At 42.8% G+C, this 576,716-nt stretch overlaps 7 protein-coding genes and 2 non-coding genes across 24 annotated transcripts; 5 read left to right on the top strand and 4 right to left on the bottom strand.

The window, feature by feature from the left end:
• Nucleotides 1–27,487: 27,487 nt before the first annotated feature.
• PTPN11 (protein tyrosine phosphatase non-receptor type 11) lies at nucleotides 27,488–107,337 on the bottom strand. 2 transcript variants are annotated; one of them, XM_047827785.1, is made up of 16 exons: nucleotides 107,118–107,337; nucleotides 86,465–86,587; nucleotides 81,753–81,947; nucleotides 79,297–79,489; nucleotides 75,120–75,236; nucleotides 74,322–74,435; nucleotides 58,256–58,352; nucleotides 55,111–55,190; nucleotides 54,829–54,987; nucleotides 50,192–50,323; nucleotides 45,999–46,165; nucleotides 44,473–44,540; nucleotides 43,830–43,981; nucleotides 34,342–34,454; nucleotides 32,417–32,518; nucleotides 27,488–31,520 (listed from the first exon to the last, which is right to left on the bottom strand). In XM_047827785.1, the coding sequence occupies exons 1-15, from the start codon at nucleotides 107,129–107,131 to the stop codon at nucleotides 32,449–32,451; spliced, it is 1,794 nt and encodes a 597-aa protein (XP_047683741.1). In that variant the 5' UTR covers nucleotides 107,132–107,337; the 3' UTR covers nucleotides 27,488–31,520; nucleotides 32,417–32,448. The 2 variants fall into 2 exon arrangements, with proteins under 2 accessions (XP_047683741.1, XP_047683742.1); XM_047827786.1 differs by having other exon boundaries at nucleotides 45,999–46,153.
• An 11,326-nt stretch (nucleotides 107,338–118,663) lies between these two features.
• On the top strand, nucleotides 118,664–122,479 carry RPL6 (ribosomal protein L6). Its single transcript, XM_047828731.1, has 6 exons — nucleotides 118,664–118,925; nucleotides 119,022–119,120; nucleotides 120,287–120,430; nucleotides 120,960–121,008; nucleotides 121,628–121,812; nucleotides 122,289–122,479. Exons 1-6 carry the CDS (start codon nucleotides 118,689–118,691, stop codon nucleotides 122,439–122,441), a joined length of 867 nt encoding a protein of 288 aa, XP_047684687.1. The 5' UTR covers nucleotides 118,664–118,688; the 3' UTR covers nucleotides 122,442–122,479.
• Nucleotides 122,480–136,765: 14,286 nt separating this feature from the next.
• HECTD4 (HECT domain E3 ubiquitin protein ligase 4) lies at nucleotides 136,766–328,827 on the top strand. Of its 12 annotated transcripts, XR_007145911.1 has the most exons (78): nucleotides 136,766–137,108; nucleotides 195,001–195,518; nucleotides 199,845–199,934; nucleotides 201,209–201,339; nucleotides 203,816–203,924; nucleotides 204,821–204,959; nucleotides 207,991–208,161; nucleotides 222,719–222,911; nucleotides 226,983–227,141; nucleotides 231,174–231,287; nucleotides 232,002–232,142; nucleotides 237,638–237,870; nucleotides 238,248–238,393; nucleotides 239,921–239,991; nucleotides 240,875–240,980; nucleotides 241,561–241,681; nucleotides 242,394–242,522; nucleotides 244,449–244,573; nucleotides 246,043–246,196; nucleotides 246,713–246,813; nucleotides 248,453–248,651; nucleotides 250,732–250,878; nucleotides 252,013–252,117; nucleotides 253,222–253,385; nucleotides 253,954–254,187; nucleotides 255,174–255,366; nucleotides 255,896–256,000; nucleotides 256,500–256,588; nucleotides 256,968–257,143; nucleotides 259,265–259,400; nucleotides 259,512–259,653; nucleotides 259,754–259,920; nucleotides 262,867–263,013; nucleotides 263,626–263,810; nucleotides 266,036–266,189; nucleotides 267,138–267,418; nucleotides 267,638–267,827; nucleotides 267,953–268,027; nucleotides 268,857–268,938; nucleotides 270,606–270,808; nucleotides 271,462–271,597; nucleotides 272,420–272,602; nucleotides 273,088–273,252; nucleotides 273,647–273,816; nucleotides 274,731–274,846; nucleotides 282,238–282,341; nucleotides 284,135–284,296; nucleotides 284,410–284,558; nucleotides 284,845–284,924; nucleotides 286,748–286,911; nucleotides 287,481–287,718; nucleotides 288,721–288,857; nucleotides 289,284–289,410; nucleotides 292,784–292,921; nucleotides 294,387–294,523; nucleotides 297,069–297,229; nucleotides 300,345–300,526; nucleotides 301,701–301,906; nucleotides 302,211–302,341; nucleotides 302,881–303,086; nucleotides 304,886–305,065; nucleotides 307,919–309,225; nucleotides 310,199–310,406; nucleotides 312,624–312,847; nucleotides 312,935–313,086; nucleotides 314,427–314,533; nucleotides 315,007–315,130; nucleotides 317,370–317,560; nucleotides 318,607–318,753; nucleotides 319,321–319,440; nucleotides 320,149–320,304; nucleotides 321,682–321,785; nucleotides 321,893–322,114; nucleotides 324,411–324,574; nucleotides 324,846–325,041; nucleotides 325,626–325,848; nucleotides 326,623–327,180; nucleotides 328,176–328,827. XR_007145911.1 is itself a non-coding variant. In XM_047828356.1 (77 exons), exons 1-77 carry the CDS (start codon nucleotides 136,932–136,934, stop codon nucleotides 326,757–326,759), a joined length of 13,350 nt encoding a protein of 4,449 aa, XP_047684312.1. In that variant the 5' UTR covers nucleotides 136,766–136,931; the 3' UTR covers nucleotides 326,760–328,827. The 12 variants fall into 12 exon arrangements, 9 of the variants coding, with proteins under 9 accessions (XP_047684312.1, XP_047684313.1, XP_047684311.1 ...); XR_007145912.1 differs by lacking the exon at nucleotides 328,176–328,827 and having other exon boundaries at nucleotides 321,893–322,118; nucleotides 326,623–326,758; XR_007145913.1 differs by lacking the exons at nucleotides 326,623–327,180; nucleotides 328,176–328,827 and adding an exon at nucleotides 326,347–326,572 and having other exon boundaries at nucleotides 321,893–322,118.
• Nucleotides 328,828–340,470: 11,643 nt separating this feature from the next.
• On the bottom strand, nucleotides 340,471–365,368 carry TRAFD1 (TRAF-type zinc finger domain containing 1). Its single transcript, XM_047828367.1, has 12 exons — nucleotides 365,232–365,368; nucleotides 362,752–362,817; nucleotides 356,187–356,322; nucleotides 356,024–356,077; nucleotides 354,985–355,390; nucleotides 353,832–354,038; nucleotides 346,278–346,354; nucleotides 344,572–344,802; nucleotides 343,165–343,285; nucleotides 341,950–342,289; nucleotides 341,621–341,693; nucleotides 340,471–341,397 (listed from the first exon to the last, which is right to left on the bottom strand). Exons 2-12 carry the CDS (start codon nucleotides 362,796–362,798, stop codon nucleotides 341,338–341,340), a joined length of 1,752 nt encoding a protein of 583 aa, XP_047684323.1. The 5' UTR covers nucleotides 362,799–362,817; nucleotides 365,232–365,368; the 3' UTR covers nucleotides 340,471–341,337.
• Nucleotides 365,369–389,102: 23,734 nt separating this feature from the next.
• On the top strand, nucleotides 389,103–468,731 carry NAA25 (N-alpha-acetyltransferase 25, NatB auxiliary subunit). Its single transcript, XM_047827837.1, has 24 exons — nucleotides 389,103–389,179; nucleotides 401,699–401,784; nucleotides 402,749–402,887; nucleotides 406,407–406,525; nucleotides 410,919–410,993; nucleotides 412,497–412,604; nucleotides 412,897–412,975; nucleotides 416,745–416,856; nucleotides 417,445–417,534; nucleotides 418,758–418,927; nucleotides 422,509–422,621; nucleotides 429,848–430,055; nucleotides 430,849–430,938; nucleotides 436,311–436,491; nucleotides 438,080–438,179; nucleotides 443,373–443,524; nucleotides 444,083–444,208; nucleotides 447,508–447,751; nucleotides 448,134–448,257; nucleotides 448,932–448,997; nucleotides 457,138–457,235; nucleotides 458,310–458,420; nucleotides 462,821–462,967; nucleotides 466,132–468,731. The coding sequence occupies exons 1-24, from the start codon at nucleotides 389,122–389,124 to the stop codon at nucleotides 466,252–466,254; spliced, it is 2,919 nt and encodes a 972-aa protein (XP_047683793.1). The 5' UTR covers nucleotides 389,103–389,121; the 3' UTR covers nucleotides 466,255–468,731.
• On the bottom strand, nucleotides 445,047–445,153 carry LOC125149781 (U6 spliceosomal RNA). Its single transcript, XR_007146065.1, has one exon. It is a non-coding gene; the product is annotated as a U6 spliceosomal RNA (small nuclear RNA).
• A 5,101-nt stretch (nucleotides 468,732–473,832) lies between the features above and the next one.
• Nucleotides 473,833–481,934, bottom strand: ERP29 (endoplasmic reticulum protein 29). Its single transcript, XM_047828378.1, has 3 exons — nucleotides 481,644–481,934; nucleotides 476,986–477,124; nucleotides 473,833–474,657 (listed from the first exon to the last, which is right to left on the bottom strand). The coding sequence occupies exons 1-3, from the start codon at nucleotides 481,785–481,787 to the stop codon at nucleotides 474,155–474,157; spliced, it is 786 nt and encodes a 261-aa protein (XP_047684334.1). The 5' UTR covers nucleotides 481,788–481,934; the 3' UTR covers nucleotides 473,833–474,154.
• TMEM116 (transmembrane protein 116) lies at nucleotides 481,289–574,877 on the top strand. Of its 4 annotated transcripts, none has more exons than XM_047828373.1 (11): nucleotides 482,043–482,283; nucleotides 501,184–501,230; nucleotides 501,917–501,980; nucleotides 509,498–509,629; nucleotides 560,816–560,920; nucleotides 565,375–565,424; nucleotides 566,388–566,471; nucleotides 566,830–566,965; nucleotides 568,703–568,847; nucleotides 569,441–569,514; nucleotides 570,277–574,877. In XM_047828373.1, the coding sequence occupies exons 2-11, from the start codon at nucleotides 501,217–501,219 to the stop codon at nucleotides 570,526–570,528; spliced, it is 1,056 nt and encodes a 351-aa protein (XP_047684329.1). In that variant the 5' UTR covers nucleotides 482,043–482,283; nucleotides 501,184–501,216; the 3' UTR covers nucleotides 570,529–574,877. The 4 variants fall into 4 exon arrangements, with proteins under 4 accessions (XP_047684332.1, XP_047684329.1, XP_047684331.1 ...); XM_047828375.1 differs by having other exon boundaries at nucleotides 569,939–570,396; XM_047828376.1 differs by lacking the exons at nucleotides 482,043–482,283; nucleotides 501,917–501,980 and adding an exon at nucleotides 481,289–481,376.
• LOC125149788 (U6 spliceosomal RNA) lies at nucleotides 501,693–501,800 on the top strand. The gene has a single exon (XR_007146072.1). It is a non-coding gene; the product is annotated as a U6 spliceosomal RNA (small nuclear RNA).
• Nucleotides 574,878–576,716: the final 1,839 nt, after the last annotated feature.

Below are 576,716 nucleotides of genomic sequence, written 5' to 3'. Positions count from 1 at the left end.
TGGAGAGGGAGACCACCGTTCTTCAGACGTGACCACACCTGGGTGCCCATGCATATCAAGACACATTTGAAAATCACCATGAGGTACTCTCTTAGTGGATATTGCATATTGGAGAAATGGAAATGTCTAACTTTAGCAAGTGTTGGCAAGGATGTGGACTTCTTATAGGCAAGAAGCCAATCCAGCAAGATCGTATCTGTGGTGGACAGAACAATAGCTTTGAAGTCATCCACTCGGCAAATATTTATCGAGCACATACTACGTGCCAGGTACTGTTCTTGATGCTCAAGCCATAGAGCATGGTGGACAAAACACCCTGCTTTCGCGGAGCTGACGTTCTAGTGGAGAAGGGTGGCAAACAAACAAAGGAAGGAAGTAATACGGGATGTTATATAATGAGAAGTGCTCGGGAGAAAATTCTCAAAAAAGAGGAGGCGATTGGAGGTAGCAGGAAAGAATTGCAATTTAAAAAAAAACTGTCAGAGATGGATGAATGAGGGGACATCTGAGCAAAGACTTGAAACAGGTCTATGTGGATATTGAGGAAGAGTACCCCAGGCAGAGGGAACAGCCAGCGCAAAGGCCCTGAGGTAGAAGCATGCCTGGTACGATTAAGGAGTAGCAAGGAGGCCCGTGTGACTGAAGTGAAGAGGGCAAAGGGACAAATGACAGGAGACGAGGGAACCTAAGGGGCTTGTGTGCCAGGCTGAGGATTTGGGCTTTTACAGGGGGTATGATGGGAGCCACGGAAGAGCTTTGAGCAGAGGAAGCACTTAGCATCCCTGGGACTGCCGGGCTGAGAACGGACCGTAGGGTGGAGGGTGGTGGCGAGGACATAATCAGGGAGGCCAGGGAAGAGGCTACTGCAATGGTCCAGGTGAGATGTAACTGGGGCTGGACACAGTGACAGCAGTGGGACTGGGGGAAAAGTGCGAAGGTTTAAATGTATTTTGAAAGCAGAAACTCGTTAGATTAGATCCGGGTGGGGCTGAGTTCAATCCCAGCTCATCCACTTTCTTGAGCATATCACTTACCCTCTCTGAGCCTCGGATTCCTCATCTGTAAAATGGGGATAATCATTCTACTTAGGGCTGTGCATAGCAAATCAAGGCTATTATTATCATCACCTGCACCAGCCAGTGTCCCTCTTCTTGCGGCTCTGCTGACCACCCGGAGAGCCTCACGGGAGCTCCTGGGGTCACAGAGCCATGTCTCCGATACGGAAAAAGGAAATGGGGCTGACCAGAGTGGAGCCTAGATGCTGAGGTCACCGGCAGCACAGAAGCATGATGGGTCACAGGCACAAGAGGGGTCTGACCGGCACATGAGCTGTCCTCAGCCAGAGGCCAGAAGAACTCTCTCCTTCCCTCTCTGTCTGCCTCTGCCCATCCCCTCTCCTCCCTCCATTAACTGCAGCCTCTTGTTCTCGACGGAGAAGGTTCGGGCTGCCTCTGATGGCCTTTCTGCACACAGAAGATGTGGGAAAAACAAAATAATTACGCCCTGCCTTTCCTGGTATCTTTCAGCTGGGGACCCAAAGTGCTTTTCCAACATTAATGAGACCGCTGAGGCTTCCAGCAGCTGAACATTGCAGGAGGTCACAGACGGAGCGGGGGACAGGGCTGGCAGGGTCTCTGTTCCTGCACCCTCGGAGGCCCCCAGGAGGAATATGAGCTAATTCAGAAGAATGTCCATCCTGTTCTAAAAGGATGGATGAATCTGCCTGTGGGGTCACTTCTTTTAAAAATGGTAAAATTCAACGCAAAGGAAGTCAGAAAACCTTCAAATGTTTGTGGATGAAATCTTATGTAATTCATACTGATTACCGACAATCAGCTTATCCATGCCTGCCACAATCAAGCTGGGAATCAGTGTAACATCATTAAGTCAATCAACAAACATTCCCTGTCATTTCACATGTCACTCAGACCTGCTTTTCCTGACCTCTCTATCCTAGAATAGCATCCCGCTAACCCGCTACCCTCCACCTCCATCACCGTTTGGTCCTTTGTCTATTGCTATAGAAAATTATGATTATTAATCTATTTTCATATTTGCTATTTCCTCCCCAACCTGGAAAGAAACCTCATGTCTTCCCTATTTGTTGTTTTGTCCCAGCGCCTCGTTCAGCGTCTGGCACACAGTAGGCCCTCAATAAATATTGAATGAGTGAATGAATGGATGGATGGATGAGGGAAGAGCCCTTTGAGGTAGGCAGCACTGGTGTATCTTTGCCATTTGACAGATGAGTGAACGGAGGCTCGCCCGCAGCGAAGCAAATAACTCAAAGAAGGGAAAGAAAGGGACTCATGGGGGTGCCAACGGCATGGCACGGACTGGGCCAGATGTATCGCCTACTAAGCTCTCACCTGAACCCTTTAGCAACCGTGAAGAAGGCACAATTATCCCCATTCTACAGACGGGCAGCAAAGCTCAGAAACCGCATCGAGGCAGGCAGAAAAATGCCACCACCACCCTCCCCCCCCATACAATGTCCTCGTCCCAATCCCCAAGCAGGGGATTAGCCCTAAGGGGGCTAAGCAGCCGACCTTAAAATGAAGCGATTGTCCCGGGTCACCGGGCTGGGCCCGGTGTAATCACAGGCCCCTTTACACGTGGAAGAAGAAGGCAGGTCAGTGTCACAGACGCAACATGAGGAAGGGCTCAGCCGGTCGTTGCTGGTTGGGAAAACGGAGGAAGGACCCACGAGCCGAGGAGTGCGGTTGTCCTCCAGGAAGCTGGAAAACGCCAAGGAAACGGGTTCTCCCCCCCCGCCCACCCCCGAGAGCTCCAGAAAGGAATGCGTCCCTACTGGAAACTTCGTTTGGGTCCATTTTGGACTGCGGACCCCCAGCACCGTGAGATAATGAATTTGTGTTTTAAGCCACTAAGTACGTGGTCGTTTGTTACAGCCGCGGTGGGAAACTAAGAGGTGCCTCACGACCAGCCCCCAGGAAGTGCTTGCGATAGGGTCACTGCTGCCCCCCAAGGAGACAAGCACAGCTCGCAGACAGGCCATCCTGTCCCTAGCTCGGTGGGCAGCAGGGGTGTGGCCTCAGTCCCAGCCTGACCGATTGGACCAGGGAGGGACAACCGAACCCAAATAGGTCAAACAGGGGCTCCCCGCCTGGAGTGTGGAGCGGACACAAAAGCCTCAAACTGGTTTCTTGGGTTTTGTTTTTCATGAATTTTTTTAATGTTTATTTCTGAGAGAGAGAGAGAAAGAATGCGGGGGACGGGCAGAGAGAGGGTGACAGAGGATGGGAAGCAGGCTCTGTGGTGACGGCACAGAGCCTGATGGGGGGAGCTTGATCTCATGAACCATGACATCATGACCTGAGCCGGAGTCAGACGCTTAGCCAACTCAGCCACCCAGGCGCCCCTAGTTTAAGAGCAGCCTCGGCACCAAATCTACTTTGTGAATGGGGCTTATTAGACCTGCATTGTGCTCAAGAATCGTCTTGTTTTTTTAATTAGCTGCCCATGTGTTTAAATCTTGAAGTTTCGTATTTGCAAAATCTGGGTGACCCACTGCCCTTCAAAACCCAGAGCACCTGGCAACAGCAGCCTGCACAGCAGGAACTGGCCAGGGCAAGGTTCAGCTTCCGTCTTTAGAAGGAATCTCATGCCCCTCTTTGTCCTACGTTATACTTCTCCCCATTCGCCGCCCAACACTACGAACAGGCACCCATCAGCATCTCCCGTCATGCCTGGGTTGTTGTTTGCCTCACAAGTAGGGAGATGTTTCCCCAGACCCCATGAGTCTGTTTGTCCCTATTCCCCATCCGGGCCAAACCAGAATGACCCTGTGGACAGCACCAACGGGTTCCAAGGCCCTCTGGATCTCAGTTCGGTTAGGCCCGTGGGAGATCAGAGGGAAGAGTGTGCTGTTGGATTATTTACATCACTGGCTCCCTCCCTAGGAGGTCGCTAAGAGCTGACCACAGCCCTCCACTAAACGCCACAACTCCTGCCTGTAACTCTGAGGCACCCGAGATTCTAAACTCCAACCTGGGTTTCCTGGTCCTTCTTCAGGTATTTGTGCCAAAGCAGGAGGGCAGATCATGTTTGATTGAAGTTTATTTGCATGACTCAAAATTTTCAAATATATAAACAAATGGTATATGGGCCTCCCTTTGCAGTCTTGCCTTGGGGGCCGCAAATGTTAGGAGTGGGTCTGCAAGGTAGCCCCACTCCCCCCGCAAGCTAAAAAGTAGGCATGACCCAAGCTGGGCTGATTGGATGCCCCTTCCCCGCAGGCTGAGACTTCTGGGGATGCCTTTGACTTAAGGGAGCCTGAGCTGGTTTCTGTTGCTTACAACCAAAGAATCCTGACAGATACACAGGTCTGCTCAGCCCCAAGTCCACTGTTTCTCCCGTTAGACAAGGAGGAAAATACACACCAGACCTGCAACCACAAAAGAGAGAGGGCTTGGAGAGGGAGGAAGGGGAGGGCAGGAGGGCCTCCTCAGGTACATCTCACAGGAGGAATCCAGACTGAGTTGGACCCACTGCTTCTTGATGTCCTCCTTTGTCCCTCCCCTTGGACCTCACTCTTAGCCCCCAGCCCCCATCCCCCAACCCCCATCCCCTCTTCCTCCCACCCCAACTCACTCAGGGAGATTGTGCATTAAAATCCACTGAGTTGCGGGGCGCCTGGGTGGCGCAGTCGGTTGAGCGTCCGACTTCAGCCAGGTCACGATCTCGCGGTCCGTGAGTTCGAGCCCCGCGTGGGGCTCTGGGCTGATGGCTCAGAGCCTGGAGCCTGTTTCCGATTCTGTGTCTCCCTCTCTCTCTGCCCCTCCCCCGTTCATGCTCTGTCTCTCTCTGTCCCAAAAATAAATAAACGTTGAAAAAAAAAAAATTAAAAAAAAAAAATCCACTGAGTTGCATAAAAAGGTTGTGCCTTCAGCTCCAGCCTCTACCCTCAAACGTATCAAACGAAACCACAACAAAAAAAATTTGTTTTATTTTCACTAGAAAACCTTCAAAGCCTCCACACTTGACTCTCCATCTTTTGTAAATATTTCTATCTCATCCCCTAAAAGTGATCTCGCTGAATGGATGAATACTAATCTGGAGAGAGGACGGAGGAAATTTACATCATTTAAATGAGAGCCTCTATTATGCCAAATTATTATTCAAATTATGCAAACTTCATCCTCTCAACTGGCTGAACTTGCTCCAGGCTCCAGCTTGGGGCAGAGCACTCTTTGTGGGAAGGCAGGAGGTGGGCAGAGAGAGAAGCTAGACACTAAGCTGAGTGGCCAGAGGGTCACTCGAACCTGGGGACGGTCCACTGTGGGAAGGGTCCTCATACACTGCTCGTCTGTGCATCCCTCTTCAGTTAGGGTGTGCAAATGGCTGCGTCATGCCCCTTGAAAATCACAGGAAATGAACCCCCCGGATGTTGTGGCTGTATATCAAAATGACTTGAACGGCAGCCGCAAATATTCCCAAAGCCTGGGAAGGCTGGAATCCCTCTCCCAGCAGGGTGTCACGTAAAGATGAGACAACCTGAAAAACAAGTTAGCTTTCAAGGGAAACAGAGAAAGAATAGAACGTTCGCTACAACAGAGACCAACATCCATTATTATTACTGTGGATGCTGATACCACTGAGAACTCCAGTCCTTTGCCAGTTTTGTGTCTGTTTTTGTTTTTTAAGAAAGTCGGATCGCAATAGGGGCGCCTGGGTGGCGCAGTCGGTTAAGCGTCCGACTTCAGCCAGGTCACGATCTCGCGGTCCGTGAGTTCGAGCCCCGCGTCGGGCTCTGGGCTGATGGCTCGGAGCCTGGAGCCTGTTTCCGATTCTGTGTCTCCCTCTCTCTCTGCCCCTCCTCCGTTCATGCTCTGTCTCTCTCTGTCCCCAAATGAATAAAAAACGTTGAAAAAAAATTTTCTTAAAAAAGAAAGTCGGATCGCAATGTTTACCTGCTTAAAGACTTTGAGTGGCTTTCGCACACACATCATTCTGAGGCCTATATCCCAGTCATGACTGAACTCCTTTCTCTCCCCCAGGGTCTTCCTAGGCTCCTGGTCTCCTCCCTCCCCTCCGGCAGCCACACTGTATAATACTTTGTATTAACTCCTCCAATACACACAACCCCTTCCTACCCCAGGACCTTTGTCTGTGCTGCTTCCTCTGCCAGCGATGCTCTTCACCCGGCTCTCTGACTGGCTGCTTCTTTCTCTTGCTCCAGGCTTTGTCCTAAAGGTACCCCCTTAGAGAGACCCCCTTCCTGACCTCCACCCAAGGCCCCTTAAATATTCTCTAAACGTTCACTGGTGGACACACCCACCTCCTCTTCCCAGCCTCCACCATTTTGTCTTTCACAAAATACACTTTTATACTTATGTGTCTTTGCTTATTTTTCTGTCTGCCCAACCACCAAGTTAAAAACTCCTACCAGGCAGGGACAGGGGCTTTCTTGCTCACAGCCAAATTTCCAGCACTTTGCACAATACCCGGTGCATAGTAAACAGGTAATAAACAATGCATTAGCTTGTTTATTAATAATCAATTCGTTGGCAGGGTTTTCTGTGGTTTCCAAATAACTTTTGCCATTCTCCTGACCCCTGAAACAAAGCTATGAGACCAGCCAGGCAGATATTAATTCTTCCCATTTTGCAGATAGACATCTGAGGCCCAGACTCGCCCACACGAACGTGAGCAGAGGGGAAAACACGGGTCTTCTGATCGATTCAGAGGCCAGGGTCCCTTCTGCAGGCCACACCCCCGGGTCCCTGACTCCCACTTCATCAGTTCAAGTTCCACTGAGAAAGGTAAACCTTTCCTTCAGCCAGAGGGCGGATTCGTATTTGTAAATAAGATTGGAAATGTTTTAGAGAACGAAGTGTTTTCAGAGGCCCTCAGTACTTAAGAAGCATTCATTCATTCATGCATTCTTTAGTCAAGATCTGATAGATTCTCTGTTCTGTGCTGGCATTGTTCCCTAGGTGGTCCTGAAGTGTGGCCAACTGTGGGAACCACTGATCCAATCCCACCCCTTCGTTTGACAGATTGGGAAACTGAGGCCCAAATAGTTCCAAATAGGAACAGTCACTCGCCCAAGGAGGAGAAGGAGGTTCTGTGTCCCAGGCCCTTCACGCACGTGATCGCACGTGACCCTCATAGCCACGGTGCGAAGTAGGCATTATTGTCCCCAGTTCACACACAGGACAAAGAGAAGAGGCCAAGGTCCCAGGGCCAGTTAGGTGGGAGGAGGTGTGACGACCATGCACCGTCCTAAGTTGGAATCCCCGGAAAACCTACTCGGAGACAGAGTTTAGCATGCCGGCTACTTATTGAAGAGAACCCTTGGGATCAAGCCCTGTGGAAGATCGGGAAAAGCAGCAGCAGTGGGCAGAGGGGAAGCGGAGTATGAGACAGCCCCGGCCACACCCTCAAACCTACCCCACAGGGAGTCGTGATACTAATTCGGTGATGCTCCCGGTGGGCCCAGATGGCCGGGCCTTCGTGCTCCTCCTTGAGGAGTCTTGAGCGGCGGGCTGGCCCGGAAGGGGAAAAGAGCCAAGTGACTCTGCAGCTGCGGGATCACTGAAGGGGTGAACAGTGAGCCTGTCACACCCCCGGCAGCTGGGGCGCCCTCTGGTGAAGGGAGATCAGGCTGACACACGGACCTGAGGCTTGAGGCCGGGAAGCTTGTCACACGTCTCATAGATGGAAAGGAGCAGAGTCCGGATCTGAACCCAGGTCTGTCTGGTGCCAGCATACCCCACCCCCTGCACTTTTGCTTTTAACCACTAGTCTACCCTGCTTGGTAAAAAGCCAAATGCGAGGGAGTCCATAACTACTGGACAGAGGGCATAAAAGAGAGGCGATTCAGAGACGCATCAACCCAAGGTTTGACAGCCTGGGAGCCTGAGTATGTGACGTCATCCCTGACAAATGAGAGGGTTGGGACGCGGAGCCACAGGAGGGAGGAGGGATGGCAGGTTCAGATCTGACCAAGCTGCCTGTGGCAGGGGTGGCTGGAAAGAAAATTTGCATGCAGGGGAAGATGACGAAGCCATCATGTTGTGAGTTCTCGGAGACGGCAGAGGGCCAGGAAGATAACCCAGCATTTGTTTGGAGCATTGCATGACGGGAAGTGCCCTTAACACTTGGAAAAGATGAGATGCAGCCGGGGAGATTAAAGAACAACACTGCACTTTCTCCCAGGGACTGTGAGGACTCGGCTTGTCCCCAGAGAGAGGGAGCGATTGAAGACAGTTTCACAGATGATGACAAAAGGGAACAAGTGCACACAGTGAGGAAGCAGGAGGCCTGGGTTCCAGCCCCAGCTCTGCATTGGCAAACATGCTGTGTGTCCTTGAGCAAACCAGCTGCCCTCTCTGGGCCTCGGTGAGAGTAAGGAGAGTTATAAGTACAGTGAGTTCTGCCTTACTGAAGCCAAACCTGATATACAGCAAAGTCAGTTTACTGATTTACAGGAAAATGGGTTTGCGTCTGAGCGATGTGTTAGATCGTACTCTTTTGTCCCAGCCACACTAAACCTCTAGAAAGACCATTATTTCCACAAAGAAAAATGTTTATTCTTTATCTGCCTCGGAGACAAAGCCCTCTCGGGTTTGGTTCTTCCTCTTCCGAAGGGGCATTAGGGAAAATACACATTTCACTTTCCTCTTTGCTGTGACGGCAGGTACGTGCTGATGCAGGGCAGCTGGGGCCATTTGATCCCCATGCTTCAGAGGCAATAAGGAGCCATCTAGGAAGAGCCGGGAAGGCAGGAGAGGAAGAGGCCCCTCCCTGCTCTGACAACCACCGCATACCTCCTGACCTTATCGGGAGCTCCCAACGGTGGCCCCTCTGCCCCGGGGCCACGCCCCCCCCTCCCCCCCACCACTCCCCACCTCCATTAGCCCCCGTGGTCCAAACTGGCCCCAGTGGTCCCCAACTCCCCTCCCTCCCTTCACCCCAGTGGTGGGAACGGCTCCTTGCCGTGCTACCCCCTCCCTGCCTCGACATACCCCTCAGGTCTCTTCACTGCACCCACATCATTAAAAGCAGCCTTCGTGCTAAACTCTCCCAACTGCCCGGTTAAAGTGTGCCTTCTCTTTCCTGCTGGAACCCTCGCGGACATGATAGATGCTCAATAAATACAGGTGAAAACAGGCAGTGAATGAGTGGATGGAAAGGGTAACGTGAGGTGACAGGTATGTTAATCGCTGGCTGTGGCCACCATTTCACAGTATGTACATATGTCGAAGGACCACAATGCACACCTTCAATATGGGCCATTTTTATGTGTCAGGCGTGTGTCAATAAAGCGGGGGAGGGGGGATGAGCGGATGGGCGGGTGGACTGAGGGGAGAAATAGGGGACTCAGCTGAGGATGAGCGTCAGCGTTAGGTGAGGAGTTGCGGGTAAGGCGAGCTTGGGGCGGGGGGTCAGGGTTAAGGTAGGAGTCCGGGGACGGTCCGAGGCAGGGTTCGTTTGCCAAGCAGAGGGAGGTGGGATGACGTGGGAGGGGAGGGGAGCTGCCCACAGCTGTCTCCGCTGCCGCGTGAAGACTCCCCCGTGTCGTCTGCGCCGCCCAAGGGGACGGGAGGTGACCGTACTGTGCAAAAGGCCCGTTAATTACTTTGGCCGAAGGTCGGCCGCCCGCCCCACGCTCCCTCCACAGACGGGGGGTCAGAACCACCTTCAGGATGCAGCCGGCACCCGGACGAGAGGACAGCCGACCTCAGCCTCGATCAAGGTCGGATCGAAGGAGTCCGGCGTGCCAGGCAGCCTGAAGGGGAGTCACCGGCTCTGTGGCCGTGAGAGGAAGACGTTTCTCGTCACACACGAGCAGCTCTGTAAGCCACCAGCGCTGCCGCTCAGAATATACTCAGGAGCTCCCATCTGGCTTCCTCCTGTGCCTAAGGCAGGCATGTCCCTCACTACAGAATTCCAGATTTCTTTAATTAATTTTTCTTTAACGTTATTTATTTTTGAGACAGACAGAGACAGAGCATGAACAGGGGAGGAGCAGAGAGAGAGGGAGACACAGAATCGGAAGCAGGCTCCAGGCTCCGAGCTGTCAGCACAGAGCCCGACGCGGGGCTCAAACTCATGGACCGTGAGATCATGACCTGAGCTGAAGTCGGACGCTCAACCGACCGAGCCACCCAGGCGCCCCCAGAATTCCAGATTTCTACAGAGTCAGTGTTTCCCATGGGGCGGTTGCTCAAAACCATGGTCACGATTTCGCCATATCCCCGTCATACGTGCTTTATCGTTTATTTAATGTTTTCCTTCAACTCGACGCTCACCCGGCACCCCCCTTTTTCTTGAATCCTTTTTTTTTTTTAAGTTTATTTTTGAGAGAGAGCGAGGGCAAGTGGGGGAGAGGCGCAGAGAGAGAGAATCCCAAGCGGGCTCTGCACTGTCCACACAAAGCTGGACGCAGGGCTAGAACCCACGAACCTTGAGATCATGACCTGAGCCAAAACCGAGAGTCAAATGTTTAACCCACTGAGCCACCCGGGAGTGTCTTGAATACGTTTTTAATGTTTACTTTTGAGAGAGACAGACCGAGCACGAGCGGGGGAGGGGCAGAGAGAGAGAGAGACACAGAATCTGAAGCAGGTTCCTGGCTCTGAGCTGTCAGCACAGAGCCTGACGTGGGGCTCGAACCCATGAACGATGAGATCATGACCCGAGACGAAGTCAGCTGCTCAACCAACTGAGCCCCCCAGGCGCCCCCGAATACATTTTAAAAGGAAACATTATTTCATGCCTCAGTAAAGTAAAATGGTTAAGCCACAGACTCTGGAAGCAGATTTTCTGGGTTCAAATCCTGCCTCTGGTACTTGGTAGCTGTGTGACCTTGGGCACGTGCTTTTGCCTCTCTATGATTTGTGGGTTTTTTTTTTTTTTCGTCTAAAAAGTGGAAATAATCTCTTAAGACATTGATGCAGGGGCACCTGGGTGGCTCCAGTCGATTGAACGTCCGACTTGATTTCGGCTCAGGGCATGATCCCAGTGTTGTGGGATCAAGCAGCCTGCTTGGGATTCTCTTTATTCCTCTGCCCTCTCCCCTGCTCTCTCTCTCTCTCTCTCTCTCTCTCTGGTTCTCCAAACCTCTCCTCCCTTTGCCCACCCCCTCACCTCACTTTGTGGCCCCTGGCATGCCTTGTGTGCTCAGGGCTTGTAAGCAATAAACTCTTTTTTCCTTTAAAATTTCCTAATGCTTACTGCTGAAGGGCATCTTACGATCGTAGTAAGACTCATCAGGATGGGTCCAGTCACAACCTTGGTTTGGAAAGGGGAAACGTCTGTGGGAAGCTCCCCGGGGCGCAGATGAGTGCCCCCGGACGTTCCTAGCAATGACACCTCTGTGGATAGGCTGAGACCAGCCCAAAACAAATCCAGATGTCATTCTCAGCACCGCTGGAGATGCTAGGACGGAGGGTTTCCTGGAATCTTCAGCGTGAATCACCGAGAACCTCAGTCCAGCTCTGTTAAATGGGTTCCTATGTTTAGGCGGCTCTCATAAAAAGCCCTGCCGTGTGAAGGAAGGCTTACATAAAAATTCCATGAAAACTTGAGAAGCAGTCAGTGCCCATTACACAAAATTATTTGCAGAAGCCTCGAATATTTTCATCCTCCCCAAACTGCCTTTTTGAAAAAGAGCCATTAAAGGGAAGACGTCAGCAACGTCCCAGGGGCCACGAACACTGGTCCATCGCAATCAGTGTCGCTCTTAGCTTCAGGAAACTCCATTTTCTTTGCCTCTACAAACGCCTGCGATATTCTCCTTTGGTTTTCCAAATTAATTCAAATGCGCCTTCCTCCAGACAAAGAAAAAGTAACAAATAACATAAAATAAATTGAAACGCCAGGCTGGGGCCCGAGAAGCCAGGGGATAGGGGTTGTCACTGCGAGAGGGTGGGCGGATTACTCTCCCTCTTTCAGGGTCCGGGTTCCTCACGGGAAACAACGGGGACCTGGAGCTGATGGTCTCAGCGCACCTGCCCCCTGCGTCTCCTACACACACGTGCGCACACGTGCACACACACACATACATGCATTCACGTGTGTGCACGCACACACGCCGCGCACATACAGGCACTCACACGCGTGTGCGCGCACGTGCGCACACGCACAGTGCATTTACGCACGTGTGCACGCGCACGCCCACGCACATGCACACACGTGCGCGCGCGCGCACGCACACACGAGGTCTAGCGAGACAAACTACCCGCTCCTCCCTCCCACTCGGAGCCCAGGGTAGGCCATCCCCGCAACCCAGACTCCAGACTTGAGACCCCCAGGCTTCTCATCTCCTTCGTCACACACACCCAAGTATCACGCCAAATCTTGCTGACTCGCATTCTGTTATTTCCTCTTGCTTTTTTTTTTTTTAATTTTTTTTAATGTTTATTTATTTTTGAGACAGAGAGAGACAGAGCATGAGCAGGGGAGGGGCAGAGAGAGAGGGAGACACAGAAACCGAAGCAAGCTCCAGGCTCCGAGCCGTCAGCACAGAGCCCCACGCGGGGCTTGAACTCACGAACTGTGAGATCATGACCTGAGCCGAAGTCGGACGCTTAACCGACTGAGCCATCCAGGCGCCCCTCCTCTTGCTTTTATTTATACAACGTTTATTATTGTCCAGGGGGGAAAATGGGTTAAGAGTCTTGCAAGCATTATCTCCGTAAATCCTTACAACCTCAGTAATTGGATTTTTTTTTTGTTTTGTTTTGTTTGCTGCCCAGCACCCACTCCTCTTCTTATGATAACAGCACCCTGTTTCCTTTGGGGAACCACCCCCCACAACTCTCAGTCTCCGAGACTTGGGAAAAGCCAAGGCACACCCCCTCCCAAGGAGCAGTCACATGACCCAGGCCTGCCCAATGAGCCTATTCCGGTCTCCTGGCCAATGAGGATGGGCTCCGCAATGGGCTTGTGACCGGCGGTGATCTAATGGAAGCCAATCCCGTAATTTTTATAAGTACTCTCTTTTCATGGAAGTTGCTGGGCGCGGGTAGGAGTTCGGCCTGGAGATACTGGCAGCCATCTTGCTACCATGAATAAAGAAAGAGCCTAAATAAAGACCCCACTGACTCCAGAGAAAAATCCCTTTTTTTGGAGCTTCTGGATGTAGCCGTACCTGAAATTAGCACCGTCTTTAGTGAGCATATTACACAAGTAGTTACCTTAGTAGGAGAATGAAGGAAGAACGTTTCAGGTACAAAAATAGTGGAGAGGCACCTGGGTGGCTCTGTCGCTCCCACGCCCAGCTTCAACTCAGATCATGATCTCACGGTTAGTGAGTTCGAGCCCCACACCGGGCTCTCTGTTGTCAGCACAGGATCCTGCTTTGGATCCTCTGTCCCCCCCCCCCCCCCCCCTCTCTGCCCCTACCCGCCTTGTGCTCTCTCTCAAAAATAAACATTAAAAAAAAAAGCAAGTGGAGAATATGCAAAGGCCCTGAGGCAGAAGCATTTTTGTCCAACAAAAAGAGCGCCATTGTGGCTGGGATTCAGAGACTTATGACCGGCAAGAGTGGAAGAAAATGAGGTCTAAGAGAAGGATAAGGGCCAGACCATCCGGGGTACATATAATTCTAAGGATTTTTTTATCCTAAAAACAATAGGTAAAGTTTCAAGAAGGAGAGGGTTAGTAATCTGATTTGAATTTCTAAAGTGCACTGGGGCTGCTTGAAGGAGAATGGACTGGGGTAAGAAAGCGAGCAGGACAGATGTCGCAGGGACCATTAAGGGACTATTGTAATCGTCCGGTGACAGAAATGGCGTCCGCATTGCTGCCCTTTGAAAGACCACGTGGAGGAGGGGAGGCTGGCCACATCCTGGCTTTGTAGCTACACGATTTGAAAACTAATGCAACCCCCAAGGAAGCTTTGCCGCACCCAGCCGCCCGCCTGAACCACCGAATCGTGGAGAGTTAACACAATCAATAAATCTACAGTTGCTGAGTGAGAGCACTGCTCTGCATACATATTGCCACAAAGCAAGGAGCCATGAGCTATTTCACCGCTTGAATTCAGTCACCCTGAAGCTCGTAAGAACCTGGAAGCAGGCCAACTGCATCTGTCAGACAGGCCCCGGGTACCTGTTTGTCTTTTCCTGCTTACACCCTCCGATGGTTTCTTCTCCTGAATGGCATTTCCTCTGAGTTAAAAAATGGCAGATGTTAATGGTGAAGGGAAAAAGATTCCTTTACAGGGGAGAGATCAGATATAGTACCTTAACCACATGAACCATGTTAACATCATCACGAATGGGACAAATGAGGGGCGCCTGGGTGGCTCAGTCAGTTAAGCATCCAACTCTTGATCTCAGCTCAGGTCAACATCTCATGATTCGTGAGATCGAGCCCCATGTTGGGGCTCCTGCTCACAGTGCAGAGCCCTCTTGGGATTCTCTCCCTCCCTCTCTCTGCCCTTCCCCTGCCCCCTCTCTCACTCTCTCTCTCTCTCAAAAAAAGTAATTAAAAAAAAAAATGGGACAAATGGCACATTGCACTGCCTGTTGGGACCCACAGGGGACACAGCATCACCCACATGGCATTTTTGCCAAAAATGTTTAACCTGAAACTAATCATAAGAAGCAATCAAACAAATCTGAATTGACGGGCTTTGTGCAAATCAAATGGCCTGTGGTTTTCAAATACCAACGCCATGAAAGATAAAAAGAGGCAAAGGAAATGTTCTGAATTCCAAGAGATTGGATAAAAAGGACGACTAAATACCAAGCATGATCTTTGATTGGATCCTGGTTCAAAAAAACACTGTAAACTGGGGACAATTGGGGAAATTAAAATATTGACTGTTTGTTAAACAGTAGTGCCGCATCGATGTTCTATTTCCTGAACGTGAACATTGTATGGTGGACGTGAAAAGGGAACGCTCATGCCCTTAGGATTTGCGCACGGCAGTATCGAAAGTAAAGTGTCGTGCTGTCTGCTCCTGGTTCTTAGAAAAACGATGATAGGTGATAGGTAGATGATGATGATTGATAGATAATAGATGAGAAGAGAGATACACAGTATAATCCTGGCTCCATCAGGGTGAGAAATATATGGTTATTGTACTAATCTATTATTCTTGCAAGGCTTTTGCAGGTTTCGAATTATTTCAAATTCAAAATTGTGGGGAGGGGCGCCTGGGTGGCTCAATCAGTTAGGCGTCCGACTCTTGATTTCGGCTCAGGTCATGATCTCGTGGTTCGTGAGTTCAAGCCCCACATCGGGCTCCACGCTGACAGTGCAGAGCCTGCTTGGGATTCTCTCTCCCCCTCTCTCTCTGCCCCTCCCAACTCACACACGCACGCTCTCTCTCTCCTCAAAATAAGTAAATAAACTTTAAAAACACTTGTAGGGAAAAGTCAGTAACTGTTTAATATCCACGCACGCATGTGTGCAAATACAGACAGAGGCCAATAATCTGCTGTCACCGTGAAGAAGATTCGTGTCTCCAGTGGGGAACGTTGGGATAACCAGGCATCCTGGGCTGCCTGGACAGACATTGTTAATAGTGTCCCCTGAAAAAGTGCTCACCCGACTTCGGTCAAGGGCGGTTGCCAAAGGTGGAGAGAGAAACGTCATCATCCTCTGACTTGTGCTGTTACCGGCTACTCTTCGTTCATTCATCAGGCGTGCACTGAGTCGCTAATGGTGTGCTAGCAGCTGAGTGTACAAGGCCGAGTTAAGTCAAGAAGGTTCCTGCCCTCGTGGAACTGACCACCTAAAGTCATGCTTTGCCAACTATAATCCACAGGCCAGATCCAGCCTGTTTTTTCATAACCTGTGAACTAAAAAAAAAAAAAAATATATATATATATATATATATATATATATATATTGTTATCATTATTATTATATTTTTAAATGGTTGGGAACAATCAAAAGGAAAACGTAGTCTTGTGACATGGGAAAAGTAAATGAAATTCAAGCCTCAGTGTCCACCAATAAAGTTTTATTGACACACCGTGCTATTCGTTCATGCCTCGTCTCTGGCTGCTGTCTTGTTCCAACAGCACAATTGAACAGTTATGAGAGACGTCACGGCACAAGATATTTACTATTGGGCCCTCTCCAGAAAAAGTTTGCCAACCCTTGCTGGAAAGCTGTGTTTTTGGTGTAGCGCCCGGGGTTCCTGGAGGGTGAAATAAGATAACGCAAGTGTGGTGCCCGGCACTTAGCAAGTGCTCGGTTGACGTGCGTTGGCCGTCCGCCTCAATTCACTCTCCTGTAAAATGAAAATAATAACGGCACCCCCTGGTTGTGTGGATGTAACAAGAAAATGCGTGTCGGGGCGCCTGGGTGGGTCAGTCGGTTGAGCGTCCAACTCTTGATTTCGGCTCAGGTCGTGATCCCGGGGTCATGGGATCGAGCCCCGTGTCGGGCTCCACGCCGAGTATGGAGGCTGCTTAAGACTCGTTTGCCCCTCTCCCCTGCTCACGCGCTCACTCTCTCTCTCTAAAATAAAATTTAGGCGCACCCGGGTGGCTCAGTTAGTTAAGAGTCCAACTTCGGCTCAGGTCATGATCTCACGGCTCGTGGGTCCGAGCCCCACGTCGGGCTCTGGGCTGACGGCTCGGAGCCCGGAGCCTGCTTCAGATTCTGTGTCTCCCACTCTCTCTGCCCCTCTCCCGCTCATGCTCTGTCTCGCTCTCAAAAATAAAAACATAAAAAATTTACACATTAAAATGAAATTTAAAAAATTAAAAAAAAAAAAGAAAATGTATGTTGAGCACTTAGCACAGTACCTTGCATGTAGTAATCACTCAATAAACGGTAAGGACTGGCTGTTATGCAGCTGACTTCAACAGCTCACTTTCTGTGGACAGGGTGATTGTCACATTTATGGTCTCAGTTAATCTGTTTAATGTTTCATATTGACGTATTTCAAACATTCAACAGAACACATGGAACATATAATCTTGTAAACATGTTATCTTCTGTGATAAGTTATAAAAGTTAATAGCACAGAAACATTTAGCGGAAATGGGCATTCCTGATGCCACTGGCACCCCACTTGGCCCCTCTCTGATCCCATTATCTTCCTCCCTTGCTCGGGCCAAAGCAACAACTACCCAGAAAATGGGGCTGTCATTCCCACACTTCCTTTACAGTTTTACTACAAATGATTTTTCCCTCCACACCTTGCATTACTGCTTTGCGTGTGGCTGAATATGCAAAATAAAGGGTCGCATTCTGTTCATTTTCTTCCAGGATGCGCTTGCTTCTTGCTTCGTATGGTTCACCCACCCTGAACCCATTCGTCCTCAGAGGGGGGATTTGGGGCATCTTTCACGGCCTTACTCCTACAAACAAATGGCTGCTCGCTCACTGATTCCGCACAGTTGCACAGGCAGTGCACTGTGACGGTCAGCCCCTTTCTCAGTGAGGCTCTGAAAACTGAAGTCTCTTGCCGAAGTCGCACAGGCAAGACTCGTGACTGGGTCTGTAATCTCAGCCTTCCCCCAGTCTCTCTTCTTTCAAGTCACCCCCTTCTCAGACTGAAGCAATTTCCACTTTTCCAAAGCAGAGGAAATGATCAACCCGTTTCTGTTCCCAAGAGTAGAAGCCATTAGGGAAAAACAAGAGCATGTTGGCACCTCCAAGGTGTGTCTGAATCCAGTTTTGCATTCCATGCCAGGGAAGAAGGCTCGTTGAGGATTTGCAAAACTAACTGACTGTGATAAGAGTTCAAGATTTTTGCTCAGCAATTACCTCTTTGACGGGCTGTGGAAACCCTAATGCAAAGCATGAATTTTGTTCACATCTTCCCTGCTATGTGCAGGGAACCAACTGGTAAATTTGTATAACACAGGAGCAGGTTATGTCGAGGGCCTGCCCTACGGGAAGAACATATAGATACTTATTGGGCACGCGCTACGCCCTCGAGCGTTTACCCCCGTTAAACTTCTCAACAGTCTACAAAAGGTACCATTATCTCTATTTTCCTAAAGAGGAATCAGGATCAAAGCCTCAACTGACTTGTCCAACATTTGCGGCTAGTAAATGGCAAAACCAGGAAACAAACACAAGCCTGTGGGGTCCCAAAGCCCTGTTTTCCAAGGAGATCAACACACCTAGGACAGAATGTTCCATCTCTGCCTGGACCCTAAAATTCAAATGTATTTAATATCTTAAACCGAAACATTCATTCTGACTTCCCCTGAGGGTTTATCCTAAAAAATAAAGATAAGAATTATATGGTCCCTGGCAAAGATTCTTGTCTATTTTCAAAGGCGGAAAAGCTATTAAACACGACAAATCAATTCACAATAGGGCACGGTTAGAGGATCATTTGTGTGGCTGAAGTTCAGGGGTTGCTTCTGTGTCCATAAGCCAAACCTTTGTTAGACATTTTCTAAAGACTTCATACAAAGTGACACTTGGGGGAAGCAACCCTTTAGAAAGAAGGAAATTGATTTTAACGTGACGGGGGAAAATGGTAATATGAAAAGCAACAATCAAACATGTATGAATGAAGACGGGGGAAAAGATTGCTTTTACAAGTCTAGAAATCTATCAGGACCCAGGCATCTGTCACCTCCTGAACAGACTTTCATTTTAGAGTTCGCTTCCTTTAGAATGTTTTCCCCTTCTCTCCCCATAGCTAGATGGGTTTCACATATGCTTGGGATTTCACAAACTCGGTCCTGGTAGGTGTGATGTCTAAGAATATCTGAAGCCGTTTCCAAGTCACTGCAGGATGACGCTTGTCTTGTTCTTTGAAATCCAGTCTCTGGATTTTTCTTAGTCTTCGTGGCTACTCTTGTGACGTCAGGGGATTCTCAGATCCATGTCTGTGGACGCGAACTGACCCACGCCGGGGTATCATTTCCGGTGCGGGCTTTATCTCCTTATAGAAATCTCACAGTGCATCACGTTTCAAATCACACATGTGCCCCGACATGCCCTGGTGATCTTGTAAAAAAATGCGGATTCTGACTCAGTAGGGCTGAAGTGGGGCCTGAGGGTCTCCATTGGCCAGCCCCCGGTGATGCTGATGGTTGGTGCTGCCGGCAGACTGCACCTTGGGTGGCAAAGCTCCAGGGGGCTTGTTATTCTCCACTTACCCCCTAACCGCACCCTAGATCCATCCCCTGCCCCGTGGACGACACCGGACACCTTGGCCCTCCGGCTTGCAGATCGGGGTTGGGCCAATGGGAGGCTGGGTCCACGGTTGGGCCAATGGGGAGCATCAGCCGGAGATGAGAGTGCCGGAGGAGAGAATGGTCAGGGGATTTCTTCCTCCCCGACTGAGCTCTTCTTCGCCTGCAGCAACCTGCCGGGGACTTCTCCACGGCTCCGGTCCCCACCAGCGCCCAGGAACACTGTCCTGCCTCCCTGTGTCCTTGAGACCTAAGGGTGTGGTGGACGGCAGAATAAGCGGCCCCCCAAAATGTCTCCCTCCTAATCCCTGCAACCTGTGAATATAGTCCCTCACATGGCAAAGAGGACTTTGTGGGCATGATTAAATCAAGGATCCTGAGATGGGGAGATTATCCTGGATTATCTTGGTGGGCCTGATATAATCAGGGTCCTTATAAGTGAAATTAGAATGCTGTCAGAGGAATGTCACGTCAGACATGACCAGCCGTTCCTGGCTTTGAAGATGGAGGAAGGGGCCAGGAGGCAAACACAGGGGGAAGCCTCTAGAAGGTAAAAAGGCAAGGGACTGAATTCTCCCCTAAGTTCTCCAGAAGGAATGCGTTCCTCCTAACACCTCGACTTTACTCTAGTGAAATCCATTTTGGATTTCTGACCTCCAGAACCATAAGATGTGGGGTTTTTTTTAAGATTTTTTTTATTTTTATTTTTTAATGTTTATTTATTTTTGACAGAGACAGAACATGAGCGGGGGAGGGGCAGAGAGAGAGGGAGACACAGAATCTGAAGCAGGCTCCAGGTTCTGAGCCGTCAGCACAGAGCCCGACGTGGGGCTCAAACTCACAGACTGTAAGATCCTGACCTGAGGTGAAGTCAGACACTCAACCGACTGAGCCCCCAGGCGCCCCTAAGATTTTATTTTTAAATAATCTCTACACCCAACATGGGGCTTGAACTCACAACCCCAAGATCAAGAGTTGCACACTCTACTGACTGAGCCAGCCAGACCCTCCCCCCAACTTTGTGTCGTTTTAAGCCACTATGTTTTTATTGTAAACGCAACAACAGGGGATTCAGTGAATAACATGACAAAGTCCCTGTTCCCTCGGAGAGGAAAATTCCAGTGGAGAAGACAATCAACCAACAAACAGAGCAGGTATTTTGAAGTATGGCATGTGCTGTGACGAACACAGGATAGGGTGACAGAATAGAGAGTGCCTTGGGAGGTCTCCACTTTGCTTAGGGTGGTTCAGAAGGGTATCTTTGGGAAGATGACACTTGAATTGAAATATAAATGACAAGAAGAAGTCAGCCATGTGAGGATCTGGAGGGAGAGCATGTCAGCAAAGAAGATCGGCATGTGCAAATGTCCTGTTGCTGAATCCACTTGGCATATTTGAGGACTAGAAAGGGGTGGGGGAAGGGTGGTGAGGGAGGAAAGCAGTGCCTGGGAAAACGTTTGGCATATGTTGTGAATGAATGACTGTAGGGGAGGTCCCGGCATGGACAGAGGCCAGAGAATCATGCAGAGCTTCTCAGCCAGGGGAGGTACTAACCCCTTCTAGGGGAATTTGGTAAGGACTGGGGTGCTTGTGGTTGTCATAGTGACTATGGGCACCATTGACATTTACCAGGTAGGGATCAGAGACGCAAAGTACTCTAAAACATGGAGGAGAGGGGCAGCCAGGAGCATCCGACTCTCGATTTCAGCTCAGGTCACCATCTCACGGTTAGTGAGATCGAGCCTGGCATCGGGCTCTGTGCTGACAACACAGAGCCTGCTTGAGATTCTCTCTCTCTCTCTCTCTCTCTCTGTCTCTCTGTCTCTCTCCACCCCTCCCCTCCCCTGCTAGTGCTCATTTTCTCTCTCTCTCTCTCTCTCTCAGAATAAATAAGCATTAAAAAAAATACATTTAAAAAAATAAAATAAAATAAGGCGGAGAGTCCCACGCGGCGAGGTTCTGTCCACTAAAGAAGCCCAGTAAGGAATATGGGCTTGACCTTCACAAATAACTGTGGCCAGACTAGGGCGGCGGTAGGAGAGACAGGGAGGAGCGACGGGCTATTGTATCTTGGAAGGACAGAACTGGCCAACGGGTGGGACAGGCCGAGGGTGGGAGAGAGGCACGGAGAGGAGTGGAGAACGAGCCCCGAGTTCCCGGCCTCAGCAGCAGCTGGGTGGGGGTGGTGCCATTTCCTGCAACGGTGAGTGGGGGCCGAGTGCCCGCCCGATGTTGAGGACCCCCGGCACTGGGAGGGACGGCTCACGGCTCACAGCCGCCCAGGGGGTCAGGTTGAAGCTGCCTCCGTCCGAGACCATGACCGTCCACCTGTCTGTCCGTCCCACGGCACTTAGCTTTCTCCCTGCCCCTTCCTGCTTCTTCCGAGGCCCTTCCTTCTGAGAACCACTTGCACGGGGGTCCCCATCGCAGGCTCCACTTCCAGGGAACCTGTCCGCCCTGTCATCTTCTGGGCAAAGTCTCTTTATAATCGCAGTATTTAATGAGACATTTTTACCTAAAAAAATTACAGGTATGTCTATATATATATGTGGTTTCTTTGTGGGCCGATGAGAATGTTCTAAAGTTGACAGTTGAGGATAGTTGTATATGCCTGGGAATATACTGAAAACCACTGCACGATAAATTGGTGAATTGTATGGGACATGAATTACATCTCAATAAAGTTGTTTTTTTTTAATTTTTTTTTCAACGTTTATTTAGTTTTGGGACAGAGAGAGAGACAGAGCATGAATGGGGGAGGGGCAGAGAGAGAGGGAGACACAGAATCGGAAACAGGCTCCAGGCTCTGAGCCATCAGCCCAGAGCCCGACGCGGGGCTGGAACTCACAGACCACGAGATCGCGACCTGGCTGAAGTCCGACGCTTAACCGACTGCGCCACCCAGGCGCCCCGTAAAGTTGTTTTTTTAAAAAAAGAGTCGTCCAGATCCGTCCCAAACGAAAAAAGAAAAAGGCCATCCTCCTTGGTCATGGCCCCGCCTCCCTTTTCCAGCCCCGTTTCCTTCCTGCCTTCTGGTTCCCTTTGCACCGGGCACAGCGAACTCCCCCCAGCCCGATCCCCCCAAACCGTCCGCCTTTGTGCCCTCCGGGGACACTCTCCTGGGTCTCCCGCTGGTCCTCACACCCCTGTCCCCAGCCCAGTGTGAGGTCCGCACTGGGGGCTCCTGTCTCTCTCCCAGGGTTCCGCAGGGTTCGGTGCGGTGGAGAGAGGGATGCGGCCCTTGGAGGGAGAGCCACCTGCGCTCACGTCCCAGCTCCTCCATTTGGCAGGTGAGTGGGACCTTCGATAAGTCACTTGGTGTCCCCGAACCTCAGTGTAGTCACCTGTCACATGGAGATCGGCTGCTCATCCTACAAGCCCCGAGCATCAGCCGCGCAGGCAACGTGCACTGGACGCACGGCGGTGAGCGAAAGGCACGGGGGGGGGGGGGGGTAGCTTCCTTACAGGTAAAAGTCTGCACAAACCTTCCAGTAGGTCTGATCTGACGCATCACCGTCACTTGGTGCATGAGGGGCATTGCCGTCATTCCTTTCTACCCCAAGCCTTAGTCTTCCTCCAGGCCTCACCCCCAGCGGTTTCATTTCCCATCTTTTTATTCAGCCTGTGTGTCCCCTTTCCCTACACGGGCCATAGAGTCCTTTAAGGCATGGATTAAGACAGACACCTGTCTTGGGGCGCGTGGGTGGCTCAGTCGGTTAAGCGTCCGACTTCAGCCGGGTCACGATCTCGCGAGATCTCGCGTGATCTCGCGTGATCTCGCGTGATCTCGCGTGAGTTCGAGCCCCGCGTCGGGCTCTGGGCTGATGGCTCGGAGCCTGGAGCCTGCTTCCGATGCTGTGTCTCCCTCTCTCTCTGCCCCTCCCCCGTTCATGCTCTGTCTCTCTCTGTCTCAAAAATAAATAAACGTTAAAAAAAAAAATTAAAAAAAAAAAAAGACAGACACGTGTCTTGTGTTCCCCACAGCGCGTAGCCCGATGCCTGACTCAGCGTATTCATTAATAAGCGACTGGATGGACGCGTGCGTGCACGCGTGCTGTTTGGCACTTTTGAATCCGAAAGAAAATCTGAAGTCGCCGTCAACCCAGTTGCCGGGAGAATGAAGACCGGTCTCATGTGGCGGCTGGTGTAGAGCTGCTGGCCCCGAGGATGCATTTCCCAGGCTGCTCTTGCTCCCACCGAGAATTATCACAGCAAGGCCAGAACCACAACACGGCCCTACATAGTTGTCCATCTTCCGTCCCAACCCTACAGGCACCCACAGACGAATATTTCACACTGATCCTGGGAACTGCGTCATTCCGGTCCCATCAGCCAGTCGCAGGGGATCACATATCTTTATTCCTAAACTCAAGACAAGACAGATCCAGAGCTCAGTAGAGAAAACAAAACGCGAAACAGTCAAGCGACTTGACGAGTTCACAGAAAGGCATACAAAAGCACTTGAAAACTGCCCAGCCCCACTTTTTAGAGAAAGGCAAACTTAGTCACATCGCATTATCATTTTTCACCTAACGACGGACAAGGGGGCGGGTTTGACTACATGCTGATGTGACGAAAGTGCGGGGAGACAGGCTGCTGGGGACACCGCGGGGTCAGCGGGGTCAGCCTCACCGGGGGACAGGTCAGCACGACTCATCCTAGGAAGAACTGGAAAACCCTCGGAGCCGGCCCTTGTATGGCGTGACACAAGTTCAAAGTTGCTCGTGGTCCTCGGGGTATGATGGGAAACTGTCCGTGGAAGGAAAGGTGTGGACAGAGTTTTCCCTGGGTGCTCTTCTGAACCTTTTGCATTTTGTTCTGAGTATTTTCAGAAAAAGACACAAAATTCCAAAACTCAGAAGAACTTTAAGCCTAAGGGGGAAGAAGCCTTTCAAAGCAAAGCCACGTTGGTGAATGGGCACCAAGTGTCGGTGGTGATGAAGACGTGGTTCTGGAGATGGACGGTGGTGACGGCCACACAACAACGTCAGCGCACTCGATGCTGCTGCGCCGTCTGCTGGGGGGCTCAGTCGGTGAAGCGTCGACTTCGGCTCAGGTCACGATCTCGCGGCTTGTGAGTTCAAGCCCCGCGTCGGGCTCTGTGCTGACAGCTGGGAGTCTGGAGCCCGCTTCGGATTCTGCGTCTCCTCTCTTTGCCCCTCCCCTGCTCATGCTCTCTCTCTGTCTCAAAAATAAGTGAAAATAAAAAAATAAAAAATAAATTAAAAAAAAAATGTGTGGGCACCTGGGTGGCTCAGTAGGTTGAGCATCCAACTTCAGCTCAGGTCACGATCTCGCGGTTCATGAGTTCGAGCCCCGCGTCGGGCTCTGGGCGGACAGCTCGGAGCCTGGAGCCCGCTTCGGATTCTGTGTCTCCCTCTCTCTCTGCCCCTCCCCTGTGTGTGCTGTCTCTCTCTCTCAAAAATAAATAAACGTTAAAATAATTTTTTTAAAGTGGTAATAATGGTCAATGCTATGTTTTGTGTGTTTAACTACAATAGAAATAGTTTGAAAACGAAACAAGCACACGAGACTGAATCGCGAGGCCACATTCAAATGCCATCGTTCAGAAGACTGCCACACTGCGCGAACTCAGGGGCTGAGACTACCTGAATTCTCTCTGGATAGTCCTGATTGTGTATAATGTTATCGTTCTTAATAAATAAACTTTATTCATTGTAAAAGCAAATTGCAATTTAACTTTATGTTGTGAATTTCTATGAAAACACGATGCAGGGAAAAAAAATCCTTTGCCCTGCTATGTGAAATTGATTTTTGCCTTAAAAAAAAAAATGTGATCTTGGCGGGGTGCCTCCGTGGCTCAGACCGTAAAGCGTCCAACTCAATTTCGGCTCAGGTCATAAAATCACAGTTTGCAGGACGGAGCCCCGTGTCAGGCTCTGTGCTAACAGCACGGAGCCTGCTTGGGATCCTCTGTCTCCCTCCCTCTCTGTCCCTCCCCTACTCTCTCTTTCTCTCTCTCAATCTCTCTCAAAAACCAACGAACCAACCAACAAACAAATATTTTTAAAAATGTGATCTTGGGGCACCTGGGTGGCTCCGTTGGTTAAGCGTCTGACGCTTGGTTTCAGTTCAGGTCCTGATCTTGCGGCTCAGGAGTTCGAGCCCTACACTGGACTCTGTGCTGACAGTTCAAAGCCTGCTTGGGATTCTCTCTCCCTTTCTCCGCCCCTCCCCCACTCGCTCTGTCTCTCTCAAAACAAATAAACTTTAAAAAATTAAACGTGACCTTGGTGAAGATTGCATTCAGAATGAAATGGCTCATCCCAAGGCATAATGTACACTCTAAATTATACTAGGAAGTCCTAAGAAAAACTGGCCTAGATTACCCAAAACAGTGAATTTAGTCAATATATTTCAGCAAGAACTCAACAGTCAAAAATGCAATAGATGAATACGCAAAGTGGAAATACTAAAATACACATTCTATTTTGTTGCAAAGGGCATCCAAAAAGTGCTATTAAGGCCATCCAGTATAGATCATGATAAAGAGAATGATTCTCCTATGTTCAGTGATGGAGATGAATTAGTTGAACAGAGAAACAGGTATTTGCCTTACACGTTCATTTTTAGAAAGAGATCCAGATACACACACACACGTTCCCAAGCGGTCAAGAAATAATGAGCTCAAGCGACCCCCACCGCTGAATTCTAACTCCCCTCTGTGTAACTATCGCTTTAGACTGAAGACTGTCTACTCCAGTCAGATTGTAACTATCTGCCTCCACGACTGCACCACGCTCCTCAAAAGCAAGAACAGTTTTTTGGTTCACCCATTCCTCAGTGCCTAGCCCCTGAAGGAGGATTTCATCTTTGCTGAATGGAAGTGAATTTGAACCCCAAATTCTTTCCAGTCCAGTATAACTACGGTCTCATCAGCTACCTCACTTCAAATCCGAGTAGAACCCGCAAGCCCTCTGTCCCTGAGGGGCCAACAGGTTCTGCAGGGCAGTGTCACTTTGTTGCAACCCTTATTTTAGTAGCAATATGTTACATCATGATGTCACTTGGGGATTTAGATCGTCTGACCTCAAATGACATGAATATCAGCTCGTTGGTAACGGCTGCTATTGATAAAACGGCAAATCTCTACTTCTGGCTCATTATCATTTGGCCAATTCAGTATTTGGAAGCCTAACTAGTTCCTAACGGGGAGAAAACAACACCTCCATAAACCCATTCCCTTGAGCTCACGGCCATCCCTTTTGCTTCTCGCAGAGCTAAAGCAAGTGGCTGGATGCAAAGCATACGTGTAATGTGATCCAGTAAGTAGGTCCTTTCCACTGACAAGACGACAGAGTCAAATAAACCCTTAGTTCTCAGTCCACAATTGATTTGTTGTGGGAACACACCTGCTTCATCTTCAATCCACACATTTTCTTGGGGATTCTTCTTGTGAGTAGGAACTGTAGAACTAGAAGGTTCTTCCATGACATGTGAAGGACAAGATCCTGCCACCGCCTCTAATTAAGGTACAAACCAGGATCTCGGGAAGGATGATGGGGAATGAGGCGTCTGCAGGCCGACAGAGCACTCGGCACCCCCTCCGAGACCCCAGAGGGTAAACACCACCGTAGCACGGAGGTCCTCGGTCCGTGGAAAGCTACCTTCCCGAGGGACAGACACCGGAGCCGCTCTTCAAAATCCTCATCACCTGGAACCGGCTGTCCAGCCCAGTTGGGCTTTCCTGCCTCGTCTCGGCAGCCTGCTCGCACCCCAGGTAGAATTACTGCCTCCGGCCCCCTACAAGGCCTGGTTCCCATGAGAACGTCACCACCGGGAGGGTGGCTTCTATGTCCTCGTCTGGCACTGCAGAGGGGCTCCCTATGTTTTGAATGGCTGGCGGACTGGTCTCACTGAGGAAACCGGCTCAGTCGGAAGAGCGTGCGACTCCTGATCTCCCCAGGTCGTGAGTTCGAGCCCCGTGTTGGGTGTAGAGATAAATAAATACACTTAATGTAAAAAAATAAAAAATAAGTCAAGGGAAGAGCTGGTTCCTGTGGCACATAATTTACTCCCATGAGCCTCCTTTGCCATCTGTACTCCGCACGTCCACCCAGGATCATTTACGTTCAGTTTGTACGTTTCCTAACCATTACCCAGTGTATTTTACAGACATACTTTCTATTTGTTACTTGGAAGTTCTTGCAAACAGAATTCCCTGTCTCCCAAAGCCATTCAGAGTGGGCACTCAATAAATGCTTGAGGAACAGACTCATGCATTCTGTTTCCCAAGTTACCCTCTAGGTAAGAGCTGGTAAATGTCGGTAAATAGCCGACTGGTAAATAGCCAGTGTAAGAGATTGGCCTATAATCTCAGTTTTTCCTGGACATTTCTGATGCAGTAAATGACAAATATACCATAATATAAGAAAATGGTTTTATTCCTAATTTTTAGTTTCCATACAGTTTACAAATACACGTTTACTCTGATAATACAGCTTTGCAACTAGCAACGCAGTTGAACTAACACCCATAAATACAGGTGGGGAGACCATTAACATCCACTAATGTTTCTCTACATAAACTATTCTTTTCATGTCATTTTTTTTTAAACAATTGCAAATAGACTACATAATACGTGGGCAAAAAGGCAATTAAGTGAATCTCTTGAAACACTAAATGTATAATAAACAGTGCATATTATCAACATTTACATGATTCACATCAAAATGATGACATCCTAAAACGTATTCCTTTTAAAGGATAGATTTATCAATAAAATATTACATATCTTTTAATACTCTGGTACAATACTTCATATACTGCAGGAAAATTAAATGTAGGTCTAGTCATCAGCTTAAAAAAGGATCCTTTTCTATTAGCTTTTATTAATAAAAGAATCACAATTATGTCATAAATAAACAGGCAAATTATTAATTACATGATTTGAGGTTTAGGATGAAAACTTGTAGAAATTAGTTTGATATACAGTAAAGTTATACAACACACTAAAACCAACTGTTTAATATTTCTGCCTTGTGTGAACTGCCCATAGTGAAAAAAGAACAAACTTTCTAATGATGGAAGATAGAACAAACTAGGTTTTGGAACTTATTTTTCAAGAGCAGGAGGGAGAAAGATTTCAACAGAATTACGGGCTAATACAGATCCTGATAAAGGCATCTTGAAATCAGGGAGGCCATGTGCTTGCTATATAAACCGTGAATCCCCCAACAACATACAGAAAACAGAAACTGTACCGGGAGCGCACTTAACATCTACAGTCTAAGTTTCCCTTACGGATTAATAAGCTACAACAAAACACAATTGCATACCTTTCCACCTTCCCCTGAACTAGAAATAACCCAGGATGTTATATTAGTTCTTCAGATCCCCAGTAAAATAACCCCTAAAAAATAATCTCAATAATCTTCTTGGCTGTTGCAAAGCCACTAGGCTCCGTGAAGAACCTACAAACACCAAGAAAGTCATACATTTCTTTTCTCATCCCCATTTAGCCGCATCTGAAGAGGGTGAGAGGGAGAGAGGATCATAATTTTCAGGAGGGCCACACACTGGATATGAGGTGTCTTTTTACTTGCTTAAAAAAAAGCTATTAAGACTCTGAAATTTGGCTTTTAAAAAAAAAACCCTAATGCCAAGTGTCAGATAATTTCTTCACCCCAAATATAAAACCCTATCCTATGCTGATAATTTTAAAATCCTCAACCAGCTATGGGATATTGTGCAAATTTAACGTCTACCGGCAACCCAGAAGCAGACTAAACACCTGTATCTATCACACTTACTTTCCGGGTAACCCGGTTCAACCAAGCATGGACTGCTCTGGCCCCGGGCCCTTCAACTTCCCCACACACCACCTCTTTGGAACTTTCACGTCCACTACTTTTTAACAGCTGTACCTCAAGCGCCCCACGTCTTCACAGCTCTCTCTTCCCGATTCCATCTCGTGGAGAGTGATCTCACCTGAGAACCTACCGTCACCTCTCACCAAACACGTGACAGACCTCAGCAACCTAGGGACTATCGCAATCTTGTCTTGGCGTAAGTTTACATAACATGATGCTTTGCGGACTTCGTGGAGGGAAATCTAAGTGAAGTCAGTGTCCTGTAACAAACGAAGCCCGCCGAGACCAAGGGTTTCTGTTCCAAGTACAAAACCACTTAATCTTAAGCTACAGGCAGAGACGTTAATGCAGCAGGTATACGTGTACCACCGAACCCTTGTATGCTGGTGGAAGACTCTGCCCCCAAAGTCCAGAGTCTGAGCTATGCCACAAAACCAAGGCAAAGGAGAAGAAGTCAATGTGGCGGTGCAATGGGAAGAACAGCATTCAAGATCCTTGTTGCAAACACTGAACTGGAATCTCTTTCTTTACAGGCTTGACAGGAAGACAGTCGTCACTGACATTCCTCTGAGGAGGTAATGACCTCTGAGCCACACCTGTGTTCTAAAGCAATGCTAGGGTCGAGGGACAGGGGACCCGAGGGGGGTGGGGTCGATGCGCGTTCTGTCTGTGAAAGTGGCAGCGGAGGCTCTTCCCAGACTTCCTCAGGGTTTCACGGGAGGTAAAGACCTCAGGAAGGAAGTACTACTGGGGCCGGACCTCGTCCTTCCTTTCGGGAGCCAGGGCAAGAAGAATCTGAGTTAAGGAGACGGTCACCTGATGGCAAAGCTGCCGTGTCACTTCGTCATCTTTACGAGGTCAACCAATGCTACTTTAATTGAAATACACTCACTGGATGGGGATTCAACACGAGGCAAAGAGGACGTCTTTGGAGAAGGCACTTCAGGTAGAACGGGAGCAAATCTCACTGCTTGCTTAAAACAAAAATGAGCGACTGCCGATGCGATCTGATCAGCGGCCTCGTTAGGAGGCCCCCGCTTTGCCGCAGCCCGGCCGAAACCACCGGCGTGGAGAGGGCACCACAGTCGTCTCCCACTGTGGGCGCCACGGTGACAGGGTGGTTCTGACCCCTAAACACACCCATCCTTACGAGACCGGTCTCCCCAAGTGATGGTTCAGAAAATATGCTCAGAGCCAGCGGAAATGGTTCAGGAAGCTTCTAGAAGGCCCTCTGTCCTTCTCTTTGACTTCCAGCTTACACGGGCTATTATACGCAGCTTCGATTTCCCAACGTCACCAGCAGCTTCTACTTTTCGCTAACTGCTGCCGTCTTCCCGTGGCACTGACTCTGACGTCCGGTTACTCTGGGGGCCCCCCCGTGAATCACACCTCAGCTTCATGCTCTCGTGCCATCCCCTCTTCCTGACTCTGGGCTGGGCCCGTGACTTGCTCTAATCAACAGGGGGCAGTAGAAGTTCTGGGTTGAAGTCTTAAGAAGGTCTGGCAACTACTGCCTTATAGCCTGGGGAGCTCTGAGCTGCCACGTAAGTGGTCCAGCTACCCTGCTGGCCAGGCCACTTGGGGCGGCCACATGGAGGAGAGGCCAGAGGACCTGCAGAGAGAGGCCCAGCCACCCCAATGTCTCGGCCAACCTGCTGACCGCACGGGCAACACCAGCGAGAGCACAGGAACAGCTCGACTGAGCCCGGCCCAGGCTAAAGACCAGTGAGGAAGGGGAAAAAAAAAGAGAATTGTTTCAAGCTATTTCGTTTCGGGAGGGTTTGTCACCGACAATCCATAAGCACAACACTGCCTGGTTGTCCACAGATGCGGTTTGTTTTTTGTTTTTTTTTCCTGAACACAAGACAATCACTCAAAAGAAAAGAAAACATGACAAACATTTCCCACCACATCATTCTCAGTCAACAGGCTGAATGGTAATTGGTCATCTGCTACGAAGAAAACACACCTTCTATCCTAAGTCTCCATGATTCTTTTTTCCCGTGATTTTTTTAATGGCAATGCAAAAGTAGACAGATTGTCGACTTCCGACAGTCTGGGGGCACTGGCTTTAATTATCATTTAGCCAAAAAAAGAGGCCATCAAATGAATTACCCACTGCTGGATAAGCAATGATACCTGAACCTGTTCTCACTCCCACGGGATGCTGTTACCTTTCCCAAAACGTTTTTCCTCTTACAAGCGCTCCGTCATCCCCCACAAAGAGAAAAACGATTGAGTTTTTAAGATTATAAAAAGGGGAAAAAAATGCCAAGAAGTAGAATTTGAATCACCATCATCTGCCAAATACAGAGCACAATTTAACTGCTTCCTCAATTTAAAATAAAATTCTATAAACCAGAACAGTGTCTACATTGTAGAGATGATTTCTTCGGATGTGAGGAAATGGGTAACTGGTAATCAGGTATTGTTGAGTTAGAATACAGTGGTCTTTAAATGGTTTTGAATTTTGTCTGTCCAAAGGTAGTCGGCCACGACACAAGCCTTCCAAGTTCAAATTCATTCTTTGCAGAAACTTTCTTGCATCTGTTCTTGATATTTTTAGGGAGAGGGTGAAAGTCCACATCTGGGGAAGAAATAAGTGAGAATTTTTAAGGAGCATGCATCTAAAAGTCTCTCAAGGCATTAAACCATTTTAAAGTAGATTTAAAGCTTTTAAGTGTACTACCCATTAAAATGGAAGTTTCAACATGCAATATGGAAACTGAGCTGCCAACACACATCACACACCTGGGTCGCCATCTACAAAGGTGACCGGCAGGGAAGAGACAGACAAGGGAGAGCAGTTCCCAGTGGCAGAGCTGGAAGGGATGTGGAGGTGAGCGGGGCGAGGGCCCGGGGAGGCCAGCGCCCTGTGTCGCACAGCCAATTGGGGGCCAAGGGGGGATGAGAACCCGGGCGTCCTGACTCCAACCATCCGGAGCTGTGTCCCCCCCGCCCCTTCCCGGGCCCCCACAGATCATCTCCGGGCACAGCTCGGGTAAACCAACTCTAATACAAGTGCAAACAATGGGACACCTGATCACCAACAGCAACCATCCCTGAGTACTGAGTGCCAGCTCTGCTCCTCACAGAATTAACTCTGCATTTGGCTTCAATCCTTAATGAACTCTAAAATAAATCCAGCTGAGAGAAAAGAAGTTTAGGAAGAGAAAAAAGAGGCTGGTTTGTAAAACTCAACGATGGTACATTTTGCTAGAACACTCACAAATTAGCCGCCTGCTTAAAAATGCCACGAGGATAGAAACAACTGGGGAGCACTTCCATTTAAATACCTATTTCTGGGGTGCCTGGGTGGCTCAGTCAGTTAGGTATCCGACTTCAGGTTAAGTCATGATCTTGCAGTTGGTGGGTTCGAGCCCCGCGTCGGATTCTGTGTCTCCCTCTCCCTCTGCCCCTCCCCCACTCATGTCTGTCTCTCTCTCCCTCTCTCAAAAATAAACATTAAAAAAATTTAAATACCGATTTCTGTACTGAAGTCTTGGTGGGTCTTCTCATCTGAAACTTTTCTGCTGCTGCATCAGACCTACGTTCTCATAGACTCTGGCATTATCTTCTCTCATTCTGTAAAGAAAAAAAAAAAGCATCAATAAAAACGCAGACCATGCCCTCCAAGCTTACGTGGCATTTACAAAGCACATACCACATTCTTTGGGGACCAGGTATGGTGCAGACACAGCCCCCAGGAGCTAACATTCTAAGACGGGCTGTAAGCCATAAACACACAGCACCAACAAGCTAGAAGTGAAATAAGAGCCTTGAGTCCCTGTGCTCTCTGGGGCTGGAGGAAAACAAGCCGTCTTCCCTGAGGGCAGAGCAAAGGAGGCTTGTATGATGATGAGGCCTTTAAGTAAGACCTTGAAGCACGGAGACATGTGCACATAGAAAGGACAGGTATTAAATTCAAGCAGAGGGATCTCTTGGGCAAGAGACCCAAGAAAGGCAGGAGCAGTGTGGTAGGGACTATCCTCCCATTCAGCCCGGATCCAGCTACGAGATGGGGAACAGTAAGGGTGAGGCTCAGTGGTGGTTTAGGGCCCTGGGATGAAGGGCCAGCACATCAGAGGCCAGGCTCCATTCTGCTGAGCAGGGAATGGAAATCAGAGCAGTCCAAGGGGATGGGGGACCCAGTCGCTGTGGGTGTCAGCCTGGGCAGGACAAGACGAAATGAGAAGAAGGGGCCCAGGGCCCGGGGTATCCTGGGTCTGCGCCCTACAAGGAATACGATGGGAACAGAGAGGCAGAGGACCTGTTGCACAGGAAGGCCAGTGGTAAAGGGATCGTCAGAGTTAACGTGTTCTGCCATTACTCAGGGAAAGCTTTCGGGCAAGGACTCAGAGCCCTGATGTGCCAGTGCTGCTGCAAATGACTGCAGGTAGCAATTTAAAATATCAGCCTTCCCCATCAGTCCACTGGGGAAGGAAAAAGCAGGCAGAAGGAAGGGGCGACTTGGTGGAGAGAATGCTTTCGCTGTATAATTTCATTTCGATGTTAACTACAAGCCAAATGTAAATACAAGCCTCATATTTGCTATCTAAAACGTTTATACAGAGTATTAAAGTCAGCAGGGGTTTAAAAATCCACATCAGAAGCAAACAGAGAGAGGACTCTTGGGGGAAAATAAAAAGTAAATGTTATACCAGAGACCGACTTCAGAATATACAGAAGAACAATAACTTACAACTGCTGTTCACATAATCGATTTAACAAACGTTTTCCTAACACGTTTCTAGCTTAAACAAGGGGTGGGCACAGTTTTTCTGTAAAGGATCTGAGGGTAAACAATTTCATTTCTGCAGGCCATACTCAGTCTTGGGCATATGATAGTCTTTGCAATGCTTTGTTGTTGTTGTTTTTTTAAAATAACCTTTTAAAAACCATTCATGAGCTGTGCAAACACAGGCCATGGGCAGAATTTGGCCTGGGGGCTGTAGTTTGCGAACTCCTGGTTTAAGAGCCCAAAGTAGATTTCTGTTGTCTGCTGACTGTGGAAAGTTAGCAGAACATGGCAGCACTGAAACATTAATAGTCAAGTTTATTCACTTTTACTTAGCAAAGAGTCTCAACGCATCAAAAGGGGCGTTACTTACCTTTGCTGTCGATCATTAACAACAGGTGTTACCTCCACCCCGTCAAAAGAAAGATTCAATGTTCTTAGAGAACACCACCTGCTACACTTACAGCTTCAAATAGTCATAGGCGGTGTACCAATCAGCTTGCAGTTTAGGTAAATTAAAATTTTGTTTAGAAAGCGGATACACAAGTGAATCGGTTGGGCAACAACAATGTGCACCCATGACAAGCGTGTGCTGCAGAGACCTGTTGTTTTTTAAGCTTTTCTGCAGGACTGTGCTCAGGCAGAAAGGATTTCCTTCATTCCTACTTACTCTGCGCAGGATGGTGTTGGAGTACAAGGCGGGAGGGGACTCTGATCTCCACTTGTCTGGTCCGTGAGAGAATACTTAATATTTGTATATTCGTGCCCTTTCCTCTTGCTTTTCTGAAAGGTGAAGATTGCATAAATGAGGAACTGGAATGTTTTAAAGGAATAAAGAAGCAAAGGTGGCATTTCACCAGACAGATGGGCAGACAGGCGGAACCCTGCATACTGGTAGGCTGACCAAATGTTAGGGAATTCACCTCCCCGGTGTAAATGCACCATACAAGTGAAAAATACTTTTGAACCTTACAATTCAAAAGCACAGAGTCATGCATTAACAACTCACACTACCAAAACCAACTGTATCTATTTCTGAGCTAAGAGAGAATTCACACTTTCTTTGCCACCTTAACATCTAATCATTTCCTAGTTCGCTTGCAACATTTTTAATGATTCTCAGAGAAACCGTCGGCAAAAGAGCTCTAGAAATAAATTCACTACAGGTAAAAATGGCACACAGGTACAAAAGGCAGTAGCTCTCTTAATAGAAACAATCACACGCCTTATCGTTCCTTTCCTGCCTCCCACCCCCACCCAGGGAAAGACCCTGGCGCTTTAAAACTTTATTTTGGGTTCCAATGATACTCGGAAAAAAAAAAAAAAAAATTGGCAAAGAAAACCAGTAAAATATAATCTCATCTCAGATGCAGAGCGAACTATATTTGGTAGGAGTCCCAGTTAGATGATTTATCACTCTTCGTTCCTAAATTCACCTAGAAACGACCGATTCTGAAAAGCTAACTCACCAAGTTGTCATCATTATATAATGTTGCCTTCGTTCGAGGATTATTCAAGAAAAACAGCAAATATCAGAGAGGGTACCCACATCAAATACTGACGTACGGCAGTGACTTTCATTTGCTGCCGGTGAGAGGGTAAACTGGGGCACAGTCAGAACTGGAAGTACTAATCAGGATCTAGTAATAATAAGAATACATCCCTACAGGGCCGCCTGGGTGGCTCAGTCAGTTAAGCGTCCAACTCTTGGTTTCAGGCCAAGTCATGATCTCACAGTTTCATGAGTTCGAGCCCCACGTCAGGCTCTGCGCACTCACAGAGCCTGCTTGGGATTCTCCATCTCCCCCTCTCTCTCTCTGCCCCTCCCCTGCTCACACCCTCTCTGCCAATAAACAAACAAACAAACAAACAAACAAACAAACAAACTATATCCTACAATCTTGAACATCTGCTTCTTGGGAAACCCATACACCTAAGCCTAAAAGAGCCATACAAGGATGTCCAGTGACATGTTATTCTTAATAATGTCTACAACAAGAGAACGAATCAACGTGATATACTCATACCATGAAATAATACGCAACAGTGAAGAGGCACAACAGAAAGAAAGACTGTGTGTGTGTGCGCGTGTGTCAAAACAGGCTTCATAATCAATGGTAAGTGGAAAAACACAAATTATAGAACAATGAAACAGTACGATCCTATGTGATTAAACATTCTAAATATATGAAACAGTGTTATCTATTGTGTATAGACTATTGGTATTTGTATCGTAAAATAGAAAAAAAGACTACACGCCCAGCAATTGCCCTGGGGTTCCGAGGCGTGCACTTGGGGCTGACAGCTGTACCTGCCACATTTGATTGCTGTTATAAAAGAAAAAAAACAAAACAAAACTTGGAAGAAATAGGATAAAGCAAAACGGATGATTATAGATATACTACTATTATTTAAATCTTTTGAAGAAAACACAAAACAAGTTTAAATCCACTGGTGAAGTGTCTTCTTGCTCTCCTGACTCAGAACTTACCCCCAAACAACAGCTGATAAAAAGTAGAAAATCTTATTTGACATACGAGAATTGTTACAACTCCAACCTACAGAGTATAAAGCATCTCATCCCGTGTGAACTTGGGACCAACGTACAAACGAAGCTGGACAGCCTGAAAGATTCACTGACTCTTCACAGAAAAGGCTTGACGTCGGCAGGAAGCTGGCTGCTTGTTGGCCACCACTTCCTCGTGCTGTCTGCAACCGTGTGCAAAAGGAAACGTCCTAAAGGGCGATAGGGTGACAGGATGCAAAGTGCCTGGGCCCTCGGATGACCTCAGATGACCTTGGACGAGCAGAGTTGCCCACTTCCTCCGCAGCTGCCTGCCACCTCGGATTTTTACGTTAGAAGAGAAATCAGCTTCTACCTTATTTAAGCCACTATTACTCAGCCTGTTGAAGCAGCCCAATCAATTTATTAACTGATCAAGCAGCCACTACACATCTTAGAATCTAGGGAAGACGTTGCAAAAAAGACATCCAAACAGAAAATTTCTCTACATAGTATTTTAATGTTTTGAACAAATGTTTTTAAAAATCTAAAGGCTGGGGCGCCTGGGTGCCTCAGCCGGTTGAGAGTCCAACTTTGGCTCAGGTCATGATCTCATGGCTGGTGAGTTCAAGTCCCACATCGGGCTCGCAGAGGTCAGCACAGAGCCCTGCATCAGCTCCTCTGTCCTCCTCTCTCTCTGCCCCTCCCCACCTAGCACTCTCTCTCTCTCAAAAATAAACCTTTAAAAAAAAAAATCTAAAGGCCTTGAAAAGCAGTCACAGATTTTCAGCACTGCAATAATGACTTACACAAGAAACAATCTTTTAAAAGATATAATTTAAAATAAAATATTAAGTGGAAGACTTGACAGAGAACGGCTCTTATTTTAAAACTTATTCTGGGGGCACCTGGGTGGCTCAGTCGGTTGAGTGTCTGACTCCTGGTTTCGGTTTAGGTCATGACCTCATTCGGCTCAGGTCATGAGTTCAAGTCCCACATTGGGCTCCACACTGACAGTGAGGGGCCTGCTTGGGATTCTCTCTCTCCCTCTCTCTCTGCTCCTCCCCGACTTGTGCTCTGTCTTTCAAAATAAACAAATAAAAAATTTAAATATGCAATCAATAACCTGAAGCATAAGCTTGCTTTCTACTCAACACATTTTTTTTTAATTGTGGTAAACGAAAAACAACATATGATAAGATACATGCTCTTGGGCAAAATTTTGAGTGCACACAGTATTGTCCAGTATATGTTCTTTTTTTTTTTAATGTTTTTATTTATCTTTTTGAGACAGAGTCAGAGCATGAGCGGGGGAGGGGCAGAGAGCGAGGGAGACACAGAATCGGAAGCAGGCTCCAGGCTCCGAGCGGTCAGCACAGAGCCCAACACCGGGCTTGAACTCATGAACCAATAAGATCATGACCTGAGCCGAAGTCGGACACTCAACTGACCGAGCCCCCCAGGCACCCTGAGAATACGCTCTTGATGTGCAGCAGGTCTCTAGAACTTTTTCATCTTATATGACTGAAACTATCTACCCACTGAACAGCAACCCCCATTTCTGCCTCCCTTCTGCTATCTTTTCTTCATGGTTTATTTCTTTATTTTGAGAGAGAGAGAGAGAGAGAGAGAGAATGAGAATGAGAATGAGAATCCCAAGCAGGCTCTGTGCTGTCAGTGCAGAGCCCGACTCAGGGCTCAATCTCATGAACCGTGGGATCATGACCTGAACTGAAATCAAGAGGAGGGCGCTTAACCAACTGAGCCACCCAGGCGCCCCTCCCTACTACTTTCTTGAAAAAAAAAAAAAAAAAAAAAAAAAAAAAAAAAAAATCAGTATTTCTACATAAAGTGATTACAAAAGAATTTTCTAACAGGGAATAATTAATAGAAATGGGACAGGAATTATTTCAATGAATTAAGTGGCTCAAGGAAAAGCATAAAAATGTTGGAGCTTCTCAGGCTTATTTAGAAAGAACAAGAAATAAAACTGATCCATAAATCAGTTGAGTTTATTTCTTAGTACTGTGATGGCCCAGGCTGTCCTTATAGAACAAGAAAAATTCTCAAGGGATTGGGGTAGTTTTGGTTTTGGGGGGTTGGAGAGAGACTTGTTTCAGAGCCTTAAAAGACGATCTGCAATTGATCTATCCTTCACCTAAATTCAATGACACAGCATAGTTATACCAAACCTTCTGTAATATTTATAATAAATCTTATAGCCTTGCCAGCTGACACACAGTCAAGGTTGAGAGGAGGGTTCAACCACAAGTCTCTAAAATCATCTGGCATTAAATATCTTGCCATATGAAGTAAATCCAGTGAATTAACTTTAAGTTACAAAAAAGCCCCGGGCTCCTGGCTAGCTCTTGGTATCAGGGTTGTGAGTTTGAGCCCCACAGTGGGCATAAAAAAAAAAAAAAAAACAAAGAAAAGAAAATTAAAGGGGCACCTGGGTGGCTCAGTCGGTTAAGCATCCGACGTCAGCTCAGGTCATAATCTCACGGTTAGTGAGTTTGGGCCCCACATCAGGCTCTCTGCTATCAGCTCGGAGCCCACTTTGGATCCTCCGTCTCCCTCTCTCTCTCTCTGCCCCTCCCCCACTTGCTCTCTCTCAAAAATAAACATTAAAAAATATTTTTTTAATTAAGAAAAAAAATTAAGACTATGAAATAAAGCATATATCAATTTACCCAAAAAAAGCCCAAAAGCCAGGAGTAGGAAGAAAGGGTCAAATGAAAATGCTCTTGTCTAAGTTACAGAGCAACAAGATACTTGTGCAGAATGTTCTGAGCTCAAATGTCAGGATTACAAACACCCTGACTCCTGCCCACATCTCATCACAAAATCTTACCGGTTCTGCTTCTCTTTGTGCTGACCATTAGCCCCCACTGTCCCGTCCAAACCGTCATCAGCTCTCCCCTACACTGGTCCCCCCTGCAACTGCTTGAGCCCAGAGCCCACAGCCCACACCCACTCCTCACTCTCAAGCCAGGGCCCTATTTTCAAAACGAGGACCTTTTTATGTCACTCCCCTGCTTCAAAATCCTCGGTGACGTCCCATTCCCCTCGGGATAAAGTCTAAAATCTTTAATACGCCCTGCAAGCCCCGAGCTCTCAAAATCAGATCTCTGCTTACGTTCCCAATCCCACCCATGACACCCCCGGCCCCCACCCAACTCCCTCTACTCCAACCACACAGCTTTCTTTCCATTTCAGGAACATGACCACTCACAGCCCCAATGTCCAGCACAGAGCCTGGCACGCGGCACAGCCTATTTTAATGGATGCAGGAATGAATGAACGAAGGTGAGAAGGCCTCTTGATTGCACCAAGGAGCTTGAGGAAGATGTGTGAAAAGCACAAGTCCAGGGAAATGAATAAAAAAGACAGGACAAATGTAGACAAGGGCGTCATGGTAACTCAAACTTTCCATCTGGTGACACTGGAGTTTTATTGAGGCAACAGCCACGTCTATCTTGTTCTGTTCTATCCTCAGCATCTAATCAGTGTCTGGAACACAAAAGGCACCCAAATATTTCTTAAAGGAGTAATACCCAACGAAACATTTAATGAAAGAGAAGGCGCCGGATGCTAACTGCCAGCACCGGCCAGCTTCAGTTTTGCTGGCGACAACCGAAATCTAGCACTGCTGCATTTCTATCCTGGCCCATTGGTGATGGCAGAATTCTTTTTTTTTTTAATGCTTATTTATTTATTTTTTGAGAGAGAGAGAGCGCAGGAGCAGGTGAGGGACAGAGACAGAAGGAGAGAGAGTCCCAAGCAGGATCCACGCTCCGCGCAGAGCCAGATGTGGGGCTCAATCTCACGACCGTGAGCTGAAATCAAGAGTCAGACGCTTAACCGACTAAACCGCCCAGGCGCCCCTGATTACAGAACTCTTAAAGGTATCTTCTGTCCTGTAGTACGATGCACTCAGAGAACGCCACCCAGAGTCTCTACGCTGCAGGTAAAGGATGCTCGATGCGGGATGTGGGATTATTTCCCTCAAACAAGAGTTGCCCTCATGGTAAATATGATTCTCATGGGGGTACAGGCAAGCAGCTCTGAAACTATTTCGCATGTATACTAGGGGTGAGCAAATGAGCAAATAAACTGTAGATCATGGGAACCAGGTTTCCCCCAGTTAGAGAAGTTACAAATTAGCAAGGGGAAGGCTAGTCTGAGCCTTGGGGTACTGAATGAGAGCCGGAGACATCAACATGCACTGAGGTTTAGCTTATATATATATATATATATATATATACACATAGATACAGTGACAATTATTGGTATTTATGCATATGTGCATTAGGATACAGACGTTATTTCCTAGCACTGTCCACTGAGAGGGCCCAGAAGCAGTAATACCCAGTAGCAACAAGCATACCCAACACCCAAACCTTCATTTTATTTTTGTTTTTATTAAAAATTTTATTTTTAAATAAATTCTTTTTTTAACGTTTATTCATTTTTGAGAGACAGAGCGTGAGCAGGGGAGGGGCAGAGAGAGAGGGAGACACAGAATCCGAAGCAGGCTCCAGGCTCTGAGCTGTCAGCACAGAGCCCGATGTGGGGCTCGAACCCACGAACTGTGAGATCATGACCTGGGCTGAAGTCGGACGCCCAACCGACTGAGCCCAACTGACTGAGTCAAAATTTTATTTTCATATAAGCTCTAACTCACAACCCTTGAGATCGAGAGTCGCATGCTCTACCGACTGAGCCAGCCAGGTGCCCCCCCAAACCTTCAATTTTAAATACCTGTCTTTAATAAACAGAACTGGGACTCCACAGAAAAATGGCCAATTCAAAGGCTAGGAGAGGGGAAACAGAAGATGAGCCCGGAGCATCTTGCATGCCAGAAAGTGAGCAAGTGCTCAAACACAAAAGGATAGGGACACGTGAAAGGGACACAGGAGCCAATCTGAAAACGTGCCTCACTCGCACCTTCCCCTGGACGACCACCTGTTTTTTGCTTCTCCTCCTCCTAATGCTGTCGCTACTTCCTGCTTCCTTCCCCAGCCCGCCGGTCCCTGACCTACTGTCTTTCTTCATTTACCCTTGTCAGCAAATTCCTTCATTCCCAAAGGTCCTTAACTCTTCAGAATTTTGAAAATGATGGCATTTAGAAGAATAATCAATGATCCCGAATGAGTTTCATCGTTCTGCTCAATTTAAAACTCAGAAGGCTTTACTGTTTAAGTCTACCACTTAAGCTTTCTACTAGATGAAGGTACTTCTTACTTTACGACGAAATCAGGTAGTAAGTTCGAGCACAGAACCAAACAGTACAATGCAGAAAACCACATGTTATAGGATCTTATTTTTAGGGGCGCCTAGGTGGCTCAGTCGGCTAGGTGGCCGACTTCAGCTCGGGTCGAGATCTCGCAGTTCATGAGTTTGAACCTGCTTAGGATTCTGTGTCTCCTCACTCTCTGCCCCTTCCCCGCTCATGCTCTGTATCTGTCTCAAAAATGAACATTAAAAAAAAATGTGTTTAATGAATCATCTGGGGGCACCCACGTGGCTCAGTTGGTTAAGAGTTCAACTTTGGCTCAGGTCACGATCTCACAGTTTGTAAGTTCAAGCCCCATATCGAGCTCACTGCTCTCAGTGCAGAGCCTTCTTTGGATCCTCTGGCCCCCTCTCTATCTGTCCCTCCCCCACTCTCACTCTCTAAAAAATAAATTCTAAAAAATTTATCAGCCTGACAGCTCGGAGCCTGGAACCTGCTTCAGAGTCTGTCTCCCTCTTTCTCTGCCCCTCCCACCTTGCGCGCTCGCTCTCTCTCTCTCTCTCTCTCTCTCTCTCTCTCAAAAAACAATAAATATTTTTTTTTAAATTTTTAAAAAGTCTCTAAAAATGAATACTCTAAGACACCTAAGTGGCTCAGTCAGTTAAGCGGCCAACTCTTGATTTCGGCTCAGGTCATGATCTCATTCGTGAGACTGAGCCCAGAGGCAGGCTCTGTTCTGACAGTGCGGAGCCTGGAGGCTGCTTAGGATTCTCTCTCTCCACTCTCCCTGCCCCTCCCCCGCTTGCATGTACACTGTCTCTCAAAATAAATACACATAAAAAATTAAAAGTAAAAAAGTAAGTAATAGTGAATGATCTAAGTCAACACATTTTTTAGACTCTGAGGCCTCTTAGACCAAATAGCAGTTAACGTGCTGAGGACAGTGCTGGCACCTGTCAGTCCCAAAAAATACAGGCTGAATGAATGCATGCATGCAAGCACTCTTGGGGTGGGATCATCAGGGACATTCGGTTTCTAGATTCTTCAATTATTACGGGACATTTTTGTCTACTGCCTCCTGACCCCCAAAAAAAGGGCAGCAATAAAAGTATTTTTAAAGAGGCTCCTAAATCCAAATTGCAACTCGAGATTCAGGGTCAGAGAGACTGGATGCGGTAAGGAGAAGATCTGAAGTGCTATAGAGGCTGGGAGAGAAAGTGCCTGAAGTCTCCAGAACAAGGATAAATACCAAACCTTCTGAATGAAACAGAGAGAGCTCCTTCCCCAGCTTTTCCACACAAGATTACATTATATGCTTCAAGACATTCCTGACTATTCTCCAGTTTGTACCAACTGTGCTACATTCTCTTTGTATTTAGTACGAGGTTCTTCTCTGTGAGCAACTTTATGCTTTAACTATTCCTGGCCCAGATTAAGGATAACTGGAAGACAAAGAGAAAATAGCCTATAGTAACCATCTAAATTGTTCATAACACCAAGTCGGATTTAACACACTAAAGGTCGAAACCAGTTACCTGTTGATTATTTGACCTTACATTTCGATACCTACACTGTTTCTGAAGATGTTTTTTTGTACAATGAAACAATCCAGTGTCTCCACGTGAACTGAGCACGTCCTAGGCTAACTAAGAGGTATCTTACTTGGCTAACCAGGCTCTGATAACGCGGCTACAAGTCTTTCGATTCGCTGGCAGGTGCCATTTTGCGAAGCCGAGTTCTCTGGAAGGCAACGAACAGGGTAAAGCAGGCCTGTCTGCAGCGGAGCAGCGGGGCTGGTGAGGGGAGGGGAGAAGCACAGATCCCCAAAAGAGCAGTCTCGTTTCCCTCCTCTCAGCGGATTTCTAATTAACTCAGCTTTGTGTCTGTTATGAATAGCTTCACATGGAAAGGCTCCAGTTCCACATTCTTCTTCATTATGCATGGCTTATTAAAATTGAAATCTCACTGTTTCCAACTCAACCAAATCGATGGTTCAAACTGCTGTGTGCAAATGAAGAGTGAAGCATTTCGTTTAAAAGATGGGATCAGGGTAAAGACGGCCCGGATCAAAACTGGAACAGGCTGGAGACGTCGAGGCCTTCGGTTCCAAACCCGCCATGTGAAAGTCCTGGGATTTGCCTGGGAAAGTCCTAACCTTTCCACGTGGCCGCTGCCCAGTCAGCCAGGCCAGGACGATGGCAGGGCGCCCATCCCCACGGTACCCTGTCCTGAGAAGTCAGAGCTGTGAAGCAGGGAATGGTTTGAGAGAGGCCCTTCCTGGCTGGGAACAAGGTTCCCATTCCCAAACAGTGACAGTTGGCTCTCAGGGGCCCATCCCGCTCAAAAGGAGAGCGTAGGAGACCTGCCCAGAGGAAGAAGACGGAAATCTGCCCGCCAGGCCCTCTGGGTCGCATACCTGCTCTTCTTCAATCCTGCGCTGTAGTGTTTCAATGTAATGCTGAACGGCCATGTAGATGAAGCGGTACTGAGCTTCCGTCTGGACCATCCCTGACCTCTGAGACCGCACCATCTGAATGGTCTTGGGAACATCGATGTCGCAGTCGACACCTGCAAAGCAAACACCGTGAAGCACCGGGACAAACTGCAGGGCCCGGATGAAGACGCACAACTTTTGGCAGACGCAGAGATAAAGCAAATGTTCCAACTGGACGTGTTCCGAGGGCTACACTGGCCTTCTGGGCGATACAAATGATCCCAGATTAGCTGAGAAGGTGTTGGAGGTCAGGAACCCCCCACTTTCCAAACGGCACCACCCCCACAACATCCGCCAGGACGAGGGGCGTGGGCAAAGACCACCGCTGCATATTCAGCTAAAGACCACAGCACTGGGACCCACAGCTCCAAGGCTCCGTTTTATGTCGAGAGTCAAACAGAATCACGTTTGTTCCCTCGCAAACACACTGGAAGTCAAAGTCCTCAGCCTAGATTTTGTGAAAATGTTTTAACATTCGGATTCCCCCCTAGGCTATTTTCACCAGCATTTTCCTTCCATAAACTAAAAACAGGAACTATAGCTTCTTGCCCTCCAGATGACCTACCTTTCTCTCTGATGATGTCAATAAGGATATCAATCACAATGAACGTCCCTGTCCGGCCAATTCCAGCACTGTGGGTAGAAGGACAAAGCAATGACAATGGAGTCATTCATGGGGGTTTCAGACTCAAAACCAAGCTAGTAATATTAACAGAAACGATGTCTGCTCTTGGGAGTATTTATAAGATTGTCTATTTGTATTTGAGAATAGATTAGCTAAGAGGGCTTGGGAATTAGTCCAACCCATACTTGGAGCCCAGCTTCTCCTGTACAACGTGCCTGAGGCAAGTCCCATACACTCTGGACCCTCAGTTTCCTCATCTGTGAAATGGGGATGATAGTATATGCCTTACAGGCTTGTTATGTGCATCAAACATTAGTAATGTATGCAAAACACAAAGCACAGAGGCCAGCACACAGCAAGTGCTCAATAAACAGTAGCTTTTTGTGTTTTAATTTTTTACTATTTCTTTGTTTTTGAGAGAGAGAGAGAGAGAGAGAGAGAGAGACAGAGCGTGAGCAGGGAAGGGGGCAAAAAGAGAGACAGAGACACAGAATCTGAAGCAGGCTCCAGGCTCTGAGCTGTCAACAGACAGCCCGACGCTTGGCTCGAACTCACAAACCATGAGATCATGACCTGAGCCGAAGTTGGACGCTTAACCGACTGAGCCGCCCAGGCGCCCCACCAGCTTTTTAAAAAGGGAATTAAGTTTTACATGCAGCTACTTGTCCAACACATGGATGAGATCTGGGAAACTAAACTTGCCCCAGCAAAACCATGAAGCCCAGATGTGGGCACTAGAGGCTGTCAACTGTGGCGAGAGGCCATGGGCGTGGCCTTCGGAGGCCTGTGTGGGGAGTGGTCCAAAACCTTGAAAGTAAACAAGTATATTATCGGGAAAACATGCACCTTATTTCTGTGGCAGAAGAGAATACAGCCATAATTAAAGTGATGAATCCTAAGTCACTATATTAAAAAAGGAAACTGGGGGCACCTGGCTGGCTCAGTCGGTTGGGCATCTGATTCTTGATTTCGGCTCAGGTCATGATCTCATGGTTTGTGGGTTCGAGCCCCATGCCATGGCTGTCAGCACAGAGCCTGCTTGGGATTCTCTCTCTCTCTCTCTCTCTCTCTCTCTCTCTCTCTCTCTCTGTCTCTCCCTCTCCCTCTCCCCTGTGCATACTCTCTGTCTCTCTCTCTCAAAATAAACATTAAAAAATATTTTTAATAAATAGAAATAAATAAAATGGAAAAACAAGCAAACATTACGAGACTACATAAGGGCTCCCTGAGAATAAGGATGATGCTCCCCCCTCTGCCCTGCTACCACCAATTCCTGGCAGTCCCACAGGACCTAGGAGAAATTCACTCTCGGGGCAAAGTGTCCCTCAGTGCAGTTTATGCATGCCTCGAACAGAGATTAAATTTTTCTCACAGGTAAAGAGCTGGGGGTCGGTAGGTAAAAACAAGCCCTGGGCATTAAGAGACAGGCCAGGCTGCAGCCTGGAGAGGTGGCAGGGGCCAGTCACCTGCAGTGAACTACCACAGGCCCCGCGTCCATAATGCTCTCTTGCTTATGGTGGACCTCCTCCAGGAAGTCCAGCACGCCCCCGGGGTCACTGGGCACTCCGTGGTCCGGCCAGGTCCGAAAGTGGTATTGCCACACGGTTCTCTCTGTATTCCCCTGGAGTAGAGCCAAGAAAAACCAGAAAAGAATTAAATAAATCAAGGGGTTGAGGAATCGCCCCGTCCTGATCTTTCCCAGAGCCAATGTGAGCCAACTGCTCCATTTAAAGGTCATCTTTGCAAGTTTCCCAGATCATTCCTCCTTTTGGATCTGGCTGAGCAGCCCTGGAGGCAAGTCTCTGCTTCTGACACAAACCAAAATGTCCAGTATAGCAACGCGTTCCTCAGGAAGCTACAACCTGCATCACCTCTCTGAATCCTCAGCGGCAGGCAATGCCTCCTTCCCTCCTCCTCCACGCGTAGCTCAACTCCAGAGGCAACTGAGGCCCCTGGGTCCTGGGGCTCTCTTCCCAGCAGATGAGAGAACAGCTATCCCCTCAAGACACATTTGCCTCTTTCTCTTTTTATACCCAGCCCTCCTTCCCTCCCCCCAAACGTCCACTTTTATTATAGTATCACGGTATTTTAAGTTTCTGTGTAGTGCAAAGTAGGTAAAAAGACAGGCTTTGCAATCAGAAGGCTGGGTTTTAGGCCCAAATCCCAGCATTCATTATCACTGTGGTCTCCAGACACGTCTAAGCATCAATTTCTTCACTTGCAAATGGGAATAATAAGCTCTCTCACAATAACTACCGTGAGGATTAAACAAGACCGATAAACACACAGCCACTACTTGGCAGCAGCAAAGGACTCAGCCACTGATGCTCGTCTAAGGAGAGGGGCCGTTAATAAAGGTCAAGACTACAGACGACCGGCTGCCTGGGGGGCTCAGTTGGTTAAGCGTCCGACTCTTGATTTCAGCTCAGGTCACGATCTTACGATTCGGGAACCCAAGCCCCGCATCGGGCTCTGCACCAGAGCCTGCTTGAGATTCTCGCTCTTCCTCTCCCCCTCTCTCAAAACAAATAAACATTAAAAAAAAAAGAGTACAGAAGACCAAAAGTACCGCGTTCCGGATCTACCCAGATGAGGCCATTGTAGCAGCTCTGTTCACTGCCACATGTTCACGCTACGGATCTGAAGGCAACCCAAGCTACTGACATTTTAAAGGAGATTTTAAAGGAGAGAATAACTAAGCCAGGGTCCACCACCAGTGACTTTCAAGACATCCAAGGAATAGGAACCAGAACTAAGAGCTTTTCTTGAAGTACGTGCATTTCATTTACCGATGCCACGATAAAAATTTTTCTTAATGTTACCAGTTGCTAAAGCTCAGGGGCCACATGGGTCACAGAACAGTCAGGGAATGAGACCCAGCTGCCCTGCACATCCATGTTCCTCCTTGGTAACCTCTGTCCCAAGAGATCTCCGCCAGGCAGTTAGGAGTTTAAATGAGATCGTGTCATAGCACTTTAAAGAAAAAATATAACGTGTTATATAAAAAGCAGGTAACACGTGACCAGCAATTCTGGAGAAATAGTCTGTCCCGTGTCAGCACCTGAATCCACGAGTATAAAACACAAACCCAAATGCCAAACTTTCCTGTACCTGTTGTTCAAAAATCTCTGTTAACAAGAATATGGATGGTTTATTACTAAAACTGAAGAAAAATCCACCTGCTACTCAGAAACGCCTGATAACAGAAAGATGGGCGGTTAGCTCTAAAACTGAACACACCTACGTGGAATCTCTGGCTAGCGTCCCCTAAATCTCTTTCATTTCTGTTGCTTCTGCTGTGCTTTTCCAGCTTCTCTCTCCATCTCTGCAGCGGAGTAAACCTCCCCCCACCCCACCATCAGCAGAACCACACCCCCACTGACATCAGAAGTTCTAGCAACTGGCCGGGCTTCCAGTTCGCTTTGGTCCCCTGACCACCTCGTGGAACTCAGCAGACTGCCGGGCCCTCGTCTGCTCTCCACCCGCCTCCCCCTGCCCCCTCGTTGGGCTTGGGCGCCACATACTATGCTGACAATCCCCTCCACTGCATCCCTCCCCTCCCTCCACCCTCACTCCATCCACTCCATCCCCGGGAAAAGCCCCAAGCCTGGGCAAAACCAACCACCCACCTTCTCTGTTTTGTACCTAAGGAACAGGGATTGGTGTCACTAAGTGTTCACGTTCGCCACCTCAACAGGGCGCTCAGCACTGCCCGAAATCGTGCTGGATTCCCCTCATCTCTGCTATTACTACATTACCAGTCAATACTTTTTCCACCTTCCCACACAGCTCGTCTCTGATTCCCAGCTGATGGCCTGGCCTCACAGAGAACAGAGAGAAAATCCATTTCAGCCCCTCTACCCGCATCTGTGGCCACCTTCTCCTCTTCCCGTTCTGCTGTCACAGAAGGACGAACCCTCCACCCACCACGATGCTCTGGGTCCCACCTCTCTCCTCGCCCAAACTCCGTTCCTGCCTCCCTGCCATCTTCGCTTTGACGTCTCAAAGGCATCTCACAATTTGCGTGTCCAGAAGGCTGCCGACCCTCTCATCCCCCCTCAAATCCACGGCCACCAACCCCACGCTCTCGCTAGAAAACTGGCGGTCATCCTTAGCGCCGGCCTCGACCCTTGTCCACGCTGTCGCCAAACCCCTTCTACTCAGTTACCTCCAGGAGGTCCCCTTCTGTCCACCGTGCCACCTTTCACCTGGACGATTCAAGCCCTGCCATCCTGCACACCTTCTGCCAGCGTTTCTGGCCTCGTCACAGCACCACCGCCCGCTGCGTTTGGTTCCTCCTCCTCCTCCTCCTCCTCCTCCTCCAACTGCCCAACTGTGCCCCACGTCCTGCAGGCGCCACCTCAAGGCACCCGTCATGTCCGTCACTCCTCTTCCACGTTTGTCCTGGCATATTACATGCTATTCATTTCCAAAGGCGGGAATAAGAAGCAAAACAAGAAAGACCAACTGCCAGAGTCCCTGGGATCTGACCTAGAGGGGAGGCCGTCAGACCCGGACCACCGCAGCGGCCTCCTAACAGGCGTGCTGGCCACTCGGGCCACCCGGCCTGGCCTCCCCACCCGAGGCTGTCAGACACCTTCCCGGCACGCGGCTCTGTGTGTGCGTTCGCTTGGTGCGATCACCGTCATGGGCTCCGGGGCTAACCACCGCATGGGGTTCGCATTTCTTAACATGAGGGTTAAGACTTCCCAACTTGGTCCCGGCCTCTCTCCAGTCTATCCCCTCCATCCCTCACTTGCCTTCACTCCCCGTAAATCCCGTGCCCCTTCCATCTGCACTGCAGTGCCAGGGCTCACGGGGATACCTCCCTCTGGGAGCCCTCTTTCCACCGTCTTCTCCGGTGGAAACCTCACTCAGGAGGCCCCGCCTCTTCTGAGACAGTCTCCCTGACGCCCCGGCTAGAAGGACGCTCAGCCTCTGCAATTCCATGCACTTCGGATTTGTTACAGCCCGCGTCCGCTCTGCAGCGCGGCTATCTGTTCCTGTGGCTTCTCACGGCTACGCGATTTTAATTCCTTGAGGACAAAGGCTTCGAATGAAGCCTCTGTGTCCCCAAAAGGCCTTAGGAAGTAAGTCCCCTCTCATCATGAAATTAAAATGAATCCAAATCCAACACCGTTTTGTAAAGTTAGTCACTTCAGCAACAAACTTAAACCACGTGCGGTTAAGATCTGATGCCGTGGAATCTGATCACTGAACAGGCCTCAGGGGCTTTACACCTGCTGCTCCCACACCTGGAACACTCCTCTCCAGACGCTCTAGGTGCCTGGCTCCCCCACCTTCAGCTCAAGTGACACAGCCTCAGAGAGGTTACTCTGATACAGCAATCTCCCTGATTACTCCATTTCTGGTACCCAGTCACTTCTACCGAAACGTCCTGGAGCCCTTGTAGACTGAGCACAATCGGAAAGCTTAGTTGGTTGTTTATTTTTTAACCTTCCGTCTCCTTAGGCTCTGAGGGCAGGAACTGCACCCGTCTTGTTGCCACTGTACCAGTATGCATCTGGTACACAGAAAGCACCCGACCAGTGAGCGAACGAGAGCATGGATACATGCAAACGTGGGTAACCCCATGACCCCGGATTGGTGCACACCATAACCAGCTACCAAAGTCTCTAAAATACGACAATATACTTACTTGTCCAACCTTCGAAAGTTTAAGTTCTCTTAACGTATAGTCATGAGCGGCGCTTTCTTTGACGTTCCTAACACGCATGACCCCATATTCTTTTAGAGCACACTCGTCAGGCCAGTATTTGACACATTTACTCTGGAAGGGATCAGAAAAAAGAGTCAATCTCTGTGAACTCTGAAATGAAAAGCCCAAACCAGCGGAAAATAAATGTTCGAGTCCTGCTTAATAACCAAGCTAAAGAAAATGCCCTGTCTGGCATCTGTTAGAGTTTCAAAGAAAGGGAAAAACAAGTTCAAGTAAGAAAAAGCAGGTGCTTGGAAAGCCGGGGAGCAAGGGGGAAGAGAAGTCAGCCTTTGCAGAGTCGTCTGATCTAAGATGCATGTGAAAAGAGGGTCGAGGATCGTTTATTTACCTCTAAGGAACCAAAGATGCAGAGTGAGGGCCTAGCCAGTTTGAGGGTTCTGCCTAGCCACCGCTAAATTCTGGATTCCAGGGATCTGCCTGTCACTCCACAGGGGAGCCAAGCAATCACTCTAGAAATGGATGGGCTGCCCAAAGAGCCACACTGTCTGATTCGCTTCCGTACCCGCGTAGGAGGACTCCGTGCCTTATCTAACCCAAGTGTGAACAGCTCCAGCACCGAAAGGCAGCGATGCGGTTTTGAACCAGCTGCTTTTTCTATATCCAGATCCATCTGATACCTACTACACACGTCACCTTCGCTTAACTGGGTGCCTGGGAACGCCAAGCCCGTAATAGCTGCTGGCTTCAGAGCAGACAAACCGAAAAATATGGCACCAAGTAAATCATTCTTGTTGCCAAAGAGGAAGATATGTAGCTCAATGAGAGATGAGTCTGTATGTATTTGGTGATGTGTCCTGGGCAGAGGATGTTTTTGCGTTTTGGTTTTTTCTGGGAGTGGACTTTCCACAACCACCAAGATACCTATTGAAAAACCAAGAGACATCAGCCGGAGAAATTTAGCTATCATGCTAGGAAGACAAAGAAATTCGGTTATAAAACTATGAATAAGAGAGCAGCTGCAGGCATCCCCAAAGTCAGTGATTAATTGAAAGCGGGGGGGGGGGGGGGGCATGGCAGAAGGAAGTTGACCAGAAGTATTAACAGACGGTGCAACTTTTTTTGTCTGGCAATGGCTTACATGGTCTTTTATTATTATTCCGAATTCAGCTTTCTCTTCAGTATTCTGTAGATCCAATACCTCTTTGACAGACTTGATACAATTTTTATTATCCCCAAATAAGCACTTTTAATATTAATGGTACTCAGTGCTGTTGCTGGCCAATCAATTCTGTGACTGTTGGCTGCTCAAGAGACTCAACAGAGAACAAAAAATTAAATCATAACTCTGGAAACATTTCAGCTGACTTTGAATTATCAGCAGACTACCGCGGCCCTCCTCCTAGATTTCCAAACTCTGACACAGACTTTGGCAGCCAAATCCTACAATGTGAGAGCTAATGCTTCAGTTTTTAAACTAAAGCCCAGGAATCAAAAGGAATTCAGAGTCTGGGTTTTCTCCTGTGCAATGGTGGGAGGGTGGGAGGGACCTGAGAGAGCAGGTTGTCAGAACCACCTGTGGAGAGAATATGTCCATTATCCTCTCCATCTGGGACTAAAAAGCATATTCGGGAAGCAGGTGCAGACGTGGGGGCGGAGGTGAGGAGAGGGGCAGAGTGATTTAGCCCAGTGTCTGTCTATTCTAGGAGTTTCCGGCAGCTCTTCTTGAAAGGGACGAAAACTAATTCCTCTGAAGTGACACAAGAACCCTTTCTTCATGCCTCCTGGTCCCCTGAGAAGAGGTAGCCTCCTATGAAGCGGACTAAAGGCAGGACAGAGGGCTCAGTTTTCCATTCTATATGTAGGGCAGGTAACAGTCACCTGAAGCAGAAACTAGGAAGACGTTTTACCCTGTCCATTAATTCAAGAACATCTCATGTTACTGCACATAGCTGCTGGAGGAAGCCTTTGTTTCACAGGGACCAGATCTAGCCTCAAAGGTTTTCAGAAGTGCTGAAACTAGTTAGCACAATGATGAAAATCTTACAAAATCACACTGCCCTTCAAAACTGATAGGAAAATTACATTAGAGCACTAAGATCCAAATCACCCATCTGTCTTAGGTTTAACTTGCAGATGACTGCTATATTCCATGAAAATTTTATGCAAACCATTTAAAGTGTAACTACAAAAGAACTTTGACTAGAACACAAAAACACAGAACTTTTCCAACTTAAAAACCCACATGGATGGGCTCACTTCGGGATAACGCACAGAGCTGTTACTCAGTGAGATCTGTCTGCTTCTCTGTAGGTGTGGGATGTTATAATTTTTAAAAACCGGAAAGGTCACAAAGAGTGTAGGGAGAGGAGTACTTGGCATAGACAGCTGGGGAGGGGGGTGTACATGGGGACAACCACTCTGGGGGCAGTTTGGCAGAAGTTATTAGAATTTACAACATGCATACCCTCTGACCTAACATTTCCTTTTCTTGACATCTACCCTAGAGAAACATCTGCCACACGCGCACATACACAAGCAAGAATAAGATTATTCACTTCAGCACTGCTTGTTAAGAGCAAAAACTGAGACACTTAAATGCTCAACACATAATGGTGAAATAAATTACGGTATATCCTTACCATGGAAAATCATGCAATTACTAAAAAGAAAGAGGCCAATATGTACTAACAGTAGATATTCAACCATTCGCTTCGGTGGGGCCCAAAATGCACAACAAAATTCATGTATGACAATACTTTTACATACGGTATTTTTCAGAAATTAGTACTATAGACTTCATTAGGCACCTACAGGTACATAAATACACGCATATACGTAAATGTTGGTATGTTATGTCTATAGTAATGCCTCCCATACACGTATGTATGTAAATGCCAAGAAGACAGCATGGAAGAATACACATTGCACCGGTCACAGGGATTTCAAATGGGTGGCCAAGGGATGGTGACAAAGGCAACTTTAACCATAACGATAATGTGTTTGGATATTTACATAAATATATGCTTGAATAATTCTAAATAATTCACAGAATTTTTTAATGTTTATTTATTTTGAGAGAGAGACAGACAGACAGACAGAGTACGAGTGGAGGAGGGACAGAGAGAGGAAGACACAGAATCCGAAGCAGGCTCTAGGCTCTGAGCTGTCAGCACAGAGACCGACGCAGGGCTCGAACTCACAAACCACGAGACCATGACCTGAGCTACAAAGTTGGACACTTAACCAAATGAGTCACCCAGGCACCCCTTCAAATAATTTTTAGATGTCTACAAGTCATGATAAGTATGATTTATATGACCAGTGAAATCACTACTTGTTAGTACTCCAATCCTTTGAAGGTACTAGATGGGGCTTTTCACATTCCCTTCTGGACTTCTGCTCCTGGATACAATAAAGTAACAGGGATTGGATTTCCCCTTCCACCTCAGACAACTAAAAAACAGGAAAAATGAAAAGACATATATAATAGAATTAGTAAGAAGGACATTAAAACAGTTATTACAAATATACTCCATATGTCCAAAAGGTGTAAGTTAAAAAGAGAGACATAGACGGCATTAAAAACGAAAACAGGGGCACCTAGGTGGCTCAGTCAGCTAAGCGTCCGACTTTGGCTTAGGTCATGATCTCACAGCTCATCAGTTCAAGCCCCACGTCGGGCTCTGTGGGCCCGTCCACAGAGCTGGACGGGCCACGTCCAGCTCAGAGCCTGGAACCTGCTTCAGATCCTGTGTCTCCCTCTCTCTCTCTGCCCCTTCCTTGCTCGCACTGTCTCTCTCTCTCTTTCTCAAAATAAATAAACATTAAATCAAAAACAATCTTGAAACGAAAACAAAAACAAATGGGTGGTGGGCACTAAGGAGAGTACTTGTTAGGACGAGAGCACTGGGTGTTATACGTAAGTGATGAATCACTAAATCCTACTCCTGAAATCATTATTAAACTATATGTTAACTAACTTGGATTCAAATGAAATTTAAAAATTAAAATAATAATAATAATAAGAGATTTTTACATATAAAAAGAACCCAAAACAATAAAACTTACAGAGATGAAAAAGATAATACCTGATGAAAGATGAAAGATGAAAAGATAACACACTGAATAGTCCTAACAGCAGATGATACACCACAGAAGGAAAAAAATCAACCTGAGGACATACAGCAAAACAAACTGTCCAAAATGAAACTGGGGGGGGGGGGGGGGGGGAGGGGGGGCAGGCAGGTTTCTTGAAACACCATCTGCCAGAAGTCATTCACCGTGTTTTGCAGGGGGTAGACAGCCGAGCAAAGTCTCCATGGGCCGCAGGATAACGTCAAGCAACCTAATATACGTGTAACTGGTGTCCCATGTTTGAAGAAATAAGAAACATTCCCAAATTTGAAGAAAACTATAAAGCCCATAGATCCAAGAAGCTCCATGAACCCCAAGAAGGAACATAAAGAAAACTACACCAAAGCCTGTTATAATCACATTTCTTCTACTCTCTTTCCTCCAGAGGGTCAGAGTAAGCCTAATTTGTTTATTCAATTGTTAACATGGTCAACCTGACATGTCTGATACTTCACAGTTCATCAGAAGAGCGTGAAGTGTACCTTTCCTCTCTCCACTTCTTTCGTCGTCATGACAATCACTCGTGAGTTTTCTTGAAACACCATCCGCCAGAAGTCATTCACCGTGTTTTGCAGGCAGCCTTGTGTGGCAATGTAACTCTTTTTGGGCTTTGAATTGTTGCATTTGGTTTCAAACTCAGGCTAGAAATTTAGGAAGAAATTCCTTTAATCACTGGAAAGTTGCTTTCAGGTCACAAGAAATACAAAACACAAAAGATGGCTAGCCATGCCTGGTCAGAAAACATGGCAGAAAGCAAAGATTACCATGATAATATTTGCATTGATGTAATCTGAAACAGGCTCATTGGGATCACCATCATGGAGGACAACTCTGGTATGATCGACTGGAAGAAAAAGAGACCACAGTCAAAAAGTGCTCATTCCTCTTCAGGACATGCCATTTCAAAATAGTTAATCCTCAACCTCGTCCAAGTTTTATTCACTTAATGATAAAACCACATAAAAAATTAAATCCTAAATGAGCACAACAATGAGCCAAACACCACACGATGCCTCATGATGCGGTCTTTAAGAAGAACAAAGCAGCAACAGCGATTCCTTGGTCTTGATTACGTGCTGTGGATATACAGGATATTACCACTGGGAGAAGCTAAAGGGTACGTGGGAGCCCTCCGTATATTTTTATAACTTCTTGTGTCTAAAAATATTTCAAAACAAAAAGTTTTTTTTAAAACCAAAGGAAGAGTAAGTATAGATAAATGACATGATGTCTGAGATTTGCTTAACATAATATGGGGGGAGAGGAGGAGCGGAGCAGAGTATAAATAAAACAGGACTAGGTATGAGTTGACAACGCTGGGAGCTGGGCAGCGGGTATGTGTGGTTCTTTATACTGTTCTGTCTACTTCTGAATATGTTTGAAACTTTCCATAATAAAATTGGTGGCTTTTTTTTTTTTTTTTAATGAAGCACACTGAACTACAACATCTAGCAGATAAGATTTTGATAGTGTCAGCTGACCAAATTCTGTACAAAAGTACATTATTGGGGGGCACCTGGGTGGCTCGGTCGGTTAATCGTCTGACTTCGGCTCAGGTCATGACCTCACGGTTCGTGGGTTCGAGCCCCGCTTCGGGCTCTGTGCTGACAGCTCAGAGTCCGGAGCCTGCTTCGGATTCTGTGTCTCCCTCTCTCCCTGCCCCTCCCCTGCTTGCACTCTGTCTCTCTCTCAAAAATAAAATGAAAAAATAAAAATAAAAATAAAAAAGTACCTTAGTGGTATAGAAATCTGAGCGCTCTACCTAAGCAGCTTATCTTATAATGGGAATTAGTGATATAGTTGTATGTCTTACACTCCCCATCTCTAAAGAAATAAGACGTTAATCAAGAGGAAGCATCTGACTGGGACCTTTAAGAGAGGAAAAGGCAACGACACTCTCTTCACATAACTGCAGATGATTGTTCCTGTTGCCTTTTCCTACATCCCTGCATCTCACTAATGAGTTCCATTAGGCCTCCTGAGCAGAAAGGAAAACTTAGACATAAACAGGATGAGGCTGCCCCAAGGTCATCAGGACCATGCTGTGGCTCAGACTGATTCTCTGCAAATTCCTATTGCCTTTTCTCACTATTATGAATGGCTGCATTTTCTCCCATCCTCATCTACACACATTTCAAATAACCGTTTGGATGTGATGGACATATGTATCATGTATGCGTCCATATGTACACAGAGAGAGCAAGACTGTCTCTCTCTCTCTCTCTCTCGCTCTCTCTCTCTCTCTCTCACACACACACACACACACACACACACACACACACACACACACACACGACAGATTTACGATACCTGACATAATGGCTTGGACCCAATGAGACATGAGAGCAATGCTCACCAAATTGGCTCATGCATCCCAATAAACTTTGTGAAGTTTCTGAACACCGAAATATATACACATGTATATACAAACATGCCCTATTTTTAAGTTTGGTAAATACATTATGCATGCACTGCCATCAATCTGTATGTCAGATTTAAATTTTTCTTTCTTTCTTTTTTTAGACACAGGATATAAATCAAGAGAAGTTCTAAATGTTCCTTCCCTTCACCCCAGTGGGCCGCCTTGCACAGCCCACTCTGGCGATCCCTCCAAGAGCGTGGCGCTCAGAGCAGAGACTGTGAGGGCTCCTGTGCCAGTTCTCCCGTTGGGATCTTGCTAAAATGGTCTAGAAAACCGGGAGAATAAGAACACCCGCTTTGTGCACATGTGGTGTAATTAAGTGACACAGGTGCAGAGTCCGGTACAGAGCAGCCCTCAGGACACGCGGGCTACAACAGCCGTTTAGTGCCATCTCTAGGGTCCTCGCCACAGGCCTCCATCCTTCCTCTCGTTCCCTGTGGCTCAACTTTGGCTCTACCAGGCAGTATCTGGGTAATTAAGTGCTTTACGAATCCCTTAGGGTCCTCTTCGGAGCAAAGTAGAATGCACCTGTATCTCCTGTAACTCGAGCTCCGAGGATCAGGGAGCAGAGCAGTTCGGGTCCTTGGGAGGAGGCTGCCTGTTCCCCAGAAGAGGGAACGGAGGCCCAGACAGAGGCGTGTCTTCCCAAGACGCACGGGCTGAGCAGCACAGTGCAAGGACACAAGTCTGGGACCTCTGAGGGTCATGGTGTGGCCTGCCCCTGGGAGATGGCAAGCCCTGAGATACTCACTTTTTTTTTTTTAATTAAACATTAAAAAAACATTTTTTTTAACGTTTATTCATTTTTGAGAGATGGAGAGAGACAGACCGTGAGTGGTGGAGGGGCAGAGAGAGAGGGAGACACAGGATCCAAAGCAGGCTCCAGGCTCTGAGCTGTCAGCACAGAGCCCGACGTGGGGCTCGAACCCATGAACCCTGAGATCATGACCTGAGCTGAAGTCAGATGCTTAACTGAGCCACCCAAGCGCTCCAATTTAATTTTTTTAAATGTTTATTTTTGAGAGAGAGACAGACCACAAGTGGCGGAGGGGCAGACAGAGAGGGAGACACAGAATCCCAAGCAGGCTCCGGGGTCTGAATTATCAGCACAGAGCCCAATGCAGGGCTTGAACTCACAATCCATGAGATCATGACCTGAGCCGAAGTTGGACAACTTAACCGACTGAGCCACCCAGGCTCCCCTGAGATTCTCATTCTTAGGCAGACAAAATTAATTAACAAAAGGAAATGACACATTCAAGACCGCCTGGTGGCCATTTTACCAAGCACGAGCATCACAGGAACTCAGTGAATGACATCATCCTTTCCCACCGCATTTGATGATTTTGGAAACTGCTCACAATCGAAAAAGCCTAAGGCCTCGGCTCTGCTAAGAAGACACGGAGCTCCTGGGAAAAGTTACAGGGACGCCGAGGAATCCAACTCTCCAAGAGTGACTATTACTAGACAGAATATTAAATACTTACAGGGTAGGATGTTTTTATATCTATTTTTGTTCTTATTTTCTTGTCTCTGACCCTCTTTTCTGCTGTAGAGAAGTTTGCATTCCTGTTGCTGTAGTGTCTGGAGAGGAAAAAAAGTAAATATTATTGCATGTCGAAAGCTTTAAAAAAAAAAAAAATCCTGGCTCAGCATTTCTGCTTTAGGAACGTTATCCTTGGAAATGTTCAGAGTTGCATACAACAGCTACAGAAATGCTCATCTTAACGCCGTGTCAACAATGTCAAGAACAATTTCCAAGAAGAAAGGACGGCCTGGACAGCACTACCATTAATTCACACAAACGGGTGCTCTGCGACCATTAAAAAAAAATGTTCTTGGGGCGCCTGGGTGGCTCAGACGGTTAAGGGTCCGACTTCAGCTCAGGTCATGATCTCACGGTTCATGGGTTCGAGCCCCATGTCGGCCTCTGTGGTTCGAGCCCCGTGTTGGCCTCTGTGCTGACAGCTCAGAGCCTGGAGCCTGCTTCAGATTCTGTGTCTCCCTCTCTCTCTGCCCCTCCCCTGCTCATGCTCGGTCTCTTTCAGTCTCTCAAAAATAAATAAATGTTAAAAAAAATTTTTTTTTTAAATGTTCTTGGAGAATTTTTAATGCCTTGAAAAGATGATCAGAGTAAACATTAAGTGAAAAGAAGGTCAAACTTCCAAAACAGTGTATTACGTAAGCCATATGTCTGCATTAGCCTATGTGTATGAGAAATGGCAAAAGAATATATACCAAAAAAGGAATGGGAGTGGTTTTTTTTCAGGGTACTAGAATTATGAAGCCTTTTCTTCATTTTTTTAAACTTTTTTTTTCTTTTTTTTTTTTTTTTGCCTAAAGTTTTTAGTGGATAAATATTAGGACAGAAACCTTTTAAATTTTTAACTTTTTAAAAAATGTTTATTTATTTTTGAGAGAGAGAGAGAGAGAGACTGAGCACAAGTGGTGGAGGAGCAGAGCGAGAGGGAGACACAGAATCCAAAGCAAGCTCTAGGCTCTGAGCTGTTAGCATAGAGCCCAATGCGGGGTTCGAACTCACAAGCTGTGAGATCATAACTTAAGCCAAAGTCAGATGCTCAACTGACTGAGCCACTCAGGCATGCCAGGAAAGAAACCTTTTATTATTTTTTTAATGTTTATTTATTTTTGAGAGACAGAGAGAGAGGACATGAGTTGGAGAGAGGCAGAGAGAGAGGGAGACAAAATGTGAAGCAGGCTCCAGGCTCTGAGCTCTCAGTACAGAGCCCGACACAGGGCTTGAACTCATGAGCTGTGAGATCATGACCCAAGCCTAGGTCAGACACTTAACCGACTGAGTCACGCGGGCACCCCTAAGAAACCTTTTAAAATAACAATTATTAGGAACGAAAGTTGGGGCGCCTGGCTGGCTCAATCACAAGAAGGTGTGACTCTTGATCTTGGGTTGTGGGTTCGAGCTTCACATTCGATGTAGAGATTACTGAAAAACATAAATAAACTTAAACAAAAAAGACTGAGAGCCAGTGAGCATTGGTGTAGAGCATATAAATAATGGCTGTGATCATGCTCTTGACTTTATGATCTGCTGCCTACTTTTACCATCGTTTAATTCAGAGCAAGCCACATACTACCTCTCAAATTCGGATACAGTAGAAGTGGTACCGGGTACCACTGGATCACGGGCATGCAAGCTTTGCTCCTCCTATCCCAGAAACCCTACGCCCTAGGCAGGCAGTGTGAGTCTGCTTGCGTCGACACAAACACCCACTCCCTACGTTTTCCCCAGCCAGGGAGTAAGGAAGGGAATGTCAGGCTCTTAGAGCAAGTGGTCAGGAGGGACTCCCCTTCAGGGAAAGGAGGTGGGGAACGCCATCTGAGAGAGCCACAGAGGGGCTAGCCCCAGCAGAAGAGGGGTTGTGGGGAAGCGAGAAGGACCAGCTGCAGAAACAGACGTGAAGGTGCACAAGCCAGGCAGAAGCATGTTCAAGGGGTTAAGGTTTTATTTTCAAAATTACAGAAAGTACCTCTTTGAAGGACCATTAGTTTCTAAAAAGTCTAATGTGTAAGCGGAATTCACAAATGGGCAAATCAAGGGGCACCTGGTGGGCTGAGCATCTGACTTCGGCTCAGGTCACGATCTTGCGGTTCATGAGTTCGAGCCCCACGTCGGGCTCTGTGCTGACAGCTCAGAGCCCGGAGCCTGCTTCAGATTCCGTGTCTCCCTCTGTCTCTTTGCCCCTCTCTCCCTCGTGCTCTCTCTCTCTCTCTCTCAAAAATAAATAAACATTTAAAAAAATGGCAAATCAAGAAAGTGGAAGGGACACTGAAAAAAGAGAAGAAAATATATGTGTGCTATACAGGTATATATAAATTCCAAAATGGTTAGCCCATCGAGGTTTCTATAAGGAGCAACAGTCAATATTGCATAGCACAGTGGCCCGCTAGATTTCCATTTCATTTATCTGAATTTCACAGACAGGTATCAAAGTCGAGATTTTAAATTGCTATTTGGCTCTCAGTTTGAAAATGCAATAATTGGCTCTGACACACAGCTCATAACAGAAGTCGGTCCCCGGCTGAAACCCAGGCAGGACTAAACTACAATGTACACAGACCTCGGATGATGAGACAGTCATTCCAATTCTTAAAAGGAGCTCGGATTAAGTAATTAAGGCCATTTGCCTTCTTCGAGCTGGCATTTCCTCTGAACTGTGAGCCAGTCTTACTGAGCAACACTGCTGTGTTAGGAGAAGAAGGTTCAGTCTTGATTTTCAGACATTAAGGTGAGGTTCAAAAAGAAGCCCAAACTCTACAAGCTGACTCAAGCACTTAAAAGCCAAACAAGTGAAGAGAAACAACATCAACAAAAGCTACAAGGTGGGGGTGGCTAGGAAATAATAAGCTGCTTGATTCAAAACAAACCTGACAGTGACGCGTTCAAGTGCTCACTTACGAAACATACCTCGCATGATGCTTTGCGGGCGGAGGCACAGGCCTGAGCTGTCTCTATAAAAGGCAAATTTCACCCAGACCCTCCCTTGCTCAGGCTCCAGTGTCTACCCCGGCCTGCAACCAAGTTCCAGCTTTTCAGAACTCACGCTCCTCCTCTTCTCTGCCCCTAACCTCAGCCAGTCTGTCTATGCCTCAGCTTCCTCGAGTGTAAGGTGGGGAAAACCCTAACTACCTACCCCACAGGGTCAGTGCAAGAGTTAAGGGAGATTACTACAAAAGGTGCAAAAACACGGCACATTGGTTGGACCATCTATGCAGGTCAGCCAGGGGCTCCCCCAACCCTGTATCAAGTTACCAATCGCCTCTTTCATGCGGATTTGGGGTCTGAACAGCACGCAGGCTGAGACAGGCCTCTGGGCCCCAGGGTCTTCCAGAACGGACAAGCTCCAGGGCGCCTGCGTCCCAGGCACAGTCGGTGCTAACTGGCAGCGGCTGGCAGTTGTCACAAATTAGTAATGACCAACTGTGTGTCTCTCCCCCCAGCTCCTTCCTTAGTGCCCATTAGCCCATTCTCATCTGCGCCTGGGGCCCAAGTTGTCTGAACACATTTCGTTTTCCACAGTGGAAGGCTGCCCTCCACCCAGAGTGAGGCTGAAAATAAAAAGAAGGGCGACTTTCCCTGCTCTGCCTGCAGAGGCTCCCCAACTGCACCCGAGACAATCAGCTGCCACCTGCTATGGGGTGCTTCCTCCCCAGCGCCAGGCTGATGGCCGGAAGAAGCAGAAGACTATCCAGCGAGCCGGCCCCTGCACGTCACAACCCTTCCATGGTTTATCTTCCACAACCTCCTCCCCAGCAGTCCCGGTGGCACACAAAAAAAGCTGCGAACGACCTGTCAGGCTAAATGTCACAGTGTCTCCAGCCCCATTCTCCACTGGGCAGTGGCAGGGATGCTAATGATAATGACAGGCAGAAGAAGGGACAATGTAAAGCAGGGATGCAAGATCCCATTTTCCCAAGTAACACCACAAAGAGTTTGGATCAAATGCCGAACCCTCAAAATGGGCCAGAGGTTAGTTACCATCGCCTGATTGCATGAGTCAAAACAGATCTAGAGCCAAAGGGATTGTATCAGATTTTAAGTCTTAAAAAGCACCAAGAAAAGCCAATTCCCTGATCCACAGTGCATATTTACAAGTGCCCAGGGCTGGTGCACCTGGCTGGCTCAGACAGTGGAACATGCAACTCTTGATCTCAGGGTTGTGAGTTCGAGCTCCACATGGAGTGTAGAGATGACTTAAAAATAAAATCTTAAAACAAAAAAACAAAACGAAGAAGAAGTGCCCAGGAGCATGACCAACTGTGGATGGGACAAGTGCTCACGTGCAGAACCATCCCCTGACATTTATGACCAGGGAACACTCCTGCTTCCCACCCCCGGGGCCCCTCCCAGCCTAAATGCCAGGGGCAGCGTCCCCAGTCACTATAATGACCGAATGGGACCCCCACAAGGCTTCAAAAGCCCTGATTGAAAGCCACTGGACCTGGTTCTTGGCCAGAATGTCAGGAATCCAAACAGAGGAGCAGGATCAAGGAGAGACAGACAGGCAGGAAACACACTGGCAGAACCACGCATCCCCAGGTACCACGACAATGACAAGGGCCCAGTGACCATTCTGCCTGCACTGTTCCGGGCAACGGGGACAAATCACAAAAGTAACACCAGCAACCATCAAGGCCAGACCAAACCACAATTACCTTGCCTTTAAAAACAGAACTACAAGGGCGTATATACTGCATGGGGTAAGGGAGGGGTGGGGATGGAGAAAAAAGACTGGCAAAACGTTTGCCAAGTGTCAAGGGTGCGGGTAGGGGAAGAGAAGGTCCATCGTACTATCTTCTCTACTTTGGGGTATTCAAAAGCTTCGATAACAGAAGAAGGTTTTTCATGAACAAAATAAAAGCTAGAAGTGTAAAAGCTCCTACTGGCTCTGCCCCCACCCCACTCTTGGCTGCAGCCTCCCGAAGGACAGAGAGGGAGCGGAGCAAGACTGCCAGGCAGGTGGGCTCCTGGCCCTGACGCCGTGAATGATTATTAGGGCAGCGGTAACCACCCGGGCAGGATCCGAAACCAGGCCTGCTACCCGGTCTGAATGACCCTCTGTGTTCCTCTGGCATCCGTCCTGTGTGCAGAGGATGCTGCAATTTCTCATCCCGTCCCCCCCCCCCGCTGCAAGCTCTGCAGTGTCACCAGGCGCCACGGGCGGGTGAAAGCCCCCCGCATCCTGATACCACGCCGCACAGCCTGTCGCCGTTTCTCTGCTGTGGGATTTGGGCAGCCTGTCCTGAACGAGTCCTCAGCACCACCCAGGCACGAAGGGGCAGCTGCAGACTCTCAGCGCCAGAGAAGGTCCCAACTGACGGATAAGCACTTACGAAGGTGACGGACAAAATCAACCCAAGACCTGGTTCCCCTCCCGGTGCCTGCTGTAAGCCCAGACGCCCCCGTCCTCCCAGAAGGTGGAGAGCAAGTAGGAAAATGAATTAAAAGGCATGGTGCCTCGGGGGAGAACAGGTTCTGACACACGAAACTGCAGCAAGCAGTACAAGACAAATCTATAATTAAGTGTGGAATTAATTATGTGGTGTGCAGTCTAGGGAGTGAGATCCATGAAAACTAACCGAAGCAGGTTTCTGGGAGGAGCTAAGGCCTGAAGCAGGTGAAGGATTTAGACAGGTCCAAGGAGGAAAGGAAGCCATCCCAGCAAGTTAGGGAAGGCAAGCAACGTGGCTAAGAGGCGAGAGTTCTTCAGGGTGAAGGAGACTGGTCGATGAGTCTAGAAGCCGTGTGCCAAGAAGTGGAGGCAAATGGGGTTAGATGCGGAGAGTCAGAAAAATGATGGCGGGCCTTGAAAACCAGGCAGAAGAATCTTCAACAGCTGAGTGACAAGGTTCTGACACACGAAGTTCACACCACAGCCAACCATCTGGCCCCTGGGGACAAGTTTCTCACTTCTTTTTGGGCTTTAGTTTCTTGGTCAAAATGAAAATGCTGTGTCTCACGCAGGAAACAGGGAGCCACTGATGGTTTCTGAGCAGAAGAGAGACAGGAGAAATGCTGAGTGCAGGTTCACCTGAAGGGTAAACGGAGGGTGAGAGGCAGAGGGGAAAAGAACAGTTCGTGTCTCTTGGGGTGACGAGAGCCTGTACCTCTGGTGTCAGACGAAACTCCTGTCTCCACGAATGCCTCCCTGGGCAGCCCTGAGCAGGTGGCCCGACTTCTCAGCATGCCCGCGGGTTACTCCACCTACCCCACAGGCCTGGGGATGCAATGGGATGACTTCCCTAGCCCCAAATGCGGCACCAAGTAGACAACAGACGCGTTTCCCTCCGCCCTCTAAGAGCAGAAAGACATTAGGAAAGAAGAATCAACAGCACTTGGTGAATGGCAGGGTATGGCAGAAACGGGACAAAGAGGAATTGAGAGAGGCTCTGAGGATTCCAGCCCACGGCGCCCAAGGATAAACAGCATGAGTGCCAGACACGGGGCAGTAAAGGGGGCGGGAGGGGGTATTTGGTTTAAAGGGGAAAATAATAGGCTCCTGTCTCGAATGCTCAAATTTGAAGAGACAGAACTGTGAAGAAATACGGAAGGCGTCATTTCAAAGGCAAAACCAGAGCTCAGAAGCAAGATAAACGTAGGGGGAACCAGGATAGGATAAGAATGGACGTGCTCCCCAACGAAGAGCGAACCTCAAGCAAGACGAGCGGAGGGCCCCGGCCACGTTGTGGAGAACCGCTGGAGTTAGCCAGTCGGAAGAGGAAAAGGCAGCGGCCAGCAAGAGGCACAGGAAGAGGAAGAAGGAATAAACCAGGCGTGTGCCGCTGCAGGCCAGAGAAACCAAGGAAAGAACACCGTGGGAATGAGGAGCTGGACGGTGGTCTCAAAGGCAGCACACGGAAGAAAGAGGCTAGAGCAAAGACTACTCGCGTCACAGTAAGAAAGCCACTGCGGCCTTCCGCCTGTTGGCTCAGTGATGGCGGAAGCAGTCACGGTCGGAGGTTAAAGGAGGCAGGAGCTCAGAAGAAATGGCCACAGCGCAGGCCCACCTGGTGAAGAAGACAGGAGACGACGGCAGACGCAGGGAGAAGCAAGGGTGGTTGGGGGCCAAAGGGAAAGGTGACACAGAGACGCAAAAGTGCCCGAGAGCACCTTCGGCTCTTACTCTCTGTAAAGACGTCAAGCGGCTCTGGCAAACTGAAATGACTCTAAAAAGGAAAACCTGACACTGGAGGGGCAAAGAACAGAACAGAGAGAGACGCTGGAAGAGAAGCGGTCCAAAGGAAACAAAGGAACTTCTCCAGGGCGGAACGTTTCGCTTGCCGAATGAAACCTCCAACCGCTGCAAAGCTCTGCCCACGGGAAGGCAGCAGCTCTTCTATTCAAGCAACTGGGAGCTTTGGGACCTACGTGGAAAATCCCGGCGGCGGCGGGGGCCTGCGGCCTGGAGCACTTGCAGCCCAAGGCTGGAGCCCTACTCGGGGGCTGTGGTGAAGCGTGGTGGGGCTTGGCCACCAAGGGAAAGAGTTCTGCTAGAGATCGCCAGCAAGAATTATTATTCTAGACACTGCTTTGGGGTGCTGTTAAAGTCTTGTTTCCATAAAAGCCTAACCGTCTCGAAGCAGAATTTACAGCTCCCCTGAGCAGGATGTAATCACTTGAAAGAAATCGAACCGGCCTGTGGGTTTGAAGGCAGGCATTAGCTCCTCCTGGAGACACGTCAGATGGCACAGTGGCCGGGGGTCCAGGACATCTGTGTAGCTGTCAAGGAAGTGACTGCGCTGCCCGTGCGAATGGAAAACAGCTTCAGACCACGACAGAGAGACGCTTGCGTAATAGGAGGAGGATGGGCTTTAAAAACAAAAATCAAATTGCTAAGGCAAACAGGCTTTAAAGTGCTGGGAAAAAATAACCCCAGTGAATATGATGTTGCGTGGGGTTTGTATGGGTGTGTGTTGTGGGGGGGGTGTGTGTGTGTGTGTAAGTCAGAAACAGGAGATTCAAAGCTAAAATTTTTCTGAAATTCATCACTGCCACCCTGAATTAGACCCTATTGTGCAAGTGTGTATAGATGGGTCTCGAAGACCGAAATGTGCATTCACAACCCTCAAACAGGGCCTCCACCTGAAAACTGCAGGGTAGTAAAGAGGAACATCTCCAAGCAAAGCCAGGAACATTCCTCCATACTTTTTAAGCATCAGAAAGCCATTCCCTATTGAATATATGCAAAGCATCTAAACCTAATACCACTTTCTCTCCCTCTCCTTCTCCCCCTCTCTTTCTCACTCTCCCCCCCCCGCCCTCGTCTCTCTTCCTTTCTCCCTCCCCCCTCCCCCCTTCCCTCTCTCTGTCTCCCTCTCTCCCTCTCTCTCCTGCAAACAACTTGTATTCAACACTCAGCCCAAATACATCCTTTCTGTCTATGGTGTGCCAGGCTCCCCTAGAGTCTCTACCAGGACTACAGGAAACCAGGCAGGACTACCTGTCTTTGTGGGGCCCACGGACTGCTTTGGGTTCTTCTCTTAGATAATAGGCACACAGCACACCTAAAATGGCAGGATCAAAGTGTATCTCGTTATTTGATCACCTTTAGTTGCATCTGAGCAAAACCTCTCTTTATTCTGACAGACCTAGTAACGCCATCTGCCTCTGCGAATTCACGGAACAAGAAAACGTGAAAACAACGGCCACACGGAGTGCCCATGAACTCCAAGGAGAGCAGGTAGTATGAAGGAAAGGGCTGCTGCTAGTGCACCTGTCACAAGAACCCATCCAGGCACGGGCACGGGGATCCAGGAAGGTTTCCCTGAGAAAATGATCCTGAGGCTGGGAACTGAGGAGTGTTAGTAAGGTGAAATGAAAAAGGAACGTTCTAGTACAATCCCACCCATAACACCATGTGAATAATCGCACCGCCATCAGATGTCTACCAGTTCAAATTTTAACAAGTCCAGAATGAAAGTTGATCACCTGCCCTCAAACCCATTCCTCCCAGCCTCCCCGTCTAGGTAAACCATGACTCTATCCTGCCAACTGCTCGAGCCAAAAACCTTCACCACATCCTTGCCTCAGCTCTGCCTTAACCACACGATGCGTTGACTCTACTTTCAAAATATCTCGAGAACCCAACCACCTCCACGGCTGCTACCCTGAACCGAGCCACTGCCATTTACCTGCTCTGGCTCCTGTGCTGTGCCTCTCTGCGGGTCTCCCTGCCTCTATGTCCCCCTTGCAGAAAGCCGCCCGTGCGGCAGCCAGCAAGATCACATCCCTCCTGTGTTCAGAACCCTCCTCAGACTCTGTCACCAAGTACAAGCCAATGCTGCTACACGGACCCATGGGCCCACGGACCCCGTGTCATCTCGCTCCTCTGTGTCACTCCACCCGCATTCCCCTTCTGCCTGCTCCTCTCCGACAGTACTGTTTGCTGATGGTGCAACGCGCACGCACACTCCACGTTCCCACTTCAGGGCCTCTGCCTGGAATGCTCCTCCTGAGGCTATCTGTGTGGCCCGCTCCCTTATGTCCTTCAACTCTCTGCTCGAGTACCACTGCATCAGAGAGACCTGAGTAAAATGGTAATGACCCCATCAGCGCGCCCTTCCTTTCTGGCCCTACTTTATTTTCTCTATAGCACGTATCACCCTCTCCCGCAACAAACATTCACTCGTTTCTTTGTTTTACTGTGTCTCCCCGTTGGCCATAAAGCTCCATAAGGATAATGACTTTTATTTGTTTCCTGCTGCATCCCCAGACCCTAGAACAGAACCCGGCCTAGAGTCTGTGCTTAATAACTACTTGGCGAATGAAGAAAATGAATACATCATGCCACCACCAGCGTCTCCTGTTTGGGGGAAATATTTTCAGGACGTCTGCCCAGCTCCCGACAACACTCATCTCTAACAACTGCTTTCCCCTCCAGACACAGTTGTTCCAAGTGATCGTGTCCTTGGTACTCTCCTCAGACCAAGATGGATGGCATCTGAGCCCATGAGAATCCTAGACTTTGTACGAAGTTGATGGTTTCAATGTCTGCAAGGGGCCAGAAGGAAGGTTTATAAGTCAGGAAGCAGAGGAATCTGCTCAAGGAAAAGAAGGATGAAGCGGGTGTGTGGAGAGCAGGCAGACTGGACACAGAGAGGCAGCAAGACGGAGGAGGGAGAAAGGAGAGAGTGGAGGCCAAAGGACTGCCAACAGCAAGATTTCCATCCACCACTTGGGTCCCGCAGTCAGATGCAGCGTCAAGGTGCAGCCCAGTGTCCCCTGGGCAACCCGGGCCTAGAGGACTCCAAAGAGAAGAACAGGCTGAGAGAGCATGCAAATACTCTATCAATGCGGCCGTGCGATACGTACCTCGCCGAGATGTTCAAGGCTGAGCTCAGGTTTCGGGTAACGCACAGCGCAGGCACAAAATCATAAGATCATAACCTGCCTTTTCATTTACGTAGCGAGTGTCTCACTTCAGAACCTTACTTCATCCCAGCAAAGCTAGAACTATCCTCCTCCTCACATTCATAAGCAGAGACACGCAAGAGACGTAAGATGTTTACACAGGTCAAGAATGGGAAGCCTCTAGGAAAAAGTCAGACTTGGGGTCACAGTGTCTTCATCCTACAACACATCCTAGAAGAAGACCAACAACCCGAATTCATTTCAGAGGCCAAGGAGAGAAGAATCGAGCAGCTTCCCAAGAGACTTTGTATTTAAGATGCGTCAAACGCAGAAGGAACTCCTAAGTGTCTTCTGGGGGAACGTACCCGAAAGGACACACGGAACTTTACAGGCCACAACAAGACACAACTGTCATTCGGAGCTCTGGTTCACTGTAGAGACCATCAGAGTCCTTGGTAAGAAGGAACTGATCCCAAACTATCACCTCCCGGGAAACAACTGAAGTACAAGTGCGGAGAGAATAATGCCTTGCTGTCAGGATCCAACTTCAGTTTCAGAGGGTTTAGATTGTAATGAGTCTCTGCTTCCGCATATCTAGTTGGTTTCTATAATGGTTTGGTTCTGTTCTGAGCTGTATTCCCCAGGCCCCAACCTTAAAGGGCAATTTGGGGGGGGGGGGGGCCCTGGGTAGCTCAGTTGGTTAAACATCTGACTCTTGGTTGCAGCGCAGGTCATGATCTCACGGGTGGTGAGATCAAGCCCTGTGTCGGGCTCTGTGCTGAGAGTTCGAAGCCTGCTTGGGACTCTCTCGCTCCCTCTCTCTGCTTCTCCCCTGCTCATGCTCTCTCTCAAAATAAATGAACTTAAAAAAAAACAAAGGGTGTTTTTTAAAATTAACTGGATTTGAGAAGCAGATACCTAAGAGACCCAGAAAGCAGGTCACCAGCTGTTTAGGTCTGGTTTCAGCTGTCATCAGATGAAACGTTAGTCCTGTGCTCTGATTTAACGAATGACAATTTATGAGATCAGCCTGACCTCTATGGAGAACAGACATGGTATTGTTTTTTTCCATTTTTCCCAAAAGCCGGTTCACCGGCTTTGTTGTTAATAATGTATAAAAGATTACCTGAATCTGAGATGTCACAGCGAAACTATCAGGTCAGCATTTAGAAGCAACCTTCTTTTTCCAAGGCCAGGAAAGTCACGCTAGGAGCTATTCTAAGGTCACATCTTGACCCCACCGACAGGATCATGAGCAACACCCCTGATGCCACAAGCTTTCCGGGAAGGTCTGACTTTGTTTCCCTAAGCACTGCCTAAGTGACGTTAGTGTTCAAGAACCCACCGGGCAACAGACACCCACCTCACTGCTGTCACTTTTTTTAAAGTTCATTGCCACTGTGAAGGAAAAGTGATGTGGACGAATGATCGCCTCAGTTACCATTTTAAGAGAATGTGTAACGGGGTGCCTGGGTGGCTCGGTCGGTTGAACGTCTGACTCTTGATTTCGGCTCAGGTCATGATCCCAGGGTCGCGAGACGAGCCCCATGTCGGGCTCTGCGCTGAGTGTGGAGCCTGCATGAGATTCTCTCTCTCCCCCTTTACCCCTCTCCCCAGCTTACTCTCTGAATGAATGAACGAATGAATGAATGAATAAATAAAATGTAAAATGAACAAGGATATAGATTAAAAAAAACAGCTCACGACCGGGGTGCCTGGCGGCTCAGTCAGTTAAGCGTCCGACTTTTGGTTTCAGCTCAAGTCATGATCTCATGGTTTGTGGGTTAGAGCCCCACACTGGCCTCGGCGCTGAGCACAGAGCCTGCTTAAGATTCTCTCTCTCTCTCTCTCTCTCTCTCTCTCTCTCTCTCTCCCTCCCCCTGCTCCCTCCTCTGCTTGCACACACGCTCATTCTCTTTCAAATTAAAAAATTAAAAAAAAAAAAACAAAACCTTAAACCCTTCTTAAAGGATCTAAGATTTAAAAAAAAAAAAAAAAAAGAATTCCATAGAACTACTCTACAATCCGGCAATTGCACCATGAGGTATTTACCCAAAGGACACAAAAATACAGATTCAAAGGGGTACATGCACCCTAATGTTTATAGCAGCATTATCAACAATAGCTAAACTATGGAGACAGCCCCAAATGTCCATCGACTGATGAATGGATAAAGAAGATGTGGTGTGTGTGTGTGTGTGTGTGTGTGTGTGTGTGTGTGTAGATATACGTGTACACACACACACACACACACACACACACACACACACACACTGGAATATTACTCAGCCATCGAAAAGAATGAAATCTTGCCATCTGCAACAACGTGGATGGAACTAGAGTGTATTATGCTAAGTGAAATAAGTCAGTCAGAGAAAGATAGATATCATATGGTTTCACTCATATGCGGAACTTAGGAAACAAAACAGATGAACGTATGGGGGAGGGGAGAGGGAAAAAAACCACAAGAGACTTAACGATAGAGAACAAACTGAGGGTTGATGGAGGGAGGTGGGTAGGAGATGGGCTAGATGGGTGATGGGTACCAAGGAGGGCACTTGTGATGAGTAGTGGGTGTGTTGTATTTAAGTGAAGAATCACTGAATTCTACTGCTGAAACCAATATTGTGCTGTATATTAACTAAAATATAAATTTTAAAAAAATTCCATAGATACCAAAGTATTTACAAATAAAATAACACGGTATCAAGGGGCGCCTGGGTGGCTCAGTTGGTTAAGCATCCGACTTCAGCTCAGGTCATGATCTCGTGGTTTGTGAGTTCAAGCCCCGCATCGGGCTCTGTGCTGACAGCTCAGAGCCTGGAGCCTGTTTCGGATTCTGTGTCTCCCTCTCTCTCTCTGACCCTCCCCTGTTCATGCTCTGTCTCTCTCTGTCTCAAAAATAAATAAACGTTTAAAAAATAAAAAAATAAAAAAATAACACGGTATCAGGGATAACTGGCAACGTTGATAATGATGCATGGGGGTTCTTTATACACATCTATTTTATATAGTACAGTCAAAAAAATATTTTTAAGTTTTATTTATTTAAGTAATCTCTACACCCAATGTGGGTTTCGAACTCACAACCCCGAGATGAAGCGTCACATGCTCTTCGGACTGAGCCAGCCGGGCGCCCCTCAACATTTTTTCTTAATCAAGTAGGAAAAAGCACTTCTCAGTTCAAACAAACTGCATGTGTGTGCACATGTGTACGCATGATGATCAGGAAAACGTGAGCAGTGACTGACATCCACAATGTTAAGGCATTACTGTTAATAATTTTAAGCGTGAGCATGGTACTCTAGTTATGATCTTTTGAAATGAAATAGTTACAGATGAAAAAACACCTGGGATTTGCTTCAAGATAAGCCAAGGCAGGGGGAGGCAGTGGGGAGGAGTTAAAAAAAGACTGGCCACAGGGCACCCGGGCAGCTCAGTTGGTTAAGTGTCTGACTCCTGATCTCAGCTCAAGTCTTGGTCTCGGGGTCGTGAATTCAAGCCCCATTGTTGGGCTCCACACCGGGCATGGAGTCTACTTTAAAAAAAAAAAAAAAGACTGGCCACATATCAACAACTGTCAATGCTGGGTGACAGACATATTGCTGTGATTATACTCTGCCCTCTGCTCTTGGATAGATATGAAATTTTGCATATTGGAAAAATAGGTTTGCCATTCCAATTTCTGTACTCATCCCGCCTATCTCATGAGGCTTTATAAAGACTACATGAAATGAATGAAAACAAGTGAATGGAATTAAATGACCAGAAATGCTGCTCTTTATTTTTGCCGCTGGTGGGACACAGGGAAGAAAGCAGTGGGCTTGAGATTTAAAAATTCTGACTGATTGGGGCACCTGGGTGGCTCAGTCAGTTAAGTGTCCAACTTGAGCTCAAGTCACAATCTCACAGTTCGTGAGTTCAAGCCCCATGTCGGGCTCTGTGCCGATAGCTTGGAGCCTGAAGCCCGCTTCAGATTCTCTGTCTCCCCCTCTCTCTCTCTCTCTCTCTGCCCTGTCCACACTTGTGCTCCCTCTCTCAAAAATAAATAACGAACATTAAAAAAAATTCTGGGGGCATCTGGGTGGCTCAGTTGGTTAAGCGTCTGACTTTGTCTCAGATCACGACCTCATAGTTCATGATTACAAGCCAAGCGTCAGGCTCTGCGCTGACAGCCCAGAGCCTGGAGCCTGTTTCAAATTGTGTCTCCCTCTCTCTTCCCCTCTCCTGCTTGCTCTCTTTCTCTCAAAAATAAACAAACATTAAAAAACACTGTTTTTTAATCTGACTCATTATGCTGATCATCAGTTTCTCAGTGACGCCCTTCATCACTGTCTTCCCTCTCTTAACTAGAAGCTCCCTTTTTCTTTTTTAACGTTTTTATGTATCTCAGAGAGAACGCTGGTTGGGGAGGGGCAGAGAGAGAGGGAGACAGAGGATCTGAAGCAGGCTCTGTGCCAAGAGCAGCCAGCCCGAGGTGAGGCTCGAACTCACGAACCACGAGATCATGACCTGAACCGAAGTCGGATGCTCAACTGACTGAGCCACCCAGGTGCCCCTCAACTAGAAGCTCCTTAAAGACAGAAACCCTGTCCATCTTGTTCGACATAGTGTCCTGGGCAATAAGTCCAATGCCTGGTATGAAAAAATAAAGCTGAGTTCAAGTTCCTGTTCAGCAATGTGGAGCGGGGACTGTGACTGTTCTATTCTGCACCCAACCTCAGCGCTGCGGTGCAATCGGTATTTGTGGTATGGTGCTGGATGGTTTACTTAACCTCCCCAAGCCTCAGGCTCCTCCTCTGTAAAATGGAAATAAAGTCTATCTCAATAAGCTGATCTGACCTGTAGCCACTTCATGCGGCCATTCATTTGTTCCACATTTATTGATTCTAAAAGTCCTGCAGAAAGTAAGTAATAGTCCATCATTCCCATAAACAGAATAGTAATAATAAAGTGACATAAACATTAGATAAATGTAAATACCCATTCAACAATTATTTATGGAGTTTCTACTGTGTTCTAGGCACTGTGACACATGCTAGGGGTAACTATGAAAGTAAGTACGGTATGATCCTTGTTTTTGAGGAAGTTTTCAATCAAATGGGTGAGAGGAGAGAGAACACGATCACAATGTGAATTGGTAAGTGACATACCAGAGGAAAACAGGAACATAGCACATTCCCTCTGGGGACATTCTCCTACCCAAGTTGGTTTCAGGAAAGAAATCGGTTCACTTCCCAAAGTTATAAATGTCAACTCCCAAATTAAAACCACCATGAGGTATTTCACTTTCACTTATTCACTGCAATAAGGCTATAGATTCTCTCTAAAGAAGCCAGCCAATGCTGGAAACCTTCCAAAGGAATTAGATCCTTTTGTTTTTCTGGGTTTTTGCCAGCAGTCCAAACCAAAAGAGCCAAATGGAGCTATTGGCTCATCCATTGAATATTAACTGCCAACTCCCTTCTCCCAGAACACAATGCCCTTCTATTTCAGAGAAGCCCCCTCAGCAACTTGTTCCATGTCAATCAATGGCTGAATTAAGAAAGAGCACAGATTCAAGTCTTTCAGATCCAATTCCAAATACAGGGCCAACTTCTCTCTCATTAAAAATAGGATTTAATAACTCATGCAAAAAAAAAAAATTTTTTTTTTTAATAACTTACCTCAAATTCTTCCCAAAAGCCTTGTTTGACTTTATCTGTGGTCTCAGCTAATTTGCTTAGTTCTCGAACCCGGCTTTCTATTTCAGCAGCATTGATGCGTGTTGTGTTGAGGGGCTAATCAAATTCAGCAGTTGGTGTGAAATGAATAAAGTATTATTAAAAAAAAAAAAGTGTTAATACCAAAAAAAAAAAAAAAAAAGAGTTCCATCTTGATATTTGTAAGGCAAGGACAGGAAATTCAAAGGATATAGTAATTCACAACAAAAGTTTTCAAATACAGTTTCACTTTTCTGTTTTGTCAGAAAATGTATCTTTCTTCAATCCCCACACACACTTTACTCTGCTGATAGAAATTCAAACCTATTTTTCTTCATAAATCGATCCCAACATTATTTGGGGAGATGATATAATTTGCCACTAGGTGCTAAGAGGGAACTCTGAAGTAGCAGTAACTCCAAAGGGAGTAAGTGTAATCACCCAAAGGTAACCAAAGGGAGGCCTAGAACGAACACTTGGTAAAAGCTTGCCTTAGAAACTCCATAAAGCCTTTTAGAGATACACCTGGAGATATCATGGAAATGACATAATGCCTGGGATTCGTTTCCAAATACCCCCGGGGAAGAGCAGTGGAGTGCGGTAACAATGAAACAAGATTTTTAAGTTGATCACAATTGAAGCTGGGTGATGGGTGTATGGAGGTCCATGATACTATTCTACTTCTGTATATTTAGAATATTCTGTATCAGGATTTTCTAAACTCCGTAAGGAGATGAAGCTTTAGGTTTCTAATACTCTCACCTGCTTGAGTTGTAGCACTGTGCCCAATGTTTCCACCATGGGGTTCTTCTTGTAATGCTCCACGAGATCTGTCAAAGAGTCAAACCGTTCTCCTCCACCAACATCATATTTCAGTTCCTTTCAAGACCAAAAAAAAGAAAAAAATCCTATTACCTTTATGTTAAATTATTATTTTTCCCAGCTGAAGTACAGAGACTGACTCTCCCCCAAAGAAAAAATGGCTGTCGTAGTACAAAGGAGAGAAAGCAAGGATGATGGAACAGGAAAGGCCGACTCAATGGGAAAGAGCTCACCGTGGGGTGTGAGATCTAAGTATCCCTCAGCACCAGGGGCACAAAAGTCTCCCCTTCATACGTTAACTAAGTAGGTTAAAGAAACGAAAAACAGCATTATTTACTATTTACTTACACTCTAGGCTAAGCAACCATACGGCAGGCTGCTGAAGAGAAGGTAAGTAACAATTTCTCTCTGAAATGCAACAAACTCCAAGGCTGGCGAGGCAGCACTGAAGCCCCAACACCCATGTCTCTATTTTCCTCTTCTAATGAAACTCTAAAAGGGAAATTATAAACAGAGACCAGGAAATTTTCTCTGACAAAAAGATCAGAATAGGCGACTTCAGGGAAACAACAGGAAAACAGTTAAACTCAGAAAATGCAAAACCCTAAAAATTAAATATGAAGATGTTTGGGTATGATCTTTTATTTAAAAATAAAACTGCGGTGGGGAGGGGGAGAAGCACTTTCAGAATGACAAAGGACAGACCTCTGAAAATCCATTCTTCCATAAAAGCAACAAAAATACTGGTAAAAACTGTCACCGACTTCTTCAGAACTCTGAAAATTAACCAAGGACTTGCACCAGTCCAAGGAACATTTATTTGAGAAAAATGATTGAATCTTGGTAAGGAGCAAACCCTGGCATTCTAACTTGCCCTCTCTTCCCATGCACCTCTCTCTTTCAGTCGCCTTGAAAACCAACAGCCTCGTAACCACAGTAGCTGTGAGAGCCAGCAACACAGCATAGCCAGAGGGGACAGAATGGATTTGGAACCCTCTCCAGGGACCTATCCCCGGAGAATATTCCCTACAGGCAAACCTTGCTTTATTGCACTTCACTTCATTGTGCTTTGTGCTTTGTGGATACGTTATTTTTTACAAATTAAAGGTTTGTGGCAACCCTGCATCCAGAAAGTCTATTGGCACCATTTTTCCAACAGTATCTGCTCACTTTGTGTCTCTGTGTCGCGTTTTGGTAATTCTTCCGATGTTTCCACTTTTTCATTATTACTATATGTGTCACGGAGATCTGTGATCGGTGATTATGACTTCCTGAAAGCTCAGATGATGCTTAGTGTTTTTAGCAACAAAGCATTTTTTAATTAAGGTTTGTTGTCCGTTGTTTTCTAGACATACTGCAACTGTACACTGAATAAGATACAGTATAGAATAAACAGAACTTTTATATGCACTGGGAAACCCAAAAAGCTCATTTGACTTGCTTTGTTGCAATATTCACTTTACTGCAGTGGTCTGGAACTGAACCCATAATATCTCTGAGATATACCTGTATTGGGCCTGCTTAGCAGCTCCCTGGAAAAGCCCTGTTTTCAGAGCTTATGTTTACTTGACCTGACTTAGAGTTCACTCAGCCCTGTCTTCAGGGGATCTGCCAAAAACAATCAGCAGCAACTGTTTAATATCAGAGCAGCCTGAGGCAGCAATACCAACCAGTTAAAGCAAATAAGAGACTGACCAAAACGGAAAAAGGAAAATCTAGGTGATGTCCACATAGGGCTTGGAAAACCTCTAACATAGAGAGGCAAACCAAGAAACAAACTCTTAACTGTAGAGAACAAACTGATGGTTACCTGAAGGGAGGTGGGTGGGGAGAAAGGTTAAATAGGTGATGGGGATCAAGGAGTGCACTTGTTGTGATGAGCACCAGGTGTTACACGGAGGTGTCGAATCACTATATTGTACACCTGAAACTAATTATTACGCTGTATGTTAATTCACTCGAATTTAAATCAAAAGTTAAAAACAACAACAACAACAACACATCTAACATATTCTTGAGAATCCAGAGGGCTATGTGGCTGTGCAGGGCTGTGTGAAGTGTAGGGAAGATCCAAGAAATCCCTTATCTTTACCTCTAGTTGACCTTGAGGTTATGCACAAACAGAAGGTGAAGGCTAAGGCAGAGTTGGAATCGGCCAGAGCGCTCAAAGTATGCCCCAACACACACCCACACACACAGAGCCCTCCCCGCTCTCCCCCCTGCCCCCGGTAAAGGCTAGGAGACTAACCACGCAAAGACTTCAGTGGCTACACATAGCAAAGAATACGGGAAAATCATGGAACACAGAAAGAGTAACAACTACAGCAATAATAAAAAAATAGCGACAGCAAACAGCAAACCCTGGAAAAGCCAGCGTCTGATTTCCAGAGTCTTCACACTGTATCACTTAAAATGTCTAGTTGCAGGGGCGCCTGGGTGGCGCAGTCGGTTAAGCGTCCGACTTCGGCCAGGTCACGATCTCGCGGTCCGTGAGTTCGAGCCCCGCGTCGGGCTCTGGGCTGATGGCTCAGAGCCTGGAGCCTGTTTCCGATTCTGTGTCTCCCTCTCTCTGCCCCTCCCCCGTTCATGCTCTGTCTCTCTCTGTCCCAAAAATAAATAAACGTTGAAAAAAAAAAAAAAGTTAAAAAAAAAATGTCTAGTTGCAAACAAAAAAAAATATGAAACATGCAAAGAAACAGGAAAGTACGGACCAAACATGGGGGAGGGGAGAACACTTAATAATAGAAACTGTCCTTGAAAAAGCCCACATAAAGACTTGAAATCAGCGAGTATAAATATGTCCAAAGAACTAAAGAAAACTTACTTTATAAATTAAAAGAAAATAGGAGGATGTTGTCTCATCAAATAGAGAATATCACAAAAACCTGTACACAAATGTTTACGGCAGCATTATTCACAATAGCTAAAATGCCCATCCATTTTTAACGGATAAACAAAATCTACTCTAGCCACACAATGGAATATTTGACAATAGAGTTTATTGACACACAGGACAATATGGATAAACCTTGAAGACATTATGCAAAGTATAAGAAGCCAGACACAAAAGCCATGTTATATAATTCTACCTACACGAAACATCTAAAATAGGCAAATCCATGAAAATGAAAAGTAGATTAGTGGTTGCCAAGAGCTGGAGAGAGGGGAAATGATGGGGAGTGACTGGGAATGGACACAAGGTTTCTTTTTGGGGTGATGAAAATGTTCTGGAATTAGTGTCGGTGATTGCATCATATGTGAACATACCAAAAACCACTAACTGCTTTAAAAGGGCGAAATTACATGGTATGTGAGTTGTACCTCAATTAAGCTGTTTTTTAAAATATTTATGTAATTAAAAAAATTTTTTTTGAATGTTTATTTTTTGAGACAGAGAGAGACAGAGTATGAGCGGGGTAGGGGCAGATATAGAGGGAGGCATAGAATCCAAATCAGGCTCCAGGCTCTGAGCTATCAGAACAGAGCCCGACATGGGGCTCGAACCCACGAACTGTGAGATCACAACCCGAGCTGAAGTTGGACGCTCAACCAAATGAGCCACCCAGTCGCCCCTGTATTTATGGAATTTTAAAACTGAAGCAGTAAGTGAACAGTTTCTATTTAAGAAACTATGTCAAAACAAAGTTTGACATGGTTGACCAAGAATCAACCTCCTTAGTCCCATCACCACATTAAAAACAAGAAACAGTGAATTCAATTCTCCGAGCCTGAATGCAGGAACTCTGTAACATGAAGGCAAATGCAGTCACAGGCCAGACTGTGATAGTCCTAAGGAGGAACCGAGGTCACCACTTTAGAAACATGGAAGAGTGAGGCTGACCGACTCCAGCCGCAATCAAGCAGAAACAAATTCGATAGTACAGGGCAGAGGTGATTCACTGAAGCAGGATTTAATCTGCCAGAGATAGACTGGAAGTAAATAACAAAGTCCTGAAATGATGAAACAGTTATAATAAATAATGTACTAAAAGCATATCAGCCTGTAACTAAACGAGCAAAGAAAATCTGACGTCGCAAGTGATGGCTGTCTTCTTCTGGCAGAAAAATCACCCAAAGACGACATTTTGCCAGACCCGTAGTTCAAGTGCGGCTTTACCTGACAGCGGATCATAACGTGGGTCACTTTAGACTTGCCATCGTTGCTTTCCCCTTTGTCATCACCAGTTCGGACAGAGAGAACAAAATCTCCAGGATGGCTCTGGCTCTCTCGTACCAGAAAGCTGCCGTGTTTTCCTTTCTCCGTTAATAATTTCTCTGCTTCTTTCCCAGAGAGGTGTCCATGAAACCACCTAAATTTTTTTAAATGAAAATCAATTGAGTTCTGCCATGAGTTCACAGCATTCTTTCACAAAACTGCCATACACAGCGAGCTCCTAAACAATTAAAAAACAGACACAGTCCTCTAAGAGACTGGTCAATCCCGCACAAGGCAGAATTTGCAGCCCAAGCAGGAAGGAAAAATGGCAAAGATGTTAAGAATAACCGTTCAACTTTTTAAATGAGCCCACAGTCATTAGGAAACAAATGTCCTCAATCTTTCCTATTTTCGTTTCCATCTCCAGCTTTTAATTTTTTAATTTTTTTTTTCAACGTTTATTTATTTTTGGGACAGAGAGAGACAGAGCATGAACGGGGGAGGGGCAGAGAGAGAGGGAGACACAGAATCAGAAACAGGCTCCAGGCTCCGAGCCATCAGCCCCAGAGCCCGACGCGGGGCTCGAACTCCCGGACCGCGAGATCGTGACCTGGCTGAAGTCGGACGCTTAACCGACTGCGCCACCCAGGCGCCCCATCTCCAGCTTTTAAAAATGCATTTTGTCATTTCTCCATGCCCTACCCTAAAAGGATCAACTATTTAAACACAACCATTTAAAGAAATTAAAAGAGAAAATCATGGTAGAAACAGAAAATCATTTGAATGTTTGCCCTTGCTTTGGTATGTGCAAATTACGTAAGAAAGGATTTTCATTATAAATGAAGCATTCCAAATGTTTTAATATGCCCAACCAATACTTTCAACAGCCTCCAAGTTTTCTGTCAATACCTTTGGAGCATACACTGGGCTATCATTTCAAACCCTAATGCACATAACTTCTAGAGCAGGGGTGAGGGATTTTGTTAAAAATGTGAATTCCCATGCCTCACAACCAGAGGTAGTGATACATGAAGTCCGAAGGTGGCCCAGCAACCTGCATTTTCACCCAGCACTCCAGAGTCCTGATGTAGGCCATCAGAGGACAGACTCTGAGACAATAGTACTCTCAGATACTATAAAAAACATCTTGGGGCACCTGGGTGGCTCAGTCGGCTGAGCATCCAATTTCAGCTCAGGTCATGATGGTTTCTGAGTTCGAGCTCCGTGTCGGGCTCTGTCCTGACAGCTCAGAGCCTGAAGCTTGCTTCCGATTCTGTGTCTCCCTCCCTCTCTCTCTCTGCCCCTCCTCCACTTGAGTTCTCTCTCAAAAATAAACAAACATTAAAAAAAAAAAAATTTTTTTTTTTTTAAACATCTTAATGGGGTGCCTGGATGGCTCAGTTAGAAGAGCATGTGACTCTTGATCTCAGGGTTGTGAGTTCAAGCCCCATGTTAGGGGTAGAAATTACTCAAATAAAAAAACAAACTTTAAAAAAATCTGAACCTAGTCATATTAATCATGTGGCTTTTTCCCTCAGAATCTTGGTAAGAAGGCAAGCATTATCATGGCAGAGAGTACTAATGGCTCATCACTAGGGGAATATACTTTGAGTTATTTTTCATCCACCCTCAACTGAACAGAGTAAAATTTAGAGATAAACTGAGGTGGCTGACAGCCTTTTGCTTGAAGCTACAGTGGTAGCTGGAGAAACAAACTATCGGCATACAAAGAGGTGCAAACTGAAGAAACCTACCTGAAGATACAAAATATACAAACCTACTTAAGAGACCCTGAATTTGTACTGAGTCAGAGAGGAGACTGGGGCTGTAGAAAACCAATAAAAGCAATAAAAATAGGTCAAGCCCTGGCTTTCATCAGCTTAGTTCCAACACAAGGCAGCAGGGGTGGGGGAAGATCTCTGAAATGACGGAATTTCCTCTAAGCAAGGTCATTCTCCACATTTGTGGATACTACATAAAAGAACTGATGAAAAATCTGACCCTCTGAACTCTCTGCTTTTCGGCTTCTGAGCTTAAACTGACATCTGTTGGCGGCATTGCTGAATAGCTGGTCAGGAGCTACTACTGAGAACTGGTGCTGTTTTGGCATCTCCATTATCATTTTTCTCTCCTAACTCTCAAAGATTATCAGCTCAAGTCCAATAATCCTAAAATTACCGCACGTACCAAGAACATACAGGAATAATCTGAGATCCCTGTAAGGAACACTGATGGACACTTTTACAAGAAGAGGGGGATCTGAAAGTAATCTGACCCCATTTCTTCCTTCAGTAAAACTTTACTTGAAAAGGTTACAGCTTGAGCAACAGATCGAGCCAAACCCCCACAAAGCATTCAGAGAACACCTACAGCATGGGAGAGACGCACAGACTCTGGAGTCGCTAAAAGCCACTGACCTTTCAGAGGTAGGGTCTGCACAGTTCAAAGGATATTTGAGCTCAATAACATCTCCATTCTTCTCTTTTAATTGCCCGTGGTGTTCCATGTAATACTGGACCAGCTCAGCCAGAGTGGCAAACTTCTCCCCTCCGTACAGGTCATAGTAATCACCGGTGTTCTGAATCTTGATGTGGGTGACAGCTCCATTTCTTCTAAAATAGTCCATTAGGGGAGAAACGAAAACTAGTAAAGAGCCACGCTAGTAAAAATGGATCTCATAATTCAATAGCAGATTTCACCTAAACGTGGAAACACACCCAAGAAACCGGTTTACATTTCTCCTGTAACAAACGCAGTGAGTCAAAGGACCACGTGGTCAACCGTTTCAACACAAAGGGCTCTGTTTATTGGTTCCTTTCCCTTGTACAACTTCCATGTTCAAAGTCTGACCTATCGGGGGCACCTGGCTGGCTCGGTCAGTCAGTGGAGTGTGTGGCTCTTGATCTCTCAGGGTTGGGAGTTTGGGCCCCCCATAGGATGTAGAGATTACTTAAAAATAAAATCTTTGAAAGTCTGGCCTGTCAAACTGCATATATTAAGTGACAATAATTTTCCTCATCATTAATTAATCGAGACGCATATATTAAAGTTAAACATCCATCTATCTTGTAATCTACTAAATCTACTCATTAAGTATTTTGCTCCCCACAAAATGAAACTGTATGGCTATCAAAGACTTGTATAAGAATATTCATTGTAGCCTTATTTGGAATACAAAAATATTGGAAACTCAAATATTTAGCATCAAAATGGATAGTTGTATACTCATACAATAGAACACAACACAGCAATTAAAAACAAAACAAAACAACACTGATACATACAACACGAACAAATCTCAAAAACATTACATTAAGAGAAAGAAGCCAGGGGATACCTGGCTGGCTCAGCTGGGAGAGCATACACTTGGTCTCAGGGTTGTGAGTTCGAGTCCCATGCTGGGTGTAGAGATTACTTAAAATCTTTGGGGCACCTGGCTGGCTCAGTCAGTCAAGTGTCCGACTCTTGGTATAGGCTCAGGTCATGATCTCAGTTCATGGGTTCATGGATTTGAGCCCCGTTGTCAGTTCTGAGTCTGCCTGTGACTCTCTCTCTCTCTCTCTCCTCTGCCCCCTCCCCTGCTTGCACTCTCTTCTTCTCCCTCTCAAGATAAACATTTTTTTTTTAATCTTTAAAGAAAGAAAAAAAGACAGAAAGAAAGACAAAAAGAAAGACAGAAAGAAAGAAACAACTATCTCACAGACCACCTATTAATCACAAAAAGAAAGGGGCGCCTGGGTGGCTCAGTCAGTTGAGCGTCCAACTTCAGCTCAGGTCAGGATCTCACAGGTCCTGAGTTCGAGCCCCACATCAGGCTCTATGCTGACAGCTCGGAGCCTGGAGCCTGCTTCAGATTCTGTGTCTCCCTCTCACTCTGCCCCTAACCCACTCACATTCTGTCTCTGTCTCTCTCAAAAAAATAAACAAACATTAAAAAAAAAAATGTACTCATAATCACAAAAAGAAAAAGGTGCCTTTACAATGGGAAAATCTGGCAAACACCTCAATCAAGTGATTAAATTGAACACCCCCAAGGGGCTCCTGAGCAGCTCAGTTAGTGACACATCGTACTCTTGATTTCAGCGCTGGTCATGATATCTCATGGTTGGTGAGTCCAAGCCCTACATCTTGCTTGGGATTCTCTCTCTCTCCCTCTCTCTCTGCTCCTCCCCTGCTCTCTCGTACGTGCTCTCTCTCTCTCTCTCTGTGTTTCTCTCTCAAAAATAAATACGATACAATACAATACAATACAATACAATACAATACAATACAACAACACAACACAACACAACACTGAACAGCCTTGAAAAATGGGACAAGCAGGCCCCATGTGCTTCCCACTGTGAGATAATGGGGCGGGCCGAACACTGCCCCTGTGGTGCACTTGCCAAAGATGTGTCATCTGAATTTAAAAAGGAGGAAACGATCAGCAAATTGAGATTGAAGGACAACCTACGAAATGACTGGCCTGACTGGCCAAAAAGCCAGAAGAGAGAGAAAAAAAAGAAAAGGTCAGGAGAGACTAGAAACATAAAAATTGAATGCAATGAATGATCCTTGACTAGATCCTCCTGAATCTAGTGTGGGGTGGCGGCTGGGGCACAGGATGGGACACGGGGTGGGACTCAGACACTTGCAATCACTTCAAAAGCCATTACTGAAATAACAAGAGAAATCTGAATATGAATATTAGATGGTATTATAGAAGCAAGGTTAAAATGTATTACCTATAATAATGATTTTTTTCAAGATATGGAGTTTCTTTCCTTAATGTTTATCTTTGAGAGCGAGCGAGAGAGAGAGAGAGAGAGAGAGAGAGACAGAGCAGGTGAGCAGAGGAGCAGCAGAGAGAGAGGGCAGAGGATCTGAAGGGCTGAGAGCAAGCACAGAGCCCGATGTGCTACTCCAACTCACAAACCGTGAGATCATGACGTGAGCCGAAGTCAGACACTTAACTGAGCCACCCACGCGCCCCTCATAACTGAGTCTGTAGTTACACAGGAGAATGTTCTTGTTTATCAGACATAGACACTAAAGTTTTTTTTGTTTTGTTTTTCCCAAGGAGGACTCTTGCCCAGCGTGGAGCCCAAGACGGGCTCGAACCCATGACCCTGAGATCAAGACCTGAGGATCCAACTCCTGATTTTGGCTCAGATCGTGATCTCATGATTCATGGGTTCAAGCCCTACATCAGGCTCTGCACTAACAGTGCAGTAATAGTGCAGAGCCTGCTGGGATTCTCTCTCTCTCTCTCTCTCTGCCCCTCCCCCAATTACACCGACTCAAAATAAGTAAATTTAAAATAATAATAAAATAAAATAAAGATAAAAATAGGGGCACCTGGCTGACTCAGTCAGTGGAGCGAGCAACTCTTGATCTCAAGGTTGTGAGTTCGAGCCCCATGTTGGGTATAGGGATTATTTAACATCGCAATATTTTTAAAAGTTTTAAAACAAGGTAAAAAATATATTGATTATCTGCACTTTGCTTTCAAAAGGTTCAGGGGGAAAAAAGTAGACACACAAACACACCCTCAGAAGGGACAAACATGACAACATGCTGGCAGGTGAAGAGAAGGTGGGTGGTCACATATTCATCTTTCAACGTTTCTATAAGCCAGAAATTTTTCAAAATAAAAAGTTGAGGGGCAAGGAAAAAAAAAAAAATCCCACCAATTCTCTAGTCCCGGTCCTGCCGCTGAGTAGCTGCGAGACTAGGTTACTAACTTAACCTCTGGGTCTCAGCTTAGTCACCTGTAAAATGAAGATAATTGTGGTACTTATTCATAGGTTGCTGGGAAAATTAAATAGAATGATATGTGTAGAGTGCTTGGCACAAGGGCCTGGTGCATATGTCAAGTCCTCAATCATGTCTGCTGTCACCATCATGATCATCATATACTCTCTAAACAAACTCTTACAGCTCAAATATCACACAACGTTTAAGTTAGAGGTCCGTGCTGATTCAAGCCCTGAGGACTCACGAAGACCCATTCCTTGTATTAAAACACAAGAAAAAGTTAACGACGGGGGCTCCTCAAAAACTAATCCAAGCCAAAAAGAGGTTTCCCAAGTCCCAGAGGGATCCTAAATAAACCCACCACAGTTTACCCAACCCTCTATTGTGGGAGTGTTCTCAGTTTGTTTTACATTTTTTGAACAGTATGGCCAACATCCTGTTACAGGTCTCTTTGAGCAGGTGGGACGGTTTTTCTAGAAACTGACCTTCTCTTATATACTTATTTCCCTTACTCTTGATTATTCCAGGAGCTGTAACGCTACTGCCTTATGATTTTGCTTTTATTATTACTATTTTCAAATAAGGAAGTAAGATGTGTTGACCATCCTGTTGAAAACATTTGAAACAAAAACAACTCAGTGTCCCACAACAGAGGACTGGATAAACTGTGGTAGGTTCACAACATTTGAGTATAGCCATCAACATTAAAATTAATAATTAGATCTCTATGTACCAGCACAGACCTCAAAAAGTTTAAACAGGAAGTTGCAGAATAATAGATACATTCTAAGGCCTGTGTATGTGAATTCTAAAAACACACAAACCAACTTTATATTGTTCACAATAGCAGCAAGACAGTGCAAGTATAAAAACACATTCAGGAAGGATACATGCCAACCTCTCGATGGCGGTTTCCTCTGGGGAAAGAGGGAGGGGATGGGACTGGGCAGGGGAACAAACGGGACCACAACTTCCTCAGTGATGTTTTATTTCTGGAAAAAGAAAAGTGATCTGAAGAACCTCTTCAAAAGCATTTTTCCCATTAAGAAATCAACAGAAGGAAAAGGGAAAATGCAGGCAACCAGGTTCAGGATGTGTGGAACCCGGACCAAGCGGTGGTGACGACGGTCTGTTCACCTCACCCGCGGGGGTCTCTCAGGGGAGAAGAAGTGCCCATCATGATGCCCCTTCTGCTGTATTCCCACGCGCCCACTCTCGGGAGGCCTCGCCTGAGGCCCGGGAGCAGGCTCGAGTCGCATCTGACACGTGGGCCAGGCCTCGCCATGGGCCAGCAGGCAGGCCTTCAGACTCTCAGGGAGGGTAGCAAGCGGTCCTGGTGTGGTCTTAACGTTTCTCACCCTTTCTGGGTTCTCTTTTTCTTCCAACTTACCTGACAGAAAGGGTGAAGTCTCCAGGGTTACTTTTACTGGGCCTCGCCAAAAAACTGCCATCAACTCCTCTTGTCAACAGCAGGTTTTCTGCCTCCACGCCAGTGATGTTTGGGTGAAACCATCTTGAGCAAGAGAAAAATGGAGAGAGCCATGAAAACCAAGGGACTCTGTCACTTCCCACACCATCACACCGAAAATGCCTGGGGGTAGAGCAGCTAATAGAAATAAAAAACAAGGGGCGCCTGGGTGGCTCAGTCAGTTGAGCGTCCGACTCTTGATTTCAGCTCAGGTCATGATCTCATAGTTTGTGAGACTGAGCCCCACACTGGGCTCTGCGCAGACAGGGAGAGCCTGCTTGGGATTCTCCCCTCCCTCTTTCTCTGCCCTTCCCCACCCCCAAATAAATAAACTTAAAAAAAAATCTTTACAAAAATACAAAACAAGACCTTCCCTTCCTCTTCCCCCTCTTCTCCTTGGTCACTCCCACCCCCCTTGACTTCCTCTTGGTAGGAGCCTAGCTAGCATCCTGCCAGCACGATGGGTGGGGCTGGGGCATGGTCAGTGGGACCGGGGCTGGGGGTTTGGATATTAAGCCAAGCCCAAAGCCCAAAAAGACAGTCCAGGAGATTGAACACATGGAGTGGAATTACACAAGTAAATAAACAAAGAAACTAATGAATAAACATACTGAGGATAATGAGAGCCAGATTTCTCACTGTTGGAGAGGCAATATACATATAGACAGGGAGAACGCCCAAATAAACTCTGGTGTTAGATTAGAATCGGAGGTAATGTAAACTCTAGCTTTTGACATACACATAGAGATAACTATAGAAATACAGATGTAGGTTTCCATGTAGGTATGTGCATATGTATGATGCACACATATTTTCCTAGCTCTTTCTTCTAAAAGGGCCTGGAAGCAATGACACCCCAGTAGCCATCAGCATAACCAGCCCCCTTATCATGGTTTCTAAACAGTTTTCTCCAACAAAAGGAACCGGGTTTCTTGGAGAAAAAGCTGATTCCAGTTCTGGGCACTAAAAGTAAGATGAATTTGGAACACCTTCCTGTATCCAGCTCCAATGAGGACATGTCAAAAGAATACAAGAGCCAGCTTAAAGGGACTCATACCTGCCAAATTAGACAATTTGTACCTCAAAATTAAAAAACGATATTGGGGCATCTGGGTGGCTCAGTTAGTTAAGCATCCAACTTCAGCTCAGGTCACAATCTCACAGTTCGTGAGTTCGAGGGCTACATCGGGCTCTGTGCTGACAGCTCAGAGCCTGGAGCCTATTTCAGATTCTGTGTCTCCCTCTCTCTCTGCCCCTCCCCTGCTCATGCTCTGTCTCTCTCTGTCTCAAAAATAAACATTAACCATTTTTTTGAAATAAAAAATGATATTAATAGAAAACAGACCATTGAATAAAATAAGAAACCTAACAGTCCATATGGATCTCAATTTTTTTTAACTAATTACAGTTCTTCCAAAAATTAAGTAGGGACTAACCATATATACCAAAATTCCACTTCTGGGTATATACCCAAAAGAACTAAAAGCAGGAACTCAGATATTTGTATACACATGTTCATAGCAGCACTACTCATAACAGCCAAATGGTGGATGCAACCCAAGTGCCTACCAACGAACGAATGGACCAACAAAATGTGATTGTATACATCAACGGAATATAATTCAGCCTTGATAAGTTAGAAATTCTGCCACACGCTACAACATGCATGAACCTCAAAGACATTGTGTTGAATGAAACACACCAGTCACAAAAGGGCATATACTGTAAGACCCTACCTCTCCATGATGCACCTAGGGTAGTCAAAGCCAAAGAGACAGAAAATAGGATGGTGGTTGTCAGGAACTGGAGGAGGACATGGGAGTGTTAGTGCTTAACAAGCACAGAGTTTCAGTTGAGAAGATGAAAATGTTCTGGAGATGGATGGTGCGGGTGGCTGTCCACCAATGTCAATGTGCTTAATGCCACTTAAAAATCATTAAGTGGCATTAATGATGCGGCGTCTGGGTAGTTCAGTCGGTTAAGCGTCTGACTCTTGATTCAGCTCAGGTTATGATCCCACAGTTCATGAGATCGAACCCCGTGTTGTGCTCTGCACTGACGTGTTGTGCAGAGTGTTGTGCAGAGCCTGCTCGGGATTCTCTGTCTCCCTCTCTCTGTCCCTCTCCCACTAGCACACACACACACACACACACACACACACTCTCTCTCTCTCTCTCTCTCTCTCTCTCTCTCTCTATCAATCAATCAATATTTTTGAAAGTTTTAGGGGCACCTGGGTGGCTCAGTTGGTTGAGTATCTGACTTCGGCTCAGGTCATGATCTCATAGTCCGTGGGTTTGAGCCCCGCGTCGGGCTCTGTGCAGACAGCTCAGAGCCTGGAGCCTGCTTCGGATTCTGAGTCTCCCTCTCTCTCTGCCCCTCCCCTTCTCACGCTCTGTCTCTCTCTCTCTCTCTCTCTCTCTTTCTCTCTCTCTCCCTCTCTCAAAAATAAACATTAAAAAAAGTTAAAATAAGTTTTAAAAAATGGTTAAAGTGACAAATTTTCTGTTATGTACATTTAACTGCAATCAAATACAGGGGGACAAAGGGAAAGCTCTTTGCAGTAGAAGCACAAAGAATGATATATAATAAATACAGGAGTAACAGAATTAGGAAATCACCTTTTGGTAACTGTCACATTAACAGGTCAGGCAAGAACTGTCACAAGGCACTAAAACTAGTGGGTGAACATTTCAGGAAGTACAGGGTGTTTATAGCAACTCAAAGTACCTCCCCATGAAATGTTTATTAATTACCAAATAAAAAATACTCAGGGGCGCCTGAATGGCTCAGTTAGTTAAGTGTCCAACTTCGGCTCGGGTCATGATTTCACGGGTTCTTGAGTTCAAGCCCCACATCAGGCTCTGCAGAGAGCTCAGAGCCTGGAGCCTGCTTCAGATTCTGTGTCTCCCTCTCTCTCTGCCCTTCCCCCACTGACACTCTGTGTCAGTGTGTGTGTGTGTGTGTGTGTGTGTGTGTCTGTCCGTCTCTCTCAAAAATAAACATTAAAAAAATTTTATAAATAAACAAACATTAAAAAAAAATTTTTAGATACAAACTTCACAGTGGAGAATTTGACAGATAACTATCTTAACCAACAGATAAAAGTTAACATCACCAGTTATGGATTAAAGTGGCATCACGTGCCTCCTGACATCATGCATGGAGAAGAGCAAGTGCCATTTCTGTGATATTCCCATCAAAAATGCATTATCTAACCTAATTATGAGGAACATCAGACAAACCCCAAATGAGTGACATTCTACAAGGTCAGATGGAGGTAGAAATTCGATGGTATCATTATAATATAAATTTCCTGATTTTGACAAGTGTACTGTATGTCTATGTTTTTAGGAAATGCACACTGAAGTATTTTATTTTATTTTAATGTTTATTTATTTTGAGAGAGAGAAGGAGAGAGAGACAGAGCACGCATGAGTGGGATAGGGGCCGAGAAGGAGACAGAATCGGAAGCAGGCTCCTGTGCTGTCAGCGCCCTACGCGGGCGGGGCTCAAACTCACAAACCTCGAGATCATGAGCTGAGCCAAAGCTAGACACTTAACCAAGTGAGCCACCCAGGCGCCCCAACACACTGACGTATTTTAGAGTAACAAGACAACATGCTTGTAATTTACTCTCCAATGGTTCAGAATGAAATTAGACATACAGTGTGTATATACATGGGGGGAGGCAAATGTGATACCATGCTAGCTGGCAAATCTGGGTAAAAACTAAACAGAAGTTGTACCATTCTTACAAGATTTGTATAAATTTGAAGTTATTTCAAAATAAAAAGTTTTTAAAGACACACAAATAACGAAGTCCACCATGAATGCCGTCCACTTCAGAGGATTCCTCTTTGAGTTTCCAGTAAGATTTCCTTCATGGATTCTAAAAGTCACCAACATTTGTGGTAAAAAGAGTAATTTCGGAAGTCAAATTACCCAGGACCTTTACAGACTAATTCAATACTCCCAGGAATAGAAGTCAATTATTACATGTAGAGTCCCAGCACTGATACGCAACCGAACTTTGAAGAGACTTCTCGACAAATATTGGCCCAATGTGAGTTCTTTTACAACAGTGAAAGAGAGAAAGCAAGGGTGAAAAGCTGTCATAAATCGTGCACTAAGGACATGGACACTTCTGCAGCATCATGGTGAGGGCTCTGATCACACAGCCCTAGGTGCACAACTGAGCCCTACCACTGACTAGCTCAGTGACCTGGGCAAGTTCTTTCTACTTCTGATTTATCATCCACGATATAGCAATAATAATTCTTAGGTTTGTTTTAAGAACAAACTGAGGGGGCGCCCGAGTGGCTTAGTCAGTTAAGCGTCCAACTTCGGCTCAGGTCATGATCTCACGGCCCGTGAGTTCGAGCCCCGTGTCGGGCTCTGTGCTGACAGCTCGGAGCCTGGAGCCTGCTTCGGATTCTGTGTCTCCCTCTGTCTGCCCCTCTGCTGCTTGCACTCTATCTCTTGCTCTGTCTCAAAAATAAATAAACATTAAAAAAAAAAAAAAAAAAAGAACTGAGAATCCATACAACATAATATCATTCGGTCATTTAAAAGGAATGAAGCACTGATAAATGCTACAATTTGAATGAACCTTGAAAATATTCTGCTAAATGAAAGAAACCAGACACAAGAGGCCACATGTTGTATGATTCCACTGATGTGAAATGTCCAGAATAAGCAAATTCACAGAGACAGAAAGTAGATTTAGTGCTTGCTTTAAGAAGGGGGATAGCTAGGGGCACCTGGGTGGCTCAGTCGGTTAAGTGTCCAAGTCTTAGTTTCAGCTCAGGTCATGATTTCACAATTTATGGGTTCAAGCTCCACACTGGGCTCTGAGCTGACAGTGCAGAGCCTGCCTGGGATTATCTCTCTCTCAAAATAAATAAACAAACTTTTAGAAAGCAGGGGGTGGGAGGGAGGACACCTGGGTGGCTCAGTCACATAAGCGTCTGACTCTTGATTTTGGCTCAGGTCATCATGATCTCAGTTCGTGAGTTTGAGCCCCACATGGAGCTCAGTGCTGACAGCATGGAGCCTGCTTGGGATTCTCTCTCTCCTTCTCTCCCTGCCCCTCCCCGTCTTGTTCTCGTTCTCTCTCTAAATAAATAAATAAACATAAAAAAAAAAAAAAAAGAAGGGAGACAGGTAATAGGTACAGGGTTTCTTTTTGAGTAATGAAAATGTCCTAAAATTGTAATGCAGCATGTGAATATACTAAAAACCAGTGAACAGTATACTTTAAATAGGTGAACTGTTGTGGTATGTGAATTATCTCTTTAAAGTTGTTAAAAGAAAGAAAGAAAGAAAGAAAGAAAGAAAGAAAGAAAGAAAGAAACCGGGATAATAAAAGAGAGGGCTTTAAATTCACTCATTCCACAAACACCGAATACACGGGCACTGAGGACACACCCGTTAACAGAGTAACATCCCTCTCCTCAACAGGGTTTCGTTATAATGGAGGAAATAAAAACCAAAAACTAACAAAATAAAAGTAAATACATAAGATGTCAGACGGTAAAACTGCTACAAGAGGCAGCGAGAGGGGAATAGAGGATGAGGGAGATACTTTTTTTTAATGTTTATTTTTGAGAGAGAGAGAGAGAGAGAGAGAGAGCACGCATGCGCCCAACGCAGGCCTCAAACCCATGAACCGCAAGACCATGATCTGGCTTAAAATCGAGAGTCAGATACCCAACCAACTGAGCCACCCAGGTGCCCCAAGGGGGATGCTACTTATACAGGATACATGGGGAGCCTCAGCGACAAGGTAACATTTAACAAGACCTAGAAGAAGCAAGGCAGCACATGCCCGTATGTGGGAGAGGAGCACGCTAGGCAAGGGGAGGAGCAAGATCAAGGGCACAGGGGAGGACCGTATTTGACATGTGTGCAAGAGGCCAGTGTGGCTGCAGCAGAACAGGCAAGGGACAGACAAGTACATGAGGCCAGTGAGGTCACGAAAAGCCAGAAGATGCAGGGACTCGGAGACCCTGTAAAAACATCAGCCTTTATTTTCTGTAAGATGGGAAAGGACTGGAGGGTTTTAGGCAGAGGAGCAACATGATCTGACTTATATTTCTAAAGCACCTTTCAAACTACTGTGCAGGGATAGCACCCAAGTCAGTTAAGAAAGCTACTGTGATAAATAATCCGGACAAGAAATGATAGGACCAAGGACCAAGGTGGCAGCAGTGGGAGGAGTGATAGTCCAACTAGGAATATCTTAAGGGTAGCCAACAGGATTCCCTCAGGGATTACACACGGGACGGGAAAGAAAGGAAAGAAGGAAAGAAAAGAAAAGAAAAGAAAAGAAAAGAAAAGAAAAGAAAAGAAAGAAAGAAAGAAAGAGAAAGGAAGGAAGGAAGGAAGGAAGGAAGGAAGGAAGGAGAATGACTCCTAGGTTTGGAGTCTAGTCAACTCGAGGGTTGGAGATACGGAAAGGGTGGGGAAAGGAAATTAAGTGTTAGAGACAGTACGTGTGGAATTTAAGATGTTTAGTTACCTGAGTGTGGGGGCACACTAAGTACATAATGTTAGATATTACTGACAATCATAATAATAAATATAAGATTGTTCTGACAAGAAATAATCAGAAGAGGCAAGAACGCACACATAGTCTATCAACATTCCTGCTGTTTACATGAATGGAAATTTGTTTTATTTTTAATTTTTCCTGTACCATCTCACTAGTGTTTTAGGGGAATCTAAACATCATTCTCATTGGCCTAGGAAAAAAAAAAAAATCACAGGGCTCAGAACAAAAGGAAAAAATATTAGTTTGCTTTTCACTCTCTCTGAGAGCCTGTCAGAAGATCAAGATAGAATTTCAAACAGGAAGAACTCAACCTTAATTTGTATACCTATCAGCTGGCATCCCATATTTTGCATTCAGTATGATTACCTAAACTACCCAATTTTTTAAAATTTTTTTAATGTTGATTTATCTTTGAGAGACAGAGAGAGACGGAGCATGAGTGGGAGAGGAGCAGAGAGAGAGGGAGACACAGAATCCAAAGCAGGCTCCAGGCTCTGAGCTATCAGCACAGAGCCTAATGCGGGGCCTGAACCCACAAACCGTGAGATCCTGACCTGAGCCGAAGCTGGACACCTAACCGCCCCGAATTTTTTTTTTAATCTTGCCCAGCTTCTTTGATCCTTGGTTCCCACCTGAGTCCCCACAGTCCTATCAAAAAGTACTATCTATCAGAGGGCTTCCAGATATTTGTAATTTTTCAAAACATACAATGGAAATCTTACATCACCCCTCAATTTGTCTACCTACATAAAGTAATTAAAATGTCAAATGCCTTTTGTTTGTGGCTGCAAAACAATTATGGTACTTGGTGTGGTAGTCTGAAGCAGAGTGGCATAATGCTGCCTTCTACCAGAAGGAAAGGAAAGAAAAGAAAAGAAAAGAAAAGAAAAGAAAAGAAAAGAAAAGAGAAAGGAAAAGAAAGGGAAAGAAAGAAAGAAAGAAAGAAAGAAAGAAAGAAAGAAAGAAAGAAAGAAAAAATTACTATATAATAAATACAGATTTGGAAACAATTTTTTTCAGAAGGCATAATGCTGCCTTCTTAAAAAAAAAGGAAGAAAAAAGGGAAAACCAATTATTATACAATAAATGCAGGTTTGGAAACAATTTTTTTCAGAATATTAGGTTTATGCTTAAAAAAAAAAAAAAAAGAGGAACCCCCCCCCCCCGGGTTGAAAAGGCTGGGAATCACTGGCATGGGGTGGCAAAGCCTTATAGGTAGGAACACGGGCTGCAGCTAGATTGCCCTGGTTCACATCCCAGCTGCATGTGGCCGCGGGCTAGTTATTTCACCTCACCGTTAACTCATCTATAAAATGGGCATAGTAACGTGCGCATGTGTGCAAACACACACACGCAAGGCATCCTCCTGATCTAGACCCCAATTTTTTTCACCTACTACAACTTGAAGATCCTTCTATAGCAGTGCGTTCTTTTTAACAGCTACATGATATTCCATCGTGTGAATATACCGCCCAGAATTTAATCGCCAGTATAGGATATTTACATCATGCCTAGGTTTCGTTATTACAAATAATGCAGCAGAACATATCCGTTACAATCACCATCATACACTTTTTCAAGTACGTCTCCAAATCACATTTTTAGAAAACTGCTTTGGCAAGAGTTTGCCTTTCACTTTGACAAATCTCCCCAACTGCACTCAAAAGAAGGTACCAGTTTCGACTCCCATAAACTGAGTGTGAAAGGCCCTGTTTTCTCTCACTTTTGCCAATACTGCATATGTTACCAGATTTTTGCATCTTTGTTGCTCTGATTCATGGGGAAAAAATACCATTCTAGTTTGCATTTCTGGGTGAGACTAAGCACTTTTTCGTATTTTCAAAGTCTCTTTTTCTTCCTTTTGTATGAATTGTCAGTTGGTCACAGCTCGTTTTCTCTCGCATTTTTTCCCTCCGTTATAGGAAGGAGCTCGTGACACAACCAGAAAATGATCCTTTATTATATGTGTGGCAAATATTCATCTTAGCTTTTGCACTTTTCACCCTGTGGTATTCTTTTTCCACAGAAATTCATCGTGGCATGGTGACATGTATCAGATTTTTCCTTTATGATTTCTGGGTTGCTCGCTATACTTAGAACAACTTAATTCACAGCACTGTTGTGAGATAAAAATAAGACATAAAATGCTTGGCACAGAAGCAGCCCTTAGAGTTTCACCTTTGGAACTAGGAATTTACTTTTTAGTCAGAATAAAATTCTCACCATAAAGGAACAGAATTTCACAGGACCCTGCAAGGTGTGGCCCCAACCTCTCTTGCTCTGGTGACTTCGTTTTCCCCATGTGGTCAAGCCTGCTTTTCTCCACGGTCAGATGCTCCCATCCTACCTCCTCACAGCACCTAAGTGATATCAACATGAAATCTATGCACGCGTTCCTCCAACCACCAGGTTAAAGGCTGGACTGGCAGCTCACAAGGGGGAGAGAGCCTGTCTGTTTCAGCACCAATGTGTAATGTGTACCTCTGGCTCCAAGCAAAGGGGCTCACACAGGATTCCTCAAATATCTGTGGCTAGAAGGGAAGGATGAGAGCAGCCATGCGATGGGGGGAGACTGTCACTGCTCTCCCACATCCACAGTTGCCCCACAGACACAGGTCATAGGTGGTGTCACAAGAGGTTGTCAGAAGAGACGCAAATGTCAGATGGCAAAGGCTCTTCTCAGACCTGCCCCAACTCTTTTATTTGAAGAAAAAGATGATTATTTCTAGCAATCAATTCTTAGCCAATTTGTAGTGCTAAGGAGTTTATCTTCCCCAATCTGTACACTATGGCAATTTTAATAAGAATTTCCAAAGCAAACGTCCACAGCCCCAGCGCGTAAGACAAAAACTTACCCTAAAGCCCCCTCATGCATTGGAAAACACTACGTTTTGATATTTTAACTAAGTTAACATCAGTGGGGAAAGAACACTCAGTCTACTTCTCTTCGTCTCTGTTACTACTCTGGCACCTATACAGCACTTCACCCAGCTTTGTTCTCTGGGCCCCTCACCTGTAAACGTGCAGGTGTTCATAACCATGGTAATAGATACACATTAAAAAAAAAAAACAAAAGAACACAGCTGCTCAGGGTTCTTTCTACGGGACTGCAAGCTAGAGCAGACCACATTGGGTAGCCCTATAAACAGATCCCATTTAAAGCAATGAAATTTTACATTTAACCGGGACATTAGAGGGAAAGAACCAAAGTCATAAACATCTCTACAAAGTTTGGCAACCATACTGCCAAGGCTGTGGTGGACAGAATATCAACTGTTTAGTTTTAAGCTTTGTTTAATTTAGTAGGAGTCAAAAGAAAATATAATTTTTTTATATTAAATGTATTTTTTTTTAAATCACACCTATGTTCTGGATTTGTTTTTCCCTTCAATAAATCCACAAAAAATAAATAAAGAAATATCAAAAAAAAAAAAAACCCTTGAAAGAAATGTATTTTTACTCACTAATATGAGTTGCATTTTTCTTTCCTTCCCCCTCCCCCCCCCCTACTTTCGGAGAGAGAGACAGAGACAGAATACAAGCAGGGGAGGGGCAGACAGAAAGGGAGACAGAGAATTGGAAGCAGGCTCCAGGCTCTGAGCTGTCAGCACAGAGCCAGATGCAGGGCTCAAACTCAAGAGCCACAAGATCATGACCAGAGTCGAAGTCGGACGTTTAACCGACTGGGCCACCTAGGCGCCCATGAGTTGCATTTTTCTAAACATGAAATAAGCCCAGCCATCATAGCATGAAAAAAATGTAAAATACTAAATTTTCTTTCCCTTCCTAATTATTTGGATTGAAAAAGGTCAGGAGAAGGCACAAGTTTATGTTTCCCCATCTTGCACTTTAATTTGGAAAGAAATATTTCAAAATGTGTAAAAAAACATTTATTTTTAAAAAGCTACTGCTTGTAAAAAGTTAAAGCATAACTTTAAATGTTTCTGGTATGCAATTAGCAAGCATCACAGTAAAGATTGTATATGCGAGCAATCATCAATGGATGCTAAATACAGGGAGAAACCCGAGGGGGGCAGGATACAGGCAGGCATGGTTTCACACTGTCTCCTCATCAATTGCTAATTAGTTACAGGAGAGAAAATATTTTATACAAGGAGAAAATGCACAAACTCTTAACCAGGTGATCACTGATGATGACCAACGTCATCAGTGGACATTGTATACTTCCAGATATGATATCCCAAGGACACAGTTATCACCTACATAGTACTCAGGCTAATATCTAATAATGATGAAATATCAGACAAATCCCAAATGAGAAATCTTCTATTTTAAAAGGGGAAGGGAGAGATGTATTTTTCCCAAAAATCACTAGCATAAAAGACAAAGGCTGTATGGGGCACCCAGGTGGCTCAGTTAGTTAAGCATCAATCAGACTCTTGATTTCGGGTCAGGTCATGATCTCACAGGTTGTGAGTTCAAGCCCTGAATCAGCCTCTGTGCTGGCAGTGCAGAACCTGCATGGGATTCTCTCTCTCTCTCATACCCTCATACCCTCTGTCTCTCTCTCTTAAAAATTAACAAATAAACTTAAAAAAAAAGACAAAAGGCTATAGAAGTATTCCAGATTTAAGAGATCTAACAGCTAAATACAACTGGATCCTATGCTAGAAGAGGAAAAAAAATCTATAAAGGACATTACTGGGTCAACTGGCACAGCTACAATATAACAGGTTAGACAAAAGGATTATTATCAATGGTAAAATTACTACAGTTAAAAATTAAAAAGGGGTGCCTGGATGGCTCAGTTGGGTAAGTGCGTAACTCTCGATTTTGGCTCAGGTCATGATCTCATCGTTCACGATGGAGCTTCATGTCGGGCTGTGCACTGACAGTGTGGAGCCTGCTTGGGATTCTCTCTCTCCCTCTCTCTCTCTGCCCCTCCCCCGCAAATGTGTGCTCACGCTCTCTCTTTCTCTCTCTCAAAATAAATAAATACACTTAAAAAATTTTTAAATGATAACTTTATTCTTAATGTTTATTTTGAGGGAGAGAGAGAGTATGAACAGGGGAGGGGGGGAGAGAGAGAGGGAGACACAGAATCCGAACCTGAGTTTCGTGACCTGAGCCGATGTCGGACACTTAACCGACTGAATCACCAAGGCGCCCCAAGGATAACTTTATTCTTAGAAAATATGCACTGAAGGGGCGCCTGGGTGGCTCAGTCAGTTAAACATCCCACTTCGCCTCAGGTCATGATCTCACAGTTGGTGGGTTCGAGCCCTGTGTCAGGCTCTGTGCTGGAGCTTGCTTCAGATTCTGTGTCTCCTCCTCTCTCTATCCCTCCCCTGGCTCATGCTCTGTCTCTCTCTGTCTCTCAATAATATATAAACGTTAAAAAAAAAATTTTTTTTTAAGAAAATATGCACTGAAGTATTTAAGGGTAAAGGACTATGATATATGTAATTTACCCTCAAATGTTTGGGGCAAGATTATAAAATATTATATACGTGTATTTACACACACAGAATATAAAGCAAATGGGATGAAAAGTTAACAGTGCTGAGTCTGGGTAAATGGTATGCCATCTATATGTGTATTCTTTGTACTATTCTTATTCTTGTAACTTTTCTCTAAGTTTGAAATGAATCCCAAGTAAATAAAAATTCTTTAAAATTTTTCTGAAATATCCATTTGCTACAGTCACCAGCATGACTTACATCACCAGTAAGTTATCCATCCCTACACCCCCGAAGCTGGCTGTACTAGGTCCCAAAAAAGGGGTGACAGAGAGAAGAAAATAAGTTAAGACAGAGAGGAGAATTCACATGGAGGTAGAGTCTGGGGACAGAAAGAAGACAGATTTATCGTTTTACTACCAAAAATATTATCTATTTAAATAAGAACTTACAAATTGCAAAATAAAGATCTCTCCACGTTTATCACACATACCTTTCTTCAGCAATTGTGAACTAGCCCTGATAGCAAGGACAAAGCAACACAGTATTTGCTTTCATCCGTCATGGCTGATTAAAATTACTGCTACATTTACTGAATGCCATGTACCAATTCTGAAACTCCAGAAATCAAACTTTTAACCATTACCTTCGGCTACTTATTTCTAAAAATTTCTAACAGCAGGATCTAAACCCACACATTGTCCTATTGTAACCGCATGTTCTCACCTTTGCATATTTTACAGGAATAATGCTTACAGAGTAACCTGCTGATGCTGAGGACGCAAAAGACATTACAAAAGTGACTTCTGCTGCTGAAGGTGAAGCCTGGTAAACACCACCCGACCCATCAGGTAGACTGGCAACAGGAGATACGGCCGGCCGTTGGATGGTGGTCTCTTTACCCCTTTATTAAATAAACCATTATTTCATTTACAACTTACAAGTATGCCTATCATGTTATTAAGAGTCAAGAGAGGAGGGTGATGTTTACAGAGGAAACTCGGTAACCAGCATTTAGCACAAAGGCTGGACACAGCAAGAGCTTAATGCACATTGGCTATCACCTTTGTTATCATTATTATTACTGGTGGAACATAGCAGGAAAGATTCATCTCATGCATAATTATGTCAGTATCACAACAGGCCCTGTTGACGTATATATCATTTATGTTGCACTGCCTTTTAATAAACTTAACTTCAAGGTTCAAGGGCTGTCCCTACATTATTTCAAATAGCATATAATTAGAAATTAAAAGTGCTAGTCCATACCCTATCTACTTGAGCTTTGATATATTTTAAACTCTTTTTCCTGAGCTGTTTTTTCCGAAAAGCACTGGTAATCACTGAAAACTTTTCCCCACTTATATTTAATATTTGTGTTCAACCACTGACAATTCTGGGATGTGCAGCATGCTTATCACAAATAAGGAGAAGTTAGAGTTCACTCAATCCCTTAGTTCTTAATGAGGGTAAAGACAAACAGTAGAATTAATAAAATTAGTATTACAGGGCTGTCCTCAAGGATTATAAACACTTGAACTATTAGGTACTAAGGCCACACATCTCTATGCCTGGCCCCATCTTCCACCTGGTGTGGATGTAAATGGCAGAGTTTAGTCTACCAAAAAAAAAAAAAAAAAAGGTAATGCAAATGCATCTGTACTACAGGAGGCAAATTACTATAACTCCATTTGAGTTAATCAACAAGGTGATTAATATCGTGGGTCCAGACAAGATGAGATGAAACAGATAAATGTCCAATCCTCCCTTGTATATAGTAGGCATTTGATGAATGGCTGTTGACCGAATTGGGGGGGGGAGGATAAAATACATGGGGAAAAGGGGGATAGAGAAAAAGTCACATGGGAAGGAGAGAGGGAAGGAAGAGTGTCCCCCTTTTGCTCATTCTAACACCTGCACACCTGCCACCCCCTGATGATCCCTTCTAACTGGCCATCTTCTGGCGTTACTATTTACTAAGGATCTCAGGTCATACGTGTTCTAGACAGGGACCACCCATCCCTTAGAAAGAGCTGAGAGCGTGTATGTGTGTGCACATATACACACACCACCACCACCACTTGTGAAAAAAGAGCCACAAACCAGTGTCTAAAAACAAAATGCCTAAAACACATGAGACTGAGTGAGCCTCAAGAAACAAAAGACAGAATCCCTGCCTGCAGGAGAGTTTACAAACCCACACGATTTTCTGGGAAATCACACCAGAAATCTAACCCCCACCCCCACCCCCTGTTAGTGAACACATATTCTACAAAGCCTTCGCTCTCTGAGGCTAGGAACTTATTTATGTCAAGTGAGTTTAAAAAAAAAAAAAAAGAAAGAAATGCTGACGAACCAAAAAGAAAATACAATGATGCTGAATTTTTTGTTTTATCTATGCACCCTCTTCCCCCAGGGGTGTGGGGCAACAGTCAAGCAGGCCGATAATTTCAGGAACTTATTCTCAAGACTGCCATGCTAAGAAGAGTAAACTAGGGATCCAAAGTCTAATTTCAGTTTCTTGACTAAATATAAAGTGACACTGGGTATATCTTTTGTACCAGCTGCTCCAAAAAAAAAAAAAAAAAAAAATCATTATCTTTGTCCTTGGGGAGAAAGTTTATAGTTTGGTACTTCCTGCAGATTACAAGAATATTCCTCTTTTCTAATTAAATTTTAATATCCTGTAGGAAAAGGATAAGTCATGAAGAAAGGGCAGTCAATAGGGACCAGCATTCTAAGCTAGAAAAAAAGTTGTTAAGGCAGCTTTTTAATGGTAGTGGATCGTGGATAGCTCTGTCTTTATAATATCTTCTCATGGAATTTCACTGGTCAGCATCATGGCTCTGATGACAAGGCAATAAAAGCAAACTGCCTCCAAGTCTTTCTACAAATGGTTGCTACCCTAGTTCAAAGCCTCTCTCTCACTCGTCTGCTCTCCCTGAGTCCACTCGTGTCTCCTACAACCCTTCCTTCACGCTAGCCAGGATATTTTTAAACCGACCAGCTCATGCCACTCCCCTGATCACATCCTTCTATGGCTTTGCACTGCTCTTAAAATACAATCCAAACTCCTCTCCATGGTCCACATGACATTTGAAGACTTTACAAGTTCCTATGTGGTCCAGTCCCCACCTACCTCCCCAGGCTCCCTTTTGCTCTTAAAGTGCTCCAAGAACTTCCCCACCTCAACACTTGCATACTTGCTGTTTCCCAATGCCCAAACACCCACCCAGGGCCTAGCACAGCGCCTGGCACATAGTCATCTCACAATAGTTCTTGAGTGAGTGGATCAACATTTCAATAGAATGGTTCAATGGGATGATAAAGACTGGAATCTAGAATGCATTATCTTTACAATAAACATATTATATGTGTGTGTGTGTGTGTGTGTGTGTGTATTTGCACATATATATGTATGTATTTAGTATAGGCAGACCTACAGCATATATATATGTATATATCAACATACAAGAACATATCTATTCTAAACAAAATATTCTATACGAATAAATTTCTATTTCAGTTTAATACTAGCTTTAGCAAACCCATTTGACATCGGCACACAAGTCTGTCTACCTCTCTGAATTCAGTGCTCCTTGCAAACATGAATAGTACCATCCACGTTTCAGCGTTGTCAAGGACCGCAGCACACGCGAGTTTACGAAACGCACACAACGCTCCAAAACTCAGTCGTGAACCGAGCTGCAATTTAGGGCGTTTGAATCCAGTTCGGGGTCTTAAAGCCTTGGCTGCAGTACACAACTCCTACAGAGCATCAGTATTTGCCTTTCCTTAAAGGTAAGGCAGTATTTGCCTTGCCTCAGAAACGTCAGCACTGGATGGCAAGTGCTGTCCGAGTCCCAAAGGGAAAGAGGAATAACCACAGTATCCTATTGTTCGGCGGCTGCCTAACAAAGTCCACTAAGGCCCCGCTAGTAACAATCACAAGCATGAGCTGGCTCTGCTTTTTCAGGATCTTGTGCGACTCTCCAACAGGCTCCACACTGACCATGTACAAGAAGGGTAAGTAATCTTAGCGGTGGCCCCTGCATTTGAGCAGCTCTGGTCAAAACCCTGAGCTTACACAGGGACACAACACTAATAAAGACATCCCAGTCGCAATTGGAAAGGCACAGAACTGTCATTTTTCAGCAAGGCAAGTTTATTTACTCCCACGGGAGATAAACAAACATGGCCACCAGGGAGAGCCTGGGACAAAATGTACTTGACCTGCAACAGATAAACCAAAAGCCCGGAGTATGAGAAGGAGCTACATTTTCTGCTCCTATGTAGCTCCTCTCGGCTCAAGTCATTGTACGCTATCTTTCAGAAAAACGAAAAAGCAAATGTAAAGGATGCGCCATATGCTGAAAGAGGGCTTGGAGAATACAGACAGTTTTGTCAGCTGAACAAGGCAGAAATCAGGCACACAAGCAACCTCGAAAGCTAAATTCGGTACTACGACCACTAAATTATGGGGGCAGAAGGGAGTCATTTCATTATTCACTGCCTTCATTTCCCTACCTGTGATGTTGAGAAATATCAGTATACTGAATATACTTACATTTTAATTACCGAATGTATACAAAGTCTAAGTCCTAAACACACCGCAAAGAATTATTTTGATTTAAATTAAGCAAGCAAAACAAAATTGAGAATAGTATTGGTCATTCAGAAATCAACTCATACGATCATCGCCTCAGAAAGATCATTCCTAAACTCATCAAACTAACTACATTATCCCCCTTTGTTGTTTTTGATTCCTCCCGGCAGTTTTTACTCCCCGAAATTGTGATATTCATTCATATGTTTCTTTTCCCTCTCTCGACCAAAAGAATAGCATCTTTGCCAGTCTTCCGGCTTTATCTGGCCTGGTTCAATAACTACTTGTTGACTGAATTAATACTGAGGTTAAAAGTAATTTGAAAAAGAACAACAAAGCTGGAAGACTAACGCTGATTTCAAACCTTATAATAAAACCACAATAGTCAAGACTATGTGGTTATTGGCATAAGGACAGACGACGAGATCAATAACATAGAATGGAGTCCAGAAACAGATCCACACATAAATGGACAACAGATTTTCAACAAAGGTGTGAATTCGAGAAAGACAGTCTTTTGAACAAATAGCACTAGAACCGCTGGACATCCATACGCAAAATGTATACAAACACACACACACACACACACACACACACACACACGTGTCTCCACACCTCACAATATACAAAAATTAACTCAAAGTGGATCATAGACCTAAAGCCTTTTATTTTTTTTTTTTTTTAATTTTTTTTTCAACGTTTATTTATTTTTGGGACAGAGAGAGACAGAGCATGAACGGGGGAGGGGCAGAGAGAGAGGGAGACACAGAATCAGAAACAGGCTCCAGGCTCTGAGCCATCAGCCCAGAGCCTGACGCGGGGCTCGAACTCCTGGACCGCGAGATCGTGACCTGGCTGAAGTCGGACGCTCAACCGACTGCGCCACCCAGGCGCCCCGACCTAAAGCCTTTTAAAAAACATTTGAGGCCTTGGGTTAAGCAAAGCTTCCTCAGCATGATCCATTAAAAAAACTGATAAACTGGACTTCATCAAAATTAAAAACCTCTGCTCTTCAAAAGAGACTGGTAAAAAATGAAAAGACAAGCCACAAACTAAAAGAAAATGTTTGCAATTCTGATAAAGAACTTGTATCCAGAATAAATAATTCTTTTTTTAATTTTTTTAATGTTTATTTATTTTTGAGAGAGAGAGAGAGAGAGAGAGAGAGAGAGAGCGAGCAGGGGAGGGGCAGAGAGAGAGGGAGCCACAGAATCCGAAGCAGGCTCCAGGCTCTGAGCTGTCAGCACAGAGCCCGACGCGGGGCTCGAACTCATGGACTGTGAGATCATGACCTCAGCTGAAGTTGGACGCTCAACCGACTGAGCCACCCAGGCGCCCCAGAATAAAGAATTCTTGAATCTCAATTCAAAAAAAACAACTAAATAAATATGGAGGAAAATAGTTGGGCCGATTAGACACGTCACCAAGGAAGATATACAGATGGCAAAAACAGCACATGTAAAGATGATCAACATTATTAGTCACCAAGAAAAATACTAATTAGAACTACAATGAGATACCAGGATACACCCACTAAAATGGTTAAAATTTAAAAACTGACCATACCAAGTGTTGACAGAGATGTGGGGTAACTGTAACTCTCATATGCTGCTGGTGGGAATGTAAACAATTTAGCAATTTCTGAAAAAAGTGAATTATACATCTACTGTATGATCCAGCCATTCCCCCCACCCCAACAGGTATTTTGTTAAATACCTCTTGTATATTCACAGCAGCTGTGTTTGTGAGAGCCAAACTCCAGGACGACCCAAATGGTCCATCAACAGGTGGATGGATAAGCAAACAGTAAGACACCCACACAATGGAGTGTTACCGAGCAATAAAGAGAAATGAACTTTTGATGCATGCTACAACATGAATCTCCACATAATTATGCTGAGCATAAGAAACCAGACATAAAGTTCCATTTATATAAAATTCTAGGAAGTACAAATTAATGTGTCCTGACAGAAAGAAGAACAGCGGTCACTTGACAAGGAAGGGATTAAAAAGGACACAAGGAAACATCACAAGGGATGATGGATACGTTCATTACCCTCACTGTGGTGATGGTTTCAGGAGCGTATGCACATGTCAAAACATCAAATTGTACACTTAAATGTATGCAACTTATTGCGTGTCACTTATACCTTAATAAAGCTGGTTAAAAATAATAAAAGAGACCTACAGACTGAAAAAATAATAAATAATTCCCAATCTGACTTTTTAGGTGGCACACGTTTCTTCTCAATAATAGATGGGGGCCAGAGAAAAGGAATGATCTCTCCACTTGCTGCTTTGGCTATAGCACTTCCCTGCTTCTACGCTAACAAGCTGGACAATGTAGGGTCTATTACCACCCGGCCCCTTCCCCACTCCCAACCCCCAGTCTTTTTGTCTCCTAAAGAAGCAGATCCTTACTTGTCTGGAAGAGCAGACACAAGGAACAAAAGGTTCAATGGCTATTTGACAGATTAAAGAATAGACAACTGTTTTATTTAAAAGCTCCCTAAAGAATTAGAACATTTGAGGCTATACACTGTTCTGTTGAAATGCAGTTACATATTACCCAGATCTGTAAGCACTTGCCAAGAGACCTGTCCAAGTCACTCACTTCCTAAGAGTTTATGGTTTTCTTTTCTCTCCCTCTTTTCCTTCCACGAATGAAAAATGTGCAGGTGTATTTCGAGAAGACATTCCTAATATTTTGAAAGTTCTCTCATTCAAATAACCCCAACAGCTTGACACAGTTTTCAAATGTCTAAGACAGTGATCATTACAAGACAATAAAGGAAAAGACCGAACAATGGGTCTTATGTGTGAATCGTAATAAAGAGTGGCAATACAAAATAAAAGGACCATTATCTGAAAACAGTAAGTCACGCTACAGTTTACCAACAAAATAAGGCTCACAAATGATTAACAATAGTTACAAAATAATAATAGCAACATGGTGATTAATAGAAGAGATTCTGGCTCCACCACTTACTTATTGGTTGAGTGACCTCAGGCAAGTTGCCTAACTTCTGAAAATCAGTTTACTCATCTTTAAAACCAGGATAATAGTAATGATAATAATAAGAGAAATAATTCCTCTTCTCTTGGGTTATAGTGAGGATTAAATGTATTTGGTTTACAGTAACAACTAAATAAATGTTAGCTATTAGTCGTATTATTACTCTGAACTTTCAAAGGATCTCATTAATTCACTAATCCTCCTGACTCTTAGGTGCAAATCCTGTCATTTACTAGCATGTAACTTCTAAGCCTCAGTTTCCACACCCGTAAAACGGGAGGGATTAACGTTACCTGACTTTTAAGGTTGTGGTTAAGGATTAACTACAGATACAGCTCCCTTCCCTCCCATCTCCCAAAGCGAAGACCGCGGAGGAAGGAAATACTTCTAATAGCAGCAGATACAGTCAGTTTTTCCATTTCTGGCACGTGAGGCGTGGGGGAGAAAGGAGGTGCAAAGAGCCACAAAAAGGGGTCAAGTTCCTGAGTGAAGCCCCCAAACGCGCGCGAGAGGCAGTGACCCAGAGCGGCTCGACAGTCGGGGGCCTGGCCCCGCGCAACTCCCTCCTCTCCCCTCCCGCGTCCCGGGCCGAGGAGCCTCCCCAAGTGAGCGGGGTTATTTCGGAATCACCATGAGGCAATTCTCATGAGGCAATGGGTCAGGAATGCGGCGCTGAGCCGGGCCGCTGGCGTCCGCGGTTCCCCGGGCGGCTCTACCTGCCCCCGTCCTGACGGGCATCCCCAGGGCTGCGGGAGCCGGAACTCGGGGAGGCAGGAAATGAATGGGGACCCGAGAGGTGGGGGCACGGTGGCGCCGGGCCCCCCGGCCCAGGGAGGACTAGAAGTTGGGAGAGAGCCTACCCCCACGACCCCCGGCAGGAGGCCGAACCCCGGCCGGGGCGCCCCCTCCCGGGCGGGGCTGATCGAAAGCGACGGGGGCCGGGCCGAGGCCCGGGCCGGGCCCTCGGGGCTCCTCACCTCCGCGATGTCATGTTCCTCCCGCCCTCCGGCTCCGCGACGGACCCGCTCCTTACTCAGGATCCGCTGGGCCCGGTCACATCGGGCTGGCCCGAGGGAGGCCCGCTCGGGACCGGACGGGGGGCAGAGCCAGCCGGCCGCGCGCAGACCCCCCTCCAGGCCTGGGGATCCCGGAGACTGTGCAGCCGCCCCCCAAACCCGGTTCGCTCCTCCTCCTCCTCCCCCGCCTATCGCCGCCGGCGCCGCCGTGACGTCACCCCGCGCGACGCCCGCCGCCACTTCCTGCTCCCAGGGCGCCCGGGACTGAGCAGCGGCTGGTAATAGCGGTTCATAGGCTCGATGGAGCCGCCGCGACTCACCTCCCGAAGCCCTTTCACCCTCCTTTGGACCTGGGCTGCAAGGTGCGCGTGGCGTCCTCACTGCGGGGCTCACTCCCACGAACCGGTTGCATCCGCTCCCACCGTGTCACTTCCCTGCACTGACTGCCAAACCGAGTTTCATTCATTTCGTTCCACAAATCGCCGCTCCACTTTTTAGCTGTGTAACCTTAGGAAAGTTGCTGAGCCTCAGTTGTTGAGTCTCTGAGCTTCACTTTTCTCCATTTCTTCATTTCTGTAAATTGAAGGTAGTACTATAATTGTATTCTCTTCGTAGGATTATCATGAAGATTAAATATGCAAAATGCTTAGGACTCACCCTGGCCTATTTAATAAGTGCTTTGTAATTGTTAGCTGGATTATCGTTATAGTTAAACATTTGTTGAATATTTTCTGTCTGGGCGTCCATAGTTTTAAACTATGGGGATACAGTGGTGAACTGGAAAGACGATCTCTGCTAAAATACTCAAGACAATACTGTACTTCCATCTTCCTTTCCTCCATACCCCTTTATATTATCATTTTAAATAGGATAGTTAGGTAAGTCTTCACTGAAGATGACAACTTGAGCAAAGATCTGATCCTGGAGCAGTCAGTGGGAATAATTCAGGCGAATAGTATTTCAAGCATAGGGAGAGGCAAGTGCAAAATCCCTGAGGCAACAGGCTGCCTCCTATATTCCAAAAACTATGAAGAGGTCTCTGGCTGGGGCACAGAAGGAGGTGCGAGGGTTGAAGAGGGAGCAGTAGGAGATGAGGTGAGAACAAGATAGAAATGATCTCGGGTCCTACAGGCTATTAAATGAACAGTAAAATGGAGAGTCGTTGAAAGATTTTTCAATAGAGAAGGACTATAATCCCTGAAAGTAAATAGGGGTGCCTGGGTGGCTCAGCTGGTTAAGCGTCTGACTTTGGCTCAGGTCATGATCTCGTGGTTTGTGGGTTTAAGCCCCATGGCGGGCTCTGTGCTGACAGCTCCGAGCCTGGAGCCTGCTTCAGATTCTGTGTCTCCCTCTCTCTTTGCCACTCCCCCACTCATGCTCTGTCTCTATCTGTCTCTCAAAAATGAATAAACTTAAAAAAAAAAAGTAAAAGTAATAAAGTAAGGGTACTCTGTTAGAATCAGATCAAGAGGGCAAGTCTGGAAACAGACTAGTTCAGAATACTAACATACTGTAATATTCCAGGCTAGAGATGATGGTGGCTCAGACCAGAATGAGAGGGTAGAGCTTTTACCTGATGATGGCCCTTATGACTCATAAAAGGTCACAGATGTAGTAAGTGCAGAGTCAGAATTCAAACCCACATCTATGTAGCTTCAAAATCTTATTTCCTCCCAATGTTCCCCTCCCCATTTCTATACAGAGAACTCTTTTATAGTGTTCTGACTGTTTCAGCCTTGGTGATATGGAAAAAAAAATCCTTATAAAATTTGTCTTTAATATAAGTCAGTTTAACTTAGGTCATAGGCCTTCAACAAGCAGTTGTCCAACCTGTTTCTTTCCAGACCCCCTAAGTCCTGGCCTCCTAGATGACTCGAACAACACTCTAGCTGATCTTAGGCCTGCAGATTTGCTCTTTCCAACCCATCCTTTGGATAATAGCCAGAGTAATCTAAAATGCAAAACTAGTCACTCCCTACATTGAGTAACTCAATGGCTATTCACTGCTTCTAGGATGAAGTCACAAAAATTTTTAACCTACCTAGTCTGGTCCCTGCTTTTTTCACCAACCCTTCTTCCCACCACTCTATGACCCAGGCTTGCTGAGTGACTTTCGGCTCTCCTCAATATACCATGTTCTTTCCCAGCTCACGGGGCCTTTAAACAATCTGCTCTCTCTTCCTAGAGGGTTCTTTCTGGCCTCGTTCCTCATTAACTCTAGTCTACTCCTCAGATCTCAGACTAGAAGTCATCTCCTCTGGGATGGGAAGACTTACCTGATTCTCCCAGTCCAGGTCAGATGGTCCCCAAGACACCTATCCTAGCTTAGAACTGAACACAGTCCACTATAAAGCTAAGATACAGTGTCATATGGGGGTTAAATTCTTGATTCCAAAGCTCAACCTTCCTGCCTGGGTGTCCATAAGTAAGTCACTTGACTTCTCCGTGTCTCGGTTTCCTTCTCTGTAAAATGGAGGGAACAGCATAGGTAGGTGGTGAAGCATTAAAGATTTGTTTTTTATAAAGCACTTAGTGCCAGTCAAATAAGTACTTGACAAATACGGTTATCATTTGTCTCTTTTCCAAAGTAAACTGTAAGCTCTTGGAATGCAGAAACCATTGCTTCCCCAGTCTTCCCTATATTCTGGACACCCTGCAGCTGGAATGACCTTTCAGGAATACAAATCTAATCATGTCATTCTGTGTTATGAGGGAGTTCGAAGACTTTAGCACTAGGAATGAAAACCTTCCATTAGCACATCAGGCCCTTCTAAATATGAACCATGCCTACCTGTTCAGCTCCATTTATTCCCACTCCCTCACATAATCTGGCAGTTTCCAAAGGCCTCTTGCTGTTTCTTGCATCCTGTCTTCCTAAATTTAGTTCCTTCTGTCTGAAACACCCTTTAAACCCATCTCCATCTGGAAAACTAAGCATCAGACCAAATTCAACTCTCATTCAATCAGCTTCTCCAAGAAACATTCTTTGCACACTCCCCAAAACCACTTCCTGAGTATAAAATAGAGGACCCCCCCCCTCCCCTATGGGGGCTGCCTATTCATCCCTGTATAGGCCCTTAACACAGTTTAACATCATTGTTGGTTGATTCTTCTGTCTCTTCCCCTGGACTATGAGTTCCTTTTAGAACAAAGTCTTTGTCTTCTTCATCTTTATTTTATTTTATTTTTTTAAGTAGGCTCCATGCCCAATATGGGGCTTGAACTCCTAACCCTGAGATCAAGAGTTGCATGTTTCACAAAAACTGAGTGATCCAGGAGTCCCCTTCTTCCTTTTGATATGCCCAGAGCCTATTACAGTGCCTGGCTTAGAACAGGCTTAAGAAATGTTCATTTAGGGGTGCCTGGGTGGCTCGGTCAGTTGAGCATCCGACTCTTGGTTTCGGCTCAGGTAATGATCTCATGGTTTCCCGGGTTCGGGCCCGCTTTGGGATTCTCTCTCTCCCTCCCTCTGCCCCTCCCCTACTTGTGCTCTGTCTCTCTCAAAATAAATAAATAAATTTTAAACTGAAAATTTAAATAGAAAAGAAATATTCACTTAGGAAAAATTAAAAAGAAATATCTGGGGCACCTGGCTGGCTCAGTCGGTTAAGTGTCTGACTTTTGCTCATGGTTTGTGAGTTTGAGCCCCGGCTCCACCCTGACAGTGTGGAGCCTGCTTGGCATACTCTCTCTCTCCATCTCTCCCTCTCTTTCTGCCCCTCACCCCCTCGTGCTTTAACTCTCAAAAACAAATAAATAAACTTTAAAAAAAGAAAAGTACTCATTTAGAGATACTTTATTTTTATTTCTTTCTCTTTTTTTAAAAAAAATATTTTTTTTTAATGTTTTTATGTATTTTTGAGACAGAGAGAGACCGAGCATGAGCAGGGGAGGGGCAGAGAGAGAGGGAGACACAGAATCCGAAGCAGGCTCCAGGCTCCGAGCTGTCAGCACAGAGCCCAACGTGGGGCTCAAACTCACAGACTGCAAGATCATGACCTGAGCCGAAGTCGGACGACCAACCGACTTGGCGCCCCTATTTCTTTTTCAACTACAAAAGCAACACAAATTCCTTGCAACAAGCCAAATAAAAATAGTTTTCCCTGCTCCTCAATGTATATATATTCCCTACTCCACCCCCACCAGTGTTAATAATTTGGTATTACACTTCCACTGTTCTCTATCCCTATACAAACACACACACATATATTCCACACCTACACTCACATACATAACATATAGGGATTTTTTTCTATTTTATTTATTTTTTTTAAGTTTTACTCATTTTGAGAGAGAGAGCATGGAAGCAGGGGAGGGGCAGAGAGAGACAGGGAGAGAGAATTCCAAGCAGGCTCTGTACCGTCAGCTTGGAACCTGGTGCAGGGCTTGAACTCACGAGCCTCAAGCTCATGAACTGAGCCAAAGTCAGATACTTAACTGACTGAGTCACCCAGGTGCCCCTATTTTTTAAAAATGTCTTTTAATGTTTATTTTTGAGAGCTAGAAAGACAGACAGAGTGAGAGCAGAGAAGGAGCAGAGAGAGAGGGAGACACAGAATCTGAAGCAGGCTCCAGGCTTTGAGCTGGCAGCACAGAGCCCGACCCGGGACTGGAACTCACAAACCATGAGATCATGATATGAGCCAAAGTCGGATGCTTAACCAACTGAGCCACCAATTTTTTTTTTTTAATTTTTTTTTCAACGCTTATTTATTTTTGGGACAGAGACAGAGCATGAACGGGGGAGGGGCAGAGAGAGGGGCAGACACAGAATCGGAAACAGGCTCCAGGCTCTGAGCCATCAGCCCAGAGCCCGACGCGGGGCTCGAACTCACGGACCGCGAGATTGTGACCTGGCTGAAGTCGGACGCTTAACCGACTGCGCCACCCAGGCGCCCCGAGCCACCAATTTTTTAAATGAGTTCATAATATGTGTCTGTATTCATGGATTCATAATGTGTCTATCATATTAAGTATGTGAATATATATGCATATATAATCCCAAAGACATATCAGAACTTTTTCTCTTAATATATCATGAATATCCCTAGACCAGCATAGTCTTCAATACAACATAATCTGAGCCATATACGTAATATTAAAGACTATGGTATTCACATTTAAAAAAGTAAAAGGAGGGGTGCCTGACAGGCTCAGTTGGTAGAGCACGTGATTCTTGATCGCAGGGTCATGAGTTCAGGCACCACCTTGGGTGTCGAGCCTACCTAAAAATATATAAGTAAATAAATAAAAAAACTTTCAAAAAGTAAACACAGATGAAATCCATGCAAATGTTTAACTCAATGTCTCAAGATATTATCATCCAACATATAATCAATAAATACAAAACATTAATGAGTTAGCTTACGTTCTTTTTTTCTTGTTAAGCCTTCAAAGCCCAGTATGTATTTTACCCTTATAGCACACCTCAGTCTCAACTGGCTACATTTCCAATGCTCCATAACCACACTTGGCTAGTGGTACTATATTGGACCGCACATTTAGATGTAAGTCATGCTTTCTCATAGCTGCATAATGTTCTGTAGAATGGATATACATTTACAGTCAATTTCTGTGTTAATGGACATGCAAATTATTTCTAAGGTTTCAGGGGTGGGGAGTTGCACCGAAAGTAGTGTTCCATGAACTTGCTTATTTTTTTAAGTTTATTTATTCATTTTGATTTAAAATTTTTTAACTAAAAAAAAATAATAAAAATGCTTTTAAAAAGAGGGGCACCTGGGTGGCTCAGTCGGTTGAGCGTCAGACTTTGGCTCTGGTCATGATCTTGTGGTCCGTGGGTTCAAGCCCCACATCGGGCTGTGAGCTGACAGCTCAGAGCTTGGAGCCTGCTTTGGATTCTTCGTCTCCCTCTCTCTCTGCCCCTCCCCCACTCGCACTCTGTCTCTCTCTCTCACAAAAATAAATAAACATGAAAAAAATTTAGGGGCACTTGGGTGGCTCTGTCGGTTAAGCGTCCAACTCTTGGTTTCAGCTTAGATCATGATCTCACAGTCTGTGGGTTCAAGCCCCACATTGGGCTCTGTGCTGATAGTGTGGAACCTGCTTGGGATTCTCTGTCTCCTTCACTCCCTTTGCCCTTCCCCCACTCGCTCTCTGTCTCTCTCAAAAAACTAAACTTAAAAAAAAAAATTAAAGCTTATTTATTTATTTTGAGAGAGAGGGAGGGGGTGGGGCAGAGAGAGAGAGAGAATCCCTGTCCGCAGTGCAGAGCCCCACCTGAACTCACGAACCACAAGACGAACTGAGCTGAAACCAAGAGTCAGAGGGTTAACCGACTGAGCTACCCAGGTGCCCCGTGTGTTTTGTTTTGTTTTTAAAAATTTTTTAATGTTTGTTTTTGAAGGAGGCTCCAGGCTCTGAGCTGTCAGCACAGAACCCAACGCGGGGCTCAAATCCCCAAAGTGAGAGATCATGACCTGAGCTGAAGTTGGACGCTCAACCGACTGAGCCACCCAGGCTCCCATCCCCATCTTTTTTTTTAAAAAAAAGGTTTTATTTTTAAGTAATTTCTATACCCTGCGTGGGGCTCAAACTTACAACCCTGAGATCAAGGGTGGCATGGTCCGCTGACTGAGCCAGCCGGGGGCCCCTCCGTGAACTTTCTTATGAGAAAACTATTGAGTGAATGAGTGAATCACTATGTTGACATCAACATTAACACTTACTAGGGAGGTATTATCAATGTTGTCAATATCATTCCCATTTTATAAATAAGAAAACTCATGTGAGGAAGCCTATCATAAGATCACATAGAAAGTGAGCTCCAGGTTTCAAGGTCAGCACCTTCTCTGCAGCATAACTGCCTGCTGCTTTTTTGTCTTTCCGTGACACAAAGAAGTAGGGTTCAATGTGTCTGTGTGACGTTGGATAAATCATTTATTTTATTTATTTGTTTCAAGTTTATTTATTTTGAGAGGGAGAGCAAGCACATGTGTGCGGGAGGGGCGGACAGACGAGGAGGGGCAGGGAGAGAGGAAGGGAAAGACAGAGATTGGGAATCCCAAGCAGGTTCTGCACTGTCAGCCCGATGGAGCTACTCAAGGCTTGGACTCCCCAGCCGTGAGTTCATGACCTGAGCTGAAGTCAGAAGCTTAACCGACCGCGCCACCCAGGTGCCCCCGATAAATCATTTACTGTAAATGAGCTTCAGTTCTTTTATCTTTTTTTTTTTTAAGATTTTCTTTTTTAAATAATCTCTACACCCAACGTGGGACTCGAACTGAGGATCCTGAGATCGAGAGTCACAAGCTCCACCGAATGAGCCAGCCAGGCGCCCCTCTTTCATCTTAAATTCCTACTTCCCAGGGAGGTTTCCCTGAGGCTTAAAATGGTTTAGTGTCTGCAAAAATGTCTCCTCTGATAAAAATTTTGCCCAAGTAATGAACAATAAATTTTGCAGTACCATAATGAAACACAAGAGGGGGTTCATTTATGTTTTTATTTCAACGGCAGGCAACTTAACAAATACTTTGGTACATTTACTAGGTAAAAGTTTCTGAGATTGTCAATGAAACAAACCTTTTTTTTAACATTTATTTTTTGAGAGAGAGAGTACAAGCTGGGGAGGGGCAGAGAGAGGGAGACACAGAATCTGAAGCAGGCTCCAAGCTGTCAGCACAGAGCCCAATGCAGGGCTTGAACTCACAAACAAGAGATCACAGCCTGAGCTGAAGTCAGACACTTAACCGCCTGAGCCACCCAGGCGCCCCGGAGATTGCCAATTTCCAAGCAACTCTGGTGAGCACCTCTGCACTCATTTATTCTGATACATTTTCTGAAGTAGGTGTTTCTGGGAGGTGTTTTGCTCAGGAAACTGAACAAATAAAACTGCTGACATTTCCATTCTTAAAAAAAGAGCAGTGCCCAAGATTTCCTTGAGAATATTACAGGACTGGACAGTGAATAATCCTAAACTGGCATAAAACACAGCCTATTAGGATCACACTAATCCTTAATTTGTGCAGAAGGCAGACACGTTTAGAATCACATGTTTCAGCAAGCATAGCCAACCTGCATTCACTGTAGTCTGAAAGTTTCCACTGAAATCTCTGAAGCCTTCAGAGACATGTGATTACCATACTTGTATCTTCAGTCAATCAGAATGAGAAAAAACTACATGATTCCCAAGGACACAGCCACAAAGCAGGTGATTTGGATCTGAAGAAAACCAAAGAGACAGGGAGGGATCCTGGGTGGTGCAGCGTTGGACTTCAGCTCAGGTCACGGTCTCGCGGTTTGTGACTTTGAGCCCTGCGTCCAGCTCTGGGCTGACAGCTCAGGGCCTGGAGCTTGCTTCAAGTTCTGTGTCTCCCTCTCTCTCTCTCTCTCTCTGTTGTTCTCATGCTCTCTCGGTCAAAAATAAAGAAACGTTAAAAGAATTTTTTTTTTTAATTCGAAGAAAATCAGGGTGAAAAGCTCTAGCCACCAGTAACAAACAAATGAAAGAGAACTGGAAAAATTCAAGCCAAAAGGTGTCACGAAAATGTACATGTTGCCTTAAGGGCTTTGATACAGTAAAAAAGAATAAGATACAATATTTTGTTTATTTTGCAAAGGTACTGAGTATTCTTATTCTTAATTCTGATATGAGCAAAGAACTCTCTTATTCATCTTCATTAGTTATCTCTTTAATCTTTACAGAGGATGGTTAAAAGTGAAATTTCTGAAATCAGATCCATGTTATGAACAACTTACTTAACCTCTTTGAGCCCCAGATGCCTCATAAGAGTATCCTTCGTAAGTTGTTGAGAGGATTACATGAAATAAAGCAAGGCACATAACGCAGCTCTAACCATGTAGTATACAATATTGTATTGTTCTTTTTTTTTTTTTAAGGGGGAGTGGGGAACTGAACCCACCTTAGGGGATGAGTCATGTCCAGTTTTGTTTTTTTAATGTTTATTTGAGAGAGAGAGACAGACAGAATACGAGCAGGAGAGGGGAGAGAGAGAGGGAGACATAGAATCTGAAGCTGGCTCCAGGCTCTGAGCTGTCAGCACAGAGTCTGACTTGGGGCTTGAACTCACGAGCCATGAGATCGTGACCTGAGCTGAAATCAGTCGTTTAACCGACTGAGACACCCAGGTACCCCCACAATATTGCTCTTATTATCCCTGGTGCATAATCTTTAGCAGAATACTTGGCACATAGTAGGATCTCATTAACAACTATGTTGATGATGATGATGATAATGACAGTGGTGCGTGCAGTGGAGGTGATGGGGGGGGTGATGGTAACAAGAACTAACATTTATCTAGCACTTATCATGCATCAAATACTGTTCTTAGTGATTTTGTGCATAGTAATTTATTTAATCTTCCCAACACCCCTGTGAGGCTGGTAATATTGTTACCCTCATTTTAGAAACGAAGAAACCTGAAACTGTAACATTGTGTGTCAACTACACTTTAATAAATGAAATAAAGTAAAATAAAACTTCAAAAAGAAAAGAAATGAAGTGCAAAGTAGCCAGAAATTTTTGTGGGAGGGATGAACAACTATGTTCTTATATGCCTCTGTACCTCTCGCATTTATTCTTCCAATTACCACTTTGATCTGCTAAATTTGTATTTATTCTGCCAAATCCAACACAAGACCCAACTTTTTCCAAAACCTTCTTAAACCTCCAGGAAGAAATAGCTTATAATTATTTATTTTTTCTACTTGTTATTCCTTTGAATGAGCGTTCTTTGAGAGCAGGAATATATTTTCTTCATTTTATTTTTTAAGGTTTTTTTTAGGGGTTTTATTACTATTTTTAAATGTTTATTTATATTTGAGAGAGAGACCGCGCAAGCAGGGGAGGAGCACGGAGAGGGGGACCAAGGATCTGAAGCGGGCTCTGTGGTGACAGCAGAGAGCCAGATGTGGGGCAAATCGCGAGAGATCGAGCCTGCAAACCGCGAGACCATGACCTGAGCCGTCCTGGGAGGCTTAACTGACTGAGCCACCCAGGCGCCCCTTTTAAGATTTTATTTTTAAGTAATCTCTATATTCAGGGTGGGACTGGTACTCACCACCCCGAGATCAAGAGTCACAAGCTCCATCGACTAGTCAGCCAGGCACTGCTATTTTATTCATTTTGAATTCTAGCTTCCCTGACTCTCACCATTGAGCATAGTCTATAGTCTAATTAGGGGATATGGACTTTAAGTCAACTTCGGAGAAAACGTCTGTGTAAGGTTTCCAGTTAGCTTTTCATGGGAAAGATTTCACTTTACTTGGAGATTTGGTCTTTCGTCTCTCTCTCTCTCTCTCTCTTATATTGAAAATGGAAGTCTTTTCTAATGTCCTTAGTAAGCAAAATAACACGTTGTAACGTCGGCTTCCAGAAGTATTTTGAGAATTTTATTGGTCTATAAAGTGAAACATTTTCAAAACGTTCCTTGCTTTTTGCCTGTTATCAGGACACCTAGCTCTCCACAGTAGCACTGTCAAAGGAGGGGAAACTACACTTCCCATAATGCCCCAGCGCCGGAAGGAAGTGAGACTCAACAACTCCCGTGATTCCTTATAGACCGGAAGCCGGGATCTTAGTTCTCTTTCCCATCTTGCAAGGTAAGTATGGCGGGGCTTCTCTGCGAGACTAGATTTCAGGGTCCCTAATCCTTCACCATCCGAACCGAGAGGGAATCAAGTAGGCACCTGCAGGGGTCGAACATGCTCGGGGCCAACTGAGAGGCCTCCCAGACGCTTCATTTTTCTCGCCTGGGTTTGCATAGGGGCACGAAGAGGTTGAGGTAGGATGCCGTAGAGGCTCCGGAACTCCGGCTGATCGCCACCCTCCTGGGCTGGGGATACTGGACCCCTCTGGGGATCCGTAGCGGAATAGTGGGGCCTCGGGGAGCGTGGTGACAGCGCGCGCTCTGGAATCCCGGGTTCGGGTTCGAAAAGACGCCGCTGAGTTTGTCTGAGCCACGTTGGGATTTGGAGCCGAGGCCAAATGCTGCTTTTCCTTCTTCCCACGTCCGCGCCCGGAAGTCGCCTGTTGGCTTTGCGCTTCTTTTCAGTCTGGCCTGAGTTTGGGCTGAATGTGTCTGTGTCCTCATCTCCTAAGCCGAATTTCTCGAATGAGACATTAGTCTGGAAAGAGCAAAAGCTCTGGACGCGAACGGTTTCAGGGTCCAGCGTCGCTGCTTCATAGCTGTGGGGATTTATTTGTCAGATTTCTAGTTCCCAGAACAGTAATGGTGAAATAATGGAATGGAGACTTTTGACCACTAAATATTTAGCAAACAGATGTAAGATTTCTTCAAATTTAAAAAAAAAAAAAAAAAAAGCGTATTCGGGAGACAACCCCAAAATTAACCATTATGACGGTTGTTCCAGATGTGTGTGGTTTTGGAGGAAGACCTATCTTACAAGGGAGGCATGAAGGAACGTTAGAGGTACTTGGACAGAGAAAGTGAGGGTTCCTCCACTCGGAAGCCTATCCGTGTCCAGTTTAGATACTGTTTTGTTATAAGGTAGTTGGTGAAATGCGTTTCTTTTTAATCTGTGTATTGCTAGATGGCGGGCGAAAAAGCTGAGAAGCCGGATGCTAAGGAGAAGAAACCTGAAGCCAAGAAGGCTGATGCTGGTGGCAAGGTTAAGAAGGCTAACCTCAAGGCTAAAACGCCAAAGAAGGGGAAGCCCCACTGCAGCCGAAACCCGGTCCTAGTCAGAGGAATTGGCAGATACTCCCGATCGGCTATGTATTCGAGAAAGGCCATGTACAAGAGGAAGTATTCAGCAGCTAAATCCAGGGTAAGGGATGAAGGGGAGTCACCGAGCATCACTTACCGTTCTTAACCTGAGGAATGTTGGTCTGCCTCTGACTTTGACGCATTTGTGTCCTGATAGATTGAGAAGAAAAAGAAGGAGAAGGTTCTTGCTACTGTCACAAAACCAGTTGGTGGTGACAAGAATGGTGGTACCCGAGTGGTTAAACTTCGCAAAATGGTAAGATTTGGAAGATTCGAATGGTGGGAGGGGTTTTTGTGTGTGTGTGTGTTTACCTACCGGAGGATTACTAATGGAGGATTCTGGCCTTGCAAACATTTGTAAACTTTTGGACCTTAACCGTTGGTTGGTTGACATTAATTAAGTAGATACTAATAATTGATACTACTTAAGCAGATATTAATTAATTAATTAATTGACTCTTCTGTGCTTCGGTTTCTTCGCCTGCAAAATGGGAATGAAGGTTTGCCTCACGGGGTTGTTGTGAGAATTGAGGCACGAAGCCTAGGATGCTGCTAGGCCTAGAGAGCGTTTGCGGACCAGAGCACGGTTTCGTGGCTCCTCTTTAACCACCCACAAGACCCAACTCTTTCTCAGTGTTTGCTCTGCGATTTTCATTGTGGAAACATGCCCAGATGTATTACAGTCCTCACAGTTGGAAATTACTGCCCCAGAGAGAAAGTGGCGCTTTGATTCCTGGTCACATTTTTTGTGAGCTGGTTTTTCTGTTAGGTACTAACGTTTGGAGTAAAAGCAAGAGGTTATTGTGAGTTACTTGTCACACCCTTAGTAGCAGTCTTTGTGTGGGGTCTTGTTTTCACAGTAAGTGAACTGGTGCTCTTGATGTAAACTGTGTGTTTGGTTTTTTTTTTTTTTTTCCGTTGTGGATAAAATGGGAGTAACGCATGTTGACGGGGAGAATGTGAACACAATTGGAATCGAAAAACAAGCCATGCCTCCTCCGTAACCTCCAAAATGTGCATCAGACGTGTTGTTTCTGGAGAAGGACGATTTAGGTTAAGGTCAGGGACCCCAGAAAAGCTTGAGAATCACTGCCACAGGACCGTGTGTAATGCTAGGACCGTGTATGATAGCTTGCCATGGAAGTCTCAGGTTTGGTTTAATCCCAGATTGATGGTTTTCATCTTTGCCTGAACACACAGCTCTGTTAAATGGATTCCACCCTATGTTTTACATGGAAAGAGTAAGCAGCATTGATCTTTGCCAAATTTAGTATCTAAGGACAAGTGAAAATGAACTGTTAATAGTGTAACTAAAGCATTTGAAGTCGGTGAAAAGGGTGTAGCAAGTGTTTCACTGAGACCACCAGCTCTACTAATCTGATGAGCTTGTTTAAATAAGATGAACCTATGGATTCTCTACAGCCTAGGTATTATCCTACTGAAGATGTGCCTCGGAAGCTGTTGAGCCACGGCAAAAAACCTTTTAGTCAGCATGTGAGGAAACTGCGAGCTAGCATCACTCCTGGGACCATTTTGATCATCCTCACTGGGCGCCACAGAGGCAAGGTGAGCAGAGCACCTCGGCTCGTGGAGCTTCAGCTCAGGTGTCTGAGCCGCAGGTGCTTGATTGTAATGGGTCACACTCCAGGTGGGATTCTTTATTTGCCTGCAGTAACTAGTTCACGGTGGGTGGGTAGCCCATAACAAGACCAGCAGCCCAGTCACTAGCATAACGAATTTAGTCCGTAATGTATGATAAATTATTACCATTTCCTGCTGTTGGGCTTATTATAGATGATTCCCATGTCCCTGTATCTGAAAGTACTTGTATAGATTTCTAGGGATGGAATTCGTGAGTTAAAGGATATTAAGTAAGCATTAGAAGTAATGGCTGTTCCTTAAAAAGAAGCACCCAAAAGTATTGCTCATATCCAAGGGTCATCCCTGTTGGTAGTTTGGTGTAGTTGCTTCCAAGATTGCTGAGCAGATACGTATTGAGAAATTTCCTTTACCAAATTTATAAGCCTATGATTTGATTAACTCAGAAGTGCATTTGTAATTGCAGAAATGTCTGAGATTTCTGTTTAATTCACAGAGAGTGGTTTTCCTGAAGCAACTGAGCAGTGGCTTGCTACTTGTGACTGGTAAGAAAATCCTTGAATTTTATACTCTCTGAAACTTGGCATTTTTTTTTTACATTTATTTATTTATTTGGGGGGGGGGGGCGCAGGGAGAGACCCCCAAGCAGGCTCCACACTGTGAGTGCAGAGCCTGACCCAGAGTTCGGTCTCAGGAACCATGAGGTCATGACCTGAACTGAAATCCAAGAGTTGGACACTTAACTGAGCCATCCAGGTGCCCTGAAGCTTGGCATTTTTAAGTGTACTTTTGTACCCACCTAAATGGAATTTTCAGTGCTATGTGGTTCCGTGTCTTATTTCATTGTCACATGTATACCTGAGTTCTGAGGAAGCAAGTGTTTACATTCTGTGTGGCAACATATCACCAAGCATCTGCCACCTAAAGTGCAGAATGGTTGGCTGTTACCCACAAGGAATGATCTCACAGACTTGTAATTGGTCTTCCACTTGGAACCAAAGTGGAATTGCTAAACAGGTAAAAAGTGAACTGTTCACTCTGGAAAGCAGCGCTCAGTTTAAATTTGTCAGGAACCTGTGGTTTTGACCAGTGTGTTTGAGTGACTGCTGTCTCCTAAGTCTTTGCTTTCTCTTTGCCTCAGCGTATTGATTTTTCCCCCCTCAGGACCTCTGTCCCTTAATCGAGTTCCTCTGCGTAGAACACACCAGAAATTTGTCATTGCCACCTCCACCAAAATTGATATCAGCAATGTGAAAATCCCCAAACACCTCACTGATGCTTACTTTAAGAAGAAGAAGCTGCGTAAGCCCAGACACCAGGAAGGTGAGATCTTCGACACGGAGAAAGAGGTAAGCTGCTTTTTCTGTCTTCGTTTTTGATAGCTCCAGCTCCTCTGGGTGGGAGTGAAAATACAGTTACGAATCGATGAAGAAGAGTCGTAAATCATGAGAAATATCTGGGGAATAATAGTGTTCCAGACGCTGCTGCATTCAGTAATTTTTAATGGCAGTTGAGAGCTCATCTCAGAATCTTTTTGAGAGTTTTCGTGGAGCTCTGAATTCACTGCTACTGTTCTAATGGGAGTTCAGCCTCGTTTATCCTTGATGTCTATTAAAAAAGACAAAAGGAAAAGAGCTGCTATTTTTGTTATACTCGAAACAGGTTGTATTTCACAGCCCTCCAAGGAAAGGATTATTAAAATTACATTCTAAATATCCCTGGGATTGAGTATTTGTGAGCTAGGATTCCTGAGAGGACTGGAGTGTGGTACTTGTGCCCTACTTTTAAATGATTTTCTTCTTTTTTTTCCCTCCCTTCCCCCTAGAAATACGAGATTACAGAGCAGCGCAAGGTCGATCAGAAAGCTGTGGACTCGCAAATTCTGCCAAAAATCAAAGCCGTTCCTCAGCTTCAGGGCTACCTCCGCTCTGTGTTTGCCCTCACGAATGGCGTTTACCCTCACAAATTGGTGTTCTAAATTTCTTACAAAGAACCTAATTAAATAACAGATCCGTCTCTCTTGTGTGTTTTTTTTCTTTTTTGTTTTTAATCTTTCTCTGCCCAGAGATGTGGTTTGACTCTGCATGCTTGTGGCATCTTGGCCTCTGCTAAGAGCAGTCGGGGTTGGGAGGCTGGCACCAGCTGCAGTGGAAGCTCCACTGTGTCATCGGTTTGGATCAGCGTTCTTGCCTTCCTCACCGTCTGGCTTGCCACCCGGCACCCACCAGTAGGAAATAGCGACATTTCCCCAGTCATTACTGAGCAGGTCAGTACTGGGCTATGTGGACAAAAAATAGCTCTTCAGGCCACAAACTTTCCTTCCTTTGAATGGGTAATACCCATTTCTCCCCCATAATCATTGCAATCTTGTATATCTGGTTTTTTAAAAGCATACGTAGCAACATAGCAAATGAGTATAATTATTTGCCATCTTTTTTTTTTTTTTTTTTTTTTTTAACCAAAAAGCCCTTATGCTGTACATATTATTACATAGATGACAAACCGTGTGTTTTGGTCATTCCATAGAAAGTCCCATCTTCAGGGGCACCTGGGTGGGTCAGTCGGTTGGGTGACCAACTTCGACTCGGGTCATGATCTCGCAGTTTGTGGGTTCGAGCTCCGCATCGGGCTCTGTGCTGAATGCTCGCTCGGAGCCTAGAGCCTGCTTTGGATTCTGTGTCTCCTTCTCTCTGTACCCCTCCCCCACTTGTGCTCTGTCTCACTCTGTCTCAAAAAAATGTAAAAAAAAAAATTTTTTTTTTAAAGTCCCATCTTTACTGATACAGACTATAGTATTCCCTTATATGGATATTTGGGTTTACATCTTTTGTAAATATATACACAGTAGTAGATGAGCTCTCAAGTGTGCACACAGGTGAGTGAGTATCTGGTAAGAATTATTTTTGGCTGAGTAAGGATTTATGCATTTTGATTTTAATAGATTGTGCCAAACTGCCCTCTGGGGGGTTTGAACCAGTTTAGCGTCTGTATAAAAGTGTCCAGGGGTGCCTGGGTGCTCAGTTGACCATCTTGATTTTGGCTCAGGTCGTGAGATTGAGCCCTGCCTCAGGTTCCACACTGGACATGGAACCTGCTTAGGATTCTCTACCTCTGTCTCCAAAAAAGGGTTCATTTCTCTACAGGCTCCCTAAACAGGGGGTCATCAGATTAGAGGTTTTGGCAGTAGATAAGGGAAAGATGGCCCTGGTGGGGTGTTTTTTAAAGTTGATCTAATTGACGATTAACATTTGGTGAAATTCGCGATCCAGTGACGTCTATGTAGTTCAGTAAGCATCACCACCACCAAAGTTCCTTCATGCTTGTAAAGTCCGCTCCCGCTGCAGGCAGTCATCCAATTTCTGTAAGGTGTAGTTTTGCCTTTTACAGAAGGTCTTATAATACGCCACTTAGCATAACGTTTTTGCGATTTGTTCATATTCATGGTTCGGTTTTTCAGTCATTTGTTGCTCCATTATATCATTGTATTAACTTCCCTAAAATTCACCCACCAAACAACTTTGGGTGGTTCACAGTTCCTGGAGATGGTGAATAAAGCCACCATCAACATTCACATACAGGTTTTTGTGTGGATGTGTTGTCATTTCTGTTGGATGAAAATGCGGGATTGCTGGGTTGTATGGTAAATACACGTTTACCTTTGTAAGAAACTGCTAAGACTTCCATTTTGTATCCCACCAACAATGTGTGAGTTACTCCACTCCCTTGCCAGCGCTTGGTATTTTCAGTTTTGTTAATTGAGAGAATTGACAGATTCGGGTGTACAATGTAATGATCAGTACTGTAAGTCTGGTTACCATCCATCACCGTATGTAGTTCGAGAATTTTTTGTGAGAATTTACACAATCTAGCAACTTTCAAATATATGGTAGTGTTAACTATAGTCACCATGCTGTATGTCACATCCCCATGATCTTTTTTTTTCACTTTTTTTTCTTTTTTAATGTTTATTTTTTTGAGAGGGAGAGATAGAGATCGCAAGCTGGGGAGGGGCAGAGAGAGGGAGACCAAGGATCCGAAGCAGTCTCCATACTGTGCAGAGCCTGATGCAGGGCTTGAACCCACAAACTCAGATCATGAGCTGAGCCAGCCAGGTGCCCTCTCTTTTTAATTCTAGCCTCTTGAGTAGATTAATAGCTATGTTCTTGGATACATTTTTGAAACAAATCTAAACATGTCACTTCTGGGTACGGCCTTTTAGTGGCTGTTTATCACTCAGGCTCAGTTCCAAAATCATCTTGGCCACAACACAAGACCCTCTGATTGGCCCGTTTTCTTCAGCCTACTCTTCTCTCTGGCCCATCAGATACCAATTACAAGCAGTAGACCCCTCCCACCCCCCAGGTCATCCCTCTTTGACCTGGCTACTTGACAACCCTCCTCAGATTCAATAATTTGCTATCATGACTCAGAACTTGGAAGCGCCTTACTTGAATTTATTGTAAAGGATACAACTCAGCCAAATGGAGGAAGTCTATAGCACAAGGTAAGGGTGGGGAGTAGCATGGAGTTTGCATGTCCTCTCCAACACTGACGCGACCCAGAAGTTCATCAAACCTTATAATCCCCAGCTTCTTTGAACCCCAGGCCCAGGCCCAGTACCCCCATTCCCTCCCTGCCTTAAGTCTGGGTAGGGCTGAAGGTTCCCACCTTATAATCAGTTGGGCTTTCTGGTGATTGGTCCCTTCTTGAGGCTAGGGTCTCGTCCTGTAAGTCACCTCATCAGCATACACTCAGGTATGATCTAAAGGAGCTTCTTAGCAATAAAAAAAGATGCCCCTACCACTTGGGAAATTCAGTGGGCTTTAAGAGCTCTGTGTTAGGAACGGGGACAAAGACCAGATCTATCTATGTGCTCTACCACATTCCCCATGTCAAAATGTGCAGCAAAATCCCTTTTGCCAAATGAAGTACACGGGGGCGGGCATTAGGCCATAGACACACTTTGGGACTGTTATTCAGCCTACATCACCTCCCAAGCTGTAGTGACCAAGGCCTAGGGCCTGATTCCCAGTGTTGGCGGCTCTAGTAAGTGTTGTACTGAGTTCGGTGCTGCTCTTCCATGTGTAATTCAAAAAAAATAGTGTCAAGGTACAAATGACATGTAAGGACAGACAATAATGCTCTGGCTTTCCCCATTGTACAAGTATACATTATACAAGTATAAAATGGGAATTTCTGGGGCGCCTAGGTGGCAAAGTGTCTAACCATGTGGTTCTGAGCCCACATCGGGCTCTGTGCTGACAGCTCAGAGCCTGGGACCTGCTTTGGATTCTGTGTCTCTCTCTCTGCCCCTACCCCACTTGTGTGTTCTCTCTCTTTCTCTCTTTCTCAACAAGAACACGTTTAAATAAAATGGGAATTTCTTTGGGAAAAAGGTGTGGAATAATACATTCAAAAAATGACCCTTGAGTGCAGGTCAATTGGAAACTAGAGGTTAAAGTCAGAGCTTTGGGGATCAAAGGACTTAGTTTTGAATCCTTGTTTTGCTGCTTATTCACTTACCTTTCAGATGATCACTATAGCAAATACTGTGGTCCTGAGTATATGCCAAGCAGTTAAAGTATGTACTTCTGTAGAATTACTTTATTGTGGTAAAATATATGTAACAACATGTACTATTTTAAACTTTTCTAAATGTACAGTTTGTATTGTGCAACCATTACCACCGTCCATCTCCGGACGTTTTTGTCATTCTAAACTGAAGTCCTGTGCGACTCCCCTTTCCCTCTCCCCCAGCCTCGGTAACGTCTATTCTACCTGTTCTCTCTATATTAGACGGAGATACAGATATAGATTGGGTATAGAATACTATGCATATCGTTAATACAGAGAATACTACGTAGCTCATATAAGTGGAATCACACAGTATTTGTGTCTGGATTATCTCACTTTGCATAATTTCTTCAAGGTTCATCCATGTTCTAGCTGGTGTCAGAACTTCATCCCTTTTTATGACTGAATCATATTTCTTTGTGTGGGTATATTGCCTTTTTGTTGACTCATTCACCTATGGATGCACATTTGGGTTGTTTCTCCCTTTTGGCAACTGTGAATAAAGCTATTGTGGCCATGACATACAGATATCTACTCAAGTCCCTGCTTTCAATCATGTTTGAAATTGCTTGGGGGCCCCTGGCTGACTCAGTAAAGCATGCAACTCTTTTTTTTTTTTTTTTTAATTTTTTTTTCAATGTTTTTATTTATTTTTGGGACAGAGAGAGACAGAGCATGAACGGGGGAGGGGCAGAGAGAGAGGGAGACACAGAATCGGAAACAGGCTCCAGGCTCCGAGCCATCAGCCCAGAGCCTGACGCGGGGCTCAAACTCACGGACCGCGAGATCGTGACCTGGCTGAAGTCGGACGCCTAACCGACTGCGCCACCCAGGCGCCCCTAAAGCATGCAACTCTTGATCTCAGGGTCATGAGTTTGAGTCCCACGTTGGGCGTCAAGGTTATAAAAATTCTGAAGATTATGGGCTGCTTGGGTGGCTCAGTCGTTTAAGTGTCCAACTTTGGCTCAGGTCATGATCTCACGGTTCATGGGTTTAAGCCCCGCATCGGTCTCTGGGCTGACAGCTCAGAGCCAGGAGCCTGCTTCAGATTCTGTGACTCCCTCTCTCTTTGCCCCTCCCTGACTTGTGCTCTGTCTTTCAAAAATAAACATTTAAAAAAATTTTTTTTAAGTTTATTTATTTTGAGAGAGAGAGAGCACATAGGCTGGGGAGGGGCAGAGAGGAGAGACAGAATTCCAAGCAGGCTCCACGCCATCAGTGCAGAGCCCGATGTGGGGCTCCAACCCACACACTGAGATTATGGCCTGAGCCGAGATCAAGAGTCGGACGCTTAACTGACTGCGCTACCCTGGCGCCCCCAAAAAAAGTTATTTTAAACAGTACCTTTAAAAAAGAAGCGTGGGCACTTGGCTGTTTCAGTCCATGGAGCATGTTACTCTTGATCTCTGGGTTATGAGTTTAAGCCCTATGTTGGGTGTAGAGATTAGTTAAAATCTTAAGCGGGGGCCTGGGTGGCTTTAGTCCTTTAAATATCCAACTCTTGGTTTTAGTTCATATCATGATCTCATGGTTTGTGAGATCGAGCCCCATGTTGGGCTTTGCGTTGACAATCTTAAAAAGTGGAATTGCTTGATTGTATGGTAATGATGTTTAATTTTTTGAGGGACCACCATACTGCTTTCCACATTAAGAGCTATACTTTTATTTATTTATTTTTTTAATTTTTTTTTCAACGTTTTTTATTTATTTTTGGGACAGAGAGAGACAGAGCATGAACGGGGGAGGGGCAGAGAGAGAGGGAGACACAGAATCGGAAACAGGCTCCAGGCTCCGAGCCATCAGCCCAGAGCCTGACGCGGGGCTCGAACTCACGGGCCGCGAGATCGTGACCTGGCTGAAGTCGGCCACTTAACCGACTGCGCCACCCAGGCGCCCCAAGAGCTATACTTTTAAATCCTGGGCACCTGGGTGGCTGACTTCGGCTTGGGTCATGAACTCATGGTTCGTGAGTTTAAGCCCTGCATTGGGCTCTGTGCTGCCAGCACAGAGCCTTCTTTGTTTCCTCTGTCTCCTTCTCTCTGTGCCCCTTCACCCCCTCTCTCTCAAAAAAATAAACATTAAAAATACCATTTAAAATTTTTCTTAAAAAGATACATACTTAAAAAAAATTTTTTTTAAATATTTATTTATTTTTGAGACAGAGAGAGACAGAGTATGAACGGAGGAGGGTCCAAGAGAGAGGGAGACACAGAATCTGAAACAGACTCCAGGCTCTGAGCTGTCAGCACAGAGCCCGACGCGGGGCTCGAACTCATGGACAGCAAGATCATGACCTGAGCCAAAGTCGGCTGCTTAACCGACTGAGCCACCCAGGCGCCCCAAAGATACATAATTTAACTCCCTTACTACCACTATAGGAAGCATGTTCTTGTATTTTTCACTATCACTCCTATTTTACAGATGGGAAGATTAAGGTGCAAAGAGGTTAAGTAATTCCTCCAAATGGGATTTGAACCTGGATTGTCTGGCCCTTGGACCCATGCTCTTAACCATGTCCTCTGCTGCCCCTCAGATGATTAAAACAGAACCTTGTTTCAATTTCCCTACATGTGGACTTCCCTACAAAAAGATGACTCGGAATTAATTCATTTAGTGATTTTTTTTTTACTTTGATTTTCCTTAATTTTTTAATGTTCATTCATTTTTGAGAGAGAGAGAAAGTGGGCCTGACGTGGGGCTGGAACTCACAAAGCATGAGATCATGACCTGAGCCGAAGCCCGATGCCTGATCGACTAAGCCACCCAGGTGCCTCTAGTGATTCTTCGACTGTATTAAGCCCGGACTATGTGCCAAGCACTGTGGTAGCCATAATGTGTCTTACAGTCTAGCCAGGGAGACCAGCATCTACGTTTGTATTGGTCATTATTTAATTGCAGTTAACTAGTCCTAAGAGGTATAGTGTGGAAAGACGTTGAGAAAGAGGTGGACTTGTGATGTTTGGGGAGGCCAGGGGAGTTCTCTGTGAGGTAGTGAGACCTGAACGATGAGGAGTTTGACAAGCTTCCCAGGTGAGGAAGTGCATCTAGGCTAGGGGACAGCAAGTGCCAAGGCCAAGCAGTAGGAACAACGACACAATTGGTAAAGAAATTGAAAGAAGCCAGGGTGACCTTCTTAGATCACAACGGACACTGAGAAGAGGTGAAGAAGCAGCCGAGAGGCAGGAGCAATAGGGAGCGGGTAGCACATGCAAACTGTAAAACCACCTTACAAATGAATGTGTGAAGTCTTGCACAGCATCTTCAGATTCAGCACTAAGAACCTTTATGGAGCAACTACTTTATTCTAAGCACCACGCCAGGCACTCAGGATTTAGGGATTAACCAAAAAACAAATGTCAGTATTGTTAGTGGTTGACAATAAAAAGCATGTGTTTCACCCCTCCAGGGTCTGTGGGTAGGCTGTGGGTTGGCTGAACTTCGGGGCTGGGATCTGGAGGGCTCAGCTCCAGGCTAGGGGCTGGTGGCTCAGTTCTGCCACATGTCTCATTTGGGGACCAGCAACTCCCAAAGCGTGTGCTCCTCTTGACGGGTGCCAATGGACACAAAGACATTTTAACCTCTGGTCATCTGCTAAAACTCCATTGTCTGGAGCATGTCCCATGGCCAAGACCTCAGTGGGGAGGGGAGATCTATTTGACCTGCTCTGATGGGAAGTTTGGGGAAATTGCCCTATTAGTCTCCTGGGGCGGCAGTGACAAAGCAGCATAGACTGGGCGGTTTAAAACAACAGAAATCCAGTCCCACAGTTCAGGAGGCTGGCAGTGCAAAGTTAGAGTGTCAGCAGGGTTATTTTCTTCCGGTGATCCTTGGCGTTCCTTGGCTCCTAGATGCATCACTCCGATCTCTGTCTCTGTGTCTCTGTCCAAATTTCCCTCTTCTTATGAGGACACCAGTCTTTGGATTGGTGTCGAAATCTAGCATAACATCATTCTGACTTGATTATATCTGTAATGTAACCTGTTTTCAGAGAAGGAAACATTCACACATTCTGGATGGACATGAATTTGGAGGGAACACTCTTCCAACTAGTGCAGTCTCATAACAAAGGGCATGGCTGTATAATTTTAATAAAGGGAGAAGGTGAAGAATTGAGAAGACACTTTCCAATCCACCACGGGACTACAGCAAAAGCCCAGAGAAGGGAATGATGATGGTATCTAGTCTGTGAACTAGGAGTATTTTAGTTCAGTGGGTAGAGAGGGGGTGAGGACCATGAGAACTGATGCTGTAGCCCCAACAAGAGCTTGATCCTGAGGATTTTGTGGGGCAACAGAGGAAGTCAAGAGAGATCAGGATTTTAGAGCCAGAGGATAATCATATTTGCATTTTCAAAAGCTTCTGTATGGACATGGGTCTAGAGGACACAAGGGAAAACTAAAATATGTTAGTAAATGGACAGTTGCAGGAATCTGACCAACTAAGTGATTTTTAATGTTTTTGATGTTTATTATTTGAGAAAGAGACAGCAAGCAGGGGAGGGGCAGAGAGAGAGGGAGACACAGAATCGGAAGCAGGCTCCAGGCTCAGAGCTGCCAGCACAGAACCCGTTGCGGGACTTCAACCCACAGACCATGAGATCATGACCTGAGCTGAAGTCGGCCGCCTAACCAACTGAGCCCCCCAGGAGCCCCCCAACTTAGTGATTTTTAACTCATTAGAACCTTCGATGTGAATTTTTACGGGAAAGAAACTTGCTGACACAAAAGTAACTTCCAGGGCACAAGCTTGAATTATACTAAAATTGTGGGGAATAAAAACCCCCACCGGTGTGACTCTGGAATCCTAATGCTGCTTCAGACCGAATTCCTTCGTAACAAGGATATTGAAGAGAAAATACCCTTATGCTCATCAGACACAACCATTTTCAAGTTACTAGGTGCATATCTAGTTCCTATGGATGTATGTAAATTTCTACATACATCTGATTTTCTTCGTAGAATACTATTTCATGAATATTTTATATTGCTGTCAAAACTTCAAATTTATTCTTTTCAATGGCTGCATACTATTTTATTTTAAATTTACATTATTATCTCACTTCTTAGATTTTACACATGCTATTCTGAAGGCTTGGAAAACTCTACTGCTACGTTTCCCCTGACTACAGTCCTCACTTTTGGTCAGTTTTTGAGCCTCCACATTAATGACATTTGGGGGTTGCATGCAAATGTCAACATGAAGGGGAGAACTGTTCTGTGCATTCTAGAATGTTTAGCCGCATCTCTGGCCTCTATTTACTAGATGTCAGTAGCATTCAACCCCTTCATGATGAAAAAACTCATCCAGGCATTGCCAAATGTCCCCAGTAGGCAAAAATCACGTAGGTTCTCCACGGTTGAGAACCACTGCTTTAGATCTCCTGCTGGCCCCCAAGTCTCACCCCAAATATGACTCAGGTGTCTCTGCTCTATGTGCTCCACTCCCCCCCTCACAGATAGGACTTCTTGCACTCAGGGAATACTGAATTAATGAAAACATAGAGTGCTTGCTTTTCCTTTCGTGAAAACTCTACGATTGTGTCTTTTGCTCACTTTTCCTTTGTGTGTGTGTGTGTGTGGGGGGGTACCATTTCTTCCTCTAAATTTTTTCAGCAGGGGAGATTTTTGCAAATTGGCAAGTCAGATTTTTTTTTTTTTAATGCTTATTTCTGAGACAGAGAGACGGAGCATGAGTGGGGGAGGGGCAGAGAGAGAGGGAGACACCGAATCCGAAGCAGGCTCCAGGCCCCGTGTCAGCACAGAGCCTGATGCGGGGCTCGAACTCACACACCGTGAGATCATGACCTGAGCCAAAATTGGACGCTCAGCCGACTGAGCCACCCAGGCGCCCCGGCAAGTCAGATTTTTAAATTCCGGCGCAGCAAGGCCTCTGGTGCCCACAGGGGGGCGCGAGAGGACACAGCAACTTTCAGAGCTCCAAGGTGCTTGATTTTACCAATGAGAGCTGCACCCAATGCTGCCTCATCTTTGGGATTTTCATCAACGTGGAGGCTGGTCCCTTAGCGATGGTAATTCAAAGGAGCGCCAAGGAGAATTTCTCCCTCTCCGTTTTCAAATACATCTTTCATCCGATTTCCTTTCCCTGCCGCTTCATAGACCCACCCCTGATCCGAAATAATCTTCCTTGAATTAAAAAAAAAAAAAAAAAAAAAAAAAAAAAAGGAAAAAGAAAAAAAGAACAAGATCTACCAGATCATTTGGAAAAAAAAAGATTTTAAGTAGGTGTATGTTTCCTCTTTGAGACTGTGATTAGTGAGATGGAAATAATCAATCTCCCCCACAGTTTCTGTCAGTGTGTGTGTCTATTTAGCAGATGTGTGCATGTGTTTTTTCCCTTGGTGCTTTGAAAAACCTTAAAAATTAACATGGATGCTTTGTTTAAAGCTATTTCAAGCTTTATTAAGGCTTTTCAAGGACCACTTATCTTCACTCCACACTCGCATTTTGTGAGCCCAGTAAGGATTACAGGCTCATTTTAGACAGTCAGCTGGTACAGAAAAGCCAGCAGAAGGGAGAGATATTGCAAAATCCCAGAGGGGCCCCAGCTTGAGCTGAGGCCAGTGAACATCACGTCAGCAGCTGGGGCAGCAGGGAGATGGTCTTCATCAACAAGCTTGCTCTCTCTTGGGGAGATGCTTCCCAAGAGAAATTGAGGTCCAACCTACCAACACTATTTTTCCTGCTTTCTCATGCTGCTTGTTTGCTTCCAACTTAGGGTTGCCCAGTCAACACCTTCTCTTTTCTTCCCATCTTGATACCTCAACCTCATTTTTGAATGGAAGAGTGGAAAGGACAATTCCAAAGAAAAGAAATCATAAACCATAAACCTTTTTTTCTATGAACCTATGAATGGATGTTTCCTGTGTGCATAGGGGTGTGTGTGTGTGTGTGTGTGTGTGTGTGTGTGTGTGTGTTGTCTTGACTAAATTTGGATTCTCTGCACCCGGGCTTCCAGCATAGAGTTCTTTTGACCGGGGACTTTCTTTGTCTTTCTGACCATTCTAGAAATTCCCAGTAAATGGTCTTTTTCCAGAGGGGGTTCTATAAATATTAATTCATCAGCTGCCTCATCATGGTACGGTGGCAGGCATGCAGTCCTATGACTAATTAATTACTGTTGCTAAAATATTAAATAACTATTCATTATGCAGTCTAAAGACTTTCAGCCCTGGGTATGTGCTGTTTTCATTAATTAGGGTGAAGGACAATAGTTTCTGGGCATCTTGACTCCTGATCTTGAAATATAAAAATAAGAGCAGGAGAATGTTTCTCTGAGCTACACCGATAGTTATTTAGATTCTAAAACCCGAGCATTTAAAAAATTGTGATGGTTGGCATTAGGTTGGGAAGTTGTAAGCAAAAGAAAAGAAGTGCTTTCTTTACAGCCAAAATAAGGAAGCTGGGATCGTAGAATGAGACAGACCTGGGTTCACATCTGAACTTTGATAGTCATTGGTTGTCAGACATTGAGCAAAGTATCCAGTGGAGATTTGGTGTCCCAACTGGAAGAGAGGACAATAATACTCCCTCTCTCCTGGGGTTGTTGTGAAATGTTATTTTATTCCATTGGCCTGTTTCATTGTTTTCATGGCACTGATCTGCTCTGAACTGCTGGACTTCGTATTTCTTTGCTCCTTGTCTGTCTCCCTCACTAGATTGTCGTCTTCCTTGAGAGAAGACTTTTCTGCCTTAGCACAATGTCTGTTATACAGCAGGAGTCAAGAAATATTTGTTGAAAAAATAAGAGAAGCATAGCCATCTTTCTGTGGAATATCTTTGACATACGTTATTAGAACTGTCCAGCTCTCTGAGAGCAGGGAGTCCATTTTTCCTGTATTATTTCAGGGATTCAGATATAGCTCCATTCTATATGCTTCCCAGGATTTGACATCTACTAGAGGCTCAACAAATGCTTGTGGAATAAGCAACATAAAATTGAAATTTAACATTATAAGAGGCATGAGATTGTTAACAGTGCCATGAATAAGAATTATTTGTTTAGGAGGGAGGCAGTGCAGGATGGAGCCTGCTATAGGTTCAAATTTTGATTCTGCCAATTCCTAGGCAGGTGCAAGTCACTTAATTCTGAGCTTCAGTTCTTGTACAATGGGCTGTTCATGAATCATCTGAAGGGTGTTATGGTGGATAAATGAATAGAAGTATTCTGATTCCTAGGTGTTCAATAGCTTTTCTTTAATTTTTTTTTTTTTTTTTTTTTTTTTTTTGCTTTTCTCAAATGTAATACACGCTCTAGGAAGAAAACTGGGAAAACATTCCAAAGCACAAACCATAGGTCCCCCAGTCAGTGCATTGCTGAAATTTACCCATATGTCATCAGGTATGATATCCTCCAGTCTTTTATTCTGTATCTACAGTCACACATGCTGTGTCATTTTTAAAATGCAATTGTAGGGGCACCTAGGTGGCTCAGTTAAGTGGCCGACTTTGGCTCAGGTCATGATCTCCTGGTTCATGAGTTTGAGCCCTGCATCAAGCTCTGTGCTGACAGCTCAGAGCCTGGAGCCTGCTTTAGATTCTGTCTCCCTTTTTCTCTGCCCCTCCCCCACTTGCACTCTGTCCCTCTCTCTCAAAAATAAATTAAAAAAAATTTTTTAAAAATGCAATGGTACATAGACATAGTTAAATTCCAAATTTTCCTTACTATTTTAGCCTGATTTTTTCCATTTAGCAATACATTGTAAACATTCACTTGCATTAATATTTTTCACAAACATTATTCTGAATGGCTTCATAATATTTCATCTTATGGATATACCATTATTATGGTTAACCATTTCCATATTGGTGGATGTTTAGACTGGTTATAATTTTTTCTCTTATAAACAATACAGACCTGTCCATCCCTGTGTGTGCATCCTTGACAATGGGTCTGATTATTTCCTTGGAACAACTTCCTCATAGCTGAATTGCTGGATCAAAGGGAATGCACCTTAATGTCCTTGTGATTCATTTGCTTATTTATTCTTTATGAAAACTACTTTTCAGAGCAGTTTTAGGTTCACAGCAAAATTGAGAGGAAGGGACAGAGATTTTCCACATACTCCCTGCCTCCACACATGCATAGCTTCCTTTATCTTCAATATCCCCTACCAGATGGTACATTTGTTGCAAGTGAGGAACCCACACTGACACATTATCATTCCCAAAGTCCATAGTTTCCATTATGGCTTGCTCTTGGTGGTGTACATTCCATGCATTTGGACAAATGAATAATGACATGTATCCATCATTTCGGTATCAAAGTATTTTCACTGCCTTAAAAATCCTCCACACTCTGCCTATTCATCCGCACCCCAAAACCTCGGCAACCACTGATCTTTTTACTGTCTCCACAGTTCTGCCTTTTCCAGAATGTCCTATGGTTGGAATCACATACTATGTCACCTTTTCGGATTGGCTTCTTTCACTTAGTAATATGCCTTGAAGTCTCCTCCATGTCTTTTCACGGCTTGATGGTCATTTCTTTTTAGCTCTGAATGATATCCCATTGCCTGGATGCCACTGAAGAGCATCCTGGTTACTTCCAAGTTTGGGAAATTATGAATAAAGCTGCTAGAAACATCTGTGGATGTTTTTTTTGTGGACATACATTTTCAAGTTCTGTGATACCAATGAGTGCTTTTTTTTTTAATTGGAAAAAAAATACAAAGATGACATTCACCTCAACCATTACTCTCTGCATGGCAACTCATGTTAACAATTTGGTATGTGTTCTTCCATACATTTTTCTCTACACACATAGTTCTTTCCTAAAATGGGCCTGCGTGCTTATTTTTAAGGTGCATGTCAATCAGTGTTAAATACTGATGGAATATAACAATAGTTTCAACTCCCACTAGGGAACACTTATGCAGTGCCAGACTTGGGGCACCAAGCATTGTGACCAGTGCTTTATTTACATTAGTTTTTTTTTTTTTGAATGTTTATTTATTTTGAGAGAGAGAAAGAGAGGGAGAGAGAGAGCGCAGGCCGGGGAGGGGCAGAGAGATAGAAGGAGACACAGAATCTGAAACAGGCTCCAAGCAGTCAGCACAGAGTTCAAGGCTGGGATCGAACCCACCAACCAGGAGATCATGATCAGAGCCAAAGTTGGCGGCTTAACCGACTGAGCCAGTTAGGCACCTCTATTTTCATCAGGTTTTGAGTGCTTATTGTTTCCTAGACATTTTAGTAACTATGAAGTACCTACTGTGAGGCTCTCCCAAGTGCTTGTGAACAAGCGTGCACCGTGCCGGATTTGTGCACGTATCTCATTGAAATGTGAAAGCAGCAGGGAGTGAACCGCTATGTTCTGCCCAGGCTGGGGGCTCTGGCCACTGCAAGGGGTGCACACCTGAGTAGGCAGAGGAGGGGAGGCGGCGGCTTCTCCCGGTGGACAGCAGACCCAGGGCGCCCCCAAACGGCTAGGGGTAGAGGAGGCGGGGAAGGTCAGTCGGAGGGCAACACCGAGCCAGAGGCGAAGCACCGGTCCTGCAGACCTGCGAGCCCCTGGCGGCCCGGAGTGGGCGGGGCCAGGCGGGTGGGCGGAGCCTGTATTGTCCGCTCCGCAGGGCATGCCGGGAGCCCCGCCCCCAACATGGCGTCTCACTGACAGTTGGCTGCCGAGCGGCAGAGGCGGGTCCTGCTCCTCAGGGCGGCGGCGGTGGCGGCGGGGCTGGGGTCTCCGGGGCCGGGGGTGGGGGGGGATGGCGGATCGGACCGCCTAGGGCGGAGCTGCACAGGCGAGGCGGCGAGCGGGGCGCTGCAGGCGGGCGCGGCGGCTGCTGCTATGGACTGGTGATCTCGGCGGCTCCTGCTCGCATCTCTCCCGGGCCGGGCGGCTGCTCCTCACCGCCAAGCCCTCACCCGGGGCCATGGGCTCATCGGCGGCGGCGGCGGCTGCGGCGGCGGCGGCCGCGGACTCGGCGCAGTGGCTCTCGGTGAAGGAGGAGACCATCTTCCTGCACGACGGGCTGATCCGGGTCACCGACCTGGCCGAGCTGCCCAGCGAGATCCTCGGGGCCCCGGAGGCCGCCGACACCGACCTGGAGGTGAGCGAGGCTGCTCCCCGGCCTCGGCCAGCACATTAGCCCACCCGCCCCGCATCCCCGGCATCGGGGCCGTCGTCACGCCTCTGCCTCACCCCGACCCCGAGGTCCCCCGAAGGCTGCCCCCGGCAGGTGTGTGGGCGCGGGGCGGACAGGTGGGGGGCCGCGGCCGCAGGTCCGCAGCCCGCCCGCCTCCCTGCCGCCTCGGGGCCTCAAGCCCGCCGGGGACTGCGTTTGTGGTTTCATTGGGAACCTTCCGACACCCGGCATTTTATTAGACTGTCACCCGGCACGGCCTTCACGCTCTGGAGGAGCCACCGGCGCCTCCCCGGCTCGCTCGCTCCCCTCCCCCACGGACCCCCCGGACTCACTTCCAGGGCACACCCAGGTTGCTTAGCTCTGGGGACATTTTAATTTTAACGCTGTACACCTCGCCCTTTTTCATTCCCAGTTCTGTGTGGATTTTTTTTTCTCCCGGGGGAGGTTGGTGGCAGCTGTCGGTCCGTGATGGGCAATCCAGCAACTTGTCTGTGCCGTGCCTCGGATTGACACGGGCCTTTGTCAGGGAAGCGGGCGGTGTGGACAGCGAGGGTGATGCTTCAGGGGCCCTACGTTGCGCTCTCCGCAAAGGGTCACGGGCGCTTTAGGCCTCAAGGCCTTTTTTTTTTTTTTTTTTGGTGAGCTCGAGGGTCGCCGAGAAGCCGAGGCTTACGGGCCGTGGCAGGTGCAAAAGCAAATCTCCGCAATTGTGATGTCGGGCTTGGGGGCAGAAGGAAACCAAATATGCTCGGTTGATGAGAACTTTCCACCGACTTCACTTGGTTTCGTGTTTGCCCAGAGGTGAAAATACTGGCTGTATCGTTTCATCGAGGCCAGCCGATGCTGACGCTGCACCCCCTCCACTTTGTGGGATGATATTTTGATGTGTAGGTAGCACCGGGGGGTTCATGAAATTCTTAGTGTCGCAAGGAGGACTTTCTGGGGTAGGGCGCGTAGGGCGCGGGGAGGATGGCCTTGTCTTCTGGCTAAAAACGGAATGTGAGGAATCTTTTGTGTTTTGCGGTTTTGCATGCACTTTGGCTTGCAGCACAAGGAACGTTTATAGAAATGGATTAAAACCCATTACTGTGTGTTTCTGGAAACGGTAGCGATCAGATCGCGTTGGCCAAGACGCTTGGGCGTGCTTGAGATGCGAGTGCGTTCCCCTGTGTTTTGTGTCTGGATTTGAGCTGGAGCCTGCAGCATTCCCATTGTGAACTCTTAATTGACTTCTTGGCCACCGAAAAGGGAAGATAACAAGTTGGTAGGGAATTCCTAACATGGAATCGTAGTTTTATTATGTCTCATTTGGGCCTATTCTAGAAAAAGGAAGCGTCTGAGTGTCTTATGGGCTTGAAAACTCAAAGGGCATTATGCTATGATGGTGGAATCTTTTTATTTAATTGACTTTGTTGTATCTGAAATGTGGGAAGTGGATGCTCTTTGTTCCTTAGAGACTAAGTTCACAGATCCCACAATTTTATACGTAATGTAGTTTATTTATTTTCAGTATTAAGAAGGTAGGAGTAGTTAAAAATACCTGAGCTATTAAGTTGGCTTTCCTAAGATGTTTACTGCATAAATGTATTGAGTATTTGTCAGCTGTTTCCACAGAAGAATGATCTTCAAGAAAGAACCTCTCTGGCTTGGTGAATTTTACAACACTCTTAAAGAAAATGTAGGTTCTGACCTCTCAGAAACCAGTATGTGTATGGGTGATAAATATTTATGACTGTCAGTGGTGAAGAACTTTTTTCATTTCTTTCCACGTTATACGGGCTATATAGTATCAGTAGAAATGGATAGCTAAGAATGTTTTTGTGGCTATTAGATTTGTGTTTGTGTGGGCGTACTTGCATTTAGTTATTTAATGACAATCCTAAGCGTATCCTGTGTGTCAAACATCATCTTATTAAGTTCCCCAAAGGATCCTGGTAGTTAAATACTGTTACCCGTTGTAACAACTATAAATGTTACACCCACCGTACAGATGAGGCAAGTAAACGCAGAGTGTGTATGTGACTTGCTCAACATCCCCCACGCGGAGCCAGGACATTAACCCAGGTCTGTTGGTCTCCAACACATCTGCTTCTTATCATAATGTTCTGCTGTTTATCCATGCAGTAGGATACTCATATTTGTAATTATTTAAAATTTCGTCACTGGCTAAAGATAGAGTAGTGAACAGGTATCTTTAGTCCCTTTCTAGTAATGTGTTCTTTTTCATATTTGAGGAAGGTTAGAAGTTCATCACCTTTTTAAAACTGACTTTTGAAATGCTGCCACCCCTGCGAAGTCTTCCAAGCCTCTCCTTGCAGTGGACACCTGGCTAACCAGTGGCCATATTTCCACAGGGTTTTCTAGTGACATAGAGTCCTTCAGGTGACGGTTTCGGATCATGACAAATTTGGATTAAGCTGACAAATTTATGGGGAGCCCGGGTGGCTCAGTCAGTTGAGCGTCTGACTTTGGATTTTGGTGCAGGTCGTGATCTCCCAGGTTGTGAGATCAAGCCCCTTGTTGGGCTCTGTGTGGACATCACTGAGCCTGCTTGGGATTCTCTGGTTCCCCCCGCGCCCCACCACCTTTCTTCTCAGAAATAATTAAAAAAACAAACATTTAAGCCAACAAATTTATGATTGGCAAACTTAACGCATACGTGTGCAGTAACTGCAGTAGAGTCTCAGAACCTTGCAACAAGAAGGGACCTTGGAGATAAGTGCTTCCCTCATTTTAGAGAGAAGTTATCTGAGATCAGGAGAGGCTATGACTTGGTAGTGAAGCTAGTTATGGCAGGACAGACGTGTAGATCTTGGCTTTCCTGCCTTTGAATTCCACTGTTCTTTTCACTGTGTAAGTGCTGCTCAAAGTTAAATGTCAATTTCAAAAAAGAACCCATGCTACGAAGTAGATCAACATTGACTTAGCATTTTAATTTAAGCAAGAGCACAACATTTGAATTAAAATTTCTTCCTAGTTAATTCTAAACAGAAGTTTAGAATTTTTTTTTTTAAGGTTTTTTTTTTTTTTTTTTTTTGGTAATCTCTACACCCAAGGGCAGGTTTGAACTCATGACCCTGAGATCAATGCTCTTCCAACTGAGCCTGCCAGGCCCCCCAGCATTTATTTTTGAAATCAATAAATAGGGTGTAATCAACACATTTCTTCTTGGAAGTATTTGTAGAATTCAGCAGTGGGTGGGGCCCACTGTCCTGGGTGTTGAGGACACAGCAGAGGATAAAATAAAATCTTTGTCTTTAAAAAACTTTTATTTTAGTGGGAGGATATAGACAATAACCAGTAATCAAACACATATTATGTATATGTAATATGTCAAATGATGAGTGGTGTGGAGACAAGTATAGGTGGGTAGGAGGAATGGGGAGGAATAGGGAGGAATGGGGGGAAGGGCTCCGTTTCATGTAGGATGGGCAGGACAGGAAAGCACAAGATGGCATTTGAGCAGAGACCTGAAGGAGGAGAGAGTGAGTGTACCATATGGCTCCTGGGGAAAGTACATCCTAGACAGAGGACAGCAGGAGCCAAGTCCCTCAGAGGGAAGCACCCTCAGCATCCGTAGTTTGGTGCTCTGAGCCCAGGAAGCCAAGGGGAAGAGGAGAGTGATAGGAGATGGAGAGCTTGGGATGCAGATCGAGTAGGGCTGGTAGTTGAGGACCTTGAATCCACTGCCGTGTATTAGAAATGCAGAGTGAGGTTTCTTTGGGGTGTTTAAAATAGCTACCTGTGTTTATTTTAATTTTATGTTGTTGGCAGAAAGTGAAAGCATGTAGGAAATAATTTTTTTAAGTGTGAAATAAATATAAATTGAAGAAATTCTTAAGAACTTAAAAATGACAACTCAAATATTGCATTTTGCATTACGTTTCATAGAACGCTAGTCTTTTTGTTTTTTTAAGGGCATTTGCAAGAAAAAAAGCAACAGCTTATTTGTGGAAGTTCCAAAAGATTTCTGCTTCCTATCTCATTTTCCTTATAAACTCCAGCGGGGGCAGGCATTGCGTATATGGATGTTGACAGGGAAGCTAATTGACTGTCCCAAATTGGCCAAGATATTTTATACTCTACAGTGGAGCTTAATTTTGAACTCAGGCATTTTGGTTAGTGTTCTGGTTTTTCATTCTGTTTATAAGGACCCACCCCATACCTCCATACTCACACCAATTCAGAAGACTTGAACATGAATGTTCAGGGCAACTTTATTTGTGCTTGCCCAAAACTGGAAAAAACAATCTAAACATCCACCAAAAGGTGAATGGATAAACAAGTGCGATTTATACTGAGTGGAAGAAGCTAGACGAACAGGAATTCATCTTGTAAGATTCCACTTATATGAAATTCTAGAAAATGCAGACTCATTTATAGTGACAGGAAGCAGGTCAGTGGTTGCCTGGGGATGAAGGTGGGTTGAAAGGGATGGGAAAAGGGGTTATAAAAGAGCACGAGGAAACTTTGGGGTGATGGATGTGCTCCCTGTTTTGATTATGGTGATGGATTTATGGTTGTATATATACATAGGTCAAAACTCATCAAAGTGTACATTTTAATTGTATGCAGTTTACTGTATGCCTGTTTGATCTCACTAAAACAAACAAACAAACAAACAAACAAACAAACTCCACACAAGCCCAGTATGCTTTACTGATACTATCTAGGAAATGAACCAAGGCTCAGGAGGATTTTTTGTTTGTTGTTTTACTAAGTAAGGGAGGAGTTGATCATCTGGAATAAGTTAAGGCTTTCTTTTTTTTTTTTTTTTTAATGTTTGTTTATTTTTGAGAGAGACAGAGAGTGAGCAGGGGAGTAGCAGAGAGAGAGGGAGACACAGAATCAGAAGCAGGTTCTAGTCTCAGCTGTCAGCACAGATCCTGACATGGGGCTCGAACCCACAAACCATGAGATCATGACCTGAGCCAAAGTCAAGACACTCAACTGACTGAGCCACCCAGATGCCCTGGAATAAGTTAAGGCTCTGAATGCTTAGGATACACTCACATGAAACCTTTGAGATGATAATTTAGATTTATAAATGTTGATGTCTTCTCCTAGGAAGATACCACCAGCCTTTTTATCTTTTGGTCAGAATGCTTTGGAAGGGGCTTATTGTACTTTTATAGAATTCCAAATTCTCAATTGGGAAGAAGTAATGAATAAGTGAATAAAACTACCTTTGCTCACCAGTAGAATTAATTACCATGTAATTAATGAGCACTGAAAGAAGAGGGGCGCCCAGTCGGTTAAGTGTCCAACTTCAGCTCAGGTCATGATCTCATGGCTTGTGAGTTGAAGCCCTGCACAGAGCCTGCTTCAGATCCTCTGTCTGCTTCTCTCTATGCCCCTCCCTGCCCCCAAATAAATAAACTTAAAAAAAAGAAAGAAAGAAAGAAAGAAAGAAAGAAAGAAAGAGAAAGAAAGAAATGAGCACTGGAAGAAGAGTTGGTGAGCTTGGACAAATGGCTCAAGCAGCTCTCAGGTTTGGCTGGTTAGCTATAAAGTTAGAATGAGGTACCTGAGGACTGTGGGAGGCAGAATTACCTAGAGGTCAAAGTCAGGTTTGAAGAGTCAGACTGGGACTGAAGTTCTAGCTCTGCCCCTTACCGGCTGTGTGACTTTGGGCAAATGCCACGCCTTTAGTAATCCCTGGTTTCTTCTTCCACTGCAACTTCTCTGTCATCATTGTCCCCACCTCTACTTACCACCCTGACCACAGTGTCAGCATGTTGTGTGCCAGGCTCTGTGCCAAGCACTTGACACCCATGATCTCATTCAGCACTCACAAAAACCTTCTAAGGTTGTTACTATTGTTACCCTTACTTTACAAATGAGGAGACAGTGGCACAGAAATGAAGTAGCTTGACAAAGGTCATACAGTGAGTAGCAAAGCTGGTCTGACTCTAGCCCAGGGTCCAGGCTTTAAAATCATGTTTAACTGTCTCATCATCTGTAAGAGGAGAGCAATAACAGGGTTAACGTAAGGACCAGATAAGGAGGGATGTGCTTATTTATATACTTACAGTGTATGAACTGCCTTTATAAGGTGCTACATTGTTGGGAAGTTATTGCATATTCAGTCAGCTGAGCATTGTATATGAAAGCAAAACTGTGCCTTCAACAGGATTTTATTTTCTTGTAGTGGATAGTGGAGATGGTAGGGTTTTTGTGTGTGTATGATCCCTCTGGAATTTTCTTCCTTCCCAATTGTTTGCAGTATGGCTAGACAGATGAGATAACATTTCAGTTTTCCTCCAATTGTGTGTCCAAGCTCTTGCTAAATAAATCAGTTTTGATTATTATCTGTCTTCTTGGCTTCCATATTGACTGTCACAAAATGCCACCTGTTGGCCAGGGCTACTGGGTGGATTGTCATGCACCTGTTCTTTCCCAAGTAATAAGTTACCTGTGGTGATAATTATGAAAGGCATGTCAAGTCCCGAAAGGGCCCCGTGCTTTCTCCTCCCTCCCCTGTTTCCATCTTGTTTTACAACGGTACTTGTGGGATGAACACAAGGAGTGAGGTCTGCTTCCTAAGATGTTTAGTCAATAGTTCTAGACAAATGTAAATAACAGCAGGTGATCAACTATGGGACAAATGCATAGTTACTTCAAAAGGAAAGAAGACTGTGGATATTATATAACTACTACTTTGATCTTGAATTTTTTAACACAATTTATGTATCCATCAAACAATCTTTTTAATTTAAATTTAAATTAAGAATTTTTTTCAATTAAAAAAATTTAAAACGGAGGTGCCTGGGTGGCTCAGTCGGTTAAGCATCTGACTCTTTTTTTGTTTTTTTTAAAAAAATTTTTTTTTCTCAGAAAGTGGTAGTTTCTTTTTTTTTTTTTTTTTAATGTTTTTTTTATTTTTGGGACAGAGAGAGACAGAGTGCGAGTGGGGGAGGGGCAGAGAGAGAGGGAGACACAGAATCTGAAACAGGCTCCAGGCTCTCTGAGCTGTCAGCACAGAGCCCGACGAAGGGCTCGAACCCACGAACTGTGAGATCATGACCTGAACCGAAGTCGGACACTTAACCGACTGAGCCACCCAGGCACCCCCCCACCCCCGCCAAAATTTTTTTTTTAACATTTTATTTATTTTGGAGAAAGAGAGAGAGACAGAGCACAAGTGGGGGAGGGGCAGAGAGAGTGAGAGGGAGACACAGAGTCTGAAGCAGGCTCCAGGCTTCGAGTTGTCAGCCCAGAGCCCCACCCGGGGCTCGAACTCACAAACCATGAGATCATGACCTTAGCCGAAGTCAGATGCTTAACGGACTGAGGCGCCCAGGTGCCCTATCTTTTTTTTTTTTTAATGTTTATTTATTTTTGAGAGAGAGAGACACAGCATCAGTGGGGGAGGGGGAGAGAGAGAGGGAGACACAGAATCTGAAGCAGGCTCCAGGCTCTGAGCTGTCAGCACAGAACCCGACGCGGGGCTCAAACCCATGAACTGCAAGATCATGACCTGAGCTGAAGTCAGAAGCTTAACCGACTGCACCACCCAGGCACTCCAAGCATCTGACTCTTGATTTCAGCTCAGGTCATGATCTCATGGTCATGAGATTGAGCCCTGAGTTGGGCTCTGCACTGAGTGTGGACCCTGCTTGGGATTCTCTCTCTCCTCTCTCTCTCTGCCCTCTCTCAAAATAAATAAACATTAAAAATTTATTATTATTATTTGTTTATTAAAAAAAATTTTTAATGTTTATTTATTTTGAGAGACAGAGACAGAGCATGAGCAGGGGAGGAGCAGAGAAGAGAGGGAGACACAGAATCGGAAACAGGCTCCAGGCTCTGAGCCATCAGCACAGAGCCCGACGCGGGGCTCGAGCCCACAAACCGCGAGATCGTGACCTGAGCCGAAGTCGGACGCTTAACCGACTGAGCCACTCAGACGCCCCCTCCCCAAAATTTTTTAAATGAATACATGAATACATCCTCATAAAAAGTAGAAAAACAGGGGTGCCTGGTGGCTCAGTCAGTTAAGCATTCAACTTTTTAAAACCTTTTGGTAACATTTATTTATTATTACCATTTTTTAAATGTTTATTTATAATTAAGAGACAGAGAGAGAGACAGAGCATGGGAGGGGCAGAGAGAGGGGGAGACACAGAATCCAAAGCAGGCCCCAGGCTCTGAGCTGTCAGCGCAGAGCCTCACATGGGGATCTAACCCACGAACCGTGAGATCATGACCTGAGGTGAAGTCAGTCACTTACCTGACTAAGCCACCCATGTGCTGCTCGTTTTGTAACTTTTTAAACTAAATGGTATGTTTTAACCTTCCTATATCTCTCTCTATAGATCTACCACGTTTTTTTTTTTTTTTTACCTCGTTTTTCTTTTTTTTAAGTGCTGCTTGGGACTCCCGAAATACTGGTTTATTTAGCCATTCCCCGATTGATGGGTGTATTAGCTTCCTGTTGCTATACTAACAAATCATCGCAAACTTAGTGGCTTAAAACAACACAAATTTATTCTTACATTTACTCTTACGTTTCTGGAAACCGAAGTCCAGAATGAGTCTCACCGGCCCAAGTCCGCTGTGGGTACGTCTGGCTCCTTCCGTGGGTTCTAGGGGAGAATCTGTTCCCTGGCCTTGACCACAACCTCTAGTGGCTCCTTCCTCCGTCTTCAGAGTGTGTCAGTCTGGTCTCTGGCCTGTCATCACAGGTCTTGTTTAATGGGCTCCTCCAGCATCCCTTTTGTAAGGACCTTTGGAGTCCCCTTCCCCCCCAGATAATCCAGGGTAATCTCTCCATCTCAAGATCCTTAATTTAATCACATTTGCAGAATCTCTTTTGCCGTCCAACATCACGTTTACGGGTTCTGGGGATTAGGACTTAAATATCTCGGTAGGGAGCATTATTCAGGTTACCACAATGGGTATTTTGGTTGTTTTCAGTTTTTCACTATGAAAATTGGTCCTTCAGTACCTAGCTTGCATGTCTGTTGTGCACATGTTGGAATATTTCTCTCGAGTGGCTCCTGAGAAGTAGAATTGCTGGGTCATAGGTGACCATTTTAAGTTTTATTTATTTATCTTTTTAATTTTTTTTTTAACGTTTATTTATTTTTGAGGCAGGGAGAGACAGCATGAACGGGGGAGGGTCTGAGAGAGAGGGAGACACAGAATCCGAAACAGGCTCCAGGCTCTGAGCTGTCAGCACAGAGCCCGACGCGGGGCTCGAACTCACGGACCGCGAGATCGTGACCTGAGCCGAAGTCGGATGCTTAACCCACTGAGCCACCCAGGCGCCCCTTTTTTAAGTTTTAATCGATATTGCCAAATTGCTTTCCAAAGTGACTGTTTTAGTTTATACTCCTGAGTGACAGTGTTTGTTAGGACCCCTTTTCCTTACACCCTCATAGAGATTATTCTAGAACTCATGGATTTGCTTGATTTTTATTATTTGCTTAAGCCAATGGCTTTTGCTCTGTAAGAGGAAGCCAGTAGATGTAATTGGGTACCTGGGAATGCATGCTGAACCATGGTCAGCTGAAAGAAGCCAGAGTATTCTGTTAGTGCTGCCTCGCTGTTATCCCTTCGCTTCAGAGGACCTCTCTTGTGGCTTGGTCTTCCTTGTCTTCTGACATCCACTCATTTTGGTCAGTAATCCAGTTAGTCAGACCATGTGCATATTTAGGCAGGACAGAGCAACTTCTTATTTTGATGATCTGGGGATGCTGAGGCCAGCATTGCCAGGGAGCTCCCTGCTCTGGGAAGAGACACCTTGGCCCCTGAAGTGTGTTCTTAGTGCATGGTAGTTGTTAGGTAGACTGTTTCGACTCAGATTGTCTTAAACTTTTCTTTTATGTGCAGCTACTTCTCTCTCCTTTTCTTTTTTTTAAACTGTATGAAAAGGGGCTCCTGGGTGGCTCAGTCGGTTGTGTCCGACTTCGGCTCAGGTCATGATCTCATGGCTCATGGGTTCGAGCCCCACATGGGCTCTGTGCTGACAGCTCAGAGCCTGGAGCCTGCTTCGGATTCTGTGTCTCCCTCTCTCTGTGCCCCGTCCCCGCTCATACTCTGTCTCTCTCTCCCTCAAGAATAAATAAAACATTAAAAAAAAAAATTTAAAAACATAATTTTTTTTAGGGGCACCTGGGTGGCTCAGTTGGTTAAGTGTCCAACTTCAGCTCAGGTCATGATGTCATGGTTTATGAGTTCAAGCCTTGCATCGCGGAACCTGACTGGGACTCTCATTCTCTCCCTCTCTCTCTCAAAATAAATAAATAAACTTAAAAATAAAAACTTTATTTATTTATTTATTATTGTTATTTTTTAAAGTAATCTCTACACCCAACGTGGGGCTTGAACACATGATCCTGACATCAAGAGTTGAATGTTCTACCAACTGAGCTAGCCAGGTGCTGCCTAAAGACATAATTTTTAATGGCTACATAGTAATTTATAAACATAATTTTTAGTGGCTACATAGTAATTTATTGATGTACTATAGTTGTCTTGTACCTTACTGCTTTCTCCTCACATCTGCTATTTTTTTTTTTAAGTTTATTTATTTATTCATTTATTTAATCTCTACACCTATTGTGGGGCTTGAACTCACGACCCTGATCAAGAGTGATCAAGAGTCACATGTTCTTCCAGCTGAGCCAGCCAGGCTCCCCACATCTGTTATTAAAAAAAATTTTTTTTTTAATGTTTATTTTTATTTTATTTATTTATTTTTAAATTTTTAAAATGTTTTATTTATTTCTGAGAGACAGAGAGAGAGAGAGAGAGAGAGAGACAGAATATGAGCGGGGGAGAGGCAGAGAGAAAGGGAGACATCCCATGAAGCAGGCTCCAGGTTCTGAACTGTTACCACAGAGCCCAACGTGGGGCTTGAACCTGTGAACCACGAGATCATGACCTGAGCCAAAGTCGGACGCTTAACTGACTGAGCCACCCAGTTGCCCCTAATGTTTATTTATTTTTGAGAGAGAGAGAGACAGACAGACAGAGCACGAGTGGGGAAGGGACAGAGAGAGGGAGACACAGAATTGGAAGTAGGCCCTAGGCTCTAAGCTGTCAGCACAGAGCCCAGTGCGGGACTTGCACCCACGAACTGCGAGATCATGACCAGAGCCGAAGTCGGAGGCTTAATCAACTGAGCCACCCAGGAGCCCCAGCCACATCTGTTATTTTAAAGATAATTCCAGGGGCACTAGACTGGCTCAGTTGGCTAAGTGTCTGACTCTTCATTTCAGCTCAGTTCATGGTTTCATGGTTTGTGAGATGGAGCCTCACCTTGGATAATTCCAGCTTATAGGAGGCCAAATTTTTTTTAGTGTTTATTGTTATCTGTTTGGTAAAGTTTGGTAAATTATACATTTGTAGTAATTATTAGTGTGTTTCTGCGGTCCATGACTACAGGCAGTTTATAATTTAAGGGGATTTTTATAGTGCTGTATGATTCCTCTCCCGATAATGTTGAATGTTTCTGTGGAGCTTTGAGTTTATAAAGTGCTATTAAGAATAATTGTAGAATAATTAATGTTCCATGATGGGACACTTGGGGTGGACACGCTTGAATCCCTCGTGTTTCTACTGAAACCTGCGGTTGGCTGAATTACTAGGTCATAGCACAGTTTGTAGCAATTTTAGATTAACAACAAGGAGATGCGTAATTTGCAAACCATTTTATGCAAATTGTAGGTTTAGTAATGCTGATAACTACAGATGCATCATTCAAGTAGTGGTTTTACACCAACAAAATATTAACGTTTAGCGTGTATTTGTAATGGATCTTCCCTGTGTTTTCTATGTTGGCTTTGTGCTTTGTAGTTTGCATTACTGATTTCAAAAGAGCAAAGACTAGGGCCGCCTGGGCGGCGCAGTCGGTTAAGCGTCCGACTTCAGCCAGGTCACGATCTCGCGGTCCGTGAGTTCGAGCCCCGCGTCAGGCTCTGGGCTGATGGCTCAGAGCCTGGAGCCTGTTTCCGATTCTGTGTCTCCCTCTCTCTCAGACCCTCCCCCGTTCATGCTCTGTCTCTCTCTGTCCCAAAAATAAATAAACGTTGAAAAAAAAAATTAAAAAATAAATAAAAAAAAAAAGAGCAAAGACTAATATAATAGATGTAACCATTTACAGGACAGAATAGAAAATCTGGACGTCCTATCTCTGACATGGTTGCTTTTCTTACTGTTGAAATAAAATAATTAAGAATGTTAAAGGAAAAGCTGTGTCAACATATTTTCATCGAAACAGTGGTAGATAATAGAAGAAATGAAGTATTCTTGATTCTGATTCCTTTGTGATTATCTAGTTGCGGTGTAGCTCAACAACAACTACTGGTTTATTTAATGGAGAAAGGAGCAAATGATGAAAAGTAAAAACACATATGGGGGACTTTGGAGGAAGCATTTTTGGATGAGCTTATAATAAAAAAAAAAGTTTTCCTTTCCCTCAGGGGTTCTGAACCTGAAAATAGAATCCGGGCACCATCTATAAGAGTGCAGAGGTCTGTTAAGTAGGATGGAGAAAACTGTATCTTTATTTACTCATACCTAAGGTGAAATTCAGCATTCTCTTCAAATATGAATGTAGTCAACGAACCCCAGTGGTACTGATAGAACCTGTAACTTTGTACAACGAACACAAATCATAGCTATTTTCATATCATATTATAGATGTTGAACGTATCTTGAAATATTGTTTATGCTCACCATCACTTAGAAATTATGGTAAATTGGGGTTCCTGGGTGGCTCATTCGGTTAAAACATCGGACTGTTGATTTCAGCTCAGGTCAGGATCTCACTGTTCGTGAGTTTGAGCCCCACGTCGGGCTCTGCACTGGGCCTGGAGTCTGCTTAAAATTCTCTCTCTCTCTCTCTCTCTCTCTCTCTCTCTCTCTCTCCCTCTCTCCCTCTCTCCCTCTCTCCCTCTCTCCCCCTCCCTCCTTCCCTCCCTCTGCCTCTCTCCTGCTCACCTGTGCATGGTCTCTCTCTCTCTCTCTCTCTCTCTCTGTGTCTCTCAGAATAAATAAATAAATAAATAAATAGAAATTTAAAAAAATATGCTAATATTAGATTTTGGTGTTCAGTGTACTAAGAATGAAGTTCCTGTACTGATAGCACAAATAAAGCATTTTGGTAACTGTATTTCAGTATGCTGTAACTGGCACTTCTAACACCATGTATTTTATTTTACATATTTGCAAATGTTATCTGAGACGGGACCACAGGCTTCACTGAAAGCAAGTGGTGAAGGGCCCTGAGATAGCCTCTCTTGCTCCCAGCATCTCTCCTGTTGTAGTTCAAGTTTGCTGAAGACAAGCATAGTTTTGCAATTTTCTGAAATAAAAGGACCACATTTTTGACAGTCTTTAGTATTTTTTTGGTAGAAAATGTTATCCTACAAATTTTTCTATTACTTACTGTCTGCAAGCTATTAACTAGTAGTAGTTCTCTTGGATAATCTGATTTTTGTCCATTTGCCCAACACGTGTCATTAAGGAAGCTGTTTTTTAAGAAAGTAACATATCTGCTAAAAAAACGACAAGAAATTCTTTTGAAATAGAACAGGTTTTTTTCTCACCAGATATTTTGGGTTTTTTCCCCTCGTCTGGGGAGAACGTTTGTCGGCTGAAGTTATGTGAATAAAAATTCATTAAATAAAACTCATTAATATGTCTTATATCAGGATCTTACACTGCTAGTAAAGAACTATTTTTTTAAAAGTGTATTTATCTATTTGGGGTGCGGAGGGGTAGGGAGAGGGAGGGGGCAGAGAGAGAGAGAGAGAGAGAGAGAGAGAGAGAGAGAATCCCAAGCAGGCTCTGTGCTCCCACTCACAAATCGGATCCTGAGATCGTGACCTGAGCTGAGATCAAGAGTTGGATGCTTAACCGACTGAGCCACCCAGGTGCCCCCTCTTTTTATGTTTTTAAATATAACTACTGGAAAATATTAAATTCCACTTATGTCTAACCTATTTCTATCGGACAGTACTTCTTTATACAGAGGTCAGCAAACTATGGCCATACCTTAGGGTCACATCCAGCGGTCTCTTTTTTTGTTTCATTTTTAAAAAATATTTATTTATTTTGAGAGAGAGCATGAGCAGGGGAGGGGCAGAGAGAGAAGGAGAGAGAGAATTCTAAGCAGGCTCTTCACTGTCAGTGCAGAGCCCAATGAAGGGCTCAGTCCTGCCAATCGTGAGATGGTGACCTGAGCCCAAATCAAGAGTCAGACACTCAACCGACGGAACCACCCAAGTACTCCAGTAGTCTGTTTTTATAAATAAAGCTTTATTGAGACAAAACCAGTTCATTAGTTTACATATGGTCTGTCTTCATGCCACCGTGCAGAGTTGAATGGTTGTGACAGAGACCTTATGACCAGCAAGCCTTCTGGGGATTTTCATTTATACGCTTTTCATTTCATCCTTTCAGTGGTTCTGTGAAGCAGTAGAGGAGATATTATTTTAGGAAAAAAAGGCTTTGAGAAGCCAAGTCATTTGTCCAAGGTCATGCAATTAGGTAGTGCTGGGGTTAGGAATCTAGTTCTGAGTGATTTTCTACTCTACCTCTGCTATTTAGGTAGCACTTGAGTTTGATAACGTGTTATCTCTGAGACAGTAGTTAATGGCTATTATTTTAAATAAGAGCTACACAGCCAGGTCTACAGGCTGCCAGAGTAATCCTCCTAAAGCACAGTTACATTGACTTTTTGCCCAGACCGTCTATGGCTTCCAATTTCCTGCAACTAAAGTAGTAATTCAAGGTAGCTATGATTTGGTTCCATTCTACCTTTCCAACCTTTTATCTCATTACTCTCTATCTCCCCAGGAACCATATATTTCACAAGCTCACTTTCTATATTCTCTCCTACACAGTCTTGGCTTATGAGGTCCCGTCGCTCTGGGAAACCCCAACTCCAACTTTTAGAACCCTACTGTATTCTTCAAGATGCAGATCAAATGCCACTCCTCCACGAAACTTTCATGGTGCCTACAGTTAGAAGCTGTCACCCTCTCTCTGTATTTCTGTAACACTGCCTTATAAAGTCATGTCTTTGTTTGCTTGATCTCCCTTACTGCATTATAATCTCTTGGAGGGCAGCTACTTCATAGAATACATCATGGTGTACCTACTAATATAGTTCAAACATTAGATGTGGATTGAACTGAATGCTAGAAAGGGTATTTAGAACAAATTTGAAAGGGTGAGATTTAATAATACCGTGTGTTGAGGATACAGGTTAATGGAGAATAAGAATAAGTAATTGTTTTTGATGAACTAAAATAGTGTAGGTAAGACTTTAGGAATTTTAATTGCAGTTATGCTTTGCAATTTATTTTTTGTTCATTTGTTTTTTTATGCTTTGCACTTGAGATACGAAGAATGTCGTTAATGCTGGAATAGGGATAAGCAACATGGAGTTAAAACCTTTGAATTTGTATACAGCCTAACAAATTTTGCATACAGAATAATGAATTCCTGAGGGATTTTTGAAAACAGCTACATTAGATAGAGTTAATTGAAAATACCTTGTTTTGATCATCATTCTAAAAATCTTATGAATTTGAATGAGTATTTGTTTAACTTAGTTGTTTTATGGTTAGGTAGTGAACTTGAGCACTATTTGTTTTTAAGATCTTATTTTTAAGTAACCTCTGCAACCCAACATGGGGCTTGAACTCACAACCCCGAGATCAAGAGTTGTATACTCTACCCACCAAGCCAGCCGGGCGCCCTGAACTTGAGCATTATTATATTTATTTTGAACATGTCCATGTAGAGATTTTTTCTCCAGGGATTCCAGTGAACTATGTCCATTTGCCAGCTTTTATTGAATGACAGTGCTTGAAGACTGGAACTGTTACAAAGTTATTTTATGTAATTTAGTAAAATCTAGTTACTGATTAGCATAATAAGGCTGTTAGGCATAATTTATTTAAAACATTATAAAGCAATCTATAGGGGTGCCTGGATGGTCAGTTGGTTGAGCGTTGACTTTGACACAGGTCATGATCTCACAGTTCTTGAGTTCGAGCCCTGCATCAGGCTCTACCCTAGCAGCACAGAGCCCATTCAGATCCTCTGTCCCCCTTTCTCTCTGCCCCTTCCCTGCTGGTTCTCTCTCTCTTTCTCTCAAAATAAATAAATAAACTTTAAAAAAATTATAAAGTACTTTAAAAAATTTTAATTAAAATGTTAGAATTTTAGAAAATTTCAGGACATCTGCCTGACTCATTTGGTAGAGCCTGCCACTTGATCTCAGGGTTGTGAGTTCAAGCCCTACATTGGATGTAGAGATTACTTAAAAATGAAATCTTTTAACAAAGAATTTTAGAAAATTTGCGAGACATAAGAACACGAAGAAGAAAATAAAATCACTTGTATTACTACCACCTACAGATAAGTATAGTTCATATTTTCCTCCAGACATTTTTGTATGCATGTACCCTTACAGACATCTTCTAGGCATTTAGTTTCATTGTGTATACATTTCGTGCCTTGTCCTTTTTACTTAACCTTGATGTTATTTGGGGGACATTTCTCCATTCTCAATATGGTTGAGAATATAGTTTTTAATACCTGCATAGAATTAAAGTCTGCATGGCATTTCATTATATGAATGTGCCACGATTTATTTGTCCAGTCCTCTCTTTGGGTAGTTAGTCAATTCTGTTGAAAAGTTTTAAAAGTTAGAGAAATAGCCTTTATAAATAGTGAGACTCTTCTCTTTCAAGTAGGCCACACATATATAACCATCTAGGGTTATTTGCCATAAGTCAGAATGTGAGCCTTCAGAACTGTGCTCTAACTGTATACAATGACAGCAGTGTTTGTTCATTTTTATATGCATAAAGTTCATATTTCCTGTCATGTAATAGAATGCATAAATTATATGTGTGGTCTGTGGTTTCAAGGGGTGCTTTTTAATTAAAACTTTTAGGAGAGCAACACATGGTTCAAGATTTCAAAGGTTGAAAAGGAGATTCAGGGAGTGCCTGGGTGGCTCAGTCAGCTAAGCGCTGGGTAAGGGACCAACTCTTGATTTTGGCTCAGGTCATGATCTCATGGTTTATGGGATTAAGCCCTGTGTCAGGTGTGCTGAGCACAGAGCCTACTTAGCATGTGTGTTCTCTCTCTTTCTCTCTCTCTCTCTGCCTCTCTCTCTCTCTCACATACACACACACTTAAATTTTTAAAAATTAAGAAAAAAAAAGAAAGAAAATAAATTCAGGGAAAGGTCTTCCTAGCTTTGTCTCCTCAGCAGCAGCCAGGGTAGTGAGCTGGTCTGTGTCCCTCAGAGGTGTCCAAGCAGATGCACAGCAGATCCGCCTCTGACCTCGACTTCTGCTGTGTCCCCTTCTTCCCTTCATTCTGCTGCAGCCACCGTGGCCTTCTGGTGTTTGTCATGAATCAGGCTGGCAGGGCCCAAAGGATCCCTGCCTCAGGGCCTTTGTTTGTCTCCCTGGACAGAATAAGCCTCCATAAGGCAACAGTCCACACAGGGGATGGTATTTTTGAAACTTTTAAAGTATGAAATAATCGGAAACTTGACGTATTAGAAAACAAAAACAGCCATATTGCCAATGGCAGCTTTAGTTCTGTTAGCAGACCAGTGGGAAAGCTTTGAAATGACTCAAATAATGAATCCTTTTAGATGCATAGTTATATGCTTAGCACAGTTCTACAGAGTACAGATTGATACTTCGAGTACCATGTTTAAGGAAACAGAGGACTTTTAGTCCAAAGGTTCTCTGGTTGCAAGACTGTGTGGTAATTCTACATAATTGGGTGGGTGGGGGCATCCAGTGATAACTAGAACAGTTCTCCCAAATTCTGATCCTACAGATTTAGCTTTCTCTAAGTAGTTCCATTTGGTGCTGAAATGTCACCCTTCCTGCTTCTGGAGTTCAACAGATACTTACACGATAAACAAATACATGTTTTGCACAGGACTGGTTTTTATTATTATTTTTTTAGGTTTATTTATTTTGAGAGAGAGAGTGAACACGCACGCGCGCGCGCACACACACACACACACACACACACACACACACACACACACACACAGCAGAGCGGGGGAGGGGCAGAGAGAGGGAGAGAGGGAATCAATCCCAAGCACTGTCACCTGGGAGACTGGTGCGGGGCTTGATCCTTGAATGGTGAGTTCATGACCTGAGCTGAAACCAAGAGTTGGATGCTTAACCAACTGAGCCACCCAGGTGCCTGGCACAGGACTGTTTTTGTTTTGTTTTGTTTTGTTTTTGAATGTTTATTTATCTTGAGAGAGAGAGAGAGGGCACAAGCAGGGGAGGGTCAGAGAGAGAGGAGCAAGAGAATCCCAAAGCAGGCTTTGTGCTGTTAGCACGGAGCCCGATGTGGAGCTCCATCTCCTGAACCATGAGATTGTGACCTGAGCCAAAACCGAGTAGGATGCTTAACCGACTGAACCACCCAGGTGCCCCAGGACTGGTTTTTAAAAGCATATAAAATGCTATAATTATATGGCACTTTCTTTGCCTGTTGTTTTTAGAATATCTGCATGTTAACCTGTGGGGCCATACAGAATATGGTACCCTTTGGGATTTAAAGAAGGAAAGTATACTGAGTGCGGTGTTAGATAAATAAACTGGGACCTCAAAATGCAGGAGCCTTCAGGGGATGTGTGGACACAGAGCGAGCCTAGTGGTTAATCTTTCTGGCTTTGGCATTGACACATCGAGCCAACTTTTAGCCCAGCTCTGCCACCTGTCAGAACTTCCACTTCTTGGTTATAAGATATTTTAAGCTCTTTTGCATGACTTAGACTTAATAATCACTATGTGTGATTTTCAGAAACTGATTGGTAAGACAACTGCACCTCCACCCTGAATGCTCCCAAGTGAATGTTCTTGCAGTTGGCATTTTCTCCCTCCTGCTCGCCCACAACCCCTCACCCTTGGGGTCCGCCCCCCGGTTGAATTCTCATTCCTTTCCTCTGAGCTTACTCTCCTGTCTTTTTCATAGCCTTTTGTCTTTCAGTCACTCCATGGGTGTGACAAAAATGGCTGTCCTTAGGCAACCAGTCACGTCACATCTTCAGCATTCAGAATCTTACAGTTTGTGGGGCTGAAAGGATCTTAGTATCATTTAATCCAGCTTTTTCTCAGAGGTCCTTTAACCTATTGTGGTCAGTACTAAACGATGGAGGCTTTAAAAGTACTTTGGAAAATAAATAGGTTGCATATAGAGCAGTGCTACTCACAGTTTGGTCTGCATACCATGAGCCCATAATGACAAGAGAAGTACAGAAATTGAGAGCGAAGCATTTAGAACGTAACAGTTTGGCGGGCTGATTTTGTATCTGTTGAACACAGTAAACTTGGGACTTGTAGTTTGTGTCTTTTTTTTTTTTTCACATTATTTTTGTAGTAACTTTTTAATTGTATTTTACAAAAGATTTGTTCTGCAGTGGATTAGAAAACAACAACAACAACAACAACAACAACAACCTGGTTCCTTACCTCAGACAGTTTGAGAAGCACTGATATAGGATATTTAACACAGTGTTGGGCACATAGTAGGCTCTCAAAAACCAATAGCTTGCTCATGTCTTCAAAGTGTGCATTTACTTTGGGTAAGGATGCTAGAAATCTGAGTAGCAGGTAAAGGAAATATTATTTTATAGGAATGAGGTGATTAAAATTGGTAATGCTGTTTTTCAAATACAAGTAATGCAGTTTTTTCCTTTTTAAACGTAGCCTGTACATTGAAGAGTGATTTATACATAGTAGAAAGCTAATTTATATTTGCACTGATTCTTGGAGATACTTTATAACGTTTAACGTGCTACCCATACCCTCAGCTCTGCAAGGTTGGGGGAACTTAAACTCTGGTAGCTAGCCATATCCATAAATATTTGACTATATTATAGCAGTGCTTATATGTTATCTTCTTGGATAAGAAGAGGGAAAGATCTGTTGCAAAGCACTCACCTTTTGTCAGCTTCCTCGTGTCACTCAGCATCTGGAAAGTACATGGTTGTAATATTACTTGGCATTCCCATTTTAACGCAGTTTAGTGCCACATGCAGCGGCCCTTCATTTTCAGGAATCCGTGGCTATTCTTTGGAACTACATTAGCATGTCCTGTTTTTTTAACTGAATCCAATGTAGTTGAGCTTATATGTGACACAATAAATACAGACTGTCAGAAGCAGTTAGCTTACCGTGGTGTTTACGGGTTTAAGGGACATGTTTTTCATACTACTCAAGATCATGAAATTGCCACTCCTTGTTTAAGGATAAAGGTCATTGACTGGGGTGCCTGGGTGGCTCAGTTCATTAAGTGTCCGAGTCTTGGTTTTGGCTCAGGTTGTGATCTTCAGGTTCATGAGATTGAGCCCCATGTCCTGCTCTGCACTGACAGTGTGGAACCTTCTTGGGATTCTCTATCTCTCTCTGCTCCTCCCCCACTAGTGAGCGCGCTTTCTCTCTCTCTTAAAAGAAATAAATGAACATTAAAAAAAAAAAAAAAAAGAAAGGTAATTGACTGAGCCAGGTGACTTTCCTGAAATGCCACCCCTTTGAAAATTCTGTCTATAAAGTTTACTTATTTATTTATTTTGAGAATCAGTGCAGAGCCCAACTCAGGGCTTGATCCCATGAACTGTGAGATCATGACCTGAGCCAAAATCAAGAGTCGGGTGCTTAACCGATCGAACCACCCAGGTGTCCCTAAAACTTCTGTTTATCATCAAAGAATCCTTAGAAACAAGGTCCTTTTGAGTTAGTAGATTTCATTTTGGCAGGTTTAAAACATTATTTGAATGTTAAGGAACCTGAATGAATTGCTTTTTGCTTGGGGATATCGTCTACCTTTTTGTGATACCATTACACGTAATGGGATAAATCTTTGTCCTTATAATTAAAAGAAACGACACATTTTATTTTTTAAAAATCCACATGGAATATCCCTAATCTGCTTATTTAGATATAGGATAAATATTTTCTCTGTAGGGCAGGATTCCTTTGTTTTGAGCTTCATTTTTATTTGTACAGGGCTCAAATTCTTTATAATTTTTTTCTTTAATTTTTTTTAACGTTTATTTATTTTTGAGACAGAGAGAGACAGAGCATGAACGGGGGAGGGTCAGAGAGAGAGGGAGACACAGAATCTGAAACAGGCCCCAGGCTCTGAGCTGTCAGCACAGAGACTGACGCGGGGCTCGAACCCACAGACTTGTGAGATCATGACCCGAGCTGAAGTCGGACGCTCAACCGACTGAGCCACCCAGGCGCCCCTCTTTATAATTTTTTATTTTTAAAAAAAAATTTTTTTTTCAACGTTTATTTATTTTTGAGACAGAGCATGAACGGGGGAGGGGCAGAGAGAGAGGGAGACACAGAATCGGAAACAGGCTCCAGGCCTTTATAATTTTTTAAAGTAAGCTCTGTGCTCATCATGGGGCTGGAGCTCACGACCTGGGTTGCACGCTCTAGCAACTGAGTCAGCCAGGCGCCCCAAGGCTTAAATTCTTAACATCTGAGAAGTTTGAAATGAACCAAGATTTGACATAACCAGCATATATCATGGTTGAAGAGTAAGGAGCTTTGCAGTGATGACTGAGAATAATAAGCTATTCAAAGTGTTGCTCCTTGGTTTTAATAGGGCCACTTAATTTATACAGTCAGGTTTCCCCCTCTTTCTGTCTCCTTTAGGAGCCAGGCTGAAGAACTTCAGAAAAAAGAACCGCTATTATTAATCCTTTGGAGTGCATATTACATTTTGGCAAATGCTGGCTGATGAGATTAAAATTACCCTTTTGCACTTTAAAAGTTACATTTCTGTAATCATGTTAGCAAGCAGGTGGGTCCTAGGGGGACAGGAAATGAAGATTCTTTTAGCCAACTTTTCAAAGTTTAGAATTTATTTCGGGATTTTGCTTTGACGCATGAAAGGATCTAGTCGTAGTTTCTTAAAATAACTCAGTTTATCTATGTTCGGCAGTCACTGTTGAAACCCAAGGAAGAGCCACATTTTGGAAAATAAGAAAGACAAGTAAGAAACTGGCACTCTTTTGATGTTTTTTTTTTTTTTTTTCTGAGAGAGATGATAAAAACTAAGTAGTATGTAGGTGGGTTAATAATCTCAGAGCCTTTTCTCTCAGGTAGCATGTTTAGAATTTGGGGAAACAGTACAGGTTTGATGAAATATCCATTAACTTAGGTACCTAGTAAGAATCCCTCACTTGTTCTTAAGTTGCCCCTTGACTGTAAGGAAGCCATGTGTGCCTCCTTGGAACTGTAGAACCGTCAAGATAGCATTCCTAGAGAGGTCAGCAGAGTTTTAACCTGATAATGGTGGCTGCTGGTCAGGGAGCTCTCCAGTTGGGTTCTCAGTTCTTAGGAAATCCTTCTGCTTATTTCCATAGGGTTGTCCTTCTGGGCTAAGGACAGACTTAGTCTGGTCTGGGCTAAGGCAAGGACTTTGTCCTTGTTTTGGATGTTTGTTAAGATGAAAACAGTGATGCTTCCAGCCTTTGGGCGACTTGAGTTCCGGTAGGATTTCTCAAGTTTTCTTCCTCGCACATAAGGTCTTAATCATGACCCTTGCATGTTTCTGCTGTTGAGTTTTTGAGGATCAATTAGAATTATGCTCTGTGTGTTTAAAACTCAGATTGAGAGTTGAAACAGAAAGGTTCTCCTCTGCTTCCTGTATTTTCAAGTGCCTGAATAGAGCAGAGAAAATTTTTGTTACATGGCTGTGTTATGGCCAAATCCCTGGGGGGCTCTGTGTATTTTAGTAGAGATGACCTGTATGAAGTTCAGCTCTGTACTGGGTTGGGTCATACCCGCCCCCACTGCCTGTTTTCCCTCTGCATCCCTACTTGTTTCTTTATAGCTTAGAAATGTGTTTCTTTTGTTTAATTACAAAATTTTCTTATTTTGTTTTATTTTATATTTGAGAGAGAGAGACAGAGTGTAAGAGGGGGAGGGGCAGAGAGAGAGGGAGACACAGAATCCGAAGCAGGCTTCAGGCTCCCAGCTGTCAGCACAGAGCCGGACGAGAGGCTCGGACTCTGAACTGTGAGATCATGACCTGAGCCGAAGTCAGATGCTCTGCCGACTGAGCCACCCAGGCACCCCTTAATTAAAAAAAAAAAAAATGTTTATTTATTTTTGAGAGAGAGAGAGAGAGAGAGAGAGACATAACATGAGCAGAGGAGGGGTAGAAAGAGAGGGAGACAGAATCTGAAGCAGGCTGCAGGCTCCGAGCTGTCAGCACAGAGCCTGATGTGGGGCTCCAAGTCACAAACCACGAGATCATGACCTGAGCCAAAGTCGGACACTTAACCAACTGAGCCACCCAGACACCCCCCCCCCCTTAATTTTTTTTTAATGTTTATCCACTTTCTGAGAGAGAGACAGAGTGCAAGTGGGTGAGGGGCATAGAGAGAGGGAGACACAGAATCCGAAGCAGACTCCAGGCTCTGAGCTGTCAGTACAGAGTCCAATGTGGGGCTTGAACCCACGAACCTCAAGATCATGACCTGAGCTGAAGTCGGTCTCTTAACCAGCGGAGTCACCCAGGTGCCCCCTTAGAAATGTTTTTTTTTTTTTAATTTTTTTTAAATGTTTATTTATTTTTGAGACAGAGAGAGACAGAGCATGAACGGGGGAGGGTGAGAGAGAGAGGGAGACACAGAATCCGAAACAGGCTCCAGGCTCTGAGCTGTCAGCATAGAGCCCGACGTGGGGCTCGAACTCACAAACCACGAGATCATGACCTGAGCCGAAGTCGACCGCTTAACCGACTGAGCCACCCAGGCACCCCACCTTAGAAATGTTTTTAATAGCCATGAGGGAGGCTAGGTGATGCTAACGTTTTAGTGACTTTTAAAGCCAGCTTGTGCAACTTGCCTTTGTATCTGAGTGATTATAGCTAGTTTTTTTGCCTGTCTAGGATTTGAAATGTTAGTAAAATAGACATGAAACCTTTTCTGAGAAATCTCTAGCTTCCCGGTCCTTATAGGATTATAATGATAGTCACTTCCTTCTTAGTTTCTAAAATAAATTCACACACAATCCAGTTTATCTAAAAATATACCTTCAAGCTAACATTAATATTAGATGTGTTTTTAGATCTATAAAAGATGTGGTTCTAGCCAGAAAATGTTTCATGTGCTTTTTCATAGTATAGCCCAGGTTCTTTACTCTGAAAGGGAAATGAAGTTTCAGTCTTCTGAGAAGGTGAAGAAAAATCCAGTTTTATGGTAGAAGCAATTTGGTGTTGTAAACTAGACAAATAGAGCTTTCTTCCTTCAAAAACCCTCTGCTTATAAAGGGTTTGCTATAAAAATTGAGCAAAGCTTTTGGGATGCCTGGCTGGTTCAGTTGGTAGAGGCTGTGACTCTTGATCTTCGGGTTGTGAGTTCAACCCCGTGTTAGACATAGAATTTACTTAAAAAAATAAATTGAGCAAAGCTTTTATTTTTTAAAAATTTTTATTTATTTTTTAAATTTATTTATTTATTTTTTAAATTTTTGAGCAAGAGAGAGAAAGCACGTGTGCATGTGTGCAGGAGGGGAGGGGCAGAGAGAGAGAGAGAGGGGGACAGAGGATCCAAAGCAGGCTCTGTACTGACAGCACAGAGCCCGATGTAGGGCTCAAACTCATCAACTGTGAGATCATGACCTGAAGTAGGACGCTAACCGACTGAGCCACCCAGACACTCTGAGCAAAGCTTTTAGACCACAGTAAGGAAAAGCAGAGCTCTTATGTAAAGATGCCTCATTTCATGAAGAAAAAAAAGCATAGAAAAAGACTGTCTAGATTAAAGAAAAGACAGGAGGCCTCAAAGCATGGTGGAAGGGACATCACAGCTACCTAGCTTCTCATACTATTGATTAGATTCTTATTTATCAAATTGTGTTCTTGGATATTTATGAGAGACTTTCGCAGGTAGGTTAAGTTTCTGCAGCAAGGAACCATCAAAGATTTTTGGTTCTTAGTATTTGATTACAAAATGTTAAATGTTCCCAAAGTGTGTGTTTTTCTCCCATTCTTTTTTTTTTTTTTTTAAATGTTTGTTTATTTTTGAGAGACAGATAGAGAGAGTTGAGCAGGGGAGGGGCAGAGAGGGAAACACAGAATCTGAAGCGGGCTCCAGGCTCTGAGCCGTCAGCACAGAGCCTGATGTGGGGTCTGAACCCATGAACCATGAGCTCATGCATGACCTTAGCCCAAGTTGGACACTTATCTGACTGAGCCACCCAGGTGCCCCATTTTCTACCCTATCTTTGCTCATTACCCATCCTATTTGAATCTGACAACATAGTCCAAAAAGTGGAACTTTGAATATATTTTTATGTTTTCATTTTTTTCAAGATTTTGTTTTAAGTAATCTCTACACCCAACTTGGGGCTCAAACTTGCAACCCCGAGGTCAAGAGTCCTACACTCCACTGACCGAGACAGCCAGGTGCCCCTGAATGTATTTTTTATAATTAAAGTGCATCTAAACGAATTTTGTTTTGGTGAATTTTATAAAACCTACCTCAAAGTAATGGGGAAGAGATAGGTATTCTTGCCCTGAATCATAGCTGGGCAGCTCAGAGATTTCTGATGGCCGTTTACTCTCGTCCTTTCCTCAGAGTCTCTTGCTCTGTCTTACACATTTGCATGGATGCAGAAAGAAATGGAGAAGTAAAAGAGCAGCTTTGAATATAGCCTTACCATAAGATGTAGTTTCTGTGCAGACAGAAACTGTATCTCTGCATCTCTGTATCATGTACACACAAAAATAACACCGCCAGCAGCTTCACAATAAAGTCTACCCCAAAAGCACATTTTTGTGTGTCATCTAATATTTAGTAATTCACTTGTCGGACATCTTTTTTTTCTTTGATGTTTCTGTTCCGAGCCTCCTGTTCTCAGCTTTTCCATTACTTAGGAGGGCTATGAAGAAGAATATGTTTAAATGGTTGATTTCAACTCCTAGGTTAGCAAGGGTTGTACATACCTAGTGATCTTATTTTGCATTATTCTTTTTACTTTTTTCCGTGTTTTTACTTTCAAGGGGCGTAATGGGACACAAACTAAACCGATGTCTTATGTTTACTGATGTTATGTCTTATGTTATTTCCCGTCTCCAAGTCATATTGAAACTATGACATAGACCCCGACATATTTTAAGTGAGGCATTCTGTAAAATCAAAACCAAAAAGCTTCTTAATGGGGAGAGTTCTCAATTTCTTCATAATTGCACATTTGTGAATGAGGGCTCCTTGGTCTTCTTACTACCTACAGTGTGATACGTGTGCTGAATATTTGTCAAGTCGAACTAAAGCAATAATGTATGAGAGAATGGGCATGCGGGGCATGTACCTTATTCGTTCACATTTCTGCGAGGTAACTAGGTATGGGTCATTCTGTGTTTTTAAGACTAGGAAAAGTGAGGAACAGAAAGATTAGTGGCTGACATGCCTTGGATTAGAATTTCTGCCTCTTAAACACACTGAACGGTATTTTATCTGCTAAGCTACATTACTAAGTAGGTGCATATGTCCCTGGTAATGGTATCTTTCTCGCCCATTGGCACAATTTAAGCCAGGCAGGGTAGTATAAAAGCTATGTACAAATACTGTTACGAGCTTTCATGATTTATCTGTAGCTTTAACAGGGAAAAAAAACCCAACTAAATACACTACATTAAACCTTTTCCTTTTACCCCCTTGCCTAGAAGTGTCCGTTTATTAAAGAACGAGATTCATTTGTATCTATCCAGCCACTACAGATAGTTTACAGACAGATCTGGAAATCTCCATAGTTGTCTTTGTTGGGGTATTTGTCTAAATGCTTCTCTTTCCCAAAGGACTCACCTGGGTTTTCACTATTAAAAGATTATTTAAATTGGTTACCTAGGGAAGATCTCCATGGTGTTGTGAGCAATATTCTGAGAGAGCAGAAGGAGGGCCAGCTGTGTGCCCTTATCTGTGTCTCGGCAGACACTAAACAAACTCCACCCTGGCGTGTTTGGTGCGAGCGATAGCGTCAGAGCTGATGCTGAGGCCTGTCCTTCGTGGACAGAGGACCTCCCTTCAGCAAACTTGGATTACTTTGGATGCAAGAGATTTGAATTCTTTGGAAACACTAATAAAGGAGGCAGGAGGGGCGTGCACAGCGGGCTCCTTGATGCATCTGTACAGAAAGCTAGGTACAGATCTCTCAGGTCTGCAGGGTAGAGAATACAAACCCTTACCCATGCTGAGTGGTGGCTGGAATAGGAAATGAGGTGGCCGATGAATGAAGGTGATGATTTATGTTGCCACTCACACTCAGTTGGATTTCCGACACAGAATCGAGCTCCTGCTTAGGGAGACTAACAGGCCCTTAATGTAGGTAAACCACAACTTAGCGTTTGGTTCTAATCGACTGAGCTAGCCATGGGAGCCGAAAGAACTGACCCAGCCCTCTCACTGAAAGGTCTCATAACCAGGAGAACAAAGGGTGGTGTAATGTGTGGCCAAAAGGACTGGCATCAGGAATCGGAGCAGACTGTCTGTGGAGAATACAAATGGAGAGTGTGTCTTGCTGGCAGCTTTAAGCTTTTAAAATTGAATTATTAAAAAAGAAAAAGAAGGGGCGCCTGGGGGGCTCAGTGGGTCGAGCGTCCGACTTCGGCTCAGGTCATGATCTCGCGGTTTGTGAGTTCGAGCCCCGTGTCGGGCTCTGTGCTCACAGCTCGGAGCCTGGAGCCTGCTTCCGATTCTGTGTCTCCCTCTCCCTCTGCCCCTCCCCTGCTCATGCTCTGTCTCTCTCTGTCTCAAAAATAAATAAAAAAAATAAAACATTAAAAAAAAATTTTTTAATTGAATTATTTTTGATTATGATGAAAATAAAGCCTTAGTCACTTGAGGGACACTATAAAGAAGTTTGATTCCTTTGAAACCTAGAAAAAGGAATTCATCCAAGAACACTAAAGCATAAAGTTTATTAGGTAAAAATATACCGAGAGATTGGGGAGTACTTCTTTTACCTCACTGGCTTCATATCCTTAATAGAGAAAAACAAAATAGGTACTTTAACCGTCCAAGAAGCAAATTCTGGAATTTGGAGGCTTATGGGAATATGACAGTACTGCTCCCCAAATCAGCAAAACCAAAAAAAGGAAAATGACACAAAAGGGCATTTCTTCTAATAACGTATGTTGTTTCCTCAGAAATGATTATGACCTTCCTCCTTTTAATAGTGAGAACAATGTGTTTATCTTGGGTTTTGAGTCTAATAAGACATCTGATGCTGAAAGAAAAAGTGCCGTGTTTTTGTTTCCAATGGTCTTTCCAAAAAAATATAAATATTTTCAGAAATAGGAAATTATTTGAGGTATTCCCATCATTCTATTGCATTCTAGAATTAGGTAGGCTCCTTTAATCAAGTTTGTTTTTTCTCTTTTGCTCTCAGCCCTTACCAAATATAAAATCCTCCTACACTTGCTCGCCCATTTTTTACTCCATAACACTCCAGGCGCTGTTTCCAGGAAAAGGTTAAAATTAAGAATAATGTATTTCCTGCTGACCACCATGTTTGTACTGCCACAGCTGAATTCTGGGCCAATTTCTTTTGCCATCTGTTCCCAGCGTGGAGAAGTTGAGATTCATATAACAACGAGAGAGAAGCGAAGCTAGATGTTTCATCTGACTTCTACGCCCAGAAGCATGGCTTATCTTTGCCAATTAGACTCTTCACTGGTGAATAACTTGACATGGAAATATCACGTGGCAAATCTTTAAAATGTTGATCTTAGAGTTTCCTGCTAGGCCTCTCTATGCGTAATTTTTTAAAAAGTACTGAAAATATTTTATTTTGTTTTGTAGCCTCCTTTATTTACCTGTTATATTTTAAGTATTTTTTCCCCATGATATTCTATACCCCCTATCCCATTCAAAGGCAATTTGTGTTTAGTTGACCCTACCTGGAAAAAAAAAAAAAAAGTTAAAAATCAACCATAACCCTCCACTGTTAAGATTTTGGAATCTGTTCCACTCTTCTCCCCCTTCTATAAATACACAGTATATGTACACACATGTATTTATATGTAAAACATACATGTGCACACTTAAAAACCAGGATTATGCTCTTCCTAACATTTTAATGCATACAAGTTTTAAGTTTTTGATCCATAGTTCTGTTTGATACAGCATTCAAGGAGCATCACAAAACCTATTTCAGGGGCGCCTGGGTGGCTCAGTCGGTTAGGCGTCTGACTTCAGCTCAGGTCATGATCTCCGTGAGTTGGAGCCCCGCGTCTGTGCTGACAGGTCAGAGCCTGGAGCCTGATTCGGATTCTGTGTTTCATTCTCTCTCTGCCCCTCCCCCACCTGTGCTCTGTCTCTCAAAAATAAACAAAGGTTAAAAAAAAATTACCTATTTCAAGGACATAGAGAATCTGCTTGGTAGCTTATTTTTCTCAATCATAAATTTGATCAGTTCCTTAACTGTTGCTTTTGAGGTTGCTTACAAAAACAGGTAACAGGGCCACTGAGATAAAATATATGGTCCTCCTAATGCATCTCCTTATAGAACATTGTGTTAATCTAGTTTATTTTATTTTTTTAATTTTTAATTTTATTTACTTAAGTAATCTCTACACCCAGTGTGGGGCTTGAACTCACAACCCTGAGATCAAGAGATGTATGCTCCTCCAACTGAGCCAGCCAGGCACCCCAATCTGGTTTATGTCTTAATGTCAAAGCAATCAACTTTTCTCTGGGCAACAGTGCTTTGAATAAATTAAAAAAAAATGCTTTTCCATCTGCAGTTAGAATGCTTGGTGTTTAAAACTTTCAACCTTTATGTTCACTGTGCTCCAACATTTTATCTTTGTCCAAACTAAGAAGGAACTGTTTCTGCTCTCAAGCCCGGGCAAGGACTTGGCAGAGCCAATAAGGTGATAGCCTGTAACAGCTCCAGCAGGGAATTCTCTGTATTGCCCTGTTGTACGTCATCCATATAAACGGAATATGTTCATAGTTCGTATGGCAAGCAGTTGGCATGCGAGCTCGTAAGTCTCGGGCCAACACACGGTCCATATGTTCGAAATCCACGATTCTTAACACCTGCTCCTTCTGCCCTGAGCATCGTTGCCTCAGGAAACCACTGTGACTGGGGAGAGTGTGATTTATCTCTCAGCTGTGTTGGAATCGAAGGAAACTTGGGGATCGTAGCCCAAGTCCTATCCACTAGGAGTCCGATAGTATTCCTAATATCAGTATGCATATTGATGGCTGGTGGTAGGTGACTGAAGTGTAAGTAAATTCCTCAAATTTACCTGGCTTTGTACTTCAGTCACTGGGGCGTTCCCAGTCCTAGAGTTTCCGTTGTCAAGGCGCCTTGGCAGATGCCAGCTCATTTATCTTCAGAGATTCTTTGCAGCTTTATTGAAGTACAATTGACAAAAAGAGATTTTAAAATTTAACGTCTGTCCCCCCGCTGTGAGAAAAGAAATACATATTTTATCTAATAAATGTATATATTTATGGAAAAAGAAACTGAGGTATGAGGAATTTGGATTATAAACTGTAATGCAAGGATTATAAACTATAGTCAGGAGGCCAAGTTCAATCCACAGATAGTTTTTGTTTGGCATGTAGAGTTTTCAGAAATACTTTAATTTGAACGTCTTTAGGAGGGATCTGCACTGTCCAGTTTGCCGCGGACCTTACCATTCGTTGTGTGTGAAATACTAATCTGAATAATTGATGACCTCTTTCTACTAGGAAAGTGCTTATTTAGGAATATGAATCCCTGGTCTCCTCTTCTCCAGTTTTCAAAAGAGAATGACCAAGTGGGGCTGTTACTGGCTACCCACACCCCCTGGCCACCGAGTTTGTGGTGGCAAATAAGCCACCAGTGACTCTCAGAGTCATTGTGGGGGCTCTAGAAATTCAGAACTCTGGCAGCCTCAGCACAAAAGCTTTATCTCCTGTTTCATGTTATAAACTGGTCATTTTTCTCTCTTGGAAACCCAAGAATACCTTCAACCATTTTCTTTTTCTTTTTCTTTTTTTTTTTTTTTTTGGAGAGTACAGTATCTGGCATTTCATCCTAGTAATTTTATGCACATTTTAGGCTTCATCCTAAACAAAAAGTTTGGGTGACAGTAGAGGGTGGACAGGGTTTTTCAAGTCATACTTGATAAAAATGAACTGGGATGCCTATTACATATACAGATTCCCAGGACCTCTGATGGAAGGTGTAGGGGCAGTATGGGTTTCTAACTGGCGCTCAGGGTGACTCAGCATGTCTGGGAAACACGTGGTGTGGTTCGGAAAGTGGGCTCTGAGCTTAGAGGCTACCTTTTAATGCCAGTTCACCATTTTCTGATGCCAAGACCTTGGCCGCTGGCTTAATCTGCTACACCAGCAATTTCCTCATCTGTAAAATGGGGACAGTATTACTATTTACCTATCGAATGCTACGCTTAGGGACTGTATAGTAAGTGGGAGCTTTTTAGCCCAGTTTCTAGCACATAAACCTTTGGTAAATATAGTTCCCTCACCACCAGACTTCCTGTGAGCTCTTGACCGACAGCTTTCTAGAGCCTTCAGGAAAGACTATGTGCTTTCTGTTTGTTCTAAAATAACTTCTTACAAAATAATATACGTTCTACGGAGAAAATTTGAAAAAGCAAAAGGAAGAAAAATACAAATTACTTGTACTCCATTATTTTATGAATTTACTTCGAGTGTCCGTAGACAGGTGTTAGAATGTGATTAATATATAGTTAGTAATTTTCTTTTGTGAAATAATTGTACTTGAATTGCTTATTTTGCTATTTACATTTGTGTCTCTTATATTAAGGTATTTTTTTTTTTGACTTGGTTAGTTTTTGTTCGTTTTTATAGATATGGTTTAGAGTCTTTTTTTAAAAGATTTTATTTATTTATTTTAAGTTTATTTATTTTGAGAGAGTGAGGGAGCAGGGGAGGGGCAGAGAGAGAGGCCGAGAGAGAGAATCCCAAGCAGGCTCCGCATCGTCAGTGCAGAGCCTGATGTGGGGCTCACACTCATGAACCATGAGATCATGACCTGAGCTGAAATCGAGAGTCAGATGCTTACCTGACTGAGCCATGCAGGCGCCCCCTTTTAAGGTTTTATTTTTAAGTAATCTCTACACCTAAGATGGGGCTCAAACTTACAATCCTGAGATCGAGAGTCACATGCTCTAACAAAGGTTTAGTCTTGTTTATTGTTTTTGTGTTGTTTCCTTTTTTTCTGATTTTTTCTAAATCCAGATATTTTGTATTCGATAGGAAAAACTTGAGATAGTCCATGGAACCACTGTCATTTTTGTTTGCAGTCTCTTTTCCATTAGTACCTATGGGCCTCTGCTGTGTTGAGCTTTTTATGAACTAGTTAAGTTGGTTTTAGAATTTATATCTGAACCACAGATACTGCTGGCTTGTTTAGTTTCTTACGGTGTGGCTGTTTACTTGGCTGAATTTTGTGCTTAACATCATCCAAGCTGTTTCAGAAATCACAGGACCAGTTATAATATAGCCTGGCAGTTTTTGGCCTACAGCTTCAGACGACATTGTAGGATATGTCCACGGTGGTTGTTGATTTGCCTCCTTAAATCCATTGAAAGTTGGGAATGCTTTAGAGTTAAAAAATGTATGTTTTCCCAAGAGTGACAATTTTAAGTAAATGGGAGTCAGAATTCATTACAAACATTGGTTAAGTCATTCTACAGACTTGCCTCAGAAGTCCTTGTGAAGAGAGATCTAGAATTCACATTCAGGCCTGTTCAAATCCGGTTCCGCTGTCTTCCTGCCACAGTTGGCCCCCTGCAGGCATGTTCTGAATCCTTTAGTAACAAAGCCTGAAGATGCCACTACAGAATACATGTAGTAATCATCTTTCAACATCAATGCTGTATGCATGTTTCCGCAACTTGTTTTTTCCTACTCGTATCTTAGAGCTTGATTCATGTGTGTATATACATGAATTGTATGTATATAAGTATGAATTATACGTACCTATATTATATCTATATGAATTGCTTAGTCTCATTCTTGTATTTAGCCCTTCTATTGATGGACATTTTAGGTTGATTTCAATTTTTCTTTAATAAAACAGTATTCGGTATCTTTGTACACCAACCGTTTCTAAATCTTCACAAGCACTTATCAACACTTCATACATCAGACACCACATCATAAGTGAAGCTTGTTGAACTGAATTTGGAGAATACTGTTTTATTTTATTTATTTGTAAATAGAATTCAGTAGTACTTGTCAAGTTTTAGTGTCAAAAATTTTGAGAGAATGTCAGTATAACTAGCTACCCATGTGGTGGTCTGGGACATCAAAAATATGAGTTGAACCCTTTTAAAACAAATCCATATAACAAAAATATTTTTAAGTTTCAGTTGGTGGGTGGGTGCCTGGGTGGCTCAGTCGATTAAGTGTCTGACTCTTGATTTTGGTTCAGGTTATGATCTTACGGTTCGTGAGATTGAGCCCCGTATCAGGCTCTGCACTGACAGCGTGGAGCCTGTTTGGGATTCTGTCTCTGTCTCTGTCTCTCTGCTCCTCTCCTGCTCACTTGCACACGCTCTCTCTCTCTCAAATAAATAAAGTCTTAGTTGGTGGAATTTATTTTGTTTTATATACAAATACAGCACATTTCCAGTGCAATTAAAAAATTGATATATTTTTGGAGGTTATTTTGCCTGTAGTTTTAAGAGTTTTAATGAAATTATAAAATTACAGTTACAGATTTTGGAAAAAAAGAAGGAATCTCATCTTTCATTTTAGCAGTGACCGCTGGGTAATATACAGTGTTGTAAGTTAAATGTGCATCAGTGTGGTGAATTACAGTGGTTTTGAAATAACTTTCTAAGATGTAAAGTGTTTTGATTGTGCTTCATGCTTCATTTTGTTTGTTGTCTGTTACATGGCTTACTAAAGAATGAATTCCTTGGGTAAAAAAATCATATTGGAAAGAGGAATTGAACTTTACATATCTTGTGACATTTCAGAACATAGGTATAACATGGTATAATTTGGTATATATGGCTTTGGCAGCAAAAATAGTAAAAAAAATCTCACAAGTAACTTCAGACTGTTGAAATCCATAGTGTGCTATGTCTTTTTCATTGTTGTAGAATATTTTCATGGGTTCATCCTGTATCATTTCTAGGCAGGGACTTTATGACTCAGAAGTGTTAGTAAAATCAGCACAAAGAGGGGGAATTGTATGTATTTTGCTTTAGTAATTGATAAAACTCTTAGAAATTTATTCTATTAAAAATTTTTTTAAGTTTATTTCTGAGAGAGAGACAGAGACAGAGACAGAGCATGAGAGGGAGAGGGACAGAGGGAGAGAGGGAGACACAGAATCTGAAGCAGGCTTCAGGCTCTGAGCTGTCAGCGCACAGCTAGATGTGGGGCTCGAACTCGTGAACCGCGAGATCATGACCTGAGCCAAAGTCAGACGCTTACCCAACTGAGCCACCCAGGCTCCCCAAAACTCTTAGGAATTTAAAATCATGGTTCCAGAACAAGGTCATAACAAGTAGATGGTTTTTTTTTCCTTGTTTTTCTGATCATGGGACAGGACGAGTAGCTTGGCGATGAATCTTGTGTATTTCAGATATCAAAAAGTAAAACCATAGGTTAAATATCCATTCAGGCTTTCTAAAGTCCAAATGAGAGGAAAATGTATGAACAAACCTTTGGGATTGATAGTCATAGGTAATTATTTTGGATGAGCGATGTGTTGATATGTGTTAATTTCGTCAGAAAGTTTTGTTTTTAGATGTAAATACATTTTAACCAGGAGTTTCTGGATTTACCCCTGATTTGCTAAGATAGGAGATGAATATCTAAGTATTTATATGGTTAAGCTCTGTGTTACCTTCTTTCTAATGGTTTATACATATATTCCTTGTTCCCTGCCCCCAACAACATATTAGGTCTTAGCTAGAAAAGGTGCATTTAATTTTAGCTATTTGGTTAGTTTTTCTGAACATTTGTTCTTTGCAGACTGAGAGAGACAGATGGATTTGAATCCTAAAGCGGAGTCTTTTGATTTAGTACAAGAAATAACCAGTAAAGTGATAGACAAGGTTTCCAGGCAGTTTTAATTAGTCAGGCACAGCTGTGAGCAGGAATTGAGGAGAAGGGCAAGACGCTGTGGCACAAAAAACACAGCCTTTCTCACGTTTCTTAGACGTACACTTAGTGGTCAGCCATGGTCATTGGTAATTTTTATTGAGTAGTCACTTGGCGCATATTCACATTTTAGCCCAACGTAGGGGACAATTACAGGCCATGGTTTCGAATTAATCTCTGATCTTATCATCAGAGTTTGAATAACACTGATTTCAGCTTTCTTGTTGATGTTGACCACAGGAAGATGAGGTCAGGAGTCTCAGATAGCAGTGCTGACCTGGCAGTGTGTTTGGAAGTGGTGCCTCATTGTATCTGCTGCTTTTGGTTGTTTTGTTTGTTGGAGGGTGGGGGGAGATGTAGGTGTACTATTAGGTAGCATTGTTGGTCATTTGCTCATTCAATAAATATTTATTGAGCACTTATTATGTGCCAGAATACGTGCATGGGATACACATTAGGGGAACAGAATAGACAAAGTTGTATGGATGGAGTTTGAATAAATTTGAAAAAGTTCTTTTTTTTTTTTTTAATTTCAGATAATACTAATGCTATCGAGTGCTTACTGCATGCCAGGTGCTGTACTCTGTGCCTGATTTCTGGAGAAACAATTAAAAATGTACTGAGATTTTAGGGTAGAAGATATGAATGAATCTAAGTGTACAATCTATCAGAATTCTTCTGGTACGTATAATCATCTGTAAAACTGGTATTTTAAGTGAGCATATGATTAGAATTCCTTCTGTGCACAGTTCTGAGGATCAGCAGATTTTGCCAACTGGGACTTTCTATATCCCTTATGGGAGAGTTCATTGTCACACTTAATGTCAGGTGGCAGTAGTTAGCTTATTGCAGGCGCTCAAATCAAGTGGTTACTGTAGAACAGGGTTTCTCCATCGAGGTCAGGTGATTCTCGGGTGTGGGGCCTTCCCTACGTATTGTGGGCTATTTAGCAGCCCCCACCGGATACCAGTAGTGCCTCTATACTTAGAACAGCCAAAAATGTGTGTAGGCATTGCCAGATGTCCCCTGGGAGGCGGTCTCTCCCCAGCTCCCTCCTCTCCCCTCCCTTAAGTCTCTGCATTAGGAGCTAGTTTCCCTAAACAATCAGCAGCTCCTTCCAGAGGCAGAGAGAACTCCAGCATCACCCAAAGCTTAGTCTGTGTATCAGCTCACACTGTTCCTAAAAATGTGAAGCACTTGGGCCACTCACACCTTATACTGCGGTACTCTCGTTATGCAATGGTGCCATCTCTAGGGAAACCGATAAGTGTTTATGAGCAGTGGGGATAATGATCTTGGTCTGCTTTTCAGGGCTGCAATAATAAGGAAGTACAACATTTTTTATTAAATATATATTAAAATATATTCATTTTGGGTAGAGCTTTTGAATATATAAATAAAAAATTTTAAATGTATGTTATTCTGTAATCTTACCACTCAAGAAATGGGTCCATACTGGTATCTTTAAAGCCCCCTGCATGCTCTACAATTCAGCCCTTCCTCTCTCCTACATAGGAGGCTACTATCCTGAATTCTGTGTTTCTTTTTCTTCCTTCCTTCCTTTCTTTTTCTCTCTTTCTTTTTCCTTTCCTTTCCTTTCCTTTCTTTCTTTTCCTTTTCCTTTTCCTTTTCCTTTTCCTTTTCCTTTCGTCAGGGTAACCTCCGGATTTTATTGTCTTCATAATATAACAAAACAGGAAGCTTAGACCTGGATGAGTCAGCCCTTCATCTTCTTATCTCCCAGACGGCTTGCCTGTCTTAACAGCCATCATTCTCTTAGACCTGCAGGTGGGCTCAGCACATCCAAGCCTCGGACAGGCTTCTTTGCCAGTTTAGCCTTTTTCTGGAAAATCGGCTTACTGTGCCCACCACAGCCACTCTGCTCCCTGTTGTAATGCTGCTTTCCCTGGGCACGAAGAGAACCTTTGCCTTTCTTGTACTCTGTCACTTTGTGGCGCTGGTGCCTACCACACTCTTACAGAAAGTCCAGTGGGTTTTAGGAACCATTCACCATGTTTCTGAGAGTGCTAGAGCATCGTCTTCTGCTTTTCTTTCTTTTTTTTTTTAATTTTTAATGTTATTTATTTTTTGAGAGAGAGAGACAGAAATGAGTGGGGGAGGGGTAGAGAGAGAGAGAGAGAGAGAGAGAGAGAGAGAGAGAGAGACAGAATCTGAAGCAGGGTCCAGGCTCCAAGCTGTCAGCACAGAGCCTGATGCGGGGCTCGAACTCACGAACTGCGAGATCATGACGAGCTGAAGTTGGACACTCAGCCAACTGAGCCCCACCGCCGGTACCCCTGTCTTTTGCTTTTCTTTATTGTTTTATCATATGTACGCAACCCTAAACATGATAGAGCTTAGTTATCTTGTGTTTTGAGACCTTATAAATGCAGTTGCCATATGTATTTTTTTGGTGGCTTTTTTCTTGGCTCCACATGTATGATGATTCTTCTGTGTTGATGTGTGTAGCTATACTTTTAATTTTCACTGCTGCCTAATTAAATGACATTTAACTCTCGTTGATGGATATTTGAGTCTTTTCCAGTTTTGTTGTTATGTTGCTGTGAATATTCTCATTCTTGTCACCTGGTATTCATGTGTAAGAATTTCGGAGGTGGATTGCTGGATTGTGGGCTATATGCATATAGTAGGCTGGATGATAGGTAGCCTCTAAAGGAGGCTAATCTCTGGCACCTGTAAATGTTACTTCTTACAGGGAGAGGTGCTCTGCGATGTCATTATGTTAAGGATTTGGAGCTGGGTAGATTTTCCTAGCTTTTCAGGTGGGCTCTAAGTGCAGTCACAAGCATCCTCGTGAGAGGAGAGGCCAAGGGAGATTGCCCAGGGAATAAAAGGAGACCATGTGCGTGTAGAGGGAGCGATGCGGCCACAGCCGAGGAGTGTCAGCAGCCGTCCGAGGTGGAAGAGCCAAGAGACAGATGCCCTGCTAGAGCCTCTCGTGGGAGTGTGGCCCTGCCAGCACCTTGAATTTGGCCTCGTGGTAGTGAGTGTGGACCTCTGGCCTTCAGAACTGTGAGCCGATAAATATCTGTTGTTTTAGGCCACTGGTTTGCAGTGATTTGTTAGCACCGCCTTGGGAAACGAAGACGATGCGTTTTCAGTTTAACTGGATGATGCCAGTTTTTCTCGAAGGTGCTTGTGCTAATTTATATTCCCACTGGAAGCGTCTAAGAATTCCTGTTGTTTCACATTCTGGTCAGCATTCGGTACTATTGCACTGTACCGGTGGGAGGTTTCACTGAGCAATTCTGTAAAACCTAGGACAATTTCCCCCTCCCGCCGCTCCCCCAAACCTAGTAGAAATCTTGAAACATTTAGTTCAGTAGTTAAAAACACTGAGTGCATTAATAAGGTAAAAATGTTGATGTTAAATGATAATGAAGTTGAGGGGTTTGGTTGAACTTCTAAATCTGCTGTAGATAATGTGGTCCCCTGTTCTTTCTCTTGTCTCCTCTCCTAACCAGTAAGGATCTTCTGTACACACTCTTCCTTTTCTAGAAAAGAATCCAGTGATTCTTCGGCACTCCTTGCGTGAACTGGCATGCTCTTGAGTTTCTGTTTGGTTTATTTCTATTTTTACTGTTGCATTTTACAAAATCCTTTTGGCTAAACATAGATTGGTAAAATAGTATTTTGGGGGACGGGCAGTAACCATAACCTACCTACTCGATAAGCTAGTATATTTGTGCATATGTTTTGTTTAAAACGCTTTTTTAAAAAAATGCTTATTTTTGAGAGAAAGAGCACGAGCAGGGGAGGGGCAGAGACAGGCGGACACAGAATATGGACGAAGCTCCAGGCTCTGAGGGACTCGAACTCACAAGTGCAAGATCATGCCTTGAGCTGAAGTTGGACCCTGAGCCGGCTGAGCCCTCCCAGGTGCCCCGGTGCATATATTTTGAAGGAACAGATGTTAGTCATCAATTCCAGAATACATATTACAACTTTGTTTCATGAAGTATGTTATTTGGTGATAAACCTATTGCTCATAGAAACAATAATTGTACCTTAGAGGTGAATTGCATTTGGCACTGTAAATAGAATTTTAAAATGTATTTTCTGGGGCCCCTGGGTGGCTCAGTCGGTTAAGCATCTGACTTCGGCTCAGGTCATGATCTCATGGTCCGTGAGTTCGAGCCCTGCGTCAGGCTCTGTGCTGACAGCTCAGAGCCTGGAGCCTGCTTCGGATTCTGTGTCCCCCTCTCTCTCTCTGCTCCTCCCCTGTTCATGCTCTGTCTCTCTCTGTCTCAAAAATAAACATTTAAAAAAAAGTATTTTCTCATTTGGTTGATTTGTTTTCTGTTTTTCTTAAGGGTAAGTATATAAGCCGATATGTTAGGAAAGTGAATTAATAGCTGTTTGTAAACAGTTTTGAGGGTCTGAAGAAAAACTTTCTACTAGCAAAATTAAGTGGTGAATTGAGGTGATTTAGCTAGATCTGTTTTAAAAGACTGCTTGTTTGAGTAGAGTCCTAGCGTTGGAAGAAGAAATTTTTGTCATTTACAAGGACAATAACAAAGGGCCATCTGGTTTCTTCCTGATTATGGCTAACGATGGGCCTCTTACAACCTCTGTACACCCTGTTTTAGTTTTGACAGCCTTTATTATTATTTTTTTGTTTCATTTATTTCAGTAATCTCTATGCCCCACATGGGGCTCAAACTCATGACCCCGAGATCAAGAGTCCCATTCTCTTCTGACTGAGCCAGCCAGGCACATCTTGATAGCTTTAAAGAACACACACAAAAAAAACCAAAACAGAGGCATCTGGGTGGCTCATTTGGTTAAGGGTCCCACTCCTGATTTCCAATCAGGTCATGATCTAATGATGGTGAGATTGAGTCCTGCATCAGGCTCTGCACTGACATTGCAGAGTTCCCTCTCTACCTCCCTGTTCCCTGCCCCCCCACCCCCCACTCTGTCAAAATAAGTAAACATTAAAAAACCTTATAAAACATTTGGAAAATTGCAACAAAACCAATAGAATTGCATAATGGATCCCTATATATCCATCACCAACTTGAACGATTTTCAACTCCTGCCCAATCTTGTTTCAGCTATAACTGCTACCTGCTTATCTCTTTCCCGTATTATTTTGAAATGCATGACCTATCACTTTTGAACATCGTGTTGTATTAGTTTCATGTGTACAATATAGCGATTCAACCATTCCATACATTACCTGGTGTTCATCACAAGTGCAATCTGTAATCCCCATCACCTAGTTCAGCCATTCCCCCACCCACCTCCCCTCTGGTAACCATCAGTTCTCTGGTTTCTTGATTTCCCTTTACTCATTTTCTCTTTCCTTTTTTTATTAATTTTTTTTCTTTAACTTTAATTTTTTAAAAAATTTACATCCAAATTAGCCTATAGTGCAACAATAATTTCAGGAGTAGATTCCTTAGTGCCCCTTACCCATTTAGCCCATCCCCCCCCTCCATTACCCTCTGTCTGTTCTCCATATTTATGAGTCTTGTCTGTTTTGTCCCCTTCCCTGTTTTTATATTATTGTTTCCCTTCCCTTATGTTCATCTGTTTTGTCTCTTAAAAAGTCCTCATTTGAGTGAAGTCATATGACTTTTGTCTTTCTCTGGCTAATTTCACTTAGCATGATCCCCTCCAGTTGCATCCACATTGTTGCAAATGGCAGGATTTCATTCTTTTTGATTGCGGAGTAATACTCCATTGTGTGTCTGTATATGTGTATACACACACACACACCACATCTTCTTTATCCATTCATCCAACGATGATCATTTGGGCTCTTTCCATACTTTGACTATTGTTGATAGGGCTGCTATAAACATTGGGGTGCACACGTCCCTTCGAAACAGCACACCTGTATCCCTTGGATAAATACCTAGTAGTGCAATTGCTGGGTCGTAGATAGTTCCAGTTTTATTTTTTTGAGGAACCTCCATACTGTTTTCCAGAGTGGCTGCACCAGCTTGCATTGCCACCAACAATGCAAAAGAGATCCTCTTTCTCCGCATCCTTGCCAACATCTGTTGTTGCCTGAGTCGTTAATGTTAGCCATTCTGACAGGTGTGAGGTGGTATCTCATTGTGGTTTTGATTTGTATTTCCCTGGTGATGAGTGATGTGGAGCATTTTTTCATGTATTGGTTGGCCATCTGGATGTCTTCTTGGGAAAAGTCTCTTCATATCTTTTGCCTGTTTCTTCACTGGATTATTTGCTTTTTGGGTGTGGAGTTTGATAAGTTCTTTATAGATTTTTGGATACTAACCCTTTATCTGATATGTCATTTGCAAATCTCCCATTCTGTTGGTTGCCTTTTAGTTTTGTCTTTTTTTAAGACGTTTGTTCACTTTTAAAAAAAATTTTTTAACATTTATTTGTTACTGAGAGACAGAGTGTGAGCAGGGGAGGGGCAGAGAGAGAGGGAGGCACAGAATCGGAAGCAGGCTCCGGGCTCCGAGCTGTCAGCACAGAGCCCGACGCAGGGCTTGAACCCACAGACCGCGAGATCATGACCTGGGTCGAAGTCTGCCACTCAATGGACTGAGCCACCCAGGTGCCTGCCCTCGTTTGCTTTGTTTCTTAAATTCCACAGGAGTGAAATCATATGGTATTTGTTTTTCTCTGACTTGTTTGACTTAGCATTCTACTCTCTGGCTCCATTCCTGTCCTTCCAAATGGCAGGATTTCATTCTTTTTTTATGGCTGAGTAATACTCCAGTGTGTGTGTGTGTGTGTGTGTGTGTGTGTGTGTGTGTGTATACGCACACCATATCTTCTTTTCTCGTTAATCAGTTAGTGGACCCTTCAGCTGCTTCCATAATTTGGCTCTTGCTAAATAATGCTGCTATAAACATAGGGGTGTCCTTTTCAATTATCTTTGTATTCTTTGGATAAATACCCTGTACTGTGGTTGCTAGCTCATAGGGTAGTTCTATTTTTAACTTTTTGAGGGACCTCCATAGTGTCTTCCACGGTGGCTGTACCAGTTTGAATTCCTACTAGCAGTGCACAAGGGTTCCTTTTTCTCCACATCTTTGCTGACACCTGTTGTTGCTTGTGTTGATTTTTGGGCATTCTGACAGGTGTAAGGTGATGTCTCATTGTAGTTCTGTTTTGCATTTCCCTGATGGTTAAGTGATAAGTATCTTTTCATGTGTGTGTTGGCCATCTGTATGTCTTCTTTGGAGAAATGTTCACGTCTACTGTCTGCTTTTGATTTTTTTTTAATTTTTAAGTTTTTAAATTTTTTAAATGTTTATTTTTGGGGGGGGGGTAGAGGCAGAGAGAAAGAGAGGGAGACAGAATCCAGAGCAGGCTCTGCACTTTCAGTGCAAAGCCTGACGTGGGGCTCGAACCCACAAACCGTGAGATTGTGATCTGAGCCAAAGCTGAACCAGCTAAGACACCCAGGTGCCCCTCTACTGTCCATTTTTTGTTTTTTGTTTTGGGGGGGGGTGTTTCATAAGCTCTTTGTATATATTTGTGTATTTGAGGTACTAATCCTTTATTGGATGTCATTTGCAAAAATATTATTCCATAGGTTGCCTTTTAGTTCTGTTGATTGTTTCCTTCATTGTGCAGAGAAGCTTTATTTTGATGTAGTCCCAATAGTTTGTAATCGCTATAGAGAAGTTGCTACTGTCAATGACCAAGAAGTTACTGCCTGTGTTAGCTTCTAGGGTTTTATGGTATCAGGTCTCACATCACATTTAGGTCTTTCATCCGTTCTGAATTTATTTTTGTGTATGACGTAAGAAAGTGTCCAGTTTCTTTCTTTTGAATGTTGCCGTCTAGTTTTCCCAACATCATTTGTTGAAGAGACTGTCTTTTTCCTTTGTATATTTCCTGCTTTGTCAAGGTGAATTGACCATATAGTGATGTGTTTATTTGGGCTTTTTCTGTTCGGTTTCATTGACATGTATGTCTGTTTTTGTGCCAGCACCATACCATTTGGAATCCTACAGTTTTGTAATAAACTTAAAGTCAGGAATTGTGATGCCTCCAGCTTTTCTTTTTCAAGATTTTGCTTTGGATATTTGGGGTCTTTTGTCATTCCATACAAATTTTAGAATTGTTTGTTCTAGTTCTGTGAAAAATGATGTTGCTATTTTGATAGGAATTGAATTAAATGTATAGATTGCTTTGCATCGTAGAGGCCTTTCAACAATACTTGCTCTTCAAATCCATGAGCATGGAATGTCTTTCTGTGACCTATGATTTTATTCATAAATACTTCAATATATATCTAAAAGATATATATCCTTTAAGACTCCTTTAAAAAATCCTAACATAATAGTATCTTTAAAAATTAACCATTCCTGGGGTGCCTGGGTGGCTCAGTTGGTTAAGCAACCGACTTCAGATCAGGTCATGATCTCACAGCTTGTGAGTTTGAGCCCTGCGTCAGGCTCTGTACTGACAGCTCGGAGTCTGGAGCCTGCTTCGGATTCCGTGTCTCCCTCTCTCTCTGCCCCTCCCCTGCTCATGCTCTGTTTCTCTCTGTCTCAAAAATTTAAAAAAATGAAGAAAAAATTAACCATTCCTTAAAATTACATAGGCAGTGTTCAAATTTCCATTTTTTAAAAATGTTTTTGAGAGGGAGAGAGGGGGACAGAGAGGGACAGGATCCAAGCAGGCTGTGCTGTGTGAGCACGGAGCCTGATGTGGGGCTCAAACTCCTGAACTGTAAGATCATGATCTCAGCTGAAGTCGGACCTTTAACCAACTAAGCCACCCAGGCACCCCTCCAATTGTCTTAGAATTGTTAATATTTTTTTAAAGGTTGTTTGAGGATCTAAATAAGACACACTGAGGTATCTTTTAAACTGTTTCCTTTCTCCCCACCTCTGGCCTTCTGGTTTATTTGTTGACAAAATTTTGTTCTTCTAGAGCATGGTTTGATCAAATTCAAGTCTGATTGTTGTCTTTGTTTTTGTTTTTGTTTTTTTTTTTTTTTTTTTTTTTTTTTTTTTTTTTTTCAAGACTGCTTCTCAGGTGGTGGTGTATGTTTTTGTCAATAGGCATATAATGTCTGCTGCTTTTTTGTGATGTTTGCAGCTACTAAAGCCCTGTGCCTAGATCTTTTAAATCGAGATCGCAAAATGGTGCTGGTCTGTCATACCTGCACACTTTGATTAGTCGTAACGCTTATGTAAAGGGAAGTTTCCTTTCCTCAACGGTTTGCTCATCTAGGTGTATGGTTCATATGAGAAAGGCAGGACACATGTTTGAATCTTTCCCTGTATTAACCACTTTTCAAAATGAGCTGGTTTACCAACATCCTCCAATGGTGATTTCTTTTTCATAATATAAGCTTGTGGGTTTAAATGTGTTTGATGTGTTTGTCCGTTGGAGTTACTGTTTTTGACATAGCAAAATCGCTGTTTCACAAAACGTACTGTTTTTCCAAAGATAGGCGAATGACCAGTAAGCCCATGAGATGTTTAACATCGTTAACTGTCAGGGAAGGCAAATCAAACGCACGTGAGTTACCATTTCACACCCACTTGGATGGCTCGAATCAAAAGACAGATAATAACAAGTGTTAGCAATGATGTGGAGAGACTGAAATCTTCATACATTGCTGCTGGAAATTTAAAAGGTGCAGCCACTTTGGAGAACAGTTGAGCGGTTCCTCCATAGGGTAAAAACAGAGTTACCATATGACTCCGTGGTTTTTCTGTTGGGTAAATAACTCCAAGGGATGAAAACCTACATCCGCACAAAAACTTGAACGTTCATAGCAGCGTTATTCATAACCTCCCAAAAGTAGAACTCCAATGTCCAATCAACGAATGGATAAATACGATGTGATCTATCCATAGAATGAAATATTTAGTAAACCAGAATGAAGTGCTAATGTATGCTACAACATAGACAAATCTCAAAAACATAATGCTAAGTGACTTATGCAAAATACCACGCGTAGTAGCATTGCACTTACATTTAATGCGAAGAATATGTAAATCTAGACAGTAGGTTAGTGATGGCCGAGGCCTAAGTAAGATTTGGAGGAAGAGGAGAGATTGCTAATGGGTATAGAGTTTCTTTTGGAGGTGTTGGAAGGGTTCTAAAATTGTGCTAATGACTGTATGACTCTGCATATACTAAAAGCCATTGACTTTTGCACCTTAAGTGTATGAATTTTATGATGTGAATTATAAACCTTCTATAAAAATTTTTTAAAAACTACCCAGAATTACACAGAGCCTGCTTCAGATGTAGGTTCCAGGGCACATTCTAGACTTCTTGAAATGGTCTTTGTAGGTGGATCCCGAGAATCTTTAAGATACATTTTTTTTTTTTTTTTTAACGTTTTGAGAGCGAGAGACTGAGTGCAAGTGGGGAAGGGGTGGAGAGCAAGAGGGAGACAGAGACTCTGAAACAGGCTGTAGGCTCTGAGCTGTCAGCACAGAGCCCGATGTGGGTTACAAACTCACGGACCGTGAGATCGTGACCTGAGCTGAAGTTGAACGTTTCACTGAGTCACCCAAGTGCCACCACCCATCCCCCAGCCCCCAAGAATCTTTGTTTTAAGTATATCCAGGAATTGTGATCCATGCTCTTCAAATTATTATCCAAGTTCTTTGTTATGCTGTGCATCCCAGTAACTTCCTTTCTCTGCTGCCTCTGGAGCAGTAAAGTCTTCCTCTTCCACCTGACAGCCCTTCAGTTTTATGAACGCTGCTCCCCATTCCAACTCCTCCCTTGTAGGCCACGCATCCCTGCTTCCTTAACCATTTCTCATGACATGATTGCCAGAGTAGTCCAATCACCCTCTTCTGGACCCCTACTAGTCTGTTAATGACCTCTTAAAATGAGGTGCCCTGAACTGAACGGGATATTCCAGTTAAAGTTTGACCATTGCAGAATATAAATGAGATTATTACCTCCCTTGCTCCTGACCCTGGCATTCTACTAATGCATTTTAAGATTGCATTAGCATTTTAAAAACGGTGTTGGCTCAAATGAAGCACGTGTTTCATTCCATACCTCCCTTACCCCACCCCCAACACTCCCAGCTTTCATCTGGTCCGGTTTTTTCTTTCAGGGTAATCTGGAAAAATTCCCTTTCTTGGTGGTGATGTGGTCTAAAATAAGGACATCCTAACAATTGTTCAGTAGTTGCAACCTTTCAGAGTGCTCCCTGAACATTTGTTTCCATCTTAACTGTGTAAATGGAGGCAGGCGTTGCCCTCATTTTTAGAGATGCAGAAATACAGACTGAGTGAGTTAAAGTAAAATCCCTAAGGGGAAATTGTCATTTGTGGAGTCTGGGCTGGAACCTGGATTCCCTAACAGTAGGAAATCTTGGCTGCCCATTGCTTTCACTGGTGGAGTTACACACACACACACACACACACACACACACACACACACACACACACACTCCCATGGGTTCCATCCCCAGGTATTCTGAATTAATCTGACTGGATTGGGGCCCACTCATTAGTATTGTTTTGAAAGCTCTCATGGGGAGGCTTGATGGGTTGGCTCAGTTGGGTGGCTCAGTTGAGCGGCCAACTTTGGCCCAGGTCGTGATCTCATGCATGACTCGTGAGTTCAAGCCCTATGTCGGGCTCTATACTGACAGCTCAGAGCCTGGAGCCTGCCTCAGATTCATATTTTCTCTCTCTCTCTCTCTCTCTCTCTCTCTCTCTCTCTCTCTCTCTCTCAAAAAAAAAAAAAAAATTCTCAAAGCAATTTTAATGTGCGGCCAGGGTTGAGAACAACGACCCTAACTCGTATTCTGGTGTCCCCTCTTCTCATCACATGCATTTTCTTCATCTGATGAAAAAGCTCTTATGTGGAAGAAGAAGAATTCTTTTCCATTTCTCCAGAAGGCAGACTTCTAATCAGTCCAACCAAGCAAGGGTTACTCAGATGTACCTCCTAAAAGAATTACTCTTGGAATTCATGTATCTTCTCGTTAATTTGGCAGATGTTTACGTGCCAGACACTGTGCTAAGCTCTGGTGGTACAAATGTGAATAAGATCTGGTTTCCCCCTGGTGCGCCAGGTCAGCTCAGTAGGTTAAGCGGCCGACTCTAGGTTTCAGCTCAAGTCTTCTCTCCTAGTTTGTGAGTTCGAGCCCTGCATTGGCCTTCGTGCTGAGAGCATGTCTCTTCCTCTCTCTGCTCCTTTCCCTCCCTCGCGTGTGTGTATGTGCACGTACACACTCTGTCAAAATAATAAAAACTTAAAAAAAAAAAATTTTTCCCCTTTAGTACTCAGCTCGTTGAAAGAGAGACTCTAAATAACCCACATTATAGTCCTGTGGTGTTACACATATTGGAGTTACATAATTTCCTTTAATTTGATACATTTTTTTATATTTAAGAACAGTGATTTTTTTTTTTCCCCCTCTTACTAAAATATATGCTGAGTGTTTGAATAGATCACAGTATGGTAGTCTTTAAGTAGGTGATGCAATCAGTTAACAAAAAGTTCATCTCTTCAGAGATCTTTTTCTTTAGTCCTAACAAACGAATCATTGATCCATTCCTATTGAAACAGCAGATGCATTTTTCCTTCTAGCTTATAGCCGATCCTCTGATAGAGGCATGTACTAGACCTGGTGGACAGACATGGAAGCTCATTCTGGAAAGGGGGGAAAAAAAAGTAAGGAAATCGGATTTTTTCAAAAGCAGGTGACCGAGCTGAATTTTGAAAGGTAGGACTTAGCGCGATGGGGTGAATATTCAGGCAACAAAAGCAGGCAGATGGAAAAAAAAAAAAATAGGACCCTGGTCATGGGGAAATGACAAAAGATGAGGAGAAAATCAGGCAGGGCCAGGTCGAGAGAGAACTTTCATGCAAGAATTGGAACCATGATTCCTTAGGTCCTGCATCCTCACCATTCTTTGTTGTTCTTTAAGTTCTCTCTATCCCCAACATGGGGCTCAAACTCATGACCCTGAGATCAAGAGTTGCGTGCTCTTCTCACTCAGCCAGGCAGGCTCCCTGAATCTTTACAATTCTGATAATCGTGCCGTCAGCAGGAGTCTGAAGTTGTGGGAGAAATCACTGGACCAAGTTGTACAGGGCTGATCCAAAGCCGAACAACCTGGAAACAAGGCAGGGCCCATTCTAGTTTTGTCACCAAGCTAGGGGCTAAAACTTCTAAATTGAAGCATGCAACTTAATCATGTTATCCGGTAAAGACCCTTTTTACAAATAGATGTTGAAAGAATTTGAACATGTGTATTTCTAGGACTGGATGGGGATATGCAGATTTGGGGTCTAATTCAATTGATAAGTGATCCACTTTTGATTTAGGCTTTTGTATTAGAGCTAGAATTCCATCCTTCCATTCACAATTCATTTACTTGGTTCACTTGAGATCTTCTATTCTGTGAATTGCCATATGCAATTATGCAATTATGCAATTCAATTTGGCCATGATTGCCATCTTCATAACGTGAAAAACGGGAAAACTTACAGAAGGACTTAAAAATTCACCCTAACATTTGAGAGGGTTTCCGTATTCTATTGCCTTTCCTGAAAAGTTTTGTGTTGAGTTTGCAAGACCAGCCAGTTGATCTGCTTTGAAATAACAACCCAGGTATAAAGTCCTTTTTATGCTGACAGGTACATCTAATGAATTGGTTAATGTAGGCGATCAGGGAGTATAGTAATTCATCTGTTTGGAGCTTGAGTGATCCTGAGTTTCAGTGTATGTGCTGCCAAGGCAGGCATAGTCCTGAGTTTTAAGTATCCTTTCTTTTCGGAGAGTGAAAGGTTTTATTGTTTGTTCATAGCTCCCAGTATCTGCAGTGTCTTCCCTGTCCCACGACTCAATCTTCCCTCCTAACCAGGAATCTAACCAGCCCCTACATTATTTGCTGCCAAAGTGCAACAGATGGAACTAGTCAGCTGATGTAAGGACTCTGTAGCCTGTGGTTTTCATGATTTTTTTTCTCAGATGTCCCCCAAATTTTAAATATATCACTCGTCACTATTTGTTTGACTACCAGTTATTTAAAAATAGCATTTGCTTTAGAAAAATCACCCCTGTAGTTATGATTGCTTAAATATGAACTCTTGAACTTATCACTGTTTTTTTTTGTTTGTTTGTTTCTTTGTTTGTTTTAATGTTTATTTTTGAGAGAAAGAGAGACACAGAGATGGAGAGTGAGCGGGGGGAGGTGCAGAGAGGAGGACACAGAATCTGAAGCAGGCTCCAGGCTCTGAGCTGTCGGTACAGAGTCCGGTGTGCAGCTCAAACTCCAGGACTGCGAGATCGTGACCTGAGCTGAAGTTGGATCCTTAACTGACTGAGCCACCCAGGCACCCCTGTTTCTTTTTCTTTCTCTTTTTTTTTTCCCCACTATTTTTTTTTTTTAAACAGAGAAAACCCGTGTTTCTATTACCACAAATGCTAATGACATTTTAAATTGAACAAGCGTGTTTTACATAGTCCTAATTATAGGGTATATATAATTAGTTTTTTTAATGTTTATTTTTGAGACAGATTGTGAGTGGGGGAGAGGCAGAGAGAAAGAGGGAGACAGACTCCGAAGTAGGCTCCAGGCTCCGAGCTGTCAGCACAGAGCCCAATGTGGGGCTCGAACTCCCAAACTGCAAGATCATGACCCAAGCCGAAGTCAGATGTTTAACCGACTGAGCCACCCAGGCGCCCCAGGGCATATATAATTCTTATACCGCTTTTTGTTTGGTTTCAACTTTTTTTTAGTTACTGCATAATATTCCATTGTCATATGTTATCTTTAAGTTTACTTACTTTGAGAGCAAGAGTGAAAGAGAGCAAGAGCATAGGCAGAGAGAGAATCCCAAGCAGGCTCCTCACCATCCACACAGAGCCTAACATGGGGCTCAAGACCACAAACTATGAGATCATAACTTGAGCAGAAATCAAGAGTTGGATGCTCAACCAACTGAGCCACCCAGGTGCCCCTAATATCATGTTTTAATTGAGCACTTTTTAAAATTTTTATTTTTATTATTTTTATCTTATTTTTATTTTATTTTTTAATTTTTTGTTAAGGTTTACTTTTGAGAGAGAGAGAGGGAGAGAGCATGAGAGGCAGAGAGGCAGAGAGAGAAGGAGACACAGAGCCCAAAGCAGGCTCCAGGCTCTGAGCTGTCAGCACAGAGCCCAATGCAGGGCTCAAACTCACGGACTGTGAGATCATGATCTGAGCTGAACTCGGACGCTTAACCGACTGAGCCACCCAGGTGCCCCATTAAATTTTTATTTTTCTAGTTTCATTTATCTTTAAGTAATCTGCACTCAATGTGGGGCTTCAACTCACAACCCTGAGATTGAGTTGCATGCTCCACCAACTGAGCAAGCCAGGTGCCCCCAAATTATTTTACTATAATTCCTATTTTCTTTCTTTCTTTTTGATTTTATTCTTTTTTTTTTTTTTTAAATTTTTTTTCAACGTTTATTTGTTTTTGGGACAGAGAGAGACAGAGCATGAAGGGGGCAGGGGCAGAGAGAGAGGGAGACACAGAATCGGAAACAGGCTCCAGGCTCTGAGCCATCAGCCCAGAGCCTGACGCGGGGCTTGAACTCACGAACCGCGAGATCGTGACCTGGCTGAAGTCGGACGCTTAACCGACTGCGCCACCCAGGCGCCCCAATGATTTTATTCTTAAGTAATCTGTACACCCAATGTGGGACTCGAACTCCCAACACTGAAATCGAGTTGCATGCTGTACCGACTAAGCTAGCCAGCCAGCCAGCCAGCCACCCCTGAACACTGCCCTTTAGATGTTGAGATTGCTTCTGTTCTTTCCACTCAAATAAAACTGTAGTGAACATTTCTGTATATTTTATTTCTGGAATTTTTTTTTTTTTAGGGTAAATTCTTAGAAATGAGATTACTTTATTTCTTTCAGAGGTAGGCTCTAATAGATCTTTTAATTTCTTGACCCTTTTAGAGACTTCCATCCCTATTCCAAACAGTGAAGTAGATGGATATTGATATTTACATTCAGGGGAATGCAGTAGTTCATGCCCTAATCTTTTCTGTTAATTATTGGTTTAGTCAATTTCTTTATATGTAACATGCTCTACTACTTTAAAAGCCTCTCTGTGCTTTTTCTTACTACCACAATTACTTGGAATGCATGTTGGCATTTCATATTTTACATCATGGCTGGCAGGTGTATGTTCGTGTATTTTTCCATGTGGAAGATGGAAAGAAATTGGCTGAAGTGAGCAGATCCTCTATAACTGCTCTTAGGTCAAATACTGGAATTTTGTTCAAAGCTAGATTTGGCTGGCAAATTCTACCCTGTTGGGCTTTCTAGAATGATTGTTGTTTTAGCTTAAACTTGTGTGTGTCACCTATGATTTTTAAAAAGTACTTTAAGGCTACAAGTCACTTTGAAAGTCCTTCCTTTCGTTGGGTGACTTCATTATCACCAAAGTACAGTTAGTGACCCTTCCTTCTGATTAAGGATGACGGGGATCTTCCCTGTGTCTTAAATAGCTTTCCCCCTTCTTAAAGAAAAAAGTATTCCTTTTCTAAGGACATTCTGGTCTTCGGTCTACTTCGAGCAGTTACTGAGAGCAGTGGTTTTATAGCAGGATCTGAGACCAATCATTTAATATTCATAAGTACCAGAATAGATCCTTCATAGCGGACTTACTAAAACTCAGAGGTATGAGGTCTTTGAGCTGATGTTTGGCCATGACCTTCAAACTTAGAATTCTGAAAAACAGCCATGTAGCGCACAGTTCTTAGTTTTTCTAAGGGGCCATTGGAATGGACAATGCTGAGTAGTCTAATGGATTTCTGAAAGCATAGTGTGCTTTAGATACTGCTAAATCAATAAACACAAGTCACTTAAGTGTGTATATTATATAATATTTGGTTAATTATAACTCAGATCCTTTCAGAATATTTGTCTTTCAAGTGGAATGCCAAAATATAACTGAAGTACTTATAAAAATAGAATCACAAAAAAGTGCAGAAGTATATTAGTTTTTTTTTTTTTCAGCTAGTCTTAATATTTGGAGTTAGGTATAGATTCTGTCATATTTTATGAACCATGAAATATCACATTTTAGAACCTCTTATGTTTAAGATTGATAATAAAAAGAAATAGCTGAATTTAATGTTACTAAGCTCTTTGATTCTTGAGTAATAAAAGCCTGTATTGAATCTTTAACAGTTACTTCATATAACTTAAGGAGGTGATCAGTGTACCATAAGTAAAAACGTATGTAGAAGACATGTATTGTATATCAGAGTTGTATTCAGCGGAAATTACAAAACAATATTGGAAAGGCTTGTAAAAACGCAACAAAACTTGTTTTAGATGTTCATAGCTGGAAAGACAAATTTAAAGTTTTGTGATTTTCTTTTCTTTTTTTTTTTTTTTTTAACAACATTGAAAAATACCTTGGTCTTTGGTGGTTGATTTTATTTCATTCTTTTTACGTTTATTTCTTTTGTGAGAGCGTGTGTGTGCGCGCAAGCCAGGGAGGGGCAGAGAGAGAATCCTCAGCAGGCTCCACACTGTTGGCACAGATCCCAATTTGTGTGTGGCTCAGTCTCACACACAATGAGATCATGACTTGAGCGGAAATCAAGAGTAGGGCACTTAATCAACTGAGCCACCTAAGTGCCCCTCATTGTTGATTTTAATATTGGAAGTTGGTTACTGACTTTTGAGTTGATATCCTTAAAGGAAAAAAAAACAAAAGGGCAGTCTACCTTCCTTGGATATGATTACAGCTTCAAGGTAGATGGTTGCCCTTGAAATAACAAGCACCTTTAAAAAAAATGATATCTTTCTGCTGTGTGAAAAATAAAAGGGTGATTTATGTTTGAATCCAGACAAAAGGTAGAAAAACAGTTTGTGACTTGATGTTAAGACCTTTAATCATTATTTGTTTGATCCTGTTGTATTAAAAACTAAGGGGGCTCCTGGGTGGCTCAGCCAGTTGAGCGTCGGACTTCAGCTCAGGTCATGATCTCACGGCTCGTGGGTTTGAGCCCTGCATCAGGCTCTGTGCTGACCGCTTGCTCAGAGTCTGGAAGCTGCTTCAGATTCTGTGTTTCCTTCTCTCTCTGCTCTTCCCCCGCCCGCGCTCTGTCTCACTGTCTCTCAAAAAATAAATGTAAAAATTTTTTTTAAACTAAAAACTAACTAAAAATGGCCCTAGTTCTTAATTTTAACGTGACCTGCAATATAGCTTTACCCAGTAAAACCTAGTTAAATACAGATCTAACCTGGTTGGAATCTTTTTCCTTTTGTTTAAAAATTATCGTACAGTGAAATTGACCTTTTCAGAAGGTATACTGTTGTATGAATTTTAACACATGTATAGATTCACATCACAACCACCACCAGGATACAGAACCCTTTGTTCATTCCAAAAAACTTCTTCATACCATTCCTATATAATCATAATCTGACTGTTCCCCCTAACCTCTGGCAATCCCTGATCTCTTCTCCATCATGATAGTTCTATTTTTTTTCCAGAAAGTCATGTAAATGGAATCAAACCGATGCGACCTTTTGCAATTGGCTGCTTGTACTCAACAAAATGCCATCGAGATTCATTGAAGTTGTGTGTATCCGTTTTTATTGCTAAGTCATTGGTTGAAATTTTATTGTTTACTTATTTAACTTTTTAAATTTATATCCAAGTTTAGCATACAGTGCAACAGTGATTTCAGGAGTAGATTCCTTAATGCCCCTTACCCATTTAGCCCATTCCCCCCTCCCACAATCCCTCCAGTAACCCTCTGTTTGTTCTCCCTATAGGAGTCTCTTTTGTTTTGTCCCCCTCCCTGTCTTTGTTATTTTTGTTCCCCTTCCCTTATGTTCATCTGTTTTGTCTCTTAAAGTCCTCCTATGAGTGAAGTCATATGATATTTGTTTTTCTCTAATTTCGCTTAGCATAATACCCTCTAGTTCCATCTATGTAGTTGCAAATGGCAAGATTTCATTCTTTTTGATTACCTAGTAATACTACACACACACACACACACCCCCCACATACACACACACACACACACACACACACACAGACACACACACACACCACATCTTCTTTATCCAATCATCCATCAGTGGACATTTGGGCTCTTTCCATACTTTGGCTATTGTTGATAGTGCTGCTATAAACATTGGGATGCACGTGTCCCTTCAAAACAGCACAACTGTATCCCTTGGATAAATACCTAGTAGTGCAATTGCTGGGTCATAGGGTAGTTCTATTTTTAATTTTTTTTGAGGAACCTCCATACTGTTTTCCAGAGTGGCTGCACCAGTTTGCATTCCCACCAGCAGTGCAAAAGAGATCCTTTTTTCTCTGCATTCTCACCAACATCTGTTGTTGCCTGAGTTGTTAATGTTAGCCATTCTGACAGGTGTGAGGTGGTATCTCATTGTGGTTTTGATTTGTACTTCCCGGATGATGAGTGATGTGGAGCATTTTTTCATGTGTCAGTTGGCCATCTGGATGTCTTCTGTGGAGAAGTGTCTATTCATGTTTTTTGCCCATTTCTTCACTGGATTGATTATTTGTTTTTTGGGTGTTGAGTTTGGTAAGTTCTTTATAAGTTTTGGATACTAAACCTGTATCTGACCTGTTGTTTGCAGATATGTTCTCCCATTCCATGGGTTGCTGATTGTTTACTTTGCTGTGCAGAAGCTTTTTATTTTGATGAGTTCATTTACTTTTGTTTCCCTTGCTTCCAGACACATATTGAGTAAGAAGTTGCTGCGGCCGAGGTCAAAGAGGTTTTTGCCTGCTTTCTCCTCGAGGATTTTGATGGCTTTCTGTTTTACATTGAGGTCTTTCATCCATTTTCAGTTTATTTTTGTGTATGGTGTAAGAAAGTGGTCCAGGTTCATTTTTCTGCATGTTCCTCTCCAGCTTTCCCAGATCCATTTGCTGAAGAGATGGTCTTTATTCCTTTGGATATTCTTTCCTGTTTTGTCAAAGATGGGTTGACCATATGTTTGTGGGTCCATTTCTGGGTTCTCTGTGCTGTTCCGTTGATCTGAGTGTCTGCTTTTGTGCCATGAAACTATTTTTTTTAATATATTTTTTTAAGTTTGAGAGTGTGAGCAAGCGAGGAAAGCAGGGCGGGGGGTGGGGGGCGGAGAGACAGACTCCCAAGCAGGCTCTGCACTGTCAGCACAGAGCCCAATGTGGGGTTAGAACTCACACATTGTGAAATCATGACCTGAGCCAAAACCAAGAGTGGGATGCTTTGCCAACTGAGCTACCCAGGTGCTCCTGTTGGTTGAAATTGGCTGGCACTGAAGTTCAAATTGCTTACTTTTTTTTTTTTTTTTAAACTATGAACTGTTTTCAGATACATGAAATATGTTTTTGGAATTGGAATTTGGTTTTTATTTATAAGTAGGCTCCACACCCAACGTGGGGCTTGAACCCACAACCCTGAGATCAAATCACATGCTCTATTGACTGAGCCAGTCAGGCGCCCTGGAATGTGTCTTTTTAAACTGAACATTTTTTCACTTCAGTGACTTGCGTGTATGGCTAAGCAAGGCAGATACAGGGTTTACATTGTTCTGGAAGTTCTTGTTATTTTATTGGGTTATTTTGAAGGGCAAAATTTGAGGTAGTAAAATTATTTTGCAGGTTTCTGAGAGAAATGAAGTGAACTATATAACGTTTTAAAATGTCAGTGCCAATGACACTTTTTTTTTTTTTTTGTTTTGTTTTTGTTTTGCTTTTATTTCAAACCTCTTCCCACCCTTTTTTGGTCTACTGAGAAACAGATTCTTCTGGCCCCTGATATTGTTTTAATGTGTTTGCTCCTAGAGTGTCCTCCGTTGTTGCTTACAGTAGTTCATTTTTTTAGTTTTTGTCTTTCCAAAACTTTTTAAAATTTTATTTTATTTTTAATTTACATCCAAATCAGTTAGCATATAGTGCAACAATGATTTCAGGAGTAGGTTCCTTAATGCCCCTTACCCATTTCTTACCCTTAGCCCATCCCCCCTCTCACAATCCCTCCAGTAACCCTCAGTTTGTTCTCCATATTTGAGTCTCTTCTGTTTTGTCCCCCTTCCTGTTTTTATATGATTTTTGTTTCCCTTCCCTTATGTTCATCTGTTTTGTCTCTTAAAGTCCTCATTTGAGCGAAGTCCTGACTTTTGTCTTTCTCTGACTAATTTCACTTAGCATAATACCCTCCAGTTCCATCCACATAGTTGCAAATGGCAAGATTTCATTCTTTTTGACTGCTGAGTAATATTCCGTGTGTGTGTGTGTGTGTGTGTGTGTGTGTGTGTGTGTGTGTGTGTGTATATAATATGTATACTACATCTTCTTGATCCACTCATCCATTGATGGACATTTGGGCTCTTTCCATACGTTGGCTATTGTTGATAGTGCTGCTATAAACATGGGGGTGCATGTGTCCCTTCGAAACAGCACACCTGTATCCCATGGATAAATGCCTAGTAGTGCAATTGCTGTGTCATAGGGTAGTTCTATTTTTATTTTTTTGAGGAACCTCCATACTTTTTTCCAGAGTGGCTGCACCAGCTTGCATTCCCACAGTAGTTTGTTCATTTTAACCTAGTTGAATTTATATGCGCAAACTTTTGGCATCACGAAGTTTAATTCATTTATTTTTAAAAGTTTATTTGAAAGTGAGCACATGTGTGCGTGCAAGCCTGAGAGGGGCAAGGGTGGGGGAGAAAGCGAGAGTGAGAATCCCAAGCAGTCTTAGCACTATCAGTGCTCGGATATCATAAATTCTTGACCTGAGCTGAAATGGAGTTGGTTGCTCAACCAAATGAACCACCCAGCAGGCCCTAATTCTATTCTTTTAAAAAAATTTTTAATGTGTATTTACTTTCGAGAGAGAGAGAGAGAGAGACAGAGACAGAGAGAGAGAGACAGAGACACAGACAGAGTGTGAGCAAGGGGAGGGGCAGAGGGAGGGAGACACAATCCGAAGCAGGCTCCAGGCTCTGAGCTGTCAGCACAGAGCCTGACGCGGGGCTCTAACTCACAAACTGAGATCATGACCTGAGCCTAAGTCTGACGCTTAACTGACTGAGCACCACCCCCTCCCCCCCATAATTCTCTATCTTGATAGCTGGTTCCTTCGTTGATTGAGGATTTAGTGGTTTTATTTCCCTAGTTGCTGAAGATCTAGAGAAACTCTCCTGGTAATTGTAGGTTTTGGCAAGAAACTAGTAGTGATTCCTCTGTCCGTATAAATCTGAATAAATCTATACCATGTCACCGATTGAAATAATGGATTAACAGTAGTAAAAATGGAGTGTTCTTCAAAATCAAAGAACCATAAACTATCAATTATTGACTAGGTATATTCGATTTTGAAGATAAAACTTCGTTCTTTTCACGTATAATCCACCTGGTAAGCGGAGTCAGACTTACATGATAACTCGAGCATTTAATTAAGATTTGTACCTCCATTTTCTAGAGCAAAGTAATTTCTGAATTCCACACTTCACTATTTTTATGATTTGGGCTCTTTGAGTTAGGTCTGATATTACTTTTAATTGGAGCACTAGCAGAAACGCCACAAGGAGAAAAATCTCCATCAGCAACTACCTGGCTTTATGGCACATATTTTCACATTTGGCCGCAGTTACGATGATTTACGTGGACTGTTTTTAGACACCATTGGCTAGACTTGCTTCCGCAGGTGAAAGCGGTGGTGAAAACCATGCACACGAACTTCTTTGTTTGTTTGTTTCCTCCCTTAGATTTTAACATTTGAGACCAAGAACCCGACGGAATTAGCCGAACGTTTGCGCTCTGTGTGTGGCAATCAGAGCAACGCCTACGCCCGCCTGCTGGAATACCGCCTGAACGCCTTGCGAGGACTGTGGAATGCCCAGCGCCAGCTGGCCTTGGAGGAACAGCACGAGAGAGAGAGTTCGGGTGACGAAGAGACCCTGGCCCTGCTCAAACGCCAGGGCTTGCTGCAGCAACCCGAGCAGGCGCCCTTCACGTCTCGGATGGGGCTCCTGCTGGTCTTCCCCCTCATTCAGTCCCAGAGCAGAACGGACCCCTCCCTCTGTAACATAACTGCCGAGGTGCTATTGAACTGCCTTCGCGACTGCCAGCCTTTGAGCCTGACCAAGGAGCCCGCCGACTGTCTCAATGGCATCGAAACTCTGCTGTGCTCCTGGCTGGAGGACGCTCCCGACACGGGCCGACACGTCCCACATAAGCAAAAGGAAAATGCTGCTGCCGCTCTGGTGGCGTTAGCATGTGCCAGGTAAGGGCAGTCAGACGTACCGCCTGCTGACGTGCTGCCGGGGGTGGGGCGTGAGTAAGAGGGCAGGCCCGTTTGATGAAGCCGTCGCGTCCAGGAGGCCTTCTTGGTTGGCAGCATTGGATTCCCCAGCCTTGACCGCGCAGAAGATGCCTTCACCGAAACTTGGCACCAGGAACCCCCAGCTGGAGGCTAAAGCTCCAGTTTTTGCTGTCTGCTCTCCCGTGATAAAGCTGAAACCGCTTAAAACGGAGAGCCAACCCTTGCGGTTATCTACTCGCCCCTTGGATGATGAGCGTTTTCGGAGCAGTAGTTAGTGGGGGTGGCCTATCTGTATCTCTCCTGGGAGGACGGTCAGAAAACTTGTAGTGCTTTTAGTTTTTTTTTCCACGGGTGTCTCTAAGGAGCGTGTCGGCAAGTGAGTGGGTTATTATCTGGACTCAGTCCCACAGATTTGGTCACAAGTTCTGTTTCTGGACCCTGATGCTTCCGTTAGTTTAATGGAAAGATTTCTCTGTATATGTCCGATTTAATAGCGTGCCATCCTTTGTGTGTAAGCTGATGTTCCTGATTTCGTATCAATAGGAAATGTGCTCGGAGTGACTTTTCCAGGAGAGGATTTCCACGTTGTCCTGCCCGATAACCGTATGTTCATTGGCACATATTTGTGAGAAAAAGGTCCACTGCCCTTACTTCTAAGCTAGTTGTCTAGAGACCTGTTAGGGACCACGGTCTGACAGATTAGTGTCACTAGTTAATGTCACACTAATCTGTCCCTCTTCTTCAGAATTTTCTTTGAGTTCTTTTTTCTCTTTATCTTCTTTTTTTCTAATGTCTATTTTTGAGAGCGAGCACAAGCAGGAGAGGGGCAGAGAGGGAGACACAAAATCTGAAGCAGGCTGCAGGCTCTGAGCTGTCAGCATGGAGCCCGATGTGGGATTCGAATTCATAAGCTGTAAGATCATGACCTGAGCTTCATGAAGTCAAACGCTTAAGTGAGTCACCCAGGAACACCCCCCTCCCCTTTGTTTTTTCTTTTCTTTTCCTTTTTTAAAGCAAAGTGTATGTGGGAAAATTCCTCTTGGAGGATTGTGAAGTTCTTAGCTATAAGACTTCTTTCCCTGTTTTTATGGTTTCAGAGTTGACCTTCAGATGGTTGACTCTCAAGCTATTTTTTAAGGCAAGATGGCACCCGTATTTGTCAGTTTCTTTGCCCTGAGCAAACTGTCTTAGCCTAGTTTCAGATCCCTGAAGACTGTAGATTGTGGAAATCCTGACATGAGCTTAATTCTGGAGACATTACTGGGTGGTACCAAAAAGAAGTTCCCCTGGAAAGGCTTTATATTGGATTGATCTGTATTTTACAAGCCCTAAATTTATTATTAATACAAAAATCTCATTTAGAGAAAATATGCTTTTAGGTAGAACTGTCTTAAGGCAGATTTAGAATGTTAGGAATAATCATCAGCTCTTGAATTTTAAACATTTTTTTGTAGTTATTGAACATAGGATCATAAACTTTACTTTTTGTGCCCACATTCAATCTGCTAGTTATTGGAATTGCTTCATGTGCTTGAGTTTCCAAATTCCACTCAGAAATGTTGAAATGAGTGTTTTTAGTTTCCTCTTGGTGTTTTTTTTTTGTTTTTTGGTTTTTGGTTTTTTTTTGAGAGAGGGCACAAGTGAGTGAGGGGCAGAGAGAATCCCATAAGAGACAGAAGTGGGGCTCACTGGGGGTTCGTGTTTTACCCAAAGCGGGGTTCAAACTCACAAACTGTGTGATCATGACCTGAGCCAAAGTCAGATGCTTCATGACCAAGGCACCTAGGCACCCTTGTGTTGTTTTTAAAGATTGTTCCTACATTGTCTTGCCAATATTGCCCTCCGTCCTGGACTGTATTTACCTCAGAAGTCCTAAGCTTTTCAGTTGGGTTGTCTACTTTAATGAAGTTATTAGGGATCTAATTGAACTTCTGAGATTGTTGCTTTCAAAGACCAAACATTTTCAAAACAATATTTTGAAGATGTTTATTCGTTCAGCCAACTAACATTTATTGAACACCTTTGCCAGGAACCTTGATAAGTTTTAGGAACATAGTGATTCATGGTTTCACACCTTGCAGTTGAATGGACTCCGGGCGATTCACCTTGTAAATAATTATTGCTCACTTTCCGTGTGCAAGGTGCCCTTCTCGGCAGTGGGGATCCAGCAGTGAGCAAGATCATTGGTGCCTAAAATTGCAAAATTGCCATGCATAAGATCACTTCAGAGAGGGCTGCTCATTTGTAGGAAGACCTAGCAGGATATTTTGCTACAGAATGACTAAGTGGAGGTGGGACAGCATTCGTTAGAGCCCAGGGAAGGCCTTACTGAAGTGGAGCAGAGGCCGGGAAGATGACAAAGAGCCAGCCAGTGACCGAGTGTCGTGGTCAAGAAAAGCAACAGGTGGCACAACTCGGGTGCTCTTTCTGTGCTTGGTGTAGTCGAGGGGACAGCAAGGTAACCAGCTGGAAGGCAGTGGGAGAGAAAAGGGACAGGAGAGGAGCTTGGCAAGGCTCAGATCCTGGAGGGGCTTAGGAACCAGGGAACCAGTGACTGTGTGGCAGGTAACTATACCTTACAGTTGGTTTCATGGCCTTAAATGTTCCAGTGTGCTTTTGCCCCTTTATTTCAACCTTGTCGCACCCCAGGGACGTCTCCCTGTTGGAGAAATGAAGAAGCAAAAGTCCATAGGAATTAAGTGACAGGTTTGAGATGGGGCAACTGGTGAGTGGCCGGACTCCCAGCTTGAGCATTTAGACCCTGTCTGCTGCCTTCCCTCTTTATATTGTATTGCTCTTTGGTTTTGATTCTTTGAACACCAGAGGTAGTGAAAGGGATGCTTAAGAGGAGGATTTTAAGCCTACTCGGTCCAGTGTCCGGTATTCTGTTTCTTTTAGGGTTGAGGTATAGGCTACCCAGCAATTAAAGCCTTGGCTAAGAGAATAAGGCAGCGATCCGAAGTCAGCCTATCTGATACAGGTGATCATTTCGTTCAGGAAATGTCCTGTGGTGATTAATACTTAGGATCTGGCCAGGTAAGTCCCATGCATCTTAAAAGCACCTTCTTTTAGATCCTGCTGACCATATTCTAGATTTCCCAGAGTCTTGAGTCTTGGGAACCAAAAGGAAATTGGGTAGTGGTGAGCTCTGTGAGTATTACAATCACATACTTCACAGCAAGGGAAGCAGAAGGAACACCTCTGAGCACAAAATCTTAATTGCTTGAGGCCTGGCTGGCTCAGTTGGTAGAGCCTGTGACTCTTGATGTCAGGGTCATGAGTTTGAGCCCCATGTTGGAGGCAGAGTTTACTTAATAAAAAAATTAAAAATTATTGGAATGTATTCCTCTTCAGTCATATTTAATGTGATGGGGTTTGGGGAGAGTTATGTAAAATGGATAAACTTAAAGATATTTAAAAACTAAGCTTGGAGGTGTCTGCGTGGCTTGGTTGGTTAAGCGCTTGACTCTTGGTTTCTGCTCTAGTCGTGGTCTCCTGGCTCATGAGATTGAACCCTGCTTTGGGCTAACAGTGTGGAGCCTGCTTGGGATCCTCTCTCTCTCCCTCTCTCTGCCTCTCCTAGCTCCTGTTTCTTTCTCTCTCTCTCTCTCTCTCTCTCTCTCTCTCTCTCTCTATCTCAGAATAAATGAATGAATTTAAAAAATAAAAACTAAGCTTGGAAATACTGTTAGATTATTTATTAAATATAACTGCCTTCTGTAAAATCTCTCTCCTAGGCTAGAGAAGGACTTGATGAAATGGTGTCCAAGCATAATCGCCACATGTTCTTTGTGTTTGAGCCTTCTGTTTTGAACTTTTGTGTTGGGGGGAACTTGTTTACAGATGCAAGGAGAACATCCTAATTGGCATAATTGGTGCTGCTCATAAAACTTTTTTTTTTTAATTTTTTTTTTTATGTTTATTTATTTTTGAGACCGAGACAGAGCATGAACGGGGGAGGGTCAGAGAGAGGGAGACACAGAATCTGAAACAGGCTCCAGGCTCTGAGCGGTCAGCACAGAGCCCGACGCGGGGCTCGAACTCACGGACCGCGAGATCATGACCTGAGCCGAAGTCGGACGCTCAACCGACAGAGCCACCCAGGCGCCCCTCATAAAACTTTTTGTATGAGTCAGTGGTAATCTGTACGAATCAAGTATATTTTGTACAATACGTCTTCTGATTGGTGGAAACAGACCCCTTCTGGAACCTTCTCACGTGGCTAATAAAATCAACCTTCTTATTTGACTTAGCAGTTGTGACGATTTTCCTTCCTTTTATTTTTAGGGGATCATTGAAGACTTTTGTCCATACGGTCCATCTGTTACAGAAACAGACTGATCTGGGGTCCCTGCCTGTAGCCGATGTACTGTATAGGTAAGTTGTCACTTTGGATCCTTATCTTCTTCCTCCATGAGGGAGATTTGTACATAGTCTCTTTTAACAGGTAGAGAGCTAAACTGCTTAATTAGTGATTCATATTTTAAAATAAGAATATTATCCTATTCATCTTAAGAGTTCTGTCTCCTCTTTCCTTTTTTGAAAGTGTTCCTAGAGCGTGTTGTTTTTTAGTTTCTATTTATTTATTTATTTATTTAAATTTTTTTATTTTTCAACGGTTTTTATTTATTTTTGGGACAGAGAGAGACAGAGCATGAATGGGGGAGGGGCAGAGAGAGAGGGAGACACAGAATCGGAAACAGGCTCCAGGCTCTGAGCCATCAGCCCAGAGCCCGACGTGGGGCTCGAACTCACGGACCGCGAGATCGTGACCTGGCTGAAGTCGGACGCTTAACCGACTGTGCCACCCAGGCGCCCCTCTATTTTGTTTTTTAAAAATGTTATCGCTTATAGTGAATTTTTATTATAGATTTTAAGATCTGTGAAAGTGTTAAGAAGAAACTGAAAATCATTTATAAGCTCATTACCCAAAGATAACCATTCCTAATGTTTTAGTGTATGTGCCTCCCAATCCTTACCCTAACTACCCCCCCTACATATATATAAAACCTATACATTTTATACACAACTGTACTTAAAAAAAATTTTTTTTAAATAAACATTTACTGCTTATTTTTGAGAGAGTGAGAGAGAGATAGTGGGAGTGGAGAAGGGGGAGAGAGAGAGGGAGACGCAGAATCCGAAGCAGGCTCCAGGCTCTGAGCTGTCAGCACAGAGCCCAACGCGAGGCTCAAACCCACGAGTTGTGAGATCATAACCTGAGCTGCAGTTGGACACTTAACCAACTGAGCCACCCAGGTGCCCCAGTGTTTGTTTATTTTTGATAGAATACAAGGTGGGGAGGAGAAGAAAGAGAGGGAGACCCAGAATCTGAAGCAGGCTCTAGGCTCCGAGCTGTTCGCACAGAGCCTGACGCGCGGCTTGAACCCACAGACCATGATGAGATCATGATCTGAGCTGAAGTCGGTTGCCCAACTGACTGAATCACCCAGGCGCCCCTATACACAGCTGTACTTTTATTATGTTTCTGTAAGCATGGATTTGTAATTTTTAAATTTAAAAACATGACTGTTTTTTCCAGATACGTATTTGTTCAAAACTGGTTATCTGCTCTTTGAGTTGACTTTCATTTTCTTGCTGAAATGGATAGTTTCCTTGTCTTCATGATTCTCCCATCTCCCCGTTTTTAGGCTGTTGCTTTTGGAAGGGGGGCCTGGCTCCCCCTCCTGTTTGCTCGGTGGCAAACACATAGTATCGTGGGGGTATGAAGACATGTTGCCTGCACCAGATAGTAGCACCGGCTCCAGTTCTGAAAATAAAGGTAACGTAGGGGTTTTGCTCCTGTGACTGAAATTAAGATGTGAAAAGAATGGCCTTGGATCATTGTGGCAAACGATTTGGGTAGAACTCTGTTCTCTTAACTAAAAGCGCTAGGATCCTATACAGTGAGTTGTCTGCTTTATCAGTAAAAGTGTAAAAACTGATGTTCAGGGAGGTAAGAAAATGGATAGGTTTTTCTATCGCAAGGGAAAGGGATCATCCATACGCTTTAGCCAAGGAGCCATGAATTACTGCAGTGGACTCCTGGGTATTTGAGTTTGAGCCTGGGAGCCTTAAGTTAAATTTTTATGTCCATGAACAGAAGGTCAGATCTTGCTGCCTAAGCCTGATGCTGTTTCTTTTAGTAACTTACTATGTGTGTGTGGTTGAACCCTCTGTCCTAAAAGGGGCGGGATTGGGGGGAGACAAGATTGTTCAAAGGAGCATGGATTAAGTCTCTCCTTTAACAAAATGGGCTGGATTAAAATGTTTTTACACTTTCAGAAGTTTTCCATATCAGTTTATTGGGATCTCCGTGAAAATGGCAGAACTTCTCTTAATTGACCTTCACTTACCTGACTTGTTGGATGAAGGTGGCCTCTCTGTTTGTGCGGTAGAAGTAGTGAGCGGTGCCCCGGCACCCCAGGCAGGCTGCTTCTAGCTTCCTCCTGTGGAGGTGCAGCTCACCAAGAGTCTACCTTGCTCCCAAACCTGTTAGTTGTTGTAGCTGGTATTCTGTCATTAAACAACGTTATGTAACTGAGGAAATAGGAATTTAAGACGCCCCAGGAAATTGTTTCTAAGACCTTCAGTTGTCTTCTGGAAAGACTCAAAGTGAATCTCTAAGAAATTTGAGATTACTTGCATTTCTCACCCTTGATGGGGGAACTTCCTGGACAGCCTTAAGGGCATGGGATGCAGTCAGAGAGGCAGGCCACCCCTGCACCGCTCATCCTGGGGCCCGTGTCTTTTCGTGTCCACTGTTGCTTCCAAATAGTCATGTGAGCTGGTAAAAGGAACCAATGGTAAAATGGATCTGATGCAACTAGGGTCAACAGGAGAAGCAAAGGGCCTGTAAAACCCAAGAAGTTCTTAAACATTATAGGCTGAAATTTACATCTTCAAATGAAACCATACCCCTTTATTTTCTCCCTTTCTTTTAGTATCTACCTTGGGGTAGTTTCTTACGGGGGATGATGGTGTTAAACTGGTCTGCTTGGTTTTCACTCCCTTGTACTTTTAGTTTTGCTTTCACCTAGAGAATATTTTTCTTAGAATTTAAAAAGTAACCTTATTTTTAATATGGAAACATCTAACAGATATAGAAGTTGAGAGGATGCTTTAGTCAACCCCTGGCACTCCTCACTTGGCTTCAACAAGTATCAACTCGGGGCCAATCTTCTCTGTCACTTTCACTCCCACCCCTTGTCAGACTCCTCAGAAGGCCCTAGGCCTCTGTCTAAAGAGGAACGAATAAATGGATCTTTATAGGTTCCAAGTTAAAATACTTAAAGAAAGAAAATATTTTAAAAAACGATTACTCACCTCAACGGTCTTTTGAAGAACCTAATAATAGGTACAAATTGTAGTTGTCTGGGATTCGTAGACTGAATTCTTAAGATAACAGCATATTCATTACTAAATATGAGGGCTGTGGTGTTGGATTTCCTTTAATAGGACAGGCAGTAGACAAACTTAGCCATAGTGAAATGGTGAGGAAAATACTGAAAGTTTTATAAGCTGTCTCTTTAGGACAAATTCTTGAGGGTAAATTAATAAACTGTTTACTATTCTATGGAGTAATACGGTTTTTAGCTGGCAGTGGATATAGCTAAGGGGGAACAGAGTCACTGGATGGGAAATCCACAGAAGCAGACTTTAGGTCCACGAGTTTCATTGGTATGCCAGCATATAATAGCATTTGCCATTTATGGAACACTGGTTTTGAACCAGGGGCCTGTGGGTGTTCCCCTGTGCTATCTCCTTTAACCATCACAGTGACTCTTGAGGTACAGAGTAGTCTCATTTTCTGGATGAAGAAACTGAGGTTCAGAAAGGCCTAAGGTCAACTAATAAGTGCCCAGAGCTCTTAAGAGCTCATGGCTTTTTAACCACCGGATCATTACTGAAAGTCCTCGAGTCTTAGTCCTCTCAGATTAGATTTAGGAGTGCATAACTTTGACTCTATTTTTGCTATTCAAAAAGACAAGAAGAAAACTTCTGGCAGGTAGAACCAGATTCCCCTGCTATTATCTATCTGACCTCTTTCCCTGATGTTGGTTTCTGATCCCACATACATTCTAGAGGCTTGATTTGGGGGTTTGAGCCATCTTTCCTGGAAGTCACACTGAAGCATTTATTTTAGAAGTGGGAGATTATCTTTCACTCAACCTCCTAAGGCTTTTTCACTAGAAGCATGTTTATAATTTCATTAGAAAAATCATGTATATAATTTACCTGTGAAAAAATGATTTCAGATGCTGACTTAGGGCGCTGTCTCACGGCGGATGGTCTCTACCTGTATACTACTAACTCAGTTGGAAGAGGAGTAAGCAAATTGGGGTCTGGATTACATGGTACTCTCAGGTCAGTTGCATGGAACTTGCTGAATGATTTGGCTGGAACATTTCCCTTCTTCCATAAATTTCTGTGAGGAAGACACCTGGGGATGCGGATCTTCCCCTTCTGTTCCCCCCCCTCCCCCAACCCACCCAAAGACTGACTAGTAACTAAATAAGTCTGGACAATTTCATGTAATTTGATTTTTCTTGGATTAGTAGACTCTTGTTAATGCATTTCACTTTGTTTTGACTCTAAACAGCTTGGTAGCCCTCAGGTCATTGTTTCTAGCCAGAAATTCCTCTATGATCCAAACTGTTACAATATTCGTGCCTTCTCCATGTTGATGAATGGACATTTTTCTAGTTCAGTCTTTTTTTAAATTTTTTTTTTTTTAACACTTACTCATTTTTGAGAGAGACGGGCAGAGAGAGAGGGAGACACAGAATCTGAAGCAGGCTCCAGGCTCTGAGCTGTCAGCACAGAGCCCGATACGGGGCTTGAGCCCACAAACCGTGAGATCGTGACCTGAGCCGAAGTCAGATGCTTAACTGACTTAGCCACCCAGGTGCCCCTAGTTCAGTGTTTGTGTACTTGGATTTGACTGTGGATTAGCCCTGCTTTTCAGTGGGGATATCAGATCTGTGAATTGCTGCCACAAGAAACCAGTTTGAGAGGCTTCTACATATTTAATTAGATCTTTTCCCCAACTTTTTTTCTGCTGTAATTTGTTATGGAAAATGAATATTTGCTGTAGTGTCAGTCGCAAAGTTAACGTAATACACGTACTCTCCTTTAGATGTTTTGCATACTTAGTCATTTTTTAAAAGTCAGGTGGAAGATGTTTGCTGTAGCGCATTGTGTGGTTTCCAACAACCGCCTGGCTACTCAGCCTGTGTGCTTTCTTCCCCCCCCTCCCGCAGAGGTTTTGTGTACAGCCGGAACGAGGAGCTGGAACCAGGATGGGTCGCTTTCGGCAGCGGCGGTCTTCTCCACCGGCCTGTATCTTTTGATAACAAACCTCACTCCCTTTTCCAAGTCATTGACCAGAATACCCTTCAGGTAAAAAGAAAACCAAGACCTTGTCTGTTATGTTTTGGAGACCGTAAGGGAAGTTCCTGACCTCATCAGAGGGAAGAAGCATACAGTCGAGGTAGTTTCCTGCCGCAGCGGCATCCTTCTAATTGTCACCATTGGGGCATTCTGGTTTTTTCTCTGGTGTCTTGGAGTTGTCCCACATGATCTAAGTGAATGTGCTCTAGTTTCTAAGGCCATCACCAAGCTTTTAGGATTAAAAAAAATTCTAGAGAGTCAAAGATGTTACACGTACGAGCTATCTTGTTCTCTTGCCAGGTCTATTTTGGGGAGGGTATCATTTCCTTATTTGATTTGTTCTAAACAGCCTTTCTGAAAGGAGTTTGGATAAGATCCTCATGTGATTAGGGATTCAGAGCTCATCTTGACTGCTTCCAAACATAGCGCCCTGTCACCACACTTGCTGGATTATGCTGAAATCACCTGCTTTTGTGTTTCTTCCCCACTACCATGCATCCCTTTAGATCTGGACCCTATCTTGCCTATCTTTGTGTGCTTACAGTGGAGCACAGTGCCTAGCATTTGATTGATGATGATAATAGTAACTGTCATTTATCCGTGTCTGTCTCTGTGCCGAGCCCTGGTCTAGGCAATTTACATACACTTCTTCTCCTACCTATGAGGTAAAACTGTGGCAGTTTCACTTTACAGACAAGGCAGCTGAGTCTAGGCATTTTTAAGTGCTCTGCAAGTGGGGTTTTTTTTCTTCTTTTTTAAATTTATTTTGAGAGACTGTGCATATGCACAAGTGGGGGAGGGGCAGAGAGAGAGAGAGAATGAGAATGAGCATGAATCCCCAGCAGGCTCCACACTGTCATTGCAGAGCCTGACGGGGGCTCAACCTCATGAACTGTGAGATCATGACCTGAGCCAAAATCCAGAGTTGGATGTTCAACCCACTGAGCCACCCAGGCGCCCCTTGGCAAGTGTTTATTGTTGGAGGAAGGAATGTAGCTCAGAGGTCAAGGGGCTTGTCCAGGGTCACACAGTAATTAATGGTGGCATAAGAACGTGAACCCATGGTTCTTAGCACTAGACTGAGCTTTTTATAGTACAACTTCCTGCCTTTCAATGGATGTTGAACGGAATAGTTACAGTTGCCATCTGTGGAGTGAATTCCCTGGGAGAAGTCCCCTCCAGGAGTTAAGTGGAATGTTACTTCTGCTTTTGTCTGCCCCTCAACTGTGCCTTTCCTGGTAAACAGGGACTGTGTTTTCTTCACCATTGCATCTCCAAAGCACACAGTAGCTTCTTGATCATTGTTGGATGAGTAAAAGGAGCACATTGACAAATAGGTGCCCAACTGACTTCATTTTTTTTTTTTTTTTAAGTTTATTTTGAGGGAGACGAGCGCTCAAGTGGGACAGGAGCAGAGAGAGAGAGGGAGACGGAGAATCTGAAGCAGGCTCTGCACTGATGGCAGAGAGCCCAATGCAGCTCGAACTCATGAACCGTGAGATCATGACCTGAGCCGAAGTCAGATGCTTAACTGACTGAGCCAGGCAGCTGTCTCCAATTGACTTCATATTTTATCGTTAACGCAGACAGATGTGAGAATATGTTCTGTATTTATTTGAAATAGAATTATAAGCCTGGGAATTAAACAGATGTTCAATTCTAGAACATGGTTTTTATCTCAAGCAATGTCCATTTCGTCTGTGTTCTTGCGAAAACTCTGATTCTTATCCAAGAAGATCCTATTGTCACTAACGAGGTTACATGCACTGGAGCAGTTTGGGGGTAACAGAGGCCAGTCAGTAGCTGTCAACTTTGTAGATAGCCTGGCACAACAAGTTCCAACGTGTGGTCATAGCAACTGCATTACTTCTTAACTTCTGAAATAGACAAAACAAGTCTGGAAAAAAGTTCATATGAAATGAGTTCAAGGGTCGGAAGTAACCTTAGGGAAACTAGTGACTCACCTCGAGGGACAGAATAACAGAAAGTCGCTCTTAGGGCTCCCAGAGGCATCTGACCATCTCTGATTATTTTTATTTTTGGATTTTGACTTCTCCTGCTCTTGGCATTTTTGAAAAACCTAGCCAGCAGTTTTTGTTTTTTTTTGGGAGGGGGGGGTTCTCCGTTTCTCTCATTTTAAGGGCTTTTCTCTGGCAGTAAAAATTAGTATGTAACTACACATTTAGTGTGAAATGATGCAAAGCTCATTCATTATTCTGAAACCGAAGGATGCTCAGTATTAGAAACACATGCCTTCGTGTCTAATACAGAGAGTTGGAGTTTGTCTCTTTCCTGATGATGGACTTGATGATGCATTTCACTAAAGCCTCATGTGCTGGGCTAGGGTCTGCCTTCATTTGTTTTACTTTGTCCTTTCTCTTCTCTTCTCTGCCTCCCCTCTTCCTTCTGCCCTCTTTTTTTACTTCCATATTGAGTAACTTTTGAGTTAGACTCTGAGTTAGCTGCTGGGATATCAAAGTAAGATACAGTCCCTGTACTTTTAATGTAATTTTTAGTCTGAAATTCACTTACTAAGGAAATCTCAGTATGGTTTCTCTAAAGCTTTGTTTTTGGTAATTGTGAGATAAAACACACGTGCTTAGCAGATTCAAAGCGTTTAGTAAATATCTTTGGCCTAATGTTATCTGTCCCATGGGCCGTTGTATGAATTTTATATTTTTGTCATGCAATTTTCATATGTTAGAGGTATTCGTTTAATTTCTTTTTAATGTTTTTTTTTTGAAAAAGAGAGCAAGTGTGAGTGGGAGAGGGGTAGAGAGAGACGGAGGGTCCGAAGCAGGCTCTGAGCACACACAGCCCGGTGTGGGGCTCAGAGTCACGACCGTGAGACCGTGACCTGAGCCGAAACCCAAGAGTTGGCCGCTTAACCAACTGAACCACCCAGGTGCCCCGCTGTCAGTTTAATTTGGACCGAGAAGCTCGAGTTCTGATTCTGGACATAACGGCGTTAGTGATGGACTGACGGAATTAATAGGAAGTTCTGTGTCCCGTTAATGAAGTTTTCCTTTTCCATGTCCAGGTGTGCCAGGTGGTGCCAATGCCAGCCAATCACCTCCCGGTTGGCAGCACCATGAGCACTGTGCACCTTTCTTCGGATGGTACTTACTTCTACTGGATCTGGTCTCCTGCCAGTCTGAATGAGAAAACACCCAAGGGGCATTCTGTCTTCATGGACATTTTTGAACTCGGGGTAAGGTTCCCTTTCTGTCTCCTTGTGTCTTTGCAGAGAAATTTCGATTTGGTTTCTTTTTGTATTGGTTTAAAAAGGACCCGAGAAAGGTGGAGTAGGCACAGTGTGTTCACTCTTAGCTCAAATTTTGGGGTTTTTCTTGGATTTCTTTCAAGGTTTCTTTGTTGAGAATTGTAGGACACGGATAAAGTCAAGCTTTCTGAAGGTTTATCTGGCAACAAGGTGGAAATAGTAATACTTAATGTGTAGACAGTGGGTTTTTTTTGTTTGTTTGTTTGTTTTTTTAATGTTTATTTACTTTGGGGAGATGGGGGCACCAGCAGGGGAGGGGCAGAAAGAGGGAGGCACAGAATGTGAAGCAGGCTCCAGGCTCCGAGCTGTCAGCACAGAGCCCGATGCGGGGCTCAAACTCCCGAACCGTGAGATCCTGATCTGAGCCAAAGTCGGACGCTCAACCGACTGAGCCACCCAGGCACTAGACAGTGGGGTTTTTAGGCCAAAATGCCCATGGGGCTTGTTGGAAACCTGGAAGTAAATCGCAGTGGCAAGATTGGGGCTATAGTACATCTTGGGAGTCTCTGAGAGTGATGATAGTTAAAATTGTGAGAAGGCGTTCATTCGTTCGATGGTAGCTGAATGCTTACTGTGAGCCAGGCAGCATTGTGTTTAGGTGGTGGGAATACAGTGATGGGCAGGGTGAGCAGGCTCCGTGCTCTAATGGAGCTTGGATTCTGCCTGGTGGGTGGCTTGGGGTGGTAGTGGTGGAGTGACAAAACATTAACCATAATCAAGTGAGCAAATCAGTGGACAAGATAATTTTACGTCCTTGAAGGAAAAGTAGTAGTTACCCTTATTCTCCAACTTCTTCCTGGGGTTGAGTAGAACATTCTAGGAAGAAGAGACCACAGGTGCAAAGGCTTTGGCAGGAGCAAGCATGTGTTTCAGGAAAGGACAGCAGGCTACTGTGGCTGGAATGCAGAGAGAAGGAAGGAGAGCTTGGTGTAAGAGTAGGACCCATGGTGGTCTAGAACTGCACCTGTCCAGTGCAGGAACCCTTAGCCACATGTGGCTATTAGAAAATTTTTCACTTTTTTTTTTTTTTTTTAATCTTAAAGCACAAGCAGGAGAGGGGCAGAGAGAGAGGGAGAGAGGGAGAAACCCAAGCAGGCTCCTCACGGTCAGTGCACAGAGTCTGACGTAGGGCTCAAGCCCACGAAACCGTGAGATCATGACCTGAGCCAAAATCAAGAGTCGGACACTTAAACGACTGAGCCACCCAGGCGCCTCACATGTGGCTACTTAAAATAGAATTAAATAAAATGTTAAAAAAAAGAAATTAAAAAGTGGGGTGCCGGGGTGGCTCAGTTAAGTGGCCTGCTTCGGCTCAGGTCATGATCTCGCGGTCCATGAGTTCGAGCCCCGCATCGGGCTCTGTGCTGACAGCTCAGAGCCTGGAGCCTGTTTTGGACTCTGTGTCTCCCTCTCTGACCCTCCCCTGTTCATCCTCTGTCTCTCCCTGTCTCAAAAATAAATGTTAAAAAAAAAAAAAAAAAATTAAAAAAAAAAAGAATTAAAACTGAGGCTTCAATTGTTTGCTCACATTAGCCACATTTCAAATGCTCAGTAGCCACATGTGACTGGCTTCTGTATGGAACATCCAAGATCTAGAACTTGTCAGCATTGAACATTCTGCTGGACAGTGCTGGTCTCAATAATATTTGTAGAGACTTATAAAAGAAAAATTGCCCCAAGTCAATCTGTGACAAAACCTGTTTTAATGATGTAATTTACAGCCCCCTTCTGGAAGAAATTAGCATTCCTGGGGGAAAAAAAAAAAACAACACCGAAGTAATTTTCGAATGAATTTTAATAGGCTTTAAACTTGTTCTGGGAAACCAATCAGCCATCCTGCCAGCTGACTGTCAGTCAGGAGTCTGGTGTCCTTAAACGTACATCCTCTTGTTTTTCTATCTAGTTTCTCAGCTTAATCATCATCTTTTTTAAATGTTCCAGCTGCAGTGTCTTTGAATTGGTCTGCTAGAGATTGTACTCCTTGAACACATGTTCAGAGTTGTCAGAAAAGTTTTAGTACTTGCTGCTTGGAACAGACCTGCCAGCTGGCCAAAGGATGATTTAGGTCTTTATTGTGAGTAGAGTGGGAAAACATTGAAGGCTTTCCCCTTTCTCTGGTAGTTTTTTCTTTAACAGAAGCCTATCAGAAATACATGCACGTGGACCAGAACTTGAGGCAGCACAGGAGATAAGGGTTTGGTCTACTTCCTCCTCTTTCCTTCTTGTTCATAATGTGTTTTACTTATCTTCATTCCTCTTGTGGTTATCTCGGTAACGGACGGTGAAGCCTGTATTTCTTGTTCCTCAGCTGATGGAGGTGGTAGTGGCCCTTCCTGTCTTTCAGTGTGGGGCGAGCCGAGGCCAAAAATGCATGTTTGCTCAGGGGAAGAGAGGAGTCTCCCCTGCCCACTTCAGAGAGTCTTGGGAGCGGGAGGCACGAGGTGTGGTGCAAAGCTATGGTGAGAGGGTGTAGGCCGAACGTTAATAAAAGGAACTGTCCATCCCTTTCCTGGTGTACTCCTTTTGTGCTTAGAGACTGGCTGCCCAGGCAGAAGGCTGGACTTTATTTTCTGAATAAGCTGGGTGACTCTGGAAAAAAGACCTCAGTGTACGGACATTAGGGTTCATTTAAGGAAAGGACTTGCTGCCCTAGTGAATCACCCACAAGTGATGTCTTCCAGTAAGCAAGCCTCAACCATGTGCACAGCATTCCTGATCAGTGCTAAACTGTTTAAAAAGCAGATGCATACAGAACAACAACAAAACAAAAAATAAAAACAACAAACAAAACCCAACCTCACAAAACCCCAAACTTTAGAGAGGTGTGTGGGGAGGGGAAGAGGAATAGATTATCTGTATTTTTGCCAATTTTTTTATATTTATTTTTGAAGGAGAGAGTGACGGAGCATGAGTGGGGGAGGGGCAGAGAGAGAGAGAGAGAGAGAGAGAGAGAGAGGGAGACGCAGAATCTGAAGCAGGCTCCAAGCTGTCAGCACAGAGCCCAGCTCGGGGTTCGAACTCACAAACTGTGGTGAGATCATGACCTGAGCCAAAGTCAGAAGCTTAACTGGCTGAGCCACCTAGGCCCCAATCCCTCCCACCCCCCCCTTTTTTTTTTTTTTTTTTTTTTTAATTATTGAAGCTAGGTGCTGGGTACATGGGGCGGGGCGGTGGGGGAGCTCTTGTGTACATTTAAAAAAAGCACCCTATTGGGGCGCCTGGGTGGCTCAGTCGGTGAAGCGTCCGACTTCAGCTCAGGTCACGATCTCGCGGTCCGTGAGTTCGAGCCCTGCGTCGGGCTCTGTGCTGACAGCTCAGAGCCTGGAGCCTGTTTCAGATTCTGTGTCTCCCTCTCTCTGACCCTCCCCCATTCATGCTCTGTCTCTCTCTGTCTCAAAAATAAAAGTTAAAAAAAAAATTAAAAAAAATTAAAAAGCACCCTATTTAAGAATTTCCTTAGGGGCTCTTGGGTGGCTCAGTAGGTTGAGCGTCCCACTTCGGCTAAGGTCATGATCTCGAGGTCTGTGAGTTTAAAGCCCCGCGTCGGGCTCTGTGCTGACTGAAAGCTTGGAGCCTGGAGCCTGCTTTGGATTCTGTGTCTCCCTCTTTCTCTGCCCCTCCCCCGCTCATGCTCTGTCTCAGAAATAAACATTAAAAAAAATTAAAAAATTAAAGCAGATAGCCAAGGATCTCTAGACCAATGAGGAAAGTCTCCAGTATGAAAATATGAAATCAGAAGAACAGCCAATAGGGTTTACAATGTTTTATTCTCCTAGCTGTATGAGATAGGAGAACATCTTGCATTCATACAATATAGCACAGGGGCTCCTAAAAAAAAAAAAACAAAAAAAAAAAAACAAAAAAAAAACCCAAAAAAACAAAAAAAAAAACAAAAAAAATGAGCAAGAGCTCCTGGGAATTAAAACTATGATTGTTGGGGTGCCTGGGAGGCTCAATCAGTTAAATGTCCGACTTCAGCTCCGGTCATGATCTCACGGTCCGTGAGTTCAAGCCCTGCATCGGGCTGTGTGCTGACAGCTCAGAGCCTGGAGCCTGCTTCGGATTCTGTGTCTTGCTCTTCCCTGCCCTTTCCCCACTCATACTCTGTTTCTCTCTCTCAAAAATGAATAAACGTTAAAAAAAAAAAAACTGTCAACATTTAAAAAAAATGTAAGAAATCTCTCAAAGGGCAAAAATAAAAACAATAAATATGAGAGAAGAGTTGATAAATGTGGAGGAGCAATCCCTCTAAAGTTCTAGTTGATAGGAGTTCCCCCAAAAAGGAGAACAGAAAACCAAGAGGGCGGCATGATCAAAGAATATGGAAAAAATGTCAAACTAGAGGGCACAGGTGTCTAGATGAACAGATATCTGACATGGTGAATGAAAAATGCCCACCATGTGGCATATCATCCTGAAATTTCAGATTATCGTGGTGTAAAGAGAGGGTTGTGAAGCTTCCAGAGAAAATCATGTACAAATGATAAAATCACATATAAATGATGTGGAATAAGGAAAGCACCACGCTATTTAGTAGCATTATTGGATACACAAATGGAGTAGCACTCTCAAAATTCTGAGGGAAAGTGATTTCCAGCCCAGAAGTTAGCAGTCCTCCAAAGTGTCCATCAAGTGTAGAGACAACAGAGATTTCTAGACCTCGCAGTTATACAATCAAAAGCCAGCCCATACCTGCTCTGGAGGAAATAGAACTAAAATAGCCCCTGTCAGTGGCATAAAATAGAAAGTTGGGGCTGAAGGAACTTGATCTAGATTAAAAGAACCTTTGAATCATTTTTGGAGTCTGAATCAAACCATTAAGGAACATTTTGGAGACCGTTTGGAATTTGAATATAAAATGAGTATCAGATAAAACCAAGGCATTATTCTTAATTTGTTTGTAAAGTATGCAAATGGCATTGTGGTTCTATGAGAATGTCCACATTTTTTTTAGAGATGTGTAGTGAAATATTTGGAAGTGGAATTAGAGTGTTGACTTTGGCTCAGGTCATGATCTCGAGGTTGGTGAGTTCAGGCCCTCGTCAGACTCCATGCTGACAGCGTAGAGCCCGGAGCCTGCTTCAGATTCTATGTCTCCCTCTCTCTCTGCCCCTACCCCGCTTATGCTTTGTCTCTCTCCCTCTCTCTCAAAAATGAATAATGTTAAAACAAATTTTTAAAAAATAAAACGCTTGAGCCAAAAAAGTGATAGGTCAAGCCTGTGTGGCAATATCTGGATAAGAGTTGAATCTGGAGGAAGGTTCATTGGCCTATTCTCTATTTTTACATGCTTGAAATTTTCCATCAAATAAAAAATTAAGCATCACCAGCCTCTAGTTTAGCAGTTTCTAAAATGCTGATTTGGGAAGCTAAACACAGATATCTGTGCCTATGGTACTTTCACGGAATGGAACACTGTACAGCCATTAAAAAGAACAAGGCTGATCTGCATAGAGCAAGCAGATCAATTTCCAAGTTCTGTCGTTTAGCATGATAAAGCTAGGTTCAGAACACTGTATTCCTACCTGCTATAAAAAGGTGGAGTGGGGGTGCAGATTCCTTCTGCAAGTGTCCTCCTACATTAACAGCTTTCCTCTCGATGGATCATTCAGCACAGCATACGGATACATCAGAGGATATCTTGTCTTGGGGGGAAAAAACCCAAAAAAGTGCCTTGACCCGTGCCTGCCTCCAGTCCCCTGTTTTTGGCTTCCCTTTATAGCACTACTCTTGAAAGAGTTTATTCTTCCTGTTTTTATGTTCTTTCCTTCCATTCTGTCTTGAGCCTGCTCCAGTCAGTCTCGTATCTTCCACCACATGCCACCAGAGCAGTTCTTCCACGTTTGCCGGGGACTTGCACATTATGGAGTTCGAGGTCTACTTTGTGTCTTTTTCCTTGACCTTTTAGCGGTATTTGATTCTTGAAGCGGCTTTCTCTTGCCTTGTGGGACCTCCCATAGGACTTCTCCTGCCAGTGGTTGCTCCGGCCCTGCCCCACCTTCCCTACTTCTCAACGATTACGTGCTTCCGGACCTATTTCCGGATGCCTTCTGTCGCTGCCTGCTCTTACTCACTGGCTGGTCTCCTGTCGTGTAGCTGTAAACACCTCTATCTACTGCTGGTGCTCAAATCTGCTGCTCAGCCAGAACCTGTCCCCAGAGAGCTGGCTGCATATCGACGTGGGTGTTTGTTTGTATGTGCGCAGGATATGAGACTCTTCCAGTCTGATCGTCACTGCAAGCTAAATGTGCCCCCAGCCACACTTCTGGTTTTACCCCAGAGCTGCTCTTCCCGCAGGCTTTCCCTTTTCAAGTGATGGCATCGGTGTCCTTCCAGTGCTGGCAAGAGACCTTTACTGTTTCCTCTTTAGACGTTTGTTTATTCTGAGAGAGTACACACAGGGAAGGGGCAGAGAGGGGGAGAGAGGATCCCGACCGAGTGGGCTCCGCGCTGTCAACACAGAGCCCCACAAGGGGCTCAGACTCACAAACCGTGAGATCATGACCTGAGCTGAGCTCAAGAGTCGGGTGCTTAATTGACTGAGCCACCCAGGTGCCCCCAAATAAGTAAACTTTTATAAAAGGAGAACTTGGCTAATAGCATTGAATTCTGCTGGGAAAGTCAAGATTGAGGCTGAAAGAGGTCTTTGGGTGGAGAATATGGCAGTTCTTGCTGGTAGCCTTGACAGGAGCGGCTGTGGAGGGGTGAAGCCAGGTGCAGTTGGTCAAGTATGGTGAAGAGGGTAAGACGACAAGAATAAATCTCCAGAGGTTTGTTATGAAAAAGCGAGAAATGAGAGGGAGGTAGTGGAGTGGACCGTGGGGATGTTGAAGTATTTTTAACTTTGTTTTTAAAATTTTATTAAATTTTTTTTTTTTAACGTTTATTTATTTTTGAGACAGAGAGAGACAGAGCATGAACGGGGGAGGGGCAGAGAGAGAGGGAGACACAGAATCGGAAACAGGCTCCAGGCTCTGAGCCATCAGCCCAGAGCCCGACGCGGGGCTCGAACTCACGGACCGCAAGATCGTGACCTGAGCTGAAGTCGGACGCTTAACCGACTGCGCCACCCAGGTGCCCCTAAAATTTTAAATGAACAGATAATAAACTCTTCTACTTCAAGACTGACAGGTTATAGGGCGTAGCCTTAGACCTCTGATAAATGGCCTTGGCCAAACCAGACAAAAACTCCTAAAATGAGGGCTTTCAACTAGACGATTCGAACTTTTAGCCCTGATATTCTCCCCCACCCCTTCCAGCTTTATTGGGGTATTCCTAACAAAATGGTATACTTAAAAAGGTTTGGCGTATGTGTATATTGTGAAATGGTTACCATCGTCGAGTTAACACCTCCATCGCCTCACGTGTTTACCACGTTTGTGTGTCTGCGTGTACAGTAGCATTAAGATATAACTCTTAGCAACTTCGAAGTTTATGATTACCTATAGTTACCATGCTGTACATTAGATCCCCAGGACGTATTCATTTTCTAACTGAAAGTTTGTACCCTTTGACCCACATCTCCCATTTCTCCCACCCTGCAGCCCCTGGCAACCATCATTCTTTCTGTGAGTTTGACTTTTTAATCTTCTGGCGTGAGATCATAAAATGTTTGTCTTTCTTGGGCTGACTTATTTGCTTAGTATAATAGTTTCAAGGCCCATCCATGTTGTCACAAATGGCAGGATTTCCTTTTTTGAAAGGCTGAATGCTGAAATTCATTTTCTGATTCACAAAAGCTTTTGGTTTCTAAATAGTAGAAATATTTGCTACTTAGATGTGGCTGATGATAATCATTAGAAAGGATTAGGTTTGCTGTGAATTATGATTTCACCCAGATACTTGGAAGTACTGGTAAATTTCTCTCCAAATTTAGTGATCGTTATATTGTTTTGAATACATTGTTTTTAAAAATAATCTATGGGGCACCTGGGTGGCTCAGTCGATTAAACATCTCTTGATTTTAGCTCAGGTCATGATCTCCTAGTCATGAGATCCAGCCCTGCACTGTCCACGCGGAGCCTGCTTGGGGTTCTCTCTCTTTCCCTCTTTGTGTCCGTCTCCTGCTTGCACGCGCACGTTCTCTCTCTCTCTCTCTCTCTCTCTCTCAAATGTTAAAAATTTCTAGGGGCGACTGGGTGGCTCAGTGGGTTGAGCGTCCGACTTTGGCTCAGGACACGATCTCACAGTTTGTGGGTTTGAGCCCCTCGTCAGGCTCTGTGCTGACAGCTGGGAGCCTGGAGCCTGCTTCGGATTCTGTGTCTCCCTCTCTCTCTGCCCCTCTACAGCTCATGCTCTGTCTCTGTCTCAAAAATAAAAACGGTAAAAAAAAATTAAAAAATTTTAAATCTATTTACATAGTTATAAAATTCAAATGGTACAAAAGTCTCTCCTTCACCTTGCCTCCTGATTCAGTTTCCCTTGCTGCAGGCAAGTAACGTTAACACTTTCTTCTGTATTCTTCCTGAGATAACATGAACGTGTACAACTACACATGTATAATTTTTTCCTTTTCTGTTTTTACACAAATAGTAATTTGTTATACTTTTTTTTTTTTTAAGCTTTATGATCAACGTGGGGCTTGAACTCATGACCCTGAAATCAAAAGTTGCATGCTCTACCAGCTGAGCCAGCCAGGCACCCACACTCCCAATTTTTTTTTTTTTAAGTTTTTTTATTTTGAGAGAGCGAGCACACATGGGAGGAGCAGAGAGAGAGTGAGAGAGAGAGAGAGGGAAAGAAGAATTTCAAGTAGGATCCACTGCAACATAAGCTTGAAGTGCAATATGGGGTTCAAACTCACGAACCGTGAGATTGTGACCTGAGCCCAAATCAAGAGTTGGATGCTCAACTGAGCCACCCAGGTGTCCCAGTATTTGGATTTTTAAAAAAAAAATTTTTTAGGGGCGCCTGGGTGGCGCAGTCGGTTAAGCGTCCGACTTCAGCCAGGTCACAATCTCGCGGTCCGTGAGTTTGAGCCCCGCGTCTGGCTCTGGGCTGATGGCTCAGAGCCTGGAGCCTGTTTCCGATTCTGTGTCTCCCTCTCTCTCTGCCCCTCCCCCGTTCATGCTCTGTCTCTCTCTGTCCCAAAAATAAATAAACGTTGAAAAAAAAATTAAAAAAAAATTTTTTTTAATGTTTATTTTTGAGAGAGAAAGAGCATGTGTGTGAGCGAGTCAGGGAGGGCCAGAGAGAGAGGGAGGCAGAATCTGAAGTAGGATCCCGGCTCTGAGCTGTCAGCACAGAGCCTGATGTAGGACTCGAACTCAGGAACTGTGAGATCGTGACCTGAGCCAAAGTCAGACACTTAACCAACTGAGCCACCCAGGCGCCCCACTGGTATTTGGATTTTATTCCAGGGGACAATGGAGAGCTCAGAGAGTTCTGAGCAGGATCTGGTTTTAAAAGTTCATGGTAGCTTTGGGGTCAAGAATAAAGCAAGATTTAAAGATTTGGGGCACCTGGGTGGCTTAGATGAGCGTCCGACTTCGGCTCAGGTCATGATCTCGCGGTCTGTGAGTTCCAGCCTGGCGTCAGGCTCTGTGCTGACAGCTCGGTGTCTGGAGCCTCCTTCGGATTCTGTGTCTCCCTCTCTCTGCCCCTTCCCTGCTCATGGTGTGTGTGTGTGTGTGTGTGTGTGTGTGTGTGTGTGTGTGTGTGTGTGTGTGTGTGTGTGTGTGTGTGTGTGTCTCTCTCTCTCTCTCTCTCTCTCTCTGCCAGAATAAACATTAAATTTTTTAAAGATCCTTTAAGAGATTAAACAGCTATGGAAGAGACCACATATTAGTTTTATAATCAGGAAAGAAATACTAAAAACCTATTTTTGGAACCTCGACTACCACCAGTGTTCTTCCTTGTCAATTTTTACGAAAAATCAGTGGTGTTTGATCTGCAAAATAGGCGTGTTGATACTTAAGATTGAGTGAAAGCTAAAGGATTGAAGCCTGGCTAAGATAAATAGGTAATCCTAGCAGGACTAACAAACTGGCTGTGCTTGTCTCAAAATGATTTCTTACGAACTCCGAGTGGAATAGGTAACCATTACATAAGGTAGACTATAGAAATATTGGAGTATGATGGAAAGAAATGGAATGGAGTAGATACCCTGCCTAACTGAAGCTATTAATATGAACAGTCTCTGACTTTGGGGGTATTTGAGTTATCTTCTGCTCAACAAGCGACCTCAAAACTAAGTGACTCTCAGCAGTAACAACTTACAGGTTGATGGGGCTCAGTAGGGTGGTGGTTCTTCGCTGCGTGGGGGAAGCTGAGGTCATACTTGCAGCCTTGTTCAGCTTGGAGCTTGACTGGGGCTGTCATGTTCACGTCGGCCTCTCATTCTCCATCTTTTCCAGAGCACAAGTGCTCCTCTAGCCTGTGCTTGTGTCTTGCTTCCGAGGGCCAAGCCTGGAGTCTGCGTGGGAGGGAACTAGGCGAGGACCTGACTCCAGGTTGCAGCTTTCCCCTGGGGCCACCAACGTGATAGCCTAGCGCTTGGGGTCACGGGCTTTTGACATTCTCCGACACTTAGATTCTGGCCTTTAAAACTACAGAGTAACTAAAACTCCTTTTTTTTTTTTTTTTTTGCCTTTTCAGAACATATTTTTTTTACATCTTTTGTTCTGAGTTCTTCCTGCTCCCATATATACGTGTTCTCTATAAAAGGCTGTTCTTTAGATAGACTCAGTGACCATTTTACTGCTATTTTGTCCTCTTTATGTCCCTTCTGAAAGATATGGTCAGCATAGTAAAATGGACATGCTAGGTCCCTTCTCTTTTCCCCTGGGTTTATTATTTCCTTTAAATTGTGATCTGGATGACTGAGATACCCTTCATTCATCAGTATTAATTCTGTACCTGCTCTGTTGCTTTGTCTGGGTAGCGGGGTAACAGGCCTTTGTTTTCAAGGAGCTCACATTAGTGTGGGGAGTTCGACAATAAGAAAGTAAGTAAATAAGAACAAAACCATTTCAGCTAGTGAAAAGTAAAGGAGGCGAGAAAATAAGATGATGTGACCGTGAATGAGGTGGAGGTGGGGAGCCACTTTGGTTTACCTGGCAGATCTGGCCTTTCGAAGGAAGGACATTGGAGCTGAGACCTGAATGATAAGCCACCATCCATCCTGACGGGTAGGGTGACCAACCATCCCAGTTTGCCTGGGACTGAGATTTCTCCGGTCATGGGACTGTCGGTGCTGAAACTAGGACATTCCCAGGCCAACTGAACAGTTGCTCAATCCAGGAACAGGGAACAGCAAGTCCCAAGGCCTAGAGTTAGGAGGAAGTTTGGCATTTTAGAGGCAGGACAGAAGGCCAGTGCAGTCGAGGGTGTGGTGAGAAAGGGTGAGCAGAGGCAGGCGAGACTGGGAGGTCTGTGAGTGACGGACTGTGTGGGCCTTGATGGTAGTTTGGGTTTAATAAGCCACTGTGGGGTTCTGAGACTGGAAGGACGTGGTTTTGTTTACACTGGTGAACGATCATTGGCCGGGTGTAGAGAGGAGAGCATAGGGTGCCGAGGTAGAAACGGGAGGCCAGTTGAGAGGCTGGTTCAGCCCTCAGGCTTGAGATGATGGTGGCCTGTGCCTGGGAGGCAGCCAGGAGGGAAGCTTCTTGGCACCACTCACTCTCGCTCCGCTTACTCCTCTCAGCCTCTTCCCCTCCTTTCTAGGTCAGTAGCTTTTCAATCCTGAAGAGCTTCTTTGCCAAGCAGAGGTTCCCAGATTTACCATTCGTACGCCAAACCGCGCTCCTTTTTGCTTCCCCGGGCGCTTTATCAGTTTCTCCGTGTTTTCAGACAGTGACCCGACTAAGCCACCCAGGCGCCCCGCTTCTCGGTGTTTTCAAAGTACTTGAACACAATGGTATAGTTTTTTTTTAAGGTCTCCATTGATTTTCTCATGGGGCCAGATTGGGTAATGCTTTTGAATGCCAAGCTTAGAGTGACTGATTTTTATCTTGGATGCCTTTGAAGGGTTCTTTCCAGAGTTGTGTGACATAAATAGAGCTATGCTTGGTAAAAGTTGCTCTAGCATGGCGGGGGGGAGGGGGGGGGAACGGCGTGGATGTGTTAAATTTTCGGCGACAGCAGGCTATTTGAGAGGAAATGCCTGGGAGCGGGAGGCAGTCGGAGATGGTGGGACTGAATCTCAGTAGCAGGGATGGGTCTCTTTATAGGAACGTGGGAGTCCTACCACGAAGAGGTGAGATCGGATTCAAGCGAGGACGCTGGTTTGTTTATTCAGCAAGGCACTGAGTACGTCTGAGTGCTGAGGAGGTTATGGTGAACAAGCCAGGCCGAGATCCCTGTTCTCGGGGACCTGGCATTCGGTCGGGGTGGGAGGTGAGAGAGTGAATTAATGAGTAAGATAGCTTTAGAGAGCGGTAAGTGCCATGTGGATAGCAAAACAGGGTGACGTGCTCTGGCCTGGGGAGGGGGGAAGGAGATTATTTTTAGATCAGTAGACAGGGAAGGGGTCTTTGCGGAGGTGGCATTCTACCTGAGACCTGAGTGATTGGAAAGAGCCAGCCACGAGGCGATGTAGGGACAGAGTGTTCGAGGCAGAGGTCTTAGACACCAAAGGTTGGGTCTAATCCTAGGCAAGCTTCTGTTTGAGTAAGTGGAGATGGGGAACCAAAAAATAAGAGAGTAGGGAGGGTGGGGACCGTGTTGGTTCTGCTCACCAGCAGAGTACCTTCCACACAAGTAAGGATTCATATTAAAAAGACACAAAACAGGATCGTGTTCTGGAAAAAGAAATGGCAACAGCACAGCCCACATGGAAGACAAGGAAGAGGTCCGTGGTTTTGGTTTTAGGTTACGCACGGACCGTTCACATCCACTTATTAGAGGGGGTCAAGTTAAGTCGCTATAAAGGGGGAGGAAGTAGGGGCGAGGAAATAGAAATAGCATTTTTTGGACTCTCCAGGAACTCCTCTCTCATATCACTTGTGACTGTATCCTAAGAGTCTCCCCCACTGTGTGCAGCCTTCCCTGGGAATCTTTCCTGGCTGTGCTTCTGAACTTGCTTTCTCTTCTCTGTTGCCAGCCTTTTACATTGGACTCCTTTGCCTTTTGTTTCCTTCTGTGAGCCTTGCCTCTCTGCACTCCTATTCCCTCTGGTCTCTGTACCTCACAGCTGCAGGCCGGTCCCACCCAGCTTTGCTGGTGGCACCAGTGTCTGAGGCTCCAGCCAGATCCAGGAGCCTGGGTCTGGAAGGGGGCAGAGAGATGCCGAAACTGGAGGAGATGTAATTTGAGACATTTGCCAGTGAATGGAAGTGGAGAAAAGGCATGGTACTTCAGTGGGCCACCCAAGTCTTGTGTAAGGTCTGTGTGTGCTTGAAACCACGGAGAAGGAAGACCACAGGGAGACTGACAGCCAGATAACAGCGCAGAAGGGCCTTAATTAAGGGAGCAGTTAGCGGACAGAAGAGGAAGAATTAACCTTAAACTGCATGAGGTGAGTGCACTTCTTCCTCTGAATTAAGAGGAAAGGAAGGATAAGTGAAGCTGGATACAAAGATACTGGAGTTGGAAGAGAGATGAGTGGGAGAAACTTCTAGTAAGTGGTCTGGATCTTTTTAGCAAGAAAGACAGGTAGGCGCTCTGCTTGAAGTCCAGCTCGAGATCGGTGCAGGAATTTTGGAATCCTCACTGCAGAGATTCTGCTGGGCAATCAAGTGTTGAAGGAAGGACTGGCGGGCACCAGCAAGGATCCAGCTGATGTTGGCACGTATTTTTTAGCAGACAAAGTCTGCCTTCCTCCAGGATTGCTGTGCAGTGCCCAAGCAGCTGGGGCTAATGTTAACTGCTGCTCATACAGAATTTGGATTTTAGCCACTAATTATATTTCAAGAAGACATTATCTTCCTGGTTATACTTAATAGCGAATCAAAAACTGATTGATTTGTTTTCCTCTCCTCTTACTTGTACCTGTCAGAAGCTTGTAATTAGCGAGAGCTGCCTGTGGAATTCAATATAAGGAATTTTAATCAACCTTTTGCAGATCCTATTAAACTTGGCTCCCTGCTTTTAGAATCTGTGCTGTTATGAAAAGGGAAAGCTCTTGAACTTAGGACAGCCTTTCTTTTGTTCTCAGTAGTTTCCATAGAACTTAAGTTTTGAGGCGTACATCTACTCAGGTGCAGGCTTTGGAAATACGTGTTTTTTTCTTTTTTTACATTTATTTGGAGAGACAGAGTGCGGGGGTGGGGTGGGGGGGGCGGGCACAGAGAGGGAGAGAGAGAATCCCAAGCAGACGTGACACTGTCGGTGCAGAGCCAGATGTGGGGCTTGAACTCACAAACCTCGAGAATCATGACCTGAGCTGAAATCCAGAATCGGACGCATAACCACTCGAGCCACCCTGGCGCCCCTTTGGAAATGTTTTCGAGCAAACAGATCACGGTGATAATTCTCAAGTAGAAATCTGCCGACTTGGGGGAAACCACTATCTCTTAAGGGCCTCTTTTTCTTTAACTACTAGGTTGAAAATGGTGTATATGTAGCCAATCCGCTTCAGGAACGTACAATTCTAATGAGAAAAGAGGGCGAATCTGCAAAAAGCATTAACGAGATGCTTCTGAGCAGACTTTCACGCTACAGAGCTTCTCCGTCCGCAACGCTGGCTGCCCTCACAGGCTCCACCATCTCCAACACTCTGAAAGAGGACCAAGCAGGTATGCTGCCCCTCACTTACACTGCTTGCCTTGTGTAGCTCCATTTAGCTGTTGACATATATTTTAAGACTTAATTAATTAAAAAAAAAATTTTTTTTAACGTTTATTTATTTTTGAGACAGAGACAGAGCATGAACGGGGGAGGGGCAGAGAGAGAGGGAGACACAGAATCGGAAGCAGGCTCCAGGCTCTGAGCCGTCAGCCCAGAGCCCGACGCGGGGCTCGAACTCACGGACCGCGAGATCGTGACCCGAGCTGAAGTCGGACGCTTAACCGACTGAGCCACCCAGGCGCCCCTAAGACTTAATTTTTAAAATTTTTATTTTTATTTGTTTTTAATGTTTTTTATTTTTGAGAGAGAATGCGTGTGAATGGGGGAAAAGCAGAGAGAGAGGGAAATGCCAAATCCAAAGCAGGCTCCCGGCTCTGAGCTGTCAGCACAGAGTCTGACACGGGGCTCGAACTCACGAACCACGAGATCATGACCTGAGTCAAAGTCGGATGCTTAACCGACTGAGCCAATCAGGCGCCCAAGACTTAATTTTTTTTTTAGAGCAGTTTTACGTTCACAGCGAAATTGAAAGGAAGGTAGAGGAATATCCCATAAACCTCCCGCCCCCACACACGCACAGCCTTCCTCATTATCCGGAGGTGGTACCTTTGTTACAGTTGGTGAACCTACATTGAAACAACATTATCACCCAAAGTCCATAGTTTATTCTTGTTCACTCTTGGTGGTTTGGACAAGTACATAATGACACGTCTTCATCATTACAGGGTTACACACCGTAGTTTCACTGCCCTAGAAGTTCTTTGTGCTCTAGCTATTTATCCGTCCTCCCCCGAGTCCCTGGCCACCACTCCTTGTAGTCCTTGTAGTGTTGCCTTTGCCAGAACGTCCTATAGTTGGAATCACACAGTATGTAGCCTTTTCAGATTGGCTTCTTTCAGTTAGTAATATGTGTTTAAGTTTCTTTTATGTCTTTCCATGGCTTAATATATTCAGCTTGTGATTAGTGAGAGGCTGCCTCTTGAATTTGGGTAGTACTTAAAAAAAGTGTTTTTTTTTTTTTTTAATGTTTATTTTTTATTTTTAAGAGACAGAGTGTGAGTGGGGGAGGGGCAGAGAGAGAGGGAGACATAGAATCCGAAGCAGGCTCCAGGCTCTTGGCTGTCAGCACAGAGACCGACGCGGGGCTTGAACCCACGAACCACGAGATCATGACCAGAGCTGAAGTCGGATACTTAACTGACTGAGCCACCCAGGCTCCCCTTGGGTAGTACTTTTTCTTGAATGCTTCCAGTGTGCCGTACAAAGCACTTTGCTTCACATAGTTCACCTTTTTATCTCCTTCCAGTCATCCATTTTCTTATTCCAAAGTAATACACGTTGTTGGTGGGGATGTAAATTAACGTGAACCTGTAATAATTCAAAACCACTCCGTCTTTATAGATACCTCATTACTGTTAATGTAAATTGACTTCATGTTTAGCATATGATTCATAAACGTAAAAAGCTCATGTTTAGCAACGTCCTCACTAAATACAATCTTGGTCAAGCAAGGAAGAGGCAAACCTTCCACAAGATTACTTTTTCTAGAATTTATCATCTAATGTTTGCACTTTAATATTTTAAAATAGATGATGCCTTTATAGAGTTTGAAAGTAAAAACAATATAAAAAGGCATGTGCAGAGAAATCTTACTGTATCATCTTGGCATATTATACATTTTGCTCCCACACTGCCTCCTGTAGCTAACTATATTTATTAGTTTTGACTTACAAAATTTCTTTATGCAAATAGAATTAAAGACAAATTTGTGTTCTTATTTTCCTCCTTTTCTTAATCAAAGGTAGCCTACTAAGCACACTGCTGTGTACTTTTATTTATTTTTTATTTTATTTTATTTTATTTTATTTTTTTTAATATATGAAATTTATTGTCAAATTGGTTTCCATACAACACCCAGTGCTCATCGCAAAAGGTGCCCTCCTCAATACCCATCACCCTGCTGTGTACTTTTAAAAAGAGTTCTTAACTGAACTAAGCCTTTGAGAGATTCACGAACATACATGAACCTCTTCTGTAACATCTTAAGAGTATCCATCTTGATTTTCACCAGATTTTCAAGGTCATCTATGACCAAAAAAGTTAAGAACCATTATTCTTGACAAGTTTACAGATTAAATATCAACCAATGTTATGACTCTATAACAAATCCTAAACTGGAGTAAAAGATAAGGCTAGAAAATACGCCACATGTAGAAAAATACATCTAAATTAATATGTTTAATGAATTTAATGCAATTTTATGCTTTAATCCTTCTATATATTGAAATGTTAAAAAAAAAGGAATATTTGTGATTATAAAGCTATTTGATTACTTGTTAGTGTTAGAATTTAAGGATAGAATTTTATTTTCACAGGTCTATTATATCAAATATAAGTAGGGAAATTATTAATAGTTGTTATAACTTAGGTATGCAGATAATTTGAATGGCAGAAATACTTTGTAGAGGACAGTCCTTTTTCTTTTTTTTTTTTAAATTTTTTTTTCAACGTTTATTTATTTTTGGGACAGAGAGAGACAGAGCATGAACGGGGGAGGGGCAGAGAGAGAGGGAGACACAGAATCGGAAACAGGCTCCAGGCTCTGAGCCGTCAGCCCAGAGCCTGACGCGGGGCTCGAACTCATGGACCGCGAGATCGTGACCTGGCTGAAGTCGGACGCATAACCGACTGCGCCACCCAGGCCCCCCAGGACAGTCCTTTTTCTAAAATAAACAGCTTCCTGACCAGCTGAAGGCTTGATCTGGGTTTGTCCCTTGGGAGAAAATTGAATCCTACCCTGTGAACAGTAGAAGTGCTAAAGGAATCTTTGTTGGATGAGAAAATATGGGAGAAATCAAAAAGAAAACTCAGAAGGCAAGGTTATATTTAGAATTCTGTGAAAACTGTTACTTGTATTTAAAACCTGTGAGTTCCTATGTTTATGTACAGTTGCTGCATATTCATTAACGTGATGTTGCTGCATAAAAATTCACCAGTTATTAAGCTAAGTGACTTCTGACAAGCCAGCATTCATAGGGTCTAGAATGTTTTATTCCGGGATAAACTGATACCTATTACCATGTTGATAAGATGTCTATTAAAATATCTTGGTGAAAATGTTCTGCTCAGAGTTGCTTATTTTCCAGTCATTGCCCCTTTTAGGTTTCTTGTGGAAATTCATGCCCCTGAATTTATTTCCTGAGTGAAGAATATACTTATTGAGGATTTTTGGAGTTTTAAAAAACGGAGCTGTTTGGAAAAAAGCATTCAAAACAAAGATCAGACACATTACGTTTGCTTTTCTCATGTAAACCATCTAAAGACAATTTGACATCTGCCTAGGCAGTTCTATTTTGTGCCCTGACGGCTCCCTAGGTAAAGCATTCTGACTGACTTAGGAAATCCTTAAATTTGCATTTTCCGATTGGCCAGTGAGGAAGAGAGATTAGCGTGCATTTTATACCTCTTGATTAGAAACAATAATTATTTGTTTAATGATAGTTTATGTCACCGACCCTAAAAAATAGAAAATATGTAATGGGTTATCCTAAATCATGCAGGTGTAAAATTTGGTATTGTGAAAGCATTTGTTAACTAGATATAGGTCGAACTTTCTGGCTGGCCTCATGTTCAGAGCGGTTTGTAACCCAAACCCATGAAGAATTTGTTCTGTATAAAATGGAAAGAGGTCTATTGGAGTGCAGTTTCCCAGAGGAAACACAAACAGAAGGATTCTTCTTTCATTTTGAGATTTAGTCCATGTGAGGATTCATTCTTTTGAAAGAAGTTTTGAGACATAAAGGCGTATTGAATATTGGGAACACCTTTGAAAATGTTCAGCTCATGCAACCGGGGGCCTGGGGCCAGGCTATGGAGCCAGAAGATTATTTCTCCTTAGCTTACCACTTCTTGCTGTGTTTGCTGAATCCGGATATAGCCTTGTTTGAATTTGGGGCCCCCTCGTTAGACTCTAATCAAATCTGTGTGTTAAACACCACTATTTTCATCCCTTTCACCAGCAAATACTAGCTGTGGGCTGCCGCTGAAAATGCTGCGGAAGACACCCATCTATACGTGCGGCACGTACTTGGTGATGCTGGTCCCACCGCCAGGGGGCGCCGGCAGCTCTGCCACCCGTTCTCTTTTCGGTGGGACAAGTGGTTTGTCGTCTTTAAAAAGTAAGTGTCTTTGATCTGTGGCACTTTGCCCAATTTGTCTCTAACTTCGAAATTTAAGGCTTTTCGGGGTGCCTGGGTGGCTCAGTCGGCTAAGAGTCCCACTTTGGCTAAGGTCATGATCTGACGGTTTGTGAGTTGGAGCCTGCATCAGCTCTGTACTGTCAGCGCAGAGCTCACTTCAGATCCTCTGTCCCGCTGTCTCTCTCTGCCCCTCTGCTCGTTCATGTTCTCTCTCTCTCTCAAATAAATAAATGAAATTTAAGGCTTTTCTATTAATGATGTTAAACTTTGTTAAAGTTGTTTGCAGAAGCTATTTGATACCAACACAAAAACTTATCAGTACAGTCATAGGATAGGGGGAATTAAAAATACAATTTTTGTAGATGATATAATAATATACTTTGCAAAACCATCCTGTAAAATTGCTAGAAATAATGAGTTCAGGACAATTTTAGAAAACACTGTGTTGCCACAGTATTTACTGATGACCCAGCAAGAGCTCTACCCAGTATGAATAGAGTTCCAAAGCTCTTAAGTATGTGAAGTGCCTCCATTTTAGGGCACGTAAACAAAAGGTTAAGCAAAAAATTTGGAACTTAATTTGGAAATTAATGTTGTTAATTAAGTGTATGTGTATTTTTTATAAAAGAGGGAGGCATACTCTATAAAGTGTTGTGATTTTGGCTTCAGAGGAGACAAATAGTTAAATGGAATAAGACATAGAATCAAAATCAAGAATCAAAAAATATTTCAGGGTGCCTGGCTGCTTCAGTTGGTAGAACATGCCAACTTGATCTTGGGGTCGTGAGTTCAAGCTCCAGGTGGGGTGTAGAGATTACTTAAAAATATCTTAAAAGAATGTTTCTTTTACATGGCCATTTTCTAACTTTCTAAGGGACATGATTTGACCGATCTGAGCCTCAGTTTTCCCACCTACAAAGAATAAAAGGATAGTATCTCACACTGTTGTTTGATCATATGCAAGAAAGTTATGTTAGAATTTTTATAAAAAAACAAAAACCCGAATGTTTCTTTTATATATGGTAACAGTTTTTCTTTGAAATTTGTTTAGAAAAAGAAAATGTTTTAAAATCTGTTTGTTTTCATTTCCCAATATTTTCATATTCTGTGCTCTTAAAATGATTTGCTTACAGCTATCCCAGTAAAGGATTATATTTCACATGTAGACTTTTAAAAAGGCATTTTGTACTCTAAGCCTGAAGATGTAAATTGGACCTCAGCAGTTGATACAAAATCATTTTTCTCATATCAACCTTTGGGCCATTTCAAGTAGTTGCATGTGTTGGGGATTTAGATCTTCATAATAGCTCAAAACTCTTTTGCCTGTAGAATCCAATTGGTTGGACTTTTTCTCAACAGCTTGTTATCTCTGGCAGTTCATGTGACCACAATGTCCCCTTTAGCTCTTGAATAAATGATGTAAATTTACTATTAGTCTTTTTTTTTTTAATACTAGCTTTATTGAGATCTAACTTACATACCATAAAATCCATACCTTTTAGGTATACTGTTCACTGGTTTTTAGTATATTCAGAGTTGTGTAACCATTACCGCTATCTAATTCTAGAACGTTTTTATCACTCCATACCCATTAGCAGCCACACTCTTTTCTCTCCTCACCCCAGCCCCTGGCATCCATCAGTCTTTCTGTCTATATGAGTTTATCCCTGGACTTTTCATATTTATGGAATTATATATATGTTTTTGTGACTGGCTTTTTGTTTTTAAAGTTCATCCATTTGGTAGCACAAAATCATGACTTCATTCCTTTTTATGGCTAAATTATATTCCATTGTGTGGATAGACCCCATTTTGTTGAAATTTGGATTGTTTCTCCTTTCTTGCTATTTTGCATAATGCTGCTATGAACATTCTAGTACAAGTTTTTGTGTGGGCATGTCTTCATTTCTCTTGTGTGTATACATAGGAGTAGAATGTTCGTCATATGGTAGCTATATGTTTAGCCTTTGGAGGGACTGCCAAACTGTTTTCCAAATGCATCATTTTACGTTCTCATCAGTAACGTAAAATGGTTCCAATTTCTCCACATCCTCACTGACATTTATTTTTTGTTTTTTAAAAATCTAGCCATCTTAATGGGTATGAAGTGGTATTTCATTGTGGTTTTGATTTGCACTTCCCTAATGGCTAATGATGTTGAACATCTTTTCTTGTGCTTATTGGCCATTTGTACGTCCCCCTTGGAGAAATATCTATTCAGATCCCTTGTCCATTTTTAAATTGGGTTATTTATTTACCATTAGTCTTATTAAAGTCTTTTTTTTAGTCTCTGGCATGGCTTTTTCACTCACTTAAAATTGGCCCCATTTGATTAAAGTAGGACTTCACAGCACCATTTTTTCATGAGGCTATAGCTTACATAGTGATTCTATTCTAGTCCCAACAAATCCGTAAATACTTAAATTTGTTTCCTGTTCCACATTGGTCACTGTGGAGGCTACACCATAAGTGGGAGAACTGGTGCTTGCTTTGAGGAGCTCCTCGTCTGGTCGGGAGAAATGTTGTACATGTGTGGAACAAGGAGAAAATGGTACACAATGCCGTATCACTGCCTGAGTGGTGGGGAGATGAAGTGCTGTAGGATGTGAGAGAGAGGGTCATTGTGGAGTGAACTAGAAAGGAGATCCGTCCTGAGGTCTTGGGTTTAAGTTGTGCAAAATAGGTATTATTCATGTAAGTGGCCAATGTGGGAAAACCCAATGAAAAAGAGATTTGGGGCAGATGATTTGTTATGGTGCAGGTTGGAACAGCAGCACATAGAAAATACAGTACAGTTTAGAGTATAGCTTGAGTCTGGTGTAGTGAGGACCTGGATTACAGGGGGGATGGGAACAAGAAAGAGGAGCTTAAGAGACAGGGCTAGAATTTTATGTTTGAAAACGGAAAAGAAATGGTTATAGCGAGTACAGATGTGCTGGTGTAGAGCCTGTAGAAAGGTTTTAACTCATTTAATTTTCACGATAACTACATAAGGTGGGTGCTTCTATAATCTGTACTTTGTACATGAGGAAATGGAGAGGTTTGGTAAATTTCCCAGGGTCTCGCAGAACTGGTACAACTGGAATTCAAAGCCAGAAAACCCAGAGCCGTGCCTGTCATCACCATGCTATGCTATGTTAAGAGAAAAGGCCAAAGTGTCTCCAAGTTCTAGAGTCGGTGCTTGGAGGGACAGCATCCCAGCTCTGTTTGAATGTCTGCTAACCTTTGTTGAGTAGCAACTGTATATAAGATATTTCTCGTTAGTGGTATTTCCTGGTGATGTTAGTGAGCGTAACTCCTCTTGCAATTACCCTTTTGATAATCTGTATTGAAAAATATATGCAAAAGTTGCCATTTGAAAAACACTTTGAGAAATATGGCTATTTTTTAAAGTTTATTAAAAAAATTTTTAAACGTTTATTTATTATTGAGAGAGCATGAGCAGGGGAGGGGCTGAGAGATGGGGAGACACAGAATGTGAAGCAGGCTCCATCCAGGCTCTGAGCTGTCAGCAGAGAGCCTGACGCAGGGCTCGAACTCACAAACTGTGAGATCATGACCTGAGCCGAAGTTGGACGCTCAACCGACTGAGCCACCCAGGTTCCCCAGAGTTTATTTATTTATTTAGAGACAGCGTGTGCATGAGTGGGGTGGGACAGAAGGAGAGGGAGGGGGGGAGAGTGAGAATCCCAGGCAGGCTCTGTGCTTTCAGCTTGGGTCCAATGCAGGGTGTGAAGCCACGAACCATGAGATCGTGATCTGAGCCGAAACCAAGAGTTGGCTACTTAACTAACTGAGGAAAAGTATGGCTCGCTATTTAGGAAGATGTGACTGTTTTCTTTTTTGTGGTCTTACGTGTGTATTCTGTCTCCTCATTGTTCCCACCAATAGGCAACAACAACAAAAGGTGTGATTTTTGTGAAAGTCTTGTTAAGAGCCTAAAGTTTAAACTTTGAAAAGTAGGCCATCGCCGTAAGGCTTATTAAACAAGTTTAATGTTTGTTTCCAAAGTCCTTGCCTCTAGCTTGGTGTATAACATTTCGGATGGTCAGTTCACAAGTCGCGCCGATCTCATAGATGCTGCTGGAAGCTCGCTTGGGCGTGGTGCTCTTGTACCAGGATTGGGTAAGATGTGTCTGTATTTCCCTGGAAAATTCAACATTTTAGCAGTTTCTCGCAGAAAAATCTTGTCATTTCCCTGTGGTTTCTATTTTCCTTGCAAGAAAGAATTTTTTGATACTGTTTAATTTTGAGGATCAATGTAAGAAACTACCATAGGTGAAATTCTTCCACATAAATTGCTATTGAAGATACTGTCCATTAGGTTGTATGATGGTGCCCTTAACAAATTCCCCTCAAATTCATGCTATAAAAAAGTTTATTTTCCATGAGGAATCAGTATGCTCCTTATTGTTAGGAAATGAACATTATGTAATATATTGGATTTTCTCTTTGCTTTGGCTCCTAGGAAGCTCATACCTAAGTTTGGGCTTGGTTACTAAGGCTCTTATTGGGTGTTAATGTTCATAAGTCCTGGTTTTGATTTAAGCCACTTAAATCCTTTTTGGAATTAAAACGGTCACATATAAGTCCGTTACTAAGAACTGTCTGTTTCACAAGACTTACTCCATTCTCACGTAGGAGTTAAGCAAAGTAGAAATGGAGTCCTGCCTTTATGCTGATTCCTTCTAATGCTTTGCCAAACAAAGATATGGGAATTAGGGGTATGGATTGTCAGCGGTGGGGAGAATCGCCTTTGCATTCTGTAGCGGTGCTTTTGGGAAATCTGTATACAGGCCGATGGTGACTTGACCGGTGAATACAATGTGCTCTTTGCAGGTGCCTGTTACGATACAGTGAACAACATGCTGTGGACATGCTCAAACGATTATATCGATCAGTGGTGTAATCCTGGGAACCAGGCCTTCCATTATGTCTGCCAGAGACTTGGAGTCAGCCACATCATCACAGAGCCCAAAGGTGAAGTGCACTCATGGTCTTATAGGAAAAGACTTCTCCTTCACGAAATAAATTAGGAGAGAGCACAGCAGTACTAGTAAGTGGGAACATAGGCCAAGCGACAAAATGTGTCAACAGCCTTCCCACTTTGAACTTAGAAACCTGACATCCTTGCTGCCTGGTTGGTTTGTGATTAAATAAATCTGTAAATAGAGGATTTGAGCTAGTCCCATAGACTTTAAAGTTTTTTTTTTAAATTTTTTTTTTTTTTCAACGTTTTATTTTATTTTTGGGACAGAGAGAGACAGAGCGTGAACGGGGGAGGGGCAGAGAGAGAGGGAGACACAGAATCAGAAACAGGCTCCAGGCTCTGAGCCATCAGCCCAGAGCCTGACGCGGGGCTCGAACTCACGGACCGCGAGATCGTGACCTGGCTGAAGTCGGATGCTTAACCGACTGCGCCACCCAGGCGCCCCAAAGTTTTTTTTTTTAATGTTTATTTTTGAGAGAGAGAGAGAGAGACCGAGCATGAGTGGGGTGGGGCAGAAAGAGAGGGAAACACAGAATCTGAAGTGGGCTTCAGGCTCTGAGCTGTCAGCACAAAGCCCAATGTGGGGCTCGAACCCACAAACCGCGAGGTCATGACCTGAGCCAAAAGATGGATGCTTAACCGATTGAACCACCCAGGCGCCCCAGTCCATAGAGTTCTTTAGAGCAAACTGTTACATCACTCTGAAATTGTCAGAACCGTGGTGCAAAAAATGATGATTTGTACTTGCCGTGGGTTATTTGGTGTTTTAATGTTTTACACTGATAACTTATTTATAAACAAACTTATAATTAGATGGAATTAAGTATGTATTAAGTTAATATTAACTTAAAAGCAAGTGGCTTCAAGGTCAGTTACAGTGGTATAGAAGAGCACATCCTCCCCCCTTACAGTAATGGTGAAAGGGACATAATTACCAAAAGCAACTATTTCTAGGCTCTGGAAACTGACCAAAGGCATACACCAAATTGAGAAGTGAATCCTCATAAAACCACTGAACTTTGGGTAAGAGAAGCGGAAGTCTGTGGTATTCTCAGCTGGGATGGAAGCTCCCGTCCTCCACTGTAATTTCGGTCAGTGCAGTGACCCCCCCCCCCCCCCCAGGGTGTGGCGGGTCATGTCAGTGACCCCACCGGCATGGGGCAGATCATGTCAACCGGCAGCTTTGCTGCCAGAGGAGGCTGACTCGATTTGGAGCAGAGCGTGGAAAAAACTCCTGCCCAACCCCGGTGTCAGTAACAATACTCGTCTGTGTGGCACGCCAGCTGAGAAGACCAGTGGCTTAGCTGGCCTGATGTTGTGGTTTTGATGAGGGCGAGCAGAGAGCCAGCGGACTAGCCAGAGATGAGCTCCTGAGATCCGGGTCGGGAGAAAGCTGCACGGGGCCTTGGTAAGCTACCTGCACATCTGCATAGAAGAAGTTGGAGAGGACCCAGCGTGTTCACACAGGCCTGGCCGAGCACGAGCCTGTATATACCTGTGACGATGTGAGAGGGCCCGACAGAAATCCAGGGCAGAACCGAAAGCTGTATGAGCCTTGACGTGCTCCCCCCAAAAGAGAGACCCAGCCAGGGTGGCTGACTTACTGGCTCAAGGTGTTTGAGCACAACCTTTGACTCAGACTAGGTGACCCCTAGGAAAGCAGGCTTAAAAATAAAAACAAGAATGAGAGTAAACAAGTGAAAGAAGGTAAAAACGTAGAAACAAGAATTAAAAAAAACCCAAAGCAAACAAATTAGTAGCTACACACTGCAGACACAACTCAGAAGTGGGACTTAGCAGATAAAGACTAAAGTAGCCTTTCATACATAAACTGAAAGATCTAAAGGAAACCCTGTGGAAAAAGATGACTTAAGAATAGAGAATGTGAACAAATAATTTTTGAAAAAAGAACCAGTTGGAAATTCTGGATTTGAAAAGTTCAGTGACTGAAGAGAAAAAAAAAAATCATTAAGAGGGCTCAGCAGCAGGCTTGAGATGGTGGGAAAAATAAATCCGCAACTTGGACCTAGCTGGATAGAGTCTTCCTATTTGAAGAACGGAAAAGGACACTTCTGGGGACTACTGGTCAGGTATTTTATAGAATGTCCTTTGGTTTGGGCTCATCTGATGTTTTCTCATTTTTTTTTTTTTTAAGTTTACTTTGAGAGCACGTGCATGTGAGCAGGGAAGGGGCAGAGAGAGAGAGAGAGAGAGAGAGAGAGAGAGAGAGAGAGAGGTGGGGTGGGGGAGGGAGGGAGGCAGGGAGAGAGAGGATCCCAAGCAGGCTCCATGCTGTCCGTACAGAGCCCCAGGTGGGGCTTGATCAGCGAACCTCGAGATCATGAACTGAGCAGAAACCCGAGTCAAAGGCTGAATGGACTGAGCCACCCAGGTGCCCTGTCGTTTTCTCATTGGAACTGAGGTTTTAGAGAGGAATTCCAGAGGTGAAGTGCTTTTCTCATTACATCCTATCACAGGGTTCATAATGTCAACAGGATTTGTTATTATTAACCATGTTAAAATTGATCAGTTGGTTTAAATGCCAGCTTTCTTCACTGCAAAATTTCTATTTTTCCCTTTCCAGTTAGAAGCCGGTCATTAAGCCCACACTTATGGGAAGAGGAATTAGGTTCCACTTCCTGAAAGGAAAATCATCAAAGATGGGCACCTGCGTGGCTCAGTTGGTTGGTTGTCTGACTCTTGGTTTCAGTTCAGGTCATGATCTCATAGTTGATGAGTTCAAGCCCCAAGTGGGGCTCTGCAAGGAGCCTGCTTGGGATTCTGTCTCTGCATCTCTGCCTGCCCCTCCCCGACTTGGGCCCGCTTTCTCCCCAAATAAATAAACATTAAAAAAAAAAATCAGAATTTGTGGACATATGTTAATTATGTTAATTACCACAGTAATTAATACTTTGAGGAAGGTGATACTTTGAGGCTCTGCAGTTATCTAATCAGATTTTTTATTCTTGAGATAGTTTTGGTAATTTGTGTCTTTCTAGAATTTGTGCATTTCATCTAGGTTTAATTTTTTTTTTAATGTTTATTTTTGAGAGAGAGAGAGAGAGAGACAGATTGTGAGTGGGGGATGGTCAAAGAGAGAGGGAGACACAGAATCTGAGGCGGGCTCCAGGCTTGACTTGTCAGCACAGAACCCGATGCGGGGCTTGAACTCAGAAACAGTGAGATCAGACCTGAGCCGAAGTTGGATGCTCAACCAACTGAGCCACCCAGGTGCCCCTAGGTTTGATTTTTTTTTTTTTTTAATGTTTTTATTTTTGAGAGACAGAGCATGAGTGGTGGAGGGGCATAGAGAGAGGGAGAGAGACAGAATCTGAAGCAGGCTCCAGGTTCCGAGCTGGCAGCATAGAGCCCGATGCGGAGCTCGAACCCACAAACTGTGAGATCATGACCTGAGCCAAAGATGCTTAACTGACTGCGCCCCCTAGGTGCCCCTAAGTTTTCTTACTGTTGGCGTAAAGTTGATCATACTATTTCCTTAGAATTAATTTTCATAGTCAGTGGTAATTTTTCTACTTATGTTCCTGCTTCCGGTATGTGTGTAAATTTACTAAAAATCATTGAATTATGCACTTAAAATGGGAGAATTTTATGGTATGTAAATTATATCTGGATAAAGCTACTGGGGGATAAAGAAACAGCAAAAAGAAGAAAAAAGTCAACTATATATCAGTGCCTCCCTAATGATTCTCTCCAAGCCTCTTGCTTGGAGATTTCTCCCTAGACTGTATATTCACCTCCACTTGCATATCTGATCGGTATCTTCAGCTTGTCAAGAACAGACTTACTGGCTTTCCCCTTCTCCAGATCTGTACCTGCTGAGTCCCCCGTGTGCTAGGAGAGGGATCACTGTGGCTTCATACGCCGAGCCCACAAATTTAGGGTCATCTAAGACCGTTTTTGACACCTCATATCCAAACGGACATCAGCAAATCCTGTCCGGTCCTACCCTCAAGAGGTATCCCAAATCCAACCATTTTGCACTACCCGGGCTGCACTACCTCTTGCCCAGGCATTGGTTTTACTTTGCCAGATTCTCCTAGTGGCCCGCTCACTGGTCTTCCTGCTTCCTCCACGGTTGCCCTCCGCCCCTGTAGGCTCATTTCCGCCCGGCAACCAGTCTCCGTGTCAGGAGTCAGGTCTGTCCCTCCTCTGCTCAGACTCCTCCACCGGCTTCCCATCTAACTCAGCGTAAAAATCCAAGACCTTATTTATTTGGGTAGGTCCCAGAGGCTAGCTTTCTGAAAGTCTTTGGTGAGGACGAGTAGTATTAACCCGGATTCTATTGTCCTAAAAGCAAGGGACTCAAAGACATAAAAAAAGAACTGGCCCTCCAGTTAATATACAATTGAAAAAGTTTAGTTTTGGCCAAGTTTACCTTCTCTTTGGTTTTCCTTGAGTCCTTCCTCCTAGTCCCCAGTGCCATCCTTTAGCAACTCCAAGGTCCCCCTACCCAGGCCTGCCTCTCCCAGATTGCTGCTTTCCTGTTCCTGGTAGGCAATTAATTTCAGCTACTTTAAGGGGGAAAAGCAGGGTTGGGTTTTTTTGTTTTGTTCTGTTTTTCACTCTGCCTGTTTAGGTTACTTTCACATCCATTTCCTGAATGGCTGTGACCGTCCGTGGGCTGTTTATTATTATGTAAGAGGATGCTTGTGAATGCTCACAGTTGAACTGATGGCTCTCTAGGTTGTGGTGACTGAGACAAAAATGTTGAGGTACCGTGGGAGGAGATATTTGTGGACCTGGGAGTGGGGATGCGGTGGGGGTGGTGTTCCATCACCGAGAAGTCATAGAAGGTAGATTTTACTAGATTGGTTGCAGCATGGCCTCTGAGCGGAAATGACCTGAATGCAAATCCCAGCTCTACACTTAGTATCTGTGTGACCCAGGGCGAGTTACTTAACCTCTCTGACCTTGATTGACTCCTCTACAAAACAGGGCTAAAATAGTCTAAGTTTTATAACGGTATTGTAAGGTAATGCATGTAAAACATTTAGCCTGTTGTCCGGCATATAGAAAGGGCTCTCTAAGTGGTTAGTCACTTCTGCCCTTTAAAAATGGGGATTTCCTAGGGGTGCCTGGGTGGCTCAGTTAAGCATCTGACTTCAGCTCAGGCCATGATCTCGCAGTTTGTGAGCTCGAGTCCCGCGTCGGGCTCTGTGCTGACCGCTCGGAGCCTGGAGCCTGCAGCCTGCTTCAGATTCTGTGTCTACCCCTCTCTCTGCCCTTCCCATGCTCTGTCTCTGTCTTTTAATAACAAATAAACGTTAAATTTTTTTTTAAAAAATGGGGATTTCCTAGCGTTTTCGTTTTCGCCCCAGCACTCTGTGGCCAGAGGTAGTAGAAGAGATGGGAGCCAAGATCCTCTGTCCTAGTATGTATGTTCCTTTTGTAAGTCAGAGTTCTGCTCCTTGGAGGCCACCCACGGAGATGCCTTTCCTCACTGAGTTTCTTTTTCATTTTCTAGAAGAGGCTATAACCACGAATGAGGTTATAAACCAGTTACTGCACCATGTGGGTGCGATGTGCATACACCAACTCAATCTTCTTGCCACCAACCCCAATCTTCCAATCACAAGTGTCTTGGGCAAGCAGCATCCAATCGAAGCCCACCATCTTAGCAGTATTTGTGACATTATGGAGAAGGCCATGGTTAACGGAGATACTTGTATCATACGCTGTATTCTCGTTGTCTTTCAGGTAAATGCACCGTTTCCACATAAGATACTAGAGAAAAAGAAACACAAAACTTGTTTTCAGCCAGCTAATTGCCACCAAAAGAGAAATTTAATAACATTCCCGTCTTGCATCATAACCACACTCTAATCCTGTAATTAGGAATGATGATCATATTCGTTGCACTGCAGTTAATGGAGTATTGCTATATGTAGCTCACTGCAATTAATAGATGTAAAATATTTACTATAATTACACTATTACACAATAGAAGAGAGTGTGGTTAAAAATCCACCTGGATGTCTGTTCATAAGAATATCTACTATGTGCTTTTTTTCATAGGGATAATTTTATCCTTAGTAGAATAAGCATTTTTAGATACACCCCTTATGTTTCCGTAGGTGGTATTTAAATTTTTCTTCAGCCCACAAACTGAAAGAAACCGAGACATCATTCGACGGTCTGGATTGCTGCTTTGGCAGTTGTTGATGGCACCAAAAGATCAAATTTGCCCTGAAATTCAGAAGGAAGTCTGTCTTGCCATCAGGTAATCAGATGATTTTCTTCATGCTTTCTGCAAAATGCGTCTCCTGTGCCGCCCTATACCCTCTGTACTCTACTGGCTGGTGGCCTGGAAGTCTCTGACCTCATCCCATAGTCAGGGCCTCGTGCACAGGGGATAATTTGGCCAGAGAGGGCTTGTGGCCCCACTCCCAGAGGCCTCATCTTCCCTTTCGGATTTTAAAAGAAAGAAAAAAAATTTTTAGCTCTTTAATTGGGTATTTTGATGGTTTGCAAGTGAAGGTTCCTGTCATGTGTGGAGAGAGTGTCACAAAGTGACTAAGAAGCCAGGCTTTTGGCAGCCGGCAGACCTGGGTTCTAGTCCTTGCTCTGCCACTTACTAGCTCGGTTTGAGGTTTCCTTTTCCTTAGCTATAAAATGGGCATAAAAATAACACCTGCTATGAGAGTTTGTGAGAGCTTAGTAAAATGCAAAGTACCTTTTAAATTCTGCTTAAAACCTAAAATCTTGTTAGAGAAGAGGGCAGAATATATGGGCCATTTTCTGTTTGTTATTCTTTAATAATATTGTTTAATATTTAATACTGTTTTCCGAGTGCAATGAACTGTTATCCAAGAATATAGTTTTAATGTGACCAAGTATAATTTAGTGACCAAGGGACAACTGAAGGCTTGGTCTGCAAGAACTGTGTGACGGGGGTGAGCAGAGAGGGAGGGGATTTTTTTCCTTCCATAGTTGATTATGCTTTGGGTATCTTTTCTAATTTATTTATTTTTAAGTTTTTTTTTTTTTAAACGTATGTTTATTTTTGAGAGCGAGCATACGCGTGCGTGCTTGAGTGGGGAAGGGGCAGAGAGAGAGAGGGAGACACAGAATCCAAAGTGGGCTCCGGGCTCTGAGCTGTCAGCACAGAGCCTGACGCGGGGCCTGAACTCACAAACCACGAGATCATGACCTGAGCTGAAGTCAGACGCCTCTGTTTTCTAATTTAAATCTAGTGTCATGAGGAAACTTCTGGAGGTGATGGCTGTGTTCTGACTATGGTGATGGCTTCATGGGTATACCCATATGTCAAAACTTGTCATATTGTACACTTGAAAAATGTTCACTTTATTGTGTGGAAACCTCGCAGAAAAAAATAAAATTCTGGCACCACTTGTGATGCTCCTCTTGCCCATTTGAAAAGCTGAGATTTAGAAATCCCACTTCCCAAATGTGCTTTTGGGCACAGTCTGCTAATATCTACCTGGCCCGGCTACACTGACTTTTTTACAGCTCAGTTCTCTCTTACCAGTTGCATATCCAGCCTCAGACAAGTTCTCATTCTGGAAACTCGCAGGAGGAGAGGGAGCCTGTTGGTTGCTGATCAGGGAGGTGAATGGACTGTATCATGACGTTGAATTTAGGTTCAGCCACTTTGTTAGTCATGAAACTTCCCTCAGAGTTTCATGTAATCACTGGCATCTTTAATATAAGTGCAAATTAAAATATTTAGAGTTTGGATTTTCTAGAATATTTGTTGAAAAGCTTTTTGACTTTTCTGTCATTTCAGCTCTGGCTTAAATATCTTGTACCCAGGTGAAACCGAAATCAATAACTTACTTAAGCTGGTCTTAACGGAAGGTGAGAATTATCCCTGACTTCTCCTGGAACAGCCATCCCTTTTTTTTGTCCGCGAGGAACCAACTGGATTATTATGATAATAGACCTTTCTTGTTTGTTAGTATTTGTTAGTAGTTTTTTTTTTTTTTCAAAGTTCACTTTTGAGAGAGAGACAGAATGCGAACAGGGGCAGGGGGCAGAGAGAGGGAGACCCAGAATCTGAAGCAGGCTCCAGGCTCTGAGCTGTCAGCACAGAGCCTGATGCGGGACTCGAACCCACAAATTGTGAGATCATGACCTGAGCCAAAGTTGGATGCTTAATCGACTGAGCCACCCAGGCGCCCCGTGTTAATTTTTTTTTTTTTTTTAATGTATCTGCACGTACACCAGTGCTTCAACTAGATTGAGAGGAGAAACCCTGTTCTGTGTATCTTCAAGCTTTATCAACCTTTTTCTATCCATGCCACTTAGCAGAAGGTGCCTGATAGTAGAGGTTTAATGTGCATTACAGATAATGACTTCTTAGGGGTTGCCAAGTCCGTTTGTTTCCTCCATACATTAAAACCCAACTTTTAAAGTTAGATCGAACAACTACAGCAAAGCTCACCCTGTCAGAGACACTCTGTGTTGATAAGCAGCGTGAATTTAAGGAATTAGAAATCCCACTTCATATGTCAGTCACTGTGTGACGTATGAAGAGGCAAACTACAGCTAGATAAGGATGTGCTGGTTGAAAGAAGTCTGCTTGGTTGTGAGGTTGTTTTTGCTGCTGCTCTTTGTGAGAGTACGTGTGCCTGGCGCCCCCACGTCGTCAACAGTGTGCTCCTTTGAAAACTTGTTTTAATAGCCTCAGTTTCCTAAGTGTAATCACCAGGGTCGTTCACGGAGCTCTGTTCTGTGTCAGGAGAGAGAAACAGCGGCCTGTCCCAGCTGCGGGATGTGATCTTAACCAATTTAGCTGAACAGCTTCAAAACAACCGATTTGGCAGCGAGGAGGATGAGCATTACAGGTGACCCCAGTCATGCTGTTGACTGATAGCCTTCTCTTTGTGTTTTTCTCAGTAACTAATTTACATTAAATGCGTTTGAGCAATGTAAGTCTCTTATAATATCTAATATGATAATTAGCATGTTAAGTTGAAATCACGGATCAATCAAAAGATCATATATCCCACACTTGCCCTAAAAGGCGATGATAGCATTTTTCAGTTTTCTCAGCAAAGTACTCAGTGGAAAGAATGGATGGAACTTATTTAAAGATCTTGGTGAAGGGTGCCTCCCAACTCAGTGGGCTGCGGGAGAGGGCCAGGGTGAGGGTGTGGGTGAGAGCTGGGAAGGGGAGGAAGGTGTTGGTTTTCTTTGCCATTTACAGAAGTACTCAGACTACGTCCTTGGTTACCATTTTGTTTCTTAAGTTGGATTTAGATAGTACACCTAGTTGTTAGCATTGTTGCTGAGGAAGATGATATACTTACAGAGCCACTGAATTTTGTATCTCCTGTTTGTCATCTCATTCCAATTGTGTAAAGTTTATCCTTTTATTATTAAACCATACGTATCTTCTTGTTACATTTTCCCTGCATTTTAAAGACTAAATGATGAACTTTTACACTACATTCTGAAGATTGTTGTACGGGAATCCTGTATCTTAATCACCAAGTGCCAAACTGTCTCTAAAGAGGATTTTCAAAAACTCCTTTCGACTGTGCCTGTAAGTAAAAATGTGTTTAATGAAGCCAAATGGTATCAAGTGTCCCTGTTTTCGTGTTACTGTATTGAGGGGGGTGTGTGTGTGTGTGCGCGCGTGTGTGTGCACGCGCGCGCGTGTATGTGTGTATACACACTGATGTAACGCACTCTCCAAGGCAGTCTTAATTGACGGAGTCAGTGGGTGACTGTGTTTGTCCTGGAAATACAGAACCAAACAAACCCACTTGGATCGCTTTCTCTAAGATTTTATTCCTCTTGCTTTTAAATGTCTTGATGCAGTGAATTGTTTAACTGAATTTGGATGTTTTCGTTTTGTTTACATAGTGAGGATTGTCCTCCCTGTTAATTGTTAATGTGGTATCGTTTTCTAAAACGTCACCGTTCCCCCAGAGACTAGAAAGAACCTAGAGATTCTTCCAAGGTTCTGGTGGACTCTCTTCTAGTGGGAATTCATGAGAGGGGGAGAGGGTGGGAGAAATTCAAGTAAGTATCTGAGTGACTAGTGCGAATTAGGCAGCAGAAGGCAGAAAGGTAAATGTGTCAAATGACCTATCAAAAGTCATGTGGAAATAAGTCACCTGAGAAACTAACCTGGTCTGTTTTCTGTACTTTCTCTTCTGCTTCCCTTGTCCAACCCTTATAAACATGAGGATTACATGAAGCCTTTTTGCTGTAAGGTGTAGATCATTTAAATGCCCTTATTTGTATTAAAGGCTGCATCCTCCTGCCTGCGCTATCTGATGGCAGTTCAGAACCACCTTCTCAGTAACACTATTTTGATTAAACCCGATGAGAACGAGGACAGTGACAGCTCCTTGCAGGGAGAGACATTGAAGGTACAGGTAAACACCAAGCTTTCTTCTAACGATGCTTTCTACCCAGTGTGTAAAGTGCAGCTCAGCTGGCTAACTCTGTGTATCACGATGTCACATTTCACCATGTGGCTATATTGTTGTGAGAGGTAATATTAGGTCACTCATCTCATAGGTTCTTATGTCCTTGCACAGTGGTTACCATATTTGTGACACTCTCGTAACGTGTCTCCATGTGCTCGTGTCACTCTTCTGTCACTCTTCTTGTGCCTTGTTTATTTCATCCTTTTTTAAAGGACTATAAAGTATTGCGCTTACAAGTGATCTCATACACATCTGAAATCTATGTATATAGAGATAAAATAATCTAACATTTGAAATAATTTTGACTTTGTGGCTGGTTTATTACATTCTCTCCATTCAAATAACTTAAAAAGGGGGTAATTTTCTCACAACCTTTATATTGAATGATTTCTAAACCTACGGTTCATTTCATTCTCTGTAATTATTTTTAAGTTAGCTTCTATGTAAGCTCAATAATTTGTTCCCACATGGCAATTTATAGCAATCCAAAGATTTTTTTTTATAGCAGTGGTGGTTATAATTTTGACAGATGCTGGAGGCTGTTGCTTGCATTGTTGTTTAGAATTTCTTCTTTGTGAGAGAATTAGAGAAATCAATAAGAACTTGGTTCTTCTTTAAAGTGTTGACTGAAACACACTGAGAAATTTACCGAGGAAGCGATAGAGATAAAAGCCATTATGCTTCGCCCTTTTCCTACTGCTTTATGCGCTGATACTCTAAAACCCATACACTTGTTAATTCTTGAGTTGATCTCACTGTATAATCAGTTTTTAAATAGGCCAAAATGCAGGAATTAATCATTTAAATTGCTGATACTGTTGATTAACTTCTCTTGCCTTAGTTTCTCAGTGAAAAAGGACACTAAGTCTCCCTTGCAAGGTTCTGTGAGGCTCAGAGGAGGAGGCATGCTCACCGCATGCACTGTGCGGCCACAGGGGGCGCCGTCAGCACATGGCAGCTGATGGGATCCGTGGGACTTAAACCATGGTTTAGCCTGTCAGTTCAGAATTCCTTTTCTCTTCATGATAAAAACATCTTAATAATTGCAAAGAAGGCCCCAGAAAAGTCCCAACAATGGAAGCAAGTGTTTTCTATTTGAAAGGCTAAATTCTGTAAATTCTTCAATTAATCCACGGAGAGAAATACTCTTGGTAAAGGCAGAAGAGGCAGAGTTATCCAGTATCTCTGGGAAAAATTAAAAACCCAGATTTCACCTAGAAGGTTAGGTTGGTTGTATTTTTTCTTAACAGAAAATAATTGTAAGCTAAACACTTGTGTGATTTTAACGAGTGCTTTTTAACACACGATTTAGTATTTGTATGCCCACGAACTCTCTAATAGTTAATTTTAATGTTCGATAGCCTGTAACTGCCTGCTACTTCAATTGAATTTTTAACTTGCCTGTTTTCAAGTGTGATGGTTTACAACATTAAGTAAAAAGGTCACTTGTACTGTTTCAGAATGTTGTGTTTTTGTCTCATTTTATTCACCGCCTCTACATGCGCCTTTTACTGTTCTGTTTTTCTCTTTAGCTACCCTCATACCACCCAAGGCCATCTTCCACCTGGACAGTTTCTGGGCTGGCCACCGGGAGCTCTCCTGTGCTGGAGGGGATGGGAGAAATGCCTTTTCTCCCAGGGACTCGGTGTGCTCCCCGTGAAATACTGCGTATTTCTGTCAGCACTCCAGACCTTAGCCTCCCAAATCAAATTGCTACTTGCCATCCTAGCGGAACTTCCTGCTTTGGGCTGATTCTGGCCACCTCATTATTTCGTTTGGAAATGCATCATTAAATACATCATTTCGTGTTGTCGTTGTGAGTGTGTGTTCATCCCAAAGCCTAAAAATAATATTGTGATATTTTCTACCTAGGAGCTAAAGGTCAGTATTTTGGCTCTTGCCACCCAAATCCTGACTGGATGTGATGAAGTGTTGGAAATGCTACAGCAGGTCACAACTGCCCTCATAAATAGTGACCTAGCTGACCGTGAGCAGAGGTGAGGAAATGGGTCGTGAGCTGTGGCCTGCTGCCCTTCAGGAAGCAGAATTGCTTATGAAAGCAAAATCTCTTAGAACGTCAAATGTTCATTTAATATGGAGGGATTTTTGTGAGACTAGGTTGAAACGGCAACTGTTTACAATGCCAAGTGCAATCGAACTCTTTAATGGTGCTTTTAGGTGAGACTGGGCCGCCAGCCAGAGTCTGAGGGGGCGTCGAGGCTCTGGTGCACAGCCTCCCCGCCGACATTCGGGTCTGCCACCATCATCGCCCCCAAACTGGCCTTTCCTTCCATCATCTAGCTCAGCAGCACATGCGCTTGGTGTCCTCGTGATAAGTACTTTAGACAGGCAGGTGACTTAGTGACACAGAAGATTAACTGCCGTGCGAAAGAGGACGCTGACATAATGTCTTAAAATTTTACTGTAATTTTACTTCTTCAAGTATAGGAGTGACCTCTGTAGAGGGTAATCTTCTCTCTCCCAGTAATAAAGCTCTTTCTTAGCCCTCCCCATGAAAATTTCTGCTAATGGTTTGCCATTGCATCTGTGTGTGATAATGATTTTAATGTTAGAGATGCTGATCCAAAACAACCCCGCAGTGTAATTTTTCCTCTGGTAACCCTGTCTGTCCCCATGTCCCTTGTTTCCTGCCCATTCCCAGAGAGTAGGTGGCCACATTGGAACTGGGGGCAGTATAACCCAGATGGGCATTGCACGAGGGCTTGTTAAGTCCTATGGGGCCCATCGCTGGGGCTTGTGGTACAGATTTGGCCTCCCCACCTGCCCCCCGCCTGCCAGGGAGGAGAGAGAGTCTGAGAGCCTGGGAGATGGGAGGTCTGTTTCTTGTTCCAACCCCAGTACCCTAAGTAGCCTCAGAGAATTTCTATAACCCACGTCTTTCTTTGGGTGAGTCACATACCTTAATTCTTCTGGCAGAGGATTGGGATATTAAGAATGTGATTTTAGGTAATCATTTTACAATATATACATCTATCAAATAATTGTTACACACCTGAAATTTATACACTGTTCTGTCTCAATAAAATGGGGGGATGTGATTTTAAAGACAAAAGAAAAACCTGTGTTGTAGCTAGTTACTTCCTCTCTGTCAGAGACTGCATACAGCACAGCGACCTAAAGTTCCAGTGCCAAGGGAACTCTGCCTGTGGTAACTACCTAGAGTAGCCGTCTGCGTGTTAGAACCCACTGATAAAGTGCTTCCGAGGTGCTATGATACGCACCGTGTCAACTCAGGTTGACGGTGAAATCTCTTACTTGGTTTCTGTTCTCTCCCTCTCCCTCGGTGGTAGAAGGTGGGAGATTTGTGGACCGAACTGCCGTAGCTAGAAGTGCTTAAGCAGTTCAAGGAAATGCAGTTTAAGAGAATTTGTCAGATAAAGAGGACGGTTGCTTCTTCACGTGATTAGGAATTGCTTAAGCCATTGTTTTCTTGAACTTTTTGTAGGTTAAAAGGCTTGGAACAAGTTACTAAGGCTACTATGCTTGGTCACCTTCTTCCAGTGTTACTGACTTCCCTGATGCATCCAAATTTACAGACTCTGACCATGGCCGATGCCCTGATGCCTCAGCTGGTCCAGTTGGTACTCTATACCAGTCAGGTACGGTCCCTGGTGTGCCAAAGTGAGCTGCTCTTCGGCCCGCCCACCTCTCACGTTGCGGCTGTGTGCATTTATTGAAGGCAGAGTAAACATGGCCATGTCTTTCAGAAGTCAAGGGAAATAATAGTGGAATGAAGGAAAACATAGTAAAAAAGAAACCGAAATATTAAGGGGAAACGTTTTGTTTGACTAAATTACTTACTGCGATCTTCTAGCAAGTGTTGATCGCTGGTCAGCTGTGAAAATGCTAATCTGCAATGCTACGGAGATCCTACCATTGTATTCAGCCTCCTGAGGCCTTGCGGGCTATCGGTGACTGATAGAAAGGATATGTGCCATGACAGCATTAAATAAAATGATGTTAAGTGGTCTAAGTCGCAAAGCATTTCTTCGTGAAGGAGGACAGACTAGGATTGCAAAAAGATGACTTAAGTGAGAATTCTAAATTTGGCTGTAGTACCATCCAGGTAACTGACAGTAAGCACTTTAAGACATGATGATGGTTTTGTGTTTCAGACGGCTCTGCTGCTTAAAACCCAGTGTCCAGTTTTTGCCGAGGTGGGCTGTTCCCCATGTGGTGCATCAGACCAGAAGGGCAGGCTGTTCCCCGATCAGAGGTGAAAGATGCTGCTTCCTTGCTGGAACCCCTGCCTTGTTTTCTTCTGGTGAAAGCCTCGTTCTCCTTTTACGACACTGAATTCTAGCAAGGATTCTGTAACTGGGAAAAGAGACTTTAGGGTCACGTTTTCCAGATAATTCTAGAATTGCTTTATAGATTTATAGGATCAGGTGAGAATAAATTCCCCACAGATCAAGAGATTAAAGATTGACAGGCTCTCCTATACCAACGATGGCGATGTAAAATACTATGACTTTGGCAAATAGGTTGACAGTTTCTTAAAAAGTTAAGTGTACACCTGCCACATGACCTAGCTATTCCACCTCTAGGTATTTACACAAGAAAAAGGAAAGCATAGCTTCTTACACAGACTTGTATATGAAGGTTCATAACAGCCTTACTTGGAGGAGCCCAACATAAGAAACAACCCTGAGGTCTATCAACGGGGGAAGGGATAAATGAGTTGCAGAGTATTAGAATATTCCTACGACGGAATCCTACCCAGCAATAAAAGTGAATGAATGGTTGATACATGCGACAATAGGAACGACTTTCAGAATCCTTATGCTGCGCAAAAGAAGCCAGATCCCCTCAAAAAGAACATGCTATATGATTCCCTAGATAGGAAACTATAGAAGATGTAAACTCATTTCTAGTGATAGAAAGCAAAAAATGATTGCCTGGATTACCAAGCGAAGGAAGGAAACTTCACTAGTATATACCTATGTCCAAACTTACCAAGTTGTACACTTTAAATATGGGCAGTTGATTACGTGTCAGTTACATCTATCAGAGCAGTCTTCAACAATGCCAATCAGAAAGGGGCGACTTTGCAGGTTTCTCTAGAAGAGCGTGGTATCCAATGCAGCTTTGCGTAGTGATGCAACTTTGCCCCCATGCTGTCCAGGATCATCAGCCATAGCCACACGCTGTTCATGATGACTTGTGGTGTCGCTCATGTGATCAAGAAACTGAATCTTAAGTTGTTTTCAGTTCAGATTCTGTCTACCTGGCCACACTTGACTCCGTGGCCACCACATTGCTAGTGCAGAGCTGAAAGAAGAGTGTTAATTTCACAAAAGCCAAGTATAGGTCTTAGGAGTTTGTATACCACAGCCTTGGGCTGCAAAGCCCTCGAGGGTTTAATTACAGTAGACAAGAGGACTTTGAAGGCATTCTTCTTTAGCAAAAATTAAAGTAAAAAGTCAGGTAGACTCATGGAGTTTTCAACAATTGACATTTAGATATCAACAAAAGGAACCTTGATAGGATACTAATCCTGTGGGATTTGGAAAGTGACCAATCTTAAGGGTCCTTTATAGCATCTTTTTTTTTTTTTTTTTTAGTAACTTGAGAGTTGGTGAGGTCCTCTCCTGGGCTCTCCTCCTTGAAAAGAGAGGGGGGAAATGCAAGTATCTTCTCTAGCGACAACCACAAAAGAGCCTTAAACATAGGAGCTTTTACAGTGCTTCTGATCGCCACTGATACCTAGCATTTAAAAGCTCTGAGGTTGTCAGACTGCATGATGTGGAAAAGGAAAGCGACATTTCTTAACCTTTTGTATTTTACCATGTGTACCTCTTCTTTTTCCTCTCCCCGCTGCTAAGCTAAATCACTTTCTCTGTGTCTGGTTTTAGGATGCTGGAAGAGAAGGAAGAGCCAGGCTTTCTCACTGGTTTAAAGATTCCTGCTCCATGGGCTGCTGGAAAGACCGTGGAAACCGTCCACCCTGTCAGAGACAACTATAAATTTAAAGAAACTGTCCACATCCCAGGAGCTCGCTGCTTGTACCTTAGATTTGATAGTAGATGTTCTTCACAGTATGACTATGACAAAGTAAGCAAGACTGGCTTGGTATTGGTTCCACCGCCAATAGGCTGGTTTCTTAGATGCTTCTTATTTTTCTTTGCTTCTGGTCACCATTCCCGACTTATTTCTGTCTGCAGATGTCTCTTTGGAAAACTTTAAGATACGCCTTGAAGGGTAGTGGTTGGGGAAATAACCAGCATGTCTGTGTTCGAAGAACAGTGTTTTCACAACATGTTGAAAGTGCACTTTCGTAAGCTTTTCAGAGTTTAGATCTGAGAGTCAAAGGAAGTTTGCCTTTGCCTATTGCTTACCTATTGCCTTCCTCCGGTGCTCGGAATTCCTGTGGACAGGTGATTTGCATTCGTCTAGAAAGATCGTACTGCCCGATTCTGGGGCTTCTCACGTATTCTTTGGGAGAAGATGGCCTTTTAGAAGAGTTTCAGATGTGCTAGGATCTGTTTTCTTTTTATTATTTGTTCTTTGTTGTCAGTACCTCAGGGCCCACATAGATTTTGAGGAAGAGTAGTTTCTGACGTGTAGTGGCTTGATAATTTTAAGTGGAAGGAAACATTTGAGGGGTTGAAGTGTTTTCTTCTGTTTATGTTGTTGTGTCGCAAACCATCATGTTGAACTTCTGAGGAAAGAGGAATGTGACTGTGACGTGTAACCTCCTAAAAGAACAACTGAAGGATTATCTACTAGCTTTGTACATACGCAGGACTATTTTTATGTAGTTGTATGTAGATTGTTAGCTCCTCTGTAGAGTGTTAGGGTGAAAGGTCTTAAGTCCTTCCGGGGGAGATTTTTAGGTTAAATAATAAAGGACTTCTTAACTGTATGTACTCTGAGGTGGTGAAACCCATCACTGAGCAAATGATAGGGTCCCCTTCCCCCTTATCTTTTAGGATAGTGAAAACTGTCAGGTGTCGGGAGGGGCTTAAGATTCAATCGTCTCCAAAACTCAGGTTAGCTAGAAGCAGGAGAATTTAGAAAATGGTCTTTCATGGGCCTTTCAAAAAAGAAACGTCTTACCATCAGCCTGCCCCACTTCGTGGCTCCTGACATCAGCTACCCCCATTTCCTAGATTCAACTGATAGGAGTATTGAAAATAGAAATGGAGAGGTTGCCATATCAGTCGGTGTCATTTTGTTTCTCCTTTAAAACCAGTGATTTGCATCCTCTGACCTACGCTAACCAACACCTGCAGTAGACGTTTAGCGTTAAATGTGGAGGCACAGGGAGACTTCCTACACAGATAAAAGGAACATTTACTTTTCCAGTGGTCCCTGGTTGGTATCAGCAAAAGGTCCAAAAGGGTAAGAAAGCACAACATGATAAGTGTCAGGGGCTAAAAATGTAGCCTCTAGATCCAAACCGAGCTCTCCTGTGCCTTCAGAGGTGGTCAGAGTGCACATGAGAAGACAGGAGTTGGAGTTTATGGAAACCAGAGCTTCATTCTTCCCGCGGAAGTATTTGAATGCCAAGGGACCTCTAAATATCTCTCCTGCGTATTAGAAAGTTGGTTAATTGCATATACATGAATAACCTTTATTGCGGAAAAGTACTGATCCATGAAAACTGACCCAAGAAGCAGCAGCACCTTTCCTGGCCTAAATTTATGTCATTTTCTTTTTACCCCATTAAGCAACATTCAAAGGATGTATGGCTTATTTTCAATTTGTTGCGTTTTTAAAAATCCTCATTCATTGAGTTTTTGGGTTTTGTGTTGTTTTTTGTTTTTTTGCCTTTATTTTGTTGTGTTAGATATAACCGTCTTTCCATCTGTATTTGCTCACTTTATTAATTTGGGGGAGGACTTCAGGGGACAAACTGTACCAGTTATTAATGAGTTATACGTCATTACTTAGCATTAAAATAACTACTTAATATGTGTAATAGCTGAGTAGACCTATGTTAATGTGAGGTCCCCAGGCAGTTAAATTGTGGTAATACCTGTTGCATCCAAACTAGTATCAGTTATACCTTAAAAAATCAGGGAATATTCTACTGTAATGACATCAGTGCCTGGTTATGAATGTATTTTTAAACAAACATTTTTTTGCAGCCTTTTTATTTGTAGATGTTGTTTTTGTTTTTCTTTTACAGTCTAACAGTATATTTTCTGTTTTGAAGTTGGTGATATATGCGGGGCCTAACACAAACAGTAGGAAGGTTGCTGAGTATGGAGGCAACACACTGGGATATGGCAGCCGTAGTGTCTTAGGAACTGGCTGGCCCAAAGACTTGGTGAAGGTATGGTATCCAGTCAGATTCACTTCCTCGAAAAGAAAACTGAACTCCCGTTCCTTCCAGGCCCGAGTATTAACTCTAATTCCAGGGGGGGGAAAAAAAAAAAAAAAAAAAAAAAGGTCTGTGGGTGCTTTTGTTGAGCTGGATGGAGCCATCTTGCCAGGTCTGTAAACTCACTGCCTCATTCAGAATGACCCTCCTTGTAGGGCATTGTCAGACCCCTGTCGGCTCCAGAACTGGCATCCGTTCCCCAGGTTACTCCAGGGACTGAGGTGCCCATGGCATTTCCTTCCCTGTCCATTAGATGAAGGCCTGCTAGTTCTTTCAGCTTGCTTGTCTGCACTCTCCTGTGATGGGCACCCTAGGTTATAAGTGTGGAATCCGTGTTTTCGAATGAATTTGGGCCTTTGGAGCAACAGTAATGATCCTTCTCAGATGGATGAGATTCCAGTCATGCTTTGTAATCTGGGCCCTGGAACTACAACAGATCTACCTAGGCTATGAATATGAACTGAAATGCCCACTAAAACCTGAAAACCTCTCCAAAGTCTGTTCTGGAAGCTTGTATCTCGTGTGCGTTACCTACCCTCTTTAATTCAGCGGTAGATAGCAAGTTATGTCCAGGGGTGTAGTTTGGATGCATCCAAATGTGCATCGGCACGACACTTTTAATCATTCTCTCATTTCCTATGTTTTGTTCATTACTCGTGGTGTTGGTTCCGCAATACAGAGCAAGGTCTCGCAGCACTCTGTTCTTCAAGATCCAGGCTGTTTGCCTGCCTTCCCGGCACAAGTGAGGTGGTGGGGAGGGGGGGGGGGGGGCAGAAAGAGTAGAAGTCTGAGGAATCGATTGAAATTATGGTCAAGATTTAATCTATACTCCAATCCTGCTATTGGGTGATCGTGGCCCATTTCCCAGATGCCTCGTCCCCAGACTACCCGGTCAGGAGAGACCCCCGGAAGGCTGGTGTCCAGGGGAGAGAGGGGATGGAGTTTGAGTCAAACATGCGATTGAGAAAAGGAGTGAATTATTGCTGTGGCCCTTTTGAAAGTAAATCTCTGAAATTCATTGCTCTCTTGAAAATCATGTGTCTTTTTTTTTTTTTAAAGTGTATTTTCCCCCCCTTAAATTTTAAGGTGGAAGGAGATACAGTCACCTTCTCCTTTGAAATGAGAAGTGGCCGTGAACACAACACTCCCGATAAAGCTATGTGGGGCTTTGCTTGCACAGTTCGCGCTCAGGTACTGGAACCTAACCACCGCTGTGGGCATAATGTACTTTCTCCTGTGTGCCTTGCTTACCGACGTCATATTTGCCCCGGAGACCGGGCAAAATATGAGCTACTGTTTCATCCATCTCTTCCATTTGGCAGTAGTAGACTACTTTCATAAGTAGTAGTTTTGTGGACTGAAACTAGCTGTGACCTAAAATCCGTTTAGCGGCACAGAAAGAACCCACTGCTAGGGGCTCCATCTTCAAAGCCTGGAGAGGTAATCTGCCTCTAGCATCTTTCCATAGGTGAAGAAGACTCGAACACCTAATAGAAGTAAGCATTGGGATTCCGGGTTTTTAGAGTGCTAGGATCAGATTTTCATTCTATTCTCAAAGGCTCCGTCTCTGCTTAATTGGGTATGTTATACTCTGTATATGGTCCATTGAAACCCTGTGTGCAGGTTCAGTCTACTCCTTTTAGTGCCAAATAGTTACTTCCCTCCCCGTGAATCTATGTGAATTCTTTTCCCAGCCGGAAAAAAAAATGAGTGGTAGGAGTTCTACTAGCCCCTTGAGTTGCTTGATTTGTAAAACCTATTTTAGACTTGGAGACTGCTTAAGTTTCACCAAGCTAACACACTCTAGAGCGGAAGTACCTGCTAGAATGGAAGCTCCGTGAGGGCAGGAATCTTTGTTCTCTGCTGTATTGCAAGGGCCTAGAACAATGACTGGTACACAGTAGGTACTCAAATATTTGTTGAATGAACTCAGTATGAGAATTGACAACGTCTTGGTTCGAGCACAGGATGGAAGTGACCCAACGAAGTAGTGATTTATACCTGGATAGGCACAGCAGAGAGGAATCGACCCAAAGAATCTTGCACGTGATTTGTGCTCTCTCTAATATGGAGTCTTATCAGCTCTTCTCTCTCCAGAATTGTGTTCAGCCTTCACTCTGTGCCACCATCTTTCTGCTCATGGTGTTGGGTGCTGTGCCTGTGTCCCATAGCCATAATACTCGACGCTGCTCTGTGAGCCCCTGTGGTTGGGGACCCGTGCAGCGCGGTGCACACAGGTCAAAGTGCTCCGCCGTGCACGCTGACCAGTGTGGTCTGCCCCTGTCTGCGTTGCAGGAGTCGTCGGAGGATGTGTCCGGAGGCCTGCCCTTTCTGGTAGACCTGGCTCTAGGTCTGTCCGTGTTAGCTTGCTCCATGTTGAGAATCCTGTACAATGGACCAGAAATCACCAAAGAAGAGGAAGCCTGTCAGGAACTATTGCGGTCCAAACTTTTACAAAGGTAAAAGGCTCAGATAGGGCTAGTTTTGCTCACAAAGGCGGAAGAACTTCATATGGCAAACTACTTTGAGTCGGTTTCCCAGCCTATTGTGCATATTGCCTGACAATCCCGAGGGTGTCATTGTCGTTAAGAAAGAAGATGAAAAGTGCCTTTTGGCCCTTACTTTACGAAATTTGAAATTACAGCCTTGAACTGCAGAAGCTTTTCTCCAACCCAAATAGTGCATAATTAAATTAAAGGATCCCCTAAAGGATGAGTACATGAGTGATAAAGCAAACATATAAAAACGTTTATTCTAGAATCTAGGCGGCGGGCATATGGGTGTTAACCTTGGGATGCTTTCAACTTTGCTATATATACTTAAAAGTTTTCATAATAAAATGTTGGGGAGAAGGTAAATTCCCAAAGATGTGATTTCATGTAATGCTCATTTTCATTAGCTTCTGGGGAAGGCTTGATGAATACCTAACATATAAAGTGATCCTTCAGATGTTTGGTATATCTGCAAACTTTAAGTAGCTCTTTTTAGATGGAAGAGGAGTGAAGATCCTCTTTTCTGTCTGTTCAGGTGCCAGTGGCAGGTGGAGGCCAATGGCGTGATCTCGCCTGCCCTTACTCCAAGCCCATCTCCACTGCCACTGACCATCGAAGAAGACAGAGAATTCACCTACCCCTCTGACGTCCTTGTGCCTCCTGTTGGAAACTACTTTGACCTGCCCCGGATCAGGCTGCCTCCAGGAATCATGATAAAGCTCAGGGAAATTTCTGGGCGTGCTAGACCTCAATTCAGACCAAGTATAAAGTATGTTGCTAAACGGTGCTCTGCTTTTCCCATTGGAAAAAAAAAAAAAAACTGTTTAGACAATGGAAGGTGGGGGGGGGGTGGTGGTGGTAAATTTTTTATAGTCTAGCAAGTGAGCCTTTAATTGTGCATTTACTTATGAATGCTAACCATTCATACTCTGGGAAGTACCCCCAGGTGGTATCCCAGGTCCTCAGGTCTCAAGGTGTAGGCCTCCAGCTAACACTGTCTGAGCGCTTGTTAGTTCTGGGGCCCCATCTCATACCTAGTGGATCAGAACCTCTGAGGATGGGGCCCAGTAATCGATGTTTTGACCAGTTTTCCATAAGATTCTGAGGCATGAGAAGGTTTGACAAGTTCTAGGTTTTTCCATGGTGGTTTGACCGTCTACTCCTAGTCCTCAACTTGGGTTTCCTTAGTCCAGAGAGATGGTGAGGGATCTTTGATGTAGAACATGAGGTTGTGCAGTTGCAAACGTCTTTGTAGTATTCTTGCTTCAAGTCTGGTGGCCTCTGCCCTGTCTTCTGAGACACGATTGCCCATTTCAGGGAGAAAGATTTTAAGAATAGTTGAAATTTAAAAAGAAAGAGACAGAAGTACCATTCATTTTCAGCCCAGCATCCAAATATCACAAGCTGTAATGGTGCATAAATGGTGCTAAAGATCTTTTTTTTTTTTAATCCTTAGACCTATTGCAGCTTTAATATGATTCTGACACAAAATATACAAATTATAGAAAATGAAGTCTCTTTAATTTTGATTTTCATTTTATCAGCTGAAGTCAGTTTTGTCAGTTAAACAGTAAATTACTGCCAACTTGATATGAAAGCCATCATAATGTTGTGCCTCTTTATTGTAATAAAGAAGGTGTGGTTTAATATATTTAATATATTTAAATCAAAGCCTACACCCTCCAACCGATTGAATATGGGATTGGTAATTTGAGAGCATGGCATATACTTGACTCATTTCCTTTGTAATCACAGAGAAGTAATTCAGCCCGATGTGATGGAGGAAATGGTGGTCTCCTGTGTTATTAAGCACTTGAATTTGGTCGATGCACTGCAGTCCCTAATAAATTTCCAGTATCAAGAAGAACATGCTGAGGAATATGACTTACTGTGTAAAATTATGGGAGAGACCTTCAAGAAACTCAATGCCATGGAGAGACAGCTGCAGGTAAGTGAAGGCGAAAAGCACTTAGATTTCTCCTACAACTGTTGGAAATAATTTCTTTCCTGGAAATGTAATGAAGTTTTTAAAAAAATTGTTCTTAATGTTTGTTTATTTTTGAGAGAGAGAGAGAGAATCCAAAGCAGGCTTGGAGCTGTCAACACAGAACCTGACACAGAGCTTGAGCTCAGGAGCCATGAAATTGTGACTGGAGCCAAAGCCAGACGCTTAAGTGACTGAGCCACCCAGGTGCCCCTGTAATGAAGTTCTAAAAGGGACCTGAGGGGCATGTGGGTGGCTCCGTTGGTTAAGCACCTGATTCTTATTCTCCCTCTCAGGTCTTGATCTCAGGGCTGTGAGTTGAGGCCCCACATTGGGCTCCATGCTGGGCATAAAGCCTACTTTAAAAAAAAAAAAAAAAAAAGTGACCTGAAGTTTTGAAACATTAGGACTAAGATTTCCAAATTTGCAGATAGCACTTGTTTTTGTTTTGTACCTATTCTCGCATTGTTTTATTTTTTAATGTACCTATTAGAGTGTTGCAGAATTGGAACAGAAATGGCAAAGTGAGGTTGATGACGCCATGCAGGGGAAGCTGGAGAACAACATGCCCTTCTTCTATGATTACCATTTTAATGAGGTGAGCAAGTTTGTAGGCTTGATCACTGGGGCTTTGGTATTTACAGTGCAAAGGTATATATCATGTATGTGTAGAGACCAAATAATGATTCTTGTCAAGATGTCGCACACACCAAAATGTATCCATTCTTGACAGAGATTAAATAAGATTGATTAGATCAACATATCAATGATACAAATAATAAGTTATTCATTAGGCTGTTCTTAACTGATTAATAGTTTTATCAGGAAGTTACCAGCATTGTCAAATTTTGCTTCTAAGCCTTCAAAAACAAAAGGCAGTTATAGGTACTGGAGAAGTCCCCAGAAAGTAGTCAATGCCATCTGTAATCATTAAAATATCAAATAATTACTTACAAGTGTGCTCTGGCGTACAAATATGGACCAGAGGTGGTGGGTTTTTTCCCCCCCTGAAATGCTCTGTTCCTTTTAACATGAACGGTAAAACTCAGTTTTTGCAGATCCTGCCTACCATCTTTTCTTGATTTTTCCTTCTTTAGAACAAAATGAAAGAACTAGAACTTCTGTGTTCAATGAAGGAAGTCTCCTTTGATGGAAATGATCTTGAAAACATGGTCCTATCACTGAGGTTAGTGATGTTAATAACTACACAAAGCTAATTTACTACTGTGATGCTTACACTGTGATGACGTATACTCTTAGGAGATACTTTTTAAAAATCTGATGCATTCACTGAATATTTGAGTTGGAACTCAGTTTGTAAACATGGAAATTTTTAGCTTAGCCTTCAGAAGTCAGCATAGGTGCATCTGAAACTGGGCAAAGGGAGCTGACACTGGTCCGTTGACAAGGCTGCTCCTTTCTGATAGGGAAGGGGGGAAGGGGAGCCATATTTCTCAGCTTTCTTTGGCTTGGTCTCCCCCTATCTTCTCGTATCCTTATAATTATGAAACTTGGGTTTCGGTGAAGCTGAGAACGACTAAATGCACATTAGCCTTTCCTTTCAGGGAGAAGTTCCTACAAGAAGTGAATTCTCTTACTCAGAAACCGTCGCACCCATTGGCTAAAACGAAGACGTTAGTCAAGAGTTTGATGAACCGAGCCGAGCTGCTGTTACATGTCACCATTGCGGCCCAGTCCGGCCTCACAAGAAGCATCTCGGGGACCCCTGCAGAAACTCCGGGTACAAAGCCAGCCCTGCACGGGCTCTCTGCACTAGCCCGTTTGTAGAAAATACACACCAGCTCCTTAAAGAGAAATCACTCTTGTGTACTCATAGGAAGGAGAAAAAGAGATTTCAGCATTTTTTTTATTCTACCTTTTACTTTCCGATGAGAAATTCATGTGGTGGCTTGTGAGTCCGTCTGAGCGTCAGGTGTGCCTCCTCACCTGCCTTACTCGGTGTTTCTTGGGAGCATCTTGGGAGCCCAGTAACGTGGATTTTTAGTTTTGGGCTTGTCGCTTTCATAGTAATGTGCATAATTAGTCAACATTATGAATCTTGTAATGCCTCATATTTTCCTCTTAAAGCCGAGTTTATATTGCACATTTAGTCATTATGTGGAACCTTCTAACATCAGTTTCACTATTTTTTTTTCCTGGTCACGTTTTAATTGTTAGCCTGAAAGGACATTCCTCAGGAAAATCAATGAGTCTTCTTTCTTAAGCCTGATCCCCAACACTGGGCATAGCCTATAATGACCAGTGTTACTACTTCTTTTTTTTTTTTTTTTTTTTTAATTTTTTTTTTTTTAATGTTTCTTTATTTTTGAGAGAGACAGAGACAGAATGTGAGTGGGTTAGGGACAGAGAGAGAGGGAGGCACAGAATCCGAAGCAGGCGCCAGGCTCCAAGCTGTCAGCACAGAGCCCGATGTGGGGTCCGAACCCATGAGCTGTGAGATCATGACCTGAGCCATAGTTGGATGCTCAACCGACTGAGCCACCCAGGCATCCTGACAAGTGTTATTTCTTACCTTGAGAGAGAGGATGAATAAACAGGAGACTCTGTTATCTAACCCGATGGACCCTGCCAAGCAAGCAAACTGTTTTCATCCCAGCTGATGGGCCCAGGGCTCCCCTCGCATGGGAGAGAAGTCCAGGGTGACTCAGGTTTCTGACCCCCTAGTGAAAGGGTACTGTTGGCTGAGAACATCCAGGGACGTGTACCAGGGTGTGCAGTGTGATCACATCCTGAGACGGTGTGCTGACCACGTCCATAGTCACACTGAGCTTTGGTTAATTCAAGGTCCTATAGAAAGACTTAACCACCCAGTAAGGCTGATGATGCTTTCCAAGAGGTTCTTTCCATCAGAGATCATGAACCAATAGTTTGCTGAGCAATAACATCTTCAAAAACTATTTTTTAAGACTGAAGCTGTCTAACCATTCTTTTTTAAATAATTTTTTAACGTTTTATTTATTTGGGGGGTGGGTGGAGAGGGAGAGAGAATGAGTGGGGGAAGGGCAGAGAGAGAGGGAGACAGAATCTGCATCAGGCTCCAGGCTCTGGACTGTCAGCACAGAGCCTGAGATGGGGCTCGAACTCATGAACCATGAGATCATGACCTGAGCCGAAGTCAGACACTTACCTGACTGAGTCATCCAGGTGCCCCTAACCATTCTTAAGACCAATTCAAAATAACCTTGACTTTTTTTTTTTTTTTCTTAGATGATCTTAATATGTAGTTTTGTCATCTTCCATTAAATATTCTTTTATAATACAACTAGTTTCCTGGATAGCGTTAAGGAGTATATTTTAGAGGAAGGGCCAGTCGGATTCTAGCTCAAGTGTGATGTTTACTCGCACCAACTATGATCAAAGCCAAGGTACTACCAAATGTCAGTAAATCAACTGAATAAATCTGGGATTAAAGGGGGAACAAAGGCTGTCTCTGAAAAAAACCAAACAAACAGTATTTGGATTTATTTCAGTTAAGAAATTTTTTATTCTAGAAATTACTGTCTCTGTCCTCTCTGCCTTTTCTAGAACGCTTATATGAAGGTGAACATTGAGAGTTTATGAAATTAAATGAATCTTTCAGCCTTTTTTTGAAACCCAATTTAATAAGAAAGATTCTAGTTTTTCACACTAAAATGTCTTTTTAACCCTAATATCTTGATTTTAAAGAATGGGCCTAAAAGTCACCAGTGTGCAATGCTGGCTGGATTAGAACCTCCTAGAGAATCCTGAAGTCTCCTAGAAAGCAAAGAGTATCTTTCTTAGACTGATAACGTAGCTGTTGTTGCTGTCCTTACAAATCGGATAGCAGATACGCCAACCTTTTTATTGCTTTCTGTTTCAGCTTGTAAATCAGCTTCAGAAACAAAGGTGATATCTCATGCTGTGCGGCAGCCTGTTTTTCTTCGCAGCATGTCGGCTCCTTCTGACCTGGAAATGATTGGTAATGAAGATTTGGAATTTACTCGAGCAAATCAGAGGTAAATGACTAGTGGCCAAGGTTGGATTCCCACGTGAGCTGAAGACAGTCATCAAAACACGCTCCCTGAATTTCTGGTTTTGTGATCTAGCGCTGTTTTGCTTTCCCATAGGCGGCGCCATGTGACCAGCCACCGCAGCAGCTCCTTCACACTCCTGCAGTCACTGGCCATCGAGGACAGCAGGGACAAGCCCACCTACAGTGTCCTGCTGGGGCAGCTGTTTGCTTTCATCGGCACCAACCCTGACCAAGCTGTATGTCCATTTTCCTGAATACAGAGGAATACCACCTAATGGCATGGGGGCCTGTGGCAGTCAGCAAGAGTCAGGTGGACTTCCTTCTCGTGCGTTTCAGGTGTCCAGCAGCAGCTTTCTTTTGGCTGCACAGACGAGGTGGCGGAGGGGAAATACTCGCAAGCAGGCCCTAGTGCACATGCGGGAATTGCTGACGGCTGCTGTGCGCGTCGGGGGTGTGACGCACCTCGTGGGTCCAGTGACGATGGTCCTTCAGGGAGGACCCAGGTCAGTTGTTTCTATTAGTTCATACCATCCTGTCTGGAGTGTGCAAGAGGCATTCCAAAGATTATTCATGAGGCCATATTTTAGACGGGTATTTGCTAACGTTTTCCCCAAAACAATATCTTTATTTCTATTTTTGTAAAAGTATTCCACAATTTTTTTTTAACAATTGCAGCATGTGTAACAAAGTAAAAGTCCCTTTATTCCCCCTCTCCTAAATTCCACCCTGTTAACTAAGACCTTGTTGTATCAACTACACACACATAAATGGCTGTTTCTCCTTGTACACAGAAGTATGTATGTGTGTGATTTTTTTCCCCTTAATTCAGATTATATTGTACTACAATAGAACACTGCCATGAGAATTGTTTTGCTCATATATGTTGGATATATCTCTTTTCATGTCATTACTTCAAGATCTGCTTTATAGTTAAAAAAAAATTTTTTTTAATGTTTATTTTTTAAGGGGGGGGGAGGGGCAGAGAATGGGAGGCACAGAATCCGAAGCAGGCTTCAGGCTCCGAGCCGTCAGCACAGAGCCTGACATGGGGCTTGAGCTCACGAACTGTGAGATCATGACCTGAGACAAAGTCCGATGCTTAACCAACTGAGCCACCCAGGCGCCCAACTTTATAGTTTCTTTTTAAAGTTTGTTTTGAGAGAGAGAAAGCACCTGCATGAGTGGGGAGGGGCAGAAAGAGAGAGAGAATCCCAAGAAGACTGCACTGTCAGCACAGAGCCCAACATGAGGCTCGGTCCCACAAACCGTGAGATGCATGACCTGAGCCAAAATCCAGAGTCAGATGCTTAACTGGCTGAGCCACCCAGGCACCCCTGTTTTATCATTTTTAAGAACTTCATGGACCTCTGTTACATGGATGGCTATGTCTTATTTAACTCATCCCCTTCTGGTGGACACATGGTTCATTTTCTCTTACTCTCCTTCATTTTTTCTGTTTTATTTTTGCATTAATAGCAGTGATGTAGTAACATTCTTACACCTATATTTTTGTGTACTTTTGTGCTTATTTTACTGGATCAATTTCTTTTAAAATTTGTTTTTTAATGTTTATTTTTGAGAGAGAGAGCACATGCCAATGGGGGAAGGGTAGAGAGAGGGAGACACAGTATCCGAAGCAGGCTCCAGGCTCTGAGTTGTCAGCACAGAGCCCGATGCAGGGCTCGATGTCACAAACCTCGAGATCGTGACCTGAGCCACCCAGGCGCCCCTTGGCGAAATTAATTTCTAAAAACCTAGTCGTAGATAAGAACTTTGAGGAACATTTTGTATTTGTGAGGAGTTTTTCTATACTGTTCCCTACTGGGCTTCAAAGATCTTCAGATAGAAATAGAAAAGGCATTTGTCTACAGGTCCTAGAGTAGATGCTTGGGGCTGCTTGTGTCTCCTGACAGCTCTTTGAGGAGTTCTGGCCAATAAGCAGGGGTCAGTGGCTGGAGCAAAATATGTTAACTAGCAAGAGCTCGCATGAATATCTTGAGAAATTTCTGTGTCCATCAGGAGAGGCCAAGTTATTCTTTGGAAGCAAAACCCTCCCAAATCTCCGTGTTTACAAAACAAAACTTCAGTGCTTGCTCATGTCCAGCGCAGGTGCGCCCCAGCCCATGATACTCCCAGGAGCCCAGTAGAGGAGGCGACCGCTGTCTCAAAAGCTGTCCGTCCCCTTGTTAGAGCTCTGGCTTATTGGCCAGGCTGGTCACATGCTCATCCAACCAAAGGGAAGCCACAAGGCACAGTGAGTAGCACTGGCTACCACAACTTACTTCCAGAATAATTTTTCTTATCCATTTTTTTTTAACGTTTATTTATTTTTGAGACAGAGACAGAGCATGAATGGGGGAGGGTCAGAGAGGGAGACACAGAATCTGAAACAGGCTCCAGGCTCTGAGCTGTCAGCGCAGAGCCCGACGTGGGGCTCGAACCCACGGACCGCGAGATCATGACCTGAGCCGAAGTCGGCCGCTTAACCGACTGAGCCACCCTGGTGCCCCATCCAGAATAATTTCTCCACAACCCTGGCAGCATTATTCCTTTTTCCATCAATTGTTAATGTCATAGGTCAAACATTTGAAAAAATGCAGAAAATCCCAAAGTGTAAAGTGGAAAATCACCTGTAGTCCAGCATCTCAAGATAAAACCTGTTAACACTCTAGTGTATTTGTTCTGTCTTTATTCTAACCATAGATTCCTCCTGTAATGTCTCTAGTGGCTGTGTAGCCACTGCATCGTATTCCCGAACCTTTATTTATGGCTCAATCCCTACTTTTCAACCTTAGGTTTTATTTATTTTTGTTATTATAAACAGTATTCTATGGCCTATCTTTGTAGATGAATCCGGATAGTTCCAGTTTTCAACTAATATTAATTGCTGTAGAATCGCCCCCAGGTTGTGTTTTTACACTGGGAAAGTCTTAGTTCATATCAATTGGATTCTCATACTCTGCTAATAATCACAGTGTGAACTTGACAAGGACACTTAGCTAATCTATTTGGGCCTTGATTTTCTCATGAGTACAATTACGTTTACAGAATTCAGTGCTGCATAGGATATTGCAGGCCTGTTTCAAATGGCTTCATTATTAAATACGTTTGGGAAATGTTGGGTACCATTCTCTTGCTCTTAGAGTTATTGTGGACCTTAACCTTGTAAGGCTCCGAGTAGTCCTACAGTAGAGAACCCTGCTTGACTTGACTTAGCCTAGGATTCCCCAGACTTCTGTAGAGCATGGGCATTGTGTTTGAGGCAACTTAAGAAATGCTGCCTAACAGTCTTCTGTGGTCCTGCAGTCTGGGAAACACTGGTGGTCTCTAACATCCCTTCAGTTCGGGATTCATCTAGACACTCTTGGATTTCTCAGAACGTGCCTGCTCTTATGTTCACGGTCACTTGCCATGGCTCAGGAAGCCTGCACTTTGGTTCTGTTTCATAGAATTGAAGAATTAACCTGTGGTGGGATGGTCGAGCAGGTCCAGGAAGCCTTTGGCGAGACCATGACCTCTGTGGTTTCTCTGTGTGCTCGTTACCCTATCGCATGTGCAAATAGCATCGGACTCTTGTGTACCATACCTTACACCAGGTAAGCAAGGCTTTTTACTGTGGGTGAATTGCATTGCAGTGTAGTTGCTTAAATAAAAATACTTCTAAATTAAAAAATTCCCTGGGGTTTTTTTGCTTTGATTATCCAGTGACACTATCACTGTGATTAAATGAGTTTACCTCCTGACAGACACCTAGCGTTTCTATGTAAATTCCATATTATTGAATTCCTACATGATCAAAAGCGGCCAATAGGGATTATATCACATGGTCAAAAAGTAGAGGTTTGAAGGAAAGAAAAAGGCCTCTAGGAAATTATTTAATATGTTCAGCAAAAATTTTTTTACAAATGCACATTTATTTTCTCAGTACCCTTATGAATCCCCTCGTGATAAAATATACAACTTTTTTTCTGTTATCGCAACCTTCTGTTTTTACTTGGCTATTCTATATGAACAAGCCAGAACTTGAAGTTTCTTATTTATGAAGGAAATCCTCACCGTAAAGAAGTACTTTTGTGTTTGGTTATATGTGGCGGTAAAGAATGATACTGGCATGTTTTCTGCCCCTTTGATAACCTGGATCTTAAGTGAGAGTTTCCTGAGGGTTGGTCAGTTATGTTTATTTCATGTACCCTTCCTGCCTGGCCCAGGAGTGAAGAGAAGTGCCTGGTTCGCAGTGGCCTTGTGCAGCTCATGGACCGACTGTGTAGCTTGAGCAGTCAGACGGAGTCCGGCTCCAGTGAGAAACAAACCAAGAAACAGAAGGTAGCCACCATGGCCTGGGCAGCGTTCCAGGTGCTTGCCAACCGCTGTGTTGAGTGGGAAAAAGAAGAAGGTAAGAAGCAGGATCCTGTTTTAGAATTCATTGATTTCTTCTGTTGATGTGTCTATTTAATTATGGGTTTAATCAATTAATGATTTCAGGAGAGCCTCTTCGTCAGCATGGTTCTCTGGAAATTTATGGCTACGCTGACGTTCTGACGTTAAATAATATCCTAGCCTAGAGGGCATTGTGCTAGATGAAATAAGCCAAACACAGAAAGACAAGTACTGAATGATCTTGCTTATATGTGAAATGTAAAAAAGCCAAACTCCTGTGGGGCGCCTGGGTGGCTCAGTCAGTTAAGCATCTGACTTCAGCTCAGGTCATGATCTCACATTCTGTGAGTTCGAGCCCCATGTCGGGCTCTGTGTTGACAGCTCAGAGCCTGGAGACTGCTTCAGATTCTGTGTCTCCCTCTCTCTACACCTGCCTGACTTGTACTCTGTCTCTCTCTCTCTCTCTCTCTCTCTCTCTCTCTCTCTCTCAAAAATAATAAACATTAAAAAAAATTTTTTAAGTAAAAAGAAAAAGGCCAAACTCCTAGAAACCAGTAGTAGAATGGTGGCTGCTAAGAATTTTAGGAGGAGGGGGAAATGGGAAGATGTAGGTCAGAGGGTCAAACTTCCAGTTACAAAGTGAATAAGTTCTCCACACAACACACACACACACACACACACACACACACAGGTAATTAGTGAGGTGGTGGATATATTAACTAGATTGCCGTAATCCTTTCAGAGTATATATACATATCTATATCTATAATCATGTAGACCTTCTAGAAAATGCACATTGAACCACCTAAATTGTATACGACTTGTATTTGTCAGTCATACCTCAGTAAAGCTGTGGCTGGGGAGGTGGGGGGATGGGGAATGATAATCACCTGAAAGAGTACAGTAAGCCAGCAAATTGAAAAGATACCTCATTTCCTTTTTGTCAATTCTGCTAACAGTCTCCAAATAAATACTCTTATGAAATGGTTTAGTTGCATTTTCAAGTGCCATTTCCAAATTCTGTTTTTACCAATCTAGTTGAAAAAGTGAAGTTGAATATCCCGTAATATCCCAGGCCTGCGTATACAGCTTGTTGACTTCTCTATTTATTCATTCACTGTGCACTTTATTGTCGAGAGCCAGGCAAAAGATGAACAAGACTTTGACTGCTCTTACTCTTAAGAAATAGGGTGCAGTGGGGGAAATAGACCAATGAACAAATGATTACAGTGTGATCAGTGCCATATTTTAGGTGCATGTGAAGTGCAGAGGGAGCACAGAAACAGTGTGTGTAGGCACAGGGATCCAAGACAGCATAGAAAGTTGAGGAAATGGCAGCTAATTTGTGTGCCTATTTAATTATGGGTTTAATCAATTAATGATTTCAGGAGAGCCTCTTCGTCAGCATGGTTCTCTGGAAATTTATGGCTACGCTGACGTTCTGACGTTAAATAATATCCTAGCCTAGAGGGCATTGTGCTAGATGAAATAAGCCAAACACAGACAAGTACTGAATGATCTTGCTTATATGTGAAATGTAAAAAAGCCAAACTCCTGTGGGGCGCCTGGGTGGCTCAGTCAGTTAAGCATCTGACTTCAGCTCAGGTCATGATCTCACATTCTGTGAGTTCGAGCCCCATGTCGGGCTCTGTGTTGACAGCTCAGAGCCTGGAGACTGCTTCAGCCTCCAGCTGGGTGTGGAGCCTACTTAAAAAAAAAAAAATTAGGGGCACCTGGGTGGCTCAGGCAGTTAAGTGTCCAACTTCAGCTCAGGTCATGATCTCAAGGTTTGTGAGTTCAAGTCCCACATCGGGTTCTGTGCTGGCAGCTCAGAGCCTGGAGCCTGCTTCGGATTCTGTGTCTCCCTCTCTCTGTGTCCCTCCTCTGCTCACACTGTCTCTCAAAAATGAATGTTAAAAATTTTTTTTCAAAATAAAAATCAATAGGTTTTCATCACAGGAAGAAAATGGTGATTCTTCCCTATTAATCAAAATATGTTCCTTAGTTTTGTGTGAATTCTATTTGGTTTATTTTGGTAGCTAATGGAATACTGAGTAGGTTAGAGAAGAGATTGGGCAAGAGGAGGCCTTTAATGCAGGGAGGCTGAGAGGGAGGATTCACCATGCCTGCAGGCTTGCCATGGCTTCCTCGGGTTCTCACCTTGCTTTTTCTTTTCTTTTTTTTTTTTTCCTTTTTCTTTTCTTTCTTTCTTTTTTTTTTTTTTTTTTTTAAACTCTGTAGGTGGCTCCACAGAGGCCGTGCACTCAGGGCTGGCCCGTCAGGTCTCCAGCCTTCTCACCAACCATCTTGCCCGAGCAACTGAGTGCTGTGGCAACCAGGCCGCCGGGAACGATGCCCTCCAGGATGTCCTTAGTCTTCTCAATGATCTCTCAAGGTATGGAAGGCCCAGCCGGAGCTGTGGGAGAAAGTGGCTTTCCTCTTGAATGATTGGGGTTCCTTTGGGTGGTGATTGTCTTTGAAACATCTAAATTATGAGGCCATTCTGACCTGCTCCTGCTTCAAGAACAATAGAGAAGAAAAACATTGGAAAAATAGTAGTTCCAAAGTGTGAGGGTTATTTAGGTGAATATCTACATTATAAGATGATGTCATTTGCTTTAATGTTTTGCTGGCAACAGCTGCTAGCCTTTCAAGTAGATACAGTTGCATTAAGTAACCCCAAATCCTTACCCTTATTATATAGCAAGGTAAAGAATAATCAGTCAGGACCTGGACCTGTAATTGACTCCTGTTCTCATACTGTGTCTTCAGAAAGAAGATAATCTGCGGGGGGCGGGGGGGGGGGGGGTGGGAAGAGGGTGGTTGGTTGATAACATCCTCGGTGAGTGGTGAGGTCCACAGCGGCTTGTCTACATAAGGCTGCTGTTCTTTGGTTTCTGCTCGACTTGGTTTTCTTCTCAGTGAGATGTCACAGGTTCAGCTGGGACAGATTGCAGACTGTTGAGGCTTATACAATACTGTGTGGTATCTTTGGTCTTGAAGCACTCCTTAAAAAGGAATAAAAGGTTAAACGGAAAGTTTCCTAGTTTGGATTTCAGAGTCATAGTGCCCTGTGAATCATGCTGAACTGTAGCATCGCAATTAAGTAAACATTGGGCATCAGCAACTGCTCAGAAATGTTTCGTTTTGAGTGGTCGCTTGTGAGCCTTCGTTAGATATTTACCGAAAAGCTCAGATTCAGATCTCCTTTATAAAAACACAATGCCGAATGTGTGTCTTCCTCGTGAATCCGTTTGTTCGTCCTCGTTTAGGGAACTCTCACGTCTGAACTTCTACAGACCAACATGCCCAGTGTCGTGTGCCTTTTCTTCCCTCTTTCCAGGAGTCACATAGGTAAAGCCATCCTGAGCCAGCCAGCTTGTGTGTCCAAACTCCTCTCCCTGCTGCTTGACCAGCGCCCATCTCCAAAGCTCGTCCTTATCATTCTTCAGCTGTGCCGGGCGGCGCTCCCGCTGATGAGCGTGGAAGACTGTGGCAACGTGGAGCTCCCACCGTGGAGCTACTCCGTTCCCTCCCTAAACAGTGAGCAGGAGGATCCCAGCGACCCAGCGTCCAAGATAGCCTCATTGCTCTTAGCAAAGCTGGCAGATTACGTGGTCCCAGGTGAGCAGCTCCTGGTCCCAGCAGGGCGCTGTGGCACCCACTTCCCGGGGCAGGCCAGACTGAGCTTTCCACAGTCTATCACCTGTAGCTGCTGCTGTGCCTCCTATGATGAGAGAGGAGGAGAAGGGAGAGGGAGGAAGAGAGACTCCAAAATCTGAGCTTGCCCTGTGCCGGGGAGCTGCACAAATAACGTTGTGATTTTTCTGTTCGCTTTCAAAGGATGTCAGACAGTTCTCTCTCCAACTGCTTCTGAACCTGACACTACGTTGACGAAAACCAGTCCCAAGAGTTCCTTAAAAGGAGATAAAGATCCTGGAGAAGAGAGTGAAGCAGTGGATGGCAAGCTGTCTATCTTTATCCACAAGCGGGAAGACCAGTCATCCCATGAGGTTCTCCAGCCGTTACTGAGGTAACTGATGATTGTAATAGCTCTGTGTCCTCAGACTCTGTAAGCCCCTTATGTACATCAACTATCTCCACCCTCTTGACAACCCTAAGAAGCAACCACTATTCCTGTCATCCCTGTTGTTACAGTGGAGAAACTGAGGCAGAGCTGAATCACAGACGCAGGCCTCTGACCGCAGAGTACAAGCTGTTGTCCATGACTCGGTACTGTTTCTTCAGACCCAACAGAGAGCAAAAGTCCTGTTGAGAATGTATTGTTTGTGCTCAGTGGAGAGTCTGCGGTGTGATTTGGGCTTCGAGAAGGAATAACGCAGGCTGGTTTTAGTTATTGGCATCTTTCAGCCATTGGTCAGTTTAAGGATACCATTGACTGTGAGGTGGAGAAATAAGAGAAACTTTTTAAAACTTTAATTCACTGAAGGTGAATGGTATGATTGCTCAATGGGAAAGTACAAATATACTTACTGTCCAAAGATTACAGACCTCCTGGGCCCTGTTAGTGGGAGCCCGGGCGATGGGAAGGCCTACCACAGCACACGAGGGAGTTGAGGACGCCTGTGTATGTCTCAGGTGGAAGACTTTTTTCTCCAGATAAATGATTTGATGATGGTGTCCTCCTCATAATTGGTCCCTTGTCTGCCATCATGGCAGCTGGAAGCACTCCTGGGCTACTGTATGAACCAATAGGGCCAGGCAGGTCCTGCTAGATGCGGAAATCACCAAGAAGCATTCTTGGGCATTGCAGGATTTTAGAGTGCAAATTTGGTGAAGGAGTGTTCGGAGAGGCAGAGGAAGCTGAGTTGTCAGAAACATCCAGTCATTCACACCAAGGCATCCAATTCATCCTGCAGTTAAAGTCCCCTCACTTTGGGATTTAGATCACTTCCCGAGTGCCTCCCAGGCCTTCTTGGGATCATAGGTTCGGAGTCTCGAGTTTGTTCAGCTCCGACCAGCACTAGGTTGCCCCACGGGCATGCAGTGCCACCTTGACCTTGCCCGTAAGATGGCCCCCTCTCTCTGCCTTCCCTTCTAGTAGCTCCGAAGGACGGCCCTTCCGACTTGGCACTGGCGCCAACATGGAGAAAGTTGTGAAAATGGATCGAGACATGACGAAGGTAAACCCGATACGGAAGTATTTGCCCTGACAAGACCCACGATTGAAGGGCACTTACCATGCTTTCGGTTTTCAAGAGACACTTAAAAAAAAAAAAAAAAAAAAAAAATTCAAGTTACCACAAGGAGGCAGGGTGAGAAATCGAAGTTACTGGCTTAACTGAAGCTGTTTTCAAGAGAACTAGTTAGAATCAGTTTGTCATTAATGTTAAAATATAAAAGAGATCTCTTGGTTTTGACCTAGAAGTTTTTTCTTAGTTCTGTTAAGAAAGTTGTGCAGCCTATGGGCACCTGGGTGGCTCAGTTGCCTAAGCGTCTGACTTCAGCTCAGGTCATGATCTCACAGTCTGTGGGTTCGAGCCCCGCGTTAGACCCTTGCTGACAGTCAGAGCCTAGAGCCTGCTTTGGATTCTGTGTCTCCCTATCTCTACACCTCCCCCACTTGCCCTCTGTCTCTGTCAAAAATAAACAAACATTAAAAAAAAAGTTTTGCAGCCTAAAACCGCAGGACACCTGGGTGGCTTAGTCAGTTGACAGTCCAACTCTTGATTTTGGCTCTTGATTTTGGCTTGGGTCATGATACCACAATCATGGGATCGAGCCCCGCATTGGGCTCCATGCTGAGTGTGGAGCCTGCTTACAATTCTGTCTCTCCCTCTGCCCCTCTCACCCGTTGCACACATGCTCTCTCTCGCTCTAAGAGTAAGAAATAAAAAATGAAGTTTTGTAGCCTAATAATACTTTAAAAGCGATCACATGTGAAAGGTTAGAAGAGTAATAGATAAGAAATAAAGACACATAGCTCATAAAAAATAGAAAAATATGCCCACATTTACAAATTACACAACAAAGGATTAAAAATAGTAATATATCCTTTTTCATCTGTCACACGAAGTTAAGATTGAGAATACCTGTTGCGGTCAAGATGAGAGTAAATAGTCCTTCTCAAGTATCTCGATACAACCATGCTCTTCATGTTCTGTTGATAAGAAAACCAAGTAGAATCTGTATACCCCTAAATACGGGATTGATTAAACAATTGTTATGTGTCAATTATACCTCAGTTTTTTTTTTTAATTTAAAAATTTAAATTATATGCATATAATGAAATACCATACAACTATATAAAGAGCTGGGTAGATCTGTATATACTGATATCAAAACACATGATATTTTTGTTAACTGATAAAAATAAATAGAAAAACTGTGTGAAGTAAGATCCATGATTATGTATGCCAAAATTTGCATGGAAATAGGGGCGCCTGGCTGGCTCAGTTGGTTAAGTGTCCGACTTCAGCTCAGGTCATGATCTCATGGTTCGTGGGTTCGAGTCCTGCGTTGGACTCTGTGCTGACCGCTCAGGGCCTGGAGCCTGCTTCGGATTCTGTGTCTCCCTCTCTCTCTGCCCCCCACCACTCATGCTCTGTCTCTCCTCTCTCAAAAATGGATAAACATTTAAAAAAAAAAAACTGCATGGAAAGAAATCTAGAGGACTAACAATTGTGTGACTGGGTGAGGACACGGGATGTTTAGGGGAAATTAACTTTCTACACATAGTATTTTGACATGTGAATTTTTAGAAATGAGCCCGGGTTGCCTTGGTAACCGAGAAGCAGGCCTTAACAGGTAAGGAAGCTGAGTGTGGTGACTGTCTCAAACCTCCCTCCAGGGCGGCTGCTGTGAAGTGATTACAGAAGAGGCCGCAGCCGCTCTTCGGAAGGCAACCAAGTGGGCACAGTCTGGCCTCATCGTCAGCGTTGGGCCACCTGTAGAGTCCATCAACCCAGAGACTGTGAGCGGACTGTCCACAGGCGACAAGAAGAAAACCGCCCAGACCTCCATTTGCCGAGAGAGGAACTCGGAGCTCGCAAGGTAGCCTTTCCCTGTCCACGTTTTTTTCAGAGCTACTTTGTAATGGACTTGTGGTTTGGGTTTTTATCGTCTGTCATCCCCTCGACCTGCCAGAAAACGAGGACTGAGGGCTTAAAATACCCAGCCGAGGTTGTAGCGGGTGAATAGGGTGGCGCTGCTGGCCAAGTGGGCAGCTATAGCCAGAGGGTTGTATTTCTGAGAAAGGCCGCCACCAGGAACACCAGCTATGGCTTTTCTGAGCATTAGTAAACTCAGGTCTTACTGCCTCTGTTTCTTCCAAACGATACTTCCCACCAGCCCAACTGTATACAATAACCTCTAAGGAGTAGAGAGGAGTGAGTGTTGCCTCCAACAAGTCTGCAAGGTGTTCTATTCTTTCAAGCCAGGAACTAGGCGTCTTCCCTCAATCCTGATGGTTTACGCGGTTCAAGGTTGAGGTGTGTTGTTTCAGAGGATTCTTCAGCTACTGGAAGGAATATGAATGAAGTGATTTTTCTTTTCCTGATGATAATTTAGCATCTCTTTTTCTCAATGAATCCACTTTTTCCTGTATGATTAGAAAATTTTTCCATCTGATGATAACCCTAAAAGCCCCCTCATCTGCATTCTTAACCATCCCTGGGCATTGACCCTTTCCCTCCCGACGCTTGCAGGACTGACCCCGTCCGACCCTTCATCAGCGGGCACGTGGCAAACAGCATGGCCGCAGAGGTGATTGCCTTGCTTCATAGCTTGCTGATGGCACCCGAGTCAAATGCTGCTCAGATATGGACCACAACAGCAGAAAAGGTTAGCACGGTGTCACTGCCTAATCGAGGAAACGAGGAGGAAGTTTGTGTTCTGTTTCAGCATTTGAATCCTGCCTAGCAAGGGTCATATTCTAGTAAAGAGAGATTTCCCAAATTGGCCAGATAGACTGGTTAGCTGTTCTCCCACCCCCACCAACACCACATATTTGCTTTGGTTTAGTGGTTTCACCTCTGTTAATCTATGTCCCCTGTCGCTGCCAGTTCTAATTTTGCAGAAGACCGGACTGTATTCTCAGGGAAAGAACGGAACTCCTTGTTTCTCTTTGCTTGTGTTTGATTGGCACTGACACTAGGAAATCACACAGCCTTGGTTTATTGGATTTGTTACGTGTATTTACTAAGTCCTGAGGAGGTCCCTGTGATTTATACCCCCAGACTGCTCTATCAGTAATTCATCACTACAAACAGAAGTCTAGTGTCCTAAAATCTGGGGATCTGTAATCAATTCCCATTTTCCCACTGTCATTTTTCAAGTGAGTGCCTTATAGCACGTCCTCAAAGAAAGTGGGTATTGAGATGTAGGCAGTATGCTGTGATGGTTTTCCATCAGGTTAAGATTTTGCTTTCGTTCTGTTAACACAGTGTTTGTCCCATATGCTGAGGTTGTGTGTGTGCAGTCCTAATTCTATAAGGCAGATACGGCATCAGTCAATGGTCATACCTCGTAGTTACTTCATCCCTCCCATAACCGAAGTTCCTTCGGGACACGGGAGCCAGGCACTGTTACAGACACTTCATCACTCTTAGTATCAAAAATGACTAAAGCTTTAACTCCTACTACATGGCTGCTTTTTCAATGTAGGTTCTGTCTCGTGCGCTGATGTACATTCCACAGTTGGGGAAATACGCAGAGAGCATTCTGGAAAACGGCAGCAGCAGTGGCAGGAAACTCGCCAAACTTCAGAGAATCGCCCGCCAGGCTGTCGCTGCACTGTGTGCTCTCGGAGGATTCAAAGAGACCATCAAGATAGGGTCTGAGGTTCAGGTAACCAGCCAGCGTTTCCCAAGTCACTGCTCTCCCCAAGTCACTGCATCCATTGATTAATTGATCATCTGTAAGATGGCATCATCCACCCGAATGGACAAAGATCCTTGTTCTTTTGAGCTAAACAAGGAATCTGAGAAACTCACGAATTCTAATCCACACCGTGCTACAGATTACTTAAATATTAGTACGGTATTATATAATGTTAACTATAATACTTGTGTCCTATGGTGTCACTAATATTTTAGAGTTGGGAGTTTGAGAGTCTGTCATCTTGTGATGACCTTGACACAGATTTTAGGGCCTATTACTTTAACTCCCATTCAGTGCATGGTACCTGCATTGTAATAAACATGCAGTAATTCCTGCATTCTTGTAATGCCAACTGACAACAGCTGCGAATTTGCTCCTCCCCGCCTGTCGCATGAGAGCATTACGAACACCATCGTTGCTGGCCGGCAGTTCTAATCCATCGTTGTCTCTAGGTTTTAGGTAGAGGAATATCAGGAAGCATCGGAGTAGTGGCTTCTATCAATGAACAGGAAGGTATAGCTACAGTCAGATTCCCACCCATAGACTGTAGAAAGACTTCGCAAGCGTCAGACACATTGACTATTCCATTGTCTAGACTTTGTGTTCCAAGATCAGAGGTAAGGTGATTTTTAAATGCATTATCACATGTCACTGCAAATGGTAACCATACCGTAATGAGCAATATGCACATTCATAGTGCAGAGGCACAAATACCTGGTTATCTTAAATGCTACTTGGGATGTATATTTATGTATTGGGCATAATTACTTAATAGTAACATTTATGTGAAAATTTCACCTAGGTGACGAGATTCATCTCTTTGGTTAGGAATATTCCACAGTGTGTTATGTTTTTAATTGTTTTGGTCTAGTTTGCTATTTTCTGTATGGTGATTTTATTTTTTTAACTGAAATTGTGAGACTTAACTCCAGATAATAATGCCCTCATTTCTTATAAACTAACTACTTGAATTTAACTTTCTGCCATGCCCCCCCCCCCCACCACCATCAGGCACTGCCTCTTCATAAACTGTCCATTACTGAGAAGGTAGTACAGGCAGTCCAGTCCATGTTGCTTCCTCAGGAGGGAAGTCTCTCTATTCATACCTCACTTCCTGCAACAGGAGATGGGTCAGCTCCTGTGATGGCAGTCGTTCGGCTCCTGGCTGAAATAAGAACAAGGTGAGCACCCGGGCCACAGAGGCGGGGCGGGGGGACTCCACTCCCGGTTTAGTGGGTCCACAGGTGAAGTCCATGCCAACGTGAGAACAGAGACCATTGTCTTGAGCTTTGTTGACTACTTTTTTGTCACATTCCCCAATTTCTGCAAGTTCTTTTGCATTGTGTAGTTTCTACACTTTGAAACACTTTAGCTGTTCCCCTAAGAATATAAGTAAGCCATCCAGATGTGGTCTATGGAAAGTGTGCCTAAGGCTCCACCGCTCCGCTTTGGTAAAAGTACCTTGTTCTGTCCCGGGAATCCTTCGGCCACTCTACCTTGTGTAAATGGGTTGGGCCGCATTAGCATACATCTGGTCTGTCGCTTTCCAAACCCACGATGAGAAAACTGGGGAACGCCCTCAACCGTTGGTGTCAGAAGGAAGAGTAGCGTTTTCTTGCGAATGCATTTATTTGGCACAAAACAACGGCAACAAGTTTCTCTTTTGGCGATGGGACTTCTTAGAAGGTTCTAAGATGCGTTTTGAAGTAGGTGACAGATCAGCATACAGATTTTCCAAGCGTTTGGGTCCCTCTCGTTCCCAGAACACTAATACTGCCCGAGGAGCACAGATGAGGAAGCATTGTTAAGAGATGATGCTGATTTCTCACGTGGCACTCTGTGTCTGCACTTAGGAGAGATGGCAACCGCTTTCCCCCTCTCTGCTTGTCGGCAGTGTCAGCAGTTACTGTGGGGCACAAGGAAAGTTAGACCACTCCAGCTCAGGGGAGCGTGGAAAAAAAAAAGCAAGAGGAATGGGGAGTGTGAATCTTTTTGTAAATTACGGGACAGAATTGATTGAAATGCTTTTCACAGTTAACTTGTTAGAGAATGAACATTGATGACCTTGAAATATTGTAAATCTTTTAACATTAAGAGCATGCCTGGTCATGGCCCAGCTTTTAGAAGACAGCTTGTTTTGTGAAGAATTCATACAACAGTGTCCTGCAGCTGTTGAAGTGCTCAACCTAGTAGCCCAGGAGTGCAGTGCGGGTAAGTACCTGTGGCTTTCCTTTCCACCCGACTTTATTGAGTTTGTCAGTACATTTCCAATTTGATGATGGAATGCTAACATTTGTGTATACGTGCATGAACTTACACACGCGCAAACACACACTTCAAACTGCTGAGCTCTGCAGACAGCACTTATCACAACTTTTATCTCAGATCTAGAAATGTAAACAGCTTTTACTACATGCAAAGTAGGAAATCAGCATTTAAAAAAAAATTTTTTTTTATGTTTTTATTTTCTTTTTGAGAGCCAGAGAGTGCTAGCAGGGAAGGGGCAGAGAGAGAGGGGGACACAGAATCCAAAGCAGGCTCCAGGCTCTGAGCTGTCGGCACAGAACCTGACACAGGGCTCAAACTCCCGGATGGTGAGATCATGACCTGAGCCCAAGTCAGACACTTAACCGACTGAGCCACCCAGGTGCCCTGGAAACCAGCATTTTTAAATTTAACTTGAGGACCATGTCAGTGTCCTCCATTAATTTCATTGCATTTGTTTCCTTGCTAGAACTATCTATGAACCTATAAGGCTGCAGATACTTTCTGACCATTGTCACTGGCTACGTTTGAATTCAGTCAGGAGTTTGCACTAACATCCATCTGTGTGTGTGTGTGTGTGTGTGTGTGTGTGTGTGTTGAAAAGTTTAAACAAACACAAAAATAGGTACACTAGTATAATGAACCCTCAAGTTCAACAGTACAACTCATAGTCCTGTTTCATTTATGCTATACCCTCCTGGATTATATTTTTAGATATCCTTTTACTCTTAAATATTTTAGTATGTGTCTCTAAAAAAGACCAACTTTTTTTTTTTAATGTTTATTTATTTTTGAGAGAGAGAGAGAGAGAGAGAGAGCAAAGATGAGTTGGGGATGGGCAGAGAGAGAGGGAGACACAGAATCGGAAGCAGGCTCCAGGCTCTGAGGTGTCAGCACAGAGCCTGACCTGGGGCCCGAACCCACGAACCATGAGATCATCACTTGATCCAAGTCAGATGCTTAACCGTTTGAGCCATCTAGTCGCCTCCCCACCCCCCCGACCCGCCACACAACTCTTTTTTTTTTTTTTTTTTTTAAAGTTTATTTTGAGAGAGCAAGCAAATGCAAGTAGGGGAGAGTCAGAGAGAGAGCAAGAGAGAGAATCCCAAGCGGGCTTCACACTGTCATCATGCTAGCATGGAGCCTGATGCGGGGCTCAGTCTCATGAACCTTGAGATCATCACCTGAGCCGAAACCAAGGTTCAGACGCTTAACCGACTGAGCCACCCAGGCACCCCTAAAAAATGACCCTTAAAAAAATAACCACAATACTATTATCACATCTGAAAAATTAACAGTAGTTATTTAATATTATTATCTGGTCAGCATTCAAGTTTCTAATTTTCTCATAAAGTCATACTTGTTTCTGTATTTGTTTGCATTTGTATTTGTTTGTATATTGTTTGCATTTATTCTGTATTTGATCCACATAAAATTCTTACATTGTAACTTCATTGCTATGTCTTTGAATTTTTTCAAAATCTAGATTCCCCTCATCATGTTCTTTTTTGCCTTGCAGTTTATTGTTTTGAAGGGTTTCCCACAGTCTGGGTTCTGTGGATTGTATCTGTGTGGTGTCATTTAATGTGTCCTCTTGTCTTCACCGGTCTTGTAAATGAGTAGTTGGCCTGGGTGTTTTTTAAGGGAAAACGTGTGGTTTGTCCCCAAGGATATAATTGGACTCCACATGAAATTGTTCCCAGTTAGATTAGCGTCCTCCAGTGCTCTAGAGCTGGCCTTTGCATGAACTGTAACTAATAAATGAGCACCTTTAACTTCCATAATGGTTTTGGTTTTATCTTTCATGTGTGTGAGTCATTTTTATTATCCATATTATTTACTATTTCTCATTTCTCTGTTGCTTTTTCAGACACTCCCTAATCTCTTTACTGTCCTTACATTTTTGGTTTTTTTCACGTGGCACCAATTTCTGTGGGTTGGTCTCTGCTCTCTTTATTCTGTATGTGTTTTACTCTTCAAATTTTCCTCCTTTTTTAAAACGTTGAAAAAAAAATTTTTTTAAAAAAAGGGGCGCCTGGGTGGCGCAGTCGGTTAAGCGTCCGACTTCAGCCAGGTCACGATCTCGCGGTCTGGGAGTTCGAGCCCCGCGTCAGGCTCTGGGCTGATGGCTCAGAGCCTGGAGCCTGTTTCCGATTCTGTGTCTCCCTCTCTCTCTGCCCCTCCCCCGTTCATGCTCTGTCTCTCTCTGTCCCCAAGATAAATAAAAACATTGAAAAAAAATTTTTTTTTTTAAAAATTTTCCTCCTTTTTTAAGGATAGTGCTGTGCAGCCAGTTAATAAACCTCAGAGAGACCCCGAGCATGAGAATAAGGACAGAAGGAATGGAATTTGCTAGGCTTCTCAGGGGAAATTGCTTGTGACCAAATGTTTGCCTGTAACTTGGCTTTGTACTTGTGGTTGGGCCTTAGTTCCCTGCCTCTGCTTTTTAATGTTCTTAGCCTAGGTTGCATCATAAGACATACATTAGTGATTTTTTAGCAAGCATATACTTGCTGAATAAATCAGTCACTTTTCTGTAGGACTCTCTGAGTATCCTTTTATACATTTTATAGAATAAGGGAGTTTTGATCTGTGAGATTAACTTCGGTACTTAATGTATAAGCTAAGAGTTGTCGTAATTTGGAGCAGTGGTCTCAAATGGCTTTAACAATAACCCACCTAACCCATTTTCCCTAATGGAAAAGAACTCTTGTCACAAAGAGTTGGATAGAAATAGGTAGGAAGTGCTTATTGCCACAAAAGAGACGACTGTGAGCTTATACACATCAATTTATATCCGAAAATGGTGTCTTATGTCAAATATAATTGTACTTAATAATTCATTTATTAGGTTACCAGAAAGAGCTCTGAGGTTTAAAGTACATATGAAAGTTTGCTGGCTTCTCAGTCCTTTACCCTTGAATAGCCAACAAACCTACTCTGCACCTGGGTTACTTTGGATTTTTTATTTTGTGTGTGAAAATGTCATGTGAAATTTATACACACTATCTGAACCTTTCAAATGAAAAAAATTTTTTTCAGTGAATTTCTTCCAGTATTTTACTTCATCTGGAATGAAGCAGAAGATTTGGCCATTGTCATGTTGACTTACCCCATCTCAATTTTATAGCTTCTCTAATCCAAGGAAAAGAATACCTAATTCCATTTGGTCTCAGATAGCACCATGCTACAGAGCTTTTTCTCATGAAGAAATATTTCTGTGAAGTTCACTGGATCCCTTGGTTGAAGTAGCACAGGAAACCTATTGATGCTGAAGAAAAAGCATATAGAAACCCCTGAATTCCCACCTTTTGTTCTTGCAGAAGCCAGAACTTCTCAGGTTCAAGGTGTGTTTCCTTCTCCCTACCTTGTTAAATCTACACATTCCCTGAGCCAGAGGTTCCCCTCAGACTCTGAAACCTCATACGAATCCCTGGGAAACAGGTTTAAAATGCTTTCCGAGCTCCACCCAAAAGTCAGAATCGTCAGTTGAAGGTGACCCTGGGCAGTTGTGATGGGAGGGGCCCCCGACCTGCTCTAAGCTTTGCCTGACCCACCTTCAATTTTGTGGCTTCTGCTCGTGGGCATTCCCTCCCTTGCTATCCAGGCCTCTCAGCTCTTTCTCTTGGAGGGACCCCCAGCCTCGTGAATACCCCACATTTAAAACCAGTCATTATTTCCTCTAGAGTCAGCTCTCCTTTCTGACGTCCCAGTTTTAGGTCATACTGAGACTATTTTTGAGGCTCAGATATGGAGTCAAATATGACAGAGCCCTCCTTCCTATCCTTCCATATCCAATCAGTTGCCATGTTCTATTCTTCCTTTGAAATGCTCCTGAGATTTAGCCCTTTCCTCCCCATTTCCATTACCAGCTTCATAAGCCAGGTGCTTTTTCTCTTGTGTTTAGACATGTGTGTTATTCTGCCAACTTTTACTGCTTGCATCTTGCCTTTCCACGTCACAGTTGGCTTCCTGAAGGCCTGCTTTGAGTGGCCCTCAAGAGCATGGAGCTGTCACCGAGAGGCTGGCTTTCCTGAGCATAGTTACCACTGTGAAGTTGTCATTTACAGATTGGAATGAGTTCACAGCCAGTTCTGGCTGTTACTTGTTACTCTGGCTGTAGTACAGTCAGTCTTGCCTTTCCTGAATGTGAAGTGTAGAAACTTTTTATTCTCACAGTAGATAGCGTAAAAACTCCCCTTATGGTAGATGTGCCTCAGCCCCGCCAGGTAGTTGCCATTCCTCCCCCTAAGAATTGCTTTTCCCTTACCTGATAGGATTCTAGCCATCATCCTTGAAATGTCTGCCCGACACTGGCTACTGCTTTATTGTAAGGACATTGTTGCCCACGTCACTCCCTGGATCAGCTGGTATTTTGTATATAAATTTTCTTGGAATAAATTTTTAATTTGAACAATAATAATCAGAAAGTGTTTATCAAAGTTAGCTGGGCTCTTTATGACTAGTATATGTACGTAACGGACTTCATGAATCTTGTAACTGAATGGTTTCCTCTTTGATTTGTCCCCTGGGAAGCATAGGCCTGAACGTGTGTCCCACTCCAGGTGTAAAGAAAGGACAGGGGCCACACACCCCATGGCCTGGCCTCGCTTCTTCCTCCACTTTAAATCTGTTTGGTCTTTGTCTCCTCTTTCCTGTTGCCTTCTAATCCATATCATTGGGTCGCATTAGGTGCCAAGTGTCTGTCCGTGAGGTATAAGTCAATAAATCTCTCACCAATATCCTAAACAACCTCTGTGTTTTAACTTCCATTGGACTAGTTTTTTTAAGGGGGAAGAGCGCAAGGGGGTGAGCGGCAGAAAGGGGGGGGGGGTGCGGGGACAGAGGATGGGAACCGGGCTCTGTGCTCACATGCTGACAGCAGTGAGCCTGATGTGGGACTCAAACTCACGAACAGTGAGATCATGACCTGAGCTAAAGTCGGACGCTTGACTGACTGAGCCACTCAGGTGCCCCTGGACTACTTTTTATTTCTCCTAGGACCTCTTCTTTTTTTTTTTTTTAATGAGGTATAAGTCACATACCATACGATTTACCATTTTGAAGTGTTAGTGTATTCACAGAGCTGTGTCTTCATCACTATCTATTTCCAGAACTTTTTCATCCTCCCACATACAAACTCTTTGCCAATGAAACAGTAACTCCCCTTTTTCCCTCCCCCAGCTCCTGATAATCTCTAATCTACCTTCTGTCTCTATGGATTTACATCTTCTGGGTATTTCACATCAGTGGAATCGTACAATATTTGTCCTTTTTTGGTCCAATTTCCTTCACTTAGCATAATGTTTTCAGGGTTCATCCATGTTGTAGCAGATCTCAGAGGTTCATTACTTTTTATGGCTGAATCCCATTCCATTATGCATAGACCTCATTGATGAATTCACGAATACTTGTGTTTGTACTTTTTGGCTGTTATGAATAATGCTGCTGTAAATACGTATATACAAGAATTTATGTGGATGTATGTTTTTAGTTCCCTTGGGCCTATATAGGGGTGGAATTGCTGGGTGATACAGTAATCCTGCATTTAACTTTTGAGAAACTGCTTTCTATTTTGAGGAATTGTTTTCCACAGTGGCTGTGCCATTTTCCATTGCCACCAGCATCGCATGGGGGTCCTAATTACTCCACACCCTCACCAACTTTGGTGTTACCTGTCTTTTTGATTAGAGTTCGCCTAGTGGGTGTGGTCTGTTTGAATCCTTTGCCCATTTTAAGTGGGTTGTCATTTTGTTGTTAAGTTGTAAGAGTTCTTTACAATTTTAGCTCTGTTAGTTCCTGATCAGATATAATAACATCAATCTTTTCTCCCATTCTGTGGGTTGTCTTTTCACTTCGTCGGTAGTGTCCTTTGAAACACACAAGTTTTTCATTTCAGTGAAGTCCACTTTATCTCCTTTTTCTTTTGTTGCTTGTGCTTTTGGTGTCCTATTTCAGAAGCCGTGGCCTAATCCGAAGTTGAAGATTTACACCAATATTTTCTTCTAAGAGTTTTACAGTTTTAGCTGTAAGGTTTTTTCAGGTCTTTGATCCATTTTCGCGTTAATTTTTGTGTGTCGAACGAGGTACTCCTAAGACCTCTGACTCTTGACTCTCCAAGACCATTTCCCATATTGCCAGACCACCTGGAATTTCCTTCCTTCTCTGCTTATTGAAACCCTGTCTTTTCTAAGACCGAACTTAATGCTGTCTTTCTTTATGAAGCCATCTTGGGTCCTGGAATGAAGTGATCACCCCCTCCTCCCTGCCTGTGTTTGTGCTTGGATCATATCACATACTGCGGCCTTGGACCGTGTTCGTTCTTGTATGTGTAAATGCATGCACACATCTCCTCTGTCCTCCCAGAATGGGAGCTTTGGTTCATGTATCTTTGTATTCTCCAGCATCAGCACTGTGCCTTGCCCATAGATGTTAAATAGATATTAGGTTTTTATTTTTTTTTTTTTAAGTTTATTGATTTTGAGAGACAGTGCTAGTGGGGGAGGGAGAGCGAGAGAATCCCAAGCAGCCTCTGCACCATCAGTGCAGAGCCGGATGCAGGGCTTGAACTTGTGAACCGTGAGCTCCGTGACCTGAGCTGACATTGGATGCTTAACCACCTGAGCCACCCGGGTGCCTCAGATACTAGATTTTTTATTATTTTTTTATTTTTATTTTTATTTTTTTTACATTTTTATTTATTTTTGGTAGAGAGAGAGAGAGAGAGAGAGAGAGAGCGCGCACAAGTGGGGGATGGGCAGAGAGAGAGGGAGACACAGAATCGGAAGCAGGCTCCAGGCTCTGAGCTGTCAGCACAGACCCCCATGTGGGGCTTGAACCCAGAACTTCCAGATCAGGACCTGAGCCGAAGTCGGACGCTTAACCGACTGAGCCACCCAGGTGCCCCGATACTAGATTTTTAAAAAAAAATAATTTCAATAATGGGAATAGAACTTCCATTTATTGCGTGTTCGCCCTGTGCCGGGGACTTGGCTAAAGGCTCCACTCGTGTCACTTCATTTCATCTTTGTGACAACCTTGTGAGGCACAGGTGCCATTGTTAACCCCCATTATCAGAAGTGAGATGGTACATATCTGAGTGATGAAACCAGATTCTGGATCCAGGCAGCTCAACTTCAGAGCACGTGCACTTGGCCACATTGCTGTGCTGCTGAGCTGTGTGTGGTAGACAGAGCTGTCTCAGGATATTTGCTCTTCTGTAAGAATTTTGAGTGATCTCGGAAGCCGTTTGTCACCTTAGCCCTACTCCAGAAGGGTTGGCACTCTCTCGGGGGTTGTGGGACTTATTTTCACGTATGCGGTGGATTCCCCTCCAGGAGAGCGACTGGCAGTTGTGGAGGTACAGTGTGAACGGCTACGGATGCTCTACCGGGACTGCGCTCGGCCCCCACCGCCTCCACTGCAGGCCGACCGGAGACAGGTGAGCCCCGTGCCGTGCGAGGCCACAGCGCACCGCGTTAAAGGATGCCGACCGGCACGTTAGTAACCTTTAGAACGAGCGTTCACAAAGCCCTTTGGAGGGACGCACTCCGTGATGACATGCTGTCATCTTTGAATGTCTGAGCACATTCATTTGACATCCTGAGTATTGAAAGATGGTGGCAAAGGAGCAGAACTCCATTTGTAAATAGTTTCTTAAGGTGTCAATAACAGAAGAAAAGCTTTTTTCAAAACTTTAGTTATATAGTCTGTCTTACAGAGGAATAAGCATGTGTATGTAGAGAGAGGCTGAGAGGTGATTAAAAAGCAAAAGTGGTGAAGTGTTGAGAGTTGATACCTCTGTGAATGTTCTTAGCTTATTCGTAATAGCCCCAAAGTGGAAACAACCCAAACGTTTATCACCTGATGAACGAAGATGCCTTCATCGTGTATGCATATCGGGCGTATCCGATGGAATGTTATTCAGCCTTGAAAAGTAATGAAGTAGTAACACATGCCACAATGGGAAGAAACCTGAAATCATGCCAAGCCAAAGAAGCCAGCCACAAAAGACCACGTGCTGCGGGATGTCCTGTGTATGAAGCGTCCAGAACAGGCAGATCTAGAGACAGCAGATGGGCGATGCCGGGGGCTGTGGGGGAAAGGGTACGAGGAGGGACTGCTAGTGGCTTCAGGGGGACAGAAACACCAAAAAGTTGATGGCGGTGATGGTTGCTCAACTCCAGTAGACTAGAAACCACTGAATCGTATGTACACTTTAAACAGGTGAATTGTATGTTACGTGATTTATATCTCGAAAAATCGGTGCATCTAGGTAACAGTGTACAAAAATTGCTGTTGTGATTTTTCTGTAGATTTGAAATTATTTCAAAATAAAAAATTAGAAACATATGGAAGACGAAGTGTCCCCTGAAATCTCAACATCTGGTTAACATTGTCACGATAGCCACGTGATGTGTCACCTGTACTTTTTCATGACCATGGGGCTGTTTACCATCTAACTTTTCTCCCTCAGTAACTGCATAGTCCAGCATACACTTGTGCCTCAGTTTCCCCACGTAGGCTTTTCTTGTTGCCCTGCATTGTCTCTAGTTTCCACCACAGTGATTTGATGAATGACACTGGAGCTCATCACTGTATGCATCTTTCAGCCCTTTCCTTAGGATAAAAACAAAACTCACAGGTTAAAAAAATGTGCTTTTGTCAACAGAGTAGCATGAAGTTTAGGATGAGATTTATTAAAAGTTATGAAAGAAAAAGACAATTTTTTCAAAAAAAGCCAATGTAATATTACTTCTTGGCTTTGAGCTGAATAGTAAATCACAGGGATAAAAACTGTGACCACTGATGGGTCTGCAGCTTGGTGTGTAATCGCACAAGCAGGAAGACAGGGCAGGGGTGAGGGCCTGCACGTGTCTGTGGAAGGAGGAGGAGAGATGTAGGAATGAAAACCTCGTTTTTCATCACAGAAGCGATATCCTGAAGGGAATTAAAAATGGCATTATAAGCATAGAAGGAGAAGGGAGGTAAGTTTCAGAGTGAACCGTTAAAGAGCTACAAGAGCGATGGTTTCTAGAGAACAGCGCTGGGCATAGCAATGGAGACTGCCTTTGTTTTTAAATAAAGAGAGGTTTTCCTTTGGAAAAACAAGCCACGTTCTTAAAAGATGTACCTATATTATAATGCCACTAAGATAAAAACTTTTCTTCTTTGAGGGGGTACAAAGATCTGTGTTTGCAGTTGTATTGAATGAGACGCTTTCCCCCGTCACAGCCCAAAGAGATCACTTGGAGCCCCTCGAGAGTGTTCCCGCCTGTCCGAGCCTGCATGTTCTCGTCACGCCTGACTTCTGTCACCTTCCTGGCTGACCCCAGCGCTGGGGGCGGTCTGCCCCGGGGCACATTTATCTATGCCACCTCACCACTGCCAGTGCAGGTGAGAAGTCACACGGTCTCTCGCCTCTTTCCTTCATATTTTAAAGAAAAAGCAAGTTCCAGGAACCCAAGTTGAGCCCTCTGATTGCCTGCCCGCTTCTGGTGTTTCCTCAGGCCCCTTCTTTTTACTGGGAAATTGAAATTGTTTCCTATGGAGATACTGATGACGACACGGGACCAATAGTTTCCTTTGGCTTTGCCACAGAAGCAGAGAAACGAGATGGGGCTTGGACCAATCCAGTGGGGACTTGTCTTTTCCATAAGTAAGTGGCTACTATTGCTGTTATTTAAAAAAAAAAAAAAAAAAAAAAAAAAAAGTAGTGGGTGTGGGTGTTTAATACTGAAATAATATCCTCGTAATCTCAATCTCCAAAAGTGTATAAAATACCAGTTGGAAGTATATTCAAATTGAGGGAAAGAGAATAGCTCTTAGGAGTTCTCTTCGAATTACCCTGATGCCACCGAAGCCCCTGGGCCCGTTCGTGACTCAACTGCCTCTGTGTTGGCCAGGGAGCCTTGTCTTTGACTTTCCTTTGCTTTCTTTCATAGCAACGGCCGAGCGGTGCACTACAATGGCTCCAGTTTATTGCAGTGGAAGAGCGTGCGCTTGGACGTGACTCTCTCTCCTGGTGAGCGAAGCAGGAGCCTTTTTTTTTTTTTACACTGCGTATTTCTGCTATTCCCTGGTTTTGTCTAAATAGGTTGAAAGTAAATTAATTTAGCAACTGGAAGTGGGCAGCTGGTTAGTGAAAGCCAAGTACTTGTCATTGCTGTCTGCTAGTGTGTGCCCAACCGCTCATTTCGTGAGGCCGTTTTCATTGAGAAGCCTCCACCTGGTGAGGCAGGAGTCACATCCACTTTTCATTCGTGTCCATCTGTCCATCGTTGGAACCACCTGAGGTTTTGCTTCTGTTTGAAGTTTGGTCTCTTGTCAGCTTTTCATTGATGTGCAGATAAATAGGCTAAAAAAATTAAAAAGGAGAGAGCTCTACCACTAGCCCTGAGGCACTTGGAAAATGCACTATCGGTAGATAACGTGCTGTAGACTTTGTTCCCGGGAGCCTAACGTCAGGTCCCGCTTCGGCAAATCTGCCCGGATGTTTCAGTTACGTAGTTGATTCAATTAAAAAAAAAAAAAAGATTTTCCTCTTCTTTTTAGCCACCATATAAGTCACTTGCTCTGTGTGGATGAATTGGGATCAATCCTGCCTGATCCAGCAGAGGAACAAAATGTAGGCACTGTCCTCTTGCCGTTAGGAGCCCCCCAAACAGGGGCATCAAGGTGGCCCTGTCAGTTAAGCGTCTGACTTTGGCTCAAGTCACGATCCCACGGTTCATGGGTTGGAGCCTGCTTCAGATTCTGTGTCTCCATCTCTCTCTGCCCTTCCCCTGCTTGTGCTCTGTCTCTTCCTCCCTCCCCCGCCCCTCTCTCTCAAAAATAAACACTTGGAAAAAAGAAGCCCCAGATGTGTTGGCTACATAGTTTCGGACAGTGCATCTTAGTGTCAATGAAGCCAAAATCACTGTACGTGGTCGATGGTCTGGGGTGCTCAGATGGGGAAGAGTAAGTCACTCCACCCACCAGATAACCTCGTATAGCTGACTGGGGGTAATTTTGCCATCACTTAACTTGGGGAGCTGATTGTTAAGCTGATTGCCATCACTTAACTTGGGGAGCTACACCAGGGGGTGTAGCATTTTCGGGTATGGTCAAGTTACGACTTGGAGATAACTTCCGGGCAGTTACTTGTCTCTTTCTGGAGCAGACTTCTGACATTTCAACTGAGTATTTAAGTGTTTTAAGCACCAAGGAGGGTTTGGGGAGAACATGGGAGCCATAGATAGTCAGGATTTGTATTTGTCACTTTCATTTGTTTGGTTGGGTCCCATTTTAGTTGTTGAGAACTTTTGGACTTGGACCTCATGTAAACATGCTACCTTCTCAGAGAAATATGTCTGGGTAGGAATCGAGAATTCACTTATTTACAACAAAATCTCAACTGGGTGCCTGGGTGGCTCAGTAGGTTAAGCGTCTGTTTATATTTTTTAAGACCATATCTAAATCTTTCACAAATTCGCTTTATGCCATAAGTAATTCTCTATGTGTCAGTAGAAGAAAACTTAAATTCCTCTGTTTAAAAAAAAAAAAAAATGGTACCAAATGCTTTCCCTTTTTGTCTTGGCTACCAGGAAAATAAAGGCTAAATTTAATATGTAATTGTGGGAATTGATTTAGACACTAGGTATTTTCTTCTGAATAGTTTTGACTTCTCCTTTTAAAATTATTTCTGTTGTGTTACTTTATAGTAAGTACAATATGCAACTCCGTGTCTTTTTCAGTTGTAACTAATGGCATAAACAAAGCTAGTCCGAGATCATGTGGCCTGATCACCCTTTATTTATAATCAGCAAAAGGGAAAACGAGATGTTTCCTTCCTGTTCTCTGCCATAGGTGATGTGGCAGGAATTGGCTGGGAGAGAACCGAGGGGACGCCACCTCCTCCGGGGCAGCCAGCCAAGGGCCGGGTGTACTTCACATACTGCGGGCAGCGCCTGTCCCCGTATCTCGAAGACGTCTCTGGTGGGATGTGGCCTGTGGTTCACATTCAGAAGAAGGCAGGTTCTCTTACTGGGAAGGAAAACAAGTTCTCCTTAGTAATTTGGACCATGCTCCATCACACCGGGGAGGGCAATCTCCTTGACTGAATCCACCATTCAGTTGCTGATCTCATCCAGAGGCACCCTCCCAGACACCCCCCATAATAATGTTGAGTCTGGCACCCCGCGGCCGGTCAAGCTGACGATTAAATTAACCATCACAGTACGATTGCACATCGTAGACTTAGGGAGCAAATGTGACCCTGAAGAAGCAATGCCTGAGCCAGGTCTAGGCTATTAACTGGTCTTAACTTGGCAAAGTTGGAGGGAAACAGTGTCCCCGGTGAAGGGAGCAGCTTGTGCGGTGGCATCAGACGGAAGGGAAGAGCGCTGGGAACAGGAAAGGTGGCTGTCTGAGCAGCAACGAGTGGGAGAGTGAGGTGTGGGAGGGCGGGTGTGCCTCGCCCCACATGCTCTCCCAGAGCCGGGGCCATTCTTCTGATGACTTTCACCTTGGAGTGTTAAATAAATAAAATAAGTCAACAACCCTAGCTCCTTTCAAATCCTTTATTTGACCTCCTTCCCAGAACACCAAGACTCGCGCTAACTTTGGCTCCCGCCCATTCGCCTACGCGGAAGGGCAGGCCCACCGCAATGCCGCAGACCTGTGCACCGATCTGGCAGAAGAGATCAGCGCGAACTTTGAGGCCCTGCCCTTTGCCATGGCATCTGACAGTGACAACGACGCTGGCACCAGTATTGCGTCAGACCCCGGCACTCACGGGCCGCCGTGCCGCATTGCCGCTGTGGCCACTGCTCAGCAACGTAAGCCGTCTCCTCCCAGGGTCCCACTGCTTCCTGGGAGTACAGATGCTGCTAATTCATAAATTCTCACTTGGGCAAGATCTGGTGCCCGTCGGATATGGGGCGATGGGCCCAGTGACCTAAAATGGGGAGCAGGAGCAGCATGGGAGACTAGAAAGCACATTCCCACATACGGGAAGCCTTCCATGGCTCAGTGCTGGCAGAATATTGCCACCTGGAAACGCAAGCCTGAAAGATTGTCCACTTTTGTAAGACAGCTAAAAACCCTAGAATTTTAGGGGTGCCTGGGTGGCTCGGTTAGTAGTCTGACTTTGACTCAGGTCATGATCTCACAGTTTGAGTTCGATCCCCGCGTCTGGATCTCTGCTATCGGTACAAGCCCACTTTCGATCCTTTGTCCCCCCCCCCCCCCCCCCCGCCCCTCCTCCTGTCTTTCCCCTCTCTCTCTCTCTCTCTCTCTCTCTCTCTCTCTCTCTCTCTCTCTCTCTCTCTCTCAAAAATAAACATTAAAAAACCTCAGAGTTTTATTTGAAATCTTTTATCTTTTGTTTTAAAACTGAGGCCATCAAAGACTAAGAAAACACTAATTGTGGAATCTATGTGGTGGGTATTAGATGTGCACTAAAAAACTTTCCTGATTATTTGAAAAACTTCATAATCAAATAAAACCGAGCTTCCTGAACTAAAGGTATCTGCAGACTGTGTCTGACCCTTGGGATACGGGTTTGCAAACTGCTTTAAGACTGTTTACTTCTTTCTCATGATGAAGAACTTTCCAAATTCTTCTCCGAGTTGAATGAATTCTACCCATAAAAACGATCTTAGGATTCAGGATAACGATACATGATTTGTTATTCCTTGGCTTTGTGTTTCGAAATCCCTCCCCAGTGCTGGGAGTCCTTCATGCAAATGAAGATACTGTGGTTTGTCTGAGGGGCAGAAGTTCGTGATTTTTCCAGCCTGCTCTTCCTCAGAATTCACTGTCACTGTGCTCTGTTACAGAATACGATAGTGACACTTCCTGTCATTATAAAGTAGAACTCAGCTATGAGAATTTCATCACCTCTGGCCCAGACCCCCACCCGCCTCCCATTGCGGATGACGAAAGTGATGATGAGGATGATGACGACGTCCCACAGGTGCGAGGCCCGTGGCCCTTGACCAGGACAGGCCGCCGGGAACGATTTTGATGTGAGGGTACAAGGCCGGAGCGGTTACACTTCCCGCTGCGTCCCTGTGTTTGAGCAGTGGCTCTGGAGCATTCACCTTGCAAACCACGTATCGGTAGCGAAGCCTTTTGGGCTCGTTTGCCCAGGACTCCTCTGGGTGTGGGAGAAATGAGGTACCTTGATGCCGCAGTGAGGTCGGGAATCGCGCGATGCTCATTAGGCTTTAGAGGGAAGGGAAGGGCTTGCCGCATGCAGTCCGGCTGTTTTCTCCCCTGGCATCTGAGGGGGTGTTTCTGCGACTGGCCTCAGAGGGGGTGAGAGCTGTGCGTCCGCGAGGGGGCTGGCGCCCACCCGAGCTACTCCCCTTCTGCTGATGTGTTTGCTTTCTCCTTCCAGGAGGACCACTACGCCCTGCTGGTGAAAGCCTGGGAGACCAAGGTGTTTCCTACGATCCGAAGACGCTTCCGCAACGAGGCAGAGCGGAAGTCGGGCCTGGACCAGATAAAGGGTGCCTTGCAACTAGGTCTGGTGCTTTGCGCTTTCCTCGGGAGCCACTCGTGACTTGAAGAGCCGTGCTTAGATGAAAGTAGATGTAAATCAGGAAAGGGGGGCTCACCTGAAGTCAGGCCAGACCTAACCGGGTCCTCTACCCGTGCCTTTACTGAACTCTGCGGTTGCCGGCTTTCCTTGCCAGGCTTTTCTTTGCTTGTCCACGTAACTCTGTACGTGGGGGCGTCGATAGGCCGCTGAAATGGAAGTGAAATGGTCATACCGGGAAGTTGATGGCCAAATGATGTGGGTGGCTCTCCAGGCGCAGCTATGCCATTTACTGTCCCTACGACCTTAGGAAAGCTACTTCACCTTTCTGGGCTTTCCTCACCTCTGAGAGGGAACCAGTGATGGTAACCACCTCATCTGTGTATGAGACTTACCTGCCTTATACAGATAAAGCTCCTCCAAAAGCCGCGTCCAGAACATAGGAAGCATTCGGTTCATATGGTTCCAGATGCCACCGTGATGGTGGCAATGGGCATTTTTCTCCCGCTGGCACAGTTCATCCAGCAAAGAATAATGCAGAGCTTGACCCCAGACAGTGAGTCTTGAGTACAGGTAGCTAATTTCTCTTCAGTTTTCCTCGTCTTGTGAAGTACCTGCTTTTTCCCCCCAACATGGAGGCCCGGGGCGGGTGGGGGGGGGGGGTATGTAAGAAGTTTCATTTTTGTCCTATGTGAGCAGCTTTGCTCCACTTTTAACTTGTTCTGAGACTAGGACCCAATAAAGATACCCACTCCCCCCCCCCCCCACCCCAACCAAGACCTTTATTTTTTGGCCATTTTATATGCTGAGTCCCAGATTTCCAGTGATTTCTTTTTTCCCATATTGGCACCAGGGCTAATCAGTTATGTGTACAGCTGTGGCTTTGTTTTTATTTACTTATTTCCTTAATGCTTTCTATCCCCAAAGCTAAGATCTTGTTTAAACATAACCTTAGCCATACCTCCTGTGACCTGGTGGGATTGCTGCCGACCCAGTTCCAGGGCAGATAGTATTCTCCTCTTCTGTCAAGAGTTTCAGGCAGAGGGAGCAACATTAGGAAAGACGCTCAGTGGGGGTGAGCTTGGGTGATTGGGGGACCAGCAAAAAGGCCAGGCAGCAGGTGTGGCCGAAGAGGAGAGCACGAGGGAGGGGCAGGGACAAGCGTTGGGTGCGTGAGGACTGTGGATTTTATTCTGTGTGAGACAGAAGCTATTGGGAGGTGGTAAGCAAATGAGCTACGTAATGCGATGTAGGAGATCCCAGAGATCAGAAGAGAGTTTCTCTTCCCCATTCATTCTCAACATCTGAGCGAAATGCCCTTTTGTGTTCTGCCAGAGTGCAGAACACATCTTCTGCTCAGACAGCTCGATGCCAGATTTCATCGCTGCCCACCTTGGAGCACGCGTGCAGCCATTCAGAGGTGGGAGGGCTTTATTCTAGTGGCTTTTATTCAGCCATTAATTCATCACTTACCCATCCCCACATTCAGCAAGCGACTCCCAGACATCGGGCCCCTGGCTGGGGAATCAAGAAAGCCTCTGGGAACGAGACGGAGAGGGTCCCCTCTCTCACCGCGGATATCCCAGGGGGCAGCAGCAGACGACATGTGGTCAGGGCTGGGCGGTGGTAGATCAGGAGGCCCCAGCATGTGTAGGTAGGGCAGCCCGATGCAGCCTGGCTTCTCTACCTGGTGTTTAAGCAGAGATCTGGAGCTAACTCGCCACCAGCAGGCTTACCGTGAAAAACGTGAAGTGCCGTTTGTCTGGGGGGGGCCTGGTACTTCCTGCTGTTGGGAGAGTAAGAAAGGGGGAAAGAATTCACAGTATGCAAATGGAAAGTTCTTATGTATGATCATTGGTTGCTGTGCCTTTATTTTGACGAGGTTCTGCTTCAACTTGGATACCTTTTCTTTCGCCCTTTGGTGCCGGAGCCATCCCTGGTGTCTGTGGCCGAGTGTGCCTCCTCCTTCTCCGCTCCCAGTTCGGTTAGGGAGAAGTTTAGACAGCACAGCAGAAAATGTGATCATCCAAAGGCGGCCCCTGGACCAGAGGCAGACTGATGGCTCCCCCAGAAGTACCTCTGGCTCCTGAGGCGGCATCCTGCCAAGGTGTTCTCTCGGGTTCCATCCGTGTGGCCATGACTAGTCGTATGAACTATATTAATCCAAACATAAAAGATTTACCTTTTGAACATACCCTCCTTCAGTGTAGCAGTGGCAGAAGTGAAAAGGAGGGGTGCGGGGGACTCGTGGTCCCCGAAGGACCACCTCTGTGCGGTGCATCAGCCTCCTGTTGTCAGGTCCCCAAGGAAGGTTAGCGGAACGACCCCCGCACCGAGCGTGATTGAGCTCGGCATTCTCCCCGTGTTCCCGGACTCCTGCTTAGTAGACAGCAGAGGATTTCTTCTCTTCCCTTTTCTTTCCGTTCCCTTTGGAAAATGTTGCCAAGATTATTTTTCCGCAGTCTTCCAGTATCAGGCCACATTTTGGCTTCTTCTGACAATTCTTTCTCTCAGCATCCTTCTCGAATTGCAGCCTCCTCAACTGTGCTCAGAAAATTGCTGTGCCTTTTCCCTACAGCAAGGCTGGCAAATAAAGGAGTAGGAGGCGAGTGTGATGGAAATAAGCCTTGTGCGAAGGCAGATGTGTCCACACCCGTATCTGTACCCACACTTCCTGAGCCGCGTGCGAGCTACGGCGGCAACAGCAGACGGAGATACTGTACCCGCCTCTCTGTGCTCCCCGCGGTGCCATCTCACCAGGGCTTTGGAGACTTGTGGGCTGGGTGTATTAATTAATAGTGGCTGTTTGTGCTGAACATAATGATGTGTTCTCCCTCTGGGAAGGAAGAACAGGGCGACTTCCGGTACTGAGTAGAAGCTGATGTAACTCTTTCGTAAGCAACACGTGTTTGCTGTAGTAAAAATCACACACAGTACAAAAATGAATAAAGTAAGAAAGAAACCTTTTCCTCACTTCCTTCTTACTGTCCGTTTGTCCCGTACTTAGTTCTTAGGTCCTCGTGCAGCCATGCCCTTTGTGTCCGATCACTTTTAACCGCTCTGTATTGATAAATGATCTTGTTATTCCTACTTTGGGATTTCCCAGCAGTGCCGCAGGAGGTGTTCTTGTATCTTTACGCACCCGTGCTTGTGCTTCTGTGGGAGAGATTTGAGAGGTTCCTACAGGCAGGGCAGTGAGTGTTTTAAACTTGCTAGACCCTGCACAGTCACCTTCCTCAGAAGGCTCTGTACCCCCACAGACGGTGTTGGGGAGATTCTCTCGGTATCAGTCAGTGTCGTGGTTGACCTGAAGACCGGGTCCTCTTTGGAGAGTTTCCAGTGTGGTTAATATTTTTTAGGCATGGTGGACATTGCCCGGCAGACGGTCGAATTCCTGTACGAGGAGAACGGTGGCATCCCGAGAGACCTGTATCTTCCCACCATCGAAGACATTAAAGACGAAGCAAACAAGTTCACGATTGATAAAGTTCGAAAAGGTTTTGCTTTCCCTCTTACTTCACCTTTGAAACTGTGTGTGGAATGAGAAGTTGGGTTTTCGCTCGGCCTCAGCTGGCCTCCTGTCCATGTCCCAAACTCGCCGGCATGTGCAGTCAGATGGTGCACTTATGCAGAGGGGGATATGGGGCGTGGGTGGAGGGTTCCAGGTAGGCCTGGTTAGATCATGGCTGCTGAGCTAATTAACCAGGAATGTGTGGTTGCCCTGTGCTTTTTAGAATTTTAACAGAATGTGTTTGTTCCTTTGATTAAACATCTGTTGCAGATTTTGAGGAAATGAAAATCCAGAAAAGCACAGACAAAAATTGAAACCTCTCATTATTAGCCTTTCATAAAAATATCAGAGTATCAGGGACAGGGGCAGAAGTGTATATTTGCTTTTCTTTTTTTTCTCTTTTTTCTCTTTTTTAGGTATAATTCACATACCATAAAGCTCACCCTTCTACAGTATTCAGTTTTTAATATGCTCGCAAAGTTGTACAACCACCAAACCATTACCTCTAATCCCACAACATTTTCATCCTCCAGAAAGAAGTCCTGTCCTCCACCATTTCCCACGTCTCCTTCCCCTGAGCCCCATTAATTTACTTTCTGTCTCTCTAGATTTACCTCTTCTGGACATTTCCTATAAATGGAGCCCTACAGCATGTGGTCTTTTGTATCTGGCCTCTTTCATATAGCACAGTTGTTCAAGATTCATCCATGTTGTAGCATGTGTTAGTACTTTATTCCTTTTTATGGCAAAATGATATTCCATTGTATGGATAATACCCCATTTTTTAAAATCATTCATCAGATGTTGGACACCTGGGTTGTTTCTAACTTTTGGCTTTTATGAGTAATGAATGCTACTGTGAACCTTGGCGTTCAGGTTTTTTGTTTTTGGTTTTTTGGTATTTTTTCCAGACCTATGTTTTCATTTTCCTTGGGTACGTATGTGGGAGTGGGATTGCTGGGTCATAGAATAAGTTGAACTTTTTGACTTCTGGATGGTTTTCCAAAGTGATTGCAGCATATTACATTCCCACCAGAAATGTATAAGGGTTCCAATCTCTTCACATCTTGCCAACACTTACTATTGTCTATTTTTTTTTTTTTAATTACAGCCATCCTAGTGGATGTGGAGTGGCACCTCATTGTGGCTCTGACTTCTGTTTCCCTAATTCTAATGGAAAATCTTTCCATGCGTATCTTTCACTTTTCCTTAGAGGAAGGTTTATTCAAATCCTTTGCCGATTTTTTGGTCGGCTTCTTTGCTTTTTATTATGAGAGCTCTTACAGCATTTAGTTGTGTAATTTTTCAGACCGAGCTTTGTCCCTTTTTTAGTTGCAACCAAACCGAGGTATTGTTGGATGCTGTAGCGCTGTTTTAGGCCCTGAAATACAGGATCCCAAGATGACAATGGTATTTGCTTCTGAAGAAACTTCTTCCTCTGCCCTCCTCAGGTCTCACGGTGGTGACCCGCTCTCCAGACAGCAACAACGTAGCCAGCAGTACTGTGGGAACTGCTCTGCCCAAGTTCGCCATCCGAGGGATGCTGAAAACCTTTGGGCTTCATGGAGTCGTGTTAGATGTCGATTCAGTGAGTAAAACAGCCTTTCGAATACACGGAGACTTTCGTGTCCAGACTCCAGGTGCCTTAAAAAGCGGTCACATAGATGGATTACTCCCCAACTAGGGATGAAGAAAGCAGGCCGAGTGCTCACACCAGCAGTTTGCCCGAGGTTTTCTCGAGGGCCCGGATCCGGGGATCAGGGCTGATAGATGATAAGCTCTTAACACTCAGCACTGTCAGCACCTTCAGACCACACTGCCTCCGCCATTATTTTCCGTCAGCCATGTTCAGACCGTCCCTACATTATACCTGCCCAAGTTCCAAGGGAAAACTCTCCCGTTGTCCTTGAGGAATGGGTGATCTGTCATTGTCGTGACTGTTACAGACACAAGTCAAAGAAATAGTTTTATGATTCTGATCACGTCATCTCACTGGTCCTCTCAGCCTCAGCTTCCCGATATGTAACATGGATCTATTAAATCCATGGGGCAGGGGTGGGGGGACGCGGGTGGGGAAGAAGGAACAGAAGATGCGTGAGGGCAAAGTCAAAACTTTCTTTTGAAAACAAGGTCCTGTGTGAAAGCGATGACCGTGTTTCTGAGGTTGCATGCACGTGCTGACACTGGAGAAGTTTCCCATGCAAGAAAACTGATGAATGCCGGTAGTTTAAGCCTAAGAGTCTCTGATGAAAAAAAAAAAAAAAAAGGATCTGTCACTATGAACATAAACTAGAATCTATGTAGATAGAGATACAGATACAGACACTGGTAATGTTAGGTACCACTAATGCTTTGAAATGGAAAATTTTACATCTTTTACTGACTCCATTGTACTTCAACTTAATTTTGAATCATTAAATTTTTAAGAGAGGCTCTCTGATTGGTGGTTTACTAGGGTGAACTTCAGAAATTTCCAGGGGTGCCTGGGTGGCTCAGGCAGTTAAGCATCTGACTTTGGCTCAGGTCATGATTTCATGGCTCAGGAGTTGGAGCCCCGCATCAGGCTCTGTGCTGACAGCTCAGAGCCTGGAGCCTGCTTTGGATTCTGTCTCCCTTTCTCTCTGCCCCTTCCCTGCTCACGCTCGCTCTCTCCCTCTCTGCCCCTCTCCTGCCTGTGCGTGCGCGCTCTCTCTCTCTCTCTCTCTCTCTCTCTCTCTCTCTCTCTCTCAAAGATAAACATTTAAAAAAGGTACGAAATTCCATTGGTGATACTGTTAATGTCCCACTGCCTTCTGATACACATTTCTGATCCTAATTATCAGAAAGTACATAACTGACACTGGCTCTTCGCAACTGGAAATGTGTACAAGTAAAAATTCAGAAAAATAGAAATTTCCTTAAAATAGTAATTGTTATTGGGGCGCCTGGGTGGCTCAGTCGGTTGAGCGTCTGACTTCAGCTCAGGTCACGATCTCACAGTGCGTGAGTTCGAGCCCCGCGTCGGGCTCTGTGCTGACGACTCCGAGCCTAGAGCCTGCTTCGGATTCTGTGTCTCCCTCTCTCTCTGCCCCTCCCCTGCTCACACTCTGTCTCTCTCTGTCTCTCAATAATAAATAAACATTAAAAAATTTTTTTAATAAAAAAAATAATTATTTCTCCAGTAGTTTGATTCTTTTTGTTTCAGTAATCCTAAATAAAAATGTTTGTATTTGAATCCAAAATGTATATGCATGAGTTAGCTCTTTTATTGCAGGAAAATAAAAAGTAATCAGGTTCCCTGCTTTTACAAAATTACTAACCTAAGAACAATGAACGTAAAATAATATGTACTGACTTATTACTGAACTATAGCACTGTTGTGTTTAAATCTCTATCTCATGGGGCGCCTGGCTGCCTCAGTTGGTGGAGCTGCAGCTCTTCATCTTGGGGTTGTAAGTTCGAGCCCCACATTGGGTATAGAGATTACTTAAAAAGTAAAAGCTAAAGGGGTGCTGGGGTGGCTCAGTCAGTTAAGGGTCCGAGTTCTGATTTGGGCTCAGGTCATGATCTCACAGTTTGTGGGTTCGAGTCCCACATTGGGCTCTGCACTGATAATGTGAAGCCTTCTTGGAATTCTCTCTTTCAAAATAAATAAACTAAAAAAAAAAAAATCTAAATTCATCTCTAACTCATTAATACATACCAGTTAAAATTTTAAAACTGGTATGAGAAACCTAAACACACTATCAGTCAGTATTAACCATATATCTTTGAACTTCTAGATTCAATCAGTGACATGAAACTAACATTTATTACTACAAAACTTTGGGGTTTTTTTTAATTCTTTTTCAGTATTTATTTTATTGAGAGAGACAGAGTGCAACCAGGAGAGGGACAGAGAGAGAGGGAGACACAGAATCTGAAGCTGGCTCCTGGCCCTGAGCTGTCAGCACAGAGCCCGACGCAGGGCTCGAACTCACAAACCGCAAGATCACGACCTGAGCCGAAGTTGGACGCTTAACTGGCCAAGCCACCCAGGCACCCCAAAACTTTGGCTTTATAAATAATACACATACGTGTATTTTAAAACTTGGAGGGGAAAGCTCAGTGTCCAAAGAGTCCAATAGACATTTCATTTCCTTTAACTATTGTAGGTAAACGAATTGGTGCAGGTAGAAACATACCTCCGAAGTGAAGGTGTGCTGGTCCGGTACTGGTATCCCATTGACATGCTGGAAAGGCCCCCGGCGGGCTACCGAAGGACCGCCACCAACGGGCTGGTCACGCTGGACAATACCAACCTTCAAATTCACAGGTAAAATTGAGCCCTTCTTTCTAGGGGATCACAGAAATTTGCTTACTGTGTTTTGCCACATGTACCATTCATTCATTGTTGGCGAGGTTTCCTTCAAAGCTGAGAGGGGGAAGCTATACAATAACGGCAAAATTGCAGGAGTTGGGAAGAAATGTGGGATCCCGTGTCACCCAGCCTGTGCCACAGGCGCTTGAGGGGTGGGTGGAGATGGCATGTGTGTGGGAAAGCTGTAAAGAGTAAGGCCAGTCCAGACACCGTGTGAACAGCCAGCCTATTTCTCGGTGTTCGTTCCTGAGCGCCTGCTTTGTGCCTCACACCGGGCAGAGATCTCCAAGGAAACATGTGCCTGCACTGTGTGGGTTAAAACCCAAAGACCATTCGTCTCTCTCCTCCAGTTCAGACCTTCCGTGGCTTTCCACCTCCCTTGGAGGAGAATTCGCCACTAACCTGCCTCACGAACCCCTCCGGGGCCTCGGAGCCTCCGCTCTCCACGTACTTTCCGCCAGCGCTGCTGGCCTTCCCGTGCCCCCTACACAGCCGCTTGCGTCCTCGGCAGCGCCTCGTGTGTGCTTGTCACTTGGCCTGGGGTGCTTTGTGCAGAACTTTGCACGGCTGTCTCATTCTTGTCATTCAGATCTCAGTATGTCCCCTTGCCGAGAGAGTTCGCTTTACTATCTAAAGTAAGCGTGGAGCCACGTGTCGTCATAGCACTGCCTTTCACTTCTCTTCCAGGACCGGAGGTTTTTGCTTGTTTTTAAAATTCATTTCTTGGGTTGTCTCCTCCTCCTAGAACGTGGGGTTCTTAATAGCAGAGACTGATTCTTTGCTAGAGCCCCCGGTGCCGAATGTGGGCCCTGGCTCACATTGTAAACTTGAAATATCTATTGAAAAGGAGCCCAAAACATATGCTTGAGTATCAGTATGATGCTATTAAAAGCTTTTAAAGCTTTATTTAATCAGTTGTATTTTTAGCAAATGTCTCTGATAGATGTAATTAAGATGTAAGTTAATGACCTTTGACTAGCAGCTGAGTGAAAAGGCACAGTGCTTTGTAGAGTTTCAGGCAGGCTACAGATGTAGGATGTTTATTCTCAGTATTATGGCTGTGATCTTGGTATTGGGGGAAATAAGAACCATGCTGTATGGGTTTGTTTGATCAGTAAAGGACTGAAGGGGGCGCCTGAGTGGCTCAGTGGGTTAAGCTTCCGACTTTGGCTCAGGTCACGATCTCACAGTTCATGGGTTCAAGCTCCACATCAGGCCCTGTGCCGACAGCTCCAAGCCTGGAGCCCGCTTCGGGTTCTGTGTCTCCCTCTCTCTCTCTGCCCCCCTTCCCCTGCTCATGCTCGGTCTCTGTCTCTCTCTCTCAGAAATAAATAAATGTTAAAAAATAAATAAATAAAGTGACTGGCTTTCTGGTCCCAGTATGGATTGTCATCACAAGTATGCTGTGTGAAGTACTCGCGTGGGTTTAAGGGAGAGAACTTAGAAAACCAGCGGTAGAGGACTCAGCGGTGGCTTCAGAGACGTTAACCGTCTGCACGGTCAAAGCAGGGGCTGCCGGGCCGACCCAGAAAAATCTCATTCCGACTGCAGCCTGTGAAATCTGAGGAGAAAGCTGTTAGGGAGTCAGTAAGGACTTGGAGCTTGCTTGCTCAGACCACCTCTGTTTTGCTGCCCTGACCCTTCTGAGGCGTGCGAGTACACAGCCTCCTTGCAAGCAGGGTGGAAATGGGTGGAAGTGGTCGGTGTCAGACTCTGGCACGAACTGATTACAGACTGGTGGGGATGAGAAAGAAACCACCCAGATGCCACATCTTGGCTGCTGCTTGTTTATCTTCGTAGCTGTGCGAACTCATCAGGTATTCGGTGGCTTCATTCATTGCCGTTGTGCCCAAATCTGAGTTAGGACAGACCAGTGTTAAATTTAGTTCAGCTCAGTAGGCAACACAGAATGAGCCCTGATGCCTCCAAGTGGGTTTTAAACCGACACTTCGTAGAAACAGTAGGGCTGCTTCTAACTTGCTTTTTTAGCTTAGTGCTTAATACCAGGAGACTTTTTTCTTTTTTAATTTTTTTTTTTTTTAACGTTTATTTATTTTTGAGACAGAGACAGAGCATGAACAGGGGAGGGGCAGAGAGAGAGGGAGACACAGAATCGGAAACAGGCTCCAGGCTCTGAGCCATCAGCCCAGAGCCCGACGCGGGGCTCGAACTCACGGACCGCGAGATCGTGACCTGAGCTGAAGTCGGACGCCCAACCGACTGCGCCACCCAGGCACCCCCAGGAGACTTTTTAATAATGGCGACTAGCTAAAGAAACACAGGGAGGCTTCCCTACGCTTAGTATTAGATTATTTGCCAAGAGATGGAATTTTAAATGAGACTTGCTTAGTCACTAATCAGCTGTTATTCAAGGTGAATGGCAATTGCTTCATAAACTGATGACACAAAAAACATTCGCACTGGATATTTTTGAACCGCTTTAGTGAGCTGCAGTTCACATTCCAGATAACTCACCCGTTTAAAGTATACGAGGCAGTGGTATTTAGTATAGAGACAGGTGTGCGGCCACCAGTGCCATCGATCTTAGAACCTTCTCATAACCCTAGGAAGTAGGCCTGTACCCATGCTCTCCTCTAGCTCAGCTCTGTTCCATTTCAGTGGATTTGCTTGATTCTGGACAATCTGTATAAATGGAATCCCATAATATGCAGCCGTTTGTGTCTGCCCTTTTTTCTTCTTGGCAGAATGTCTTCAAGGTTCATCCACGTCGAAGCACAAAGTATTGCGTCCCACTTACTGCTGAGCAGTATTCCACTGTGTGGACTTACCATCCCTCACCTGATGGACAGTGGGGTTGTTTCCACGTTTTGGCTGCTAAGAATAATGCTGATGTGGACATAAGTTTCTGTGGGGACCTATATCTTCATTGCTTTTTCCGTGGTGATTTCTGAGTAGAGAAAATCCAAACGTACTTTAACGTGGCTTTTTATTTAAGACCCCAGGGACCGACCTGGCCTACAGAACACAGGGCCAGAGGAGAGGCCTGTGGCCCAGCCCGTGCAGGGGCCGGGGCACCAGCACTCAGCGCCTCTCCCTGCTTTCCCCACAGAGAGCTGCTCCGGTGCGAGGCCGCGCTGGCCAGGCTGTACTGCCGCATGGCCCTGCTCAACATCTTTGCCCCCAAGCTGCCACACTTGTTCACCCGCCTCTTCCACATCCCTGCCGTCCGGGACATCACGCTGGAGCATCTGCAGCTGCTGTCCAATCAGCTCCTGGCCCCTCCCCTCCCAGGTGAGCCTCGGCTTTGCGGCCGCCACTGGCTCAGTCAGCCCAGGGGGGGAAACAGCCCCGAGGGTGAGCCCGGCCCCAGGCAGGAGCCGTGGTGGTGAGGTACTCGCCCGCCGTGTGGCACGGTGCCTTCGGACTCGTGGAGGTAAGCGGCCCTGAAGAGTCCCAGTGACCCTGGGCAGTGTTTTCTCACTCTGAAAAGTGCAAGTGTGCTACATGACGTATTGAGTCCTTGCTATATTAAGCATTCATAGAGCTTCCCAAACAAACTGTGGATCAAGGAAAATTTAGCATTATTTAGGAAATCCCGTCACTGCACCATTGCCGCAGACGTTCTCTCTGGCGTTATTCAAAAAGGAAAATGCTCCTGTTACCGAGCTCCTGCACGGCACACCCGAGTGGTTTGTTGTGACTTCGGGTGGAGCCATTTTGATGGGCCAGGTTGTGTGTGTATCTGCTGGACTTAGGGCCCTTGGCCAGTCCCGATGCTATGTGTTGGTTCCCCCGGTGAACGCTAAGCGGTGGATCCGCTTAGCCCAGTCCAAGACCGAGGAGCCCCTGCATCTTTCCCGGCACCTCAGCCTCCACCTGCTCCCCTCAACCTCCCGGCATCTGAGATAGGAGCAAGGCGTGAGAGGGCGGATGGCACTCGAGGCCTGATGGCACCTCCCAGCTGTGGGGTCCCGGCCATGTGTGTGTGCTGGGGTCCCCTGGCCTACCCCAAGAATTCAGAAGCTCCGAAACATACCCAGAAAGCTTTAAAATGTATGCGGAAGAAGCTCTGCCCTAATGGCCTAACGCTCGCCCTACAGACTCCCTTAGCGGCTCCTTGGGGCCTCCAGGACGGGCCAGGGCACGCCAGTAGGTCAGGCTGTGGGAACCCCTGCATCGAAACTGCTCTACTTGTGTTTAATAGACTTGGGTCTCCACTTAAGATTTTATTTTAGGAATCGGTTTCGTTGCTTAAAAGAAAGCAAAAATACAGACCACTGACGTGAAATCCCCCGCCAGCCCGCCGGCCTGCGGAATCTGATCGGCAACATCTTAGCCGAGGTGCCGGGTCCGAGCTGTCCCGGCCTGGCTCTCTGGACGGGTTGCTGGTCGGTTCCCAGGCTCTCCCTGGGAGCCATGGGCCGCTGCGGTTCTGGGGAACTTAGGTCTTCTTTCCTGGCCCCAGATGGCACCATCAGCTCCAGCTCCATCCTCCTGGCACAGTCCCTGCAGCACTGCGTGCGCTCCCAGAACTGCTCGGCCACAGACCTCTTCTACCAGGGCAGCTCCCACATAGTGAGAGAGTGGCTCAGCGTGGCCATCACCCGGACCCTGCACCAGGGCGAGGAGAGCCTGTTGGAGCTGACGAAACAGCTCTGCTCTTTCCTGCAGGTACCGGTCTGACACTCAACTCTCCCTGAACTGGGGTTGTCACCTTTCATTGGAAGGCTTATTGGTTTGCTGAGAATGACCCTCTCGCTTCCCCAACCGCCCCCGCCTTCCGAACCAGTCTCCTTTCCCTCGAGGCTTTCCCGCCTGGTCCCGTCTGCATTGGCCTTTGCCCCAGGTGGCTTCCTGGTCCTCCTGAGCCTGTGACCACGCATGCGTTGTTGGCCCTGCCCCTTGCCTGGGAGTTGGGAGGTGAAATGCTCCCCTGTGGGTACCCTGTGCCTTTCCTGGTTAAATGTCTCTGCAGACAGCCCCGGAGCAGTTCCCCTCCGAAGAGTTCCCCATCTCAGAGTCCAAAGTCAACATGGACGTTAACTTCCCCGGGGCGGCTTTCGTCGTGGTGTCGTGCAAAGAAAGTCAGTCTGGATTCCGCAAAGAGTAAGTTGCCCCTTCTCCGGGAGAGGTGACCGGAGAGAAGAGAAAAATGGATTCTGGTGAAATGGACAGAAGAAAAACTCAGATTGTTTTTATTGTTTAATGCATACTATATTTGAAAATAATCTATAGTTCTTTCCATATTTCTGTGTTTTGGAAATTAGTCTTTATAAAGAACGACCTTCTAAAATATGGTGGGAATGGGGGCTCCCGGGTGGCTCAGTCGGTTAAGCATCCGACTTTGGCTCAGGTCATGACCTCACGGTTTGTGGGTTTGAGCCCCACGTCGGGCCCTGCGCTGACAGCTCGGAGCCCGGAGCCTTCTTCGGATTGTGTCTCCCTCTCTCTGCCCCTCCCCCACTCACACCTCTGTCTCTCTTTCTCTCAAAAATAAATAAACATTAAAAAAAAATTTTAATGGTGGGAATGACTCACAAATGCCCGATCCCGACCCTCCTTCTGGGGCCGAGTCTGCTCCCCATCCCTGGCGCGTGCGCCCGGACCCTGCTGACTCTCCTCCCTTCCTCTCCTCCACTCCTCAGCTCCTCCCTGTACAAGGCGCCATGGGCACGGGTGCTCGTCTACGGGCTTGGCCACAAAGTCAAGCGGAACGGCCAGCTAAACCTGATCGAGGCCGTGTGTTATCCGAGGGATGCATCTCCGGCCAACACCGGCCTCACGCCGCCGCCTACTGCCAACCAGTACCCCTCTGTGATCCTGTCCACGGACAAGGTCCACATCAAACTGGGTAGGTCTCTGAATTAGCTCTTGGTGATCAGCACAGCTTGAGGTTACTCTCTGCTCTCTTTCTCTTTGAAGATGGAAAGGATTTTGTACCTTGCTGTGTTCCAGTGCCCAGTCCATAAAGAGCAGAAGTGCTTGGGATAGTGTATTTTAGGGACAGGAGGTGAAGGGAGCGCCCTTCCTGCCCAGGGAGGACCTGCACCTGCTGCCTGGACTTCAGTGGACAGTTCCTTTCTTATCGCCAGTGGGTGCTCTTTAGAGTGATGGGAACAGAGCAGCCTTGTGATTTAGCTACAGTACTCCCAGCTGCGTTTCTCAAGTTCTCCGTGAAACCAAATTCTCTCCGGTGCGAGTGGCTCCCCTGGGGTTTAGGCCACAGTGAGCGTCTGCTCCCCGCCCCCCAGTCTAAGCGGTGAACCGCCTGGTGGGAGGCCTAGTTGGTGTTGTCTCCCCAGCATTCTTTGCTAAGCCTGCATGGTTTTAGGTTGAGGTGAGGCTAAACCTGTGCCCTGGGGCCAGCTGACTGTCCGGAGCAGACACACAGAGGAAAGGACAACCTGGTCACAGACTTCCACCTCACTTCCTCATCACGTTTGATAAGAAAAGACGGACGTGTGTTTGTTAGACACGATGAAATGTATTAGAGGGGTGCCCAGCTGGCTCAGTTGATTGAGCATCCAACTGTTGATTTTGGCTCAGGTTATGATACCAGGGTCGTAGGATCGGGCCTCACATCAGGCTCTGTGCTGAGAGTGGAGCCTGCTGAAGATTCTCTCTCTCTGCTCCCTCCCCTGCTCATACTATCTCTCTCTCTCTCTCTCTCTCTCTCTCAAAAAAAAAAAAAAAAAAAGGCAGGGGGTTGGGGCGGGGCCTTCGGCTTTTCCACAGCCCCTGTCCTTGTGTCTCTATGGAATGAAACAAAAGGAGACTACTTAAGTGATTTGGTTATTGCTAAACAACTTTATGATCTCATTTTATTAGAACCGATTTTTTCATAGTGTTTTGCCTATACTAGCTGTTTTTTAAACTTTATAATTATAAAACAGAAGTTCTCTATCTTCTCATTCCCCAGTGATCACTATATAAACATTCACCCCTAAGTGCAGGCCAGTCACTATGGTTCCTTCTGAACTTGTCCAGAGATCTCCAGGCACCTGGCGCCCTGACTTCTGTCTGGTCAGGACTTGTAGCGGGCCTTGGGGTACGGTGCAGGATACAAGGGGGGATCAGACCTCAGGGCCTTTTTCCTCTCACCGTTGCGTCTCGGGCCAGATTCAGGCCACGGCAGTGACATAGGGTAATAAGAGAATATCAAAGTCCAAGGCCCTGGTAGTGCTAGTCTGGGGCACCCCTAGCTGGTCTGCTCTGTAACTTAATTATAAGCTTAATGGTCTCACAGGATTGCAGCCACACCAAACGGCTGATTATTTCTTTACCAAGATGGGAATGTTCCAATGAAGCACCTTTAGAGTCTGACTTAGTATTTGCATGCTGGGTCGTTCGGCTGGTGGGTGTCTAACCGGCTGGGGAGTGTCTCCTTACCTGTTCTCGTTGCTGCCCTTTGTCCCTTTGTTGTACCAACAAATGGACTCCTCGGAGGGATGGCCTCTGGCTCCTCCTGCACCTGCAGCTGATGGTCTGGAATGGGGGGGGCGGGGGTTACGTTTCTTTTCCCCTCCAACAGATGAGCAGGTGGGCTTTCTGGCCCTGTTCTTCCATGCACACCTGGTGGGTCCTTTTCTTAGGTTTATTTTGGCTTCAGTGCTGCCAATTATGAGCCTTTCTCCTTGGCCCCTCTTCCAGGGGTGTCTCCACCGCCCGGAGCCGTGCTGGTATTGCATTCTTTGCCTCTGGAGTTCCCTCTGGCCATGGCCTTCGCGGAGCAGCTGCTGTCCTGGAGATTAGAGGATAGCGAAGGGAGATCCGAAGATGAGCCCGACACCATCCCAACATCTGTCCTCCTACAAGTGGTGGAGCTGCTGGGTAAGGCCTCCCTCCCCCCCCCAGGATCGGGCCTGGGCGAGCTGGCTCAGTGCCAAAGGGAGGGGCTTGCACGCTGGTGGCCTCTTGTCAGGTTGCAGTCATTGGAAGAGGGCTTGCAGAGTGGACAGTAGGGTATAGCCTAGTCTTCTACACACGTGACGTGCGGGGTGTTTTCATTATTTTGAGGGGCAGCAACTAACCGTGAAAATAAGATTAATTTTACCATACTTCACTGTAAAACCCAAATATGTGCCATTTTTGTAACTTTGGAGGTAAAAGGTGGTATGGAAGTGAATGACATTGCAAAATCAAACATCATGACTTCCTAGTTCCAGAAAGGTTGAAAAGGGGTTGCATTTTGGGGCGCCTGGGTGGCTCACTTAAGCATTCGACTTTGGCTCAGGTCATGATCTCACGGTCCATGAGTTTGAGCCCCGCATCAGGGGCTCTGTGCTGACAGCTCGGAGCCTGGAGTCTGCTTCGGATTCTGTGTGTGTCTCTCTCTCTGCCCCTCCCCTGCTTGTGCTCCGTGTCTCTCTCTCTCAAAAATAAATAAACATGAAAAAACGTTTTTTTAAAGGGGGGGTTGCATTTTGGCAAAACTCATAGAATGGTAAACTTTAGAGTTTTACATTTTACCATGTGTAAATTTACCTCAAATTTTACCTCAATTTATTTACCTCTAAATAAATATTGAACTTCATTAATGATATGGCTGCTTAAGTGTTCAGGGATAAAACAGACTGATGTTTGCAACTTAATTTGAAATAATCAAATCCTAAGATAAGTTTCTGGATGAATAGATAGGTAGAAAGGTACATAAGAGCAAATTTAGCAAAATGGTAATGGGAGAACCCAGGTGGTGGGCGTACGGGCATTCACTGTGTAAGTAGTTCAGCCTCCCCATGTATTTGAAATTTTTTTATCATAAAATGTTGGACGGGAAATGATATTGCAGACTTAAATGCCCTCAGGGGTCAGACAGATGATGTAAATGGGGGAAATAGAAGGAAAGTGGGCCCGGGCACCTCATGTTCCATCAGACAATCACTGAGCCCTGCCACTCATTGCTGCATTATTTCAAAAACCGGTAATGCAGATGTTGATGTGAATTTTCCAGTTTTTATATGTTGGCAATGAAATCAAATTCTTTAAAATACACTGGGTGAGGGATCAGGGAAGGTGAGTGGGGAACCACTGTAGGAAGGAAATGTCTGTGACCAGCCTCCACTCACTGGCCATTTGCAGTCTTGGCAGAGAAGAATTCTCTCCAACACTGTCCTCTTATATAAATGGCAAACAGCAGAGGAAGGACAATGGAAGGAGGTCACATGAGCATCTGAGGGTGACCTTTGTTCTCTTGAATGGCTTCATGAGTGCCCACATGGCATGACAACCCTGAGTTCATTTCCAATTAAAGTTTACGAAATGGATGCCTGGGTGGCTCAGTCGGTTAAGGGTCCAACTCCTGATTTTGGCTCAGGTCATAATCTCACAGTTCATGAGTTCAAACCCTGCGTTGGGCTCTGCGCCGTGAGTGCAGAGATTCTTTTCTCTCCCTCTCTCTCTGCCTGTCCCCAGCTTGTGCCCTCCCTCTCAAAAATATATAAACAAACTTAAAATAGTTACAAAATAGCATCTCCCCTAAGAGATCAGGCAGTTTAATCCCCTCCCCTTATAGGTGCTGAGCCTGATTGGAGACTCTTGATAAGTCAGCTGACCTGGCCCTTCGGGCTCCGTGCCCACAGCATGAGTGTGTGAATTTAAGATACACATCTGGCTCAAAGGGATCTTGATAGAAACCTGTGACCCATCTTGTCCTAGACAAATTTCCTGAACTTCAGTCCTTGTCATGCCTTCTTTATGTGATTTCCACCATGTCTGTGAATCATGTTTGTCAGCGTTTATTGATTTTTCTGGCAATCAGCTCTTTCCTTTTTTTTTTAAACTTTAAGGGGAGTTTTATGTTGCTACTTTAAGTGGAAAATTAGTATCTCTTGCTATAACCAGAAGGTTAAAGATAAAAATGGTTACTGTTAGGAAATTCTGACTGTTGCTGCCTGTCAGAGGCTCTGGGTCTGTGGCCCACTGTCTGTCAAGGATATATATGATATATATATATGATATATACATCAGCTCACAGTAAGGCTTTCTTGTTGAAAAAACCAGGGCTGGGGCGCCTGGGTGGCGCAGTCGGTTAAGCGTCCGACTTCAGCCAGGTCACGATCTCGCGGTCCGTGAGTTCGAGCCCCGCGTCAGGCTCTGGGCTGATGGCTCAGAGCCTGGAGCCTGTTTACGATTCTGTGTCTCCCTCTCTCTCTGCCCCTCCCCCGTTCATGCTCTGTCTCTCTCTGTCCCAAAAATAAATAAACGTTGAAAAAAAAAAATTTAAAAAAAAAAAAAAAAAGAAAAGAAAAAACCAGGGCTGGAAGAGGAGTTAGGATACTTTGTCAGTGTGGATTTCTGTGCTAGCTGATAAAATTGGATTGTGTGCCCCCCAGAGTGAGCGTCTCATGGTTTGGGAAGTCCTGTTCTCGTGACCTGTCACTAATTCGCTTGATAACCTTATGAGAAAGAAAATGACTTTTTTTTGGTGTGAGCCATAGACGCCGGCTCTGCACGATCGTGTGGCACGGGGGTTAAGGCCGCAGGCTCTGGGGCCAGCCGGCCAGGCTTCAGCTCTTGGAGCCTCTGCTTCTGCTTCATGTGTGAGATGGGGGTGAGTAGCGTAGGTCCTGCCTCTCTCGAGGTTGCCGGGAGGGCGGAGTGCGTCACGTGGCCGGGAACAGTCCCTAGTACAGAATCGGGGCCGTACAAGTGACCGCTGCTGTTACTGTTTTATATTTGCCTCAGGAAACTTCCTGTGGACCACGGACATGGCGGCCTGTGTGAAGGAGCTTGTTTTCCATCTCCTGGCGGAGCTGCTGCGCACGGTGCACGCCCTGGAGCAGAGGAAGCACCCTGCTGGCCTGTCCTCGTCCATCGCCCTCCAGCTGAACCCCTGTCTGGCCATGCTGATGGCCCTGCAGTCGGAGCTCCATAAGCTCTATGACGAGGAGACCCAGAGCTGGGTCTCGGGCGGCACCTGCGGAGGCTCCGGGGCGGTGGCGGCCGCGGACCACGGCAGGTTCTCCACCTACTTTCACGCGCTCATGGAAGGCTGCCTGGCGGTGGCTGAAGTGACCCTGCCCACGAACATGAGTGTCACGGCCAGTGGGGTGCCCTCAACGACCGCCCCCAATCTCAGCGACTCCTCGTCCTCCTCGTCCTCCTCCCCGGGACAGACGCCACAGAGCCCCAGCCTCCTGTCTAAGAGGAAAAAAGTCAAGATGAAGCGGGAAAAGGCCTCCTCCTCTGGGAAGCGCCAGTCCTCGCGCTCAGTGGAGTCCGACTCCGCCATGCTCAGCATCGGGGGCAGCAAGCCCGAGGACATGCTGTGGTTTCATCGAGCCCTCACCCTGCTCATCATTCTCCGGCACCTCACCAGGAAGGACCCGCAGGGCCTGGGCGTGACGAGCGACGCCATCGCCGACGCCTGCCAGGCGCTGGTGGGCCCCACCGCCCACAGCCGCCTGCTGGTCATCTCTGGGATCCCCACCCACCTGGACGAGGGCATCGTCAGAGGTGCCATCCGCAAGGCCTGCAATGCCCACGGCGGGGTCTTCAAAGACGAGATCTACATCCCCCTGCAGGACGAAGACCCCAGGAAGCCGAAGGACAAGGCCGAGGGCGGCGATGGAAAAGCCGAGGCGGAGAAGACCCTCGGCTTCCCCAGCACAGACAGCCTGGAGGTCAGCACGTCCAGCAGCCTGACCCCTGCCATGAGCGTGAGCGCGTCCGCTTCCACCAGCCAGGCCTCCACCTGCAGCTCCCAGGGCATCTCGCAGACAGTCAGTGACCTCTCCGTGGATCCGCTGCCCTCAGGCCCTGAGCCGCCCATCCCTCCTGGCGTATTGGAGCCCCACGTGGTGTCCAGCCAGGAGAGTCTAGACATTTCCCTGTGCAGCACTGGCAGTCTGGGCAGCCTGGGCAGCCTGGCGGAGCCACTGGACAACGCAGAGACGGCCTCTGTGTCGGACATGGGCTCCGCGTACACGGTCACGTCCCTGGACAACCAGCCCCTCGCAGCACGCCCCATCAAAGGCTTCGCGGTTGTGGAGGTAACGGCGCTCATGCTTCGGCAACCACTGAAATCATGAGCGGCTTGAACCACCCCGCCCCCCCCAAGCCTCTTTAAACCCTCCAATGTCCTTTCCAAGGGATTAACTGCCAGGTGACCCGGGGGCACTTGGGGAGCTCCCTGAAGCGGCTCTTGGAAACCGCAGTGACTTACTATGTTGATTATCTGTGTTTGAGGTCACATCTCTGTGAGTGATGTCAAGTCTGATCTCATGAAGTCCTGCAGTTCTTGCTGAGTGTGGGAGGGAGGCAGAGGGGTCTGAGGGGTCTGCCTTTCCTAGCGGATGGGCTTCATCAAGCGCGATCCAGCTCAGGCCTGCCGGTATAGCTTTGAGTGGCCTTGGGTCGTTGTAAATGTTGCCATTGGCGGGAGGGATCTTTACTGATGAGCGTGAGAATTTCCAGGTCACATTTACACGTCAAGATCCCATCTGCTTCTTGGGCCTCCTTGTCTAGAAATCCCACCTCCTGTGTCTTCCTGCACCCTTGTGTAAGGGGACCCAGGCTCAGAGTAAAACTGTCCTCGCCTCCCTGGACACGGAGAGGAAGGCCCTCAGAAGGAAACGTGCCTCACCTTCCTCTTCCAGGGAGCTCTGACAGGAAAGCTCAAGAACATGGTGGTTGGCTTCTTCCCTGGAATCGCTTCTCTTAATCTATGCACCCTCTGCCTGGGGGCTTTTTCCGAGCCGAGCATGGACTTTAGCTCCCTGGGCATCAGAGTAAAGCCACAGACCTGGCCAGGGAGTAGCGACAGAGATTTCCACTTGAGATGTTCCCTTCCAAGTTAGTGCTATTGGCATGTGGCGGAGACCTTACCAGGAGGAGGCCAGCTAGCAGGGTCAGACCGCACTCACGGCACTGAAGACGAGGACAAGGTTTCAGGGAAAGGCAGGAAGGAAAACAAGGCCATTCATTCCTCTCCTCCAATGCTGACCCTTTTCTTTGTTCGCACAGATAAGATCCCGAGCCAAGATTGAGAAAATTCGAGCAAGTTTATTTAACAACAATGACTTGATCGGTTTGTCAAGTTTGGACGGTGAAGATGAATTGATGGAGATGTCAACGGAGGAGATTCTCACTGTATCTGTAGTAAATCAGAGTCTGTTTGATACTCAGGGGAGCCCAGGGCTAGAAGATTATTTCAATGATAAATCAATTAAAGGTGGGTTATGGATTTTTTTCTTAATGAATAGACTGTTTTTTGAGCAGTTTTAAATTTACAGGAAAAAATGAGCAAAAGTCCTCTCCTCCCTTCTTTGTACCCAATATCCCCTGTTTTTTTCCTAATATTCCCAATTTTTTTGATGGTTATTTTTTTAAATTTTTTTTGTTTGTTCATTTCTGAAAGAGAGAGACAGAGTACAAGCAGGGGTGGGGCGGAAAGAGAGGGGGACACAGAATCTGAAGCAGGCTCCAGGCTCTGAGCTCTCAGCACAGAGCCCAACATGGGGCTTGAACTCACGAACCGCGAGATCGTGACCTGAGCCAAAGTCGGACACTTGACTGACTGAGCCACCCAGGCGCCCCAATGTTGGTTTATTTTTGAAAGAGAGAGAACGTGAGCAGGAGAGGGGCAGAGAGAGAGGGAGACACAGAACCTAAAACAGGCTCCAGGCTCCGAGCTGTCAGCACAGCTTGAACTCACGAACTGTGAGATCGTGACCTGAGCCAAAGTCGGACGCTCAACTGACTGAACCACCCAGGTGCCCCTCAATATCCCCTATTTTTAACCTCTTACCTGAGAAAGGAACTTTGGGGGGCACCTCTAGGGGTTGGTGATTTGAGAAATGATGTGGAGGGTGTCATGGATTTGGGACAAGAGGTTCTTTGCCCAGCTCACGGCAGCTGTCAGGGTGCTGAGGGCCATCGGGGCGCTGCTGCGTTCCAGCCAGGAGACTGCCGGGAGCGGCTGTGCCACGACTCTCTTCGGGCTCGAGAGTGGACTTGCATTCGAGTCCCATTTTGCTTTTTACCTAGCCAGGCTTCCCTCTGTTCAAGTTCAGATGTATTTATTTTGTTCCGTCCTGTGGAGCTGGAACATACCAAGCACATGTCTGGTGATCGTTTGGTCGTTTGCTTGAGGACAGTAAATGTCTCCACCTCTGCTCTAATTCTTGGGGAAGAAACAGTTCCAGCTCCTTGTTCACCAAGTCCCACTTTGTCATTCTGACGACTCTTTGGGGTGGACCCTCTGTGGCTTCCCCGCTTCTTTTGTGTGATACGGAGTGTTCATCCAGGACGTGGGCCCCGAGGCCCCGCTGAGCAGAGTCTAGCAGCAGACTCCCGTCTGAGGCCGACGGCTCGCCTCGCTTAGAAACAGTGGTTCTTTTCTTGTTAGGATTACAGTCTTTTGTGTGGTCTTTTTTTTTTTTTTTTTTTCCTAGTCTTGCTCGACATTTTTCATCCATGTCCTTTTTTTTCTAAATCTTGAATATTTGAAATTTCATAGTAGTATTACAGAATTTGTTTCATGTTCCACGAGTACAAAAATATGATACCAAATATGGGCTTTGTTGTTGCCCCAGTCATAAAATTTGAAAATATTGCCTCAGAGCTGGGACCAGGGTGAGGGAAGTGAGGTCTTGGGCACAAAATTTAATGGGCTCCAAAAATCTCTGTAATCCAGGTAAATAATATTTTGGGTCTGTATTTATAGAAGTCAAAGTTAATGCAAAGTATCCACAACGAACAAACTGGTAAAATTAAAAAAAATTTTTTTTTAAGTTGGTTTATTTTAGGGGCGCCTGGGTGACTCAGTCGGTTAAGCACCCAACTTTTTTTTGTGTGCTCATGGACAATCTTCTTATATCTAAGAGAACTTTCTTTTCCCACTTGCTCAAGTCTTGAAGCACACTAATAATGCGAGATGTGCTCGACAGCTTGCGCTTTGCACTAAAAGCACTTGCAGACTCTGTACTCTCTTGTTCCTTCGGGACTGCCCGTCACAAACGTGTGGTTGAAGCTAAGGTAGATTAAACTGCTGCGCTAAGTAGCCCTGAGAGGACAGTGGCTCAAACCCAGTGGAAGTGTGTTTCTTGCACATGGAAGAATCCAGGGTGAGTGCTGAGGTCCGAGTCCCAGGGGGTTGTCGTGTCCGTGCAGCCGGTGGAGGGGATGAGCGCAGAGGAGGGCAGACTGGCCCAGGATTGCTCCCGTCTCCTGTCCCAGGACCACACCCAGCAGCCGGGCGGGCCGGGAGTGCGGCTGGGGTGTGTGCCCACGAAGGGGAAACCAGGTTTTGGTGGCCTGCTCCTCACTGCCACTAAACGTCTATTACCCACGTTCCAAGATGAGCTGTTTCTGAGAAAATGCTGCAAGGCTCCTCCTGACGTAGCACGTTCACGGCAGAATTGTTTCGTCCTCCCCTGTTTTGTAACAGGTGAGAAGCTGGTGCCCGGTGCCAGGGAGGTGCTGACGGAGATATTTAAGAGCTGTGCCCATTCGGAACAGATGCTGAGCCTGACACCGGCAAAGCCCATCAAAGTGTCGGACATTTATCTTAGCAAGGAGCAGATCAACTCCCAGACCCCAGGCAACCTCCTCCACCTCTTCTTCACCAACGTCCGGCCTCCAAAAAAGGTGCTGGAAGACCAGCTCACGCAGGTAGATGCCCTGCCCCGCCCCGCGTGCCGGGCCTCAGGTGCGCCTTGGGCTGAGCCCGAGGACCCTCCCTCCCTCTGGTGCCCACAGATCCTGAGGAAATATGGCGTGCCCAAGCCCAAGTTCGACAAGAGCAAGTACAGCAAGGGCGGGAAGGAGCAGCACCCCGTGAAGGTGGTGAGCACCAAGCGGCCCATCACCAAGCCGCCCGCCAAGGACAAGGCTGTGCTCAACAGTGTCAGGTGCGCGTCCGAGGGGCCCGGCGTGTGCGTCCGCCAGGGGACACGGGGCCGCCGCCCTGACAGTTTCCCCGCAAGGCTCTCCTTACGCCCCAGAGGTGCAGACACCCTGGCTCTTCTTTGCTGCTGCGCCGTCTTGGTCCCCGGCTTCGTCCATTCAGAGACACAGTGTTCCGTTTTACCCATAAGTGTAGTAAAATCTGGACCATGCAGGCTGGAAAGCAGGCCGGTCTGAAGTAATAACGACATCCAAAATGTACAGAATTGTTTAAAAAAAAAAAAAATCTGACTTCTTTTAACCACACAAAGAATGTATAGGTCATACAGAAAAACTGTAAAGTGCATATTAAGAACATATCGTTACTTCATATATAGCTACGTGCTTTTAACAGTTAAGTGTATAACCTTTTATTGGTGCATATGTATTATTTTCTTAAATTTTAAAGTAGTACAAAATTCAACAGCATATGCAGTCAAAAGCGACACCTCTTCTCCATCCAAGCCTTCCTGCCGCCCTCCATGAGATTGCCAGTGTTACTTCCAGAGCCTTCCAGAACTCTCCTGTGTACACACAAGCACATGTACATACTGTACACAGGGCCTACCTCTTGCTGTTTCCATTTACTACTAATCTTGGGGATGACCCCGTATCAACACAAAAATAACTTCGTGCCCTTTTTTTTTTTTTTTTTATAGCGCCATAGTATTTCGTGTGTGGGTGTGCACACATAATTAACAGAATTTTCTAAAGACATAGGCAGATGACTCTCAGGAACTCAAAACTGAATCTTCGATAGCAAAGTGTGACCTGGCAGGAGTCTCTTGAGGAATTGTTTAAAGGATCAGAAAAATCAACTGTCCTTTCATTAATTAATTATATATAAGTGGTGCTTACAAACCAGAACCGTACAATAGACTTTTCTGTGATGGAAATCTGTGCTGTTTCCCTGTCTGTGCTGTTGAATGCGGTAGCCACTAGCCACAGATGGCCACTGAGCGCTTGAAATGTGGCCAGTATGATATTTTATTTTAATTTAAACTTTGGCTACATCTGACTAGTGACTGCTTCTTTGTGCAGCTCAAAAGTATGTAGAAGGAACATTCAAAAAGCATCTCTTTCAGGTTTTTCATAGTTAAGGGATCATTTTGTCCTAATTTGCTCAGTAAACCCCTTGGTGAGAACAGGGCTGGTCTTGAGCCCAGCCCTGTGGGAACTGCAGGCCGTGGGGGATGCCGGGGGGGGGGGGGGGGGGTTGAACTAATGCGTGTGTGAGGCTCTGCATGTCCTCTGTCAGGACAAGGTGTAGGCACAGGGATTCTGATTGCAGTGCTTTGGTCTATAGCAGGACTGCCTTAAGTGAGAAGAAGCCAACTGTGAAGCCAAAGTCTCCAGAAAAAAGCAAGCCAGATGAGAAGGACCCAGAGAAGTCGCCCACCAAAAAACAAGAAGGTGAATGAGTAACTTGGGCCTGGAGACTGGTAGGCCCCTAGACCCAGCATTTGTCTGACTGGCTGGGCTCCCTTGGGGTTTAGGTGAGGCAGGGCCTCAATGCCATCTTTGTGAATTTACGGAGGCCAGCATAGCAGCTCCCAAAATACCATGTATCCAAGGTGAAGAGTAGATGATGGTGATTGAAAGTAAAGATCTGGAGATCTGCTTAGAAATTCGCTTCCAGAAGGCACTTACTGGGTATTAGAACTTGAGCTTCATAAAGGCCCAAGCAGAGCTGGAGAAGAGTCAGGCTGTGGCTCGCTGACCTCATGAGGTCGCAGGTTGTGCCAGGTCGGTGACGGACCCTGGAGGGGCGGGAGGTGGGCACTACGTGGATCGGGCCCTGCCAGAGACGTCTGAGGGCATGTAGTGAGGCCCCTGCAGTGGGAGGTTCTACCAAACTCCTAACAGTCTGAATGCTTCTCCATCAGTCCCTGAGGAGAAGTATCTGACCTTGGAAGGATTTCACAAGTTTGTCATTGACCGAGCCAAGCAAGACATCCGTAGCGTCTGGAGGGCGATTTTATCCTGTGGTTATGACCTTCACTTTGAGAGGTAAGAAGTTATGTCTCTCAACCCAGTTGATACCTTGTATAAAATTTTTTTGTGGGGAGCACCTGGATGGCTCTGTCAGTTCAGTGTCCAACTCCTGATTTTGGCCCAGGTCATGATCCTAAGGATATGGGTTCGAGCCCCCCACGCTCAGTGTGAAGCCTGCTTGGGATTCTCGCTCTTCTCTCTCCCTCCCCCACCCTGCTCTCGTGCTATCTCTCTCTTAAAAAAAAAAATCGTTTTCAGCCACCGGATGTATTCCCAAGAAAATCCTTCCAGGGAACCATTCTGTCTGCCTTTCTTAATGCCTACTGAGTTATTTTCAAATTTTTCATAATTATTAAAGTGAGTGTTAGAACCTGTTTGGAAACAGACTCTGTTCTAAACAATAAATTCATTTTCTCACAGTTCTGGAAGTCAAGGGCTCAACAGGGTTGGTTTTTCCTGAGTTCTGTCCTTGCCTTATGGACAGAAGGTCACCTTCTCACTGCGCGCACACGGGCCGCTGCCTGCCCGCTTCTGATGAGGACACCAGTCTGCTGGTCTGGGCCCCGCCCTTATGACCTCCTTTAACTTCATTAGGAAAGGGGTGGGGGGGAGATACGCTTCAGCCCCTAACAGGAATGATTTCTCTTTCCAAAGACCCTTTGTTCCTCAGAGTCCCGCGTTGTCTCCGAGTCTCCGTTGCCCACTCTCTCTCCCTCCCAGGCAGGAGCGCAGCAAGGTCACTGCCCGCCAGGTCCCCAGGGCCAGACAAGGATGGTTTCCCCTTTCTAGCCACAAGGGAGTCCCAGGCAGGCGTGACGTCTGCAAACTGGAAGACACCTGCCTACCCTACTCCAGCGCTCACCCCTGGCGCTCAAAGCAAGGTGTGCCCGGCGTCAGGGAAAGAATGGCTGCCTCGAGCATGCCTCTTAAAAAGCCACCTTCAGGATTCAGAAGCCATTTGCTGCTTGGTTCCGCCATTTTGTTCCTTCACGGAAGGCTCCGGGTCCATCCCTGGATGGGCCTGCATCATGGTGGCAGGAACGAGTTTCTTACTAAGCCAGTAGGGGAGAGAACTCTGGGGCTTTTGAAAAGTAGAATCACCTGTTTTGGACTAGAAAGTGCACTTGAAGTGGGAAGGGTGCAAATTGGACTACAAACGGATTTCCAAGTGACGTGTTTGTTGCAGCTAAAGGGCTCGTTCCGGCGTGTCACGGGGCCACCTGTGCCCTGAGCCCCTTCTGACACCGGGCCCAAGGGCAGCCAGTGTGGGGGGGCTGTGAGGGGATCCCCACAGAGGAAGCTCGCTCTCTAAGCGCTGCTTGGGTAGGAGGGAGGAGGCCTGTCCGGAGAGGTTCTGCCATTGCCCCGAGGAAGGCCCTCCTGGCAGGATGCACCCTGTGCGGCACGTGCCCCAGTTGAGGTGCTGCGAGCTCTGGAGCTGAGGCAGCCATCCACCCACCAGCCTGCCTGCCTCTCTCGGGTGAGCAGCTGAACGTTTGTAGGTTAAGGACGTGCACGCGTAATAAAAAGCCCATGCAGTATAGGCAGGCACAGGGGAGAGGGCCTGTGATTCGGTGCCCAGGGGGCTTCTGTAAACGTGTCTCCCAACATTTTCTGGGGGTAGAGTTTTTCAGTGCTACAGAAGTGGGATCAGACCAGACGTCTGCCTTTTTCGTTCTTCCTCGTCATTCAGTGTCACCGCAGGAGAGGACTCCGCGGTCCCGGAGCCGTGGGCACTTGCGTCGTGTGTGATGTGGCTGCAGTTAGAGCGCTGCCCTCACAAACACACCTTTGCCTGTTGGCGTAGCTCCCGGCGCCAGCCCTGGGACGGGGCCGCTGGCCGAGGGTAAAGGCTTCAGTGAGGCCGGCGGCCGGTGGCTTCTCGGGCCCTGGCCGTGCGCACCCTCAGCGAGCTCTCATGAGGCCAGCGCCGCCGCTATGGCTCCATCCTATAGGTGAGGAAGCCGAGAAAGCAGGCTTCTTTGTGGCCCGGGTCGCCAAGTGGCCGAGATTTGAGCCCAAGGGCTCCCGAGCCCCAGCCCTAGCCAGGCACCCTCGCCCCGCGCAGGAGGGAGCACCTGGGGGTGCCCGTCGCCAAACCCCAGGAGGGATGTGCCCTTCAGGCCCCTAGGCCCCTACGGCCTGCTCTGCTCCCTCCTCCCGCTGGGTCTCGACCGGCGTCCGGAGGAGGGAGGCGTCGTCCCCGGTGTCCCCGGCGGCCCCGCCCCACCTCGCCCTTCTCCCCCGGCCCCAGGTGTGCCTGCATCGATGTCCGACACGCGCACAAGGCCTCAAGGAAGTGGACGCTGGAGATGGACGTGGCGCTCGTGCAGTACATCAACCGGCTGTGCCGCCATCTTGCCATCACGCCCGCGAGGCTCCATCCCCACGAGGTGTATCTGGACCCCGCAGACGCTGCCGACCCCAGAGTGGCCTGTCTCCTGAGTATGTGGGTCCCGGGGGTCTGGCTTTCGGGGACCGTCCCCTGTGCCGCCGCCGGGGTAGGCGCGCCTGCCGTGAGCCACGTGGGCAAAGAAGAGGGAGAGAAAGGCACGAAGCTGCGACTGTGGCCGAGCTAAAAGTTTACAAGGCCTCACTGTGTGCTCGTTGCAAGGAAGCCGCGGGTGCTGCTGGGAGACCACGCCCCATCACCGCACCCAGGCCTCTGCCCAGAGGTCACGGTGGATGCCCTGCTGGAGTCGGTGGCGAGGGGGCGGGGCTCAGAGTTGGCCGCGCGTTAGAAGCATTATCCATTAGGAGAGCGCTCGCGGCGTGTCTTTACTAAAAGCTAGGAGTGCGTGTGCACCCACAAATGCACCCACAGACGTTCTCCATAAATCCGTCCGTGGAAGGTGACCGCTGGGCTTGTTTCTGTGCCTGTGCACGTGTGTGCCACAGGCGGTTTTGAGTCTGCCCACTCTTGCTCAGCCACACGGCCTGGGCCTTTGCTCTCTTCCTGATACTTCCAAGGTAAACGTGGGCCAGACGTGGTCCCGATGTCCATCTCTCCCAGCTGGAGAGGAGACGGACGTGAGCATGAACAAGTAAGACAGTGTGCCAGTATCTCCGTGTCCAGGTCTTGACATGTGTCGCTTTTGGGGGAAAGCAGATGAAAGGTACCCGGGACTCTGTACTATTTTTGTGGCTTCCTAGAAGTCTCATTATTTTGAAGTTGAAAATTAAAAACAGCAGCTCTGCAGGGCCCCAAAGATAGGCCAAGGTGGGAGGGGGCGCCCTCGGATTCCCTGAACCCCCAAGCCTCCCTTCTGGCCAGGCGGGGCCTCCCGCCTTTGCTTCTGCTCGGCACAGGCTCCGGCAGATTGAGGGCCCCACTTGCTGAGCGTCTCTGGGTGTCGGGGATGAGATCCCCTGCGGGAGCCTCCCGGTCCCCCCTAAGTGCCCACTCCTGATGGCCACTTCGAACGATGGGGGCCACTTGAGTCTGTTCGTGACCGAGAGTCTCGGCCTGACCGCCCCCCCGTGCCCTACAGACGTGCCCGTCGAGAGCCTGCGCCTGCGGTTCGCCTTGCTCCAGTCCCTGAACACCACGCTGGAGACCTTCTTTCTGCCTCTGGTGGAGCTGCGCCAGACCCCCATGTTTGCCCACAGCATCGCCGCCCTGCTGAAGGAGGCCAAAGGTCAGTGCCTGCGCCCGCTGCCGCGGCCAGACCCAGCAACTGCCTGGGATGACCCTTCTCCTTTACATGTGACCTACGTGTGTCCCCAGGAACAGCGCTCCCAGCCAAGAGCGGTTGCTTCAGCTATGCTCTGAAAAATTAAATTTTCTAAAGTTTTCAAGGGTTCCTGACTGGCTCAGTTTGAAGACCTCGCGGCTCCTGATCTCAGGGTCGTGAGTTCAAGCCCTGTGCTGAAGATAGAGGTTACTTAAGTGAATAAAGCTTAAAAACAAAAAGTTTTTGGGTTATTTAGAAATACATAAGGCTCTGATTCACTATCTGCCAACTAGGTGTTCCTGGGCACAACAGAGTCAAGGTTCGTGCGTTACCATTTGAGCAGATACTATGAACTTGCCTCCCGGAAGGTCAGGACTATGACACCTGAGTGCCTCAGGGGCCTGAAGGGCATCCCAGGAGAGACTAGACAGACCCAAAGGGGACAGCATGTCCTCCACCGGGCCTCAGAGGCCACAGGGAAGGAAGATGAGCAGCCCCATCCCAGCCTCTCTCACACATTCCTCCCCGCAGGGCTCATCTTTTACGACACAAAGGTGACGGTCATGAATCGGGTGCTAAACGCCACCGCACAGAGGACAGCTGACCATGCAGCTCCAGAGATCACGTTGGACCCCCTGGAAATCGTGGGAGGTAAAGTTAGCTGTACAGACCAGAAAATACAACATAGCTGTGATCGAACAAAGGATTTAGTTGATTTGCACAGAAAAGAAGCCTCTAGAAGAAGGGAGTCCAGATATCCATCTGGCTGCTTCGTCTTTCTCCTCTAGTGTCCCAGTGTGTGACTCCCACCTTCAGGGTCCCCTAGTGAGCCTGCCTTCCTGGCAGCAAGAGCGAGGGGAGGAGCTCTCCACTTCCTGGAGGCTCGCCTTGGCTTCCCATCTCCCGGGAGGCCTGCCACGTGGCCACACCTAACTGCAGGGGAGGCTGGGATGTGTACGCTTAACTCTGGTTGGCCGTGGGCTTGCTGGAGTCGGGGTTCTGGCATCGAAGCAACTGGGGCGAGTGGCTGCTGGGGAGGCAGCCAGGAGTCTGCCACGGCACGTGAATCCACACGTGCCACAAATGACACGAACTGGAGGGGAGAGGATCACAGATGGGGAGGACACCTCCCCTCCCCGGGGACAGAGGGAAGGCTGGGAGCCACACGGCCAAGGCACGAAGATGTTCCAAAAGTGGAGAGAAGGCGAGGCGGCGGAACCAGGGGCAGGGAGAGGGCCAGGAGGCAGGCGAAGGCCCAGCCAGGTGTCCGTCCTGGGCTGGAAGAGCAGAGGAAGGAGAGGATTGTGCTTCGGGGCGGGGGGTGGGGGGGGGGTGTTACTGGTTCCTCTCTCTTCCCAGGGGAGATCAGAGCTTCTGAAAACTCCTACTTCTGCCAGGCTGCCAGGCAGCTGGCCTCGGTGCCCTCATCCCAGCTTTGTGTCAAGCTGGCCAGTGGCGGTGACCCCACCTACGCCTTCAACATCCGCTTCACCGGGGAGGAGGTCCACGGCACCAGTAAGTGGCGGCCCCCGCCGGGCTCTGCAGCCAGTTCAGGTGGAGGCTGTGTTGAAAATGAGAACATTTTTGGAGTTATTTTTAGTCTAAACTGCCCACAATCCCCCCCACTGGCGAGACTAAGGAAGCTGTGTCCTTGTTAGCCTGCTCTGCAGAAGCCAGGACGACCGAAGGGCTCCCCAGTGCCCCTGTCTCCCATGGGACACATCCGAACTCTGAGCCCAGCGGCCCTTCCCGGGGGAGAGGGCCGACCCAAACCGAGGGTGTCTCTGTTGTGTCCGTTCGGCACGAAGGGCACCCCCCTAGTGCTCACCAGAGGTGGGGTCCCCAAGCTGGGACGGCACTGGGCGGAGGTCCCTGGCAAGCGCCGGTTCCCCCCCCCCCCACCCGGGCCCGGGGGCCGGTTTCGGGGGCCTGGCCAGAGCCACCAACCGGCACCGTAGTGTGCTCCGGGCACAGCCGGCTCTCAGGACCGCGTGCTCAGCACCTTCCACTCCTCACAGCACCAACACTGCACAAGAGACCGGCCTTGTCCCACTGGACCGGTGGGGAAACTGGGACGCTGCCAACCCAAGTAGTGTCCCCAAGGTCGGGCAGCCAGCTGGGGTTCAAAGCCAGGTCTGTCCGATTCCCAAGCCTAGCCCTTGGTGGCTTCAGCAGGCCGGGGTCTCCTGCTTCTCCGTGGAAGCTGAGTGAGGACATCTGTCCCCAGGCGCATCCTGTGCGTGGCTCCGACCAAGCAGTGGGCACGCATAGCTGTCCTCTGAGCTTCCTGACCTTAGGACATTGACAGGGGGTGCACAGGGGAGAGGGGATCCAGCCACAGAGAGGAGTTGGCAAGAAAACCGGAGGCACGTTTGGAATGACGGCAGCAGAGATGCTGATGATCGCCGGTTGCCCTTTGCAGGTGTTCATGCGTCAGGCTGTTCAGCTGGACGCTGCTCACCGAACAGATAGACACTGGGCACCTGGGCCTGGGGGGAGGGAGGGGAGCACGGAGTAGCACGGGCGGCCCCACTCCTGGTGCAACCCGGAGCGACGGAGGTGGGTTAAACGAGCCCGCGGATCCGTGTAAGCTCACGGCGGTGCCAGATACGCAGGGCTCTGCATCCGGTCTCTCTGACTCCTTGAAACTAGCCTGTGACGTAGGTACGGTGACTGTCCCCCTTTGACGGATTGGGTCCCTGAGAAGTGATGACCTGGGGGTCACCCAGCCAGTAAGTGGCCCCGCAGGACTTGACCCCAGGTCTCCCCGCCCTCAGGCGAGCTCTGTCTCCGCCGCAGCCGAGTTCAGGCCGGCAAAGGAGCTGCCGTTCCGGGCGGGCAGGGCGGGCCGGCAGGGCCCCCGATGCCCATCAGCCTCCATGTGTCCCGCAGGCGGCTCTTTCCGGCACTTCCTGTGGCAGGTGTGTAAAGAGCTGCAGAGCTCCTCACTGTCCCTCCTGCTCTTGTGCCCCAGCTCAGCCGTCAACAAAAACAAGGTAAGATGGCCGAGGCGTGGGCCATGGCGGGGCAGTGGCTGGGACCTGTGTTCCCGGGGAGGAGGAGAGGTGCCCGGCAGTCGCTGCATCTCTGCCTCTGTGTCCAGGGCAAGTATATCCTGACCCCCAGCCCCATCACCTACGGGGAAGAGCAGCTCCTGCACTTCCTGGGCCAGCTGCTGGGGATTGCGATTCGAGCAGATGTCCCTCTTCCCCTGGACCTCCTGCCTTCCTTCTGGAAGACTCTGGTGGGTGAGCCTCTGGACCCTGACCAAGACCTGCAGGAAGCAGACATACTCACCTACAATTACGTCAAGAAATTTGAGAGCGTAAGTGAGTGAGGCATTTATTCTGGGGACAGCAGAACTCCAGAGCAGTGTCCCCGGGGCTCGTGGCTGCCTCTGTGATCTGCCATTTGCTGGGCCTCCAAACCCCGGGAGCCCAGGCTTCCCCCCAAGGACCGATTGGGGTCTCCCAGAGAACGTTAGGGAACGTGAGCTGTCTCTGCCGGGCTTGCTTTGTGGGGACAGAAGCCTCTCTGGCTTCTCTTCCTGCTTGATGGGGCACGTCGGTCACTGCCCATCTGCTGCTGTTGGGCCTCCCAAGGACACAGGGGTGAAGGGTTCCCGGCAGCTGACTGAGCAGGCAGGGATGTCGGGGTGGGGACTCCTACAAGTGGACCCACTTTCACTTTTAAGAGCTTGGTTTTGGGCGCCTGGGTGGCTCAGGTGGTTTAAGTGTCCGACTTCCGCTCAAGTCATGATCTCCTGGTTTGTGAGTTCAAGGCCCGCATCAGCCGGAGCTGCTTCGGATTCTGTGTCTCCCTCTCTCTCTGGCCCTCCTCCGCTCACACTCTCTCTCAAAAATAAACAAAAGAGAGTTTGGCTTCAGGGCCTCAGTGCACAGGAGACCGGCTCTTGGGGGTCACCTGGGATTGGCCAGGGACAGAGTTGGGAACGTAGCTGTCCTCTTCGTGCCTGGGGACACAAAGAGGTAGTGAGAGCTCGCCACGTCTGACCGGCCCCCTGGCGGGGGTGCGGTCTGCGCTCAGGCTGCCAGCTGGGCCCGTGGGACCCCTTCAGGTCTGTCCACCGGTTAGCGGTCGTGGTAGCCTGCCGTGGGCCGGGCTCTGGGCTCTCGCCCCAGCCATAGGAAGCTTGCAGGTTGTTCTCGCGATACGTGAGGCCCTGTTCGGAAGGGCTGTGTGCACAAGTCCTCATGACAAGGCCGGGAGGAAGGGAGGCTCAGAGAGGAGGGTGGGCTGGGAACAGAGCCACCGGGGGAAACTAGGCCCGTCTGGCTGAAAAGCCTCCTCAAGCTAGAGACAGAGTGTGGTGGTGCCCCTGCCCCGGCCCTCCCCCTTGACTCCCCCGCTGCCTGTGTTCACAGGGGAGCAGACTGAGGCCGGGCCGAGGCGGCTCTCGATGGGAACCCCAGCCGAAGGAGGCACAAAACTAGGGCCCCCTGAGGGGCCTCGTGGCCAGGCCGTCTGTTGTCCTCCCCTGAGCCGCCACTTGAGGGCAGCCGGCATGAGGGCGCACCAAAGCCAGGATCTCGGATTAGTGGCAGAAATGGGGCTGACAGGGAATTATCTAAAAGGTCAACGCAGGACGGCCGCTCTGGGCGAGGGGTTTAGGAGTCCCTGCCCGGCACTGCTTCAAGAAGTCCTCCTGGGGCTGTGGGTAGCAGCAAGGGCCTGGGGTGCGCGGGGGGATATAAGACAGTGTCCAGGAAGACCGTCCAGCCGAGACTTCTTTCTGAAGGCGCTGGGCAGAGCCACAGAGCGTGTTGGGACACCAGGCTACAGCAGGGTTGGGGCACACAGACCAGGCAGAGAGATTCTGAACTTCTGGTAGTCATCCCAGTCACCTTCAACATGCCAGAAGGGCAAGTTTGTTCTTCTCTGGGCCAGATCCCAGCATCTCCTCAGTAGCCCAGCAGGCACCTCAGTGTCTTTTGGACCCTAATTTTGGTGTTTTTAAATGATTTGCTTTTAAAACTAAATATGGATCGGGGCGCCTGGATGGCGTAGTCGGTTAAACTTCTGACTTCTGCTCAGGTCACGATCTTGCGGTTTGTGAGTTCGAGCCCCGCGTCGGGCTCTGTGGTGACAGCTCAGAGCCTGGAGCCTGCTTCCGATTCTGTGTCTCCCTCTCGGCCCCTCCCCTGCTCACACTCGGTGTCTGTCTCTCTCTCAAAAACGAACACGTAAAAAATAAATAAAACTAAACACGGATGTAGGTTTGGCTTCAGGCAAGGCTGAATCCTGGTGCTCAAACAATGTCCTCAGTAATTGGTTTCAAGATGGCCCCTAGTAGTACAAGATGTACATCTTAGAGTCGTGTCCACACCAGTGAAAGTGCGTTGCTGCTTCCAAATGGTAACAGGAAAAGCCCTCCAATTTGGGTTTCGTTAGGTCTCAGGTGGCCCGGGCCACATACCTAACCCTGAACTCCCGGCAAACTGATTGGCCAGGCCCGTGCCATGTGCACGTTCATAATGGCCAAGGGTGGTCCCCGTGCAAACAGTGCCTGGTGTCTGCCCGACTAGAGATTCGGGTTCCGTCTTCCCGGGGACCCTGGGAGCAGGACAGGCAATTAGCCTCTGTCTGCCTCCGCCCTCCAGATCAACGACGAGACGGAGTTAGAGGCCCTGTGTGCCGAGATCGCCTCCCAGCACCTGGCCACCGAGAGCCCCGAGGGTCCCAAGCCCTGCTGCAGGTTCACGTACCTGACCATGACGGGCGAGGAAGTGGAGCTGTGCAGCCGTGGCCGGCACATCCCCGTGGCGTGAGTCTGTGCGCGAGGGGAGTGGTGGGGTGGGCGGCCTGGGCCAGGTCAGGTGATGGATCTCACCAGAGGGACGGCTGTGGGGCAGGACGCAGGGTGCCAGGAAGGGTGGCGTGCGTTCAGCAGCGGGACTTTATTAAGAAGGCCCCAGCCGTGAGGCGGGTGACGGACGCCCGGAGGCAGGAGAGGCAGGACGCCCGGTAACCGGTTCCCCTCGCCCGCCCCCCCCCCACCCCCCCACTCCCCCCACCCCCTCACCCCCCCCCCGCAGGTGGGAGAACAAGGACATCTATGCGGCGGCCATCCGGAGCCTGCGGCTGCGGGAGCTCCAGAACGCCGAGTGCGTGACGGCCGTGAGGGCGGGCCTGGGCGCCGTCATCCCCCTGCAGCTGCTCACCACGCTCAGCCCGCTGGAGATGGAGCTGCGCACCTGCGGCCTGCCGTACATCAACCTCGAGTTCCTCAAGGTCGGTGGGCGGGGGCCTATCCTGGACCCCCCTCCCCCCGTGTCCCAGTGCCCTGTTCTCACGTGCCCCCCCCTCCCCTCCCCTCCCCCCCCCGGCGACCCCCCCACGTCACAGCTGGGGAAGCCGGAGCTTGAGTCACTTGCCCGGACGCGGTGGGGTCGGTCTCACCCCCAGACGGCTGGCCTCCGGGGCCCGGGTCTTGAGCCTCATCCCGAGGCGAAGACCGTTCTTGCCAAGCCTCGTCCATTCCTCAGGCCGCACCCCGGCCTCCCAGGCTGGCTTCTTGCTGGCAGCGAGACCTCGAACAGTGACTTCACATCTGGTGGGACAGTGACAGGACCTGCCCAGTGTGTTCATGGTGGGGGAGGGGGGCGTAACGCTCGTGGAGCCTCTGCTCTGGGCGCGGCCTCCAGGCCACAGCCACGCGAGGGGCGCGGGCACGACTACCTCCGTGGCCTTTGTCGTTGTCGTGGTCTCATAACCTATGTCCCGTGGCCGTTTCCCCGCCGCAGCCACCCAGCCCGGGGCGGTGCGGGGTGAGCAGAGGCCGGGACCGCTCACATCCGGGGGCCTTTCTTCCCCAGGCCCACACCATGTACCAGGTGGGGCTGATGGAGACAGACCAGCACATCGAGTTCTTCTGGGGGGCGCTGGAGGTGTTCACGCAGGAGGAGCTGTGCAAGTTCATCAAATTTGCCTGCAACCAGGAACGCATCCCCTTCACCTGCCCCTGCAAAGACGGGGGCCCTGACACAGCCCACGTGCCCCCCTACCCCATGAAGATTGCTCCCCCAGATGGCACAGCAGGTACCGCCTTCCCCTTGTCGTGTTCCGAGTGGGACGCACAGGCCCTTCTCTCAGTGGGAGCTGGGGCTGCTGGGCCCTGCAGGAGGGAGGGACATCAGTGGCCAGCTGAGCCCAAATGTAAATCGGGGGACGGGCCTGCGCAGGGGAAGGGGTTGTCATGTGCCTCCCAAACCTGACTTTGGCCAAGAGTCAGTACAGGCCCAAGGTTGGCCTATGTTCTGAGGTTTGTTTTTTTTTTTTAAAGGATTCACCATTCTTTTTTTCAAGTTTTATTTATTTTTGAGCGAGAGTGCAAGCGGGGGAGGGAGAGGGGGCGACATTGTACTGACTGCATTGAGCCCGATGTGGGGCTTGAACTCATGAACTGTGAGATCATGACCTGAGCTGAAGTCGGACAGTCAACCAACTGAGCCACCCAAGTGCCCCTACATTCTGATAACTTTAAAAAGCTAACGGGGCTTTTTAGAAATGTTTTAATTTTCCAACTTCTAAACGTAGAAAAATAAGAAAACAACCCTTTGCTGACTGAACAAACCTGTCTACCACCAGATTCCCTCACAGGTCAGCCATCTGCTCCCTGTGCCGTACAACTTCCTGTGCCATTTTCTCCTCCAGAATCTTCTCTTGCCCTGCCCCCGCCCCTCCTCCTGCTTGGGCCTCGGTTAGCTTCAAGCTACCCAAAGAAGCAAACCTGAAAGCAGGGCGGCCAGTAGGTCTCCCTGGGATCAGAGCCCAGCCTCTGACACTGGCCTGGTGGGGGGTTTATTTTTGCAGGTTCCCCAGACTCTCGCTACATCCGAGTGGAGACCTGCATGTTCATGATCAAACTTCCCCAGTACTCCTCTCTGGAAATCATGCTGGAGAAACTTCGTTGTGCCATTCACTACCGTGAAGACCCCCTAAGTGGCTGAGGGGAGGGAGCCCCGGAGTTAGTCCGTCACCGAGGCACCGCTCCGCCGGCTTGGGAAGCCTGCCACTGAGGGCACATTCCCTCCAGGGCCCTGCGTGAGGAGTTGGCGACGTTTTGCTTTTCCGAACTTTTGTCCACGTTCCAGGGCTTCCTGGAAGACTTAACCTTTTGTATTTGTATGTTTTGTGATGGGTTGGTTCTTTTACACCTGTTTGTGGTATGTTTGTAGGATAGTTTAATTCCCAGGCAGCCTGTGTCTCATTTGATCTTCCCAGACATTGTCTCTCATGGCCACCGGATTCTGATGCCATAAGGCCCCAGTTAGTTCCACATCATGGAACCACCCAGCAGGAAGGTGGTGGTGAGATACCTGCGGCCGGCCACACAGAGCATCCTGTTGTCTCTTCACAGCATCTTCACAGGTCTGTGGCCCTGCCCCTCCTGCCTTGAGCTGGAGTTGATCCTGGACGCAGCTCCCCCAGGCCTCCTTCCATCTTGAAAGGGTTGGGCCCCAACATGGGAGACACACAGGGAGCTTTCTGTGTTCATCTTCCAGCTTTTGAACCTTGTTTATGGTCTGGGTTTTTCAGAGGAAAAGCACCCCGGTGGCTGCCCGTCCCTTCCCCCTCAGCCCTCTGCTCTCCGTCTCTCCTGGGCCCCTGACCTGACAGTTTCCTGCTGAATGTTCCTCAGGAGACCAAAGGGTTCATTCTGACCTTAGTTCACAGCCAGGCGTTTCCCAGCTCCAGGAGTTCAGGACGCCTAGAGGAGGAGGGATGGACAGTGCTCGGGGGAGGGGGGGCTTTTTCTGAGACTGATTGAACAGGAAAGCACATGATTCAAGCCTACCCCCCTTTTGTACTCAGAAACGGCCCTTCCTCACCACAGTGTTGGTGACAGGAGGAACAGAAGGGCCACATGCCCATTTTAAAAAGAGCGGCTGACTGAGGTGCTCTGCTCAATTCAGGGTCTACTTCGGTGACCGAGACCTTCCAAGGACCACTATGCGGTCCTTCTGCCCCTCTGGCCAGGCCCGCCCCTTGTCCCCTCGCCGCCCCATGTGAGCGTGTGTGCCAGGGTGGAGCTGCTCCAGGCTCCCCCGCTGCCCCAGTGCATTTGTGCCCCAAACAGGTCTTTGTCCAATGGTACTTTGTTCAAGAGCAGCATATGCCAGCTTGTTGGACACTGTCATTTTGGGCCTTGCCAGTTCTCCTGGAATTGCATCACTGTATTTATTGTATAATATTGTGAATACTGAAGGTTCTGAGTGAGTGCTGACTAGAAGGTTCTGGAGTGTGCATGCTGGGGAGAGAAAGCTGTGCTTTTCCTTTCTCTGCTGTGGCCCTGGCCTGTTGGGAAGATGTATGGATTTTAGAGTTAGAGCCATTAGCAGCCATCTCCTCCCTCTTATTCTTAGGAAATGCGTTAAGGACCATTACTGAAGTGATTCCCCAACCTAAGGAAAAGCTAAAACTGGATGCATCAGTTATGTTTGATGCAGGAGCAGTCCTGTCTGGAAAGGAGGGCCTGCACGCAGGCTCCCGGCTTGGAAGGAAGATGGTTGGCTGCTGCCTCCTGGGGGCCAGAGCCCCGTTGCCTGGGGGTCAGACCAGGACGTAGTCCTGACAAGGATCCTCCTATTTCATTTCTGCATAACGAGAGCCTTTGGATTATTAGAAGTGGTTCTTCCTCTCTCTATTTTTAAATTCTTGGTCCCCTCCAATCCTTCCCATCCCTTAAATGGACTCAGAATTGTTAGCTACCTCCCCAAGGGGGGTTTTGGGAAGCTGCTTTTGGCCCATCACTTGATTTGATGACAGCTGTGAGTAAGATGTCTGCTGCTAACACGCTTCTCCCAGAGAGCACATGGAGAGGTCCAGACTGATCCAAACCTTGGCCCTAAAAAAACGTGTGCTGTAAAGTTACTTGATGTATATTTATTATAATTATTTATGGTTGCATTTAACAAAGTTTTCATTCAGTTTGAGGCTATTTACACCATTGCTGTGTAAAGGAAGCTCACTACAGGAAAAAAAAAAAAGTCACACCAATAAATAACCTTCATCTAATTTTGACTTACCGTAAGAGTTGTGTGGTCATCTACTCACTGAAAAGATACAATGACTGACCTGCTTGGACTGGGCGGCTCTGATCCTTAAGTGCGGTCCAAAGGTTAGGAATTTGTTTCTAATTATTGTCTCTACACTTGATGTGATTCTTACTCCCTCATGCTTACCAACTAATCCTCGCCCCCCCCCCCCCCCGCCACCTCCCCCATTCAGCCCCTCGAACCTGGGTGTCATACAGAAAGGATGACTGAAGGGATGGAAATCCAAGGTCAAAGCTAAACCTCACTCTGCATCTTCTGTCCCCGCCCCTGCTCATACTGGAGCTAGTCTGAACTCTTAGGCCAGTGGGAGGGTTTTCCTCAAGCGGATAATTGCAGTGGAAGGGGGTGGGAGCCAGCAGTGGATTTAGAACTGTACAAAAGGGAAATGCAGAGAAGATAAAGACTTAGGGCTGCTTTCCTAAGGTTGCTGTTCAGCTCTCGTGCACAGCTGTCCTTTGCCACCCCCACAGGGAGCTCTGTGGTCTGCATGCAGGAGAATCCAGTCTCCCAGACATGGTCCTGCTCCATGGGAGGGGGAGGTCCTCAGACCCATTTAGTTCTTCTCTTGACCCTACCTTTCTTACACTTAATAAATGCCAACTTTTAGCGAAAGTGTCCCACTTATGTCTTTATTATAGGAAGACCAAGGGTCCTCTTGGGTGAGGAACAACTCCCCTCAGGGTGCTGGAAACAGCAAAAGCCACCACTCAGAAGCTGGGGTGGATGGGGATGCCTTGTATGGAGAGTCCCAGCTGAGCACAGCAAGAATTTGCTCTCCAGGATGGCTGAGGCCATCTCAAGAGTTGCTTCTTTAAAAAACTATGTTCAAAATTACACTATCCAATAATAGAAGACATTCATCCTCATTAGTCATCAGGGGAAAGCAAATTAAAATCACAAAATCTATACAACCACCCCCAAAAAGGAAAGACAGTACCAGGACTGGGGGAAGACATGGAACCAACAGAACTCTCCTCTGGATGTGGGGAATGTAACCTACAACTACTCTGGAAGCCTGGGTGCCCTCCACTACGCACCCCTTAGACCAATCCCACCTCTAGGTGTACGTCCACCAGAACACCCACCCATATTCACCAAAAGACGTGTAAAAATACAGCAGCAATAACAGTAGTAGCCAAAACTAGAAACAAGTTAAAGGTCTGAAGTAGAAAAAGTTACGGCACACAATGGAATACCATACAGGAAGGAAAGCAAACTGCTACCTGCAACCTATAGGTGAGTCAGAAACACACAGTGTTCAGCAAGAGGAGTCAAGCATAAAAAAAATACTTCATGGTATGAGTACTTTAAATAATGAGTTCATTTAAATGTTGAAAATAGAAAAAAATAACATCTTAAAATGTCAAGATTGTGGTTATTCTGGGTCCCAGAGAGGATAGAGAGTATGAGGGGTGTTCTGGTGTCCTGGTAATGTTTTTGATATGGGTGGTGGTGACAGGTGTTGAGTGAACCCTATGCTACCATGCACTTTTCTGTAGGGATGTTCTACCGTAGGGATAGTTTCTTAAAAATACAAGCGCACCAGCGTGTCTGGCTGGCTCAGTTGGTAGAGTATGTGACTCTTGATCTCTGTTTAAGCCCCATGTTGGGTGGTGGTACCTACTTAAAAAAAAAAAAAAAAAAAAATCCCAATGCCTCCGTGCCAAAAAAAAAACCCACAAAATGAAATCAGGAAATAAAAGCACACATTCCATCCTCATGAAACCAAAAGAAATCATTTCAGTCCACAATTTCTCAAAGGACAGCTACTGAAAGAATAAATGACTTAAGAGGACATCATGGGCAGCAAGCTTCTTGTAGGTCCCTTGGAAAAAACCAAAACGTTGCAAAGCAAAGAAGGAATTAGAGGCCCCACTGCCAAGAGAAAAACAAGGATTGGAAATTCATGTAGGAAGCAGTTGTTCAAGCTCACCACTCTGCAGAAAGAAGCCCTATTTGGGAGAATCAAACCCAGCAGCTAAGACCCCAGCCCCACCCTGAGTTTACACAGCAGACTGGAAGACCCCTTTCAGGAGGAAATCAGAAATAAGACCTATAGATTCTCACAGCAGGGGGTTCTTCAGTGAAAACACCAGCTTGTTACCCTACAGTGAACGTGAACAGTTAAAGAAGCTTCTCATCTTTAGTGCCCCAGCCTTAAATATAGACAGGCAAGAAACAGATGAGGAAGAGTCTATAACATGAAATACCAAACAAAAATAGATAACACAGACTAGAACAAGAAACAACTATGGCACAAAGTATGCGAACGTACTGCATTGGGGCACCTGGCTGGCTCAGTTGGTAGATCAAGAGTCACTCTGGGTTTCAGGGTTGTAAGTTTTAGCCCCATGTTAGGTGTAAAATCTTACAAAAAAGAAAAACTTACTTCGGGGACACCTGGCTGGCTCGGTAGAGTGTGTGACTCTTGATCTCGGGGTTGTGAGTTCAATTCCCACATTGGCTGCAGAGATTAAAATCTTGGTGTGCCTGGATGACTCAGACATCTGACTGTTGTTTTTCAGCTCCCGTCATGATCTCCTGTTTCATGAGATCGAGTCCTGCATCAGGCTCCATGCTAGCAGTGCAGAGCCTCCTTGGGATTCTCTCTCTTACTTGCTCTTGTAAATAATAAACTTAAAAAAAATCACTGCATCCCTTAAGGAGAGAAAAGGCTGTGGGGAAGAATAAAAGGTTTGGGAAATATCAGAAATCCATTTAATGTAAAGATGAAAGGATAAAGTTGAAGAAATCTCCCATAGGGCAAAAAATATGAAAAGAAAAAGGAGCACCTGGGTAGCTCAATCGGTTGAGCATAGGACTTCAGCTCAGGTAATGATCTCACAGCGTGTGATTTGGAGCCCCACTTCGGGTTCTGTGCTGACAGCTCAGAGCCTGGAGCCTGCTTCAGATTGTGTCTGCCTCTCTCCCTGCCCCTCCCCATCTTGCACTCTCTTTCTCAAAAATAAACATTAAAAAAAAATTTTAAAGGAAAAAGGGATCAGTCTAAGACAGTCTATCCTACTATCACTGGAGTTCTGCAAAGAGAAAACAGGAGACATAACCAAAATATAATTCTGGAAAACAGAATGTCACAAGTTCCAGACAAAATGATAAGTATCCAGCTCTTTGAATAGAAAAAGAATCCACACCACTTTACAACATGGGGAAATTTAAAAATACCAGGGACAGACATCCTAAAAAGCTTCAAGGGGAAAAATTACATGTAAATCAGAATGGCATCAGGCTTTATAACAAACTAGAAAGATAACACCTTCAATACACTTCTAATTCTAATCACAATAAATGAACAGAAGCCAGATTTCCCTATCACAACAACTAAAATAAAAAACCTAATATACGTATGGTTCTCAAAACAAGCAATAAAAAAAACTGAGAAGAGAAAATAAATATGGTGGGCCCTACCATTGCCTCAGCTTATGGTCTGGATAGTTTTCAGAGAGCAGCAAGAGGAGGGGAAACCCAAAGTCGAACTCAACAGTCTCCTAGAGTTCAGAAAACAAAGCATGAAAGGAAACAAAGGCAGCTAGTTTGCAAGGCAGAGTACTAAAGAGGAAGAGACTTACAGAGAACTCCTCAAGTATTCAACTGAGTACTGATAAGCTCAAGCATATAAGGAAACTGCCAGAGGCTGGGAAAAGAACCAGCCAAAAGGATTAGAGCTGGCAAAGAACAGGAAGTAGTTCCTATTCCCACTAGCCAATGTAGAAAACTTTGTAATTTGTGGGACTTTGGTTTTGCCTTAGTAGTGAAGTAAAATTAGCCCTAATTCCTGTTCAGGTCCCACCTAATAAAGCTTAAAAGTTTGACCCAGAAGGATCAAGCTGTCTCCAAGTGACCACATATAAAAACAAAGCTCAAAAATACAGGAAATACATGGGACACCTGGGTGGCTCAGTTTGTTGGGCGTCCAATTCTTGATCTCAGGGTTGTGAGTTCAAGCTCCATGCCTAGCATGGAGCCTACTTTAGAAACAAACAAGTAATACAAAAATACCCAGCATGTAAGTAGGTAAAATTCAGAATGGCATCCAATAAACCACCAGACATGCAAAGAAACAACAAAATAGCACCCAGAAAAATCAACTGCAACTGACCCAGAAATTATACAAATGATAGAATTCGCAGGCAAGGGCATTAAAACAGTTATTACTGTATAGAACAGGTTTACGAAGCTAGGGGAAAAAAAACAATGAACATGTTAGGTAGAACCATGGAAAATATAAACAACACAAACTGAATGTCTAGAGATAGAAACTTCAATGTCTGAGATGAAAACTGGATAGAGTAGCAACAGATTAGACTGCAGAAGGTTTCAGTGACTTTGGAAGCACACAAATGACCCATCTGAAAACAAAAGAATCCAAAAAAGTGAGGAGTGTCAGTAAGATATGGCACTTCATTTGGCCTATAATATAGGAGAATAATCCCCCAAAGAGAAGAAAAATGGGGAAAAATCTTGAGATAACAGCTGGAACTTTTTCCAAATTTACTTAAAAACTACAAAGATGTAAGAAGCTTAATGAACCTAAAGCACAAGAAACAGCGGTGGTGATGGTTGTAGAACAATGAATGTACGTGATGTCACAGAACCATACAAAGGTGCATCACAATCTAATTGTATAAAATCAGTGATAAATCTTAAAAACAACCCCCACAAAGACACATTCTGTACAGAAGAACAAAGATAAGGATGGTAGATTTCTCAGTAGAACCAATGCAAGCAAGGAGACAGCAGAGTAACATATCTAAAGTATTGGGAGGGGAAAAGCTATCAACCTAGAATTCTATACCTTTCCAATAGTGAAGGAGAAAATAGGCAAGTACCTAGAGACAAATCAGGTTACTGCTTAGGGAGGGAGTGCTTAATGGGTATGGGATTTCCTTTAAAGATTAAAATTCCTGAACAAGTAGTGGTGATGATTGCACAACACTGTGAATGGATTTAAGGACACCTAATTGTATACTTTAAAATAATTGAAATGTTAAGTTTTGGGGCACCTATGTAGCTTAGTTGGTTAAACATCCGACTTCAGCTGGGGTCATGATCTCACAGTTCATAAATTCAAGCCCAACATCTATGCTGTTGGCGCAGAGCCTGCTTCAGATAATCTGTCCTCTCTCTGCCCCTCCCTGCACCCCCCTTCAAAAATAAACATTTTTTTTAATGTTGAATTTCATTAGATGTATTTTACCACAATTGTTTAAAAGTGAAGAAGAAATAAAGACCTTTTCAGACATAGAAAAGCAAGAACACAGGCTAACCTGCACTACAACAAAGTCCTTCACACAAAAGGAAAATGATACCATGTGGGAATCTGGGTCTGCACAAAGAAAAAAAAATACAAAAATATTAACCACATGGGTAAATATAAAAGACATGTTTAAGTCTTTAAAAGATCACTGACTTAAAAAAATTTTTTAATGTTTATTTTTGAGAGAGAACGAGTGAGCACACACGAGCATGAGTCAAGGAGGGGCAGGGAGAGAGGGAGACACAGAATCCAAAGCAGGCTCCAAGCTGTCAGCACGGAGCCCGATGCGGGGCTTGAACTCACGACCCAGGAGATCATGACCTGAACCAAAGTTGGACACTCAATCGACTGAGCCACCCAGGTGCCCCTAATAGATAATTGAGTACTTAAACAAAACAACAAGGTATTGGGGATTTATGATGAATAAAGAAATGGAGGGGAGGAGCACCTAGGTGGCTCAGGCAGTTAAGCATCTGACACTTGATTTCGCCTCAGGTCATGATCTCCCAGTTTGAACCCTACGTTGGTCTCCTCACTGACACTGTAGAGCCTGCTTGGGATTCTCTCTCTCTCACTCTCTGCCCCTCCCCCCCACCAAAATAAATAAATTAAAAAATAAATATATGACAATGGCACAAAGGCTAGGAGGAAATAAATTAAATATGTTATTGTAATACCAATCATGAAGTAGCACAATATTACTTAAAGGTAAACTGTGATACTGTAATAAATCAGAGGTGTATGTACTATAAACCCTAAAACAACTACTTAAATAATACAATAAAGTTAAAACTAATAGGCCAACAAAAGAGATAAATGGAATCATAAGAAGTATTAAAAGAAAGCAAAAAAAAAAAAAAGAGAAAAAAGGCACATAGAACACAAAAGATAAATAGCAAAAAGATTTATTTAAACTCAACTATCAGGGCATCCGGCTGGCTCAGTCGGTAGCATGTGACTCTTAATCTCAGGGTCTTGAGTTCAAGCCACATTGGGTGTGGAGACTAGTTAAAAGAAAAAAAAAAAGTATTCTAAACCCAACCATATCAATAATTACATTAAATGTAAATGGTTGACACACCCAAATTAAAAGACAAACTCCTCAGACTGGCTCAAAAACAAAAACCCCAACTATATGCTGCCTCTGAGAAAACCAATGTAAATATGTAAACAAAAATAGGATAAAAGTAAAAGGATGGAAAAAGATATACTATGCCAACACAAATCAGCAGAAAGCTGAAGAATGTTAATATTGCTATCTTAATATCAAAGTGTATCTCAGAGCAAATATTACAAAGAAGGTCATTTCATAATAATAAAAAAGCCAAACAAGAACATAACTATCTTAGGCATTTATACATCTAATAACAAGGCTTCAAAAGAATGAAGCAATTACAGAATCATAAGGAAAAATAATCTTCAATTACAATACAGATTTCAAAAAGAACTATCCCCCATCCCCCAATAATTAAGAGAACAAGTAAACAGAACATCAGTAATATAAAAGCTTGAACAACACTACCAACCAATTTGACCTACCTGTCATTTATATAATATTCCATCTAACCAAAATACAATGCACATTCTTTTCAAGTACATACAGGACATTTATGGCCTGGAGAATATTCTAAGGATAAAACAAACCTCAATAAATTTGAAGAGATTCAGTTCATACAAATTATGTTCTCTGACCACTAGAAAATTAGTAATCAATAACAAATCTGGGGGCAGCTGGCTGGCTCAGTCATAAGAGCATGTGATTCTTGATCCCAGGGTTGTGAGTTCAAGCCCCACATTGGATGTAAAGATTAAACTTAAAAAAAACAAAAACAAGGGTGGGAGGGAGGGGAAGGTGGGTGATGGGTATTGAGGAGGGCACCTTTTGGTATGAGCATTGGGTGTTGTATGGAAACCAATTTGACAATAAATTTAATATTAAAAAATAATAAGGTAAACATATAATTACCACTATGAGTTAAAACACTCAATTTTGACATCTTGAAAAAAAATCTAGAGTGCCTGCGTGGCTCAGTCAATTAAGTGTCCAACTTTTTAATTTTTAAATTTACCAACAAGTTAGCATATAGCGCAATAATGATTTCAAGAGTAAAATCCAATGATTCATCCCCTACATATAACACCCAGTGCTTATCCCGAGTCTCCTCCTTAATGCCCCTTGCCCACTTAGCCCATCCCCCCACCCATAACCCCTCCAGCAACCCTCAGTTTGTTCTCTATATTTAAGAGTCTCTTGTGTTTTGTTCCCCTCCCTGTTTTTTATTATTTTTGCTTCTCTTATGTTCATCTGTTTTGAATCTTTAAAAAATTATTTAATGTTTATTTTTGAGAGAGAGAAAGAGAGTGTAAGTGAGGGAGGGGCAGAGAGAGAGGGAGACACAGAATCCGAAGCAGGCTGCAGGCTCCAAGCTAGCAGCAAAGAGCCTGACAAACTCAAACTCACAAACCAGTGAGATCATGACCTGAGCCGAAGTTGGCCACTGAACCAACTGAGCCACCCAGGCACCCCATCTGTTTTGAATCTGAAATTCCACATATGAGTGAAATCATATATTGTCTTTCTCTAATTTCACTTAGCATAATACACTCTAGTTCCATCTATGTTTTTGCAGATAGCAAGATTTCACTTTTTTTGATTGCCAAGTAATACTCGTGTGTGTGTGTGCGTGTGTGTGCATGCACGTGTACCACATCTTCTTTATCCATTCATCTGTCGATGGACATTTGGACTCTTTCCATACTTTGGCTATTGTCGACAGCACTGCTATAAACATTAGGGAGCACGTGCCCTTTTGAAACAGCACACCTGTATGGATAAGTACCTAGTAGTGCAATTTCTGGGTTGTAGGCTAGATCAATTTTTAACTTTTTGAGAAAACTCCATACTGTTTTCCAGAGTGGCTGCACCACTTTGCATTCCCACCAGCAGTGCAAAAGAGATTCTCTTTCTCTGCATTCTCACCATCTGTCATTGCCTATGTTGTTCATTTTAGCCATTCTGACAGGTAAAGTGGTATCTCATTGTGCTTTTTATTTGTATTTCCCTGACGATGAATGATGTTGAGCATTTTTTCATGTGTCTGTTAGCCATCTGGATGTCTTCTTTGGAGAATTGTCTATTCATGTCTTTTGCCCATTTCTTCATTGGATTATTTGTTTTTTGGGTGTTGAGTTTGATAAGTTCTTTACAGATTTTGGATACTAACCCTTTACCTGATATGTCGTTTGCAAATATCTTCTCTCATTCCGTTGGTTGCCTTTTCGTTTTGCTGATTGTTTCCTTCACTGTGCGGAAGCTTTATGTTGATGAGGTCCCAGCAGTTCATTTTTGCTTTTGTTTCCCTTGCCTCTGGAGACGTGTTAAGAAGTTGCTGTGGCTGAGGTCAAAGAGGTTTTTGCCTGCCTTCTCCTCTAGGATTTTGATGGCTTCCTGTCTTACATTTAGGTCTTTCATCCATTTTGAGTTTATTTTTGTGTATGGTGTAAGACAGTGGTCCAGGTTCATTTTTCTGCATGTCACTGTCCAGTTTTCCAACACCATTTGCTGAAGAGACTGTCTTTATTCCATTGGATATTCTTTCCTGCTTTGTCAAAGTTTAGTTGGCCATAAGTGTCTAACTCTTGATTTCAGCTCATGATATCAGGGTTTGTGAGTTTGAGCCCCAAGCCTCACATCAGGCTCCATGCTCACAGTGCAGAGCCTGCTTCGGATTCTCTCTCTGCCCCTTACCCAATCGTGTGTGTTTACACTCTCTCTCAAAATAAATAAAATTTTAAAAAATCTGGAAAATATCCAAATAGTATAAACTAATAGCCCAGAGGATAAAGAAATCAATGTATTCTGAACTGGATGAAAACAAAAAGACACCAAAGTATATGAAACACAGGTAAAGCAGTTCTTAGGGAAATTTATAGCACCAAACACTTATATTACAAAAAAAGAAAGGTCTCAAATGAATGATCTCAGCTTTGACCTTAAACTAAACAAGAAAGAAGCTCAAAGTAAGCAGAAGAAAGCAAATAAAGATCAGAATCGAAGAAAAAACAAAAGATCAGAATGGAAAACAATGAAATGGAAACAGAAAACCAGTAAAGGGAATCAATGGAACCCAAGTTGATTTTTTGAGATCAATATAACTGATAAATCTCTAACCCAGGGTTGCCATGCTATGGCTCATAATCCAGCTGCTTGTTTTTGTAAATAAAGTCTCACTGGAAGCCTCACCCATAGAGCTGTGTTTACTCTCTAACAGCATTGCTGAGTAATTGCAATTCGGACTATATGGCCTAAATATTGACTATTTGGCCTTTTAAGAAAGAAAAAGTTTGAGGATCTCTGCTCTAGCCAAACAGATCAGGAAAAGAGAAAACAAATGATCAACATCAAAAAATGAGAGAAGTGACATCACTACAGATTTTACAGATATTTTCAAGTAAGGTTATATTATGAACACCTTTATGCCAATAAATTAACTTACTGAAATAGACAAATTCTTTGAAAGACAATACCAAAGTTCACTCAAGAAGAAACAGAAAACCTGAATAGCTATCTGTTAAAACTGATAAACTGTATCATACTTATTTACGGTTTTTAAGAAATTGGTCTATTTCTCACAGTCCCTTTTTAAGGGCTCATCTGATTAGGTCAGACCCACTCAGAATGATCCTTTATTCATTCAGAGCCAACTGATTTGAGGCTTTATTTACACCTTCATAGTTTTGTCATACTATATCAATCATATTCACAGTCCTGCCAACATCCAAGGGGAAGGAATTACATGTACACCATGTAAATGAACACTACATATATACCATGTACACCAGGAATCCGGAATCTTCAGGGCCAACTTAAAATTCTGCTTATCACAAATAAGGAAACAAATTTATTCACTGAAACATTATTTTTAATAATAAGATTTTGAAAACAACCTAAGCAACATACATAGGCGAATAAAACACAGTACATCCACACAATGAAGCGATTTTTTAAATTGAGGCATAACTGACATATATACAAAGAGGTAATCTTGAGAATATGTTATTAAGTGAAAAAATCAAAGTTCAAGAGTATAATATGCTACCTCTGGTGTAAGAGAAAAAAAATAAGAACATACACATGTGTTTGGTTATTTTGGCAAAAAGAAACAAGAAGACAGTTTAGGGGGAGAAAAGTGAATAAAACAGAAACTAGTAAGATTGGTTGCCCACAGACAGTGAGTGAGTAGAAACAAGGTGAAAGCCTGGAGATGTTGAATGGGAGTAGAAAGTATGAGTGTTAGTGACTTTTTTTTTTTTTTTTATTTGAGAGAGAAAGAGAGAACACGAGAAGGAGATGGGCGGGGGGGGGGGGGGGGGGGGCGGGGAGAAAGAATTTTTTTCTATTTTTTTTAATGTTTATTTTTTTAGAAAGGGAGAGAGTGCACGTGCAAGCACTTACAAGCCAGGGAGGGACAGAGAGAGAGGGAGACACAGAATCCGAAGGAGGCTCCAGGCTCTGAGATGTCAGCACAGAGCCTGATGCGGGACTCAAACTCACAAACCATGAGATCATGACCTGAACCAAAGTTGGACACTTAACCGACGGAGTTACTCAGGTACCACCCACCCCCTCCAGGGGGATTTTCAATCATGCCAGAAATGGTACAAGTCTCTCAGTCTTTCCAGCTTCTTTCACCTGACACAAGAAGGTCTCTGAGCTAATGGACTGATTTTAACTGACATATAATATACAAAAAAATCCCTATAGTTATATATTCTTTTTTCTAATCTAGCTTGTTTCTCTCAGAATAGCTCAGACCTGGATTTGAGTCCTAGCACTGCTGTGAATTATCTGCATAGCCTTATGCAGGTCACTCCTTTTTACCTATGAAAAGGGACAATTTTTCCCTCTTTCCCCACCCCCACTAGGTTGTGAGGGGAAAAACAAATGAGCTCAAAATGACCTGAGGTCCTATGCAAACTGTGAGGTGCTGAAGGGTAATGAATAACTCTACTAAGACTCAACCGCTATGAGAAAAGAGGCTTTTAAGGAATCTGCCTTTCTCGATTCAGTTGGAGGCAACTCCGCCCCCATGCCAAATCACAACCAGAGCTGCAGAAACTGCCAGTTTCTTTGAAATCCAATAGAAAACTATATAATGAATGTCTGGCTCTGAGAAGCAGCTTATGCTAGAACTGCTAGGGCTCCAGGAAGCACAGAGAAAGCCTAGTCCTGCTCACCTTTCCCCATACTGAGGGCCAACTCTCGCCTACTCTGTCTTCCCTCAGGTCTCTACAGAGGGCAAAGGAGAAGGAACCACAAGACTCCACTGAACTCCAAGTACAAACTTTATTTCTATTACAAGGATGTTAATAATAGTAGTAGTAGTGGTAGTAGTAAAATAAAAAGAGGGGAAGGGGGCTCTGATACTTGGTTTTCAGAGCAAGCCACGGAGCTTAGGCCTCAGGCCTGATCCCAGCAGAGCCCAGCATGGCCCTGGTGGCAACAGGGAGCCCCCAGCCTTGTCCAGCCGAAGGCAGTAAAGAAAAAGGAGCCGTGCTCCCCACCAGAAACAGAAGGCAGTTATGCCAAATGCCGAAGAAGCAGATTAAAACAAAGCCTCTAGTGCGCTCACCTCTAGCTCAACTCATCTCCAAAAGCCTTGTTCCTAACATATATTGCAACTGGCCTGAACACTCTACCAGGTGCCTCCATACATACCAGAGGCCCAAATTCTAGAGTGTGGAGGGCCAGTACACAGGAGAGGTTACCTAAAAGTTCCCAGATCGAGGCCCCAGCAGGGAAGAGAATCACTCCACTGGTGAGTACCAGGTTTCCAGAACCTTTTCTCTCCTCTTTCCACCAGGACCATACAGCACCAAGAAGCAGTGGTAATAGTATGTCAAAAGATGGAGCCCTGGTGGGCTGAGAGGCCATACACTGTATTTCTGTGAGGCCAAAAGGCAGGCAGCAGCTAAAGCTGAAACATTTCTCAACAGCCTCCCTGCTAACCCTCCCCCAAACCTTCAAACTCCCACAGCACAATCTCAAAAGACACAAAATGGCCATAACCTAGAAAAAGTTAAAATCTGTAAAATCTCCCCTGCCCATAGAGCCCAAGAGGTGGGGCCTGAACTGCGGCAAGTGCTGCTGTGCAGAGAAGATGGAACCAACGTGCAGGTTCTTTGCCGACGCCATTACTCCTCCTCTTCTTCCTCCTCTGCATCCCCAGCTCCCTGCTGCTTGGGGGTTTTTGCCTGAACAACAGAACACAAAGTAGAAAGCAGGAAGTGAAAAAGCAGTCCTCCTCCTTTAGAGCCCTGGAGATGTCAAACTTCTATGGAAACCTCCTCATCCAAAGCCAAAAGAACAGCCCTTTGGCCACGAATGCCTGACCGCTCACCTGTGACTTCAAGAACCACACCAGTTCCACCCATTTCTGAGTCCTAGCTGAGCATCATGGGCTGGATCCCCAATTACCTTTGCAGTTCTGTTGCGGTAGTTGGCGGCTGTGGAGGTGACCCGCGAGTTCCTGCCACCCTCACTCCTACCACTGAAAGAGAAGGATTGGAAACTAGTACCTGAGAGGTTGCTGAACAAAAGTCAGAAAACTCGGGAGAGAACAAAAATAGCTGGAACCAGACAAAAGCAGCTTTCCGCCAGCAGACCAAACAAATGAACAACGGAAAACCCACCAATAGCAAAAGAACATTTTGGAATCAGGTCACAATACACACAAAAGTCCACACACTCCCACTATGTTCTCCCGAGCTATTCCCAAGCTCCACTCCTGGGCTACTGATTCTTACCTTGCTCCGTATCTCCCGGAAGGCCCACGGGGGAAGGAGGGTACAAGGTTTTCTGGGTAGAGATTTCGCACCGGGTGAATCACTGGAGCATGTCCAGCGGCCATGGCCGGGTTATGGCTGTTTCGATTCCGCCCCCGGCTGTCTTGGCTGTCTAAGTTGTTGAGCTTCAGTATGCGAGGAGGACTGGGCTGGCACCCAGGTCTGGGGCTTGATGTGGATGTTGACAGTCGGTTACAGGTAGCTGTCATATTGTTAATGGGTCTGCTGGGGGGAAGAGGGTAGGTGGGCCCTTTAGCCATTTCCTGCTTGATATCATCCATGTAACCAGAAGACAGATCTCCTGAGAAGAGAAAAAAGCACCAGTTTTAGGGAAAAGCCTACTCTTGCTATTAGTGCTGGATTTGGGGCAGGAATAATAGAATTCTGGGTAGAAGAGAACTGCCTTAGCCCTAAAGACTGCTGAAACCCACATCTTCAGGTCAGGTTTGGGTCCTGACTTATTTTGTCCACACTTACTACCTGGGTCCTCAAACACAGTCTTCCTGACTATTCAACAATGGTGTGCCAGCAAACCTCGAAAAATAATTTGTAATTGGCTTTGTAATGGTTAGGTTTAAAAAACAGCTTACTTGCCTAGTCATGCGGGTTTTTGGGGTTTTTTTTAAATGTCTATTTTTGAGAGTGTGCATGTGCTCTAATGGGGGAGGGGTAGAGAAAGACATCAGAAGCAGGTTCTGCGCTGACAGTAGAGCCTGAAGCAGGGCTTGAACTCACAAGCCATGAGATCATGACCTGAACCAAAGTTGGACACTTAACCGACAGGCATCCAAGGACCCCCAGACATGAGATTCCTAAATAATATTATTACTAATGAACTTGAGTACCCTAAACTAGAAACAGGGACCCAGTGCAGACACAGTAAGATCTGAAAATTATTTCCAAATTATCAACTGCACAGATAGAAGACCTACAGTTGAATAAGCACTGACGAGCCTTTCTCATGGCTGTCCCCAAAGCCATTACCCTATAATACACTTGAGACAGCTCAGTCTAGCATGGGACCACAACTAGCCTCAAGAGAGACCCCAGTGAGATCCTACTGTGCTTGGGAATTCAGAATTCAGGTAACCCCCATGTTAGAGTAGCAGATGACAAGTGGTAAGCAGGCCTGAGCCAGCAGCAGACCTGTGGCCTTGGCTCAGCCCTGGCTAATACCCTGGTGTCTGACACGCCTCTTGGGCAGCTCTGGTGAAGTCTCTGGATGCTGGAAATCCTGTCTAGGAATCCCCTCCGTCACATGGTTGTTTGCTGTGGCTGGACGTTGGTCACACTGGTCCTGACAAGAAAAAACAGAATTTGTACTTCAGAATTGAGTTAACCCTAAGAGAGGGAACAACAGGAGGAAAGGAAGGAATGGCAGGTTGGGCAAACACACCTTATGGGGGGAGGGAGGAGACAGATACAACTTCGACAACCACCGTGAAAAAGGGTCCAGGACTAAGAGGAAACACATCTGGAATGGCTCAATCATTCCCATTAGCACCTAAGGCACTAAGAGAAGCACTCTGATTTCTACTAGGATAAGGGAAGGGTTGATCTCAGGAACCCAGAAAAGCACATCAATACTTTGATCAAAGAGGATCTACACGGTTACTTCTTTCATAGTATCTCCTTGGAGACAACAAGCAGTTACTTATGTACTGCTTGATCCAAAAGCAGATGCTTTCTTATAGAAATGTGTCATGTTCTAGCAACAGCTATATCAGACCAACTACATAAATGACGCTGAACACAGCTCCAGGAGTAGCTTCTCATAACAAACAAGACTAGACAGAGAATATATTTTTTACCAACAGGTTGGAATCCTAGACTGCAAAGCTGAAAAAGCACTTTATTTATTTTCAAATGTTTACTTATTTTTGAGTGAGTGAGTGAGTGAGTGAGAGAGAGAGAGAGGAGACAGAGCACAAGTGGGGAAGGGGCAAAGAGAGAGGGAGACATAGAATCTGAAACAGGTTCCAGGCTCTGAACTGTCAGCACAGAGCCCGTCGCGGGGCTCAAACTCACAAACTGCAAGATCATGACCTGAGCCGATGTGGAACGCTTAACCAACTAAGCCACGTAGGAGCTCCTGAAAAAGAACTTTAGACTGTCTAGTCTAATTCCCTCATTTACAGACATCCCCAGTGAAGGGACAGAACCTATCCAAGGTCAAACATAAAGGTAAAGCCAGAACCAGACCTTCAGGTCTCCTGGAATTAGAGACTCAAATGCCACCAAAAGGAAGAAACTGCCTTGTCAAAAATAAAATGTTGGTCACTGATCTCAGGGAACCTCGCATCAAAATCTTTTTGGCAGGTCCAGGATGCTTGCTTAAATGGAGTCCTGGCTCCTAGGTCCTCAGCTAATGACATTATGGTTTTAGTTGACAGAGGTAGAGAATGTCTGAAAGCCTGAGGTAGTAGACCCCTTTGATAATTCACAGAACAGGGCATGGCCAATAGCCAGGTCAGGTTTACATGCAACTTAAAAGCTAAAGAAGCATTCTCAGTTCTAAAAGTCTCAGGTTTACTCAGAGGATCTGCATGGAATGAAGTGGACAGGTCCTCTAGAGACTCTTACCTGGTGATGGAACAGCACCTCCTCCTCCAGCTGTACCCCACAGAATTCACACGGGATGATGACGCTATCCTCTACAGGGGGTGAATTGCTCAGGCCCATCAAAGAGTCTAACTGGTTACTTGCAGCCTGCTGCAAAAACTTTTGGAAGATGACATCAGGGTCCTCCACCTCTTTGGGGGGAGTGCTGCCCATACTGAGTGAAGGTAAGGCACAGGAAGGGTTACAGCTTGTCTGTCTCAAAAAACATAGATTAAAAAAAAAAAAAGCAGAAGTTAAGGAAAACACTACATTCCTAAATCATTATCTAAAAGTCACAAAATGTTAATAATGCTTAATACTGGGGAGAGAAACTAAAAAGGGTGAGTTAGGGCAAACACAGATGAAACACTCTACTTTTATTTTTAATATTTCTGCTGTTTTGTATTTTTTTTACTGTGTTCATGTTATTTTTTCTTTAGATATTTCATTTTTGGGGTTCCTGGCTGGCTCAGTCAGAATATCTGACTCTTGATCTTGGGGTCATGAGTTCAAGCCCTATGTTGGGTATAGAGGTTAAATACATTTCAAAAAAAAAAAAAAATTTTATTTTTAAGTAATCTCTACACCCAACATGGGGCTTGAACTTATAAACCTGAGATCAACAGTCACCTCTCTACCAACTGAGCCAGCCAAGCACCCCAGTGATTATTCTTTTTATTTTGGGGGGGGGGGGGGCGGGTTGTTTTTTATTATTCTTTTTAAGTTGAAAAGATTGGAGATTCTCCCCACAACCACAGAATAAGAGAGGCTGTTATCCCTATCAACGGGTTTTCTTATGCTGCTCCCAAGACAAAAACTGAATGTATTCAAATACTGTTACTATTCCACTTATGGAGGGGGCACATATGTTCCACCTAGAGCACAGGGATTACTTAATAGTTATGGAAATCCCAAATCAGAGACAGCAAGACTGTGGGGAGAAAAATGGTTCCCTCCACCAGGTAATCCTCAAACACAAAAGCTATTCTCTAACCATTCCTAAATGGCTCAAGAACTTTCAACCATTCAAAAAGAATATGACACCTTTCATATACCAGGTATTGAGAGATTCAGTAGCTAGGAAAACACAGAACCTCCTCAAAAAACTCAGCCTAGTGGTGCAGACCAACAGGGCATCAGGAGCCCATACCACAGGGTGACAGGCTAAAAGAGAAGCAGGCACAGCACTTTCAAAGAGTGGGACTTCTGACCTAGCCTTCAGAACTTAGGATAGTTTCCTGAAAGTCATGCGAGAACTAAGTCCATGAGCAAGGAGTCTGCACTGTTGAGTGTGTTGGGGAGACAGGATGGATGGCCACACACCTTGCAGGCAGAAAAAGTCAAGTGCAAAAAAGACCCTTAACCCTTCCAGGGAACTGCAAGGACTTCAGTATGCCTCCAATACATCAAAATGTGGCATGAGATGAGACCAGCTTATAAGATGGTCAGTAGAAATATACACTAGTGACCACAGAATGGGAGGAGCAAGCGGGCCTACTGGAATGAACATTACTTTTTCCAAGAGGGAACAAGGCAGAGTTTTCAAATCTGTAGGTCAGTCATGCCATGTTAAGAAATATAGTTGCCACTTCTGCCACAGGTGCATTAAAATAGTTTGCTCAAGATCTCATGTGGTCTACAACATCAACGATGGCCTGCACATATTCCTCAAGTAATTCACAACACACCTGATGGTCAATCAGCAGTTCCTCTGGGTAGAGCTCCTCACAGAATTCACAAGGCAACATGGTCCGGTCAGCCGTACCTAGGTATCAGGCCATACAGTCAGACTCAATGAACAAAAACAAACTCAATTCAACCTTTTATCTCCCTTGTGAAGTTTGTATAAAAGTCCAACCTCCTTTGACATTTCTTATATATAGCAATTTCTCGGGCTATAAATCCTCAAAGGGAAACCATCTAAGAGACAGGCGCTAGGCAAAAAAAACTTCCACTATGAAAAAAGAGATTTCTTTGTCACCATTTCCTGAGTAGGAATAAAGTGATTACTTACCCACTACTCTAAGGAAGAATTCAAATGTGTACTAACTCTAGGCACTAATCTAAAGGCTTCTGTGCAGTATTTCTGTCTCCCAAGAAAACTTATGGAGATCCGACATTACTCTCATTTTACAGATCAGTAAGTTGAGGCCTGCTTGTGACTGAAAGACAAATATCCTGAAAAACTCTCCCAGGGGCACCTGGGTGGCTCAGTCAGTTAAGCATCGGACTTCGGCTCAGGTCATGATCTCACCATTCATGAGTTTGAGTTCCAACTTGGGCTCTGTGCTGACAGCTCAAAGTCTGGAACCTACTTCAGATTCCGTGTCTCCCTCTCTCTCTGCCCCTCCCCCACTCTCATGCATTCAAGTGCACACGCTCTCTTTCTCTCTCTCAAGAATAAAATGAAAACAAACAAGCAAAACTCTCCCAGTACAAAATACCAAAAAAAAAAAAAGATGCTCAATAAAAGTAACTTAAGAGGGCAAATAAATAAGAGGTTTAAGCCCAGGATTCCCCAAACACAACAGCTTTGGCAAAACTGCTGAACTGGAGGGTGAACAATGGAGAGGATGACCTAGGTCTTCACTCTGGGTAGGAGAAAGAAGTCTCCACCAAGAAACAGTAACTAAGTTTGGCCTTTACATGGGTTTGAGTCTAGAATCTACACTTCTGGTTTTATATAAATTCATGTTTATAATTCTTAAAAACCCAAGCCAACCTAAAATTCAATTTAAAATTATCTCAGTCAGTAGTACCGCTAGGCACCTGCCAGAAGCACATATAAATACTCTTAGGAGAACACGGCAGAAAAACTGTTAAAACACATGTGCACACATGCAGGAGGCAGCAAGCCACCATGACAGCAGAAACAACAAATAGCAAAAAAAAAAAAAAAAAAAAAAAAAGAAAAAAAAGACTTCAGATATATTTTCAGACACTATAGAAAAATAAGTATATTTGGGGCGCCTGGGTGGCGCAGTCGGTTAAGCGTCCGACTTCAGCCAGGTCACGATCTCGCGGCCCGTGAGTTCGAGCCCCGCGTCGGGCTCTGGGCTGATGGCTCAGAGCCTGGAGCCTATTTCCGATTCTGTGTCTCCCTCTCTCTCTGCCCCTCCCCCGATCATGCTCTGTCTCTCTCTGTCCCAAAAATAAATAAATGTTGAAAAAAAAAAAATTAAAAAAAAAAAAGAAAAATAAGTATATTTAAAAATGTTTAAAGCTATGTTTAAAATGGAATTAGGACTATCCCAGATATAAGAGATTATTTAAAATACGAGAAGACACACTGAAGAAAAAAGAACCAAATGGAACTCAAATAGAATAAATGAAAACTATATAATCACTGAAGTGAAAACCTCAATGGACATATTGAACAACAGATTAGAAAGCAGACAGTTAAGAAGTTGCCCAGAATGCCCTACAGAGGACAAAGAAACAGAAAATGTAAGAAACAGGGAGGACAGAGCAAAAACTAACACATCTAAACAGAATTCAAGAGAAGACTACAAACGGGGTGCCCGGCTGGCTCAGTTGGTAGAGCATGCAACTCTTGATTTTGGGGTCATGAGTACAAGCCCCACACTGGGCATAAAGCTTACTTTAAAAAAGAAAGAAAGAAAAAAAGAAAATGAAGAGACTACAAAGAATGGAAGACAAGCAATAATCAACAAAGTAACAGATAACAATTTTCCATATAGATGAAAAATACAAATCGGAAAGCTAGCAAAACCCAAGAGATGTAAAGCCAGAGAAACTGCATAACCTAAAAGCCAAAAAGATCTTAAAATCAGCCAGACAGAAAAGAAAGTTACAGAATTTTAAAAAAAGTTATTGAAATTTAAAAAAAGGAAAGCTTATAGAAATAACACTAATAGATGACTTCTCTATAGCCAACAACAGAAGCCAAGAAATAGAATATCTTCCAAGAATGAAGACAAAATAATTGGCAAGCTAGAATTGTTATTACCAGAGAAACTATCACATAAAAAAAATATATTTTCAAACAAAAATACAGAATTTACATTCAACAGACACTTCCAACAGAATTTCCAAAGAATATACCTTAGGAAGAAATTTATCCTAGAAGGAAGTTCTGAGAAACATGCAAGAATGGGTGAGCAAAAAAAAAAAAAAAAAAAAAAAAAAAGGTAAACACGTAGTAAGTACAAATAAATATAATGAGTATATAAAACAAGAAATGCCTACATCATGGTGTCAAAAAGAAAATAAGAGAGAACACTAACACATCGGTTTTTGGGTTTTTTTTAATGTTTATTGGGGGAGGGGCATACAGAATCTGAAGCAGGCTCCAGGCTGAGCTGTCTACACAGAGCCCAACATGGGGCTTGAACACACACTGCAAGCTCATTACCTGAGCAAAAGTCAGACGCTTAACTGATGGAGCCACCCAGGTGCCCCCACATCAGTAATTAAAAAAAAAAAAAAAAAAATTTAACATTTATTTATTTTTGAGAGAGAGAGAGACAGAGTGCAAGCGGGGGAAGGACAGACAGAGAGGCAGATACAGAATCGGAAGCAGGCTCCAGGCTCTGAGCTGTCAGCACAGAGCCTGACACGGGGCTCAAACACATGCACTGTAAGATCATGACCTGAGCTGAAGTCAGACGCCTAACCTAAGCCACCCAGGCACCCCAGTAATTTTTAAGTCATAAATGGATAATCCTAATTCTGAGGGCACTGTATTAATTGGGAGAACTTTATCACTAAGATTCAGTCTTTGTTAAAATAAACATGTTGAAATTTCCAGGACAACCATGACAAGAATAGCGACAGAGAATATAAATTCCATACGAGAGGAAAAATGGAATGAAGCAAGCAAACAAAAGTCAATAAAACAATCTAATAAATAACCAAGAAAGGAGAAAATAAAGGAAACTACACTGAACCCAGTCTTCACTTGTGACTACTATGCTACTGCATCTTACTTTCTTCCATACCATGAAAGTCAAGTCTGAACAGTTGACAAGGAGACTCACATTAAAAGATGCTGCTTAGGTGTGCCTGGGTGGCTTAGCTGGTTAAGCGTCCAGGTAAGTGTGCGACTCTTGGTTTTGGCTCAGGTCATGATCTCACAGTTCGTGAGATGGAGCCCCAAGTCAGGCTCCACACTGATAGCACAGACCCTGCTTGGGATTCTCTGTCTGCCCCTACAATGCTCACGTGTGCACATGTGCATGCTCTTTCTCTCTCTCAAGATAAATAAAGTTTAAAAAAAAGATACTGCTCAGAGTTTGGAAAAGGCTTTCTTTGGGGCTAGGGCATTTTCCTAAGGGAAGAAACAGCAACTATTAGGTAAAAAACAAATCAAACGTGGGGCCCTGGGTGGCTCAGTCGGTTAAGCATCCAACTTAGGCTCAGGTCATGATCTCATGGTTTGTGAGTTTGAGCCCTGCGTCAGGCTCTGTGCTGACAGCTCAGAGCCTGGAGCCTGCTTTGGATTCTGTGTCTCCCTCTCTCTCTGCCTCTTCCCCACTTGTGCTCGCTCTCTCTCTCGAAAATGAATAAAATGTAAAAAAAAAAAAAAAAAAGAAATCAAAGGTATCAGCATACCATAAAAGGTTGTTGAAATGAAAAGAATTCAAAGCTAAACATTACAATGGGAAGCCTTGTACTGCTCCCCAAAATGCAGGATGCCTCTCTAATGAAACCAGCTTTTAAACAATCTCATTATATTACACATTCACATCCTTTTATACACAAGGACTATAAGGTCACCTAATTACCTGCTGAAAGTGGTAACCTCGGGGGAGAACCAGGAGACTGTTTTCAGTGGGTAAAGACAAAACTTAAACTCCCTCTTACACTCTTTTACAACGTTAATTTTTTTTTATTATTTTTACCTTTCTTCTTTAACAGATTGGGATATAATTTACATATAATGCAATTCACCTATTTGATTTATACACAATCATTTTTATTACATATGCAAATTGTTTTAAAATATTCTCTACTCGGGGCGCCTGGGTGGCTCAGTCGGTTAAGCGGCCGACTTCGGCTCAGGTCATGATCTCGCTGTCCGTGAGTTCGAGCCCCGCGTCGGGCTCTGTGCTGACAGCTCAGAGCCTGGAGCCTGTTTCAGATTCTGTGTCTCCCTCTCTCTGACCCTCCCTCGTTCATGCTCTGTCTCTCTCTGTCTCAAAAATAAATAAACATTAAAAAAAAATAATAATAAATAAATAAATAAATAAATAAATAAAATATTCTCTACTCACGGGGATGGAAAGTATAACATAGGGAATATAGTTAATAACTTGTAATACACTTACTGTAGTAAACATTTCATAATGTATATAATTGTTGCATCACTAGGTTGTACACCTGAAACTAACTTAATGTCAACTATACTTCAATTGAAAAAACCTTCTATAATACAAAGAACATTTTCTTAAGGAAGAAAATACAGCCTAAAATAGTGTTTTTCCAATCTGTGGGGACATCACCCTCTAAGGAGCCAGACTCATCTCTTTATTCAATCTTTGAATTTACATGAATTTACATGTTAACCAGTCACTATCTAGAGTAGATCATAAAAACAAAATATTTTACATATATTTACTATTAAAAAGAATTTTTTTAATGCTTACTTATTTTTGAGAGAGAAAAAGTGTGAGCAGGGGAGGGGTAGGCAGAGAGAGAGAGAGAGAGAGAGAGAGAGAAAGGGAGGGAGAGGGAGGGAGGGAGAGAGGGAAACACAGAATCCAAAGCAGGCTCCAAGCTCTGAGCTGTCCGCACAGAGCCCAACGTGGGGCTCGAACTCACGAACCATGATATCATGGCCTCAGCCGAAGTCAGAGGCTCAACCGATTGAGCCACCCAGGCACCCCTATTTTTTAAATTAACTTATTAGAAACTACAAAAATTTTTTAAAAGGAAAAATACATCAACACCTATCCAAGTTTCTATTAACACTACCATTTACTTCCTTTAAGCAAGGCATACAACACTCTACCATTTACCTCTTTTAACCAGGACCAATTCCTATTTTATCCAAATCAACAAAATGTTAATAATTATCCTACTATTCTTGGAGTCACTATTCATACAGTGGTATGAAGAAAACTCATAGCTGACAGCTGTGTAATTTTAGGTCCCCGAAATCTCTTACAACTCAAGTGTTTTAAATATGTAGGACATGCATCCCTCAAATATACTGTTCTCCAAACTAGAGACCCAAAGTGATGGTTTACTGAACACAATCCAACTTTTATTTTTATTTAAAAAATTGGGGGTGGGGGAGTGGGTGCCTGGGTGGCTCGGTCGGTTGAGCGTCCGACTTCAGCTCAGGTCATGATCTTGCAGTTTGTGAGTTCGAGCCCCGTATCGGGCTCTGTGCTAACAGCTCAGAGCCTGAAGCCTGCTTTGCATTGTGTCTCCCCCTCTCTCTGCCCCTTCCTTGCCCATGCTCAGTGTCTCTCTCTCAATAAATAAATGTTAAAAAAAATTCTAAAAAAATAAAGATCGGGGCGGGGGGGGGATAAAAAATGTTTAAATAAATAATGTTTATTTTCTTGAGAGAGAGAGAGAGAGAGAGAGAGAGAGATACAGAATACAAGCAGGGGAGGGGCAGAGACAGAGGGAGACAAAGAATCCAAAGCAGGCTCCAGGCTGTGAGCTGTCAGCACAGAGCCCAACGTGGGGCTTGAACTCAAGGACTGTGAGATCATGACCTGAGCTGGTCAGATGCTTAACCAACTAAGCCACCCAGGCGCCCCTATTTTTATTTAAATGTTTATTTATTTTTTATTTTTGAGAGACAGTACAAGAGGGGGTGGGGCAGAGAGAAAGGGTGAGAGGGGATCGGAAGCCAGCTACATGCTGACAGCAGAGAACCTGATGTGGGGCTCAAACTAACGAAATGTGAGATCGTGACCTGAGCCGAAGTCAGATGCTCAACGGACTGAGCCACCCAGGTGCCCCCCAACTTTTGTTTTTAAAAGTTTAGTTTTATTTATTTTTTTTTTAGGAACCTCTACATCCAACATGGGGCTTGAACTCACAACCCAGAGATCAAGAATCGTAGGCTCTACCGACTGAACCAGCCAGGTGTCCCAGAATTTTTATTTTTATTTTAAAAGTTGTTTGTTTCTGTGTTTTGAGAGAGAGTGAGCAAGCATATGCGAGCAAGTAGGGGAGAGGGAGAGGGTGAAACAGAATCTTAAGCAGGCTCTGTGCCCAGTGTGGAGCCCATCATGGGCTTGATCTCCACGAACTGTGAGATCATGACCTGATTCAAAATCAAGAGTCAGGCACTTAACCAACTGAGACACCCAAGTGCCCCCAGAATTGTTTTTAAATGCAGGCAGGGAGGGGAGCAAAGTTCTTTATAGAATCATAACTATTTAGAACAAAGGATAAAAACAAAATCACCATTGCACAATTGTCAGTTATACCTGATTCAAGCAAGAAACCTTAGTGAATAGAAAAAACTACTAAATAAAAGATGGTGTAAATATCTCATTCCCCCACAATCTCAAAATAACAATCTGCATGTAGCTATTATAAAGATAAAAGCTATCCATATAATGAAGGTACCTGACAGACTTCATTTTAATGAATAATAGGATAAACTGACATCTTGAAAAGGACAGCATCACCAACATAGCAATTCTGCCAAAACTGTGTAACCTGAATCTAAACATGGGAAAACAATCAGACAAATCTAAATTAGGAAAGAAATATTCTGCAAAACAACTGCCCTGGACTCTTCAAAAGTACCAATGCACTGAAAGAAAAAGAAAAAAAAAGACAGGTGGAGGGGGCTAAACTAAATTAACCTAAAAAGAACACAATGTATAATCCTGGATTTTGAAAATAAAAAAGCTCCAAAGAACATTATGTATAAGTCGGGAACCTCTGTTAAATTTCCTGAGAGTGGTATTTGTATTGTGTTTACATAGAATACCCTTGTTTTTAAGATACATGCTGAAGTATTTAGGGATAAAATGTTATGTCTGCAACTTATTCTCAAATGATTCAGGGGTAGAAATAAAAATATATAAAATAAATGGAAAACACTAAAACTGGCAAATATAAACAAGGGGTATATAGATAGGAACTGTACTATTCTGACAATTTCTACAGATAAAAAGTTGGGGAAAGCAAAACAAAAAAGGCAAATCTTATCTGATGGAAAACTTACAATTTTATATAAATTATATGATGTTAGACAAAAAAAAACCCTGTAGAGACAGAGACTAGTGCAGAATAAACAAACCTACCCTTTATGTCATTCAGAGCATTGGGACCTTCAAGGGACTGGTCTGCACCACATACAGCCCTCCAGAAGTCCTGCTCAGCCATGCTGTGGGCCTGCCCTTCATTTTGCAGACTTAGGGCCAACATGAAGTCCAGGTTTGCACTATCTTCACCACCCTCTTTTGGGGGCTGCCGGGTTCTATTCCTTTCCTGCCTTTCTTGTTCTTCCACTGGATGGGAGAAAAAAATAAAACAGTACTCAAAATACATTAGAGATGTTGCTACCCCTCAGCTCAAGTCCATGCCGAGCAACTATTCAAGGTTTACAGGCATCTATGCAGGAACAAAAGAGGCCTAGCCTTCCTGTTCTCATAGGACTCCAAATATGAAGTCTGCTGTGATAAAAGTCTCCACTATTATTTTGTTTTATTAATACCCAATACAATGGGTGTCCAGCTAGCTCAGTTGGTAGAGCATGAAACTCTTATTAATACCCAATATTATTGAACTATAATTATGAAACAAGCACCATGCTTAACATTTTATATATTCTCGCACTATAGCAGAATGGTTTGAAGCATGGCGTCAGATTGCTTGAATTCAGGTCCCAGCTCTGCCACTTACCTACCCTCAAAAGACTGCTTATGACAACTAAATCAGTTAATACATATGACAACTAAATCAGTTATACATCAGGTATACTCAGTAAATATTAGCTATTAACAGCACCGTCACTGTCATTGTTATCATTATCATCAACCCTAGCTGTAATCCAACAGTAATCCAACAGCAGAGTTTCTACTGTTTCCCATCTATAGGAAAGTTATTCTTCTTAATGTTACCTAAATAAATAGAAACCTGATTGCAGTTTAATGTTTATTTTGAAGGAGAAAGAGCATGCATGCACGCAAGCAGGGAAGGGGCAAACAGAGAGGGAGAGAAAGAGCATCCCAAGCAGGCTCCACACTGCCAGCACAAAGCTCAACATGGGGCTCAATCCCACGAACTGTGAGATCACCATGAGGCAAAATCAAGAGTTGGATGCCCAACTGACTGAGCGATTCAGGCGACCCAATCAGGTTTCTATAATTAAGATCTATTTGCCCCCAAAGCACTCTTCCCATTTGCCCTGAGATTCTGACACCATTCCAGTTTTCTAAACCAAACACAACTCACATAGATTATTCTGAATTGGAAAATGGGCTGTCATGTTCCTTTGGTTGGTAGTCCTACTATGGAAGAGGTCCAAGTCAAAGGCCCTCAGTGGTCTTCGGGGTAGCCTCATAGGTGGGTCCAGAGCCTCAATTTGTCTGAGGAGCTGGGATGCAATCCAGATTCCATCTTGACCCCAAGACTCATCATATGCATTAGGAGGCATGGCAACCTCATCTCTTTTTTCCTCTCCGTCTCTCCCACAAACTTCAGGATGAGTCTTCAGATCTTTCACCAGGACATTGCGCCCACAATTGCCACATAGCTCCGTCCGGGCACCACAGTAATCTTCATGGTCCTTCAGTTTGAGAACAGAAAGTTCCAAATCACAGTGCTGGCAAAGGGCAAGCCGTAAAGGACACTCAGTTTCCTGCAACACAGGGTAATGAGGCAGTTAATATGCAGATCTAAGAGAGCCTATGTTTTAATCAGGGCAAGGAAAGCCAAAAATATATATTTACTTCAATATTCTCTTCCAGCCCTAGCTTTGCCTGCCATGCTTTTCTATGCATTTAAGAGTCACAGCTTCCCTCTTGGTCCCTGTCACCAGGTTCTACAGAGGGAAAGAAATTCTTAAAAGGAATCTACTCAGCCACCCTATCATCATTTTGTGCACACATTACAAAGTAACCTAAAATCAGAGGCGCCCAGGAGCAAATAGCAAAAGCATAGCAATTCAGATATGTTTGTCAAAGTTACACCAGCCTAATTTCCCTTTACCATTCCAATCTCTTAAATACCTGGTAATGAGGAAAACAGGCTGTTCTTCAGAAAGACACTGATTTCTCTAATCTGCACATTTGTATATAGCACTGGCTTTAAATTGATTGAATAAACCAGGAATTACCAATGAAGATGACCCCAAGAGTATACATACTCAGCAGATGAAGGACAAAACTTTCATACTTATTTTGAAATTGTAAATAAAACGCTTTTAGGTCAGTAATATCAGTAATGTTGGCCCTATGATAACGCACTCTCTTCATGGTGCAGGAAAACTAACCTCATGCTTCTTTAATTGCCTCTTCTCCAACTTCTTATTACATTTGCAGGTCACCTATGATAAGAAGTGACAATAAATTGGCTTTGTGACAACATAATCACTTGCTACTGCAAAACAGCAAGTATAATACATTTATGAACATTTGAGTACTTGGGCGGTTCACCTGACAATGTTCTGTATCCATGTGACTCTCCATGTCAGATTTGGGAAACGGTTCCTTGCAGATAGGACACATACCAATGTTCCTTTGACAGTGGATCTCATGGATGGTAAAATTAAACACAGGAATTTCTTTCTTGCTACAGAAACAGATCAAAGTGAAAGACAAGCATTACTGACTTCTGCACACTGGTATCACATGGAAATCTGGCTTGTCTGATCTTTGGTCTCCATTACTTCTCTTTAGTAAATCTAGTCTATTATAAGCTCTTAAGATTGTTACTACCCCTGCTTTTCAAGAAGTCCTGAAAGTTTTGAGTCTTCTGCACAACAATGAGTTATCAGTACTATGTACTACCTTTACAAGCTCAGCCTCACTTTCTACATGCCAGAGCTAATCAAAGCCAGCAACATGAAGTCAGACACCAAGAAATGAGCTGCGCTTCTCTATTGTTTTTTAAATGTTTATTTATTTTTGAGAGCACAAGCAGGGGAGAAGCAGAGAGAGGGAGACAGAAGATCTGGGGCGGACTCTGCGCTGACAGCAGCGAGTCCAATGTGGGGCTCAAACTCACGAACCATGAGATCATGACCTGAGTCAAAGTCGGACACTCAATTGACTGCCACCGAGGTGCCCCAAGCTAGGCTTTTCTAAAACCATCCATGATCCCAAGCACAATGATACACTCCAGGACTGTTTAAAAACAAAAACAAAAACAAAAACAAAAACAAACAGAACAAAACAGCCTACCATTTATTTTCACTCTCAGTCTGAGGTAGGTTTAATCTCATTAGACTTTATTCCACTAAAAGTCAAACCAAAAAGAGTAGATGCCAGCATTGGGATAGCCAGTGGGGAACAGAAAACTGCCTCCCTGGGGCACCTGTGTGGCTCAGCTGGTTGGGCAGTTGAGTTCAGCTTAGGTCGTGATCTCACGGTTCAGAAACTGGAACCCCTCATCAGGCTCTATGCTGGCAGTGCAGAGCCTGCTTCAGATTCTCTTTCACTCTCTCTCTTCTCTGCCCCTACCCCTACTTGCACTCTCTCTCTCAAAATAAATAAGCTGAAAGAAAGAAAAGAAAGAAAGAAAGAAAGAAAGAAAGAAAGAAAGAAAGAAAGAAAGAAAGATAAAACTGCCTCCCTTATATCCCAGATGCCTTTCAAAGTGGGCTAGATACTAGTCAGGAACATGCTCTCTGTCCTTGTTGATATAAAGTTCACTGCAGAACTGTACAAAAATGAAGTCCTGAATCCCTTCCCCCAATCTTGTCTCCTCACTCACTTTTTGCCATTCTCTTTTAGTTTAAGGAATCCAATTAAATATCCTATCTAGGGGTGCCTGGGTGGCTCAGTCAGTTGAGCGTCTGACTCTTGATTTTGGCTTAGGTCATGATCTCATGGTTCATGAGTTTGAGCCTGCGTTGGGCTCTGTACTGACAGTGCAGGGCCTGCTTGGGATTCCCTCTCTCTCCCTCCCTCTCTGCCCCTCCCTAACTCGTGCCCATGCCTCTCTCTCAAAAGAAATAAATGTTTAAAAAGTCTTGGGGTGCCCAGGTGGCTCAAGCAATTAGGTGTCCAACTTCAGCTCAGGTCATGATCTCATGGTTTGTGAGTTAGAGCCCCTCATCAGGCTCTGCACTAACAGTGTAGAGCCTGCTTGGGATTCTCTCTCTCCCCCTCTCTCCCTGCTCCTCCCCAACTTGTGCTTTCTCTCTCAAAATAAATAAACTTCAAAATTTTTTTCCTTAAAAAAATATTAAAAAATAAAGTCTTTACTTTGTCATTTGGATGTGACCATCAGAAAACTCCCAATTTTAGTCTAGCTAAAAATTGTATTTAGAAAATGTGTCTATGGGGGTGCTTGGGTGGCTAAGTCAGTTAAAAGTCTGAATCTTGATTTCGGCTGAGGTCATAATCTGACAGTTAGTGGGACTGAGCCCCGAGTGGGGCTCCGAGGGGCACTGACAGCAGGGAGTCTGCCCTTCTGTGAGCATGTGCTTGCGAGCGTTCTCTCTCTCAAACTTTAAAAGAAAAAAAAATGTCACCTAGATTAAAATTTCAGAAAAATACTGAACACAATAAATAATGACAATTATACAATAAATCTTTTTTAGAAGTTTTTTTTTTAGTGTTTATTTATTTTTGAGAGAGACAGAGACAGAGTGTGAGCAGGGGAGGGGCAGAGAGAAAGGAGACAGAATCTGAAGCAGGCTCCAGCTGTCAGCACGGAACCCGATGCAGGGCTTGAACTCACAAACTGCGAAATCATGACCTGAGCCAAAGTTGGACGCTTAACCAACTGAGCCACCCAGGCGTCCCTATACAAGAAATCTTTAATATCCTATTTCACCTCCAAAGCTAAGTACTACAGGAATTCTCTTCCACACTGAAATATAGACAGCTTAATTCTCTTTTACATAGTTTTAACCTCCAACCATAGTGTAAAAAACATTTTAAAGTAGGATGACTGATGTGTCTCCAGCGACAGTCATACTCCTAGTCTGAAAGACCAAGACACCAAATAAATGCAAATTCATTTTTACCGAATGGTGGAATTATTAAGGCAGCTCTTATAGAGAAACTGGAAGGTAATCAACTGTGAGATGGGAAGGAAACTCAAATGGATAAAGAAACTACCAATGTCTTGAAAGATTTAATTTCCCCTATTTCTCTAAAATTCCTAGCTTTCTAAGGAAACCAGTAGTTTTAATTAATTCAGTTTTATTTTTTTCAACTAGAGAATATTAAAATATATAGAAGGAGCTATAAATCAAAGTTATCATCTAAACCTATTAAATTAACAAAAGTTAAAAATTAGTAAATTCCACCATTAAATATGTTGTGAAACTAATATTCTAATACATTACCAGTGATACCGTAAACTGCTTAAAAATAGCCTGAAAATGTGTTTCTAGGACCATAATACAGTCTTTAACGACGTAATCTCACTCTTGGGATTATGAAGATTTTCATTAGTGTGATAAAATGATTTAAAAAGAACACTAAAAATGTCTAAATAAGTTAATGGCTATGTTAAATATGTACAACAAAATGAAAGCAGAGCTATATCATGACTGCAAATCATACATGTACAAATGCCACAAAAAATTAAGCTAATAATTACTGCTGAAATTCATAATTTTTAAAATAATTTTCTTTTTGGGGCACCTGGGTGGCTCAGTCAGTTAAGCCTCCAACTTCAGCTCAGGTCACAATCTCATGGCTGGAGTTTGAGACCCCATGTCAGGCTCACTGCTATCGGCACAGAGCTCACTTCGGATCCTCTGTCCCCTTCTCTCTCTGCCTCTCTCCCACTCATGCTCTTTCTCTCTCTCAAAAATAAACATTTTTGGGGGTGCCTGGGTGGCTCAGTCAGTTAAGTGTCCGACTTCAGCTCAGGTCACGATCTCGTGGTTTGTGAGTTCAAGCCCCACGTCGGGCTCTGTGCTGATAGCTCGGAGCCTGCAGCCTGCTTCGAATTCTGTGTTTCCTTCTCTCTCTGCCCCTCCCCTGCTCATATTGTCTCTCTTGGTCTCTCAAAAATAAATACATGTTAAAAAAATAATAAAAAAAAAATTTAAAAAAAATAAAATAAAAAATTAATTTAACTGCCAAGATAGTCACACCAAACATTCCAACCAGACAAAATACCAATATGGTTGCTTCCTAGCTACAGATAAAAAACAAGATGTTTTAAGTAAGAAAATGAGAACACAATTCCATATCTAAATAAAACCACTAAAAAGCCTTAGGATGGAGGGACTAGCAAGTTAAAGATGAAATTTCATTTTATTTGATTTTTTAAAGTTTATTTATTTTGAGAGAGAGAACAATCGAGGGAGAGATGGAGACAAAGGGAGAGAGAGAATCCCAAGGTTCCTTGTGGTCAGCGCAGAGCCCAACGCGGGGCTCAATCTCACAAATTGAGATCATGATCTGAGCTGAAATTAAGAGTCAGACGCTTAACTGACTGAGCCACCCAGGTGCCCCTCATTTTATTTTAAATGTTTGTTTATTTTTGAGAGAGCGTTCAAATGGGGGAGGGGTCGAGAGAGGGGTCAGAGGATCCGAAGCTGACTCTGCACTGACAGCAGCAAGCCCAACATGGTGGCTTAAACTCATGAACCGCAAGATCATGACCTGAGCCGAGGTCGGATGTTCAACCAACTGAGCTACCCAGGCACCCCTAAAATTTTATTTTAGATAGAAGTGACTGAAAGGCAAGCCAAGGCTTCCAGAAAAATTCCCATCAGCCTTCTAAATGCTAAACACAAGCTAGAAATCAATTCTTTAATACATACAAAAATAAAAGTCTAAGCCTTTTTGTTTGCTTGAGAGAGAGAGAGAGAGAGAGAGAGAGAGAGAGAGAGAGAGAAGCAGGCCTCACCCGAAGTGGGGTTCAAGCTCACCTGATGAGGGGCTAGAACTCACGAACTGAGATCATGACCTGAGCCAAGGTCAGATGCTTAACCGACTGAGTCACCCAGGCGCCTCCCTCCCTTTTTTTTTCATTGGTTTTAGTAATCTCTACACCCAATGTGAGGCTTGAACTCATGATCCTGAGATCAAGAGTCGCATGCTCTTCCAACTGAGCCAGCCAGGTGCCCCTAAAAGTCAAAGCCTTCTAACACTGAAGTTCCTGTTCCCTAGAACTACTCCCCACAATCAGAGAAGGAAGATAACATGCAAAAACATCTTCAATAACAAACTACTCTTTTTACTGGTCTAGTGGATCTAAGGACCGGTCACATTTTTAACTTTTTAAATTTTTTATTATTTTTAGTATATTCTATGTCCAATGTGGGGCTCAAACTCAGGGCCCCAAGATCAAGAGTTGCATGCTCTACCAACTGAGCCAGTCAGGCAAGGCACTCCAGCAGCTCACATGTTAAAGATTACCTTAACTTTTCTTAGGGAACTATAGAAATATGGCTCTAAAAACAAAAATTTTAAACCTGGAATTCAAATAAGGTTACTCAGATGAGAGGCCTGTGCTGGTTTAGTCACCCTTCCATGCTAATCTTTTTTCTTTAAATAAATTGCTTTGGCTTTGAATAACCCTCTTTTCATTAGCTTTCCATTAACTTACCCTTTTTTTTTTAAACTCCCTTAGCAAGGTTATTTATATATTGTCCTGGCCTTGAGATTCCTTCAAATTGAAGTGGACTTATAAAGAGTATCGTAACTGATGACACTGCCAGTATGTTTTCTTACATAATCACAATATTTTCTTGTGATTATTTGCATAACTGATTATTTCATTAACAGTAATGGCATATGTGAAACACAAAGCTCAAATAGTTTTTAAATTGGCAGAAAGTGATAATGGCATAGTAGGAAAAAAATACCCCATAAAGCAAGCGCCCTCTTAGAAATGAATCTTAATTCTGTTCAGGGAAGGAATACTGCAATCAGCAGTTGCTCTGATTATATCCTAATTTTGCTGAAAGCCCTGAGCAAAAATTGAAAGAGGCAATAAAAAAATAAAATTGTTGTTAGGTGGCTCGAACCTTCCATCAATCTGAGTCAAACTATTTTCCTTATTCAACATCTCTCCCCTTCTACACTTCCCTTAATTTCGTTAAGTTAAACATAGCTTTTTTTCTTTAGCATTCCATAAGAGCACTTATATGTCACTAAAATACCAAATTCTCAAGAAATTATTAGCTACACTTCTAAGTTTCATTTCAGGAAGAAAAAGCTGCTCTTTCATGTCACTCACGTGGGTTACATACGCCAAAACAGAAAGTTTAATATTCAAGACTACACCCAGTCTTCACAAACAGTTCTGGAATCACGAAGTGATAATGATTAAGCTGGACTGCCGAAGACTTTACCCAGACTTTTTTTTTTTTTTTTTAAGTGCGGGAACATTCCTTCGCCAAAATCCTTTATAAAAAGTTGAGTGGCTCTGGTTGAACTGCTCTCACTGTTAGATGTAGAGCCAAGCTCACTAAACCTCTTCCCAATCATCCCCAAGACAGCCACTGTAGCCACACAGGGAAATCTTTGCAACACATCTGAAAAACACTCATCTACTCCAGACATTGCATTATATTTTTAGTATCTTTTTAAAAATGTATGAGGGGCGCCTGGCTGGCTTAGTCGGTAGAGCATGGGACTCTTGATCTCAGGTCTAAAGGTTGTAAGTTAAGTAGGGCAGTGCCTACCTAAAAAAATAAAAATAAATTTAAAAAAATAAAAATTTAAAAGTCTGATGTTTTTCAGAAAGACAAAAAATATATTTGCTGATTTATACATCAGAAAAGTGAAGCTCCAAAAACAGTCAGTGGGGTCATTTGCCAAGTCATTAACTAAAGGTAGGCACCAGAGCTCCAGACTCCCAGATGCACCACATCACTCTATAGTCATTTCTCTACACTATCTGAACCCACCATCTTCTCAAATTAATAAAACAATGTTATATAAAATTGTTAAAAAGGCTTTAGTCCCATATATTTCCACAACATATGTGGTCTCAATTTTAACCTGCCAATAAATAAACCAACCCTTTACAGAAGCAAGTTTGTTCTCATTCCAATAACATTTCCTAGATTTAATCTCTTACCAGTTGTCACACAGTTGAGTGTCCTGGTCATCTAGAAATTCAGCCATCTTTAGCTCTTCCTGAAAACTATAAAGGAAGAAGTGTAAACTTTCAATTTCGTTTCTGCTTTTAGGATGACATGCAAAACACAAAAGCAAAACACAAGTACCCAGAAAAATGTTCCCAAAACCAGTACATTAAAGCATTTTATTTAATAGCTCATACCTTTGGATTTTACCTTTTTATTTTTTAATTTTCATTGTAAAATAATTTGACTTGCAAAAACAGCACCAAAAAAACTCCTGTATACCCTTCACCCAATACATTTTAAACAACCACAGTAAAATTATCAAGTGCAGGAAACTAACACAATATTAATAAACCTATAGATCATATTCATGAATCATCCCACTAATTCCCTTTTTCTTGTTCAAGATCCAATCCAGGGTCACATAGGGTATATAGTTATTTCTCCTTAATCTCCTTTGATCTACAATATTTAGTTTTTCATCTTTCAGAACCTTGTTAAGTGTCCTGGCTAGGTATTTTGTAGAATTCCCTTCAGTTTGAGTTTGTTTGATGTTTTCTCATGGCTAACACATCTTTAGCAAGAATACCACAGAACTGATGTCGCGCTCATTGTCAGTGCATTATATCAGAAGGCACATGATGTCAACAATCTTATTATAGATGATGTTAACTTCGATCCTTAGCTGAGAATGTCTGCTGGGTTTGTGCACTGTAAAGTTTTTCCTTCTTTTTAAACAAGATGTCAGCACAGAGAGCAAAGTGCTGGCAATTTTTTTTTTTAATCACTATTTACTTCAGATTTACAGTGACACAAAAATGGTCTTAAACACTGCCCCGAAAGGGCTCTTTCTTTGATGGATCTGACGGTTCTAAAAGAACTCACTTTTCAAAGCACATACTCATTCAACATACTGAGACGCCGTGTGCCACACACTGGGCCCAGGCACTAAGAACACTTTACAAATTCAAGAAATATATACTGTCTGATCTAACAGATCAACTTAGTAATGGAGAAAAATAAAGAAACGGATATACATTGAGCATTTCTATGGAAAAGTAGGTAGCAGACAAATGGAGATGAAGGGAGTCTACTTTAGATAAGGGTGATGAGGGAACTTTCTGAGAAGATGACATTTAAACTAAGACCTGAAGTGTGAAAAGGAAGTAAGAGGACGGGCGTGGGGGAAAAACCCAATCAGGCAGAGGGCCTCAAAGGCAATGAAAGAGAAAGTAAAGGTAGATCTGGAAGAGCATAATGAAAAAGGGGAATGATTCAAGGCCTTATCAAACAGAGCAGAAAGGGTACTGGATTATATTCCAAGCCCAAAGGTAAACCACTGATGGGTTTTAAATTAGGGAGTTACATGAGTCAAGCTAACCGCTCTGACAGGAAATGTAAAGGAGGGATAGGAAGCACCCGTCTGTGAAAACAAATCACGGTCCCAAAGCGTCAAGACGAGATACTTCTCTAAGGGCGGTCTGACTGTTTCTAGGTGCCCTCTAGAAACTAAACCAAGACCTGAGCCTCGGATGCGGAAAGTGCCCTCTGTCGGCAAGGAGAATGGGGGTGGCGTGCAGGGCTCAGAGCGGGCCCCCCCTGAGGGTCGAGCTCCGGTCCTGACCTTCAGGAGACACGGGACTTAACCTTTCTGGGCCTCAAATTCCTCAGGCAGACAACTGACAATACTTCAAAGGGTCGTTGTACGGAGTAGATGAGCGAATGCACGGAAGTGCTCTGCTACGGCAAGTCTTCGACCTTAGAAGGAGCCCCCTTCTTAGGCATTGGGGGGGGGGGGGGTCTTAGGCACTGGGGACGGGGGGGGGGGGGCAGCTGCCCCCTCAGAGTCCAGACCCAGGAGGCGGTTTCCAACCGCTCCTTCACCCGGGGAGGCCCGGGAGTTCGGGGATGGGGCATGGAGAGGGCATCAGCTTCGCAAATAACAGCGGTTAACATTTACTGTGCCTCTGATAATCCTAAACGCTCTCCACGTTATCTTCTCCTTCAGACCACAGCCCCAGGAGGTGAAAGTCATTATCCCATTTCGGAGCCCGCGAAAGCAGAAGTGAGGGGAGACAGCCGCCGCACGGTTGGTCGGAGGGGGGACCAGAGCCGGCAACTAGGCTAACGCGACCCCCCGCCCCCCCCGCCCTACACACACACTCGCGGCTCCGCCCGGGGCGCGGTGCCCACTGTGGCGCTCCGGACGACGCCCACTTCCCAGACGCCCGGGCCCAGGCCTCCGAGGGGCGGCGCCGCCGGGGGCTGTCTAGGCTCCGGTTCCCTGAGGACAGCGCGCGGCCTCCCCCACTGGCCTGAGGAGACGCGGCGGCATGGCCGTCTTTCTCCTTACGGCCGCGACCCCCGGGGCCCACAGTCCCCTCGCCCACACACCCCGCCGTCAGGATGCCGGCCTCCTCCCTAACCGGAGGCCACAGGGGGCTCCCAAGGCGCGGGCCACCGCTACACTCACCCGAGACGAGAGCGAGCAAGGACTTGCAGCAGACCCGCTAGTCACGGACGCACAGAGCCGCCTCACTCGGCCCCCGCACTGAACAACGGCCCCCGGAGCTGCCTCACCACTTCCGACCTCGCGGAGGGGCGCGCCCATTGGCCACAGACGGCCCCAGCTGTCGGCCCATTGGGTGGCACCGCTGTCGCTCCCAGGGCTCCGCCTCCTACGCGCCCATTGGCGCCTCAGAGCTCCACCGGGGTGAATCCCTGCAAGTCCCAGCCCCTGCACATCTGGGATGAGCAGCTGAGCTCTGAGCTGTGACCCTGGTTCTGCGGGCCCAACGACTGCCCCTGACAAAGGCTAATAATATTTGCATGAATAATACTGCACAAACATTACCAATACGCCTAAAATATTAGGATAATTAATAGCATTTGTTCTCTTGTCATGAGCCATTAATACTTATTAGTCATTCTTGTTGCTATTATAATGCCCTGTGCAAGACCTCTGCAAGGCTCTATACGTATTTGAACACTTAGCATTTTGCAGTGGAAGAGGGAGCATCTGAGTCGCAGGTTTGACTCCCCAGTTTCTCACCTGCTGCCTGTATGGATACTCTGAAGTCCTCTTCCCTCATGAATAAAAAAAAAAAGAAAAGAAAAGAAAAGAAAAATAATAAATATTTAAATATAACCAAGAATATACTATCCACAATGCAATTTAAAACCATGATTTTTATTGCAGATTTTTTAAATGTTTTAAATTTTTATTTATTTTTGAGAGAGAGAGAGAGAGAGAGAGAGAGAGAGAGAGAGAGTGTCAGCAGGGGAGGAACAGAGAGGGAGAAGGGGACACAGAATCCAAAGCAGGCTCCAGGCTCTGAGCTGTCAGTACAGAGCCCGATGCAGGGCTGGAACCCACCAAATTGCAAGTTCATGACCTGAGCTGAAGTCAGATGCTTAACCAACTGAGCCACCCAAGCGGCCCTTTATTGCAAATTTTAATTGCAAAATGTTCGTGATATCATGCTATGTAGGAAAAGCAACTTACAAAGCATTATTTATTTGTAACAGGATAGAATATTTAGTTTAAATAGGCAGTATGTTATGTGTGATTCCAAAGATACAAAGTTCAAAAACAGGCAAAATTAATCTAAAGTGAGAGAAGTCAGAATAATGGTTCCATCTGAAGGGTATGGACTGCAGGGGAATCTGAGAAAGATTTCCAAGTCCTGGAAATGTTCTAGATCTCAATCTTCAAAGTGGTAAATACAGATGTATTGGAAAATAGCCACTAAGCTGAATGCTTAAGACTTAAACACTTTGTAGTATATGTTAAAGAGAACATACCACTCAATATTGTTCTGCACCTTAACTTTTGTTTGTAATACTACATAATGTCTTAGAGATCTATCCATTATTAGCACATCTACCTAGAGCAGCTTCAATCTTTTTTGATGGTAACTCCGTTGTATGAACAAACCCTGATATATTCAACTAGTTCTCTACTGATAGACATTTTGGCTGTGAAATGTCATTTTTTAATACAGCATAAGCAATATCTGAAGTCTAAAACTACCTCAGTGCCAGCCTCATTGATTTGCTCAGCAAATGTATAGAGTGTACCCTATGTGACAGGCCCCAAATAAGATTCTAGAGCTTCAGTGGCAAACAACAGGATGAGCTTCTGCCTTCCCAGAGCTTATCCTGGAGACAGGCCCAGTGGCAATGACAAAGAGTATGGTACACACTGCGGCACCTGAAAGAATGTATCTGCCAACAACAAATTGTATATATTTGTAAATAAATATATATGTGTGTACAAATAATTCGAATAAGTAATTAATTTTTTTAATATTTGTTTATTTTTGAGGGAGAGAGAGCACAAGTGGGGAGGGGCAGAGAGAGAGGGAGACACAGAATCCAAAGCAGGCTCTAGGCTCTGAGCTGTCAGCACAGAGCCCCCATGTAGGGCTTGAACTCATGGACCACGAGATCATGACCTGAGCCGAAGTCAGATGCTTAACTGACTGAGCCACCCAGATGCCCCTAAGTTTTAAAAAGAATGGATGTAGTTTTTGTCACTGGCTCCTGGCCCAGAGCTTCAAAAGAATGGGATTTCCTGAGTGACAAGAGTGTCTTTGTCTTGGTAGTAGTGACTCAAGGTGTGCCCCTATGTAGCTTCAGAATGGTGGGCTGGTCACCAGAAAGACCCAGGCACTTGATCAGAAGATCGGACCTTTACACTTCTGAGGAGGGGAGGGCTCTGGATATTGAGTTTAATTAATCACCTGACCAATGATTTAATCAATCCTGCCTATGGTAATAAAACCCCAACAAAAGCTCTGGACACCTAGGCTCGAGGGAGCTTCCTGGTTGGTGAACATACTAATGTACCAGGAGATACATCCTTACTCCACAGGAAGAAGGCACAGAAGCTTTGCATTGTTCCCCTAGAATGAACCTGATGTGTCTCTTCATTTGGCTGTTTCTGATCTGTATCCTGGCCCAAGAGCTTCTAAAACTTTGAAATTCCATGAGAAAATTGTCTTTTGTCGTTCAGTATAAGCTCCTTTCAACCATAGGAGAGTTTATGCTCATGACGTGACTCTTGGTGAGCCCCTAGGTGACTTCAGGATGGGAGCTAGTTGCCAGGACAACTAACATTGTGAATAGAGAGTCGGAAAAATTTCAGCCCCACACCACTCCTCCACTCTTGCCTCTTTCCCCTCTGGGGAAAGGAAAAGTGCTGGAGGTTGAGTTAATCACCAATGGCCAATGGTTTTCTGAGTTCTGTGGGTCATCCTAGTGAATTGTCAAACCTAAGGGAGTCATGAAAAACCCTGAATTTACAGCCAGTTAGTCAGAACTTCAGTTGGCCTGGGGACCCCTAAAGTGTGGCTGGCGATTGCAATGAGGGCAGTCTTGTCGGGACCACTAAGATCTGTTTTTCACTCACAGCAATTAAGTTCTGGCAACAAATGTGTAGATTTTTTTCTCACATCAACAACCAATCCTTCAACCCTCCAGACTTCAGCTGGGTATCCTACAGTTTAATTCAATTCTGACCCTAAATACCTGGAGTTCGCATCAGATCTTACAAGTTAAGGGCTCAGACCCACAAGATCCCCCCTACCCGCCCCCCCACACACACACTCACTTCAGATGCCAGTCCCAAGTTCATGTTGTTACCTGTGCTTCTGACCAACTTGTTATAAATCAGAGGTTCCCACAACCCTCTCCTCAGGTTCTATAATGGCCCACAGAACTCAGGGAAACACTATACTTATATTTAGTAGTTAGTTGTAAAGGATATTATAAAAGGTATAGATAATAGCAGGGCAAGGTCTGGATGGGTCCTGACCATAGGAGCTTCTGTGTTAGTAGAGTTAAGGTGTGCCACCCTCCTGGCAGATGGATGCATTTACCAAACCAGAGGCTCTCCAAACTCTATAGTTCAGGGTTTTTATGAAGGTTCCATTACATAGGCATGATGGATTAAACCATTGACCATTGGTGATTAACTCAACCTCCAGCCCTTTTCCTTTCCCCAGAGGCAAGAGTGGAGGAGTGGTGTGGGGCTGAAATTTCCAACTCTCTATTCCCAATGTTCGTTGTCCTGGAAACTAGCTTCCATCCTGAAATCGCCTAGGGGCTCACCAAGAGTCACCTCATGAGCATAAACACTCGTATGGTTGAAAGGAGCTTACTTATACTGAACAACAAAAGACAAATTTCTCAGGGAATTTCAAAGTTTTAGAAGCTCTTGGGCCAGGAACTAGGGCAAAGACCAAACACTTATTTCTTATTATATCACCATATCACAGGAACGGAGCCCTTAAACCTGTGTAGCCGGGTTCTAACTCCAGAAGGTTAGCATCAGAATTGAATAAGTACACCCAGCTGAGACTGACAACAGAACACAGGCTTTAGGAGAGAAGCCTGGTTAGGTATAAGACCACCCAACCTACAGTGGGTGTTCAGAGAGTCTTTGAGTCACAGCAACTAATTAGGTGCAGTCTCTGCCTGCAGTGAACTTAGGTTATTTGTAAATAGGTTTCTTCTGAACTTTGAAACAGATTTTTCCATAGAAAGAGTGTTACAGTAGTGATTCCTATCTCAAACTGCCCCACAAAATGTTACTCAATTTATAACAACACTCTCCAGGGGCGCCTGGGTGGCTCAGTTGACTAAGCATCTGACTTCAGCGCCGGTCATGATCTCACAGTTCGTGAGTTCCAGCCCCAAATGAGTTCAAGCCCTATGTCAGGCTCTGTGCTGACAGCTCAGAGCCAGGAGCCTCCTTCAGGTTCTGTGTCTCCCTCTCTCTCTGCCCCCACCCTCAAAAATAAGTGTTAGAAAAAATTTATAACAACACTTTCCAGCAATCCTGTAAACGAAATAGGATTTAACATTTTCAATAAATCACAGAGTTTTGTGTCTTGTAATTGATAATCTTGTCTAAAAAAAAGCATTATAAAAACCTGAATCTCTGCGAATATATTTCCTTCTCCCATCCACAGATCCTGTGGCCACAGCAAAAGAAGGGGAGTAATTTTTCCCCTCCTTAAAAGTATTAGGCCTTTTCTCAAGGTTCATGAGTTCCAACCCCACATCAAGCTCTGCACTGGTGGGACAGACCCTGCTTGGGATTCTCTCTCTCCCTCTCTCCTTCTCTCTCTCTGCCCCTTCCCCACTTGTGTGTGTTCTCTCTCTCTCTCAAAATAAATAAATAAATAAACTTAAAAAAAAAAAAACAACACTATTATCCTTTTGACCAAGCAACTTAACCAAGAAACTTATAGGAAGCCAACTTATATGTAGAAATACTCATGCTATGTAATTACAGGGATGCCTATTAATGTTTTCAGGAATGAAAAATAGTGACAAATGGTCCCTCAAAAGGAGACCAATTAAATAAATTATACTTCGATGGAACCATCCATACAAAAAGTAAAAAGAATCAAGTATGGAAAGATAATGCAAAATATTTTCTTTTATGAAAAGAAAGTTGAAAACCAAATTAGTAGGATTCTATACTTGTAAATACAATATTAACAATATTAGTAAATTAAACTATCTAGTAGTATGTTAGAATAGGCTTAGAAATAAATTGGAGGAATAATCCATTCCCAGTGATGGACTCTAAAAGGTTGGGCTTACAAGGACTTTGACCTCTTTCCATTAAATAATTTTGCAAGTGGTTTGTTTTTGAAAGCAGGGGGAAAAAAATGAATCCATATCTCTTTCTGTGCTCCTGGCTTGCATACAATGTATTGATGGGAGAGACATAAGCCAGATTTTCAGACTTGATGACTGCTTTGTATGCCTTATTGAATGATCTATGGCATGTTTTTCTTTTTTAATGTTTATTTATTTTTGAGAGAGAAAGAGAGACAGAGTGTAAGCAGGGGAGGGGCAGAGAGAGAAGGAGACACAGAATCTGAAGCAGGCTTCAGGCTCCAAGTTGTCAGCACAGAGGCTGACACCAGGCTTGAACTCATGAACTGTGAGATCATGACCTGAGCCGAAGTTGGATGCTTAACCGACTGAGCCACCCAAGTGCCCCCCTTTTTTTTTTAAGTTTATTTATTTTGAGAGAGAGAGACAGAGAGAGAGAGAGAGCGTGCAGAAGGAAGGGAGGGGCAGAAAGAGAAGGAAAGAGGGAGAGAATTCCAACAGACTCCAGGCTGTCAGCACGGGGCCCTATACGGGGCTCAATCTCACAAACTGTGAGATCATGTCCTGAGCAGAAATCAACAAAAGGCAGACACCTAACCAACTAAGCCACCCAGGTGCCCCTAGGTTTCTTTCACTCAGCATGTTTTTGAGGTTCATCCACACTGTTGATCACATCAGTAACTCATTTCCTTTTATTGCCTAGAAGCATTCTATCACATGGATATACCATAATTTGTGTTGATGGACAGTAGAGTTGATTCCAGCTTTTGGCTAATATGGATAAGCTGCTATGAACATTCTGTACAAGTCTGTTGGCAGGGCATGTTTTTATTTCTTTTGGATAAATACTTAGGAGTGGAACTGCTGGATCACATGGTAAGTCTATGTTTCAATTTTACAAGAAACTGCCCAACTGTTTTCCAAAGCGATTATACCATTTAACATTCCCACCAGCAGTGTATGAGCACTGTAGTCGTTCCACATACTTGCCAACTTGGTATAAATACATTTTCAATAAACAAACAGAAGAATAGTGGTCCTGTCTCCTGGGAAAAACTTTCTTCCCTTGCTTAGGAAATCCAGACATTCTTCTGAATTCAGGCTTTACAGTGGGAGACAACATCACCCAGGGCGGGATAAAGTAAGAATGACAAGCTGAAACTTGCCTTAACTCCCTGGGGGTGTCTTATTTTTTCTTGCCTATATCCAGCAGGGAAAAAAAAAAAAAAAAGTTTACCAACATTTTATTTCTGACCCAAAGAGGCAGGCAGGATTGTGGTGATTACAGCGGCAGTAGAAAGGATTTAGACGAGATCTGAGGAAGACCTGGCTCCTGTTTTACTAGGAGACTATTGGGAAAAGAGGATTAGATGCAGTTCCCCTTCAGTGCTGTTTCTCCAGCTGTAGCGGAATTTTAATAGAGCCCTGGGGATAGGTGTTGCCTTATCCTTCCCAGCTCGGCCAAACTCAGGTCCCAGCCAGGATGGGGGCAGGGAATCCCTCTCTTCTGGCCAAAGCTGTCACCTACCTAGTCTGAGAAGCCTGAAGGGACCCTATCCCCAACATTTCCCCACAGCCCCTGTCCTGGGCCCCCTTAATTCCCCACAGTCCTCTGCTCCCTCAGCCACAGCCCCTGCCCTGTCTAGGGATTTTCCCTAACCGAAAGCAGCTTTTCCTTGTGTCTCCAGTAGCCAACCTTTCCTTCCTCCCATGTTTGCTTCTCAGCAGTGCCTGGAGTCACATATTCCTGGCCTGGTGCCCAGCACAGTCTCTGACACATAGAAGGCAATTAATTCATACTTGTGGAATTACATCAAGGTGTTTCTGATAGTTATCTCTAGTTTGGAGTCCTGATGGTTTTCTTTGTGGGCTGCTTCATGATAAACATTAAAAGTTAGTTTGGGCCAAAACAAAATATGTTTTCGTTTAATTGAATTCCATTTCTCTCTTTTGGAGCATCCCAGCCTTCTTTGCACCTTGCTCAGCTGTCCTCCAGCTCCATCTGTCTTTTAGGTCACGGGCCAACCCCCCCTCCTTGCTGGATCTTCCTGTCACTGTTATGGATGCAGCAAGGGGCAACTTGGCAGGAAGTGAGTCCCTGGCTCCCTGGCATCTCAGCAAACACCATCCCCAACACCTTCTCCCTCTCCACTCATCTTTTCAAATACCTCTGGAGGAAGGGACTACCATTGTCTTGTTCTAATGTGTATTAGGGTATCATCAAACACAATAAAGTGCATAAATCTTAAGTGTACCATGAAATGTATGATTTATAACAGCTTTATTGAGATATAGTTCATGTATCATACAATTCACCCATTTAAAGTGTTTTGTGGTTTTTAGCATATTCACGAAGTTGTACAATCATGACCAAAATCTAATTCTAGAATACGTTTTTTTTTTCAAAAATGTTTATTTATTTTTGAGGGGGGGGGGGCAGAGAAAGAGAGAATCTCAAGCAGGCTCTGCACTGTCAGCACAGGCTCAAACTCACGAATCAAGAGATCATGATTTGAGCTCAAATCAAGAGTTGGACAATCAAATGACAGCCACCCAGGTGCACCAGAATTTTTTTTTAAAAGATTTTATTTTAGGGGTGCCTGGGTGGCGCAGTCGGTCAAGCATCCGACTTCAGCCAGGTCACTATCTCACGGTCCGTGAGTTCGAGCCCCACATCAGGCTCTGGGCTGATGGCTCAGAGCCTGGAGCCTGTTTACGATTCTGTGTCTCCCTCTCTCTCTGCCCCTCCCCCGTTCATGCTCTGTCTCTCTCTGTCCCCAAAATAAATAAATGTTGAAAAACAAAGATTTTATTTTAAAGTAGGCTCCATGCCCAACACGGAGCTTAAACTCACAACCCTGAGATCAAGAATCACATACTCTACCAATTGAGCCAGGCAGGTACTCTCATAAGATTTTATTTTTAAGTAATCTCTACACCCACTGTGAGGCTCAAATTTACAACCCTGACACCAAGAATCTCATGCTCTACTGACTGAGCCAGCCAGGTGCCCATTAATTCTAGAATATTTTTGCCATCCCCAAACAACCCTTGGGGATTGTGAATAGTCACCCCCTATTTTTCCCTTATCTTGGCTCCTGACCTGGTGACCACTAATCTCCTTTGTGTCTTCCCAGATTTGCCTATCCTGGACATTTCACATGAATGGAATTATATAATATGTACACTTTTGTGTCTGGCTTCTTTCACTTAGCATGATATGTTTTCGAGGTCCACCCATGTTGTAGCATGGATCAGTCCTTCATTTCTTTTTACAGCTGAATGATATTCCATTGTAGTGGATATGACCAGATTTTATTTATCTGTTCATCAGTGTGTCCTTCAAAAGTTCCTATGTTTAAGTCCTAATCCCCTAGTACCTCAGAATGTGATTGTATTTGAAGATAGCATCTCCAAGGAGGTCATCCAATGTGACTGCTGTCAATGTGTCTTCAGAACAAGAGGAGATTAGGACACAGACACACTGAAAGAAGACCATGTCAAGATACAGGGAGAAGACAGCCATCTACAAGCCAATGAGACAGGCCTCAGAGGATACCAATTCGGCTGAGACCTTGATCTCAGACTTTCCCCTCCAGAATTGTGAGAACATCAGTTTCTGTTGTTTAGGCTGACTGTTCTGTAGTACTTTGTTATGGTAGCTCTAGCAAACTAATTAAGGGTTGTTTCTACTTTTTGACTTTTATTCATAATGCTGCTGTGAATATTTGCATACAAATTTTTGTGTGGACATATATTTTCATTTTCCTAGGAGAAATTCCACCTGGGAGTGGTGTTTGCACAGTGAATTTTTACATATGTGTATGCCCATGCGACTACCACCCAGATCAAGAAATAGAAGATTTCTAGCACCAGAAAGTTCCTTTACACTGCATCCCTATCTGTTCACATCCACTGGGTAACCAGTCTTCTGACTTCTACTACTTATGAATAGTTTTTGCCTGTTCCTGAACATCATGTAAATAGAATGGCCACTATACACTCTTTTCTGCCTGACTCCTTTCATGCAATATTTTGATTGTTGTATTCACCCATGGTTTTACATGTAGCCTTAGAGTGTTCATTTTCATTGCTGTATAGCATTCCACAATTTATTAATTATAGTATATGACAGTATATAGTATATTATTTATAGTATATATTGCAATCTATTAACTCATTCTACTCTTTTTTATTTTTTTACTTTTTAATTTTTTAAAAATGTTTATTTACTTTTGAGAGAGAAACAGAGCGTGAGCAGGGGAGGGGCAGAGAGAGAGAGAGAGACACAATCTGAAGCAGGCTCCAGGCTCCGAGCTGTCAGCACAGAGCCCAACGCCAGGCTTGAAGTCACAAACCGCGAAATCATGACCTGAGCTGAAGCCAGACGCTTAACCGACTGGGCCACCCAGGCACCCCTACTCTTTTTTTAGATGTTTTTTATTTATTTATTTTTAACATTTATTTATTTTTGAGAGACAGAGAGACAGAGCACAAGTGGGGGAGGGGCAGAGAGAGGAGACACAGAATCTGAAGCAGGTTCCAGGCTCTGAGCTGACAGCACAGAGCCCAACGCGGGGCTCGAACTCACAAACCATGAGATCATGACCTTAGCTGAAGTTGGACGCTCAACCAACTGAACCACCCAGGTGCCCCTAAATGTTTATTTTTGAGAGAGAGAGAGAGAGAGAGAGAGAGAGAGAGAGACAGAGCATGAGCAGGGGAGGGGCAGAAAGAAAGGGATACAGAGAAATCAAAGCAGGCTCCAGGCTTTTTGCTGTCAGAACAGAGCCTGCTTAGGCTCCTCTGTCCCCCTCTCTGTCTGCCCCTCTCCTTCAGGCTCTCTCTCTCTCTCTCAAAAATAAATAAACATTACAAAAAATATACGACATTCATTTCTTTTTTCAATTTTAACTAGGCTCCATGCCTGATGTGGGGCTTGAACTCACGACTCTGAGATTAAGAGTTGCATGCTCTACCGACTGAGCCAGCCAGGTGCTTCACTACTTATTTCCATTAGGTGTACAGCCAAGAATGGAATTGCTAGGCTGAGTTGTGTAATATGCATTTATTTAGCTTTTTCTCATTAAAGATTTTATTTATTTATTTATTTTTTTTTTTATGTTTATTTATTTTGAGAGAGAGCAAGGGAGGGGCAGAGAGTAAGGGAGAAAGGAAATCCCAAGCAGGCTCTGCAGAAGCAGCACAGAGCCTAATGTGGGGCTCAGACTAATGAACTGTGAGATCATGACCCGAGGCAAAACCAAGAATCAGACACTCAACTGACTGAGCCACCCGGGTGCCCCAAGATTTTGTTTTATTTTTATTTTTAAAGTTTATTTTGAGAGAGAGGAGGGAGGGGCAGAGAGAGAGGGAGATAGAGAATCTCAAGTAGGCTCTGTGTTATCAGTGCAGAGCTGGACAAAGGGCTTGAATCCAAGAAGAGTGAGATCAAGACCTGAGCAGAAATCAAGAGTCAGACATACAACCAATTGAGCCACCCAGGCACCCCTTATTTTTAAGTAATCTCTATACCCAACATGGAGCTCGAACTCACAACCCCAAGATCGAGAGTCACATGCTCTACTGACTGAGCCAGCCAGGCACCCCTAGCTTTTGCTTATTAAAAGTTCCAGCCAGGGGTGCCTGGGTGGCTCAGTCAGTTAAGTGTCCAACTTTGGCTCAGATCATGATCTTTCGGCTCATGAGTTCGAGCCCTGCACCTGGCTCTGTGCTGACAGCTCAGAGCCTGGAGTCTGCTTCAGATTCTGTCTTCCTCTCTCTCTCTCTCTGCCCCTCCCCTGCTCATGCTCTGTCTCTGCCTTTCTCTCTCTCTCTCTCTCAAAAGTAAACAAACATTAAAAAAAAAAAGTTCCCGGGGCGCCTGGGTGGCGCAGTCGGTTAAGCGTCCGACTTCAGCCAGGTCACGATCTAGCAGTCCGGGAGTTTGAGCCCCGCGTCGGGCTCTGGGCTGATGATGGCTCGGAGCCTGGAGCCTGTTTCCGATTCTGTGTCTCCCTCTCTCTCTGCCCCTCCCCCATTCATGCTCTGTCTCTCTCTGTCCCAAAAATAAATAAACGTTGAAAAAAAAATTAAAAAAAAAAAAAAGTTCCAGTCACTGGGGGCACCTGGGTGGTTAAGCATCCAACTCTTGATTTTGCCTCAGGTCGTGATCTCACACATTGAGCTCTGCGCCTGGGCTGACAGCCTGGAGGCTTCTTGGGTTTCCCTCTGCCCCTCCCCTGCTTCAGCACACTCTCGCATGGTGTCTCTCTCTCTCTCTCAAAATAAATAAACATAAAAAAAAAGTTCCAGCCACGTATGTGCCTATAAATATTTCCAGTTCTTGAGAGTTGATTTTCAGGTATTTACACTTTGTTTCATTTTTTTTTCCCACCTGCAAGTCTTGGGATTCTATCTTCTTATATTTCTTAGTGACCCCAGGAGATGTCATTAGACTGTCACTTGATGGTTACCAAGAGGGGCTTAGACAACTGATAAGCTGGAAAGAGGAAATAGGGCCTCTACTTGTGGGTAAGGGGGTGGAACGTAGCTATTAGGGAGGCAACCCACAGTATCTGCCTCAGGAAGGGCACTCATCACACATATTTACCCTGTCGATGGAGGTAGGACTTTCAGGGAGGGCTTTACACATCCACTTTGTTTGCTACTTTGCACATGGTCACAAGTATATTCATCTACTGCTAGAGGAATACTTGTGAAATCACTGCTAAAAACCAATTTCCTCATCAAGGTGCCAGGCCCCAGAATGTTTACATCATTTTGTCAATTCTGAAGTGGGGGTGGGGTGGGGGGGAAGGGCGTGGCTAGGAAACTCAGCTGACAACTGGGTACTCATACATATTCATAAGAAGAATGGAGATTGTACCTGAGTTCTCAGAGCATGCTGGGAAATTTTCGAGTGCCTGGTTTACTAGGCAGAATTCCCAGAAGCTGCTGCTCCCTTTGCCTGATGGCTTCCTCATCCCTTAGATGCTTGCACAGTGCCCTTCTAGTGTTGAGAGGAGGAGACATCTTAGGATCACTTGCGTTGTGGTCTGCTTTTCCAGAAAACCTCTCAGTTCTCTCACCCTGATGCTGCCTAGGAAAGTACTTCTCATTTCCTAGAGGGAAAGACATTAATGCTTAAATTGTATTTTTCAGAGGGTTGTTTGAGGGCTGGCAGGATTAGCATCCTTTGGGGCAGGGAAAATGCTTGTAAAAATGCAGGTGCCCAGGCCCACTCCCCACCTATTAGATACAAATTTCTGTGGTGGGGTCCCTGAATATTCATTTTAGAAGTTTGTGGGTGATTCTTATGCTCAATGAAGTTAGAGAACCCTCTGGCTTAAGTGATCAATTAAAGGAAAATCAATAACACAGACATATTCTTGAAACTACATCCAGTCCCATCCACCTGCTCCCACCAAACTGAGTATCTTGCAGCTTTACCTACCCACCCTTGCCCCACTAGGACTTCTCAAATACTGTTTCTTTCTGCTACAACCCATCTGATTTCCCTCATCCTTCAAGGCTTACTTTTAATGTCACATATTCCTAGAAATCTTTCCAGAACTCTGTGTAAGGTGCCTCTCCTCTGGTTCCTATTGCTTCCTGTGATTATCCCAGAACCCCTGGAAAGCTGCAGTATTGTCGTCCAAGCAGGCACCTGTCTGTCCCATTGTACTGTTGGAGAAATGAATAAAGTACTGCACCAAAGATGGCTGATGGGACTAAAACAAGCTCTGGTCTCTAGCTTAGAGACCCCTCTTCCGGGTTCTTCCTGCCCTGTTTGCCATGTGCGCGAAAACCCACCATGGATGTGGAAGCTGACAAGTATAAATTACCCTTCCCACTTGCATTCGGGGCTCAGATCTTTGGAGAAACAGTCTCCTCTGAGCCCACCGGTGTTAAATAAATCTCCAATCCACCAAGATCTCTGAGTGTCACTCGTTTTTTCTGCCAGTGTTCCAGCCTGGTTCCATAACAGTACTGAACCAGTTCCTGGAAGACTGGGCAGACTTTTTTTTTTTTTCATGGGCATAGCTGGCACCTAGCATAGGGTGGGGCACACAGTAGGCACTCAGTAAATGTTGAATAAAGGCAAGAATTACCTATTATGACTAGTGCTTTTTATGCCAATTTAAGAAATCCTTGCCTACCTCACCACAAAGGTATTTTCCTGTTTTCTTCTAGAAGCCCTATTGTTTTACCTTTTACATTTAGGTCTACGACCCATCTTGAATTAATATTTGTGAACGGCATGAGGTAGGGGTAAAGATTTTTTTTGTTTGTTTTGAGGTGAAGATTTTTTTTCTATTAAATTTTACGTGGGCCTTTGTCATAAATCCAGTGACCATCCATGTAGGAATCTCTTTCTGGACTCTTTGTTCTACTAATCTGTTTGTCTTAAGCCAATATCACACTATCTTAATGATTATGGCTTTAACATAAGTCTTGAAATCTGGTAATATAAAATCCTCCTCCTGGGGCGCCTGGGTGGCTCAGTCGGTCAAGCGTCCAACTTCAGCTCAGGTCTTGATCTCATGGTTCATGAGTTCGAGTCCTGTGTCGGGCTCTGTGCTGACAGCTCAGAGCCTACAGCCTGCTTCAAAGTCTGTGTGTCCCTCCCTCTCTCTCTCTGCCCTTCCTCTGCTCCTGCTCTGTCTCTGTCTCTCTCTCAAAAATAAACATTAAAAATTTTTTTAAAATCCTCCTCCTGTGTTCCTCTTTTTCAAGATTATCTTGGCTATTTTAGGTCATTTGCATCTGCATACAAATTTTAGAATTAGGGGTGCCTGGGTGGCTCATTGGGTTAAGTTCAATGTGTGAGATCACGACTTGAGGCAAAATCAAGAGTTGGATGCTTAACCACCCAGGTGCCCCCAGGTGAACTTGGGTGGTTCAGTTGGTTGAGCGTCCAACTTCAGCTCAGGTCATGATCTCATGGTTTGTGAGTTCGAGCCCCACATCGGGGTCTGTGCTGACAGCTCAGAGCCTGGAGCCTGTTTTGGATTGTGTGTCTCCCTCTCTCTCTGCCCCTCCCCCGCTTGCGCTGTCTCTCTTTTTCTCTCTCAAAAATAAATAAACGTTAAAAAAAATTTAGAATCAGTCAGTGAATTTCCTGACTGGTTTTACTCTATTATCTCTTATGCTTTATCTTACCAGAAAATTGACCACACAGCAGGAAATTGCATTATTTCCTAGAGGCTCCTTAATTTTTTTTTTTTCCAGAGGCTCCTTCATTTTAAATCAAGGGCCAACTTTTTGGCATCCAAGCAGCCAAATGCAGCTAACAAGGCTCTCCCCAGAGTTCAGCAACTCAGAGGCTGAATAGAGCAAGTCCAGATTTAGAACACAGAATCCAGTGAGGTTGGCAAATTCCTTCTTTGTGGCCCCCAGCTTTGACCTGCCCTTGAAGGGAGCCTGTAAACTGTTCCATGACTAGACAGAAGTGCATATGGAAATTTAATACATGATAAAGATGGCATTGTGTGCTTTGTGAAAAAGATGGATTATTCAATAAATGAGGTTTGGAGCAACTGGAAAAGATAAAATAAGACTGGAACCCTGCGTCATTATTCATACCGAAATAAAGTCCAAATTGACCAAGGACTTAAATTTTAAAAACAAAACCATAAAAATACCAGGAGAACTAACAAAGGAATTTTAAAATAATAGTGGAGTGGGGAAATGCTACAAAAAATAAAACATTTCTTCACTATAAAACAACCCATGTCCCCCAAATGAAAAAGCAAACAATACACTGGAAAAAATATGTGAAACACCTGTTTATGGCATAAGGCTAATTTCCTTAATATATAAAGGGTGACTATAAATTAATAACAAAAGACTAACAATCTGAAAAAAAATGGAAACAGGACATGACCAGGTTGATAAAAGAAAATGCATTACCAATTGGTCTTAAACAGATGAAAATATGCTAAATATCATTCATAACCTGAGAAACATGAGTCAGAATTACACTGAGATATCATTTTTCACTGTGAGATTGTCAAAGATACAAAAGTTTGAGAGCACACTGTGTGGCAAGGGAAATTGGCATTTCTACATACTGGTTGTGGGAATATAAACTGGTACAACCTTTGCGAGGTGCTATTAGGGAATACTGATTCCAATGTTAGGTGAAAAGAACAACTTACAGAAGCAGATGAGTAGTATGATAACATGGAATTTTTAAAGAAAGCAAAACTATCATATATTGTTCATGCATATATACATAGGCAATAACAATATTAAAACATGGAAGGAAAAATACCTGCCAATAGCATAATAGTGGTTATCTCTGGAGAAGTAGGGAGGGGGAGAGATAAAGAATTGTATGTCCAATATCAAATCTCTATGCTTGCAAAATGTTAATGTTTGTTAGAACTGTGTAATATGTATACACGGGTACTCTCACAGATCTTGAAACATTTGAACATTTTTTTAAATTAAAAAATATAGTTTATAGAAGGATATTATTAGGGTGATGGAAATGTTCTAAAATCTGATTATTAGAATGGTTCCACAACTCTGTAAATGTACTAAAAATCATTGAATTGTGCACTTAAGATGGGTGAATTTTATGGTATGGAAGTCATATTTCAATAAAATTGGTATAAAAATGATAGAGATAGCTCACAAAAAGTTCACATTCATATATTCATATTTGCTTTGTTTTATTAAAAAAGTAATTAAAATGAGCACCTGGCTGGCTCAGTTGGGAGAGCATATGACTCTTGATCTCAGAGTTGTGAATTCATGCCTCAAATTGGTTATAGAGCTTACCTTAAAAAATATTAAAATGAAATCCATCTTAAAAATATATAAATGTAAAAAAACAAAATGGGATCCATTCTTTCCGAATTTGGAAACTGGGCTGGGCAATTTGGCATTCGTGTGCCCCCTGGTGGACAGAATTGGAAGTGCTGGGATGGATTAAAGAGCTAGGAGGCCTCAGACCTATCCTTTCTTTTCCTGATGAGGAAAATGAGTGAGGCCCAGGGTTATACTGCGAATTACTGGCCTAACCAAGACCATGACCCTGGTTCTCCCAACTCTTATCTCCAGCTTCTGTGTTTCTTTGTCTTGAACTCTACCTTTAATTCTGTGCCTGCTTTGTACTTTTGGCCTTTTTTATGCTAAGTAAGTGTTTGGACCCAAGCCTGTTTGATTTCAGAGCCAGAATTGCTGTTTTATTCTACCGTCAAAGTGCAGGGAATCAACTGTGAAAACTGAAGTATAGCACTTTTATTCCATGAAGGATTAGGATTAGGTATTGAAACATATCCATCAAGGGGCACCTGGCTGGCTTAGTTGGAACAGCATGTGACTCTTAATTTCTGGGTTGTGAGTTCAAGCCCCACGGTGGGTGCAGAGATTACTAAAAAATAAATAAATAAACCTAAAAAAGGAAAGTAACATATCCATCCAGATGGGAAAATAAAAACAAAGAAAAATTAGAAAAGTCATTGGGTGGAGACACCCACAACCAGTACAACCAGTCCCCCAATGCCATGTCACCCAGCTTTCAGGCACAACGCACTTATGTGTCTCATGCCCTTAAACAAGAGTTTCTCACCAGAGCAAATCTGCCACCAAATATGACAAGAATGAAGGGCGTACCCCCTTTTTCTAAGTCAAGAAAATGGAAACTACCATTGAATGAGCACCTGCTGTATGCCAAGCATTTCCTCATAATGTAACGTTGACTCTAAAAATTTTGAGTTCCAACTTGTACAGCACAAAAGATGGGCTTTTGGCTCCCGTGGGGGTCATCTCCTTTGTTACCTGAAATGATTTAGGTCTGTCAAAGGGTGTGGAGGCTGCCTCTCAGGCAGGAGCAGGTAAGGACAAGCCCAGAGCCAGGTCACTGCTTCAGCCTTAGGGGCTGAGGACATGGGGTAGGAATGGGAAATAAGAAAGGCCAATTCATCCTACTTGGATGCCAAAGAGGCTTTTGGGGTGGAGGGAAACACATTCCACCCAGAACAGTGACTCAAGGATCTAGAGGCCTTGGTTTGAGAGGTCCATAACGCCCTGGCTTTGCCAAGTGCAGGGAACAGGGTACTGAGCCTGACAGTGTTCTTCTGGGGCAAGGCCAACAAAGGTAATCTGAGAATGTATCTGAGTAACCACAGTCCTGGCCAGAAGCCTCCTATGTGCCCCTACTTGAAAGTGCTGTATTTTTCCATTCTGGGAAATTCTTAAAATGCAGGTGACTCACCAGCTCTTTCATTTACACCAAAGATGAGCCCCAGCCCTCCTCCCTCCTCTCTCCTTTCCAAGCCCAACCTCAGCCTGGTCCTACCTGGCCAAATCATCTCAGAATAATCCTGCAGTCAGTTTACCTAGGCTCTCACCCTCCACTCTTGCTGGTTAGCATGATTGGGGAGCATGGATTCCTCCTTGGGATAGCGTTGCCAGATTTAGCAAATAAAAATATAGGATATCTGGTTAAACATAAATTTCAGACAATGAATATAATTTTAGTATTAATACTCCCAAATACTGCATTTTATTTTACCTGATATTCTATCCTGGGAGTATTTAAATTGCTTTCATTACTCTAGATCAGGGTTCAACAAACTTATTCTGTAAAGGACCAGACAGAAAATGTTTTAGCCTTGTTGGGTCACTGTTGGGTCTCTGTTGCAACTACTCAACTCTGCTTTTGTAGCACCAAAGCAGCTATAGACAATACATAAATAAATAGATGTGTCTGTGTTCTACAGAATTTTCTTTATGGACATTGACCTTTGGATTTTATATAATTTTCACGTTATGAAGTATTATTCTTCTGTTGATATTATTCCCAGCCATTAAGAAATGTAAAAACCAACGCACCTGGGTGGGCCAGTCGGTTGAGTGTCTGACTCGATGTCGGCTTAGGTCATGATCCCAGAGTCATGGGATCGAGCCCAGTGTCAGGCTCCACGCAGAGCATGGAACATGCTTGAGACTCTCTCTCTCTCTCTCTCTCTCTCTCTCTCTCTCTCTCTCTCTCTCCTCCTCTCTCCCTTGCTCATGCTCTCTCTCAAATTAAAAAAAAATAATAAATAGTTAAAACCATTCTTAGCTTACAGGTTGTACAAAAACTGGTAGAAAGCTAGATTTGGCCTATTGGTCATAGTCTGCCTACCTCTGATCTAAAGCCAAAGAATTCAACTTTTGTCTGGATCCGAATCACTAGAGGATTTATAACAACACAGATAGCTGGGCCCCACTCACAGAGTTTCTGATTCAGTAGGTCCGGGGCAGTGCCTAAGAATTTATATTTCTTTCTCTCTTTTTAAAATGTTTATTTATTTTTGAGAGAGAGAATGACAAGGTGAGTAAGGGAGGGCAGACAAAGAGGGAGACACAGATCTGAAGCAGGCTCCAGGCTCCAAGCTGTCAGTACAGAGCCCGATGTGGGGCTTGAACTCACAAACCATGAGATCATGACCTGAGCCGAAGTCAGATGCTCAACTGACTGAGCCACCCAGGTGCCCCTCTTTTTTTTTTTTTTTTTAATGTTTATTTATTTATTTTTTTAGAGAGACAGAAACAGAGCGTGAGCAGGGGAGGGGCAGACAGAGAGGGAGACACAGAATCTGAAGCAGGCTCCAGGCTCTGAACTGTGATGACAGCTCAGAGCCTGACATGGGGCTCGAATTCATAGACCACAAGATCATGACCTGAGCTGAAGTCAGACGCTCAACAGACTGAGCCACCCAGATGCCCCAGAATTTGCATTTCTAAGAAGTTCCCAGGTGCTGCTGATACTGCTAATGGGGGACCACACTGACCTAGGAAAAAACCACATACCCACAATGCCAACCTATTTGCAGTATTTTATTTATTTATTTTTTAAAAGATTTTTATTTTGGGGGCACCTGAGTGGCTCAGTTGGTTAAGCGTTGAACTCTCAATTCAGCTCAGGTCATGATCTGGCAGTTTGTGAGTTTGAGCCCCACGTCAGGCTCTGTGCACTGACAGTGAGGAGCCTGCTTGGGATTCTCTCTCCCTCTTTCTGCCCCTCCCTTGCTCTCTCTCTCTCTCTCTCTCTCAAAAACAAATAAACATTAAAAAAAGATTTTTATTTTTAAATAATCTCTACACCCAACATGGGGTTCAAACTTACAACCCAGAGATCAAGACTCACACACTCTACTGACTGAGCCGGCCAGGCACCCCTACCTGGAGTATTTTAAAGCCTCCTCAGCATTAGGAATGATTTTCCACACAGATCACAGACTATATCTTTGTTTGAGAGCCTCCCATTCTCAGTAAGAATTTCTCTACGCACTTGCTATTGGAATCTTCTCTTTTAGCTAGCCTTGGGATACAGTTAGGCCGAGAGTTTCCCATACATTTGGTTTTGAATAAATAGCTCTCCTCAATGATTAAAGATGATGCATTTACGGGGCACCTGGGTGGTTCAGTTGGTTGAGCGATCGACTTTGGCTCAAGTCATAATCTCACGGTTAATGAGTTCGAGCCCCGCATCAGGCTCACTGCTGTCAGCACAGAGCCTGCTTTGGATCGTCTGTCCCCCTTGCTCTCTGTCCCTTCCCTGCTTGCTCTCTCTCTCTCTCTTACACACACACAAATAAATAAAACATTAAAAAATGGTGCATTTAAAATATTTTGTGGGGTGCCTGACTGGCTCAGTCAGTAGAGCATGTGACACTTGATCGCAGGGTTGTGAGTGCAAGCCTCACATTGGGCATAGAGATTGCTTCAAAAAACATCTTTTATTTTGTAGTAATTTTAGATTTACAGAAAAGTTGAAAAGATGGTAAAGTTTATATACTCCTTGCTCAGTTTTTTTTTCAGTTTTCATTAATGTTAACATCTTACATTACCAGTGTACAAGAGGCCGACATTAGCACAAACTATTAACTCAACTCGAGACTTTATTTGAATTTCAACTGTTTTTCCACTAATGCCCTTTTTCTGTCCCAGGATCTCACATTACTTTAGTTGGCATGTCTCCTTAGTTTCCTCTGACCTGTGAGTTTTTCTGTTTCCTTAGTTTTCATGACCTTGACAGTTTTGAAGAGTACTGGTCAGATATCTTGTAGAATGTCACTCAAATTAGATTTGTTTAATGTTTTCCTCATGATTACTCTGGGTCTATGGGTTTCCTGCAAAAATTCTACAGAAGTGAAGTTCCTTTCTCATCATCTCATATTGAAGGTATATGATATGAACATGAATTATTACTGGTAATGTTAACTTTGATCACTTAGTTAAGGTAGTTTTTACCAGGTTTCTTAACTGTGAAGTTATTATTTTTCCTTTTCTATACTTAACTCTTTGGAAATTAGTAATTCCAGAGTGTGGATTTCACCACAGACTTACTGTGTGACCTTGGGCAAACTATCTAATATCTCTATGTTCCAAATTTTTCATTTCTTCCTCCCCAATTCTCATTTTATTATTACTAAAAAAATTTTTTTTTTACATTTGTTTATTTTTGAGAGACAGAGTGAGACAAAGTGACAGTGTGGTAGAGGCAGAGAGAGAGGGAGACACAGGATCAGAAGCAGGCTCCAGGCTCTGAGCTGTCAGCACAGAGCCCGACGCGGGGCTCGAACCCACAGACCGTGAGATCATGACCTGAGTTGAAGTCGGACGCTCAACCGACTGAGCCACCCAGGCGCCCCTATTATTTTTTTAAATTAAAAAAAAAATTAGCACCTTTTTTAACGTTTATTTTTATTTTGAGAAAGAGAGAGAGCAGGGGAGAGGTAGAGAGAGAGAATCCCAAGCAGGCTCCACACTGTCAGCGTGAACCCAACTCGGGGCTTGATCTCACAAACTGTGAGCTGAAACCAAGAGTCAGACACTCAACCGACTGAACCACCCAGGTGCCCGCCAAATTCTCATTTTAAAATGAAGATCAAAATGATACCTATTCCACCAGTTTGTAAGACTGAAATGAGAAGATACATGTGAAAGAGCTTAGCACAGTCTCTGCAATGTAAGTGCTCAATAAATTCACACTATTATTATTGTTACTATTATCATTAGGGTTTTTTTCTAGGCATGTATATTTAAATTTTAATAGCAATCGTCATGGGGTGCCTGGGTGGTTTATTCGGTTCAGCATCCAACTGCGGCTCAGGTCATGACTCGAGGTTCATGAGTTCAAGCCCCACAAGGTGCTTGTCGCTGTCAGTGCAGAGCTCGCTTCAGATGCTCTGTTAACCACCCCCTCCCCCCCGCCCCAGCTTACACTCTCTCAAAAAGAAATAAACATTAAAAAAAAAATAAATTTAATAGCAATTGTTAACTTGCTGTTATGGTGGATTCTAGAGACTTTTGAGGGGCACCTGTGGGTTGTCAGTAAAGTGTGTGGCTATTGATCTCAGGGTTTTTTTTAAATTGAATTTTATTTTATTTTATTTTTTAAAAATTTTTAGTGTTTATTTTTGAGAGAGAGAGAGAGAGAGAGACAGAGTGAGCCAAGAAGGGGCAAAGAGAGAGAGGGAGACAAAGAATCCGAATTAGGCTCCAGGCTCTGAGCTGTCAGTCCAGAGCCCGACACGGGGCTCGAATCCACGAACCATGAGATCATGACCGGAGCCAAAGTCTGGTGCTTAACCGACTGAGCCACCCAGGCATCCCTGGATCTCAGGGTTTTAAGTTTGAGCCCCACACTGATTATACAGTTTACTTAAAAATAAAATCTTTCAAAAAAAAAAGTAAATAATGACTTTTGATCTATATCCTTTAATTGGTATTTTTCAAAGAGTGGTCCTCAGATTGAATTAGAACCTCTGGGAGTAGAATCCATGAAATGTTTATCAAGTTCCCCAAGGGATTCTGATATGCACTGAAGTTGAAGAATCATTTTCTTGGACACTAAAAAGCCCAGAAAGGGAGAGGGAAGGAACACCAGTAGAAGGGGTCAACCCCAGCTGTAGGGCAGGGGCTGACTCTACTCAGAAAGACCTGAGTTTGAATCATAGTGACTAGTGTGGCATTAGGTTATGACCCTAATGAGCTTGGCACACCTAAGTGGCTCCCTCCCTCTCCCACTCCAAGTCTTTAAAAAAAATTTTTTTTTAACGTTTATTCACTTTTGAGAGAGAGAGAGAGAGAGAGAGAGAGCGCACAAGTGGGGGTAGGGCAGAGAGAGAGAGACAGAATCCGAAGCAGGCTCCAGGCTCTGAACTGTCAGCACAGAGCCCAACGCGGGGCTGGAACTCTTGACGGTGAGATCATGACCTGAGCTGAAGTTGGACACTTAACAGACTGAGCCACCCAGGTGCCCCCCACTCCAAGGCTTTTAAATATTTATTTATTTTTGAGAGAGAGAGAGAGAGAGAGAGAGAGAGAGAGAGAGAGAGAGAATGGGGAAGGGCCAGAAAGAAAGGGAGAAAATCCCAAGCAGGCTCTGCTCTGTCAATGCAGAGTTGGATGTGGGGCTCGAACCCATGGACCATGGGATCATGACCCCAGCTGAAATCAAGAGTTGGTTGCTCAAGGGGTGCCTGGGTCACTCAGTCAGTTAAGCGTCTGACTCTTGATTTCAGCTTGGGTCATGATCTCACAGACTGTGGGTTCCAGGCAGCATCGGGTTCTGTGCTGACAGTGTGGAACCTGCTTGAGTCTCTATGTCTCTCTGCCCCTCTCCTCTCTATCTCAAAATAAATAAATAAACTTAAAAAAAAAATTGGTCGCTCAACCAACTGAGCCACCGAGGAGCCCCTCCCGCTCCCAGTCTTTGACAATTGTCACTTTTTCAGCTAGGCTTTCCCTGACCACATTATACACATAAAAAAATTGTCTCCCACTTCCACTCCCCAGTCCCTGTTTTTTCTCAGACTCATTCATCACCACCTAATATACTATTTTGTGTCTCTTCCACTACAAGTAAAGCTCCATGAAGTCTTTGTCTATTTACTGATGTAGCTTCCGTACCTAAAACAGAAGGTGGCACATAATAGGCAGTCAGTAACTATGTATTGTATGATTTGAATTACTGTTTCCCTCCAGTTTTATTAAGGTGCAATTGACAAACCGATTGGTTTAGTATTAATCTAGGACGCTTCTTAGCTGGCTGAGCCCCATGCGAGGGATGAAGGGATCTTGAACTTCTCAGGCAGATTTTTACTGTTGATAAGCCCCCTCCCTTTTTTTTTTTATTTTTTTTTTTTAAGTCAGCTCGGTGCCCAACGTGGGTCTTGAACTCCCAATCCCACCCCCTCGCCCCAGATCAAGAGTCGCATGCTCTACCGGACTGAGCCAGCCAGGCGCCCCTGATCACCCCCTTCCCCTACTGTCCCCTGGGTCACTCACCCAGAGGAGTTCCCGGTTCCCCAACAATTACTCAGACAAGTCTAACTGTTCCTCCTTCGGGTACAGAGGATAAATACGACAAGCAGGAGCAGCCGAGCCCCAACTTTGATCAAGAGTTTTCCTCTCCTTTCCTCGCTACTCAGTACTTGACTCGGAAGGGATTTCAATACCAATAGCTGCTTCTTCCAGCCAGGTTGATTCCATCAGCACAATTGAGAGAAGTTTCCTATAGAAGACAGCACTGCGGTACCCACAGGGATCCGCGGGTGGGGGATAGGGGGTGGGGGTGGGGCTTCCCTTTCCGCGCAGGCGCCTTTTGTCGCAGCTCCGCGACTATCGCGATAGAAGAGCGAGATCGGCGCTGGCCCTTTAACAGCCCCTTCCCGGGGGCCTGCCCCACGCGTGCGCACTGCGGTTCTGCGCTTGTCATCATGGCGACGCGGGGCCATGTGCAGGACCCTAACGACAGGCGCCTCCGGCCCATTTACGGTGAGTGCCTGGGGCCAGCCCGATAGTTGGCCGGACGCATCGAGGGCTGTTGAGGCTGGGGCAAAGGTCCAGGAGGGGCGCGGAGGGGGCGGGCGCGGAGCTGTAGGGCGCTGGGGACGGACCGCGCGGGCCTCTAGGCCGCAGCCACGGGCCTCGCGTAGGCGCCGGCCGGGCCTTCCTAAGCCGTACGGTGGCAGCGGCGTGGTCCAGACGGCGGCAGGTCAGCGGAGATGGCCCGGCATGCAGGCTCTGTGAGGGACTTACTCTCACAGAGACCTGCGCTGCCCGTAGGCTGCGTTGTGCCAAGGAAGACCCAAGATCTCAGGTGGATCCCGAGCCAGGTGGAAGCTGGCTCCGGCGTGAGGGTGCGACGTTCTGCTTGAGGGAAAATTCCTCACTAAAGACTTTTTACTTACGGGAAGCGGGCTTAGGGGGTTGTGACTAGCGGTGCTCGATGCACATGGAGAAAAGGTCCAACGAGGGGAAGGGGCTGGCGCAAGGTCACCCCGATCGAGTCTGGAGCAGGCCCGGCTTCGAGGCTCCCTATCCAGAGCTCCTTGGTGGAGAAACAGCTGCTCTGGGCGCACGTGGGAGGCAGCGGCGGGGCTTAGGGAGGGGTCTTGGGCCCAAAATAACGGTGAGAAGACTGTGATAACTCATGTCAGAGGGGCATGCAGGGCTGCTGCAGGGCTTTTCCTTTCTGCAGCTTCTCTGGTTTTCTCTGCAGCTTGCCTTCTGCTTGCTAAGTGGTTCCCCCTCCATAACGCTTACCTCAGCCCCGCAGGCTTGCAGACCTTGAAGTCATTCTGATACCCTGGTTGGGAAAAATCGACAGATTTGAGTCAGGGGAAATGCCTTTTCAATAACCGAGTTGTTCTGTAATTGGACAGTGGCCCTTTTTGCAGCTCTTCTCATAGATGGCTGGTCTCAGTTAACGGTGAGGAAGGCTTCAAGGTCAGTGGTATTGCCAAACTAGACCTCGCGTCTATAGTGTAGATGTTAACTAAATGGAGGTTTCTCCCCATGGCTGAGATCATTCAAGGTTTTTCGGGGAGGGGGCAACTTTATTTCTGGCACAGTTGGTCCTGCTTTTATAATTTGTATGCTGCTTTACTCTCACATCTCATTTGATTCTAGCAACAATCCTGTGAGATGGGAAATAATAGCTGATGTGTATAGACGGGTAATTATGTCATTCTCTGTCATTGGCCCTTCATATGGGTTATCTCATTTAATTTGTACACATTCTTATGAGGTGGGTAGTTTTTTCCAGTCCCACAGTGCCCCTCCCCCCTTTTCCCCACAGATGAGGAAGATGGGGCATTGTTGATGTGTAATTATTTGCCTAAGGTTATTCAGGTCACATTTGATGGAGCTAGGATCTGAACTCCTGTGGGCTGTCCTAGGCTCACTCTCTTAACCACTGCTAGAAGGTACCTCACTTTGAGCTGAAGACACTGGCTTGCCAAAAGTCACACAGGTGGCGAGTGGCAGAGATAGGACTCTGTTTGCAACAATTTCCTGTTGGTGCATGTTATCATACCCTCTGGTATATGTATATTCATTCAGAGGGCAGGGTTGAAATGAGGTGATTGAAGATAGGAACTGAGTCCAGGCAGGGCTCATAATTTCTGGCTTATTAAAACTCTATGCAGCAGCAGAGCTGCCTGTGGACTTTTTTTTTTTTTTAAGTTTACTTATTTATTTTTGAGAGAGGAGAGAGAGAATCCCAAGCAGGCTCTGGACCGTTAGCACAGAGCCCGAAACGTAGGGCTCAGACTCAAATCATGAGATCATGACCTGAGCCGAAGTCAAGAGTTGGATGCTCAACCTGACTGAGCCACCCAGGCGCCCCAGACTTTTTTTTTTTTTTAAGTTTATTTATTTATTTAAGTAATCTCTACACCCATCATGGGGCTCAAACTCACAACCCTAAGATCAAGAATCACATGCTCTTCCTACTTAACAGTCAGCACCCTCCCCCCCCCCCACCTCCCGTCTTTAAACTAAAAAAGATTCAGTACTTTTAAAACTAATTGGATTTCAAAAATTGTTGTTGAGGCCCAAAGAAAATGCTTTTGGTGTCCCATAAGTTATTTAGAAATAACAGTGTTTTGAACTACCCAGTAAGATAAACCATGTCCATTTCGCGTTGCTAACCATTAGGATATGTTAACCAGAAGTGACAGGTCATATTTTCCAAACTGAAGCTGGAATTATGTAGCTTTTGTTATAGTTACATGGGAGAGGATTAGAAGAAGCTTTCTTTAAGAATTCCAGAGCAATTGGGGCGCCTGGGTGGCTCAATCGGTTGAGCGTCTGACTTCGGCTCAGGTCATGATCTCACTGTTTGTGAGTTCGAGCCCTGCCATCGGGCTCTGTGCTGACAGCTCAGCCTGGAACCTGATTCTGTGTCTTCCCCTTTCTCTGCCCTTCCCCTGCTCACATGCTCTCTCTCTCTCAAAAATAAACATTAAAAAAAATTAAAAAAAAAAAAAGAATTCCAAAGCAATTAATATAAACTGGCAGGAATAGGAAAAGAGAGGTTACCAACTGTCCCTTGTCTTCAGCACTTTTGACTTTTGACTTCCAGACTTTGGACAGCCCCTGCTTTTGTGTTTAAATATATTAGTCCCTAACCACTCTTGTTCCTTGAATTCAGAGGTTTATTAGCTGGTAAATGAAAAGCTTATGCTTGATAGGTAGTGCTTGTCCATCAGTCAGAAGTTCAACAACTGTCAGGATTAATTGAGTGCTTATTTGTATGCTAACTGTCCTATTAGGTAGTAAGATTATTGTAATTATAGTGGTAAACTAAAGGTCAGAGATTAACTTGCTCAGAGTCGCAGTTATTAAGTTGCAGATCTGGGATTTGAACATAGGCATTGTCACTGAGAGCCCAGTTCTTCACTGAGTTCAGAATTAGCAGCATCACTATCTTTGTATAGCACTATTTATACTGCCAACGTTTTAGCATTTTACAACTGTTGGAAACTTGCCTGTGACCTCAGCTCTTGCTAAATACGGTTTAGGGTAAAAGTGGACAGGGCTGTATGGGTGATTAACTGTGAAATTGTGGTCAGTTGAGATGTGGGTTAAAATTATATTTTCAGTGTCTAGGTTTGGAATAAGTTTTCAGAAATTTCATTAGTTGAAACATCTTCAGAGTGCATCTCATTACTCATAAATTGGTAAGTTTAGGTATTGTATTTTTGGTGTTTGAAAACCACCCCTGACCTTACTAGAGCATCTATTTTATTCGTTTTTCTTTTGCTAAAATTACTCTCCTGTGCTGTGTGGTTTTTCACAGATTTTGTATTCTCATGTGACTTGGTGAGCCCCAGTGCTTTCTTGTACCATTATTATTAATTTTAAACTGTGGGGTGGAAGTGATGGTCATGTATGGCACGTCATAAATTTGTGTAGAAATCAGGAATTATTAGGTCAGCAATTGCAAAATAGGGAAGTTTCAAAGAAAAAAAATTTCCCATATCCTTTGAATGCACATACACATTTATATTTACTTTCCGGGTGCAATATCTTTTGTTCTAATCTGTCCTACTGGCTTCCAGTCTTGCTGTAGTCTGGATCAGGTATAATATACTTCCTAGCTGTGTTTCCTGAATGATAATCACTTCTTTGGTGAGTTACCATGTTTCCCTTTGGTGCCTGGCCAACTCCAGGTAATTATTCTGATGTAGTTCATTAGTAAATGCGCCTGAGTCCTCAGTCGAATGTGGTATTTATTCTCAATCTTCTGTTGGGCATTGTTAGCTCGCGAGTTGTGTCCTGTTTTCTCCCAGGAATGGCAGGGCATCTTGGGGACTGAAGACCATCTTGCCTTTTTGTAGAAGAGTCACTTGGCACAACCTCTTTTCTTCTGTTTGGAAATTATTATGACCATTTAAAAAGCTCTGACTTAGATCTCTACATTCTAAAAGCATTTAATTTAATTTAATTTAATTTAATTTAATTTAATTTAATTTAATTAATTCATGGGGCACCTGGGTGGCTCAGTCGGTTGGGCGTCCGATTTCGGCTCAGGTCATGATCTCGCGGTGTGTGAGTTCAAGCCCTGCGTCGGGCTCTGTGCTGACAGGTCAGAGCCTGGAGCCTGCTTCGGATTCTGTCTCTCCCATTCTCTCTGCCCCTCCCCCACTCATGCTCTGTCTCTCTCACTCTCAAAAATGAATAAATGTTAAAAAAATTACATATTAAAATTAATTCATTTTCTTAAATATTTATTTTTGAGAGAGAGAGAGTGAGAGTATGCGTGCAGGCAAGTGGGGGAGGGGCAGAGAGAGGGGGGAACAGAGGATCTGAAGTGGGCTCTGTGCTGACACGGGGCTCCAACTTGGGAATCTCGAGATTATGACCTGAGCTGAAGTCAGATGCTCAACTGACTGAGCCAGCCAGATGCCTCTCTAAAAGCATTTTAGACTTAAAGATTTTAATGCACAGGGTCTCTCAGGTGGCTCGGTTGGTTAAACAACTGATTCTTGATTTTGGCTATCAGCACAGAGCCCACTTGGGATTCTCTCTGCACCCCTCTCCTTTTCATGTGCTCTTTCTCTCTCAAAATAAACAAACATGAAAAAATTTTAATGCACAGAAAATTCTTTTTTTTTTTTTTTTAACATTTATGTATTTTTGAGAAGAGGTGGGAGAGGGGCAGAGAGAGAGAAAGAGAGACACAGAATTGGAAGCAGGCTCCAGGCTCTGAGTTGTCAGCACAGAGCCTGACATGGGGGCTCGAACCTGCGAACCTTGAGATCATGACCTGAGCTGAAGTCAGACACTTAACTGATGAGCCACCCAGGCTCCCCTGCACAGAAAATTCTTAAAAGAATACATAGAGTAGAACATAGAGCATAGGGCAAGATTTATAGACTAATGCTTTTCATGTTATGCTCTTATGAACTATTTGGATTTTTTTTTTTTTTTTTTTTACCATCACTTGCACAATTTTTGTTATTTAAAAAACTAGTTGAGGGGTGCCTGGGTGACTCAGTCGGTTAAGCATCTGACTCTGGATTTTGGTTCAGGTCTCATGGTTCATAGGTTTGAGTGCCACATCAGGCTCCATGCTAGTGGTGTGCAGCAAGATTTTGCAAAACCTTTTAATAGAATGAAGCCATCGCTAATACTTGGTTCTTTGAACTTCCTGTTGTGGTCACTTTGCATGCATATATCTCTCATTTCCCTGATACATTACCTCAATTTCTAGAAGATTGTCTTTTTCTCCCCCCCGCCCCATGCAGTTTGTTAATTTATGTATTCCTTTCTTCATTCAGCTTATTTATTGAGAGCCCAGTATGTGCTAGGCACAATGTAGATTCGGGGAGTGAGTGAGTACCAAATAGCACAGCATAGACATGGTTTCAGCTTTCAAGAAGCTTGTGGTTGCAACAGTTTTTTTTTTTTTTTTTTCAATAGAATTTTAAAAGATAATGTTACACATAATCAATACATTTGTGTTAAGGGCTTTGAAGGAACAATATAGGTTCCCATGAGTGCATACAAATATGCATCTCAGCTGTTGGGGACAAGACAAGAACAGGTTCTCTGTGGAAGTGACATTTTAAGAAGAGTAGAGGTTAGTCAGGCAGTGAGTGTGTAAAAAGGAGCTTGTTCCACTTGAGGACCTAAGAAAAGGCTTGCATGGTCGCAGTGTAGAGATTGGTGAGATGAGGCTACATGGGTAGACAAACTCAGCATTGTAGGCTATTTTAAGAATTTTGAAGTTTGTGGTTCTCCTGGGTGGCTCAGTCGGTTAAGCATCTGACTTCAGTTCAGGTCGTGATCTTGCGGTTTGGGAGTTTGAGCCCCGTGTTGGGCTCTGTGCTGACAGCTCGGAGCCTGAAGTCTGCTTCAGAATCTATGACTGCCCCTCTCTCTGCCCCTCTCCTGCTCATGCTCTGTCTCTCTGTCTCTCAAAAAATAAATAAGTGTTAAAAAATTTAAAAAAAGAATTTTGAAATTTGTTTTAAAGACAGTGAGAAGCACCAAAGAGATTAACCAGGAGAGTGGGGTGATCAGGCTTGCATTTTAAAAGGATAGTCCCCCCACCTTTTTTTAATTAGGTAGGGTCCACACTCAGCATGAGACTTGAACTCATGACCCTGGGATCAAGAATCACATGCTCTACCAACTGAGCCAGGCAGATGCCCCTAAAAAGATTGGGAGAAATGGGCTAAAAGCCCGGGGTGGGGGGGGGGGGGGGCAAATGTATAGACTGTGAGGTAATCAGGAGCTATTATTCATTTTTATTTTTTTTTTAATGTAAATTTATTTTGAGAGAGAGAGAGAGAAAGCATGAGTCAGGGAGGGGCAGAGAGAGAGGGAGAGAGAATCCCAAGCAGGCCCCATGTTGTTAGTGCAGAGCCCGATGTGGGGCTCTAACTTCTGAACTGTGAGATCATGACCTGAGCTGAAGTCAGACGCTTAACTGACTGAGCCACCCAGGCACCTGCATCGTTCATTTTTAAATTTAACCTTTCCTGCAGTCTTGCACTTAGTACATATTTAACAAAAGTTTGTTGACTCAAAGAATGTTTCACCTACAATTTGTGCTCTTGGTAAAAGCAGGTCTTCTATCCTAAAACATTTAGGATTTTAAGCAAAGGACATTGTAATTAATTATTTTATTAATGTTTATTTCTGAGAAAGAGAGAGAGAGAGGGACAGAGCATGAGTGGGGGAGGGGCAGAGAGAGAGGGAGAGAATCTGAAGCAGGCTCCAGGCTCTGAGCCGTCAGCACAGAGCCCGATGTGGGGCTCAAACCCATGGACTGCGGGATCATGATCTGAGCTGAAGTTAGGTACTTAACCAGCTGAGCCACCCAGGTGCCCCTAAGGACATTGTAATTTAAAGGTGGGGCTATGTTTAGGTGCCTTGAGTGACTCGGTTGGTTATCTGACTCTTGGTTCAGGTTCAGGTCATGATCTGGTTCATGGGATCGAGGCCCACTTTGGGCTCACGCTGACAGTGCAGAGCTTACTTGGGATTCTGTCTTACCTCTCCCCACTCGTGCTTGCACTTTCTCTCTCAAAATAAATAAACTGAAGAAAAAAACGATGGAGTTATGTTGTATTCAGTCTTTTTTTCTAAATTGGAGCAGTATCTTTGATAGTCTTTTTGATAGTCTCTTGCCAATGATTTGACTCATTGTTTCCCAAATTTGTTTCATTTTTCTACCCCATTTGATGATTCCAGCTCTATTATAGTATTATCTATACTATTACGTATTTAATACTTTTTTCTAGGTTGATTTTTAACTTAAAGTTATTAAAAAAATTTTTTTAACATTTATTTACTTTTGAGAGAGAGAGCAAGACAGAGCACAAGCAGAAGGACAGAGAGAGTGGGAGACAGAATGTGAAGCAGGCTCCAGGCTCTGAGCTGTCAGCGCAGAGCCCGAGGCGGAGCTCAAACTCACAGACCTCTATCTAGATCATGACCTGAGCTGAAGTCAGAGGCTTAACTGACTGAGTCACCCAGGCGCCCCTAACTTAAAGTTATTTAAAAATAATGTATATCATTATCCTTAATGGAGGACCTGTCGCTTGTGCTGAGAAAAAAAAGCCACAAAATAAGTAAGATGAAAACAATACAATGGTGTTGGAGTCTTTACTAGATTCTGATACTTTTGTGAAACTCTGAGTTTGAGGTCTTTCCTTCGTCATTAAAAAATATTAGAAAGTATTAAAGAAGTGGGGTTCTTGGCGGCCTCAGTTGGTGGAGATGTGACTCTTGATCTTAGGGTTGTGAGTTCAAGCCCCATATTAGGTGTAGAGGTTACTTGAAAATCTTAAAAAAAAAAATACTAAAGAAGTGACAGGCTAACACTGAACTGAGACGGTCTCCTTAATATAAGGGAAACATTGGAACAGGTCTGGTTTCTCACTGCATCATCTAGTGCTGACTGCAAGGGCAGCTTAAAAAACGTGTCACCGAGGATGGCACCCATTCTTTGAAAACTTTGCTTTCACTTATGCATCATTATCTTATTGTTTCCTAGGCCTGATTTGTAAATGGCTGATTTTGGCTTAATTCTTCTTCTTCTTATTTTTTAAAATTTTTATTATTTTTTAGTGCTTATTTACTTTTGAGAGAGACAGAGACAGAATGCGAGTGAGTTAGTGGCAGAGAGAGAGGGAGATACAGATCTGAAGCAGGATCCAGGCTCCGAGCTGTCAGCACAGAGCCCGATGTGGGGCTCAAACCCATGAAATGTGAGATAACCTGAGCTGAAGTTGGCTGCTCAACCGACTGAGCCACCCAGGCGCCCCGGCTTAACTCCTATTATTATAGGAACAACACCAGTCCTCAAGGTCAAAAACCACAGTTACCCTTGAGTAAATTTTAAAACAACTTACTAAAAAGACAGACTTAGGATATCATATTTATTGGCCTGTTCGCTCCAAGGGCTAAATAATTTATATTCCAGAGTTAGTAATGTAGAATGAAAATAGACTTTTCCCACCTCACCATCCAGGAAGGGGGAGTCTGACAGCAGACTGGCTGAATGTAGAGGAGTGTCTTAGTTAAAACTGTTTTGGGTGCAAGGAGCAGAAGAAACTCATTGACACAAGCTCAAGGAAGAGGTTGCTATAAGTCCCGGTGGGATCTTAGAGTAGGAATGTAGTGTTCAGGGGCTGATGGAAACTGGAGAGCTGTCAGGATCTAAGGCTTTTTTTCCAGATTTTCATCTTTATTTTTATCTGTGTATGTTTATTTTCAGCTTGGTTCTTCAGACTAGTTTTTTCCTCCTTACTCATCAGTTTACCCAGGGCCCAACATGTTGGCTTGGCCCACACCAAGATGTGACCTCTTCCTGCAAGCTTAAGTTAATCAGCACTGCCCTGCTCCCAATCTTTTGATAAAGTGACATTTTAAATTCTTTTATAAAAGTTATGTAAATGAAGAGGCAAGAGATAACTCCTTTTCTTCACTCTCCATCAACCACTTTGCATCCCCTAAGGCTCCTTCAAAATGGAAATTGTGACTGGTAATGTCAGACTCAGAATATTTATTGCCTTCCAAGTGAGGTTTCTCTATAGCTTTCTGACTCTGGCTTTGTGACTCAGTGGTGCAGTTATAGATTACCAGGGAGAAACCTGAGTTACCCTTTGGTTAAATATCCACCTCATTTGGTGTAGTTATGAGCTCTAGATATGGTGGTCATCTAATCATCCCCCTGCAGCAGAGGTAGTGGAAATCATTTCCAGAGAAGCGGGCATGGGCAGGTAGGGACTGAGGGAAAAGTTGAATACCCTTCTAGTCCCGACTTCTGGTCTCATCCATTTATGGGCCGATCCTCAGACCTGGGGTCTCATCAAGGATTTTTTATTTTTTAATATTTATTTATTTTTTGGAGAGTGCAAGCAGGGGAGGGGCAGAGAGAGGGGGACAGAGGATCCGAAGTGGGCTCTGCCCTGACAGGCTGACAGCAGCGAGCCTGATACGGGGCTCGAAAACCTCTAGATCCTGACCTGAGCTGAAGTTGGATGCTCAACCTACTGAGCACCCAGGTGCCCCTCATCAAGGACATTTAATTACTGTTGGAGAAGGCTTCAGGGTATGCCCTATGAACCTAGAGTCTTGCAGGAATGAGTCAGAAGTGATTTGGAACTGACTCAGAAAGAGATCAGCATCAAGTTTTTAGGAAGAGAAAGTGTCCTTTATTGAGCTGAAATGTCTCTTGTCAGTATTCTGTGAGGACAAATGGTGGCATATTGGCTGAGCTATTTAAGAAAACTGGTGTTAGATATTTGGGTATTCAGGCCAAGATTGTATGCATTTATTTATTTAGTTAGTTAGTTCTTTAGTCTCTCCATCTGAGTGTTTGATCAGAGGCCTGAAAGTTTTTGATCTTCCTTTCTAGATTCCCTGCAGAGTAAAGCTGCTTCTTCTTTTTTTAAGTGTATTTATTTATTTTGAGAGGGAGAGAGGACACGATCAGGGGAGGGGCAGAGAGGAGGAGAGAGAGAATCCCAAGCAGCTATCAGCGTGGAGCCCATTGCGGGGTTTGAACTCACGAACTATGAGATCATGACCTGAGCCGAAACCAAGAGTTGGACGCCCAACCAACTGAGCCACCCATGTGCCCCCAGAGTATAAAGCTTCTTAATTTTTTCACCTAAGCATTCTTGGTGCTCATCAGTGTTACATGGATTGAAGAAGGTCTGAAGAGAAGAAACTCGTGTTCATGTGACTGTTTTCAGTTTTAGTAAAGTATTCATTGGAGAAAAATTGAATTTATTAGGTAAAATGATAGTCTATTTCTGTTACTTGGGAAACTCTGGGCCACCAGGGCCATAGATTATTTTGAGTTGTTTATGCTTTCTTTGTCCCTATGCTGATTTGGGACCTTGATGGACAGAGAGGTACTATTAGAGGTAGTAGATTGCGAACTGGCCTCTGTTCAGTCATCTTTCTATATTTAGAATTGACAGCTACCACCCTGTTTCCCACTTGTAACACTTCTCACTTTCCTTTTATATACATACACACACACACACACACACACACACGCACACATTTTATTAATATGCTGTATTTGTTAGAGCAGTTTTAGGGTTATAGAAAAATGAGTGAAAAAGTAGAGTTCCTGTATGTCCCCACACTCCCACCTCTACCCCCAGTTTCCCCTGTTGTTAATATCTTGATTCAGTGTGGTACTTTGTTTCAGTTGCTGAGCCAGTATGATAGTTTATTATTCTTTTTTAAAGTTTATTTATTCTGAGAGAGAAAAAGTGCAAGCAGGGAGGAGCAGAGAGACAGAGAGACAGAATTGCAAGCAGGCTCTGCCCTGTCAGTGCAGAGCCCAATGCAGGGCTCAAACTTAGGAACTGTGAGATCATGACCTGAGCTGAGATGAAGTGTCAGACGCTTAACTGACTGAACTATCCAGGTGCCCCAATATATTGGATAGTTTATTTTTAACTAATGTTTATGGTTTTCTAATTTACATTAGGGTTCATTCCTTGTTTCGTACCTTCTGTGGGTTTTGACAAAAGTATGATGACCTATATCCATCATTATGGTATCATATAGAATGGTTTCCCTGCCTTAAAAATCCCCTGTGCTCCACCCATTCATCTCTCCCCCAGCCTCTGGCAACCATTGATTGTTTCACGGTCTCTATAATTTTTGCCTTCTTTAGAATGCCTTATAGTTGGAATCATATAGTATGTAGCCTTGTCAGATTGGCTTTTTTTTTTTTTTTTTTTTCAAGTTTTATTTATTTTTGAGAGCGAGAGGGAGACACAGAATCTGAAGCAGGCTCCAGGCTGTGAGCTGTCAGCACAGAGCCCGATGCGGGGCTCGAACTCACAGACTGTGAGACCATGACCTGAGCTGAAGTCAGACGCTTAACCGACGAAGCCACCCAGGCGCCCCTCAGATTGGCTTCTTTCACTTAGCAATATGCATTTTGAAGATCCTTCTTGTTTTTTCGTGCCTTGATAGCTCATTTCTTTTTATTGCTGGATAATATTCCATTGTATGGATGTACCACATTTTGATTATCCATTGGCCCATTGAAGGACATCTTGGCTGCTTCCAAGGCTTGGTAGTTATGAATCAAGCTGCCATAAACATTTGTGTGCAGGCTTTTGTGTGGAGGTAAGTTTTCAGCTTATTTGGGTAGAGACCAAGGAGCACGATTGCTGGATCTTAAGGCAGAGTAGTATGTTTAGTGTGTGAAGAACCTGGCAAACTGTTTTCAAGGTGTGTGTACCATTTACATTCCCAGTAGTACTGGGTGAGAGGCACTGATGCTCCATGTACTCACCAGCATTTGATCCATAATTTATTTTGAGTTATCTGTGCCTCATCTGCTCCTACCCTGATTTGGGACCTTGATGAGCAAAGAGGGACTTGGTGTAGTAGTAGTAGGTTGTGAACTGGCTTGTGTTTAAGTCATCTTTCTGTATTTAGAATTGACAGCTACCTCCATTTCCCATTTGTGACACTTCTTTTCATTTTGTTTTATTTTTTATATGTTTTTAAATGTTTATTTATTTTTGAGAGAGAGACAGACACACACACACACGCGCGCGCGCACACACACACACACACACACACACACACACACACACATCTGAAGCAGGCTCCAGGCTCTGACCTGTCAGCACAGAGCCAGACACGGGGCTTGAACTCCTGAGACGTGAGATAATGACCTGAGCCGAAGTCACATGCTAAACCAATTGAGCCACTCAGGCACCTCTCATTTTCTTTTAGATCTTAATCTTGAAATTAATCTTTGCTTTTGTTAGACTTTTGGATAGTAATTGATTCCTATTTTTACTTAACTCAATTTTTGTAACAGGTCTGAGAGATGACTATAGGAATATAAGATTGTATTCTGGATCATCCTAACCATTTAGAGTTAAAATTAACACCATGATGTTTTTGATACTGAATTAAGATACTTTATGAAACATCTGATGACAGCCTATGCATTTTTCCTATCTTTTGAAGGAATGTAATAACTATCGTAATTTGTTTTCGTAGATTATCTTGATAATGGTAATAATAAAATGGCAATTCAGCAAGCAGATAAATTGTTGAAGAAACATAAGGATCTTCATTGTGCTAAGGTAAATTCATTTGCCCTTGACTTACATATTTGGTGGATTATATATTGTAATCTTAAAAAGAAAAAGATGTTTAATCCTGTTAGTGACTCTGTTCAGGGTTTGTCCCCACACCCCCCCCCCCGGGTATTTTTTTTTTTTTTTTAAGATTTTATTTTATTATTATTTTTTGTTTGTTTTTGAGAGACCGTGAGCAGGGGAGGGACAGAGAGAGAGGGAGACAGAATCTAAAGCAGACTCTGTGCTGTCAGTGCAAAGCCCAATGTGGGGCTTGACCCCATGAATGGTGAGATTGTGACCTGAGCTGATGTTAATTAATTAATTTTTTTAAAAATGTTTCTTCAGTTTTGAGGGAGACGGAGGGAGGGAGGGAGAGAGGATGAGTGGGGGGAAGGGCAGAGAGAAAGGGGGACAGAGGATCAGAAGCAAGCCAGCAAGTAGGCTCTGAGCTGACAGCAGTGAACCTGACGTGGGACTTGAGCTCATGAACTGTGAGATCATGACCTGAGTGGAAGTTGGATGCTCAGCCGACTGAGCCACCCGCTGCCCCTAAAGATTTAATTTTTAAGTAATGTCTATACCTAACATGGGGCTTGAACTCACAGCCCTGAGGTCAAGAGTCATATGCTCTACTGACTAAGCCAGCTGGGCTCCCCTTGAAGACATTTGTTTTTCTGATTACTTAAATGCCATAAATAGTATTTAATTACAAGCTAGCTGTTTATTTCTTTGGATATAGCTAACTTAATTATACTATTTTGACAGACTTTTTTTTAAACAGTGTCGTTACATCTTAATATGAAACTAGGAAAGAATCTTGATTTGTTGATATTTTTGGTAAAATATGGTTTACTTGATTAGACCTAGGCATGCCTTACAACTTATGTTGTGTTTTTGAATTCACCTTGTTTTGTTCATATTTTCTTTTCTGTCCTTTTAAAATGAATTTGTCTTTCTTTTGTATCAGGTTTTAAAGGCAATTGGTTTACAGAGAACTGGAAAGCAAGAGGAAGCCTTCACCTTGGCACAGGAGGTGGCGGCCCTTGAACCCACAGATGACAACTCGCTGCAGGCACTGACTATTCTCTATCGGGAGATGCATCGACGTATGTTTCTCGTTTTCATTGTTTTATTACTTTCGTTATTTTTTTAATGTCTTATTTATTTTGAGAGAGAGAGCAAGCTGGGGAGGGGCAGAGAAAGAAGGGGACAGAGGATCCAAAGTAGGCTCTGTGTTGACAGCAGCGAGCCCAATGTGGGGCTTAAACTCACGAACTGTGAGATCACAACCTGAGCTGAAGTTGGATGCTCAGCTGACTGAGCCACCCGAGTGCCCCTTCTTTTTCATTGTTTTTAAACCTGAGCTTAGGGCCGCCTGGGTGGCGCAGTCGGTTAAGCGTCCGACTTCAGCCAGGTCACGATCTCGCGGTCCGTGAGTTCGAGCCCCGCGTCAGGCTCTGGGCTGATGGCTCAGAGCCTGGAGCCTGTTTCCGATTCTGTGTCTCCCTCTCTCTCTGCCCCTCCCCCGTTCATGCTCTGTCTCTCTCTGTCTCAAAAATAAATAAAACATTGAAAAGAAAAAAAAAAATTAAAAAAAAAAAAACCTGAGCTTAAGGTTTTGGTTACTTCTTAAATTTTTTTTAATGTTTATTTATTTTTGAGACCGAGAGAGAGAGAGAGAGAGAGAATGCACATGCGAGAGCTGGGGAGAGGCAGAGAGAGGGAGACACAGAATCTAAAGCAGTCTCTAGGCTCTGAGCTGTCAGCATAGATCCTGACTCGGGGTTCAAATCCAAGAGCTGTGATATCATGGCTTGAGCTGAAGTTAGATGGTTAACCGACTGAGCCATGAGGCACCCTGAGTTTTTGGTTATTTCTGATTGAGTTCTTTATTTTTCTGTTTTACTGATCACTCATGAGTTGAGTGGATGGCAATAGGTAAAATAATGCATTAACCATGATTTACAAAGACTGTAGGCAAAAAGGATATTTAATTTTATTTTTTTTAACATTTATTTATTTTTGAGAGAGAGCAAGGGGGGAGTGGGGCAGAGGATCCAAAGTGGGCTCCAAGCTGACAGCAGCAAGCCTGATGTGGGCTTGAACTCCTGAACCGTGAGATCGTGACCTGAGGTGAAGTCTGATGCTCAACCAACTGGCCCACCCAGATGCCCTGGCAGAAAAGATATTTTGCATGTATTAGGATCCTTGAATTGGGATGAGGACTTGAGGTCAGTTTGTGGCATTTTGACTTATTAAATGGAAGAGTTACCCTTTTTTACTATTTGATATGGAAAATTTCAAACATTAATAAAACCAGAATAGCATAATAAGTCCCATTGTACTCCTTACCCACATTTAGCAGTCATTGTCATATGGCCAATTTTATCTATATCCCATCCCCCTCCCAGATTATTTGTAAGCCTATTCTAGATAGTCTACCATTTCACCTGTAAAGTTTCTCATTGTTGATTTCTCAGATCTTTTACTATGTAATAATACATATCTTCCATAATACATATTATAGAAGTACGTATTTTTGATGTGGAATAATGAACATTCATGGACCTACCAACCAACTTAATACTGAGATGCTTCCTGTGTGTTCTTCATCAGTCTTACTTTTTTTTACCTTCCAAGATGTATTGGCTTTCCTGAATATATTTTATTGTCTTGCTTTTAAAAACATCTTTATCACATTTGTCTAAGTAATACTTTGTCAATTTCTTACTTTATTATTATTTATTATAACTTAGTTAATAAGTTACTTGTTAATAGAAGTTATATTGATATAATTGTTAATGTAGTAATACCATATTAATTAGAACTTAATATAAATGTATTCATACTGTGTATGTTCTGTGAGTTGCATGTTTCATCTAATACATACATACTTTTAGTTCATTCATTTTTACTATCACAAAACATTTTTCTCGGGGACTGCAGTCTAGAAGTAGAGATACTAAGTCCTAGGGTGTGTGTATGTTCAGCTTAAAGATGAAGAAAAATAACGTCACCTTGTTTTCCAAATTTACTCTCCTAATACCGGTGTATAAGAGTTCCAAGTTGTTCCACATCCTTGTTAACACTTGCTATTCTTAGACTTTAAAAGTTTTGCCATCAGGGGCACCTGGGCGGCTCAGTTGGTTGACCGTCCGACTTTGGCTCAGATCATGATCTCAAAGTTCACGAATTCAAGCCCCGCATCTCACTGTGTGCTGACAGCTTAGAGCCTGGAGCCTGCTTTGGATTCTGTGTCTGCCTCTCTCCCTCTCTGCCCCATTGCCTTGTTAATGTTGTCTCTGTCTCTCTCTCTCTCAAAAGTAAACGTTAAAAAAAAAATTAAAAGTTTTGCCATCAAATCATCATGTTGTAGACCTTAAAATATAGTTTTTATTCATCAGTTATTCCTCAGTAAAGCTGGAAAAAATAAAATTTTTGCCAACCTAGTGGGCAGAAAATGTTACGTTTTAGTTTTGTTTTTCATTTTTATAAAAGATAAAACTTAAGAGTTGAGGTATTGTATTTGATTATAGGGATTATGTTGATTTAGAGATATGGATTCTCTCCCAGTGTTTTTTAAAAATCATTTATCTCACAAATATGGTTGAATTTTTTTTAATGTTTATTTGAGAGAGAGAGAGAGAGAGAGAGCGCGAGCACGAGCGGGGGAGGGGCAGAGAGAGAGGGAGACACAAAATCTGAAGTAGGCTCCAGGCTCTGAGCTGTTAGCACAGAGCCTGACGCAGGGCTTGAACTCACAGACTGCGAAATCATGACCTGAGCCAAAGTCGGACGCTCAACCGACTGAGCCACCCAGGCATCCCTGGTTGAATGTTTTTCTATGAGAAGTATTATATCAGAAGCAAAGATTAAAGATGCTCTCTCTGCCCTTGTGTTACTCACAGTCTATAAGGGGAAATTCATGGGTGTCTAGCTGGTTCAGTTGGTACAGCATATGGCTCTTGATCTCAGGGTCATGAGTTCAAGCCCCATGTTGGGCATAGAGCTCAGTTAAAATAAAGGGAAATTGGTCAATAAACTGTATACTACATTATATGTTAATAAATGTTCTAAGAGACTTACTACAAAGATTTAAAGATGGCAGAGGGGAGCAGTAATCAAACTGAGTAGAGGAGCACAGATGGTGCTCAGGGAAGGATTACATTTGAACTTGCACAATTCCTTGTAGAGAGGATTACATTTGAGTTGGGTTTTGGATGATGTTCATTGAGTAGAAAAGAGAGGAAAGGTGAATTCAGGCACGGGGAGCAGATAAAGGCATGGAGGTATGATAGAGCACAGGGAGTGTAGTGGAACTACAAATAGTTTGGTGTGGCTAGAACATAAAGTGCTGGGGGAAAGAATTAGGAAGGAGAGAGAGGCTAGATTGTGGAGGGTCTTGTATATTGTAAGTGTGTTAGGGGAGGCCTGAGCTATTCCGTGCTTCATTGAATAATGCCTAACCAAGAGAAGAGTAGTGATCGGATGAGGCAAAACAAGTACTTTCTTCTTCCTTAATGGTAGGAGACATCGTATCCTCCAAAGGGGGGAGAAATTAAATGCTGTTAAGATTTAAGATATACTTCAATAATTAAAGACTATCTTATTTCTCTTTATTCTAGCGGAGTTAGTTACAAAACTTTATGAGGCAGCTGTGAAGAAAGTTCCCAATAGTGAGGAGTATCACTCTCACCTCTTTATGGCTTATGCCAGAGTGGGCGAATACAAGAAAATGCAACAGGTAACTTTATCCTGGGTTGTGGGATTTGCTATTAGAGACTAAAATTTCTTTAAATGTGATTTAGTTGTAGGAGTGTGTGGGTGCATGTGTGTGTTTGCATATGTGTGTAATACTGAATCTATGTATTTGTGTGTGGAGATCAGGCATGTGTTTTCTTTGTATGTTTTAAGGATGAACTGTTATTCAAGTTCTTTAAGCATTTTCTTAGGGAAAATCTGATTCTTCTTTTGTGGCCTGATAGCATTTTTTATTCTGGTACGTTGGCTTCAGATTGTCCCACTGCATGAAATTGCTGTTATATTTTCAGAAAATGGGCAGAAATCCCGGAATAAAAAATGAATAGACTATAGAAAGGCAAACTTAATGTTTACATTTAGGGGCATCTGGCTGGCTCAGTCGGTAGAGCCTGTGACTCTTGATCTTTGGGTTGTGATTTTGAGCCCCATGTTCCTTATAGAGATTACTTAAAAATAAAATCTTAAAGAAAAAGAAAGTTTACATCTAATTTATAAATTTAATTTTCTTTGTAGCCTGCTGAAATTTTTAAATTCACCTGGGAAAAATCCCCACTGTTTGGAATACTTGTCTTTTTTGCAAAAGGCAGCTTATTTGCCACTTGATACATTTTAGATGTTCCTTGTAGACATATGAAGAAGCCTCATGTGGATACATTTGGACTAGTGGGTGGGTAAAGTCATCATCCCAGAGGAATGAAACTGTTAAGCCCATAGACGGTTATGATGTCAAGCTAGTATTTATTTTAGAAATGTTTTGTTTGTGGGTACAATTTCTTCTGAAAACAAAGCTTTCTTACCTGGGTCTTTGTCTTACTCTTTACTTGAAGTATCAGACTATAACAATGGATGAGTTAGGAGGGTGGAAGATCCTATATTAAAATAAATCCTTTCTCCATAAAATTAATCTTCGTATTTGCTTATATGCAAGTTTTTAAATTGTAAAAATTTTATTCCCCAGATACAATTCTTTGAAGAAGTTTTATTTACTGATGGAGTTTATTCTCAGGAAAAATATTCAGAGATTGTAATTTTTCTTTTAATGTAAAGTGGGCATATATTTTAAAATTGGCAACTGACATACATATATATATATATATATATATACACACATGTACACATACGTATATATATACACACATATGTGTATATATGTACATAATATATATAAGTTTAGTATTTTTATTTCTAGGATTATGTTTAAAGTATATTAAATATTAATGGTAAAATGCAACATCCCACTCCTCTCAAATAGTACTGTATGTCTTTATTTGTTGACATAGAAAGATGTTCCTAATATATGTTAATGGGTAAAAAGTTGTAAAATGGCCTTCCCCTCTACTCCCTTCACATCTATGGTTCCTTAAAGGATATATCTGTAAGGTTATGTAACCAAAATGTTACCAGGCAGGATACAGGCCTATGGATACTTTTCTCTCTGTTAATTTCTTTCTTTCTTTCTTTTTTTTTTTTTTTTTAAGTTTTTATTATTCTGAGAGAGAGTGTGAGCAGGGGAGGGGCAGAGGGAGAGAGAGGGACTCCCAAGCAGGCTCTGCGCCATCCACACAGAGCCTGATGTGGGGCTCGAACTCAAGAACCGTGGGATCATGGCTTGAGCTGAAACCAAGAGCCAGACTCTCAACTGACTGAGCCACTCAGGCACACCGCCCCCCCCCCCCCCCCCGCGCTTTTTAAAGTACATGTTAATTTTATGATACCACAATATGTTTTTGAAATACATATACACATACAAAAAAATAACAAAAGGATAAGTTCATGCAACAACAATATTAAGGTAAATAATCTGCCACTTGAATGGGTTTTGTTTTTTATAGTTTGACTTTACATGTGGCCAAAGATAGACATACTTCTGCATCTTGCTCTTTGGAGCCACTGCTTTGATGTGGCTTAACAGTTTTGGATCTTTAATATATTGTAGCTATAGCTTGTTTTTACATTATTCTAATATATTGGAAGAATGGAGCATTCTAGTGTTAAATGTTTTAGAATGAAATGTCTAATTTTACCTTTTTTGCTGCTTAAGGTAGTTATAATTTCTTAGTATACATGTAGGATTATATTGAAAATGGTATGTCAGTCTGGGATAATAAGTAGTTTACAAATTAAATGTCAAGTTTTATGAGGGTGAGAGTTTTTATTTTGTTCACTACTGAAGCCTCAGTGCCTAGAATAGCATCTGCACAATAAATTTTTGTCAAAAAAAAAAAAAAAAAGATTAACCTGGTGGAGGTAGAAGGGAGGGAAGCTAAGGAATCAGAAAACTTAAGGACTTTTACTGACCCTAATGACATCCCTGGCAGGCAATATTTAAAATCATCTTGGGGGAGCCTGGGTAGTTCAGTTGATTAAGCATCTAACTCTGGATTTCAGCTCAGGTCACGATCTCTTGGTTCGTGAGTTCGAGCCCCGTATCGGGCTCTGTGCTGGCAGTATGGAGCCTTCTTGCTCACTCTCTCAAAATAAATAAACTTAAAAAAAAAAATCATCTTGAATGAAGAGTTGCTAGATGTTCATATGGTGATTGGACTTTCTTTTTCTGTAAATGACATTCCTATCCTTTTGTCTTTACTCTTTTTTTCTTTCTTTCACATTTCCATATTCTGAGTCACCAATTCATAGCCATGTTTTTTAAACTTGTCTATCGTTAAAAGTTTCCTGTATCAGCAGAATATAAGTGTCGGCAAGATAGTAGGTTATGGGCATGAAATTTTTTTCTTCTGTTTTGTGTTAAAAATTCATATTTTATATTCTACTTTTTATTTCTGCATGTCATTATAAAAATGTTTTCCTTCCCCAAATGATCAGGTAAAATAGATTTTCTAGCACTTTTCATTCAGTTCCTCCAGAGTTTGGTGTTAGTAGCTGAAACCTTAAGCTATCTTAGATTCTTCTAAACCTGTATGTCATATTGTTTCTACATCATCTTGACTCTTCCTCCACATTGTCTTTGAGGTCTCTTTTCTATTTGATGTACCTCATCCTGGTGTAGTTCCTCATTACCTCATCTCTTTCTATTTTCTTTCTTCATGGTCCAGTTAAAATATGTTCTTAGAAGAGTGTAGATGTGTATCTATTATTCTTTTACTCTGTAACAGCCTGATTTTTGAGTGCTTCACTATAAGGGTATCTCAGTTACTTTTCAGCCCCATTTCCCTACTAGTCCTCTTAATCCTTATTTTTAGCCAAATGTCCTATTTCTTCTTGTCAGTATGTCTTTTTTTTCTTTAATATTTTTGTTCAGATTCATTCTACTCCTACTTAGAATTGATTCACTTACTTCCCCACTCACCCCAAATGTTTGTATTTGTATATTTGTATCCTTACCTCCATCTTTGCCTGTAGACATACTGTTTGTCCTTCAAGGTTCATTTGGAAGACTGCTATTTGAAGAAGGCTTTATCGATAAAGTTCCCTTCCCCACTTTCCCTTAAAGAAAGGAATAAACAACTTGCCTTTTTTTTTGGAAATAAAAGATATGATGTTTCTGTTGTATAGGACATTTTTTTTGCCAAGTGTATATTTTAGTCATTTAAATATTTGTCTTATCTCTGTTTCTAGCTTCTAAATGCATTTGGGACCAAGTCTCAATCTTTCTATCATTGGCAGGAATAGACATTTCCTTCCACTTAATAGAGGCTCCGTGTACTTTTTCAAGTGGGTTGAAGATAGGCAAAACATTAAAAAAACATAAAATAGTAACTGTAATAACTAGCTGACTGATTTCTTGTCATTGATTACTAATTGGCTAATTATGGGAGGATTCTCAGTTATGCATGAGTAGATCTACTTTATTCCTTCTTGCCATGTCCCTGCTTTAAGTATTTCATATTATACATTTCACAATGAAAGAGTTCAGTTCTAGTTAATGGTATCTTGGGAGAACCTGATTATTTTCCTAACCTAAGAATTACTGTTTTCTGAATAATGTCAGAGAAAACTTTTCTAATTTTAAAATTTAAATATACTGTCTGGATTTTTAAATTTGTTTTACTATAACTGGTTAGTGCAGTGCCTTTAGTAAAGTTTATTGGTGTACATTCATAAGCCAAATTTTGTGTTTGTCAGTAGTCTACCGGAACCATATTGGATTGCTATATTTTCCAAAAATACTGGGCTTTAATTTGAAGAAATCTGGTTCAAAAGGTGAAATATATCTGATGTTGTAAAATTTCACCTTTATGATTACTTATATTGCTATCTACTAGAGAATATTCATCAAGTCGCTAGGCATTTATAGTAACTGGGATATGTAGATGTGTTGCTATTCTCCTAGGAACTTCTTGCCACATATCTAGATCATTAATTGCCCTCTGTGTGACGTTTTCTAAATTAAGTATTTATGGCTCTCTGTCTTTCAGGCTGGCATGGCTCTATATAAGATTGTCCCCAAAAACCCTTACTACTTTTGGTCTGTGATGAGCTTAATTATGCAAGTGAGTATGGTATTCAGAATGGAATTGAGATTTGTTTTTATTTTTGTATATAGTTGTTGTCCTAATTTGTCTTCTGAACATCTTGGGTAATGTGTTATAGCATGTGTCAAATAGGGACTTTCCATATTGTCAGTTGACTTTTTGAGTTGGGGAGTTTTGGCATTTATTACTTAGGAGTTGGTATATTGGTTTATTTGTGTGGAGCACAGACCGTATTTCCCCTGAATCTTAGATCTATTACTGGGTTATTTGATCAAATATGAGACTCGAAATGTTTTTTTTTTTGTTTTTTTTTTTTTAATTTTTTTTTTCAACGTTTATTTATTTTTGGGACAGAGAGAGACAGAGCATGAACGGGGGAGGGGCAGAGAGAGAGGGAGACACAAAATCGGAAACAGGCTCCAGGCTCTGAGCCATCAGCCCAGAGCCTGACGCGGGGCTCGAACTCACGAACCGCGAGATTGTGACCTGGCTGAAGTCGGACGCTTAACCAACTGCGCCACCCAGGCGCCCCGAGACTCGAAATGTTTGATATTTTGACTTGAGGTTTGTCTTTAAAACAGTATTGTTTGTTAGTGTATAAGTTATTGAACTGGATGACCTCGTTCTATCAATTCTGGTTTTTGAGCCTCAGTTTCCTCTTTTGCAGAAGGGAGATGCTCATCTCCCAGAGCTACTGTAAGGACTAAAAGGAGATAGGGTAGAAGAGAAGATGGGGAGGAAGGAGTTAAAATGTAGCAGTTCAGAACAGAAAGACTCTGGGTTCAGACAGGTCTGCATTCATATACTGGCTTCAGCATATGTCTTAGAGAGCCGTTGGGGAATCTCTTAGTTTATCTGTGAGATAAGCATAATAGTTACTTTGAGTACTGAGGTTTGAGCAGAATCTCAGGCAATGTTAAAATTGTTAATATGCATTGACTTTAATTGTCAATCTAAGATCATCTTAATTATCCAAGCTACTAAGCTGTGTAAAATAGAAGGAATTGGAGTTTTCCCTTTAATATGTGAACATTTCAAAAAGACATCTGATAGGGGCACCTGGCCGGCTCAGTTGGTGGAGCATGCAATTCTTGTTGGGTGTAGAGATTACATAAATAAAATCTTTAAAAAAAAAAAAAAAAAAAAAAGGCACTTGAAAGGCTTTTCTCTTCAAACAACTGATGATACCCCTTACATGTAATAAACAGTGTAGGCATACCTACTGCTTCTTAATATAGTTCTAGAAAAATGTATGAATAACCTATTTAAAAGTTAGGCCATATTGTGGAAACTCAGTATGTCAAAAATATATAGGATAATAAATCTTTATTAAAACAAATCTCTTCTAAGGCAAACCACTCTGTAATGTATCTTCGTGGCAAGTTCAAATTAGGTCTGATATTGGACATAGTGGAGTGATAAATATGTGCTGGGGTCCTAGTAATGGTCTGCCTGGTAATAATATAAATAGTGCAAGCAGGGGAGAAATTAGAATAGAACATTTATTTTTTTCTCCTACAGTCTATATCGGCACAGGATGAAAACCTCTCAAAAACGATGTTTCTGCCCCTCGCTGAGAGAATGGTAGAAAAAATGGTGAAAGAGGACAAGATAGAAGCTGAAGCTGAAGTGAGTAGTGGAAGCCCTCCTTTTGTACTCCCATGATTTGATATTGCAACTATGTGATGCTACAGTATTGTAAACTGCTGTCTTATTCCAGTTAGAGAGCTGGGCCTCACTCTTGCCTCTTGTGTAAAAGGAAGCTTTGGAAGCACCTAGCTTAGGTATCTGAACATTGTTACTGCTAATGTCATCTCATTTGAAGATAGTGTTCTTTTCTGTTAGGTAACTTTTGAAAGCATGCAAATGATTATATTGAGAAGTTTCAATGGCTGCATTTCTTGTTTGTTTTTTCTGTAAGGTTGAACTTTATTACATGATCCTGGAACGTTTGGGAAAGTACCAGGAAGCCTTAGATGTTATCAGAGGAAAATTAGGAGGTAATTTTTAAAGTTTTCTTTTTTTTCTTATTTAAACATGCAAAATACTTAATTGTGGAAAATTTTCTCCTTATACAGAAAAGTAAAGATATCAAGACATTAAAAAAAAAATCACATGTGGTCATTTTATGTTCATATAGATTTTTCTATATGTTGTACATTTACTTTTTAAAAATATTTTTGAATTGGAAATAATTTAGGAATTAAGAAAATTGAAGATGTCAGAAAGAGTATGACCTCTAACCCTTTGCCCTCAAAGTTCTTTGCCAGTCATTTGTTCTGTATGTCTTTCTTTTTTTTTAATTAAAAACTTTTTTTAAACGTTTTTTTTAATGTTTGGGGTGCCTGGGTGGCTCGGTCACTTAAGCCTCCGACTTCAGCTCAGGTCATGACCTCACAGTTCATGGGTTCGAGCCCCGCGTCGGGCTCTGTGCTGACAGCTCGGAGCCTGAAGCCTGCTTCGGATTCTGTGTCTCCCTCTCCCTCTCTGCCCCTCCCCCACTCATGCTCGCTCGCTCTCTCTCTCTGTCTCAAAAATAAAAACATTAAAAATTTTAATTAAATTTTAATTAAAATTTTAAATTTTAAGTTTTTTAAATGTTTTTATTTATTTTTGAGACAGAGACAGAGCATGAGTGGGGGAGGGGCAGAGAGAGAGAGGGAGACACAGAATCTGAAGCAGGCTCCAGGCTCCGAGCTGTCAGCACAGAGCCCGACACGGGGCTCGAACCCATGAACTGTGAGGTCATGACCTGCGCCGAGGTCGGAGGCTTAAGTGACTGAGCCACCCAGGTGCCCCCTGTATATCTTTCTAAAGATGTACTTTCCCCTCCCCCCGACTCGCCCCAGTTTGTTCAAGTCACAAACGAGAACATACTGTACCTAAGCTAATAGAGTACTCTTACTCAGCTGGCACAATGTTTTTATTCAAAAACTTTTTTCTTTTCTTTTTTTTTTTTTTAATATTTATTTATTTTGAGAGTGAGAGCATGAGTGGGGAAGGGGCAGAGAGAGAGGGAGAGAGAGAATCCCAAGCAGGCTGCACACTGTCAGCACAGAGCCCAGAGTCCAAAGTCTGACGTAGGACTCAATTTCATGAACTGCACCATCATGAACTGAGCCGAAATTGAGTCAGATGCTTAACTAACCAGGCCACCCAGGCGCCCCTCTGTAATATTTTTAAATGTTAATACCTGTAGTCAGGATTTGTACCCTGGGTACAAATTTTTTTTCTTTGTTTACCTGCCTGTCCTATCAAGGATTTGATTTTGTGACTTCTGCTCTGTGTACTGTTATACCTATTTTTAAAAAAACTTTTTTTTAAATGTTTATTTATTTTCAAGACAGAGAGAGATAGAGACAGAGTGTGAGCAGGGGTGGGGCAGAGAAAGAGGGAGACACAGAATCAGAAGCAAGCTCCAGGCTCTGAGCTGTCAGCACAGAGCCCAGTGCAGGGCTCGAACTTACTAATGGTGAGATCATGACCTGAGCCAAAGTCGGAGGCTTAAGGAACTGAGCCACCGAATGCCCCACTGTACCATTTTTTTTTTTTTTAACTTAAGTGTGTCTTAGAGCTATACCTCGCTACCTCACTCCCTTTAGTGACTGTCCAGTGTTCCATACTATAAATGTAGACAATTTACATAACCAGCCTTTGATGACTATTTGCAAAGAACACCTTGTTACAAACCAGATTACCCTACAAGAGGCTATGGTGTGCATTCCCACCTGCTGTATTTACTTTCATCATGTGAGAGGGTATGTTTCTTTGTATACTTAATAACCTGTATTTTTAAGCTGTTACTTCAAACTTTTTTTTTTTTTTAAAGAAAGCTCTACGCCCAACATGAGGCTCGAACTCACGACCCTGATATCAAGAGTTGCATGCTCTACAGACTGAGCCAGCCATGCGCCCCTATTTCAGACTTGTTAATGTTTTTCATTGTGATAGATAAAACATATCTTACAATTTTTATTTAATTCTGAGGAAGGATAATTACTTTTTTATTTGTTTAAAAGCCATTGATATTTTCTTTGAACTGCTTTTCCTTATCGTTTTCCTATTTCTAAAAATGTGGTTAATCGGGGCGCCTGGGTGGCGCAGTCGGTTAAGCGTCGGACTTCAGCCAGGTCACGATCTCGCGGTCCGTGAGTTCGAGCCCCGCGTCGGGCTCTGGGCCGATGGCTCGGAGCCTGGAGCCTGTTTCCGATTCTGTGTCTCCCTCTCTCTCCCCCTCCCCCGTTCATGCTCTGTCTCTCTCTGTCCCCAAAATAAATAAACGTTGAAAAAAAAATTAAAAAAATAAAAATGTGGTTAATCTTAATGATTTGCAAGAGCCCTTTGTGCGTTAAAGAAGTTAGCTTTCTTCCATTATTGTGAAAATACTTCTTTCCTTTTTGTTGGAAAACTGATTTGTATGAACCCCATAGATTGATCTAACCATTCCTCTTTTTGGGATGTTTGTGAAAGAGATTTAGGTTCCCAAACATTTAAATTCCTGGAAGTGCAGTGTTTTGACAAACCTGGTTTTTAGTTGTGCCTTTACAGTGATTGGGAGAAGCTAATTGTAGATAAGTAGCCTCAGATCTCTTATTAGGAATAGTCATTAAAAAACTTTATTTTATACAAGTGTGTATATCCTTTACTAGCCTGTGTGGCCATAAAACTGTAACACTAACTGATAGTTAACTACCTGAATTATATAAAATGGAAGTTTTAAAAATTTTTAATTTTTTCTTTTAATTTTTTTTAATGTGTATTTTTGAGAGAGAGAGAGAGAATGGGGGAGGGGCAGTGAGAGAGGGAGACACAGAATCCGAAGCAGGCTCAAGGCTCTGAGTCGTCAGCACAGAGCCTGACACGGGGCTCGAACTCACGAACCGTGAGATCATGACCTGAGCCAAAGTTGGACGCTTAACCAACTGAACCACCCAGATGCCCTACCAAAAAAATTTTTTTTTCAATGAGAGATTGGGAGAGGGGCAGAGAGAGAGAGGGTGGGGGGGAGGGACAAAGCATCTGAAGTGGGGTCTGTGCTGTCAGCAGGGCTCGAACTCATGAACCATGAAATAATGACCTAAGCTGAAGTCAGATGCTTATAACCGACTGAGCCATTCAGGTGCCCCTGTTGTTGTCTTAATGTTACTTATTCTCTAACTTCAGCCTCCTTGCAGATGGGTGTAAGTCAGCCTTTCTGGTTTTACCCAGCTGGATTATAATCGTATGGTTGTTAAAATGAAGATTCCCTATAGGAAACTCATAATGTAATATATGTAATCTGCTGAGCTGTTCTAAAAGGTCAAGGCAAATTTAATTTGGTCAGAAATAATAGTTGTAGTTTTTCTGTTCCTAGCTCTATTTATTTTTGTATTTCTAATATCTTACCTTGCACATTCCATTCCAGTTCAAGCTCATTCGATGTTTGGGAACTGTATGTATAGATGGGAAGCCTGTCTGTGGATCAGATATACTAGTTCCTAGATGCTTTTTCTGTTTTACAAGTTTATCCCATATACGAGATCCTCACTTCAATACATTCGTGATCCTTGTATTTTATAGAAAAAGTGATTATAAAATGTTTAGTATCAGAAATGTACTTTTTTCAGCAAAATAATCTTTAATAAGATAATAGTTTATATCTAACAGTGGTCCCATTTTCTCATAGAATGAATAAGAAAATGCAACATTTTTCTTCTTGTGTTGGACTGTATTCTGATTTCTGAGCAGAAATGAACCCAGCTTACCAGTTTTTATAACTTTTAATTGTAGAGAAGTTGACAAGTGAGATTCAGAGTCGGGAAAATAAATGCATGGCTATGTACAAGAAGCTGAGCAGGTGGCCAGAGTGTAATGCCCTTTCCAGGCGCCTCTTACTGAAAAAGTGAGTAGAGGCTTCTCTTTGGACTATGAGACTGTAGCAGGGCTCTCAGTTTGCACTACTGCTTTTCTTTCCTTCTTTCTTTTTTTTTTTGGTTGTCTTTTATGTTGTCCGGGCATAAAGTGAAATCTTTTAGTAGTGTGTTTTAGGTATTTTTTAAAGTTTTTGATGAGCCTTCATCTTTCAGTAAAGAGGTATAATCGTACTTACACCACCAGGGTGCTGAGTATTAGGTCTTGAGAATGAATGCTGAAAATCATTAATTTGTTAAATTCAGTATTGGTCTAAAAGACACACCTTCCCCTCCCCACCACCCCATCCCACGGCCCTGTTTTGGGGAAGTGCTAATATGGGTGTTTTAGGAGCATTTGTTTTCTGGATCTGGTCATTTCATCGAAGGAAATAACAGTTCCTTAAAAGTTTTTTACTTGGAAAAATGCCTCTGGGGTTGCCCTTCTAGGGAAACTTGGAAGGGTGGGCTTCTCCTTGTAAAGACTAAAATACAGAAAGTAAGTTGAGTATTATGGTTCTTAGGGCAGACTTGTCACAACTTGGGTTTAATCCTGTGTGCACCATTCAATCTGATTTTAGCTCAGATGACTGGCAGTTCTATCTGACTTATTTCGATTCTGTGTTTCGACTGATTGAAGAGGCCTGGACTCCTCCTGCTGAAGGTGAACAGTAAGTTGATTCCTGAATTCCAGTGGCACTTTTTAGCACATTGTAGCAAAAGGATTTCATTGGAAGCCTAATCGAATTCTCTTTTTCAGTCTCAATAGTGTATCCCTTTCAAAATAAGAGTTTTCATTTTTTTATTGTAAAATAAATATGTTCATTGTAAAAATGTTAAACTAGTGCAGAAATATATGGTGTAGAAAGTGTTAGTTCCTGATTATCTATCCTACCGTCCCAGAAATAACATTTTTTTTTACTTTTTTCCACTTTTATTGAGTTATAATTGATCCAGAGAGCGATCTCTCTCTCTCTCTCTCTCTCTCTTTCTTTCTCTCTCTCTCTCTTCCTTTTTTTTTTTTTTTAAGTGAGCTCTCTGTTCAGTGTGGGGCTTGAACTCATGACCCCGACCCCAAGATCAAGAGTCGCATGCTCTGCTAATTGAGCCAGCCAGGTGCCCCCAGAGATAACTCTTGATGGCAGTTTAGAGTTTTTTCTTCTAGATTTATTTCTGTCCATATACTAACATAATTATTCCCATTATTTAACATAAAAATGTAATCATATTAGTGGTTTGCAACTTGGTATTTTCTCCCTTAAAATATATCTTGGGCATTTTTCCATTTTTGGTACATAGAGATCTGTTTTATTCTTTTTTAGTGACTTAAGAGAACTCCCATTTTAGAGATGTACTGTAATTCATTTAACATGTCTCCTGTGGATGGACTGATGGACACTTGGATTGTTGCTGATTTCCTTTTTTTTTTTTTTTTTTTGATATTACAGATAATACCATAATAAACATGAATGGAATCTTTTTGAAAAGTGAATACATAAGCAGGATTTAAGATGCTGATGAGCTTGTGCTTACTTTGTAATACTAACTAAATCATCTAAATTTTCTTAGCCTTCATTCAAGCAGTAAAGTAAAATTTACTTAGACTTTTTATTAGGTGATATTTGATATATATAAAGTGATCCCTTCTCTTTTTAAGAAAGAAGTATAGGTAGTTAGTCACTGTGTAGTAATCAGATGCCAAAATTGGGAGTAATCATATCCTATGTTACCTGTCAGAATGTGCGCCTAGCTCTCTTTTGCCCCCATGTTATTTTATAATTATCAGAATGCTTTTTATTTTTTAATTTGTTTTTTGAAATCAATTTGGCTTCAGTTTAAGTTTTGGGACAGACAGTAGAGGCACAAAATACCTTTTTCATGTGTTTACACCTAGCTCTTTAGAAGGAGAAGTCCATTATTCTGCAGAAGAAGCTGTGAAATTTATAGAAGATCGGATAACAGAAGAATCTAAAAGTTCCCGCCATCTCCGAGGACCACATCTTGCTAAACTGGAACTGATTAGACGTTTAAGACGTCAAGGTTTTAATGATGAGTACAAACTAGGTAAGAAACCCTAATATTATTTGGGAACCCTGGAAAAGATGCAGGGATGCCTTCCATACCCAAGTGCAGTATTCATTATGTGAGGTCTACGATGATGCCGTCATGTTTGGGAAGCAGACATCTTCATAACATGAAAATATTTACTAACAAATGGATTACTGATAAAATTAGTCCTCGATCACATCTTCAACTTGACTTAACATTAGCATCTCTCCCTATTCCACCAGAGTCTTTTTCAGGCATTCTTTTTGACCTGACATTAATGTCAAAATCAGTTTCAAAGTAACATAACCAGTTTTGTAAAAGTTTCAAGATTTCATGAAGAGGATGGAAAGTTTCTTGAAAATCTGCTCCAAGTGCTCAGAAAACCATTGACAAAACAACATCTGGTGGAGTTAGAGCAATTAACAGTTAAAGAGAAAATTTATAAGGACAATGACAAGATAGGAGAAAAAACATGATTTGGATATTAAAGCATGAAGAAATGCCTTCAGGAAATTTGATGAAGTGCTTAGATGTTTATTTGAAAATGCCTTTTTTAAAAATGATTATTTATTTATTTTGAGAGAGAACGCATTTGTGTGAGCATAAGGAGGGGCAAAGAGAGACAGGGAGAGAGAATCCCAAGAAGGCTCCGTGCTGTCACCGCAGAGCACATTGTGGGGCTCCATCTCCTGAAACGTGAGATTGTGACCCAAGCCGAACCCGAGTTAGACACTTAACCAACTGAGTCACCTAGGCACCTGAAAAAAAAAATTTTTTTTTTAATATATTTTTTTATTGAGAGAATGCACAAGTGGGGAAGGGACGGAGAGAGGGGGACAGAGGATCTGAAGCTGACAGCAGAGAGCTTGATGCAGGGCTCCAACTGATAAACTGTGAGGTTGTGACCTGTGCTGAAGTCGGATGCTTAACCAACTGAGCCACCCAGGCACCCTGAAAATGGTTCTTTTCTTTTAAATGCTTATTTATTTTTGAGAGAGAGAGGGAACGCATGTGCACGTGAGAGGGGGTGGGGCAGAGAGAGGGGGACACAGAATCCAAAGAAGGCTCCAGACTCTTAGCTGTCAGCACAGAACCCGATGTGGAGCTTGAACCCACGAACTGCGAGATCGTGACCTGAACCAAAGTTGGGACGCTTAACTGACTGAGCCACCCAGGATCCCCGAGAAAGAGAATCTTAAGCAGGCTCCACATTCAGAGTGGAGCCTGACATAGGGCTTGATTCTATGACCTTGGGATCATGACCTGAGCTGTAGTCTAGAATCAGACGCTCAACCGACTGAGCTACCCAGGTGCACCTCTCACAACCAGTTTTGAATTCCATGTTGACTTCTTTAGGTCTACTTAAGGAACCTTAGTCTCTGTTATTTCCAGAAATGCAAACGAAAATTTTCATGTGACCCTCTGCAAAATGTTGACATAGATTCCAAAGAATTGCTTTTTTTCCAAAGCTGGATAGAAAAGTTTGGATCTGCATTGACACTTGGCTGTATCCATCTCTTGTCTTTCTCTTCCCTCTCACCGGCCTTCATGTTAGCAATTTGTGACTTTTTAAAATTTATTTATTTTTTGTGACAGAGTGAGAGTGAGAGTATGCACGTGCATGCGAGCCAGGGAGGAGCAGAGAGAGAGGGAGAGAGAATCCCAAGCAGGCTCCGTGTTGTCATTACAGAGTCTAATGTGGGGCTTGATTCCACAAACCGTGAAATCATCATGACCTGAGCTGAAATCAGTTGGACACTCAACCAACTGAGCCACCCAGGTGCCCCAGAAATTTGTGACTTCTTCTAGTCTACCCAAAATTCTTTTTGAAGTAAACTCTACCAGCAACAGGGGGCTTGAACTCATGACCCTGAGATCAGGAGTTGCATGCTGTACCGACTGAGCCAGCCAGGGGCTTCTGCACAAAATGTTTTTTAGCCAGATGAGTGAGTGATTCTTAGTGACTTGGATTATAGTCCTATGAGAATCTGATGAAAGCCATGGACTTCTGTTCCCAGAATTGTGAATAGGAACCAAGACCTAAAATCTTACTGAAATTCCAGGTTAAAATTTTATGTTTCTTATTTTAATTTTTAAAAAAAATGTTTATTTTGAGAGAGAGAGAGAACGCTAGCAGGGAAGGGGCAGAGAAGGGGAGAGAGAGAATCCCAAGCAGGCTCTGCACTGTCAGCTCAGAGCCTGAATTGGGGCTTGATCTTACAACCCTGGGATCATGACCTGAACTGAAATCAAGAGTCTGAAATCAAGAGTCAGATGGTTGGGGCACCTTGGTGGCTCAGTCCATTGAGTGACCTCGGCTCAGGTCATGATCTTGCAGTTTGTGAGTTCAAGCCCCACATCAGGCTTGCTGCTGTCAGCCTGTCAACACAGAGCCTGCTTTGGATCCTCTGTCACCCTCTCTCTGCCCCTCCCCCACTGGTGCTCTCCCAAAAATAAGTAAATACTAAAAAAAGAAAAAAAGTTGGATGCTGACTTAACCAACAGAGCCACCCAGGTGCCCCCAAAATCTCTGCTGCTTAAATCTAGTTCAGTTTGAGAGTATCTTACTATTATTATTATTATTATTATTATTATTATTATTATTATTTTAATGTTTATGTAGTTTTGAAACAGAGTGCCAGCAGGTAGGGAAAGAGAGAGGGGGGGAAGGAGGATCTGAAGCAGGCTCTGTACTGACAGCAGTGAGCCTGATGTGGGGCTTGAACTCAGAAACTGTGAGATCATGACTTGAGCTGAAGTCGGATGCTCAACTGACGGAGCCACCCAGGTGCCCCTATTATTTTGTTTTTAATGTGAGGAAAAATAAAAGGAACTGGTAGCTTTCTGCAGATCCAGGTTTAAATTTTCCATAGTGAATGATCTTGTTGGAGTTACTGGTTTGTGACTCTCCCCATTTATTTTCTCTCCGTTGGTGTGCCTGTTAAACATTCCCTTCCACTTAGTTAACGTTTATTTAATACTTGGTAAGTATTTCAGGAACTGTGGAAAGAAACGTGCTTGTTTAATGTTTGTTTATAAACTTAAGTCTTTATTTAAACTTTAATGAAAACTTTTTAGCTATTTAAACTTTTATTCAGTGGAAAGCATCATGTTTCCTACATGTAATAACATGTAAGCTGAGTTTGTAAGATTCAACTTCTTTTTAAAGTGTTTGTTGAGTTTTATTTTTTTTTATTTTTTATTTTATTTTTTTTTTCAACGTTTATTTATTTTTGGGACAGAGAGAGACAGAGCATGAACGGGGGAGGGGCAGAGAGAGAGGGAGACACAGAATCGGAAACAGGCTCCAGGCTCTGAGCCATCAGCCCAGAGCCTGACGCGGGGCTCGAACTCTCGGACTGCGAGATTGTGACCTGGCTGAAGTCGGACGCTTAACCGACTGCGCCACCCAGGCGCCCCATGTTTGTTGAGTTTTAAATGGGCAAGCCATCCTCCAGCCCTCACTGCCATTCTCATTCAAGCACTCAAGCAGAATTTTTATTTAATTGAAATAAATATTTTTCAAATCATACCTCTTAATATAAAAATTATTTCAGTCCTTGAGTTAATTTATTGATTTTTGTTTTCTCTCTTAGGTGATCCAGAAGAATTAATGTTCCAGTATTTTAAAAAGTTTGGGGATAAGCCTTGCTGTTTTACAGACCTCAAGGTGTTTGTTGACCTCTTGCCTGCTACACAGTGTACAAAAGTAAGTATACTTCAGAATCCTGTTGGGTGCTTGTATTGAGGGTAACAAGGGTAACTGTATGTAAGTTGGTGGATGCTAGATATCAAGATAACTGCTCTAGCAAGCAGGGACTCTAGGTGCTATCAGATGAAGACATGATTTCTTGTTAAGCCACAAGGAAGATAATTGGATTGTCTTTTTTGTTTTGTAGTGTGTGTGTGTGTGTGTGTGTGTGTGTGTGTGTGTGTGTGTGTATGTATGTGTGTTTTGAGATAATTGTAGATTTATACGTAGTTGTAAGAAATAATACAGAGATCTCTTTATACTTCTTCCCATTTTGCCCCAGTGGTAACATCTTGCGTAACTATAGTATGATAACTTAATTAGGAAATTGACATCGATACAATCCACTGACCTTTTTCAGATTTCACTATTTGACATTTGTGTGTGTACGTGTGGTACCTTACATGTGTGTTTAGTGTGGTATGTAGTGCAGTGGATTCGGTGACCTCCACTGGAGTCAGGATACAGAACAGCTTCACCACCAGATTCGGTGGCTGCCTTTTTTACCTGCAAACTTTTCCCTGCAGCTCTCTCTCCTGCTTTCACCCCCTCCCCTGGCAACCACAATAATGTCTTCTATTTCTGTAATTTTGTTATTTTGAGAATGTTATATAGCTGAATCTGAATCATGTTATATGTAACATTTTCAGATTGGCCCTTTTTCCTCTCAGCATAATTCTCTGGAGATTCATCCATGTTACATGTATTACTAGTTCAGTCTTTTGTATTGCTGAATAGTGTTCTGTGTTATGGATGTGCCACCATTTCTTTAACCTGTTGGACATACAGTTTCCTGTTTTTGGCTGTTACAAATAGAGCTTCTGTGAACATTTGTGTGCAGGGTTTTTGTGTGAACTTAAGCCTTCATTTTTCTGAGGAAAATGACCAGTAGAGCAAGATAGCTGCATGTTTAGTCTTTTTTTTTTTTTTTTTTTTTTTAAGATATGACCAAACTTTTTCATGGTGACTGTACCATTTTAAATTCCTGTTAGCAGTGTATGAGTGATTCAGTTTCTCTGCGTCCTCATCAGCACTTAGTGTTGTCACTATTTTTTTATTTTAGCCATTCTCATAGGTGTGTAGTGATATTTTATAATGGTTTTAATGTGTATTTTCCTAATGGTTAGTGATGTTTAACATCTTTTCATGTGCTTATTTGCCATCTTCTATCTTTTGCTTGTTTTCTAGTTGGTTTTTGTGTTTTTACTGTTGAGTTTTGAGAGTTTAGCTATTCTAGATACAAGTCCTTCGTCAGATATGTGGTTTCACGTTTTCTCCCAGTCTGTAGCTTGTCTTTTCGTCCTTTAACAGGATCCTTTGAAGAGCAAAATTTTACATTTCGATGCATTTATTTTGGAATACTTTTCGATTTACAGAAAACTCACTTGGATAGTGCAGAAAATTACACCACACCCTTCACCTACCTTGTTAACAAATTACCATGGTACACTTAACAACTAAGAAACTGACATTGGTACATTACTATAACCTCTAGATTTTATCTAGATTTCTGCAGTTTTCCCATTAATATCCTTTTTCTGTTCTGTGATCTAATCTAGAGTACCACACTGTGGTTAGTTGTCATATATTGGGAGTTTTTGATGTGAATGAACCAATGTAAGATTGTTACATAATGAGATGGAGAACCTTGTCTTTAGACTCCTCATCCATGGCAACATTTATCCAGAGTATCCCTGGTAATGGGCAGCTGGAGCATTCTGTCAATTGGAAGAACAGTGTATGTAGAGTAGGAGAGAGCACCACGTAAAGAAATACTGGCATGTATAAAGAAAGTCTGTGACTCTGGTCGGCTTTACTCATTAGTGCCTCTGTAATTAGTGAAGGTTGGAAGCCTTCCTATTGCAGGGGTGCCACCACCTGTTCTCTCAGAAAGCCTTCTGTCACCTCCCATAGTGGAGGTGACTAGACTATGTTTGGTGAGTCATGTCTTCAGTCCATCAGGTTTGATACTTGGCAGTCTTGAGGTGACACATCTAGGGCAGATGGAGCAGTGTTTTCCCAAACTGATAAGTAGCCAGTGGTCTGTATTTAGTTATGAAATGAGGCTCACCATTCTCTTTGATTTAGTAAAGCTATTCTTGGAGCACCATGTTACAGGGCTCAGGCCAAGCTTTAGAAGTTTCTGGATTAATTACAATTAATTATATTTACAATTGTAATTAATCCAGAAACTGGATCCTGGGTTGTAGGAGGACGTGAAAACGTATGAGAGAGAAATAGTTGAGTGGAAGAGAGAGGTTTGGTCTGATGAGGACAGAGTCCTTTTCTCATATTTGAAAAGCTCCCTTATAAAAAGCGGATGAGAATTGAGACCAGCAGGAAATTGTTACAGGGAACTTGGAATCTGGCCAGTGAAAAATAGATTTTTTTTTAATAGAATTCTCTAAAAATGTAGTGTGTGAGTTTCATGGTACTGGTGGGATTTAAGCAGAATCTAGAACTACATGGGAGAACCACATGGGACAGGCCTTCAGTTAATGTTTGTTGCATGTAGTATGTATAAGTGCTAAGATTTGGAACAATTGATCTTAGTGTCCTTCCCATCTTGTAAGTTGAAGCACCAAATGATGGGACTGCATTAGAGGAAACCTTAAATGGCTTTCAGCTGAGATTCATAAAGTTTTGCTAACATAAATCTAGTACAAGGAGATCTACTCTGTTGGTTATGTTTGAAAATCTTAGGTCACCTCACGTGACCTCATATATTAATAATCTGTGGAGAGGAACCCTCTAGAAATGCTGGGATACTGTCAGTGATAGGTAGTCTTTGTTCTGTGAGACAAAGGATGTGAAGCTGTTGCAATGAATTTGTAATTCCACTTAAATTTTTCATTGAGGGGTAATTTTGCTGCCAAAACTTTTTAAATGTAGGATGACTTCAATAGCTAAAAATCCTGCTACTCAGCAGTGTATTTGTCAGAGGATTAAACTGTTTGAGTGAAGTTCAGGCTGCAAACTGTAGTCCCAATTAATTAGGAGCCAAATGCTTTTAAAGTAGGCCATTGAATCCAGTTATCTTGAAGTGGCTCAACCAGGGTGATGTTTTTATCTTTTGTTTTCTTTGCCTTGGAATTTTAAGCTAAACATATGATTCCAGTTTTTAAAGAAGCTTTTTGTACAGTAGTAAAACTATACAGACTGAAATAAAGAATGAATGTATTCTTTTATGACAAAACCTATTTGGAAGATTCTTTAAGCATTCCCTAAAGAAGGCATTAATAGTAAACATCACTAATATATAAAATGGTTTACAACAGTGGAACAGCTGGCAGTAGAAGCTATACAGGCATTTAATCAAAAGCATGGAGACCAGTGCTTTAGTTTCTTTGTTGCAAATGATTACCTGATCATAATAATTAAATTTCATACAATTGGAGATAAGTTGAAGCACAATTGTTACAGATGTGAAACTGCACAGCGTGGGGAGGGGGGTGGTTTATTTTACTTTAATTTTTATTTGTGTAAAAAATATTACATGTATAAAGTTAAAAAGCCAGGTAGTACTAGAAGGCTTTTGTTGAAAAACAGCAGTAGCTCTTTGCCACCTTCACCCTGGTTCTGGCGCTCTACAGGCAAATCACTCAACTCCTGTTTCTTCTGTCATTTACCTCCGTATTTCTAAGTTATAGACTTGTCCAGGTATTCGTTTATTTTTATAGTTATAGTTTTCATCTGTTGGAGCCCCACCACTGAAGATGATCATCTCATTTACAACATCTCCCTTCTCTTCTTACATACTTTCTCCCCAGTTTAGTTCAGTCATTATTCAGAATTGATATTTTTATGACCGAAGGCTGAGCCACTTTGTATACGGAGATTACCTTTCTCAAACAACTTTCTTTCTCGGAGTTAAAATTGTTTTGTTTGATTCACCCCAGTCAATTGGACAGACCCATACAAGTATAAAACTCTGTTAGTTTAAAACATGAGGTGGTAATATGTTCTGTTCTCCCCCAAACCTCCTCCATCCCCTGCCCCTCACCTCAGAAATACTTGATTTTTTTATTTTACTATTTTTTTTTAACATTTATTTATTTTTGAGAGACAGAGAGAGACGGAGTATGAGCAAGGGGGGGGCATAAAAAGAAGGAGACACAGAATCCGAAGCAGGCTCCAGGCTCTGAGCAAGCTGTCAGCACAGAGCCCGACACGGGGCTCAAACCCACGAACCATGAGATCATGACCTGAGCCAAAGTCAGACGCTTAATTGACTAAGCCACCCAGGCGCCCCTTGAAATTCTTAAAAAAAAAAATTTTTTTTTCATGTTTTTTTATCTTTGTTTATTTTTTCATGTTTATTTTGAGAGAGAGAGAGAGAGACAGACAGACAGACAGAGCACCAGCAGGGGAGGGACAGAGAGGGAGGGAGGGAGAGAATCCTAGGCATACTCCGTGCTGTCAGTGCAGAGCCTGACTCTGAGCTCGATCTCGTGAACCATGAGATTGTGACCTGAGCTGAAATCGGCCAACTGAGACACCCAGGTGCCCCTAGAAATACTTTTCACGGAGCCTGTTTGCCATCATCTGTGTTTGGTGTCTCAAACATTTGGCAGGTGGCATTCTGGGATCTGGTTGGGAGCTGGGGGGTGGGGGCTGGGGTGCGCATCACCGAATAATGGAGTTTCACTTTGTCCTTGTTTCGTTTTTTTTCTTTTCCCTTTCCTTTCCTTCCTAATATAGAGATTTTATCTTTTTATTTATTTAATTTTAATTCCAGTATAGTTTATATACAGTGTTAAATTTGTTTCAGGTGTACAATATAATGATTCATCAATTCTTTACATTAATCGGTGTTTATCGTAAGTGTACTTGTTATCCCCTTCACCTGTTTCACCCATTCCCCCTACCCGCCTTCCGTCTGGGAACCATCAGTTCTCTATAGTTAAGACTGTTTATTGGTTTATCTCTTTTCTTCCCCTTTGTTCGTTTGTTTTGTTTCTTAAATTCCACATGAGTGAAATCAGGCAGTATTAGTCTTTCTCTGACTGACTTATTTCTCTTAGCATTGTACTCTCTGGCTCTATCCATGTAGTTGGAAATGGCAAGATTTCATTCTTTTTTGTGGCTCAGTAATCCATTGTGTGTCAATGGACACTTGGGGTGCTTCCATAATTTAGCTATTGTAAGTAATGCTGTAATAAACATAGTAGTACATATATCCTTTTGAATTGGTGTTTTTGTATTTGGGTAGATACCCAGTAGTGCGATTCCTGGATCACATGATAGGTGAGGAGGTGGAGAATAAAGAACCCTTGTGCACTGTTGGTGAGAATGCAAGCTGGTGTAGCCACTGTGGAAAACTGTGTGGAGTTTCCTCAGACAATTAAAAATAGCACTTTATCCCCATTTCTAGCTATACCTGTTGTCTGTGAATCTATAGTGCCTCTGGTTCAGCTTCTCCTTGGGAGTATACCTACAGGCATCTGCTGGGTTTAGGAAGTCAGTCTGTGAGCTAGGGAGCAGTCAGACTTCTTAGATGGAATTTAATTGTTCTTCCATTTCAGTCCCACCAACACTTGGGCTTTCTGGGGCCCTGAATTTCTGCCTTCTAAGGTCTGTGTCAGGAATAGACTTGCTGCCTCTTGTGTGTGTTAGATTTCTGCCCTGTGCGTCGGTTAGCACTTGACACCTGCCCTTCTGCTGCTTTTTATCTTTGAAATCCTGTTAGTGTTTGTTTGCTGTCTGCTTTTCACATTTTCGTGATCCTTGTGGTTTGATGTTCTGTTGTCACCTTAATAGGATTTTGGCAGTGAGTAGTAAGCCCATGTTTAATAACGTGTAATGGGATTGATACATGTTTTTTTAATTCCAAATTTAAAGATTCAAACACATTAAAATTTTTTTTTAACGTTTATTTTTTGAGAGGCAGAGAGACAGAGTGTGAGCAGGGGAGAGGCAGAGAGAGAGGGAGTCACAGAATGTGAAGCAGGCTCCAGGCTCTGAACTGGTAGCACAGAGTCCAACATGGGGCTCGAACTCACGAACCGTGAGATCATGACTTGAGCTGAAGTCCGATGCTTAACCAACTGAGCCACGCAGGTGTCCCTAGAATTAAAAACATTTTAATACAAGGTGTTACCATTGGGAGAAACTGGATGAGAAAGGTACATGGGATCTCTCTGTATTATTTCTTACAACTGCATGCGAATCCATAATTATGTCAAAATACAACAATTAAAAAGCAAGTTAAGGCCACTGATATGACATAACTATTCCTCTCAGTGTGTAACGTTTTCTTTAAGAATTTACTCGTATATCAATTTTGTTTTTGGTACTGTGCTCTTTACAGTTTCCTAATTAAACTTTTCATTGCCACACTATATAGTATGTTGATAATGCTGTAATTTATGAAACCTTTTCACAATTCTTTTTTTTAATGTTTATTTTTTATTTTTGAGAGAGCAAGAGAGAGTGAGCAGGGGAGGGGCAGAGAGAGAGGGGGACAGAGGATCTGAAGTGGACTCTGTGCTGACAACAGAGAGCCCGATGTGGGACTCGAACTGATGAACCATGAGATCATGACCTGAGCTGAGGTTGGACGCTCAACCGACTGAGCCAGCTGGGTGCCTCATTTTCACAATTCTTTTAATCTTTTAGTTAGTATAGTACCTGGTATTGACCAATACTTGTGGCCAGCAGTGAATGAGTGTGCCATTTTTATTGGCATTTTACCAGCATTATGTGCTGTTAGAAATTTTTTTTTGTTTTAGGGGCACCTGGGTGGCTCAGTTGGTTAAGTGTCCGACTTCGGCTCGGGTCATGATCTCATGGTTCGTGGGTTTAAGCCCCGCATTGGGCTCTGTGCTGATAGCCTGGAGCCTGCTTTAGATTTCTGTGTCTCCTCTCTCTCTCCCTCTCTCTCTCTCTCTCTCTCTCTCCCTCTCTCTGTCTCTCTCTCTCTCTCTGCCCCTCCCCACTAGAACTCTGTCTCTCTCTCTCTCTCTCTCTCTCTCAAAAATAAATAAACATTAAAAGAAAAAAAGAAATTTTTTTTGTTTAATTTTGGTAGATAGAAAATGATCTACTAAAGGGGTTTTAATTTGTACTTTTTCCTTGATGTCTTTTTCTAGACCATTTCAACATTTGTTAATGTTTAATTTGTTAATGCCTACCAGAGACTAGTTCTGTTTTGAGATCTGTGCTCCTTTTTTTCTACTTTGCAGTTTATTAATCAATTACTTGGAGTTGTTCCTTTGTCGACACCAACAGAGGATAAGTTGGCACTGCCTGCCGACATCAGAGCTCTGCAGCAACATTTATGTGTGGTGCAGCTGACGAGGTTACTTGGCTTGTACCACACTCTGGATAAAAATCAGAAACAGAGTGTGGTCAGAGAATTGATGTTAAGGTACCAGCATGGACTGGAATTTGGTGAGCAGCCTTTCAAAGTGTGCAGTTGTTCCCTGATTTGCTAAGTTTTAGAAGACCTTTTTTTAAATCACCTGGAGCACCTTGTTGTAATGAGTTTGGCAAGGAGGATATTTTGTCAGGTGGGAAGACTGTCCTAAGGTAAAGCCTTTCTTAAGTTTGGAGTTTTAAGTGATTATAGTTGTCCATATTCTTCCTGATTGAGCTATCACATTGGGGCTCCTATGAATTACATGGAGTTTATGATAACTGTCACTTTTTCTGCTTTTATAGGCCTTAGTATTTTTAATACATAGACTGAAATTGCACTAAAGGAATGTTGTTAATTGTGAAGTAAAAATGTAGTTTAGAAATAGATGATCTTTAGATTGCTAGATACATGTGATAAAATATAAGTTATCTGACCAGATGACATCAGTATTTCTCTAACTGTATTCTAAATCATTAAGTGAAGTAATGAGCATACTATTACTTTAGTTTTACTGGCCCCTGGCTTCTGGTCTTTTCTTAACCTGAACCCTCCTTCCAAATCTTGCTTCTCTCCCTTTGGGGTCATTTCAGATACTACCTTTGTTCTGGAACGCTTTCTTCTGGTCCAGCTGAGTGTGGCCTTACCTTATTTTGAATCTTTTGATTCATGGCTTATGTTTTCTTCTGGTATTTATGCTAATCTTATTACTTTCATTTCCTCTCTTTATCTTACCTTTCCTGTCACTTTCCTGCTTTAAAAAACTCCTTTGGGGCAGTGATAGTTGCACAAATGTTAAAATACAAATATGGGATTTTTTCCCTACAGGGAAATCCTGTTTGAAAACCGAATTGCAGTTTTCAGACTATTACTGTCTCCTTGCTGTCCATGTGCTTATTGATATATGGAGAGAAACAGGTAAGGAACAGTGATTTCAATTTAACTTTATGCTTTGTTTTTATTGATTATAAATCCTGAGACTAATTATGTAATCCAAGAATTTGATTTATGCTTTTAGGTTTTTCTTCTTTGACGTTGTCCAGGGTGCTTCTAAAAGAACCCATCCCCAGATATCCCTCTCTCTCTAATCAGGATGATCTTTTAAATCAATGCATATATGTTCTTATTTTTATTATTTTATTTATTAAAATGTTTATTTTGAGAGAGACACAGCACGAGTGGGGGAGGGGCAGAGAGCGGGAAACCAGCAGAGAATCCAAGCAGGCTCCATGCTGGTCCAGGCAGGCTCCTGATGTGGGGCTCGAACTTAGGATCATGTCCTGAGCCAAAATCAAGAGTCAGATGCTTAACCGACTGAACCTCCCAGTTGCCCGTTTTTATTTTAAAAATGTTTTAAATTGAAATATAATTGACACATTAATTTCAAGTGTACAACATAGTGATTCAATAATTTTGTATATCATGCTATAAATGTATCTACTGTGTGTCCCCATACAGCACTATTACAGTACCATTGCCTGTATTTTCTGTGCTGTGCCTTTCACTGTGTCCCTATTCATTCCAGGACAGGAAGCCTGTACCTCCCACTCCCTCTTTTTGCCATCCCCCCCGACAACCACCAGTTCTGTGTATTTATGGGTCTGTTTATGCTTGGTTTGTTTTATGTTTTAGATTTCACATATAAGTGAAATCATATGGGATTTGTCTTCTCTGACTTATTTAGCATGATACACTGTAGGTCCATCCATGTTGTTGTGAAATGGCAAGATCTCATTCCTTTCTATGGCTGAATAATATTCGTGTGTGTGTGTGTGTGTGTGTGTGTGTGTGTGTGTGTGTGTGTACACCACATCTGCTTTATCCATTCATCTATTGACGGACACTTGGTTTGCTTCCATACCTTGGCTGTTGTAAATAATGCTGCAGTAAACATGGGGGTGCATATATCCTTTTGAATTGGTGTTTTCATTTTCTTTTGGTAATACCCAGTAGTGGAATTACTGAATTGTGTGATATTTCTGATTATTTAAGGAACCTCCACACTGCTTTCCACAGTGGCTGCACCAACTTATATTCCCACCAACAGGGCACGAGGGGTCCTTTTTCTCCACATCCTTGCCAACACTTGTTATTTCTTGTCTGTCTTTTCTGTTTTTAAACATTTCTAAATATAGTGAATAATGACTGAAGTGCGTATTACAAAGTTACAGTAATTAAAATACAGAGAAACTGTTTCAGAGATAGATTTATAGGCCCATGGAATGGAATAGCCCTTTTTATTCACTTAAAAAATACATATGTAGGAGAATGCACTTTTTTTGGAATAGTTCTAATTAGCCTATTTAAGACAAAAATACAATCCATGCTGAAGGAGGCGTCATGTATCATTGAGCATGAAAAAGATGATTCATTTTTTTTTAGGGCTCACTCCTGACATTTTCTTTTATGAGCGGTTTTTTTGGGGAAAAACTTAGGTACTTATTGCATATTCACGAGAATAAACTGCACAAGAAACAAAAGGCCCAGGAGACAGCACTGTGCAATATAGATAAAACCCCTGCCCTCGGGGGTCGTTTCGTGGAGCACTCGATTTTGATTCCATCATCCTCCTGCTTAAAATCCTTCAGAGGTACCTGTTTTCCTGGGGATAAAGATCAACCTTTTTAGGGTAGTTTACAGTGCTCTTTACGATCTGGCCTCTGCCTATATCTCCAAATTCTTAGGTTACTTATAGCCTGTATCTACTGTGTTTTGTTTGTTGGTTGGTTTGTTTGCTACTATTAGTGAACACTGTGGTGCCTCTCTTTGAAATAACTTTCTTACTCTCTTCATCTGACTTTTACTCAAACAGTGCTTCTGACAAGCCTGTCTTGATTTTACCCCCATACCCATTGCGGATTTTATGCCCCTTCTGAACTTTTGTAGGACATTGTGTGTGCCTCTGTGCTAGCACTTCTTGCACTGTATTGCAGCAGAGATGGGGGTGAAATCCTTTTTATCAGACTTGTCATCCGAGGCTCAGAATTGTGAGTGTGCATAGGGATGTAATAAAACATCATTAATGAACTGACCACTCAGTAATTTGGTCCCTACTCAGATAAGATACCTTTCCCCACTTACCCCTAGCATCCATTCTTGCTCGTAAGAGACTGTGGCTTTGCTAATCTCTTGTTTCTTTGAGCAGCGTGTCTGCCCATATAATAATAGCTAACGTTTGTTGATCATCAGGTACTTGAAAGTGTCTTATATGAATTAGCTCATTTAAACCTCATAATAATACTGTTAAGATTGTTGCAGTTTTATAGATGAGGGAAAGACAGGGCAGAGAGAAAGAAGTTAGGCAAATTTTCCATAATCATACAGTGTAAATACATTGGAAAATTGCCAATATAATAAAGATGCAAGGATTGTTGAAGGTGAAAATGATACTGAAGTGTTCCAATCAGAGGCATAGTCATTGTATAACGTGGATCTGGCAGAGATTAGAAATCTATGGAAATTTGGTGAGGATGTTGAAAGAGACTGATTTGAATGTGAAAGATTAAGAAGAACACTTGAATACATTGACGCTGTCAAATATTTTGCAGAAAAGCATTTCTTTATGATTCAGCAAAAGTGAAATGTGGAGTTAAGCATGTCATTTTTTTCCCCTCCAGTTTTATTGATATGTGATTGGCATACTACTTTGTACTAGCTTAAGATACGTAATGTAATGATTTGATATGTCTACCATGAAATGATTATCACCGTAAATTTAGTGAACGTGGATCACCTCACAGTCACAGATTGTTTTTCTTTGGAATGAGAACTAATATCTTCTCGCTTAGCAGCTTTCGAGTATACAGTACGGAATTGTTAACTATAGTCACCATGCTGTACGTTATTATATCCCAGAACGTAGTATCATTTTGTTATGTTACAACATTTAGTTAGAAAAATTTTGTCCTGGAGTACCTGGCTGGCTCAGTCGGAAGAGCATGTGACTCTTGATCTTGGGGTCATGACTTCAAGCCCCACAATGGGTGAAAAGATTACTTTAAAAAAAAAAAAAAAAAAAAGAAGGAAAAATTTTGCCTTAAAACTCATCAATCCTTGATGCTCTTTTGATTTGGTGAAGAATTTGCATAAAGCTATAATTACAGCCTAAATTTGGCAAATAAAGTAAAAAACGTCTTTATGACATTTGATTTAATAGATGAGAATTAGGCCTTTTTTCCCCTATTTAAAATTTTGTTTCCATCTTAAGGAGATCTTTTTTTAAATGTTTTGCTTTTGGTTTTGGTTTTTGAGAGAGTGCAAGTGGGGAAGGGGTAGCAAGAGAGGGGGACAGGGGATCCGAAGCAGGCTCCACATTGACCGGCTGACAGCAGTGAGCCTGAACATAGGAACGGCAAGATCATGACCTGGGTGGCTCAGTAGGTTAACCATCTGGTTCCAGCTCCGGTCATGATCTTGCGGTTCTTGAGTTCAAGCCCTGCATCGGGCTCTGTGATGACATCTCAGAACCTGGAGCCTACTTAAGATTCTGTGTCTCCCTCACTCTCTGCCCCTTCTCTACTTGCGCGCTCTCTCTCTCTCACTCTCTCTCTCTCTCTCTCTCAAAAATAAATATTTAAAAATTTTTGAAAAAAAAATGATCATGACCTGAGCCTAAGTTGGATGCTCAACCTACTGAGCTACCCAGGTACCCCAAGGAGATCTTGTTTTTAATACTAGTTATCTTTGAATAACTGGAACTTCTTAAAATTATTTATTCCATTATAATTGTCCAGCCGTCTCTTCTACTCACTTCTGAGCTTCTTGAGGGCAGGAACTATCTGTGACCCTTAAATTTAGTGTTGCTCCAGAGTTTAGGTCAGTGAGTGTTAAATTCAATAAAATTATGATTGTGAAGATCATGTAGGAACATCAGAAAACACTTTAAAAGCAAAGAGCAGAACAGAAAATTGGGTGCAGGTTGTGATTACTACCATGTAAAGTAATTCCAGCCCAGAGGCAGTACACTAAGATCATAATGGTAGTTTGCATAGATTATAGGTGTGTATAGTTTGGTTAGGATTATGCATGATATTTATCTAAAGCTCCAATTGTCGATTATATCTTGTTTCTTCTCTGTTAGAAAAAAAGCCTATAGGATATAATTTTAAAAGCTCAATTCATGGAGCTTTTACTTTAAATTTTTTTTAAGTTTTATTTTTTTATTTTTATTTTAGAAAGAGCACGAGTGGGAGAGAGAGGCGACGGGGGGGTGGGGGGGAGAGAGAGAGAGAGAGAAAGAGAAAGAAGAAAGAGAACAAAAATCTTAAGCAGGCTTCATGCTCAGCGTAGAGCTGGATGCAGGGCTCAATCCCACAACGGAGCGTCAAGAGTCTGACGCTCAACCGACTGAGCCACCCAGGCACCCCAAGTTTTAGTTTCAGTTTAGGTTTTTGCTGACTATAAAAATAGCTTATACAAATTTTGGAGAACAGTTTATTTTAATCTTCCATTTCCAGCTTCCAAAAGGCACTCTGATATTTTGGCATATTTCCTTCTCTCTCTGTGCATGTTTTACAGACTGAAGATCATTTCTTCACACTAATTTTAACTGTGTGTGTTTTACTGAACGTTAATAAGTATTTATCCTTAATACTAAAAACTCTTCATTAATGTCACATGGCTGCATGGTGTTTTCCATGTGTGGGTTTTACTATAACTTATTTCCTCGTCCCCCCATTATTAGTACAGTGAATATTTTTGTATATAAATCTTTATTTCATATTTTCTTTGGTACACAAAACAGAAGTTACTTGGTCTTTAAGACTCTTGATGCATGGAGCCTTTTGAAGGCCAAACCAAAAAAAAAAATGGTGTCCTATTAGTCTGATTATTAGTGAACAGTTTTATTCAAGTATCACTTGACATTCAAATAGTAGAGTTACATATGGAAGAAAAATGATGTGTAGTGAGAGCATCTGTCTGGAATCTTATAGAGAAAATCTTGTACCGAGAAGGTTGGTGGACTCTAGTTCTCCTTCAGTCTATCTCTTCTCAGCATCTAGGATTCTCTGAGATTCCGTAACTTTCTTCATAAGACCTTGCAGCTTAATGTTGGCATCACTTTTGTAGATGCATGATTAAGAACTGTGAGATAACTGTTGAGAGACTCTATTCAGGGAAATTCCTGATTTTGCTTATAGGTATGTATCTAAAATTTGTTCTCAGACACCTAAACTCATTCTTTAAATAGCCAGGGGAGGTGATACATCAGTAAGTTTTGTCTTTTGTTTGTGAGAAACCTCCCTTTGTTGTCAAGCACTGTGGATAATGCTGTTACATTTTGATTCTAGGTGATGAGACTGCTGTGTGGCAGGCCCTGACTTTGCTGGAAGAGGGATTAATCCACAGCCCTTCCAACGCTCAATTCAAATTGCTGCTTGTTCGAATCTACTGTGTACTGGGTGCATTTGAACCAGTGGTGGATCTGTACTCCAGCCTTGATGCTAAGCATATCCAGCATGACACCATTGGGTTGGTAGTATATACTCTGAATACCGAGCAGCCAGCTACACTACCGTGGGGTCCTTCTACATGGAACTTGGACTTTTAGAGTTTAGCAGCAGAGTTGTTTCTGTTATTAAGCTTTTTAGATTAAGTAATCCCCCATTATATGGCCTATTGCAAAGCAGAAAGATTTTTATATCTTCCAGCATTTTGTGGTAATTTTAAAATTTGCACAATTTAGAAAAGGCAAGAAAGTTTTCCCCAGAGGTAGCAAACAACTATATACTTTGAACACTTTTTCTTAGCACACGTTGTCTTGAAGTCTTGACTTCTGCTTTGCATTTGAGATTTACACATGTACTTCATTTGTTGACCTCAGAGATTCTTTTTCTTTAATGAAGGGGTTTTTTTGTAAAAAAAATTTTTTTTTACATTTATTCATTTTTGAGAGACAGGCAGAGTGCAAGCGAGGGTGGGGCAGAGAAAGAGAGACACAGAATCTGAAGCAGGCTCCAGGCTCTGAGCTGTCAGTATGGAGCCTGACGCGGGGCTTGAACTCACAAACCGTGAGAGCACAACCTGAGCCGAAGTCGGACGCCCAACCTACTGAGCCACCCAGGCGCCTGGTTTTTTTGTTTGTTTGTTTGTTTTAATGTTTGTTTATTTTTGAGAGAAAGGGTAGACAGAGTGTAAATGGGGGAGAGGCAGAGAGAGAGGGAAACACAGAATCTGAAGCAGGCTCCAGGTTCTGAGCTATCAGCACAGAGCCTGATGCGGGGCTCGAACCCACGAACCATGATATCATGACCTGAGCTGTAGTCGGACCCTTAACCGACCGAGCCACCCAGGTGTCCCTCGGTATTTTTTTTTAATGTTTATTTTTGAGAGACAGAAACAGAGCATGAGTTGGGGAGCAGCAGAGAGCAAGGGAGACCCAGAATCCAAAGCAGTCTCTAGGCTCTGAGCTGTCTGCATAGAACACAACATGGGGCTCAAACTCATGGACTGTGAGATGTGACCTGAGCCGAAGTCAGACACTTAACCAGGTGCCCCTACCTTAGAGCTTCTTTGAATGTGTATTTTGATTATTCTTTGTGATGAATCAAGGGTATATTTTCTTTATCCCTTGTGTCCCATTAATCATCTGAGTATAAGAAAGCATGGCATAGAACTTTAGGTCTCCCACAAAACTGAATTGACTTTGCTCTTTAAAAAAAAATGTTTTTTGGGGCACCTGGGTGGCGCAGTCGGTTAAGCGTCCGACTTCAGCCAGGTCGCGATCTCGCGGTCTGTGAGTTCGAGCCCCGTGTCAGGCTCTGGGCTGATGGCTCAGAGCCTGGAGCCTGTTTCCGATTCTGTGTCTCCCTCTCTCTCTGCCCCTTCCTGTTCATGCTGTGTCTCTCTCTGTCCCCAAAATAATAAATAAACATTGAAAAGAAAAAAAAATTAAAAAAAATGTTTTTTGGTTCCATGAATTAGATAATTTATGTGGCAGGATGTTTTAACTTTTCTGTGCGCCTAGCTATGTCTCTGCTATAGTAATTTGAAATACAGTGTTTGATACTAGAAGTGGGTAAGTATAACATGGTTTTTTTTTTCTTTCCTTCTGACCTAGCTATCTTTTGACCCGATATGCCGAGTCCCTAGGTCAGTATGCTGCTGCATCCCAATCCTGTAACTTCGCGCTCAGGTTTTTCCACTCCAACCAGAAAGATGTAAGTGAAAAATACTTTTTAAAAATATGACCTTGCCCGCTGAATGCACACAATTCAGAGAACATCTTCCCTCGTGTGGTGGGTACACATGTTGAAGTGTGCCATGCATACTTGCCAGTGCCCTTAGGCCATAGCATACTCGCCATGGCTGTTAGGTAGAGGTAAAGAGTTCTTTGTGGTTGCTAGAATGGGTGTGTTTAATAGAATCCATGCAAAGGTGCTATTAAAACTAGGTGTTAACAGACTACAAAGTGGTATTCTTCCTAGATTTGTCTTTTAATTTCTCTCTTTTTTTTAACATTTATTTATTTATTTTGAGAGGGAGAGAGAGAGAATCCCAAGCAGACTCCGTGCTATCAGTGCAGTGCCCAACGTGGGGCCCGAACCCACGGACCTGTGAGATTGTGACCTGAGCTGAAATCAAGAGTCAGACACTCAGCCGACTGCACCACCCAGGGCGCCTGTCTTTTAATTCCTTTAAAAAAAAAAAATTTATTTCATGTATTTATTTTATTTTACTTTTTATGTTTTTAAAAGACTGCATCCTTTTTTTAAAAAGATTTTTAAAAATATTTACTTGAGAGAGAAAGAAAAAGAGCACAAGTCGGGGAGGGGCAGAGAGAGAGGGGGACAGAGGATCTGAAGCAGACTCTGTGCTGACAGCAGAGAGCCTGATGCAGGGCTCTAACTCGTGAACCATGAGATCATGACCTGAGCCAATGTTGGATGCTTAACCTACTGAGCCACCCAGACGCCCCTTATTATTTTATTTTTTGAAGTTTATTTATTTATTTTGAGAGACAGAGTGAGCAGGGGAGGGACCGAGAGAGAGAATCCCAAGCAGGCTCTATGCTCAGCGTGGAGCCTGATGCGGGGCTTGATCTTTCACCTGGGAGATCATGACTTGAACTGAAATCAAGAGTTGTATGCTTAACTGACTGAGCCACCCAAGCACCCTGTCTGTGAAATTTTTTCTAAGGGTGTAAGACCTAGCCCATAAAGAGTTCATAGCCTGGGATGCCATGGAAGATTCTGCAGTAGCAGCTGCTCTCTGTTACCTTTATTTGTTTCTAAAGTTTATAACCACTGTGCCCTTTGCCAGTAGCCAGTGCACTTGTATTTTCTTAGAATTATGAAATTGACCAATTGAAGGACATTTCAAGAAACTTTTGTCAATAGTATGTTTTTAAAAGTAGCAATAAATAAGGTAGAGCTATGTGCCATAATGAAAGGATGGGATTTGCGCCATATTTTTCACTGCAAGCAGACTTGATCTCCACTTGTCGGTTAAGCAGAAGTTTTATATGGTTTCTAGTCAGTCAACCAGCTGCGCAAAACCACCCAGAACATAGGAGAAAGAAGGCACGTCTTGAGGATGGTCATTGCCTGCTTTGTTCTCATGTGCTTCTAAGACTCATCATCTGGAATTTGGCCATGCCAGATATCTACCCATAGCTTTCTGTGTTCACGGTCTAAGAGCAACTAAGGAACTTGACCAGGAAGCCGTTTTTGGGGGTGGTTCTTGGCAAACAGTCATGAGGATTTTTTTAAATCAAAAACCCTTTCATAACTGTAACAGCTTTGGCTAGTCTATCTTCCGTTGAATTCTTTAGCTTTGTATTAAATAGACGGCAGGGCAGAAGCATTTCTGAACAATGGAATATAGGTTTATTGTTGTCAGCTTGCAATAATTATGTCCTGACAAGCCTCAGGGCAAGGCCTAGAAGGCTGGTGTAGCAAGGGATGGTGACCTGTGCATCATTTGGCTTTTAGGCTCTATTCCCCTCCCCCAAGTGGCATTTTTCCACCACAGTGATTGGTGGTATCTTTGTTCAGACTTCATTTTCTGTCATAGCTCCTAATCAGGAAGAGAGGGAAGTGTAGGCATCAGCATCTGAACATGCTGCTTAGAAGGTGCTGGCCTGGCTTAGAGATCCGAGGGCATCTCTAGGACCTTGGGTTTCTAAAGTATCTTGGCACAAGTAGGCAGTTGAGTTATAAATCTCTGTTTGCACTGTGTATTGAAGTATCTGTGATTGCCCTTTCCCAGTTTTTAAGAAGTTGCATTAACTCAAAAAAAAAAAAAAAAAATCAAAAGGGTTTCTTAAATCTCATTAATCTGGCTGTCATTCCTTATTTCTAAGGAAGATTGACTGATGATGCCTTTTCAAAGTTTTGTTCTCAAATAGCTCTGAGGTGGCAATTGGGGGTGAATAAGGGATTATTCCAAGCCTGGAGGCTGGTTTTACTCCAGTTTAATCATCCAGCATTCAAGAAGCATTATATGATTCATGATTTGGTCAATAATGTATGTTATTTTATACTAATGAAATTTAAGCTTTAGTTTCCCCCCCACAAATACTGTATCTAAAGAGTTGTTTTGAAAAGAAAACACCCACTCCAAAACAACAACTCAAGTTATTGTTATAGGAAGGGAGATATCCTTAGGAGTGATTTGAGAAGGGTATGTTGTTCTTGGTGACTTTTTTTTATCTTTGATGTTTTGCTGATGGTTGTGTGTGGCAGGAGTGACTAATTCATCTGAATATATGTGATGCTGAACCTGATCATTTTATTGATCTGGGACTAAGTAAGACTCTCTACTTGGAATTTATTTTTATTACTACTAAGAAGAAAGAACTTACTTAATCATACTAAAGTAGATAATCTTTGGGGGGTCCTAGAGGCAAAAGCAAAAACCAATACAGCAAGTAAAATGCACCCTCAACCTTAATGCCTAGCCTGAGTCCCAAAATAGGGAAATGGAGACTGTGGTGTGGACTGTTTCCTATAGGACTTGGAGGGTAAGAAAGAGCATGATTGTAGTGTTGTGTTAAACCTAATAGTATTAGAAATATCTCTGGAAAGCTAAAGCTCTGTGTTCTGATTTTTATTCTTGGGAGTTTTTGAGATCCCCAGATGGTTTTTTCTTGGGTGACTGATGTGTTTCAATTCCCAGCTTGCTCTTGAAAGAACACATTTAATCCTTCAATGGAAAATCCAGCGTTCTGCTTTGTAAGGCTTTGTGCTATGAGGTTGAAAGTTAAATTGGGAAGGTCTACACAGGGATTTTCTTTCTGGAAAGGTCATCATTGTTGCTGTCATCTTACTTTGGAGTAGATTTTTACAATATGAGAATTAGAGTCAGATTTTCTTATCTCCAAAAGTTACTTTACTTGTTTGTATTTAAAAATAATTTCCCTTGAAAAGTCTAACATAAGTATTCAAGAAGATGATTATTTAGGGTTTGATGTCCATCTATTTTGCTAATTTTTACAGTGACCAGGGTTCATTTCAGGAATCCATATGGGATATAACTAGCCTCATTGGTGCATAAATGAGTAGAAATAGGTACGGACAACATTCTCTGATAGTCAGAAGTTTTTCAAGTGCCTGTGGCTTCCAGTTTTGCCTGCAGTTCCAGTAGGGGTTGTTTTTTCCAATCATAGAACTTCCCCAGGCTCAGTCTTATTGGAAGATGCCCAGGTCCTTTGCTAGCTCTGCAGCGATACTTTGCTGCAGCATTAAAGGAGGACTGTCTTAAAAACAGAAGCCAGAGAACTACAGTTACTTTCTCAGTTTGTTAAAAGGACTACGTTTCCTTTTTGTTGCCCCTTATTTTTCTTTTTTAAAAGCTATTATCTTTTTTTCAGTAGTGGTAGTCCATGGACCACTCAAATTAAAACACCTCTGTACTTCATAAACTTGGGTTCTTTTCTTTAATCAGCATATTTTGGAACTGTAATTGATAAATTTGATTGGAGTCCCCAGAGTCATATTTTTATCCCCATTAACTGCCGGATCATATGTTCCCAAGCAGCTGGTTTTTTCAAGCTGTAAATTCCTATTGCAAGGGCTTCTGGTAAACCTTGCTTTCTCCTAGCCATGAGGCCTTTGGATAGGCATTTGTGTTTAGAGCATCCTGGCCTCTTCTTGATGGGGCATATCACTGTCCTTTAATCAAGCTAGAAGGTACACTTGAGCTTTTTTGGATAGTCCTTCTTTAAACCTGCAGGATCACAAGTAATCTTTTTAATTTTCTTGTGTCCGTCCGTCTTTAATTTCTCCAGATACTGCAGGCAAACAGCTCGCCGAGGTGTCCCATGGGGTTTAAAAGCCGCATCGAATGCAGTTGAATTAGCGCCCGTGGCGCAATCCCGCGGCCTGAAATGAACCCTGCGAGGCTGTGTATCAGAGGGTATGTTGTTGAACTATTGGCCTATTTTCCTACTGGGCAAATTATTCAGTCATAATGGAGATGGGGGCAGAGCTGACTGAGGCTGTGTTTAAAAAGACTGGCTTTTCTAGAAAGGATCTTTGGGGCAGATATCTGCTTTGAGCGTAACATTTTCCGTGGCCCAAAAGGGTGCCCTCCTGACTTGTGATCCTGATGGCATAGGCCCACACCCATGAAATGTTCTTTCCTGAGATTTTCTTCTGTTGTGCCAGAATTTCTGTTGAGAGTTCTTTTTCTTGCCTCTGTTCACAACATTTCATCTGTACATATGTATTAATTGAAAATTAAAGTGCACGTGGTGAGTGTTCCCTTCACTTACTTGTTCATGGAATTTTTCAGCATTGGTCTTACGTAGTTTGGATGGATAAGAAACCTGGTTCTTGCAGTCTTTCTGTCCTCATAATGGATTCTGATGAATTTTTATGGGTCCTTTTTTTGTTGTCTTCTATCCTGTTGTAATGCATATATGCCCTATGTTTGTGACATATAGTATTTAGAAATAAACAAAACCAGGGAGCAGCCTGTCTTTTCTGAAGGAGGGTGATTTTTATTTGGGTTGATTGTGGGTGGTTATATTATTCCCGGTGTTTTTGGAACTTTTGTATAAAACACAGTTTATCTTAGATGCAGAAAAACATGGAGTAATATCCCTTCCACAATGGCACTAACCAAATTTTTGACTGACGTGGCAACCTCCAGTCCTATTGAATTGAAAGACATAACTGCTAAGAGAGTCTCTGGTGGTAGCAGCAGCTGGGTATTATTACACATATGATTCTGGTATAGGAAAGAAGAATAATAATGTTTTTAATAGCTGATATTCTACTTGGTGACCTTTAGAGATTAGATTTCATATCTTAATTTTAGTGTGAGTGTTTTGTTTTGCATGACAAGGTTTGCCTTCCTTTGCCTGATATATGAGATATTTATACCGAGGTGATATCTTTCCTTCCCAGACCTCAGAATATATTATTCAAGCTTACAAATATGGTGCATTTGAGAAGATCCCAGAGTTTATCGCTTTTAGGAACAGGCTGAATAATTCTCTTCATTTTGCACAAGTCCGTACTGAACGGATGTTGTTAGACCTTCTACTTGAAGCAAATATGTAAGTATTGCATAAGAGCTAAAAAGGAACTAAGGGGTTAGATCAGATCCTAAGAACCATTGGCTAATGGGTGATATTGGTAGACCTAAGATAAGGAAAAATGAAAGAAAAAGAGAGAGTGAGAGAGAAATTTGGTAGGGACAGAGAAGAAAGGGGAAATAACTCACTGCGTGGCATGGGTAATGATCGGGTGCTGCCGGCACCATTTCATGTTCCGTACAGAAGCCAGCCAGGTGGTGGTCCTCACCCTAGTCCATATAATTTTTAAAAAGTTCCCCTTCCCCTGTGAACATGAGATTTCAGGAATTAATGCTGATCCACTTTATTTTATTTGAGCTTCCAGACCCTTTCTCTTGCTGTGTAGCAGGCCAACATGATATAGGTGGGCTTGGTTCTATGTCACCTTCTGTGAGCTTTTACCTCTTAATAGTAAATCCTTCTACCTCCCTTCCTTCCTGTTTCTTTTCCTTTCTTTCTAGTAAAACAAAGTTGTGGCTAATATGTTTTCATGGCTGGTTTACTATTGAAATAATACATAAATAAATTTCTATATCACAGATCAACCAGTTTAGCAGAAAGTATAAAATCAATGAATCTTCGGCCAGAAGAAGATGACATTCCATGGGATGCCTTGCGAGACAACAGAGACTTAAATGTTTTCTTCAGCTGGGATCCAAAAGATAGGTAACTGGAATTTAACCCCAAGCATTTATTTTTGCAGAATTAGGATGAATCTAACAGTTAAAAAAAAAAAACCAAACAAACATCTTTTTTACACAAATATAATAACATGGTTATTATATGGATACGAAGATATAAGTAAGCCAAAGGAGGAAAATGAATCTCATTCCTATGTTGGATTATTGACTAATATAAAAATTAGATTTTCCTTCATAGCATACATAAAAACAGATTCCAGATGGATCAAAGGTCATGTGCTAAAACTCCTTAGAGAATCTATAAGAAAATATAAAAATATTTTTAAGTGGTTAGGGAAAGCCTTTCTTAGCATTACATCAAACCTGGAAACATAAAGGATTTGATCTCTGTAAATATTAGCCTTCTATATAGAAGTAAATTTGTTAACAAGTTCTAAAGGTATGTGGTAAATCGGTAAATTTCTTCATATATATTAATATCTTTCACATACAAGGAGAAATCTTTTTAAAGTTTGTTTTTTTTTTTAAATTTTTTTTGAGAGTGCAAGCCACGGAGAGGGAGAGAGGGAGTGAATCTTAAGCAGGCTCCATATTGAGTGTGGAGCCTGACCTGGGGCTTGACCCCATGACTCTGGGATCATGACCTGAGCTGAAATCTAGAGTCAGGTGCTCAGGTGCCCCTGTCCAATAGTTAAAGATTTTTTTTTTTTTAATCACCGTACAGTGCATTTCACTGAACTTGTTAAGTCCAGTTTGGGCTTTTTTAAAAATTAAATTAAATTTTATTATTTTTTAAAATTTACATCCAGATTAGTTAGCATGTAGTGTAGCAGTGATTTCAGGAGTAGATTCCTTAGTGCTCCTAAAGATACTGAAGCTTCATGAATTTGCGTGGCATCCTTGTGCAGGGGCCGTGCTAATCTTCTCTGCATCGTACCAATTTCAGTATATGTGCTGCCGAAGCGAGCACAAGTCCAATTTGTTTTTTAGTTATCTTCTTATTGATTTATTAAGAGTTCTCCCGGGGCACCTGGGTGACTCTGTCGGTTGAGGGTCCTACTCTTGATTTTGGCTCAGGTCATGATCCCTGGGTCATGGGGTTGAGCCCCATGGTAGGCTCCACACTGAATATGGAGCCTGCTTGGGATTCTCTCTCCTCTCCCCTTGCACGCTCTCTCTTTCTAAAATTAAAATTAAAAAAAAAAAAACAACTATTGGACAAAGATAAAAAAGATTAATACTTGTGGTCAGCAAGGTTGTAGGGAAAATGGTTGTTGTACATTGTCATGATGGTAAAACTTTATATATAATCTTCCTATAGGGAATTCTAGTGATCGGTATTAAGATTGAAAATTCCAAATGTTCTGCAGGCTGCACAGATCCTGGGCTGAGCCTTTATTAAGCAGATCTAATATTTTTTGATGCCCATGGGCCAGTGGCCCTGGGCTGATCTGTAGCTCCCAGCAGTCCTCAGCCTTCTCCTCTGGCTCTGATGCATCTAGGGACTCCTGCTGTGAGCTAGGGGGAAGATATGGGTCTTAGCATTGGGGGATGCTGCCTGCTCCTGTGCTGAAGGCAAGAATTGTGAACCAGAATCCTGGCAGGAACTATTTTTCACCCTCCCTGGTGGCCACTTTGTTCTCCCATTTCTGATTCCCTGGCTCCACTCTACCCCAAATTAACCTTTTCTTTTGTTGTTTCCATATGACCTTTTTTATACTTGTTCAGGAAAAAAAAAAAAAAAAGATTGAAAATTCCATATCCCATTTAATTCAGCAGATCTACTTCTAGGAAAGTACAACCTAAGGAAGTAAGTGCAAAAGCATGCAGAGTTATGTATATGAGGTAGTTCTCTATACAGTTGACCCTTTAACAGTGCAGGGTTGGGGCACTGACCCCCTTACACAGTCAAAAATCCATGTTAACTTTTAACTCCCCAGAAACTTAACTACTAATAGCCTACTATTGACCGAAAGCCTTACCAATAACACAAACAATTGAGCAACACATATTTTGTATGTCATGTGTATCATATACTGTGTTTTTACAATAAAGTAAGCTAGAGAAAGAAAATGTAAAGACAATCATAAGGAGGAGAAAATACATTTACAGTAAAACGTATTTTTGCTAGGCTTCATAAGATTTCACTTTTGTTGTCATCACAGCTAAGGTTTATTATAACAGAAGGATACATGACAGGATTAGCAAGGGAAAAAGACACAGAATCTGGAAAACTCCATGCACAGACTTCCAATGCTGTCTCTCTCCTGTGAGGAGACATATCAAGTGTGCTCCTTTCTTTAGCAGTGAAAAATGCAATGATGCATGTGCAGTCTTTCTGCTCAGAGAAGCCCATTTGAGATTTGGTGCCCAAGATTTTTACTAGCTGGTTATGTAGGCACCCTCTGTGTAGTACGTGCCAATATTCCAGACTCCCAGAAGGAAAGTAGGTGTTCACCATAGACCATATGGTTTGTACAAACAGTTTAGGCACAGTGAGCCGCTCTTACCATTTAGGGAATGGTTGGAGTGCCAAGTTCCTAGATACCAGCTACAGGTCAGCCTTGTTAAGTTGGCCCTTCTAAAGACAATAACCTCAGGCTTGTTGTGTTAATTCTTTTCTGCAGAAAAGAAAGAAAAAGATACAGTTTGCAAAATAGTATAAATATTGTGAACCCATCTTATTTAAAATGTGTTAAATTATATAAATATTTTTAGTTGCAGTTGTATACGTAACATCTGTGTTGCAAGAGTCTGAAAGGATGCATACCAAGCTTTTTTTTTTTTTAATATTTTTACTTATTTTTGAGGGAGTGCAAGCAGGGAGGGGCAGAGAGAGGGGAGGGTGGAAAGGGGGGTGAGCAGAGGATCTGAAGCCTGTTCTGTGCTGACAGCACAGAGCCTGATGCAGGGCTGGAACTCACAAACCATGAGATCATGACCTGAACCAAAGTCAGATGCTTAACTGACTGAGCCACCCAGGTGACCCATACCAAGTTTGTTAATATTGCAGGTGTTTGGTTATCAGGGCACATTTCCCTTTTATTTTTCAGTTTTCTGTCATTTGAATTTCAAATATGTGATACATATTTTATTGTTATTAGAAGTCTCCCTTAAGGGGAAAAAATGACCTGTTAGGTAGGTTACCGCTTCCATTTTATCGATGCTGAAATGGAGACTTGGGTGATTTGGGTTTGTCTGAGATCATTCACTTAGTAGACAAATGCTGGCAGCATTCAAAGGCATTGTGATTGATGAATGTGAACTTTGAAAGATGGCAACACATTAACTAAAATGGATGGGTTGGGGATATTTCTTTTTAAGGGATGTTTCTGAAGAACATAAGAAACTTTCCTTGGAGGAGGAGACCATGTGGTTAAGAATCCGTTCCTTAACATTGAGGCTGATCAGTGGACTTCCAAGTCTTAATCATCCTGTGGAGCCAAGGAACTCAGAAAAGACCACTGAAAATGGCGTGTCCTCCCGGATTGATATTTTTCGTTTACTCCTTCAACAGCTGGAGTTGGCTATGGAGACAGGAAAGCGATTTATTGAGAAAGAAATTCAGGTATCAACAGTATTTACCATCAAATCTACAATAATCTATGACTGTCTTTTTAATAAATAGGAATTTGGGTTGGGGGGATAGTAGAGAACAGTATTTTGTTCCAGTATTTATGACACTTGAATTGCAGAGGCTTCCTCACTGTACAAACTGGATAATGAGGAAAAACAAAATAGCTTCATTTGTGATGGGTAAATTTGTAATAGCTATCAATAAATTAATGCAGAGCTTCTGTTTTCACTGTAATGACTTAGTGATTAGTTTGATGATAAGTGGTTTGCAACTTAATCACTGAGATAGACTTTAGTAGTTGTAGTCCCGTTTTCTTGTTTTATATAAATTTAGGTGGATTTAAAGGACATTACTTTCCCTCCCTTTTTTCCAGTATCCTTTCCTTGGTCCTGTACCCACCAGAATGGGTGGATTCTTCAGTTCTGGCTGTTCTCAGTGTCAGACCAGTTCTTTTTATCTTGTTAGTGATATTTATGAGCTGGACACCAGTGGTTTAGGTAAGTATACATTTTTGCGAGTATTTACTAGGTCTTTGCCATTGAAAACCTAGTAAATGTAACAAAATATTTACAACCTCACATATTTAGACAGATTGGGAGGAGGTAGAATCTATTCTGGAAACATCTGGTTTAATATCCAACAAGGTACATTCATAGGTAACAGAGTAATGTTTTAGAAATTTAAGTCCTTTTCCTCTTTCAAATCACTTGTTAGGTCCAAAAGTTGAAGAAATCCTTAATTTGTTGAAATATTGTTGGATTTCAGATTGAATTCTTTACTAAGCTTTGTGGAGAAAAGTTTTTTCCTTAACCCAGTGAGAATCACACATATTCCATAGATTCCCCTCTCCCCACCCCCCACCTCCCCGGCCAATTATAAATTTTGTAGATTCTGTCTATAAGTATTTGAGAGTATTTGAAGCACATAGATTTTAATTCTTCCTAGACAATTTGAGGTATTGCTCTTGACAGATAATTAACCTTTCTTCTATTTTTCCTTTTCTTCATCTTTTTCTTTGTCTCTCAGTAATAGAATTTGAGGCCTATGAGACTTAAGAGAAAAGAAAATGTCCTTGCCCATGAGTTGCTTATAGGTGTTGATCTTGCTTTTTTCTTCCTAGAAAAATGAATTGAAAGTTTTTCTTTTTCTTTTTTTTTTCTTTTCTGTTTAGAGGATACAGTGGAGATCCAGGAGCGAGTAGAGAATAGTCTTAAGACTTTACTAGAACAATTAAAAGGTGAGCATTCTGATTGTGGATTTCCATGTTTTATCATGTTGTCTGACACTCATTTTTTAGTAGAAACTTGCAAGAGTTGCAAATAATAACTTGAAAATAATAATGCATACTTACGGTATTTTGAAAGACTTGTTTTTAATTTTAAAAAGTTTCGACTATAAAAGTAATAGATAACCTATTATGAAACAGTACACAAGTGGTCTTTCTCCCTTTCCCAGCCTCGTTTCCCCAGAGAAGTAAGTACTGTTACTTACAAGGTAAGTAACACTTTGGAGTTGATACTCCTAGCTAGATGCCCCCTAAACAGTCATCCATGTGTATGTGGAAATACATACTAGTGATTTTTATTTAACATATGAAAAGGTATAATACATGCTTTTCTGATTTTAATTTTCTGTTGTCTTGGACACTTAACCATGTCAGTTGCATATAATATTCCACAGTATTATATCAGTGTACTAAGTTTGAGTTATTTATAACTATTTTTTTTTTAACGTTTATTTATTTTGACAGAGAGAGCATGACCCAGGGAGGGGCAGGAAGAGAGGGAAAGAATCCCAAGCAGGCTCCACACTCAGTGTGGAACCCAATGTGGGGCTTGATCTCACAACCATGAGATCATGACCTGAGTCCAAATCGAGTTGGACGCTTAACTGACGGAGCCACCCAGGCGCCCCATATAACTGTATTTATAACAGTGCTGAAATGAACATCTTGGGACATAAATGTTTGGTTACTTATTTGAGTATTTCTTTGGGATTAAATTCCTAGAAATGGAATTGTTGGTGAAAAGGATACATATATGCAACTAAAAAAAAATTTTTTTATTTTTTATTTTTATTTTTTCAATATATGAAATTTATTGTCAAAATGGTTTCCATACAACACTGAGCGCTCATCCCAAAAGGTGCCCTCCTCAATACCCATCACCCACCCTCCCCTCCCTCCCACCCCCCATCAACCCTCAGTTTGTTCTCAGTTTTTAAGAGTCTATTATGCTTTGGCTCTCTCCCACTCTAACCTCTTTTTTTTTTTTTTCCCTTCCCCTTCCCCATGGGTTTCTGTTAAGTTTCTCAGGATCCACATAAGAGTGAAAACATATGGTATCTGTCTTTCTCTGTGTGGCTTATTTCACTTAGCATCACACTCTCCAGTTCCATCCAGGTTGCTACAAAGGGCCATATTTCATTCTTTCTCATTGCCACGTAGTACTCCATTGTGCATTTAAACCACAATTTCTTTATCCATTCATCAGTTGATGGACATTTAGGCTCTTTCCATAATTTGGCTATTGTTGAGAGTGCTGCTATAAACATTGGGGTACAAGTGCCCCTATGCATCAGTACTCCTGTATCCCTTGGGTAAATTCCTAGCAGTGCTACTGCAGGGTTCATAGGGTAGGTCTATTTTTAATTTTTTGAGGAACCTCCACACTGTTTTCCAGAGCAGCTGCACCAATTTGCATTCCCACCAACAGTGCAAGAGGGTTCCCATTTCTCCACATCCTCTCCAGCGTCTGTAGTCTCCTGATTTGTTCATTTTGGCCACTCTGACTGGCATGAGGTGATATCTGCATGTGGTTTTGATTTGTATTTCCCTGATGAGGAGCGACGTTGAGCATCTTTTCATGTGCCTGTTGGCCATCCGGATGTCTTCTTTAGAGAAGTGTCTGTTCATGTTTTCTGCCCATTTCTTCACTGGATTTGTTTTTCGGGTGTGGAGTTTGGTGAGCTCTTTATAGATTTTTGGATACTAGCCCTTTGTCCGATATGTCATTTGCAAATATCTTTTCCCATTCCGTTGGTTGCCTTTTAGTTTTGTTGATTGTTTCCTTTGCTGTGCAGAAGCTTTTTATCTTCATGAGGTCCCAGTAATTCACTTCTGCTTTTAATTCACTTGCCTTTGGGGATGTGTCGAGTAAGAGATTGCTACGGCTGAGGTCAGAGAGGTCTTTAACTGCTTTCTCCTCTAGGGTTTTGATTGTTTCCTTTCTCACATTCAGGTCCTTTATCCATTTTGAGTTTATTTTTGTGAATAGTGTGAGAAGGTGGTCTAGTTTCAGCCTTCTGCATGTTGCTGTCCAGTTCTCCCAGCACCATTTGTTAAAGAAACTGTCTTTTTAGCATTGGATATTCTTTCTGGCTTTGTCAAAGATGAGTTGGCCATACGTTTGTGGGTCTAGTTCTGGGGTTTCTATTCTATTCCATTGGTCTATGTGTCTGTTTTTGTGCCAATACCATACTGTCTTGATGATTACAGTTTTATAGTAGAGGCTAAAGTCTGGGATTGTGATGCCTCCTGCTTTGGTCTTCTTCAAAATTACTTTGGCTATTCGGGGCCTTTTGTGGTTCCATATGAATTTTAGGATTGCTTGTTCTAGCTTCGAGAAGACTGCTGGTGCAATTTTGATTGGGATTGCATTGAATGTGTAGATAGCTTTGGGTAGTATTGACATTTTAACAATATTTATTCTTCCAAGCCATGAGCACGGAATGTTTTTCCATTTCTTTAAATCTTCTTCAATTTCCTTCATAAGCTTTCTATAGTTTTCGGCATACAGATCTTTTACATCGTTGGTTAGAGTTATCCCTAGGTATTTTATGCTTCTTGGTGCAATTGTGAATGGGATCAGTTTCTTTATTTGTCTTTCTGTTGCTTCATTATTAGTGTATAAGAATGCAACTGATTTCTGTACATTGATTTTGTATCCTGCAACTTTGCTAAATTCACGTATCAGTTCTAGCAGACTTTTGGTGGAGTCTATCTGATTTTCCATGTATAATACCATGTCATCTGCAAAAAGTGAAAGCTTAACTTCATCTTTGCCAATTTTGATGCCCTTGATTTCCTTTTGTTGTCTGATTGCTGATGCTAGAACTTCCAACACTATGTTAAACAACAGCGGTGAGAGTGGACATCCCTGTCGTGTTCCTGATCTCAGGGAAAAAGCTGTCAGTTTTTCCCCATTGAGGATGATGTTAGCTGTGGGCTTTTCATAAATGGCTTTTATGATGTTTAAGTATGTTCCTTCTATCCTGACTTTCTCGAGGTTTTTATTAAGAAAGGATGCTGAATTTTGTCAAATGCTTTTTCTGCATCGATTGACAGGATCATATGGTTCTTACCTTTTCTTTTATTAATGTGATGTATCACGTTGATTGATTGCGAATGTGGAACCAGCCCTGCAGCCCAGGAATGAATCCCACTTGATCATGGTGAATAATTCTTTTTATATGCTGTTGAATTCGATTTGCTAGTATCTTATTGAGAATTTTTGCATCCATATTCATCAGGGATATTGGCCTGTAGTTCTCTTTTTTACTGGGTCTCTGGTTTAGGAATCAAAGTAATACTGGCTTCATAGAATGAGTCTGGAAGTTTTCCTTCCCTTTCTATTTTTTTTGGAATAGCTTGAGAAGGATAGGTGTCATCTCTGTTTTAAACGTCTGGTAGAACTCCCCTGGGAAGCCATCTGGTCCTGGACTCTTATTTGTTGGGAGATTTTTGATAACCGATTCAATTTCCTTGCTGGTTATGGGTCTGTTCAAGCTTTCTATTTCCTCCTGCTTGAGTTTTGGAAGTGTGTGGGTGTTGAGGAATTTGTCCATTTCTTCCAGGTTGTCCAGTTTGTTGGCATATAATTTTTCATAGTATTCCCTGATAATTGTTTGTATCTCTGAGGGATTGGTTGTAATAATTCCATTTTCATTTATGATTTTATCTATTTGGGTCATCTCCCTTTTCTTTTTGAGAAGCCTGGCTAGAGGTTTGTCAATTTTGTTTATTTTTTCAAAAAACCAACTCTTGGTTTCATTGATCTGCTCTACAGTTTTTTTAGATTCTATATTGTTTATTTCTGCTCTGATCTTTATTATTTCTCTTCTTCTGCTGGGTTTAGGCTGTCTTTGCTGTTCTGGTTCTATTTCCTTTAGGTGTGCTGTTAGATTTTATATTTGGGATTTTTCTCGTTTCTTGAGATAGGCCTGGATTGCAATGTATGTCCCTCTCAGGACTGCCTTCGCTGCATCCCACAGCATTTGGATTGTTGTATTTTCATTTTCGTTTGTTTCCATATATTTTTAAATTTCTTCTCTAATTACCTGGTTGACCCATTCATTCTTTAGTAGGGTGTTTTTTAACCTCCATGCTTTTGGAGGTTTTCCAGACTTTTTCCTGTGGTTGATTTCAAGCTTCATAGCATTGTGGTCTGAAAGTATGCATGGTATGATCTCAATTCTTGTAAACTTATGAAGGGCTGTTTTGTGACCCTGTATATGATCTATCTTGGAGAATGTTCCATGTGCACTCGAGAAGAAAGTATATTCTGTTGCTTTGGGATGCAGAGTTCTAAATATATCTGTCAAGTCCATCTGATCCATTGTATCATTCAGGGCCCTTGTTTCTTTATTGACCGTGTGTCTAGATGGTCTATCCATTTCTGTAAATAGAGTGTTAAAGTCCCCTGCGATTACCACATTCTCATCAATAAGGTTGCTTATGTTTGTGAGCAATTGTTTTATATATTTGGGGGCTCCTGTATTCGGCGCATAGACATTTATAATTGTTAGCTCTTCCTGATGGATAGACCCTGTAATTATTATATAATACCCTTCTCCATCTCTTATTACAGCCTTTAATTTAAAGTCTAGTTTGTCTGATATAAGTATGGCTACTCCAGCTTTCTTTTGACTTCAGTAGCATGATAAATAGTTCTCCATCCCCTCACTTTCATCTGAAGGTGTCCTCAGGTCTAAAATGAGTCTCTTGTAGACAGCAAATAGATGGGTCTTGTTTTTTTATCCATTCTGATACCCTATGTCTTTTGGTTGGCACATATAGTCCATTTACATTCATTGTTATTATAGAAAGATATGGGTTTAGAGTCATTGTGATGTCTGTAGGTTTCATGCTTGTAGCAATGTCTCTGGTACTTTGTCTCACAGGATCCCCCTTGGGATCTCTTGTAGGGCTGGTTTAGTGGTGACGAATTCCTTCAGTTTTTGTTTGTTTGGGAACACCTTTATCTCTCCTTCTATTCTAAATGACAGACTTGCTGGCTAAAGGATTCTCAGCTGCATATTTTTTCTGTTCATCACATTGAAGATTTCCTGCCATTCCTTTCTGGCCTGCCAAGTTTCAGTAGAGAGATCCGTCACAAGTCTTATAGGTCTCCCTTTATTTATTTATTTTTTTTTTTTTTTTTTAATTTTTTTTTTTTTCAACGTTTATTTATTTTTGGGACAGAGAGAGACAGAGCATGAACGGGGGAGGGGCAGAGAGAGAGGGAGACACAGAATCGGAAACAGGTTCCAGGCTCTGAGCCATCAGCCCAGAGCCTGACGCGGGGCTCGAACTCCCGGACCGCGAGATCGTGACCTGGCTGAAGTCGGATGCTTAACCGACTGCGCCACCCAGGCGCCCCTAGGTCTCCCTTTATATGTTAGAGCACGTTTATCCCTTTCAGATAGCTGCTTTCAGAATTTTCTCTTTATCCTTGTATTTTGCCAGTTTCACTATGATATGTTGTGCAGAAGATCGATTCAAGTTACCTCTGAAGGGAGTTCTCTCTCTGCCTCTTGGATTTCAAAGCCTTTTTCCTTCCCCAGATCAGGGAAGTTGTCAGCTATTATTTCTTCAAGTACACCTTCAGCACCTTTCCCTCTCTCTTCCTCCTCTGGAATACCAATTATGCATAGATTATTTTTCTTTTTCTTTTTTTTTTTTTTTAATTTTTTTAACATTTATTTTTTTGAGACAGAGAGATAGTATGAACAGGGGAGGGGCAGAGAGAGAGGGAGACACAGAATCTGAAATGGGCTTCAGGCTCTGAGCTGTCAGCACAGAGCCCGACGTGGGGCTCGAACTCACGGACCGTGAGATCATGACCTGAGCTGAAGTCGGACGCTTAACCGACTGAGCCACCTAGGCGCCCGATTATTTTTCTTTAGTGCATCACTTAGTTCTCTAATTTTCCCCTCATACTCCTGGATTTTTTTATGTCTCTCTTTCTCAGCTTCCTCTTTTTCCATAATTTTACCTTCTAGTTCCCCTATTCTCTCCTCTGCCTCTTCAATCCGAGCCGTGGTTGTCTCCATTTTATTTTGCAGCCCATTTATAGCATTTTTTAGCTCCTCCTGGCTGTTCCTTAGTCCCTTGTTCTCTGTAGCAATAGATTCTCTGCTGTCCTGTATACTGTTTTCAAGCCCAGCGATTAATTTTATGACTATTATTCTAAATTCACTTTCTGTTACATTGTTTAAATCCTTTTTGATCAGTTCGTTAGCTGTTGTTATTTCCTGGAGATTCTTTTGAGGGGAATTCTTCCCTTTCGTCATTTTGGATAGTCCCTGGAGGGGTCGGGACTGCAGGGCACTTACCCTGTGCTGTCTTGAATAACTTGGGTTGGTGGGCGGGGCCGCAGTCTGACCTGATGTCTGCTCCCAGCCTACCGCTGGGGCCACAGTCAGACTGGTGTGTACCTTCTCTTCCCCTCTCCTAGGGGCGGGATTCACCGTGGGGTGATGTGGCCCGTCTGGGCTACTTGCACACTGCCAGGCTTGTGGTGCTGGGGATTTGGCGTATTAGCTGGGGTGGATTGGCAAGGTGCATGGGGGCGGGAGGGGCAGGCTCAGCTTGCTTATCCTTTGGTGATCCGCTTCGGGAGGTGCCCTGCGGCACCGGGAGGGAGTCAGACCCGCTGCCGCCAGAGGGGTGGATCCACAGGAGCACAGCATTGGGTGTTTGCAGGGTGCAAGCAAGTTCCCCGACAGGAACTGGTTCCCTTTGGGATTTTGGCTGGGGGATGGGCGAGGGAGATGGTGCTGGCAAGCGCCTTTGTTCCCCGCCAAGCTGAGCTCTGTCGTCCGGGGCTCAACAACTCTCCCTCCCGTTGTCCTCCAGCCCTCCCGCTCTCCGAGCAGAGCTGTTAACTTATAACCTCCCAGATGTTAAGTCCCGCTCGCTCGCTGTGAGAACACACTCCGTCCGGCCCCTCTGCTTTTGCCAGCCAGACTCGGGGCCTCTGCTTGGTTGGCGGGCTGCCCCTCCGCCCCGGCTCCCTCCCGGCAGTCCATGTAGCGCGCACGGCCTCGCCGCCCTTCCTACCCTCTTCCGTGGTCCTTTCATCTGCGCTTGGCTCCAGAGAATCCATTTATCTAGTCTTCCTGCGGTTTTCTGGGTTATTTAGGCAGGTGTGGGTGGAATCTAAGTGATCCACAGGATGCGGTGAGCCCAGCGTCCTCCTACGCCACCATCTTCTCCCCCTTTACTTTTTTAAAAACAAAAAGAGGAACCTCTTTTTGTTATTAGTTTATTTTGAGAGAGAGGAGTGCATGTGCACAAGCGAGGGGAGGGGCAGAGAGAGAGGGAGAAAGAATCCCAAGCAGGTTCCCATCCTGTGAGTGTGAAGCCCGCCATGGGGCTGGAACCCATGAACTGTGAGATGATGACCTGAGCCGAAACCAGAAGTTGGAAGCTCAGTGGGACTGAGCCAGCAAGGAGCCCCATGCATATATATGTATTTTAAATCTGAGGGTCTTTCTTTTCAAGAACCTAAGTGGTCTATTATTTTATTGCCCAAATGCAGAATGATAATTAAAAGATCAAGATCCTGAGAATAAAATGTAGTATTTATTATGAAGGTGAATTTCTACCATGCACTTTGGTCTTTTGGTCCATAATGGCACACATTCTTCTATATCATTCACTTGGAGTCTTAATTTTATTGTGACAACGGTCTGTTTGTGGAAAGGCTAGCTGGTGTTTAGACTCTAGAACATATAGTTTATAAGGCTACTTTTTATATTTTGAAGACAACAGAGCAGTAGTTACATGGCTTTTTAAAGAGCTTAAAATAGGGGCGCTTTGCTGGCTCAGTTGGTAGAACATGCAACTCTTGATCTTGCGGTTGTGAGTTTGAGCCCCACCTTGGATATAGAGATTACTTAAAAATAAAATCATAAAAAAAAAAAAAAGCTTAAAATATTCTTTGTTGTTTGGTTCACGTGGGGGAGAAAAGCTTCTGGATTAAGCTTTTATATTTACTATATTTGCTTATTCTTTCTTAGAGTGTATATTGTGTTTCTAAAAAATAGCATTGAAACAAAAGCTATATAAAACAATAAAATATTTTTGTTTTCAGATGTCTTCAGTAAATGTAAAGGTGACCTCTTAGAAGTAAAAGATGGTAACTTGAAAACGCATCCTGCTCTTTTAGAGAATCTAGTCTTCTTTGTTGAGGTATGTTTTGTTCCCTTCCAGAAAAACTTGATTTTCCTTAGAGTAAAGGAGTAATTTTTAAAAAATGAACAGGTAAATAGGCACCTTATACCTGTAATTTAATATCTCGCCCCCACCTTTTGTTAACTGAAAAGCAGTTTAAATCATTTTTTTGAACGCACTCCGTCCAAGCAGGAAGGTTTTGTTGATAATGAATAAAACTTGTAATTTGCTTTACCAATGTTTAAAAAGTCCTCAGATTCACTCCAAATCTGTCTGTTCTCTGTTCGTTTTCTTTTTTGACTTAACTATTACGTACTTTAAGTTAATTCCACTAGCTTTTTAAATTTGTTGCTATTACCAATTACTAAGATTCTGCATTGTGAAGGAGAATCTGGGCGCTGATTTAGCAAAACTCTCACCTCTTTTTTAACCAGAGAGAAGAGAAGGATTACAAACACGTATAATCCATTATCTTATTTTTGTCACGTTTATTTTCCTCCTCCTAGTCTGTTCTGGTAACTGGCACAGTGTAAGCGTATAAGCCTCTGAACAAATCAGTAATAACTGCATGTATATGTACATGCACACTCTGTAGCAGAGAAGAAGCATAGGTGTAAACACCTAAGTTACGACAAAGAAGAAATGTACTGACCAACTAGGGAGATTTCTGTTTATATTTAAGTTTAAGATTTACAGGTGAGGTAATATCTTAATCGGGGAAGTGGGTGAGGAGAGGCATATTGTAAAGAACCTTTGGCTTCCATGCCTAGGAATTTGGACCTTTCACTTGAGTGAAAAAGATGTTAATAAATTGCTACAAATTTAAAAGGAAGCTGGATAGAGTAGAGGATGGGTTTAGAGCTGGGACAGCTAGAAGGAAGGCTAAAGATTGAAGCAATCATAGTATTCTGAGCAGTATTCAGATGAAGGTCTTCTGGGTCTGTGTGGTGATTGTAGAAATGAATCTGATCACTCTAATCTGTAATGAGCTAGAGGAGACCTTGAAGGGATTTGCACAGCACCATTGGCAAGGATTATTTAATCCATAACTTTGAACTGTTATTGATGGATTTGCGGTTTTTCCTCTTTCAGACTATTTCTATTATCCTTTGGGTGTCCAGTTACTGTGAGAGTGTCTTGCGACCATACAAATTAAATCTACAGAAAAAGAAAAAGAAGAAAAAAGAAACCAGCATCATCATGGTAATAACAGAAAACACAACAACTTGGCTGCGTGCAGCTTTTAATTTTCACTGTTTTCCTGCATATAGTAGGAGACCTTAGGATCCTGTGTACATTCATTTTCTCTGTCAAGCTTTTTTTTCTTTTTTTAAATTACACACCTACAGAAAAGCTTAAAGACCAGCATGATAACACTCAGATATCCTTACTTGACACTTGTTAACACCACACCCAAAATATTTTCTGATTTTAATTATGATTTCTTTCTTGGCTTATTTATAACTTAGAAATGTCTTAATTTCCACATTTGCCACATCTCCTTTATCTTTCTCTCATTCTGTCATCTGTCCCAACCTCTTGTTTGTTGAACCGTTTAAAAGAAAAGTACAGACTGTGATACAGTCTCCTACAGAATCACAGTACTGAAGAAATTTTCATACCTAAGACATTTAATACTGATGCAATCCTGTTATAATGTCTGTATTCAGATTTCCCCACTTACCCAATTGTGTTCTTTATTATAGTCCTTTTCAAAATACTGGGATCCTATTAAGTATATGATACGGCTTTTAGTTACCATGTCTTTTTACCCCTTTCAACTTCCTTAGTCTTTTGTTTATCTTTATTGTTCAACAGTCTAGCTCAGTTTTTGGTAGAATGTCTTACAATCTGAATTTGGCTTATTGTTTCCTTGGGTTTAGGTTAAATATAGATGCTGTTTCCTTTTTAGCAAATTAAGTCAGGGGGCACTCATGTTGTTAAGTCCCATTATTGGTGATCTCAGATGAAATTATTTGATAAAGGAAGTGTCTATGGATTTCTTCATTGTAAAGGTGCCTTTCCCACCCTGTGATTAATAAGTCATCCGTGGGACAATTTGAGATCGTGAATATCCTATTACCTGCCAGCCTTTCATCTGCTGGTTTTAACATCTGTTAAGTCTAACTTGCATAATCATTTATTAAAGTTATGGTTCCACACGGGTGATTTTTAAAAATTCTGTCAATCCTTTTATCATGTATTGGTTGGCATTTTTGGTAGAGCTGTCCCACAGCCATTCATATATATATTTGTATGTATATTTTTAAGTATCACCATCTATTTGAATATCATTCTTTTTTCTTTGCTTTTTAAATATTTATTTTGAGGGAGAGAGGGGGAGAGAGAGAAAGAGAGCGAGAGAGAATGAGCATGCGTGGGAGCACACAGAATCGGGGGAGGGGGAGAGAGAATCCTAGTCCAATGATGGGCTCGATCCTATGAACCATGAGATCATGACCTGAGCTGAAGTCAAGAGTCAGATGTTCAACGGACTGAGCCACGCTTGAGTATCAACCTTTAAAAAAATTTTTTTTTAATGTTTTTATTTGAGAGAGAGAGAGAGAGACAGAGAATGAGAATGAGAATGAGTATGAGAATGAGTGGGGGAGGGGCAGAGAGAAAGGGGGACACAAAATCAGAAGCAGGCTCCAGGCTCTGAGCTGTCAGCACAGAGCCTGGGACTTGAACACACAGACCATGAGATCATGACCTGAGCCAAAGTCGAACACTCCACCGACTGAGCCACCCAGGTACCTATAAATAAATATTTTTTAAAAAAGAATATGTTCCAGTTAATATAGACAGTTGCAGTACTCTGCAGAAACACTGGAATTAAAAACTGAGATTATTAGTGTGATATAAATAAAGTTCATTTATTTCTCTTTCTATTCAGTTTTGTAGTGTCTTCCCATCTTGATTGATTTAGTTTTTGAATGTGTAAAACATTAATATAAATTTTATCCTTTTCATAAGGAAAATTATTTAGGATTCATTCTGTGCAGGATATGCTATTTTATTAATGTTTGCATTTATCCTAGGTGGGAGATTTTTGTTCACTGTAGCAACATAGCAACCATTGTCATTTGAAAATGTTGATTTTTTTTTTTAATGTTGATGGTTTTAGTACTAATTTTGACTTCCTGCATAATTCAGTAACAATTCAGGAATTCTTTAGATTTGACACTGCTTTGCTGGATGTTTCTATTCATTCAGAAACAAAGGGTAGTTCTATTTGGAGCAGGATGTAATGAAGAAACCTGCCCTTTTTTTTTCCAATGTAATTTAACATATCATGAGTGTTAAGTTTGATGGCATAGAACAGAGTTGCTCTGTTACTTTCTTTTCTAATGAAAGCCTGTGCTCTTCAACTGTGTCAAATAGCTTTTTCGTATTTGGATTGGGATGGAGGGTGGGTTATAGTTATTGCTTTTCTAGTTTCTAAAAATGAGAATAGCTTTCGTATATTTCTGATCATCAAAGTAACCTAAAGGTGTGAATAAAATGAAGGCCACCCATATTCCCACCAACCACTAATTGCCACTGCAAACAAACCAGAATTATGCTCTATGGGAGGTTCTGCAACTTGTCTGTGTTTGTTTTCATTTAACAGGCTATCTGGGCATCTCTTCAGGAGATACGTAGATGTATCTCATTACTTTAAATGGTTATATGATGAAACATTGGTATTCCCTGTTTTCTCACTTGCATTTTAAAAAATTGAGTGGAGGGTTGGGGGGGTGGGGCAGTGCCTGACTGGCTCAGTTGGAGGAATGCATGACTCTTGATCTCAGGATTGTGAGTTCAAGCCCCACATTGGGTGTAGAGTTTACTTTAAAAAAAGAAAAAATGTTGAACCTGCAAGGAAAACTTCTTGAGTCAAAAGCTAGCCTTACTAATTGATTGGCCAGGTTTCTTGTGTTTGTCTGATTTTTGAATTTTGTCATGTTTCTGGGATTTCTTTGATGTCTTTTCTGTTCATCTTTTTGCCCAGATTTCCTGTTGTGGTAGTAATATTTTTTCTCTTGATGTGTTTTGAGCTATTCAGGTCTTAATAATGTTACTCTATATCCTATATGATGCAAATTTTTCTTTTCATTTGTCTTTTGAGTAGTTTTTTTGGTCAACATAGTAATTATATATATATATATATTTTTTTTTTTCATGTTTATATTTGAGAGAGAGAGAGAGAGAAGGAGACAGAGAGAGAGAGACAGTGTGTGAGCAGGGGAGGGGCACAGAGAGAGAGACAGAGACAGGATCTGAAGCAGGCTCCAGGCTCTGAGGTGTTAGCACAAAGCTCCACACAGGCTGGAACTTCCAAGCTGTGAGATCATAACCTGAGCCAAAGTCAGATGCTTAACCCACTGAGCCACTCAGCACCCCTAAAAATATTTTTTTAAATAGTTCTTAGCTTGGTGTAATGTTTAGAAAGGCCTTTTCAGTTTATGATTACACGAACCATTACCTAAATTTTCTTCTGGTACTTTGGTGGATTTTTTAAAGTTAAGTTTAAATCAACCTGGAATTTATTTTGGTACTTAACTATTTATTTAATTCACTTAATTTATTTTTTAAAAGATGTTATTTTTAAGTAATCTTTATACCCAGTGTGGAGCTCAAACTTACAACCCTGAGATCAAGAGTCACATGCTCTACTAACTGAGCCAGCCAGGTACCCCTGTTTTGTTTTATTATTGATTTATTTTTATTTATTATTTGTTATTATTTTATGTGGGGTTTTTTTTGTTGTTTTGTTTTGAGAGTGAGAGCTCACATGTGTGTGCAAGTAGGGAAGCGGCAGAGAGAGAGAGAGAGAGAGAGAGAGAGAGAGAGAGAGAGAGAGAGAGAGAGATTGAGACTCCCAAGCAGGCTCCATTCTCAGCTTGGAGCCGTCATGTGGTGCTCAAACCCATGACTCTGGGATAATGACCTGGGCCAAAACCAAGAGCTGGCTGCTTAACTGACTGAGCCACCCAGGCATCCCTTAAATTCATTTAAATTCCCTTACATTCTTCAGTTTTATCTTAGGACCTGTTTCTTTTCACTTTTTTATCACCCTTACTTATATATCCATAATATCTGGATTTCATGTAACTTTATGATCTACTCTAATATATATGAGGGCAAATTCTACATAACCATTCTTTTTCAGAATTTTCTTGGCTGTTGTCTCCCATTATGTTTTCTATTAGAACTTAGAAAACTCTTATTTCTGTTATATTTCTGTTGTTAACATTAGAGGAAATCTCAGTGACATATAGAGAAATGAAGTTTTGGTTTCTTTCATCTTCTTTAGTGTTCCAGAAGAGTACCAGCCTGAAATTGAGTAATAACCAACTAAGATATTTTCTGTTGGTTTTTCCATCTCTAGTTCCCCATTTAAAAAAATGCTTGTCATTGTTTCTGAATTAGCATTATTTGGTGCCAATTAAATTTACCTTGCTTTAGAGAGACTGTCTTAATATCCAAAACTGTATCCATCCCTGTTACTATTTATAGCATTAAGTAAAACTATAGCATGAAGTTAATATAGCTTATGTGATATGAGTCAAGGAAATATGTTTGATAATTTTTCATCTTTTAAAAAATCTTTTTTCCAGCCACCAATCTTTACCAGTTTCCAAGACTACGTTACTGGGCTTCAGACTTTAATTTCCAATGTTGTGGATCACATTAAAGGGCTTGAAACACATCTAATTGCACTTAAACTTGAAGAACTTATTTTAGAAGATACTTCTCTCTCGCTGGTAAGAGACTGTAGGCGATCAGCAATAATAATCTTAAAGGTCACAAACTTGAAAGAATGTCACATTGCTTCATGTGGTTGGGCTTTGCTGGGTATCTTTGAGAATGTTAATAAGCAGATAAATACAGTTTTATTGAGCTCGCTGTTGTTGGGTAAATGCTCATAGAAATACAGTGATCGAAAAACCTGGCTTTAGAGAGATATATTCAAAAACTACTTTAAATTGGAGATCTGATATACGCACAGAAATTGAACGGGCCAGCAAGAGTCTCACTGGAGAGGGGACATTTAAGGATTAGTAAGTTTTCAGTAGGCAGACTGGAATGGATGAAAGGAATCTGAAACAGAAGGCACAGAGCAGAGGCAGAAAGGTAAATTGTGTGGGGCACCATGAGTCCGTTGGCAGAGCTAGAACACATGGTATGTGGGAAGGACTGTCCGCTACAAAGATGATAGGCACAGCAGGCCACTGTTGATGGTTGTGTGGTTGTTGTTAAAGGATCTGTCTGCCCTCTGACATGAGGAATAAGATTGATCATTTTGAGTATTCTATTTTTTTTTAATTTTTTTTTTCTTACTGTTTATTTATTTTTGAGACAGAGAAAGAGCATGAATGGGGGAGGGTCAGAGAGAGAGGGAGACACAGAATCTGAAACAGGCTCTGGACTCTGAGCTGTCAGCACAGAGCCCGACGTGGGGCTCGAACTCACGGACTGCGAGATCATGACCTGAGCTGAAGTCGGACGCTTAACCAACTGAGCCACCCAGGCGCCCCTCATTTTGAGTATTCTAAAGGTTATCTTTAACTTTGGGCTACTTTAGATTTGTCGAGCCTTGACTCTGTCCTCATCTTTTGACCTTGGGAAAGTCGCTTACCCTCTCTGGGCCTTAGTTTCTTTATCTGTATAATGAAAATCATAATAGCTATTTTATAGGATTATAGTGAGCAAAATAATAATGGCCTTATATTGCCTATTTTTGTTGAAGTCATGATACATATACTGAGCAGCATCAGCCACCAAATATAGGATCCATATAGTGCTGTTTATATTTTGGGTAAAAACAAATTTTTTTTAAATTCAGTTTCCAGTAGGTTTACTTCTTTATTCTTTATTTTTTAATGTATTTATTTTTGAGAGAGAGAGAGAGAGAGACATAGAGTGTGATAAGGGGAGGGCCAGAGAGAGGGAGACACAGAATCGGAAGCAGGCTCTGAGCTGTCAACACAGAGCCCACGTGGGGCTCGAACTCATGAACCGTAAGATCATGACCCGAGTCAAAGTTGGCCACTTAACAGACTGAGCCACCCAGGCGTCCCTCTTTCCTTCTTTTCTTTCTAAACTTGAAACAACTATCCATAAGGCCTCTGGACTACCATCTCCAGTCCTGGTTCTTTTCCTCTTCCGTAGGGGTATCCACTGAAACTGGTCTGTGCCTACACCTTTTAATGTAACCTTAAAATATACGCTAATAGCTGTTAGGTTTTTGAAAGTAAATGATACATTGTTTTATTCTGAAACTTGGCTTTTTTTTTTCCACTTAACCTTATATTCAAGAGATTTGTTAAGGCTAATGCATATACATCAGTTTTGTTCTTTTAAACAACTGTATGACATTCAAATATGAGTGGAGCATAGCCATTGGATATTTTAGTTTTTTTGTTTTTTTGAGAGAGAGAGGGAGCACATGAGAGCAAGTAGGGGAGGGGCAGAGGAAGAGGGAGACTCTCAAGCAATCTCCACACCCAGCATGGGTCTTGATCTCACAACTGTGAGATCATGACCTGAACCCAGATCAAGAGGTAGACACTTAACTGACTAAACCACCCAGGTGCCCCTTAAGTTGTTTATATATATTTACTTTTACTACAGTATTGAATGAAATGTATTTTGTATACCTTCTCTTAGGCACATGTGTACTTCCAAGATACATTAGGTCTCGAGTAGTAGTATTATTTGGCTATAAGGTATGCTTACCTGATTTCTTCAGGGTTTTGCAATACTGCCAATTTCATGTAAGCCTGATTAGTTCTTAGCCAGCCTCCTTTTTTCTCTGTTTGAACATTCCATCCCTTTATTTTTTGTAAAATGTGCAGCAAGTATTTAACTCACATATTTGAGTAGGTCTCAGAAAGCTTTGTTCTTTTTTTTTTTTTTTTTTTTAAAGCTGTTTGGTCTGTGGAACCGATGGACTTTGTCAATATAGAGGGAGACCTATCAATATTATTGCTAGAAAAGGTGGCAGAGGTAAATTTGATGCTTTTAAGAAGTGGGTATGATAATGTCCAAATTAATAATAAATTTCCATTTTTGTTTTCTGATGAAATAATCAGAAATATTAATTTTTCCATTTTGTATAGCCCATAACAAAATATTAGTGATTTTATGTTCAAACTACTTAGTAATAAATTTTCTACCTTTTTTCTATATGAAAGATAATAATCAGAAATCTCAGTTTTTTCACTTTGTATAATTAAAACAGAGAATACTGATGGAAGAATTAAAAGAATAATAATGCTAGAGGCTCCTGGGTGGCTCAGTCAGTTAAGCATCTGACTTTGGCTTAGGTCATGATCTCACAGTTCATGAGTTAGAGCCCTATGTCAGGCTCTGTGCTGACACCTCAGATCCTACAGCCTGCTTCAGATTCTGCGTCTCCCTCTCTTTCTGCTCCTCCCTCACTCACACTCTGTTTCTCTCCCTCAAAAATAAATAAACATTAAAAATTAAAAAAAAAGTAAAGCTAAAGTAATAGCGTTAGTGAACAATCACATGGAAAAATGTACATCTCTGATGAGCTTTAGCCTTCTTTGCATTTTTTGAAACTGAAAATGATCCACTGTATTCTGATGAAGCTTGCCATGAGACCAAAGGTAATGGTAATTTTTTTTTTTTAATGTTTATTTATTTTTGAGAGAGAGTGCATAAGTGGCAGAGAGGCAGAGAGAGGGGGCAGAGGATCCGAAGTAGGCTCTGTGCTGATAGCAGTGAGCCCGATGCAGGGCTCAGACTCACAAACCGCAAGACCATGACCTGAGCAGAAGTCTGATGCTCTACCAACAGAGCCATCCAGGAGCACCATTGGTAGTTTTAACATCTGTGAGAGGAACTGTAATCTGGGAGAATGCTTTCAGAGCAAGACCACTAATTCTTGTCTCGTTTGTAGGAAGAGAGAAAATTTTCAAAGACTGTGCAAGGGAAGGTGCAGAGCAGTTATCTACACTCACTTCTGGAAATTGGTGAGCTGCTGAAGAAAAGACTGGAGACCACAAAGAAACTAAAAATTTAAGCAAGTGTGAACCACAGGCATCAATGACTCTGCAGCAGAAAATGACATCATCTTCCCAGGCAAAAGCGACATCTGGTTGACCATCATTTTAATCCAGAACTTCCTCATAAAATGCATGAAGGACTTTGATTGTGAATTAATTTTTTAGGTATTAAATGTATACAACTGATTAAATTATTGTATATAAACCGGAAGCAGGACCCTTATCTGGGTTTGACCACTTTTTATACATGTTCATATGCATATGGCAGCCACAAGAGAACCCCACTTTTCTTCTTTCCTTCCATCGCCAGAAACATCTGGTGGGGGGGGGGGGTGTCCTATAAAAGCAGCAATAGAAACTAAGCATAAAGCATTGACCTCAGAGCAGCTGAATGGCCCTACCATTATAGCAGTGGGTGTTTGGTCTGGTTCTTGAGCCTTAGGAAGCAGAAAGCAGTGGAGGGGGACCATGGCTGGGAGCAGGCCCTCTTTCCTTTCCACATTAGTTTAGTTTTGAGGTTTCCTCAGCTGTTTTGCTCCCACAGAATCCAAAGCAGGTACCCTGAAGGGCCTCAGATGAAATTTGGCATAGGCACCTGTCAGTGAAGGGTGCCCCTCAGAAGACCACAGGCACTCAAGTGTTTGGCTTAATAGTCTAATAGCCAAGACATCCCCATCCTAGCTCCTGTGAGAGTTAAATCACAAATAGGCTTGTGTTAACTTACAGCTGTATGGAGGGGAAAGCAGTGCAGGCCACTTATGGGCCTGCTGAGTACTAGCTTGCTGTCTTTCATCCATCTTTGGGAAAGATGGGAATCACTTTTAAAGAAGAGAGGTGTACATAATTTATGCAGGCGAGTCTAATACCAGTGTCATTGGTTTTGTGAGATATATATATATATGTATATGCTTTTACATATATATTTTCAAGCATATATATATGTGTATATATATATATATATATATATACACATATATATATGCTTGAAAATAAAGATTTAATACTTAAGTGTTTTTTAAGTGGGGAGTTTGGGGAGGAAGGAAGGAAGGAATGTATATTATGGACTTAATCTAGGTTTTAAGTTTTAGGCTGGCAAAAGAAATGTTATCCATTGGGTTTGACTTTCAGTCTGCTTTCTTCAAACTTGAGAATTGCACCAGGGTGGTGTTTACATTGTACACCTGGAGCTCCCCAAGACTGTAGCTTCAGAGGTCGGTCTGACAGAAAAGATAAACATTGCTCTTGAAAATGTTATACAGTTTATACAATTACTTTGATAAGTTTTTGTGTTTGAATCTGTGCTTCTGTTTTTGGTCTTTGTTACTCAAATACCGTTAAGTTAATAATTCTGTAAGAGCAAAGACATGAGTTTGATGAGGAAATTCAAGCATCTGATGGAGGACTGATTGGTCTTGCCGACCTTACAGGTCATTTCCAATGCTCCTCCAGTGAAACGTGATACTTTTTTTCTTTTAAAAGCAACAAAAGAGAGCTCGGAAAATCTCTGTATGCAAAACAATTGTATTTTGTCCCCTCATCTTGACTTTCTTAGATTCACAATTTGATAGGATGATAAATAACTGTTTAAACTTCCAAGGAAATTTTTTAGAAAATTACAAAATTATCTGTTCAAAATAAGACTTGCTGGAAATCCTAGTCCATCAAGTAGTTTCAAGAAGTTATTTTTTGATCTAAGTTGGTATCCACAGCCGTCATACCCCATCCCAAAAGGAAGAACTGCCTTGAACAAGATGAACTGAAAGTTCTAATTGATTCCAAATCTAATTTAAGGACAACATATCATAATTTTGTAAAACTATTGCCTATTTAGATGGAACTTGGTGTGTGTATGGGGGTGGGGGATGTGTGTATGACATGTGTTCTTGAAATGATGCTTCTTTGAATATCCAAAAATACTGTACATAGAAATAGAAATGCTCTATGAAACAAGTCTATTAACTGACCATGGTCAATCTAGCATATGTGTGCTCAGTGAGCTGGCTTTGGTCCTCAGGGACAGTGCTTGACTCCAGTGGTCTACCTAACTAGTCTTTTGCCTAGGGGCACCTGGGACCTCTACTGGTTTTAGTGACAAATAATGTTACGTCGAGGTTATGCTTCTTTTGTTACTTGCTGATTTTCCTACTAAATGTAGCATTTCAATTAGATCCAACCTCTTACATTTTGAGATAATTGTAAAAAGAATGAAATTATGCAGAAATGGCCAATATCTTTTATTGATCTGTTCTTTTGGAAACTGTTATGCACTATAAATTGTGTACAGTTAAAAAAAAATATATATATATATATATATATTCTTACATGAGTAAAAAGCACCCTCTCCAGCAATTGTATGTCATTGGTATTTGAAGAGAATTCCCAAATAACCCATTGCTGCTGCTGCTGTTTTTGGTTTGTGTGGGTTTTTTTTGTTGTTGTTGTTGTGTTTGTTTTTGTGTGGTAAATTGATATTTAAAAAAAAGAAAAAACACGACTACTGTTTACAGACTGAAAAATTACTGCTTTTTATACTACTGAGATCCTAAGTTAAGACTCTCCAAAGCAAACATTTGGTTTAAATCATTTATCTGATGTGGATAAAACATAGAGAAATTTTTAGTGTCCTCCACATAATGGAAAATGTACAAATGCCTAGCTGTGTTGCCCATCAATTTTGTATATTTTCATAATTTTAATTGTTCAAAATTGCATTATATTTTGCAATCACTATGTTCAACCTGGATTTGTCTTTCATTTAAACTTTTAATATAAAAAGGGGTTTCAATGTATCTATGGCCTTGTTATTGAAACTCTTCCTACTTATTTGATGTCATTTATTAATATGGGAAGTATATATTCCTTCTTCAGTACTACGTGAAGCATACATAGCAAATTAAACTAGATGGGTTAATTTATATAAACACTTCCATCTTAAGTTGCCTATCTGCCTGGGTCATTTCTGTTCAGATTCCTAGAAGCTACAACTTTTTTTTTTTTTTTTTTTTTAAGATTTTAAGTAATCTCTATACCCAACGTGGGGCTTGAACTCACAACCCTGAAATCAAGAGTCACATGTTCCACTGACTTACAGGTGCCCTGAAGCCACAACCTTTTAAATGGTGTAATTCATCTCAGTTTTGTACTGAGAGTTACATTCCTTGGCAAAATTGTAATATTTGTGAAGTTAAAATTTTTATTTCAAGGCTACTAGTCTTTTGTTTAAAAATAGTACCTCATGCTAGCATTCAAGAATTCAGCATATATGAATTGAATGCTTCTTTACAATGTGCCAGATTCCACTTTAGGCTGTGTTGATAGAATGGTAAATGATAGCATATGTCCCAGTTAGTGGCCAAGGTAGGGGAGAAGATAAGAAATATAAACCTTAGTTTGTAAGCCCTGTTTTAAGTAAGTCAGGATATGTGATAACCTGAATCATGAGTAGAGCCCTCTGACCCGACTGATGAAGAGTCAGCCACCAAAAAGGGAACCCAAGTGGAGAGGCCCCATGGCAGGAACTACTGAGCATGTTTCAATGACTGGGGGGAAAAATGGGCTCAAGTGCTGGGTTTAAAGGAATGGAAAGGGGAAGGAACTGAGATAGAAAATACAGTTGGGGGCAGCGGGATCCAGAGCAATCAGAACTTTTTAGTCAGGGGAAGGAATGAGATTTCTAAAGTTAGCGGGAAGTTAGTAGAAGATTTCAGGCAAACTGAGGACATGATTTATCCAAGCACTTGGGCCCACAGGCTGGGATTCAAAGTTGACACACACTGACAATACAGTGGAAAGAGGAGCTCCTAGTTTCCTTTGTGTCCAGTAATAAATGCCCTTGTCTGGGCCCTGAGAAAAATGTTTTCGCCTGCTACTCCATCCCGATGCTGTCTCCCTTTTAACGAAAGGTGTGTAATTGGATATACCTCACTGCCACTTTCAACCTTACCTAAAAGGTGGGCTCAGGTTTATACTTTTTTCTTGTTCTTTTTTTTTTAGATGCTGTCACTGCCTCGATGCAGAGATGTTTTTCATAGTAATAACTGGAAGGTAAGCAACCATGAGCCAAATATTTATAAAAATTATTCGTGGTGGGAATGTAAGCTGGTGCAGCCACTCTGGAAAACAGTATGGAGGTTCCTCAAAAAACTAAAAATAGAACTACCCTACCACCCAGCAATTGTACTACTAGGTATTTATCCAAGGGATACAGGTATCCTGTTTCAGAGGGACATATGCACCCCCATGTTTATAGCAGCACTACCAACAATAGCCAAAGTATGGAAAGAGCCCAAATGTCCATCAATGGATGAATGGATAAAGATGTGGTATATATATACAATGGGGTATTACTCGGCAATCAAAAAGAATGGAATCTTGCCATTTGCAACTATGGGGATGGAACTAGAGGGTGTTATGCTAAGTGAAATTAGAGAAATACAAATATCATATGACTTCATTCATATGAGGACTTTAAGTAAAAACAGGGAGGGGGACAAAACAGAAGAGACTCAAATATGGAGAACAAACAGGGTTACTGGAGTGGTTGTGGGAGGGGGATGGGCTAAATGGGTAAGGGGCACTAAGGAATCTACTGAAATAATTGTACTCTATGCTAACTGATTTGGATGTAAAATAAAAAATAAATTGAAAAAAATTATTTGTGGGATACTTATAGCAGTTTATGCTGTTAGAGCACAGAGCTTTCCTGCAACTTCCAGCTTCCATATATCCCAGTAAAAGTGGATTTCTCCACAATGTACTATTTCACATATGAGAAAAAAAGTTACCACAGAGAAGGCTACTACCTAAGACTACCTAGCAGGTTAGGGGGTGGGTAAAATTCAAACCCTTTCGTAAATGTGCTGAAGTGAGCACAAGATTCAAATTCTTAAGCATTGATGAAATGAGGTGAAATCTAGACCACCCCCATCCCCAAGTCTTCTTAGTCTTGATGGCTAGGTTCAAATTCTCAGATTCTATCTTGGAACAATCAATCTTTACAGACCAAGTCTGATGCCAACTTTTTTGGTGGCACAAATTACCAAGGACTATTTGAGATAACTTATCCTCGGAACCAGGTTCTTATGTTGGATTCAAGGTCTCATTTGCTTAACTAACTTACCTGCAAATTCCCTTGATATTGTTATTTGTTTCATTCTGGGAAGCCAGTCCATAGCCTCCATTACAACCTGATTAGCAGCATTTGAGCCACAATATTATTTAATTAGAGGAAGAAAAGAGAAGGAATCCATTTGACCCAAGTGTCAGGGAAAATTTAACTTATGTGGCATATGCAAATCACTTCAGACTCAAAACTAGAAAAGGGCCCATCTTTATGTTTTAAAGTTTATTTTGAGAGAGAGTGCTAAAGAGGGAGGGTCAGAGAGAATCCCAAGCAGCTGACAGCATGGAGCCCGATATGGGGCATGAACCCACAACTGCAAGATAATGACCCAAGCCAAAATCAAGAGTTGGACACTCAACCCGAGCCACCCATCTTTAGTGAAAAATGTTCGATACAGGCGCCTGGGTGGCTTATTCAGTTGAGTATCTGACTCTTGATTTTGGCTCAGGTCATGATCTCAGGGTTTGTGGGATTGAGCCCTGCATCGGGCTCTGCTGACAGTGTGGAGTCTGCTTGGGATTCTTTCTCCCTCTCTCTCAAATAAAAAACATTAAAAAAAATATTTGATACAAAAAACCTCTGATAGGATTATCTAGCCCTGCCCAATAGCTCATGTTTCTTCAACTGGAGACCCTAAGCTTATAATACTCAGTCTGGACCCATCCAATGAAGTACCCATTGATATGCTGCACCTTTCCTTTCACAACTGACAAGATGAGATCATATTCAGGGACCGTGGATGCATTTAGAGTTCTCTCTCTACCTGCCATTTGTTTTACTGTATTTCCCATAAGACCGTGAATACTTAGTTCTTTGGAAGTGAACCTGTTTTAGATGAGAAACAACTATAACAGCTAAAGCAAGTTTATCAGTGAGAAGCATCCAAAAAGATCTTCCGAAATTTTCAAGTAGAATGAAATAATAAGCAGGAGAAATATTGAAATTGTTGGGCCAAATATATACAGTTACATTCATTTGTTGAATGTTGAGAGCACCTGTGCTATAGGCAGGAGTTTAGGTCTGAACATCTTTTCCTTAGTTGGTTTTAGTTGTGAGCATAAGCTACCATAATTGTTTTTGTTAATCTCATTCAACACATGGATTTTCCTGTATTCTTTGTTTCTGATGACTTTCAATACCAACCTGGCTAAAAGGGAGAACACAAGTTAAGGTTTTATTTGCTAACTCTGTTCAACTTAAATTTCTTTGTGTGGCTTCAATAATATTTTAGGGGCTGCACTTTAACATTTACAAATAGTTAAATATGAAAGTGGGGATGTTATCATGAAGCTTACCATTGCAGATGATTGCCTATCACTCCTGAGAACAGATCGGAGTCAGTTCCATGTGCTCCCACTCTGCTTTTTTAAAGCTGGTACTTACCAAGTAACTGACAGTGACAAAGTAGTTTAGATGGAAAACTGGAAAACACTCCCCTTTTAAAAAAAAAAAAAAGGGGGCACCTGGGTGGCTCAGTTGGTTAAGCGTCCGACATCGGCTCAGGTCATGATCTCGCGGTTTGTGAGTTCGAGCTCCCATCGGGCTCTGTGCTGACAGCTTGGAGCCTGGAGCCTGCTTCAGATTCTATGTCTCCCTCTCTCTCCGCCCCTCCCCTGCTCACGCTCTGTCTCAAAAATAAATAAACGTAAAAAAAAAAAAAAAATTTAAAAAACTTTCAAATTAGAAATTATATCATTTAAGCTATCTAAACCAATTCTTAAAAAACCCATACTGGGGTGCCTGGGTGGCTCAGCTGGTTACGTGTCCAATTCTTTTTTTAATGTTTATCATTTTGAGAGCAAGAAAGAGGGAAAATCCCAAGCAGGCTCCACACTGTCAGTGCAGAGCCCAACATGGGGCTTAATCTCACGAACCCTGAGATTGCAACCTGAGCCAAAATCAAGAGTTGAACACTTAACCAGTTGAGGCATCCAGGTACCCCAAGTGTACCACTCTTGATTCCAGCTCAAGTCCTCTCATGGTGCAGATTGAGCCCCGAATCAGAGTCGGCACTGAGTATGGAGCCTACTTAAGATTCTCTCCTTCTGTCCCTCCCCTGCTTACATGTGTTCTCTTGCTCTCGCTCTCCCCCAAAAAACACACACAAAAAAAACAAAAAAAACCCTACAACATCCAATTATATCAGTAAACCTAAGAATTTACTCTATGTTTTTCATGGAGTATAGAAAATTACTACACTGAACTTCATTAATGTTGCTATTTCCACTTTAAGGACCAGAAAAAGGACAACGCATTTTGCCACCCACAATTGGTGCACCTGAGTTTGAACGCCAGTGGAAAGTAATAAAGGTAGGCCTTGAGCCAGTTTCCACCGGTTTCCAGTGTTACCAGGATAGTCTGTTATCCTGGTAGAGTGGAGTCCATACCAGCTTAGATTAAAAAATAAATTTAAAGGAGAAAGCAGGTCACAGGCCAAAGTACAATTTGTGAAAGAAAACTGAATGGCTTTAGGTCCACTTAACCAAAACACAGAAACTTTAATTGGGTCAGAATTACACCTGTCAAGGACCTGGACCGTACACTCTTCTTTACAGCACCCATTCCTTCTGAGGGGTAATTTAATAATCCTATCTGCTAAGTGTTCCAGGTGTACACAGACTGGCTGTAGGGATATCCCAAGCATGGTCACATCAGCATCAATGTCTGAGTATGCTCAGATTTCTGGCTTGGTGCCACTTTCCCCACCACTCTCTTATATCCCAGGACAGTCTCATGGCCAGCAAATAACTCCCCTCCCCACCCCCACCAAACCCTGGAAAACCTGGAGTGCCTTTTTACAGCTCCTCCTTTTCAGCCCCCTTCTTCTGGAAAGCAGTCAAGATGTTTAAGCTCTTCTGGAGCTCTTCCTTCTTCCCATCACTCATCTTGTTCTTCTCAATCAGCTTGGTGATCCGGCTCATTTCTGACACTGGAAAGTCCTCACCTTGGTCTAAGACTTTCCCCATGATCTTCAGATACTGCTCGGCCCACTTCTTCTCAGTCTCTTTCACATTTGCGAGACTGTCCTGTCCCTGCTTCAAGAGGGCCTGGCGGGCCTCCACACCTGAGGCCCTGATGAACTCCCCGGCAAGGGCATCATATACAGGCAGGCAACCAGGCATACCTAGGTAGACTCCTTGACCCTTTAGCCAGCGCTGGATAGCTCCAACCTTAACCGCCCCACTATACAGGACTGGGTTCTCAAAGTCCCCATCACGGAAGAGGTAGAAGACCGGGTAGTTCTCTTTGTCCAGCTTGTATTTCTCACTCAGCTCCATATTTAGCTTATCACCATAATCTGTGAACAGAAACCAGATATGAGGAGCAAGACCATGAGGAATACAGGGCAGGAAGCTGCTATGAGGCCCATCTGAGTTGACAGCAAGAAGGATCCTGGTTGTGTTTAAATTCCTCCTTGGCTACTTCTAGCCATATGGCATTAATCAAGTCATTTAGCCTCTCTGAATTTCACTTTCCTCACCTGAAATATGGGAATCCTTCTGAATACTTATTCTATGCCCACTACGTGCCATGTCCTGTTCTAAGTGCTACAGATCTGGTTGTGGCTAAGAGTAATAAGCTCTGTGATCGCAAAGAGCTTATGTTCTCTTTTCTTAAAAAAAATTTTTTTTTCAACTTTTTTTTTTTTAAATTTTTTATTTTTGGGACAGAGAGAGACAGAGCATGAACGGGGGAGGGGCAGAGAGAGAGGGAGACACAGAATCGGAAACAGGCTCCAGGCTCCGAGCCACCAGCCCAGAGCCTGACGCGGGGCTGGAACTCACAGACCGTGAGATCATGACCTGGCTGAAGTCGGACGCTTAACCGACTGCGCCACCCAGGCGCCCCAAGAGCTTATGTTCTCTTAAGAGTGAGAAGAGAGATGATAAACGTGATCAGGGCCATGATAAAATGGGATGATGTGAAAGTAGGTAAGGAGACCTACTTTGGGTGGTCTTGGAAGGCCTTTCTGTGGACATGATATGAGCTGAAGGACCAAAGTTTCAAGGAGGCAGACACATGATGATCCAGGGAAAACGTCTCAGGTAGGAAGTGCTGCAGCTGCAAAGCTCTGAGGCAGGAATGAGCTGGGTATACTGAAGGATTGCAAAGGCCATTCTGGCTGGAGCTTAGTCCAAAAGGGGAACGTGTAGTAGATAACAGACAGAGTCCCCAACACGAGAGGTTCTGGGAAGACCCAACGAGGGGAAACGTGCACTTAACCTGACAGAGTGTGCAATACGTGGTAGCTGTTAGTATTTGCTATGTCCTTCCTAACAGGCAGTGGCAGTCCCAAAGGCTGATGCCAGAAAGAAATGGTCAAGGCTGCTTATTACTGGGCAGCAGTATAGGAAGTGTAGGGTTCCAGTCCTTGTTCTAGCACTTCAAACTCTACAGTCTTGGGCAAGGTACTCAAAGCATGAAGAATAGGAGTCACGGTACTTTTGTCATAGAGTTGTCACAAGGATGAGATACACATAAAACACTTAGTGGCCTGGCACACAGTAAATGTTTGATAAATGTCAGCTGCTATTCTTCTCTTGGTAAAAGCCCCAAAGGAGTGGAATTGCAGCTGAGTCAGAATTGACACTTGTTGGGATGAGCACTGGGTGTTGTATGGAAACCAATCTGACAGAAAAAAAAAGAAAAAAAAGAATTGACTGACTGCCCTGGAAAAGTGTGCTAACAATCTCTACCTAGGACCAGACTCTCAAGCTTATTAGGGAACAGAGGCATCCCACCTGGAAGGAAGTGGAGAGAGGGGAGAACCCTCCACACTTGGGAATAGATACTTAGGTGGAGTTCCTTGAGCTTCAGTTTTCCTCAAGTATAAAAACAGGAAATGTGTCTCATTTTTTAGGCAGGGTTCAAGTGAAGATTAAAAATGCACTGTCTGGGGGCGCTTGGGTGGCTTAGTCGGTTGGGCATCCGACTTCAGCTCAGGTCATGATCTCAAGGTTTGTGGGTTCAAGCCCCGTGTCAGCCTCTGTGCCAACAGCTTAGAGCCTGGAGCCCGCTTCGGATTCTGTGTCTCCTTCTCTTTCTGCCTCTACCCCACTTGCACGCGCTCACTCTCTCAAAAATAAACATTAAAAAAATATATTTTTTAATGCATTGTCTGTGCACACCTTTACAAACTAAACCACTACATGCTGGCAACTATTAGAGTAGTCACTGTGGTTGGGAGCTGTCCTTGATTTAGCGGTAGCTCTGATGGATTTCAGCTAAGGCCAAAACTCAATAGTTCCGATAAAAAAAGAACTGAAAAGAAGATGGAAGAAGTTACTATGCAGACCCTAGGAAGACTGGCACCCCCCTGACCACAGTCCCCTGCAAGGAGAACTCCAAGTTCTCAGATGCAATTTAAAGTCAGTGTGGGGTGGAGGGTGAAGGATGAGGGATTCTCTAACCTTGGGCACCTGCAAGGATGAACTGAGGTTCTGTGGTGTCAGAATCTGTTCAAGCTAAGCCTGCCATGGGTACCAGATTCTTGAGGGCCATGACCCCACTTACACTCATGTGTGGCTCAGACAGAAAAGTGTTAGATATTCCACCTACGTGGAGGGAAGTAATTCCCAGCTTCCTCCCCTTCTGCCCTCCACAGTCATGCTGAACTTGTCCATACCTGAGATCCCCACTTCCGCCACCAAGAGATCATCGCTGGAGGCCGAGTTTTCAGCCAGACGCTTGAACTCATCCTGCTTCTCACCATAGGGGTACTGGGTGTCGAACTTCACCAAGACGAACTTGCTTTTGGGAATGACCTGAGGGCATAGAGAGCTGAGCAAGTTCGGGATTCCAGGGACCTTTGGGGCTAATACCCTTTCTCAAGGGACCTCTGTTTAAGAAACAAAGTGGAAACCAAGCCTGCAAGGGAGACCAGGACTTGCACACTTATATTCATTCATTCATTCACCCACCCAATTGATTGATTTATTCACCCACCCATTGATTCATTTAACAATTTACTGGTTTTGGGTACCCCACTAGGTACTGGTTCACAGTAATCAAAGACATATACAACCCAGCTTAGAATAAACAAAGCTGTACAGGTGCCTGGGTGGCTCAGTCGGTTAAGTGTCTGACTCTTGATTTCCATTCAGGTCATGATCTCACAGTCTGTGAGACTGAGCCCCACTTTGGGCTCTGCACTGTGGGATTCTCTCCCTTCCACTCTCTCTGCCCCTCCCCCCTCAAAATAAATAAACATTAAAAAAAAAGGAATAAACAAAGCTGTAGATGTATTAAGGCCTTCTCTTCCAGTGGCCTTTTTGGTAAGGTTAAGGAAACCCTTAGAAAACACTATGTGGTTCCCTGTCATGCCCATCATCCCAAACAGCCTTTTTCAGTAAACACTGAACCAGAAATCTGATAAAAACCAACAACCATCTGTAAAGGGCTTGGCACCACAGAGATGCTTCAGCTAGGGAGCTCTGAGTCTGAACTCTGCAATGTCAGGGCTCACAGGAAGTTGCTGAGAGGCCAGGCTTAGGACAATGTCCCCTCCATAGATCACAGTTCCCTTTGGCTAGATCACCAGGTCCTAAACTGTCAGGGTCAAGATCTTTAATTGTGGCAAAATTCCCATCACACAAAACTCATCATTTTAAAGTGTACAATTTAGTGGGACTCAGTCCACTAACAACAGCGTGCTAGTATCTATTCCAGAACATTTTCATCACCTGAAAAGAATCACATACCCGCACATTTGAAGCAGTCATTTCCCATCCCTCCTTCCCTCTAAGACACAGCAACCACTTATCTGCCTTTTTTCCTCTATGATGTCTACTCTGATGGAATCATACATGTAGCCTTGTGTGCCTGGCTTCTTTCACTCAGCATAATGTTTTCAAGGTTCATCCATGTTGTAGCATCGATTGGTATTTCATTCCTTTTTGTGGGCAAATAATATTCCATTGTATGGATGTGCCACATTTTATTTATTCATCAGGTGATGGACATTGGGTTGTTTCCACCTTTTGGCTATTTGTGAATAGTGGTGTTATAAACATTCATGTACAAATGTGTATTGAATGCCTGTTTTCATTTCTTTTGGGTATATACCTAGGAGTGGAAATGATGGTCATATATAGTAATTCTACATTTAAGTTTTAGAGGACTCCTCAAAATCTTTCTTTTGATGGTTTCTCCCAATGCACAGATTTTATCTAACAAACTGCCTTCTCCAACTTTTTTCTAATCAAAGTGATCACTTCAGGTCTTTTTCATCACAGGCTATTGCTGTCATAATTAAGTCAAGCTGGCATCATTCCAAATTTTATTAGTCCTTATTCCTCTTTGTGTGTTGATATCCATTTGGTTTTAGCTTTTAAAAAATATTTAACACTGCCCAGGGACCCAAGGAAAGGAGGGAGAAGCTATTAGAACAGCTCATCTTTTAAGTGGTCATTGACCCCCAAAATGTGAGCTTTGAGGGCCTAAAAGCAGCAAAGCCTTAAAATATAAATCAGATCACATCCCTCTGGCCCAACTGGCCTTATTTCACTTCAACACAACAAACTAATTCCCACTTAGGGCCTTTTTAGGTGCTGTCTCCACTAGCTGGAATACCCTTTCTCCAATTCCTTCCAGGATATCTATCATCCAAAGTTCAGTTCAGACGTCCCCCCTAATGGAGAGGCCTCCTCTGCTCATACCATCTAGCACTGCTTCATTTTCCCCATACTACCATGTTACCCTGCTCTTTCTTCACTGCATTAATCACCCTCTAAAATTCTTACCTGCATGTTTGTTGTCTGTTCTCTCCACTAGAATGTACATTTATGAGAATAAGGACCTTATCTGACTTGTTCTCTGTTATATCCCTAGTGCCCAAGAGTGCCTGGACTGTGGCAGATGCTCTGAAAATATCTGATAAATGAACACAACTAGAGAAGGCTACGGTAGCAGATGCTACATATGTCCGGGGGAAAAAATATTTAAAAAGCATGGCACAGGATCCCTACCTTCAAGGGGCCTACAATTGTATTATGGAATAATATTAATAAGTGTACAGTGGTCTAACACTGAAACATAATTGAAAGGTCTCCATCTTTTACCATTTTTAGCCATAGGCACAATGGTTTTGAATGACATACATTTGCACAGTGTATTTTTTTCCTTTTCGTTAGTCATGCTGTATCTCTTAATTGCTTTAGAAATCTGTGTCCTTTCTTCATCCTTGAAGAACTGACTCCACCATACCCTTTATTTAGGCAACTTGGTTCTTTAAGGTACAGAAGAATTCATCATTCATTCATTCATTGAATAAAAAGGTACCAAGGGCCTATCACGTGATAGTGAACAGAGCAGTAAAAAAAAGCATGGAGGGTTTCTTATCTCTAATGATGGTGAAGGGCAAGAAACAAAAGACGACACTGGAAACTGCTGAAAGACAAAGCACAGAACAAGGCCCTTGGATGTATTACCAGGAAGCGCCTCTTCTGTTCAGTGATGGAAGAGAGATCTAGAAAGGGACTGGAGAACACATTTGTTCATTCATTCAACAATTATCTTCCATGTGACAGGTAACCTGCTAGGTTGTACAGATGATCCGTGAAAAAACAGACAATGCAGTTCTTCATAGACATATAACATTCTGGTGCAGGAGATGACAAAATAGCCAGGGGCGAGGGGCGGGAAGTCAATGATGAGAGCTCTACAGAGAAATCAAACTAACGTGACTGGCACTTTGGATGGGGGGAGGGGAACTCAAGGCAGGACTCTGAGAAGGTAATATTTAACCTAAGCCTGAATGATGAGGAGCAACCAACCTTTCAAAGATTGGGCAAAGAATGTTCTAGTCAGAAGAAACTGCCAGGGCAAAGGGCCTACCTCAGTAATGGGCTAGGAATATTCAAAGGACAGAAGGCATGTATGGCTGGAAGCAGAGGGGACAAAAAGGAGAATGGTTAGGAGATGAGAGTAGAGGCTAAAGACGGAGACCAGCCAGAAGACTTCTGTAATGACAGCTGAGACCAGGGTGGTAGCAATAAAGACATAGAGGCACCGACTGATTAGGAAATATTGTTAACTTCACAGCGCAAAATTTCCCTCTGAGTCACACTTGGTCTGTGATATTACCCCATTCCCGCATTTGGGGAGTGGGGTATAACTTTGCCAATAAAGAACCCCAAAGCATGAGGTGCTGTGGGGTGTGCCTTACAATCAACCAGCCATACCTACACTTTTAAGTTCTTGAATAAGCCACAGGTGCCAAATCCAGGACAAGGAACTCTTTTGAGAATAGAAAGAGTTCAACCACTTGCGACAGATTTAGAACTCTACAAAAGTAGAAACCAAAAATGGTTTCCCTTCCCAGCAACGGGTACAAATTAAGAAAATAAAATGAATGGCTTCTCTCTCAATGCTTAGTATGCCCGTCTCGTAGGTGAAGTTGAAAGGTGCCAGAGTGTGAAGATGGGTGCAAGAGGGAGTTGGGAATACATTCAGCCTCCAACATCCATTGACCCAGGCTAATCCTTCCACATCTTGACCCTATTTTACTATGTCCCCAGGCCCAAGATATTCCCTAGAGTTCCCTTATTCTTCTTTTTTCTTTAATTTTTAAAAATGTTTTATTTATCTTTGAGAGAGAGACAGAGTACGGGTGGGGAGGGGCAGAGAGGGAGAGAGGGAGACACAGACCCTGAGGCAGGCTCCAGGCTCTGAGCTGGAAGCACGAGTGGGGCTGAAACTGGTGAACCATGGGATCATGACCTGAGCTTCACTGAGCCACCCAGGCGGCCCCAGAGTTCCCTTATTCTTAACGCTTGCGCTCTTCAAGACACAGGACATCCGGACACTGTTTGCATACTGCAAAACAGGCTGCACGCCACACCAAGAGAGGAGGGGCACAGAAAAGCCAGGTAACACGCGGAGTTTTCAACCACCGCCACCCCCCCCCCCCCCCCCCGACAGCCCAGAGCCGGGTGGCGTCCGCCTCGCACCGCCCTCCCGGCCTCCCACTTGGGTCTCGAGGATTGGATCTCGCCCGGCACCGCCCTCTCCCCCTAGGTGAGGGGAAGGGGCAGCTTGTTCCCGTGACTGCATCTCCTTAGCTCTTTTGCAAAAGAGGAAGTACAAATACTGCAAAGGCAAGGGTGTGCGGGGACCCTGGACCCCATGGTCGTGATACGGCCCCGGCCCAAAGTCCACCATCCCTTTACGTTGATGGATCGTCCCTACAGACCACCCCCCGCCAGCCCTGTCTCCTTCCCCACGGAGGTGCGCTCCATTACTAGCTGAGGCTGCACCTGCGCGCGATTCCTCCGCCCCCGTTACCTTGTAGAAAGTGATTGTATCCAGGGGAAGGGCGCCCTTGGTGTGCAGGCCGCTACCGCCATGCGGGGCGGAGAGGAGCAGGAGGAACAGGAGGAGAGGAAACAGTGGGGAGAGAGAAGCGGCGCGGGGCAGGCCTGCAGCCATAACGCCGAATTCAGGCAGTAGGAGCTGGGAAGGCTGTAGTGGAGAAAACGCAGAGTCGGGAGTCACGTGACTTGCAGGGCCGGCTCGGAAGCGCGCACGTGGACAGGCCAAGAGGCTCCAGCCGGCCTAGGGTGAGAGGGAGGGGCCACGTGAGGGGCGGGGAGATGGGGCTGCCGCGCGCGCGCGCGCAATCGGCGAAGCTCGAGCTGGCCGAGGGCGAAGGGGCGGGGCCGTGTGTGACTGGCCGAGGGGGCCGTGGAGAGCGTGGGTGGTGGAAAAAGAGGCTACCGCGCACGCATACTCGGCGAGGCTCGCAGCCAGCCAGCCTTTTTCCCGTCGTCCTTGGCGTGAGGAGAGGCACGAAGCGCGTGCTTAGCGTCTTGCTGCTGCTCGTAGTTCTCTCTCTTTACTCTTCTTCGAGGATGAGGAGGCCGGCCATCGTTTCTTCCTGATTGTGGCGCGTTGGGCAGTCAGTTGGGACCCGCCAGTACTTTAGGTTGGTATGTCAGTTTGTGCTACCACCCTCAGGCGGTTGGTCATGCTCTGCCACCTCCCTCAACCAGGACCTGAGTAGGCCAAGCAGACGAGGCTGTGCGTCAGCATGGCCGTCAGAGCCAGTCCTGAGCCTTGCCCAGGTGCCTACTCTGGTGACCGCCTGCCTCAGCGGAGAGGCCCAGGCTCCTATAAAAATAGGCTTTACTGAAAGTTGAGTACTGCCCAGCTATGCATATCCCAGCCTCCTGAGAATTAAAAACAAACAAAAAGAAGTCCTAATGATTCTATTCAATAGATACTTGTTCAGGGCATGGTTTACACCAGCTTCTGGTTTGGGTTGTGGGAATACAAAATAGAGATGAACCAGACAGCTCTGGTCTGAACGAATTCACAGTGTTGGGGAGGAGGAGACCGAACAATAGTTACATAACCGTTACCTTGTTCACTTAGTCCTGCGCAGGAATGTCGGGGTAAGTTGCAGACAGGAAATGACTTTTGAACTGGATCGTGAAAGAAGAGTGGGCGTTTACAAGGCAGACACCAAAGGATATTTCTAGAAAGAGGAAAAACATGAATCTGTAAAGGTAAACTGGCCAATGTTGCAAAGGGTTTCATCAAACTAAAGGGTTTGGTGCCACCGCAGGTGTTAACCAGGAGAGTGAAGTCAGATTTGCTGTCATTTAGGAGTGAAGGGAATGGGTGGGAAGGGAGAAGGTTGAAGGCAGAGAGACTAGTAAGGGTCATTTGCAATAGTGGAGGTGGGATAGGTTAAGGTTCAGAAATAGGACAAAATTAGAAGAAAGGTTGGAATTCACAAGACTTGGTGAACAAATGGATGTGAAATGAGAATAAATTACATAATGCGTTGTGAGGGACTTAGCACAATGTTAACCACTGTATGTGTTCAAAAAATGTATATGTATAAAATGGTCATCAAAAATCATAGGATCCAATCATGGGCAACCAGTTTGCATAGAAATTTTGAAAGAAAGTCGAATGTGTGTGGAGGGTGTTTGGGGGAGGTTTGGAAAAATATATTTTGAATTTGCCCTAGTAAGTTAAAATGAGCTACATAGGGGCACCTGGTGTCTCAGTTGGTTAAACGTTCGACTTTTTTTTAAGTTTATATTGAGAGAGGGAGAAAGTGTGAGTGGGGGAGGGGCAGAGAAAATCCCAAGCAGGTTCCACGCCATCAGGACAGAGCCCAGTGTGGGGCTAGAACTCAGGAACCATGATATTAACACCTAAGCCTAAAATGAGAGTCCATGCTCAACTGACTGAGCCATCCAGGCACCCCAAGTATCTGACTCTTGATTTTGGCTCAGGTCATGATCTTATTTATGGTGGTGAGATCGACCCCCATGGAACCTGCTTACGATTCTCTCTCTCCTTCTAACCTCAGTCCCCACCCCCCCTTGCACAAGGACATGTGTGCTTGCTCTCTTTCAAAAAAAAAATGAGCTACATAGACAAATGATTGACGAGGAGGGGAAAATTATGAGCTGGTTAAAGAAGGCTTCATGTAGGAAGTGGAACCAGTTAAGCTGTGGAAGAAAGAACACTTTTTTTTAGAGTTTATTCATTTTGAGAGAAAGAACAAGTGGGGGAGGGGCACAGAGAGGGAGAGAGAATCCCAGGCAGGCCCCATGCTGAGCATGGAGCTTGATTCTGGGCTCAGTCTCACAATTGTGAGATCATGACCTGAGCTGAAATCAAGAGTTGGATGCTTAAACTGACTGAGCCACCCAGACACCCTGGGAGAAAGAACATTTTAGGTGGAGAACAGATGAAACAGAAGTGGGAACGATTCATGACAGTTTGGGGAGACCGAAAACCATCTTGGTTGGAGGGAGTTCTCAAAACACTACTTAGTAAGACAGTTTTAAGCCCAGGTAGGGGAGAGTCTTGCAAATCAAACTTAAGAATTTTCTGTTTTGTCCTGTACTCAATAAGGAGCCGTTAAGAGTTTTTTATGACCCTTTATAAGACATTTAGGCTTTTTAAATTATTCACTTCTGAATATGTAAAAGCTTTGGGTACACCTAGTTAGTATGATTAATCAGGAATGACTTTATAGTCATAGTTTTGAAGTAGGTTTTGGAAAAAGTGACGGAAGAGGATTGGTTGGAGAGGGAAGTATCAGTCCTTTGCTATGAATTGTAATAATTCCGTGCAATGTAATAATTGTCTCAATGCTTCCTTTTAGTAGTGCCCTGGTCCCAATTATTTTAAAATTTGATTATATTCTTAACTTCAGGACCCTGACAACAAACTACACAAATAAGCCAGGTATAATTGTACGTATTTGGGAAGTTATAAAATCCCACAGTTGAAACTGATGTGGAAAATCAAGAGGCTCACCCTGGGTATTGTATAGAGGTAGGGAGGAAGAAACAAGTCATGTTAAATGAGTGTGCCCTCATTAACTCATGTTAAATGAGTGTCATGTGACTCAGTGTAGCACCTGGAGTAAGGAAAAAAGTACCATCTGCTAAAGGCAACTAATAAATATCAATCTTTTTTCTACATCATCAAGCCAGAGTCCCCAGTCTCATTGATTTATTTGCTATTCCTTATATACACAAGGCATATTCCTGCCTCAGGGCCTTTGTACTAGCTTTCTCCCTCTAAAACACTTTTCTTTAAGATATTCACATGGCTGAGTCCTTAACTTCCCTAAGTCTTGGCTCAAACTTCCTAAGATCTACCCTGACCATCCTTTAAGAAATTGCTCCTTCCTCCTTTCTTTCCTCCTTTCCTCCTTGCTCCATGCTCCTCCTTGCTTTCTGTCTCCCTTCTGTCTTTTTTCTCCATAGCACTTTTTAGCTTACTAATATACAATATAATTTGCTTATTTTTCTTATCTGCTTCCCATGAGGGCTGGGTTTGTCTTTATGTTTTTGACTGTTTAGGTTAGCTACTACAGCCCCCTGTCTGGCATAGGTGGGCGCTCAGTAAATAATTGTTCAGTGAATAAATCAATCAATGAGAGAGAAACTATTCCATGGTTATCTCTCAAAATTCCATTGGCCTTTACTACGTTCTTTCCTTAGACCTCATACTGTTCTTCAGAGATACGCCATTCCTTAGAGGTAATTGTTCTGCTCTTGTGAATTTTTGTTGGTGTTAACACTAGTTCCTTTGACATAGATGAACACTATAATTGTCTAGTGAACACAAAGCAGATTTCATCTGTTAAAAATTGTTATTGAAGGAATGATTTTCTTCAAGCCCTGTCCTCCTTTAAGAATTCTTTCAGTATTGGGGCACCTGGATGGCTCAGTTGGTTAAGCATCCAACTTCAGCTCAGGTCATGATCTCGTGGTCCATGAGTTCGAGCCCTGCATCAGGCTCTATGTGGACAGCTCAGAGCCTGGAGCCTGTTTCAGATTCTGTGTCTCTCTCTCTCTCTGCCCCTCCCCTGCTCACGCCCTGTCTCCCTGTCTCTGAGAAATGAATAAACCTTAAAAAAATTTTTTTTGATGGAAATGATGGAAGACTTCTTAAGAATGATCAGAAAAATTATGTATTCTGTTCTAGATTTTATCCAAGGTATAGAGAAGAGATAATCCACAAAGCAGGTTTGCAGGGGCAATATTAATAATTTTAAAAGTTGGTTCATTAGCATGGATATGTCCCCCCCGTTTTACCCAGCAGTTACACGTATAATACCCATTTACCCAGCTAAAGTCTGTAATAGTCTGTTTCTTTCAGGTTGCAAAGAGGAGGTGTGCCGAGATCTCCTTAGCCATTATGGACTTACTCTAACAATACACATGGAATTCAGGAAGATAGTTCATGGAACTATCTGAACAGGCATACAGTCCTTTAGATCACCAACATGAGAATGTAGAACAGCCTCAAGGAACTGAAACCTGGACACTTCCAATTGCTTGAGACACAATGGTAACTCCTGTTGTCCCAGGCATCTTGTGTTACTCTAGAATGGACCATCTTGCTACTCCTCTCTTCTCTGTGGGCATCTTACGTTTGATAGGCTCAGCTTGTCACCATTCAATATGGAGCACCCCATTGGGCAGTTTCACACCACACCATTTCCTAGGCACCTGACTGGACTTCCCCTTGCTCAAGGACTAATCATTTGGGGCTAGAGTAGGGAATTCTGTGGCTCAGACATGGCATATATATGAAGACAGAACTGCTTGTACTCACATCATGAGATGAGGTCTGTGGGCATAGCAGGTATCAAGGTCTAATGGAGTTTTCCACCAAACACCATCTCTCCACCACATTTCCATAAACAATCGTTTGGTGGCAAATCAGTTATTCTTTTCGGTACATTGCTTCTTGTGTTTTTTTTTATTGTTTTTATTTTTTATTTTTTTTTAAATATGAAATTTGTTGTCAGATTGGTTTCCATACAACACCCAGTGCTCATCCCAACAGGTGCCCTCCTCAATACCCATCACCCACCCTCCCCTCCCTCCCACCCCCCATTAACCCTCAATTTGTTCTCAGTTTTTAAGAGTCTCTTATGTTTTGGCTCCCTCCCTCTCTAACCTCTTTTTTTTTTTCTTCCCCTCCCCGTGGTCTTCTGTTAAGTTTCTCAGGATCCACATAAGAGTGCAAACATATGGTATCTGTCCTTCTCTGTATGACATATTTCACTTAGCATAACACTTTCCAGTTCCATCCACGTTGCTACAAAAGGCCATATTTCATTCTTTCTCATTGCCACGTAGTATTCCATTGTGTATATAAACCACAATTTCTTTATCCTCATCAGTAAAAAAAATTTTTTTTAAGAAGAATTCTTTCAATATTTAGGAGCATCCAACTTTGGCTCAGGTCATGATCTCGTGGTTCATGAGTTTGAGCCCCGTGTTGGGCTCTGCGCTGGCAGTCGGAGCCTGCTTGGGATTCTCTCTGTCCCTCCCTCTCTGTACTTCCCCCTACTTGCACTGTCTCTCTCAAAATAATACATTTTTAAAAAATATGTTAAAAATATTTTTAAAAAGAATTATTTAAATATTAAAAAAAAAAGAATTCTTTCAGTATTAAACAACTGTTTACAGCTTTCATGTGCCATACACTCTTTTGAGGATCAGGGTTACACTGGTGAACAAGATAGATGTGCTCCCTGCAGACCTAGTTGGGGAGACCAACATTAAATAATCACACAAATAAATATATAATTACAAATTGTGATAACTCTAGAAAGAAAAGTTGAGGGCCTAAGAGAAAATATGATGGGGGATCAATTGGGATTGGAGTTCGTGGAAAACCTCTACAATCAAGTACATGTGAGCTAAGACCTAAAGGATGGAAAAAAAAAAGACCTAAAGGATGGATAGGATTCAGCTGTCAAGGAACTTAAACTTGTGTGATAAGAAAGACCGTAAATAATTATGAATAAATATGAAACTGCAGATTGTGTGTTAGGAAACATTTTAGGAAAAGAAAACAGCATGTGCAAAGGTTCTAGGGTGAGAAAGAACTTAAAATATTTGAGAACTAAAAGAATTCTACTCTGGAACCTATCCCATAGTAACAAAATCAGCAGAGAAGGAGGTGATACATACAGAGGTTAGGAATATTTATTGCAGCATTGTTTGCAGAAGCAAAGAAGAAGAAGAAGAGGAGGAGGAAAGGGAGGGGGAGGGGGAGGAGGAGGAGGAGGAAGAAGAAGAAAACAACTGGCATGTCTATGACAGGAAGTGTTGAATAAATGATCTTTTTTAAGTAGGCTCCCTGCCCAACGTGGGGCCTGAACCCAAGACCCCAAGATCCAGAGTCCCATGCTCTGCTGACTGAGTCAGCTAGGAGCCCCTGGGTAAATGATCTTATGTAGAATATTACACAGCTATCAGAATGAGTTAGAACTATTTCTTTGAGATACTAGATGAGAAAAGAAATGTATACAGAAATATATCATCCCATTTTTAAAACCCTACAACCATAACAACAGCCCTATACATATATATATGTATACACACATGTATGTATGTATTTGGGTATGGTTTTGTTTCTTTTGTTTTTGCACAAAGTAATCTTATTTGCAGCAAATAAGGAGATCATGGAAATAGCTTTCAAAGCTGTGACTTCCTAAGACAGGGTAAATGGGTACCTTTTTTTTTTTTTTCTTTTCCTGATTTAGAAAGTATTTGCAATTTATTTATTTTAATTTTATTTTTTATTTTTTAAAATTTACATCCAAATTAGTTAGCATATAGTGAAACAGTCATTTCAGGAGTAGATTCTTTAATGCCCCTTACCCATTTAGCCCATCCCCCCTCCCACAACCCCTCCAATAACCCTCAGTTTGTTCTCCATATTTGAGTCTCTTCTGTTTTGTCCCCCTCCCTGTTTTTATATTATTTTTGTTTCCCCTCCCTCATGTTCATCTGTTTTGTCTCTTAAAGTCCTCCTATAAAGTCATATGATTTTTGTCTTTCTCTGACTAATTTCACTTAGCATAATACCCTCCAGTTCCAGTTACATAGTTGCAAATGGCAAGATTTCATTCTTTTTGAGAGCGGAGTAACACTCCATTTTGTGTGTGTGTGTGTGTGTGTGTGTGTGTGTGTGTGTGTGTGTGTGTGTCCCATCTTTATCCATTCATCCATCGATGGACATTTGGGCTCTTTCCATACTTTGGCTATTGTTCATAGTGTTGCTGTAAACATGGGGGTGCATGCACACCCGTGTCTCATGGATAAATGCCTAGTAGTGCAATTGCTGGGTGGTAGGGTAGTTCTGGTTTTAGTTTTTTGAGGAACCTCCATACTGTTTTCCAGAGTGGCTGCACCAGTTTGCATTCCCATAAATGGGTACCTTTTGTTTAGGGTTAGGATGTTTGTATGTATATTTTGTTTGTTTGGTTTTTTTGTTTATTATTTATTTATTTGGTTTTTATTTTTTTTAGTAATCTGTACACTCAACACGGGGCTTGAACTCATGAACCCAAGATCAAGAGCCACATACTCTTCCAACTGAGCCAGCCAGGCACCCCAGGATGAATAAATAGGGAAACCTTATCATAATTTGTAGAGGTGGGCATAAAATGGTGCATACACCTTAATGAAAAATGCCTGTACATATATTGTATGTTATGTAAATAAGGCTGAGGCACCTTTTTGGGCAGAGATTTTAGTACTATAATGAGGTAAAGGCAAATGTGGGTCACTCCATAGTCCATCGGGTTTAGCTCAAATGATGTGGGGGTTTCAGACTGGTGAGAGGTCTTATCAGGGAAGTTGCTGTCACCTGAGGGGTGGTTTTGGATTTCATTTACCTTTCCTTGGTGCATGCTTCCAGTGACCCAAAGAGCTGCTACCTCCCTTTTCCCTGTTTGGATACATTTTAACAAGTATAGAGAAAAATGTAGAGAAATATTTTAGGCTTTTAGCATTTGTCATAGTCCCAATGGAATGGAAAGAAAATAAGACAAAAGGAAAAAAATTACTATGGAATAATGTTCAGAAAAACGTAGAATATAAAATACTAGCTGTAGAATTACTACTAATATGTAGAAATTGAATATAGGGACAAGGACTTAAAGGAGATTGTAGGAAACTTTATTTTGGATTTCTATTATTTTAATACTGTTTTTTTCAATGAAGTAACATTAAAAAAATCATAGAGATTTTAACATCCATGGATCACATCATTTCAAAAAAGATGTTTTGTTCTTTTGTCCCACTTTGAATTCATGTTATTTTGTTTTATGTACTCCTGTAAGCCACCTGAAATGTTCTCTGTGTCAAAGTGGGATATAAATAAGTAAATAAAGGTATCCTAGCTCTTGCCAGTTTCTTCCCCTTTTTAATATTTCCCACACACTGCCAACATGTTATTACTTAACAATATTAGCATGTAAAATAGGAATGATAATAATAATACTTCATAGGATTAGGAGTGGATAAAATTAGTTAGTACATGTAAAGCATTTACAATGGTACCTGCTATAAGGTATATATTTACTTAAAGAGTAGCTACTAATAGTTATTATATCATATTTTTTTCTTGGAAATTTGCTTGATCATGGAAGCTTATAGTGGCATTTCTGTAGGATAAAATCCAAATCCAAGAGCCTGCAAAATCTAGTTCTAAATCAAAGAGTCTAAATAAAAATGCCATTTATAATATCACATGTAGCTACTAAGCTCTTGAAATGTGGCTACTCTGAATTGAGATGTTGTTTTGAGAGTAAAATACACACTGAATTTCAAAGTACAAAGTTATGAATGTAAACTATCTCAGTGATTTTTTTATATGGATTGCAGGTCGAAATGGTGAAATTTGGATATTTAAGTTAAGTAAAATTTATTAAAATTAATTTCATCTCCTTTTGTTTTTTTAATGTGGTCTCTAGAAACTTTTAAATCACATATATGACTTATATTTTTACTAGATAGAACCACTCAAGATTTTTAAAGCAAAATGTTTTGCTACCTTTTCATCCTGATCTTTGTCCAGTTGGTGTTTTAGATGCAAGGACAGTATACTTAAATTTATTTCTATTAACTTTTATTAAATAAAACTCATTATTTTAAAGTATTCAGATCTTATTAGATCTTAAATCTGTCATCTATCTCTCACAACTTGAGTACATTCATTTAATAAATACTGAGTGCCTGTTGAAGGCACTCTTTTAGGTATGTGAGATATTGGGGTGAATGAGACAACATCAGTTGCCTGTGCCCAAAGACATAGTCTGCTAGGGTGAAACAGCACAAGTAAACAAGATATTGTGGAATTTGATAAATATTACATCTCTGAGGTAATGACATTTAAGCTGATACTTGAAGGATGAGAAGGAGCCAGTCATGTGATTATCTAGGGAAAGAACATTTCAGACAGGGGGAATAGCTATTACAAATGATCTGAATTGGAAAAGTACTAGACATATTGGATGGATACATGTGGCAAACCCTAAGATAGACTCCAATAGTCCCTGCCTTTTGGTATTCACACTCTCATCTAATCCTTTCTCTTGACTGTTGGCAAGATCTGTGGTCAGTAGACTATAGGAAAGGTGATGGAATGTCACTTCAGTGATTTCATTACAGAAAGTTCTGACTTCCATCTTGCTGGGAGGGCATCTTGCAGAAATCCACATGGCAAAGAACTGAGTGAAGCATTTAGCCAACAACAATTAGTTTGGAATTTAAGCCCTTAGACCAACAACCCTCAAGAAACTGAATTAGACCAACTTTGTAAACTTGAAAACAGATCCTTCCCCATTTGAGCCTTCAGATGAGACCCAGCCCTGGTTGATATCTTGATTACAGCCTTGTGACAGATACTGAAAAAGAGGACCCAACTAAGCTATACTTGGACTCCTGACCTACAGAAGCTATGAGATGATAAATGTGTGCTTTAAGCCACTAATTTTGTGGAAATTTGTTATGCAACAGTGAATAACACACCCACACAACTTGATAAATATGCCCGCTATATTTTCTTTGAAGTTATTGATGAAAGTGTTTTACAGAACTGTGCCAAGTCAGAATGCTGATTCACTCCACTAGAAGTCTTTTTTTTTTTTTTTTTTTTTTTTTTTAGAGAGAGAGAGAGAGCATGAATGGGGAAGGAGCAGAGAGGGGGAGGGGAGAAAGAGAATCCCAAGCAGACTCCGTGCTGTCAGCACACTGCCTGATGCAGGGCTCAATCTCCGGAATCTGAGCCAAAATCAAGAGTTGGACACTTAAACCAACTGACCACCCAAGAGCCCCAGAAGTCATTTCTTTTTTTTTTTTTTTTATGAAATTTATTGACAAATTGGTTTCCGTACAACACCCAGTGCTCATCCCAAAAGGTGCCCTCCTCAATACCCATCACCCACCCCCTCCTCCCTCCCACCCCCCATCAACCCTCAGTTTGTTCTCAGTTTTTAAGAGTCTCTTATGCTTTGGCTCTCTCCCATTCTAACCTCTTTTTTTTTTCTTCCTTCCCCTCCCCCATGGGTTCCTGTTAAGTTTCTCAGGATCCACATAAGAGTGAAACCATATGGTATCTGTCTTTCTCTGTATGGCTTATTTCACTTAGCATCACACTCTCCAGTTCCATCCACGTTGCTACAAAAGGCCATATTTCATTTTTTCTCATTGCCACGTAATATTCCATTGTGTATATAAACCACAATTTCTTTATCCATTCATCAGGTGATGGACATTTAGGCTCTTTCCATAATTTGGCTATTGTTGAGAGTGCTGCTATGAACATTGGGGTACAAGTGCCCCTATGCATCAGTACTCCTGTATCCCTTGGATAAATTCCTAGCAGTGCTATTGCTGGGTCATAGGGTAGGTCTATTTTTAATTTTCTGAGGAACCTCCACACTGCTTTCCAGAGCGGCTGCACCAATTTGCATTCCCACCAACAGTGCAAGAGGGTTCCCGTTTCTCTACATCCTCTCCAGCATCTATAGTCTCCTGATTTGTTCATTTGGGCCACTCTGACTGGCGTGAGGTGATACCCGAGTGTGGTTTTGATTTGTATTTCCCTGATAAGGAGCGACGCTGAACATCTTTTCATGTGCCTGTTGGCCATCTGGATGTCTTCTTTAGAGAAGTGTCTATTCGTGTTTTCTGCCCATTTCTTCACTGGGTTATTTGTTTTTCGGGTGTGGAGTTTGGTGAGCTCTTTATAGATTTTGGATACTAGCCCTTTGTCCGATATGTCATTTGCGAATATCTTTTCCCATTCCGTTGGTTGCCTTTTAGTTTTGTTGGTTGTTTCCTTTGCTGTGCAGAAGCTTTTTATCTTCGTAAGGTCCCAGTAATTCACTTTTGCTTTTAATTCCCTTGCCTCTGGGGATGTGTCGAGTAAGAGATTGCTACGGCTGAGGTCAGAGAGGTCTTTTCCTGCTTTCTCCTCTAGGGTTTTGATGGTTTCCTGTCTCACATTTAGGTCCTTTATCCATTTTGAGTTTATTTTTGTGAATGGTGTGAGAAAGTGGTCTAGTTTCAACCTTCTGCATGTTGCTGTCCAGTTCTCCCAGCACCATTTGTTAAAGAGGCTGTCTTTTTTCCATTGGATGTTCTTTCCTGCTTTGTCAAAGATGAGTTGGCCATACGTTTGTGGGTCTAGTTCTGGGGTTTCTATTCTATTCCATTGGTCTATGTGTCTGCCAGAAGTCATTTCTAAGTTGATATTGATCTAGTTAACACTCCCTGAGGCTTATTTGTGCAACAAATGCCATTAATTATGCTTCCATTTTATCTATATTTCCTTATTTTTGTATCATGAAATTTTTTCATCAAAAGCTTTGTCAAAATCCCATATATACTATGGTTATTGTATCCAAAGGGGATAGGGTGAGTCTGGCATGATTTTTTTTATAAATCCATTCTGTTTTAGTGGTTACTTTTTATTTTTAAAAAAATTTTTTTTTCAATGTTTATTCATTTCTGGGACAGAGAGAGACAGAGCATGAACGGGCGAGGGGCAGAGACAGAGGGAGACACAGAAACGGAAACAGGCTCCAGGCTCTGAGCCATCAGCCCAGAGCCCGACGCGGGGCTCGAACTCACGGACCGCGAGATCGTGACCTGGCTGAAGTCGGACGCTTAACCGACTGCGCCACTCAGGCGCCCCTAGTGGTTACTTTTTAAAAAAATGTTTAAAAAGCACACATTTTGAATAGTTCATTCTAGAATCTTACTTGGGTTCAGTACTGAGATCTTTTTTTTTTTTTAAGTTTATTTATTTTGAGGGAGAGAGCAAGCAAGCAGGGGAGGGGCAGAGACAGGGGGAGAGAGAATCCCAAACAGGCTCTGTGCTGTTAGAGCCTGATGTGGGGCTCGAGCTCATGAACTGTGAGATCATGACCTGAGCTGAAACCAAGAGTCAGACACTTAACTAACGGAGTCACTCAGGCGCCCCAATGCTGAGATCTTTGACTTAGGGTTTGCAGATTCCACCATCCTTTCTCCTTGTAAAAATTAAAAATTGAGTTATCACCAGTTTTCTACAATTCCTAGCAATTTCCCCATTTTTACGCAAACTCAGATTTCATTCAGTGGTTTATTGGGTTAACCTGAAAGTTTCTTTATTCAAGGTTTATTTATTTTTGAGAGAGAGGGAGCACAAGTGGGGAAGGGGCAGAGGTGGGGGGGATAGAGGATCCAAAATAGGCTCTGCACTGACAGCAGCAAGCCTGATGTGGGGCTGGAACTCACAGACTGAAAGATTATGACCTGAGCCGAAGTTGGATACTCAACCGACTGAGCCACCCAGGCACCCCAGGGTTTTTGTTGTTGTTAATTTAAATTCAAGTTAGCTAGCATATAGTGTAGTATTGGTTTCAAGGGTAGAATTTAGTGATTCATCTTTTACGTATAATACCCAGTGCTCATCCCAACAAGTGCCCTCCTTAATGTCCAACACCCATTTAGTCCATCCCCCCCCCCCCCCCACCTCATCTCCAGCAATCCTGTTTGTTCTCTGTATTTAAGAATCTCTTATGGCTTGCCTCTGTCTCTGTTTTTTTATCGTACTTTATTTTTCTTTTCCTTTCTGTATGTGCATCTGTTTTGTTTCTTAAATTCCACATATGAGTGAAATCATATGATGCTTGTGTTTCTCTGACTTATCTAGTTTAGCATAATACACTCTAGTTCCCATCCATGTTGTTGCAAATGGCAAGATTTCATTCTTTTTGATTGCTGAATAATATTCCTTTGTGTTTATATAGCACATCTTCTTTATCCATTGATCAGTGGATGTTTGGGCTCTTTTCCATAATTTGGCTATTGTTGATTGTGCTGCTGTAAACATTAGGATGCATGTACCCCTTCGAATCAGCATTTTTGTATCCTTTGGGTAAATACTTAGTAGTGCAATTGCTGAGTTGTGGGGTAGTTCTATTTTTATTTATTTTTTTGAGGAATCTTCATACTGTTTTCCAAAGTGGCTGCACCAGTTTGCATTCCCACCAACAGTGCAAAAGGGCTCCCCTTTCTCCACATCCTCACCAATATCTGTTGTTGCATGAGTTGTTAATTTTAGCTATTCTGACAGGTGTGAGGTGGTATCTCATTGTAGTTTTGATTTGTATTTCCCTGAAGATGAGTGACGTTGAGCATCTTTTCATGTGTGTGTTATCCGTCTGGATATCTTCTTTGGAAACATGTCTATTCATGTCTTCTGCTCATTTCTTCACAGGATTATTTGTTTTTTGGGTGTTGAGTTCGACAAATTCTTTATAAATTTTGGATACTAACACTTTATCCAATATGTCATTTGCAAATATCTTCTTTCATTCCATCTGTTGCCTTTTAGTTTTGTTGATTGTTTCCTTCATTGGGCAGAAGCTTTTTATCTTGATGAGGTCCCAGTAGTTCATTTTTGCTTTTGTTTCCCTTGTCTCAAGAGACACATCCAGTAGGAAGTTTCTGTGGCCAGTTCAAAGCGGTTGCTACCTGTTTTCTCCTCCAGGATTTTGATGGTTTCCTGTCTTATGTTTAGGTCTTTCATCAATTTTGAATTTATTTTTGTGTATGGTGTAAGAAAGTGGTCCAGTTCCATTCTTCTGCATGCCATTGGCCAGTTTTCCCAGCACCATTTGCTGAAGAGACTGCTTTTTTTTCCCATTTAACCAGCAAGTTTTATCAGAGTCCTGGAGTATAATTTGTTCAAACCAGGAGTGGTGGATTCATGTAGAGTAGTCAGGTGCTCTCTTATAATCTTTATCGTCAGTTCCCTCTTACAATGTTTGTTTTACACTTTTTGTTCTAAATATTTTTCTTTTCAGGAGGAAAGACAGAAACATGTTATCCGTTAATCGTTACACAATGAATTTCAGCAATGGGATGTTTACTGTGTCCCTCTAAAATTCGCCTATTTACAATTCATCCTTTTAAAGTATACAATTCAGGGGTGTCTGGGTGGCTCAGTCAGTTGAGCGTCCAACTCTTGATTTTGACTCAGGTCTTGATCTCACAGTTTGTGGGTTTGAACCCCATGTCAGGCTCTGCACTGTCAGTGCAGAGCCTTCTTGGGATTCTCTCTCTTCCTCTCTCTTTCTCTGCCCCACCCCCACTCATGTGCGCATGTGCGCGCTCTCTCTCTCTCCCTCTCAAGATAAATAAACTTTAAAGTGTACAATTCACTGGGTTTTAGTATATTCATAAAGTGTGCAACCATCACCACTATCTTAATTTTAGAATATTTTTGTCACCCTAAAAAGTCTCGTGCCCATCAGCAGTCGCTTCCCATTTTCTCTCAAATTACCTTCTTAGCCCTAGGCAACTACTAATATACTTTGTGTCTGTAAATTTGCTTATTTTGGACATTTCATATGAATGGAATCATACAATTTGTGGTCTTTTGTGATTAGCTTCTTTCATTTAGCATAATGTTTTCAAGGTTCATCATGTTGTAGAATGCATCAGTACTTCTTTTAATTGCTGACTAACGTTTCATTATATGGATATACTATATTTTATCCATTTACCAGTTGATGGAACATTTGTGTTGTTTCTACCTTTTGTCTTTTATGAATAACACTGTTATGAATATTTGTGTCCAAGTTTTTGTGTGACATGTGTTTAATTTCTCTTGGGTGTATACCTAGACGTAGAACTGAGTTTATACCTAGGAGCTGAGTAATATAGTATATGTTTAACCTTTTGAGGAACAGCCAAAGTGGCTGCAGTACTTTACATTCTCTCCAGCAGTGTATAAGGGTTTCTCTTCCTCCACATTTTCATCAACATTTGCTATTCTCTATCTTTTTTATTATAGGTATCCTGGTAGGTGTGAAATAGCATCTCATTGTGTTTTTTTTTTTTTTTCAAGTAGGCTTCACTCCCTGCGTGGAGCCCAACAAAGACTTGAACTCATGACCCTGAGATCAAGACCTGAGCTGAGATCAGGAGTCAGACGTTTAACCAGCTGAGCCACCCAGGCACCCCAGCATCTCATTGTGATTTTAATTTTTACTTCTTTTTTTTTTTTTAAAGTTCTTTTTAATGTTTATTTATTTTTGAGAGAGAGAGAGAGACAGAATCTGAAGCAGGTTCCAGGCTCTGAGCTGTCAGCACAGAGGCTGATGTGGGGCTCAAACCCACGAACCATGAGATTGTAACCTGAGTCAAAGTCAGATGCTTACCGACCGAGCCACCCAGGTGCCTCTTAATTTGTATTTCCCTGATGGTTTATGGTGTTAATCATCTTTTCATGTGATTTTAGTCATTTTTTTATTTTGGGGGAGAAATGTCTATTTAAAACCTTTGCCCTTTTTTAAATTGGGTTGTATTTTTATTATTGAATTGTAGGAGTTGTTTTTTATATTCTGAGTGTAAGTCCCTTATCAGATACGTGCTTTATAAATATTTTTTTTTCCTGTGGATTGTCTTTTCACTTTCTTGATGGTATCCTTTGAAGCACAAACATTTTTAAGCAATTTTAATAAAGACCAAAAGACCAATGTATTATTTCTTTTGTTCCTTATGCATTTGTAGTCATATCTAAGAAGCAATTGCCTAATAAAAGAGCTTCCTCAATGTCACAATAATTTTTTGAAATTCTCTTTTCCTGCCTTCTTATTAACCAGGTCTCCGTTAGAATATTGTATGGGTTATGTGAGAACTATGAAGTCAGAATAACTGAATTTGAATATTGGTATTACCACATGATAACTTTGTAACCATTGGGAAGTGACTTCTTTTTTTTTTTTTTTTTTTAGGAGATAAAAGTTCATTGAATACACTGCAAGGAAGTGGCAGGCAGGATAGCAAAGCACAGACTATTGTCAACCTTTTTTTTTTTTTTTAAGTTTATTTTGTTGGGGGGAGGGGTATAGAAAGAAGGAGAGACTGAATCACAAGCAGGGTCTGCACTGTCAGGGCAGAGCCGAACGTGGGGCTTGATCCCATGAAACTTGAGATGATGACCTAAGCCAAAATCAAGAGTCAGACACACAACTGACTGAGCCACCCAGGCACCCCCAAAGGGAAGTGACTTCTTTAAGCCTCAGTTTCTTCATCTGAAAAAATGGGAATATTACTCGGGTGCCTGGCTAGCTCATTTGGTAGAGCTTGTGAGTCTTGATCTTACTGTTGTAAGTTCAAGCCCCACATTGGGAGTAGAGCCTACTAAAAAAAATTTTTTTCATGGGACTATTACTTACCTCAAAGGTTGTGTTGAGGATTAAAATGCTTAGCATAGAGGGGCGCCTGGGTGGCTCAGTTGGTTGAATGTTCAATTTCGGCTCAAGTCATGATCTTACGGTTCGTGGGTTCAAGGCCCGCATCATGCTCTCTGCTCTCAGTGCAAAGCCCGCTTTGAATCATCTGTCCTCCTCTCTTTCTGCCCCTCCTTCTCTCTCTCTCTCTAAAAAATAAACATTTGAAAAAAAAATAAAATGCTTAGCATAGAGCCTTACCCATAGAAAGTACTTGATAATTGGTAGCTATTAATACTAGAAATCTTTAAATACAGTTTTTTAAACTATATTTAAAATAAAAATATTTTACTAGGTAAGTGTTTTTCTTGACTTTGTATCCACACTAGTAACTTGCTCATGGTAGAGGTTTAATGAATATCTGTTAATTTGATTTATAAAATGTAGCAGCCCATTACATTAAGTGAGCTGTGATGTATTTTTTTAAAAAATGCTTATTTATTTTGAGAGAGTGCATGAAGGTGTGCACACGTGCAATCAGGGTAGGGGTAGAGAGAGAATCCGAAGCGGGCTCCGACACTGGGCTCAGTCCCATGAACTGTGAGATTATGACCTGAGCCAAAATCAAGAGTTGGAAGCTTAACTGACTGAGCCACCCAGGCTCCCTGAGCTGTGATATATTTGAACTTACTAAGGAACTAAGTAAAAAGAGAAAACTAAAAATAAGTACCACCCACTTCATTTGTGCGTGGATCAGCCCTTGCAGAAAAGGAAGATGGGAAGATTATATTTCCAAAGACATTTCAAGGGGGGACACTGCTTAATATACAAAAAGCAGGGGGCTAATTTAGAGAGAAAAATGGAAAAGTGAATCCCTGAATGGGAATTTGGTCAGTGGCATAAGACATTTTAGAAGAAATTCCAAAAGAGAAAAATTGTTATGTCAAGAGCAGCAGACTGATTTGGCATGGCTGTTTCCCAAACAATTTGAGATTTGTTCTTGATTGAGACAAGAGTCCTTTGTCTAAAAGCATTCTCTTATCACTTGGTGAGACTGTCATTAGTTCCCTCACCCTTATTAGGTAGATGTATGATTAGAGGCCTCAGAACACTCTCTGAGACCTTATGGTAGGGATTTTTGATCCAGAAATTTACTTGTATTTTTTTTTTATTTGTTTATCTAATAATTTAAGCAAAGTGGTTAGAGCATACCTCCACTTAACAGTTTCCCATCAGAACCTATTTAATGATATCCCTTCTTCTACTCCACACTAGATTCTTAACCTCACTTGAATAAAAGAATCACGTTTAAATTACTGAACCCATGCAAATGATCCAATTTATGTTATCAGTTAATATTTGTAGAATGTATGAAAATATGGTTAGATGAAATGTAAATGGTTACATAAATGAAATGGTCTTCCTTCTCTGCTTTCTCCGTACTCTAGTCTTTGTCCAAATTTCACCAGTTCTTCCAAATTGGTTCAAACAACAGTGTATTTTTTTATCAGATAATTTGAGATATTGGTATAAAGGCCATTTTTCCTACTGTATTATAAGCTCCTGGAAGTCTTGGTCTGTCTCTTGTCTTTATAGCTTCTGTAGCATAATGTTTTGCACAGAGTTGATATGTAAATATAAGTATATTAAATGAATCATGTAATTTAATGTACTTCCGGTGGGAATTTTTGGTATAGAATATTTAAGATGTTACTATTAACTATGAGATATTAACAACAACTTCTCTTCACAGCTTTTCTTGGTACCACTAAAAATTTATTGGTCGCTTCAATATACTGTCTCCCTTTTCTGCCACAGGCTTTTGTCCCTAAACATAGCAAGTTTTAAGCAGATCTCTCTTCTTCCTTATTTTTCTGTCTCTTTGTTCTGTTCCATTTCTCTCTTGCAGCTCTATTTATCTTTTCATTATGACTCATTCTATTTTTTATCATTCCTGCCTCTTGCCCCTTCTTACAATTCCTAATGCTTTTTAGAACTTTGTTTCCTTGTCACCTGCTCTTTCTATTTTTGTTCTTTCTGCTTGGCTTTCTCCTCCACTTGTCGCCACCTTCTCTCCTTGTCCTCAAGATACAGGGCTGGATTGGGTAGTGAGGAGCCCAGCTGGGCTAGGGGTGGAGCCACCAGTTCAGTGTTTAGGGACTCAGAACCTGAGAAGGATCACGCTCGTTAAGCATAGCTGGGGCTGAAGTCCCTATGGCCTTCCGGCTGGAGGCTAGCATTCTGGAGGACAGTTGGGACTTGGTAAGCCTAGAAGTTGTCCCTTTCCTTTTTTGGCTTCCCGTTTCTTCCTCCTTGTTTTGTATTTCTCACTCACAGTATCTCTTGACTATTAACTTTTTTCTTCCCATTTTTTATTGCTTACCATTCTATTTTCTCTCTGTGTAGCTGTCCATCAACTCTATTTAGTATTTGTTTGCTTTTCCTATTACCCATTCTTTTCGCACATCTATCTCTTCTCTCTCAAAATTTAACCTTATCTACCTCTTCTCCATTTTGTTCTTTCCTTTGTAGATTTTCTCATCCAGTTCTCTTTACATTTAGTCATTTTGTATCCACCTCTCTATTCTTTTTATCTTACTGGTTCCCAGAGATGGAGCAATAAGAGAGTAAATAAGGAGCCACCCTGCCTTTCCAGGGGCCTTTCTACTCATTCTCAGACCCGTAGGGTATTTTGATAGGCACTGAAGAGTTTGCTCTGCACAGATATTTAATAAACAGTGAAAATGGAGTGAGGTTGAATCTTAAATGTAAAAGGCTTAATTTTATTCTCACTTTGTTTTTATTTAGGTTTTCTCTGCAGTACAGTGGATACAATTTGTTATGGCTACTCTGAGGTAGGTTTATTTAATCTCATGTACTATAACTTTATTGTAAGCAAAACTGTAGAATTCTGAAGTTTTCTACTTTTTTCCCCTAGGTATTTGTTTATACTCTTAAGAGAGAAATGCTGTTCTTTACCATGTTGACATTTTCTTAATGTTTTATGTATTTACTTTTTATGAGAGAGAGCGTGCATATGTGTGCATGCAGGGGAGGGGCAGAGAGAGAGTGGGACAGAGGGTCCAAAGTGGGCCTACGCTGACAGCAGAGAGACTGACACTGGGCTTGAACTCATGAACTGTGAGATCACAATCTGAGCCAAAGTTGGATGCTCAACCAACTGAGCCCCACAGGTGCCCCACCATGTTGACATTTTCTGATTCATAAGATGTAGCATCAACAACAACAAAAACAGATTGAGAGAGAACATCTGAAAGTCAAAGGACTTAGGATTGATTTGCAAAGTCAGTAGCAAAGTGCTTGCTTTGGCAGCACATATACTAAGAATTAGAATGAAACAGAAGAGAGTAGCATGGCCCCTACACAAGGATGACACACAAATTCATGAAGCGTTTCATATTTTAGAAAAATGTGCAGCTTATTTTGCACCTATTATATATCAATAAAGCTGTAAAAAATTATTAGCAAAAATGAAGGTGCCCCAGTAGTCCTGTTTTAATGATCACCTTCTATCTGTCAGTGTTATAGGTTCAAGTTCACTTATTGCCTCTGCTGTATTCCAGAATATACAGAAATCTCCTGAGGTGAGCAGTCTCTTTTTGTGGTGGATTTGAACTTTTAGTGACTTAGCCTTTGATGTTCGTTTGTTTTTTTGAGAGAGAAAGAGAGACAGAGCGTGAGTTGGGGAGGGGCAGAGAAAGAGGGAGACACAGAACCTGAGGCAGACTCCAGGCTCTGAGCTGTCAGCACAGAGCCTGATGCGGAGCTGGAACTCACAGACCACAAGATCATGACCTGAGCTGAAGTCTGACGCTTAACCGACTGAGCCATCAAGGCACTCCGGGAGTTAAGACTTTGAAATAAATAAGAGAAATGTCACCTGTAAGTAATGGAATGATTCTATGAATTACTTGTAAATTACTTGTATCATTATGATACATTGAGATATTTTACTTTTTAAAAAAGATTTATTTATTTTGAGAGAGAGAGAGAGAGCCCCCTGCACGTGCAAGTTGGGGAAGGGCAGAGAGAGAGGGAGAGAAAGAGAGAATTCCAAGCAGGTTCTGCACTGTCAGCATGAACACAGCCCCCAAATTCACAAACTGAGATCATGACCTGAGCCAAAATCAGGAGTTAGACGCTCAACCGCCTGAGCCACCCATTGATATTTTAGGCACAGTCAATAGTTTTCCCTTTTCTTCTAAGTAATTGTTTTTAACTGTAACTGACTGTGGAGAGATTGCCTACTAAATGTGCATTTTTTTTTTCTTTGCTATGCATTGAGTATTAAAGTTAAGGAAACAGAGTGCTGTTTGAAGCCTATATTAACTCTAAGCACAGTAGGGTCCTGCCAAGAGGTGAGTTTTCTGATGTTGATATCTTGGTAAAATTGTTAATGGAGCTAGGAAATAGTTCAGAGACTTTGTTGTACAAAAGATACTAGTTTTGCTGTTCAGGCCTTCTAGGAAATTACGATACATCTTATGTAAAATTATTTATACCAAAAAGATCAAGTAAAAAATCTTCCTGTTATTGACGTACAACTGACAAACAAAAAACCTTCCTGATTGAGAGAGGACTAGGAAGAGTGATGTATTTCCTAGCTACAAAAAGATTTTAAGAGGGGCGCCTGGGTGGCTCAGTCGGTTAAGCGTCTGACTTCAGCTCAGGTCATGATCTCACGGTTCGTGAGTTCGAGCCCCGCGTCAGACTCTGTGCTGACAGCTCAGAGCCTGGAGCCTATTTCAGATTCTGTCTCCCTCTCTCTCTGACCCTCCCCCATCCATGCTCTGTCTTTCTCTGTCTCAAAAATAAAAATAAACGGTAAAAAAAAAAGATTTTAAGAGAAATGTGAATACTGTTTCTCTACCCAGGCCAAATGGCAGAAAATTAGACAAAATATAGTTCAGGACATATATGGGAGAGCTTTTGTATGTGGAAAATGTCAGGTTTTATTGGTCCACTTTAATAATCAAAATAGCTTTGTATGTTGAACACTTTCTGAGTTCTAAGCTGGGTGCTTCACAAACTTTATCTTATTGGCCCTCACCACTCTCCCATGAGAATAATGGTAATAGCTCCATTTTACCGATGAAGGAATTGAGGCTCAAAGTTATGAAATAATTTGTTCATGTTTCACAGTAAGTAGCAGAACAGAGATTTTCAAAAGTCCCAACTTTTTTTTTAAATGTTTGTTTATTTTTGAGAGAGCATGAGTGGGGGAGGGGCACAGAGAGAGGGGGACAGAGAATCCAAAGCGGGCTGCAAGCCCAATGCAGGGTTTGAACTCGTGAACCATGATATCATGACCTGAGCCAAAGTTGGATGCTCAACCAGCTGAGCCACCCAGGTGCCCCTCAGAAGCCCAAATCTTAACTACAGTCCCCCTTCAAAGTAAACATTATGTTTATTATTTATTATATTCTAGACAGATATGCAATTTTAAATACATTTTCCATTCAATCCTTAAAACGACTTTGTGAGGTACATATTATTAATCTGATTTTATAGTGAGGAAATGGAATCCTAGTAAGGTTGAGGGACTTTACTAAGGTCTTATAGCCAGGAAGTTGTTAAAGCCAGAATTTGAGTACAGGATTGCCTTCTTCCAAAGCCTTTCCCCATATATACTTTTTAAACCACTGAAGTATGATACCTAATGAAGATAGAGTTTTAAATTTCAGATGTAGAATGTGACTCTGTAAGTAAAACTAGAAAATGGAAGTCTTGATACTATATTGTCATTGCCTGCCAAAGTAATTTTAGGCCACACATCTTCCCATGATTCAGATTTCCCTAATGTTTGTCTCCTTTGCTGAAATTTGAATTGATATGTGTTTAAATCAATAACGTATTACATAGTAGAGAGAGCTAAACAGAGATTCTCAGTCTCTGCATTATTGATCTGTTTGGCTGGATGAATATTTTTTATGGGAGGTTGTTCTGCAAATTAGGATGTTTACCAAACTTTACCCACTAGCTAGAAGCTAATCTCCTCCCTCCACCCCTGGGATTGTAAAAACCAAAATATCTTCAAATATTGCCAGATGTCTCCTGGAGGAGGCACAATAGCTCCTGGCTGAGAACCACTGCTCTAAAGGTGACCTCTCACATGATAGTGGGTTGGATCTTTATAAAGATACGACCTGTAGTTTGGCCTAGGATGTGACCTTTAGTTTCTCTGGCTTTAGTTCTTACACCTTTCACACAACCTGAGCCTAAAGGACTTTAGCAATCACTAGTTCACTGGTTCCCACACATTCTGTTTTCTTGGTGTAGGAAACATTCCAATTTTTCCAGGTTAAGAATGTTAGTCATCTTCCACTGTATTCCTTTATTCTTCACCAAAGAACATTTTTAACAGCATAAAATGAAAGGCTAATATGAAAAAGACAAAAATAGTCTATTAAGTTAAAAACAAATATAGTAAACTGGAAAAATCCATGGGGAATCTTTGAGGGAACTAGCTGATAAAACAGTGACTCAGAGAGGCAACCTGAAGAGAGAAGAAAGTGGCCCAGGCCAGCCAATGTTAAAAAACACTCAAGGGGCTCCAGGGTGGCTGAGTTGGTTAGGCGTCCACACAGGCCCAGTGAGGAGCCCAATGCAGGCCTCGAATTCGCTAACCATGAGATCATGACCCAAGCCAAAATCTAGAGTCAGACGCTTAACTGACTGAGCCACCCAGGCACCCCTAAGGATCACTTTTGATATTCTGTTGATTTCACTTGAATAGAAATATTGGGAAACAGTTTTAGAAGAGTGTTAATAAGAACTGTTTTAAGTCTTTGATCTCACCAGGGAAAGCCTTTCATACAGAGCATTTCCTCCCCTCTTCACCTCTTATCCTGCTCTTGATTTAATTAGGTTCAAATTAGGCATGTTTTCTTAAAAGAGTTTTTGCTTTCATATTTAGGACTATGTCTTATGCTTTTTTGTGTCTTCTGTATTACCACACATTTGCTGATTGTACTTTTCCTTAAACGATGGGTTACACCGTAGTTTCTTTGTATTACCTTTGACATGAAACACAGGCAGGGTGAAATTTTTCTTGATTTCAACAATGGGTACTCAGTTAATTTTTGTTGTTTGTGACTGATTTTATCTCCTGTTACTAGAACTCGTGGTTTTGTAATCATGAGTGAAAATATATAAACCTCTTTTTATCCATTTCCCTGCCAAAGACTTGAGGTATGCTTTAATGGCAAACAGTTCTCTCTGTATAAGGCTATTTATTGCATCAATAACCATAAATAAAATTACATTCTTGCTCACAAAAGCCTGTTGGCTGCTTCTCTCTTCCAGAGTTTGTGTTCAGTTTTAATTTTTTACCCATTAACAGTTATAAGCTTGTGGGAGGTCATGGGCCAGTAGAATCTATGAATGTGCCATCTGGATACAATTTTAGCAGGCTTACCCAGAGCAAAGGCTATATATGGTTAAAATAATAATCACATCTGATATTTATTAAATATAATTTAAAATGTTATTTCACTTATTTTTGTTACTGTTTGCCAAAGCAACTTGACCATTTACCTCTCTTTCCGGCGTATTAGTATCTTAGCTTTCCTCTCGTTTGGAAGAGGGTTATGAGAAAAATTCCCTTTTGTACAGCTGAGATTGGTTTTTATATTGAGTAGTATATGATGATAACTTTAAAAAAATTTTTAATTTACTTTTTATTTTTATATATATCAGATGTAAATTAGAATGCATAAAACATGTATGTATTGTTTAAAGAATGATTATAACCACTAAGGAGAAGAAATAGAAATTGCCTATACCCCAAAACAAAGCTGTGCACCTTACTGGTTACAATTTTCTTCCTCACCTCTGGAGGTAACCACTATCCAGACTTTTGGGATCTTAATTTCTTTGTTTTTATTTACAGTTTTGTCAGTAATGTATGTATTTCTAAACAATTTAGTTCAGCTTGTTTTTGAACTTCTTATAAATGGATTAATACTGTATATGTTTTTTAATATATATATTGTTTTGTGATTTGCTGTTTTTTGTCAGTATCATTTGTGAGATTTACCCATGTTATGTATAGTTCTGGTTCATTTCATTTTCATTGGTGTTTAGCATTTTGTATTATGAATTTACCACAATTTATGTATCTAGGCTGCTATAAACAATCTTGTATATGTCTTCTGGTGCATACATGCACACATTTCTCTAGTGTATTTACCTAATAATGGAATTGTTATAGGAGATGCATGTCTTCTAGATAAACCAAACTTTTTCCAAATGGTTCTGCTAGAAGGGTCTTTACCCGGTTGCTTCATGTTTCCATTAATACTTAACATTGTCAGACCTAAAAGATTTTTGCCATGAATATATAATTTTTTTCTTACTGTGAATTTAATTTTCATTTCCTTGATTACTAATGAGGTTAGGCATATTTTCATATATTTATGGCCATTTGGACTTCCTGTTAAGCACCTGTCCAAATCTTTTGCCCATTTTTTTCTATGTATATATTTTTTATTGCTTTCTAAGAGGTTTTGTTTTTGTTTTTCATATTGTTTTGATGCTGGTCCTTTGTCAGTTTTATGTGTTGCAAATATTTTCTCCCATTTTGTGTCATGTCTTTTCACTTTCTTTTTCTTAAGTAGGCTCCACACTAGGCACCCCTCTTTTTACTTTCTTTATAGTGTCCTTTGATACATTCATCTTTTTTTTAAATTTTTTAATAATTTTTTTTAACATTTATTTATTTTTGAGACAGAGCGAGAGCATGAACAGCGTAGGGTCAGAGATAGAGGGAGACACAGAATCTGAAACAGGCTCCAGGCTCTGAGCTGTCAGCACAGAGTCCGACGCGGGGCTCGAACCCACGAACCGTGAGATCATGACCTGAGCCGAAGTTGGACACTCAACCGACTGAGCCACCCAGGCGCCCCGATACATTTTTCTTTTTAGCCGGTTGGATTTTTATCCTTTAGAGCCTTTTTGTTTTGTGTAGGAAAACTTTCTGGCCAGAAATTAAAGACATTCTCCTCTGTTATCTAAAAAAAGTTTTTTTTATGGTTTTTGCCTTTCATATTTAGGTGTTTAATCCAGTTGGAACTTACTTTTTGAGTATGTGAGATAGAAAGTAGGGGTTTGGGGCACCTGGGTGGCTCAGTCAGTTAAGTGTCCAACTCTTGATTTCAGCTTAGGTCATGATCTCATGGTTCATGAGTTCAAGCCCTATGTCGGGCTCTATGCTGTCAATGTGGATCCTGCTTGGGATTCTCTCTTTCCTTTTCTGTCTCTGCCCCTCCCCTGCTCATGTGCTCACTCTTTCTCTTTCTCAAGAATAAATACATTAAAAAAAAAAGAAAGTAGGGGTCTAGTTTTATTTTTATCTATATAGATTCTCAGTTGTTCCAACATCATATTTTGAAAACACTATCCTTTCTCCATTGACCCAAAAACCATCTCATGGGGTGTATGGCTGGCTCAGTTGGTAGACTTTGTGACTCTTGATCTCAGGGTTATGAGTTCAAGTCTCTACACCATTGGGTGTAGAGATTACTAAAATAATAATAATAATAATAATAATAATAATAATAATGATATAAAAGTGTTTTAAAAAAGCTATCTCCATCATGTATCAAAAATCTGCATATATGCTTAGATTTGTTTGAGTTCTGTATTGTTCCATTTGTCTATTTGTCTATCCTTGTGCTAGTGCCACAGTATCTGCACTCTAGATTTATATTAAATTTTGACGTGTAGGACAAGTCGTCTTTCTCCTTTTTCGTCAAGAATGTCATAGTTATCTTGATAGTTTGTATTTCTGTATCAGATGTAGAGCCAACTTGTCAAGTTCCATGAGAAGATATGTTGAGGTACAACTGAGATTGCATTTAATCTGTATATCAATTTAGGGAGAACCAACATTTTTGTAATTTTCCATCTTAAAATCCATGAGCATGGTATATTTCTTCACTGTTGTAGATCTTCTTTGGTGTCTCTCAATGAACATTTTACAATTTTATCTGTAGGAGAACCAAATGTTTTTTTAGAAAAGTGGGAGTAGGGAGGCGAAAAGGGAAAGGATACTAGAAAGTGACAAAGAGGGACACCTGGGTGGCTTTGTTGGTTAAGCATCCGACTTCAGCTAAGGTCATGATCTCTGGTTTGTGGGTTTGAGCCCCACATCAGGCTCTGCACTGACAGCTCAGAGCCTGTAGCCTGCTTCAGATTCTGTGTCTTCCTCTTTCTCTCTGCCCCCTCCATGTATGTTCTCTCTCTCTTTCTCAAAAATAAATAGATAAAACATTAAAAAAAAAAGTGACAAAGACAGACTTCACTGAGGGGGACAGAAATTGAGAGACAGCATACACAATTCATACTGGTATTTTTTTCCACTCTGAGTTTTCATTGATGAAATAAGGTGAATAAGGCCTGAGGATCTAATGTGTAGTGTGGTGACTATCGTTGTTATATAATTGAAATTCGCTAAGAGAATAGAACTTAAATGTTCTCACCAAAAAAAAAAAAAAAAAAAGGAAATATGTGTGGTGATGGAGATGTTAACTTGGGGAAATGCTTTCACAATGTACACATATATGAACAAAAATCACACTGCATGCTTTAAGTATCTTACAATTTTTCAGTAAAGAATAAAACAAATGTAAATTAAACTTAAGATTTAAAAAACCCTGTTTTTATTTTCTTTAAGTCCTCAACAATATCCCTAGACACTCAGCTGATGATCTCATTTCCTACTGTTAGAAGATGTTGGCTATGCAACTAGAGCACTTTTAATTTTCTATTTGTGGTGTGTCTCCATTGCAGAATTTTTCATCTGTCCATTATTTCCTTTGACCCTAAATCTGAGGAAGGAATATGTATTCCTTGTGAGGAAGAAGTTCCCATGCTAATCTATCCATGAGTACTCTGATTCCAGGGCATTTGGGATAGTTGCAATTACAGATTCCTTCCTGCCTGGAGTATTCCTTTACACTCTCCACAGTCAGCCAATGGGCAGAGGCCCCAGATAAATGATGCCCGCGTTTCTACTAGAAAGGTGTAACACAAAAATAATTGATTGTTACATGCTCTTGGCTACATCATTTATGAAACGAAGCTCTTGTTGCTTTGACAGGTAAGGCCACTCTTTTATATGAGCTTTTCTGACCTCCTCCTGGGGATATGCCGGCTCATTGAGGCACTTCTCTATGGAACTTCAGCAGCCAATAAGGACATTGTTTGCTATAACCTGCAAGCAGTTGGACAGGTGAGTGGTACTACACTGTGATTGTATCTTGTAAGACAAGAATACTCATACCTAAATAAAAAGCAAAGATAGTCCATCTTGGGAAGTAGGACCCCTCTGTTTATTGTTAGACTTTGAAACAATAGCTCTTATTGTTTTCCGTATATAAAAAAAAAACCACTACTTATCATAGAAAATGTGGAAAATTCAGAGAAGCAAAAAGGTAATTAAAATCACCCAGACATAATCACTCTTTAATATTTTAGTATAGATCTTTCCAATCTTTTTCTCTGTAGGTATATGCATTTTAAAACAAAAGAAGACATTAATACTTTCTGTAATTTGCTTTTGTTATCCAACATATTGTGAATGTATTTCCATGTAATGAAACATTCTTTAACAGCATCTTTTGAGATTAATGCATGTTTTTTTATTAAAGGAATAGAGTAAACATTGGCTTTGGGAAATATTACAGATCATGATGTTTGGGTTATAGATCTTTCACAGATTTTATCAGTGGATTAACCCACGCAGTACCATCTGTATATATAATGTTTCTTCTGTATTTCTCAGACTTGCTATATGAAAAAGTAGAGGTTAAAAAGTCTGTACTCTTTGCTAGGTATTCCCTTTAGGATTTGTAACTAGAGGGAAAATTTCTTTCAATTTAGTAGGAAATAACATGTAATTGGTGGTATGAAATCCAGGTACTAATATATGTTAACTATCTCATATGAATTTCAGTGTCATAGAAACATACTTTATTCAATCCTCCTAATACATCATAAATAGAGTAACATTGTATTGTTTCCTCAGATAAGGAAATGATATAGTTTTGGAAGTAAAAAAAATCTGCATAGAATTCATGACCTGAGCCGAAATCAAGAGTCAGCCACTCAACCAACTAAGCCACCCAGCTGCTTCTGAACAACATATATTTAAAGTGTACAATTTGATCTTTTTTATGTATACCCCTGTCAATTCATTACCATAATCAAGGTAACAAACATTTCTATTTCCATCATCCCCCAAAATCATTTCAAGTGTATTTTCCTTTACCTCATGGAGCATACGAATAATAATAATAGTTGCTTTTTAAAATGCTTGTTGGGTATTTCCAGTATCTGGCTCATTTCTGAGTTGGTGTTTATTGATTGTCTTCTCCCATGATAATGGGTGACAAATTTGTCGTATGTCAAGTAATTTAGGATTTCATCTTGGACATTGTGAATGCTATTTAGCATAGGCTCTTGTGGTTCAAATCTTAGTCTAGTTCTGTAAACTTTAACTATGCTGGTTTTGGGCTGTCATGTGCATGCACATTGTAGGGGTTAAGTTGAGACTTATATGGCATCATACACAGAATTAGGACATCTGCTTTTCTGGCTCTGTCACTTTTGGGATTCCCCCCACACTTTCCTGCCTGAAGGGGGACCTTCTCTGGTGGCCTAAAAGATAGGTTTCTATTAGAGTTTTAGGTTTCTTCATTGAGAAGCATCATGATTGGGGTGCACACTTGAGGAAAAGCTATAAGAGAGCAAGAGAAAAAAAATTTGGAAAGCTCACTTTTGTGAAGTTTACTTCTCCATGTATGACTCCCATGTTTGATTTTGTTTACTTTTCAGAGTCTTCCAGAAGTTGATTTTTATAATTTTCCCAGAGTTTTTGTTTGTAATCAATGGGAGGGATGGGCTGTAGAGGGCTAAAACACACTAGCTATTGTGATAAAATATGCATAACATAAAACTTATCATTTTGATCATTAATTTTTTAAAAAATTGTGGTAAAAAACACAGCATAAAATTTACCATCCTGAACATTTAAAAATGTACAGTTCAGTGGTACATTCACATTGTTGTGTAATATCACCTCCATCCATCTCCTGAAATTTTCGTCATTCCAAACTGAAACTCTCTTTCTAGTGTTTCCACTTCTCTCACCTAGTCCCAACCATTTTACTTTCTCTAGTAATTTGACCATTCTAGTTACCTCATATCAGTGAAATCATACAATATTTGTCCTTTTGTGTCTAGCTTATGTCACTTAGCCTAATGTCTTCAGTGCTCATCCATGTTGTAGCATGTGTCAGAATTCCATTACTTTGTAAGGCTGAATAATATGCTGTTGCATGAATGTACCACATTTTATTTATTTATTCATCCATCAGTGGAACCTTGAGTTGCTTCCATCTTTTGGATATTCTACGTAATGTTCCTGTGAACATGGGTATACAAATACATGTTTCAGTCTTTGCTCTTCTTTTGAGTATGTGAAGTAGAATTGCTGGATCAAATGGTAATTCTATGTTTAATTTTTTGAAGAACCACTGTATTATGGTGTCATCATTTTATAGTTCCACTGCATAACTGTCCTAATTTCTCCACATCCACATTAACACTTGTTTTCTGGTCTTTCTTTCTTTCTTTCTTTCTTTCTTTCTTTCTTTAATAGCCATCCTAATGAGAGTAAAGTGGCATATCATTTTGGTTTTGGTGTGTATTTGAAGATTAGTGATATTAATGATGTTAAATATCTTGTCATGTGCTTATTGGCCATTTATATATCTTCTTTGGAGAAATGTCTGTTTAAGTTCTGTGTCCATTTTTATTTTTTTTTTAATTTTTTTTTCAACGTTTATTTATTTTTGGGACAGAGAGAGACAGAGCATGAACGGGGGAGGGGCAGAGAGAGAGGGAGACACAGAATCAGAAACAGGCTCCAGGCTCTGAACCATCAGCCCAGAGCCTGACGCGGGCTCGAACTCCCAGACCGCAAGATCATGACCTGGCTGAAGTCGGACGCTTAACCGACTGCGCCACCCAGGCGCCCCTCTGTGTCCATTTTTAAAATGGGTGTTTTTTTTGTTGTTGTTGAATTATAGGAGTTCTTTATATATAATGAGTATTAACTCTTTATCAAATGTATGATTTGCAAATATTTTCTCCCATTCTCTCATAGGTTGCCTTTTCACTCTGTAGATTGTATCTTTTCATGCGCATAAAAGTTTAATTTTGATGTAATCCAATTTATTATTTCTTTGGTTCCTGTGCTTTTGATGTTTTATTCAAGAAATCATTGCCAAGCCCAGCGTCAGGAAGCTTTTGCCCTATGTCTTCTTCTGGGAGTTTTATAGTTTTACCTCGTAGGTTTAGGTCTTTGATCTATTTTGAATACATCTTCTTATATGGTAAGATGAGGGTACGTCTTCGTTTGTGTGCATGTGGAAATGACTGTCCTTTCCACATTAAATCATCTTGCCACTCTGCTTTAAAATCTTCTGACTTACACGTGACAGTTTATTCCAGGCTCTCTATTCAGATTCATTAAATCTGTGTGTCTTTTTTTTTTTTTAAGTTTATTTATTTTGAGAGAGACAGAGCATGAGTTGGGGAGGGATAGAGAGAGGGAGAGAAAGAATCCCAAGCAGGATTCAGTGCTGACACTGTTGGCACAGAGCTCAGTGTGGGGCTTGAACTCACAAAGCCATGAGATCATGAGCTGAGCCAAAACCAAGAGTTGGATGCTTAACTGACTGAGCCACCCAGGCACCCCTATATGTTTGTCTTTAAGCCAGTCCCACATTGTTCTGATTACTGTCATTTTATACTAAGTTTTGAAATTAGGAAGTGTTAGTCTACCAACTTTGTTCTTGGGGTTCTTGGGTGACTTAGTTAAGTGTCCGATTCTTTATTTCAGCTCAGGTCATGATCTCATGGTCATGAGGCTGCTCAAAATTCTCTCTCTCCCTCTCCCCCACTCACACGCACACATACTCTCTCTCTCTCTCAAAGAAAAAAAAGGGGCGCCTGGGTGGCTCAGTCGGTTGAGCATCTGACTTCGGCTCAGGTCATGATCTCATGGTCCGTGAGTTTGAGCCCCGCGTCGGGCTCTGTGCTGACAGCTCAGAGCCTGGAGCCTGCTTCAGATTCTGTGTCTCCCTCTCTCTGTCACCCTCCCCCGTTCATGCTCTCTCTCTGTCTCAAAAATAAATAAACATTAAAAAAAATTTTTTTTTCAAAGAAAAAAATGTTAACGATTGTTTTAGCTAAAACAATCTCAGGGCCCCTGGAATTTACATACGGATTTTAGGATGTATTCTACTGTTCAGTGCAATGTTCTATACATGTTGATTATGTCAGGTTGGTTGATAATGTTGTTGAGTCCACTAAATTCTTAGTGATTTTCTTTCTACTTATTGTATTCATTACTGAGTGATAGTGATATTTCTGATAATAATTGTGGGTTTGTCTATTTCTCATTCCAGTTCTGTTAGTTTTTGCTTCATGTATTTTGAAGTTCTCTTATAGAGGCATAAAAATTTAAGATTTTTATGCTCTCTTAATTAAATGAACCAGATGTCATGATAAAATGACCTTTATCCTTGGTAATATTCTTTGCTATGAAATCTACTTTTTTTCTGATACGTATGTAGTCATTTCACTTTTCTTTTCAATTATCATTAGTATGGTGTATCTTCTTCCTTGTAAATTATAATTATTTATGTATTTATATTTAACATACACTTTTTATAGACAGCATATATTTAGTTCTTACTGTTTTATCCAGTTCAACAGTGTCTACCTTTTATTTGTGTTTTTTAGGCCACTTACATTTAATTTGATTTATACTGTTGTGCTTGAAGCTATCATTTTTCTGTTTGTTTTCTGTTCTTCCCTTTTCTTTCTTTTTCTGCCTTTTTTCGATTAATATACTATATTTTATTATTACCTTTTATCTCCTTTATTGGCCTATTAGCTAAAACTTTTTGTTGTGTTACTTTAGTGGTTATGTTACAGGGTTCATAGTACACATTTTAACTTACCATAGTTTAACTTCAAGTGCTATATCTTCTCACATATTGGGTGAGAATCTTACACTAGAATACTTTCATTTCTCCTCTTCTGGCCTTTATGCTATTGTCTCGTATTTTTTTATATGTATATTATAAAGCCCACAATTATAATTATAATATAAATTATTATATTTGCTCAGTTAATTATCATTAGAGATTTAAGTAGTAAGAAAAAAATCTTTTCTGCTTTTTATTTCCAGTATTCTTCATTCTTTTGTCTAGATTCAGATTTTTGTGTGATACCATTTTTCTTCTGCCTGAAGCAAACTCTTTAACATTTCTTGTGTTGTGAGTCTGTTTTTGTATGTTTGAATGTGTCTGTTTTGCCTTTGTTTCCTTTAAGAAATATGATACTATTATTATCTTTGTTTCTCTGTGCATCTTTTTTTCTTTGGTTGCTTTTAAGATTTTCTATTAAAAATGAACAATTTGATCATTACGGGTCTTGGCATCATTTTCATCATATTTCTTTTTCCTGGGATTAATTAAGTTTTGAATCTATGAGTTTATGGTCTTTGTCAAATTTGGAAAGCTTTTGTCCATTACCTTCAAGTATGTTTTCTGTTTTTGCCCACCACTTTTTTTTTCCCTTTTGCCCACCACTTCCATTACTTTTCAGGCATCCTGTTACCTATGTATTAAGCTGCTTAAAGCTTTCCCACAGTTCATTGATGCTTTTTTTAATTTTTGGATTCTTTTTTTGCTTTTTTTTCATTTTGGGTATTTTCTACTGTTACGCCTTAAAATTCATTAGTCATTTCTTCTGCAGTGTTTAATCTGTATATTTTTAAGTTTCATCCATTATAGTTTTTATCTTTGGCATCTCAAATTAGGTCTTTTAAAAAATATCTTTCATGTTTCTACTTATTAAAAATATGGAATACAGGCACCTGGGTGGCTCAGTTGGTTAAGCGTCTGACTCTTGATTTTGGTTCAGGTCATGATCTCACAGTCATGAGATCGAACCCCGTGTGGGGCTCTGCGTTGGCGGTGTGAAGCCGGCTTGGGATTCTCTCTCCTGTTCCTCTCTCTGTGTCCCTCCGCCATGCGCTTGCATGTGTGTGCGCTCTCTCTCTCTCTCTCTCTCTCTCTCTCTCTCTCTCTCTCTCAAAATAAAAAAAAGACTCTAATAAAAGGGGGAGGCACCTGGGTGGCTCAGTCAGTTAAGAGTTAGATGACTCTTTTTTTGTTGTTGTTTTAATGTTTATTTTTGAGAGAGAGGAGAGAAGAGAGCACGAGCAGGGGTAGGACACAGAAAGAGGGAGACACAGAATCTGAAGCAGACTCCAGGCTCTAAGCTGTCAGCACATCATCATGACCTGAACCAAAGTCAAAGGCTCAACTGACTGAGCCAGCCAGGCACACCATGAATCAGATGATTCTTAATTTTGGCTTGGGTCATGACCTCACAGTTCATGAGTTCAAGCCCCATGTTTATTTATTTTATTTTGAGAGAGAGAGAGAGAAGGGGAAGGGCAGAGAGAGAGGGAGAGAGAAAATCCAAAATCTCTGCACTGTCAGTCAGTGTGGAGTTCAAGGTGGGGGTAGAATTCATGAACCATGAGATTATGACCTGAGCTGAAATCAAAAGTTGGACACTTAACTCACTGAGCCACTCAGGTGCCCCTAACTTGGGTCTTTTCTTTAAATTGAGGGCCACAATTCAGATGAAATATTTCAATTGGTCCTTTTATTCAGCTTTAGGAGAAAATGAAATACAAGTATCCCCCACTTCTCAAAAATTTGTGTTAAACCGTTTTGCTTTTACGAAAGATCTACGTGAATACCTGTTTTTGATAACCTAAAGAAATAAAGGAAATCCAAAGGAGGAATTTTGCTTTTGTGAAAAAAGGCAAAAAGTGAAAATAGCATTCAGTGTTGTTTTGCAGCAAGCCATTATAGAGGCTGTGTGTACTCCAACCAGAGAGAGTGACACCACCAAGCTCTTTCCCTGGGAATACATTCAGCAGGTCAGCATCAAGCTGCCCTAACTTTGAACTGTGTGTGTAAGCATTTGTACTTTAATCTCAGTTTATTTTGTACATCCATTAGCAAGATATGTTCATTAGCAAGGGTATCGGAAGATCTTAAGTGTGCCTGGGAACACTAAAAATTTTTTCCATATAAATTAACGGTAATTATTTCTTCACTTTACACTATTTCAGCTTACAAAAGTTTTCATAGGAACACTGTACTTTGGGTACCAGGTTAAACCTGTAGACCCAAAGTTAGGAGACCTGATTTTTCATTTTGCTGTTGAGAATCCATATGACTTTGAGGAAGTCCTTTGGTTAGTATCCTTTGTTTTGTTTTGTTTTGTTTCTGTAAAATGACCATCATTTTTGCTAATTGAATCTATTTCATAGAAGTTTTGAAGTATTAAATAAGGTGTACATATTTAAGTAAAATTAAAAGTTCTGTATGAATGTATGCTGGTTTTATGAATTTTCCTGTTTGAGCAAGGGAATTAAGATCATTAAACTGAGTACTGTATCAAGAGTGGTTGCTTCTTCCCAGTCCTGAAAGTAGATTCAATTTATTACTCAGTTTGGAAAGGTTTCAAAAATCTCGTTTTTGGATAGTTTCTTAGGGAGAGAAATTTTTGAAACTTCTGTCTGACCAGATTGGTTGACTGTGCTGATCTGCTAATACATTAGAGCCTCCTTCTCCCAAAATTGGTTTGGAAATAGCCAAGATACTCTAGATGTTTTGGCTAGATGCAGGGTACTCAGAGCTGGTTAGGAAGGAGAATTGGCTCAGTACAGCTGCAGCACCTTTATGTCATTTCACTGAACTGGAACAGAAGGAATCAGTCATTTATTAAAAGCTCATAGGCCCTGGGGCGCCTGGGTGGCGCAGTCAATTAAACCTCTGACTGTTGGTCTCAGCTCATGTCAAGATCTTACAGTTTGTGAGTTTGAGCCCCACACTGGGCTCTGTGCTGATGGTGCTTGGGATTCTGTCTTTACTTTTCTGCCCCTTCCCTGCTTGTGCTTGTTCCCTCTCTCTCTCTCTCAAAATAAATAAATAAACTTTAAAAAAAAATCTCATAGGCCCAAGATAGGTTATGAGAAGAAAAAATATGCTCTAACTGTAGAAGCAGTCAAAATAAAGAAAAGAACCAGGTTAAGGGCACCTAGGTGGCTCAGTCAGTTAAGCGTCCAGTTTTTCATTTCAGCTCAGGTCATAATCTCATGGTTTGTGAGTTCGAGCCCCACATCTGGCTCCATGCTGACAGCATGAAGCCTGCTTAGGATTCATTCATATTCTCTTTCCCTCCCTCCCTCCCTCCCTCTCTCTCTCTCTCTCTTTTTCTCTTCCTTCCCCTCTCTGGCTCATTGTCTGTCTGTCTGTCTGTCTGTCTGTCTCTCTCTCTTTCCCTCTCAAAATAAACAAACTTTAAAAATAAAAATAAAAATTGTAGAAATTACCCTGAACTAGAGATTAGGTGATCTTAGCCAATGCCAAACTAGAACTGCATTTTATGTAGTTCAACACCTCTTCTAAGAGTTAAGGTGCTAAGCATACAGCAAGACTCTTGTCTCTGAAGTCTCCGTTTTAAAACTAATACCAAAGCCTGAAACTTTTTTCTTTTTTTTCAACGTTTATTTATTTTTGGGACAGAGAGAGACAGAGCATGAACGGGGGAGGGGCAGAGAGAGAGGGAGACACAGAATCGGAAACAGGCTCCAGGCTCTGAGTCATCAGCCCAGAGCCTGACGCGGGGCTCGAACTCACGGACCGCGAGATCGTGACCTGGCTGAAGTCGGACGCTTAACCGACTGCGCCACCCAGGTGCCCCTGCCTGAAACTTTTTAAGTCTTGCTTAAATCCAGTTTTTCATTAGCCCTAGATAAATATGCAGAGCCATTTTAAAATATAGCCTGTATTGATCTTCTGATAATCCATTTCTGTTGATCTCTTTAACTTGACAGCACATCCAGGCATCAGTTTTATAGAATCAAAGGTTCCTAGAGTTAGTTTCTAAGTCCCTGAAGAGATCACTTTCAGTCTGGTACCATAAACTAAATTTCTTTTTAGACAAATTAAGATGAGAACATTTTTAAATAGATCTTCAGGGCCGACCTTTCCCTTTTCCCTTATTGAGTTAGTAAGAATTATTTTCTATTTTCTCTTGCTTTAGAGCTGGGAATGAGATGTCATAATTGATTATTCTATTATTTTACTGAAAAGATTAAGGAAAATTGTTTCTTTACTCATAATACTCTGACACCAAATGTATTGTTCTGACACCAGCGAATTTCCCAACTTCCTAGACACCAACTAGGTGTCCTATGATTTAATTCTGACACCACCTGAAGTTAGCACAGATCCCATAGGTTAAGTGCTCAGTTCCACAAGACTACCCACCACTTCAGAAACAAACTGTAAGTATTGGGTCCCCACATTACCCACACTTCTGTCTGGCTTGGCCATCAGTGGGAGTTCCCATGACCTCCTCCTCAGGTTTGATAATTTGCTATAACAGCTCAGAACTCAGTGAAATGCTTACATTTACCAGTTTATTATAAAGGATATAATTAAGGATACAGATGAATAGCCAGATCAGCCAGATAAAGAAATACATAAGTCCAAAAGGGTCCTGAGTGCAAGAGCTTCTGTCCCTGTGGAGTTGGGGTGTGCCACCATCCTAGTACATGAATATATTCATCAGCCCAGAAGCTGAGTCCTGTAGTTTTTATGGAGGCTTCATCCTGTAGGCATGACCATTTTTTTAAATGTTTATTTATTTATTTATTTTTGAGAGAGAGAGAGAGCACAAGTGGGGGAGGGACAGAGAGAGAGGGAGACACAGAATTTGAAGTAGGCTCCAGGCTCTGAGCTGTCAGCGCAGAGCCTTATGCAGGGTTCGATCCTACCAACCATGAGATCATGACCTGACCTGAAGTTGGATGCTTAACCGACTGAACCACCCAGGCAACCCTCGCATGATCAATTATTAATTGGACCTTTAGCCCCTCTCCTCACCCTAGGGGATGGAGGTGGGTAGGGCTAAAACTTGTAAGCCTCAAGTCATGGTTTGATCTCCCTGGCAACCAGTCTCTATCCTAAAGCTATCCAGGAGCTCACTAAGAATCACCTTATTAGAACAAAAGATGCTCCTATGACCCAGGAAATTTCAAGGGATTTAAGAGCTCTGTTTAAGATGCTTCTTCTATCACTGCCATCACTCAGGAAATTCCAAGGGTTTTGGGAGCTCTGTGTCAGGAACCGGGGGGCAGATACCAAACATGTATTTATTATGTCACAAGAACAAACCCAAACTTGACTCTTTTTTTTCTTTCTCTCTCCATGTTACTAGCGCATCTTGGTACCTAGTTTAATACTTTTTAGGGACCTGGAGACTAAGACAGAAATACATACTTTCCTTAAAAATGGAACATTTTCATTTTTTAGTTTTTCTACATTAAAATTTTTTATAATTTATAAAATCAATACATGTCCTTAATAAAAATTAAAATACATGTTTTTTGTATATATAGGGTATACAAGTGAAAAGTAAAAGTTTACCTCTCTTTTCTACCCCTGATTTTCACAGTTCTTCCACTTCAGGTTAAATATCTCTACTTTTCCAAATTCTCCTCTAGCTGGTTCTTGAGAAAAAAAACTGGGAGTGGGAGAAGGTGGGGCACTCCTTATTTGCACGAACAGATGAAGAGGTCCTAGATTTTCCAAGAGTCATAGTAAGGAAAGGATTAGTCACCTGATCTAAATAAATAAGATATACAACTTCCTGAATCTAGATTTCCAGTTTCATTCTTTGAGCAGGGAGACGCTTTTAGAAAAAATCCTTATGAAAACTGATGCCAAGATTTTTAGAACATAGTAGTTATTTCCATGGAAGCAGAATGAAAGAAGATGGACTTGGGCAGTAGTAGGAAAAAAATTTAGTTTGGGTAGAAACCTTAAGGATAATTATGCAGGAATAAATCATTAGGATCAGTTTGGTGTTTCCCCATCAAATGTGGTAAAATTTTCATCTGTGTGAAAAGGATTTGCTACTTTTTACGAAGGCCAGGTGATAGACGAGATAAGTGGTTCAGTGGCTTTAGACTTAAGGATTTTACAGATGAGTAAAACTAAAGAGCGATGTGTGAGTTGTCATACTGTTGCCAACCTTCTATTTTTGCTAAATTAAGAATACTTTAAAACAACTACTACTACTTAATTTTGTAAAAGAAATAACAATTCATACTAAAAAAACTAGGCAAAATATTATCTCCAACTAGAGGACGGACTCTTTAAATTAGTAGATTTAGCCATATGAAAAGATTTATATCACCTGTGTTTTTCTCAATATTTCTTAGGCCAATGACTATTTTGTCAGGGATCAGCATTAATTTCTAAACTATCATTTGGAAATTATTGTACTATATAGGATTTCAAAGTCCTTTCCAGGTTTAGGATGTTAAAGCTTTAAGGACACAAGGATTTTTTGTTTTGTTTTGAGCTTTTTCTTCTCTACTGGGGTGGGTGTGGAATGCATGCTAGAGTCAATATTCATCTCTTATAACATTACTTGATTATGTTCCTGCAGTTACTGAGTTCCTGCCTGATTTAGATAATGAAAAGAGTAGGAGACCCAGAGCTGATCAGGGGTGAGAACTGGCTCAGTAAAGCTCTGGCACATTTATGTGTCTTCAGTGAACTGGAACAGAAGAAATCAATCATTTACCAAGAGCTAGTCATTTGTTCTGGAACTTACCTGAGAAGCAAAGTCAGTTTGAGAATTAGGCCATCAGAAATGTATTTCATTCTTTGATTAATAAATTGAGATATGGGACTTTCCAAATGCTGTGTGTGTGTGTGTGTGTGTGTGTGTGTGTGTGTGAACTCTGCCAGCCAATAGATAGATATCAGAGTGCCAGAACAACATTGGAATCAGAAGGCTTTGTCTAGCCTACAGCATCTGGCTCTGAAAGATGGAATTTGATCTGTAGCCCAAGATGCTGAGAATTTTTAATTCTGTTAGATGATTAGATATTTACCAAAAGGATTAATTTGGTTGTGTATGATTGTCCTCCAGATCAATCCTGGGATCAGGAACAAATTCCATGCTTTTTCCAGAAGGGTCTAGGAGTATTGCTGTACAGAGTATCTCTGTACAGTTTATCAGAGATAACTGCTTTGGAGAAATAAGGGAAAAATGACAATGCCAGACACTGCCCCAGTCTGCTTCCCTATTTACTCTTGGCTATCCTAGTGTTTATTTTGGCACAGGTTGAAGGGTCAGCAGTCATCATTTCCCAGTGAATGAACCAAGTTTCATTTCCTAGAAGAATATGCTAGTCAGGGACTTTATACCAGTTTGGATTGCAAATGACATGAAGTTTGTGGCTTGGAGTTAAAACATAAAGCTTGGAGTCAAAAATATCTGGGTTTAAATCCCAGCTCTGGTACCTGTTAACTGTGTGATTTTTAAGCAAGTTAACTTCTCTTTTCTTTTTAAAAATTTTTTTAATGTTTGTTTATTTTTGAGAGAGAGAGAGAGAGACAGAGCACGAGCAGGGGAGGGGCAGAGAGAGAGGGAGACACAGAATGCAAAACAGGCTCCAGGCTCTGAGCTGTCAGCACAAAGCCTGATATGGGCCTTGAACTCACAAATCTCAAGATCATGACCTGAGCTTAACCGACAGAGCCACCCAGGCACCCCAGCAAGTTAACTTTTCTAAGTCTTCGTTTTCTCATGTAAGATAGGAATAAGGATAGGATTATCAGGGTTGTCATGAAGATTAAATTAAGTAACAGATGCAAAGTTCTTGCCCATAGAATATTACTGTTCTTATTGTCATTATCTTTGGAGGTAAAACAGGATATCTCCTTATCTCCTTAAGAACAGAATTTACCTGCAGTCCTTGTGTTTCCACCCCACACTTACTGATCTATTACTTTCTGAATTTGTCTGGTAGGAAGCAGTCTATGAAACAAATTCTTTTATCTAAGATTAGACTTCATGGTATTTGCTTGTTAATATATTCTCACTGCCTTTCTGACCTTTTGGACTTAGCTTGCCTAACTCCAAGACCTAAATTGTACAGTGGTTGGGCTTTTATATAACATTATAATTGTGATTTTTAGGGTCTTTTATTGGTTTAAATATAAAAGGAGCTCAAATAAACTTTTGCTAATTGATAGCTGACCTCCCTGGATTTAATTCTATGCTTAGAGGCACTAAGGCCTTCTCCATGGGTAGACTTCTTTTTTTTTTTTTTTTTAATTTTTTTTTTCAACGTTTATTTATTTTTGGGACAGAGAGAGACAGAGCATGAACGGGGGAGGGGCAGAGAGAGAGGGAGACACAGAATCGGAAACAGGCTCCAGGCTCTGAGCCATCAGCCCAGAGCCCGACGCGGGGCTCGAACTCACGGACAGCAAGATCGTGACCTGGCTGAAGTCGGACGCTTAACCGACTGCGCCACCCAGGCGCCCCTCCATGGGTAGACTTCTGATGCTAGCCCACTTTGGCTAGCATTTACCTCTTTTAGCCGTGGTGTACTAACCAACATCTGATTAATGCCATGGCACCATGTCTGATCTGTGACAGGGCAGATTTGTGTCATGACACATCCCCTTTGTTAGGGGTAAGTATTCTTTTTTTTTTTTTTTTTAATTTTTTAAATGTTTATTTATATTAGAGAGAGAGTGACAGAGCCTGAGCAGGGGGAGGGTAGAGAGAGCCGGAGACAGAATCTGAAGCAGGCTGCAGGCTCTGAGCTGTAAGCACAGAGCCCGAAGCAGCGCTTGAATTCATGAGCTGTGAGATCATGACCTGAGCCAAAGTCAGACAGATGGTTAGCCGACTGAGCTACCCAGGACCCCAAGGTAAGTATTCGTAACAACAATAGCAAAAATCCCTTGTACCCCAGCTGCATGGAATAGAAATAGCTTTATCAGTCGTTTTAAGTGTTTTAGGACGTCTTGACTCTACTTTAGAGTGGAGTTCTCTCATCTTATTTTCTGCTGCTCAGAAAATGGATTCTGTCTACATAGAGGCAAGAATGAGTTTGTTCAGGGGCGCCTGGGTGGCGCAGTCGGTTAAGCGTCCGACTTCAGCCAGGTCACGATCTCGCGGTCCGTGAGTTCGAGCCCCGCGTCAGGCTCTGGGCTGATGGCTCGGAGCCTGGAGCCTGTTTCCGATTCTGTGTCTCCCTCTCTCTCTGCCCCTCCCCCGTTCATGCTCTGTCTCTCTCTGTCCCAAAAATAAATAAACGTTGAAAAAAAAATTTAAAAAAAAAAAAAAAAAAAAGAATGAGTTTGTTCAAAAAATGTCATCTGAGAGTATTAAAAAAATTTTTTAATGTATATTTATTTTTGAGAGGGAGAGACAGAGTGCAAGCAGGGGAGGGACCAAGAGAGAGGGATACCCAGAATCCAAAGCAGGCTCCAGGCTCTGAGCTGTCAGCACAGAGCCTGACATGGGACTCGAACTCACGAACCCCAAGATCATGACCTGAGCCGAAGTCAGATGCTCAACCAACTGAGCCACCCACGTGCCCCATCTGAGAGTATTTTTATACTAGATTGTACTCTGTTTCTGTTTCTGTGGTAAGCTTGAGCTGCCATCTTTTCAAGACAATTTTACAAAGAAGTAGAAAACCACATTTGAGATTTAGGCATCCTCATTTTGTATAAGAGTGAACTAATAAGTTATTGAGATCATGTAGTCTCAGGATTCAACAAAAATAAATAAGGGGCGCCTGGGTATCTCAGTCAGTTGAGCGTCCGACTTCAGCTCAGGTCATTATCTTGCAGTTTGTGAGTTTGAGCCCCATGTCGGTCTCTGTGCTGACAGCTCAGAGCCTGGAGCCTACTTCAGATTCTATGTGTGTGTCTCTCTCTCTGCCCCTCCTCCGCTCATGCTCTGTCTCTCTCTCCTTCGGAAATAAATAAAACTTTAATAAAGAAATGAAGGAAGGAAGGAAGTCGGTCTGGTTGAAAACCAAGACTTTGGAGTTACCTTTTGGATCTGTTTCGGCTGGTGTATAGGATTTTTCGGGCAAATAATTTCTTACGTTAATTTTTTACTAATTTAATAATAGAAGCAAATGGTTTCTAACACTTAACAGACTATAAATAAGTCACGTTAAAATACTAGTTTTGGGGGCGCCTGGGTGGCTCAGTCGGTTAAGCATCTGACTTTGGCTCAGGTCATGATCTTGTGGTTCAGAGGTTTGAGCCCTGTGTCAAGCTCTGTGCTGACAGCTCAGGGCTTGGCCCCTGTTTCAGATTCTGTGTCTCCCTCTCTCTCTTTGCTCCTCCCCTGCTCACACTCTGTCTCTCTCTGTCTCAAAAATAAATAAACATTAAAAGAAATTAAAATACTAGTTTTGGTTTTTTCATCACAAATATAGGATGAAATGTCAGTATATATGTGAAAGTTCTTTTAGTTATAAAGTATTCTACAAATATAAGATTGAGTAGAAGGTTATTAGTCGTCTTTCCTGTTACAGATATGGTAACATGGTACCATGGTAGTCATTCAATAACTGTTTGCCTGACTGAGATTTTAGGAGAATAAAGATGATGGATTTGATGAGTTGCAAGTTTCTCAAAAGAATACAAAGTAGTTAAAATGATAAATTTATAGTCACCTCTGTTTGATATTGAATAATGTTAACATTAGTCATAATTGACAAGGTTATTCACAGCAATACTCTCAGGCTTTAGCAAATTTTTAAATCTGAGAGCTCCAAGAAAGGTCTAATTTAGAATGTTTACATATCTAGTGTGAGGGTGGAGGAGTCTGTCAGATATAACGACATGAATGAAATTACCTGTTCCTTCTTTTTTTGTTTTTGAGTTTTTATTTTAAGTTAGTTAACATACAGTGTTATATTAGTTTCAGGTATACAACGTAGTGATTCAGCGCTTCCATACATCACTCTGTGCTCATCCATCACAAGTGCACTCCTTAATCCTCATCACTTACTTCATCCCTCCTTTTACCCCCTCCCCTCTGGTAACCAACCATCAGTTTATTCTCTATAGTTTAAAGAGTCTATTTCTGGCCAACTAATCTTTGACAAAGCAGGGAAGAACATCCAATGGGAAAAAGACAGTCTCTTTAACAAATGGTACTGGGAGAACTGGACAGCAACATGCAGAAGGTTGAAACTAGACCACTTTCTCACACCATTCACAAAAATAAACTCAAAATGGATAAAGGACCTGAATGTGAGACAGGAAACCATCAAAACCCTAGAGGAGAAAGCAGGAAAAGACCTCTCTGACCTCAGCCGTAGCAATCTCTTACTCGACACATCCCCAGAGGCAAGGGAATTAAAAGCAAAAGTGAATTACTGGGACCTTATGATGATAAAAAGCTTCTGCACAGCAAAGGAAACAACCAACAAAACTAAAAGGCAACCAACGGAATGGGAAAAGATATTTGCAAATGACATATCGGACAAAGGGCTAGTATCCAAAATCTATAAAGAGCTCACCAAACTCCACGCCCGAAAAACAAATAACCCAGTGAAGAAATGGGCAGAAAACACGAATAGACACTTCTCTAAAGAAGACATCCGGATGGCCAACAGGCACATGAAAATATGCTCAACGTTGCTCCTTATCAGGGAAATACAAATCAAAACCACACTCAGATACCACCTCACTCCAGTCAGAGTGGCCCAAATGAACAAATCAGGAGACTATAGATGCTGGAGAGGATGTAGAGAAACGGGAACCCTCTTGCACTGTTGGTGGGAATGCAAATTGGTGCAGCCACTCTGGAAAACAGTGTGGAGGTTCCTCAGAAAATTAAAAATAGACCTACCCTATGACCCAGCAATAGCACTGCTAGGAATTTATCCAAGGGATACAGGAGTGCTGATGCATAGGGGCACTTGTACCCCAATGTTCATAGCAGCACTCTCAACAATAGCCAAATTATGGAAAGAGCCTAAATGTCCATCACCTGATGAATGGATAAAGAAATTGTGGTTTATATACACAATGGAGTACTACAAGGCAATGAGAAAGAACGAAATATGGCCCTTTGTAGCAACGTGGATGGAACTGGAGAGTGTGATGCAAAGTGAAATAAGCCATACAGAGAAAGACAGATACCATATGTTTTCACTCTTATGTGGATCCTGAGAAACTTAACAGAAACCCATGGGGGAGGGGAAGGAAGAAAAAAGAGGTTAGAGTGGGAGAGAGCCAAAGCATAAGAGACTGTTAAAAACTGAGAACAAACTGAGGGTTGATGGGGGGTGGGAGGGAAGGGAGGGTGGGTGATGGGTATTGAGGAGGGCACCTTTTGGGATGGGCACTGGGTGTTGTATGGAAACCATTTTGACAATAAATTTCATATATTGAAAAAAAAAGTCTATTTCTTAGTTTCTCTCTCTCTCTCTCTCTTCCTTTCCCTCCTTCCCCCCCTCTCCCTTTCCCTTTCTCTTTCCTTTCCCTTTCCCTCTCCCCCTCTTTGCCTTTTTGTTTTGATCTCATATGGTATTTGTCTTTCTCTGACTGACTTATTTCACTTAGCATAGTAGTCTCTAGATCCATCCATGTCATTACAAATAGCAAGATTTCGTGTTTTTTTTTTTTTATGGTTCCATTGTATATAATGGATACCTATTGCTTCTTAAAACTTGTTTCCTTGGCATGGAATTGTCAGTCTCTTTAAGTGGCAACAAGAGGAGAGAGAAGACAAGGGAATCAGATCGCGTTTCAAATTTTACTGCCAATGTTGGAGAACCATGTAATTAGAGGATACTACTCCCTACTATAGACCACCACTTCTCTCACATGTTCACCTTAGTAATGGTGGGAAAGTTCTGGGGATTTTTCTCTACAGATTTAAAAAAAATTTTTTTTACTGTTTATTTATTTTTGAGAGAGAGAGAGAGAGCGCAAGCAGGGGAGGGGCAGAGAGAAAGACCCACAGAATCCGAAGCAGACCCCAGGCTCTGAGCCTGTCAGACAGAGCCTGATATGGGGCTCGAACTCCTGAACCACGAGATCATGACCTGAGGAGCCAAAGTTGGACGTTTAGCTGCCTGAGCCATACAGGTGCCCCTCTACAGATTTTTTCTAAAAAATAAACCTGCATGTATCTATGGCCTTGGAAGGAACTCAGTTATTAGATGAAAACTTTTTGAGTATTTATGATGTGCCAGTCATTATACTATAATCTGGAGCACGCATCCTTTAAAGTTTGATCATGAGAATCCAGAAATTCAGTCACATCTTCAGGCTCCGCTTCTGGTTCTTTTGCAGTACACATCTGCAGTACTTCCTCCGCTGCAGTCTTAAACACCTCAAAGCTGTACATGAGGGTTGGAATCAGCTTCTTCCAAACTCCTGTTAACTTGATATTTTGACCTCTTCCCATGCATCACAGATGTTTTTAATGTTATCTAGAATGGTGGATCCTTTCCCAAGGGTTTCATTGTACTTTGCCCAGATCTGACAGAGAAGTCACCAACTGTAGCAGCTATAACTTTATGAAATATATTTCTTAAATAATAAAACTTAAAAGTCTAAGTTTCTCCTTGATTCATAGGCTGCAGAATGGATATTGTGTTACCAGGCATGAAAACAGTGTTAGTTTCATCGTACATTCCTATCAGAACTCTTGAGTGACCCAGTACATTGTCAATGAGCAGTAATATTTTGAAAGGAGTCTTATTTTTCTGAGCAGGAGGTCTCAGCCTCAGCAGTGGGCCAAAAATATGCAGTAAACCATGTTGTAAACAGATGTGCTGTCATCCAGGCTCTGTTTTTCCATTTCTAGAGCACAAGCAGAGTAGATTTAGCATGATTCTTCAGGGTCGTAGGATTTTTTCTGAATGATAAATAAGCGTTGGCTTCAACTTAAAGTCACCAGCTGCTTTAGCCCTTAACAAGAAAGTTAACCTGTCCTTCGAAGCTTTAAAGCCAGGGATTGACTTCTTCTCTCTATGAAAGTCCTAGATGGCATCTTCTTCCAATATAAGGCTATTTCATCTATATTGAAAATTTGTAATTTAGTATAGCCATCTTTATTAATTATCCTAGCTGGATCTTATGGATAACATGCTACAGCTTATAATCAGCACTTACTGTTTCACCTTGCACTTTTATGTTCTGGAGGTGGCTTCTTTTGCTGGCTTTAAAGTTTTCTGCTATAGCTTCTTCACCTCTCTCAGCCTTCATAGAATTGAAGAGTTAGGGCCTTGCTGCAGATTAGGTTTTATCATACGGCATTGTTGTGGTTGGTTTAATCTTCTGTCTAGATCACTGAAACTCTTTCTGTATTAGCAATAAGATTGTTTCACTTTCTTATCATTTGTGTGTTCACTGGTATAGCACTTCTAATTTCCTTCAAGATTTTTTCCTTTTCATTCACAACTTGGCTAATTGGTATGAGAGGCCTAGCTTTTGGCCTGTCTTGGCTTTCGCCATGCCTCCCTCACTAAGCTTAATCATTTCTAGCTTTTGGTTTAAAGTGAGAGACATACTACTCTTTCTTTCAGTTGAACACTTAGAGGCCATTGTAGGGTTATTGATGGGCCTAATTTCAAAATTTTTGTGTCTCAGAGAATAGGGAGGACTAAGGAAAGGGAGAGAGACCAGGGAATTGCCAGTTGCTACAGCAGTCAGCATACAGAGTTTATCAATTAAGTTCACTATCTTATATGGGTATGTTTTTTGGGGCCCCAAAACAATTGCAGTAGTAACATCAAAAATCATAGATCACCATAACAAATAATGGTAATAATGAACAAGTTTGATATCTTGAGAGAATTACCAGAATGTTATGGAGACACATGAAGTACACAAATGATACTGGAAAAATGGTGTCAATAGACTTGCTTGACACAGGGTTTCCACAAACCTTCAATTTTTAAAAGATGCAATATTTGTAAAGAGCTGTAAACTAAAGCACAATAAAATGATGTATACCTATATTTTTAATTATATTTAATATTTATTACTTTATATCTAAATAGCCACATGCATACAGTAACTCTTCTGTTGGACAGTGCAAATCTAGATAATGACTTTATGGTTAGCCACTGAAAGATGGGGACCTGGCATTTTACTGTGATCCTGTGCAGGTTGTTTTTATGTGAACTCTTACATCAGTCACCCAAATTCTTGCCACTGATCTGTTTTATAACACTGAGACTACATCCCAAATTTTTGTGACTCACTGATGTCTGTTGCCTTCTCTGTTATTTTTAAAAATAGCTTCTCTGTTAGTATTATTTAAATGTTACTGTAGGGCTTTGCAAACTCCTGTAAATAATGACTATTTTTTGAATGCTTAAACTATGTGCTGTGGACTACAAAAAGTACTTTATATGTATTATTTAATGTAACTTTTATAGTAATTCTGTAAAGGTAGAAATTTTCATTTTTGTTTTATATATGAGGAAACTGAGGCTTAGAGAGGTGTGGGTAAAGTGTTAAGAAAAATTCCTTTCTCTGTCTCTGGGGTCAAATTTGACTTTGGATTAACTTTCTACTCTATTCTTATGGAAACCCAGTAAGATGGAACATCAGTTGTGTTACCAGGCAACACTGCTTATAGTAAAAAATGACCTTTGATAGATGAAATATACCTAAACTAGGAAGAGTGTAAATGAAGTGTAAATACTTTTTTGGAAGTTATACTTTTATGCTTCTCTGGATATGGTGAATCTCAGAATTAGGCATGTTCCTAATAGAGATAATGGAAGCTAAATTAATGGACTGTATTTGTTCCTGCTTGGGACATAAGCCAAGGTGGCTGTCACATTTTGATAATGACAATGTAATCATGTCCCCGCATACTTAAGCTGTTACTTTTGAGAAGTCTGTGACTAGTTCTTGAAGTGCAGGAACTTTTAATGGAGAGAAATGCCTGATGCTGCCCTGTTGGTACACTGTCTCCTGGTCTGTACCCTTTCAGTGCAAAACATGGCTTACAGTAATCATGTGAGTTTGATTGGTTGAGCTTGGTGGGCTTTGCAAGAGATCAAGTAATTTGATCCACAAAATAAGTAAATGGGAAATTTCCAGAAAAAATACAAAGGCCAATAAATGAACATATGCTCAATTCCCCTAATAATTAAAGTATAAATTAAAATAATAAGATGGCAAAAATTTAAAAGCTAATGCGAGTTGTTGACAATGTGAAAAAAACAGGCATAGTTGCTGGTAATATCAACTGGCAAAAAATTTTGGTAGGCAATTTGGCAGTATCTCTCAAAATGATAAATTTTGGGGGCACCTGGGTGGCTCAGTCAGTTGAGCATCCGACTTTGGCTCAGGTCATGATCTTGAAGTTCATGAGCTCAAGCCCCACCTCCGGCTCACTGCTCTCAGCAAAGAGCCAACTTCGAATCCTCTGTCTCCCTGTCTCTGCCCCTCCTGTACTTGTACACTCTCAAAAATAAATAAGCATTTTTAAAAAAAATAATAAGTTTTCATATCTTGTAGCGGTTTTACTTCCAGGAATCTGTTCTACAGAAATATGTGCACATCTGGGCAAAGAATTGCAAGGATGTTCATATATAATTTTTTTTAATAGCAGAAAGTTGGAACTCAAATATCTGCCAGTTAAGGAATAATTAAATAAATAATGGTGCATGCAAATAGTGGGAAAGTATCCATTCTTTCAAAGTAATGATCCCCAAGGGTATAAGTATTGAACATTGAGAGCTGTTTATATTATATGCAGGAAAGCTGTTTGATACTATGTGTTCCTTGAAGGAAGAACAGACCAAAAACTATGAAGTATTACTGGCCAGAACAAAACAAAAAAGACAAAACCTGAGTTTGATCTAATGAGGTGGTGATATATATCTAACCATCAATATACAGGAAATACAGAGACAGAAATATATGATAAACTGTACCATACAGATGGAATCAGAAAAATCCAGAATGTGGAAGATTATGAGATTAAAAAAATATGACTTCCGTAAATAAATAATTAAAAAAATCCAAAAAGATGGAAGGGGAAACTGACAGTTAAAAGAGATTTAAGGGGCGCCTGGATGGCTCAGTTGTTTAAATGTCCAGGTCTTGATTTTGGTTCAGATCACAATCTCCCGGTTCGTGAGTTTGAGTCTTGCATCTGGCTCTGTGCTGACAGTGCGGAGCCTGCTTGGGATTCTCTCCCTCTCTCTCTGACCCTCCCCTGCTTGTGCTCTGCTCTGTCTCTCTCTCAAAATAAATAAATGAATTTTAAAAAGAGAGAGATTTAAAAATACGTATATTGCAAAGGCAGGACTTCTGGAAAGGTGAAGTTGAAACACCCTCTGCCCAGTGAAACAGCTATTTAAGTCTGAAAATTATTAAAAAACAACCATGTAAAGTCCCTGGAAATTGTCCTATGGACATATAACAAATAGACAAATATTCAAGAAAATTTACTAAGTCTTAATAAGAACAGTGAGTCATTGGCATTTGACACATGACTTGTTTCTATCCTCCTCTCAGATTTGTGTGATGAAAGCTCTACTCTAGGTGTTTTATTGTGAGTGGGTGTGGCCAAGAAGGTGGAAACTTGCTTCCGACCCAGCTCCTGGTGTGGGGCTACAGTTTCTCTCCAGGAGGGGCATGGGAAGACTGCCAACATCTTTCATCCTTTCCAGTCCAGTGCTCTGTTTCAGACAAGTGCAGCTAAGAGAACAGAGGTTTCTTTTTCCTACTCAGCCACTAATAATAGAGCAAAGGTTCTGCCTCAGATGCAACATTTATACTAACTTAATTCCAGTGAGATTAGTCCTATATAGTTCCACCCACTCTCCTTTTCCTTTTTGTGCTATTTTTTACACATACTACATCTCTATATATTAGAACCTAACAATGCACTGTTACAATTAATGTTTCTGTAATGTCTTAATGAAAGCTAAGAGAAGAAACGGGGAAACAAACATTTCTAGAGTTATATTAACCTTCTACCATTTCGGTTCCGTTTATTAACCTTCTTACCATTTGCGGTTCTGTTTATTCATATGATTTAAGTTACCACCTATTAAAATTTTCTTACTGCAGTATAGCCTTATTCCCACCCTATCCTTTGTACTATTGCCAAATATAATAAAGTAAAAAAATAGTAAAAAAAAAAAAAAGATTCTCTCTCCCTTGCCCCTTTACCCCACTCGCACACACACTCTAAAATTAAAATAATTATTTAAAAAAACTAGTTTCTCTTGCCTGTGTTGGGCTCTGTGCTGACAGCATGGGGCATGCTTGGGATTCTCTCTCTCCCTTGCTCTATTCCTCTCTCTCTCTCAAAAATAAATAAACATTAAAAAAACTACAAAGTTTTATTAAGACAGTGTAGTACTGGTATAAAGATTGACATATATGTCAGTGGAATAGAGCTGAGAGTCCAGAAATAAACCTTAACACTTTGGAACAATTGATTTTTGACAAAGTGGCTAAAACAATTCAATGGGGAACCATAGCCCTTTTATTAAGTTGTGTTTAGTCAACTGGATATCTACATGCAAAAGATTGAATTTACCTTAGAGTATACAGAAGAATTAACTCAAAGTGGATTACAGGCCTAAAATGTAGGAGCTAAAACAATAAAACTCTTAGAGAAAACATAGAAGTAAATTTTTGTGGTCTTGGATTAGGCCATGATTTCTTAGATATTATACTAAAAACACAATAAAAGAAGGCTGATAAGTTGGACTTTATAAAAATCAAAGCCTTTGTGCTTCAAATAACATGATTAAGAAATGAATGAAAAGTCAGCTCACAAACCAAGAGAAGATATTTGCAAATTGTATGTGTGATAAGGGACTTGTATATACAATATATAAAGAATTCTTGTAATTCAATTAAAAAAACCTAATTTTTAAAATGGGCAAATGCGGGGCGCCTGGGTGGCACAGTCGGTTAAGCGTCCAACTTCAGCCAGGTCACGATCTCGCGGTCCGTGAGTTCCAGCCCCGCGTCAGGCTCTGGGCTGATGGCTCAGAGCCTGGAGCCTGTTTCCGATTCTGTGTCCTCTTCTCTCTCTGCCCCTCCCCCGTTCATGCTCTGTCTCTCTCTGTCCCAAAAATAAATAGACATTGAAAAAAAAATTTTTTTAAATGGGCAAATGATTTGATAGAGACATTTCTCTGAAGAAAATAAGATGGCTGATAAGCACATAAAAAGATGTTCAATGTGATACAACAGAGAAGATGTAACAGTTTTACAGTAATTAACTTCAAATATTTGAAGACTCATCTTACATTCATGCATATAATTAAGTCCAGTGGTTAGAATTTACTTGTGTCTTAGTTCAATAAAAGGAGGATATTCTGACAGTTATTTTTCCTTTTGAGGAAATAGGAAACTATTTGTCCAAAGGGTTTTAGGACCAATTCCCTCTCGGTTGGAAGCATAGGATTATGTATTAGGGTTACTTGTTGTAACAAAGAGAAAGAGACTCTGGCTATCTTAAAGAGAGAATTTACTGGAAAGATGCAAATTAGAATACAGAACCTAAGGAACACTATAGAACCTGGCACAGGAGGGGCAGAAACAGGATAGTTTCAGGGATGTAGGTAGCCTAAATTAATTCACAGTTTCTTCAGGTTACCCTAGCTGAAATAAATGGGCATTGCCTGTGCCCATGCTCCTCAAGATTGAGAAGTCCTAGGAGAAAGATTCCAGTTTGTTTGGTTGTTTATTTAAATGTTTATTTACTTTTGAGAGAGAGAGACAGAGTATGAGCAAGGGAGGGGCAGAGAGAGAGAGAGACACAGAATCTGAAGCAGGCTCCAGGCTCCAAGCTGTCAGCACAGAACCCAGTGCAGGGCTCGGACTCACGAACCATAAGACCATGACCTGAGCCCAAGTTAGATGCTTAACCAACTGAGCCACCCAGGTGCCCCTCTAATTGGTCTGTTTAGGTTTTGAGTCCATCCTTGGCTTAGGGAACTAAGGGACAGGCTTGGTGACAGGCTCACCAAGACTACACATAATCTAGGTGACATAATTCCACATAATGAAATTGACATGCTGTTATTGGAAGAAAGGGGAAATGGTATTTGGCAGACAAAAAACCCACACAGAAAACCCAAAGTCCATTTTAGAGTGGATAACTTCCTATTTTTTAAATATTAGATATGAAAAAGGAGACTATTAACTGTCATATGCAGTGTGATGGCATTTCCCCCCGTATTTTTTATTGTAGAAAACTACGTAAAATTTACCACCACAACCATTTTGAAGTGTACAGTTCAGTGGTGTCAAATACATTAATAATGTTGTACAACCACCATCACCACCCATCTCCATAACTCTCTTCATCTTTTTTCATCTTGTAAAACTGAAACTGTGTACCCATTAAGCATTAACTCTGCATTTTCCTTTCTTCAGCCTCTGGCAGCCACTACTATTCTACTTTCTGTCTCTGTGATTGTGAATACTCTGCATACCTCATATAAGTGGAATCATGTAGTATTTGTCTTTTTGTGACTGGCTTATTTCACTTAGTCTAATGTCTCCGAGGCTCATCCATGATGTAGCATATTGCAGAATTTCCTTCCTTTTTAAGGCTGAATAATATTCCATTGTGTGTGTGTGTGTGTGTGTGTGTGTGTGTGTGTGTACCACATTTTGCTTATGTATTCATCCATTGATGGACACTTGGGTTGCTTCCATGTTTTAGTTCTTGTGAATAATGCTGCTCTGAATGTGAGTGTACAGATACCTCTTTGAGTCACTGCTTTCAATACTTTTCTGTATATATCCAGAAATGGAATTGTGTATGTATCCAGGAACACTTTAACACCTGCCTGCCCACAGGGCTGAGGTTGGTGGGTAGATTGCTGTTATTGTGGTAGGAGCTGAAAATGATGGAAACAAACCACATGCTGGATAATATGGTAATTCTGGTTTTAGTTATTGTTTTTGTTTTTATTGTAGGCTGTTTCTGTGTCAGGAATCAGCCTGAGGTGTAAACTTAAGGTTTTTTTCAGGTCTTTTTTGAGCCTCCACATTTCCTCAGGTATGTGTGGTCACTTTATTTATGTTTTAATGTTTATTTATTTTTGAGAGAGAGAGAGTGTGTGGTCACTTTCTAATTTTCTCTATATATGCTAGGTGCTTTTGGATGTCCTGGTCTTTATTCTCTATCCCTTCAATGGGGAAAAAACAGAAAAATGAAGGGAGAATTAGAAGGTTCAGACTGTTTAGTCCCCTGCATATCACTTCAGCTGGAGGTGGGGGGCTTGCAACAATGGGAGAGGTGTGGAAACAATGGCTACCCACCTCTTTATCTGCACCTCTGTGATTGTAATAGTGCTATCAGTGCTCAGAGCACAGATCTCTGGGATTTGAAGTACATACAAGGTCTTTTTTGCCCACCTGGTTCCTGCAAGCTATATGCAGCCTGCTCCAGGAACACTTTCACACCTGCCTGCTGCTTTCACACAGGGCTGAGGTTGGTGGATGGATTGCTGTTATTGTGGTAGGAGCTGAAAATGATGGAAACAAACCACAATTTGCCATCCATGCCTTCCCTGGAAAGCGGCAAGCCTTCAGTAGGTTCCAGTGTTTCAAAATAGTTGTATCGGACAGATTCTGCCAGTGCAATTATTGTTTAGGTGGGATGACAGATTCCTGGTGCTTCCTATTCCACCATCTTCTCTGAATCCTCCCTAGGATGGCAATTATTTAAAAATGTGTATGCATTGAGCACTCGCTTCAGTAGCACATACACTAAAAATGTGTATGCATGTGGACAAGGATTGGAAAATAAGATGAAAAAGAACATAGTTTACTTAGGAGTTTAAGATTTGGATACAGGGAGTTGTGCAGGGGGAAGCTTTATTTAATAATGTTTCTTTGCCTTACAACTTTGAAACTTTGAAATATACATAAGAAAGTGCATAACACTTAGAGTACGAGTTAACTGATAATTGTGAAATAGTATTTATGTAGCTGCCATACAGGTCAAGAAATATAACATTGACTACACGTCGAAAGCTTTCTTTGTGCTCCTTTGCACAAAGGAGCCAAGTAACAAACCAGGGACAGATGGTTCCCTCTTTCCAGAAGTAACCCAAACCCACTACCCTGATGTGATGATATCCTTACTTTCTTTGTGGTTTTACCTTCTGTGTTTGCATCTCTAAAATATATAGTTTAATTTTGTCTATTTTTAAGCTTAATATAAATGGAATTATACTATTTATATTCTTTTGTCTTGATTCTGTTATATGCAGCATCATATTTGTGTAATTCATGTTGTTTGTAGCTCTAGTTTTATTACTAATTTCCATTGTTATATTCCTTAGTCTGACTCTATCATAAGTTATTTGTGCATTCTACTTAGGATGGACATTTGTGTTGTTGTTTTTTTAATTAGTTTTTCTTTTTCACTTCGTTAATATGATTAATTAGACTGATTGATTTTCAAATGTTAAATCAACCTTGTATTCCTGGGATAAACCCTACTTGATCTTGACGTTTTGTTCTTTTTTTATGTTGTTGGATGTGAGTTGCTAAAATTTTATAAAGAATTTTTTACATCAGTATTCATGATAAATATTAGTCTAGTTTTCCTTGTTTGACAAGTCTTTGGTTTTCTTATCAGTGTATTTGTGGCCTTTTAGAATGAGTTTGGAAGCATTTCTTTTCAATTTTCTGGAAGTGTTTGAATAGGATTGTTATTATTTCTTTCTTCCTTAAATATTTGGTAGAATTCACTAGTGAAGCCATCTGGAACTTGAGTTTATTTTGTGGGAATTTTATACTAAGAATTTAATTTCTATATTAAATATAGAGCTATTCTTAGTTATCTATTTCTTCTTGATTAAAATTTGGTAGTTTGCATCTTTCAAGGAATTGCAAGTTCTTTCAATGAACTTCTATTTCATCTGAGTTGTAGAATTTATTAGCATAAAGTTGTTAATTACATTCCCGTATCATCTTTAAATTTTTTTTTTCAACGTTTATTTATTTTTGGGACAGAGAGAGACAGAGCATGAACGGGGGAGGGGCAGAGAGAGAGGGAGACACAGAATTGGAAACAGGCTCCAGGCTCTGAGCCGTCAGCCCAGAGCCTGACGCGGGGCTGGAACTCACGGACCGCGAGATCGTGACCTGGCTGAAGTCGGACGCTTAACCGACTGCGCCACCCAGGCGCCCCTCATTTTTAAAAAATTTATTTCTTTATTCTGAGATAGAGAGGGAGAGAGAAGGGCAGAAAGAGAGAATCCCAAGCAGGCTCCGCGCTGTCAGGACAGAGTCCAGTGTGGGGCTGGATCTCACGAACTGTGAGATCATGACCTGAGCCACAATCAAGAGTTGGTTGATTAACTGGCTGAGCCCCCCAGGCACCCCCCCCTATAATTGTTAAAAATAGCTGTAAGATATGTACTGATACCAGCTCTCTCACTTTTGATATTGGTAATCTGTTTTCCTTCTGCCTTTTCTTGAGCAATCTGGATAAAGTTTATCAATCTTATTGATAAAACAACTTATTGATCTGTAACTTACACATTTAATGTGTGCAATTCAGTGGCTTTTAGTATATTCACAGAGTTGTGAAACTATCATCACAATTAATTTTTGAATATTTTTATTACCTCAAAACCCCACACTTCTTATTCATCACCATTCAGTCCCCTTGTTCTTCCAGCAGTAGGTAACCACTACTATACTTCCTGTCTTTAAAATTTTGCCTATCCTGGACATTTCATGTAAATGGAATCATACATTTCATATAAATGAAGTCCTACAATATGTGGTCCTTTGTGACTGACTTCTTTCACTGAGAATAACATCCTCAAGGTTCATAATATTTCAATATTCAAAGTTCGTAATGTGTGTTGTGGCACGTATTAATACTTAATTCCTTTTTATTGCTGGATATTCCCTTGAATGGTGATGGACTTTTGAGTTGTTTGCACTTTTTGGTTGTTATAAACAGTGCTGCTCTGAATGTGTATAAGTTTTTGTGTGGACATGTTTTCATTTCTCTTGGATATATACCTAAGAGTGCATTTGCAAGGTCATATGGTAACTCTGTGTTGAACCTTTTGAGGAACTGCCAATTTTCCAAAGTGACCAATTGTCTTATATCCTGATCAGTAGTGTATGAGAGTTCCAATGACTCCATCCTTGCCAACTCTTGTTATTATATCTTTCTGATTATACCCATTTTAGTAGGTGTGAGTAGTAACTTACTGTTATTTCATTGATTGACTTTGAATTTCAGTTTATCCTTCCTTACTCAGACTAACTTGTTCCTTATGTATTCCTTTTTATTTATTGATGTGTTCAGTTGGTAGTGCTTTGTATCTATGTTCATATTGCTCTGTAGTTTTCTTTCTTTGTCTTTGATACTATCTCTGTTAGGTTTTGTAATCAGGATAATTCTCTGTTCATGAAGATAAGCTGTGTAGTGTTGCCTCCTCTTTTTTTCTTCTGAAAGCATTTATGCAATACTTTGTAATTTCTTCCTTAAATGTTTGCTATAGTTTACCAGTGAAGCTATCTGCACCTGGGCCTTTCTTTGTGGAAAGATGTTTACTTATGAAAAGTGTATTATTTCCTCTTGTGTAATTTTTTGTAATTTGTTTTATTTAAGATATTTTCCAGTTTCATTTACAATGTAGAATTTACTGGCATAAACTTATTAATAACATTACAAAATTTTAATGTCTTTAGGATCTGTGGTGGTAGCTTCTTTATCATTCTTAATATTGGTAATCCAATTCTACTGTATTTCTTTCTTGATCTTAGTTTAAATGATTACCAGTTTTACTGATATTTCTAAAGAACCATGTTTTGGTTTCACCGATTATTTCAGTTGTTTGTTTATTTTCTATTTTATTGATTCCTACTCTGTTATTTTCTTTCTACTTAATTTGGGTTCTTTTATTTTAGCTTCTTAAGGTGGAAACTTAGAATATTGATTTTAAACCCTTTAAAATTTTTAATGTAAACATTTAAAGTTACAATTTTCCCTGTAAACATTATGATAGCTGCATCTCACAAATTTTGGTGTCCAGTACTTTCATTTTTATTCAACTCAACATATTTTCTGATTTATCTTATAATTTCCTCTTTCATCCATGGGTTATTTAGAAGAGTGTTTGTAGCCTCCAAATATTTGTTGATTTTCCAGATTTATTTTTGTTACTAATTTGTAATATAATTTTATTGTTCTCAGAGAACATAAATTATAAAATTTTAATCCTAAATTCATTGAGAATTGTTTTGTGGCCTGATATGTGATCCATCTTGTAAAGTGTTCCATGTATACTTGAAAAGAATGTGTAATCTGATTATGTAATGTTATTTAACCTACAGATTTTATTCATTGTCTCCTGATTACCACCCCCCCCCCCCCATTAATGTCTTTTTTGGTCCAGGATCCCATCCAGAACCTCACATTACGTTTAGTTTTCATATTTCCTTAATCTCATTTAATCTGAGACAGTTCCTCAGTTTTTCTTCTTAACATTGATGTTTTTTAAAAAAATATTTTTGGTGTTTATTTTATTTTTGAGAGAGATACACACAGAGTGTGAGTGGGGTAGGGGCAGAGAATGAGCGTGACACAGAATCTGAGGCAGGCTCCAGACTCTGAGCTGTCATCACAGAGCCCAACGTGGGGCTTGAACTCATGAACCATGAGATCATGACCTGAGCTGAAGTCAGATGCTCAGCTGACTGAACCACCCAGCGCCCCTAATATTGATGTTTTTTGAAGAGTACTAGCAGGTTACTCTATAGTGTCATTCAGTTTGGTTTGTCTAACTTGCTCATGTTTAAATTCAGTTTATACATTTTAGCAAGAATATCATAGAATATCACAGAAGTAGCATCACATGCTTCTCAGGACATCATCTCAGGAGGCATGTTTTATGAATACATCTCATTGCTGGTATTGTTAATTTTGATCACTTGGTTCAGTTGATTTCTGTCAGGTCTCTATTTTTCTCTCTCTTTTTTTGTCACCTTTAATCAACAGTCGTGTGTGTGTAATCACATTTTCTTTTTTTATCCACTGACACATATTTAAGTTGTTTCCATATCTTGGCTATTGGGAATAGTACTACAGTGCCAGTATCTCTTTGGGATCGTTGTTTTCTTTCCTTTGCATATATTCCCAGAAGTGAGATTGCTGATCGTATGGTAACTCTCCATGTCGTTATTCATAGTGGCTGTACATTTCCTCCAATAGTATATATAAGGATTCCCTTTTCTCCACATCCTTGCCAATACTTGTTATCTTTGATTTTTTTTTTTTTTGAAGGAGAGAGAGAGAGTATGAGTAGGGGAGGAGCAGAGAGAGAGGGAGACACAGAATCCGAAGCAGGCTCCAGGCTCTGAGCTGTCAGCACAGAGCCCAATGTGGGGCTTGAACTCACGAACCGTGAGATCGTGACCTGAGCCAAAGTCAGACGCTTAACTGACAGAGCCACCCAGGCGCCCTTCTTTGACTTTTTTATAGTAGCCATTCTAACAGGTATGAGGTGATGTCTGTGGTTTTATTTGCATTTCCATGATGATTAGTGAGGTTGAGTACTTTTTCATACACCTGGTAGCCATTTGTATGCCTGCTTTGGAAAAATGTCTGTTCAGGTAGTTTGCCCATTTTTAAATCAGGTTATGTTATGTTGTTATGTTATGTTATGTTATGTTATGTTATGTTATGTTATTGCTGTTGTGTTGTATGAGTTCTTACATATTTTGGATGTTAACCCCTTATTAGATACAGGTTTTGCAAATATTTAATTCCATTATGTAGGTTGCTTTTTTATTTTGTTGGTTTCCTTTGTTGTGCAGAAGCTTTTTAGTTTGATGTAGTCTCACTTGTTTATCTTTGTTTTATTGCCTGTGCTTCCAGTGTCATATGCAAAATTCATTGCCAAAACTAATCTCAAACATTTTCCCTTGTGTTTTCTTCTGGGAGCTTAGAATTTTAGGTCATACATTTAAGTCTTTAATCCATTTTGAGTTGACTTTTGTGTATAGTATAAGGATCCAATTTTTTTTTTATTAAAAAAAAATTTTTTTTAACGTTTATTTATTTTTGAGACAGAGAGAGACAGAGCATGAACGGGGGAGGGTCAGAGAGAGGGAGACACAGAATCTGAAACAGGCTCCAGGCTCCAAGCTGTCAGCACAGAGCCCGACCCGGGCCCGAACTCACCGCGAGATCATGACCTGAGCCGAAGTTGGCCGCCCAACCGACTGAGCCACCCAGGCGCCCCTCTTTTTTTTTTTTAATGTGGATATCTCGTTTTGCCATCACCCTATATTGAAGAGATTATCTTTTCTCCATTGCTTCCTTTGTCAAAGATTAGTTGACTATGTATGGTTAAGTTTATTTCTGGATTCTCAATTCTGGTTTTTTTGTCTTATATGTCTGTTTTTTTTTTTTTAACATTTATTTATTATTGAGAGACAGAGAGACACAGAGCATGAGCAGGGGAGGGGCAGAGAGAGGGGGAGACATAGAATCTGAAGTAGGCTCCAGGCTCTGAGCTGTCAGCACAGAGCTCGACGCGGGGCTCGAACGCACAAACTGCGAGATCATGACCTGAGCTGAAGTCGGTTGCTTAACCAACTGAGCCACCTAGGTCCCCCTTATATGTCTGTTTTTATTCCATATTATTTTGCTTACTATACCATACTATAGCAATTGCAATAAGAATTATTTTGCTTACCATACCATATTATTTTGCCTACTATAGCTTTGTGACATAATATGAAATCAAGAAATGTGATGCATCCATTTTTGTTCTTGCTTGAGATTGCTGTTGCTATTCAAGGACTTTTGTGTTTCCATTTTTCTCAAAAAAAAAAAAAATGCCATTGGAAGGGCACCTGGGTGGCTTAATCGGTTTAGTATCCAAAACTCTGGATTTCGACTCAGGTCATGATCCCAAGGTCATGGGATCGAGCTCTGCATTAGACTCTGCACTGAGCACAGAGTCTGCTTAAGATTCTCTCTCCCTCTGTCTGTCTCTCTCTCTCTTTTTCTCAATCTCTCTCCTTCTGCCCCTCTTCCCAGCTTGTGCTCTCTCTCTAAAAAAAAAAAAAAAATGCCATTGGAATTTTGATAGGGATTGGACCTGTAGTTTGTTTTGGGTAGTATGGACATTTGAACAACCTTAATTCTTCCAATCCATGAACACAGGATATCTTTCCATTTATGTGTGTCTTCAGTTTATTTAATCAATGTTTTGAAGTTTTGGGGGCACAGATCTTTCATCTCCTTGGGTAAATTTATTCCTTTATTATTATTATTATTATTATTATTATTATTATTATTATTATTTTAATAGCAATTTCTTTCTTTTTTTAATGTTTCTTTTAATTTTGAGAGAGAGAGTGGGAGACAAAGGATCTGAAGCAGGCTTTAGGCTGATAGCAGAGTCCAGCATGGGGCTCGAACTCACAAATAGATCATGACTGGAACCAAAGTCGGATGCTTAACCAAATGAGCCACTCAGGTGCCCCTAACTATTTTATTATTTTTGATGCTATTGTAAATTAGGTTGTTTTTTAAACTTCTTTTCATATAGTTTGTTGTTTGTATTTAGAAACACAGCTGATTTTTGTAGGTTGGTTTTGTATCCTGTAGCTTTACTGAATTTGTTTATTCTAAAAGTTTTTTATGGAGTTCTTGACATTTTCCATGTAAGAGATCATGTCATCTGCAGACAGAAACAATTTTACTTCTTCCTTTCCAATTTGGATGTCTTTTATTTCTTTTTCTTGCCTAACTGCTCTGGCTAGGACTTCCAGTGCAGTGTTGAATAGGAGTGGCAAGAGGCAACATCCTTGTCTTATTCCGATTTTAGAAGAAAAGCTTTCAGATTTTCACTGCTAAGTAATGATGTTAGCTGGGGGCTTGTCATATATGGTTTTTATTGTTTTGAAGTACATTTCTTTTATATCTAATTTGTTGAGAGTTTTTATTATGAAAGGATGCTGAATTCTGTTAAATGTTTTTAATGTAGTTGAGGCGATCATGTGATTACTTTGTTCTGTTTATGTACTTGTTATAACTTTGTTAAATTTGTTAAGTGGAGCACAGTGGAAGTGTACATCCCTCTTTAAGGGGCCACATGGCAAGGTCAAGGACTGACTGTAGACAGAGAGGCAGGATCTGGGTCTGTGGGTGGAATGCTTTGGGGTGCCTAGGCTAGGTCCAGATCAACCAATTCAAACCAAAGGAACAGAATTTTCATAAGCCCATGGAGGTATTATCCAAGAAGCACATAAAGCACACTGGTGCTGGGAGGCAGGGGATACTGCTGGTAACAAGGACTACTGGGGAGATCATATCAGGAACTTACATTTACTGTTATTCTGTGGACTACTGTCAAGGACACGCACTCACCTGAGGGGGCTAGTGTCAGTTTAAGGATATTGCAGATGCATTGGTTCAACAAAATGAGGCCAAGGCAGCAGTGCCATGGAGTAGCTTAGGTAAGCTCTCAGCAGTGGTGTATCACATTTATTGATTTGCATATGTTGAAACATCCTTGCATTCCAGGAATAAATCCCACATGGTAATGGCATATGATCTGCTTTATGATATGATATGATATGATATGATATGATTTAATGTTCTGTTGAATTTTGTTTGCTGGTATTTTGTTGAAGATTTTTGCATCTCTGTTCATCAGGGATATTGGCCTGGGATTTTCTTGTCTAGTAGTGTTTTTGTCTGGCTTTCAACAGGATAATATTGGCCTCCTAAAAGTATTCCATCCTCTTGAAATTTTTTGGAAGAGTTTGAGAAGATTTCACATTATTTTCTTTTCAAATGTTTGGTAGAATTCAACAGTGAAACTGAATGGTCTTGAACTTTTCTTTGTTGGGAGGTTGATAGTTACGGATTCTGTGTCTTACTCATTATTGTTCTGTTCAGGTTCAGTCATGATAATTTGTATATTTCTAGGAATTTATCCATTTCTTCTATGCTATTCAATTTGTAGGTGTATAATTGTTTATAATAGCCTTTTAGGATCTTTTGTATTTCTGTGGTATTGGTTGTAATCTCTTTCCTTTCTTTTTCTTTTTTTGACAGTAAAAAAATGGTAATTAAATGTTATTGGACCAATGATCCTTTTGTCCTATTACCCAGTTCATTATCTGTTAGTAACATTAAAAAATTGAAAGAAAAATTTTTTAATGTTTATTTTTGAGAGAGAGAAAGAGACAGAATCTGAAACAGGCTCCAGGCTCTGAGCTGTCAGCACAGAGCACATGTGGGGCTTGAACTCACGAACTGTGATATCATGACCTGAGCCAAAGGTGGATGCTTAACCAACTGAGCCATCCAGGCACCCCTAATTTTTTTTTAATTTTAAAGAGAGAGGGCGAGAAAGCTAGCATGATTTGGGGAGATGGGCAGAGGCAGGGAAAAAGAGAGAATCTCAAGCAGTCTCCACACTCAGTGCAGAGCCTGATATGGGGCTTGATCCCACAACCTTGGGACCCTAGCTGAAGTCAAGAGTTGGACACCCAACCAACTGAGCCACCGAGGCACTCCATGTTAATAATATTTTTATCAAATAATGTACAGTTGCCAAAACTTCCATAGTATTTTCCAATAAAGCTGATCAAAATCACTGAAGAAAATGTTTTTGACTGTAGTTGACACACAGTGTTACATTGGATTCAGGTATACATCATAGTGACTCAACATCTCTATACATTATGCTGTGTTTACTGTAAGTATAGCTACTATCTGTCACCATACAATGCTGTTACAATATCATTGACTGTATTTCTTGTACCATGCCTTTTATTCTTGTGTAATGTCTCCTCTTAAGTTTCAGATTTTATTTACTTGAATCTTTTCTCCTTTTGTCTTAGTCTAGGTAAAAGTTTGTCCATTTTGTTTAGATTCATAAAAAGCTCAGTTTTGTTGATATTTTTATTGTTTTTCATCCTCTATTTATTTATTTTTTAACATTTATTTATTTTTGAGACAGAGAGAGACAGAGCATGAAAGGGGGAGGGGCAGAGAGAGAGGGAGACACAGAATTGGAAGCAGGCTCCAGGCTCTGGGCCATCAGCCCAGAGCCCGACGCGGGGCTCGAACTCACGGACCGCAAGATCGTGACCTGAGCTAAAGTCGGACGCTCAACCGACTGAGCCACCCAGGCGCCCCTCATCCTCTATTTAATTTATTTCTGCTCAAATCTTGTTATTTCCTTCCTTCTACTTTTGGGCTTGGTTCTTTTTCTAGTTTCTTGAGGTGTAAACTTAGGTTGAGATATTCATTTTTCTTTATGTAGGCATTTATTGCTCTAAACTTCTTAGAACTGTTTTTACTGTATCCCATAAGTTTTGATATGTTGTGTTTCTTTTTGCATTGGTCTCAAGATATTTTTAAATTTTTCTTTTGACGTTTTCTTTGCTGCATTGGTTGTGCAGTAGTGTGTTGTTTAGTTTCCACATATTTGGGAATTTTACGGTTTCCCTCTTGTTACTGATTTCTAGTTTCATATCATTGTGATTGGAAAAGATACTTGATATGATTTCAGTCTTCTTAAATTTGTTAAGACTTGTTTTGTGACCTAATATTTGATCCATTCTGGAGAATATTCCAAGTGCACTTGAAAAGGATGTATATTCTGCTACTGTTGGATGGAATGTTCTGTATATGTCTGTTAGGTCCATTTGGACTAAAGTGTAATTCAAGTCCAGTGTTTCCTCATTGATCCTCTGTTTGTATTATCTCTCCATTGTTGAAAGTGGGGTATTGGAGTCCCCTTTATTATTGTATTGGTCCTTATTTCTCCTTTAAGATCTTTTAATAATTGCTTTGTATATTTAGGCATTCCTCAATATATTTTGGTAGTTCTTCATTCCTTTCTTCATCTCTTGCTTTCTTCCTTTGTGATTTGATGTTTTTCTTTAGTGTTAGGTTTGGATTCCTTTCTCTATATTTTCTGTGTGTCTATTCTAGGGTTTGGTTTGTGGTTACCTTAAGATTCATATATAATATCCTATGTATATAGCAGTTTATTTTAAGTTAATGATCACTTAAGTTCAAACACATTCTAAAAGCACTACGTTTTTACTTGCCTCCCTGTTTTATGTATTTGATATGTCACATTTTATATCTTTTTATTTTGTGTATCCCTTAACTATTTTAGATATAGTTGATTTTACTGCTTTAGTGTTTTAACCTTCATATTAGGTTTATAAGTGATTGATCCACTACCTTGACTATGTTTGCTTTTAGCAATAAGATTTTTTTCTTTCATAATTTCCTTCCAGTTAATGGCCTTTTCTTTTCCCCTTAAAGAAGGTCCTATAACATTTCTTTGAAAGGTTGGTTTAATGGTGATGAACTACTTTTTTTGTGAAATTCTTTATTTTTCAATTCTGAATGATAATCTTGCTAGATGGAGTATTCTTGGTTGTAGTTTTTTTTTTTTTTTTCCTTTTAGCACTTTGAATATACATATCATGTCACTCTCTTCTGGCCTACAAAGTTATTGCTTGAAAAGTCAGCTAATAGTCTTATGAGTGGTCCCTTTTATGTAACTAACTAGTTGGTTTTTTCTTACTGCTTTTAAGATTCTGCTTAATTCTCTGTTTAAATTATTATGTGTCTTGATGTGGACTTCTTTGGATTCATTTTGCTTGGGGTGCTCTTTGCTTCCTGGACTTGGATGTTTGTTTCCTTCCTCAGGTGAGGGAAGTCTTTAAGTTTTCTGCTTCTTTCTCTATTTTTCTGAGACCACTATAATGTGAATGTTAGTATACTCAGTGTTACCCAGAGGTCCCTTAAACTATCCTCATTTTTCTTTTTCTTTTTGTTCAGCTAGGATGATTTCTGCTACCCTCTAACAGATTGTTGATACATTCTGCATGTTCTTATCTGCTGTTGATTCCCTCTAGTTTTCATTTCAGTTATTGTATTCTTCATCTTTGATTGTTTTTTTAATATTTTCTATAAATTATCACTGTGTTTATTCTCCCAAGTTCAGTGAGCATCTTAATGACCATTACTTTGAACTTTTTATCATGTGGAGTGCTTATTTCCATTTCATTTAGTTGTTTTGCTGAGGTTTTGTCTTGTTCTTTCATTTAGAACATATTCTTCTGTCTCCTCATTTTACCTGGTTCTCAGTGTTTGTTTCTCTGTATTATGTAGACCTGCTGTGCCTCCTGGTCTTGATGCAGTGGCCTTATGTAGAGGGCATCCTTTGGGGCCCAGAAACACATTCCTCTCTGGTCACCAGAACCAGGTGCTCCAGGGATGTCTTTTGTATAGGCTGTATGTGCCCTTCTGTTGTAGCTGGCCCATTACTGCTATGGGTGCATGGTATGCAGGATTGGTCCCTGGCACAACTGGCTTAAAGGCCTGGCTGTGGCTTCTGTGGGTATGCTGGTGGTTGAGGCCAGCCCCAGGTGTAGCTGCATGCAGGGCCCAGCCACAACTGTTGTGAGTAACTGGTAGGTGGAGCCAGTCCCATCCCTGGCAGGAGCTGCTTTGGAGAGGGCACCTGCTATGGCAGGTGGGTTGGGTGGGGCATGTCCACAGGGGAATGTTGAGGTTGGTTGAGCAGTGCTTGCAAGGTAGGTGGAGAGTGTCAGAACAGGTGCCCACCGGAGTTGGGCTAGCTAGATCAAAGGAGGGCAAGAATAATGACATTTACCAGCATTTCCATTCCTAGAGAAAGTTCCTATAGATTCCATCCTTCCATCACCTGCCCTAAAATTAGTCAGTAAATCTTCATATATGGCCCAGGTTCTTTTAAAACTGCAGCCCTGGGGTGCTTGGGTGGCTCAGTCAGTTAAGTGTCTGAGTCTCTCTCTCTCTCTCTCTTTATTTGAGAGAGCATGAGTGCAAGGTTGGGGGGAGGAGCAGAGAGAGGGAATCCTAAGCAGGCTCCTTGCTCAGAACAGAGCCTGACACAGGGCTCCATCCCACAATACTGGGATCATGACCTAAGCCAAAATCAAGAGTCAGATGCTCAACTGACTGAGCCACCCAGGTGCTCCTAAGCATCTGATTCTTGATCTCAGCTCAGGTCTTGATCTCAGGGCCGTTGAGTTCATGCCTAGCTTTGGGCTCTGCACTGGGGGCTTGTCTTCCTGGTGCTGGTCCCCAGGGCAGGCAGTGCCCAATGTGGTGTTTAAATCCCTTGCTCTTCGCCGGGGCGGAGGGGCGGCTCGCCGGCCAAGCAGAGTCCCCGAGTCTGGCTGGCAAAAGCGGAGGGGCCTGACGGACTGTGTTCCGACAGCAAGCGCGACTTAGCGTCTGGGAGGTCATAAGTTAACAGCTCTGCTCAGAAAGCGGGAAGGCTGGAGGACAAAGGGAGGGAGAGCTTCTGAGCCCCCGGACGACAGAGCTCAGTTTGGTGGGGAACAAAGGTGCTCGCCAGCGCCATCTCCCCCGCCCATCCCCCAGCCAAAATCCCAAAAGGAACCGGTTCCTGCCGGGGAAATTGCTCGCTCCGCGCAAACACCCAACTCTGTGCTTCTGCGGAGCCAAACCTCCGGCAGCGGATCTGACTCCCTCCTGCTGCCACAGGGCCCCTCCTGAAGTGGATCACCTAAGGAGAAGCGAGCTAAGCCCGCCCCTCCTGCCCCCGTGCACCTTGCCTACCCACCCCAGCTAATACGCCAGATCCCCAGCATCACAAGCCTGGCAGTGTGCAAGTAGCCCAGATGGGCCACGCCACCCCACAGTGAATCCCGCCCCTAGGAGAGGGGAAGAGAAGGCACACACCAGTCTGACTGTGGCCCCAGCGGTGGGCTGGGGGCAGACATCAGGTCGGACTGCGGCCCTGCCCACCAACTCCAGTTATACACCACAGCACAGGGGAAGTGCCCTGCAGGTCCTCACCACACCAGGGACTATCCAAAATGACCAAGCGGAAGAATTCCCCTCAGAAGAATCTCCAGGAAATAACAACAGCTAATGAGCTGATCAAAAAGGATTTAAATAATATAACAGAAAGTGAATTTAGAATAATAGTCATAAAATTAATCGCTGGGCTTGAAAACAGTATACAGGACAGCAGAGAATCTCTTGCTACAGAGATCAAGGGACTAAGGAACAGTCATGAGGAGCTGAAAAACGCTTTAAATGAAATGCAAAACAAAATGGAAACCACCACAGCTCGGCTTGAAGAGGCAGAGGAGAGAATAGGTGAACTAGAAGATAAAGTTATGGAAAAAGAGGAAGCTGAGAAAAAGAGAGATAAAAAAATCCAGGAGTATGAGGGGAAAATTAGAGAACTAAGTGATACACTAAAATGAAATAATATATGCATAATTGGTATCCCAGAGGAGGAAGAGAGAGCTCGGAAAGGTGCTGAAGGGGTACTTGAAGAAATAATAGCTGAGAACTTCCCTGAACTGGGGAAGGAAAAAGGCATTGAAATCCAAGAGGCACAGAGAACTCCCTTCAGACGTAACTTGAATCGATCTTCTGCATGACATATCATAGTGAAACTGGCAAAATACAAGGATAAAGAGAAAATTCTGAAAGCAGCAAGGGGTAAACGTGCCCTCACATATAAAGGGAGACCTATAAGACTCGTGACTGATCTCTCTTTTGAAACTTGGCAGGCCAGAAAGAATTGGCATGAGATTTTCAGTGTGCTAGACAGAAAAAATATGCAGCCGAGAATCCTTTATCCAGCAAGTCTGTCATTTAGAATAGAAGGAGAGATAAAGGTCTTCCCAAACAAACAAAAATTGAAGGAATTTGTCACCACTAAACCAGCCCTACAAGAGATCCTAAGGGGGACCCTGTGAGACAAAGTACCAGAGACATCACTACAAACATAAAACATACAGACATCACAATGACTCTAAACCCATATCTTTCTATAATAACACTGAATGTAAATGGATTAAATGCGCCAACCAAAAGACATAGGGTATCAGAATGGATAAAAAAACAAGACCCATCTATTTGCTGTCTACAAGAGACTCATTTTAGACCTGAGGACACCTTTAGATTGAGAGTGAGGGGATGGAGAACTATTTACCATGCTACTGGAAGCCAAAAGAAAGCTGGAGTAGCCATACTTATATCAGACAAACTAGACTTTAAATTAAAGGCTGTAACAGATGAAGAAGGACATTATATAATAGTTACAGGGTCTATCCATCAGGAAGAGCTAACAATTATAAATGTCTATGCGCCGAATACCGGAGCCCCCAAATATATAAAACAATTACTCATAAACACAAGCAACCTTATTGATAAGAATGTGGTAATTGCAGGGGACTTTAACACCCCACTTACAGAAATGGATAGATCATCTAGACACACGGTCAATAAAGAAACAAGGGCCCTGAATGAGACATTGGATCAGATGGACTTGACAGATATATTTAGAACTCTGCATCCCAAAGCAACAGAATATACTTTCTTCTCGAGTGCACATGGAACATTCTCCAAGATAGATCATATACTGGGTCACAAAACAGCCCTTCATAAGTTTACAAGAATTGAAATTATACCATGCATACTTTCAGACCACAATGCTATGAAGCTTGAAATCAACCACAGAAAAAAGTCTGGAAAACCTCCAAAAGCATGGAGGTTAAAGAACACCCTACTAACGAATGAGTGGGTCAACCAGGCAATTAGAGAAGAAATTAAAAAATATATGGAAACAAACGAAAATGAAAATACAACAATCCAAACGCTTTGGGACGCAGTGAAGGCAGTCCTGAGAGGAAAATACATTGCCATCCAGGCCTGTCTCAAGAAACAGGAAAAATCCCAAATACAAAATCTAACAGCACACCTAAAGGAAATAGAAGCAGAACAGCAAAGGCAGCCTAAACCCAGCAGAAGAAGAGAAATAATAAAGATCAGAGCAGAAATAAACAATATAGAATCTAAAAAAACTGTAGAGCAGATCAACGAAACCAAGAGTTGGTTTTTTGAAAAAATAAACAAAATTGACAAACCTCTAGCCAGGCTTCTCAAAAAGAAAGGGAGATGACCCAAATAGATAAAATCATGAATGAAAATGGAATTATTACAACCAATCCCTCAGAGATACAAACAATTATCAGGGAATACTATGAAAAATTATATGCCAACAAATTGGACAACCTGGAAGAAATGGACAAATTCCTCAACACCCACACTCTTCCAAAACTCAATCAGGAGGAAATAGAAAGCTTGAACAGACCCATAACCAGCGAAGAAATTGAATCGGTTATCAAAAATCTCCCAACAAATAAGAGTCCAGGACCAGATGGCTTCCCAGGGGAGTTCTACCAGACGTTTAAAGCAGAGATAATACCTATCCTTCTCAAGCTATTCCAAGAAATAGAAAGGGAAGGAAAACTTCCAGACTCATTCTATGAAGCCAGTATTACTTTGATTCCTAAACCAGACAGAGAACCAGTAAAAAAAGAGAACTACAGGCCAATATCCCTGATGAATATGGATGCAAAAATTCTCAATAAGATACTAGCAAATCGAATTCAACGGCATATAAAAAGAATTATTCACCATGATCAAGTGGGATTCATTCCTGGGATGCAGGGCTGGTTCCACATTCGCAAATCAATCAACGTGATACATCACATTAACAAAAAAAAAGAGAAGAACCATATGATCCTGTCAATCGATGCAGAAAAGGCCTTTGACAAAATCCAGCACCCTTTCTTAATAAAAACCCTTGAGAAAGTCGGGATAGAAGGAACATACTTAAAGATCATAAAAGCCATTTATGAAAAGCCCACAGCTAACATCATCCTCAACGGGGAAAAACTGAGAGCTTTTTCCCTGAGATCAGGAACACGACAGGGATGCCTGCTCTCACCGCTGTTGTTTAACATAGTGCTGGAAGTTCTAGCATCAGCAATCAGACAACAAAAGGAAATCAAAGGCATCAAAATTGGCAAAGATGAAGTCAAGCTTTCGCTTTTTGCAGATGACATGATATTATACATGGAAAATCCGATAGACTCCACCAAAAGTCTGCTAGAACTGATACATGAATTCAGCAAAGTTGCAGGATACAAAATCAATGTACAGAAATCAGTTGCATTCTTATACACTAACAATGAAGCAACAGAAAGACAAATAAAGAAACTGATCCCATTCAGAATTTCACCAAGAAGCATAAAATACCTAGGAATAAATCTAACCAAAGATGTAAAGGATCTGTATGCTGAAAACTATAGAAAGCTTATGAAGGTAATTGAAGAAGATTTAAAGAAATGGAAAGACATTCCCTGCTCATGGATTGGAAAAATAAATATTGTCAAAATGTCAATACTACCCAAAGCTATCTACACATTCAATGCAATCCCAATCAAAATTGCACCAGCATTCTTCTCGAAACTAGAACAAGCAATCCTAAAATTCATATGGAACCACAAAAGGCCCCGAATAGCCAAAGTAATTTTGAAGAAGAAGACCAAAGCAGGAGGCATCACAATCCCAGACTTTAGCCTCTACTACAAAGCTGTAATCATCAAGACAGCATGGTATTGGCACAAAAACAGACACATAGACCAATGGAATAGAATAGAAACCCCAGAACTAGACCCACAAACGTATGGCCAACTCATCTTTGACAAAGCAGGAAAGAACATCCAATGGAAAAAAGACAGCCTCTTTAACAAATGGTGCTGGGAGAACTGGACAGCAACATGCAGAAGGTTGAAACTAGACCACTTTCTCACACCATTCACAAAAATAAACTCAAAATGGATAAAGGACCTAAATGTGAGACAGGAAACCATCAAAACCTTAGAGGAGAAAGCAGGAAAAGACCTCTCTGACCTCAGCCGTAGCAATCTCTTACTCGACACATCCCCAAAGGCAAGGGAATTAAAAGCAAAAGTGAATTACTGGGACCTTACGAAGATAAAAAGCTTCTGCACAGCAAAGGAAACAACCAACAAAACTAAAAGGCAACCAACGGAATGGGAAAAGATATTTGCAAATGACATATCGGACAAAGGGCTAGTATCCAAAATCTATAAAGAGCTCACCAAACTCCACACCCGAAAAACAAATAACCCAGTGAAGAAATGGGCAGAAAACATGAATAGACACTTCTCTAAAGAAGACATCCAGATGGCCAACAGGCACATGAAAAGATGTTCAGCGTCGCTCCTTATCAGGGAAATACAAATCAAAACCACACTCGGGTATCACCTCACGCCAGTCAGAGTGGCCCAAATGAACAAATCAGGAGACTATAGATGCTGGAGAGGATGTAGAGAAACGGGAACCCTCTTGCACTGTTGGTGGGAATGCATATTGGTGCAGCTGCTCTGGAAAGCAGTGTGGAGGTTCCTCAGAAAATTAAAAATAGACCTACCCTATGACCCAGCAATAGCACTGCTAGGAATTTATCCAAGGGATACAGGAGTACTGATGCATAGGGGCACTTGTACCCCAATGTTCATAGCAGCACTCTCAACAATAGCCAAATTATGAAAAGAGCCTAAATGTCCATCAACTGATGAATGGATAAATAAATTGTGGTTTATATACCCAATGGAATATTACGTGGCAATGAGAAAAAATGAAATATGGCCTTTTGTAGCAACGTGGATGGAACTGGAGAGTGTGATGCTAAGTGAAATAAGCCATACAGAGAAAGACAGATACCATATGGTTTCACTCTTATGTGGATCCTGAGAAACTTAACAGGAATCCATGGGGGAGGGGAAGGGAAAAAAAAAAAAAGAGGTTAGAGTGGGAGAGAGCCAAAGCATAAGAGACTGTTAAAAACTGAGAACAAACTGAGGGTTGATGGGGGGTAGGAGGGAGGGGAGGGTGGGTGATGGGTATTGAGGAGGGCACCTTTTGGGATGAGCACTGGGTGTTGTATGGAAACCAGTTGGTCAATAAATTTCATATAAATAAAAAATAAATAAATAAACCCCTTGCTCCTCAGGGAGGACCTCCATACCTGTGACATCCTTCCTACTGTGGGTCACTATGCTGAGGGTGTGAGTCCTGACCAGTCCGTGTCTCTTCCCCTCCAACTTTTATTGATATGGCTTTTTCTTTATATCTTCAGGTATGGAAGAACTGTTCTACTAATCTTCAGATTGTTCTCAGACAGTTGCTTTGTTTGTAGAGTAGCTTTGGTGTGTCAGTGAGAGGGGAGCTCAGGATCCTCCTATTCTACCATCTTCATCAGGATCCTCTCATGCCCCCAAAAATTTTTAAGCAATTTATTGAGATGCAGTTCATGTAAGATAAAATTGACCATTTTTTAAAATTAATTAATTAATTAATTAATTAATTTTAATGTCTATTTTTGAGAGGGAGACAGAGCATCAGTGGGGGAGAGACAGAGAGGGAGACACAGATTCCAAAGCAGGCTCCAGATTCTGAGCTGTCAGCACAGAGCCCAATGCAGGGCTTGAACCCATGGAGGTAAAAGATCATGACCTGAGCCGAAGTCGAATGCTTAACCGACTGAGCCACCCAGGTGCCCCTAAAATTGACCATTTTAAAGTGAACAGTTCAGTGGTAATAGTACATTCAACAGTGTGGTGAAACCCCCATCTTTATATAGTTCCAAAACATTTCTGTCATTCCAGTGTAAAATTTCTCGTTAAGCAATTTCTCGTTAAGCAATTTCTCCCCATTTTGCCTATCTGGAAACCACCAATCTGAGTTTAGTCTCTATGGGTATATCTATTCTGGATGCTTTGTATTAATAGAATCATTCAAAATGTGACCTTTTGGGGCGCCTGGGTGGCTCAGTCGGTTAAGTGGCCGACTTCGGCTCAGGTCATGATCTCGCGGTCCGTGAGTTCGAGCCCCGCATCGGGCTCTGTGCTGACAGCTCGGAGCTGGGAGCCTGTTTCAGATTCTGTGTCTCCCTCTCTCTGACCCTCCCCTGTTCATGCTCTGTCTCTCTCTGTCTCAAAAATAAATAAATGTTAAAAAAAAAATTAAAAAAAAACAAAATGTGACCTTTTGTCTGGTTTTATTCACTTAGCATAATGTTTTGAAGGGTCATCCATGCAGCATGTATCAGTCTTTCACTCCTTTTTATGGCTGAATAGTATTTCATTGTATGGATATATCATAGTTTATTTATCCATTCATATGTTTATGGACATTTGGGCTATTTCCACTTTTTGGCTATTATTCTCAGTGCTTTTATGATCACAGGTATACATGTAGTTGTTTATTTGTTTTCAGTTCTTTGAGTTGTGTACCTACGAATGAAATTGCTGAATTGTATGGTAATTCTGCTTAATTATTTAAGGAAGCACCAAACTATTCCCATTTTTGGTATTCTTAATTTCTTTGTATAGATTCAAATTTCTGTTATCACGTTTTTTCCGGAATGACTTCCTTTAACACTTCTTATAGTAATGCTCTGCTTCAGTGTATTCTCTCAGGTTTTGTCTGTCTGCAGAAGCCCTTAACTTTTGTCCGTGTTTTTTTTTTTTAATTTATTTAAATTTATTTTTTATTTTTTTATTTTTTAAAATTTACATCCAAATTAGTTAGCATATAGTGCTACAATGATTTCAGGAGTAGATTCCTTAGTGCCTCTTACCCATTTAGCCCATCCCCCCTCCCACAACTACTCCAGTAACCCTCCGTTTGTTCTCCATATTCATGAGTCTCTTCTGTTTTGTCCCCCTCCCTGTTTTTATATGATTTTTGTTTCCCCTCCCTTATGTTCATCTGTTTTGTCTCTTAAAGTCCTCATATGAGTGAAGTCATATGATTTTTGTCTTTCTCTGACTAATTTCACTTAGCATAATACCCTCCAGTTCCATCTGCGTAGTTGCAAATGGCAAGATTTCATTCTTTTTGATTGGTAATACTCCACTGTATATACATACCACATTTTCTTTATCCACTCATCCATCGATGGACATTTGGGCTCTTTCCATACGTTGGCTATTGTTGATAGTGCTGCTATAAACATGGGGGTGCATGTGTCCCTTCAAAACAGCACACCTGTATCCTGTGGATAAATGCCTAGTGGTGCAATTGCTGGGTGGTAGGGTAGTTCTATTTTTAGTTTTTTGAGGAACCTCCATGCTGTTTTCCAGAGTGGCTGCACCGGCTTGCATTCCCATGTCCTTGGTTTTTAAAGGTGTTTTTGACATGTATAGAATTCGAGGTTGACATTTTTTTTCTTACTAAAGTTACCTTAAAGATATGCCTGTGTTTTCTGGATTGTATTATTTCTTATAAGAAGTGTGATGTCATTATTATCTTTGGTCCTGTGTACATAATATGGCTTTTTACCCTGAATGCTTTTGTTGTTTTCTGTTTATCGCGGATTTTCGTTAATTTGATGATAATGTATCTTGGTATGTTTTTTTCCATGTTTCTTATGCTTTATATTTTCATTAAATTTGAAAAAAATGGTTATTTATTCAAACATATTTTGTTTCTCCTTGCCTCTCTACTCCTGGAATTCCAGTTCTATGTGTATTAATTAGCCTTCTTGATATTGTCTCACAGCAAACTGAGGGTTTGTTCATTTTTTTAAGTGTGTTTTTCTCTCAGTGTTTCATTTTAGATATTTTCTATTTCTGTATCTTTAAGTTTGCTAATCTTTTCTTTTGCAGTTTCTACTTTGTCATAATTAAACTTCATATATTTTTCATCTCTGGAATTTCAAATTGGGTCTTTTTTATCTCTTCTATTTCTCTACTTGTCATGCTCACACTTTCTTTTTGGACATATAAAGTATATCATTAACATTTTTTATCTACTTATTTTCATAATCTGTCATTTCTGTGTCCGTTTCCATTGATTAATTTTTCTCTTGGTTGTGGGCCATATTTTCCTGCTTCATTGCATCATTTATAATATTTTTTTAAGAAGGCAAGGTAAACAAATAGCTTAAGTATTTTATATGTTTGAAAGTAAGCTCATTAACATTATATAATGAAAATGTACAAAGAATAATGGTGCAGTTTTTGGTTAGATTTAAGTTAGACATTCATTAATAAGGAATCTTAGAATATGAATAGTCCAGAAATTTCTCTAAACCATATGGTCAGAACAGCTGTCTCTGAGTATTACCTTACTTTGAAAGGTACTGGCATACATCTGAATTGAACTCAGAATTTTTCAAAATAAGCCCTAATTAATAAGTCTATTCTATATTCAGACAAACAATTTTATTAAACTTATTTTCCAGAAACAATAATAAAGGACAAAGCGACCACATTTTACAAAATTTGGTCCTGAACAAATAAAAAACGTATACTTCCACCTTCTCAAAACAGAGACTGCTTTCTTTTCCTCAACCTTGGAAACAAGGTGAAGAATAGTCTGCAAGCAAGTTTGGGCAGGGATTTGCTAAAACAAAGCTCAAGCAGTTGAACATGGCACCTCTTAAAAAGAATTTGGGAAAACTTGACCAGAAAATCCAAATTCTGTTTTTAATGACAGATACAGAGGTGAAGTGGCTTCTCCCAAGCAGCAGTGCAGGAAGAAGGGAGGGTGGTGGGTGGGAGTGGTTGGCCCAGACCTAAGGGAGACTTTTTCTTCCTTTTTTTTATTTTGAAAAATTTTTAATGTTTATTATTTGTTTTTGAGAGGGAAAGAGAGAGAGTGCAAGCGAGGGAGGGGCAGAGAGAGGGGAGGACACAGAATCTGAAACAGGCTCCAGGCTCTGAGCTGTCAGCACACGTGGGTCTCGAACTCACCAGCCATGAGATCATGACCTGAGCCAAAGTCAGATGCTTAACCGACTGAGCCACCCAAGTGCCCTGAGACCTTTTGTTTTTAGAGGTTCAGTGTTCAGGGAGCTCTTTGTGTGAATGAGAGGAGCACAGATTCCACATGGGTATTTTAAGGCATGGAGGCAAAGTATTTTTCAACACAACTAGGCAGAGTCCATGTGTTAAATGGTCCATCTCCATCCAGTTTGTCCTAATTCCTGACCATGCATTTGTAGAATTAGGACCACAGACCTTTGCTGTGTGATTATAATCGTATCTAATATCCATCCTAACTTATGATTCGTATTCTGTGCCTGGAAACAGTCCCTCTATTTAACAATAATACCTACACATAGAACAACCCACCGTTACAACTTATATGGTCACAAAACATTAGTGATTTTCTGTAGACCAGCAAGTATTTTTGACCACAGTTATTGTGCATCAAGTTCACAGCCAGAATCCCTGATATCAAAAATTTTTTCACAATATTAAATAATAATTTAAAATACACACTTACACAAACACATACATACTTCTTACAGAATTGTGCTTGGGGAAACTCCATTTGTTGAGTGCCACGGAGGGCCTACTTTGCTAAACTGCTAAACGTTTTGTTTGGAAAATCTATCACAGTAGGTCACAGATGTTTACTGATGAGGAGAAAAGAAAGATACACTTATGGCAACCAGAAAGTTTTAAGGTCTTTCAAGTTCTATAAAATAGACCTGCAGAAATGTTTAAGTGTTCTTAGGATGCAAAGTTGGAGCTGAAATGTGATATAAAACCAGCTGCAAAATATACAGCAGCCATCTCTTCAGGTCAAACCTGGTACCTAGATATGCAAGAAAGCTTCATGACACCTAGCTTGTTGGCTTTGTCCCATATTCTTGCATAATCTGATCTTATGTGGAGCCAGGCAGAGGGCCAGGCATGCTGCCACCTCAGGGAACCAGGGCTCAGCAGTGCTGGTGCGATCTCCATGGGCCGACTAAACATTGCCCACCACTGAGGAGCCAGGACCAGGAGCTGACGGCAGGCAGCAGTGGCCCAACCTCAGGCTCTTCAGTGGAGCTCACAAGCCAACCATGATTTATAATATTTTATTAGATGTTAGACATTACAGATTTTACATTGTTGATTATTAGATACATATATATATATATATATATATATATTCCTTTAAATTTGGTTTTGTTCTTGGATGTAGCTAACTCTGAATCTGTGGGATCCTTTCAAGGATTATTTTTGTAAGGCTTCCTTTAAACTTTCATTAGAGCAGTCTCTCATGTACAACTAATTTGGTGCCATTAGTGAAGCAATCCTCCTCCTCCTCCTCCTCTTCTTCTTCTTCTTCTTCTTCTTCTTCTTCTTCTTCTTTGAAGTTTATTTATTCAGAGAGAAAGAGCAGGGGAAGGGCAGAGAAAAAGGGAGAGAGACAGTCCCAAACAGGCTCTCCACAGCCCAGTGCAGGGCTTGAACTCACGAATCGTGAGATCATGACTTGAGCCAAAATCAAGAGTCAGACACTTACTGACTGAGCCACCCAAGTGCCCCAGGAAATACTCATCTTATGATTCTACCTTATTCTATAGTACTTTCATTTTCTGCTTATGTCTTAGGAAGTCTTTCTACTCTGGCTGATGAAAACACAAACTTACTCCTTTGAAGACTGTTCCACCTATTTCTCTATGGTGGGTTTTTGGTTTTGTTTTTAGTAGGCTCCACACCCAGTGCACAGCCCAACGCAGGGCTTGAACTTACAACCCTGAGATCATGACCTGAGCTGAGATCAAAAGTCAGATACCTAACAGGCTGAGCCACCCAGGCACCCTGCTCTTTGGTGGTTTTGTTCCTGATCTTCATGGTTTTCGATCTCACATGCGTATATAAATACTTAATCAAGGACTTGAGGGTACCTCTGCAAATTTCCAGAACACTGTATCTCTGTGTGGGTACCTCTTCTCTGATAATCTGCTTCATGTACTATAGCTGCCTAGGCCTGTCCAACTCTGAACTGTCTCTTCACTCACCAAGACAGCCCATCCATTTGGATTCTCCCTCATTGCACGTGTTCCCCTCACCACCACCCCCTACCTTGCCAGTGAGCTGGGGCACTTGTTTGTTTTTCTTCTTTCAGGGATTACACTTCTGTACTGATTATTACCTAATGTTTGAAAACCAAGTGTTTCATATATTTTTCCCAACTTTTAGTTTTTAGGATGCAAGGAAAATTCTGTTACTTCATCAGAGATGGGAGCAGAAATTTTTACTCTTGGATTTTGTCCTGTTGATTCCTTGCTATATCTTCCCAGTTCTTTGATGCTTTTAAGGATTTAAAAACTCTTTTATCCAGCATGTTTAAAGTTTTTAATGGGAAATTTGGTTCAAATAGCCTAGGCTATCATTATTAGAAATGGAAATCAGTATGGTCTTTCCAATTAAAGAATAAAATAGAAAAAGTATTCTAAGATATCTTCATAAAAGTGGAACAGTTGGGTGAGAGGGTGTGGATAATGCTGTGGTTCCTCTAAACAGTCAAAAGGATAAAATAAGGAATCTGGGACATATACTAGGCAGGCCTGGGTAGAATTCCCAGACATGGCCCAGTTTTGCATGTAATGGATATTAGATGGTAAGTTACTAATAGACCATTAAGGTAGGATTTTTATAGTATAAAATAATGTAATAAACTGAAAGAAATCAGAGTGGGACAGTTATGATGAGTTGTTTTGATTTCCACCTAGATATTCTACATTTCCTCATCTTTTTACACCGTCAATTACATCTGGTATCTGTACAAAGAGCTGAGGATGAGACACAACCAGAGTGGACAGAACACATTTGCACTGGTGAGTTTTATTCAGAGCTAACAGTTAACAATATGCTAAAATAAACCTATATATCCTTGATAAACAGTGTAAGCAATCTGCACTGGCTAGGTGAATTCATGGAGGTTAATATAAGAAAAATCATGTTCTCACAGAGTTTCCATTCTGTTGACAAGATTTTTTTCTTCTCTCTTGCTACCAAAAAAATAAAAAGGTTTTGATTATAGGAAACATTATTTACAGTACTGTCATTATTGCCTGGTTCCATCAAGTAAGGGAAATCCTTATTGGCTGTATGCTAATTCATCATTGTTGTTAGAGTAGAGAATAAGATCTTAGGTAGAGTCAGGGAAAGTGCTTAGTTTGCTGACATGGGATTTGGGCTACAGGTACTGGAAAGGGAGAGTGTTCTGCTTGGCTGTATTGCTTCAGTATGTGTGGATAACAGATACAGTTTGCAGAAGGGCAGAGGAGTTAATGTGTAGCCATCAGAAAACAAGGTAGATCCAGGGAATAGTTTTACTCCTTTGGTTCAGAGAGAGTTTGGGGCATTGTCTAGTATTACACTTACAAAAGAGAGGAGAACTCTAAGTCAGTGCATCTGGATTTTGTGTGTGTGTGTGTGTGCGTGTATGCATGCATATTTTTACCTATCAGATAATTTATTATTTCAAGTGTACAATCCAATGACTTTTAAAGCAGACTTACCAGCTTGTATAATAGTGATCATAAATAAGTTCTAGAATATTTTCTTCACCCCAAATTCTTCATGACCATTTATTGTTAATTTCCTGCCCGCCCCCTGCACTAGACAACAGTTAATGTACTTTCTGACTCTATACATTTTCCTTTTCTGGACATTTCATATAGGTAGAATCATCCAATATATAGTCTGTTGTATCTGGTTTATTTCACTTAGCATACTTTTGAAGTTTACCCATCATAGCATACATAAGTAATTCATTCTTTTTTAAGTGTTGAATAGTATTCCATTGTATAGTACACTCAGTTTCTTATTTCTGATTCTATCAGTATATCACTAAGTGATCTTAGAAGACATTTTTATGATGTTAGCCATTTTCATTTCATTTTTTTTTCTTTTGAGAAAGAGCAGGGGAAGGGAAGAGGGAGAGGGAGAGAGAGAATCTTAAGCAGGCTCCACGCTCAGCTTGGAGTCCATCACAAGACTCAGTCTCACAACTGTGAGATGATAACTTGAGCCAAAATCAAGAGTTGGACCCTTAACTGACTGAACCACCCAGGCGCCCTAGCCATTTTCATTTCTTTGACTGTCATTATACATTTTAATCTTCCTATACAAATCTTACTAAGTATTCCAGTTTTCTTATTTCTTACAGTATCCATTATGCTGTGTTTTTTTTTTAAGACTTTATTTTTTGGTAATCTCTACACCCAGCATGGTGCTTGAACCTACAACCCCAAGGTTAAGAGTCTCACACTCCACCAATGAGACAGATGGGTGCCCCTGTTGTGGTTTTTTTTTTTTTTTTGAAGAGGAATTTTTGTTTTAGAGCATCATGGAGTAATTGAATCTGGAAAACCTCCCTACATACCTTTCTCTAGCTCCTACAGATCAGTTGTAGACTAAATGAAAGTTGGTATACTGTCATGCACATGATGAAACTCAATAAAAACTTGTTGAATGAGTAAATGGTACTATTCCATTGTCAAAAGAGATTTGAGGGTGAATCAGGAAATCTGTCTTCTAGATGCAGTTCTATCATTTATCTCCTTTCTGATCTTGAGCACATCATCTCCTTTTCTTGGGTCTCAGTTTTCCATAAAATGAAGCGTTGGTCTCTGTGATCTTTAATGTCACTTATAGCTCCAAAATGCTGTGATACTCTAAATCCTCATCTGACTGGTTTCTAAAGAAGATATGTTTCTTGCATTTTTCTAGCCTTGTCCTAGATATATGTTGTTGGAGAAGATTGAGAGCATAGAGTGCTTTGAAAACTTTTCTCTTTTTTCTTTTTTGCTGGAAGAATGGGCAGTGAGGAAATCATTGAAAACTTCATGTGAAGAGACCTTAGTTAGCATCCTGAACAAGATATTATAGTCTATCCAAGCCCTGTTCAATAGAACTTTCTGCAGTGATCAAAATATTTCATGCACTGTCCAGTTCAGTAGCCATTAACCAGTGGCTGTTGAGCACTTGAAATGTGGCTGGTGTGATTGAGGAACTGAATTATTTAATTTAATTTTAATTTTAACCACATGTGGTTAGTGTTTACCATATTGTGTAACACAGTACTCTGTTCTGGTGTTTTTTTCTCTTGTTTACATCTGGTAAGTCAATGCTTATAATTGATCTTCTGTATTTTAAACTTGTATAGTTTCTCAGCTCCCTACAATTTAGTAATGGCTATGGATATATGTCCTTTTACGTGTTTGTCTACATAATCCTAGAATCCTAGAGCTGGAAGATACTGCAAAAAAATAATTCATTTCTCTCCCTCAAGCACATGAATGTCTAAAAAGTTCTACAGCCTTATATGGGTAGTATTTCAAGTTTGGTATGTGAGGTTCATTCACTCACAAGCTAAGAGACTGCAATTTGGGAAAAGTTATTTGGCTAAAGAGGAATTCTGTAAAAAAGTTACCATAATGAGACCAGAAGCCGAGAATGGGAACAAGGAGAGATATTTTTCTGAGGCTTGGGTTCCTGTCAGGAAAACAAATTAATCTTTGAAAGAAAGGGAGGGAGAGACATAAAATTAGCTGTTATATATATATAGCATTCTACCGTTTTTTGTCCATGGAAATGCACATACTGTACTTTATAACTCATGCCATGGCATGAGAAGACAAACCCTAGCCCCAAATTTTAACCCCACTGCCTTTTATTCTGTCATAGCTTTATATCAGGAGCCTTGAAAATGTTTTTTTCATTTTGAATTCTCTTTTAAATATCCTAGCAAGACTTGTGCCCTAAACTGTTATCAGTAAGGTTTTTTTTTTAATGTATATTTATTTTGAGTGAGAGAGAGAGAGAGAGAGAGAGTGTGTGTGTGTGTGTGTGTGTTTGTGTGTGCACATGAGCAGGGGAGGGACAGAGAGGAAGGGAGAGAATCCAAAGCAAGTTCAGCGCTGTCAGCACAGAGCCCTGCGGAGTTTGATCTTACACACTGTGAGATCATGACCTGAGCCAGAATCAAGAATCAGATACTTAACCTTCATGAGATGGAGCCCCAAGCTGAGATCAAGAGTTGGATACTCAACTGACTGAGCCACCCACGTACCCCATATCAGTAAGTTTTTTATCAGAGATTCATTAACAGAAATATAAGAACAAGAATTAAACACAGGTTAGTCTGATTGATAGAGGATAGAATAAAAAGAGAAGGGACATGGGTGGAAAAGGTCACCAAAGACTAATTTTACTTATTTCTCCTTTTACTTAAAGTCAGCATTGGCTGTCTTACTTGAAATCATTTGCTGTTCCTGATCTGTAGTTTTTAGGGTACATCAATTACCCATCTCTGATTACTGATTAATTGCTCACTTAATGTTTATTGATCCCTAACAATGCCATTCTAGAAGATAATGTGATCTCTTACCTCAGAACAGAAAAAAGCTTGTTTTCTATTCTGGTCTCACTTTAAGGTGATCTGTTCAAAGTCTTCTACTATAAACTTCTAGTGGGTAGATACCATTCTTCTGTTAAGTTATTTTTCAGTGTCTAACACAACTGGGGGTTTTTGAAATGCTCTTTCTTTTAGAGTGTGACAGGTGTTATATCTAAAGGGCTTATTTGACCCCCCTCTATTATGCTAATCATGGCTTGTTAAGTTTTCTGCTGGTGATCTTATACACGGATTTCTGCTCCACCCATAAGGTCTGAAAAGTCCACACCTCCCTGGATCTAAAGAGAAGAGGATTGAACTATTATTAGAAGATGGAGGAGTACTGTGTGATTTCTTATTTACCTTTCTTCTTAAGAGAATTTGTTGTATCCAAGTCTTATATCAAGCTACTTCCCTCAGGCTCTCTTTGTGGCTATTGTTGTTATACTTTTTAGAATATAGTAATACAAACACAATTCTCTTATTGCCAATGCTAAGGAACTATCTATTTAATTGAATTTTGTAGCAAATATTGCTTGACACAACCAAGGTAGCTCTTGGGAATTTTTGCTCTATCAAGTGGTAAGTGATGACCTGATATTTAGTATATTATGATCAACAATATTCTTTTTTTTTAATGTTTATTTATTTTTGAGAGAGACAGAGACAGAATGCAAGTGGGTTAGGGGCAGAGAGAGAGAGAGAGAGACAGAAGCAGAAGTAGGCTCCAGGCTCTGAGCTGTCAGCACAGAGCCCGATGCGGGGCTTGAACTCACGAGCTGTGAGAACATGACCTGAGCTGAAGTCAGAGGCTCAACCGACTGAGCCACCCAGTGCCCCATGATTGGCAATATTCTAAGACTTTACTCACATTTATTCTTTTCACAGGTTGTAGATTATACTTGTCATGTTGGTCAAATAGCCATCATTTTGTCAAGGTAAGGTTTTTGCTTTACTTTCTGGCTAGGTATAGACTCTCATTATTCTGTGGTCCAGGTTGGAGCAAATAGGAGGACAGTGCCCTTTATTTCCATTGACTGTATAACTCCTAGGTCCTCATAGAACTTTATTGACTTGGAAGCAACAAATATATTATCATTGGTACCATATTCCCAGATAGAATAGGCGAGCAGTTTGAAGTTATAGTTTTGAATTTTAGCCTCAGTTTTGCCATCAACTCTATGTGACTGTCAACAAATACTTGCCTTTAAGTCTTTAGACTTCTAATTCCTTTTTATATCATAAAGAGTTGTAATAGGAGGCTGTCAAAATCTTACCCACCTTTATAACATTGGGTGAGAGTCTTACAACTATTAACCCCAGGAAAGGTCTGGATTTTACCTAAAACAGTGGTCATATCAGAGTTGATGTTAGAATTTTTAACTTTTATTTTTGGGTCTTTTCCTCTTACAGAGAGCTGGCTATAATTAGCTGGATAGGTAATTGGTTATTTAAATGTATGCTTTCAAAAAGCTCCCAGGAAGAGGCTGATGAGAATGAAGTTATTCCTGGTTGTCATAGAAAGTGAGCACAGAACTCCTTGTTAGATTTTTCCTTTCACTTTGACCCATTCCCAGAGACTCTCTGACAATGTTAGATTTCATTAATTTAGGTATGAAATGCATTCTCCACTCCACTTAGCAATTGGTTAAGGAGTATTTGTAAGGCTTTTGAGGTATTTTTCTTGAAGAATTTATATATATATATATGTGTGTGTGTGTGTGTGTGTGTGTGTGTGTGTGTGTATACATATATATATACACATATATATATATATACACACACATACTTGTGGAGAGTGGTGGAGTGATAGAGTTAGGAGAAGAACAGAGTATTTTGCAAAGGGGAAAGGGAATAAAAATGTCTGAATATTAGGGTGATAAGTTTTTTTTTTCTCCCAGCCTGATACCTCTGCTGTTGATGATACCTGTATTCTGTCTGGGCAATGTCAGTGAATGTTTCCGCAACTTCAGTCAGAGCCACAGGTAAGCAAGGACCAGATCTATCATTTTCATGGTAGACTACACCTTTTCTTTTCCATATATAGAGATGGAAAAGACTTTCTACGTATACTCTGGCCAAGTTGTTTGTATTTGGAACAAGGTTCTATGGTACCTTGGTGTAGTCTATAGAGCAAGGTATAGTCAAGGCAAAAAATACATAAGTAGAAATATAACACAAAGATACTAGAAGATAATGTGTCTATCAGAAAGAATAAGGGGTTATGGGAAAGGGTTAGCAAAATGATAAGTAAAATTGCATACTTAGTAAATTTTGTTGCACCAAATGTGGGTATCTCTCTGTATCTTTAGCAGTGTTCCTGTCCATTGATTCTCTTCCTAGGTGTATTCTGATGTATTCACCACCGTCAGCCATGGCTGAACTGCCTTCTGTCAACACATCAGTCTGTACCACTCTTTATTTTTATGGGATCACCATTTTCCTGACCAGCTTTCTCCTCAGCCTCCTTGCTATTGTGGTACGGTGCTACCTGCCTTTATGGACAGAAAGGGAAGATTGGGAGGGATGCAGCAGTATTCCTAGGGACTGGGAAAAATGGGATGGAGAGGAATTTCCTAAAGTTCTAGATCTAAGAAAGTAGCTAAGAGATATTGATACTTTAATTACTACCTCAATTTTTGGATTTCTCAAGGTTAAATGATTAATGGGGAAAGAGCCTGTATTAATTATGTGATAATTATGCTCACCCTAGAACTAATATATGTTCCTGTGGATCCTCATGGAAAACCAAACCAGAAGATTAGTATGTGTCAAGTATATCCTTTATACAGGATAACACTCCAGAAATTGCAAATATGCTTTGATTTAATTTGATAATTTTCCAAATAACAAAGGAGTTTTCTTTTCTCAATTATTTATTGGGTGTAAATGCATATATGCTGTGTCTGACTGGGGTTAAAGTGCTAAGTGGCTTAAGCAGTTACTAAATACTCATTTGACATCACCAGAATGATGTACAATTAAAATAATTAGCTATGGGACAATATGTTATTTACACGTAACTGCCTAGTATAAAATCAGTACACAAGTGAACATGCCTTTTTATTTGCCATATCTACTTTTCAGTATCATTTTTTCCTTTCTTCATATGCTAATTCAAGGATTACAAACTATCTGCCTGCAGACCAAATTTATCCTACAGAGATGTTTTATTTTGCTAGCACAGCTGGAACATGTGAACCAAATATAATTGCAGAGAATTTCCTTTGACAATTTAAAAATAAGTTAGGGGGATAGCTTAGTTCAAATCAGCAACTATGTAAAGAGGGCGAAATGGTTACTTTATATTAAGATGGTTTTGATAATCTACATTCAGAACTAATTGACAAGAGAGTCAGGTATCCCAGAGCCTGGCATCCTGGAGAATCTTGCTTCTTTAGAATAGCCTAAGCTTCAGAGGGCATTCAGAATCAGAACTGATTCTAGTAGATGAAAATATTCCTAAATAAGTAAAAGCCGCCTTTTGATTCCAGTGTCTGTGGGAAAAGGAAACTACATGGCTAAACTTAATTAAATAATTGACTTGTTCACTTAGAGAGAGGGTCTGGATTATTTGGGAAAATTTTAGATTTGGTCAGATTTCTTACCAAGATTATTACTTAATTTACTCCCCACAAAAAGCACTTTGGAAATCTAAACTGATCTGTATTCCATGAGCTTAACCTTATTCAGATAACCCCCCAAAAGAAGAGGGAAATGGTATTTTCCATCTAAGGACAATAAGACTTCCTAAATTTTTTTTTTTCTTAGAGTTGAGAATGTAAGCCCAGCCACAGTGCTCAAGTATTTATTTTAAGGGTATTAAGTACAGAATGCTTTCTAACATAATCTCTAGTAAAGTGTTTTAAGAGGGTCTGGGTAGATCTTAACTTTAACTTCCCATGCATATATGGTGATTAGCCTCAGTCAGGAAAAAAAAAAAGCCTGAGTGTTGATGTAATGTTTATATATGGAATATGATAAACACAGGTTTATTTGTCCATTTCCTGGCCAAGCAGAAGTTCACTCTGAAGATAATTTTCTCTCAGTAGAAGCCAGGTCTCTAAGACAGGTCTCTAATGGTAAAGACAGGAGAATGAGTTTTCTTGCTGTCAGATCCCAAGAGAAGTGATCCCTCTACAATGATAGGAGGCCACACCTGGGAAGTTTTACCAAGCCTCAGGCAAAGCTACTCAACTGCTGTACCCATGTTTAGGTCTTACTCATCCAAACCCAGACCCTATATAAGAAGTTTGTGAAATCGACTGGCTTTCTGGGGACTGAACAGTGGGCAGTAATTCACATCATGGAACAGCGAGTGCGCTTCTATCCAGTGGCCTTCTTTTGCTGCTGGGGCCCAGGTGGGTATCTTAATGGAAAAAGCTGGGTAATGATGAGGGCAGCTATTGGGTTCTGATCAAGCAAAGTGGTCTTACCAGTAAGGGTGACTGCAACTTGTAAAATTCCTGTCCAACTGTAGAACTTATGTTTGTCCCACTCATATATCAAGTTTCCCCAACTTTCTTGTTTTTCTTCTTATGTTTTAGAAATTATGGTAATTAGACATGAGATGCAATCCAGTAAGAGAGAAAATGTCCTGACAGAGCTCAGAGATCTTAACACCTGCCCTTCCTACTACACAAAGTGTAGTGAGGATCAGATTGGATAATGTTTATAAAAAAGCTTGGTAAATTCTGAAATGCTAAGAAGTGTAACTTATCTTCCTGTAATGTGCCTAACCATCATTGCTACACTAATAACCTGCAAAGGTTAGTCAATGAGGAATAGAAGGTGGAGACTGGAGGCCCAGTGGTTTATGGAACTGGTTAATCTCAGTCCTAGTCTTCATTATGCCTATGGCTTTATTTCTCACAGTGCTTAGGCATGTATACTGGACAATTTTATGCTTAGAGGGCAGGGTTGTCAACAAGATTCATACTTTGTGTTTTCACAGCCGTCATTCTGATAATCATGAAGTTGACTAAGCCACAGAACACGAAGCTTCACATGGCCCTCTGTGTTCTCCAGGTAACACCTTCCACATCTGTTTTTATACCCTCTTACTCTGTTCTCTTACACTGCCATTACTCAGTAAGCACAATTTTTTTTTTGCCTTAGCATATTTATTTCAACGTTGCAAAAGAGAAAATGTATTCTTTATATTTATGAAGAATGTGAAATTTTCCTCACAGTTGAGGTAGATACTTTGGTGAAAGTGCTGCCATGCATTTCAGAGCATATGTATCTCTGGTCAGCTTCATTTTATTGATAGTTTTTAAGGGATACGTAACAAAAAAACAAGATCTACTAGATAATGTTTTTGTGAAACACTGATAGTGACATGATTCTGTCTCATCCAGAGTGAACTGAATGGGGTAAATTAGCTATTCTAGGTAAATGGGGAAAGATGAATGCAGAAATAGAATGATTCTTTCTTTTCCTCTTTTATCAGATTTAAGAAGGCTTTTTGGGCTATCTGACTATACTGATAGGGCAGTTTTCTCAAGCCTAACCTGGGAAATGGAAGTAACAAGGAAGGGCATTGAAACCAGTTCATTTTCCTTATGTTTATGCCAAGAAATCTGACCAACTCTGTCATCCATGATGAGATACGGTGTGAAGAGTGAGTTTATTAGGAAGAGCTAGAAAAATATAAAAAACTGACACCAGATCTTGATGTTTGAGATAGAGGAAATGTAACAATGCTTTATAAATAAGGGGAATGGGGACTACTCCCTGGATCTCTGAAAACCTGAAGGATGGGCTCCATCACCCCTTCATCTCCTCCAGGCTCTAACAGCATCATCCCAGGGTCTGCTCAACTGTGGAGTATATGGCTGGACACAGTACAAGTTCTACCAACTAAAGCAAGAGGCTCGGCGTGATGCAGACACCCAAACACCATTATTATGCTCACAGAAGAGATTCTATAGCAGGGGCCTAGATACAGTGGAGTCTACCCTTGCTTTTGCTACCAGCCCTCCACCATTCTTTGAAACTGTAATACTGGAACATCCAGGAACCGGAGTTATTCCACACTAATGGATTGGGAAGAGTGTTGGGGAACATCTCCAGTCTTTTCCAACCATGCCTTGAACTATGGAAGGGAAAGAGGATGTAGTGCGTGGTTAGTGGCTTTTCTCATTGAATTGGGCAGGATATCTCCAGTATTCTCAGATTCACTTGTGATTCTCAAAGTCTTATTCAGAGAGGTGAAGCCACTGTCCTATGAAATAGACTCCTATTACCTCAGTGAATATTAGATTTGTTTAAATCTCTTGTAGATAAATTCTAGGTTATTATTTATATGTGCCCTTTCCAGGCTCTCTACTCTGTGATTGTGGGGGAAGTGGGGTGACATACAACAACTTGCTCAGATTTTGCCAGTATTGTTACTCTAAGACCAGACAAAGAAAATCCTGGGTTTCTGTTCTTTGAAGGTTTCTGAGACTCAGAAGAAACAAAGACAATAACTACCAAAAAAGTGACCGTGGGATCCTCAGGCACATCCTACTCTGTTATTTGCTCAGTGCTGTTTCAAGTCTCAACAGTAGGGACCATCTGCTCTAGAAAATTAAGGCCAATCTTACGAAGTTACAGAGGATAATAAGATTTAAGAGAAATCAGGATTAAAAGAAACTTTAGATATCAAAAACTCTCAACTCCATTTACAAGCAGAAGTCCAAAGATAGGTTTCATAGTGCCTGAACATAGAATTAGGTTGAACCATGTGAACTTGCCATTTTTATAGGTGAAGAAGGCCTAATATCAATTTTACATGGTTCGACCTACTGCTAAGTGCTAAATGTATGTTTATAGAAAAAAAATGAACGAACAAGTGAATGAATGGCTAGTAAGGAGAATTTGAACCTTTTGGGAAAGAAAAGATTTCCAGCCTGCAGAGTCACATTCATAGTAGGAATGTCTAATCCGTTTCTTTAACTATACAAGTGATGTTTGGTCTCTCCAGTTGAGTCATGAACAAGTCTGAGGCCAGGGCATCATATACTATGATGCCCAAAGAAAGAGGAAAGCCAAGTGGACAAAGTGGCTGGAATGAGAATCAACTACAACACCTAGAGTTAATAATCAGATGCTTCTCACCTGATATACTCCTTTGGTTTGTCCAAGGAAAAATCCTTAAGATTAGAGAAAATTTACAGAGTAGATTACAGTGGGGGATTAGACAGGATGCTCTGAAACGTAAGTTCCAGAGATCGTTCCAAAGGAACTCTCTACAGAAATGTTAGGGAGCTCACAGTAACAGCTTAAACATTAAAAAAAAAAAATCACGTCTTGAGGCCTCTCATTGCCCCAGAGCTCTGGAGACCTGATTTCTGGATAGCACAGAACAGGAAAGATTGCTTCACCAAGGGAGCTGCTTTAACCTCTTTTAATTTAAAAATGAATAAGTATTTGACATTTGAAGAGACAGATGGAAAAAAGAAAGAATTCCTATTTCTATAGACCTTGAGGGACACCAGAACTACAGAGTCCAATTGTTAAAAAGTCCTTTTAGTGTCACTTCATATTTGGCTTTATTACCAGAAAGAGGGTAATTATCAAATGTTTGTCAAGTTTGTTCATCTTGCTTCTCTGATGAATTTTTAAATTGACACTGGTCTTACATCTTCTATAGATGTAAGCAAATAAATAGATAGTAGGAATGAGGAATTGTAAAAGACTAGGCAAGATCCAGATTAGTATCATCAGCTTTTTATCATACTGAGAATCAGAGGGGACACGTAGAACTGGGCCACTATTCAAACTGTCCCCATAACCTTCAGATTCACATGTAGGAAGGGTATAGACAGATATAGTGGCAGTTCTTAAAATTGTTGCAAATACCCCTCCATGACACTTGTCCAGGCTGTAGTCATAATGGAGTATAGTGGTTTTATCTAAGCAGGTTTGATTAATATAGATTTTCTGTGGACCACTTTGGGTACCATCCTTCATCTCCCTGTCATCAATTCTGTCTGTGGCTTCAAAAAACTGTGCATTCCAATACCACATGTCCCACATGGGGAACTGGGTGTTTGATGTTTTTCAGTTCAGTCAACAGCTTTTCACATTTTGCATCTTTGGCCTTGCAGTTAATGAAGATCTTAACCATCCCTTTAGATTCACTGCCACAGTTTCTAAACCTGCTACTCTTGGTATTCGGGTAATGATATCAACTTTCTAGGCAACCTTTGTGTCCTTTCCAAAGATTTTAACACACTGATTCTCTGTGCTTTAACACCAGTCCTGCTAACAGTAACCTCGTTCTTTTTAAGGTGTGCTGTCTTGCTGGTAGATATCTGTCTGGCACCACCTTGAGGTGCCATTACTGTGTTCTGGGAGGTCACACTCATCTACACTGAGGCAGCACTTTCTACCTTTAGAAATATGCAGGTTTTGGAGAAGGATCCAAGTGTGCAGTCTGAAACCTTTCTTCAGCTGGCATGAGGGCAGACAACAATGATCCTTTTAACAATCACTGCCACAATCACATTCTTTTCCTTTATTGTCTTTTTTTTTTTTTTTAACAATATGGCTTTCCAAAGGAGCTTTAGAGCTCAGGTTTATTAAACAGACAGTTCCCTCAGTGCTTGTACAACAGCTGGTGGAAGTTGTCAAAGCTGCAGTTGCTGAAGCCCATATCTACAGTAAGAAATTCATGCATAGGGCAGAGGTTCTGGCTATGACACTTGCAGGCCACATGGTCATGCTTCATTCCCAAGTTTTGGCCAAGCTCATGAGCCACAAAAGCTGTGAAATGTGGTATATTTTCATGAGATAAGGATTCAGTACTGGTTGCATTCTCAGCACTGCAGATAACATTAAGAAATGCATGGTCCTCGTAGTTCCCAAGACTTTGGCTTAATGATCATATGAGTAACATTATGCTTCACCCTTCTCAAAAGATGCCAGTCTGTCTAGCAGTTAAAAATTTGAAGTGTTTCTTACAAATTCAGGGAGATTTTCTGGTTTCTCTGTGTCCATATCTTTAACCCAGTAAGTAATACTGTCACGTTTACTTCCTTCATGTACCAGTTAACCATAGCATGAACATCCATTACCATCTGTGTTGTCTTGGTAACATTATTCCACATTTGGAACTGCTTGTTGTCAACCATAGTAAACATTTCTGCATACTTGGGAAGTGACTACATTTAGGACATTGGAAACGAGGAGGGTTCTATTTTGCTGTGAAATTGTGAAGTGGTTAAGAGCTCCTCCTGTTCATCTCCACTGACTACATAAGACTAACCTGATTTTAAAGATATGCTGAAAACCATATGCCCAAAATTCTTTGAAGTGTATATAGGTTTGATGCCAAAGACAATGTCATGTAAGACAATGTAAGGTCAGGATTCCCTTTATAGCCCAGCAAGTGCTGATAATAACAAGAGAATGCAGGTCACCCTCTGAATACCCAGTCGTCCTGAATAAAAGGCATGATCCAAGCTTAGTTTTTCATTTTGATGTTTATAAACAGAGAAGTTCTTGACAAATATCCCTAAACCTTATCAATGACGATTTGATTTCATAGAGGAAAGGGCAGAAGGGAGGCAAAATAACTAGGGTTGTCATTGTCATGGCCCAGTTGGAGCAACTAATGATCCTGCACTTCTGTCTCAGTTGCGTTCCCCAAGATCCAGATCTTTGTCCACGACACAGTTGTTTGGCCAAAGCTCAAAGCTTTGCTGCCTGTCAGAAGGATAGCTGCCCCAAGCCTGAACATTACATGATGACATCTGCTATTTGATTGTGCCTCCTCCTACTCTTGCTTTGCTCTGTCTTCTCAGTAGTGTCCTTACTTTGTAACCCTCATCAAAGCACAACAATTGTGCTGCTTAGCTGAACTCCTGCTGTCTTTATAGAGGAGTATACCAAGGAGAGGAAACTTTCAGAGGTCCTGCCAATACTGTTACTCAGCATCAAGCCCCAAGGAAAGAAAAAGATACAACCTTCTTCCTTTAGTCCTAGTCGTAGTCCTCATGGGACAGTCTTCCCCTCCTGTCATTCATTGTTCTTTTGAGTCATTGAAACCAAAGGTTTCAGGAGCAGGGGTTTGTGGATCTCCGGGTAGGTCACAGGCCTCTGCTGTTGAATGCATTTTGCATCATTCCCTACTCTGTACTCTACAGCCCTTTTCAAACCCTCAGTCCTTTTCTTTCTCTTTCTTTCTTTCTTTCTTTCTTTCTTTCTTTCTTTCTTTCTTTCTTTCTTTCTTTCTCTTTCTCTGTCTTTCTGTCTTTCTTTCTCATGATATGTTTATTGGTTTCTTCCTAGAATACATGAAAAGTGTTTTTAGAATAACTAATCCATGCCTCTCTGAAAAGCAGGTATATGGGGGTGCCTGGGTGGCTCAGTCAGTTGAGCGTCCAACTTCAACTCAGGTCATGATCTCGCGGTTTGTGGGTTCAAGCCCCATGTCGGGTTCTGTGCTGACAGCTCAGAGCCTGGAGCCTGCTTCGTATTCTGTGTCTCCTCTTCCCCTCCCATGTTCATGCTCTGTCTCTCTGTCTCTCTCAATAATAAATAAATGTTAAAAAAATTTTTTTAAAAAGAAAAGAAAAACAGATATATGAACTGGAGAATGGTATGAGGTCAAAATAATGTTTTACAAAATTATTTCAGTTAGTACTTCTGTATCTAGACCTATCCTGTCTGATGATATTATTCCTTTTGGATACAGTTAAGTTTATATGTTACTGTTTGTATTTCACTTTGGGTTTGCCCTCACATTTTGGATGATGATGAGTATTTGGGGGACATGTGAAATATTACCGTGATTCTAAAACTCAGTACTATCCCAAAAATGTACCCAAAAGTATACCTCCTTGAGCCTTTAATCTGTTCCTGTATCCTACTTCTTTCCATCCAGTTACCAACCACCAATCTTAATACTACTCAAGTTTATTTTTCCTGTATTTCTTCCTGCACAAATTAACAGATACATGTATATTTTCTTATAGCCTCTTCTTTATTATGTAAAGGTAGCATAACATTTTCCACTTTCCTTTTTAAAGTTACATCCTATAAATTATTTCCATAGCAGGTCAATGAAATCTTCCTCATTCTCTCTCTCTTTTACTGGTGCATAGTATCCATATTGTGGATGTAATTTATTTAATCACTCTCCTATGTGTGGGCTTTTCAGTTGTTTACATTATTTTGAAATTACACCAATACAACAAATCATCTTACACATATGTATTTTTGTGGAGGCAAGTTCCTCCAAAATGGGAAGGCAGTGCCCAAAGCTAACTGTATATGTAGCTTTGTTTGATACAGTCCCCTTCGGGACTGTTTGCCAAAGTCCCCTTCGGAAGGGTTTTGCCAGTTGCATTCCCACTAGCAATGAATTAGAGTGCCTATTTTCCCACATTGTAAGTAACAGAGTTATGTTACCATTTCATAAATTTTAATTTTCACCAAATAGGTAAGAAGTGGCATCTTAACTGTTGTTTAAGTTGTATTTTTCTAATTTTGAATGAATTTGAACATGTTTGAATATGTTTAAGGCCGTTTTTATGTCTTTTAATAGTTATCTCTTCATGTCCTTCCCCCTTTTTCTATCAAGCTTTTGGTCTTTTTTCTCCCTAACCTTTTTCCCCAGCTTTATTAAGGTATAATTCATGAATAAAATCACATATATATTAAACTGTACAACATGCTGACTTATGTATATATGTATAAAATATATATTAAATATATTTATGTAAATATAAATTTTCTAAAAGGCAAAGGAGCTAGAAGAGTTAAAATAATTTCCAAGAAGTGGCGCCTGGGTGGTTCATTCGGTTAAGCATTCAACTCTTGATTTTAGCTTAGGTCATGATCTCACGGTTCGTGAGTTTGAGCCCCTCATCAGGCTCTGAGTTGATGGCACAGAGCCTGCTTGGGATTTTCTGTCCCTTCTCTCTGCCCCTCTCCCACTCATGCTCTCTATCTAAAACTAAATAAATTTAAAAAAAAATTTTTAAATATAATTTTGGAGAATAACATGAAAGGAACCAGTATATTCAATTTGAAGACTGTGTGGTATTGGTGATGAGACAGATACACAGATCAATCAAACAGAAAAGAGAACTCACACATGTATGGCCAACTAATTTTTGACAGAGAGGCAAAAGCAATTGCACAGAGGAAAGACACAGTCTTTTCAACATATGATGCTGGAAAATTAGACATACATAGACAAAAAAATGACCTCAAGCTAAACTTCACATTTTATA

The sequence above is a fragment of the Prionailurus viverrinus genome, chromosome D3 (assembly GCF_022837055.1).
Source record: "Prionailurus viverrinus isolate Anna chromosome D3, UM_Priviv_1.0, whole genome shotgun sequence".
NCBI lineage: Eukaryota > Metazoa > Chordata > Mammalia > Carnivora > Felidae > Prionailurus > Prionailurus viverrinus.
Note: the sequence above shows the minus strand (reverse complement) of the source record. Positions and strands in the feature narration are given on the sequence as shown.

Excerpts from the sequence above, each read along its gene's own strand:
- PTPN11 (XM_047827785.1), bottom strand. Across the intron at positions 75,237-79,296 it reads ACGTTATGATCCGCTGTCAG|GAACTGAAATATGATGTTGG; the intron begins GTAAAGCCGCAC and ends TGGTCTTGAAAG. Across the intron at positions 54,988-55,110 it reads TCAATGCAAATATTATCATG|CCTGAGTTTGAAACCAAATG; the intron begins GTAATCTTTGCT and ends CTAAATTTCTAG.
- RPL6 (XM_047828731.1), top strand. The coding sequence starts at position 118,689 with ATGGCGGGCGAAAAAGCTGAGAAGCCGGATGCTAAGGAGAAGAAACCT. Across the intron at positions 119,121-120,286 it reads TGGTTAAACTTCGCAAAATG|CCTAGGTATTATCCTACTGA; the intron begins GTAAGATTTGGA and ends GATTCTCTACAG. Across the intron at positions 121,813-122,288 it reads TCTTCGACACGGAGAAAGAG|AAATACGAGATTACAGAGCA; the intron begins GTAAGCTGCTTT and ends CCTTCCCCCTAG.
- HECTD4 (XM_047828354.1), top strand. The coding sequence starts at position 136,932 with ATGGGCTCATCGGCGGCGGCGGCGGCTGCGGCGGCGGCGGCCGCGGAC. Across the intron at positions 241,682-242,393 it reads AACTCCTTTCGACTGTGCCT|GCTGCATCCTCCTGCCTGCG; the intron begins GTAAGTAAAAAT and ends TTTGTATTAAAG. Across the intron at positions 313,087-314,426 it reads GCTGTGCTCAACAGTGTCAG|CAGGACTGCCTTAAGTGAGA; the intron begins GTGCGCGTCCGA and ends TTTGGTCTATAG.
- TRAFD1 (XM_047828367.1), bottom strand. The coding sequence starts at position 362,798 with ATGGCTGAATTTCTAGATGACCAGGACACTCAACTGTGTGACAACTG. Across the intron at positions 356,323-362,751 it reads ACTCAACTGTGTGACAACTG|CAAGAAAGAAATTCCTGTGT; the intron begins GTAAGAGATTAA and ends CTGTTTCTGTAG. Across the intron at positions 342,290-343,164 it reads GAGGCGTGTCAGACACCAGG|GAGATCTGTCTTCTGGTTAC; the intron begins GTATTAGCCAGG and ends TTCTCTTCTCAG.
- NAA25 (XM_047827837.1), top strand. The coding sequence starts at position 389,122 with ATGGCGACGCGGGGCCATGTGCAGGACCCTAACGACAGGCGCCTCCGG. Across the intron at positions 406,526-410,918 it reads AATACAAGAAAATGCAACAG|GCTGGCATGGCTCTATATAA; the intron begins GTAACTTTATCC and ends TCTGTCTTTCAG. Across the intron at positions 412,976-416,744 it reads TATCAGAGGAAAATTAGGAG|AGAAGTTGACAAGTGAGATT; the intron begins GTAATTTTTAAA and ends TTTTAATTGTAG.
- ERP29 (XM_047828378.1), bottom strand. The coding sequence starts at position 481,787 with ATGGCTGCAGGCCTGCCCCGCGCCGCTTCTCTCTCCCCACTGTTTCCT. Across the intron at positions 477,125-481,643 it reads ATACAATCACTTTCTACAAG|GTCATTCCCAAAAGCAAGTT; the intron begins GTAACGGGGGCG and ends CTATGCCCTCAG. Across the intron at positions 474,658-476,985 it reads GGCGGAAGTGGGGATCTCAG|ATTATGGTGATAAGCTAAAT; the intron begins GTATGGACAAGT and ends TTCTGTTCACAG.
- TMEM116 (XM_047828373.1), top strand. Across the intron at positions 509,630-560,815 it reads ACCTGCAAGCAGTTGGACAG|ATATTCTACATTTCCTCATC; the intron begins GTGAGTGGTACT and ends ATTTCCACCTAG. Across the intron at positions 566,966-568,702 it reads TCAGCCTCCTTGCTATTGTG|GTCTTACTCATCCAAACCCA; the intron begins GTACGGTGCTAC and ends ACCCATGTTTAG.